Here is a 574,186-nt window from a genome sequence, read left to right as displayed (position 1 = left end):
TTCTTTTCTAAATGTAAAAGTGGGAAACTATTCTTTTTACTGTGTACTTAAGATTCTAAAGTGTTATTAGATTATTTTTAAATGTAACTGACTGAGCTACTAAGGTCCTAAGTCTGTTCTAGGGATTAGAGATAAAACAATAAGGCAAACAAAGTCTCAACTCTCATGAGATTTATAGTTGGGAGAGAGAGCAGTGAAAAACAGTAAGCGACTAAGTACCCCATGGTAATGAATCCTCTGAAGGAAAGAAAGGACAGAGTGTGTGATAATGGATTTACATAGGAGAGTCAGAGGAGAGCTCTGACGAGGTGGTGTTTGTTGTGGGAAGAACCGAGGCAGGAGGAACTGCTGAGGCTTAGATGTCTATTTATAGTGGATATTTATTGCCCAGAAATTTTTAACATTTCCTGTTCTACTTAATGCAGCTTTTTTTACTCCTCACCATTTTATTTACTCCTACAAAGGCAGTTAACAGAACACCTAACTACCTTCAAACGGAAGTATTTAAGTACAAGTGAGTCATATCAGGACATAGTAAATAGCTTGTGTGCAGAACTGCACTATCCACTTTATCTGCATTTCTACAGCATCAAATACATGTTCACATACACCATCTGCCACTTAGGCAGATTTTTCACTTTCATCCTTTTTAATATGCAGGCAAGAAAAATGTTTGTTATCTCTAATTTTTTACTTTTTAGGATTAGCATTTTGTAGGGATCACCTGGGTTGTAGATACTTTGCATGCATTTTTCATTGTTTTTCAGTCTCTCAACTTACTTGCCTCCAAGGTTCTATTCCTCCATCCTTGCCACATCCCTAGCCCCCAACTCTCATAGTCATCCCCTTCGTGTTGACTTTACAGTCCATACAATCTGAAATCTCTCCTTCAAGCTTCACATTTTGACCACTGCCCCATTCAGCTCATCTGCTTCAATGCTGCTATTCAGGCAGTCTTTTTACTTCATCACAACTTTATATCTATTGCGTTTGTTATAATGTTACCCCCTCCCTCTTCACATCCCTTGTTCTTTGGGCCATCATTTGTTAGATGAACAAATGAATAAACTAATTTCCACAAAATAACCCTATGAAAATTGGTTGTGTCTCCCTATATTACAGAAAAGTCAAGTCCAGGGACATTAAGTTCAGGCCACAAAGCTGTTAAGTAGCAGGACCAGATATTAGCCCAGGTCTGCTTCATTCCAGAACACAACTGGAGGATGGCCAGAAGCATGAGAGTATTTGAGTAGCAGCTCTGCCACCTAACAGCTATGTGGACATGGGCATATTATTTCAAATCTCTGACGTCTACATTCATCTTTAAAAAGTTTATTCTGGGAGATTCTGTCATGGCTCAGCAATAACCAACTCGACCCCATGAGGACGTGGGTTCAATCCCTGGCCTTGCTCAGCGGGTTAAGGATCCAGTGATCCCATGAGCAGTAGGTTGCAGACACATCTTGGATCCCATGTTGCTGTGGCTGTGGTTTAGGCTGGCAGCTGTAGCTCCAATTTGACTCCCTAGCCTGGGAACTTCCATATGTCCCAGGTGCAGCCCTAAAAAGCAAAAAAAAAAAAAAAAAAAAAAAAAATTCTGTCCACCTTACACAGCTGTAGTGATGATTAAATGAAATAAAGCAGTCCCAAAGCTAGTAATACATAGCATAAAGTGGGCATTCAAAGAATACTAGTTTTCCTTGTCCCCAGCATCTAGTAAAAACTAAGGAGAAAATTGAGGTTCATTGACTGACTCATGATTGCTGTGTTATATCTCATCTTTAATACAATGCTTTAAAAAAAAAAAAACTGTTAAAACACCTACACAGAAGATTAATGGATTTTTCTAGAATCAAAGTGTGAGAAAGAGTAATTCTCCAGCACTTTCCTCCTGTTAGAGTACTTCATCCCCAGATGTGTGTATCTTTTTAATTTAAGGCAACCAGCTTTTTATACCCCCTATTTCACCTTTCTCAAATGTGTTGTCAGAAAGGGATAAAAATAGTTTTGGTTATTTCTGATAGTTGTGAGTGAATTTTTTTGTTCTTCTAATACTTTATGCCACTTTCATTTCGACTCAACTCGTGGTTTTTTTCCCCTAATTCATGTCTGCCTTACAAATGTATACTTTAATGCATTAAGATCTTTTAGAACACTGATTTTTTTTTTCCCTGAGCTCGTTCTCAGTTTTTCCAGTGTAGTCAGATGTCCTTTCTGATCTTTCACATTCTTTCATTCTATTCCACGTTTATTCCACTGAATGTTTCTTCTTCAGTCAAGCAAATGTCAATGTCCGCTGATACTTTGGGAGAGAACCAGCGTGCCCAGTGTGACCTTTGGGAAAGCTCTTTTCCCTTAACGTGGACATCTTCATGAAGACACTAACAAACCCTAACTGAAACACTTCTAAATGGTCTTCCTGGCCCTTATTCTGATCTCTTATGTCCCTCATCCTTTCAGCCCTGGATATGCTCTACAACCTCCATTTATACTCACCCACATGTTTCTTTTAAATGTCCTTAAAATTTTTTGAATACTATTTCATGTTTCCAGTTAGAACACATGCTTCTTAAAGTTAGTCCTATCTGTGCATCGGAGGATTTCTAGAAATAAATGTGAGGCCGTCCCCTTACTGCTGTGACTCACCCTCCTCGGTGCACAAAGCTATGCTCTTTGGGGCGGGGGGGGGGGTGTGTGTGTGTGAAACTGTTGAGCTCACCCGAGGCCAGCTTTGCGCAGGTAGAATAAGAAAGCAGATACTCAGCTAAACAGAGTCACATAGGGTGTGCATGTTTGTGTGTACATACAGAGGAACACAGGCTTGCTTTTAGAAAAAAGACTGAGGTTCATACAGAGTAATTTATTACCATTTAAATTGGCTAACTGCACATTTAAGTCTGATTTAAATCTCATTTAAGTCTGACTTCTATCTCACCTATACCATTTGCTGTTTGTTGACCTGCAGGCATGTCCTTGAATCTCTGTGTCCCCATTTTTCTCATCTATAAAATGATTTTTAATAGTTGTAACTCCTACAAACAGTGAATGATCTCTGTGGCATGCTTAGAACAGGGCCTGGAACTAAGTTCTCATTGTTACTCTTTGTGTTATTATTTTCACTAAAGCTGATATGGTACTACTAGACCAAAAACTGCAAACTCAAATACCTACAGGGCCAGGTGGGTGACACAGTGGACACAGTTATGAGGTGATATATTGGAGTCATTTAAAAGCTGCACCAGATGCTCAGGTCCATCCAGTTGTGCTTGTTGAAAAGCACAAAGCTTGACAAATCTGCCTGGTCTTTAAGAGGATTAAAGAATATGAACTTTTGATTGTTCAGTGTTGACAATGACATTGTATAAGTTTAAAACAGCCCAAAGATTATTGAAAATCCAACAAAGCAATCTCAACAGGTACATTAGCTTTTGAGTAACTGTTCTGTGATTCAACTCTAGACCCTCAAAAATGATCCACTACTCACTTTTGCAATGACACTATTTATTATACAAAGAAGATTATTGTTTTAGTTATTGCTCTTAGTAATAGTGGGGAAAGATCCTTCATCTGTCTTGAGAAACCTTATTATTCAATAGTCCCCTTAGCTAAATTACACTAAAACTTTTGTCAAATTTCAGTCCTGCATTTTATTGTCCTATTCCCCATAATGTCATAAATCCAAAATACAATTTACTTTTCTCAGATCTGCGCATTTTCTAACTTAACTGCGATTGATTCCACCAATCTCTCATCACCTTTTGCATTTTCAAAGCCATTCCCCTACTCTCAAATTGCCAAATTCTATCAATATTGCTTTTGCAAATCTCTGCATATGTCCTTATCTTCCCACCACAACTGCCACCACCTTAGTTCTGGCCCTTTTTACTTTGTGGTTGGAGTTGGACAATTGTTCATTGATCATCTACTGTGTGCCAGGCACTGTTCTGAGGATATAATGAGGAACAAGGAAACAGACGTGTTTTCAGTTGAGCCTAAATTCTTCCAGAAAAAAGAAAAAAAAAAAAAAAAGATCAAGTTTAAAAACTTACACTTTGAAAAATGTTAGCTATTCAGAAAACTCAAAAGAATAGTGCAGTGACCACCTACATATCTTCTACCCAGATTCAGATTAATCTAAAGTGTTATTTTTATCCCATCTTCCCCTTATACACTAAAGTCTAATGACTCCTTTAGTACTTTTTTCAAGTTCAAAGTTAATCTGTCTATCTTAATGTCTGTTTTAGGAGATGCCATCCTTTGAGCATTACGGTCTGGCAGGCATTTTAGAGCACATAATTTTTACAACAACCATAAGTTAAGAGAGATCCCAGTTTTATAGCTCACTGGCTCATGTCTACCCAGCTAAGACATGGCAAAGCCAGGACTCTGTCTACCCCATTATCACAGAGGTGAAATCATTTTTTTCTTAAAGTAACCCTGCCATACAATCCTTGCTATAGCTGAGCCAGTTATTTACTGCCCTAAAAACACACAACCATTTCTCTTTGACTGTTTCTCTTCTCTGGCCTTCTGCCTCCCTCCTACCCTCCATCTAAAATATCCTTTTCTGTTTGTCCATCCAAACCTTTCAGGATTCAACACACATCCGCCTTGCTACTAAATGAAGGTTGCTCTCATGTAGAACCCAACCATGGCTTTCCTACCATAGTGCTTGGTGCAATTCAAGGCACACATAGTCAAGATCTTATAATTAGCAATTATATCATACAGAGAGATCATTTTTATTTTTTACCTTACTCCACCTAAGTAGATTATACACTTGTCAGTGGCAGGAGTGTTGCCTTTCTGTCTGCACCTTGCTGTAGACCAGGGTTTCTTAACCTCAGTACTGCTGATATCTTGTGTTAGTTAATTCTTTGTTGCGGGGGCCCATCTGTACATTATAGAATGTTTAGCAGCATCCCAGGCCTTACCTGTTAGATGCCAGTAGCACCAATCTCCCACTCCTGGCAATGAGAAATGTCTCCAGATGTTGCCAGATGGGTCCTTGGAGGCAAAATATATCTAGTTGACTACGACTGCCGTGGATGGAGCCCTTAGGAAGTACTTGAGCAGATCACAATGATAGTACTTATTCTGGGAGCCTCATTGACTACACCCATATAAAGCTGTGTCTGATTATACTGCCTTTTTGTGAGGGCAAGACATGTTTTAAATGAGAAACTCATTGTTTAATAGAGTAGTAGACAGCAATATTCTGTTTTTGTTTGGCAAAATAGTCTGATGCCTTATTCTAGAGAATACATTCTGGTTAACATTTTAAAAGGTAGATTGTCGGCAAATGGAAGCATGATTAACCTGTTAATATAATTGTCCCATTTAAGTTCTGGTTTTGCATTGTAGCTGTTTATTATAACCAACACATTTTAGGAATGGAAAACAACCAGCTGTGACTATTATATCATATTTAATTCTATATTAGAGAATTAGATTATCTGGTACCCAGACACCTTAATTTTTGATCAAACACTTCAGTGACAGTCAAATGGCTGTTAAAGTGAATTAACTAGTCATTTAATCAGTAATTTCATGCATTATAAGACCTAAAAGATCGGACAAATGGGATTGACTCTCCTGTGAGTTGGCTTCCCTCCTGGAAGAAATCCCAGAACAGTATCTGGTACGAATTTAGGAGGCCTTATGAGTCCCATACTTTGTAAGGCACCCTGTTTTGCTTAATCAGAGATCTTCCCTTTTCTAACACTATTTTTATGACTAATACATGGGAAATCCTTTTGAGGACTGTATTGAACATTTGCATTTTTGTTTTGCTTTGTTCTGTTTTTTGCTTTTTAGGGCCGCACTCACCACATATGGAGGTTCCCAGGCTAGGGGTCGACTTGGAACCACGGCTGCTGGCCTGTGCAACAGCCACCAGCAACATCAGATCCAAGCTGCATCTGCGACCTGCACCACAGTTCACAGCAACTCCAGATCCTTTAATCCACTGAGCGAGGCCAGGGATCGAACCCACAACTTTATGGTTCCTAATCGGATTCATTTCCACTGCGCCACGATGGGAACTCCAGATTTGCTATTTTTGTATGAGGATTATTCCTTCTCTCTGATCAGATAATTCTGCTAAACCTGTCAATGAAAGAACTCCTTGGCCTGGCCTTACAAAGTGCCTCATCTCCCTGGGCAGTGCCATTGATTCAGGAGTGAGCATGCGACCTAAACTGGGCCACTCAGAGCTGTTCCCCAGTAGTTCTCCACTTTGGAGCAGGAAACATAGGACCAAGTCTAAGGACACACAAAGCAAAGAAGGTGTTTACTGAAGCTGGAGCATCCACTGCCCTGTGGAAAAAGCTAATCTGTGGTAGATAGGGTGAATACAGCTCAAAAGTAAGCAGTGCCCAGGTGGAATAAGAGTCCTAACAATTGTGTTTGAGTCCCTAAATAAATTTAATTGTGGCTGACACAGACTTCCCAGTTATATGAGCCAGTGAGTTCCCTTTTCTACTTAATCTACTTTGATTTGGATTTGTACCACTTACACTAAAAGCATCTCTTTTTGGGGGGGTGTTTCTTTTTTAGGGTCACACCCGTGGCATATGGAAATTCCCAGGCTAGGGTTCGAATTGGAGCTGCCAGCATACACCACAGCCACAGCTACGCCTCTGCAACCTATACCACAACTTGTGGCAACACTGGATCCACCCACCGAGAGAGGCCAGGGATCAAACCTGCATCCTCATGGAAACTAGTTGCGTTCATTCCCACTGAGCCACAACAGGAACTCCTAAAAGCATCTGTATAAATTCAAGGTGATTCCTGTTGATGGGCAAGTTTGAATGGTAAGGACACTATACTTTTGCTTACATAGTTCAGCTTGTATGCCTTCCTTTTGAGCATAAGATGGAAATAAATATATGCTCAATAAAGATAGCCTATGAAAAAAAACATAATAAAGGACCTTTGGATGGCTCTTAATACATTATGGAAATATCTAAATGAGTCCTTTTAATGAGATTAATTTATTATTAGTTATTTTAAAGGAGGTTAATTTAAATGAGGTTAATTTTATTACTAGTGCTCTATTTTTTTTTTAACAGAACCTCATTTTCCTACAGCACTCTTCTTAGGCTTTGAAATGTATTGCACAGATGTAACAATTCAATTCACAAACAAAAACTGGTTTCATATTACCAGTGAAAAGGACTAACTGCAGCTATTTTGGGAGCTGCAATGCCTCCTTTAAACCACAAAGATACTTGAGCACATTACCTTAACAACTAATGTGTTCTCCCGATCATTTTACAATATGAACTACTGACTTCAAACATTTGCTGTCTTCTTCGACAATATAAATGCAGTCTGAAAATCCCATTAAACGCAAGTACATGCAGTCATTCCTCGAAATACAGGAAAAAAATGTGGAAAGTAAATATTGCCACTATTCCTCAAATTTTGAGAAGAATTTTGTTTGTATCCTTTGTATTATTTTTTTGTTGTTGTTGTTCAAAAATGAGGAAACAAAACTCTTAGGGATAGTTTCCAAAGAGGGAAATAGGGGGGAAAATTGTTTATGGTTAATGAAAGATGCTACATTGCACAACTTGGCTAGAGACAAGTATTAAAGAATTGATAGACGTGAAAGACACTGGAAAGGAACAGGTAGTTATTGATGGAAAAGAGTGTTCTACTACTGTAGACACTTCTTGGAAGGCAGAAGTTCAATTTTACATTCCTTCGTATCCCCATGTTCAAATCTAAAATCTTTTATAGGTACGCAATAAGCATTTGATGAGTGAATGGACAAACAGGATTCCGGTTTATTGCTAGGCAGAATGATTTGATACTCTTTGGAATTCTCAGCACTTTATGACATTTTAATGGAAGATCAACTACTATAAATCTAATTGGAGTCAAAATGTAAGTATTTTAGAGTAAAGCAAAAGAAAGTAAAAGGCAAGGGTGCATTAGTTTAAAACCTAGGTCACCAAAATGAAGATAAACGTGTATGCATGAAGTGTGTTAAAGGGGAAAATGCATAGATGTTGTGGGAGTGCGAATGAGTAAAATCAGTTTAGAAAATTGTTTGACAGTATCAGCTAAATCTGAGCACGTGTGTTCTCCATAAGCCAGCAATTTCACTTCTAGTTGCTCAACTGGACAGTGGACACTGTATGTTGAATAGGGAGAGGTTGGTAAAAGGATACAGACTTTCAGTTGTTAGATGAGTAAGGTCTGTAGATCAAATATATAACATGGTGACTGTAGCTGGTAATACTGTATTTATAAATAAAATTTATAAGAATAAAATTTGCCAAGAGAATAAAACAAATGTTCTCACCAAAAAAACCAAAACAAAGCAAAATAAATGATGAATATGTGAGGTAAGAGATGTGTTAATTAAGTCAACGGGGGGATATCTTTTTCACAATGTAAATGTGTATCAAATCATCACTTTGTACACTTTAAATATCTTAAATATCTTTATCTTTTTCAAATATCTTTAAGTATCTTATTTCCCTTAATGAAACTGTGGGAAAAAAAATGCAAGCATGTTGGGTACTTAGGTACTTGAATGGTCAGAACGTTGCAAACATTTCAATCAGCTTTCTTCTCAACAGAAATGTGTGTAAATGTGCACCAAAAGATGTGTACAAGAATATTCAGAATATTATTATTCATTATAGCCAAAAATGGGAACAACCCAAACATTCATCCACAATAGAATGGATAAATCAGCTTGTGGTTTATTCATGCAATGGAATGCTACCCAGAAATGAAAATGGTAAAACCACAGCTATGTTCAAAAACATGGATAAAGTTAAAGGACATAAATATTGAACAAAAGAACTCAGACTCATAGGAACACATACTATATGATCCCAACTATATGAAATAGGAAAACAGTCAAACTGACCTAATCAGAATAGTAGTTACCTTTGGGGAGGAGGTTGGGATGATGTCGGGAGAAGAGATAAATGGGACTGCTGGAGTGCCGGTATTGTTCTATTTCCAGACATAGATGTTAGTTACAAAAGTGTCTTCATTTTGTGCTAATGCATTGACTTGTAAATGCCTAGTATTTGTACACTTTTTGTTCAGTAGCAAAAACAAGTTTAAAAAGATACAGATGTGTAAAATCTCCTACAGGTGGCTTTGATCTTCTTTCCAATTCAGAGACAGCTGGAATATTGCCTCCTGTTAACTATAAACAAAGATGCATGAGGTAGGATATTGCATCATGGCCACAAATTTCTCTAACCTTTCTTTGCATACCCCTTATCATTAAAAGTTATCCTTTATTACTCTATTCTTGGGACCAAAACAGATACCCAATACTGAATATGAGTATTTATCTGAACCCTAGTTAGAATTCCAGCCTTTTTACAACAAGAATATATTTTACACCTCTCTGAGAGTGTTAAATCTAGGTAAATAACTTGCTTTGGCCAATGGATCATTAGCAAACATGCAGAGGGAGGCTTGTCACTGGGGCTTGGCCTTTCATGATGCTAGAAATCCTTTTTCCACCAAGTACATGAACTCAGGCTAGCTTGCTGGGTGATGAGAGGCCGTGACCACTCCTCTAGTCTCCACTGAGCTGACTGCTCTGTATGTAAACGAGGCCTCCAGACCAACCAGTCTGCCAAGCACCAAACATGAGTGAGCCCTGACCTGGCAGACTGGAAGAACCACCCAGCCAAGCCTCAGAACTTTCAGAACTAATATATGTTTGCTCTTATAAGCTGCTGGCTTTTAGAGTATTTTGCTACACAACAAAAGCTAACAGATACATACAACGATGGTCTCTGAACTTTTTGCACAGCAGCTAGTTTAATACCTTTCACATACTGTTAACACATTTCGCAAATACTCTACTAATGATGGGATTTCTTCTTGCTCTAGTCTTCTCTCCTAAATGGTAGGTTTTACAACATCTACCCCCAGTTTTAGCTTCACAAATGTTAAAATATTTTAAACGTCTGTTGCATGGGTTTTTTTAAAAAAATCATTGTTGGGTTTCGTTTTGTTTCATTTTGTTTTACTATATCAGCCTCTTTGAAAGCTCCAGGAATGACCTTCAGATGACAAGGTTTTCCCCACAAACCATGGTGATCACTGTCTGTTTAGAAGATACAGTCAAAACTGTTCTTTAGCAACTGCATGAATTTTTTTAAGGAATGTATTTTCTGTCAGAGAAATACTGAACAAATTTACTATGGAGGGTTGTGAAATCTACTTTCCTTTAAGTTTTCAAAAGAACACTTCTCTTCTTTTTGGATGTATCTAAAGGTAATCTTTTGGTCCTACCAACCCCATGATTTTAGGTTATTCCACAAATACAACATAAAGAAGCAAGCCCAGGAAAAGTTGGCATGCATCTTTTGCAATTTAGTAGAACTGCCAACAATTTTATAATGTTTTATAATGTTCCTAACTCTAAGAGACTTGTGGGTTATAATCTGCGTTTTTAGGGGACTTCCGTGTAATAAATTAGTTCTGTTAGGGGACTTCCGTGTAATAAATTAGTTCTATTAGCTGAGCACAGCAGCCTCTATCTCCTAGCCACTCTTTCTCATGCGTATTACTAATCAGGGGTGCAGGATGAGGGAGACTCTGGTGAGTAATTAACATAACTGTGTGGTCACAATAGGAAAATCTACAAGTATACGCTCTACTGGAAGAGGCTCAATAACTCTATCTTTCAACAGCTGTTAGGAGTATCACTGAGAATGCTCCCTCTATTCTTGCTGTTTCTACTGGTCCTAAGTACTTTGAATTTGACAAGGATAAAAACAAGTTTATGTGGTAGATGTTTTGAAATATTAACTGATATGTTATTTACTTTCCTCTCCCTCCCATCACTTTGTATTACCCACTTCACCCTTTTCAGCATTTAAATCGTTAGGGAGGTGGTCTATTGTCAGTGGGAGTTGTCCCAGTAGAACCTGAAGAGAAAGAGGTCAAGTCTTGGCTTTCGAGTTTCAAAAGAGTAAGGCAGAGATATTTGGAAGAATATGTGATGAGGGGACTTAGTTTTTTTATTACTCCCATCTAAGATAAAGGTTCTCTGAACTTGAAGGGAGGACAGACAACCCTGTATAAATTTAAAATTCTCAGAGTTAAAGAGTCCTATAACCTTATGCCCTTTTGGATTTCTTGGGAAGGTGACAAGCCCTGAAGAATCCTTATATCATCATACCACTGGAGAGAATCTTAGAAATGTCTAAATACAATGAAAAGACAAAAGAATCTTAGGAAGCCTTAGAGAGTCCTTGTGAAACTCAACTAGGAGAGGGAAGTAGACAAAACATTTTTTTCTGTGAACATGACACTGAGGACCTGTGGATTTGTGGTTTGGGGCCTCATAAGTGGGAGAAGGCACAGCAGCAGATACAGCATTAAACTCACAACTTGACAGTAGATGAGCCAGCCCTGACATCACAGGATTTGCCAGCATAGAAATATAGTGATAACTAAAATATTCCAAGATGGACCCATAATACTAAATAATGAGAGGCTTGAGCTAGCAGCAAAAACGAGAGAGTAAGAAAGTCATGGCTTAGGAGTTCCCATTGTAGCTCAGAGGTAACGAACCGAACTAGTATCCATGAGGATGCGGGTTTGATCCCTTGCCTTTCTCAGTGGGTTAATAATTCAGCATTGCTGTGAGCTGTAGAGTAGGTTACAGATGTGGCTTGGATCCAATGTTGTTGTGGCTGTGGTGTAGGCTGGCAACTGCAACTCCAATTAGACCCCTAGCCTGGAAACCTTCACATGCCATGGGTGTGGCCCTGGGGAAAAGAAAAGAAAAGAATCGGTCTAAATACTATGGAAAACAGTATGGAGGTACCTCATAAAATTAAATGTGGAACTACCATATGACCCAGCAATCCCACTCCTGGGCATATATCCACACAAAATTTCCTTGAAAAAGACACATGCACCCTTATGTTCATTGCAGCACTATTCACAATAGCCAAGACATGGAAACAACCTAAATGTCCATCGACAGAAGAATGGATTAAGAAGACGTGGTATATATGCATAATGGAATACTGCTCAGCCATGAAAAAGAACGAAATAATGCCATTTGCAGTAACATGGATGGAACTAGAGACTCTCACTAAGTGAAGTAAGTCAGAAAGAGAAAGACAAATACCATGTGATATCATTTATATCTGGAATCTAATATGTGGCACAAATGAACCTTTATACAGAAAAGAAACAAACTATAGACTTGGAGAACAGACTTGTGGTTGTCAAAGGGGAGGGGGAGGGAGTGGGAAGGACCAGGAGTTTGGGGTTAGTAGATGTAAACTATTACCTTTGGAGAAGATAAGCAATGAGATCTTGCTGTATAGCATTGGTAACTATATCTAGTCACTTGTGATGGAACATGATAAAGGATAATGTGAGAAAAAGAATGTGTATGTATTCATATATTCATATATATATGACTGAGTCACTTTGCTGTACAGCAGAAATGGACAGAACAATATAAATCAACTGCAATAGAAAAAATAAAAACCTAAAAAAAAAAAAGCAAGCCGTGGCTTCATTGAACTTATCCCAAATTGGCTAGATTATTTTTTTTGTCACTAAATAGAATAGAGTTCAAAACAGAGAGTTGTTAGATGAAAATAAAACTGTATGTCTTGTACAGTTGAAGAGGCTGTAGATATAATGCAAGGCCAGATCATAAAAAGCATTGTAATCTGCGCTGTAGGGAGTGATTGAGCTAACTTCAAAGCTAGCCATAGATCAGCTCTCTTTTTAAGAGTTATTTCTCAGCAGTGCACAGAGTATATTGGAGAACAAGCAAGATTAGAGGAGGGATTTATGACAAAGAGTATTCTACCTATGTTTTCCTCTAAAAGTTTTATAGTGTCTGGTCTTATATTTAAGTCTTTATCCTATTTTGAGTTTATCTTTGTGTTTGGTGTTAGAGAATGTTCTAATTTCATTCTTTTAAATGTAGCTGTCCAGTTTTCCTAGCACCACTTATGGAAGAGCTTGTCCTTTCTCTATTGTATATTCTAGCTTCCTTTGTAGAAGATTAATTGACCATAGGTGTATAGGTTTATTTCTGGGCTTTATATCTTGTTTCATTGATCTGCATTTCTGATTTTGTGCCAGTAACATGATCTTTCAATTATTTTAGCTTTGTAGTATAGTCTGAAGTCAGGGAGCCTGATTCTTCCAGTTCTGCAAAACAAGTCAGACAGAGAAAGACAAATATCATAAGATATCATTTACATGTGGAATCTAAAGAAATGATACAAATGAAGTCATTTACAAAACAGGAGACTCACAGACTTAGAAAACAAACTTATGGTTACCAAAGGGGAAAGGTGAGGGTGAGGGAAGTATAAATTAGTAGTTTGGGATTAACATATACTTACTACTATTATATAAAATAAGTAATCAACAAGGACCTACTATATAGCACAGGGAACTATACTCAGTATTCTGTAATAACCTATATGGGAAAAGACTCTGAAAAAGAATAGACATATGCATATGTGTAACCAATTCACTTTGCTGTACACCTGAAAATAACCCAACATTGTAAATCAACTACACTCCAGTATAAAATAAAAAATTTTTTTAAAAGATTAGAGAGGGAAACTTGGTGACAAAATAGGATGGTGAAGAGGCACCAAGAAGAAGAGGAGGCTCCATAGTTGAGAGACTTGCTTAGGGTAAGTTTCATTTATATTAGATATAATCTCTATGATAGCATATAAAACTTCTATTGTAATGAAAGTGACATCATCAAGAAAAGATTGAGGACCATTTTCTTGGGCCAAGTCTAGCGCCTCAGTAAATGATAAAGTAGACCAAAAAATCAGTAAATATATAGAAGATTGGAAAAACTGTTATCGCTTAACTTTATCTAATTATCCCTCACAAGACAATATAGCTGAAAACAAGAGAGTACAAATTCTTCTCAAATGCACATGGAAAATTTGTCAAGATAGACTATATATTGAGCCATAAAACATGTCTTGGTTCTGCCTGGAGAAAGGAGAAGTAGCATACTTACCTGAAGAACTTTAATATTGTATATGATAAAAGAGAGAGTCATATTATTTAAGTACTTTTGCTTGCACTTTTGCATCCAGTTATGCTGTAGGCTGCAGAACGTCACAAGAAAGCATTGTCCTACCCTAACAATAAGAACAATCTGGAAAATGTACAAATTCATGTCTTTGTTTGTTTTTGTGGAGGGCACAGAAAAGAACTGAAGATGCAAAAAACTACAATTCAGAAGTGAAAGAAGAGATCTACCAATGCCCCATTTTCTTGGTGGAGCAGCTGGAGGAGGAAGACACTGCCACAAAAGTAGGTAAGAAGAAAATAGCTGAGCTTTTTAACACATTTTTTGAAGTTTGAATAAAAGCTAGTGTGGTGATCCAGAAACCCTAAGACCCCCATACACAATGACAGTTTGCTCTCACCCATCAAAGTGAGACTCTTTAAAATAGCAGACTCTTCAAGACTAAGAGTATTCATAGAAGGAAGAGGGACATTTCATAGTAATGGAATAGAAAAAATATACATGCACCTAATAAAGCTCTTAAATGCTTGAAGTTATTAGTATGAAATAGAAAAATCTAGTGAGAGATTTTAGTACCTCAGTAAATGATAAAGTAGACCAAAAAAATCAGTAAATATATGGAAGATTGGAAAGACTGTATCACCTAACTTTATCTAATTATCCCTCACAAAACAGTACAGCTGAAAACAAGAGAATACAAATTCTTATCAATTTGTCAAGATAGACTGTATATTGAGCCATAAAACAAGTCTTAATCAATCTCAAAGGTTAAATTATTTAGAGTATGTTTGCCAACCACAATAGCACTTTTTTAATTAAAGTATAATTAATTTACAACATTGTATTAGTTTCACTTGTACAATATAGTGATTCAATACCTTTGTAGATTACATATCATTCAAACTTATTACAAAATAATGGTTATATTTATCTGTGCTTTTTGCTTATTATTTTGTGCATAGTAGTCTGTATCTCTTAATCTCCTACCCTATCTTGCTACTCCCCCTCCTCTCTCCCCACTGGTAATCACTAGTTTGTTCTCAGATATTCTGCATATATTAAAGGAAGAAAAGGGGTATTATAAACAATTTTGTGCCAATGAGAGACAACCTAGATGAAATGGGCAATTTCAAAGTACATACAAATTACAAAAACATGACAGTTTGTAGAAAACCTTGATAGACATGTATCTGTTAAAGAACTTAAAGCCTTCTTATAAAACATGAATATAAAATTTATCGAAGTTTCAGAAAATACAGAAAGAGGAAACGCTTCCTAACTTATTTTATGAGGCCAGATTTCCCTGATATCAAGACCAGACAAGAATATTCAAGAAGAGAATATTATAGCCCACTACACACCCACTAGAATGGCTCAAGTGAAAGTTGACTGACAATGCCAATGTTGGCAAGGAGTGAATCAACCAAAGCTCTCATACATTCATGGTGGGAGTATAAAATGGTATATTCACTTTGGAGAACTCTTTAGTAATTAAAAAAAAATCCAGGAATACCATACCTAAGTATTTAATCCAACAGAAATTAAAACATTGTTCACCGTTGCCTTATATAGAAGTATTCATAACAGCTTTGTATTTATTAAAAACTGGAAACAGTCCAGGTGGCCACAAATAAACAAACCATGGTATACATAGAACAAACACATGAGACAATATTATGCTGAACGAAAGAAGCCAGATGCAAAAGAGTAAATACTACATGATGCTTGAAATATCAAATCTGATCAATGATAATGGAAATCAGGTCGGTGGTTGCATGGGGTTATAAGTGGATAAGGTATGGGCACCGGGGACAGTTCTGGGGAGATGGTAGTGATCTATATTTTTATAGATGTTTGGTTTACTCATGTGTATCCATTCATTAAATTGGGTAGAACTGGACATTTAATACTGTACATCTCACTGTATATGGTTATTCCTCAATAATACGGCTGGAAATTAAAAGAACTTAGGCCACTTACAATAGTAATTTCTGGCTAAGCTATACTTTTCAAACAAGAAATTGTATTCATCCTTAAGAATATTATAAGTTAGCTTATTTTTGTGTGTGTTAGAAAAACTGAAGCAGCTCCCAATGATATTTTTTTTTATTTCATTGTTTCCCTTACATGATTTTGCAAACTATAATTTTCTTTCTTTTTTTTTTTTTTTTTTTGTCTTTTTGTTGTTGTTGCTATTTCTTGGGCCGCTCCCGCGGCATATGGAGGTTCCCAGGCTAGGGGTCCAATCGGAGCTGTAGCCACCGGCCTACGCCAGAGCCACAGCAACGCGGGATCCGAGCCGCGTCTGCAACCTACACCACAGCTCACGGCAACACCGGATCGTTAACCCACTGAGCAAGGGCAGGGACCGAACCCGCAACCTCATGGTTCCTAGTCGGATTCGTTAACCACTGCGCCACGACGGGAACTCCCAAACTATAATTTTCATTGGAAGTTGAATTCACATTTAAAAACGTCTTTTTCTTTTCTCTTCAGAGTTTGATTATTCAATTAGTTATTAAAAATGCTTTGAAGCCTAAGCAAATTCTCTGCTAAAAACCTCCCAATGTCAGTGCTTATCTTAACCAATTGGTCTTATTCTAACCTTTCTTTCTGTAAACACATTAAGTCAAAATTAAATCAATCTTATCTTTGCCATAGACTCTGTTTGAAACAAGTTTAATTCTCAGCAGTCTTGTTATAATTTTACCAGTCCCAGATCTCTAATTAATTTGTCATTAAATATAATTAAGAAACTGAAGTAATTTAGTTTAAGAATCTTTATGAGTTCTAAAGAGTAATTAGAAAGCTTCCTTAATTCATTGGAAACTTGATATTATGTTTTCATTCACCAGAGGAAAAACAGAACCCAAGGGAGGTTTCCTTCTCTTTAGTATTTTAGAAATTTGTTTTTCTATAAATAAAAGATCCTAGATAATAGGATCATCTGAGTTTGCTCTTGTATGTAAAGACATTTATCATGTTGTGAAACCATATGCTTCTCTTTAAAATAGTGTTCATCATTAAACTTTATTGTATATTTAGTATAGTCCCAAGAAAAATGTTTGAAAGTATCATAAAAAATGGAAATATAAAAATACCCATGGTCGCATGATTCAAATTCAACTATAGTTAACACTATGGAGTATTTCTTTTTAGGCTACTTTAGCAATAAATTAATAAAATATTTTTATTAAATATTGAAAACATAAAAGAACATTTATAATGTATGTTTAGGCATAAAGAATAACAATAAAAAGAAATGCCTGTGTACCCACTGCCAATCTTAAGAAATAGAATGTTACCAGTCCAGTTAACCCTTGAACAATTTGGGTTTGAACTGTGTGGGGTCCAATGTACATGAATATTTTCAACAGTAAATACTGCAGTACTACACAGTCAATGGTTGGTTAAATTCCTGGATGTGGAGGGCAGACTATAATTTATTATAATTTAACCCTGTTGTTCAGGGGTCAGCTGTATTTTTAAAGCTCTATGTACCCCAATGGGCCAGTGCTTCACTCCATCCCACAGGCAACTATTATTCTGAATTTAATATTTATTATCCCCATGCCTTTATGGATTTACCACATATGTGTCTCCCCCATTCCATCATTCTACCACATTGCTTAATTTCTCTTACATGTTTGCCACGTCTTTGGTTCAAAATGTGTTATGAGTTTCATGAGGGTAATCTTGTGGTGTTAAATTTTTCGGGGAAGATATTTTGTCCCGTCCTGGCATCAAATTTGTTTTCTTGATGATCTCTTCTGTGGAATAGGCTTATTTCTATTCCTCTTTTATACTAAATACATAGTTCTTTGGGATTCCAGCTTTATGTGGGGTCTGCATAAAGACTCCCTATGTTTTATAGAACCCAGGGTGTGTCTCCTGAAATTTATGCTCAGAAATGTTTTGGTAAATGCTTAAGGACTGGCTCTCTGGGAAAAGGCTCATTGATTTGTAGCATTTGCCAGTTTCTGTATTATAACTACTCATATGGCTGATTTCAAACTACCAAGGTGATATCATTGAATGTGAATTTGGGAAGAGGTACATACAGTCAGCTTTCTGGGCTGGTAGTAGGCAGGTCCATCACATCGATGCTTCACTCTACAAGGCTCTGAAAATAAGCTCAGTTCACTAGAGTCAGGCATATCCTTCAGAGCAGAGTGAAAGACAGTTGAGTAATTTGCTAACCTTGTTGGAGTTCCTCTTTGACCTTGTTTTAGACTTCTGTGTATTTCTACCAGCTTGGCAAAAAAGGAGGGGTTTTATTTGTTTATTTTTATTTTACCCCAGAATTTCTTGTTTTCACTAAAAGGTATTTAGAGCACCTAATCTGCTTTATTGCCCAAAATAGAATTCTTTCTTGTTGTTTTCTTCCCTTTGAAAAATACAATGTATTGTTTTTATGCTGGAATTGTAAAGATAATAGTTGTTAATTACAGAGAAAATATTTTTGAAAAATATACAAACATACAGAGAAAAATGTTGTAACCATCCACAAATTGATAACCCAGAGCTAAGTACTGACAACATTTTGGTACTTATCTTTCCCATCTGTATGTGTGTGCATATGAGTGTCTCTGTGTGTTTCTATCTAATTTCCATCCTGCTATCTCTACCACTTTGTAATCTGGTTTTTATTTCTTTATAATATTTAATGAATTTTTCTCATTTCATTAAAAATACCCCTGCATGAGTTCCCGCCGTAGCTCAGTGGTTAACAAATCCGACTAGGAACCATGAGGTTGCGGATTTGATCCCTGGCCTTTCCCAGTGGGTTAATGATCTGGCGTTGCCGTGAGCTGTGGTGTAGGTCGTTTGGACCCCATGTTGCTGTGGCTCTGGCATAGGCTGGTGGCTAGAGCTCCAATTAAACCCCTGGCCTGGGAACCTCCATACGTCACGGGTGCAGCCCTAGAAAAGGGAAAAAGACAAAAAGAAAAAAAAAAAATACCCCTGCAACCCTATTATGGCTGCTTAGTGTTCTCTCACATGAGTTGTGAACTTTAGTGGTGAATCATTTATATTTTTTCTTAATCTTCTTCATTATAAATTATGCTAAAGCGAATGTAAAATGTGTCCTTCTGGTCAGTTCCTCTGGGTTATGATTTTTTTTTTTGCCATCTTGGAATTGAGAAGTCTTCCTCTGTGGTATTAGAGCATTTTTCTCTTTTCTTATTTCTGTCTTGCTCAACTCTACGTCATTCTGTAGTAACTCACTTTTTCCTACTGGATTCCTAATTCTTCATCATTAATAATTACATGTAGAGCTACACTTTTGTTTTGTCAGCCAAACATATTAACCATTTTAAAAAATTGTACCATGAAGGGATATATAGTTAAATGCAGTTTTTACGAAAACTGAAGGAAAAATCGAAGTCTTTTCTTTCATTTCTGTATTCACTAAGATCAATTTTGCTCCTGGATATTGATGATGCTATTAACTATTGATATGGCCCCCTTGTAAACTATCACAAATATTGCTTCCCAGCAAATAAAGATATTGCCAGTCCATTGTGGCCATCTTTGGCAAAGGTATAGAGACAGCAGAGCAGAAGCGCTCAGTGAAGCCAATGTTCACAAAAGAATTGTGTCATCACTTTATGAGAAATTACAGTGGAGGTCAGTCCTACTTGCTGAACACTTCATCTCTCCTGCTGTCCTGACACTTGTTTTAATTGACTCTCTTTTGGGGTGAATCATCTATCAGGAAAGGACAAAGCAAGAGGAAGTGAAAGAATGACTCCAAGTTGACCCCTAAGAAGAACATAAAATAGTTAATAGAACACAAACTTGAAGTAGGAAGAGGAGGTGATGTTTCCCAGAGATTTATGGTCAAAAGGAGAACATTGGAGGTTGTTATCTTTAATAATGCAATAATAATGGATTATAGAATATCTCTTATATTAAAGCTAATTCACCTCAAAAAGTCGAGCTGTGGAAATAAAAGTAGCTTCACTTCTCTAATGGGAATAGTTGGCAATCTCATGGGACCAGAAGCTATTTAAATGTCAGGTTTTAGTTCTAGAAGGATTACAGACAATATTTTTGGCTAAACTCAATTTTCTGTCCCTCAAGCGAGTGATCCATCTAGAAGGGCTCTCCTCTACCTACCTCCTTCTCCCCTGTTCCATAGTAAGTATTAAATTATCAGTCAGTCATACGGCTGATACTCAGTCCCATGTACTCAAACACGTAATATGTAAAAATGATTATATTGTCTCTTTTATCAATTATTGTTCACCCTTTACCCAGAAGCTAAGTCCTGATGTAGCAATATAGTAGATTTAAGAACATAGGTCTTTTTTTAGACAGTTTGGATTTGCATCCCACACTGCTACTAGTAATCTTTGTGACCATGGCCAAATTATTTAATATTTCTTCCCTTTATTAATTTGTGAAATGGGCACAGTAATGCCTACTTCATAGGTTACTTCCAGGATTAAACGAGATAATATATTTAGGTACTTAGTACAATATTAAGCTAAGTGTGCTAAATACCTGATTTACCATGAATGCCTATTTTAAGTGGTCATACTCAAATTCTTCTAGTATTTATTGTGTACTTATGCATGAGAGAGTGGTGTGGTATATTGGAAGAGTATAGGGTATGTTTTTAATATATTTATTTCTTTTTAATAAAAGTTATATACATGTAAGGTATACAACATGATGATTTGATATTCATATGTGTAGTGAAATGATTACTATAGTTAAGCCAAATAACATCATTGCTTCACATGGTTACTGGTGTGCGTGTGTGATAAAAGCACCTAAAATCTACTGTCTTAGAAATTTCCATTGTTTAATACAGTGTTCTTAACTATACTTGCCATGCTGTACATTAGGTCTCGAAACATATCCATCCTGAATAACTGCAACTTTGTATTTGCTGACTAGAATCCCTCTACTTTCCCCATACCCTAGTCCTTGGTAATTACCATCCTATTCTCTACTTCTATATATTTGGCTTTTTAAGATTACATATTAGTAAGTGTCTGGCTTATTTCAATTAGTATAGCATTTTCCAGGTTCATTGCAAATAGCAGACTCTCTCTTTTTGTTTTAAAACTGAATAATATTTATCAGATAGGTAAATAGGTACCTTGATATAGATAGATAGATAGATAGATAGATAGATAGATAGATAGATAGACAGACAGACAGATAGTCTCAATTTCTTTATTCATGCATCCACTGACAAGCACTTAGGTCGTTTGCAGTCTTGCCTATTGTGACTAATGCTGCAGAGACAGTGGGTGTGCAGATATGTCTTTGAGGTGTCGATTTTATTTCCTTTGGGTATATATCCAGAGGAGGGATTGCAGGATCATGTGGCAGTTCTATTTTAGTTTCTTAAGTAGCAACCACACTGTTTTCTTTAATAGCTTTACCCATTTACATTTCCACCAACAGGGTGCAAGTGTTCTCTTCACATCCTCACCAACACTTGTTATGTTTTGTTTTTTGATAGTAATGTGGCACATATTAGACATAAGCCTGCCTTCATGGCGTTTACAGTCTAGTTGAAGAACAAATTTTACACACTTTAAACATGTACATAACAGTATTAAGTGGTATAGAATCACAACATGATATACATGGAAAAAGTTTGATTTCAAAAAGGCGGTGAAATTTGTGTGGGCTGGAGTTGTAGGCAAGTCTTAAGAGTGATTAATTAACACTCTTAACCCCTCTCATAGGAGAATGATAAGGGCTCAGGCTTTGGAGTCAAATAGATATGATTGGAATTCTGGCTCTGCCATCTCTAACAGTGTGAACTAACACAAATTAACTTCTTTATGCCTCAGTTTCCGCATCTGTGGCATGTTGAGTAATTAGCCATAGGGTTCTCTGGAATTATGCATTACAATGATTAGTGCAGTTCTTGACCTATGGTGGGTGTTTTATAAATGTTGTCATGGTGTAGAAAATGCTGTCAATGAAAACAGTTACGAAAATGAACATAGAAGCTATATGAAGATCAACTTTTAATGAGCTTCTAATTTGTTATTTGTGTACTTGATATGATTTTAAAGGAAGCAGATGGGAGCTTAATAAATACCACTTGAAGACTGTGATGATCATGCTTTATTTGCTATTCTTTATTGAACTTTTTAATAAAATACCAAGGGTTCTTCAGGCTAAATTATTAAATCTAAGTAAGTTTCAGAGCCAAAAGACATTCATGAACCATTTTAATTCTTTGTAGAATATACAAAATTTTAAGAACCTTCTGTACCATAATATTAATTTTAAAATCAATTTATTTCCTAAAGCTCTGTTTCTATTAATAATTTTTATTTTATCCCATTCCCTGTAGATATAATTCTACTTTATATAATTTTGCCTTTCTCTTCTAAAATTATATTTATTGTTCTCATAATAACAAACATACAGTTAAATACAAAACACAAAAACTATCAACAGTGCCATTATTAATGTACCTACATGATAAACATGATTGAATTTGAAGTATTTATATCTCTGATGGATAATCCAGAGGCAAATATGTTGAATAATAAAAACCTGCTTTGGTGTTCCATTAAATTACTGAAAATCCAAATGGTAAATGTTAGTATATTTTAAGGCTTGAATATTCATTATATTCCTTACACTTTTGTATTTTTCTCTCATTTGACAAAAATGTTATTATCATCTCCATAACCCTGGCTGTACCAAACATTATAAAATAAGTAGTTTTGAAGAATAATTTCATCATCAGAACTTTGGCTCCTTTCTTTTAAAAAAAATCAGTTAATTCCTCTTTTAAAAGTTTGGGTAATATCAGCACTAACTTTCCTACTAATAAAACTCCTGCTTTGGAAACTGAGAAGGAATTAATTAATCACAAGTTCATTAGTGGTACTTAAGTGAATGAAAGGAAATTCATCCAGGAGACAGAAACCAATCAGTCAAGGTTAAGACACAGCATGAGTAAAGGAAAATGAAGAGAAATAAGTCAGTCGTGGGCAGAGCTGGAGCTAAGAGCTTTGTATCCTAGAGGGTAAAGTGATTCTTCAGGACAGTGTGCAGGAAGCATCATGAGCAAGATGCATGGGGTCGTCTTGTGAGCAGAGTCAGCCCTAGCCACTATACAGACTGGAGCTGGACCTTGTAGGTATTGCTTTAACAGGAATTCACAGTAGAGATCTCCCCTTTCACTGTGGCAGTCCAGATTGTTCTCAGGTAGCCTCATCACTAATGTCAGACTATTAGGCTGAACTGGGATGGGATATTCACTCTCCTAAAAAGAAATCTTTGATATCTGCATGAATGTAAAGGTCAGAGGGAGGGTTTTTGTTTGTTTTTTGGGCTTGTTTGTTTGTTTGTTTTACAGCTGAGGAATCTAGGTTTCTGTGGACTAAGTACAAGCTGATTTCTTGAGCTCTTTATTATTCTTCAGGGAATTATTTAGTCTGAGGCAGACCCTTTCTGGAGATAGTTGTGTCCTTGAGTTTGGCATTGACGATTGTTTCTAAAATCCTAGCTCAAAGATACTCTTTGGTAATCCATTAGACACACAGGAGAAACATTACTATTTCAGGTCACTAGGGCTACATTTATTGAATTTCTGTTTTAAGGTATTAACTGCTTAGTCAGTCAACCTTTATTAAGCACACATTTGAGTATCCAGCATTATATTAGGTGCTGTAGGCAGGCAGAAAAGATATAATAAATAAGGTTCATTCTCTGGCCTAATTTCAATATAGGAAAAATAAATGTAAAAGACAAGAGAGCTCTTGAAATGAAACAAAAATGTAAAAAGTAATGTAGCACATTTTGTATATGTACTACCCTCTATCACTGATTACTCATTCATTTAACAAATATTTATTGTTATATATATTGTATAAGACCCTAGGCTTTTGCTACGATGTTATAAATTTTGAATATAGCACATCCACAGCCTACCCTTAGATTGCTCACAATCTAGAAATAGTTGTGACAAATAGACAATTATAATATTTGCAATGTGCCAAGTAACTGAAACAGATCTGAGAATGATATAACTAAGAAAAGCACCATTAAAAAGAGGTGACATCTGAGCCGTGACTTAAAAGGTGAGGGAGCTGCAGTGGGAGAACATGTACAGAAGGATTCCATACAGAAGAAAAGCTCCTAACAGAAGACAAAAGCATAGCCTATCTGAATGAGTTACCTAATGTTGTGTAACAAGTTTTCCCCAAACTTCCTTGCTTAAAACTACAGTAATCATTTGTTAGCATGCATGATGTCTATGGGTGAGGAATTTGGGATTGGCTTGGTTAGCTGGCTCTGGTTTGGGATCTCTCAGGAATTGTAGTCACATCCTAGCCAGGGTTGTGACTAGGGTTGAAGTATGGGGCAGCTCATGTGACTGATAAATTGAACCTAGTTGTGGTGAGGGCTCTTAATTCCATTTCAGATAGTCTTTCCTTGGGCCACTTTAGTGACCCCATAGTATGTCACTGTCTAGTGAGCAATCCAATATACCAAGGTGGGAGCTATGATACCTTATGTAACCTCAGAAGTCATTTCTGCTATATTTTGTTTGTCACACAGACTAGCACTGATTTAATGTAGGAAGGGGCCTTAGGAGAGGATAGAGATCAGGAAATGAGGACATTGGAAGTCACCTTGGCGACTGATATAACATTATCCAAAATGAGGATGATTTTAAAATAATAATGATAACTTGAAAAAATCAAGTTATACACAGATATGTGAATCAAAAAATATTAAATAATAAAAATAATATATAATATAGTTGGTTTTGGACACACCTGCAGACATCTATCGGGTTTCTTTGTCTATCTTCCCAACTAGAATGTGGCCTTTAAGGTAAAAAAACAGTTTTTGTCTCTGTTGTTCTCCTCAGTGCTAGAACACTGTTTCGTGACTAGCAGACACTTCATATATGCTTCTTAAAGAAGTGAATTAATAAACTTATGAATGAATATGATCCAACGGATAAATTTAAAATACCAAAGTCTTGATTTAGGAGAATGTGAGAAGCTATGCAAATGAGCCAGGGTCTGCATGGAATCTAGAAAAGAAAGTGAGGCACATGATACAAATTGAAGGTGTCATCCAGTGCTAGCCAAGGCTTCCTCTGCCAGACATGATAATGCCATACTCCACTTTGTGGTGTAGATGAGGGAGTTATCTGATGAAATACTCCTCAGAACAACCACAGAGTGCAGATTATTCAGACGTTTCTCTAAATCCCATCTGTGAATTAAACCTGAAACAAGCCTCACCTCTAAACGTTGTCACAGGGGTCAACATTCAGCACTGAATATTTGTCCTGGAATTTCTTTGGTGGAACTGGCCAAAAATTTGGAGTCAGTTTCTTACCATTTATTTCTTCTTCACAATCACAATAGGCCATGGCCAGGCCAGTGGTGCTAAAGTCCCAAGTAACCCTATGGCACTACAAGAAGAAAAGGAGCACATAATTAATAATGTAGCTACAATGCACCAAGAAATTCTGAACTTGGAACCTGGGCATTAGGCTTGAGTGATGGAGGCTGCTAGGCCCTGCAGCTTCCAACCACCCCATCCCCTTTTATCAACATATAAAAGGATGGAATCTTCTGACTGTGTAGATTCCTTACTGTGCTTGGCTCCCAGGACTCCAGATTTTGGAAACACATCCTGGAACAAAGGAGCCCTGGGAGCCAAATCTACTAACACCATTATGTGTCCTTCCTCTTGCCCAGCCTGATGGCTTGTTTCTAAAACAATGGGAGGGCAGCCTTCATGGGACAGGAGTTGGCATTTGCCCAGCCCTCAAACCTGTGTGGTCTGCCCTCATCCACCCCTGAGCACAGGACCAACTAAAGTAAACCAATTTGTGTACAAAAAGAACTGGAATGGTATCAGAAACACAAAAGGATACACATCATTCTTTTGTTTTCTCTCAGTTTATTTGAAGGAAGTGTTTACAGCCGTTCTTAATAACTCCATTAAAATAGGAGAGATGAAATACTTTCCTTCTACACAAGAGCTGCTAATGGTGAGCTGGCAGAGATGACATTTGTCAGATGAAACCCCACTTCTCACTCATCTGCTTCCTTCAGGAGGATTGCTAAGGAGCTAGGTCCTCTCACAGATGCAGCATGATGGAGCAGAGGCAAGGCAGAGAGACCCCAAACACAGCTGTTATGCTGGGCGCAAGCAAGCTCAGGTTAGAGTAAATAGGTACAATAGCTAGAACCAAAGCTTTGTGTTTTCTTTCATGGCTAATAAGAGTGCTGACAACTTTTCAAGGAGAAGGGTTGAGATTTAGTTTTGACAGTATCGTTACCACTTTATGAAAGAAGGATGTCCCAACGCTGCAGTAGGAGAACACAGGCCCAGACCTGGGTGCCAGGTCAGAAACAGCTGCCTCTGAGACTGAGATGAAGAGAATCAGTTCCTATTCATACACGCCCTCACCCCGCACCCACGCACCCTTGCTCAACTCTTCCCTGCAGCCCACTCTGCGCTGGAAATAGATCGATAGACTGCTCTGTCAGACTTATGCAAGGCTCACAGGCTCTCAAACCTCTCAGACTGATGTGCGGAGTGGGAGTTTACCCAAGGGGTTAAGAGTTGAGGCTTCACAAGGTTTCTCTCTACATGAAGAAAATCTATGGAGTTTCAATGTTAAGGAGACAAAGCGGATTTGGGACTGTTAAAGTCTTTGAGGTTTCCATTTCCTGAGTCCCCTGTCAGATATGCTTTCTTACTCCTCCTCCTTCAGCTTTGTCCAATAGGTGGGACCGTTTTCATCCCATAGTTTTGAGAAGGAACCCCATTTACATAACCACTGTTTCAGCACCACATCAGTGATGCTATTGGTCCTTCTCTGACTTCGGTGACCCACCATTGCAGTGACTGAGTTCCTGCTATGGGACTCTCAGCATCTCAGTTCTAAGCATGAGTTCCTGCCCTGGGTCTCCTGGAGTTTCCTGTCTGACCTTTGACAAGGTGGTCTCTTCCATGACTTGCCTGACCTGCCTTAGCTCCTGGACTTGGCCATTGCTTATCCCTGTTTCTAAACTCTGTTGCTTATCAGCATTGCCAAGGAGGGGGTTTTGTTTTGTTTTGTTTGTATTTTTTTTCCCCAACTTTACTGAGAAATAATTGATGTACATAACTGTATAAGGTTATGTACTCAAGCATGATGACTTGAGTTGCATATATTTTGAAATGATGTACCGCAATAGATGTAATTAACATCTTTTTTTTTTTGCCTTTTTGCCTTTTCTAGGGCAGCTCCTGTGGCACATGAAGGTTCCCAGGCTAGGGGTCTAACCAGAGTCGTAGCTGCTGGCATATGCCAGAGCCACAGCAATGCGGGATCCAAGCTGCGTCTGAGACCTATACCACAGCTTACGGGCAACACCAGAACCTTAACCCACTGAGCAAGGCCAGGGATCGAACCTGCAACCTCATGGTTCCTAATTGGATTTGTTAACCACTGAGCCACGACGGGAACTCCCAACATCTGTTTTTATGATGACAATATTCATAATACAAGATTTACCATCTTATCTATTTATTAGTTTCCATAATTACTTTGTAGATTACATACTGTTTTCTACTTAAAAAAAAACAACTGTTTTCTGGAAATAAATTTCACTTGCTTCTAAAAAAAACAAAGATTTGCCATTTTACCCACTTTTAAATGTATAATTCAGGAAAATACATTGCTGTAGAACCATCACCACTATCTGTCTCAAGAGTTTTTCATCCTCCTAAATTGAAATTACGTACTCATTAAACACCAACTTTTCTTTCTCTCCTCTCCCTGGAAACTATCATTTTACTTTCTGTATTTGTGAATTTGACTACTGTAGGTACCTCATATAAATGGAATCATACAATATTTGTCTTTTTGTGTATGTGTTTTTTCACATAGAATAGACTACCACAAGGTCTATCCATGATATAGCATGTGTCAGAATTTCTTTTTTAGGGGTGAATAATATTCCATTCTATGTGTATACCAGGCTTTGTTTATCCACTCATCTGCTAATGGACATTTGTATTGTTTCCACTTTTTGCCTAATGTGAATAGTGTTTCTTTGAACATGAGTGTACAGAGATACAGCTGCCAGCCTATGCCAGAGCCACAGCAACGCAGGATCTGAGCCACGTCTGTGACCTATACTACAGCTTATGGTAATGCGAGATCCTTAACCTACTGAGCGAGGCCAGGGATCAAACCCACAACTTCATGGTTCCTAGTCGGATTCATTGAAAACTGAGGCACAACGGGAACGCCGAAAATTACATTTTATCTCATAAATACCTCCCCTATATATCAGAATCAGGGTAGCCCCATATTTCCAACTTTATAGGCATCTGGGATTTTGAGTGTAAAATCCTGAGCTGAATTATTTTCAGTTTTGGAGCATCTGATAAGGTGCCTATAGTGAGAGCATTTTGTTTCTCGGCTTTGCAGAGAATTGCACTCATGGTGCTCACTCTCATTTTAATATCTGGAATGATTTTATTACAAGCTATGACTCCTTTATGAGTAAATACATCTGAGAAACCAAATGCAGTCTCCCAGTGGACACAGCTCTTTGTAAAACTGTCAGATATTCTACAGGCAGAGGTTTTAAGAAGTGAGAGAGGCAATTCATCAACTCTTCATGCATATTCTCCTGACTGCCAAGGAAATTAAATTTGTTTTCACCTCCTGAAACCTCAGCACATTTTTATTATGTAAATATAGTATGTGTTTAATGCTAATCTGCCATCACTTTACCCATTATGGTGAAAACCTAGTCCTATATATTTTTTTCCTCATTAGAAGTTTTGCCTTAGCCTATTCATTGATGATCTGATTTGTGGATCTGTATCCTAAAAGTTTTGTAAATTTAAAGTGTTTTATATGGAGCTACCAAATTTGTCATTTTTGTATTTTAATTTTTCCTATTAGGATGCTTAGTTCATTACATAGAAACAATAAAAGTTAAGGGACATATTAATTTTTGCTTCCCAGGATTTAGAGGAGTACCTGAATTATAGTAAATATCACATAATTGTTTATTGAAATGCACATAGCAAAGTAGGTTTGTGCCTTGTATACAATACAGAAGCTTAATCTTCCCCAGCTTTTCATTTTATCAATTTTTAGCAATTCTATGTGTTTTTGTTTTGTTTTATGGCTGGGCCCATGGCATATGGAAATTTCTGGGCCAGAGATGTAATCCAAGCCACAGCTGCGACATACACCACAGTTGTGGCAATGCTGGATTCTTTAACCCATTGCACTGGGCCAGAGGTTGAACCCATGCCTCTTCAGCAACCCAAGCCGCTGCAGTAGGATTCTTAACCCACTGCACCATATAGGAACTCCCTATATATGTTTTATTGTAAGCTTTCAAATCTTAGTAGGGTATTTTTGTTATACATACACAAAACAACATGAATATAAAAGTTGTAGTATACAAATGGCCAATGGATACATGTAAAGATATTCAGTCTCACTGATAGTTAAATAAATGCAAATCAAAACTGCAAGGCCAGAGATTGAACCCACATCCTCATGGATACTAGTCAGGTTCTTAACCCGCTGAGACACAATGGGAACTCTGATAAATTTATTTGTTTATTTGTAAAATTTTATTGGAGTATAGTTGACTCACAAAGTTGTATTAATTTCTGGTATATAGCAAAGTAAATCAGTTATGCATATACAATATATCCATTCTTTTAAGATTCTTTTCCCATGTAAGTGATCAGACAGTAATGAGTAAATTTCCCTGTGCTATACAGTAGATCCCCCTTGCCCATCTATTCTATATATAATAGTGTGTATATATCAATCCCTGTAATTTGTCACCCTCCACATTTCCCCTGTGGAAAACATAAGTTTTGTTTCAAAATCTTTAAGTCTCTTTATGTTTTGTAAGTTCTGTTGTATCATTTCTATTAGATTCCACATATTAATGATCTCATATGATAGTTGCCTTTCTCTGACTTACTTCACTTAGTATGATAATTTCTAGGTCCATCCATGTTGCTACAATACCATTATTTCATTATTTTAATGGCTGAGTAATAGTCCACTGTACCACATCATCTTTATCCAATAGGATAAATTTAAATTAGAGCTTATAGGGCTTCCTCAGATCAAATGTACAGAGCAGGAGGGAAAGATCATAGATAACTTTGAGGCTCTTTGCCTGTGATACATTAGTTAGTTTAAGATGCATTGGGGTCAGGGGAGTATATGGGGTCGGGGGGAAGCAGGATCAGAGTTTTACCTCACACTTATCAAGATCTCTGCCTATTAGTCCTTGTGACGGAATTGAACATACAAGTTGGGACTTGGGGATGGGGATATCTAGTTGGGTGTTACTAGCATTTAGACTGGGTTTAAAACTATGGAACTGAGTGGAATGACCTAAGCTAGATATATAGAGAGGGATCCCCAAGGCATTGCAGCAGTTTGAGGGGAGTGGAAGATGGAAAAGCCATAGAAATTATAAAAATGTGTGAATCAGGGTGAGCACCAGAAATCAAAAATGGTCAAATTATTGTCAAGTGCTGCTAAGAGGTTGATTGAGATGAGAACAGAGGTTGAAGGTTGGATGAGGATGGAGGTCACAGGGAGCTGACAGGAGTCACAGGATGACAGGAGTTTCAGTGGAGCAGTGGGAAGCAAAGAGCTAAAAGGCTGAAAGAAGAGAATGGAAGGTAAAAATGCAGAGATGAGTTTTATGTGGAATTTTGCTCCATTGGAGAGCTGAGGAATGAGAATGTACCTAAAAAGAGGTGTAGGTTCAAGAGACAATATTTAAAACTATTTGTATGATGGAAAATTTAAAACATATGAAAAAGTAGACCCAGTAGTATAATAGACCTCATATACCCATCAACAGCTTTAAGAATTAGCAGTCTTGTTAATCTGTACTGCTGTGTACTTAGCTACCGCTGTATCATTTTGAAGCAAATCCTAGATATCAGTATTTCATATATAGTATTTGCATCTCTAAAGATAAGGACTCTTTGCAAATAAATATAGTTGGAATACCCTTATGACACCTAAAAACAACTGATAATTATCCATTAATATCAAACATACAGTGTTCAAAGTTCTAATTATCAAAGTTCTAATTATCTCATAAATGTCATAATTTTCTATGATTTGTTTGAATTGATTTCCAGACAAGATTCACACATTTGCAGTTTCTTTTGATTTGACAGTCTTATGTCTTTGACATTTTTTTTTTTTAGCTTGAAGATTCCATCTCTATCCTGTACCCCTCTAACAATTTATTTTTGAGGAAATCAAGTTGTTTCTCCTATAGAGTTTTCTACAGTCTGGCTAGGAAACAACAAGGTGGTTTGTCCTAGAGTTTCCTACAGTCTGATTGAACTGTGGTTTTCATTCACATATTCTTCTTTTGTATTTTCCAAAAACTGATAGTTGGATGGAAAGGCTTCATCAGATTCAGGTTTAAATTTTTTGGCAAGATTGTTTCATAGTATATTTATACATCCCAAAGAACATAGTATCTTGTCTCTCATTTTGTGAGGTTAGCAGCAGCCATTGCTGCTCAATGCCTACATATGTTTATTCATTAGTGATTGCAAAATGGTGCCATTCTAATTCCATACTTGCTTCTGTGTTTATTAGCTAGAAGACTTACCTCATCACTTATTTGGTAACCTACTGTTACAGTTTGTTTAGGAGAGATGAAATAAATGATTCTTTTTCTAACATTTTTTAGAAATAAGTTACTTAGGAGTTCCCACTGTGGCTCAGTGGATTAAAAACCTGACTAGGATCCATGAGGATGCAGGTTCGATCCTTGGCCTCACTCAGTGGGTTAAGGATCTGGTGTTGCTGTAAGCTGTGGTATAGGTCTCAGACGCAGCTTGGATCCTGCATTGCTGTGGCTGTGGTGTAGGCCAGCAGCTACAGCTCCGATTCAACCCCTAGCCTGGGAACTTCCATATGCCAAAGATGCGGTCCTAAAAATAAAATAATAGTAAGTTATTTAGTGTGTTCTAACAATGAGTATTTAAAAAATGAATTCATGGACACATGAATTTAATTATATTTAGTGTGTTTCAATACATTGTTGTTATTATCCTTATTGATACCCAAACTTTTCCTATTGTACCCAGCGGGAGATTCTTCAGTTTGGCCCCAGAATCCTTTTGTTATACCCCAGTTTTTTTTTGTTTGTTTGTTTGTTTTAATAGCTTCCTTGCTGCCTAGAATAACATGATATTCTAGGCTCATCTTTACAATTTCTACCTTACATTTGAATGAGCCCTTTCTCCATGGAGAAGAATTTTTATTTTAAATGCGATATATTAAAGCATATCAGTGCATTAATGGGGATAATTTAAATGAGAGGAGATAATTGCAGTAGCACCATCCTTGAGTACATAATGAGCTGGGCTTGGTGGAAAGGTTGGTCTTAGATTGGAACAGAGACAGTTAATTCATTGTAATGGTATATTGGGCAAAGCAAAATGTTGTGGAAATATAGGAACCATATGGATGATTAGGAAATAAAACTTTGCCTTTACAATTCCAAGCTAAGTGCCACATTTTCCACTTGTAAATTCAACATTATAGGTATAAAAATCAGCTAGTCATTTCCTCAATCAGCAAATATGTTGAACACTTTTGTTTTTCTATAAATAACTTCCACAATCAAGCAATCACAAAATATGAATGGCAATTCACTAAGCTTTCGGGATTTTCCATGGATTGGTAAGAATTATTTCAAACTCTAAAGAAAAACACTCAATACTCAAGATTTTAAAGATATTTATTTCTCATAATTTTTCTTTTAATTTCCAAGCTGGGTATTTATTTACTCCTAATATATTTGAAAAAGTGAAAAATTGATCTTGTGGCTTGTTTTGCTGCCAATAGGAAGGTTTCTTAAAAGTCACAAAGTTCCCAATTTTTTAAAATTGGAGTATAGTTGATTTACAGTGTTGTATTAGCTTCAGGTTTACAACAAAGCAAATCAGTTATACATATACATGTATGCATTCTTTTTTGCCATATATGTTTTTATGGAACATTGAGTAGACCTCCTTGTGCTATACAGTAGGTCTTTGTTAGTTGTCTATTTTATATATAGTAATATGTATATGTTAATCCTATGCTCCCAATTTATCCCTCCCCCCACAATTTCCCCTTTGGTAACCTTTTGTTTGATTTCAAAATCTTTGTGTTTGTTTCTGTTTTATAAGTTCTTTTGTATCATCTTTATTGGATTCCTTATGTAAGTGATATCATATTATATTTGTCTTTGGCTTATTTCACTTAATATGATAATCTTTAGGTTGATCTATGTTACTGCAAAGGCATTATTTTGTTTTTTTATGGCTGAATAGTATTCCATTGTTTGTATGTACCACATGTTCTTTAGCCAGTCCTTTGGGTTGTATCCTTGCCTTGGCTATTGTAAATAGTTTTGCAGGTGAATATTGGAGTGCATGTATCTTTCTGAATTATGCTTTTCTCTGGATATATGCCCAGGAGTGAGATTGCTGGGTGTTCAAAAATCACTAATTATTAGAGAAATGCAAATCAAAACTGCAATGTGATAACACCTCACACCAATCAGAATGGCCATCATCAAAAAGACTACAAACAATAAATGCTGGAGAAAGTGCAAAGAAAGGGGAACCCTCCTCCACTATTGTTAAAATGTAAATTGACATGACCCCTATGGAGAACAGTATGGAGTTTCCTAAAAGTAAATATTGAACTACCATACAACCCAATGAAGTTCCTACTTACTGAATGTCCCTAACATAGGTATGGCTATCCTATCTCGTCTGACTTGACTAAAGAGTTACCCCCCTCACCTTTTCCTTCATACTCCTTACTGCTAAGAGATCTATGCCATTGCTCTCTTTGTAGGGGCTATAACATCATCTCTTCTCCCATCTCCTTCTCATGTTTGTTTCACTATTATTAATGCTGTCAAGGGATGTTCACATATTATTTTTAAAAATGTGAAGTCACTTGTGCCACCTTGAGACTTAATATAGATGGGCTTCATGAGACTGTCACTCTTTCCTCTCTCCCCCAGGGTTGCTGCTCCCTGCATTCTTGGTCCACCTGGATGAGGAGTAATTTGGAAGAGATAGGATGAATTTAAGTTATCTTGAAGCCTGAAATATATTTTCTGATACCATTTAAGCAAGAGTCTACAACAAGAAAACCTTAGAGAAAGACCCCGAGGATGGAAATAGATAGGAAAGAAAAGAGAAAATTAGAAATTGGAAGAGTACTGATAGCAAATCTCACAGGTTTGAAATAGTGCTTTGAACCACCCAGCAAGGACTGAAAGAGGAAAGTGTTTTCCAGTCTTTTCTTTCTTCCTATGATATGCAGGGATCTCTGGTCCCATAACCCTGAAATTTAACTACTTATTAATGGTGCTGATGTGCTAAAAGTCACCAACTTTAGAGTTAAAAAGCATCATTTGGGGAAACTTATCTAAAATGATTTGATGGTAGAATCTTATTCTAATTTTTCAGTAATCAATTTTCACACTATCTTTGAAATTATCAAACCATTTTTATGAGCTGTTTATGCAAAACTGAATTTTCAAAGTACAAATTAGAATCTAATCACTCAGTTTGAAGAAGTATTCACCCTAGGATTCCTTTAAAATAGGAACTCCTTTAATGTTTGTTTCCAGACCATTAACTACTTGATAGAGAATCTATGGTTGGGTTAAGCAGCCTAATGTACAAAAATTGGAAATTGTTAAACAAAGATGGATGAGAAATGAATGTTAAATAAATTATAGGGAGAGAGAAAAATAGAATTGATTTATTGATCTATACATCTAAGGAATAAAGCTATTTGTGAAAGTGAGGTAGAGCCATAATTGCTGCTCACCAGGCACATAGTATCATTTTGTTGTAGTTGCTACAGGGAGTAATCAAGTATGTCCTTTTTGCAACATGAAATACTTCCCAATATCTCCTTATTCCATTCTATGAATTTATCTACACACTTTTTGACACAATTAGTTGAAATGCCTATATATTTCCCATGTTGCTTGTGAAAGTGCAGTGTCACAGTCACATATATCCCAGAGAGTTATTAAAATTTAATAATGAGCATCAGTTAGTGATAGATGTTAGAGCAGTGCCGGGGCCAGCTCAGCAGGATGGGGCTGAAGAACGGGTGCTGTGGAACTTAAGGAAAAATAGTTAACATAAAACAAGACACAGAGACATTTATCTTAAGTAAAGGTGGGAGCCAGGGACTCAAGGTCTCAGGGACCAAGAGCACTCTGCCTCAAGAAACCACACTGCTTTTATTGTGAGATCAAGTGAGGAGTGGCTATGGGTGGATGATACAGGGTTTGTTTACTATTATATAAATTCTTTTACTATTTAGAAAGCCACTTAGGTGGTAAAGGGTTAAGCTCTTACTCTGACCTCTAGGCACATAACAGTTCTTAAGCTTAAGTCACTTATGCCTTTAGGTCTTTGCTCTTAAGCTTAAGTCATTTACCAGCACTGTGACTGTTTTTCCAAGAAGGAAGATGGGATAAAGTAAGACAAGAGGATGGGATAAAGTAAAGAAGGACAAGATGGAGTTTTCAAGGAAACATGTCTTGCAACAGAGCAGTAATGTAAAAAAGATGGTAAAGTAAGGCAATTAACTAGGTAATTTGGGAAAATGCAATCATTTCACTTGATACTTGTAGATAATTTTTAAATGTCCCTCTAGAATTTAATTTATTTAATATTTGTGCCACTGAATGATTTGAGTGGAACAGAATTTTAGCAACCCTGTCCACAGAGAGCCTTTGTTCTAAGATGGCAACTGAATCACACCTATTGAAGGAAATCTCTCTTATTTTACATTACTCTTTGACTAATTACTTCATAACTCGTATTCAATTCGACTCAAAAATACTGAGTTCTGAGCAATTGTGCTAGATGCTGAGATTACTATGTCTCTAGTTTCATGGGGTTTATGATCTAGGGAGGAACACTAAATAATATCACATTATAACCTGTAATATGATATGCTCTAAATGTAACATCTAAAAAAAAATTCCAAGGGTATAATGCAAGTGGAGTGATTTGTCCTATCTGAAAATTCTTTGTGGAAAATGTAGTTTTTAAGGCTAACTTTAAAGGATGTGAACGTTTTCAATAGGCGAAGATGATAAGGATAATTTTCTGAAGGAAGGGTACAAAGGCAGGAAAACACAAGATATCTTAAGAGAATTGTGAACTGTCCCATGGGACTAAAACTTGGGAATTTGCTGTAGTATTTGGAAATAATGGCTTGAGACAAGCGTGATAGGGTTTGACAAACCAAGGCAAGAGGACTGAGTTTTCCTAATTGTCAATGTGTATCTGGGGAAAGGTTTTGAGCATACATAGATTGTTCTGTTTAAGGAAAGTAACTCATACTTTTGTAGGATTGGATGGGGCAGAAATAGCAGTGTTGGAGATCAAATAGAAGACTCATGCATTGTATAGAAAAGGCTCTACACAAATCTCTGACTTTTGTAGGAGCAATGGGAATGGAAAGGAGAGGTTTCTAGATTTTTCCAGGGTAGGATTGTGATAATCTGCTGACAGACTGGGTAGCATGGGAGTAGGGGTGATGCATAATCATCCTATATTTATGCAGAGGGAGAAAAAGAGAAAAATATTAAGATGGAGCAAGTTTGGAGAACGTCTACACATTATCTCAGAAACCAGATGAGGAGAGGATTTCAAGAAGGAGTCAACAAAATCAAATGATTGAGAGAAATATAGTAAGATAAGGATAAAGAAGAAATATGTAGATTTAACAATTAGAAAGTTTCTGTTTAACAAGGTCATGAGACTGGAAGCCAGATTGCAGGGAAATGAAGTGTAAACAAGAGGTATTACCTTGGAGGAAACAAGAGTGGAAAATTATTTTTTGAGAAGCGATGATGAAATGTAAATAAGAGAGGATTTTAACTTTTTGAGGAGAGTATGCTGAAAGAAAATTATATTAGGATAAGGAAAGCTGATTCTAAGGGGAATTGGTGACCCCCCTCCCAGTGAGCTATGCCTCTCAATATTCACATCCGGTGTCATCCCCTCTCTTTTAATCTGGGATGTCCCTCCGACCAATAGAATGTGATGTCCTTGGACAGGATTCTAAGTCAAGAAGCACTGAGAAGACGTGGTAGCTTCTGCCTTTATACCCTGGAGAAGCCAGCTTGCCACATAACAGGTCTGACCTGACACCCATTTGCTGTGGGGGAAACCCAAGCTATCCATATAGAAATGCCACAAGGACAGAGAGAGATGTCCAGCCAGTTCCCAGCTGGAATAGGCATCCCAGCTGAGGCACCAAACGTGAGTGTAAATCCACTTGGGGCTTTCCTGCCACAGAAGATGCCACTTGGGTCACTGGGGAGCCCTGCTCTGTCCCAAGTGCAGACTTGCAAATGAGTCAATGACTACTGTTGTTTTAAGCCACTGAATTTGTGAATGCTTACTATGCAACAATTGGTGACTGGAACAGGTGATTTTTTTTTTTTTAAATGATGTTAGACGGAGAGGTTTGATGGATGGAATAAGGCCATAAAGAAGATGAGGGGAGACAGGGTCGAGCAGAAGAATTAGAATGTTGAGGACACTGCTTTTTTGAGGCAGAAAGGGTTGAGGAAAGGATGGGGAAAAGTTACATTCAAGTTAGACATGGATGGGTAGGACATTGGACCAGTTCAAGTTAGATAGTAAGGTACTGTGTTGAGAATGGAGGCTGCACAAGGTAATTGAGAGCAAGAGAAGGGGAGAAAACATTTATTGTGAGTGGGATGAAGATTCATCCTGGAGGAAGAAGACCAATGTCAGAGTGGCTATCAGTACCCCAGTGAGGGTGATGGTCATGAATTTGTAATGAGGACAATTTGTAATAGCTCTGTGGTATTTTACACTCACCCTGACTGAGATTGTCTCCCTTCAGCCATCAAAACTTACTGTTTAGGTGGATCAACCATCATTTCCATTTGCTTTAGGAAGTTTGGGCTCCAATTTATAAACAAAATGGAAAAAAGTTCTTTATCCAAAACTGGAATTTTCCACATCTTTTAGAATATTTTAGAGACCCTCCTCATTTTTATGAGAAATCCATGAACCTGCCACTTGCCCATTGACAATATTGGAAAAGATTTCCATTAGCAATTGCTGAATCATATACCTGAAATTACAGACAATGCTATTTATACTAAAGAAATTGAATACACATCTATTTTAGCTTCCTGTCCTATTTTCATACTTCCATCCATTTGGATTTCTGTCCCATATGTTGTCCTCAGCACTCTGTCTTAAGCTTCTGTTGAGTTTTAGCTCAAAAAAGCTGCTGTTCCAAATGGGACTTTATTTCAACAGGGGGCTGCACTTTCTTTCAATCTATTATTTAACTGACAGATATTGTGAAGCTTAATTAGTCAATTTTAAAAAGCTCTCTGTGGTGGCAAAAAGAAAATAAATGAGTTTTTATACCCTTGAATTGTACACAGTGACTCTTCTTTATAGCTCCTTATGTGAAATGTAAACTATTGGAGAGGTTTGGAATATGACTAGTTGTAGAAACCAAAGATAAATAATCCAGTGACACTAAAGAGAGTCTATGACAAGCCCATGTCATTACTGAATAAAGTCCAGTTGCTTCTACCTGACCCCTCACCTTGCCTTGACCTCCAGGGTCTCCCTTCCTGCTCCCTGACCTCTCATTTCTTGAAGCCTCAAATTTATAGTTGGATTGATGTTTGGCTTTGAACTCCTGATCCTACTTATTTTTGTGCGTGGGCCTAACCGCTTTGCTTCTCTCAGTTCTAGCTGCTCTGTCTGACTCAGACACACTGAAAGCAAGGGGCTTAGAGTTTCATGCTTTGACCTCCTTCCCACTGACTACGGTGTGGCTGTACAATAAGGAAAGAACTCATCAAGAGGCAAAATCCATTGACCTGTGCCAGTAAATGCCTAGTGCTGTGGCTGAACAGAGAGGGTAACCCAATGATACTCAGGTAATTTTAGCAGCTACTCAGTAGGTTTGTTCACCAGAAAGTTCCAACAGGCCCTTTAAAATGTGGTAAGATGGTCTGAGTAGTCATTTCAGGTTGATGAATAAAGTTCCAGCTGCATTCATTGGGAAGATCTGAGTTAGCATTCATGGTTCTTTTAATAGTTATCTAGGAACTGATTTAGAACTGCTTTATGTTCATACCTATGTTCTGGAAGTTAACACATATCAGGACAAGCGTCAGCTCACTACCAAGTTAAATGAATAGTAGGCTGAAGGAAATTAAAGTTATATGTCGTGGTATAACCATGGACAAGTAAAGGAAGAATTTCAACTGAAACAAAAACACATTTTTGCAATCCCAGTCAAACTACATGCTAAATAGATTGGGAAGGAGAAAATAGAATCAAACAAATCTATGGCTTGGAAACTGGATTGGCATCAACATAGCTGGGGAAATGCAAGCCAGGCTTGAGATGTGCTGAAAACCAAATTTTCTAAAGGCCCAAGAGACTTTGGCATGTAGTCTGGAGCAGTTAAATTTGAGAGCTGTTTCATTTGTGCCAGCTACTTACCATCACCAACATCAAACTTGCATAACTACACTGCAGTTTTACTGCTGAAAATGAACTTTTCTTGGCTTGAAAATGTGCAGAGGGTAAATGACAAGAAGAGATCTGAACTGCTGTGGGAAAAGCTAAAGGGAAGCATTCATAGGAGGAGGCATGAGCATAAAAGACGCCTCAAAAACATTTGGCAGAACAATTTCCATGTACGGGATTGCCATTACCTGGTTTGAAACAACAGACTAAGCAAACTCATTTTGTGTGAGGCCTTCCAAAGCAAGAATTAGGAACAAAGATGTCCCAAAGATCATAACGTGAAGAGTGATGATCATAGAAAGCAACATGGGGACAGTTAATGTGTCACCTGTTTGCTATAAGAAGACAGCTTTTAATATAATGCTTGTAGTGGATGCTATTATATGCCACCTAGATGCCCCTTCTGGGCTGAGGTGTTCTTTCCCTCAGCTTCCTAGGACATTGGCTGCTGTCAGGTTATAGCTGATTTCCTAACCCTCTGCTGAAGAAAACTGCCTTTCCTCAGGTCAGGCTCTCCCGCTCCACTCAGGGGGCAGGCCACATCTACTGACTGTCCATTAGGGAGCACAGAGGCCTGGCTTCCTTCTCTTGATTCAGGACAACTGTGAAGGGCCATCAGTTTCAAATCTCCCCTGCAAGATGATGGGAGGCCGTCATTCACCTTGCTTTTGATTCTGTCCTAGTATCCTGCTTTCTCTTTCTCCAACAGATGTTATTTCAAAGAGCTCTCCTCAATAAACCCTCTTCCAGCCAAATCTCTGTCTCCAAGTCTTTTGCCCCAAGAACCCAATGAAATATGATGCTAATCTGATACCGACACTGTGTGATCAGACAAATATGATCCGCATATGTTTATTCTCAGCCTTCCATTCTCCTATTCTTCTAATGAGAAGTCAGACATGCCTGTTTCATGTCTTCCCTTCTCATCCTCCTCCAGGCAGAAAACTGCTTTACAGAGTTTTGATAAAAGGGGAAAGGTGGTGGGGAGAACGATTAGAGTATTAATGGGAAGGGATGTAGAAGAAGCCGTGGCAAATAATGAAACTATTAAGTATGGAAAGGGGATTACAAGAAAGATCATCATGCTCAGCATGGCCATTGTATTTAAACAATAAAAGCAAAAAACTTTGTGGGAAATTAATTTTTGTGTCTTGACTACCATTTCACTCTGAGGTTGGATTACATGGGTTGCAATTTTTAAGCTTTACATTGAATATAAGTATCTTTGGATGTCAATGATTATGCCAGCAAAACTATAATTTTAGGAGTGTTTTAAGATGTAGTATAGTTTTACTATAGTTTGATCCATATTCTTTGAAGCCTGGGAATTTAAGGGAAGTCAATTTATAGGATCCAGGGCTTTAAGCAAAAGCATTTGTGGTAACATAAAAATAATTACGCTATTGTTTCAGCCTTCATCATGAGAGACATCTAAACAACTAATTATTAAAACATTCTTCAAAAACATCTATTAATGTCAGCCATGTGACATGGCTGTGAAGCCATGCAGCTGTAATGATATAATGACTGTGGGATTTATGGGCAGGAGAGCAGAGACACTCCAGCAATAAGCATTTTAGGTATTCTGTGAGTGACAAGTCTTATTGTAATGCCCAATACCAGAGACACATAAGTAGAATTTATGGGGAATCTGATCAAACTGGAGTGCACACAAGAGCAAATACAGAGATGGCAAGCAGGGGTACCTCTCTTGTGAGGCTCTCTCAGGCCAGGCACTATGTCCTAACTAGACTCTCATGGTCTTGGGTTGATTGTGAATCAGAGCATCCTGAGTTACAGGATGGATTTTCTATTGTCTTTATTTCTTCAATTATGAAGAATTGTCAATAATTTTTTTTCTCAAGGATAGAAGTTTCTCAAGAATAAGTTTTAAAAAAATGCAAGTAACTATCAGAATTCTTGCTGTGGCTCAGCAGGTTAAGAACCTGACATAGGGTCCTTGAGGATGTGGGTCCAATCCCTGGCCTCGCTCAGCAGGTTAAGGATCTGGTGTTGCTGAAAGCTATGGTGTAGGCCACAAATGCAGCTTGGATCCCTCATTGCTGTGGCTGTGGTATAGGCCTGCAGCTGCAGCTCTGATCCAACCCCTAGACTGGGAACTTCCATATACTACGGATGCAGCCCTAAAAATAAATAAATAAATAAAATAAATTTTAAAATTCACATAAGTATCTTTAATGATAAATTAAGTTTTTCAAACATAATATTTCCATTGGCATATAGTTAAAAACCTGGTAGTGATCATGAGCTGTTAGCAGTCTGAGAATCAGAGGTACTTATGTTCCAAATCTACTAAGATGCTCCAGTTTTTCATCCTTAGACTTGTTCTTTCAAGGCCTAAGAGACAAGCTTTCCTCTTAAGGATCTTTGTCTTGGTTCAGTTGGTTGCAAAGACTCTAAATCCAGAGATTTAGGGCCAACTGGCGGAACCCAGGACAAGAAGATTAAACATTCTTCAGAGGAAAGCAGAGTGTGTATTTGACCATGTCCCTTCTATGCCCAATCACATACAGAGCTATTAGCCTATTCCTGAACCCAGCTGGCCACACTTCTGTCCTGTTCCCATGGCGATGGCCACCTTTGAAGTTCATCTTCAAAAATCAATACCTGTGAGCTTTGATTTTACTTTTGTAATTTATTTTGGAATCCAGCATTTAAAAAAATTAAGTGCAAGGCATTGACTTATCTTTTTTATAATGTTATATGGTGCGTGGTATGTGTTTATGCTGCCAAATAGAAGTATGTAGAGATGTATTACTTTGAATCTTACCTTTCTTTGAAAAGTGTTTATATTGAAGTATAACATATTTAATGACAAATAAATATTATATAAGATCAATGCATTTTCACAAGTGAAACACACCCAGATCCAGAAACAGAATGTGACCAGCACCCAGAAACTCCTCTGTTCTCCCTTCTATCAAGGTACTCACTATTTTGATTTTGGACTCTTTGAGTTTTGCCTGCTTTTTTTGTAGTGTATGTAACTGGATGCATAAACTATGCACCTACAATTTTGTATCTGGTTTCTTTCACCGAATAGTACATTTGTAGGATTCATCATTATTATTGCACATAGTTGTAGGTTATTCATTCTTATTTCATCGTATTCCTTTGTATGAAGGGACTACAACTTACATATCTCTTCTTTTGGAAATCTTGCCACTATGACCAGTTTTAAAAATCTAACTTCATTGCTTTGTCTGAATCTCTGGGCCCAGCAGTGGTCTCTGAAAGGAGAGGCTACCCTTTTTATCCCATCAGTGCCAAAAAGCCATCCTAGCCCACTCTGATAGCCCAGAGCTGCCATTGTTAGTATAGTAGTTCCTAGCCACACGTGAGCATTGAAACTGTGGCTGGTACAAGTTGAGATATGCTGCATGTCAAATACTCACCAGATTTTAAGGACTTACATGAAAAAATAATGTAAACTATTTCAGTAATTTTTTTCTTTTTTTTGTCTTTTTGCCTTTTCTAGGGCCGCTTCCTGTAGCATATGAAGGTTCCCAGGCTAGGGGTCTAATCAGAGCTGTAGCCGCCGGTCTACGGCAGAGCCACAGCAATGCGGGATCTGAGCGTCTGCAACCTACACCACAGCTCATGGCAACGCCGGATCCTTAACCCACTGAGCAAGGCCAGGGATTGAACCTGCAACTTCATGGTTCCTAGTTGGATTCGTTAATCACTGCACCACGACGGGAACTCCTATTTTAGTAATTTTTACATTGATTACTTGTTGAAATAATTATGATTTGGACTGATGAATTATAGTGTTAGAATTAATTTCACTTTTTTACTTTTAAAAATGTGACTACCAGAAAATTTAAAATTACATGAGTGCCTTTCATTGTATTTTTATTGGGTAATGGTGGTCTAGATCACAGTCTTACATAGGTAGCTCCATTATTCTTCTGCCTAAAGTCAGAAGTTAGACCAAGTGATCTTCCAAGTTTTTTCATTCAAAAAATTCTCTGAAGGTCCAGGTGTCCATTAGAGCCAGTACATGGATGCTCAGGCCTGCAGCAGTTGGAGGTTGGTCCAAATGGGAACTGATGCTCAACTGCCTCAGGATGAAAGTTCTGGGCCTATGTCTTGGATGTTGTTTGTAGCCAACAAGCTTGGGTATTACATTATGCCCCAATACCACTTTAATTGAAAATGTGACAAGAGATGTTGATTATGAAGCTATATGAGGCTAAAAATCATGGGAGACTTCACATTTCCAGCCTCCACAGGGAAACCACTTTTCGCTTCACTTAACACTGTTTATGGCTGCTGTTGGTTTATATGGAAAATGTGGCAGCTAAAGTTCAAACGATTTATATATGGCAATATAATTTATATGGAGTCATTTTGGAGGCCAGCTGAATAATGAAAATGTCAATTAATTTTAAAGTTTTTAACCACGTGTTTAGGTTTTATCATCCACAGACTGCATTTTAGATCAATTCTAAGCATCCAGATTAAGATGGTCCCACAATTCCCAGAGCCATAAAGAAATTAAGATGATCCTGGTGAAAAAGGAATATAATATGCAAGGGTTTTTAAAATGGAGATATGGTTCCTGACTTTACTGAATTACACATTCTACTTATACATGAGGTTTTATTTGGACTTATAGTTTTTAACCTCGAAGAATTCAGGACTCTTGAACATTTCACTGGGCAGAGAGATTTTTAAATTTCTCAGCACATCTGAGTTTTCGTAATTTTTACTCACATCTTCCTCTTATTCTCCAGTGTCATTATTACTCATTGTTGGCAAATACACCCACATACCTCTCATCTTAAAGTCATAAGGGTTTTAAAATTTTAAAAACCTATAGAAATATGACCCCTTAATTGTGCATTATATTATGTTTCTAAATCCCAAATTGCCCTAATCCCTTAATTAAAGCTGGAGCAATTTAAATCATTGCAATGAAGTTTTGGTGATTCTATATTTTAATTGCATTTAAATGATGAATATTTGATGCTGTATATTTGTCAGACAAATAGGAATAAGCACCTTGATTCCTGTGAAAACACTTAGCTATGATTTAAAGCCAGGAAAGCCTTGATTAAAAGAATTAAGAAATTAGACACAACATATAAATGTGTCCATGGAGCGAGTTCAAGGACTTCATTCTGCATATCTCTTTATGAGAAAAGGAAAAACCATGCTGATTTCAGAAAGGATTAAAAATTGAACAGGCCTAGCTAGAGTTTTCATCAGGAAATGATCTGGTTTTAGAATCTCCATTATTTTTTAAGCTACTTTGGGGACTATTTTAGAAACAGCTCAGCTTCTGTGGAATGATCCTCTGAGTAAAGCACTGACTAGAATCTGTTTTTCTATCATCAGATCCTCATATAAAACCAGCCCATTAAAGTTCTTCTCACACAATCTTGGGGAGGAATATAAAGTATTTCTTCCAAGCAAGAATGGGAGGCGAGTAATAGACATCCAGGGTGCTCTGTCCTTACCGCCCACAGAGCAGCCTGCTGTGCCAGTGAGTTCGCACAAGGCCACTGAAAACAGCAAAGGATGCAGCTATTTGGCATCTGTCTGCAGGCACAGAGGACTGTCTACATAGAATCCAGAAATGTTAGAGCTGGAAAGGAACCTTAGAAATGACCGAATCCAATTCCCTCTCTTTACAAAGAAGTCGAGGTCCAAAGGGGAGGTGGCATGCTTGTTACTGCCAGAGCATTCTCTGCTTGGAGAGTGCATTCAGACAGAAGCAGGAAAAGACACATACACACACTCATACGCATGCTCATACACACTCTGACCCTTACACACATGCTCACACACATCTGGCCCTCTGTCTCTGTAAATTCTCCCCAGGTGATGTTCTCCTGAGGAGAGGAAAGAGCTCTTCACAAATAAAAACTGTATATTTATTTCAAGTCCACAACATGATATTTTGATACATGTAAAATGATTACAATCAAGCTAATTAACACATCCATCGCCTCACGAGCTTACTTTTCTGTATGTGTGGTAAGAAATGGAAGATGTACTCCAGGAGCAAATTTCAAGTGTACAATATATTATTATTAACTATAGTCCTTGGGCTGTACATTAGGTCTCCAGGACTTATTCACCTTATAACCGAAAGTCTGTATCCTTTGATTGGAGGAAATCTCATTTCTTCACGCCTCAATAACCACTCTTCTACTCCCTGTTTCTGTGAGTTTGACTTTTTTACTTAGTCTTTCAATTTTTATTTATTTATTTATTTATTTAGTTAGTTAGTTTAGTTTGGCTTTTTTAGATTTTACGTATGAGATTACACTGAATTTGCCTTCTTGTGTCTGGCTTATTTCATTCCCCATAAATCTTCCAAGTTCACCCATGTTATCACAAATGGTATGATTTCCTTCTTTCTTAAGGAAAATAATATTCTCTTGTGTATATGTGCCACATTGTTGGCAAAGATGTAGAGATTGTTGATGGGCATGTATATTGGTACAGTTCTTATGGAAAACGGAAGAGAGAATTCCGTAAAATTTAGAAAGAATTACCGTATGATCCAGCAATCCCACCTCTAGGTATATATTCAAGAGAAATAAAATTACTTAGAGAGATATCTGCATTGTCATGTTCACTGCAGCATTATTCACAGCCTCCAAGGTATGGCAACAACGTAAGGGTCCATTGATGGAGGAGAGAGCTCTTTACCTGGGCCCATCCTTGAAAAGTCACTTCTGAGAAATCCCTCAGAGGGAACTGTTCAGGGCTGGTGTTTCCATCGTGAGGAGCAGGAGGCAGCTCATTTATCTTAAGCCCACAGTTGGGTTGTGGATAATGTGTTATACGCAAAGAAGGAATGGCAGAAAGGACCTAGATTGTATTCATTTACAGCTTACATCCTGCCTCCTTCCAGGTGGGTGTGCTTGCCTTTGTGTTGCCCTTCTCCTTCCTCACATGCACACAAACACGGAAAATGAAAGGCTTACCTGGAGGGCAAGGTGGTTAACTTCAAGCAACCATAGGAGGACATTCCTATTGGATACTCTTGTCTGATTCTGAAGGGAAATAGCCAGTCAAAAATATTCCACCCCGTTTTGAAATCCTCAAAGTCTTTGAGGTTTGATAGAAAAGTCCAAACTTCTGCTATCTCAAGGGTCCTCTGCTGTATTTGCCTCTCTTGTTCCCCAAAGCTTCATACCCTCATTCCCACTGGCACAGGGTTTCTCAGCCTCAACTCTATGGACATGTTGGGCCAAATCTGTCTTTGCTTGGGAGGAGGTGGTGCTGCCCTGCCCATTAGAGGATGTTGAGCAAGCTTCCTGGCCTCTAAGTTCGATGCAGCCCCTCTCTGAATCACACTAATAAAAACTGTCTCCACTCATGGCCCCTGCCTGGGAACCATTGCTCTAGTGTGATGGTTTTGAGGGCAGAGCTGAGCTCATTATCCAGGATGTCTGCCTGCTCTTATCCTGTCCCAAGTGCAATACCTGTGCCACATCTGATAGAGATCTGCAGCAACTCCAGGCCCTTGCCCTAACCTCAGTAAAGAACTTAGCAAGTTCCTTTCCTGGTCTTTGTGGCCGCTGTGTTTTTTCATAACATGCTAATAATTTCTCCAAGTAAAGATGCTCTTATTAAAAATAAGAAGGTTCTCCATGGATCTGTAGAGGATGGAAGGCTGGAGCATTGCTGCCTTCCTCTTCTGCTACTGATGGAGTGCTTTTCCAGGAGGCTGAGCCTGAGGTTCCCAATCAGAGGAGAGGGAGACTTAACATAAACATAAAGATGCCTAAGAGCCTAGTCCCTGATTCTCAGGGGGGGGTGCCTCACCTCCCTGGTGATGACACTTCACTCCCAGAAGGCACAGGGAACACATTTCTAGAAACACAAAGTATCCCCACACCCCCAGTGCTGTGGATTATGAATGGGTCACAGGGAATGAGTTAGGGCTGGGGAGACCACTTTGTTAAAGCTGTGTGGGTTTCAATTGTCCACAGCACATTACCATTTCTCTCTGAGCTAACTCCTTTGGTGAGAACAACAAGTTCACAAACCAGCGTGGCTAGAGAGGAGTGTGTGGGAACAGGAAAAGAGTGGGAGAAGCATTTTGCACGTTATTAAAATAAGGATATCAGCGCCTCTTTTTTTTATATATATACAAAAACAAGAAGCAATCCATATATGCATGCGGAAACTCTCCTTTCTTCTGGACCGTTTCCCAGCAGCAAAGATGTATCATTTTATAGTTTTTTTTTTTAACCTTAGTGTTTATGCTAAGATTCACAGGGCTTTTGGTAGATTAATAGGTACACAGATGAGAAAAAATATCAGCAGGCAGAATATTTTTCTTCCTCTTCCCTTAACATCCTCCTTTACATGCTGGAATAGAGCTTAATGCTTACAAAGAGAGGCTAGAGGCCATTCCTGCACAGGGGAGTGCAGTGAATAAATGTTAGGACCAAGGAACACCCACTGATATGAAGAGGGGGTGAAGTGTCTTTCTAAGACTGTTAAATCTGTTTGCATAACTCAGAGCTTCTCCTAGGACCAGGGCTCCTGGCAGGGTCACAGAGATGCTGTCGCAGGGTCATGGAGCTCATGCCCAAAGGATACCTCCTGCAGCTGTTTGATGGTGGCATTTCCAAAGGCAGTTGGTTGAACTGGATGAACCCTCTCCCTAATACTGAATTCTGTTGCCAGCTGCTTGCCCCAGCTCCAGCCCTATATCTGCTCTAATGTCTAGACTCTGATGCCTGAATTGTAAACCATAGCGTGTTTATAGTAAATGGAGATGGGAGAGCTAGAACTCTGAAGTTTTAAGGAATGTTAATGAATCCAAATATGAGAAATGTTTTTTTTTGAAAAAGAAAGGATTTTTTTTTCTTTCAAAGTAGACATTCTGAATCCCAACTCTATAGAGCTATCTGTGGATAGGCTTCATGGGGTTTATAAACCCCTTGGAATTGAATGCATATCCATTTTCCTGAGACAGATTCTCTATCTTTCATCAGATTCTACAAGGGATCCATAATTGATGAAAGGTTAAGAACCACTGCCTCAGAGGCAGTCATGATGGTGCTGTTTTTTTGTTTCATCTAGAATTTTGATTTGTTTTTTAGCATGCATGTGTGTGTTTTGATTTTGAATATTCTGAGACCAGATAGTTTCACTGGTTTCTCTCTGTTTTCCTAGACAGTGAGCCAATTGGGGGTTGAAAGCTCTCTGGAGATTCAATTTTTTTTTTTTTTACGCATAATGATTTTTTTTTCCATTATAGCTGGTTTATACTGTTCTGGCAATTTTCCACTGTACAGCATGGTGACCCAGTTACACATACAGGTATACATTATTTTTTCTCACATTATCAAGATTTATTTAGGTCTTGTAGAAAATTGTTACATTGAAATTTAATGGTGACTTTCTGTGCCAGGTGATGTTGGGATGAGAAAGGACCTTGGCGATGGGAGGTTGGGGGAGGAGGAAAACTAAATACTCAGGGTGCACAATCACTTTTGTACCTTTTCTTAAATATGCCTGAGGTAACTGAGTGCCTTTTTGTTGTCTGTTAAGATTACTGTCTCCATTCATCTTCCCTGGAAGGAGGGTGTACCTCAAAGGCTATACCAAGAGGACAGAGTAAGGATTGAAGTTTACAAGGGCAACTCCAGGCCTGGGAAACAGGACTTTGCTGCCCTTGATAATCAGTTTATCATATCCTTCTGCAAATACTGCATCTTCTCATGAAGTCCTGAAACCAGGCTGGGAATCTAGCGCATCTCCTCTTGTTTTTTAAAAGGTGAGTGATTTGGAGTTCCCATTGTGGCTGAGCAGATTGAAAGCCTGACTAGTATCCATAAGGATGTAGGTTTGATCTCTGGCCTTGCTAAGTGGGTTTAGGATCTGGGGTTGCCACAAGCTGCAGCACAGGTCACAGACACAGCTCAGATCCCGAGTTGCTATGGCTGTAGTGTATGCTGACAGTGGCAGCTCTGATTTGACCCCTAGCCCCTAAAAATAAAGAAATAAAAATAGTTGATTTCTCACCAACCCATTCTCTGCTTGCAAGCCACAATGGCCTTCCTTCTATCAGACATTTTACTGTCACAAAGCCTGCATTTGCATTTGTTGTCCCTCTGTCTAGAATGTTTTTCCCACAGACAGCATCACAGATCATCCTCACATCCTTCAGATTACTAGACAGAGATCTCTTTCTCAAGCAGCGTTTCCCTAGTCATCCTAACACATTGACCACTTTCTCATTTCATATCCTTCTTCTGCACTTTATTTTTTCTCTTTGGCACATACCTCTACCTTCCCTGTTCTATATTTTACTTATTCATGTGTTATATAGTGAAATTTTGCCTCCTGCAGGATGTAAGCTCCATGAGGGTGGGAATATTTCTCTGTTCCTTTCAATACTAAAAAGTTATAGTGCATAGAACAGTGCCTGGTTCAGTGTAGATACTCAAAAAATAGTCTTGAAATGAATAATCCCAAGAGATTTGGGGATAAAGTTTGCGAATGAAAAAGATTACTATGTGGCATTTCAACCAGTCATTTTGTTTGTTTAATTCCTCAACTTTATTTTTTTTAACGATTTTTTCCATTATAGTTGGTTTAGTGTTCTGTCAATTTTCTACTGTATAGCAAAGTGACCCAGTTGCACACACATATATATGTACATTCTTTTTCTCACATTATCCTCCGTCATGCTCCATCACAAGTGACTGTAGTTCCCTGTGCTATACAGCAGAATCCCATTGATTATCCACTCCAAAGGCAATAGTTTGCATTTATTAACCCCAGGTTCCCAGTCCATTCCACTCCATCCCCCTCCCCCTTGAGAACCACAAGTCTATTCTCCAAGTCCATGAGTTTCTTTTCTATGGAAAGTTTCATTTGTTCTGTATATTAGATTCCAGATATAAGTGATATCATATGGTATTTGTCTTTCTCTTTCTCATTTACTTCACTTAGCATGAGAGTTCTAGTTCCATCCATGTGGCTGCAAATGGCATTATTTTGTTGTTGTTTTATGGCCGAGTAATATTCCATTGCGCATATATACACCACATCTTCTGAATCTATTCATCTATCAATGGACATTTAGGTGGTTTCCATGTCTTGGCTATTGTGAATAGTGCTGTGATGAATTTATGGGTCCATGAGTCTTTTTTGAGGAAAATTTATTTAGTTTTCTGAGGTATCTCCATAACTGTTTTCCATAGTGGTGTACCAATTTACATTCCCACCAACAGTGCAGGAGGGTTCCCTTTTCTCCACACCCTCTCCAGCATTTGTTATTTGTGGACTTATTAATGATCGTCATTCTGACTGGTGTGAGATAGTACTTCATAGTAGTTTTGATTTGCATTTCTCCAATGAAATGTGATGTTAAGCAGTTTTTTATGTGATTGTTGGCCATCTGTATATCCTTTGGAGAAATGTCTATTCAGGTCTTTTGCCCATTTTTCAATTGGGTTTTTTTTTTTTTTTCCCCTAGGTCCATCCATGTTGCTAAAAATGCCTTTATTTCCTTCCTTTTAATGGCTGAGTAGTATTCCATTGTGTATATGTACCACATCTTCTTTATCCACTCCTCTGTCAATGGACTTTTAGGTTGTTTCCATGTCTTGGCTATTGCATACAGTGCTGCAATGAACATTGGAGTACATGTATCTTTTCGAGTCATGGTTTTCTCTGTATAGATGCCTGGGAGTGGGATTGCTGGATCAAATGGTAGTTCTATTTTTAGTTTTCTGAGGAATCTCCATACTGTTTTCCACAGTGGTTGCACCAATTTACATTTCCACCAACAGTGTAATAGGGTTCCTTTTTCTCCACACCCTCTCAGGCACTTATTGTTTGTAGATTCTGGCCAGTGTAAGGTGGTACCTCATAGTGGTTTTGATTTGCATTTCTCTAATAATGAGTGATGTTGAGCATCTTTTCATGTGTTTTTTGGCCATCCATATGTCGCCTTTGGAGAACTGTCTGTTTAGATCTTCTGCCCATTTTTTGATAGGGTTGTTTGTTTTTTTGGTATGGAGCTGCAGAAGGTGTTTATAAATTTTGGAGATTAATCCCTTGTCAGTTGATTCATTGGCAAAGATTTTCTCCCATTCCGTGGGTTATCTTTTTGTTTTATTTAGGGTTTCCTTTGCTGTGCAGAAACTTTTAAGTTTAATTATGTCCCATTTGTTTATTTTTGTTTTTATTGTCGTTACTCTAGGAGGTGGATCTGAGAAGATGTTGCTGTCATTTATGTCAGAGAGTGTTTGGCCTATGTTTTCCTCTAAGAGTTTTATAGTATCTGTTCTTATATATAGGTCTTTAATCCATTTTCAGTTTATTTTTGTGTCTGGTGTTAGGGAGTTTTCTAACATTTCATTCTTTTCCATGTGGCTGCCCAGTTTTCCCAGCACCACTTACTGAACAGGCTGTCATTTCTTGATTGTATATTCTTGCCTCCTTTGTCATAGATTAGTTGGCTGTAGGTGCATGGGTTGAATTCTGGGCTTTCTATCCTGTTCCACTGATATATATCTTTGTCTTTGTGCCAGTACCATATGGTTTTGATGACTGTTGCTTTGTAGTATAGTCTGAAGTCAGGGGGCCTGATTCCTCCAGCTCCATTTTTCATTTTCAGGATGTCTTTGGCTATTCTAGGTCTTTTGTGCTTCTAAACAAACTTTAAAATATTTTGTTCAAGTTCTGTGAAAAATGTCCTTGGTAATTTGATAGGGATTGCATTGAATCTGTAGATTGCCTTGGGTAGTATAGTCATTTTGATAATATTGACTCTTCCAGTGCAAGAACATGGTTTGTCTTTCCATTGGTTTGTGTCATCTTTGATTTCTTTCATCAGTGTCTTATAGTTTTCAAAGTACAGGTCTTTAGTTTCTCTTGCCTTGGGAGACTGACCTAAGAAAACACTTGTACATCAACCCAGTCATCTTGTGATCAAGCAGCCAAACCAGTCAGGCAGGCTGGTTTAAGTGGCTCAACTGCCCCTATGTTTCCATCTATCAAAGCACTTGTCCTCGTATATCATAATCTGTAAAGTGGTTATTCTCCTCACCAGGTTAATTTCTTCAGGGGAATGAGCATTATGTCTTTAACTCAGAGATGAGGCCTGGAGCATATAGCAGATGCTTAATAAATGTGGAAGAAAATGAGTGAATGAAAGAAAAATACAAAAACACTAAGACCAGGCATTGAGGCAGATGTGAATATCCAATCACAGGATAAATAATCTTTTTGTTAAGATGGATTTGTTTATTCTTATGTAATAAATTTTATTTAAGAAATCCCCTGTAGAGTGGCTAGCAGGGTAGGGAGAAGCTATGGTCTCTGATGATATCTCTAAGAGCAAAAATAGGCAGGCTATGCAAGCCCTTGGATCAGGTGCAGACTGAAGTGCCCAGGGAGTAGAATGGTACAGGGACGTTATAGGAGCCAAAGTGACAGGTGGAAATGAAAGTTCAGGTGCCTTGGTGGATGTGGACCATCTTGGAGCAGAGTCTTGAGCTATGGGAAGAAACAGCTAGGGTACAAGTCTTAAGAAAGACAGTGGGAGTGGTTCCAGGTTGGTGTTAAAACAGCCCAGAGTTTCCTCAGCGGCTTCAAGCTTTTACATGGGGTTTGGATAGTCCATCTTTCTCATCTATGTAGTAGTTTTTTAACTCCATCTGAAATCACTGCTACCTGATACAGCTGGGTGGGCACATTCACTCAAACCAATGTATTCTCTGTCCTCAACCATTTTCCAATTCAGCCTTGCTGTCCTCCCAAACTAAATTTATTAAACCAAAATTTCATTGTGATTTTATTATAAAAATACACCCATGATTAGCACGTCCACTTTCCCCAGTGTTATGTTTTCGCAAATTGCATTTCCTTTAGAAAAATATGAGGCTGTCTAGCACATTCCTTCTATAAAATTGTCACCTGTGTTTAAAATGTGAATGACTTTTACCCAATATCTTGATAAAGAAATGATCCACTATACACAGAACTCCCGTGATCAAGATTTAGAAATCAGAAGGTGGGTATATCAATCAAGAAGCTTCTGACCCAATAGAGAAGGCTCTATTTTTTCCTTCATAGTCTTATTCTAAGCTTTCTCTTTTCATTAAATCACAATGCCAGGCAAAGTCAGGGGCATGCTGTGCCTGTCATTGTGGTTTATAGATCAAATGAAAGCCAGTATTAATCATCTTGCTTGATTTTGAAACCTATTAATTTTCCAAGAACAGTCCCCCAATGACATGAGTCCTTTATTCTGTGATCTGATGCAGTGTCATTTGCCTTTCCTCTTCTTAGAGTAAACTTTAGAAAGTGTTAGTTACATAAAACCATTTGAAAGTAAATCTTTATCTTTTAACTGGCCAAGAAGATGAAAGTTCAGTGTAACAAAACTCTGGTTTCTATCTTCCTTATGACTCTCTAAAATATAGGTGATACTCCAGGTTTGGCCTACAACTAGAGGGAAACTGGAGTTTCTTTTCTCTTCATTGTAAAGGATTTTATGAAGAATGGGTTAAGATTTATATTCAGACTTAGGGTGCCCAGTTTTTTGATAATGGGAAGTTTTTAAAAAAGTTATTCGAAGACTTGAAGTTATAGGGAAAAATGATGCTGACAACAAGGTAATCAAGATACTAAAGTTCTCAGGAGAAATTTTATGTACAGTAGACCCTCAGTAAATTTGCTCAATGATCAGTGGAGCTGAGGAATGGGGCATGCTCTCCATCTTCACCTTCATCCGCAGAAAGAAGAGGATGGTGAAGGAACTGGGGAATGCTGCCAGGTGAGGCCTCAATAAGTCCTGACTGGAACCATTGTATAGCTAGGACAATACTGGGTCCTTCTGTAAAAACTTATTTTTGGATAGAATATTGTCAGTGTATTTTCTGGTACCAGATTATGCACTTTGGACTTGACTCCAAATAGTCATTAAAGTAAACAGTGAATGGTTTGGCTTCAGAAAATGTGAGTCAAATGTTTGTTCATGACAATGTTGGTACAGCTCTTAAGTTATGAAAAGAATTAAGTCAGAACTAGGCAATGAGGCTAGAGGTCTTCAACTAGGATTTTTAACCTAAGGGCAATCCTGTATGCATATTTTACCATATAAAGTCCAATTTGTGGAAGGAAGGGTTTATCTTCCAGAGTTATCTATGCAATACACACACACACACACACACACAACTTTGGCTACACTGCAACTATAGTATTTTGTTGAGGTGACCAAAAAACAAAATTGATCTGGTTATGCACCTGGTTTTCATTTCAGTGTTTCTTTGTCTCATTATTTACTGTTATCTTTAATGTTAGGTTCTGTTTTTAGCCGTAAGAGAGAGGAGACGTGTAGAAATACTTATAACATCTGTAGCAATGGACAGGAGAATGAATAATAATAGGAAATGTCTACATACCATCTGGTATAAACACAGATGTGTGTTTTCTTTAAAAATAAAAATCCTGAACTCTAAAAAGGGAAGACTTACAATACTCTACAGCGAGTCAAGAACCCATTCTTGAGTGACTCTTAATTAACAAGAAGCAATCCTCCCTGTTAGTTACTGATTTATTTCTAGAACTGCACTTCTAGGCACTGCTCATTTCCACCCGTCCCCACCTCCAGATTTTGAGTGCAGAGGTCACGGTGCCCTCCAGCATCAATAGCAATACCAGACTCATTCTTTCATGTCAAGTATTGCATTTATTTACATCTTTATACACCTGGTATGGTACACCCCGAATTAGGATATTCTGTGTTTCCTCTGAAACTTCATTGTGGAATTTGAAAGCTTTAGAGAAAAGAGCCTAAGGTAGAATAGATTGAAGGAGATTAGGCGTATTTTATAAGTTATATAAATTTAACTCTTAACTATACAATAATCTCAACATAATAAAGGAAGACATTCTGCAAAACCAACAAACCACATATAGGGAAGGTTGTCCTTTTTAAAACATGTATACATTTGCACCGATAGTGAATTTACCAAACCTACTTCATTTTGTGGAGAAGAATTGCATTTGTGCATTTTTATTAGACAACCCACATTTCTCAAATTCAGAGGGGCCATGGTGTATTTTAACAGAACAAGACTTGCAGGATATTCCTTTGAGATATTGCCAACAGGTTAAATTATTCCAGAAATAAAAGCATAGATATAGCTGCAAATATTGGTATGTTGAGATCATCCCAAGAGCAATTTGGAGGACTTGTAGGGGCCACTCTCAGTGAAAAATCACAGTATGATGAAATGTCTGATGAGCATGGAAAATAATAAAAAAAAAGAATTATAAGATGTCTTCTGTTATGAATGTTCATAGGCTTCACCCCAAAAGGAAAGGACAGGACTGGTCTTGTATGGATTTAATTTATGCTTAGAAAGATACAGTCTCTGTTTCGAAATTTAGAGAGTTACCTTTCCATGCAATGAGTCCATTTGGCTTGGCTAAAATGCATTTAATTTTATTTTCAAAGCCTCTTGACTTTCCCCCTCTTTCTATGAAAAAAAAAAAATGATAAAACTGAAAAGCACATTCTAGCTGCTCAGATATATTAGCCTTAGTTAAGAACCATTATCTTGTACTCTTTCCTTCAGGCACTCTCCCCATAACAGATAATTGAAATAATTGCAGCTTCAAGGTCTGCTTGTCACCCACAGGTGCAGTTTTTCTGCTCACATGGGAGCACATGAAATCTATTGGTATGTAGAATTCTCATTGAAGTTAGAAGTCATTCAGCAATAGTAAAAATCGGGCACTCAGTCTCTGACCTATTGGCCTACTATTTTTTGTTGGCTCTATTTTCTAACTCTTTGATTCCTTTCTAGGTTGTTCTTCACTTGGTAACTATGTGCTTATTTGATGTATTCAGGATTGATCTGTAAAACTGAACTTGGTTCTTGATTTGCCTTGCTTCACTGTCAATAAAAAAGGGATACCAAAAACAAAACAAACCAAAAAGCTAACACAACTGGTCTCCGTAGACAGAATCTGTTTATCTGTTTCTTTAAAGATTTATTTTTCATTGTTTCAAGAATTTTTGACAAATAAGCATTAGAGGAAAAGTTCTGTCAATTTCAGCATTATTAGTTCAAATGTTATTTTCTCAATTTCAAAAACTTACAAAGCTTATCTAGAAAAGAAATGAGGCAAGGCAGTTGATACAGAACAATTACAGGTTTACTCTTAGATATAGGACAGCAAAATTGCCTATGCACTACATTAAATGAATATAATATAGTTTTTAAAAACTTGTATGCTTTTTGGAAATTATGGTATGAGATTCACCATCTCTGAGGCTCCTCTTGACATTGCTCTGCTAGACTGGGACTGAATGAACTGGCAGGGGCAAAAGAATCCCCACATTACAGCTGAAGAGAGTTGCTCTAAGTCGAGTAGGCAGAATAAAGATTTGAAAGATGGAACAAATTCTAAACTGATGGCAGATCTGTAAGTATCAGGGAAGCACCCAGGATTCCTAGCCTTGCAAGTAGCTGTAAAAATGGGCCAGGTTCTTTTAAACGAAAATTGCTGCCTGGCTACAAATATGACAAGACAAGGCAACAAAGTTTATGCCTATCATAGAGTGGCTAGTGGCCGGCCTTGACCAATCATCTCTGTGTGTAGACAGATAAAAGGGGGTGGTTGTTCTTGGACTGGCTTTTTAGCTGGCCTCACAGACCTTTTGCTGCTCAATTTACTATGATACAAGACCAGTGGCTTTCAGATAAGTCGGCTCACTTATTCACAGTGGGAAATACAGTTTATATTATGGCCTAGCACATACGAAACCATATATATAACTGAAATAAAGTTTAATAATCTGATATTTTTTATCTCATTTTCAGTATATGCCATACATGCACTCTATTTTGAAATTATTCTTTTTGGAAGTATGTCTTATGAAATTAGGCTTTTCTCTTTGTACATAGCTAATAAATAAATTCATAATCTATCTATAAATTATAGATAAAATAAAATATATCTATGCATCTATTTCTATACAGATAAATATACATAATTTTTCTATTTTCTGCTTAAATAAATGTTAATCATAATTCACCAAGGGTCTGTGACCACAGTTTGAAAAACAATAAGACATTATGGTAAATCTTTCTGCAGTTGAGAAAGCGCTCACAGAAGGTCCCCTGTTTCTTACCTTCCAAAGGGGAATCCACTGCTTTGTCTGTTCTCTCAGCACCAATGCACACAGTTTGCACGGAGTTAATTTACACTGATTGCTCTCAGTGTTCTGACATTTTCTCTTTGGTTCATTTTGTATTCTCAGCTTGAAAAAAAAAAAAAAAACAAAAAACCTCAAACAACAGGGGTCAGAACTGCTTGACTCATGTATCTCATCTCACAGCAACTCCCAATATCTAGCCCAGTGTGTCTATTCCACTGGTGGGCTAATAAATGCTACTGGCTGTTAACACAATTGCGGACAATGTAGGAGGAACTAAATTTGATTAGCTGCATGGAACTGTAAATGTAGACTCTTTTTCCAAACTGAAGAGTTATAGTCTATGAAACTTGTGGAACTAAGGATTCATAATTAAGGATATAATTAACATTTTTGTGTGTTATATATGAAAGTTGTTAAGAGAGTAAATCCTGAGTTCTCATCACAGAGAAAAAAATTTCTCTTTATTTTGTATCTGTATGAGATGATAGATATTCACTAAACTTATTGTGGTAGTCATATTATATGTCACTTCTTGTATGCCAGTCAGATCATGCTGAATACCTTAAACTTATACAGTACTGTACTTCAATTATATCTCAATAAAACTGGAAAAAATATTTATTTTGTCTATAATACTCTCTGCCATTCAATTGTTCATTTGTATATTCATCTATTCCTCAAATATTTATCAAGTGGCTACTATTTGTCAGACATTATTTTAGATACTGGTTGTATACAATCCATACCCCCCAAAAAATGTTGGCTATAAGAAAAGGCTTTTCCAAAATAATATCAAATTGTCTATTTTGATTTGGCTGGTATAGATTTCTTGTGTTTACTCTGTTTTCCTCAGTGCCATTCATTATACAATCTAAAATGTGACCTGACTCTGGGAGTTCCCATTTTGGTTCAGTAGGACTAGTATGAATTAAGACGCAGGCTTGATCCCTGGCCTTGCTCAGTGGGTTAAGGATATGGTGTTGCTGTGGCGTAGGCTAGCGGCTGCAGCTCTGATTTGACCCCTAGCCTGAGAACTTCTGTATGCTGCAGGTGCAACCCTTAGAAGAATAAAAAATGACCTGACTCAGAAACAAATGCCTCAAAAAAGTAATCAGTGGCAACCCGTCTACTCCCCAGCCACGGCAAACTTTGGATCTCAAGGGTATTAGATTAATCATACTTCTGTGTTCATGAAAACTATCATTATTGGGCCGTTGAAGACTCATTCATCTTCCTTCCTACCTACCTACCTACTTGCCTACCTACTGTAACCAAATTGATCTATAGGTTTAATATTGTACCAAATATAAAGAAGGAATTGCAGAGATATTGTAGTTGAAGCAGCATTTAGGAAATGTCACTGGTAAGGATCAGTACTTTTTAAGTGGCTAGAGGAATAGAACAGAGAACTTGAAGCAGACGAGTGCAACTTTTAGTATATGTCAGAGGGGATATGGTAAATCACTGGGGAAAGGAAAGACCATTAAATCAATTGCGCTAGGAAAAATTGTGGATCGTCAACACTGACTGCAGAAGAATCGAGAACTTCAATGTCATAAGCTAAACTTGAAAACTTTTAGAAGACATAGGTGAATGTCTTTCTAATCTCAAGGTGGAGAGAAGTATTTCTTAAATAAGATAAAGAAGTGCTAATCATAAAGAAGATTGATAAATTTGACTACTCTAAAATTAAGAACTTGTGCTCATCAAATCATCTTTTTAAAAAAGATAGAAGACAGGCTAGGAACAGGGGGAAAATATTTGCAGCACCTGTAACTGACAAGGATCAGAATCAAAATTATGTAAAGAAGTCCTACAAATTAAAATCAACATCACTCTTTCCTTCTATTCTGTCCTACTTTCTCTTGATATCTCATGTTCCACTGAGTCTGATTCCCTCCTCCAGTTAGCAGCAAATTAGATATCGTCTGAATGAGTTGTTTATTTCTACCTCTGTGCCACTTCCTCCAGCTAGAATACTATCACTGCCAGCTGGACCACTGACATCCTATATACCTCCCTGAGCAAAGTCCATCACTCTCAAGAACTCCCATTGATGACTCCAACTCACCACTGCTTTTCCCCTCCGAATTCATAGCATTCAATTATAGTTGGTTACAGGAGTTCCTGTCGTGGTGCAGTGGAAACGAATCTGACTAGGAATGATGAGTTTGTGGGTTCAATCCCTGGCTTCACAGGCCTTGTCGTGAGCTGTGGTATAGGTTGCAGACATGGCTTGGATCTAATGTAGCTGTGGCATAGGCCAGCAGCTGTAGCTCCAATTCGACCCCTAGCCTGTGAACCTCCACATGCTGCAGATGCAGCCCTAAAAAGCAAATATGGTAACCAAGTATAATAATAATTATTATTATTATACTTGGTTACCATATTTACACATATTTTTTATTTTATTTATTTTATTTTTATTTTTTGTCTTCTTGCCATTTCTTGGGCCGCTCCCGTGGCATTTGGAGGTTCCCAGGCTAGGGGTTGAATCGGAGCTGTAGCCGCTGGCCTACGCCAGAGCCACAGCAACGCAGGATCCGAGCCGAGTCTTCGACCTACACCACAGCTCACAGCAACACTGGATCTTTAACCCACTGAGCACAGTGACCGTACCTGCAACCTCATGGTTCCTAGTTGGATTCGCCACGATGGGAACTCCGACACATTATCTTTTAGAATTCTGATTTTTAAGGTAATCTATCTATCCTGTTATACTTTAGCTTTCCCTTAATTTAAGTACTCTTGTAGTCCATTCTCTTTTCATGGTCTTTCTTCTGCCTGGCTTTTCCATTCCACAGCTTATGTACAGTGATGTGCACATGATGGGTGCCTAGCAAGTGGCTGATTGCAAACATAAAGGATTTACTCAATTTCATCATAAGCCCTTCAAAAAACAGAACAAAATTAAGGTGGTTTTATCCAAGGAAGTATCAAAAAGAAGACAGCAGTTCACACAAATAAATGCCTAACAGAGATCTTAGGCCAGTTACAGAGACATATGGAAGAGAATTAAAAATACTCATTTATGAAAAAATTGTGAAGGAGGAAGAAAACAATGCAAACAAGCCAAATTAAGGGAAAATTACATATTGGAGTAGAGAAAGAAAATAAGCAGCAAGTTTCAGAAAACATTTCAAATGGCAGCAAAACGTTCGAATAAGATGGCAACAAATAAAAGTAAATGCCTAGGCTAATTATAATTATAAGCAAGAGATTGTTTAGAAGATAAAAACCCCGAAGTGTTTATATCTCTTTTCTTTCTCTTTAGAAAAAGCAGGTGGAGAGCTACCTTTATCAGACAACATATTTTCCTGGGAAAACAGATGTAAGCAGTTTAAAAAAAAAAATGTTACCTGCAAACAAATTAGATGAGGCAGCACTTCTAGATGGGTTGTTCATACTTTTTTATAAGAAAGGAAGAAAGAAAATGATGAAGCATTCATTGACATTTTTAGATGATAATGGAAATGATAAGAGTTTCAGAATGAGTAGACTATAACAAAGTGGGAATTAATCCATTAATTAAAGATCGTATAGGCTGAGAAATCAACAATGAATTTAGTTTGGGTAGTTAAGATGCTCCAAATAATTTGCCTACTCAAAATAACTTGAATGCAGATGATTGTTTGTAAATCAGAACTTCACTAAAACATTACCTTCTCACAGTGAAATATGATAAAAGGGGAGTTTCTCAGCTCTTCAGCCCAGGGCTGTTGAGTTAGGCACCAAAGGATCCTATTATAAAGCTGGGTCATGGATAAGATACTTCCGTGACAGGAATCCTGAGGACAGCATTTCAGTAAAACCAGGCACCATCTTCCCCATCCAGGTGCCTAAGGTCAACATATATTTTTTTGAAACCTAGACAGCAACAATTATTGGGCTGTAATTCCATGTCTAGTGTTGCATGAAGTGCTGTCAGATTAGGTCAGAGAAAGAAAAACATTTCCAAACATTCTGCATTCTGTGTGCCTGCAGTGGATTAATAGAGATGCATCCATTCATTCGCTTAGCCATGGAAGCACCGGGGGTTAAGGAATTAGCATGGAGGCTTTGGAATCTAACAATATGGAATCATGTACTTGCTGGGTGATCTTGGGTAAGTTATTTCTTCCTGACCCTCATCTGATGAATGAGGGTGGGGGGTTGTGGTTGTGGTGGGCTCTCTCTCCCTTACAGGATTATTGTGAGAATTAACTTTGAGCATACATGTGAAAATACTTTTGCAATCATCAGCCTCTTCTAAAATGAGAAAAATCAAAGAACATAAGAACTGGGAAGCTTGGAGATTTGGGAATCAAAATATCATTGATTTTATTGGAAGTGGATCTTTGAGTAAATGATGGATTTGATTAAGGAGAAGGTAAGAATGTGCAAGGGGCAAGTTGAAATATTTCTCTTCTCAGAATTTTCTTGTGTATTGGTCTCTTGAAATAGATTTGGCTTTTTTTTTGGTAACTTAAAATTTTTTTTTAAATGAAAGTATAGTTGATTTACAATGTTCTGTCAAGTGTGATTGGGTCACTTTGCTGTACAGCAGATTCAGCTTTTGAATCAGAGATAATATCTTTATTATTATATCTCTAGCTCCACTACAGAGCTACATAGCAAGGCATCTTGTGCCAATAGTCATTTAAAACATTAAGTAAATGTTGATGAAAAAGTAAAGAATGAAAAAATACAACTTTAGGTGAAGCACAGTCAAGAAAAGTTTTTGTTTTTTAGGTTTTCTTATTTTGAAAATAGGAGCTCCCTGAATATATCAATCGCAAGAGGGCAGAGTGTATGGAAGGTATTTCAGAGATGCTGATATTATTTCCAATGAGTCAAGGCAAAAGGAAACAAGATCAAGATTATAGAGGAGGTACATGTATCTTTTTGAGCCATGGTTTTCTTTGGATAGATGCCCGGGAGTGGGATTCCTGGATCATATGGTAATTCTATTTTTAGCTTTTTGAGGAATCTCCATACTGTTTTCCATAGCGGTTGCACCAGTTTACATTCCCACCAACAGTGTAAGAGGGTTTCCTTTTCTCCACACCCTCTCCAGAATTTACTATCTGTAGAATTTTTGATGATGGCCATTTTGACTTGTGTAAAGTGGTACCTCATAGTAGTTTTGATTTGCATTTCTCTATTAGTGATTTTGAACATCTTTTCATATGTTTTTTGGTCATCTGTATGTCTTCTTAGGAGGATTGTCTCCTTAAATCTTCTGCTCATTTTTTGATGGGGTCATTTGTTTTTTGATATTGAGCTGCAGGAGGTACTTATGTATTTTGAAGATTAATCCCTTGTCAGTTGCTTCACTGCAAATATTTTCTCCCATTCTGTGGTTTTTTTCATTTTGTTTAGGTTTTCCTTTGTTGTGCAAAAACTTTTAAGTTTGGTTAAGTGGATAAAGAAGATGTGATACATATATACAATGGATTATTCCTCAGTCATAAAAAAGAATGAAATAATGACATTTACAACATTATGGATGGACCTAGAAATTATCATGCTGAGTGAAGTTAGACAGTGAAACACAAACATCACATGCTATCACTTATATGTAGAATCTAAAAAAAAAAAGATAAAATGAACTTACTTGCAGAATAGAAACAGACTCATACACTTTGAAAAATTTAGGGTTACCAAAGGAGACAGGTTGGGGGGGGGAGGGACTCATGGTTTGGGATAGAAATGTTCTAAAATTAGGTTGTGATAATGGTTGTACAACTATACATATAATAAAATTTGTTAAATTAAAAAAAAAAAAAGACCATAGAAGAAGGCTTAACTGAAGGAAGGAAGAGAAAATTGGCATGAAGTGCAGGAAAAGGCCTCACCTTGGAGATATAAATTTAGAGACACTCTGAGATGTTCCTTGTGGTGAGGAAGAAAGTCGACACTGCTCAAGTCAGATGATTTCTCCCTTCCAGGAATGCAAGGGTTAAGCTTTTCCTGCTGGATAAGAGGGTGGATTGAGGGTTTTGAATGGTTGAATGCTGAATGTTCTATAAGAAATTAAGTGGTTACTCGATAGGACCTGGTATAAGGATATCAGGCTCTCAGGAGTGATGAAAAGGAAGACTGAGTGTGAATTACAGGTTAGCAATAATGGAGAGGGAAGGCTTAGTGACCAGAGGGTCAGTTGTTATTTTTGGAGTATATGCAGGGCAAGAAAGGTATGTTGGTGCCTTGCCAAATTCTCACCTTGCATGGCCCAACCTGTAGGTTTTTTTTTTTTTTTTCTTTCAATGGAAGAGGATAAGCAGGAAGGCTGTATGAAACTTAAAAACTGATTAGAAGAAGTAAGCTTTGGAAATAGAGATGAAAAAAAATATATAAATTTAGAATTACTCTAAAGAAAAAATATTTCATAATTGAACCTGTCTAGGGGTGGCAGGGTTGTCTCCAGAAGGGCAAGTTGCCAGCAAGAGGGAAGCTCATCTAGCCCAGGGAATGCAGTGATTGGTTGGGATTAAAACAAATGAAATTCATGATTCTTAGGATAAGCTTGAGTGGCATCCTAATACTAATCTAGATAGATATGCCCCTTCATTCCTTGTCCAAATTGTGCTTAATACTTATTATTTTTTATTAAGCAAAGTAAATACAGAGTTTGGAACAGATGAACTCTCGGTTCCAAAAACTCAGATATTTTAACAGATTTTGAACTAGCTTGAGCATTATCACTGCTAAGTATGAGTGTACACTACTTCATCCTCTGCCAACTGTTTTTTGAAAAGCATTTATTACTTTTATAACAAAAGTTAATATGTGAATATTTTATGCTTATAAAATGTTTAGTTAAAGTATAATAGGATAATTTATTTTACCGTTCTTCTATTGTTGGGCACTTGGTTTTCTTCCAATTGTTTTTCTTATTCAGACTGTAATGTAATGAACATCTTTGTACATACTGCTTTGCTTTAGCTGTGTTAGTGTGTCTCTAGGACAATATGAGATTGCTGTGTTGAAGTGTAGACACACGAATCAGGTAACTTCCTGAGAGGTTATATCAATTTACAGTCCCATCAATAGTGCATGAGAGCAAGCTCAATTGTTTAATAGTCTCATATAACATATAACTACATCCTTAGGATGATGAAGAATATAAAAAAGCAAGCTCTTTGTCTCAGGCTTTTAAATCAGGAAAATGTAACACATTGAAAGAAATATCAGATGGTATAAGTCACAAAACACAATAATGAAGATATTGCCAAGTCTCTTTTATTTGATGTATATAATGTGCTTGAAATGTTGAAAATCAGTTTATATGGATGGGTTTTGCATTTTCTTCAATTTTTCCATACATTGATTTATTTTGCTTAGTTGTGATCATGCTGTGTTACAGTTATTTTCTCCTTTCCTCTTTATGTTGTAATCAGTAATTTCTCATGTTACTACAAAAGACTAAAAACATTGTTAATAATAATTGCATAACATTCCTTTAATAGGATGTATTTAACTAGTGTCCTTAGATTGTCTTCAGTTTTTCTTATCATTAGTAAGGCTCTCATAAGCATATTTTGTGGCTCATTTTTTCCCCCATATTTAGCATTATTTTTATAACATATAGTCCTAGATTGAAATTACTAAGTCACAGGAATGCTCATTTTAAGAGTTTGAAAAATATGGCAAAATATTACTTATAGGAAAAGTTGCACCAATGAATAGGACATCCACTTCACCATAACTTTGCCATATTGTTTTAATTTTTTAATAATCTTTAAAAAGATAATTTGATGTTACCAATGCTGTTTTAAATAAATATTTTTAATTTTTAGCTGCATATACCTATCCTTTGTCCATTAAAATTATCCTTTAAATTAAATCTCCAAGCTTTGCTATTGTGGATCATTCTTTGCAGTGGGATTATGACCTGTGAGTTCTATATTGTTTAGCAGCATCCCTTCTACATACTAGATACCTGCAACCTCCCTAACTTGTTAACAACTAAAAATGTCTCCAGAGATTGCTAATTATCTGATTGGGGAATGATATCAGACCTTTTGAAGACTGTTATTTTTAGCAAATAAATTTTCAGTAAGGTAGCAAACTGCCTATTTAGTGGATCTGTTTTGGAAGTTTAGATGTTTGTATCTAAAGTGAGAAACCTTCACTCATAAGTGTGAAATAACTGCAAGTGAAGACAGGCTAAAAAGTGAGGGACTAATAGGCTCATTGAGGTCAATCTGGAAAGTTTTAAGAAGACTCAGGGAATTTAAATCAACTGCCTGAGTTCACCTTCAAAGTAGCTGGGACTAGAAATCAAGCTTTTTTTTTTTTTTTTTTTTAACTGAAGTATAGTAGACGTAAAATATTACATGATAGAATTCAAGTCTTTGTCTCCCCCCCCCCCGGCCCCAGGACTTGGGTCTTTTCATAATTCCATACCATCAAGCTCACCATCCCTGCTGGGTCTTTCTTATTTAAGGAATATTTTTAAGAAAACCCACGTGAGCTAAATGATTTCAACCACTCCCCTAGGCTATGACTTTAGTGGCATGGAGTTCTTCAGTTAATGTTTAATGTTTAAATGATTGTCACTGTACTTCAGGCTTGATCCCAATAGTTTAAAAATTCTTGGAGAGTACTTGGGTAGAGGGCTCTAATCACAAAGATCCCTCACAAAATACTATTAACTAGGACAGCTTCAATAGCATCTTGACTTACCTTGTTAGGATTAAGATGGCTCCTTAAACTGGCAAGTAGTGCTGATGCCTAATGCAGACTTGCATCAAACCCATGATATTTACTGAAGAAATGATGGAATCACAGTCTGAATCTGGCTTCTTGAGCATCACTTCCTTTGCCGCAGTAGAGAGTCAGGTCCTGCCCTTTGCACTGTGGAATGTGTGAATAAGAATAGAAAATCACCAGCCTCATTCAAGCTTGCCTGGAATCCTACAACTGGTTTGATTCAGTTCTAGGCACTGCATGTGGGGGAATGAATGCAAAATATACAGTCTTTGGCTTTATGAGTCAGAGAGTTTTATTGGAAAGATAAAATATGGGATAGCTACTATTTATAAGAAGTTTGCTTTAGAGAGATTCAGATGGTTGTCCCAAATAGAAGGATATTGACTGAGAGGTCCAAGACTATAGTATATTTGGAATTTGTCAAAAAAAAAATAGGCTTCCTCCTTAGCCCTCTCAACTCCATTCCTGAAACTCTGCCTTAAGTTTCCTAAAATGAGAGCGAGTTCAGAAGCTGGGGTGACAGTAGTTGTAGTGAGTGAGAAGCAGAAACTCAGAACCCATTTACTCCGCACGCAGATATTGAACAGCTCTTTGTAAGGTACTATATGGTAGCTATGATAAGGGACTACAGAGCAAGCAAGCTATGATTTCTACTCCCAGTGGAGTCTAATCAATACTTTTGATTAACTTCAAGAAGTAGCATATTAAGAGCTTTTTAAAGGAAAACTTGAATTAGAATGTTGCTCTGCCAATTTGTGACTTGTGCATATCACAAACATAATGCTTCTCGCTTTCCCCATCTGTAAAGTGGTTTCAGTATTTTCTTCCTCATAGGATTCTTACAACAATAAATGAGACAGTGCATTTATGTCTGTGGAACACAGTGTTCTTCAATAAGCGCTGTGTTGGCTCTGCAGACCCTGAAGCCCTTCGAAAATTATTCAGCACAGTAAGTGTAATTTACCTAAAATTAAGACATAGGTTGAAGACCTCTTTTAAAAATGCACTTTTAAATCAAAGGTTCGAGTCCTTGGGGAGCTTCCCTCGTTATGAGGCAGTTGTGAGTTAAATGCACAAGGGTGTGGACTGAAGAACTAAGACTAGGAAATGAATCAACGTTTTGGAATGGAGGGAGGATCACCACATCTTCAGATTTACAAAAAGTGGAAAGAAATTAAAATTTCAAATGGACTTCAAAGAAGATTAATTATTTTATATCCATGTCAGATCAAATAGCCAAACAGAGGAATATGCTCTAACTGGGAATTCACCTTGCAATCTCATCAGGAAGGGATTTGGGGGTATTATGAAGTCATGCAACCTTCATCTTGGGACCCAGGGAAGTGCTGGATTAAGGTTTCAAAGTGATGGATGCATAAGAAGAGACACAGCTATTACTGTAAAGCCGTGGTTAGGGTCTAGGAGGAGTACTTTTACAATACTAATCACCTCTGGACACAGATGTTATTTCCTCAGAAAGGGTGTCACAGTGTCACAGCAAAGCACCCATTCCATTAGATCTCAAGAAGATAAATTTTAATGAGGAAAAGATAAAAACAAACAGATCTTGGTCACACATGGAAAAATAGTTAAATAAAAATTTAAAGTATCAAGATAAAAAATCACAACAGGCTTAATGTGAAAAGGGAAGGCACATGTTAGTGAGCAAGGAATTTCAAACTAAGCGTATTCAAGTCAAAGAGGAAGATGGAAAGGAACTCAATCTCCAGTTAAAAAATAATTGTAGGCCAAGAGGACAATTCTTTTTCACATAAAAACTATTTCCTAGGACAGGGAGAAAAAAAGACTATCAGGGCTCCTCAAACAAGCCTGAGATTTACCAATGAGTTTTATGTCCTTTCTTTCCAAATGCAGATACTCTGGCTAGATTTAAAAGATAATACAGTTAGGTTTGGAAATGAGATAAATGTAGAACACATATTGACAACTCAGAAATAGCCTTAAGAGTTCCATTCAAAACAAACTTCCTACACTTTTTTCATATTCATTTTTTTAAAACATAAATGTCTAGGTCAAATTTGGAATTTCTGCATGAAATCAAATCATTAGCCTTAAAGAGCTATCTGTCCCATCATCAAATGTATGAGAAAATGAGAGTGAAAATTACCTGATTAAAAGCGCTCAGTGTTTTGCATTTCAATTCAATGTTATCCATCTTGAGTAGGCAGACATCTTAAGATAATTAACATCGGTGGTTTTGAACAAAGACAAAATTTTTTGGTGAACCTGAGTTGGGGCTTTTGAGAACACATATCACTAAAACATTTGTTCCATTAATTTCTCATAATACATGGAAGTTGAAATAAAAGGTTTTCTGATATTTGAAATATTTATGCACCCTTGTACATAGATATAATTTAGCAGTCTATTGAAAAAAAAAAGGCTATCTCCCATCTAGTTGTAAGTTGCTCTGAAAACTATGTGTCATATATATACATAACTCTTGATATTTCTAAGACATTTTAGACCTTAATGCTCAGTATGGAAATAAACCTCCTATTTATTTCCCAAGAAGTTGTTAAAATAAATTATAGTGAACATTTGTCAGGTATTTTACAATTTGCCATATTACAGATGAGGAAGCTGAAGGTCAGAAGGAATGAAGACTATTACACAGCTAGTGAGTAAATACAAAGCCAGAGCTCCATCCCTGTTCATCTAACACTAGAACTCATGCTTTCCTCATTACATGACACTGGAGATACCTGCAAGTTCAGTTATCAGGAAAGATTCATAGTAGAGATTACTGAAAAAGTAAACAAGAGTTATAAGACACTTTGAGGGAAAGTTTGCAGAGCACCTCAAAAGCAATGGAGGAAAAGTGAAACACAAGCCAGGCAATTATCAACCAATGGTACCTGCATTCCTATATAGCTTCCAAAGTGATTCATATACATTATGGTTTTATAGCAACACATTGGGACAAGGCTGATATAATTAGTCCTGTCTTTTTGCAGAAACTCAGTCTCTAGACTTCAAAGTGACAGCTGAAATTGGAATTGGAATTTTCTCCTCCTAGGGCAGTTTTCTTCTGCCACTGCAAGTGTAGTTTTCAAAATATGGCCCCCATCTCTGAAAGCAGTGTGCTGCTTATGGCCGCAAAATGTTTACAGGGCCTTGTTTTAGAACATCTTACTGTATAAGTGCTTATTCATTTCTTATGGAGTAAAACTAAGTGACTGATGAGGTCTTCAAATTTGTTGCTGCTGTGCTTGTAATACTGTTCTTTATCCACTGGGAAGTATGAATTTATGGACATAGTTAAAAAGAGTTTGCCTGTTTATCAATGTTTAGGAAACAATCCACCACACACCTCATAAGTGGTCAAAAAAGGCTCAAATTAATCCCTCTCTGCTATGTTCCTTCTCAATGGCCAGGGGCCTCTTGCTGCACGATCTGTCTGTGTTGCTGCTATCCTGATAGCTCCTCACTTACTTATTATTGCCAGAAATGAATGATAATGAATCTTAGAAAATGGTAGTGGGAGAGCTGGGGACAGGAGGACCCCCTACATCAAAGTGCTGGAAAGGTACAGCCAATGCCAAATTATACAATAGGCACAAATTTGCAATCGGAAAATCTATAGAGAAGCTGTCGTTTCGGTATATTTAAATCTTATTATTATTTCTTTTTTTTTAGTTTAATGCTATTTCCATGTTGAAGGGCATTGAGAAGGGAAGCATTGCAATTGTTTTATTGCCTGTGCCTCCAGAGGCCTTCATGTGCCCTAAAGACATGAAGGCACAGTTTTTAGTTAAGTCACAGGTGAGAAACTGGGAGGTGTCTGCACAGATTTTATGCTTCTTTCAGCTGTTGTAAGGAAATGCAGCTCTCAAACAATTCTCCACCATAAGTTTTCGCTATAGGTGATTAAAAATAGACAGAGAGGAGAGAAGGATATAGTTGCAGTTTGCAGGACATAAAAAATGCACATGCTGCTAAATTGTGCAAGCCACAGGGAACACTTCTCACAGGTGTTCTCTGCAGAGCTTACTCATTTGCCTCCAAGTGCAATCCAAGGTGTTGACTTGAGCCTTTAAGAACCCCTCTCCCTTGCTCTGCACTTTAGGAGCCTGGAGATACCAAGACTTATCTGAGCTCAGTAGCAACCACACTGTTCCCAATTTGGAAGTGTAGGGCACTGGAAGCTGGGTGTTTTTCTCATGGAAGACTTTTGCCTCTGGAATTTCCTGCCTGTGCCAGTCTGCCAGAACCCCACCTTACTGACCTTCAGGGACTCTTGAAAGGCTTGTTTTCAATATAATCTTCACTGATGAGGAGAGACCTTAAGACCACACTTTTGTAAAATACAACTTAAGCAATTACCATAGCTCATGTTCTTCCAGGTTATAATGGTTTAATTTTGGTGCTGGCTTCCTGTAAGCAATTTCAAAGAGGGTACAATTTTCAGAATAAACATTCCAAACAGGAGTCTGTTCTTAGTAATGAGTAAGTGAGAATGCCTACCTGGATGTGAAGATATTTCGAATTCTAAAAATATAAAAACTATCTGTCAGATTAATGTGCCATCTCACGCTGCTGCCCCAGGTGTGCTAGTGCCTGCAATAACCCTAAATTCCAAGGTGAGTAATCAACACAACCTGCCCCTTTAGAAAGCTCTAGGATGGTGTGCATGTGTGTTTGTCAAATTTCAACTGCCTCCCCGCCCCCCAACAACACGGGCTTTGGCTGGAATTTAAGATATTTACTCTGGACTATTATGCCAAGACATTAACAGCTGCTGGCTTAATTATTGATGGAGTTACTGTCAATCATGTGAGAAGAGAATCAAGGAATAATATTTTAAAACCATGGGGTCAAAAAAAAATGTCGTAAAACACAGCTCTCTTGTCATTTCTCTTGAACTTCTCTAGCCAAAAAAAGTAATCTCAGAAGACTACTCTTCTAAAATTCTTTTCCTCTCCCCTTAAATGTTTTCCTTCCAAGCGCTCTCCTTTTCAGAACCCGGCACTTTGGCTATTTGCACTATTTTCACAAAATGCCCTACATCAGGGGAATTGATGACATGTTTTAGGTTTGAAAACTTAAGCACGGGAAAGAAATTCAGAGGAGCAAAGAGCCTCCCATGCAGGAGCCCTTTAGATCTGAAGGGAGGCTGCGATGCCCTTAGCTCTGCGGGCCTTTCCGGCTCAGTCAAAAATGCCGAGGCTGCTTCCGTGTGGTCTTCGAGTAAAGAGCAGGTCAAAAAGGAAAAACAAGTAGTTGTTCTGACAATCTCCAAGAAGAGAGTTTCACTCTGGCTTGACTAATATTTGAAAGATCCGCCCCATCGCGGCGCTGGACATCCCGGTTTTGGGACCTCTGAGGTTGCCAATAATTTTTTCACGGCCGGGGGCCGCGAGGCCGAGGACCGCGAGGACCCCCTGGTCTGGACGGAGTTTCTCTCCCTCGCCGTGCGCGCACGCCTGGAAAGGCGGGATTTAAAGGCGGCGATGCTGCGGGAGACTCTGCAGCGTAAACGAGCCCCAGAACGGTCCTGCCTCATTCATCCCACTGTGTGTGTCTCTCAAGTCCCTGCCTGGTAAACCGTCGCCAGCGTAGGCGCGCGGGAGAGGCGTTGTCGGGTCCGTCCCCGGGGGTCCACCGCCAGGCCAGACGCGGGGCGGCTGCGGGGCCTGGCCCGAGCGCCCCGGCCGGGCGCGCCCCGCGGGCTCCAGGCACACGCCCCTCACCTGGGCGAGGCAGGGCGCGCAGGCGCTCAGCGCAGGGGCCGCGGCGGGAGCCTCAGCCCCACGCCAGCCGAAGTCGGACAGTTCTGGGGCCGCGCAGGGCCGAGCTGTTGCCGCCGCCGCCGCCGCGCCGCCACCTCCCGGGCTGCAGCAGACCGCGGGAGAGCGTCTGCGCGAAGCCCCAGCGCAGCCCCGGAGGGACCGCCGCCGCCGCCGCCGCCCGAGCGCAAGCAACAGCTTCCCGGCTGGAGGAGCCACTGCCCCACGCGCCGGCGGCCCGCGCGCCGAGGTAAGCTCCAGTCGCCCAGCCCAGTCGGGTCCGGCGCCCCCGGCACCGGCGCCGCCTTCTCGCCGACCCCCGTCCGGCCCCGTGGGGCAAGCAGGCACCTGGGAGCGCCGCCCGCGGGAAGGGCCGCCGGAGCCCCCCTCCCGATAGAGTTTGCACTTCGTCCCGCCGTCCCACTTGTAGAGGAGGACGCCCGGCCGCCTCTTGCCCCGGCTGTGGGCTGAGGCTCCTGTGAGCCCCTGGAGTTCGGACTAGGTCGTGGAAACCAGAGGAGTGGAGGCGTCTCTAGTGGGGGCTGATGGGCTCCGATTTCCCCCAAAAGGAGGGGAGGATGGGGAAAGGGAGAGGATGAGGAGCAGAGCACCCCTCCGTGGTTAGCCGCAGTGCCTCCGCCACCTGCACTGGGACATTTGGGGCTGGACGTTTCTCCCTTCAATACAGGGAAATGGGTAGTTTGGGGACAGAGGTGTGGGAGGAAGATAGCAGTTGAAGCTTGGGATCCCGACAGAGTTCTACAGCTGAATGAAGGTGAAACGGGGGCGGTGAGGCAGAAAGAAGGTCCCCAAAGTTTGCACTTGCTGGGAGCCCGGAGGTCGGGTGGGGGCGAAGCTCGGTTACGAAGCACTGGGTGAAGGTGTCAGTGGTATGGGAGGACACTTTGGAACTGCGGAAGGGACAGGGAAAAGGGGAGGGGGAGGACCATCTGCTTCGCCACTGTTATTTGCGGGGGCCCGTGGCGAGAAGGGAGAGCTGGCAGGACGATGCTTCCCTAGGCTCTGGAGGACATACAGTTTTTACCGTGAACCTAGATTGAGGGAGAGATGTTGGGGTCCTTCAAGAAAAAATACATTGCCTTCAAGCCCCCTACCCCCATGCATACAAAATAAACACAGGTTTGGAATGCACTCAAAAGTTTTTGGATTAGGGAACGGCATCTTCATTTTCTTCATCTTCATTCAGAGATGTGGTTTGCAGTTCTCATTGGTTTTGCTTTGCTCAAGAACATCACACCAAGGTGAATGAAAACTTTGTATGTAGCAGAAGATGCTCAAATAAAACATTTGTGTAACAGGGCCCAGCCTAAAGCTTGGAAACTGCCAGCTTCAGAACGGTTCATGGAACTGTAAAGAAATGCATTCGTCAAATTAAAAATAAGGCTTTTCACAAAGTCACAAACATAAGCTATGTTTTAGATACAAGATAAAGTTAAAGGTTTTGGCTTGAAAGGGCACCCTTAAATATTTCAAGGCCCCGTTCCTCCGGTTTTCACAGTCCTTTCATCTTATTTTGATGCCATATGTGCAATGAGTATGTGCCACCGTTTCTCTGTAATAGATGAATGCCCTTAGAATGCAAATACGCATTGCAAGTTCTATTTTCACATGAAGTTTTTAAGGTGGAAAAAAGGTTTATTTGGTCAAAGTGTTGTAGTTCAAATTTTATATTTCCATAAATCAAGTATTTGTGGATTTATAATTTACACTCCTACTCATTTCCAAAAGTGATTTGAGGAAGCTTGGAATGAAAACCACAAATCAAATAGCTATTCTTGTAGATCTCCTTGACCTCTCTTGGATGCATTTGTAGTAAAATGCTTTTGAGAAGGTGAATTCTCCTAACAAAGGAAAAATTATTGTCCTCTCTGGAATCATCCTAGTGATATAAATGTTTTGCAGTATAATTCCTTCTGTACTTCATTTGCATTGTATTATTTCATATTATGCAAGTAATGATTTCTTTAGAGAAATTTAATAACCACTCAGTAGCATTTATATTAAAGAAAATAATGTTAATATTTTACAGCATTATACCAGTACACAGATTCACATAGCAAAAAAGAGAACAGTGAACTTAAGGTATCCTTCTTGAACTGAGGCAGAAAGGAAACCAAGGGAGGTGTCTCTTCTACAGGCAAATCAGAGAGGGAGCTGTCATTAGTACTTGTCACCCAAACATGGCCAATTAGTGAGCCCTGTCAGCAGTAAGAGGATAACTTTATATAGTGTAACTATTATATGAAGATCCATCAAAATATATCAGGGTGTTCTCAGCGTTCTTTTTCTCAAGCTAGTGACCTGGCTCGGAGAAAAGAAAAATCTTGCAAAACAAATATTAACTCCAAAAGGTGAAATATGTACATAGATGATGCTCTGTGGAGCACCCCCCATGGAAGAGCCAAGAATCTTAAATCCTTGGACTGCCTCCCTCCTTTTAGATTTTCTTCTTCCTGCTGAGTTTGAAGATATCATTGCTTAGTTTTTAACAGGAAGAATTTATATTAAAAAAAAAAAAAAGACCAACGCGCTTACCTCTCACAGGAGTGACTGCTTGATTTGTGAAAATCTTTGTTCACAGAAATGAAGAGCAGAATTGGCTTTCTGCTGTGCCTATAAAATCCCATGTCTTCAAAGATCTAAAGAACAACGAGCGTGTTTGTCCCAGTTTCCTACTGCTTTTTATTTGCTTCTCGGTTTTTATTGTGACCCTTTCCTCTCCCCGACTTCACTATATTTTACCACCTCCCTGACTCCTGTCTCTGTTTCTCCTGCAACTCAATATGGTCTTTTTAATCCTGTCTTTTTCTTCTTTTTTTCTTCTGCATATTTTTCTTGATCTTGGCTATATTGATGATCTCCTTTTTGCATGTGACTTTTTATTCGGTGGTGTCCTCTTATTAGTGCTGGATTATTTTCCTAAAGCGGCATCCCTATCTCCACTTTCTCTCCAAAATTTCAAATTGACATTTGAACCACTTATGAGATGGGTTTGTGTTACCTTTGGGTGCTTCAGATCTGTCAGGTCTAAATTCTAATCAGCATCTTTCTCCTTATATGAGCAGAAGTGACTATCATTTTCTGTATTTCTCACAGTCACCCAGAACCTTTCCAATGTATTTACTTGCCATATTTATTTGCTTGTCACAGACAAACCCTGTGGACTCTATCTCCACAATGCCTCATGATAACCGCTTCTCCACCTTTTTATTCACATGGTGAATGTCTTTGTTCAGACTCTTCGTATCTCTTTCTGGAGATGCCATGATGTCTTCCTGACTAGTTTTTCCCATCTCCAGTCTCTCTCATTTTCAATCTCTTTTACATTAGGTTTGCACAATAAGCTCCTTCAAACAGAGTGGCGCTCAGTCACTGGCTAGTAAACTTTTCCCCAGTGTCCTACCAAATGACATGTAAAGCTCTCCTCTGACATTTAAGAGACTTGGCAGTCCAACCCCAAAGTAGCTCCACATTTTTAACTTTAATCTCAGATTCTTTCATTCATTCATTCATTCATTCATTTGTAATTTATTCATTCATTTGTAATTTATTCAATGACCTACGAACCAGCACAGCTGTAGGTCATGACTGTAGAAGCACCTTGTGTATTGGCTCAGTGATATGCTTCAAATTTTATTTTTCAGTGGTGGAATCCACTGCTAAAATATAATCTTATGGTTGAAATGGGGCTCGGCAATCCCACTGGCTTCCCCTCCCTACCCTCAGTCTCTGGAGCATGTCATAGAATCATGAGTCTTCTGGAAGCATTTTGAGAACCACTGCTCTAGGCTGAAGACAGTGTTCCCTCAACACACAGCAGACTTCCGAGTTCTGCATCTTTGTTTCTGCTCTTTCTCTGCCTGCAACAGACCCTCCCACTTCCCCATAACCATTTCTACCTGTCAGAGAGCCAGTGCAATTGCTACATGCCTCTTGCTCTCCCTCTAAACTTCAGCTTCTGCTCTTCCAAACCCTGTTACACTTTGCTTGAGCCCCCTTTGGAGCACAAGTCACGGTCTACTTCATAAATATGTGTGCTTTCTACCTTCTCCCCTAAAGCCATAAGGCCAAGCATGTCTAGCCTGAGGCCTTCATTTCCTGAAAACCCCAGCTCAGGGCCTGGCTTCTCATAGGACAGTGACAAATAATTTAATTAGATTGAAATCTACCTAGTTCTTTAGTCCTACCTTCTGCCTATAATAGTTGTTTGTTTTTTAACCCCTTGATTTGGTTCTTATAGTAGAGCCAGTGCTTGGCAAACTTGAATATGCGTCTAAATCAGGAGGGGATCTAATTAATTAATTTTTTTGTCTTTTTATGGCTGCTCCAGGGGCATATGGAGGTTCCCAGTCCAGGGGGCAAATGAGAGGTATAGCCTCTGGCCTAAACCACAGCCACAGCAACACAGGATCCGAGCTGCGTCTGTGACCTACACCACAGCTCATGGGCAATGACGGATCCTTAACCCATTAAGCGAGGCCAGGGATTGAACCTGCATCCTCATGGATGCTAGTCAGATTAGTTTCTGCTGAGCTATGGCAGGAACTCCCAGGAGGGGATCTAATTAAAATGTAGATTCTGATTCAGCAGATTTGGCAAGGGGCCCAAGAGACTGCATTTCTAACAGGTTTCCAGGTGATACTGAAAGAGTTGATCCTGGAACCACATTTTGAGTAGCAAGATAGTAGGCGATACTTGCCAGGTCTGAGAATTTCTGGCAGCTGCTGCCTCTTTGTCAGGTGGTTTTCCTGTAGTCAGTGTTTGCTTCAATATTACTTTATTTTGAAAGTACGTTAGGCTTCATCATGCTTCCCAAAGCTGAATGGAAGGTGCCATTATTCCCTTGCATTTTTCCCTTATTTTGTTGATAAAGTATTACAATGGCTGGTTCTCCCTATTTTCTTTTCTTTTTTTTCTTTTGCTTCATTCTCTTTCTTCTCATTTCCCCATTATTTTCAGATAGTAGTGGTTCTCCCTCTCTACTAGGATTTTTTTTTTTTTTTCTGTCCTTTGCTCTCTCCAGTTCTCACAATTCTCTTGGAGACCTTGGCTGACTCCCCACCCCAACTGTTTTTCTTCTGCTTCCAAATTTTTTCTGTGAAAGGTGCACTGAAACAGGGTGCTAGAGACCAGCTCTCCTTCTGTCTTCACTATTCATCCGAGGTTTGGACAAAGCTGTTTCTTTTATGGACTCCTCACTTGTGTATGGAGAGTGTGGGTCACAGCTTCTTGAGTCTGCTTTAGCACCGGATGTCACCTGTGCCAGAGGAGCAGGTTGGGGGAGGAAACAAGGATACTCTGGTGATGCTGGTGTTGGTGTGTGCACACATCTAGTGTTTCTGTCCCACATATACAATGTGAAATTGTGTTGTTCTCTTGCTACTCAGAGAAAGACCCTCTTTCTTAAGAAAACAGCTACTCCTTGGCATCCGCTAATCCAGTTGTTTTCAACCCTGGATTCAAACTAAAATCATGTCATGAGTCTTTGAAAGATACAGTGGCAATCTTGGCCCCTCTCAAGGGAATGATTTAATTTATCAGTGTTTTTTTAAAAAAAATCTCACCAAGTGATTCCATTCTGCAGCCTGGATGGAGAACTGCAGGATCTGGTCTGTGAAGGCAGTGGGAGGTTCTGCTAAGAACATAGCATTGTGCTGAATCAAACAGGGGCTTTGCTACTCATCAGCTCTGAGAGCTTGGGGATGCAACCTAAGTTCTTAAGGCCTTGATTTCCGTGTCTGTGAAGAGGGTTGACTTGGTTGTTGTGAAGAATACGTGAGAGGCAGAGATGCAGCAATGTGTGTATTGTGGTCATTTATCATGATGATTATTCTATTACATTTTATCTCCCCTGAATCACTAAAGAGTCCTCTTGCCTTGGCAGTTAACACTCCTCACCCCCATTCAGCTTCAAGATATTCCACATAGTGTAATCACTTTGAAAGGAAATTTATGAGCATAGTTTTCGGAAGTCAGTGAAAAAATACAGAAGGAATATTTATTAATAAAAACCAATCACCCTTTTATTTTTGATCCATTTGGTGCCACATCAACTCTTTGATCTTATAAATAGCAGGGATGAATTAAAATACAGATAAAGTGATACAAAAAGATGACCAGGCTTTCATACCTACTTCATGAAAAATGACTTAGCTCTTTAATAAGACAGTTCTATCATCAACAAATAGAAAGCATTTAAATTCATGGGTCTGAGAGAGCATTTTATTTTGGAAATAAATATGAATGTGCTAAGCGTTTACATTGCCGAGTTTATAATGGGAAATGAAATTTAAAAATAAAAAAAGCACACAGAGAGATCTTGTCCAATGCAGGCTAAAGCTAGTCAACTTTTTCTTCTCTTTTTGGCTGAGATTCTGGAGTAGCCATTATGCTGTTATGCTATCAGCAAATCAAACAGAGTAAATAAAAGGTGTGTTCAGGTCCAGTGGGCCTGGTAAGGACCTATCATGAATATCAGGGGTTGTTATGCTGATGGACTTTGCATTTGAAAGAGCTGCAGATGGGTACAACTTGTCATCTTTTCCTCTTGGAATAAAATGTTTTATTTCTGCATTATTTGCTTTTTGATCAGGAAGTATTTTCAATCAAATCTTCACTTTCCATTTTGTTCCTGTACGTTTTAAAATAACATGATTAACTTTGACGAAGGAGACAAGAGCATAAAATGGGAAAAAGACAGTCTTTTCAGCAAGTATTGCTGGGAAACCTGGACAGCTGAATGCAAATCAATAAAACTAGAACACACCCTCACATCATGCACAAAAATAAACTCAAAATGGCTTAACGACTTAAATATAAGACAAGACACCATCAAAATCCTAGAAGAAAACATAGGCAAAACACTCTCTGACATCAACATCATGAATATTTTCTCAGGTCAGTCTCCCAAAGCAGCAGAAATAAGAGCAAAAATAAACCCATGGGACCTAATCAAACTGACAGGCTTTTGCACAGCAAAGGAAACCAAAAAGAAAACAAAAAGACAACTTACAGAATGGCAGAAAATAGTTTCAAATGATGCAACTGAAAAGGGCTTAATCTCTAAAATATACAAGCAACTTATACAACTCAACAGCAAAAAAGCCAACCACCCACTTGAAAAATGCGCAAAAGACCTGAATAGACATTTTTCCAAGGAAGATGTACAGATGGCCAGCAAACACATGAAAACATGCTCAACATCCCTGATTATTAGAGAAATGCAAAGCAATACTATCATGAGATGCCGGAGTCCAGCTCCAGCAGCCAGGGTGTTCCTGTGGGGATGGACGGTGTTGGCGAATGCACATGGAGACAGCCTCTTTGTCCCTTCTTTCAGGGCACTGGACTGCTTGAATTTTATTAACGTAGGTAGCAGTTTATATAGATAGCTTAATTGTAACTTAAATCACAGTGCTTAGATCATATTTTTAAAGGTTAAACTTTTAGATTACATGGTACAGTAGATATACATTGTGTTCTAAGGATTTTAATTAAAACCAACAGATACAATACATCATGCAAAACTATAATGGGTACAGAACATCATGTGGAAAAAACATATAAAAATAAGAAGTTTTGGTACAAAGCATCTTGTGGTTACTACCTATTATTATGTTAAGTTAATCATTAACAGCCAGAAGGTCACAGACATAAGAATCTGACATTAACAAAGTTCATTTTTAGATTAAGACCTAGGGTAAAAACTTCAAAGTATTATAGCAAGGGGACAGAATAAGAAATTATTTTTTATTTCTAAATCAACCAATTTATTAAAACTTAAAAGCTTCCCAGGAAATTAAAAACAAGATTTATAATTATTATGTTTTTTAACATGAATAATGCATATCTATTTTCAATCTATTGTGTACTCCAAAATACCTACCTTGAGGACCTATTGTTACTTATAACAAACTAATGAATATAATTTCTTACTTTAACTAAATTAGATTTGAATGGGGGGAATTCTACCAGGGTGAAACTCTTATTGTTTCATTATTACTTCAATTTACTGAGTCACAAATCAATACAGGAAAATAAAATAAAAAACAAATAACAGGAGAGACTGAATTATCCAAGAAAAAGTTTCCATTCTTGAGCTGCTAAGCAGCCTCTTCGTTTTGTTGTTGTTAGGGCAGCAGGTGAGCCTTATTGTCTCTAGGGCCTGTCCTTGGAATTGCGCCATATAGGCAGGCATTTCCTTGTTCAGGAATCTGCCCTCGGAATTGCACTATTCAGACAGGACTTGATCAGGAGCTAGCCCTCGAAATTGTACTGTTCAGGCAAGCTCCCTTGCTCAGCTCCTTGTATCTTCTTGGCTCCCTGCAATGAGATACCACTTCACACCAGTCAGAATGGCCATCATTAATAAGTCCACAAATAACAAATGCTGGAGGGGGTGTGGAGAAAAGGGAATCCTTCTGCACTGTTGGTGGGAATGTAAGCTGGCACAACAACTATGGAGAACAGTATGGAGTTATCTTAGAAAACTATACATAGAACTACCACATGACCCAGCAATCCCACTCTTGGGCATATATCCACACACAACTTTCCTTAAAAAAGACACATGCACCTGCATGTTCATTGCAGCTCTATTCACAAGAGCCAAGACATGGAAACAACCCAAATGTCCATTAACAGATGAGTGGATTAAGAAAGACGTGGTATATATACACAATGGAATACTACTCAGCCATAAAAAAGAATGAACTAATGCCATTTGCAGCAACATGGATGAAACTAGAGACTCATCCTGGGTGAATTAAGTCAGAAAGACAAAGACAAATACCATATGGTATCACTTATATCTGGAATTTAATATAAGGCACAAATGAAGCTTTCCACAGAAAAGAAAACCATTGACTTGGAGAATAGACTTGTGGTTGCCAAGGGGGAGGGGGAGGGGGAGGGAGTGGGGTGGTTGGGGAGCTTGGGTTAATAGATGCAAACTATTGCCTTTGCAATGGATTAGCAATGAAATCCTGCTGTGTAGCCCTGGGAACTATGATGGAGCATGATAATGTGCTAAAAAAGAATGTGTACATGTATGTGTAACTGGGTCTCTATGCTGTACAGTAGAAAAAAAATTGTATTGGGGAAATAACTATGAAAATAATAATAATAATAGTAATAAAGATAAAATAACATGATTAAGAAGAAACTATGACATTTTAAAACTAACTTTTGAGCTATACACTAAGGCCCATTGTGAGAGACAAATAGCTAATTCTTTTAAATCTTTGCTTTAATATACTCATGTTAAGGTTGTGTAAAATTCTACAGAGAGCTGTGATTTTTGATGTGTCTTAGTTAAAGTGATTGGTCTGATGGTTAGACTATTACACATGGTATTGGTATTTAGAGTCTACAAGCCTGGACTCTTGGTCAGCTTATATTGTTTGCAAATCAGAGTTCAGATTCTGCTTCATCTCAGGCTTATTAGATTGCTATTTCTGTGAAATATTAGTAAGGAATATGGAAATGGCTACTATTCAGTCAGAGAAAATCACTGTGTCATTTAAGGTTAAAAGGGATTTCTATGCAATATCCTCTTTGATAAATTATAAAAGTGAGACCTATAGAATCTAGGATATTTAATATTTGAGACGAGCAAAGTTAAACATTGCAAACAAGGGTAGAAAATTTCTGCGGATATTAACACCAGAATTTTAAACTTAGTATAAAAATTGAGTGGACTCTATGATGTCCTTTGATTTGGTACTTTAGAGGTGGGAAATCTTTCCCTCACAGACTTAGGGAGAGGTATTTATTACCTTATATGTTATGAAAATTATGATGTTGAAAATAAGAATACAAAGCATACAATGCTATTGTTTGTATACAAGTCAATATCCCTGTATATAAGCACAGGTATTTTGATTTAATATATATGAAGTATTTTTACTTTAATCAGTTGGTCATTGTACATGTCTGAAATAATATCTGGAGAGACTAATAATTAAATGCATCTCATTTCCTGTGTGTGCTGCACTACGAAAGGTGGGAAGTAATAGAGCCTAACGGTTGAGTTCAGGCTCTGAGGTCAAACTTTATAGATGCAAATTCCAGCTCCTCCACTCATTAGCTGTGTGACTTTGATCAAGTTAATTAACCTTTCTGTGCCTTGGTGTCTCAAGTATAAGAGACAATAAGAGAAATTTTAATGGGGTTGTTGTCAGGTAAAATAAGATAATGCACATAACATGCTTAGCAAAGTCCTTGGCTACAGAACTGCCTGAAGTCCTACAGTACTCATAAAGGTAGCCATTATATACATTAGACAGGTTAATAACTAGTATCAAATACCTCATAAATACACTGATTCCTTTGCCATGAGAGCTTTTACAACTCTGATTTTTGAGCCTACTTTTTGAATCTTTGTATTTTTAAATTCTATATCTTTGTTTTCTTGTCTACCTTTCCTTGTTGACTTTAGGAGAACAATGAAATGGAAGGGAGAACAGAGACGGGATTGTAAACACTCTTAAGAACTCTTGAAAATCTGTAACCGCATGTTGTGCAGGCAAGTTTTTAATAACAAAATACATAGCCTGGTTTGGAAAGACCAAGTGGCTTAAAATGCAGCTTCTCCTTGAAGTGCTTTGTGAACTTGGTATGCATGTGTAAACCTGGCATGTTTGGCAGTGACCCAACTCAGAGAGCCGTCCAGGTAGGGGAGCCAGCTTATGTAACCAGGGTCTGTGTAACCAGGGCAGACTCATTCAAGGACAGTCTCTTCTCAGGCACCTGAGTTGTAGTTGAATAGTCACCTGGATCCTCTTGGGTTTGCAGGCATTTATTTTTACACCGTAACTGGATTTTCTAGTAGGATTTTTTTTTTTTTTTTCCTCTCTCAGGGCATGAGGAAGTTCCTGGGTCAGGCAGGGATCAAGCTCATGCCACAGCAGTGACAACACTGGATCCTTAACCTGCTGAGCCACAAGGGAACTTCATGAATTTAGACAACAAAATACTTATCAAGGAAAAGACATAATTGATGAACTGTATACAGGATTACCAAAGAGTTTAAATCTGTATATACCTAATTACTACATGTATGGTTCTCAAGGTTTTTTTTTTTTAATGATTTTTATTTTTTCCTTATAGCCGGTTTATAGTGTTCTGTCAATTTTCCACTGTGCAGCAAAGTGACCCAGTCACACATACATAAATACATTCTTTTTCTCACTTTATCTTCCATCATCCTCCATCATAAGTGACTAGATATAGTTCCCAGTGCTATACAGCAAGAGGTTCTCAAAGGTTAGTCTCACTTCCATAGTCATAAAAGTGTCAGGACTCAGTGTGTTAGGTAAAATCTAGTTTTGTTCCTCTTTTGTGTAGCCTTCTCTTTGTGTCCTAGGCCACCAGGCTGGTCCTAAAACCTCTCTAGTACAGTGATTCTTGGAATTTATCACGTGAAAGAATCTTTGGAGAGCTTGCAAAAAATGCATATTCCTGGAATTCATCCTTGAAGTTTCTGACTCAGTAGGTTTGAGGTAGGATCCAGGAATCTAAATATTTCATAAGAATCCCAGTTGATTCACATACCACACGTGGAAATTAGGACTAGTTCTCTAGAGTAGCACTCCTTTCAATGCGGAATGCACATCAGAGACATTGAGGTTCTTGGTCAGGTCCAGGGACATGTGGGTAGCTCTGTCCCTCTATACTGCCTTAACTCCAGGACCCTCCTTCCTTAGCGGCTCTGAGTCATCCACATGGAGTCTGTCCTGTGTGAATGCTAGAGAACCAGGCTGTGTTCTCTCATTGACTACCCACTGGCCCCTACCCACACGTTTTCATCCATCATGATTCCCCATGGCAGTGTGGACCCCTGGCCTCCTGCCTCGGTATCCCTCTGAGCTCACTTGTAATATTCAGATGCTAGGGTCCAAACCTAACACTATAGAGTTGAAAAGGAAGTGGTAGGCGGTAGGTCTTTGAGCCAGAATTCTCCCCCCAGTTCCCCAGATGGTAATCATGCCTTGATGGAGTTTTCTAGGCCATGCTCTCTGGAGCTTCAGACAAGCCCCATGATTGTGGTAACCACCTCGCCTGTAGGAACAGGATGGCTGGTACAGAGACCACCGTGATGACTGAATGTCAGCAGTGTCTCTGCTCTCCCACATCTCCTGGCTTCTCCCTTCTCTGCCTCCTGGGATCAGCATTTCTCCTGTCCTTGTGGTTTTCTGGTGGGAAACACAGGCTCCTTTCTCTCTGGTCTCTTCGTGTCTTCCCTTTTCCGCAGCTGCCAAGTAGAGGCCCAGATAACGATGCCAAGTGTGCAGATGTGATGGCGCCTGTTCACTGCTGCTGCCCTGGCAGAGGCACCCTTGTAAGCCCTTTCACATCCTTGAAATCTTCCTTGCTTCCCTGTGTGTGTGGTTTACATAAGCAAGGTTTAAATTTGTCAAGAAGTTCACAGGTTCTCAGATCTGTTGTCTTTACTCCTATATTGCATTGGAAAAGGAACAGTATAACCTACTCGTGGCTGGCCTGGGGAAAAGGCAACCTTGTCTTTAGATATATTTGATTTCTTGAAAACATGTTTTTGAATGATCAAGGATTATAGCAAGAAAAGTTATTTACTGTGCATGGGTAATAATTCTAAGTCTCAAGGTATGTACTTCAAGAGACCCATTTAAAAATGCAAATTATGGAATGTTTTAGTGTTGCTATAAAATAATGAAAAAAAGTGACATCGAAAAGGATTAGGTATAATATAAACAACTCTATCACTGATTGTTTTAAAAGTCAGTGATAGTGTTCTGTCTTGTTAAATAACCCTTTGTTATCTATGAAAAGTCCTCATTCTACGATCATGTTATGATGGCACCCTGCTGTTCAGCCTGTCTCAGCCCTCCTAGATGTCAACTTCTTTTTTTGACATTAAAGAAGGCTTACCGGTAACCGAAGGGAATGAGGGTTGGTGAAGGTGGGTGATGGGCAAAAAGTATACCTACCTGGAAAGTTATATCACCAATCAAATTAGATGTGAGAGGGAATGATGCATATGGGAGATAGCAGTGTCAGACCTTATGGATTTTCTCAAGAGGTGTTACTGGTCGGACCCATACAAGTTTGTTTTCTAACATCAGGAAAAAAAAATTAAAAGGCAACATCTGAACTGTTCCATTGGGCTAATAAGGGTGGCTGTTTGAGAGGCCCTCCATGGAATTGGTTTTTAAGTCTCTTGGGCATATGCCTAGTTGGGAAGGTGGTACCACTGCAACGGTCTCTCAGACTAGCCCACTTCTTTATTTCTTTCAAGCCTTACTGTGATACGAGGAGCATGATTTCAGCATTGGTTGAAGCACTCTATGTAGCCCAGAATGAAGAAAGACACAAAGCAGAATCCCTGTGTGTCACTGCAGCCCCATGGCTGCTGTTTCTTAACCTCCTTGAGCAGCAGGATGTGCCGTAGCGGCTGGTCCCAGATTAGATGACTTTGAGCAGACATGGCAGCTGCCTGCAAACGCTAGAAGGTATGGCATGTGTACAGAGTAGATTGATTTTTCAGAAGTTCCAGCAGGTACAGCCAGATTCAGTGGGTGGGATTGTAGGGAGGCAGATTTCAACTCAGTATGGGAAAGAACTTTCTAATGATTCAAACTGTCCAGTAATGGCCTTGAAGTTTCATGCTTGCTCCAGGTGACAGTATGCCATAGATGAAAGGATCAGCCACCAAAAACAACATAGAAGGAATTCTGGCACTGAGTGGACACCCGAAGAGGTTGATCATTATAATTGGGGCCCTTCTTGATACTACGGATAAAATAATTTGACTGTAGGCAGGGGAGGGGGCCTTATAGGAAAAAAAGTAGATGAGATGTTTCTAGACTTCTTAAAAGGAGAAAGAATAATTGCTTCAGATTTTTAGTATCTTTCCAGCTTTTATGCACTTTACACTTATGGAGCATCTACTATGTGCCAGAACATTACTTCATTTAAGAGCCAAAATGCACAAATCCCATTGTGTCCCCTCCTAGCCAGAATTCTGCAGTTGTTTTCCTGTCCCTCACCCAGGGTCAAGCTGTACGGTCATCTTCAGTGACTTCCCACAGGCTGCCTGTGTACCCATCATACCTGAGCTAAACTCCTTGGCAATCTTTTTATGTTCCTGTATTGCTTTTTCTGTGTTTCTCTCATGTTGCTTGCAATATTAGGTCATCACGATCAGTGCGTATTGATTGTATTGATTTTTTTTCCTCACTAGACTGTAAGCTCTTTGAGAACTGACCCCTTGACTTATTCATCTAGTAGTTAATGACTATCAGAGCATCTGAAAATAGCAAATTCTAACACTTGTTGAACTGAGCATTTGATTACTCCTCTTCTTACACCCCTTTCCTAAAAGAAATACTTAGGATGACTTTTAACCTCAAGTTAAAGAGCTGAAAGAAAAAATACAAGAATATTCTTTCTTCTCCTGACCCTGCCTTTCCAATCCTAATCACATCCTAATTACCCATCCCATTCAGTCTATTTCAGGGGAAGGGTGGAAGGTACTAAGGAGAATGAGGCAGAAAAAAAATCCCCAAAATTAGAGAAGGGAAAAATCACCTCTTGTGTTACTCCCACGAAGGAGTAACACAAGATTTATGGCCTTCAGCAGCACTAGTAGGATGAGGAGAAAATCCTGCTCCTGTTGTTAACTTGTTGTGTGACCCAGAACTGGTCCTGTGACCACCTCACTGTTTCTTCTCAGTGAAATGAAAAGTTCGTCCAGACAATTTTTGTGGGCTCATTCAGGTCTGATATACTGTAACTCGTAGTCTCTTTTCCCTTCCAAGATTTCCTGGAGTTATTTTCCTCTATGTAGTATTCTTCTGGATCACCAAGAATCCAGGAAGAGGCGAATGAAAAACAATGTTGGGAAGTGACATTAGGATAAAACTGTGTTTGTGACCAGACACATCTGGAGTGAGTTCCTGCCCTATGGCCTTGGGAAAATCATAAATATCTCCAAGCTGAAGATTCATCCCCTGTAAAATGGGCATGCTCTTCTGTATCTCATAGGATTGCAAGGATTCAGTGAGATAATGGAACAGTGCTTGTCCTGTACCAGAAGCAGAATGAGCACTCAGAAGATGATAGGTGCTCTTATTTGGAAATAGTTCTTTCTCTTTCTTTCCTCCCCTTTTCTCTAGCCCCTGAAAGATACCCCTGTACAAGTCTGGAAGAGGTTGCCTTGGCATGGTTTGTGTGTGTGTGTGTGTGTGTGTGTGTGTGTATGCCCTTCAGCACCATTTCTCTTCTATCTGGCATTAGTAGAGAATGGTCAAGATCCCTTCCTGCTGAGGCAACCTGCTCCCATATGTAAAATGGCCAAAAGAAGAACCCATTTCACAATGATTGAGAATATTTTTATTTTAGCATTTGCATGGAAGATGTGAATGTTGCTGAGGAGACACTGAAGTGGGTGTGGGGTCACCTATCCTAATGTCATATATAATATCATGCCTGAATCAAGATTCTTTGATTTGAAAAAGCTGTGACTGAGCAACAGTGACACAGCAGCTCCTGAGTCTGACAATAAAGACATCGTATAAAAATTTATGAAGTTCGGGTTGTAAAGAACAAACTGCACATACTGAGTAGTAGCATTTCTTATTAAAATAATTTTATCTTTAAATTCATTGTCTCCATGTCACCCGTAATAGAAGCCCGTACTATAGCTAGATACAACAGCCTGTAAACTTTTATATGGGCTTTTGAAAGGGGATGATAGTTTTACGAGAGATGATTTTCTCATCTCACCAAATTAGATTATTTGAGATAGCGTCCCTGGATGTAAAATTTCAATTCTGAGTAAATCTGGACCTCAGAGACTCTGCGCAGCCTGCTAGCAGAGTGGAAATGGAGCATAATAAATCTGCCCTGAGCCCATTTCTCTCCACACAGCTCCATAATTCATTCTTTGTGTGGTACCCATGGCCACTTTTTCACGGCTAATCAGTCTGCATCCAGGCTGACTCCTCTCAAGTGCAGTGCCTCCTCCTTGGTCCAGATCGCACCTCTCGGCATGCTGAGCCACTTACAGGCTTCTTTGTAAGAGCTGTGTGCCATCATGGACCCTGGATCTAAGATGTTCCTAATCACATGGCAGGCAGTTACTCTGGCTATAGGGTGGCCTATTTGTTGCAGTGTGCCTTAAAACAGATGGGGTAAAATAGATAACAGCGTCTCTAGAGGATGCCTGTTGGCCCAGTGACTATTTCAGTTAATCTTTCCTGATTCTCCTCTGAAGGGACAGAGGAGAGGGGATGAGCTACTAAAGTCACAAGTTTCCTTATTCTAGTCCCTTCCTCTTCATCTGCAAGGAATGCCTCTCCATTGCTTCCGTGGCATTTCTCTCTTTCCTCTGGTTCGATGTTGCATTAGTCTAGTGGCACCACCACCATCTGCTGCCACAGAACCAAGAGTAGCCATAGACGACTTTTAAGAAGTTTGAGGAAAAACAAGAGTATAGGAAAATTTCATCCAAGGTGGAGTAGAGGCAGTCATACTGAACTGGGAATTAAATACATCATTTCCAGTCCTGTTTTCACCCTTCATTATTTTTTATGATACTGGGCAAGGAGATTATTTTTACCAGTCCTCACTTTTGTCAAGTGTGAAACAAGCAGGTAGCAATAGGTACCTTTTAGGAAGGAAAATTCTATAAATTAGGAATTACACAGACATGGAAAAATAATCTTCTTGTTTGCCCTGTAATTTAATAACTTAGTGTCATTAGACTATGTTAATGGAACCTGGGACTTTGGAGGAAGAGTTTTCAAGAGGATTGTTCCGCCCTGCAGGGTGTAGGCCAGCAGCTACTCAGAAATAACTGTGTAGAAGGCTGGGTTCGCAGCTGTAGCTCGGTTAAAGGGCAGGCACGTCAAGCAGCAGTCTGATGGAGAATGTAGGAGGGGAATGCTCAGGAAACTGACACAATCAGTGGCATCCAGCATGTTGGTTTCCAGAAGGAAGACTTATCTTTATGTCTTTCAGTGATTTTAAAGACTGTTAATTGAGGAGCTCCTTAAACTTTTTTTGAGTGCCTTCACTTGAATTTATTCTTTCAGCTTCTCTTCAACTCTCGAATTTCCTGAGAACCTCTATTTCTTTTGTTTTTCACTTATATACACATTTTTTTTCAGTTTTTTTTTTCACTATAGGTTATGACAAGATATTGAATGTCATTCCCTGTATTATACAGTAATCTTGGTTGCTTATCTATTTCTTGCCGAGTTTTATAGAGGAGGAAACTGAAGCCCTGAGAAAAGTATAAAGTGGCCCAGTCCAGTGTGGCAGGGCAGGACACGGTCTATCCTGGGTCTCCCCAAGGACAGTGGGCACCTAGGTTAGCCCATGGACCAGCAGCATCAGCATCACCTGGAAGCTTGTTAGAGCTGCAGAATCTCACCACCTCAGACCTACTGAATCCGAACCTTCATTTTAAACCTCTAGGTGTTTCAGAGTTCCCGTTGTGGCACAGTGGAAATGAATCTGACTAGGAACCATGAGGTTGCAGGTTCGATCCCTGGCCTTGCTTAGTGGGTTGGGGATCCGGCATTGCCATGAGCTGTGGTGTAGGTTGCAGACACGGTTCGGATCCTGCATTGCTGTGGCTGTGGTGTAAACCAGCAACTGTAGCTCTGATGGGACCCCTAACCCAGGAACCTCCGTATGCCGCAGGTGTAGCCTTAAAAGGACAAAAGTCCCCCCCCCAAAAACAAACAAACAAACAAACAAACAAAACCCACCTCTAGGTGTTTCATTTGCACTTTAAAGTCTGAGAAGGACAGTAGTGAAATGGAGCCTCCCTCCTCCACTTAAAGGTTGTGTGACTGCACTGCATGCTTCTGACATAGGCTGAGACCCTGTGTGTGGGTTCATGGAGGAGTGGATGATTTCATTCTTGCATTCCTTAGGAGGTCTCTAGGATCCCCAAATAGGGAAACTCTTGCCAGTTCCCTAGTGTGACCATCTGAAAGGGTCATTTTTGCATGTGTTGCTTTGTACATGCAAGCCCAGAAAATGGAACAAAGGCTGTAAATCTTTAAAAATACGATGTAAAAAATATGATGCCTGTGATCTATACAGTTCTCTTATGTAAGAGGCAGATGTGACATGACTTTTGTATGATGGCTTTATCTTTGATCCCTGTCGCCATCCATTTTAGTAGCGCTTGCTCTCAGCTTCACAGATAGAAAGACATTTTTGTTTTGGCTGAAGTACCCTGGCTCAACTGCCTTCACTAACTGTAGCCATCTACTGCTGAGATTTTCTGTGTCTTGAGGCTGGTATTATATTATGCCATATCATGCAGCACCAGTTTCTGTATTATTTTTTCTCTCCTACCTGTCTTATATTCTCTCTTGCCCTTCTTCATTTCATTGCATTGGACCCAGTCAAATCATGAGACTCACCAAAGAGATGAACTAAGATAAAGCTGCATATTTAAGTGAATCTATGTCATTAAGTTGCTGCTGGAGAAAAGCACGTCTACAGAGAAGAATAATGTATAATAGACATCCTAGTTTATTATTATGAGAATTTTAAAATATTGCTACCTTTTGGGGTATTGGGTAGTTTCTGGATTGAAGTAATCAATTAGATCTGAGATAATCTCGTGTAGTGTTGGGGTAGCAAGTGTTATGCCCTTGACATAAGAAGGGGGGAATATCCCAGGTATGTGGACATTGTACATGTCACCAAACAAGGTTACAGAGAAAGACAGTGGAATAAATAAGTCTTCAATGTGGTTTTTCAAGTTAAATAGTTTATAGCCTGTGTCCTTCACTAGAGAGTTATAATTTTACCAATGCTATTTGTTTTTGGGGTCTCTTTGTCATTAATTTTTTTTTGGTCTTTTTAGGGCCACACCCATGGCATATGGAGGTTCCCAGGTTAGGGGTCTAATTGGAGCTATAGCTGTCAGCCTACACCACGGCCTTAGCAATGCTAGATTGGAGCTGCGTCTTCGACCTACACCACAGCTCATGGCAACGCTGGATCCTTGACCTGCTGAGTGAGGCCAGGAATGGAAACTTCGACCTCATGGTTCCTAGTCAGATTCATTTCCACTGCGCCACAAGGGGAACTCCTCTTTGTCACTAAATTTTTATTTAAGTTCTGAGAGTGATAGGGCCTGGGATAAGTAGTGTTATCTCCCCCGCCCCCCTTAGGTACAGTTAAACATCCTGTACTTGTTTATATACCTGGAAAGTCATATTGATTCTTTGTCCTTTCTCCCCTCACTTCTTTGCCTAGATGGTTTGATCTTAATTAAACAGAAGAATCATGGTTTCCTTCCCTTTTTTCTTTCTTTTCTTCTGTTCTTTAAAAAAATTCACATTATGTTTCCTGCATAAATAACGATAATAGTAGCAACCAGAGGCCATAGGGTGTTTTACTCTGTGTGGTAGAGTTTAAGCACATTACATGTGTTATGTCACTTAAAGAGATGGGCACTATCATCGTCCTTATTTTACAGGTGATGAAACTCATACTTAAGACATCCAGGAACTTTTCTAGGTCATCAGAAAAGTGACTGACAGAATATGATCTTGAACGCAGGCCTCTCTGAGCCTAGAATCCACCTTCATCATAAGAACTGTAATGCCAGAGCAGAAGGGGAATTTTAACATCGTCTAGTTCAAGCTGCTCTTTTCTCAAATGAATAAGTAGGTCAAGAGAGGTGACGTGCCTCACCCTAGGTCACACAACTAGCAAATGGAAGAGGCAATTTCAATTGGTGTCCATGTTCAAGGAAGTTATGCAGGCAGATTTCATTCTGTCTAATTGGCTTCTCCAACCAGGTATCCTTTCTGGACCAATTTGCTGTAACAAGGAGTATGAGCACACTGTGCAGAATGACTCAAAACGGCTGCTCCCTCACTCCCATCTTGCTAGGGATTAAGAGAAAGGATACTGCGTAAGCTCTTCACTGTTTGGGGTTGTTGTCTTCTAGGCTGGAAGCCCACTTCTAACCAGACTCTCTCAAAGCCAAGAAGCAAGTCCCTGCTAGGGAATTTTCTCTGTAATTAGGACTCCTTGTTCCTTCAAGGTAGATCACATCCAGGGTAAAACCAGTCTGCCTTCATTGTTCCTTGCTCAGTCCACTCTCCAGGCTCTGCCTCTGTGTTGAAGATAGAGTTTGACAGATGGAAAACCAGCAGCAGTCCTGAGACGGGCTGCCAAATAGGACAGAGGAGGAGATGATCTGATGGGTTGTGGCATTAAACTGAAAGGGTACGAACATCGATGCACGAATGGAGGCAATGAATGGCGACCCTCCTGAGGAAATAGCAGTAGTTTTCCTCACTGAACAAATCATCTGGAAGGTTTGGAAAAGGGAGAAGGCAGCTACCAGGGAAGGCACTGCTTTCTGTATCATGGCTTAACTTGTATAAGGGTGCTTCAACATAGATGTGTGTCCCAGTTGGATTTAAAAAAAATAGTGTATTTTTATGACCACAGAATTAATCTAAACTTATTCAAGGAAAGGATGAAGAAAGAAGTTATGATTCACTGAGATGCACATGTAGGTAGAACAGTGACTCACTGTGATTCAGTTGCGTTTTACTCTACGTGTACATTTCCTATTCTTTCCCAGGCCTCTGTGCTCTCCTTGGCTCTGGGGAGAGCTCTATAGTAGGGATGAAAGCAGAAGTTGCCTGTACTCATGAGAGACTGGATCTTTGAAGGGACTAGATCCTATCAGGGAAGAGCAGTAGGGATCTTTGGGAAGGCTAAGCCAGAAAATATGTAAGAACCAGAAAAGAGCAGTTGATTTCCCAAGGTTAGTGAATCCAGTGCTCTGTTTTTTGGGTGCACCCTAGGACTTTGTGGGGGAATGAGGTCATAGGGAAGCTGTGTACTTTCCTTACCAGCCTTGAGTTCCTCTGACAACAAACTCTAAGAATTGATTACCTTTCTCTCTGCTCTGTGCTATGTAATTTCTGTCCCGGGGGCAAGAATCCCAGAGTACATGAAGCAGGTGCCCCAGCATGAGATTTGCCTTAAAAATGAAAATTTGAGCATGTTTCCCAGCAAAAGATCCCTTCAGTGACTTCTTAACTGTAGGAGATACAGAAAAGTATCCCAAACAGATGAAACAGTGTGCACAAGACTATAAAGTTGGTGGCACATGGACTCTGTCCCAGTGACTTTTTTCATCTGGATCCCAAGGTTGTTGATGAGCAGCTGGAGGGATGGGTAAGGGCAGTTCATGGGTGGTCTTGACTGCCATCTGGTGGAATCTCTGTAGGCCAATGATTTTCAAATATTTTAATAGGAGCATACATAATTTTAAAAAATGAAATCTTACACAGAGGCCCAATGGATGCTCATGCCATGCCCTCCCTCACCCACTTACCCTTGGACTGTTGAGGTGTCTCTGTAACCATGACTGTGGATGATGGGGAACCCATTATCTCATGAGATTTGGGATTTTAAATGATGACTACAGTGGTAGTATGAAGATACATTGAGAGGTAGAGATGGAGCATGTTAGACTGGATACTAAGAGATCATTGTAGGGAGAAATTTGTGAATACAGATTGGTAATGGAAAAAAAACTTTATTTTTCTATGAATTTCAGTTTTGTTTTGTTTTTTTCTTTTGTCCTTTTAGAGCTGCACCAGTGGCATATGGAGGTTCCCAGGCTAGAGGTCTAATTGGAGCTGTTGCTGCCGGCCTATGCCAGAGCCACAGCAATGCCAGATCTGAGCCGTGTCTGTGACCTACACCACAGCTCACAGCAACGCCGGATTCTTAACCCACTGAGTGAGGCCAGGGATCAAACCCGCAACCTCATGGTTCCTGGTTGGATTCATTTCCATTGTGCCACGATGGGAACTCCTGAATTTCAGTTTTTATTGTGAGGCTTACTTGATTTGATGGTGGAAATTTAGTTTTAATTCATAGTCACTCTTCTTATCTGAAGTAGCTCAAATTCCAAGGGGGGTGTTTATATACATTGTAAAATCCACTGCTTATTCAAAACTTAATTATACAGAGAGCAAGAACTTTAAAAATTTTAACACATTTAATTACCACAGTAACCCTATGTAGTATGTACTATTATTATCCCCATCTTATGGATAAAGAAACTGAGGCCCAGAAAACTGAGTGATTTGACAAAGTCAAGGAGCTCTTAACGATTAAAGCTAGGATTTGAACCCAGATAGCCTCCTCTTAGTATGTGCCAGTATCTTCGTTCTTAACCAATACGGCTACATTGTGGAGGCATCCATGGGGAGTGTACCATTTTGTCCTTGGGGATGATCAGTCCTCTCTGGCATCTATTGCCATTACATTTGCTTTTCTTCAACCCATCTGATTCTAGGGCTTCGTCCATATAGGTTATTCTGGATCCTTCGGAATGATTCATTCAGCTACTCATATCCTATACTATACGTATAAGAAACTCTTTGAGGCTGCCTTGGGCTCTGTCTACCTAGGAACAGTGATTCTCAACTGAGATTTTGCCCCCAGGGACATTTGGCAGTGACTAGAAATATGTTTGGTTGTCCCAACTGAAGGTGGGGATTACATTGCTGGAGTCTATCCAGCATCCCTGGATAGACGCCAGAGAAGCTGATAAACATCCTACAATGCACAGGACAGTCCCTACAACAAAGAATTATTGGGGCCCAAATGCTAATAGTGCCAAGGTTGAGAAACTCCAGCATAGACAGGAAATTACATTTCAACCATTTTATTTATACAGTCTTGCTTTATTCTTAGGGCTCCATATTCCAAGGATGGCATGGATGCCCTTGGTTCTTCACCCCACCAAACCTTTTTGTTACGTTTTCCTCCATCAGCTGTTAAGTGGGCTGGGACCTGGGCCCCCTTTTCAGATGCCCACTGAAATCTAAACTCTCTGCACTTACCTTGACTATTTCGCTCTCCCTTCCTCTTATGCAGTCTGAATGTAAGGTGTTTTGCTCTTACTCATCATATTCTTCTAACTCTTTTGCCCATGAGTTCCCCTAACAACAAACTGTAAGAGCTGATTACCTTTTTCTCTGCTTTATGCTACGTAATCTCTGTCCTGGGGGCAATAAATACAGAAAAGTCAGCAGACTGAATGAAGTTTTAGAGAAATGCAAGGAAAACCTTAGTTTGTGCATGTCAGCATTTTGCAGTCTATATTCTGAGGTATGCCACTGTCCCTGGAGATGTCACTACTTTTTTTTATGAAAAGGCAGAACTGATGCATGTGGTCCCCCCTAGGAATTCACAAGTTGTATAAACAAACTATTTAGTTTATCCCAGGACTTCCATAAAGTATTTGAACAGAAAGCTTTTCTTTTTCATGGAGTCCCCAAGAACTGTTTGTATGTAATTTGAGAAATGCTAATCTATGTGATAAACGTGGCCTTTACCAAAGCATTGGCAGAAATAAAAGGGTAGATTCAAGAGATATTAAAAGTTAGACTCAATAGTACTTGATGAATGATTGGTCCTGGGAGGTAAGGAAGCAAGAAAAATCAATAAGAGAATATAGAAACTTCAAAATTGCAGGAACAAATTTTGTATCACTCCTTATATATCATAAAGTATTAGGCACCAGGGATTTTAAAGCGTACAAAACACAAAATGACAGTCTTGGACTTCTCTCTTTCCTGGATGATTGTAATTGCTTTCTAAATGGTCTTCTCACTTTCATTCACTGCTGCTTCTAATCTCAACACCACATTGACCAAAGAAATCTTTCTAAACAGAAATGTAATCATGGCATTGCTCTGATCAGAGAACTTCTGTGACTCAGTTTTGCACAGTTCAAACTCCTTTACATCGCATTCAGAGGTCCTTGCTAAAATCTTCCTGAAGATGGATTTAACTCGGTGTGGCAAGAAGTGAGCAGCTCTTACTCAGCAGATCTTGCCTTGCACTGCCAGGGACTTACGTGCTTGTGTGCCTTTTAGGGACTCTGAGGGACAAGACATGCTGTGCTCAGGGCCTTGCATCTGCTCCTGGTTCTTGTGGATGCCTTGATTCTGTATGTTTTATAAATATATCGTAATTTAATCTGATCTTAGAATGGGAGGGTGTCTGTCTGTGTCTATGTGGAGGTCTCTGTGTGTCTGTCCAGATCCACTCTAGCCCCTGCCCCCCTCGTGCCCTGCTCTGTGAGGCTGACCTGTGTAGACTGTATTTGCAGAATCCCTTGGCTCCTATCTTAGAGTTGAGTTTGGTTAATGAAAAATGCCCACAGGAGATAGGGGAGAGGAAGGAGAGTGAGACCAGAGTGTGTATTCCCTGGCCCCGCCCTGGAACAGCACTGCAGGCTGGTCGTGTCTTGTGCTGGGCTCCGCTTCTCTCAAGGTGGCCTTCCCCACTGTCTTGCCTCCTCTCTACTTTGGGGTAACTGCCTTCTCTCTGGGTAACACCAGTTCTGCTTTAACTCCTGGTTCCTACATATCCTTGTGGTTCCTCTCCATGCCGGTGAGATATGCTTGGAAATAGTCCCTTAAAAATAAACCCTCTTCAGATCTCTTTCCCAATTGAACATTACATTTTTTCCCCCCATTGGAACTCTAACTGATATAGTTGGCCCTCTGAAACACTTACGTTTTTGAGTGTCTGCGAATGGTAAGGATTTATATGATAAACAGAGACACATCATAAAATGTCCATATTTGTGTTTTACCTCATATCATTTCAGATGGTACCATAAAATTATAAAACCACATTAAATTTAAAAGTAACTTTGAATAAGGATAGTATTCATTTTCTGTTTAAGAAAGGCCATTTATTTTGCAATCCATTGTCTGGAAAGTTTTCTAGTTCACTGACTAATGATTTTCCATGAAAATTATCGGATTAGCGCTCTGAGTTGGTTTGGGTGGTGGGAAAGCCACCATCTGCACACAGTTCTCTCTGGTAAGGTCCACAGTGTGAGGTGTGTTGGAAGGATGATGGAAGACACAGACCTAGGAATCATTAGTTGGCTTAGTGACTACAGCTTTTGTAGCTGGTCTTTAATGAATGAGCCTCCAAAGAATTTTCAAGTAAAAGAGGCTGTAAAGTGAGCGCAGCTAAGCAGTTCTTTTCTAGAGTCAGGGGAGAGTCTTCTTCAGAGAGGAATTCTCTGTGAAGAATCCAGGTAGAAATGCCAATCCTAGATGGTTTTCCTCCTCCAGATGGTTCATAATATCCTGTGTTCTTTGAATTAGGACAGACTATATAGCACTGAAACTAAAAGGACTTCAACTTTGCAAGGAAGAGCAAAAGGCCATTTTTTTTTCTGTTTACAGTAATAACTGATATTTAGCTCTTAGTCTGTTTATTATTGGTTAACATCCTTTTTCTTTTAAGCAACAACATATATATACATGTGTGTGTGTGTGTGTGTGTATTAAAGTAGGTTAATATAAATTTATTTCAACTTCCATGATTCCGGCCATAAGAAAAAAAATTCAAGTTACTGAATCTTTATTAGAGAAGAGTGACTAGTGCCCAAATATGACAGACTAGAGATATTATGAAGCTACCAGTATTCTTGTTCACTGTTTTTTGGTTTTAGATCTAGCCATATAGATATTTATACATCTGTCTATATATAGCTTTACATCCCATAGAAACATGTGCTTTCCCTTTCCTGAGGAATCTTCTTTTGGAAATGGCAATGCAATAAGCACTTCCTTTGGAGTTGCAGAAGGGCTGGAACTCTGAATTATAACAGTGATGCTGGGGTGAAGTGTAGCAAAGGATAATGACCACACTTTCCATGTGATCGAAGGTGAGCTACTCCATGTGCATGAAGATTTTGGTATCAGAAGTAAAAAGAACACATCTCTTGTACTAGCAGGATTTGCTGTGAAGTCTTTCTTGTTTTGTACATACTGAAATACCAGTGTTATTGTAATCAGTGGTTCGTGATGGGACATAGGATTAGAAACAATCCAAGAAATCTTTTGAAGATGTTGTCCAAGCTATGGTTTTGTTTATATTTTTTGCACCTCTTATACTTGATCAAGAAGAGAACCGTGTATCATGTTATTTGGAAAGAGAATTTAAAAAGCCTTGGAACCTCGAGCTATGTAACTCACTGATTCTCACCTTGTTCACCTCTGTATTCTCAGAGAGAAACATTTTTTTTCCTACCCTGGGGCTTGAACAGGAAATATTGGAGACAAATATATATTTGTCTTTTTTCTAGGGCCTCACCCACGGCATATGGAGGTTCCCAGAAGCTAGGGGTCTAATTGGAGCTGTAGCCACTGGCCTACGCCAGAGCTACAGCAACACCAGATCCGAACCACATCTGATACCTACACCACAGCTCATAGCAACGCCAGATCCTTAACCCACTGAGCAAGGCCAGGGATCGAACCCGCAACCTCATGGTTCCTAGTTGGATTTGTTAACCACTGAGCCACGACAGGAACTCGGAGATTTATATTTTTAAAGTGTTAATAAATAAACTGTATCTTTAACATTTAAAATTCTGTCTTCTTTTAGTTGTGATTCTGAAGTAAACTTAAAGCTGATAGAATCCTCATCATAATGCAAGAACTGAAAACTCACCCTGTTTTTTTTTTTTTTTTTTTTTTAGGTAATTAAATTATACTGATGATAGAAAGTTAGTACCTTTTTAAAAAAAAACTGTAACCTAGTATTTACACCTGATTGTGTTGTCTCACTGTGTTAGATCTCAAGCTTTATTTTATAACTATGAAGATTTTTAAAAGTAGGAAAATAGTATTGATATTTATTATAGTTTCTAAGTAAGATAGTGAGTTTTTTCCCAGTGTGAAAGCTCTTTGTTGTGAGGAATGCAAATATAAAAAGCATAAACTTGAATACCCTCAAAAAATCTTTTGGATGAAGCAGTATATTTGGAGGAGGGAAAACCATGGTGAGTCAGCTGTCTCTTCAGTTTCTGCTCTCAAAACAGTTACTGACTTGTTTAGTGACCTTGGCCATCGTGTTCTAACTCCATTTTCATTTTCCCTCTTGATGAATGGAATTTCTTTCTACTAACCTGCTTTGCCTGAATATACTGTAGAAGAAAGATGCTGTGTAAATACCAATTAACAATAATATTTCCTATCTCAAGAGTGAACTTCAATCTGAAATGAGAACATAATCCACTGGTATTTTTTTGACCTTGTAATCCTTACAAAAAATTAAAATCTAAGTATATTTTAATGAAGTATTCTGAATAAATGACCAAAAGTTCATTACCATATAAGACTTACATTCAATATCGAATCTTTTAAATATGAAAATGTGGCTTAGCATGTTGGCTGCTTGAAAATCCTTGCTTTATTAGTTAGCAAATGATTCTGGGTTTTATCATATTTATTGTCAATCTCAGTTTTTGGGTGCCAAGGAATTCAAAATTATGTGCTCAGCTGACCCTTTAATTAGCTCTCATTCTGTCTTACATGATTTATAGCCTGGTGGCTCACATGTAAAACTGGTATATGATTTAATGAAGTGGTTACCACCTTCAATTGTTCACTACTTTCCTCTGGCTGTGACTAGAGCACTGGGAGTAAATGAAACAGCAGTTATCTCTCCTCATTCATTTTTTGTTTCAAGGGCAGGAGGGTCCATTTTGCTATAATTTGGGATTGTTTGCAAATATACTTTTGTTGCACTGGAAAACACAAGAGCATTGATTCAAGTGTCTTGAAATAGTCTTAAGAGAAACATGAAAGAGGCTATCGACTAAAATTCTCTTACTTTGCATTTTTATTTTATTGCTTTAAATGCAACTACTGCAGAAGAAGCCAGACAGCATTTAATCTGCAGGGTTATGCAGTGTTTTAGCACTGCTAGCCCATTGAGTCCATAAGTGCTTATCAAGTACGTTAAATACTGATCAAGCACTGGGTGCATCAGGGGCCAAGAGAGACAAGGCTCCCTCATGGCAGGACAGATAACACACCAATAAACAAATGCATAAATATGATTTCCAATTTGTGCCCCAGGGTGAGTGGGTGAACAACTTTGAACAAGGTGCTCTCAAAGAGCATACAGGGACTGAGGGCTCACTCTAGAGCTACTGGTGTCAGGGAAGGACATCCCAGCCAAGACCTCCATGAGGCAAAGTTTACAATGCATAAGGGTCTGGAGGTAGAGCTTTCAGAGCAGAGGGCACAGAGAACACATGTTCCAGGAGGAGGAGCTTGACGGTCATGAAGAATAGAAAAAGGAAAGTAGCGATGAGGAATACGTACATGGGCAGGAGATGCAGGAGTTGAGAACTGAAGGGGGCAGATGGTGCAGGGTGTTGAAGGCCACAATGAGGGGACTGTGTTCCAGCAAGTGCCACACTCCGAAGACCTCTCTGACATTCTCACAGCCCCCATGCCCACCAGCACCTGCAGGCATTGTGGTGCACCTGTTTAATTTCTGCATACTCCATGAGGTCTAGGCCCTACCTGAATAACATGGAGTATAGAGTTCTGGGGCCAAAACACACACAAAAGTGTCCCATTAATTATCTCAAGGGTTCCTACCCTCTCCAACTATTTGTCATTTTGAAAATTACATATATACAGAAAAGTTGCAAAATCCCTCATGTAGAGTCACCAGTTGGTAATAATTTGCTACCTTCGCTTTATCTCTTTTCTTTTTCCCCCTCTGTGTATACACTTGGTTTTTGTTTTGTTTTGCTAAAGCATTTCAGTGTTAGTTGTAGACACTATGACTTTTCACCATGAACTTAAATATGTCAGTATCTATCTGATCATATCCAGAAAATTTAACAATACTTTTATCTACTATGCAGTGTATATTGACAATTTCCAGATTGTTCCAGTCTTGTCTTTTATAGCTGAATTTTGATGGTTGTATTTCTTCTGTCTCATGTAATTCAGAACAGTACAGTTCAGTTCCTCAGAAGCCTCCTCCTTTTTTTTATTTTTTAAGTTATTGACATTTTTGAAGAGTATAAGCCGGTTCTTCCTTCTCTTTCTCAGTTTGGATTTGTCTGATATTTCCTCATGATTAGATTTAGGTTAAATATATTTGGTAAGAATGCTCCATAGGTACACTGATGTGGCTGTGGAGGCTCATGAGGTTGGTTTGCCCTAAAATAGATGACATTAAGCTCGATTACTGCTAAAGGTGTATATACCAGATTTCCCCATTGTAGAGGTATTGTTTCCCCTTTGCAATCAATAAATAATCTGTGGGGAGATACTTTGAGACTCTGTGAATATCTTGTTTCCTGATAGCCTTTCACCTAATGATATTAACATCCACAGATGCATCTTTCCAGAACCAGTTATTAATGTTGGTTGTGAAAATGATGACTGTTTCTCTTGTTCCTTCTTTAGTCATTAGTTGGATTACTTTTGTAAAGAAAACCTTTCCTCCCTCCTACCACATTTAAAAAATCAGTATTACTCAAGGATTTTTATTAAAAAATTGTTAGAATCTATTCTTGTCATTATACACTTTGATGCTATCATTGTCCCAAATTTGACTGGTGAGAGCCCCTTCAGGCTGACATGTGCAGTCAGTTTTTGAGCACTTCTTTTTTCTCCAGCATCGAAAGACGTTCCAGGCTTTTATTTTTTTTTTATTTTTTATTTTTTTGGTACTTTTTTCTTCCCTGGACCAGGTATCAGTGATTTCTCCAAAATGTCCTGGCATATTTTAGTGGGGAATGGCATTTAGAAACCAACATCTTAAAACTAGGCATGTTTATTGCTGCAAGGGTATCACTGCTTTCAGAGTGGGGCTGTCTTTAGCTTTTTAGAACCATTCAATGGACAGAGCTAGTGAATAAACACACACAGAGAATCATAAGTTCTTACTAATACCTTTGATTCTAATCCAACCTAATAGTGGTTTTTTTTCTTCTTCCCTCATTTTGTGTCTGTATCTCCTTTTTCCCACGGAGAAAAATCTAGTTTCCAACAATATCCATATATTAACATTAATTTGTGGTTACAAGAACCCCCTCCCCAAGTTCTAGAATTGCTACACCAATCCCAGTACCAACCATAAACTCTTTAAGTTCAAGATCATTCCTTACTTCTTTTTGTCCTTAGAATATATTTCATTGAGGATATAAAGTCATGTACTACATTCAAAAGTTACGTGCATTCTTTTTTGTATTTTCTTCTGGATAATTATGTAGTCTCTCTGACATACAATTAGGCTTATTTGTTTCTGTTTGAAATCAAATTTAGTTTTTTCCATCCTTATTTAAATTTAATGTATTAATGTGTAAAACATTAATGTGGTTTAAAAGTCAAAACTATAAAGATATGTTCAGTACCTCCAAGTTTTAAAAACACCATTAGTCATTAGTCAGCTTTACCTTTAAGCACTAATGAGATAGTAGTATATGTACTAACCATTAGTAAATAGAGCAGCTTTATCAACATGGCATAATGGATATCAGTACACTTGGAGAACTTTAAAGGACTACACAAATAATAACTCTTCTTGTTTTAATTCTAGCATTAAATACTTTCCCCTCTTAATTGCTAATCTTTTAACTTTACATCTGAGAATATTATTTTGTAGCAGGATACTCTGTGTATGAAAATATTGTACTTTTTCATTATTTTTTAAGGTATCCATCTTCTATACTACATCTTATTTGTGAGGTCTGAAATAGTTTCTAAGAAAAATATCATTTTATTTATACGATTTTCCTTTGATTTCTCCTGAAATAGTCAAGATATGGGTACCTTCGGGGAAACAAAAGGCTGAAAAATTTAAAAGGGTAGACAGTTGGCATCTAAATAAATTAAAATTGCACAAAACATCTGATTTTATATATGTATATACATATACACACAGATATATACATGTACACATATGTGTATATGTGATATATATGTATATATTAGATGCTTTGTGCAATTTAATATATATATTCACACACATATACATACATTATATTTATGCATAAATACACACACACGTGTATACATACACACACACACACATTCTTTTAGTGTGTCCAGGATGGTATAATTAGAGAAAAGTGAAATATACTTAGAGAAATGTGAAATAATGGGCTGTACATATTTTAGAGAAGCCATATAATAACTCTGAAGAACTTTTTACATAGCACCATTATTTTGGGCCCACACCAGAGAAATTTCAAATGAATAAAATGTTTTTTGTTGACAGTAATGTCAGGAAAATCACTTTTGGTCTTGGCATGATTCTTCTACTAAAGCAACAAAAGTTAATTGCAGTATGTCTTAAATATTTTCTCTCAGCCTATCTGTAATTCTTGGGTGCTCTGATTATTAGTGTGGAATGTGGTGGTTATCATAAAATCTGTACTTGACAATTTAGGCTAGCAGTTTAAGTATTAGCCTAAAGAACATGTACTTCCTGGCGTCTTGCAGGGTGGCTTGGATTTGGATTAATAATCTTTCAGAAGTGGGGTGGTGGGTTGCTTGGTATTTGGTTTTGTTTTTTTGATTTGCTAGGCTAAGGTCAGGTGGGTAGTAAAGGCAGGATGACTTAGAATAGTGTTCTTTTCTTTCCTAAAACTAATCATTTTCAAAAGCCCACAAAATTTCCTCATACTTAACCAAATTCCACTTTTGAAAGGTTTATGTATATTAACATTTTAAAGATGTAAATACTCACCCCAGAAGGATTAAGCTCCTTTCAGCCATTTATGCCGTGGTCTGATTCATTTTAATCTGTTTGCTTTCCTTCTAAATCCTAGAGGAGCTGCAGCAAGACTGCATTTTTGAATGAAGAGGTGAATATTTTTGTAGCATGTAAGGAACTTCAAGGAACATCCTCGGCTGGATGCCCAGGGAGGTGTGGAAGCAAGGAGGAGGCAGTAGGTGCTGCAGCGTGGAGGGCATCAGTTGGAAGAGGGAGATTCCTTTGTCAGCATAGCACAAGGCCAGATTTTTTTCCATTTTTCAGTTTTGCACAGGGCCCTCGTTATCCGGAATCCCTCGAGATACCAACTAGAACTCAGCTCCTTAATACTAACACAGTTTAATTAATCTGACTATTCTGCTACTCTGAGATTTGTCTCTGGAAAGAGGACTTGCCACAAAACCTCAGACCACTGCTGGATGCTGCTACACCATGGCAGCCTTGCTTAAATTGAAATGAAACCCCACACTCTGTCATAATTTCCTCATGCCTTATGACTCATTTGTTTTCCTTTGTCAGAAGAACTAATAGTTTTCAACGTCCCAAATACACGAATCAGAGAACTAGAAGGTACTCAAATTTTCTTTCTCTGTCTTTTTATGTTGAGGTCCCAAGAGACAACAGTGCTTGGCACAGGAGTGGCAGAGTTTGGACTATAACCTGGGTCTTCTCCCTCCTGTCCCAGGGCTCGACCCCTCAGCCTGCAAGCCTATTCCTTGCTGTAGCTAATGTCCTTTTTTTCTCTTGAAAGGAGCGTTTGAACATATTTCTGGCCCCGTGAAAGTATTGGTGTCTGCTTGTAAGGAAGTCTACTTGTAGAAAATTAGAGATTATGGTTTCATTTTATGCAAGTGTAGTCAAGTAGATGTAGGTCACAGATAGATTACAAAAAACTTAATTTAGATGATAAGCCCATTTTCTCTATCCTCCCCCCCAGGTGATCTAATCTGATAAATTTGGAATCCTTGGCATATGTTCATGTAGTTTTATTAGATCTTCCCTTTGCAGTAAAATGCAAAGTAGCACTGTAGTTAAGAGTGCATAGTGAGATGCATACCTGCTCACTCCTCACTAGCTATGTGAATTGGTTATTTGAAAATTCCTTATTTGAAAAGCAAGGGTGACAATACATATCTCATAAGGTGATGTGAGGATTAAATTAGAAATGCAGAAAATCGATAGCATAGTGCCCGGCACTTTATAAATGCACAGTAACCGTTATCCACCACCACCACCATTGTCATCATTATTGTTATTGATACTCCTTGGAAAAGGAAGTCTGTATAGACCAGGTATCTTAAGCGCAGGATTCAAGTGCAATTTCTCTTGTTTTCCATTTCATCATATTGTAGTATATTTTCAAATATTTTAACTGCATTAAAGTTAAAATCAGTTCATTGAATTTTTTTCTGTTAGCAGGTTTTATTTTTTTAGGGCAGTTCTAGGTTTACAGAAAAGTTGAGGAGAAAGGACAGAGTTCCCTATGTACCCTCTCCCACCCCCCAGTTTCCCGTATTCTTAACATCTTGCATTGATGTGGTATAATTCTTACAATTGATGAACCGATATTGATACATTACTTTTAACTAAAGTCCGTAGTTTTCATTAGGGTTCATTCTTTGTATTGTACTGTTCTATGGGTTTTTCCAATAGCACATTGTTATCCACCATTAATGTATCATACAGAGTATTTTTCATTGCCCTAAAAATCTCCTATGCTCCACCAATTCATCTCTTTCTCTTTCCTTCCCAACCACTGGAAGCCACTGCATAGTTTTGCCTTTTCTAGAATGTTATAGTTGGAATCATACAGTATGTGGCCTTTTCAGACTGCTCTTTTTCACTTAGCAATATTTATTTAAAATTCTTCCATGTCTTTTTGTGGCTTAATAGCTCATTTCTTTTTATTGCTGAGTAATATTCCATTGTATGGACCTACCACATTTTCTTTATCCATTCTCCAATTAAAAGACATCTTAGTTGACTCCAATTTTGGCAATTATGACTAAAGATGCTATAATCATTTGTGTGCAGGTTTTTCGGGTGAACATAAGTTTTCATCTAATTTGGGTAAATACTTTAATTTAGTTGGATTATATGGGAAGACTATGGTTTGCTTTGTAAGATACTGCCTGTGTTTCGGAGTGGCTGTACCATTTTATATTCCTACCAGCAATGAATGAGAGCTCCTATTGCTCCACAGTCTCACCAGCATTTGGTATTGTCAGTATTCCAGATTTTGGCCACTCTAATAGCTGTGTAGTGGTATGTTGTTGTTTTAACTTAGAATTCCCTGATGCCATATGCTGTGGAACCTCATTTCATACACTTATTTAGATCTATGTATCTTCTCAGTTGAGATATCCATTCAGATCTTTTGCTCTTTTAAAATTGGGTTGGTTCTTATTGTTGAATTTTAAGAGAGTTCTTCGCACATTTTAGACACAAGTTCTTTATCAGATATGTGTTTTGCAAATATTTCCTCCCAGTCTATGGCTTGCTTTTTATTCTCTTAACAGTGTTTTCACAGAGCAGAAGTTTTTAATTTCAATGAAGTTCTACTTATCAGCTTTTTTCTTTCATGGATCATGCTTTTGGTGCTGCAACTAAAAACTTACTGCCAAATCTAAGATCACTGAAATTTCCTCCTGTGTTATCTTCTAGAAGTTTCATAGTTTTGCATTTTATAGTTGTGTCTACATACATCAGGGATATGGAATTATCAATGGAGCAATTTGATATTGGTATTTTATTGTATTCTGGGATGACTTGGAAAGACTATGGAATGGTGCATGTGATTTAGAGCTGGTCGTATTCTTAACTAGAACCTAGTTATTCAGTAGAATGTTTTGTATAGTTACCATTCAAGTGCTTCCATTCTTTACAACTTTTTTTTTTTTTTAAATCTATCTATCCTTTGAGTTACTGGTTTGGAGGATTGTTGAAATGCTTTCACTTCCTTCCTTCCTTTCTTCCTTCCTTCTTCCCTTCCTCCAAAGCTTTCTTCCCTCTTTTCTTCTTTCCTTCTAAATCGCTGTACTTGGCTAACAAGTCTTAACATCTGCTGACATTTTTGATCCTAGAATAAAAACATGAGATGATCACTGGGAAAAATTCCAGGCATAGAGCCCAGACAATCCATAAAACCCATATATTCCAAATCATGCAGGTCTTGTGAAGTTTTCAGGAAAAGAATTGCCAGTGATTTGGTTATGTAGGCCTATTTAAAGGAAAAGTTTTAAAGTTCTTCTTAAAGTGATTTGTATTTTTCAAACTCTCCAACTTCATGAAACCAAGACCATTTTTTTTTTTCTCAAAGTGTTTCATTTTAGATTCTCTTGATGCATTTTTTTTCAGCAGCATTAATGTGGCCGCTCACAGTAGGGTGGTTTGCTTAATATTGAAGCAAATTATCTGAAAGATAAAATTGGATAAAAGATTTTTTCTTTTTAAAGTTTTTATTAAACTGCAAGGCAGAAATAGGTTCATGTTGTACTTTTAATAGTTTCCAAAAAGAAGCGCATTATCCCTAAATGGTATGTGGTACAGTGGACTCATGGTGAAAGAATTAATAATCAATTTAATAGTGTTTACATTTTGGTCTTGCTGTTCTCTATGTGATGTATTTTTATCACTTTTTTCCTTTATAGTTTCCTACATATTCCTATTTTAAATATGCTCTCTATTTGAAAGTATCAATGTTACAAACAAACAAGAAGTAAATAAAGCAGATACAGCAGTTCTACAAGTATGTATACCTTTGTCCCCAAACATAGGATGTTTGTAGCATCCTTATTTGTAATCGCCCCAACTGAAGAGTGTGCTCAAATGCCAAGTTTTGGTAGACTAGATAAATAAACTCTGATGCATTCATATAATAGAGTATTATTAGATAAATGGGAATGAATGGTTTACAAATACACACAATGAAATGGACAAAACTCACAAAAGAATACTGCATAATTTCATTTTTAGGAAGTTTAAAAACAGGAAGATCTAACAGGCTTTTAGTAAATTGAGGGCAACTTGAAACATTTCTCAGTCTCATATAGTATATTTTATCATTTTATCTCCCTAAATAATTGTCTTTCTGTTAGGTTTTTAAAATCAATACTGGTAGCATAAGTTTCCAATTGGTCTTATCTACTGTTGTACTTAGAACAGGTAGGAACTTAATAAGTATTGAATGAATGAAGGGTTTGAATGTTTTGAATTAATACATAAACCAGAAGTCAACTAAATTTGTCTTCCATGTATGTCTTACGAATTTTTATCTTCAAATTTACGTTTATTACATTACTTATAGATACAAGAGCAGTTGATATTTATTTTTAATGTATATTTTGTGGGTAGGTGCAAAGGAGAGAAGAATCTAGGCAGAGATTTTATTCTGGGTAATTTATAAATCAGGTTAACAAACAAAACAAAAGCACCATCTTATTTTAGGCACAGATCTGTTGTTAGCATTATAGAGAAATATGTTGCTACTCACTCCCTACTTCAAGGAAGGGTGCTACATATGTGAAAGGTGCCTCTCAGGAATATTTTTGCTTTTCAGCAGAGCTATCAGTAGGACTCTTTGCTTCACAGAGATGGATGGGGCTGGGGAAAGTAATGTCTGAGTATCTTAGCAGGAATGAAATCAGTTATCACGTTAGAGTTGAAATGTCATCTTTTCCTTGTGTTAACAAGCCTGTCTTCCATATCCATCCCTGAAGAAAACCTATGAGTACATCAAAGCCCTTGTTTGTTTTATTGTTGTTTTATTTGTGGTTTCACAGAGCTGCTTTAAGAAATAGAGTGCTGTCAGTCTTTGTGAAAATACTCTTTCCCTTCTGAATTCCTTTAGAAAATTTTTCCCTTATTCATTTAAGCATTGAACTCTGTTCCTGTAAGACAGTTCCCTACTCTAAACTCTGTCATATGTGAGGGTGGTAGCTCCCTTTTGGATGGCATTTTTTTATACTTCAGTTACTTCTTTATCTACCTATTCTCTTCTAATTTTAGACTCTCATTTCCAGGTCATGTGACACACAGAGACAATGTAAAATTTAGAAAGGAACATCCCCCAAATTTAGTCTTACTGAAGTCTGCAGAGTTGAGAGCGGAAATGGCATCAGGATATTGATGATGAATTTTAGGATCCTGGGAGGAAGGGGATGGCAGTGAAAGAGAAAATAGTTAAGCTGGCAGATGGTGAAAGCCAGGAGTTAAGGCGGGTGGGGTGCTGCCATCTACCACACTTCATCCCCTGCCCCCTCTGTACTTGAAAATGGCACCGAAATCTCGAAAGGCTCATGGGGAAGCAGGACCTGACTGCAGTGTAATGAAATGGCAAAAGGCAGAAAGGCTCATTTCAGAATGCTTTGGTGAGTCATCTAGAGGGGACTTCTGCTTTAAAACATCATTACTGCTTAACTGATAAAGTATAGCTAACTAATCTGAGCTTCAAGAGAAACTCTCAAGTGATTTAGAAAAGAGGAAATGAGATGCTTTTTAAGCTGTCTTTATTGTTTTAGAATAGTGGGGGTAGTTTATTTTGTTCATCTGTATTCTTTAGAAGGAAAGGAATTGTGTTTTTATAATAATTTATTTTAGGCTATCAAAAATGTGCTTTAATTACAGCTAAGAACTTCCAAATACTTATTTTTAGACTAAATTTAAACTGGTGAATTTAAAATTTATTTTAATTTCTGTTATTTCAAAATTTGGGGAAAAAAAGAGGGGGAAAATGAATAGATAGCCATCAGAAACTGAACTGGCTTTGCTTTCGTAAATGGGGGATTAGGATTTGTCTGTCCTATAAAGGACACACAGCATTTAGATTAGACCTAATCTGATTGTATTGCAATACAGAGGCCATTCAAGTCAGCTCAATGTCCAGGGTCTGTAAACACCATATGACCACTGATTGGTCCAGGGAGGAGTATTAACAGAAAGAAAATGAAGAGTTTTAATCCAGATCCCTTAAAGCACAACAGTCGTGGCTTCAAATGCACTTCCTTTCGGTCTTTAGACATGATGGTATATGTCTTACAACATGATAAAGTGAACTTTTTTTTTTTTTTTTTAACTTACAGAAAGCGTATGCCTATTTAACTATATTATTATTTGATCAGGTAGTTTTCTTGTCCCAGATTTCTTTTAGAATATAATATAGATGTTTTATGGTTATTTAAAATTAGACTGTATAATTTATTGTCTCACGTAGGATTCTCTGGAAACTCAAAGTGGGTTATTATTAATAGACACCCATGGGACAGGCATAAACCAGGAATCTTCTGTGTTAACAAGCATGGGTAACCACCCCATTTAAAAGTCATATTTTTAACCTTTATTTTTTATCCTCCAATAAAATTATAAAATCACAAAATAATAGAGAGTCACATTTCCTTCCCAAATGTGATTCAAAGTGTATCGTTTTTTACAAGTGAAAAAAATGAAAATAAAAATAATAACCAAAGGCAAAACATGAGTCTGTGGTCACAGGTCCTCTAAGTGTCAAGTTTGCTTATATTTGGTTCATAAGTTGTATTTTCTTCTCATCCTGTGATTTCTAAATGTGTTAAGTTAGTTTAGCAAGCATGTATTCAGCATTTCTTTTCTGAATGTTTCTGTTTCATTAGTATTGTTATTCATATTGCACCTATGATACAGATACTGTTATGTTATTTTGTGTAGGATATTATAAAAGAAAGGGAAGTGCAGAAGAATTACAACTTGATAAATATTAAAAATTTAGGAGTCCCCGTCGTGGTTCAGTGGTTAACGAATCCGACTAGGAGCCATGAGGTTGCGGGTTCGATCCCTGGCCTTGCTCGGTGGGTTAAGGATCCGGCATTGCCGTGAGCTGTGGTGTAGGTTGCAGATGCAGCTCGGATCCCACATTGTTGTGGCTCTGGCGTAGGCCGGCGGCTACAGCTCCAATTGGACCCCTAGCTTGGGAACCTCCATGTGCCGCAGGAGTGGCCCAAGAAATGGCAAAAAGACAAAAAAAAATTTAAAAATTTAATTTTGTAGTCAGCGTTTGTTGGTTGACTTCCAGGGATCCCTCTCTCTTCCAAATACAGTGCCCCAAATTTCCTAACCATCACTGTTTCCTATCCTTTTAGACACATTCTTACTCCTCTTCTTCTTATTCTTCCTTCTCTTCCTCTTCTTTCCTTTCCTTCCTTCTTTCCTTCCTCCTTCTTTTTTTAGTGATGATCAAATGGTCCAGACATGGATACTGGCACTTTAATTAAGCTACTGAGGAAACAGACTCTGACTTCCCTGCTGGAAGTAGTTGAGGCTGTAACTTTAGGGATACTGCAGATCATCTGAGTATCAGAGCAAGCCTTACGGTGAACACAGCAATCTGAAGTGATGATATAAATTGGTGACACTGTTCAGCTTCTGGATCAAACCAAACTCTGCCACTGGAATTTGTGGTTACATGAAGCAATAACTTATCTTGCTTAAAAAAAAATAACTCTTGCTGCAAGACTTTCTGTTAATAGCTTTTATTTCTTGAGTCTTTGAGTTTGAAGTTTCAGTTACTTGCAATCAAAGGCTTCCTAACTAATACTAGATTTAAGAATAATTGCAAGCCAATTGAAGCTACAGTGAAGTACCACCTTATGCTGGTCAGAATGGCCATCATTAATAAGTCTACCAATAACAAGTGCTGAAGAGGGTGTGGAGAAAAGAGAACCCTCCTACAGTGTTGGTGAGAATGTAAAGTGGTACAACCGCTATGGAAAACAGTGTGGAGGCACCTCAGAAAACCAAGTATGAAACTACCATATGATCTAGCAATCCCCACTCCTGGGTTTATACCCAGAAAAATCTGTAATTCAAAAAGCTACATTCACCCCTGTGTTGCACTATTTACAATAGCCAAGACATAGAAACAATCTAAGTTTCCACTGACAGATGAATGGATTAAGAAGATATAGTACATATCTACTCTGGAATACTACTCAGCCATAAAAATTTCAAAATAATGCCATTCGCAGCAATATGGATACAATTGAGATTCTCGTAAAGTGAAGTGTTCCAGAAAGAGAAAGACAGACAGCACATATCATTTATATGTGGAATCTAAAATATGGCACAAATGAACCTATCTACAAAATAGAAACAGACTCACAGACATAGAGAACAGAGTAGTGGTTGCCAGTGGGAAGGGGGAGAGACTGGGAATTTGGCATTAGTAGTTGCAAACTATCACATTTAGAAAGGATAAATAATAAGATCCTACTGTATAGCACAGGGAATTGTATCCAGTCTCCTCGGATAGACCATGATGGAAAATAATATAAAATATATGTATAAAATATATGTATATATGACTGGGTCACTTTTCTGTACAGCAGAGGTTGGCACACATTGTAAATTAACTATACTGCAATAAAGACAGACTAATTGCAAGCCATTTAATATGAAAATATTTGACAACCATTATTTGAGAAGAAGACCGGCATGTTACTTCTTCGATTGATGGAGGAAGGTCTTCAAGACTGGGTATTGGCTTACGGAGCTAGAGACAGGATGACAAGTAAAAAATGCAAGAAAAACAATCCAAGCCAGGAACGAAGAGAAAGAGTTGTTAAGAAAAATATCACAGACACACTCGATAATGAACCACATTTTGACCAAAAGCTAAGAAGTAGTTAAAAACAAACTCAGCTTTATGGCTCGGGTGGCCTAGACAGGATAGCCAGATATAAAAGGAAATTTGTCTCATTTTACCAACTATCCTCATCTTTTTATCTATAATTAAAATTCACCTATTCTTGAGACTTGCGCTGCAGCTGTGTAATATAGCATAGCAATTGTATCCAGTATTTTATGTAACTAAAGAATTTGACTTGTGGGGACAAGATCCAGGCAGAAGAATGGGTCTCACTCTCTTGTTGCCTCAACTGCTTTATCTCTCTTATAGAATCAAGGTTAGTAAATCAGAATACTTCTTTGGCTAGGACTTTATGACCAGTGCAAAGTTATCTTTTGACTCCTTGTGAATTTTGAGCTCTTTAACACTAGATTATTTTTATTGTTTTTTTCTTCCTTCCCAAATGGAGAGAACCCATCTGTAGAGGAAATTTTCCATACACAGACTAGAACCTGCTTTTTTCTCTCACAACTTCCAACATTATATAACCACTAACAGAACTTTAAAAACTTCATGACCCTTTTTTTCAGATTTTTTTTTTTAACTAAAAGTCCAAGACTGGTGTCATGCTTTAGCTTTTAATGTCATGGAGGGCTTATTCCCATAAGCCTAAAATTCCTATTTTGATGTGTTTGTTTTTTGTGTGCAAGGGAATAATTGTTTAGAATGGAAAAGATATTCCAGTGACCTGATTTTTTAAGACTAAATGATTTGGAATCTTTGGCCTTTCACTTCAGGGGAAGGTGTGTACCCACTGTTCTCTCTTAGTAGCCATATGGTATTCACATGCCACTTCGGTTACAGATTCAAGTGAAAAAAAATCTAAGAGAGTTAGGTTCAGTATGTAGAAATAACAGTCAGTGAAAAAAAATCTAAGAGAGTTAGGTTCAGTATGTAGAAATAACAGCCAGAAGTCCTTCATGGCTTAAAAATAGCACTCTCTGTGAGTACAGGACTCTGGCAGACTCTCCTGACCACCAAGGTCTGTATTTAGGAAAGGAATATTCCTTTCCTTTATCAGTATCTTTATGCTATTTATGAACATTACAGTACTTTACCCAAAGAAATTGATTTTACATGTTAGTCTGTTGTCTTTATTGAAAAGCTAGTTTTGACTAAAATGATGTACTGAGCTCCACTAATTTAATAGCTACAAACTGTGGAATGCCCTCACACTTGGAAAATGTATGGTCAATTCCAGTGCCAGGCAATCCTCTTTGAAGAGGAGGCATGAGAAATGTGGACAAGGACAAAACCTATTAATTCACCCTTTTCCACTGTCCTTTGTGAATCATTGTGCTCAGTAGACTTTTGTTCAATTCATTACCTCCATAGGATAGATATTTTAGAAATCCATTGTGTGGGAAATTTTCTTTCATGGAAACCCAGAATATTAATTACTTAATAAGAATTTTTTAGGCTTCTTTGGAGGTGACCATTTTCCTCAGAAAGAACTTAATATGTGTGTTGCTGTTCCTTTTTTACAGGAAACCTTGTATTATTCAGCAAAACATAGAGAATTTTAAGCATATGTTATTAGTGATGAATTGTCTTAGCTTCATCTCTTTGGACATGATAGAGGCACTTATTTTCCTTGCAGCCTATTTTGTCACTCCAGTCTGACTAATGAATTATGAACTATATCATTTCATTAGGATAATAAGAATTAAGAGAAGATGTTTTCCTTGGGGACTTCTGCTTGGAATGTGTCATTAATCATGTTCTGTGACAACTGTAGTCAAGGCTGAACTGAGAAGGTTATCTGACACTTACCAAGGGGGGAAACTGGTTGTCATTTAGTCTCTCTTGACCCAAGTATGTCTTAGTTAAATGGCTAGATAAGGAAGGACATCTTAAAACTGCCTTTCATTTTTGTTTCTGTTGGAGGTCTAGAGAATTGCATGCGAGACTGTCAAGTATTCTCCCCAAAAGTAGATGTCTTTTAACAAGAGTATTTGTTTTTAGTGTGATTTTTAAATCAAGGGGTATAAAATGAAAAAATATGGGTTGGAGGCTTTTCTTATTTTCTCAGCAGCCCCGACCCTATTCCCACCCTCTGGTACCCCTCATTCTTCCTTAGTTGGCGGAAACCCAAATGTCTGACGGGCTATTTTAAGTGATTAACATGAACAGTTCCAATATTAAATGGCATTAAAGAATATTAAGCATGAGGATCTTATTAATTACTCCCAAGTGACTCAGTTTGTGTTTTTTTCAATGTTTTATTTTTTCCATTATAATTGGTTTACACTGTTCTGTCAATTCTCTACTGTGCAGCAAAGTGACCCAGTCACACATACATATATATACATTCTTTTTCTCACATTATCCTCCACCATCCTCCATCACAAGTGCCTAGATATAGTTCTGCTTTGTGTTTATTACTGAAAAGGTGGTGCAGAGAGATGGAGGGAGGACACTGTGCTTTGACCCTCCAGGGTTGTGCCCCTTCGGCAGTTGGGGCATCAGGGAGGGGCTTCCTGTAAAGATGAACAGTCCCTCCTTCAATAATTACTTTAAGGAAAAAGGAAAAAAATTGTAGAAAATGTTTGCTAAAAGTTCCATTGAAATCTTCTGTTTGTTTTGATAGATTAGACTGAAGTGCACGAAGAGGACATTTTGCAGTTATTTCTAAGATAGAAATATGGAAAAGAGACATGTAATAAATTGAGACCTAATCAATAGCCAAGCATATTATTAAGGTTTTGGTATCAATAATAGAGACTCCCTCACTGCATAGAACTCTTTTTCAGACTTAGAATATTCACAAGAAAAAGCAATCATTCCCCCCAGGCCAAAGAGAAAATAAAAAACACTATTATAGACCTTTAAGGAAATAATTAAAGAAAACTATTGTGTATCAAAGTTATGCTTTGTGGCAAAAAAATGTATTTATAAATGATTTCATAATCCTAAGAGATTTTGTAGTTTAAAAATAAAATTTGAAAACAAATGAGTGAAACATTCAACTGTAGATATTTGGGAGGGGGAAAATTTTCCTGAAGCAGTAAACAATAATAAACTGAAATTAAGCAGTAAGAATAAGTTAATAATAAAGACAAAATGCAGAATTGGATATTTAAAGCGGAGACACAATAGACTTGGTGAATCTAAGACTGGTTTGAGATCAAACAATGAAATAAATATTTGGTCAATGGAATAAAAAATGAGTGAGGGAGAAAAATATAAATACATTTAAGAATAAAGAAAAGGACAATGGCTACAGTTAGAAGAGATTAAAAGTTATATCAATACCCTGTATAATGTTATGTAGGTGTACTTGAAAATCTTGATAAAATTTTCTGCATGTTAATTTTCATTAACAAAACAAAAGCTACAAAGTAAACTGGAAAATAAATCTTAAAGTAATTATTTAGAAAAATATCAAACTTTTATTAAAAAAAGCTCATAGTTCAGGAAAACATCAATGGAAAATTTTGATATATAAACATACACGCATGTACACGTGCTTGCATTACTCACACACACACATTCATGTATTATACATGTATACACATTGCCATGGTGTGTATGGAAACATGAGATGAACTTATTTTCAAAGATATGCTCGTTACATTTTCAAAAAATATTCTCAACACATTTTTATGTAACCCCTAGACATCTTTTCAGGATAAATACCTGAAGCAGTATGTCTAATTGTTCATTTGAAAGAAGTGCAGTTCATATACCACAGAGTATCCAACAGTCTATAGACACTGGCAAAAATAGTGTATTAATAGAATCACAGAAATTTTGGCTGCTATTGACAAAAGCATACCTATTTCCCACTTCTCCCAGGGAGGAGAGGCCAAATTACTTTTTAAAAAGAGTCGAGCATCTCACATTTCCCCTTTCCAGGAGGAAAACTGAAGAACCTTTGGCCTTGCTTTATCTTTTGAGGGAGCATTAAATTAGGTTGCCCAAGATAGAGTGAAGTTTCAAGACTTGAAAGAAGCTGAGGGGTCCCACCTAGAGTTATGGGTTATGAAGCAGAAAGGAGAGTGGCAGGGGCCCACCCTCTCTCCCATGGGAGATCCTAGGGGGCAGTAGGACCTTAATTGATGGGTGGATGGCGTGGCTGAGGGGCATGTGGTCTCATGAGGGAGACCACTATGATCTAGGCACTTAGAAGTTCCAGGAAAAAAAAAAAAAGGAGTTCCTGTTGTGGCGCAGTGGTTAACGAATCTGACTAGGAACCATGAGGTTGCGGGTTCGATCCCTGCCCTTGCTCAGTGGGTTAACGATCCGGTGTTGCCGTGAGCTGTGGTGTAGGTTGCAGACGTGGCTCGGATCCTGCATTGCTGTGGCTCTGGTGTAGGCTGGTGGCTACAGCTCCGATTAGACCCCTAGTCTGGGAACCTCCATATGCCGCAGAAGCGGTCCAAAGAAATAGCAAAAAAAAAAAAAAAAAAAAAAAAAAAAAAAGAAATTCCAGGGTCTACACTGGAATGCATGGAGGGAGTGGAGCCACCTATCTTTGACCTTTCCTTGGGGTTTAGACACCAACCTCTCAATGGTGACCCCATAGACTGAAAGCCATAGCCCATCCTGAAGTTTACTGCATTTCTTGGTGCCCTAGAAAGAGCAGGGCAGGAAGGACGGTGAAATAACAAGTACTGTTAATAAGCACATACTCAGAGCTGGACTTTATTTGATTGAGAAAAATAAAGCAAAGTGACATTAGATTGTGGAGCAAATTTGTGTGTGTGTGCGTGTATTTATAAATGTGCATATATTTATGCACTATGAGATGTGAGCAGAAAACACACCAAAAGATTAGCTGGGTTCTAAAAAAGAAAGCCTGCCTTTGTTACTTTCCATGCAATAAAGCTTTTGGAACTGAAACTTTGGGGAAGTGCAGCTCCCCTAGATGAGTTTGATGTTCTTCCAGGTTTATCTTGGGGTTTATAAAATCTGATGGGCATTAGAGCCAGCATAAAAGATGAGAACATTTTGATCCTTTCCATTGACCTGTGTGTAGTACGTCCCCTTCCAGTCAGCCCTGGAAAGCAAGGCAGCATGAACGGACCTGAAGTGTGTTGTGGGAATCAAAATTCAGTTGCAATCCAGCATCCCATGTCAGTGCTTCAGGTTTTAAACATTGAAGCATTTCTGGCAAGGGTATATTTTATGTTTATGTATAACACTAGCACACTAGCAAGGGATTTCATTGCAACCATTCAGAAATTATTTATCTCTTAAACTCTAATTTAACGTACAGTGATATTTAATCGAGACATTAATCACTTGCAATACCGATTTAAAGAGCCATTAAGTGAAGGAAAAAAATTAGTTCACTATATCGTGATATTTTAAATTGAAAGAAAAATAGCACTCTGCTAACTTATAAAGTGGTAACGTTTAAATTGCCTGAATTTTTCATGTCTTCCTGCTAAGTCATTATAGGATACTTTTCACAGTTAATTTCTATTGAGTTCAATTTAGACATCTGGAAGTACCAGCCCTTATTAAGAAAGGCAAATTTTAATAAAATTGTCTATGCTTTCATGGTTTTTAAAGAAAACATTCCTATTACACAGTATGCAGGAAATGAAAAAAAAAAGTCTCTGGTTCTTTCTACCTGTTACACACACACACACACACACACACACACACACACACACACATACTCTCACACTCATTCAGCCTGCCACATACTTATAGAGTCCTCCCCATCCCTCCCATACACTTTTACTTCCTCAAGCTCAAACAGACGAACTCTTGCTCAGGCAGATACACACACACAGTTTTTCTTTCTCTCTCTCTGGTGGACACACAAACACTCTTTTTTGGTCAGGCCAGAACACATACATATACACATGCCCTCACACACACACATCCCACTGTAGGCATGCGTACACACACACACACACACACACACACACACACACACACACACACGGACCCATACATGCCAATACACGCATATGTACCCATTCAAATTCACACATGAACACACACACACACATACACACACACAGTGATGCCTACACGTATATAGTTAAGATGTCATTTTTTCTGTCTCCACTGCTTGAGAACTAACATCTGACTTTTCGGTCTTTGGTTTATGTTCTCTTGACCTTGGACTTAGAGGTGGGTGACTCAGACCAGTTATTCCACATGATTACATTTGGAGTGAGACTCAGGATTTTGATACTGGCTCATTTTTATTATTTGCATGTAGTTTAAGAGAAGGCACTTCATAAACTTATTCTGCTTTCATATGCAAAAGTGAAATTTGAGGAGATTATGTAAGTGGATGAGAAAATTGCCTCTCATATATATTTTTGAGTCAGCAGGGTCAGATGAGAAGCTGGCAAAGAATACATCATGAAATTCAAGAAACAACTTTTTATTTTGCTGTACTGCAGATAAATGTTCTTGCTGTGTCAGTTTGTGCTACTTTTTATTTGCTTTTGTAGATGATGATAATCAACTAGTTGAGAAATAATGTGCAACAGAATAGTAATAAAATTTAGTATTTTGGTAAAAGACTGAATAAAAAGGTGGGCAGTTGCCTTGCCATTTTGAAATTGAGAGCTGTTTGTGAATCTATAAGGACAGATATGTGTCATCCTTCTGTTTTCAACAGAGTTGGAAATGCCCACTGTTCTTCACAGTGAAAGCTTCATTTTTGTGTGTAAAAGATTGGAAAGCACCATCTGGGACACATCGTATGTTCCTGTTTCTTCAAGAGAATCTGGAATTATACTTTTGAGACTTTGTTGCTAATGAAGGAGACAAAGGGAAAAAGAATCTTCCATAAATTACACCTGGTCCATTGGTGCGTTTCTTGTAAAAATTAAAATGAAATGAGAGAATGGCTATTAGAGTACAACCTTATATCTGGAAGGGTATCATTAATATTTTTGACATTTTATGTTTAAAAATTGTGAGCTTTTATTTAGATATCTTGTTTGGTCACGTTCTTGGTATTGCTAGTTGGATAAGGAACATTCAGGAAAATGTGCCTAGGACAAACATTGAACTTATGCTTGGGGAAGCTCCTACTTGGTGTAGTCTTTAGTGAAATTACTCATCTCCCATGTGTAATCAAGCAGAAAGGAGAGCCTCTTGTTGTCTGTCTCCCTCCTTCCCCATAGAAAACTCTCCTTGACCTGGCCAGTAACTTCCTTTTTAAAGAAGATACCCCAGATTGGTTTCTGTTATTTACAACTAAGAACTCTGAGTTACATAGAAATTTTCAGAGCAAAATATTTAATTTCCTGTTCCAGCACCCAGAACAGTTCACCGGTACATAGTTGGTACAAAAAAAGTTTTATTCACTACTTGACCTAAATATTCAGTTATTTATGAGCACCTACTACATAACTAGTCTTGGGACTATCACAGTAAATACAACAGAAGCATACCTGGCTCTGAGGTTTATATTCAGGTATGAAAATGGACAAACACACAAACATATCATATATTAGGTAGGGATATATGCTATGAAAAAATGCATTAAAGTGAATAAAGCAGGATAAGAGGATGGGCTGCTAGGTTTTTAAATAGGGTAATCATGGAAGACCTCTCTGAGGAAGCCCTCCTTGTCAGAGGCTAATATAGAGGGACTCCTGGGAAAATCTGGGTAAGAGTGCTCCAAATAGAAGGAACAACAAGTGCGATTGCTCTGAGGCTGAAAAAAGCAGAAAGATGCTTGGCATGTTGAGTGAAGTGGAGAACATGGAAGACTTGAGGAGAGACATTTGAGGGGCTAGATCACTGGCTCTCATCAGAACTTGAGGTTTGTGGGGTTTTTTTTTGTTTTTTTTTTTGTCTTTTTGCCTTTTTCTAGGGCAGCTTCCACAACATGTGAAGGTTCCCAGGCTAGGGGTCTAATCAGAGCTGTAGGCACTGGCCTATGCCAGAGCCACAGCAACGTAGGATCTGAGCCTTATTTGCAGCCTACACCACAGCTCAAGGCAACGCTGGATCCTTAATCCACTGAGCAACCTCATGGTTCCTAGTCAGATTCGTTAACCACTGCGCCACAATGGGAACTCCAGGACTTTAGTTTTTACTTTGAATGAAATGGGAAGTTTTGGGCAGAGGAATGATACGATATGGTTTACATTTTCAAAACAATCATTGGATACTATGGGGAGGACAAACTGAGGGGGATGACAGATGAGGCAAAAGGCCCCTGGGGACCAGGGCATTCCAAGTGAGAGATGGCTGTGGCTTGAACTAGGAGGAAGGCAGTGAAAGTGATCAGATCCTGGGAAGATTTTCAAAGAGTGTAAATAGCATTTGTAGCTCTATTAGAAGAGGGAGACCTGTTAACAATGGCTACTAAGTTTTTAGCTTGAACAGCTAGATGAATGGAATTTGCATTTAGTTAAACGTGCAAGTAATTTGGGGATGAGGAGTAATTTGGAATTTGCTGTTAGACAACTTGATAGACATTTATATAGAGTAAGCCATTCTATATGAGTTCGAAGTTCAGGTGAAAGATTGAGATTGCGAAGTGTATGTGTGCACGTGTGTAATTAATGTATAGGTAAATCGTCAGTGTACAGAAAGTGTTAAAGCCAAGAACCTGGATGAAATCACCCTGTGGGTGAATGAATATAGGGAGGAGGCATAAAGTCTGAGCCTCGGAGCACATTAACATTTACAAAGAAGTCTATGAAAGATTAACCAGTACAGCAGTGTGAGTGTACTCACACTCAAAGGGAGTTTAGTGTCCTACAAGAAAATGAATTATAATTTTCAAGAGTGAGTGATTCCTAAATGTGTCATATACTGATAAAATATCAAATAGCATGAGGACTGTGAATTGACTGCTAGATTTGCAAACGTGCAGGGCATTAGTGCCTTGGTTGGTTAAGGGCTTGGGTTATATTAAATGAATCAAAAAATTAGTCATTCCAACAAGATATGACATAGAAATGTTGATAGATTTGCCCTCTGATAAACAAGATAGAAGTATAAGATTTCAGGATCTCAACCTCTATTTAGGTATTTACAGGAACACTAATATGGTTCTCCCCCGCCCCCCGCCTTTTTTTTTTTTTTTTTTGTATTTTTAGGCCACACCTGCAACATATGGAAGTTCCCAGACTAGGGCTTGAGCTGGAGCTACAGCTGCCGACCTGCACCACAGCTCACCGCAAGGCTGCATCCTTAACCCACTGAGCAAAGCCAGGGATTGAACCTACATCTTCATGGATCCTAGTTGGGTTTGTTATCCGCTGAGCCGCAAAGGGAACTCCCCCTAATTTTAATTAGCTTCTTCTCCCATCCTGCTTTCGTAAACCCTATCATTCTTCTCAGATTCCTTAACCACCCTCCACCCGTTTCAGTCTCAGATTATGTACCTGCCTCATGCTTGACTTAGGGTGTCAAAGTGAACATTTGTGAGCTCCCTGAGTATTCTGTCCTCATTCTCTGCTCATAAATCTATGTTTGCCCCTGTCTGGTACTTCTTCCTCACAGGTATCAAAGCACAGATGTTCCTCTTAGGCAGTTCTCTTCACCTGACCTCTTGATGCCTCCTCCTGTCAGGATCTTACAGCATCCATTCCCTTCTTTTAAGTCTTTGTTCTATTACTTCTTATAGCTCATAAATGTTTGTTCATAGTTTTCCCATCTCAAAAACACAGGGCCATCCTCAAATTTATATTTCCATCTAACTTCATAAAAAACAGTAGAGACATGCTATAAAGTATTTTGGAAATAAGGACATAAGGAAAATAATAACCACTGGTAATCCCATTTCTCAGAGATGGTCATTATATATATTTATATTCAATGTTTGTCTACATGTATTTTTGCCATTAGGATCCAACTAAATGTAGACTTTTTAAAAACAAATTTATTTTATTTTATGTTTTTGCCTTTTTAAGACTGCACCTGCTGCATTTGGAAGTTTCCAGGGTAGGGGTCAAAGTGGAGCCGCAGCTACTAGCCTACACCACAGCCACAGCAATGCCAGATCAGAGCTGCATCTGCAACCTGCATCACAGCTCATGGCAATGCCGAATTCTTAACCCACTGAGTGGGGTCAAGGTTCAGAATTGTGTCCTTATGGATACTGGTTGAGTTTGTAACCTGCTGAACTGCAACAGGAAATCCTAAATATAGACTTTTAAAATCTTCCTTTTTATTTGCCTAATATTATATTTTAAGAGTTTCCACATACTATTAAACAGTTTGGGAGATAACTACTTTAAATAGCTTGAGTATTCAATCAGTGGTTATGCTGTGATTTATATATTTATTATTTTGTAGGATTTTTACCTAGTTTCTATTTGTGATATAAATAAAACTAGGGTGAATATCTTTGTACATAAATCTTTTACTACATTGCAGATTATATTCTAGGCTAGAGCATAAAGGAAACTGCTGAATCAAAGGTATACTCCGTTTTATGACTCTTGTGAGATATTGCCAAATTGTTTTTAAAAAAGATTCTGTCCATTTATATGCCTACTGGGAAGTGTGAGTGCCTCTGTCCAGATTCTTTTCAACTTTGAGGACCTTTAAAAACTATTATTTTATGAAATAATCTTTGCTAATTGCATAGTTTAATACTGTTATCTCATTTATTAAACTCTTACTACCAGAGAGGTGAAAAATCACTTTTTAATGTTTACATTAGTGATTTTTCTTCCTTCTTTTATGAATTTTTCCTGCATATTCTTTGCCCATTTTCCATATCTACCATTGAAGTTTTGGTAGTTTTTTTGTTGACTTGTATGATTTGTTGTATTAATTCTGTCAACTGTCTCTCTTTCATATTTGCTGCAGTAGTTTTTTTTTTCTAATTTGCAGTCTTTTATTTTTATACTTTATCAATTCAAAAGTTTTAGATAAACAAATGACCAGTTTGTAACTTAATTAAATAAATGACAGAAGGTAAGCCCCAAAACAGACTCAATTAGATATAAGAATTTAGCATATGTTCTAGGTGTTTAATTCATGGGGGACAAATGTCTAAATTTGGGGACAGACATTGTTAGAATTCTTTTTCATACCTCATTCTAAAATAGATTTCATGTAGACTAAGGATTCAAATATTAAAAACACAAAGCAAAACATAAGATCATATGAAAGTATATAAGTGGATAGTTATATAATCATGAAGTAATGGTGATCTTTCTAAGCATCACAAGGTAGAAACCTTTAGGGTAAATATTTTTAAATGCAACAAATTTGAAACTATCAACACTGCAAAAAAAATTAACAGTGATAAAATACAAGAGACAAGTGGTAAAATTATATGCAATACATATGGAAACTATTAATTTTGTAAACATTTTAGGAGAGCTTTGTTAACAAATCAATAAAAAAATTTTTTTCCAAATAAGGAACTGGAGCAAAGAACATGAAGGGATAATTTAGAAAAGAAGAAATACAATGATACATTTAAAAATTCATTCTCACCACAAGTCTATTCTCCAAGTCCATGATTTTCTTTTCTGTGGAAAGGTTCATTTGTGCCGTATATTAGATTCCAGATATGTGATATCATATGGTATTTGTCTTTCTCTTTATGACTTACTTCACTCAATATGAGAGTCTCTAGTTCCATCCATGTTGCTGAAAATGGCATTATTTTGTTCTTTTTATGGATGAGTAGTATTCCATTGTGTATATATACCACATCTTCCTAAGCCAATCCTCTGTTGATGGACATTTGTGTTGATTCCATGTCTCAACTATTGTGAATAGTGCTGCAATGAACATGCAGGTGCATGTATCATTTTTTTTTTTGTCTTTTCTAGGGCCACACCCATGGAATATGGAGGTTCCCAGGCTAGGGGTCTAATCAGAGCTGTAGCTGCCAACCTATGTCACAGCCACAGCAATGCCAGATCTGAGCCGTGTCTGCGACCTACACCACAGCTCACGGCAACGCCAGATCCTTAACCCACTGAGCTAGGCCAGGGATTGAACCTGCAACCTCATGGTTCCTAGTCGGATTTGTTAACCACTGAGCCATGACAGAAACTCCACGTGTCTTTTTTAAGGAAAGTTTTGTCTGTATATATGCCCAAGAGTGGAATTGCTGGGTTCTATGGTAGGTCTATGTATAGTTTTCTAAGTTACCTCCATACTGTTCTCCATAGTGGTTATACCAGCTTACATTCCCACCAACAGTGCAGGAGGGTTCCCTTTTCTCCACAGCCTCTCCAGCATTTGTTATTTGTGAACTTATTGTTGTGAGCCACACGGGAAGTCCTGTAATTTGTGGACTCATTAATGATGGCCATTCTGACTGGTGTGAGGTGTTATCTCATGGTAGTTTTGATTTGCATTTCTCCAATAATCAGTGATGTTGAGCATTGTTTCATGTGCTCGTTGGCCATCTGTATATCTTCCTTGGAGAAATGTCTCTTCAGGTCTTTTGCCCATTTTTCTTTTGGGCTGTTGGCTTTTTTGCTGTTGAGTTGTATAAGTCGTTTGTATATTTTAGAGATTAAGCCCTTGTTAGTTGTGTCATTTGAAACTAGTTTCTCCCATTCTGTAAATTGTCTTTTTGTTTGGGGGGAGGGGGAGGAAGTGGGATGGACTGGGACCTTGGGGTTAATAGTTGCAGACTATTGCCTTAGGAATGGATTAGCAATGAGATCCTGCTGTGTAGCACTGGGAACTATGTCCAGTCACTTATGATGGAACATGATAATGTGAGAAAAAAGAATATATACATGTATGTGTAACTGGGTCACCATGCTGTACAGTAGAAAAAAAAAAAAGGTTAAAAAAATTCATCCTCATTAATTTTTATTTTTTTTTTAATTTTTTAAAATTTTTTTGTCTTTTTGCTATTTCTTTGGGCCGCTCCCGCGGCATATGGAGGTTCCCAGGCTAGGGGTTGAATCGGAGCTGTGGCCACCGGCCTACGCCAGAGCCACAGCAAGGCGGGATCCGAGCCGCGTCTGCAACCTACACCACAGCTCACGGCAACACCGGATCATTAACCCACTGAGCAAGGGCAGGGATCGAACCTGAAACCTCATGGTTCCTAGTCGGATTCGTTAACCGCTGCGCCATGACGGGAACTCCCTCATTAATTTTTAAAGAAAGTAAAATGAATGCATCAAGATAGTACTTTTAGTATGAATGACTTTTCTGAACCAGAGTTACCTGTTAATCTAAAGAGTTTTTAAATTATTAAAAATAGAAGAAGAAAGAGAGTCTTCCAGAATTGGCTTTTACAGCCAGGTACTTAACGAGGAAAGTTTTTGTTTACTTTTAATTGCAAAAGATTCCTTTTAATGGAAGAAATTATATTGAAACCATTGAAAATAATGGTGATGACAACATACATCAATATCTGTTGACATGAAAAGATCTGTATAGTACAAAAATTGAAAACTTTAAATTACAGAGCAGCTATGATCCTATCTATGTGAAAAGAAAAAAGAAAAGCTCATATATATATATGCATACTAAAATTTTTAAAAAATCCTCTAAAATTTAACAGCATTTTCCCTGAATGGTGAGGAAAATCAACAAGCTTTCTTATTCATTTTTCCATGCATTTTTACATTTTTGAATTTCCCACATATTGCTTTTATGATTATGAAATATAAGTATTTACATTTTGAAAAAAATCTGCTTTTCTTTTTTTCTATACTCATTTTTTTCTATATTTAAAATTCTTTCTTCATTAAATAAATAGTGACCTTTTTTGGAAGTGTTTTTTAAAAAACTCTTTCTGTCTGAAATTTATTTAATATACGATTTGAGGTAAAAATAGAAATCCCCCTAAGTAGCCAGTATTCCAAATAGTTGACTAAGTGTTTTAGTACCATGTATTAAGTAATTATTTATTGATTGTTGATGCTCCCCTTATCAAAGATCACTAATTTGTATTTCCTATTATCTGTTTGGAGACAGTTCTGTTCCATTAATCTGGCTGTCTGTACTTGCGACATTATCTCCATCTTTTAATTATTATTTCATTTTACTATGTCTTAATACTGATGAGACAAGTCTTACTACTTTTTTCCTGAATATTCTTACATGTTTGTTTTACCAAATAAATTTTAAAATTGGGAGCTTAAAATTCATTTCTCCATGCTTTTTTTTTTTTTTTTTTTTTTTTTTTGTCTTTTTACGGCTGCACCTATGGCATATGGAAGTTCCTAGGCTAGGGTCAAATTGGAGCTGTAGCTGCCGGCCTACACCACAGCTCCACAGCTACAGTCAGATTTGAGCTTCTGCATCTGTGACCTACCCCACAGCTCATGGCAATGCCAGATCCCCGACCTACTGAGTGAGGCCAGGATGGAACCTGCATCCTCATGGATACTAGTCTGGTTCATTACCACTGAGCCGTGACAGGAACTCCCCCCTGATGTTTCTTAATCAAATGTACAGTGAATAAATGTCATACGTTATTTTTCTTGAAAATTCAAAGCTATGACTCTGAATCATCATAAATACTGTAGCATTCTTGAGAGTTATTCAGATATGATGGGTTCTTTACTAGAGTTGTAAGTAGCTCTTGATTATTAGGTTTTCTAAAATTTCTGTGACACATTTTTTTCCCCACACATTTCTTTACTGACATTTTCAGATGATATATCTATGGCTTTTTAAACAGCTTCCACCTGCAGCAGTCTGGGACAGCATATGATTAATTTTTTTAAGCATTCTATGTAAAATAAGACTAAATGATTAAGAGTTGTGCTTGTTCTTGGGCTTTGTATGCATATTTCCTATCTTGGGCATGTTTGATGCCATTTGGGTTACTCCTTTAATCACTGGTAAGTGTGGTGTTTTGGCATTTGCATGGGAATACCTCATTGGCCAGAAATACAAAGATGAAAAGAGTTTGTCTGAAATCTTAAGTTTTCCTCATGAGACAAATTTCTTTGCATGTCATATCTTTTGAGCTGTTCTTCCTTATACCTGAATCTCAGAATGTGTAACTAGATCACTGTTTATTCTGGAATTTAGATGGTAGCCTAGGAATGCACAGAGTTAACAGGCTGGTAAACTCATAGTCAAACACAAGTGCCATTTTTTTGTTCCTGAGCTTTTTCCCTTTTGATATTCCAGAGACATTACTACAATTATAATTATCTACATAATTCACAATTATTAACCCTGAATGTTTTCTTTTCTGTATGGAAGAGAATACCATGTGGCATAAAGAGGTGGTAAAGCATATTCTTGTATTTCACCTGAGGTTATCTCTCTGTGACATATTTTGCTGGATGAGGACAAATGTGTTGCTGATATTTTCATAAGCATTTCCCCAGTAATTTTATTTTCCTGTTTAATTATGTTTTGGGATCCCTCTCACTTTGTTGTTTTATGTAAAACTATAATGTTGTTGTCATAGCAGAAACAATTTTATTAAATTTTTAAAATTTTTATTAGAATATAGTTAATTTATAGTGTTGTGTCAGTTTCTGCTGTACAGCATAGTGACCCAGTCACATATATTCTTTTTCTCATATCATCTTTCATCTTTGCCTATACCAAGAGACTGACAGATGAATGGATTAAGAGGATGTGGTACATATATACAATGGAATACTACTCAGCCATAAAAAAGAACAAAATAATGTCATTCGCAGCAACATGGATGAAACTAGAGATTCTCATACTAAGTGAAGTAAGTCATAAAGAGAAAGACAAATACCATATGATATCACTTATATGTGGAATCTAAAATCACTTATATGTGGAATCTAAAATATGGCACAAATGAACCTATCTACAAAACGGAAACAGACAGACCATGGACATAGAGAACAGACTTGTGGTTGCCAAGGAAGAGGTGAGAGAAAGTGGGATGGAGTGGGAGTTTGGCATTGCTAGATGCAAACTATTACATTTAGAATAGATAAGCAATGAGGTTCTATTCTATAAAGCATGGGGAACTATATTTTGTTAATTTTCTAAAGGGAGGCAGGGACCTATAAAGTTGACTTAGAGCAATAGTTGCTCCTGTAAAGCAGTACATTTCTTAAAAAAGGACTTCGATGAAATCTATGTAAATCACCTCTTTTGTTATTTATTTTTGGAAGGTTCTCTATTATGCCACATTTCATTTGTTTTTGTATTTTTGTTAGAAGATACTTTAAATGTAGATACATGTATACAAATTAGCTTACCATCCTGTACCTGCTACCACTTTTATTAAATCTCAACACATTTGCCTAAGTTTTTTCAAAGCCAGCACCACATTACAGATATACTTCAAACTCCTGTGTGCCCTTGTCTTATCCCTTTCTCCCCGGAGGTAACCATGACTTGTAATTTAGTGCTTATTAACTCTATTCATGATTGTGTATGTTACTAAATACTTATGTGTCATTCAAGAATATATATATATATATATATTTCATGTTTTTTAACTTTATATGAATGGTAGTCCACTGTATCATTCTTCAACTTACTTTTTAATTTAATATTGTTATTTTAGGACTTAGCTATTATGAAGCTACTCACTTCAGTTTATTTATATCCACTGCTGAACAGTATTCTATTTTATGACTACCCCAAATTTTATGGATGGACTTATGCCTATTAATATACCTCTATATATTTACTATTACAACATGATTGAAATGAACATTTCTCTGCTTATTTCCTTGGCATATATTTCTCTACCATATATATTGGAAGTTAAAGTGCTGCATCATACAGAATACACATCTTTCCTTTTAGTGGATATTAGCAAATGGCCCTGAAAGTGTTTGTACCAATTTATAAGCCTTCTCGAAGTTTATAAGTTGCTATTGCTCCACATTCTCAGAGCGCTTATCGTTGTCAGATTTTAAATGTTTGCCATTCTACATACAGTGTGAAATGGATGTTGCAGTTTTGTATTTACCTGATGACCAGCGAGAATGAGCACCTTTTTTATAGGGCATATGTTTAGAGGCAATAATAACGTGGTTAAGAGCTGGATAGTAGAGCCAGCTAACTTGAATGTGGATCTTGACTCTTCTGGGTGACCTTGGGCTCATTACCACTTTGTAGCTCGCTTGGCAAAATAGGGATAATAATCATACCTATCTCATGGGGTTATTCTGAGTTGATACGTGAGAATCCCTCACAGCTCTGTCCAGCTTGAATAAAGATGATGATGTTGTCGTTATAAAATATCACCAAGACATGGTAAGTGCAATTCAAAGAATTTGATTGTGTAAAATGTTAGGTTACGTAATTGAAAGGTTAATGGATCTAATCAGCCTGATCTGGAAAGATTGGGATGGAAAAATTCAGGAGATTGGGGAGGACCTAGCCTTATGCTCTCCATCTCCTCAATTCACTCACATTCTCCTCTTCCTATTCAGAAGATAACTTTAGCTCAGGCTCCAGATGGAGGATGAGGAACCAATTACCAAGCATATAATATCCTAGTTTTTAAAAACTGATGGGTATGTTTGTCATCTTGGAGTTTTATTGCATTATGTTGTTGACCATTTGTGTTTCCTTTGTGCAAGCTGGCTTATCATCTTGCCCATTTCATATTGGGTTATTTGCCTTTTATGATTGATCCATAGTTCTTCACATATTTTAGACACTAATCCTGAGAAACTTCTTTTCCCACCCTCTTGTTTGTCCTTCAGCTGTATGGCATATTTTATTTGTTTGTTTGCACAGAATTTCAAAGATTTAATATGGTCAAATTTAAAAATTATTTCCTTAATGTTTTGTGCTTTTTTTATATCTAGTTTAAGGTTTTTTCCCCCTCATAAACCAAGCTGTTAAGGACATTTTCCTATATTTTCTTCTGTGTTACAAAGCTTTTCTGTTTTATAAAAAACTCTTCTTGGAATTTATTTCTGTGTCTAGCATACGTTAGGAAGCTAATTGTCAAGTACTGTTTACTGTATAGTTTCAGTGACCTTTCTGTCTAGCCATGACCTAAAATGATATTCTCTTCATTACTATGCATTTTTAACAGTAGTAATAGGAGAAGGAGGAGCAGGAAGAAGAGCAGCAGGAAGAGTAGCATCAGATAACCAGTCGTACTGAATGTCAGGCATCATTCTATGTGATTTATGATGTATTGACTCATTTCATTCTTAACAGAGCCCCCACGCAGTAGGTGGCTCTCATGATCTCCATTTTATCAACAAGGAAACTGAGGCACAGACAGGTTAACTGACTTGCCACAAAAATGTATAGGTGGAATTCAAACCCAGATTGTGAGGCTGAAATGAAAACCCAGGCCACCTGGCTCCATTGTCCATATTTATAATCACTCTCTTTCCCAGCCTCCAAAAAATTGTTATGGCTAATGAAACAAGTTCCCTTTCCTTCTTGTTCTTCTTTATAAAAAAAAAATAAAATAAACAAACAAACAATCTTGGCTGACTTTGGCCTCTTTATTTCCTTTTTCTTTATTTTCTTTTTTCAGTTATCAGAATAAGGTGGTGTATAAACAGGGCTCTAGGTAGAAATTATAACATTAATTCATCTGATCATTGTTTTGGGAAAACAAGTCTTACCCTTCCTATGACTCACTTCAAATTTACAAAGGGTTAGAGATTGCCAAAATGACAGGTTGAGGGTGACTTTTGAATTTACACCTTTGTTCTAACTGTTGTAAATGCTGTTACTTTTTTGGAAATTTATTTTGAAAAAAAATCTTTCCTTAAGTCCATAGTTACTAGTTTTTAGACTCTCACTAGAGGAGATAGACATAAAAACAAATAGTTATAATACAGTTTGTTCAAATACGTAATAGAATTATGAGATTATTAGCTCAAGAAATACCTGCTCTGTACAGGAGTTTTATGAATGATATTTTGGCATTGCTGTAATAAACAACCTGTATTATTGCTGTAATAAAACAACTAAAACATCATGGCTTAAAACCATTTTATTACCGTTTCGAGCCACTATAGTTTATTAATTTATTATTTCTTATGTTTCTTTGGGCTGACTAAGCTCAGATGGGTACATTGTTATGGCTAAGGCTGCAGTTTTCTGGGACTTGACGGGGCTGGACCATCGAACATGGCTCATTCATATGACTAAGGGTTGGCGCTGGCATCAGCTGCAGGCTAAGCTGGGGCTTTAAACCAGTGTGCCTTGGTTCCCCCTGTGTAACATCTCTGTGTGGCATGTGCTCCTCATAGCATTATGGTTGGGTTCCAAGAGCAGGAGGTGAAGACCTGGATTTGACAGCTTCAGAATATACTTCTACCACATTCTATATTCCAAGCCAGTTCTAAGACCAGCCCAAATTCAAAGGTAGGGCATTGAGTTGCCCACCCTGAGTGTGAGAAATTGCACAAGTATGCAGAGGAATTATTAGAGGCCTCCTCTGGAGACTATCAACCAGAGAGGGCATCACTCAGAAAAAGAAATTTATGCTGAACACTGAGAGATGAGGAAGGCATCACCAGGGAGAATTTAGAGGAAGAAGATCCAGGTAGATGTTAAAAATAGAGTCATGAAGACATGAAAATGTATAATATGTATGGTTAGAAGTTTTGTGCTGTGGAGTTATAAGGAATACAATTGATAAGGTGTGTTAGAAGTAATAAGAAAATAACTAAATTCATCAAGAGTGTACTGTGTTCCATGCACATCTTAAAGATCTTTGAATTAATTATTTCATTTATCCTTATGACAACCCTATGAATTAGGGGCTACATACCTCAGTTTTCTAGAGGAAGAAACTGAGGTACAGATGGATCAGGTAACTTGCATGTGCTTATACACTCTATGAACATCACAGGTACATTTGAAAACAGGTTGTGTCTTTAGAAATTACCCTCTCAACCACTGCATCATCCAGGATCCTGTAGATTATAATTCATGTGTGTGACATATTATATGCTGTCTTCTGTAGATTGCATATATCATGTTAAGGGCATTGGGCTCTAAGAAACTGGAGTGATCTCACTGGTATTGAAATTGCTGTATTTCTAACACTGGTCCAGATGGTTTGGGACAGTTGAGTCTAGGAGTCCTCCAGATGTTGATAGTGGTTCCATGGTTTCATGAGGTCTAGGTCAAGTAAAGAGGTCTTCTCTTATCTTAGGTACATCTTTTGGTAATGCCAAAGGTAGTCTTAGTGGGAAAGCTGAGCCCAGCAGAGATGATGGTGACACATTTGGTGGCCAGATCCTTGCTCTGATGTCTTTAAGTAGAGTACACAAAGAGAAGGAAGAAGGTGGAAACAGAAGGAGACCTGATGACAGAGAGAAGCAGTGATGGTAGGGAGTAGAGTAGGGATAACCAGACTCGTGGTAATTACCTACTTTTCATTGCTCTTCTGAATCCCAAATGACCTTCCAGTCTTGAACTTAATTAACTTCCATCTCTCCAAGCCTGAGCTGAATGGTTCTTGGGTTTCTGTGCTGTCTAGATTGTATGGTGGAAACGTTTGTTGTTTTAATTTCTAAATACAGCCTATAGTCAATCCCTATTATGTGAATAACCTGAGTGAAACTCTCTTTTTATAATCAAAAGAGGCCAACTAACATGTATATTTTGTTTTTAATCAGATGCTCTGTTATTGGTTATATTTTCTGAGGATATGAACTGACCATGTTCATGTTAGGACTATCCTTTTTATAGTGTCTAGCCCATGTACTCAGTAAATGCTAAAAAGTTGATACTTGCTCATTTATTTTTCTGTCCATTGGACTTTTGAGTATACCTGTTGGTTGTGATTGAATGATGATTTACAAATTACTGTGTACAGTTTATAAAAATCATAAGATTTATGCTCCCTCCTCTGAACTGTTCCATTCATTAGAACAAAGCATTTGTCTAAACACTATAAGAATTTTAAAATAATTTCATGTAAGATGAACAACAAGACCTTGCTGTATAGCACAAAGAACTGCATTCAATACCTGGCAATAACCTATAATGAAAATAATCTAAAAAAAATATATGTATATGTGTGTGTGTACAGAAATGAATGCAACATTGTAAAACAAGTAATAAAAAATTTTAAAATACAATTTCATATAAACAACTGATGTTTGTATTAACAAATTCTTTTTTTATGTTTAAGGAGATCTTTGTTCAAACACTAGGCAGACACATACATGTACTAGTAGAAATGTTCTCAGCAGTTTATCACTTGCTGTGGGGTTGGAAGAATAGCCACTTTGAAATTATATTGATAGCATATTGATTATTTTTTTCTATTTTTTGTTAAAAACATTATTTTGAACATGTTTGTATTTACTAAATATATATTACCTTAGCAGACAAATGTCCTATGTCACAAAGATGAATTTTCCAAACCATTTACAATATTAACAACACAGACTCTGGAGCCAGATGCCCTGGATTTAAACCCTAGGCAAACTATGGCTTTTTAAAAAGTTACTTCAACTCTTTCTTCCTCAGTTTCCTCATCTGTAACATGAGGTTGATAAAAATACCTCCCCCACAAGAGTATTCTAAAAATTGAATAACAATACATGCCAAACCTTTCGGGTAGCAGTAAGTGAAATCAGAATCACAAACCTTCTAATAAGCAGTGTGGTATCATGGAGAACAGTCTTGCTGGCCTCTTTACCTGGAACCAGTCACTTCACCTCCAAGAAACGTTTCTTAGCTTTGTTAAGTTGTAAGCAGGATTGTTCGAATCAATATCATTTAGCTTCCAGATGACTCTACCCTCCTAAAGTATCAGAGGCGACGTGATGGCAGAGCACACTATGGAACACTCGTGGAAATACTTGAGGAGTGATTTTGTGAGGTTTAATTTGTGCTAAAAATTCATCAACACATCTCCAGGAAGGCAAATCCTCCCAAGACATATGGAGACTGCTTTAAGATTGGTTTCATGATTTTGATTGGGACTGTTTTAATTTTATCATTGGCCACTTAAAAACAAGGAAGGAAATATAAGGTAAATTATAATCTAAAATAAGCCCTTCTGTTAAAATGTAGAAAACAGAATGCTAATTTGAGAGGGGAAGGAATTAATGTAGTAAATTGAACTAGAGACATTAATAGAAGGGGCTTGGGGAGAGGTGAAGTTAAGGAATGTAGTGAAAAAATGGATGACTTAAAATGATGAATTACATAAAGAAATATTCCCAACAGGATGCACAAGGAAGGGTGTGAAGAGAGCTGCATATTTTAGAAATTGGAATAAGCCGTGCATATTTGGAGGGTCTCAGAGTATATAAAGAGATCTGCTTAGCATGGCAGCCAGCTGCTCACCTCTCATGAAGGAAAAGAAGAAATGTGCTTAAGCTGAAGTGTAAAGGATTTTGGTTTGACCTTCTAAACAATAAAGATTGTTAAACATTGATCTGAATGGTGTTATCTCAACCCTGGTAATACTGAAAAATGGCTTAACTGCTAATCAGCCAGAGATGTTCCTGTGCAGAGACAAAGTATGGATCCGCAACCTCTTATTATGTACAGTTTGGTTTGCTTTATGTTTTAGTATTTCAGAGAACTTTCTTATTTGAAGTAAGCAGTTTTCTCTTGGATTCTTCCCCACTCCCACTCTTTCCCTTTGTGTCTTTCACATGCTCTGTAACTTTGTGCATCCCCACTTCCTTGCCTCAGTTCCTCTGCGGTACCGTATTTGTTGCGAGTGCATTAGAGGGCTTCCTCTCAGATAAATGATATACCTGCCTTTTAAACACATTCTGAAAGTGGGATGTGTAATTGAGTCATTTCATTTTTTAATTCCAACATTGTTAGATGCTAGGCACTGTGCTGAACCCTGGAGGCACAGGGCATAATGAATGAGGCATAATTTCTATCCTGTTGGCATTTACCATGTAATGGGTTGAAAACAGATATGACTAAAATTAAAATGCAGCGAGTGACATAATAGAAATGTGACAGCATCTTAGCACAGAGGAAGTAGTTACGAGCTTTGTCTTGGAAAGATGTGTCTATCAACAAATATGCCATAAATCACTTTGCAGGGGGCACCTTGAGGGGAAATTATTGGGGGGCATTTGTCACTGGGAAATGAGTTTTTACCAGCCTTGATCCACTGGGATCAGATGACCTCTCTTTAATCCAAGTCCTTGGTTGGCAGCTGCTTTAAACATAGGAGAGAAAGTCCAAATTTGGAGAGACAAGTACCTGTGTCTGTCACTTTACCTCCTAAGGATATTTTGAGATTAAATTAAGTGATAAATGCAAAAACAGCTAGCATGAAATAGGCACTTAAGAAATGTGAATTTAGAAGAAATTGTTGGTAGCAAGGGAGAAAGATGAAGGGGCACATTTACAGATTAATAGAGGCTTTGGAAATGTATCAACCAAATGTAATGTGTAGACTTTATTTGATCTTAATTTGGGCATAGCAACTCTGAGATGAATATTTTGAAGCAATAGAAATACGTTATGAACTGAGTAGCAGATATAACCAAGGAGCTGGTAAAAATGACGCTGAGGTTATGTAAGAAAATGTCCATCCTTTCTAGAGATATATGCTGAAGTGCGCCTAAAGTCTGAGGTTTGCTTTAAAAGGCTTCCGCAAAGAAATGAAGGGGAAATGATGTAAATGTGGCAGGTTAAATCCGGGTGATGGATATATGGAGGCTCATTGACCTATTGCTGCCGCTTTTGTACATATTCAAAAATCTTCATAACTAACTCATCTACCCTTCCTCCCCAGTCAGCTGTTCTCATGACTGGATTGGTGATAACTGTTGGCAGCATTTAAGATTTAAGGGAAAAGAGGAAAATAAATGTGTAACTGCAAAGTTTAGAGCTAAAAAATGTATATGCGGTATTGTTTTTCAAAATTCTTACATGTGGATTTATTGTGTACCCACTAAAGTAGATTTCTGCTTGAAAGCAGAGAAGCAGATTTCTTCAGTTTTAATTATAAATGAGAACTATGCTCAGAGTTCATTGGCAAAAATGAATGATTTCAGAGGATACAATTTGTAGTGAACAAAAATGCAACTATGAACATAGTTGACTTTTAACATGTCATAAATCTCCTAGTGCTTTATTATTTGCTGAATAATGTACAAAAGGTTACTATGATATAATATTCTTTCTTTAATGAAAAAAAGTTCTAAAAGTTTTAAGAGAAAAAGTGATTCATTTTAATGTTTTATTTTCCCTCAACATCAAATCTAGATAAATTTCCTTTCCAACTTAGATTATGTAAAAGTTTTAAAGTTGAATTTTCAGAAATGAGCTTCTATCTGAACATGTATTTCCTATATTGAGTAATCAGAGTTGGAATTAAAAGTCACTTGAGATTAACAGATTGCCTTTTTAAAAATGTTTTATCTACTTTCAGAGTTTTAGCTCTTGGGTGTCAGTTTAAAATTCTGAAGCATGTTCGATTCATCTCAGAATTGAATGTCAAATCCAAAGACAGATATTTATAACTGAATTCTGTTCAGGCAAAAAGTCAGTTTTCAGACTGCAGCTTGGATGATTATAAAGCTCTCAGTCACAGTTGGATGTTGCTGTCATTTTAAACAAACAAATTAAAGCTTTAAGATTGGATTTTAGTAAACCAGCCATTTAATTCTCTGTTTATTATGCTTTTACATTTGCAGAGTGCTGTAAGTTTATATGTTGCTTTCAAATAATTATTTCTTTCTCATAACACTCTAGCATTGGTAGTAGTATCTGCACTTGACTGATGAGAAAATTGAAGTCCTGAGAGGTGAAGTGACTTCCCTAAAGTCATCTAGCTAGTTAGCAGCTTAGCTAAGATTTGTATTCATTTTCTTCTGATTTCAATTTTTCCATTATAAAATTTCTTTTGTAAATGTCTACAAGTAAGAGCCTGGTAAAAAGAACTGACATGCATTCTAGAACTCTTTATAAATATTTCAAGATTTTAACTAATGGGATATTTGCTCTTACAAGTGCCTAAAGAGGGGAAGAAAATTTGCGTACAATTTTCAACAGATTTTCGTGTAAAGAAATACAACTCTGACTCTAACAGAAACAGCCAACTTTTAAAAGCAATAACTTTATAATTATTCCCTTTTAATATTGACATTTTAAGTAAGGGTATAAAGTATGCTTTTAAGACTAATCATGTTTTTAAACATGAAACAGGATTCCTTTTTTATTAGACTACATTGCTGAATCTAATGTGTGTGACAGTAATGTCTGATAATTGTTATATTTTCTTAGACAGCATAAGTAATTGTTTTAGTCTCATAGCTGAGGACAATTATAAGATGCTGAAACTATTGAGAGAAATAAAGAAGATGGATAAATGTATATGGAGTATGTTACCATCATCATTCTTATAAGGAGGAGGTATACTTCCTTATATTAAAAATAGAATGGAATAATTATTAAATGTAAAATATGACTCTTATAAGGGAGAAGAAAAAAAGCAGGTAAGTTAGAATTCCTTGAATATACCTTTTTTATAGATTTGATTTTGGAGTAATGTAAATATTTTAAATAATGTTAAAACAAAATTAAATATAAAAAACAACCCCTAGAAGTCAAAAGCAAAGTGAAATGAGCAACCTGTGTTGCAAATTTGTGGCATAATCACATAGTAAAGAACTTCTTAAAACTTTAAAGCACAGTAATTTCACTATATATACCTACTGGTGTACACTCTAAGAACAAAATAGATGCAAAAAATATAAGTTATTTACTGTAAATATATTGTTGAAATATATTATATGGTGATCCTGAGGCCAGCACTGTGAAATAAAACAGGTAAATAATTACATTGGTAACCTCAAGAACTGGAATCTTGGATACTGCAAAAAAGATAAAGACGAAGTTCAGTGAAAATGAATGGAGTTAATAGAAATCTTTACTCCTGAATTTGAATTACAGTACCAGTATGAGTCTGCAATATATTTTAAGTATTTTCTGTATCTGTCCACGTAAAAGATTTATGAACAATGACTAATTTCATGGTCTCTAATTTCAGTGATAACCCCTAGGCACTAGATTGTTGATATCTAAATACCACTTCCCCCTGAAAGGAACCAGGGTCCTTGGAGAAATAGTTGATTCTCCAACCTAGGAAATAAAAAAAGACAACTAGATCTGTGTCAAAAGGACTCAGGAATCAACTTGAACAGGTTCTTACTAACTAAAGATAGGATAATTTGGTCATCAATTAAAATAATATCTGTAATGGATTGAAAGACATCAGATATCTTAAAATACACATTTTAATGATACTTCAAAAATAAAGCCCTAAATGTCCACCTGTGTAAGGTGCTGGTGAACCAACTCAGTATTTTGAAAAAAGAGAGAAAATCTGTAAGAGTTCCCACTGTGGCACAACAGGATTGATGGTGTTTCTGTAGCAATAGGGACGCAGATTCAATCCCTGACCCTGTGCAGTGGGTTAAGGATAGAGCATTGCCACAGCTGTGGCATAGGTTGCAACTCCAGCTCAGATTCGATCCCTGGTGTGGGAACCCCATATGCAGGGTAGCCAAAAAAGAAAAAAAGAAAAAGAAAATCTGAAAAGACTGATTATTAGTAATGAAATTTAATTAATAATCAAAAACTCTCAACAAACACAAGTCCAAGATGGCTTTACATGTGAATTCTACCAAACATTTAAAGAAGAGATAATGCATCTTTCTCAAACTGTTCAAAAAATTGAAGAGGAATGAAAAATTCCAGACTCATTTTTTGAGGCCAGCATTAACTTGATAGCAAAACAAGACAAAGGCACTGCAAAAAATGAAAATTGCAGGACAATATTCTTGATGAACATAGATGCAAAAATCCTCAATAAAATATTAGCAAACTGAATCCGACAATACATAGACCATGAGCAAGTGGAATTTATTCCAGGAATGCAAGGATGGTTCAACAGCCACAAATCAATGAATGTGATGCAAACATGTTAACAAAATGGAGGATAAAAATCAGTCATCTCAATGAGGCAAAAAAAAAAAAAAAAAAGATTTGATAAAATTCAACACCCATTTATGATCAAAACTCTCAACAGAGTGGGTATAAAGGAAATGCACCTCAACATAATTAAGGCCGTATATGACAAACACACAGCCAATATTGTACTCAGTGGTGAAAAGCTGAGGAACAAAGCAATTTTCACTCTTGCTATTTTATTCAACATGGTGTTGGAAGTCCTGGCCCCAGCAATGAGATGAGAAAAAGAAATAAAAGGCATCCAGATTGCCTAAATCACACTGATAACAACCCATCAGAAAGGGAAATTAAGAAAACAATTCCATTTACAGTTGCATCTAAAAGAATATAATATGTAGGGATAAATTTAACCAAGGAAGTGAAGGACCTATACTCTGAAAACTGTAAGATGTTGATGAAAGAAATTAAAAATGACATATATGAATGGAAAGATATTATGTGCTCATGGATTGGAAATTTTTTTTGTCTTTTTGCCTTTTCTAGGGTGGCTCCCACAGCATATGGAGGTTCCCAGGCTAGGGGTCCAATTGGAGCTGTAGCCACTCACCTATGCCAGAGCCATAGCAATGAGGGATCCGAGCTATGTCTGTGACCTACACCACAGCTCACGGCAACACCAGATCCTTAACCCACTGAGCAAGGCCAGGGACCAAATCCGCAACCTCATGGTTCCTAGTCGAATTTGTTAACCACTGCACCATGATGGGAACTCCCCAAAATTAGTATTGTTAAAAATATTCATACTACCCAAAGCAATCTCCATATGTAATGCAGTGCCTGGCAATATACCAATAGCATTTTTCACAAGGGACAAATAATCCTAACATTTGTATGGAAACAAAAAAGACACAAATAGGCAAAGCAGTCTTGAGAAAGAAATTGAAGAATGAAGGCATCATGTTCCCTGACTTCAAATTATACTACAAAACTACAGTAATCAAAACAGTACAGTACTGGCACAAAAACAGCTATGTAGATCAATGGAACAGAATAGAAAGCCCAGAAATAAAGCCACACACATATGATCATCTAATCTAAGGCAAAGGATGCAAGAATATACAGCAGAGAAAGTACAGTTTCTTCGATATGGTATTAGGAAAACTGGACAGCTACATGCAAAAGAAGGAATCTGTAGGACTATAGCATACCATATACAAAAATAAACTCAAAATGGATCAGCACTTGAATGTAATACCTGAAACATTCCTAGAAGAAAGATGGGTAGTCAATTCTCTGACATTAGTCTTAGCGATATTTTTAAAATCTGTCTCCTCAGGCAAAGGAAATAAAAGCAAAAGTAAACAAATAAAATTACATCAAACTAAAAAGCTTTTGCACAGTGCAGGAAACCAGCCACAAAATGAAAAAGCAACCTACTGAAATGGAGAAGATATTTGCAAATCATAAATCCTATACAGGGTTAATATTCCATAATATATAAAAAACTCATACAACTTAATATTTTTTAAAAATCCAGCTAAAAATATGCATAGGGGAGTTCCTTTGTGGCTCAGCAGGTTAAGAACCTGCCTCAGTATCCATAAGGATGCAGGTTCAATCCCTGGCCTCTCTTAGTGGGGTATGTGATCTGGTGTTGCTGCAAGCTGCAGCATAGTTTGCAGACTTGACCCAGATCTGGCTTTGCTGTGGCTGTGGCATAGGTTAGCAGCTGCAGTTCTAATCCTACCCTAGCCTGGCAACTTCTATATGCTGTAGGTGCAGCCCTAAAAATAATGTGCAAAGGTCCTGAACAGCTATTTCTCCAAAGAAGGCATACAGTAGTCAATAGCACATGAAAAAATGCTCAACATCACTGATCATCAGGGAAATGCAAATCAAAACCACACCAGTCAGAATGGCCATCGTCAAAAGCTCTGCAAATAATACATACTGGAGAGGCTGTGGAGAAAAGGGAATCCTCTTGCACTGTTTGCAGGAGTGGAAATTGGTGTAGCTACTATGGAAAACAGTATGGAAGTTCCTAAAAAAATTAAAAATAAGAGCTACCATATGATTCAAGTCTACTTGTGAATATTTACCTGAAGAAAATGAAAGCATTAATTCAGAGTGATATATGCACCCCTGTGTTAATTGCAGCATTATTTATAATAGGTAATATATGGAAACAATTAAATGACCATCAATAGATGAATGGATAAAGGAGATGTGGTATGTATATATATATGTGTGCACACGTGTGTGTGTGTGTGTGTGTGTGTGAAATGCATGCACATACATACCCACAATAGAATGTTACTAAGCCATGAAAACAGATGAAATCTTACAATTGTAACAACATAGGTGGACTTACAGAATATTATGCCCAGTAAGATAAGTCAGACGGAGAGACAAATAATATATGATTTCACATACATCTGGAATCTAGAAACTAAACAAATCAACGCAAAGAGCAGAAACAGACTTAAGGATACAGAGAACAAACTGGTAATTGCCAAAGAGTGGAGGTGGGGTGGGGGATGGCTGAAATACATAAAGGGGATTAAGAGACACAAACTGGAGTTCCCTTCGTGGCTCAGCAGTTAACAAACCTGACTGGCATCCATAAGGACGTGGGTTCGATCCCTGGCCTTGCTCAGTGGGTTAAGGATCTGGCATTGCAATGAGCTGCGGTGTAGGTCACAGACGTGACTTGGATCGTGTGTTGCTGTGTCTCTGGTGTAGGCCAGTGGCCTCTCCTGGGACCCTCCATTTGCCACTTGTGTGGCCCTAAAAAAAAAAAAAAAGAAGAGAGACGCAAACTTCCAGTTATAAATTCGGGGGATATAATATACAGAATAGGGAATATAGTTAATAAAATTGTAATAACTTCAAATAGTGACAGACGGTAACTAGACAGATGGTGACTAGATTGTGGTGATCATCTTGTGATGCATATACATGTGGAATCACTGTGTTGTATACCTGACACTAACATAACATTGTACGTCAATTATCCTTCAGTAAAAACAAACAGAAAAAGATACTATAGGCATGCAATCAGGAATGTCTAACTTGTGGAGAGGTATAAAGTACCAACAACCTGGATTCTTCAACAAATAAATTGAAAGAAAAAAGACATAAAGGGGAATTTTAGACTAAAACACCCTTAAAAGACCTATCAATCAGTTGCAATGTGTGGACTTTATTCAGATCCTGTTTCGACAAACTGTTAGAGAGAAAAAAAGTATGCTATGACAGTTTGGGAAATCTGAATGCTGGCTGAATATTTGATGATATTTAGGACATTTTAATTTTAAAAGTGTGATAACAGTATTGTGGTTGTGTTTTTTAATCCATATTTTTTAGAGACATACTGAAATATTTATGGGTGAAATGATGTTATTTCAGGGATTTGCTTCAAAATAATCTGGGGGAGAGAAGTGGCAGGGAGTATAGGTGAAATGCAAGATAATAGTTATCAAAACTGAGAATGTACTGTATTATTTTATCTACTTTTGTGTATGTTCTAAATTTTTTTGTAAGATAAAGGAATGTCACCTGAGATCAATCTCAGAGATCATATTGTGGTAGTAAGTCATCATTCCTGTGAAATAATTATTATATTTAGGGCTTCAAGTTGGATATTTTTTTCACTCCATTCCCAAAAATGTACATGCATTCATATGATAAGATGTACTTAATATTTGTTAAATATCAAGTTACATGACAGACAGTTGTTCTAGTCACTTTACTTTTTTTTTTTTTTTTTCTTGATATTTACCTTCGAGGAAGCTCTGCTGTCTTCATTTTCAGGTCATGCTGAGAGATCAAATATTTTAAACCAAGACACAGCTAGTAGAATGTAGACCCAGGCTTGCAATGCAACCCTTTTGCCTTTCTTTCTTTCTCATTTCTTTTTTTTTTCTTTTTCTTCTTTTTGTTTTTTAGGGCTGCACCCATGTCATGTGGACGTTCCCAGGCTAGGGGTCGAATTAGAGCTGGGAGCTACGCCACAGCCACAGCAACGCCAGACCTGAGCTGCATTTGTGACCTACACCACAGCTCAGGGCAATGCTGGATCCTTAACCCACTGAACGAGACCAGGGATGGAACCCACATCCTGATGGATACTAGTCCGATTCATTACCACTGAGCCACAATGGGAACTCCCCTTTTGCCTTTCAATATTGGCATGTTCCACCTGCTCTGTTGAGTCTGAGCAGGTAACAGAAGTAGAGATTTTGAATGACAGTGTCTGCTGTTATATATCTTTTTTCCATTTTCTTGATCAGCATTTTTTTCCCAATTTCAAATCTTTGGGGGAGTAATTTGTATTTTGGCTAAATAAGAGACTCTAAGCCTGCTCTAAGACAACACTGGCCACTATTTGAGTCTTTAATTAACGAATGTATCTTTAATTAATTAAATCTTAAATTAATTAATGAAGCAAGCTGTTCTCCTTCCCCACAAGATGGGTATATTTTTCACTCCATTCCCACAGTTTTGTTTTAATATTCTTCCTAATCAGTTGCTCCAAGGGAGTTTCCGCGTGTGGGGTATTTGATGGGTGTGCTGCTGGTAGGAAGGGGAAGGGTGGTGTTGTAAGAGGAGAGACCTCGGTATCACGCATGTGCATGAAGATGGGGTAAACCTATAGCAGATGAGACATGGCATTTTTAGTACTAAGGAAAGAAAATTGCCCTTAGATAAACTTAGATGTTCACCCACGGGGATAGCTCCCTTTTCTAGGATCTAGGCGAGCTTTAAACACCTTTTAAAAAGAGAAAGCTCAGGTCGTCTGTGGACTGTCAGAACATTTTTCATAAATAATCTCCAGGTGAGTAAATTAAAAACCTCTGAATCAAATCTCTCTCTCTCTTTTTTTTTGGTGAGTAAAATCTCTTGTAAAGTGATTCCATTTCTTGGAGCAATTGTAATTTGTGATAATTAAAGCTTTATTGGTAATGCAACAGCCAGCAGGATGACTAAAACAAGTTACTGTGCTTCAAGCCGGTCAATGACTAACTCCAGGCACATAAAACTTGAGATTTGAGAAGCCATGATTGAGCTGGGTGCCTTTTATCTCCTACTTCATTGAAATGGAGGCAACTTGGACATTATTCCTGAAATCGATAATACGTATAAAATATAATGAAGCAATCTTTTGAGGAAGGTAAACAGAAAAATAATAGGAAGTTCAATTCCAATGGGCCAATGATTATTTAGAAATTTGCTACCTATTTCCCCAAGATTGGTATAAGAATACATGTCCTTCAAACTTAAAATTAGTTGTTTCCACCCCTTTTTTGTGAGTGGATTTCCCTGTACTCTCAGGAGGGTTAACTAAGTTAAACTTTCCATAGTTTCTGTCTCACAGGGGAAAGAGAGGTAAATAAATCAGCATGGTCTATAGCAATCTGTTATTTGGTTTAAATCTAAAAATTACCTTTATGCCTGGAGGTGCTTCTTACTTTATAGTTGTTGAATAGCTTTCTGATATATGGAAGGTCACAGACATTTTCAGTTAAATTAGGAATTGCTTCACACTTTAAATTATGGTTACTTTTAATAAGATGTTAATGTTAGCTCTTTTGATATTTATTACTTATAAAATTTGTGTCACTTACTAAGCTCTGTCAGTCCAAGTCACTATCACCACTGCTCTTTTATTTCAAAACCTTATATAACAACCCAAATTAGAAAAAAATGAAGTTGATTGACTCATAGAATATAAAAAAAAATGGTGAAAGAATGAAAACTGAGATTTCCTGCTAGATCTCTAAATATAACTAAACTTCATTAGTTACACTTTATAATCATGAGAAAGAGGCTGTAGCTATATCCTTATATAAGATTTATAATCTCCCTATATAAAGATACTCTGTATAAGATTTAGCATGCACACCATAGTGCAACCATAGATGATGAAGATGCCACTATCACCTTTTAAAACTTGCCACCCACCACAGTTGACCGCAACATTCTCATCTACCCTCAATCACTTTTTGCCTAGAGGAGATGATCTCACCTTCCACATAATGAAAATGATGGAAATGATCTGGGATGAGGACCTTCTGGGTCTCCAACTTTTCCCCAACAATTCTCTGCATCCATATCTTCCTTCTAAACCTTTTTCTTCCCTTCCCTCTCTGGAGCTTTCTCATCCACTATATTCTACATCCCATCTTCTCCTCCTTCTTCTGGGAACTCGCTGCCATGGTTACCCCTCTCTTGCTTAATTATAGGTTCTTTGTCGTCTATCTTCAAAATCATTCAAATCTCTTCCCTTTACAAAACAGTTTTCAATTGCCTGCAATGGCCTCTTTCTTTCTTAGGAAGAATCCTTAGATGTGAGATCTATAACCATTCTCTCCTATTCTTTATTCTCTCATTCATTTTCTTTTAACCCCCTCCCCCCAAACACATAGTCTCTATTACATACTTTCATGATTTCAAATCTTGCCTAGACTTGATTATACCCTGGCCATATATATTTTTTTTTTGCCACACCCATGGGATCTGGAATTTCCTGGGCCAGGAATCAGACCCATGCCTAGCAACAACCCAAGCTGCTGCAGTGATGACCCCAGCCATATCTTTTATTTTCCCCCATGAGCAAGCAGTTTATTTTTTTATTGGAGTGTAGTTTATTTACAATGTTATATTAGTTTCAGGTGTACATCATAGTATATCTTTAGCCTTCACTTTTCTCTGTGTTTTATTCCAAATTTCTTCCCCTTTACATCCAGTCAGACAGACTCTGCTTAGCAGTGTTCCTGTCTCATCCAAGACAGCTCTTGAAGTCATATCATTGATCTTCTTTCCTCTATTCTGATTGCAGATTCGGCATAACTTGGCCTAAAATTTTGGACAAATGTATGTTGTTGTTGTTTCTCTCCCTATAATTTTAAGTTTCTAAAGACTGTATCTTATACTTCTTTCCTCTACCCCTACTCCTAACAGATCCAGAGAAATATAACAAGAGTCTAAAGGTTATTTCATATTAGAAGTGTACTCTTTTAGGGAGAACTCTCTTCAATGGTAGATGAATGACAGCATTTCAGAGCTATTGACCTATGAACGTGCAACTATTTTATTAGCATTCTCTTCAATAAATACTCATTGACCCTTCATGATATATAACATTTTACTAGGTGGTGGTTTCTATCATTAGATTTTATAATATTCAGACACCTTCAAACACTGAAAATCTATTTACAGATCCAGCCATGACCTAGATACATTATTAGATCTAACAACACAGGCATGGGTGCATAACCAGTAAGTATGCTGTGTAAACATGAGTGAAGGTTGAATGGGCATAATGGTGAGGTGTCAATTAGAGGATGGTATTGAGATAACCAGAACAATTTCCCTAGGGGAGAGGATTTCAAGTAGGTTCTGACTTACAATTATAAAAACTGAAGACTGGCCCAGTAAGAACAGCTTGAGTTCAGGATCAGAGACAGAAGGCGCAGAAAAGCAGAATGGGGATAAATCCAGAGATGTAGGCTTAAACTAGAAAACAGGTTCAATCCAAGATTGTGTTCTTCCCCCATCAAACTAAATTATTGTCACGTCTATAAATATGTCATTTGCTCATACAATAGCTAGCACTGACATAATGGTTACACTTCTCATTTTGATCTTTAAAATGCAAAGTAAAACCATCACATGTGCAAAACATTACTTTTTTCCTACCTCCTGGATAGTTCTGCCTCACCCCTCCTCCAGCATTTGTCACTTTTTCCTTTCACATGTGCAAACCCCTAACACGAACCCCAGTTGCCTGCCATTGCAGCCGTTGACCACCAACACTTGAGCTATGGCTGGATTTCTTGTTACAATTCAGTGTCCCTGGATTATTGGTTGTTGTGAAGGTGGGACCATGAGAAAATATGTTCCAGATACACAGCCGAGCTTCTGCCAGAATGGGTGCTCTCCATCAGTGTTTCTCACCGTGTGGTCCCTAGAACACCTGCATCAGAACTGCATTTTAAAAATGCAGATTCTGGAAGATGCCCTAAGCCTTATTTAAGGCAAATCTATAGGGATCAGGCTGGTAATTCACATTTTAGGCAGATTTTATCAGATGAGTCTTATGCCTGCTAAAATTTGAAACTTCCTAGGATATGTTTTCATCTTCCTCTCTTCTTCCCCATATTTCTCCCTCTTTTTTTTCCTTTTTCTCTTCTGCATCTCATTTCACAAGACAATGTGCATGAGGCATAAAAATTTTCAGATACTAACTGTATGATGTCCCTTGTCAGGTTATTTTCACCTTTTATGGTTTCATCTCTCTCTGTGTAAAAAGAAAATTGCCTACTTCTTTAGTCACTGCTTAAAATAAATTATTAAAATGGTATTAACCACCTACAAAAGATATACACACAAATAATAACTATAATAGAAATAATTGTAGTTGCTGTATGGGCCCATCTTTATTAACAAGATACAATAATGTTGGTATATGGCTTATAACAGAGATAAGTTCTTCTAAGTCCAGGTCTAAGGTGAAATGAAGAAGGCATCTGCCTTGGGTGCAAACTTTAGGGGATGTCAGAATTCAGTAATCAAGATAGATATTTTATTTCAATATTTAAAAAAAAATAAATCTTTTTTTTAATTTTTGCTTTTTAGGGTCACACCCATGGCATATGGATGTTCCCAGGCAAGGGTCGAATTGGAGCTACCTCTGCTGGTGTACACCACAGCCACAGCAACGTGGGATCTCAGCCGTGTCTGCGACCTACACCACGTTGGCATATGCCACAGCCACAGCAGTGCGGGATCCAAGCTGCATCTGTGACCAACACCACAGCTCACCAAAACGCCAGATCCTTAACCCACTGAGCAAGGCCAGAGATTGAACCTGCAACCTCATGGTTCTTAGTCGGATTCATTTCAGCTGTGCCACGATGGGAACTCCTAAAAATCAATTTTAAAATCCACAATGAATATAATGTCAAAGTTTTAAATAAAGGAGACATCAGTATCATTTTTCCTTTTGTGTCTGGGTTCAATATGGATTGCTATGGCACTACTACTGACCTAAAATATTGCATTAAAATATTGCTTATATTGACTTCTCAGATTTTTTTATGTCCTTTTAAAATTCTACATCTGAGGCAAGTGCCTCACTCCACGTCACTAATCCTGGCCCTGGGTTATCTCCAAACTCAATCATTTAATTAATTAAAACAGAGCAGTCCATTTTTATCCACTTTCTGCCAGAACCTCCACTTAAACTTTTAAGTGACATTTGTACAAATACCCTGTTTTTGACGTAAATATTAGGAAATGTGCACATTTTGAAAATGTCAATATGGAAGTCAGGGATTCATGTTAAGTCGCAGAAAGAAACATCATTTTGCTAGTGACAGAGTCACCTAAAGATTCTGTGAGGTAGAAGAAATAACAAGACTATAAATCTAGTGTTTGAGGCTCATTTCTCTTTTTTTCTCCACATGAACTGGAAAACTAGGAGTCAACAGAAGAGGAAAAATGTTCAAATAGATTAGAATCAGCCTGGCGAAACAAATGATCACGGAAGGAGATTTTTGTATAATTAAATGTCAGTTTGCATTTTGAGATATTGCCTGCTGCCTCCCACTCAATTGCCAAGTGAGATGAGAGGGAACAGTCTTTGTGCAAACCCAGGACTGACTTGAATAGGAACTTGGGTTCTCTCTGAGGATGAACTGTAGATCAGAAGGATCTGAGCAGATCATTTTCCTCAAGGCAATAAAATTTTGCCAGTAGATTCAGTTGGAGACATTATAATTTCCCTTTATAAGAAAAGCAGCTAACAATAGTAAAAATGAAGCTGTATAAATGTTTGAATTTTAGAAGAGTAAGGAATTTTAGGGGTCATCTAGTTCATTCTCCTCCCTTTACAGAAGAGGAATTTGATGCCCAGGCAGATGAGCTGTTTCTCCAGGTCACTCAACTATCAAGTGACTGACAGAGCTGTCGCTTTCTTCCATATGATGCTGGGAGCATTTGTTAGGTTGAGAAGCAGGTTAATGGTGCAATAGGAAGTGGTACTGGTCTCCTTTTCCTTGTAGGCAGGTGGCTTAGAAGTCTTTAGATCTGGTGTGGTTTGACTGGGAAGTGGGGAGACATCCTCATATAAATGCCCAGGCAGCTGGACGCCTAAGTTTCTTAGCATTCCAAGAAATACTTTATCTCTGTCTTCCTCATTTACCCATTATACACTGGCCAAATTTATTGAATCAGAGTCTACAGAGGTGTAACTTGGGCATAAGTATTTTGAAACATACTCCCCAGGTGTTTTTGATATTGGACTGCATTAGAAATTCATTTCTTTTTGACAAATATATCTTTATCAGTCAATAATAACTTAGAATTATTTCAGGATTAGGCTTGAATGGGTGCAGAATGAAGCAAAAGAGTCCTAGAAAGCAATTTATAAAAAGACAAAAGAGGGGAGTTATTCAAGAGCAAATATTGCTGCTTTTCAATTTTGTTCAGTCAGTATAAGAATGGGTGAGCTTCGATCCATAATTAGTAGCTCTACAAGGAATTTTCCCTCCCTGCTCATAATTGGACTAAGCTTTTGAATACACTGCTTGGAGCTACTTGAGAACCTTGTTTGTATGAGTCTGTTGTCAAGGAACCTAATACTACATAATTCATTGTCCTGAGTGGTTTCAAAACAAACATTACTTTTTATCATTTTGCTGCATACCTGAAACTAGCACAATATTGTAAATCAATATAAAATTAAAAAAATAAAAATATATAAAATTAAAATAGAAAAATTTTTAATATAAAATAAAATAGAAAGTTAAAAAAATAAATTTTTAATTTTTGAAATTTAAAAAATTTTAAAATCACTATAATCCATTACCTTAACTTGCTAATTTGCAAATCTCACACATACACACTCAAAAATTAGTTTTTATCTTTTTTCTAACCTCAGTTGTAGAGGGTTGAGTTCATCACACTCTTCACATCATAGCATGTTAACATTCTTCCCTAGTTCATAAGAAGCTCCTTTCTTGTATTTGTTGCCTTTTATTTTTATTTCCCCATTTCCTGTCACCAAATAGGTAAACATTCTTGTATATTTGTTATGAGTCCTTTTAAAATTATTGTACCATACAATGAACATATTTTCTGTTCTAATATATTTTACATTCTTCAACTGGGTTGTGGAGGTGAGAGGAGAGAGAAGAGCTCGATCAATGCTTCACTGTGTCTTTCAGTAGACAGACATTTGTGAAGACTATTAGATGCTGCCTTTCAAAATGTTTATGTTTCTCCCTTAATTTTACTTGGTTGTACAAGTACTATATGAATTACACGTGACATGAACTGTGCTCCAGGAGTTCAAATGAGCAAATCCCATCTAGCCCAGGTAGTTGGTCCCTGCCATGCACTGTCCCAGATTGCGAGCTCCCTATAAATCAAAAATACCTTGTACTCATTTGAAAACATGTGATTGGTGTATAGCCCAATGTAGTTACCAGTAAATAAACATCTATTTGAGTGGCTGAACAAATTGTATGCCGGCTGTTCATTTTCTAAGACTTTTCTGAGTGTAAATCAGAGTGATTTTAACAACTTCATAACTTTGGAATTAAGAATCTATCTAAAAATAGTTGGAAGAATGTACTTTGTGAACATTTTATAGAGTAAATTTAGCAATTACTTTTAGGGGTAACAAATAAATTTGGTTTTCACTATTTTTCTTGTTTTTTCTTAGACTAGAATTAAGGCAGAGCCAGTCATTTCTTCAGGGGGAAAGTAGGAAAATAAAGACTTTAAATGTCATCAGATGTAACATCAGGAGCGGTGGAGATATTTGGCAAAGAAACGTCTTTAAAAATCAATTTTAAAAGGGCAAAAGACCATTTAAAAGAAAATCAATATGGAAAGAACAGGTAGTCAGAAGTGGCAATAAATTAAAAGTTCAAGCAAAATCAACTTTCTTGCCATTAGACTCTTATTCTACACTTCCCTCCTCTGGGTCTTCTTTCCTGACTTCTCTGTTACATACAGATTCCAGCTAGCAGTGGGGTAATGACACAATGAACCTGCAGGTCTCTAGTGCATTTGAAACCTGGAGAGTTGGTTTTGCCCCAGGAACATCAGAACACTGATTTTCAATAAGATTTTCTCCTTTTTTCTTCTGAGTAGTTTCTGGTTTTGACTCTCACAATCAAAATCTGACAGTCTCAATTGCTCTGATATTTGAATCTTTGTGTCCTGTTCTTTTCATCGTCTTTTATATACCTGACATTCTTCTTAGTAATTGGGTCATCTTCTGCCTGTAGTACCTTTGGGATTAATTTCTCTAACAGGACTTTCAGGGTCATTCCCTGGCAGCCATATCACACCCACCAAAGCTTTCAGCTTTGAGTCTTAACCTGATGTTCTAAATTCTGAAGGGTGCCTTGGGAATTGCTATTTTCTTCTCATGTTACTCTTAAGTCTGTTATGCTTGCTGTGTACTTTGACCTGATAGAACACAATCCCTTGTTTAAATCAATCTTTGTTCCCTAATAGTGGCAGTAGCTTGTAATAGGGTAACTACAAGGGAAGATAAGAACCTGCCAAAGGACCAGATAATTTTACTCATAGAAAGTACTGGCTTCAAACTCACTGATGTCTCCATATTAACTGTTACTTTTGTGTGTATATGTGTGTATGTGTGTACACATATAGCATTGCTTTTCCAATTATTACAAACCATTTAAAATATTCTGACAAAAAATAATGAAAATCACAACATTGTCAAAAGTTATGCTTTCTGATGTGAAAAACTAATAATCAGGAAATCTTTATAGGAAAATTTATATTCTATTTTTGAATACCCACAGATGTAAAACTTTGTATCGGGTGCACAATTAATAAAACTTCCTTGACTTTTGAAACAACATATGACAAGTGATACCTAAGCTTTGTTTCAGTGAATTAATTACAGCACAGTTCCTTTATCTGCCAGGTGCTCAAGGTTTCACAAAAAAATCATCTTCTAGCTTTTGGAACAGTCATAGAGACAAACCTCTAGTGTCCAGTTTTTGTAGCTGAAAAGAGAAATTGATTGGAAAAACTGGATGGAGGTTGTTTACTGGATGGATATTCTCACCCTCTGGAGTCAACACAGAAGGGAAGCTGGGTGATTCTGTCTTCCTGCCTCTCATAATGTCACACTGATATAGCCTCCAAGACAGAGCCTAGTCTCTTTCAACAAGTTGAAGAGGATGATGGTTCATCACCAAAGTCTTTAGAAAAGAATATTTTACTCATGTCTAACAAGAATCTTTTTTGCTTTATCTCCTCCTCTTCCTTGACTTTCAATGTAACCACCCAATAGTGGCCACAGACATTGACACAATTATCCCATATGCCCTCATAACCACATTAAAAGAGATTGTATTGGTTTTTAAGCTTTTCTTCTTTCTTCTTCTGTGTATCATGTTTAAACCATAATGGCAATTATAAAATTATTTTTAAAAATTAGGAACTTTTGTAGCATAGGCCAGGGTAATATTTTTCTAAGTTTAAGGCAATGATCATAAATGAAAAGCTGGGTAGATTTGATGACATGAAAAGTAAAAACTTAAGTGCATTTGAAGATTATCATGGACAAAAATGAAAAGGAATGGAAAAATATTCACAATATATAAGACAGTTAATGTGTTTAATATACAAAATATGTTTTGAAATCAGTAAGAGAGATAAGCTTCAGTTTAGAAAAAGAAAAAAAAGGTCATGAATAGGAAATTCTCAAATAAAATCTATAATATATGGTCAGTATTCATATGAGAAATTGCCTAAATATGCTGGTTATCATGTAAATGCATTTGAAAACATGTTGTGCTTGTCTGGTAGACTAAGAATTCTTTAAACAGCCTTCTTAGTGTTGTTGAGGGTTTAGGGAAGTAAACATTCTCATACACTGCTGATAGAAGGGTAAATTGGTGTACTTATTTAGAGGTCAAATTAAATATTTTTTAATTTTTATATATCAAAAGTGGACCTGGGAACTTCACTTCTCAGAATTACCCTAGGGAGTAATCTGGGATATGATATCAATATGAAAAAAAAAATTCTTTCTGGAAATGTTGAAAATAGTTAAAAAGTGAAAAAAACACTATTATATCACAGTCCCCAGGTTCTAGGCAATTTGGTTCCAGGGAAATGGTTTTGGTGATCCTTGATCCCTTGGAATTGGAAAGCATTTGGAAGAAATGGCTATGAAGGCCTTAGGGATACTTAAGGTTTCCCTGGCTTTGTTCTTTTCTTCCTGGGATCTTTTAACCCCAGGATGAGAGTCCAATTTGGCTTAGTTTGCTCTGTAGGGAGAACATTTTTCTATCCTTAGGACTGATGTTAAAGATAAATAATGCATAGAAAGGTGTTCATGACATGTTAAGTGAAAAAGTAAGTTACAGATTGTATCACATCATTATGTGATAGTAGTCACATTTTTAAAAACCTAGACAGGTATTCTCTAAATTAAAATGCTAATCTCTGGTGGTGAGTTTGAGAGGGCATTAATTTTCTTTCTTTTTATATTTGTCAAATATTCTATGTTGAACACATTACTTTTAAAATATTTGTTAAAGTAACTATATATCTAAAATCATACTATAAATGTGGATCTTGATGACTGTCTGCAAGCTGACCACATATGTGTAACCACATATGTGTCTTCACCCAGCTGAAGACAGAACACTATCGGTCCATTTCGTACTGACTTTAAGTCATTACCCTCCTCCCTCACCACTACTAACACCTCCCCAGGTGTTGACGAACCTGACTTCTTACAACGTGGACTAGTTCTACATGGTTTTATACTTCATATAGATAGATGAAATCATGCAATTTATAATCTTTGATCTAGCTTCTTTTGCTCACTATTGTATTGAGATTCATCCATGTTATTGCATGTGGTTGTAAATCATTCATTCTTACTGCAGTGTGTTATTCCCTTGTGGGAATTAATATATTACAATGTATTTACCCTTTTACTATTGATGGACATTTGTGTACTTTTTCAGTTTGAGCCTGTTATGAATAGTGCTTCTATGAACATTCTAGTAAATATTGTATATTGGGTGAACATATCTGTGTATTTCTCTTTGAGAAATACCTGAGAATAGAGTCTTAAACAGTCTTAAACTATGCATATGTCCAGCGTTAGTAGCTGTTACCAGTTTTCTAAGGTAGTTGTACTAATGTATGCTCTACAGGCCACGTATGTTTTTGTTGCTCCATATCCTCATTGAGCGCTTTGTATTTTCTGCCTTTTTCATCTTAACCATTTTGGTGGAGGTAGTGGTATTACAGAGTAGTTTTAATTTCTTCTAGTAGTTCTAGTGAGTAATAGAGTGCTTTTCCACATGTTCACTGGCCATTTGGATATTGCTTTTTGTGAATTCAAGGCTCTTGTTCATTTTTCTATTGAGTTGTCTGTCTTGCTTATTTGAAGGAGTTTTCATATATATTCTAGATACAAGTCTTTTGTTGGATATATATATTGCAGATATAGTTTCCACTCTGAATTGCCTTCTAAATCTCTTAATGCTGTCTTTTGATGAGGAAATATTTTTTAATTTTAATATATTTCAACTTATAAATTTTCTTGTTATAGTTAATACTTTTAATATCTTTGTCAACTCCAAAGTCATGATGATATTCTTTTGTCTTTTCCTTTGAAAGATTTATTCTTTTTTTTCTGTACCATTTAAATTTTCATTCCTTCTTGAATTGAAATATAGCATGAGGTGTAGGGATCAAGATACTTTTTTTCAATAGATACCACTCAACCCATTCCTTTTTTTTTCTTTTGTCTTTTTAGGGCCACACCCACAGCCTACAGAAGTTCCCAGGCTAGGGATAGAATCGGAGCTGTAGCTGCCAGCCTATACCACAGCCACAGCAATGCAGGATCTGAGCCACATCTGTGACCTACACTACAGCTCACAGCAATGCCAGATCCTTAACCTACTGAGCAAGGCCGGGGGTTGAATACTCATGGGTACTAGTTGGATTCGTTAATTACTGAGCTATGACGAGAACTCCCCCATTCCATTTATTAAAATGACTGTTTTCTCACCAATATGCTTTCACCTATCATCTTTATAATAAATCAGGTGAATATGCATATTCTCCCTTCTGTTCTAATGTTTTTTTTTCTCCTTGCACCATAACTAGACTGTCTTAATTACTAGAGCCTCATAATAGGCTGTGATACCTGGTCGTGTAATTCCTCCGGCTTTATTGTTCTTCACAATCGCCTTGGCCATTCTTGGCTCTTTGAACTTCCATATACATTTTAGAATGATGCCCTCAATTTCCAAAACAATAGTCTTGCTGGTATTTTGGTTAAAATTCCTTTGAATCTACATATTAGTTCAAGAGAATAAACATTAATTTTGTGAGAAGAAAATGCAAAGTAATTTTAAAAAATACTAAAACACTAATAGGTCAAGTTTTTCTTTTAATAAATTTTGTTTTCCAAAAAGAAGGCATCTCTCTAAAATTTTAAATTGTAGATACATTCCGGGCATATAAACGTTAGGTGTATTTTAGTAGTTATGAAAGTAACGGTGCAATCTAGTCTTCCTATATATAAGTCCTTTAGTGAAATACTAAGATTTCAGAGTTTCTTTCTTCATGTAAAAATGTGAAGAAAAAACATTTGAACAGCCTAGGATGAATTTTTGCTTTCTTGGGTTTGGCTCGTCTTTAAAGACCTCATGTCATAAGTATAGGGTGGTTGGCTGTATGCTCCATTTTGCCTTGAATAGTTTCATTTTACATCTATTGCCTTGGCATCCTCCTGTCCAATTTAGCATTTGTCTTGGGCTAAAATGTCCTGATTTGGCTGATTGATCATATGGTCAGTGTATATAATTTGATATTCTTACTACAAATGTCATGCTAATACATTGCCTAAGAAACAGTTTTCTTTGTGAATAAGTTATCCTAAATTAAATTTTCTCAAATATTTCTAAATATCACTTTAAGTAAAATTATCCTTAAATATACCTGTATAATCTGTATTATTAACACAGTTCCCAGGAAAAGTTAGGAAGAATATCCTATTGTGATGCTTAGACTAAAACGTTTTCTCAACTAGGAGAAAATGGAATTATGGTAATTGCCTACAGTCAAGCAGGAAGTTAGAACAATGTCATGGCTCATTCACTTCAGTTCCATATAGTTGTTGGGAACAAAAGGAAGACTGCTCTAAGGAAATAGAATGAAGGTGTGTAAGTCAATGTACAGGAGGCAGTAGAGGTCGCATGCAGTCACTTAAGGAAATTCTACAAAGTAAGGAAAGAGAGCTATGTTAGGTATGAGGAATTGGGTATAGGGCCATAGCTTCCTGGCTGTGATGTGGGTCAAAAATCTCCATTCGGAGTTCCTGTCGTGGCTTAGCAGTTAACGAACCTGAGTAGCATCCATGAGGACACGGGTTTAATCCCTGGCCTCGCTTAGCAGGTTAAGAATCTCAAGTTGCTGTGGCTATGGCATAGGCCAGGGGCTACAGCTCTGATTCAACCCCTAGCCTGAGAACCTCCATATGCCGTGGGTGCAGCCCTAAAAAGACAGGGAAAAAAAAAAAAAAAAAACACAAAACGCTCCATACTACCAGTCTGCTGGAACAGCTGTGCCTTGAAGATAAGAGGGAATCATCAATGATCTGAGTAGGTTCTGGAACAGGCAGCCTGGATTTGCATGTCTAGTCTAAGGATTGCAGTGTAATGTGGCCGCAGAAATGCAGGTGCTTGCTCTTGGGAATGGAGTAAGCAAATGATCTTCCACACCTAGCTAGAGTCAGGGTCAAATATGTCAGTAGCTATACAGCAGATAGGCTAGGTTAGAGACTACTTTCGAATATCTTCAGTCTTCAGAGCAGTGGTCCTCCACCCTGGTTACCCATTCGATCTGTCAGTTCAATCGGATATAACGGGGATGGGACTCTGGCATCAGAATTTTTAAAAACTGTCCAGGTACTTAAAAAATGAGTATTATTGGCATACAACATTATATTAGTTTCAGTGCACAAAAATAATAATTTGCTATTTGTATAAATTGTGAAATGATTGTCACAGCAAATCTAATTAACACCTATCACTTACATGTTACATAATTTTTTTTCTTGTGACAAGAACTTTTAAGGTTTATTCTCTTAGCAACTTTCAAATATGCAATATAGGATTATTAACTCTAGTTGCCATAGTGTATATTATATACCCGTGATTTATTTATTTTATAACTGGGAGTTTGTATCTTTTGGCCCCCTTCATACGTGTGCCCATTCTCCACCCCCTGCATCTGGCAACTACCAATCTGTTCCTGTATCTATGAGCTTGGTGTTTTTTATTTTTTAATTTTACGTATAAATGAGACCATGTAGTATTTATCTTTCCCTCTCTGACTTACTTCTTTTAGCATGCCTTCAAGTCCATCTATGTTGCAAATTGCAAGAGTTCATTCTTTTTTATGGCTGAATAATATTCCAGGGCGTATACATACCTTATTTTTTCATCTATTCGTCTATTGATGGGTAGGTACTTAACTTGTTTCCATATCTTGGCTATTGTAAATAATGCTTCAGAGAACATGGGAGTGGGGAGCACCACATCTTTTCAAGTTAGTGTTTTTGCTTTCTTCAGATAAATAACTAGAAGTGAACTGGATGGATCATATTTTTTCCATAGTAGCTGCATCAGTTTACATTTCCACCAGCAGTCTATAATGATTCTCTTTTTTACATACCTTTGCTAACACATTATTTTTTGTCCTTTTGGTAATAGCCAGTCTAAAGGTATGAGATGCTATCTCATTATATTTTTACTTGCACTTCCCTGATGATTAATAATGTTGAGCATCTTTTCACGTATCTGTTGACCATCTGTATATCTTCTTTAGAAAGATGGTTTTACTTCTTTGTTTCTAATTTAGCTTCCTTTTATATCTTTTTCTTACCTGATTGCTTTGGCTAGCACAGCTAATACTATATTGAATAAAAGTGATGAAAGTGGGCATCTTTGTTTTGTTCCTGATCTTAGAGGAAAAGCTTTCAGCTTTTCGCCATTGAATATAATGTTATCTGTGGACTTGTCATATATGACCTTTATTATGTTTTGGTATGTTCCCGCTATACTTCCTTTGTTGAAAGTTTTTATCATAAATATATGTTCAATTTTGTCAAATGGTTCATTCTGTGTCTAGTGAGATAATTATATTATTTTTATCCTTCATTTTATTAACATGGTGTATCACATTAATTGATTTGCAGATGTTGAACCATACTTACATCCTTAGAATAAATCCCACTTGATCATGGTGTATGAGCCTATTAATGTATTATGGAATTCAGTTTGCTAATATTTTTTTGAGAATTTCTGTATCTATGTTCATCAGGGATATTGGCCTGTAATTTTTTCTCTTTTTTTTTGTAGTATCTGTCTAGTTTTTGCATCAGAGTAAAGCTGGGATCATAAGATGAGTTCGTAAGTATTTCCTTCTCGTCTCTTTTCTAGAAGAGTTTGAGAATGATTTGTCTTTGAATGTTTGGGTGAATTCACTAGTTGAAGCCATCTGGTCCTGGACTTTTGTTTGTAGGGAATTTTGAAATTACTAGTTTAATCTTAAGAGTAATCAGTCTGTTTGGATTTTCTGTTTCTTCATGACTCAGTTTTAGAAAATTGTATGTTTCTAGGAATTTATCCATTTCTTCTAGGTTGTCTGACTTGTTGGCATATAATTGTAGTAATCTCCTATGATCCTTTGTATTTCTGAAATATTGGTTGTAACATCTCTTTCTTTTCTAATTTCATTTCTGTTCCCTTTCTTCTTTTTTCTTCATGATATTTGTCAATTTTATTTATCTTATTAAAGAACTAGCTCTAGTCTCTTTTATATTATCTTCTTAGTCTCTTTTATTTATATCTTCCCCTGTCTTTGCTATTTCCTTCCTTGTCTTATTTTTGGGCTTCATTTGTTCTTCATTTTCTAGTTACTTGAGGCATGGGGTTGGATTGTTTACTTGAGATTTTTATTTCTTGATTATTTCTTCTTATTATTTTTTTATCTTTTTTTTACTGGCATATGGAGGTTCCCAGGCTAGGGGTCAAATCAGAGCTGTGGCTGCTGGCCCTACACTGCAGCTGCAGCAACGTGAGATCTGAGCTGTATCTGTGACCTATACCACAGTTCATGGCAGCATCAGATCCTTAACCCACTGAGCAAGGCCAGGGATTGAACCTGTGTCCTCATGGATGGTAGGACATATATTTCAGATTCATTTCTGCTGAGCCACAATGGGAACCCCTCATAGTATTTTTAAATTTTGCTTTTGGTTTCTTCATTATCCTATTTGTTGTTCAGTAGCATGTTGTTTAATTTCCATGTATTTGTGAATTTTCCAGTTATCTTCTTATAATTTATTTCTGGTTTCATAGCATTTTAGTTGGAAAAGATGCTTGATATGATTTCAATCTTATCAAATTTATTAAGTCTTGTTTTGTGGCCTAACTTATCTACCCTGGAGAATGATCCATGTGCACTTGAGAAGAGTGTGTATTGCTTTGCTTTTGGATGGAATTTTCTATGTATATCTGTTAAATCTGTCTAATCTACCATGTCATTTAAAGCCTATGTTTTCTTAATGATTTTCTATCTGGATAATCTATCCATTAATGTAAGGGGGGTAATAAATTCTTTAATATTATTTTATTGCTGTATCATTCTATCTGTTAATATTTTCTTTATATATTTAGGTGATCTTATGTTGGGTGCCTAAATATTTACAAATGTTATATCTTCTTGTTAGATTGACCCTTTTATCAGTATGTATTGACCTTCTTTGTGTCTTATTAAAGTCATTAGAATCTCTTATAGGCAGCAGGTAGGTAGGTTTTTTTCTTTTAATCCACTTAACCACTCTGTCTTTGGGTTGGAGAATTTGTCCATTTTCCTTTAAAATAACTATTAATAGATATATAGTTATTACCATTGTTATTTGTTTTCTGGTTGTTCTGTAGTCCTCTGTCTTTTTTCTTCTTTTGCTCCCTTCTTTGAAATTTGGTGACTTTCCTTAGAGGTATGTTAAGATTCCTTTCTTATTATCTTTTATGTATCTGTTATAGGTTTTTGCTTGATGGTTACCATGAAGCTTTCATATAAAAACATCTTATATTTTTTAACATTTTATTTTAAATTATTAACTATTTAAGTTTGAATACATTCTACATCCCCCCCAACATACACTATGTTTTATGTTTTTGATGTCACATTTTACATCTTTTTATCTTGGTATCCCTTAACTAATTATTATGGTGACAGTTTTTTCTTTTTACTAGTTTAATATTCTCTCCATGTCTTTAACTTTTACCATGTTAATTACAGAAGGTGTTGGTGTGTTTTTCTTTGACTTCTTCTTATTTGAAATCTCTGGGCTTCCTGGGTCTGGATGTCTTTCTTTTCCCAGGTAGTGAAGTTTTCAGCCATTATTTCTTCAAATTCTGCACCTTTCTCTCTCACTTCTCCTTCTGGAACTCCAAAAATATGAATGTTAGTCCACTTCATGTTGCCCCAAAAGTGCTTTAGCTACTTTTTTAAAATTCTCCTTTCTTTTTGCTGCTCTTATTGGATGAGTCCCTGTACCCTGTTTTTGAGTTCACTGATCTCTTTTTCTGCTTCATCTAGTCTCCTCTTGAACCCCTCTAGTATATTTTACAGTCTGGTTATTGTATTCTTTTTTTTTTTTCTGTCTTTTTAGGGCTGCACCCACGGCATATGAAGTATCCTAGGGGTCCATTTGGAGCTACAGCTGCTGGCCTATGCCATGGCTACAGCAACATGGGATCTGAGCCATGTCTGTGGCCTACACCACAGCTCACAGCAATGCTGGATCCTTACCCACTGAGCAAAGCCAGGGATCGAACCTGTATCCTCATGGATGCTAGTGAGATTCGTTTCCAGTGAGCCACAACGGGAACTCCAGTTATCCTATTCTTTAGTCCTGTGAATTCTGTTTGTAAGTTCCTTATATTTCCTCTCTGCAGAAATGAACACTCTCTGTGCTCATTCAGGGAGCTTCTTTATGATCATTACTTCAAATACTTTATTAGGAAGGTTACTTTTCTTTTTCATTAAGTATTTTTTTCTGAGGTTTATCTTATTCTTTCTTTGGAACATATTCCTCTGTTTCTTTGTTTTACTTGACCCTCTGTGTTGGTTTCTATGCATTAGATGAAACAGTCACTTTTTCCAATTTTAAAGGATTGGCCTTGTATAGGAGATAAACCTTCTTGTTCAAGCCTGTTGTATGTCTTGGTTGTCTCTCAAATTTTTGTGATTATCTAAGTTGCCTATTTTATTTTATTTATTTATTTTTATTTAATTCTTTAAATTTTTTCCGTTATAGCTGGTTTACAGTGTTCTGTCAATTTTCTACTATACAACAAGGTGACCCAGTCATACATACATATATACATTATTTATCTCACATTATAATGCTCCATCATAAGTGACTAGATATAGTTCCAGTGCTATACACCAGAGTCTCATTGCTTATCCATTCCAAAGGCAATAGTTTGCATTTATTAACCCCAAACTCCCAGTCTATCCCACTCCCTCCTCCTCCCCCTTGGCAACCACAAGTCTATTCTCCGAGTCCATGATTTTCTTTTCTGTGGAAAGGTTCATTTGTGCCATATATTAGATTCCAGATATAAGTGATATCATATGGTATTTGTCTTTCTCTTTCTGACTTTGCTTAGTATGAGAGTCTCTAGTTCCATTCATGTTGCTGAAAATGGCATTATTTTGTTCTTTTTATGGATGAGTAGTATTCCATTGTGTATACATACCACATCTTCTTAATCCATTTGTCTGTCAATGGACATTTAGGTGGTTTCCATGTTTGGCTCTTTGGAATAGTGTTGCATGTGGGTGCATGTGTCTTTTTCAAGGAAAGTTTTGTCCTGATATATGCCCACAAGTGGGATTGCTGGGTCATATGGTAGTTCTATGTATAGTTTTCAAAGGTACCTCCATACTTTTTTCCATAGTGGTTGTACCAATTTACATCCCCACCAACAGTTTAGGAGGGTTCTGTTTTCTCCACACCCTCTCCAGCATTTGTTATTTGTGGACTTATTAATGATGGCCATTCTGACTGGTGCGAGGTGGTACCTCATGGTAGTTTTGATTTGCATTTCCCTAATAATCAGGGATGTTGAGCATTTTTTCATGTGCTTATTGGCCATCTATATATCTTCCTTGGAAAAACGTCTATTCAGGTCTTTTGCCTATTTTTCCATTGGGTTGTTGGCTTTTTTGCTATTGAGTTATATAAGTTGTTTGTGTATTTTAGAGATTAACCCCTTGTCAGTTGCATCATTTGAAACTGTTTCCTCCCATTCTGTAAGTTGTCTTTTTGTTTTTTTATATCGTTTCCTTTGCTGTGCAAAAGCTTGTCAGTTTGATTAGGTCCCATTGGTTTATTTTTGCTTTGATTTGTATTGCCTCAGGAGACTGACCTGAGGAAACATTTGTAAGGTTGATGTCAGAGAATGTTTTTTCTATGTCCTCTTCTAGGAATTGGATGGTGTCTTGTTTTACATTTAAGTCTTTAAGCCATTTTGAGTTTATTTTTGTGCATGGCATGAGGGTGTGTTCCAGTTTCATTAATTTACATGCAGCTGTCCAGTTTTCCCAGCAACATTTGCTGAAAAGACTTTTTCCCATTTTGTATTCCTGCCTCCTTTGTTGAAGATTAATTGATCATAAGTGTCTGGTTTTATTTCTGAGTTCTCTATACTATTCCATTGGTCTGTCTGTCTGTTTTGGTACCAGTACCACACTGTCTTGATGACTGTGGCTTTGTAATATTGCCTGAAGTCTAGGATAGTTATGCTTCCTGCTTGGTTTTTGTTCCTGAGGATTGCTTTGGCAATTCTGGGTCTTTTGTGGTTCTATATAAATTTTTGGATTGTTTGTTCTAGTTCTGTGAAAAATGTGATGGGTAATTTGATAGGGTTTGCTTCGCCATTTTCATCATATTAATTTTTCTGACTCAGAAGCATGGACTATCTTTCCTTTTTGTTGAATCCTCTTTAATTTCTTTGATTAATGTTTTACAGTTCTCAGCATATAAGTCTTTCACCTCCTTGGTCAGATGTATTCCCAGGTATTTGATTTTTTGGGGTGCAATTTTAAAAGGTATTGTGTTTTTGTATTCTTTTTCTAATATTTCATTGTTAGTATACAGAAATGTGACTGATTTCTGAATGTTAATCTTATATCCTGCTACTTTGCTGAATTTGTTGATCAGTTCAAGTAGTTTTTGGGTTGAGTCCTTAGGTTTTTCTATATATAGTATCATGTCATCTGCATGCAGTGATAGTTCTTCAACCTTTTGGAAAAGTTTAAGGAGAATGAATAAAAAAAAAAAGTTTAAGGAGAATGGGTATAATTTCCTCTTTGTATATTTGGTAGAATTCACCTGTGAAGCCATCTGGCCCTGGACTTTCATTCGTAGGAAATGTTTTTATTACACATTCGATTTCATTTCTAGTGGTTGGTCTGTTCAGTTGATCTATTTCTTCTTGATTTAGTTTTGGCAGGCTGTAAGTCTCAAGAAAGTTGTCCATTCCTTCTAGGTTGTCAAATTTGTTGTAATACAATTGTTCATAGTATTCTCTTATTTTTTTTTTTTTTTGTATTTCTGCAGTGCCCCTTATGATTTCTCCTTTATCATTTCTTATTTTATTTGTGTTTTTTTTTTTTCTCTTCTCTTCTTGGTGAGTCTTGCCAGAGGTTTGCTCTTGGTTTTATTGATTTTTTTCTATTGTTTCTTGAATCTCTATTTTATTGACTTCCTCTCTGATCTTTATGATTTCCTTCTTTCTGCTTCCTTTAGGTTTTGTTTGTTCTTCTTTTTCTAATTCGTTTAGGCGGTGGTTTAAGTTGTCAGTTTGAGGTTTGTCTTCTTTTATGAGGAAAGCCTGTATCACTATGAATTTCCCTCTGAGCACTGCTTTTGCAGCATCCCATAGATTTTGAATGTAGTGTCTTCATTATCATTTGTCTTGAGATAGTTTTTAATTTCCTTCTTGATTTCCTCATTGACCCGTTGGTTTTTTAGTAGCATGTTGTTTAGTCTCCATGTGGTTAGTTTTTTTCTCATTTCTTTTTCTGTGGTTGATTTCTAGTTTCATGCCATTGTGGTCAGAGAATGTCTGTTTTATTTTTAATTGCTCGTCTGTACTTGAGGATGTGCCAGGAACAGTCAGTGTCCCAAAGGAGAGGATCTCAGTGAGTGCCTTGATTCAAGCTAATTGAAAGCCAGATCCTCAGATAACAACTTTTAAAGAATGCAAATACAAGCATGGTTTATTTTATTGCACTTTGCTTTTTTGTGTCTCACAGATATTGTGTTTTATACATATTTGTTTGTGCATCAAGAAAGTCACCATTGGCACCATTTTACCAACAGCATTTGTTCATTTTGTGTCTCTATGCCACATATTGGTAGTTCTCATAATATTTTAAACTTTTTCATGATTATTATATTCATTATGGTGATTGGTAATCAGTGATCTTTGATGTTACTATTGAAAAAAGAGTACAAACAGTTGAAGGCTCAAATGATGGTTAGCATTCATTTAGCATTCATACACTATTTCTAAATTAAGGTATGTTCATTGCATTTTTTTTTTTTGTCTTTTTAGGGCTACACCCACTGCATATGGAAGTTCCCATGCTAGGGGTCGAATTGGAGCTGCAGCTGCCAGCTTACCCTACAGCCACAGCCACAGCAATGCCAGATCCGAGCTGCATCTGTAACCTATACTGCAGCTCATGGCAATGCCAGATCCTTAACCCACTGAATGGTTCTAGGGATTGAACCCACATCCTTATGGACACTTGTCAGGTTTATTACCACCAAGCCACAATGGGAACTCATTTCTTTTTAAGACATAATCCTACTGTATACTTAATAGACTTTGGTATAGTGTAAGCGTAACTTTTATATACTCTGGGAAACTGAAAAATTTGTGTAACTTGCTTTAATGCAATATTGGCTTTATTACAGTGGTCTAGAAGCAAATCCACAGTATCTTCAAGGTGGGCCTATATATATACAGCCCTGTGGTACTACAGATGTAAGCCCTGCTGACCCCAGAGTCAGATGATCTGGAAGTGCCCTTTGAATACCAGTTGCAAAAATTGGGGCTCCAGATGAGTGTACAAGCTCCTTTCTGGGAGATACCAGTGAACCATAGCAAGGTAGAGGGATTGCACAAAGATAATGCCTCCTGGCCTACATTCCCTCAGAGCACCTCTATAGCCTCTAGATGCACATGCCAAACCTGATGCCTACCTCCAAGGCTGAAGCTCCAGGGCTAGTAGGTAGGCCTCTTTCACAGAAAGACTGGTAGTGTGTTGTCTGTTCAGTGCCCTGGGGGTGGCTGCCTGCCAATACCATCTCCCATGGGATAGAAGAACACAAGCTCCCCTGTGCATCAGAGACAGGTGATCAAGGGCTGTCCTTCAAGTGACAGTCACAAAACCAGGACACTAGATGTAAAAACTGGGGTAGCAGACACATATGAGAGCTCCCATGTGAGAGATACTGGTGCTCTGGAGCACAGTAGAAGGGAGGGCAAAGATAGTTCCCATCCTCTGAGGCCTCAGGAAAGATTTACAGTGAGCCCTAAGATGTGTGCTTAATTAGGAGCCTACTCCTCAGGCTGCAGCTATGATGATAATCTAACAGGCTTCTTAACTGAGAGCCTGAGCTCCTGGGTGTGTTGCCTGTTGCTCTGCCCTTGGGGTGGTGGTTATTTAAGAACTCTTTCTGCATTTGTTGCAGTCCTTTGGGACCTAAATATAAGCCCTGCTGACCACCAAGGCCAGGCAATGTAAAGAAAATTTTCAACAGTAGCCACAAAATTCAGAATATTAGAGATAGGTATAAATTCCCTTCTGTACAATGCCAGTGAGCTGGGGCAAGGCAGACAGAGATGATCAGAGGGCCCCTTCTAGGCTTCTGTAAATGCACCAAACCAGAAACATGCCCCTCAGGCCAAAGTTCCTAGACAAGCAAATAGCCCTCTTTCTCAGAAACTGGGGAGTGTCTTCAGTCTGTCCCCTATGCAATGCCCTGGGAAGGGCTTATTGTCTGCCAAGAACTGTCTCTCCAGCTGTTACAGGACCCCCTTGGTGTCCAGAGCCAAGAGATCAGAGAGAGTCCCTTGGGTTGCAGCTGCAAAACCAGGTCATTAGACATAAAAACTTGGTTACCAGATATATGTAGAAGCTCTCCTCAGGAAGATACTGGTGATATGAAGTGTGCAGAGGAGACCCCAAAGATGGTACCCAGTGCCTGGAGCAAGGGCCAGGGGCAGTGCAAATATGGCATTCACTGAAAAAAGAAAAATGAAAGGGAAGGAGACAAAAAAAAAAGGGTAAAAGGAAATAAAAAGAAAAAAATAGATGGCATCCACTGGTTTTAGCAAGGCAGAGAGTGCAGGAAGATGGTGGTTGCTGGGCTCCATCCTCTGGGAGTATCTCAGCAGGGATACTTAGACTAGCACTTTAAAATTAGGAAATGAGTCTCTCTCACCTGAAGTCTGAGTGCTTTTCAAAGGGCTGCTTCTGAGCTGGGCTCTAGGGCAGCTGGGTCTGTGTTGGGGACCTTTAAGAGAGATTCCTGTTTGCCACAGCCCCACAGGTCTCTTAGATAGGAGCCCCATTGGTCTTGAAAGCCAGATGTTTGGGGGGCTTGGTTCTCAAGCGCTGGTCTTAAATTTGGGGTGCCTGATGTGAGTATGAATCCTTTACTCCTGAGGGAGACGCTCTGGGTTTTGAGTTCACTCCTGATTGTTGGTTGCCAAGCCAGGGGCGGGATTTATGATGAGGTGATTTCATAAAGCAGGTGGCCTTTCCTACCTGCTTTGATGTGGTTTCCTTCATCAGCATGAAGGAGTTGCCTCAGCAGTTTTAAGATTATTTTTAGAGGAAATCATTCTCTATACAGCTGTAGATTGAGTTTGCCCATGGGAGGAGGTGAATTCAGGATCTTCTATTGCCATCTTGAACCATAACCCTCATATTTTTAAAACAGATCAGGGTTTAGAAACATGGAGTCATCCTTGACACCAGTCTCTCTCTCTTCCCTCAGTTCCATTTAACTCATCACCAAGGCCTGCTGCTTTTTCTTCTCAAGATTTCTGAATCCATCCACTGTTTCCCTCTGCTGTCCTCATCACTATCACCATCCAGGCCCATCAAACCATTTTCTCCTGTTTGGATAACTATGATAGGTTCTGAACTTGTCCATGTTTATGTGGCAACTTCTCTACTCTGCACCACATCTTTTATCCACTCCGAAGGCCAAGTGACCTTCATACAAGTTAAATCAGGGAGTACCAGTTCTCCTATTTAAAATACTCTGCACCTTCCCTAGACCAGCACCTCAGCTTGGCCTGCAAGGACCCTCATTACCTGGTCCCAGCTTAGCTCCCCAGCCTTATTTTACATTTTACTCCTCCTTGCTCTTTCTGCTGTAGATGGATCAGGCGGCTTTCAGTTTGTCACACCTACCGTCTTCCTGCATTTGGACTTTTCGTGCAGTCATCTGGAATGTTCTTTCATTTGCTCCTATTAATTCTTAGTTCTTTGTTCCACCATCACCTCCTCTTAGATTGCCTGGACCAGGGCAGCCTCCCATTAAAGATGTTCACAGCACTGTTTCTCTTCTTTAGAACATGTGGTACAGTTACATTTTCTCTGTACTAGGCAGAGAAAAACTGACTTCTTAATAGTTGAATTAAGGTAAATATAATCAATCTAAGAGCTCAGCTCTATTATGTATATATTTGTACTCTTAACAAGTGTCTCTTGTCTAGGCAGAGTTCTATGAAAACCATACGTACATTTAAAAATGTTAGAAAGAAATAATAAAATGTAGTTAGCCTTGAATGGTAGGAACATTGAAAACTTCCCCCAGTCTTTTTCTGCTCTTTGTATTTTCCAGAATTTCTAGAATGATATGGTACTTTGAAAAATGAGTAAAATAATTGCAATATATGTAAAAATGTGTCTAGATGGAATATATAGGTTATGACTAGACATAAAGCTAGTCTGTGTAATGTTGTCTTAGTTTAACTACACTTTCCATGTGACAAAAGTTGGAAAATACCATTCTTGTTTCAAAAGTTTTTCAGATGACCTGAGAATTGAAAAAAGCAGTGTTACTTCCTTGATAGGGGGTGGGATCTGATTTATTGAATTGTTTCCATTCTCTGCCATGCCTGGAAGGTACATTGGCAGAAATCTCAAGGAGTCAGAAGAGCTCCTTCTAGCTTCACACACACAGACTCAGCTGTTGAACTGCTAGAGTGGCTCCAGGGCCAGCTCAGAGAAATATTCAGGGTGGCACCATTGCCCTGGCAATGGCGTGGGAGGAATGGGGCTTCAGCGGCTGCCTTTGCCCAGGTCTTTATGATGACCTGTGTTCTGCTGCTGTCTAAGGCCAGGCAGAGGGTGAATGGAATCCAGACCTCTGTATAAAGACTGTGTAGCCCAGTCAATAAGAATTTTTCTCCCTATGGCTTGGTGTACTCTATATACCTTTTGGTGCATCACCAAAAGCCGAGTGTTAAAATCACTATTTGCCTAAGGCTAAAACCAAGTGCCATCATTCAAAATGACTTTTGAGACATGAAAATAGAAAATTGTATCATATTGTAAGTTTAAGTATTATTTAATTATTATCTCATTGAGGTAATAATTTTGAGGTAGTAAAGCTTCTGCTTTTGCTTTATCTTCAGAAGATGAGAAGAGTTCCCAAGTAGAATCTTTTTCCAAAAAGCTTCATGCCCTAATGGAATTAGATAAATAAAAACTAAATACAGTGCTTAAAGGATTATTAATTTAATATCATGAAAGCTAGTAGAACACATAATTCTACAAAGATTAGAATTATAATCTAACTTGTTTTATTATTTAACTTATTATTTATCTGATTATAAATATTTATACTTCAAAATACATACATGTTCTCTCTATAATATGGCTAGTGCTAGATTTAGCTATTAATCAATTTCACTATTTAGCTGATTGAAACATTTTACTAATTGTTTTTACATTAAGTTAACAGTTTCATAATTAACATTAATTTTTGCAACTTTTTTTGGGGGGGGGGCACCTGCGGCATATGGAATTTCCCAGGCTAGGGGCGAATCAGACTACAGCTTCCAGCCTACACCACAGCCACGGCAACACCAGATCTGAGCTGCATTTGTGACATATACCACAGCTCACAGCAACACCGGATCCTTAACCCACTGAGTGAGGCCAGGGATCGAACCTGCATCCTCATGGATCCTAGTTGGGGTCATTAACTCCTGAGCCACGAAGAGAACTCCAAATTTTTGCAACTTTTTATTCTTGCAATAAGAAACATACATTTTTACTTCTGATAGACTATCAATGCACTAAGTGTATAAGGATATTTTTCAGTTCTGGTTTTCTCTCTATATATATGTTTATAGATAGATAGATTTGGAATTGATATTCTGGCACTAAGAATAAAGTACCTTCCTTGTTCTCACTATTGACATTGTTATACTGTTTGTATATAATGGTACTTGGATCACTCAGATTAAAGTGTTGTAAAAGATGTTGATCTACATAGACATATATCTATTGAGTTTTCTGATGCATTGCATCCTGGTTATTTAAAAATCACTCCTTTAGATAGTCACTGATTATCTTATCATGTCTTTCCTACCAAAGCAGCAACTTAAGGACCAACTTTCTTTTTTTTTTTTTTTTCTTTTTTCTTTTTTATTTTTTTTTGGTCTTTTTAGGGCTGAACCCTTGGCATATGGAGGTTCCCAGGCTAGGGGTCTAATTGGAGCTGGAGCTGCCAGCCTACACCACAGCCACAGCAACATCAGATCCAAGCCGCGTCTGTGACCTACACCACAGCTCATGGCAATGCCAGATCCTTAACCCACTGAGCAAGGCCAGGGATCAAACCTGTAACCTCGTGGTTCCTAGTCAGATTCGTTTCCGCTGTGCCAGGATGGGAACTCCAGGACCAACTTTCTTATTCCTTGAACATCTTATTCTTTCATGGCCATCTAACCTGATAAATTAATACAAAAAAAAAAAAAGAAAGAAAGAAAAGAAAAGAAAGCATAGAACACTTGTTCTGGTTGTTTTGACTTCCCTTCAGATAAGCCCAAAGGCTACCAAACCAGAATGCTGCCCACTGCCCTATTTAAAATTAGATGCCTCTGTAGGTCCTTCTGCCCTATGCAAGTGAAGCATTTAATTTAAGATAGTCTGATTCAAAAAAAAAAAAAAAAAAAAACACACACTTTAAAATAGAATGTGAGATTTTTCTCTTCTTTCACTTAAACTCACTGTTACCTTCCCCTTGCCCAGAAAGTTGACATTATAAATGTTATTATCGCCACACATCTCCTAAGCCTAGAAGTGATGTAATCTGGGGCCAAAAGTGGATGTTGAAACTGATGTCTTGCTTCTCTACCACCTCTAGGTCCTTTTCCCCAAACCTCTGAAACTAAATATATTCTGGTTACAAGTGGCTGTTAGCATTCCCTTATGAGGGGAGGAAGCGTGGTGAAGCCAGCACCAGGACTAATAAATCGGGACTGGTGGACAAAAGGCACACCTCACCCCCAGGCATTGCATCCTCCCTAGAGTGGCCCCTGAAGATGGTATTGGAGGCTTGGGGGATCACCTGTAAATGAGAGTAACTCTGGGGGTAGGGATGAAGGGTGCTGGTATTCTGCAGAGGTTACAGGAGAATTCTAGAATAGCCCTTCATTTCATTTTAAAGGTTTCTTTCTTACATATATATATATATATATATATATATATATATAATATTAAATATATATATTTTACTAAATATATATATTTAAATAAATCTAAAGCAAAATCCATTTCTAGGACAAATGACAATCAGAAAAGCACAGGTAAACTGGCTTTTATCTTTTAAAAGGTAATACAAAGAAGGCGTTTTTTAGATTTAAGATTTAAAATGGAGCATTATGATGTATGTTCTGTTTCTGTGAAATACCACATGTTAATTAGTAACATGAGCAAGTCCACCCACCTCCAAAGAAATAAAATGTCATCATTACTCAGCTGAGTCAAGGATCTTGGTTACTTGAGTTGAAATATCACACTTAGATTTCAGTGATTCATTGAGATGATGCCTGACCTCCCTTGCAAGGTTAGAAGTTATTGGTTTTCCTTATGTTTTACAGTGGGTTAATTTCCTAGGCAAGGCATAATATATTCGTTGTGAGCTTATTTTCAAAAGTATTTATCTCTTTTTAATCATTTAGTTCAGTAATTCTTTTGATACATTTTAATATTTTAGGAGATGACACAAAGTAATATGTTTGAACATAATTTTTAGATGCTGCTGAGATTTTCTAAAGTTTTATGAGAAAAATAGCTTTGTGACATCATAGTATTTTAGATTTAGGGAATGCAGCAAAAATATTGATATATGTGCACTTCAAATCACATTTCAATAATAATGGAATTATTTTCTGCAACTAAGCTATAGGAATTACTTACACTTGATTTACATGTAGTCTGAATAGGTTTTTAAGGAAGAACAGGCCTTGATGGAGAGCTGAAAGGAATAGATTCACTTGGAAAATTTTGTGGAGTAGAGTTCCTTAAATTGGTGGCATTAGGAGAAAATATTTATGGAACAAATAGGTTTAACCTATCAAAATTAGCAATTTTCTAACAACTTCCTGAAGGTTATGACTTAACCTATAGTATAATGTGGAAGGCACTTTTTTGTTTGTTTTGTATTGTTCTTAAATTTTGTTGGAGTAGAGTTGACCTAACCATGTTGTATTAGTTTCAGGTGTACAGCAGGGTGGATGGCACTTTGCAACAGGGCGTCATGGGTAAATGTGTTCTTGATGTGCTTTATGCGTAGAATCAATATCTTCATAATCATGCCCTATGTACTATAACTTGTTTTCTGATTTTAAACATTCAGCCTGTGAATGCTTCACATATGGTCTAGTCTTTAGTTGCTTTTTCCCTTCCATAGAGTTCCAAGCCAACTTCAATCAACAGAACTACTCAAAGCCAGTATCTTTGAGTTTTTCCTACAAGCAGAATCCCAAACACAAACTACAATCCTTCTTTTATCTGGACACTTCATCCCTCATAGCACAGCCAAATATTTTTCTTGCATGGCCCCTTTCGCTTAGTTTTTGCCCAATTAGTCTCTGAATATTGTTCTCTTTCTTCTATGAGAGTATCTTTTTCCTTATTCTAGTTGAGAATCAAAAGCATTGTAATAATGACACTGATAAGTATAAACATGCTAGTAATATTGGTATTAATGAAAATGAAAAAATTACATGTTAGTCAAGGTCATCCTCATTACCCAAGATTCTTCATGTACTGAAAATTCTCCTTTGAAATCTTCATTTAGGTTATAATTTATCACTATCTAAATAAATAATTTATCATTATCTAAATAAATGAAAATCAGCACTTAAAAATAAATAGAATTGTATCCTATATGTCTTATTCTTTTTCTACTTTTTAGTTACTAGCTTACCACGTATTGTATTTCTGTTATTTTGTATTTCAGATGTTCTGCATTTCAACTTCATCAAAGATTAAACTGATGTTTATGGGATAATCTGGATACCTAAAAACAATTTATTTTTCTACATCTATAAGAAAATATGTTCAGATTTCCACTGGCTGACTTATAAAGGGGTTTTGGAATACAACCCAATGTAAGTTGCCGACATAATGTATTTAATCTTTGTTATATACTTCCTCCTCAGTTTAAGGCTTGTGTCCCTTGGCAGGTGTGTGTGTATTGTATATACCTTTGTGTCTACACATATCCTTTCTACATGATGACGAATTCATGGCATCATTTATTATTCTATCCTTCCTTCAATAGATATTTGAAAGCCTATTATGTAAAAGGTACCATTCTAGGTCTAAGAGATATCCAGAAATGAGGTTACTGCCCCCACTGGGCTTATACTCTGCTGGGGAAACAGACATAAATCAAATAATTGCATAGACACAAGGAAGTGCACAGGGTGCTAGGTGTTCTGAAGGGTGTCCACATAGCACTACCTGAGCATGTAATCGTGCTCTATCCCCAGGGTCAGACAGGTTTCCTGGAGAAGGTGACATTCCAGCTAAGATCTCGGGTGGGCAGGAGTTAAAAGGGCGAAAGAATTTTGAAGTATTGGGAGGAGGGGCAAGGATGGAATAGAAAATTCTCCAGATACAGGAAACACATGTTCAAAGACCATATTTGCTCAGTTAAATACTTTGATACCTTTTTCCAAGAGTGAACACTGAATAGCTGGCAGATTTTAACTTGAGCTTTACCGTGAAAATTAATTATAATCATACCAGAAAATAAGAAGGCATATATTTCATAAGCACTTGTACTTTTTTTTTTTTTCAGGTATGACATATTCCTTAAGCCCTGACAATTCCTCTGAAGATGGAATTATGAATATGGCAACTTTTCTACGGGGCTTTGAGGAAAAGGGGATAAAGAATGACAAGCCTGAGGACCAGCTGAGTAAAGAGAAAAAGAAAATCTTGTTCTCCTTCTGTGAGGTGTGCAACATCCAGCTAAACTCTGCAGCCCAGGCCCAAGTCCATTACAATGGCAAATCTCACCGCAAGCGAGTCAAGCAGCTGAGTGATGGACAGCCCCCACCCTCAGCTCAGGGCTCAGGGCCACAGCTGGCCAGCCCTAGCACCCACACCAGCACAGGTAGGTGGGAGGGCCTGGGGCCCCATTTACTGCTGAGAGAAGTGCTTCTGTTCTAGAACATGAAGGATTTAGAGCAAGGCTTATCATTCACCTTGAAACTACCACCACTAATATGTATGTATTCTCTATCCTACAGGTAATATCTAAAAGCTGTTTTTTACTTCTCAGGATACTTATTTTTATTGTTATGAATATATATTATACTAGACACAAATATATATAAACGCAGTTTGCGTATTGGACCACGGACTTAGTTCTATATCTCAATAGTATGTGAACATTTCTTAATATATTTTGAAATGTGTTTAAAATGGGTCAGTAATGTTCATTTTTTTTCTCCTTTCTGCAGAATTAGGCTTTCTTTGGTTTCCTTCATCTGCTTTCTGTTGAATAGCATACTATTAGATAGTATATAAAAAGCTCCAGCTTTATTTATAACATCCCATGATGCAGGAAAGAAACATTAATCTTGTGTGCTAGACTTGTGCTCTTCTTTTAGGGCGTTGGCAGCCGCAAGCTGGTGGTGTTCTAACAATAGGAACAGGGATTGCCAAAACCAACAAGGCTTACCTCTGAGCTCCAGCACCACCGCAATCGCTTGCCCTGCCTTTTGCCTCTCACACTTTCCTGTGGGCAGGGTAGAGGCAGAAACTTTGGAATTTTCTCATTCCTGCAACCACGCTGAATTCTAAACAGTCTTACAAATCCTTTACCTTGTCCTTGGGCAATGCTGACTCCTCCACATTGCTAGTCATCGAGCTTTGTCCCTGTAACACAAAACTAAAGAGAAATCTGAAATGGACTGTTGTCTATGGTGAAGGTTTCTACAGAAAGTAGGCCTCCTCCCCAGGTTCACGTGGGAAGCCAGGGTAAGTCTCCTCCAAATTCCTCACTAGCAAGTGTTTGTTTTGGTAATGAGGCTTCAACTTGAAGTGGGACCATGCGCCGCCCATGCAGCCCTTGGTTGGAATTTCACTCATTGCTGTTACATAGTTTTTAATTTCTTGAGGTTATACAGTGATCCATATTCAGCTCTGGTAAAAATTACTTTTGTTTGTTTGCTATAAATAAATAATTTTCATATTTCAAACTAAACCTAACCACTCTTTTCCCAGTATATGATTTAATTGCATTAACTTATTTTCTTCAGTCAATACTTACGTTGTGAAGGGATTTAAAGGAACTTAGAAGATACAAGATATACACTTTCTACAATAGTGAAAAATTACTTTTCCATTTTATATTTACTTATTTTGATGACGGTTGTTATAAATATTCACAGGTGCATTAATGTATGTGCATTTACATACTAAAATATGTAAATAGCCCCGAGTAAAGGTTTGAATTACATGTTAGAATCCAAATGTCTGTGCTTAAATTGAGGTTGACCTGTGGTTTCTAAAAGAGGTAATATAAGTAGCTAACATTAAATGAAAATTTTCTGTGGGGCATATTCTGGTCCTAAGAGCTTCCCCCCCCCCGCCCCATTTAATCTTCTCATGAAGCCTGAGGTAGGTACTGTGATTATTGCTAATTTACAGAATAGGAACAGAGGTACAGAGATAAAATTTGCCTAAGTTTACACAGCATGGAAATTGCAGATCCAGAGTTTTAACCATATTTAATTAGTAGTGAAGCCATATTTCTCCATCACTATTTTGCTGTTGTTTCCTACCACTCAGTAAACTCAGATTACATTCAGACTTATGTGCTATAATATATTTGTGGTCTCAAATGTATGGAAAACTGTCTCTTTGATGGGTTTTGAAAACAAACATGTAAAGCTCCAGTTCATGAATTTCTCCATTTTTCTCCCATGCTAATGAAATTAGCTACTGATATAAAATACACTTAGCTAAGACATACACAAAATGTTACAGATATATTCTATAAATAAAACATTTCTCATTATCTACTATAACACTGGCTATTACTATATAGGAAAATGGATAAGAAAATGAGACAGCTTTTCAAGTTTTGCATTAGGCATAAAGGATAGTTTTCATATACTGGTAAGATAGTCAGTGATTCATTCTCAAAAGGCTCGAGTTTAGCATATGATGAAGGCAAATCATTTAACTTCTGAAATTGGTTAACATTAATCCTCCCATCTGAAAAAAAAGTAGGTATAAAAATGTCTCCTGTTTGAAATAGAAACGGGACAGAGATATATGCACAGAGGTGATTGTGTCATGATTTATAATTCCAAAATAGTAAATGTATCCTGAATGTCCAATAGGAGAAAGGTTAAATACGTTATAATACATTTATAAGATGAATGATAGAAACCATAGTCATTAAAAATTGCCTTTCTGAAGAATACCTAATGAAAGGGGAAGCTGCCCATGGTGTCATGCTAAATGAAACAGCAGGAACCAGAGTGAAAGCTATCTTAGTGCTGCTTTGTATGCATGTGCACATTACCTACTGTTTGGAGTCTCAACTCATTGAGGAGCAAACCTGACCAGGTTTTATTTTTCCAGGCACTTCCCCCAGTTTTGGTCACTCAGATGCCTTTTTCCTACTGGATAGCAGCTCCCTTCATACCTTCTCAGCCCATAACTTTTCACTTTTGTATACTCAGAGGGATTATCTGATTTAGAAGATTCAATTCTATTTATAAAACCATCCACTTCACAGCCAAAATAAGATTTGGCTAGAGGCTTAGAGTGAAAGTTGGGGCATGGCTGGCTCTCATGCCACCCCTCACTCAGCCTGCCCTTCTTCCCAGGTGGTGGGGAACCATGGTGGGATGGAGAGGTGGGGGTGTCCTTACCTCATAGCCTTGACAAGGTTGTGGTGCTCTTCTTGGGAGGTAGTTACTATTCTGGTTTTCTCTGTGGGTCACACATGCTCCTAACATCTATGGGGGAGCTCCCTTAAATGGTCCCTTAGACATTGGGAGTCTTTAAGATGGGCTTCATCTTCCATCTCACCCCAAGTTGGTAGCAACCATGTGTGCCTCTTTCTCCTACACTGCATTATTCCTGGCATGATCGTGTCCTTTACTGTCATCTACCTATCACCTCTTAGGGCTTGGGGGTCATGTAGAGAATCCACCTGATAACCAACATTCCCCTTGAAAATCTAGAGCTGCTGAAGGCCCAGGAAAATAGAGGTGGATTAAGTGGGGATGGGGAGTTTCTCTCCGTATTTCTCTTATCTGCTCATGTAGCACAGGGGAGACTAATAAGTCCACTGACAAAACAGGCACTTAATCAGAGAACAAAATGCCAATCTCCCTTTTTACCCATTGCTTGGCTTTAGGGATTTACTCCCCTGTTCCCCCCCCCCCCAAAAAAAAGATATATTGAAGTCGTAATCCACAGTACTTCAGAATGTGACCTTTTTTGGAGAGAGAGTCTTTACAGAGGAAATTAAATTAGAATGAGGTCGTTAAGGTTGACTCTAATCCAGTATGACTGATATCATAATAAGAAGGGGAAATCTGGACACAGAGACAGGTGCACACAAAAGCAAGATGATGTGAAAACCCAGGGAGAATTTAATCATCTTCCAACTGAGGAGAGAGGCCTGGAACTGATCCTTTCCTCAGAAAGAACCTACCCTGCAACACCTTGATTTTGGACTTCTGGCCTCCAGAACTATGAAGTGGTAAATTTGTGTTGTTAAACTAAAATGTTGTTGGTACTTGATTACAACAGCCCTAGCAGACTAATACAGAGAGGAAAATAACACATCTCCTCCCCAAAGGAGAAAAGAAAGATGTGGTAATAGAGATAAACCTTAAAGAACTACTAACCTCAGAATGAACTTCCCCTCCTCTCTGTCAGTCTTATTCTGGTTTGGGGGTTGGCAGGGTAGGTGTAGGGTCCATGGAATAGTGGTAAGGAGTTGGACTATTTCTCTGAATAAGAGGTAACTGACTCCAACCCATTTGCAATTCTTTCACTAAGTTTAGAATTTAGTATGAAAGAACAGGAAGAAAGAACAGGAAGTTCTTAGTATGCCCCTAAAGCCATTTTAGAACACTCTGGGCTACAGAAGGGAGAATCAGAGGCGAAGCAAAGAGAGCTTAAATAATTTTGTCTGCATGTCAAGGATCCCTATTCCTTTCCCCATCCAGTTATAATGAGTGGGTGGAAATAACAGAAGCCACAGATGAGTCTTGGTTTTAGACAAAATAGATGCAGGCTTCCATCCTTCAAAGAGTCCACAAGGGCTGGTGTTCCTGGCCCCTAGTAAGGATGGGCAGATGGACCTGAAACACTCTCCTAATTTCCTGTGGGCTTCATGATCACAGAGGCTGCTGGATGAGCCTGGGAACCACAGAGCTTCTGAGAGGAGCAGGGAAACAGGTTTTCCTGCAGCCTGGATTGGAGTGGTGGCAGGAGAATATTTCCCATGTGCTATGAGTGAAATGCGGGCCTACCCAGAGATCCCTCCTAGTTGTTAATAAGGAAATATCCCTGTAGTACAAGCATGAACTAATAACCAAATATCAGACAGAAATAAAAATTTTATAGCAGATGCTTATGTGCAGATTTGACAAGCCTTAAACTCTCCTATCTGAGCCTTGACACTATGTAATCCCATAAGTACCCTCTGCTCCTCACTCCAAATCAAGATGCAACTCCAGGGGAAGAGGTACTCATACTGCCTATGAGTAAGTTTCTGTTACCACTTCTGGGAAATTTTGTGAGAGACAAAGGAATTTATTATTAGCAATTTTACCTTTAAGGATTGGTCAAAGAAACTTTTTAAAATAGAGAAGAAATGATAAAAGAATGAATCTTAGAGCTTTAGTAAGGAAGAAAGAACAATTGAAAAAGCAGAAATATAGGCACATATGATAGACTGTCTGCATTGGTAAGGGTTCTCCTGAGAAACAGAATCAATAGGATATATACATCTATGTATATACATATTTAATAAGAATATTTATTAAAGGAATTGGCTCATATGAAAATGGAGGCTGAGAAGCCCTAAGGTAAGCAGTCAGAAAACTAAAGAAAAAGTACCAGAAAAGCTAATGATGTAGTTCTAGTTCAAAGACTGGCAGACTTGTGACCCAGGAAAAACTAATGTTTCAGTTTAAGTTGAAGGCAGGAAAAAAATTGATAGCTTAGGTCAAAGGCAGTCAGGAATTCCCTCCTATTCAGTCAAGAGGAATTCCCTCCTATTCAGGGAGGGGTCAACCTTTTGTTCTATTCAAGCCTGCAACTGACTGGATAAGACCCACCCACATCAAGGAGAGGAATCTGTTTTACTCAGTCTATAGATTTAAATGTGAAATTCATTCAAAAACAAACTCACAAAAACACCCAGAATAATATTTGAATAATATATTGGCACCCCATGGCTCAGTCAAATTGACACATAAAATTAATCATCACTATCTTTTTCCTGATATGTTTTATAAATCATATTTGATTATTGAAACAAAATTTAACTATGATACTTAAGAAAATAATAATTAAAAGTAGGGAAGTTAGGAGTTCCCATCGTGGTGCAGTGGAAACGAATCAGACGAGGAACCATGAGGTTGCAGGTTCGATCCTTGGCCTTGCTTAGTGGGTTAAGGTTCCGGCATTGCCATGAGCTGTGGTGTAGGTCGCAGATGCGGCTCAGAGCTGGCGTTGCTGTGGCTCTGGCGTAGGGTGGTGGCTATAGCTCCGATTAGGCCCCTAGCCTGGGAACCTCCATATGCTGCAGGTGTGGCCCTAAAAGGACAAAAAAATAAAAATAAAAGTAGGGAAGTTAAAGGGACCTAAATGGAAGTAAGATTTCTATACTTCCTTTGAACCCTTAAATAGCTAAGGTTTAGCTAAATAGTGATACCAGTATATTGTCATAAGCATGTATATTGTAATACCCATATCTACCACTCTGAAAACTATACAAAGCAATACAATCAAAAAAGAATGTTATTAAATCAATATGGAGTCCTAAAAATTTTTTAAGAAATCCATAGGATGACAATAAAAGAGGAACAGAGAAATGAGAATCAGAGGAAACAAATAGAAAGTGAATAATAAAATGGCAGACTTAGCACTAACATATGATTTCCTTAAATGGAAATGGCCCAAATATATCAATCAGAAGACAGAGATTTTTAGAAAAGATAAAAAAAAAACTTACCCAGTTATATGCTGCCTACAAGAAACTTACTTTACAGTCAATGGCACAAGTAGGCTGAAAGAAAAAGAATGGAAAAGAATATGCCATGCAAACAGTAATAAAAAGCCAGGATTATCTGTTAACTACATTAGTACATGATAAGGTAGGCTTAAGAGCAAAGAAAGTTACTAGAGACAGAGATTACATTATGACAAAAGGTTCAGTCCACCAGGAAGACATAATGATCCTAAATGTCCATGCATCAAGCAACAGAGCCTCAAAAATATGTGAGGCAAAAACTTATAGAGCTGAAAGAAGAAATATATAAATCCTCAACTGAAGAGTGTAACACCTCCCTCTCAGCAACTGATAGAATTACTAGACAAACTCAGCAAGGGTATAGAAAAGCTGAACAACACAATCAACTGACAGGATCTAACTCATTTATATAGAACTCCACCCAACAACAGTAGAAAACATATATATTTTTTTCAAGTGCCCATGATATTCACCAGGAGACACCATATTCTGGGCCATAAGACAAACCTTAAAACATTTAAAGGAATTGTAATCATACACAGTATGTTCCCTGACCATAACAACATTAAACTAGAAATGTATAATAACCAAAAGGAAAATTAAACAACATATTTCTTAAATAACTCATGAGTCAAAAAATACACAAAGGAAATAAAAATACATAGAACTGGATGAAAATTTTAAATATCAAAAATTTGTGGGATGTAATTAAAACAGTAGTGAGAGAGAAATTAATAGCACTAAATGCTTATATTAGAAACGAGAAGAGGTTTCTAACAAGTAAGCTAGAAAGAAGAAAAAAGCAACCCAAAACAAGAAGGAAATAATAAAGATGAAGAGCAGAAATCTCTGAAATTGAAAATAAGAAAGCAATAGAGAATTCAATAAAATGAAAAGTCGACTCTGAAAAATTCAGTGAAATTTACAAGCCTTTAGAAAGAATGACAAAGATGAAAAAGAAAGGAAACACAGATGAAATAGATGATATTACTAAAGAGTTTGGAACAATTTTATAAATGTAATAAGCAAATACTACAAAAGAAACTTATGTTCAGAAATCTGATAACTTAGAAAAATGAACCAGTTCTTCAGAAACTATAAACTACCATATGCAACAAGACAAAATAGACAATCTGAACAGGGCTATAATAAAATAGGTTGAATTCATAATTACAAAGCACCACCAATAGAAATTTCTAGATCCACATGGGTTCACTGGAAAATTGTACAAGCATTTAAAGGACACCAATTTTACAGTTTTTTTCAAGAAATAGAAGAGGAGGAAACAGTTCCCAATTTTTATTGTCTGATACCAAAATCAGATAAATAAAAAATAAAACAAGAAAACTACAGACTAATGTCTCTCATGAACTTAGACTGAAAAACTGTCAACAAAATATAAACAAACTGAAATCCACCAATGTATAGAAAGAATTATACACCATGACCAAGTAGGATTTATTCCAGATTTTCAAGACTGGTTCAACATTAGAAAACCAAGACATAAAAAACACCATATCAACAAATACAGAAGAAAAATCATACGATCATATCAATTGCTGCAATAAAAGCATTTGAGAAAACACAACGCTCATTTTTGTTAAAAAAAAAAATCTCAGCAAGTTAGGAATAGAGGGGAATTGGCTCAATTTAGTAAGGAACATCTACAAAAAATCTATAGTTAACATCATGCTTAATTGTGAAAGACTGCTTTTCCCTGAGATCAAGAGCAAGGTAAGGATATCCACTCTCATCTCTCTTATTCAACATCGTACTGAAAGTTCTAGCCACCACAATAAGGCAAGAATAAAGAAATAAAAGGCATACAAATTGGAAAGAAGAAGTATAACTTTTTCTCTTTGCTGATGACATTATGGTCTATGTCTAAATCCCAAAGAATGTAGGAAAGTTTGCAGGAGAGCACACAAAAACCAATCGTGTATTTATATATCTATATCTTTATATCACTAAAAATGATCATATGGAAACTTACGTTTAAAAGCACAGTGTCATTTATTTATAATCACTCTCTCAAAAATGAAATACTTAGATATATTCTTTAAAAAACATGTACAGAAATCTGCTGAAAATCACAAAACATTTAGAAATCAAGAAGATCTAAAGAAGTAGAGACATACCATATTCATGGATTGGAAAACTCAACACAATTAAAATGTCACTTTTCCCCAAACTGATCTTATGCAACTCCTATCAACCTAGCAAGATTTACTGTAGACATAGACAAGTTTAATCTAAAGAGCACAGTCCCTACAATAGCTAAAGAAATCCTGACAAAGAAGAAATAAAGCAGGAAAAATCTCTACCCAAAATCAAGCCTTACTACATAACTAAAGCAATCAAAACTGTGTTTTCTATTTTTAATGAAGGTACAGACATGTAGATCAATGGAAGAAACTACAAACCCCAGAAATATAAATCCACACAAATATGCTCGATTGACTTTTGAAACTTCAAATTCAATTCAAGGGAGAAAAATAGTCTTTTCAACAAATGGTGCTAGGGTAATTGCACATCTGTAGGCAAAACAACCCCCAAAACAACAAAAACTAAGTTTGACCTAAATTTTATACAATATTCAAAAATTAAACAAAATGGATTATAGATTTATGCACCCATGGCATATGGAAGTTTCCAGGCTAGGGGTCAAATTGGAGATATACCTGCCATCCTACACCACAGCCACAGAAATGGGGTATCTGAGCCACATCTGTGACCTACATACACCACAGCTCACAGCAATGCCAGATCCCTGACCACTGAGCGAGGCCAGGGATTGAACCTGCATCCTCATGGATACTAATTGGATTCATTTTTATTGTGCCACAATGGGAACTGCTTTGATTTTTTTTTTTTGATCATAGATTTAAATGCAAAACAAAAATATAAAACTTAAGGGAAAGAAAACTGAAGAAAATCTCTGGGGCCTAGATCTAGGCAAAGAGTTCTGATTTGACACCAAAAGCATAATCCACAAATTGGAAAATTGATAAATTAGACTTCATTCAAAATTAAGAACTTCTGCTTTGTAAAATACCATGTGAAAAGAATGAAAGTATAAGCTACAGAGGGTAAAAATATTTGCAAACCACATATCTAACAAATGATCTAGAATACATAAAGAACTCTTAAAACTCAATAGTAGAAAAAAAGTCAAATAATCCAATAAGAAAATGGGCAAAAGATGGGAAGGGAAATTTCACTGAAAAGGATATACAGATGACAAATAGGTACATGAAAGATTTTCGACATCATTAGTCATTGGGGAAATGCAAGATAAAACCAGAGATTTCGCTGTATACCAGTCAGAATGGCTAAAATAAGAAACAGTGACAACATCAAATGCTGACAAGGATGAAGAGAAAATGAATCACTCTTACATTGCTAATGGAAATGTAAAATGGTACAGCCATGCTAGAAAATAGTTCGAAGGGGGAGTTCCTGTCGTGGCTCAATGGTTAACAAATTTGACTAGGAACTGTGAGGTTATGGGTTTGATCCCTGATCTTGCTTAGTAGGTTAAGGATCTGGTGTTGCATGAGCTGTGGTGTAGGTCGCAGACGCGGCTTAGATCCCACGTTTCTGTGATTATGGCATAGGCCGGCAGCCACAGCTCCAATTAGACCCGTAGCCTGGGAACCTCCACAGGCCATGGGTGTGGCCCTAGAAAAGACCAAAAAAAAAAAAAAAAAAAAAAAAAAGAAAGAAAGAAAGAAAGATAATAATTTGAAGGTTTCTTATAGGACTGAACATGCAATCACCATTCGACTCAGCTATTGTACTTTTGGGAATATATTCCAGAGAAATGAAAACATATGTTGCCACAAAAATCTATATGAATTTCAAAGCAGCATTATTCATAGTAGCCAAAAACTACAAACAATTCTGTTTCCTGCGACTGCTATAACAAATTAATACAACTTTAGTAGTCCCAAACAAAAGGAATTCAAGTTTTAGGGTCTCTAAGTCTGAAATTTAGCAGGGCTGCACTCCCTCCAGGAGCACTAAGGAAAATCCGTTTCTTGTCTCTTCCATCTTCTGATGCCCAGTGGCTGCATCACTTCAATCTCCACCTCTGTCTTCACATCACCTTCTCTGGTGTGTCTGTGTCTTCTCTTCAGTCTGTCTCAAATTTCCCTCAGCTTCCCTCATATGAGGATACTTGAAATTGGATTTAGGGACCCCTGAACATTTTCTCTGAGTCTCAGACTTCTTAACATAATCACATCTGTAAAGATCCTTTTCCAAATAAGGAAAAATTCACAAGTCCCAAGATTTGATGTGGGTATCTTTTGGGAGTGAATTGTTAACATGTGATACATCCATATCATGGAATACTACTCCATAATAAAAAAGTATAAACTATTGATACATGTAACAACTTGGATGAATCTCTAGGGAGTTACGCTAAGTGGAAAAAATCCCACAAGGTTACATACTGAGTCTATATAACATTTTTGAAATGACAAGATTTTAGAAATGGAGGATAAATTAGTGGTTCCTGGGGGTTAGCACTGGAGGCAGGTGTCAGGAGGCAAGTGTGTATGATTATAAAGGGTCAACATGAGGCATCCTGTGGTGGTGGATTCATGAAACTACACAGGTGACAAACACACATACATACATACACATGAATACACATAAAATTGGGATAATCTGGATAAGATCAGTAGATTGTATCCATGTCAGTATCCTGATTGTGATATTATTCTCTAGTTTTACAAAATGTTACCTTTAGTGGAAGCTGGAAAGGTGTTCAAGGTAATTCCCTATATTATTTCATGCAACTGCATGTACATCTCCAATTATCTCAATAAGAATTTCAGTTAAAAAAAATCATAATGAAAGTTCCACCTAAAACACCCATATTCTAGTAGCATTATCAAAAATGATAACACAAATTTTAGGATTTTACTTTTTAAAAATTATCAAATGTCTACAGAGATGAATAAAATAGTCTCTTAAGATAGGAGTTAAAAGAAGACAGATATATAAATAAATGAATGACACTGTGATATACTAAGAACAATGATATATCTCCATATAAGGTAAATGTGGCACAGAGAAAGGGCCAGTCAACTTTACTAAGATCAGAGAAGGCTTCCTAGATGAGGTGATGTTTGTGATTAATTTTAAAAAGTGAGTGTCAAGTTATTCAAGGAAAAACAACATTCCAGGTAGAGAGGATGGCAGTGTAGATGCATGTTGGGATAAATTCTAGGTAGTTTACTATCACTGGAATGAAGTGTGAGTGCAAGAGAGGGAGGAACATCCCTTGGAGAGAGAAGATGAGAATGAAAGACAAGAACTCAGGAAGGCTGGAGAAGCTTTAGAGATTTTTTTTTTTAATTTCTAAATTTTAATCATGATTCTATAGGTCAGAGATCGGGGCCAATGTCAGCCAGGTGCTTCTTGCCTGGGACATAGTGGAGGTCAGTCATGCAGCTGCAGGTAGCTGGCATACCCACTGGGTTGGAGGGTCAAAAATGCCCTCATATGTAGTTCTAGAAGTTGGTGCTGGCTGCAGGCCGGGCCACTCTCGCCAGTGAACTCTCCTCTTTGAGAAGGTTAGACCAGGCTTTATTCCAGGAAAGCCATAGAGCAGCACTGCCAGACAGCAAGGGTGGACACTGCAACCACTGTGTTCTTTTGGTCGAAACTAGTCCCAAGACCATGACAAATTCAAGTGCTGGGAAAACAGACTCTGCCTCTTGGTGTGAGAGGCGGCATCTTCCACTTGGCCTTACAAATTCTGAACTGAGTTTGAGTAGATTTTTAAGTTGAGGACACTTTGGGGCTAGAGGGGGAAAAATTAAGGATGGGTTTTGGGGATGGAGGGCAAGATCCGAAAATGGGTTGTCAGTTGGAGCGTTGTATACTCTGTTCGTTTCTTTGCTGCCGTATTCTGTGCTGCTGATGGCTCCAGGATCTTTGGCTGTTTTTACCCCCCTTCCCTTCTAATGATCTCTTATTTTCCTTCCAATTCTACGTTCAAGAAATAGCTTCTGGGGTCAGGGGGCACTCTGATAAGTATAATAACTATTAAGATATGTATGTGGGTTTTTACATATATAAGCCAAATTCTTATGTTACATCTCATAGATATTTAAAGTGTAAAATTTATCCTCAAAAGTATTTTCTGAAACATTTTTTGGAAGTTTAGAAATTAAACTTGAAATGGCAATGCTGGGGAATTACCACAAGATGGTGCTACAAGTATACTAAAAATAAGATATTAGCCTTATTCCTAAACCCACCACATTTTGCTGGAATTTATTAATGAGTATGGGAAAGCAAAGAAATACAGAGGGGTGAAAATGTGTGTGGGCAGGAACATGCTCATTTGACAGAATTTTTCTGAGCATCTGCTATGATAGGGGAGCTATTGGGGTGTGTGTGTGAGAGAGAGAGAGAGATTGAGAGGAAGGGGTAGGGGAGATTTTTCTCCAGTTTTCAGGAATAAAAATTACTACTTAAAATCATAATGGTTCACCTTGTCTGGAAAAAATTATAGTCCATTTTAAGAGATACTACATACAAACATAAATTGTTAATGATGGGACATTCCTGTCGTGGTGCAGCGGAAATGAATCCAACTAGTATCCGTGAGGATGCTGGTTTGATCCCTGGCCTTTCTCAGTGGGTTAAGGATCTGGCATTGCTGTGATCTATGGTGCAGGTCGCAGGCTCGGCTCAGATTCAACGTTGCTGTGGCTGTGGCCTAGCCTGGCAGCTATAGTTCTGCTTTGACCCCTAACCTGGGAACTTCCATATGCCGCAAGCGCAGCCCCTGAAAAATAAACAAATTGTTAATGGCAAACTTATGTTTGTGTGTGGAGGCAGAGATGGGGCTAGAATTCATCAATACGATGCCATATTTTACTTTTGCAGTATAAACATATGGTTTTATATGCTTTATTTCTTATCATTTTGATGAGTCACTTTGCCATTTATGACTTAATCAAGAAATCTTTTGCAAAATATAAGTACCATGGTGAAAGCATAACAAATCATTGATGTATCAGTATCAGTGAGTTTTTAGCAGTGAGTATACTGGGTAGGTAAGGTGTTTCAGTGTGGAGGCAGATGGGTTAAATTACTTACACTGCACTTATTTCCCTGGACCTATTAATTGTAAGTCCATAAAACCTTTTCATGGAATAATTATTACATAGCTCATTTACTAGACAGAGACCATATGACTGCCTGTAGTTTGCCATGAAGAGACAGACTCAGAAAGGAAAAAGGTCTCAGTCGAAATATGCCAGATGAGATCCTTGAAAGTAGGGCATTTGATTTCCTTGGTATAAATCCCATGAGAAAACACAGGAATAATTTAGACCCAATCATGACACAGTAGAAGTAATATTTATCTACTTTTCCAACTCCTTGTCTTATCCGGTATTGAAACTTAGAAACTGTAAGTTTCTAAACATTTTGCAAAATCCTAATTTTATTCTTCCAAACAAGGATAGTGTCCCACATTTACACTCCCCAGGTAAATTCAGTTGAGATTTATATTGTAGAGCTTATTGAGGTTGAGATTCCTTATGAAAGTAGAACAATTTGGAAATAGAATGAAGGTTCCAGTTATAACTTCACCACCACCCACCACCCCAAATGCCTTGAGATAGAGCCTAGCCGTTGTGGATGGTGTCAGAAATCTAGAACTACACTGAGGGTCACCTGAAAAAGTCATCATAGAACAGTTCCATCTTCTGTACATGTGGTTTAGAAATGTTAAAGAAGTATGTTGATTATATAAGTGCAAAGCTCTAAGGAATTGATATATAAAGGACTTTGAATGGAACTTTTTCAAAAAAAAGAATTAAAAAGAGTAGTTGACCCTGTTTTAGTGAGGGTCAGATAGTCTTTTGCTTTAAGAATACTTTTGACTATGAATTTTTACAGGGTATCACAGACAAATGTTTTATATCAAGGCTTGGTTTTTAGGTTTTAAAAATTCAAGATTTTAAAATTTAAAGAAAATCATAGCAAGTATTTGGGTGGCTGAGTGATTGGAAGCATCAAAGGCACACTTAAAATATTGGTGATTTAGAATAGAAGTGTTACCTATTTTAAGCTTCTCTGGGGAAACAGCTTTCAGTAGCTGGCTCAATAGAACCTTAAAATTATTGGGTTCATATTCCCCCTGTGGGATGATGTGTTGTCACTCTAACTGTCCACCTTCTTTCACACGGACATTCTGCTTTCATGCCTCACAGCATCACAGCCAAGGAGGCTGTTGGACAGACATTGTTCCAAGTTAGACAACCTTGTAGAATGTTGCCACTGACCATAGGGTTGGTGTTCATCCTTGGCACTTACAGTTTTTCTGGAGCTAGTTCTTAGACCAGCTTTGAAACATGAGGAATTTGGAGAAACTGGGTAGGTTGGTTTTTGAATTTTTTTAAGAGCTGAATGTGATGGCATTTGCATCATGTTGGCCCGCTTCACTTTAGAACCCTGCCTCTGGTGAGCTTGCCTTGTAAGATCTTTGCCTGCAGATTCTGGACATTTATCTTTTCTTATGTGGACATGATGTTAAAGGTGTAAGATGTTGATTTTTTTCCTGGGGAGTTACTCACTCTAGATAATCAATTTCTTAAAGAAGTTGCAAGAATTTCATCAAACCGCCAGTTCACTGTTTTGGTTGCTAAAGAAAGAGTTCACCAGATGATGCTGTACTGTCAAAAATGAGTGAATGTAGTTTCCTTCATCACATGGAACATGACTTGTGTTTGTATTCTAAATATTAAGATTAGAGCCACATATTCCATTATACTTTATACATTAAAGTATTAGGAAGACCATTTTTCTCCCAAGCACCCCAGGGCTCCTCCCCATTGCAAGTCTGGGTTTCAAGACATACTCAAGAAGTGTTCTTAGTTGAGGGGGAAACCTATAGTTTTTTTAAAATAAAAATTGTATATATTTAAGGTATGTACCATGATGATTGAATATACATTTACATAGTGAAATGATTACTATAGTCGAGCTAATTAAAATATTCATCTCCCCTTATAATCATTTGTGGTGAGAGCACCTGAAATCTACTTTCTTAGCAGATTTCTAGTACATTTGACCCTTGAACAACATAGGTTTGAACTGTGTGGGTCCACTTATATGCAGATTCTTTTCAGTAATAAATACTACAGTACTACATGATCTGCAGTTGGTTACATCCACGGATATACAGGACCTCACATAATGAGGGAGGACTGACTATAAATTGCATTCAGATTTTCCACTGCATGGAGGGTCAGTGCCCCTAACCCTGGCCTTGTTCAAGGGTCAGTTGTATGCAATACGGTATTATTAACTCCAGTCATCATGATGTATATTGGATCCCTAGACTTATCCATCCTGTGTTACTGCAACTTTTTAATTCCTTGAGAGGTTCTCTTAGAAGATGGTAAATATCCTATAGGTCCAAAGTCTTAAGTCCAGTGTCAAAGCTTTGCTGTGTTAATGCTCTTCAATGCACTTACTATAGAAAAGTATTTGGGAAATAAACTCATAGGAAAACTCCAAATAAACAAAACATAATATCCATATGTCTTAAGAATATATCCTCTTTTCAAATAAGACACAATGTATTACTTTTAAACTAAAAATGCATTTCCTTCAAAAGGAGTGCCAAATACATCCGTAAAGATAGAGTCCTGGCTTAGCAGGCAATTGAGGTTCTGTTAAGCTCCTGTCTTAGTTCTACATTGTTGTTGATGTCTATTAAGAATACACACACACACGCACACACATATACACCTTTTTTTGCCTATCTTGTTAAAGCAATGCTAATCTTCAAATCTTTTGTCTAGGCAGGAGAGCACTTGCAGAGGAACCATTTTCCAACCCATAACATCACAATGGTTTAAGTAAATATTTCTACAGGTCCATGTTCTCTTACCTGCGATTCCTGAAATCCAAGAAGCTCTGAAAATCAGAAGGTTTTGTCATTTATATTGATGACAAAACCTGACCTGAACTGATGTGAAGTTAATGAGTCTTTATTTATCCCATCTAGGATGAATGTACATGTATTTCACTACAGGATTGTTAATATGTCTGATTGTAGGCTGTTGCCCTAGACCCCACAGGAGGCATTATATAAATCACAGTGCACACAGAGTATTATCTTTCTAAAATCTGAAAGCATTTGAATTCTGAAATGCATCTGGCACTAGGGGTTTTAGATAAGGGATTGAGGACCTATAATCAAATATTATGGTTTCACTTTATTACTAGGGAGCTGCAAGTATAATAATAATAGTTTTAGGCACACAATTTCTCATGAACTATTTTCTAAGATGAGAAAAGTACAGAGAAAGAGAGAAAAAGGACATGGAGCAATTTCAGGATCAGAGGTTCCCAGTGCTATTTCTCATAATCCTAGGGGCTTCATGAATCACAAAATGAATGGAATTCAGGCAGTGAAAGGAACCACAAAGGTTTGGTGCATGCTCCTATGACGTGGGTATATGTACACCCACACACACACATGCACACACACATTTGTGTGTGTCCCCACTCATGTATGACTATAACTGTCTTCAAGCAAAGGCATCTAGCCAGTGTCCTGTAAGGGGTCTCTTCCACACACAGGGACATAATGAGGGTACCCAGGGGAGTGCCATGTTTATTGTTGCTCCAAAATGCTGTTTTATGTAAATGTGTGTTATGGCATATTTCATATTTTTGCACAAATGTTTTAGATTGTAGATACTGCTAAGCGTATCTCTACCTGAGAGCTACTCATATTATTAGAACTGAACACAGCATTTATAGAAGATCCCCAAATCAGGAATTGCATTTATGGATCCTGATTTGCTCTGCCTTTAGAGTCTTAATGAGAAACTAAAACCCTTTTTTAAAAATCTAAATACAACCTTAAATGTGTGCTTTGTCAATGCAGCCTGCTAGCAATTGCGCCCAGTATTTTTGTGATGTTTTGATAAATGTTTTATGTCCCTTTTGCTTTGTACTTTGCATGTACATGTCCAAACTCTATATTTTGTGATCTCAAATCATTGCTGCTACTTTCTTGGATTTAGCTACCTTGTGCCTTTTTAAGACTATATCAGCTGGCTTGTGCATCTCATGTTTTAGTAATAAAAGAGGAAGTGTGGTCAAAGGTAAAGGTTTAAATTTGGGGGTGGCTAGGGTAGGGATGTATGAATTTAATAAGCTATAGATTTTGTTAAAAATAATAAGCAGTAATGACCATGGGGTTAAAAGTATTCTCTACTTGTATGTCCATTTTCTTGTTACACAGAATATGTTTAAATTTTTATTGTTAAAGAATTTGCCTTGGAGTAAAATAGGTAGTATTTTGCCATGGTGCTAGCATAGCCCTGCACATTTTTACTGTCATTTTTATTTTAATTTAGCAATAGACACTCAGGGGTTAATAGAAATTTAACTTGCTCTTTATTGGACATCTGTGTCAAATATATGGAATTTTGGGGGTTACAGTTATAATAGACTCTAGTGATTTCATTTGTCTATAGAAAAGTCCCAGGGACCTATGCAGCTATTTTGGTTTTTGCAGCTTTTATGATAAGTCCTTATAATATAGACTACTGATTTCTTCTCTGTATTCTGCTCATTGTTGAAAAGCCAGAGCTATTTTTAACATTTACACAGTTTCAATAGACGATTCTTCATTCCACAAGGTTTGGTGCTAAATCTGTGGAGCTTTTCATAATCATATCCTTTTTGTGGTTTGCTTGAATTTGATCACAGTGGCTGATTTCATGCATTGATAATGAAGGCTTAGGTTGCCTGTTTCTCGGCATAAATCCACCTCAGACTTGTAGGTTGACAGTGCTTCTGGTTTCAGCACGCATGGAGATATAGAATTGAAATTGCTCTGCTTTCTTTACAAATGACTCAGAGTGTGCTTGTCCTTCCCTAAAATGTTGCCAGCGTGTAAAGGATTTTCAATGAGCAGTGCAATAAGCCAGCATCTGGGAAGGTTTGGAGCTGCACTGATATAGCGTGGTACTGTCACACAGATAATCGGGGCTGGAGCCAAGTCCCCGTAGCCCCGTGCGTTACACTGGTCACATCCTGGAAGTTTTGTTTATCCAACTTGGTTGCTCTCAAAGCTGGTGAAAGCCCTGCCAGAATGTGGAGTGGACTTCCTAGCAGAGGTGAGCATTTTTATTCTAAAACTTGGATGCCGGGATCTGGGGTTGTTAGTAGCGATTCTTTCAAACGCTGTGTTGAATCCTGGGGAGTTATCATTTGTGTTTATCACATCGTGCTGACAGATCAGAAGGGGCAACAGTGGAGTGAAAAGTATATGATTCTTTAATTGGGGTGGGGGGTGAGTAACTCCTTAAGTGGGTGGGATAGCATTCTTTTCATTCCATGCTGTTTGCCTAGGACATCTTACCAGTAGGTGACTTCCTTTGCATTTTAAACATTCAGAACAAGTCAGTGATATTATGCAATTTGCTGTCATTACTGAAAGGAGCCAGTTAGCAGTGTTATTATGTGCTTCAGGTATATTAAAGAAAGGCTAATAAATAACTAAATGTACTTTGTAGAATCTTTGATGTGAAAAACATATAGCAGGAAACGAGGAATTATGAGATAACTCAGAAAGCAAGTGAAATAGATTACATACTGGAGTTGACACCTTGTTAAGCTTGACATTATTGATAATTAAAAGTTATGACCTATTAGGCACTGGACAACCTACAGTAATTGATTTCCTGAGATGGTAGTACTAAATGAGAGGACGAGAAAATTAGCAGCATTTCTTCCTAAAGCATGTTGTAATTAGATGGGATGTTTTAATGTGGTAGATTTTATCATTTAAATGGAAAAAAGTATTGATGCTCATCTGGACAGTGAAATGACTAGATTAGCATGCCCAGACAGGTCTGATGTGGCATAATTGTACAAGGAGAGTGTTTGAAAGCCACCCTGATAAGGGCAAGCTCAAACTTACCCTCCAAGTAAATAGAATTCATATTGCTTGGGCTCTTCTAAACTCTAATTCCTACATGATAAAAAGCTGTTTTTAAAGAAGAAAGGACTGTGAGAGTTATGATGTATTCTAATAACATTGTGCTTACTGAACCTGTTTAGTATGATAGGTTTGCAGAGAAACCTATTTTTATTTGATTTGGAGCTAGCATGGCACATGGGGGGTGTGTGTGTGTGTGTGTGTGTTTTCCTGCTAAATTTATTTGTGGCAGCTGTTTTATAGCTTTCAGCTCTAAAGTTATAGATAAGTGTGTGTTTCCCTGACAGAAGATTCGAGAACCCCGTTTCCTGCCACTACACGTAAAGCTTGGCTAAGCAGACGCATCAGGAGCAAACCATTTGTGTTCGCCAATCTGTCTCAGCAAGTCCCAGGGCCACTATCTTGCTAGAAGCCACTGTGTGCTTTTGAAAGCATGAAATTAGTTTTATACTGAGCACATGGTTTCTCATTTAGCAGCTCTTTTTATGGTAATGGTCAATTTATGGTTCACTGCCAGGATTTCAGTGTTCTGTCAAAGCCGATAGCTTCTGCTAAGGTGTCTCTATGAGATAAATTTTTAAAAAGCTGATGGGGGGAGGGACCTAATTAGCCCCTCAAGAAGAGACTCTTACCTTCAACCCAGTCTACTTTCTGAATGCATTGTCATTTCTCCAAAGTTCCTTTATATTGTTTGATCCAGGACTTATGAATTTAAAGTTGCTGATATTTATCAGTTTGGTCGTTACTTGACATGTGACATCAAAACAGGTATGGTCCTAAATTTAAAGTATTTGTTTGTCTTTTTGCAATGCATTTGTAGAAAATCACTCTATTAGTGATGACCACACTGTGTGAATCATCAGTAGGCTTATCTGCTTGTTTGTTAATATATCCTTTAGAGCACTGTGGGGGAAAGTACAAGGGTTTTATATATTATATAGTTGATATAAACTACCCACACTGCATTACACATATACATGCTATGAGGAGGTTTAGTTAAGGAATAAAATTAAATAGTCTGAAGATACATTAGAAATGTTAAAAATGCCTTCTTTCATACAACTGCCTCATCTTGAAAAGTAAAAACTCTCAAAGGCTATAATCATAGAAATATTAAAAATAGTTTTTGTTTCCACGGCATGATACCAGATGAAATGTAATGTAAATGTTGTAAGAATTATTTCCTTAGCCTTTTCTTTCCGTCAGAAAATAACCCTTGTTGAAAGTTTTGCCAGTCAGAATGCATTTTGAAATAGAGGTGATAAAAATTAACTACCAGGACATTTAATGAAGTATTTATTCTTGTGTTTATTCTTTGTGTGGTGGGAAGAAATCTGTACAGGTGGTTTAGGGTACACATTGAAATGGTGCTATTATATTTTTCCTTTCATATGGCCTTGACAGTGGAACTGAAAACACTTCTAAAATCTCAGATTTCATGGTTTTTATTTTCTTGTTAATCCTTTGATCATTGCCTAGGTTAAGTGATTTCACATGATTAAAGATTCAAGCTAAAATGTTATTTATTGTAATTCAGGGATATATTATGTGCCATTATAATCAGAAGATTTTCTGGTTTTAGATGGAGCATAATTTTAAACACCTTTTTTCTCTGTCCTTTTGGGAGTATCATGTCATAAGTCATCATCAGATTGTCAGGGGGATTTCATTTTAGATTTTGACTTACAAATAAGTATCTTACATTTCTCACTTCCCCAAAGCCCATGAAACAAATTGAGTTTGTGAGTTGAGAATTAGAAGGTCAGAAGGGCATTGAAATTTTTTTTTCTCTTTGAAATTCCTGATGATGTAATATGTTTAGAAAGTGAAACCTTTAAAGAAATTTTAGAATGTCAGAATTTTCTTAGAATTGTGGAACTTGTCATTCCATAGATCATGGAAGATTCACTAGAGGAAATGAAGGATAATTTAGCACATCTGCCTGAAGTCTTACCAGCAATTTCTCCTTCACAAGAGGTAGGACTTAGAAAGTTTATCACAAGGATGTGAGATTCTCATGAATCTCAGTGATGTACCTGCATCTTTTCAGTTTTAGGTCAAGAGATAACAATCTTGAGTTTCCTTCAGCAGATTTGTTAAAATGATTAGTTAAAAAACATAGCAGATGTAGTAAGCCTGCTTTAGTTGAGAAATATGATTGCAGAACTCCCCCAGTTCATTGAGCTGCCCCATTGCATACATCCAGTAATTAGTTTGGACTATTTATATACTTGTTTTTTATTTTGAGGTATGTTCCTGTGGTGATGAATAATTTTTAGTGTAAGTATGTCCCATAAAATACTTGGAATATACTCGTGCCAAACATTATTTGTTGTCTAGCCACAATTCAGATTTGACTGGGTATCCTGAACTTAATATGGGAACTCTACCTAGTTTCTATATAAAAAGGTGAGTCTCTAATTATTACCTAGAAAACTGAGTCTATCAGAGCTAAAAATGGAGGCATCACTCTTCCCTTAAGCAATCAATTTCTGCTGTAAGAGTTTATGCCAGGAAACTTCTATGATAAGAAAGTTTGCATTCAAGAAACTTAAAGTAGTATAAAAATAGGTTTGCTGGAGAGAAAATCATGAGTAAGGGTATGAAAATCCCCTTGTAATTACTGAGATAAAATAATGAAAGCAGAACATAAAATAACTGTCAGCAACATTATAAATATATCAATGCAAATTGGACAATTAATTTACAGTTGTTATAACCTCTTGCCAACTAGAACATTTTCAAGGTTTTTATCCCTCAACAGGTTTTAGATGCTTATAAATTAATTTTTGTTGTGGTTAAAAGGCATAATGAGAGCCTCCCTGCTCAGTGCCTCTCTGCACCTGCATCTGGACCTAATTCAAATGTTCATTGTCCTTTGGCTTTTAGGACTATTTTGACTGCCATTTCCTAGGGAGGCAGAGTAACTTGCAAACTTGACTTGGAAGGATCCTTTGACTATTCAGTGCACCACATCTGAGTTAAATAGAATAGAGGTAGTATGTGTTGTGTGCCTACTCTATGCCTCATACAATATAAAAATGTTATAGGCAGTTTTTTTTTTTTTTTTTTTTTTTTTTTTTTTTTTTGGCTATGTCCGAGGCATGCTGAAGTTCCTCGGGCAGGGATTGCACAGGGCGACAGCAGAGACCTGCACATAGCAGTGGCAATGACAGATCCTTAGCCCACTAGGCCACCAGAGAACTCATATAGGCAGTTTTTTTTATTGAATTCTTATTAAAACATTATAATATATTAATATAATACCCACCATACAGATACTAAGCTATTTGTCAGGAACCCTGCCACTTGCCTAGACTTACTTGATCCTGGCTCTGAATGTCACTCAAACAAATGAGCAACCTCTTCACAGGAGAATAAAGGAATAAAGGTTCATCTTCTTTTATCTCACCTAAGGCTGTATTGCAAAATTCTCTTTGTTCACTTAGCTTTCTCCATTACCTTTCTTCTCTCTTTTCACTTTTTTTTTTTTTTTTTGTCTTTTTAGGGCTGTACCTGTGGCCTATGGAGGTTCCCAGTCTAGGGGTCAAATCAGAGCTGTAGCTGCTAGCCTATGCCACAGCCACAGCAACACTGGATCTGAGACGTGCCTGTGACATACACCACAGTTCATGGCAATGCCACATCCTAAACCCAATGAGCAAGGCCAGGGATTGAACCCACATCCTCATAGATGCTATTTCAGTTCATTAACCGCTAAACCAAGACAGGAGCTCCTCTCTTTTCACTTCTTTTTTTTTTTTTTTGTCTTTTGTCTTTTTGTCTTTTGTTGTTGTTGTTGCTATTTCTTGGGCCGCTCCCGCGGCATATGGAGGTTCCCAGGCTAGGGGTTGAATCGGAGCTGTAGCCACCGGCCTAGGCCAGAGCCACAGCAACGCGGGATCCGAGCCTCGTCTGCAACCTATACCACAGCTCACGGCAACGCCGGATCGTTAACCCACTGAGCAAGGGCAGGGACGGAACCCGCAACCTCATGGTTCCTAGTCGGATTCGTTAACCACTGCGCCACGACGGGAACTCCTCTTTTCACTTCTTAATATCTCTTCCCCCTGCCACTATTTTGTAAATATTCCATACAGAAGTGACTAGACATCAGTGTATAATGTGATTCTCAAAATGGGAGAAAAAAGTGTGTAGAAGTTAACCGTCAGTATAGAAGCAATGTTTAGAATGGTTCCTTTGAGCTAATCTTTTTGTACCCAATATAAAATGCCACCTGCCTTCTCTCTCTGTCAGTCAGGTGATACATCAGAGCAAGAGACCTATTTCAAGCCCACATTGAGCAGGTGAATGTGAGAGCAATTAACCCATGCTTTGGAAATGGGTTAATAGCCCACTAAAGAACTGTTTAGTAAACCGTATCTTCTTTCAAGGAAGTGGTAACACCCCTGCCACCATGATCTGGTTCATTTCTCAATGTCTGTTGTCCTAAGACAAATTGTATTTACTTCCATTATTTTCATGTTTCTTAATGGTATCCTGCTATTTCAATCTGATTATTTTTTATCTTAAATAATATTACTTTTGGCCTCCAATCATCAATCTATTTTCTCCTTTTGCCTAGTTATAAATGTTCCTGTGTTATGCATTACTTTTAATTGTTTAAAATAATATTGGTGGCTTTTTCTGGTATTTAAACTGTACACTTTGAGAAAAGATTCTGATTCCTCTTTACCTTAAATATCTCTCTATTCTAGTCTCCATGTCAGCACCAGTGTCCTCCTACTTATGTCAGTCCTATTTGGCTGTGCTGTCTGTTTGTTATGGCAAAATACCAATGTGAATCCATAATGTAAATTTCAGTCACTAAATATCTTCTAAAAATGTTTTTTTCTTTGAGGTTGTCCTCACATTTTTAGAAAAGGCACTGGTGGGCAAGTTTAACGGATTCCATTTCTTTTAATTTCCTAAAAGGTGAGATTGTTCAGTAGCTACATTTTCTTGTCAAATGGCAATTGAGTAATAAATACATGCCTCCCACAGGGAATGCCTGTTCCATCAGAGTGAGGAGACTTCTGTCTTAATCCATCCAGGGAGTCTGTAACACCACTGGGACATTTAGCTGAACATCTTTTTGCTGACATTTCAAAATTGGTGTGTGAATTTCACTTGGGGATCTATGGTAATTCTAGTTCTATTTTTTTTTCTCTGATTCATTCTTTGGTAGTGTTGACTTTTTAGAAGATGATGGAGGGAGTGACTTTATATTCAGAAAACTTCTGTTTCTCCTTGCGAGTTTAAGGTGGTATTTTTTTGCTCAAGTTTTTTTGGGGAATACTGGAAAGGGGAGCCTGAATTTTGAAGAAATTTTTAAAACATTCAGGAGTAAGCAAATTCAGAAATGAATCCGCAGGGACTTCTTTCTGTAATATTTGTCTACATTTTATGCATTTTTATTATCGCATAGTGGGTAATACTGCATTTATAATAAATTAGTCAACTCTTGCTTAACTGGAGCTTTTGGATTTTGTATAAATTAGGTACACAACCACTTTTATGCAAATGAAGGAGAGCAAGCAGCGAATATCACTCTGTGTACACAGTAGGTGGAAATCCTATAATGGGTTGTGAATCATGCTTTAACTGGGATATGGAGAAAATGTGGACGGCTTGGAAGTGATCTCTAACACTTATTTCTTGCTTCAGCTATGACTGATTTAACCAGCATCAAATTCCTATCAGCAAATTTTATCATGGTACTTCTTTAATTGAGTGAGTGCAGTAAATACTATAAAATAGGTAATAATAACAATGATAACACTTTTCAACTAACTACATGCCAGAACTTCTACATGTACAAACTCATTTAATCTGTATAACAACCTTACAAGTAATTACTATTAGACCTTTTTACAAGTAGGGAAACTGAAGTATAGATAGTTTAGGTTACCTGCCTAAAGTCAGACAGGTATCTCAAGTGGGATTTGAACCCAGGAAGCTGGGCTCCAGAATCCATGCTTATAATTATCCATATTATTTTGTGAACAAAATAGAAAGCTGTGGACTGAATGATAAAGTAATTCCATGGGTTTGTAACTCATTGAATATAACCAAGTGTCTCCGACCAATATTAATTTAAACAGAAGCTCCAGATCTCTGTAATAATTTTGTGAGAATATTGATGACCTGGTCTTGAAATTTATAGGTGAGAGATATAAAGCTGAGATAATAAATACATAGGAAAATACAGTTAATATAAATACTGATATCTAGGCCATGTCCCATATGAAGTAAATCAGAATCTCTGAGTGCCACCCAGGAATCAGTATTTTTCAAGCTCCCAAGGTGGTTCTAATGTGCATCCCCAGTTAGAATCATTGTTTGATTAAGATGGACAAACTCCAACAATGGTCAATTTTAACCAAAGTAAATGGAAGAGGTATGAGAGAAGATGTAGGAGATGTAAACTCATTTGTGAGTCAAAACCACAATATGATGATTATCCCCCACAGTCTTAAAGGCATCTTAGGTGGGATTGGAAGAACTAGAGTATCTGTAACAAGAAGTTTGCTCAGCTGGCCAAAGCATGTCTGGAGTTTGAGAGAAATGCAGAGAGCTTAGGTGCTTTCAATGGAGAGGGACCACCATGGCCGAGGTGCAATGAATACTTTGTCAAGGAGAAGAGGTCATTAGAGGATTTATTATAACATTTGAATTATAGTTTTTAAAAAAAGCTTTTAGGTAAAATTAAGATCAGTGAATGGACTTTTCAAGAAGAAAAGACTTTTACTTGATATAAAGCACTTTCCAATTGAGCTGTTAAAATATGAAGGAATTCGGGAGTTCCCGTCCTGGCGCAGTGGTTAACGAATCCGACTAGGAACCATGAGGTTGCGGGTTCGGTCCCTGCCCTTGCTCAGTGGGTTAACGATCCAGTGTTGCCGTGAGCTGTGGTGTAGGTTGCAGACGCGGCTTGGATCCCGCGTTGCTGTGGCTCTGGTGTAGGCCGGTGGCTACAGCTCCGATTCAACCCCTAGCCTGGGAACCTCCATATGCCGAGGGAGCGGCCCAAGAAATAGCAACAACAACAAAAGACAAAAAAAAAAAAAAAAAAAAAAAGAAAAAGAAATATGAAGGAATTCTTTTTGGCGACAGAGTATATGTCCCTCACTGGTGGTATGGAAGCAAAAGGCAGAATGTGACTTAGGTGTGTGATAAATGATGATAAGGGTTGAATGGACGGTTAATGTAGATGATCTTCCAACTTCCAAGTATACAATTCAGTGAGCATCTTAGGTGAATAAGGTAATACATCAGTGACTATTTCTTCATTGTGTTAGTTCTGCATCTATGAGAAGGAAGAGGGCACAGTGATTATGGGAGGAGTTCCTTGAAGGGTCAAAGCCCAGCTCCACAACTTGGCTGCATGACCTTGGGCAAATTGCTTTACTTTCCAAGTCTCAGTTTCCTCATCTGCAGAACAATTATAATAATAGGTTCCACTGCATGGACTTGTTGTAAAGATTGAGTGAGACTAATGTATATAAAGTTCTTTGCTGGGGTTAATAGATATAAACTATTGCATTTAGAATGGATAAGCAATGAGAGTCCACTTATAGCACTGGGAACTATATCTAGTCACTTGTGATGGAGTATAATGGAGGATAATGGGAGAAAAAGAATGTATGTGTGTGACTGGGTCACTTTGCTATACAGTAGAAAATTGACAGAACACTGTAAACCAACTATAATGGAAAAAAAATAAAAATCATTAAAAAATTTCTTTGCATGGCAAGTTGAAGGAAACCAGAGGAATAGGATATAATCAAAAGTTATCACAGGAAAAGCTGAAAGGTTGCCAGCAATGACTTTATGGTTTGGTATGTGGCAAGTACTCTATAAATGTAGCCCATTGTTATTTACAAGTTATTCTTTCTTCTGTTATAGCTATCTTCTAGTAAAAATTAGGGTCTGAGAGATAAAACCTAAGGCAGGTAAATATTGGTGGGAGACATAGGGCTGGAGCAAAAGAGACCCATGTGGAGTGGCACAGCATGGAAGGATGGAAAGCTTTGGGTAGGTGGAAGCCACATGGAGAACTGGGCCTAAAAGGGAGAGGAAGGGGAATTGTGAAAGAGAATGGGTTGGAGAACCTTATTGCTTATCATTCTTCATCCATTTCCATCTGTCATTTCTTTTGATCCTTACCATAACCTTGGGACATAGATAGAGAAAGTAGTGTTAGCTCATTGTACTAGTAATACGTCAGCATTGACAAAAAGGTAAGTGATTTGTCAAAGAGAACTGGAAGTCAAACCTAGACCTCTTGACCCTTTTATTCTACAGCTTCTGTATATCACACAGATTCTTCTGCCCAGTTCTGTGGGCAGCCTAGTTTGGATGCCTACATTTGAGTGAGGACTTACCAGTTGACTATAACCAAGGTGATGTTAGAAATTAAGGAAATGTGATAATTGTATTGATTTTAGTCCAGGGATAGTCTTAAAGCTTTCTTGTTGATGGAAGACAGCTTTTAAAGGTTATAGAATGATAATTAAAAGCTCAAATAGTAACCTTACCAGTCAATAATATTAACATTATTATCACATTTTATAGGGTCTGAATACTTAAAGGGCTTTCTGTGTAATACAATTAACTATCTTTGACACACGTCATATTAAAAGGCAAGCTTCTTTAGAATGGTATAACAAATCCAAGAGTTAAGAGGAATCACCATGTATTAAATGTTTAATGCTTCAAAGAATTGGGGGAGGAGGAAGGGTGGAATACTAAAGTTTGTGCTTTGATTCCTATTACTCAAAAGAAGGCCTAAGTAATATCTGCAAAATGGATAGAGAAAAGATGTGCTGCTATTTTTATTGCTCTATTTTAGATAGAGTTATAAGTCCCCAAAACAAGTATCAGGCAAGACAGTTTTATAAATTATTCTGCATACTCTTATTTTAGTAGATTACAAGTTTAGATGAGCCAGTTAAAATAACTTTTCACCCAATCAGAACCTTTAATTATTAGCTGTAATTGCCACAATTATGCTTCTTGTTGACCAATGTATTTTATTTTTCTTTTCACATTTGAATATGTTTATAAAATATAAAAATAGGTTAGCTAATTTAGGTATATTTAAGGAACAAGCTCTTTACCCAGAGTTAAGCATTTCTACATCCAAATAGTATACATATTCTATTATTTTACTTATCACAATGTATAATAATTATCCTTTTAACATCTTTCTCTCCTCCTGGACTGCTTTGAGGATAGGAACTGTGTCCTACTTCTTTTTTCATCATGTGACTCTCAATACAGCACTTGGCACAAAAAAATAATATACTTCAAACACTAAAGGATTGAATACTTGAATATAGGACCTGTGAATACGGTGAAGAATTCTATAAATTAGTTGATATTGCTGCCTATAAAAATGTTCATCCTTTAGTTAAAATTACAGTGAGACATTATTTTTATTACATCTCAGATGAGCAAGATCAAACCTTATGATATTCCAATGAGCTAGCAAGTAGGTTGGCATGGGAGCTGTCTCATGCATTGGTGGATCAAGGTTATATTGGTTTGTGTGTTTGCAAGGCAATGTGGCAGTAACTACCCAAACTTAAAATATGCATGTCTTTTAACCAAGCAAGTCCACTACCCCAGATCTGGGCAACATATATGCTTACATAGGCATACAAAGATACCTAAAGCAATATGTTTTCTTGCATGTATCTGTATATAAATACATATAGGATTTTTGAGTAACATTATTTGTAATAAAATATAGGGAAAAGTACCCAGCAGTAGGTGATAATATAAGGTTCATCCACATTGTAGTGATATTGTTTTAGCCTGGGTACCATATAGACTGGCTGGTTTATGAACAACAGAAATTTATTTCTCATGGTTTTGGTGTTGGGAAGGTTGAGAACAGAGTGCCTTTGAAGACCATCATAATTATCAATGTGAAAGAAAACCTTTAATCAGATAGTATACAGCAGCACAGCTCTTGTAATAAGAATGTAGCCATTCCCTGTTGTGGCTCAGTGATAACAAACTGAGCTAGTATCCATGAGGATACACGTCCGATCCCTGATCCTGGGTTAAGGATCCAGCATTGCCCTGAGCTGTCAGGTAGGTCACAGATGCGGCTCGGATCCCACATTGCTGTGGCTGTGGTGTAGGCCAGCAGCTGCAGCTCCATTTTGACCACTAGCCTGGGAACTTCCATATGCTGCGGGTGTGGCCCTAAGGAGACAAAAGAAAAAAAAAATTATCAGAGTAAAAGCTTGTGGGGTTGCCAGATGATGACTTCATGCTTACCAGCCACAGCTAAGGAATGGGAAAAGGTACAAACCAGAAGCATTTCACCAGGTCAGTGGATAACAACCTAGCCCGTTGCCCTTTGTCCTGAGAGTGTCTTCTCCATACAAGTTCAAGGTGCAATGCTGGTGTTGGTTAGGTTCTGAGCAAGTGTTGCATTGATCCTCTGTGATTGTTCCCAATGTCCAGCCTTGGCCTGCCTGATAGTGTGTTTCTCCTTCTAGAACTTGGCTGGAAATATACTTCTCAATATTCATGCTTGTACACAATCACTTGAGTGTCCATCCCATAAAATCTTTCTACTTGTCTTACTCTTGAGTGTCCATATCAAACATCAGGGCCTCAGAGGACTTCAGCTGTGTCAAGTGAGAACCTCCAGTACCTCAGTACAGGTCACACTATCATATTTAAAGGAATGGAAAAGAGACCAAAACCATATTAAAATAATAGTAAGGCATGCCTTAAATCCGCAAACATGATGGCATTCAGTGCTGCATTGAGCTCACCTTGTTGTGTAATGAGTTTTTTTTTTGTTTGTTTGTTTGTTTTAATCGCATACATTTAGTTCTCTATTTTAGAAACTCATAACTCTGGATGCCCTTACCTGAGGGATTATAATACAAAGTCATGATAAAATGAATTCTTTTGCTTCTAGGGGGTTAATGCTGAATTTGAATGTTAATTTAACACATTCCTTTTAATAAACTCAAAATCCCAGCTGAGCTGAAGTGGGAGTGATTTTCTCTTATATTCAACATCAGTTTGCAGAAATGGGGCATGAAGGACTTGATTAATATTATGTTCAGATGACTATTGATTAACCAGACATTTTCCTTCTGTCTTCTAATTGGCCAACACTGGCTGTACTGCTGCTATTTAAAATAGGCTCTTGTTTGCATTTGAAGATGATGCCACTGGATTTTCACTGTTAGGATTATAATTACTGGCATTTATGCATGCTCACATAAGATTAAGGGTAAAGTAGTGTGTTTGGGAATGAATACCAGAGCTAACTAGACAACAGGGAAACCATGATATTTGTCTCACTAGGCCTGTACTCTAACTGACTGAAGTAACTAGACATCACTGTTGACCTATGCTAATATCCTATGAATTTCCATCTGTTTCATAAAAAACAGTAGAAATAGATCAGGGAAAGATGCCTTACAAACTTCCCATGTTAAGCAGTTTTAGTAGAGTTTAAAGGAGTTTCCAAGGATCAGCAAAGAGATTATAATAGCTAAATACAAAAGCTGAAGTTTTTTGTACCAGGAGAGATAGAGAGGGATCCTAGTCTGAAGAAGTAAGATTTTTTTTTTCCTCAATAAGCATTATTTCTTTTTGTAAATATTAGTGCCTAATGGTGGCCTGTTTTGGGGATGTATGGAGGGTAGGGTGGCTGTGAAGAACTATCAGGAAGGGGCATTTTGACAACGCCAGCAAACTAGTTGCAGAGGGCCAGGTGTGCCAGTCTCTGGGTACCTCCCCAGTGCCAGTTGCACCTTTGCATCAGTTGGCAAAGAGTTTGTGATTTGGCATCAGGCAGCCACAGGTGTAAACTCTGACTCTTATTAGCTGTGTTCAAAAGTTCTCTAACCTGTCTACATTCAGGTTTTTTATCTGTAAAATGTACCCCATTGGGCAGGAGTGATGGTCAAATGAAGTTACGTATGCTACAGAGCCTGGCACAATGCTTAAAAGCATGATGATTGTGAGAAGAAAAAAAAAAGAAAGAAAGAAAGAAAGAAAAGCAGAGATATACCCTTCTAAGTTTTCAGTCTTGGCTACCTCTTTTGTGCAAAATGAGAACAGTATTGGCCAGATCTGGACTTCACAGGCTGAAAGCCGATTTACATATAAGTTCTTGGAGAAAAAAAATAGATGCATTTTGGTCCCCTGAATGTATATTTCTAAAATCTTAATGTACTCTAGCAGTTTCCATGATAAAATTTGAGTTACATTTTTATAATAAAAATAAAAAGTGCTTCAGTAGACCCAGTTATAAATTTTGGCACCTTAGGACATGCTGGTCATTATGGAAAACCAGGGTGTGGCATGGATTCTTTCAAACTTAATTACACATTTGAATTTATGCTGCTTCTCCTTTAACTTATTGCCCCACTGCCTCTTCTTCTTTGTAGCATAAGACTGTTTCTCTTACTTCATACCAAACCTCCTGTCTATAAATTACTTTCCAAACCATATTCATTCATTCAGGTGTTTACTCAATAGTAGTTATTAAGCATAAATTTTGTCCTAAATTCTTTCATCAGTACAGGAACTGTACCCAATTGACAATGAGCTATGGTGCAATAATTGATTTGTAAGTTAATTAGTGTCTTTGAAGCATTGTCCTATTAGATTTAATATTTTAAATTACAAGCCAGCTAAGCACTGGGGGCTGGGGGCCAGTGGACATGGAATGTCAGGAAAATAATGTACAATTTCCTTAGGAAGAAACAACATTTAAACTAGTAATAGAAAGCAGTAAAGAAAAGGGATAGGAGTTAGGGCCTCAAAAGTTAGTGTGTGCAGTGAAATGTTTCTGCTGTGATGAGGTCTAACATTTAACTCCTTTTCTAGCTTTAAGTTGCATGGAAGAAAGTCTTGGGGACTAGTCTTAAGGGAAGAAGTCACTTAAAGTTCTTCATAGGTGATGGTTATATGATATATCATCAAAATGGAACCCTTTTAAGGGTTGTTAATGATTAAGGTAGAACCCAGGCATAAACTTGGGTTGCCTTAAACTGGGATGTGTGGTCACTATCATTAAGGGTGTGCCCAAACAAAATTTTCCCAGTGTTACTGTTAAATAGATGGAAGAAGAATCCACATGTAGGGAATTCCCTGGTGCCCTAGCAGTTAAGGACTTGGTGTTTGTCACTGCTGGGGCTTCTGTGACTCCTGTGGCATGGGTTCAATCCCTGGCCTGAGAACTTCTGCATGGAAAAATAAAAACAACCTACATGTAGTTAGATTTAACAACTTAGAATTAACAATTAAAGCAGTTTTAGCCTTGGAACACTTCAGTATTCAATCTCTTGCCTTCTAGACTGCTAAAAGGTATGTGACTCTTGGAAAATTGGGAAATTAGAAAAGATGAATTTTCCTATAAGCACAATGCAACTTGAAAAATATGAATGGGGAGTTCCCGTCGTGGCGCAGTGGTTAACGAATCCGACTAGGAACCATGAGGTTGCGGGTTCGGTCCCTGCCCTTGCTCAGTGGGTTAAGGATCCGGCGTTGCCGTGAGCTGTGGTGTAGCTTGCAGATGCGGCTCGGATCCCGCGTTGCTGTGGCTCTGGCGTAGGCCGGTGGCTACAGCCCCGATTCAACCCCTAGCCTGGGAAGCTCCATATGCCGCGGAAGCGGCCCAAGAAATAGCAACAACAACAACAAAAAAAAAAGACAAAAAAAAAAGACAAAAAAAAATTGAAAAATATGAATGAAATTGAGTAAGGAACTGTGGTGGTTAATAAGATATCTCTAAAATTGAAAATGCAAGGCTTATTTTCTTCATTTTTACTCCGATTTTGTCCCTATGGTCTTGAAAATGCTGAAAAGCTTACAACTGTTTACAAATTTCATTTTTTAAGACCATTTTGTACTCTTAAGACTCTGTTTCTATGGAATATCTGACTATCTTGGGTCCGCCTCCAGCTGTCTCAAACTGAGTCTAATCACCAGGAAAGTTCTGTTATTGTCAATGATGTTTGCTTGATTAATTCAGCTCTAGCAGTGTTGCCTTTTTACCTGTGTCTTTCACATGTCCTAGAAAGTTAAATGTTTCCTTTTGGGATTTTCAGCAAACTCGAACTAAATAGAAAGTTAATTTCCTTTTTTTTCTTTTGAGTAGAGAATATTCTCAGTTTTTATGAATCCATTTTTTTACTCCAGTGTATCTATTTTATATGAACTATTTTTTTTTTTTTGTCTTTTTAGGGTCTCACTCATGACCAATAGAGGTTCCCAGGCTAGGGGTCAAATCGGAGCTGTAGCCACTAGCCTACACCACAGCCACAGCAGCGCCAGATCCAAGCCATGTCTACGACCTATGCCACAGCTCATGGCAACACCGGATCTTTAACCCACCGAGTGAGGCCAGGGATGGAACCCGTGTCTCATGGATACTAGTCTGGTTCGTTGACCCCTGAGCCATGATGGGAACTCCTGAACTAAATTTTTTAAGTCATGTTTTAACTTGACTGTTACTAGGACTTAACCTGTTTTCTGCCTAATATCCTAAAGTGTTAACTACTTGAATCTTTTTAGAATATATTGAGGGTTATATTTAAGAAAAACTTAAAAAACATTTGTTCTACCTTTGTTTTAGTAATTTTTAATGGTTTTCTAACTTGATCTTTCTTTTTTTTTTTTTTTTTTTTTGTCTTTTCTGGGGCCACTCCTGCGGCATATGGAGGTTCCCAGGCTAGGAGTCTAATCGAAGCTGTAGCCGCTGGCCTACGCCACAGCCACAGCAACGCCAGATCCCAGCTGCGTCTGCAACCTACACCACAGCTCACAGCAACGCAGGATCGTCAGCCCACTGAGCGAGGCCAGGGATTGAACCCACAACCTCATGGTTCCTAGCCGGATTCGTTAACTACTGCGCCACGACGGGAACTCCTAACTTGATCTTTCATTAAGAATTCTTAAGTGGACTTTAAAGTATATAAAATGACATGACTGTTTTTGAAGGTAATTTTCTCCGTTGACTCTATCACCCATGCATTAAACTAGTGTTGATTTTTTTCTGTCCCACAGTCTTCCCCACTGAGAGTATACAAATGTCATCTGTAGCAAATACTGTGGTTTAATACAAGTAATTAGAATTTCTGATGACCGCAGCTGTTTGGGAAGAAGTGCAACAAATTGAGACTAGATAATAAACTTAGAAGTTATTTAAAAAAATTTACAAAAAAAAAAAAAAAGGAGTTCTCTGTGTAGCTCAGTGGTTAACAAATCCAACTAGAAACCATGAGGTTGCAGGTTCAATCCCTGACCTTGCTCAGTGAGTTAAGGATCTGGCGTTGACATGAGCTGTGGTGTAGGTCACAGACATGGCTCGGATCTGGCATTGCTGTGGCTCTGGCGTAGGCTGGCAGGTGTATCTCTGATTAGACCCCTAGCCTGGGAACCTCCATATGCCACAGGTGCACCCTGAAAAAGACACACACACAAAAAAAAGAATTATACATATAATGATGCTTTTGGGGGGGGCAAAATCCTTAAGAAAGATAAACTTTTGGTCTTAAAAAATTAGCAAATGAAGCTCTTTCACACTGATTGCTCCTTTCCACTTGAAAGTGTTCACAGTGTGGTGGAAAGTAGAGCAGATGACAGTCAAGTTTTCAGGATTCTTATCTCCAGGCTGCCACTACTTGACTAGGAGACCTTGAATGAGTCACACCACCTTCCGGGCTCCAAAGTCCTCTTCTCCAAAATAAGACATTAGGGCTACATTTTTAGTACTTTTTAAGAAGTTAAGAACTTAAGCTGGAAAAATCTGGAATATTTTTCATGTGACTTCATTTCACAGCTACTTTTTTACCTTTCACATAGATTTCTGAAGATTGAGTGCATCTGTAGTTTAAAAAAGAGAAAAACATGTATAATGTGTTTTGAGTTTCTCCATAATTAGCTTCTCTAAGAACATGAAGGATTAAATGAGAGTTTATTATTGAGAGAACTATGCTTCAGGAGCTTAAGTCATGTGCATTTTATTCAGGCAATTTTCTCATTGATTCTTGTCTGAAAGGGTTAAATTGGATGAAAGGGCATTTGCTTTCTGAGAATGGAGTGAACTGCCTTTAAGATCCAGGGCATTTATTGTGATTGTGATGCCTTTCAGAAGTATCTTGAAGTGCCGATATTGTCATCATCAATATGCAGACATTTTACTACTAAATATCCTTTTATAGACTTCACAAAAAATGCCCCAGTGATGTGATCAGTCACCCAGTGAAAACCTGCTGCCTCTAAGCTAGACTGAGCATCTGCTCATAAGTAAGATATCCTCAATGTTCAGAATAAATCTTTTCAGTCACTTTATGGTAGCTCTGATGTGCTCCATATGGCTTAAATATGTAGAATTTAGGTGTGATGTGATGTTTTTCCATGGCAGTTATTCAACACAATTTTTATTTGGACATGTTCATTGGTTATGTTTTTAATCATATAATTTCCAATATATCCTTGTTTTATATATAATTCTAAATTTATGAAAATGAAAAAACTGTATAAGCAGAAAGACTGTGTGGTTATAGTCTATTTAGGTAGAATATAAACATTGGGTGGTGAGCCATGGTTAATCCTTGAAAAGCCACTATTTATAACTCTAGTGATCATATACTTTTCAGATATTATTTTCCCAATTATATAGGACCTTTCCCAAGAGTTTCATTATAATGTGGTTCATGCTGTAGGATTTTAATATTGCTTAGCTAATACAACACTGCTTGAGAGTTCTGTGGAACAGAAAATAAATTTTATATTTTATATTGTTTGGAATGTTACTTTGTGGAAGGATAAAAGCAAGGAATATATTAAAATAGGATAATTCAAGCTAGAGTCTATTTTAATATATTTTGAATTTATAAAAAACAAAGCCATGGGATTATCTGATAAATTATTTTTCTTCTGCACTCACCATCTTGCAAGGCAGCTGTGATCTGTTTTTTAATGCTGTTTGTTCATTTCATTAGAACTAATCACTGTAGTCTGAGTGTTCCATGAAGCCCAGACATGAAACTGTACATGCATCAGAAAGTTAATATTTAGGAGTTCCCGTTGTGGCACAGTGGTTAACGAATCTGACTAGGAACCATGAGGTTGCAGGTTCGATCCCTGCCCTTGCTCAGTGGGTTAACGATCTGGCGTTGCCGTGAGCTGGGGTGTAGGTCGCAGACGCGGCTCGGATCCTGCGTTGCTGTGGCTCTGGCGTAGGCTGGCAGCTACAGCTCCGATTCAACCCCTAGCCTGGGAACCTCCATATGCCGCGGGAGCGGCCCAAAGAAATGGCAAAAAGACAAAAAAAAAAAAAAAAAAAAGACAAAAAAAAAAAAAAGAATATATTTCAGGACACAGTGGCATGCTCATCTAAATCACACATTGTGAGGTACTTGGGCAGAAGTGATATGGGTTCTGGGCTCCATTTTTCATTAACTGGCTCATTGTCCACTTATTCAACCTCTCTGTGCTTTAATTTTTTTCATCCTTAAAGCAAGGAAAATGATACCTGCTTTACAAAACTTACAGAGATGCTATGCATATTACATAAGATGCTACCTATGAAAGATGTTCATCAAAACGCAAAACAGTACTAGTACTAATATTATTTATTCTTCCTCCATGTCATCATTTTAAGTCATTTATTAAGCAAACAGAAGTAGCCTATAATTTTCTGGCTACTTTTGTGTTATTGATATTGGACTTTGCCAACAAGAAATGATGTACAGGAGTTCCTGCTATGACACAGCAGGTTAAGGATCTGGTATTGTCTCTTCAGTGGTGCAGGTTCTGTCCCCAGCCAGGCACTGTTGGTTAAGGATCTGGTTTTGTCATAACTGTGGCATAGGCAACAGCCCGGAAACTTCCATATGCCATGAGTGCACCCCCCCCCCAAAAGAAATGATGTAGAAAGTCTCGAATAGGAGCAGTAAAGTGTGACATAATAAAAATACTAACCCAGCACAATTATTGACGTCTTATTATGTGCCAACCACAATGATAAGTGCTTTATACATAAAATTACACTCAATGTTTAAAAACTGCTGCAATATAAGTACTAACGCTCCTATATCCTAGTGAGCAACAGAGCACCAAAAAGTAACTAACACAGTTATTAAATGGAAGGGTTGGGAATGTGATTCCAAACTGTTCTAACTGTATTGTTAAAACAGTGCCCTGAATTGGGCAGGAGGGTGTAGAAGGAAGCGCAAAAAGGATGCTGGAGAAGTGTAAGATGTGTATTAAGAAGGTGAAAGGAATCATGAATTAGTGTCCTACCTCTGAGAACCCAAATAATGGTAACTAACTTCTTAGGGCAATGAATAGACAAGATTTTAATGAAGGAAAAGACATAGAATACCCAGAGGTAGCCTTTGATAACATTTCTCTTTTTAACTGTTATTTCATTTTTTTTTTTTTTTTGTAATGGAAGTTGAAAAGGTTGCTGTTGAGAAAGGGTATGACCATAACCTTATCCACAAGAATGCAGAAGTGGGAACTACAACTTAATTCTAGGGAGCTAATCAGACATTATGGCTAAAAGATTTCATTTTAAGAACACTAAACATCTTTTCTTGTAAGGTAGCATGCTATAGTCTAGATCATCCTTTCATTTTTTAAAACATCTGTGCATGTATAAAAGTTCATACATTTAGAAGAATCTAGGGTCCTTTGTGTGAAATATCTCATCGAATTGGAACATAGTCATTGCTATCAAAATTTTTTTTAGCCTTTCTCGAACAATGTGCGTAGTAATTTCTTATTAAATTTCTGTGCTTCCTGTAATCGGTTTTGCACCATTTCTTGTCAATTTCACACTGTAGAACAGTGTGAAACTGACAGAGCTAGAGAAACAGAACATTATGACTACATACCAAAAATACATTGTGTAAAAACCCAGCACCTTAATTTATGGCATCCAGAAAAAAATGTCTAAAATAATCTTACATATGTGTGACTCAAAGGAAAATGGAAAAATACACATGCTTACATATAAATACATACCTACATACATACATATACGCACATATATACATATACACAGACATTCACATATGTGGTGGGTAATTTTAAGGTATTTGAACCTTTCATTATGGATGAAACTTTTCACTGAAAATTGACAACTCTAGACTAATTTCACTTGACATTTCTATGTACTTAGGTGTTTAGAAATTAGACTATTTGATTGAACAGTATACAATGAATCTTTAATCACAGAAGCCTTTTTCTTACTATACCAAAAATTCGAAAAATATGTCTGCGTAGTTCATGATCTGATAGGTAAGATTAAATATTCTATAAATTTAATATGTTGCATAGTTTCCTATAGACAGCAGTGATATTGATTGTAATGCTCATTTCTTTTTTTTTTTTTTTTTTGGTCTTTTTTTGCTATTTCTTGGGCCGCTCCCGCGGCATATGGAGATTCCCAGGCTAGCGGTCCAATCGGAGCTGTAGCCACTGGCCTACGTCAGGGCCACAGCAACGCGGGATCCGAGCCGCATCTGCAACCTACACCACAGCTCACGGCAACGCCGGATCACCGTTAACCCACTGAGCAAGGGCAGGGATCGAACCCGCAACCTCATGGTTCCCAGTCGGATTCGTTAACCACTGCGCCACGACAACTCCGTAATGCTCATTTCTTTACATGTATTGTGAAATTTTCCTTAAATTACAAATGTGTATATGCCTACCAATAGTGACATAGATTTAGAATTAATTTTCAAAATATATACTGATATTACAAAAGCTTATTTTACAGCATATTTATTAATGGTTTAGATTATAAAAATCTTACAATAAGAATTTTCTGTAAAAATAATTCATTGATGGGTTCAATCACTGTTCTGTTCATCAAGGATGATCTATTCCTTTCCTCCCTAACTTCCCAGCCACAGTCTAAAGAAGAGTTAGTTATTTATTAGAATTTGGTTTAAAGTGTCAAAATAATTACTGACCTTTTAAAAGAGCTTCCATTTTAATATTTCTCTTCTGAAAAGCATTACCTTAGCCTCATCTACTAAATATGATTTCTAATAATGTAAACAATCTGCTGAATCAGTTTCTAGGATTTGACTTTATGTTCTTTCAGCTCTGACAAATCATTTTTTAACATGTTTGTTAACTGTTTCCAAGACTTAGTTCTTAATGGGACAAATTATGGAGTGATTCTACAGCAATAGGTATGTCTGTGAAATAATCTACATATACAAATTTTTTGAGTGCTAATTCAGTCTAACCTTCAAAAAATTTTATGCATAACCCTAGAATTTTCCATTGATAACAACATCATTATGTATCCCTCATTCAGTTTTCTGATGACTTTTGTATTTGTTTTTTTAGGGCTGCACCCTAAAAAAGGTTCATAGGGGATATGGAAGTTCCCAGACTAGGAGTCAAATCAGACCTACAGCTGCCAGCCTACACCACCACAGACATGGGATTCAAGCCGTGTCTGCAACCTACACCGCAGCTCTTGGCAATGCCAGATCCCTGACCTGCTGGGCTAGGCCGGGGATCGAACCTGCATCATCATGGATACTAGTCAGATTCGTTTCCCATGCACCACAACAGGAACTCCCAGTTTCTGATGACTTTAAATTGCATTTTTAATTTCCACTAAGGCAAGAATTATATTAATGGTTTTGAAGTGTACAAATTTTTTTATATGATGTAGGAACAGGGACTTTTGTGAGCTCTTGATTCTACTACTTTATTGTTTTGGTCCAAACTGCTAGCCAAGCAATGAAACTTAGCTTCATTAACAAGTTAAGGACATAGAATATTTATAAATGTAAAATATAAAATACTTTCAAAATATATGTAAAACATAGATGTAGTTTAAAAAAAAAAAAACTCCTGTATACCTATCACCTAATTCAAACATAAAACCCTACCTTAAATGTCCCCTACTTCTTTCCTCCTGCCCAGAAGTAATTCTTCTCCAGAATTGCATGTTAACTATTACCTTGCTTTTCTTTATAGTTTACCACTAAATATGTATATATCCTTAGAAGATGCTTGGTTTTTATCTATTGTTACATAACTTTCCCTTAGCATTGTTTTGGAGATTCATATTGTTTTGATACATAACTATAGTTCATTCAGTTTCAATACTGTTCCCTGTGGCACAGTGGTTTAAGGATCCAGCTGTGGCACGGGTTCAACCCCTGGCCTGGGAACTTCCATATGCTGAGTGTGGAGGAAAAAAAAAAAAAAGAGTCAGTGAGGAAACTGTTCCTGTTGAAATCTTTGGAACTTAAAAACCTATGGAGGGATTCTTTAACAATCTTAAGGTTGAAAACATGCATTACCAAGAAAACATTCATTACCAAGACCTTTTTGATACTATACAGTTAGTGTTTTACCTTCTAAATAAAATATCCGTGTATCATAAATCAAATCAGTACTTACCAGAGAAGACTTTCAGGACCACTTTCCATAATGGCAGTGATCATTTCCTCTAAATACCTCAGGGGATCCTCAGGACATGTAACGAGTATTCCACATAACAGGGCCTGGGAAAAATGAAATGGAATCAGCATTTCTGGATTTGCATGTTCTTATTAAACAGCAGGTAGACTTTCTTTCAATTACAAAGCCAAATAATCTGACAGTTTTTAAAGTAAACCTGCTATATAGATACCCCTCTGTATTTATTCAGTGTTACCAAATAACCAAAAAAAATATATATATATACTGTTTTATATTTTCTTATATTCCATACTCCAGTTTTTTTACCCATTCAACTGATGATACACATTTTGGTTATCATCTTTCCTTCTCAATCTGATTAGAAGCAGTACAGTTTTGAACATTCACATTTATACACATCCACAGATTTCCCTAGGATATATAGCATATCTTCTGGAGGGCATATTCTCTCTAGGAACTGGAATTTAAGTTATAAGAAATGTGCATGTTCAATTTAAAATGGTCATTTTCATCTGTTTTGTTCATGCTGAATCCCCAGAATAATACCAGATGCATAGTAAATAGTCAATTAATATGTCTTGAATGAATGAACGAATGCCAAAGTAATTCCCTAAGTTGAGGTATCAATTTACACTCCAGACAACAGCGGATGAGCATTCTATTGTGTCACATCACTGGCAACACTTGAGACTGATTTTTTAAAATCATTGACAATCTGGTGGTTATGAAGTGCTGTTTCACTGGGGATTTAATTTGCATATCCCTGATAACAAATGAGGCTGAACATCTATTCATGTTTTTTGGCCATTTGTGTTTCCTCTTTTGTGAAATTCTTGTTCATATCCAATGACCATTTTTTAGTCATTAATTTAAACAATTATTTGTAGTGGTTATTTATGTACTATAAATACTAATTCCTTTTCAATATTTTATGTTGCAAACATGGTCTCAGTTTATAGCTGGAATTTTCACTGGTTTGTCTCTTGAGCAAATGAAATGTTAACTTAATCAAATGTTTCTATTGCTTTTATGATTATGGTTTTTGTATTCTAATTCTTTCCCTACCCAAAGGTGATATACATCCTAAATATATTAATCTTATGCAAATGCAAATTTAACTTAAAATCTTTCATCTACCTGGAATCACTTTTATACAACCAATTTTATGTAGGTTTTTTTCCTTCTATATTGATGACCAATTGTTCTGGAGTCACTTAGTGAATATTTTTTTCCCGCTGGTTTTTAATATCCCTGGTGTTAAAAATCAAGTTTCCGTTTATGTCCAAGTTTGTTTCTAGACCCTCTATTCTATTTTCTTGGTTTGTTTGTCTTACTTTCTTAAAATCCATAGATGTCTGAGAAGTCTTTATAGCCGGTTGTGCCAAACATCCCTACTTGTTTTTCTTCTTCAGAATTATATCTGTCCTTTCCATTTGCTCTTCTATACAACTGAGTCTTGTCTAATAGCATGGTATATCTTTTTATAAATTTATGTCTTTTTTAAAGTCTTTGTATAAAGTTTTAGATTTCTCTTCAAAAATGACTGGAACATCTATAGTTAGATATAACTCTAGGAATTTTACATGCTCAGTTGCTGTTTTAAGTTACTCTTTGTATAAATTAGCCTTACTAATAGAAATGCAACTGACTTTATATGTTTATTTCTACCCACTTGTTTCTAAATTTTCTATTAATTCTACTAATTTATTTTCAGATTATTTTTTAAATTGAAGTGTAGTTGATTTCCAGTATTGTGTTAGTTTCTGTTGTGTGGCAAAGCGATTCAGTTACAGACATATATGTATGTATACACATATATAATGTATAATTATTTTTATATTCTTTTCCATTAAAGTTAAATTTTGTTTTGAATTTTTTTTGTATAGTTGACTTAGAATATTCTGTTAATTTCTACTCTCAGGGAAGTGACCCAGTTATACATATGTACACATCCTTTTTCTCACATTATCCTCCCTCATGTTCCATCACAAGCGACTAGATGTAATTCCCTGTGATATACAGTAGGATCTCATTGTTTATCCACTCCAAATGCAATAGTTTGCATCCACTAATCCCAGACTCCCAGTCTCTCCCAAACTCCCCATCCCTCTCTCTCCTCCTCCTTGGCAACCACGAGTCTGTTCTCCAAGTCCATGAGTTTGTTTCTTTTCTGTAGATAGGTTCATTTGTGCCATATAGTAGATTCCAGGTATAAGTGATATCATATGGTATTTGTCTTTCTCTTTATGACTTCACTTATATGAGAATTTCTTTTTCCATCCTTGTTGCTGCAAATGGCCTTATTTATTTCTTTTTTATGGCTGAGTAGCATTCCATTGTATATATTTACAACATCTTAATCCATTCATTTATCAATAGACATTTAGTTTGTTTCCATGTCTTGGCTGTTGTGAATAGTGTTGCAATGAACATAAGGGTGCATGTATCTTTTTCAGTGAAAAGTTTTGTCTGGATATATGCCCAGGGGTGGGATTGCTGGGTCATATGGTAGTTCTGTATTTAGTTTCCTGAGGAACCTCCATACTATTTTTCATAGAGGTTGTTCCAATTTACATCCCCACCAACAGTGTAGGAGGGTTCCCTTTTCCCCACACCCTCTCAAGCATTTGTTATTGGCTGACCTGCTAATGACGGCCATTCTGACCGGTATGAGGTGGTACCTCAATGTAGTTTTGATTTGCATTCTTCTAATAATTAGTGATGGTGAGCATTTTTTCATGTGCCTGTTGGCCATCTGTATATCTTCTTTGGAGAAATGTCTATTTAGAAATGCCAGATCTGAGCTGCATATGTGACCTATGCCAGAGCTCACAGCTCATGGCTCATGGCAACACTGGATCCTTAACTCACTGAGCAAGGCTAGGGATTGAACCTGCATCCTCATGGATACTAGTTGGGTTCTTAACCCACTGAGCCACAATGGGAAGTTTTTTGGGGTTATTTATATGCAATAGCACCCCTGGGTATTTTGTGAGGGATTATTATTATTATTATTATTGGTGTGAGGCCTCCTTTTGGTTTGGGTGCTTGCTGTCTCTTTCCTCAGTGTGTGTGGGCTGTTATCCCTGTAATCATGTGTGGCCTGCGGTTGCTTCCAGGGAGATGGAGGCAATGGGCAGGGCTAGTAGCTAATGCCTGGTTGCTAGGCCCTTGTCAGTGGCAAGGACCCTTGGGGAGGTGGTGCAGGCTGCTCCCGATTGCAGGACCCTGGGAATTGTCAGTGACCCTCAGGCAGGTGTAGGTGGTGCCTGCAGCTTTTGGCAGTGGTAGCACCAGGGCATGTGCATTCCCAGGGGAGTAAGAGCAACAATAGGTGGCACTTGGTTACAGCGCCCTCCTCTGTGCTGACCTCTGAGATGACTGGGGTCACAGGTGGTGCCTGTTCATGTTCCCCTATTGGTGGTGGGCCATGCCCACCTCTGGAGTCTGAGATGGCTGTGGTGGTTTTCCTCCACCATCCTTTGCCCACACAAGAGGCACTGGGCTGCCCTTAGCCTGTGCAGAAGATACCAAGCTGCCCATAGCTCATGAAGGAGTTGTCCTGCCATCCATAGCCTGTGTCAGAGGTGCCCTGCTGCCCGAGAGCCCACACTTATGCAGAAAAAGATATTTTCATGGCAGTTCTTCCCTTCCTCCTTTCACCCTCCCCAACAATGATGCTTTTTTTCTCTTGTGGGCCCAGGCCTCCTCCTGCACTCCCTCAGCTATGGTGCTCCGCCCCCCCACCCCATGGTGCACTGCTTCCCAGTCCCTCAGGTTGTCTCCACACAGTTAACCTTAGTTCCCTCTCCAAAACTAACCTTCAGAGCCTGAGTCCCAGCTCCCAGCCTCAACCTGAGCATCTCAGGCTGTGGTCTCTGGGGATTGTAGTACTGATGGTTTGTATAGCTCTCTCTGCTTTGGCCTCCTCAGTCTGGCTGCTGTGATTTTCTCAGAGGCTCTGAGGTCCTTCCATCTCAGCTGATTTTCCCATCAGTTAGGTGGCTTTCCAGGGTGTGGGTCCCTTTCCTCTTTCACAGCTCCCTCTCAGGGGTGCTGGTCCCATCCTGATTCCTTTTTTTTTTTCTCTCTTCTCTCTCTCTCTTCTTTTTTCCTTTTGTTTCACCCAGTTATTGTAGGGTTTCTTGCCCTTTTTAGAGGTTTAAACTCTTCTGCTAGCATTAAGTATATATTCTGTGTGAATTGATGGTTTTTTTTTTTTTAATGTGTTTGTTGGAGAAGGTGAGTGCCACATCTTACCCCTCTGCCATCTTGATCCTGCCTTTCCATTATAGTTTATTATAAGTTATCAAATATAGTTCCTTGTGCTATATGGTAGGACCTTATAGTTTATCTGTTTTATATATTGTAGTTTATATCTGCTAATTCCAAACTCCTAATTTAGTCCTCCTCCCCCATTTCCCCTTTTGTAACTGTAAATTTGTTTCCCATGTTTCTGAATCTGTTTCTATTTTATAAGGTTCATTTGTATCACATTTTATTTTCCATATATAAGTGATATCATATGATATTTGTCTTTATCTGACTTAGTATGATAATATCTAGTAATCTCTAGTTCCATCAATGCTACTGCTAGATTATTTTATTTTTGTTAAAATTATTTTTATTTTATATAATCACAATAGCTACAAATAATATCTGTTTTATTTCACATTTTCTTTTTTTTTTTTTTTTTACTTTGTACTTCTTTTATTTTCTTGAAGTCAAAAAAACCTTATTTTTATTCCACTGGTTAGATAGAATCAGTAATTTAAACAAAATAACAAAAACATTGGTAATTTATATAGGAATGGTCAAAGTATACATTCTTATCTTTATTCATTTTTATTGTAAATTTCTTAATACTCAATATTTTTAAGCTTTCTTGAGGTATAATTGACAAATAAAATCACAAGGTAATTAAAGTGTATACTGTGATAATTTTATATATATATAAAATTATATATATACACACACACATGCACTGTGGAAGGACTCCTACTATTGAGTTAAGTAACATATCAGTTACCTCACATAATTATCCTTTTTTAGAGGGGATATGAGATCACGTAAGTTCTACTCTCTTAGCAAATTTCAATTATACAATACAATATCATCAACTATAGTTAACATGTTATGCATTAGGTCTTTAGACCTACATGTCTTATAACTGAAAGTTTGTACCTTTTTACAACTTCTCCATGTTCCCCCCAAAACCATCCCCTGGCATTCACTCTTTCTGTGAGTTTGACTTTTTTTTTTATATTCCACATGTCAGTGAAACCATGTAGTATTTGTCTTTTTTATGTCCTGCTTATTTCACTTAGCATAAGGCTTTAATTTCCCTTAGGTTTATCCATGTTGTTACCAATGGCAAGATTTCCTTCTTTTTAAGTCTGAATAATACTCCATTGTGTAGACACATACACACACATGTATATATACACACGTGTGTGTGTGTGCATGTTTGTGTATAGACAAAGATCTCTGTATCTCCAGTCTTTGTGGTTGTCTAAGACATGTCTTTATCCTTAGTGTCTCCTGGTAGTTGAGAATATGCCAAAACTTGTCCGTGTCTGAGAAGGGTTGATTGTGGTTAGTTGTCTAAATGAAGAATTTTCAGTGTGGATGTTTTCTCACTTGGCTAGTTCTCTTTTTTTTCTCTCAGAGGAAATTTTTCCCTGTGTAGCTGTATACTTACTATATCTGTGGGATAAGCAGAAATTTAGGAGCCTCCTGTCACCATCTTGGTCCAAACTCCCCTTTTCCTGGTAGATGTAAAGAGGCAGAAGAAAGCAAATGCTGTAGAAATGTTTTTTTGCCTTTGTTCCTGATCTTAAAGGGAACGCCTTTAAATTTCATCAATAAATATGAGGCTTTTAAAATATATGTATATTCAACATATATTTTCAATAAAATACTATGAAATTTTCCCTTTATTACTAATGTATTTTATTATAAGTTATATTGTATCTTATTAAGTTCTTTTTCTGTGTTTATTGAAATGATCATATAGTTTTACTTTTATATACAAGCAATTAATTGCATTAATTCTGTAATTAAATCAATTGTGATTTCTGTGTAAATCTGCCTAGTTCATATTGTTTAAATTTTAATTCATTGATGAATTTAGTATGTGAGTAATTTTTATAATTATTTAATCTCTCTTCATGAGTGAGAGTGAGCTTAATTTTTTTCTTATATTATCTTCATATGGTCTTGTTATAGGATGCACTAGCATCATAAAATGAGTTGAGAAGTTTGTCTTCCTTTTTCTTCTCTGGAAGAGTTTGTGAGGTTGAATTTTCTGTCCCTTAATTGATTGGAGAAAAAAAACTTTTAAAATGATTTTTACACAAACTATTTGGGTTTTCTACTTCTTCTTGAGTCAATTTTGGCTAAGCTGTTATCTTTCCAAGAATGTTTACATTTTGTTTATATTTTCCAAATTGTGGTAAGTTTATAATTATAAACCTTAATAATCAGTTTGACTCTTTGAAACACATATAATTATGTTATTTTCATTGTTAGTGTTGTTCCTTTGTGTATTACTTCATAAAGTATTGAAACTTTTTTATCAAATACCTTTTTAATCTCATAATTTTTTGACTTACAGTCTATATTTTATGATATTAATATAATTACTAAGGGGGTTCTTAGTTTCTCCTACATTTCTTTTAAAAATGCATAGCTTAAATTTATGTTTTATGTTTTATTTTTAATCTAATCTTTATTTTGAATATAATGTGAGGAGTTTAGTCTATTGATGCTTATAGCGATAACTAATATGCTTTGATTTCCTTTCAACCATCTTAAAATGTGCTTACTGTTTCATTTTTGCCTCCTCCCCATTTTTATTTTCATATTTTTGGATGAAATGAACTTTGTCTTTTCTTAAAATCTCATTTCAGTTTTCTATATGTTTGTAAGTTGTATATTCTACATTTGCTCTTTTAGTGATTACTCTAGATATTTTTAGCCTTATACTTAAAGCAAGAAATTAATATATTTACCATTATCCTGAAATATAGTCACTCTGAAATTTGTATATTATTTTTGACCAGTATTTTAATTTCAGCTATTTTCTTCCCACAAATTAGGTGTTATTCTTATTCTTATCATTTGGATTGTCAATATATATTTTAGATCTACATTTTGGGAGGCGTTAACAAGCCTAAACCTGTCTCACATGTGATCATGACCTTGGATTTACCCTCTGCCAACATTGTTTCCTCAGGAGCATAGTTAAGATAAATGTGGAATGCAGCTATGTTCATATTGTTATGGTGAGGACAACTCCTTATTGGGACTAAGAAGATTGTTAGTTGGTATGCAAACCCACAGGCCTATGTGATCAGAAGCATATGAAAATCTTTTGGATAAAATATCCTCTGTTTCTCTAGATGGTCTCTTCATAATAGAGTGTATATCTTGTAGGGACTTGGAAAATATACACACAATGCAATTATAAGATGTGTTTCCTTCAGGTATGAAACTTCCTTATGCCAAGGTAGCTTGCATTCACTTGTGGGATCTCCTTTCTTACAACTGAGTTGAGCATAATCTTTTTATTTTTTTTATTACTCAAATGAATTTATCACATCTGTACTTGTATAATGATCATAACAATCCATTTCACAGGATTTCCATCCCATAACCCAAGCACATCCCCCCACCCCCCAAACTGTCTCCTCCAGAGACCATAAGTTTTTCAATGTCTGTGAGTCAGCATCTGTTCCTCAAAGAAGTTCAGTCTGTCCTTTTTTCAGATTCTACATGTCAGTGAAAGCATTTGATGTTGGTGTCTCATTGTATGGCTGACTTCACTTAGCATGATAATTTCTAGATCCATCCATGTTGCTAAAAATGCTGGTATTTCATTCCTTTTAATGGCTGAGTAATATTCCATTGTGTATATGTACCACATCTTCTTGATCCACTCCTCTGTCAATGGACATTCAGGTTGTTTCCATGTCTTGGCTTTTGCAAATAGTGCTGCAATGAACATTGGAGTACATGTGTCTGTGTGAGTCGTGTTTTTCTCTGGATAGATGCCCAGAAGTGGGATTGCTGGATCAAATGGTAGTTCTATTTTTAGTTTTCTGAGGAATCTCCATACTATTTTCCACAGTGGTTGCACCAATTTACAATCCCACCAACAGTGTAGTTGAGCATAATCTTAATGGGATCTAGAAAGCCATGTTTGGACTGCTGTAAGAACTACTGAAGATGTATTAGAAGTTATCATGTGGACATGCTGATTTCCTCTGCAGTATCTTTCTAAAGTAAGCCTGGTGATATTAAAACCTTTTATGTCCTGTAAGTGTGGATATCAGACTGAACTCAAACTGGCCACACAGAGTTGGCCTTGCAGCCCACATATTTATCAGTAGCTTATCTCATCCCTTATTCTTGAAGCTCAGATATCAGTAAACTAGTATTTCCTTGTGTTTCATCTGCCATTATGACCTCTGGGGAAAAGGCAGTACAACATACCACTTCAAGGAGAAGAATGTGATATATTTATAATGAATATGTAATTAAAAATGAGGAAGAAAGATTGCCTCTATTATTTGGTTGCAGTGAGGGCTAGAAGAGACAGGCAAAGTTAGAAGAGGTAAGAGATTTATAAATGTAATGGTTATCCATTTCTCATCTTGATTGACTCATTGAATGGAAGTAGTAGTGTTAAATGTGTAAGTGGAAAAGCAAAAACAAGAGGCCTTTATCTTTGATTCTCTTTGAAACTTGGGGGTCAGATTATGGATGGTTGAAGAAAGAGGAGACCCACTGGACCTGGCTGAATATAGGCAACATATAGGAGCCCAAGAAAGTGGAAGTGGTAGCCTGGTGTGGTTAGGAGTGAGAGCTGTGCAGGAGTTCCTGGAAGGTCATCATAAACTGGTTAGTGAGGAGGCTTCCTGAAGAATATTATGTAAGTAAAAAAAAATTAAAAATTAAAAAAATAAAAAACTACATTTTTTAAAAGACATTGAGTTGCAAGCTGTAAGTAAATTTGTAACCTTCCTACATCACCTCCCAGTTCTATTATTGTATGATTCTATGATTGATTACCTTGAAAGTGAAAACAGTGATTTGTAAAGAAATATTATACCAAAGCAGTTATTTAAAAGCCAGGCATTCATAATTTTCAGTGTTTATTTTGATGATTTAGCGTGTAATGAAATGTAAAAGTACATTTAAATATAGGCCAAAGTACAGATGTTAGAATTGTTCTATAATGGAAAAATACAGATTTATCTTTTGATCATAAAGTGAGGAAAACACTTTAAAGACCTATTCAAAACAAGTGAAGCTAAAATTCTCATTATTTTAGAGGTAACATGCTGTGGATTAATAAAATTTTAGGTAAATTCATTCTGCATTAAATAACAGTACCCTTTGAGTAAAGATTGTTCTTTAGAAATGCTTATACTTCATATCAAATTCTATTTAAAATATTGCTAGAATAATTAAGTCTCATTAATTCAGCTTTTACTAATTAAGAAATTATGAATGCCACTAGCTTGGCATAGCATAAACATTAGGCTACCTATCAAGAAACCAATTTACCAAGTAATTTAATAGCAAAAATAAGCCTTCAGATGACAATATTCATTTCTGTAATAAAAAGTTGCTTTCAAGGATTTTGATATATTTATGGAAATAGTATCAACTAATGAAAAAAATAGACATTTAAAAATATATTCAGTAAACTTCCTTTTGGAAACAGTATATTAACTAGAAATTCTAAATATTTGTGAAAGTTTATAATTTAATACAAAAGATTTGGTAGTACTGGTTTCACTTGGACATTCCCTTAGTCTGAATTAGTTTTGGCCACATTAAGTATCTGAGAAAGTATTTAATTTTTTTTTTTTTCAGAAACACCGTGTGTTTACATACATTAAATGACTAAAACCTCACAGATTCTTGTTTCTTTTGTGGTGTATGTGAACCATTTGAAAGTTTATAGGGAAATGTAAGTGACTTGAAGTAAATTAGTAAATGAGCTTTCATGAAAATACTAGACCATGTAAGGGACTACAAAGGAAATAACTGACTGTTTCACCATCTTTTGCTGGGTCAGGTTTTGTAATCAGTGAGGCCTAGATCAGTCCTGTTGAACTAGTAGCTATGGAGCACTTGTGTGATTGGGCACTGAGCTGAGGCCTGGGCCTACAGAAGTTAAATAGGAGCTCTTGAAGCACTGACCAACCATCAGAGGGGGAGACCCTGGTGATTTATCTGAACCTAATGTGGAGTTCTAAGATAATGGTCTCTACTAGAGCCCGTGACACTACAGAGAAAGGACTTAATTTAATGAAATAGATTGTGAAGGTTTTTATGTTTGATTAGCTTTGTTTCTAAAGCATACTATGAGCCAGAAACAAGAAACTAATCCCTAAGGTTTTATGGAAAGTGACAACCTAGGATTGGGCTACACCCTCTAGCGTAAATTTTCCATAGGTTGTTTTTTCTCTAATGTTTATCAAAACACCTTAGATTACAGAATCATTGTTTGCTTTTTCTAATTGCAGAAGGAACACATGCTCAATCTGGAAAAACACAAAATAGTAAATAAAAATTATCTATAATTCTACTATTCAGATGTAGCTGTTATCAACACTTTGATGCATATCATATGTCTTCTTGGGTTTTGAAGGGATGATCTCAGCCTCTTTATCTACATCTGTACCAGAGGACTTTTTTTTCCTTATTGATTTGCCAGAGTTCTTTATATATTACTATTATTCTTCAGACATATTTAAAATATAATTTTCCAGCTTGTCATTTGAAATCTAATTTTGTATTTCTGTCTTATGTATTTTTATTTTCAATCTGTGTTTTCATTTTTCAATATCATGTAAAACATATCAATCTTTTCATTTATGGAATTCTGTCTCTCATGTTATATTTTCCAGTATTATTATTTTTTATGTTTAAAACTTTAAATCACATGGAATTTAATTTTACTTTTGCTTTTTCCTTTATCACCCCAGCATCATGTTCAAGAAATTTGGCTGTCTCATTGATCTTAACTGCCTTCTCTATTATATAATTTTACATGATTGATTCTATTTTGGGGGGCTTCCAACTATTTTCCTTTGGTCTTTTGTGTGGTACTGGTATCATGCATTTAAAAATAATTATATTTTTATGTCACTTTTTGTTGGATTAGATACAGATACCATAGAAAATTACTGGAAGTTAGAAGATTTGTATTTTAAGTCTACCAGACCTACTGTGGCATAAATTATCCTTTTTGGGGGGTCTTATTTAAAGCTTATTAATTTAACACAATTGCTAGTTTTTGTCTGTGTGATTAACTTTTCTCCTTCTCCTCTGTGCACGGTATTTTCATGTTGGTTATATTGTTAGATCTGAGAAATCTCAAAATGATGGAGATGTTTATGAATTTATTTTTACATTTGGGTATAGTTGCTACATAAAAACTGGTGCAAAACACTCTAGTGTAGCAAAAGAAAGGATATGTTATTTCAGTCTGTTTGGGTTGTAAGTGTTTGGAATTCAACTCAGTCAAATAGAAGTGGATTTAGTATCTATAACAACAGGGAGAAGTTAGGCAAGGTGCACATATGGCTCTAGAGGCTCAAATAATTTTTTAGTTTCCATCTCCCAGTAATGCTTTTAAATGCTGGCTTTATTCTCAAACAATGTCTTTTCATATAAGAAGAAGCTGGTCAACAGCAAGCCCAGACCCCTTTTCTGTTTAGCACCCCTTTTGGAAAGATTTCTCCCTCTAAACAGCCATACATCAATCATAGGAAATTCTCATTGGCCTTTAGTGGGTTACATAGGTCTGAGGATAGGTAAATCTGAGCAGCCAACATGGATAAGATCACCCTGTCTGTAGGGATAGACAGGCATTAGTGGCAGCACTCTTGACTTGACCTGGAATGGGGAGCTTCTCCCCTAAATGACCTTAAGACACAACGATGCAGATAGAAAAAATATATTGGGTCATAGGTAAGGTAGATTTACTATGAACGCAGTGAAATCAGAGCCTTTTATATGCAAGGGCCCCTTCCATTACTTTGGCACAGTCGTTCAATATGTTGATGTGAGCATAGATTTTGTGGGTATTTTAACCACAATCACTTAAGGACACTATCTCCTTCATCTCCTTTTTCCCTCCATCACATTTTTCCCTTATGACAGGTGTCACTGGGATAGCATGTTCAGGATCTAGATGAGAAGTTGAGATGGGGATACTTTACTTTCAGATTAGGGAAATATATCAGAGTGGTTCTTAGTCATTTCCTTACATAGCTAAATTATTACTGGCTATGCTGGTGTAACAACGATGTTTAGAAATAGTCTATATTGCGTATTGGGCCAAATCACTCTGTGGAGCGATATTACAGTATGACTGTATCTTATAGCAGTAAATTATATGTAAAATAGAAGGGAAAGAAAGTTTTAAATGTAAAAAGCTGGTATCTGGTTGGTAGAAAAGTCTTATAGTCATTTGAAGTAAAGAATTTTAAGAATTTGATTCTTCCTAGATATGCATGTATTATGCATATATGTATATATTCAACCAGGCAGCATGTATAATCTTAAACATGACATGCAACTTATAAACTATTAATGACAAAAGATCATTGCAATTATGTTAAAGATATATTTTTATCTATAGAAAATATTTTATAATTGTTGTCACTTGAAGTAATCAGTATATAAATACAGCTCAAAAACGTAGTTTAGATGTGTGTCAGGTGGTTAATCAATATAAATATATTTTTCCTGGATGTTGTGATGTTGGGGAAATTTGTCAACTTTTAAAAATTTGGGGGTTTTTTTGTAATGTTTTTCTCAGTCTCGATAAATACAAACTTCTATAGATGAATTTTATATTCGTGACTTTATATTCCTTTTCTTAAAGAGACTCTCCAATTTTGTATAGTTTTCATCTCTTTGAAACTTGGATCCAAACCATATCTTTAACACTCCTCTGCAGAGGGTGTGATCTGAAACTATAAAGCATTAAAAAACATAGCAGATATGTGATGACCCTTGTTCTTCCCTTTCCCCCTCTCATAATTTTTGTAAGCATAATGAGAATTAGGAAATGATTAAGTGAAAGTTAAAGCAGACAACCTTTTCATATCATGGTAAATAATGCAATTCCCTTCAAATTTATGTCAATTATGCCATTTCTCTATTCATTTTCTCTTTCTCTCTTTCTCTCACTCTCTCAGTAAATTCCCACTCCCAACCAATTTCTTTATCTCGGCAGAACAAGATAGAAGTGATGTTCTTAGGCAAAGGATAATATTTAAGGAAAATTAGTAGTTATCCCATCCAAAGTTTAAGCTTTAAACTTTGTAAATATTTCTTTAACTCCATTCACTTTCATGGAAGACAAAAATGGAAATTTTCTTGCTTTGAGAAAACATGTAAAAGGCTACTTGGAAATAATCTCCTTATTTTATATAAACATTCCTGATTTTAGTCTATTTTTTAAATATTAATTTTGAAAGCCTAAAATTTTTAGACAGTTTTACCTATTACTATTGCTGCATAATGAATCACCCCAAAACTTAGTAGCTCAGTGTACAATAGTCATTTTAGTTATATTTCATAGTTCTTATGGGTCAGTAATTCAGGAAAAGCCTATCTGTGCAGTTTGGGTTTATGGAATTTTATATGGTTGCAGTTAGGCAGTAGCTGGAGCTGGAACAACTAGAAACTGGCTAATAAGCATCTCTCTGTGTCTGTCAGTGTTAGTCTCAGATCCTCCACATGGTCGCCACATGAGGGCTTGTTTGTGCTTCTGCACTGCATGGCAGTCAGGGGAATCTCACTGTTTACATGGTGGCTTCACAGGCCAAGTATAAGTGTTTCAGCTTCTATCTCACTGCCTCATTTTTTATGACCTAGCCTTGGAAAGCCATTCTTTGTCACCACAACCACATTAGTAAATGCAAGTCACAAACTTTCCCAAAATCAAAAGGAAGAGAATTAGACTCTATCTTTTGATGAGAGAATGGGAAGTTTCTAGAAGAGCATGTGGAAGAGATCTTTGCAATATATGAGTTGCTACACTTTTTTTTTTTTTTTTTTTTTTTTTTTTTTGGCCACATTCACAACATGAAAGTTCCAAGGCCAGGGATTGAACCATGTCACACCAGTGACCTGAGCCATAGTAGTGACAATGCCAAGTCCTTAACCACTAGACCACCAGGGGACCCACTTGCTATATATTTTTTATGTGAATCAGATACATAATTTGTAGGTAATATTTTGATGTAGTGAACATAATCTAACCCAAGAATTTTTAATGTTCCTAAAGTATTTTCTTAACAAAATATGGAAACTTCTTTGGATTATCTTGCAATAGAACTCTGACAATGGAAAAAAAGATCAGGAATTACTCATAATTTCATAAGCATGTGAGACTTATTGAAGACATATGTCTTCATAACTGAGATTTTGCAAATGGAAAAATATGACCTACTCAATTATTAAGCCCATTATTTAAGCAAAAATGATACTTTCACAAGGCCTATCTTCTCTCTTGATGTATTGTCACTAGAATATTGACTGGTACAGTTTTTTAGATTACTTCTGTAAAAATTAAGTAGTGACCGATCTCTCAAAACATAACCCCTGAAAAACAAGAAAATAAGCATGTATTCATAAACATAACCCATAGAACTTAGCAAAATCATGTGTTTATTAGGATTGATGGGATGTTAGACAAAATTTCTGACATGGTTCTTAGGCCTTGTATTCCATCTTATAGCATAAAGCATGAAAGCTGACAAAATATGTGCATAAATTATTTAAATGTGTACACCACTCCAACATTTTTAGTGAAGTCAAGAATAAAATAAAAGTAATAATATGTAACTCATTATTTACCCATCATAAATTAAAAGGGGATTTTGCATATATCAATATCTGTTTAGTACTTTATCATGCAGTGGGAAGAGATTTTGCTTATGCGTTCTAGATTTTCATGATATGAAGCTGTAGTAAACTCTGCATTACATTATTTTAAAACTTTTAGGTACAGAGAATACATTAGAGTGCATTCTTAACTCAAAGAACCAGCTATAAATGTGCTTTTGGTCTCATTGTCTTCTTAGAAATTCCCTCTGTCTAGAGCCATCCACAGTCCTCATGCAAACACTTTTCTAAATCTTATGCTTGTGAACAAATCCATAGGTTTTTGGTTGTTTCCTCTGTGTATGGTATCTTAGAATTAAGTAATTAAATCAAAGAAGACTAAACCTGGAAGAATAGATCTGGATGTCAGAGGCGGTATAGGGATTCTGGGGTTAACAGTGGTTAAAAGTGAGATGTGAATTTGGGAGTTATCAACTACAGTGGTGGGACTTGGCCGGTTTGGTGGAGGGAGTCGGCGCAAAAGAAGTGTAATGATTTGGCATGAAGTGTTATCACATGAAAGTGATTCTTATTCTTCTGAGTGAGGTTATTTGTCTCAGTGGTTTGCATGTGTGTAGTGTTCATTTCGTCAGCAGTGATGAGTGATGGCTTGGATGTGCATAGTTTGGGGCAGTTAGGATAAGCAGGAACATGATAGCGGATGTCAGAGATGAAGAAAACTGTCAGCATTAGACCATTTCTACTTTCAGGGTTCTACTTTTCCTGAGAGCAAAAAGCTTTAAGGATTGTGGGGACCATGAATATTGTTCTATACTTCAGTCTTCCTGGAGTGAAACTCCTGCCTATGACCCTAACCTTTTAACAGCCACAGATATTGACCTTCACAGTCTTTCCTTGTATACCACAATGCTTGCCCTAAACCATCTCTGCCTGCTTATCTCCTTTGTTGAAGAGGCTTTATTGCATGGTTGAAAATAAAGGAGGCTTTTGGGTTCAAATCCCAGATCCATCATCTACTCACTGGATATCCTTGAGTGAGTCATATAAAAGCTCTTGCCTAAGTTTCCTTCTATGTAAAATTGGAATACTTTTTATGTATGCCAAATGTAAAATAGTTCTTACTATATGAAGTTGTCATGGAATTAATCGAGATAACATTACCAAAGAAACACAATCAGCAGAGGAGCTCAATAAATATTAATTATGATCATTGTTACCTATTATTGTTATTATTTCAGTCCCCTACTTACTTCCTGGTCCCTCCAGCCCCTCCTTCTTTGCCATAGACTTTCTAAATTTAATCTTCAGTGGTTTGTTTGACTAGCCATGGCTCCATGCAAGGCAGAGTAAACTGACTTGCCATTTTGCTTGACTTTCCATATTTATGTGTTTATCACTCTATTCCTGTTCCTTAAAATCTTTACTGGCATGACAAATATTTATCAAGGAATATTATTTTATTCTTTCTTTCTTTCTTTCTTTCTTTCTTTCTTTCTTTCTTTCTTTCTTTCTTTCTTTCTTTTTGTCTTTTGTCTTTTTAGGGCTGCACCTGTGGCATATGGAGGTTCTCAGGCTAGGGGTAGAATCAGAGCTGCAGACGCCAGCCTACACTACACCACAGCCACAGCAACACCAGATCTGAGCCATGTCTGCAACCTACACCACAGCTCACGGCAACGCTGGATCCTTAACCCACTGAGCAAAGCCAAGATTGAACCCACAACCTCATGGTTCTTAGTTGGATTTGTTTCTACTGCACCACAATGAGAACTCCAAGAAATATTATTTTATGATGTCTATTCTGGAGGCTAGATTGTGAAGAAAAACCTAGGGCAGGTAGGAGGGACTAGAATTTTAAAAGTTTCTTATACTATGAGTGACCAAGATAGAAATTTAGGAATCAAATAAGAACCAGAGACACACAACCAAGCCTTTTAGTAACCTTTGAAATCATTTAGACCCTTCTCTTATCCAAATGGAGGCATTCCTTTTATAATATTCATTTATTCAGTCAGGTGGTAATTTATATTTATTGGGTACCTATTCTGTGTCAAGCTCTCTGGGTTAGGCCCTGAAGATATATGGTAAGTAAAGCAGATATGGACCCTGTGCTTATAGAGCTTACAGTGAAATGTGTAAGGTCAGTATAAATTAAATAATCACATAAATACATACATTTCACTGTGGAACAATCACTTAAGGAAAAAATGAGAGTAAATAGCAAGGAGAATGGTTCTGATTGGGAGTAGAGGGCAGTTATGGTGATCAGAGAGGACATTAGCTGAGATTTAAGATTAAATAGGAGTCAGGAGTCAACTGGTTGAAGAAGAAAATGAGCATTTCAAGCAAAGGCAGCAAATGTGAAGATGCATTTGAAGAACTCAAAGAAGCCTGCTGTTTCCAGAGCTAAGAGAAAAAGGGGCAGCAATTAGAAATGCTGTTGAAGAGTAAATGTAGTTAAGGAGCTACTTCCATTTCTTTCAACCCAGTCATCCTGTTTTCCACTTCTGAGGAAGCAATGGATTAGAAGGAGGGCCAGAGAGTCTATAAGGAGACCATCAGGAATACAGTGTTTCCCAAACTTCAGTGTTCGTATAAACCACCCAGGGGATCTTGTTAAAATGCCATCTCTAATTCATTACATCTGGGGTGGGACCTAGGAGTGCATTTCTGATAAACTCTCAGTGATGCTGATGCTTCTTGTTCAGAGATCTCACTTTGTGTAGTGATGGCCTAGATGAAAGAAAAAAACAAAGAAATATATATATATTATTTTATAATTAAAAATGAAATATGTATTATATATTATTATTTTATAATAAAAATGAAATATATATTTTATTTATTTATTTATTTATTTTGTATTTTGTCCTTTTAGGGCCGCACCCATGACATATGGAAGTTCCCAGGCCAGGAGTCTAATCAGAGCTATAGCTGCCAGCCTGTGCCAGAGCCACAGCAATGCCAGATCCAAGTCATGTCTGTGACCTACACCACAGCTCATGGCACCGCCGGATCCTTAACCCACTGAGCGAGGCCAAGGATCAAACCTGCGACCCCATGGTTCCTAGTTGGATTTGTTTCCACTGCGCCATGACAGGAACTCCGATTTCTTTTTTTTTTTTTTAAATATACATTTTAGATATAGAGCTAATCACTATAAAGACACTGGAGGACTAGCAGGTTGAAGAAAACATCATGTGTTTTGTTTTGGCACTTTGAAGCTGAAGAGTTTTTTAAACTTTCAAGTGGAGAGGTTACTTAGCAATGGATCCAGAGCTCAGAGAAGATATCTGGACTGGTGATATAAACTTGAGTCATCTGCATATAGATTATGAATTAAACCCTGGGTGAGGATCTCCTGGGAAGAAGATGTAGAGTGAAAAAATAAGGAGTCATGGGAGTTAACCTTGAAGAACATGAACATTTGCTAAGTATTTAATATGTGTGTCTCCTAGTATCCTTGGCATATTTTTCATGAAATATTTTAACTGTTTCAAATAATACAGAATAATATAACAACTCCCATCTACCCAACACACAGGCCTTCTTAGTATCTTAATGCTTGCCATATTGCTTCATATATTCAAGAAATAAAACATTACAGGTCCCTTTATAGACCTCTCCCTATGGGAAGATACTATCTTGAATTTGTCATTTGTTATTTTTATGTATATTTTTATACTTGAGATATACATGTATCTATATCTAGTTTTGTTTTGCATGTTGTCAAGTTGTATAAATTATGTTTTTTATGAATTGAATATTTGTTGTCCCCAAGCCCTCCCAAATTTATGTTGAAGCTCTAACCCCCCAATGTGATGGACTAGAAGGTAGAGCCTTGGCAAGGTGTTTAGATGAGATTATGAAGATGGAACCCCTGTGATGGAATTAGTGCCCATTTAAGAGACTAAGAGAAATCAGAGTACTCTCTTGACGCACATGCAAAGAAGAGGTCACTACACAGCAAGATGGCGGCCAGCTGCGAACCAGGAAGGGGACCCTCACCAAGAACTGAATCTGCCAGCACCTTGATCTTGGATGTCCCAGCCTCCTGAACCGTGAGAAATGAATGTTTGTTGTTTACACCACCCAGTCTGTGGTATCATATGTAGAGTTGTCTGAGACCAAGAAGTGAGGTGCTGCTGTAACAAATACCAAAACATGTGGAAACAGCTTTGAAACTGGGTAATGGACAGATGCTAGCAGAGTTTTCAGGTATGTGCTAGAAAAAGCAGAGGTCACCCAGAAGGGACTGCAAAAGGTGATTCTGGTAAGGGCTCAGAAAGAAAGGAGAGCTGGAGACAAAGCCTCTTATCTTCTTAGGAAATACATAAATAATCTTGAACAGAATGTTGGTAGAAATATTGATGGTAAAGTCTGACTTGATCGTCTGATGAAATCTCAAATAGAAACAGGAGCATGTTTTTGGACAATGGAGAAAAGGTGATACTTGTTATAAAGTGGCAAAGAACTTGTCTTAATTCTGTTAGTATTCTAGTGTTTTGAAGAAGGAGAACTTGCAAGTAATGAATTGATGTTTAGCTTAGGAGATTTCTCAGAGAAGCGTTGAAAGAGCAACTTGATTCCTCCTGACTGCTGGGGAAAAAGAGAAATGTATTGAAGAAGAAATTGTTAAACAAAATGGAACCAGGACTTAAAGATTTGGAAAATTCTTAGCCTGTCCATATTGTAAAAAATGAGAAAGAGTGTTTGGAAAAGACCACCAGGGGTGTGATTGAGTAACTCTTTGATAAGGATTATTAGTGTGGTATGAAACATGAGCCTAACCAGTCGTTTCAGCAGAGACTAGGAGTAGAAAGTCAGTTATACCAGCAAAATCACTGCAGGCTGTCGAACTTCTTAGATCTTATAGGACCAAACCAGAGAACACTTTGGCTGTGAACATGCACTATTCTTCAAGACAAAGGAAGAATGACCCCAATGGCAATTTGAAGGTCATGAGAGCTCCCCTCCACAGTTTCAAAGGGGAAGCCATCACCTCAATTACAATAGGCCAGTCAGAGACCACTTGGAAGAGCCCACCAGTCAGAGCTCTGGGGAGCCATGGGTGGGGTGGTGAAGTCAGAACTACTGCCCCAGTAAATCGAAAAGGAAGAGCATCAAACCAAAGAGGATTATTCTTGAGCCTTTAAATAGTATATACCTTGCTAGATTTTGGACTTCCTTGGGACCCATCACCACTGCTTTCTTTCCTATTTATCCCTCTTGGAATGGGAATATCTATGGTAAGCCTGTCCCCTCATTGTATTTTGGAAGCGTATTACTTGTCTGGCTTCACAGTTTCATAGCTGGAGAGGAAATTTGCGGTGGAGCGAATCATACTTGCATTCTCATCCATACTTAATTTAATGAGTGAGATTTTGGGCTTTAGACTTCAGTATTGATGCCAGAACTTGTTAGGACTTTCAGTTCTATTGGAAGGAATAACTGTATTTTACATGTAAGAAGGACATGTGTTTAAAGGGTGGGCCAGGGCAGAATGTTTTAGCCTGACTGTGTCCCCTCAAAATTCCTATTGTTGAAGTCCTAGTTCCTGATGTGATAGTCTTTGGAGGGGGAGACTTTGGGAGGAATTAAAAAAATATTATAGTTTCACTTCTGTAAATTGTTTTTAATCAACCAGTATTCTATCTTTGAGATGTAACCACGTTCGATACATGTAACAACCGTTATTATTTGCTATGTAGTATTTCATATGAAGAGCATATAACAATGTTTATATCTATTCTTGTGTTGAGCATTTAGGTTTTTCTCATTTTTTGCTACTGTAAGGAATGTGCAATGTGAATTTTTATTAGAAGTCTACTTTTTCACATATGCAAGTTTCCCCCCCCCAGAAAGTCCCATTAATTGAATGTAAAATCAATTGAGCAGGTCTTTGCAAGTATACAGAAAAAACAAAATACCTTAGAATAGATGATATTAAAATACATCACATGTAGTAAGGATAAGTACTGTTTCATGAAATTTTGGTTTGAATTATATGCATAATATTTAAACATACCCACACATCAAGATCTTTTCTGAGAAATATGAGCACATTAAAATGCTGGTGGAAAGAAGCCAGAACAGACAAGGAAGAAAACAGATACATGGAAGGGAGATAGGATGGGGGTAGAAGGAAACAAACATCTTCCAGTAAGACAGGAGGGGAGGAAATCTAGGTCTGGATAATTTTCCATTTGTAGGTGGGAGAGCAAAATGTCTAGATTTTCTTTTGACACATTCTGTTTTCTTTATGAAGTTAAAAATAATGATATATGCTGGGAACTAGGATGCAAGTAGGGAAGATTTCTTGAAAGTGGAAAAGGTTTGACATTTTTACTGGAGAAAATAGAAGAGAAAACTGATTAAGGAAATGTAAAATTTACTAGGAATTGTTGAAAGTTGAGGATCAAAGACTTGGAACTATTCTGTTAAATATCAGTAGGAGAAAGAATGATTTTCTCCATTAGCATTTAGCACCTCAGACGTACAGAATGTAGATAGTTGGATTGAGCTAAAATTTGAGCTTTTCTGTGCAAGATGACTGAAGACAGTTTATCGATGGAGGTATCAATGTTGATGAAAGAATGGTGGAATTGGAAATAAATGGAGGATTAAGGACCAACAAACAGATAGGAAGGAAAGGGAAAGAGAAAGGAATAGAATGATGGTCTGTTTCAGAAAACTGTGGCCTATGGGCCACACCCAACCCACTGCTTATTTTTGTGCTCAAACCTTTATTAGAACACAGACTCATTCCTGTCTTCCCTCTGTGGCTGTGACAGTGGCGTCAGTGAGTAGTTGTGACAATAGGTTGGCAAAGCTTACAATATTTACTCTCTGGCCCCTTATGGACAAAGTTTGCTAAACCCTGGTCTAGTCTACTTCCTTCATTCCTCTCACTGGGGTTGAAGACCAGACAAAGTGTCAAAGGGAAGAGAGGTTGGGAAGATTAGGTAAAAGAGGGGAAAGTGACCGTTTCCAGGGGTTGTCAAGGCTCAGGGTGAGCTTGGGGGAGTGAATATGTGAAGTGAAGCTGGGTCTCTGAAGTTCCTCAACTTTTTCCTCAAATAAAGGATCTGAGAATGTCAAATGTTTTGTCCATATGGATGTTGAAATCATAGAAGATGACAGGTGTGGGAATGGAGAGAAAGATGGTGAGCCAGACACCAAAATCTTGGAAACAAAGAAACATTTGTAAGGCTTTAGAAGCCAGAAACAAGGAGGGACAGAGGAAATACCGCCTGTTCATATGAACTTCAAAGAAAGAATAGGAAATAACAGTCTGAAAGTGGAGTTGAAGATCATATAGGATGGTGGCCCATTCTGAACCTTGAGAGGATAAGCATGACCACTGAGAGTGGTCCAGGGAGTGATGTCTTCAGAAGAAGGCTCAGTTTCATTTGGAGACACAAGTTGGAGGAAGCCTTTAAGACAAATTTTGAGGGTTAGGAGGGAGTTTCTTTCTTCCTCCCTTCATTCTTCTCCCTTTCTCCTTTCCTTGCTCTCTCCTCCCCCCTGTCCTTCCTTCCTTCTTTCCTTCCTTTCTTCCTTCTTTCCATCCTTTCCTTCCTTCCCTCCCTCCCCTCTTCTCCTCCCCCTGCCCTCTTTTTCTCTCCCTCCCTTCCCTCCCCTCTCTCCTCCCCTTCATTTTCCTACCTCTCTCCCTTCCTTCCTGCCTTTTTAAACTATGGAATATCTGAGAATTCTGGAATGAAAGATAGAACGATAGAACAACTTTGAGTAAGGTAAAGAAACTTTATAGATTTAGGTCAGAGAAGCAGGGGAACACTGTAGTACAGGAATGAGTGAAGGAAAGAAGAGATGGCAGGAAGCGCTTACCTTTGGAGGGTGAATAAGGGTTGGTGGCCATAAGATTTTTTAAAGAATTGGCACCAGAAGTCATCTGGTTGACAGAGAGGAACAGGAAGTTTCTCTTAAAATACTGTATTCAGTAATGCCTGGAGTGATGGCTCCATGCGGATGTCCCAGCCAGGTGAGCAAGCGGGCCATGGTATTCATTAATGCCCAGTCTTCTGACAAATTGACTATAGGCCCTGGTGGACAAGAAATCTCAGGCTTCCTCAGAGTACCTTTGGACCCTAGTACTGCTCATTAGTCAGTGACTCCCCCAAGCACACAGCTGCTCAATCCAGAATGTGGCAGGCATCTGCCTTCTACCTTCTGTGTTTCTTTCCATTCCTTCCTCACCTTCCCCCTGGATTTGCCACCATCCAGTCTGGTAGACTCTCTCCTCCAGTGTAGTCCCCCAGAGTTGTTTCTTTATTCACCCCCCAAAAATTTTTTTAATGCTTTTTATTTTTTCCATTATAGTTGGTTTACAGCATCCTGCCAATTTTCTACTGTACAGCAAAGTGACCCAGTCACGCATACATATAAACATTCTTTTTCTCACATGATCCTCCATCATGTTTCATCACAAGTGACTAGATATAGCTCCCTGTGCTATACAGCAGGATCTCATTGCTTATCCATTCCAAATGCAATAGTTTGTATCTATTAACCCCAGATTCCATCCCATTCCTTCCCTCTCCCCCTCCCCCTTGGCAGCCATAAGTCTGTTCTCCAAGTCCATGAGTTTCTTTTCTGTAGAAAGGTTCATTTTTGCCATATATTAGATTCCAGATATAAGTGATATCATATGGCATTTGTCTTTCTCTTTCTGACTTACTTCACTTAGTATGAGAGTCTCCAGTTCATCCATGTTGCTGCAAATGGCACTATTTTGTTCTTTTTTTAATCACTGAGTAGTATTTCATTGTGTATATATACCACATCTTTTTAATCCATTCATCTGGTCGATGGACATTTAGGTTGTTTCCATGTCTTACTGTAGTGAATAGTGCTACAATGAACATACAGGTGCATGTGCCTTTTATGAGGAAAGTTTTTCTCCTTTGTTCCTTTCTTTTTTTGGTTGGATGATTTCCATTTATTTTATACTAAAAAGCAATTTCTTTCTTGTAAAAAAGCCATAGAAGCTCACTGTAATATTAATTCAGATAACATAGAAGGCATAATAAAGAATATAAAATTATCTCAAATCCTACAGCCCAGAGATAACTACTGTTGACATTTTCCTAAATATCTTCACAGACTTTCTTAACACAGAGATTACATTTTTAAAAATTTAGTGAGACCACATAATTTGTGTTTTCTTAAAATACATTATTTTCTAACAATGTATCATGAGACTATATCAACAAATTCTTATCTAAATCATTTTTTAGTAGACTTAGAATTCTGTTATATGGGTTTGCTGTGATTTATTATCCAGTTATATGTTGTTGGATAAGTTTCTATTTATTTGTTACTATGTATAACAATATACTGAACATCCTTATATGAATGGCTGTCATAAAACAAAAATCCGATCGTGTCATAATTTTGTGCTTGAAATTCTTGAGTGGCTCTGGAGCCTGTGACCTTGAGGATTAAATCAAAATATTTAGCATGACAAAAGAGGTCATTTGTAATCTGTTTAGGCCTGCTTCTCTCCATCCTGATTTCTCAATACAACCCTGCCTGGGTGCCCCCAAAATGCCTCCATCACAGTGTAGTATCAATGTGTATTGACTTGTTCATCCTCCCAGCTGTTCCATAAACTCCTTGAGGCACTGTGTGCTTTATGTTCCAGGAAGAGTTAATGTAAGCACTCAATACTTGTTTGTTTGCCAGAAAGACTAAGTGACTGCACACATGGTTGTATATTTTTTCTCCTATTTCTTAATAAGTATTTTAATGTGTAGTTTCTTTGTCACAGTTTATGTTTTTTGTTGATCTTAAATTCATTCATTCATCTATTCATTCCATTTCACAAAAGCTGATTGAGCCTCTACTATATGCCAGTCACTGTTATAAGTGCTGGGAAGTAGTGAACAGGACCTCCTGGACTTCATCACATTCTAATGAGGAGACAGACACTATATAAGGTAAATAAATCACATGATGCCATGTTTGGAGAGTGATAAGTATGAAGGAAAAATAAAGCAGAGAAGGGGCTTTTGAGGTATATGTATGTTTGAGGGGCTGGGAATGGTTGTTGATATTTTAGTTTTGGTGGGAGGGAGTTAGTCATGCTGTTTCTAGGGGAAGGGCATTCTAGACTGGGAAAAGAGCAAGCTCAAAGGCCCTGAGGCAGGAATGTGCCAGATATGTTGGAGGAAGAGCAAGGAGACCAGTGATCCTGTGTCAGGAAGAACTAGAGAGAGAGTAGATGAGGTCAGAGTGGGGATAGCAAACCAGATGGCATCCTCAGAACTTTGGAATTTGCCCTGAATGATAATCCATGAGGCCAGGGCAGGGGGTGGGGATGGGCGCTGTGGGGAAGTGGCCTTATAATATGACTTGTTTTAACATAATCTTCCTGGCTACTGTGTTGAAAAAAGGATGAGGTGAACAGCTAGGTGGCTACTGCAATAATTGAGACAAGAAATTATTGTTTGGACTGGATGGTGGCAGTGAGGAGTTGACAGTATGTGACTGAACTTTGTATTTCTCTTAAACGTGGTTCGCTCATGGACCAGATACGGATATGAGAGAAAGAGCAAAATCACAGATAACACCAAGGCTTTCAGTCTCTCAAAGCAGAAAAACAATGAAAATTTTTTTCTATTTACTCAGCAAACCCTTAATTTTGCCCCATTGGCCTAATTTCAGACTTAACTAATCCTAGCTACATTTAATTGAAATTGTCTCAGAGAGAGCTCTCTGTATGTGAACATGTTTGTGTTTGTTTACATGGTGTCACCTATAAATTAGGGAGACTCATTTGTGTATGTGTGTCTTACAGGAAAGATTCCCATTATTTGATAAGCACATCATGTGCAATACGCAAATCCAGTTTTAATACCCGCTGTAAAATTTCTTGGACCATGGTGCTTTAGAAATAAAATTTCCCTGAATTTTGCAAGTGCATTTTCTTAGCACCTGGATCACTCTTTAGTAAATGAGGCCAAATGACTCTTAATAAATAAGGCAAGCCTGCCTTTTACTCACAGATTTTCAAGTGACCATGTTAATAGCCATAAATGGGAATAAAGTACTTAAAATAAACTAGTCTTTTTCTGTTTTGATTAAATTATTCAAAACAGTCATATAGTGTTACAAATCAGTAGTAACACTATCAGTAGATTTTCACTAGCATGAATTTTTTAATAATTTGAATATGATATATTTAAAAATTAATGACAAAAATTATCTTAATACAAGGAGCGTCACTTTTTTAAATGAAAACATAAAAAGTTTCTTGAAGCAGCAGACTGGCCTCTTTGAGATTGTTAGACACACACCTGGAATCTGGTCCTTTCTACTCTTATTTATGAACTATGGATTCATTTCTTGGGAGAGGCTGCTCCATTTTTATTTGGAGCAGTGCTTGTTCCTTTACATAGAATACTTTTATAATGCTGCATGGAGGAGGAAAAATACACCCATTTTCTAGGTGATAGAATGCCTACATAATGTTTTTCCAGTGGATTCTCCAGTTTTGGCTTTCAACCTTGAGAACTCTCTTAGGTGAGACTGTGACTGTGAACTATACAAATTAAGTGACCATTTTAGGAAGTTCAGCAGTAAATTGCATATAAAATGTACGCATGTTGAGAGGCTAGTTACTAAACTGAAATGTCCAAGATGCCCAGTAAAGGCCAGTGTTCTGAGGTGGCATAAATCTCAGACATGTCTAACAAATGCCAGGGCTTTCAGAAAAACAATATGCACTGCCATTTACCTCTCTAAAATACTTTTATAAACAAGCAAAACTAGAAAATGAAAATGAGCTACATGTGGAAAAACAATATCGACATCTAAAACTAGTGGTTAAAAGTATGATGTAGCATCTCTAGTGACCTTGGGTAAAGTCTGGGTACTCTGGCTAAGTTTCTTAATCTCTCTTTTACTTTCTTTGCACAATGTATTAAATGGGGAAAATAATTGTTGCTACTTGATAAAATTGCTGTGAAGATTAAATGAACAGTTTAATGTAAAACTCTTAGGACAGTTCTTAGCATATTATAAACTCTTCAAAAATGTTAGCTGTTGTTATTGTCTAAGCATATAATGGAACTCTTGAGTTCCCATGTAAATTGCCTATTAGGAGAGTACATTAAAGTAAAGAAAGAAAACAATTCCAGGGGAATCTTTACCCTGGCTATTCTTGGTGTACTGTTTTATTTTCATCAATGAGTGAGTAAAATTCCTTCCAGAAGCCAAGTAGGGAAGATTTCTAAACTGCGTATGAGATTTTCACAATGGCTAAGATCTTGCATCAATATTAAGAACATATTCAGAAGGTAAGAAGGTGGCCAGTATTTGATTCATTTTTAGTTTTTTATGAGAAGTGAGGTCAACATGATGAAGTGGCAGATGATACCAAGGGGAGCATTCATGATCATCATGAAAACTGGGCCATATTGTCTGTGTTTCTAACCCCACCATCCTAAAAACTGCATTCATTCAGACACCCTTGAAAATTGATTGTCTTCCTTGGGTGTCATGCTCTGCTCTGTGCCATCATCAGTAAGGGTTTCTAGGTTTTGTAGGCACAGGTATATAGTCTGGAGATCAAGAACTCACACTGGAAAAGAACTGAATTTGCATGGGGGCAGGGAGGCCGTGGCACATGGCATATTTATGTGGTAGTTTGAGACTTAAGGATGAAAAAGCTAGGGTGAATAATTATGGTAACCTTGGGGATGGGAAAACTTGGTTAGAAGGGGGATCCATAGCATGCTGGAAATGAAACATGGACTGAGTGTAACAAAGATGGCCTCTGAGGATGCAGTCAGCAAATATTTGTTTATTGTATACAAAGCTACATTTTTGGAGTCATGGGCTTGCAGAACTTGAGGAGCAAGTGATTACAGAGAAGGGTCACTTATGACAGACACATATGCTTCCTTCCATCTATGCTTCACGTATGTGAAGGGTCACATATTAATGACACATATGCTTCAGGCCAGGTCATCTGAATCAGGAGCTTTTACAAAGTTTCTTTGCCTAAATTGGTCACTTTTTTGGTGAGATGGTTTATTTTCTCCTCATTGACATTGAAAAGCAAGTCTTTCTTCCTAATTTATTTTTAAATTAATTTTAATGCCAATTATAGAATTTCCCTGTTCGCACAGCATTTTAGATCTTTATCTGCCCACAAATATGTGCCATCACCTGCCATCATATCAGAGGATATATGAAAGCATCCATGAATCCTTATAAATCCATAGCCATCCTTAGGACGGTGACACAAAACACTTCCCTGTTAAGTAGATCAGGGTTGTCATGTGGGTATAGAGATGTAACCTGCTATTTGGCACCCATGTTTCCCATATGTATTCTGAATCTTTTGTTAAAAGCAGGAGGTACTAAATTACATGAGAACTTACTGTCCTGTAGTGTTTGCAGTATTTCCATTGATGTTTTAAAATAATTGCAGAGACCATGTCCAAATATATGTCTCCTCGATAACATCAACAGATATGCCTACATTAGCATGTGTTACCAATGCCAGCAATATTTCAACAGGTGACACTGTTCAGTCATTGTTTCTAAAGTTTAAAACAGAATCTAGAGCTTTTTAATTGAGAGTTTCTACATGAGTGTAATTCCAACTTACAAGTACATGTTTTTTAAAAACATGTTATTTAAAATTCTCTCTTTCATGAAGGGGTGGAGGAAACAGGAGTTTAATGAATACTGAGTTTCAGTTTGGGAAGATGAAAAAGTTCTGGAGATGGATGGCAGTGAGGGTTCTACAACATTGTGAAGGTACTCAGTGCCACCAAACTGTACTTTTAAATGGTTAAAATGGTAAATTTTATGTATATTTATGTTAAAGGTTTTTAAGTTTGTCTCTTCCAAAACTGATGAGCTTTCCAGCATATTTATGTATTATTTTCTTTAAAATAAGTCTAAAACAAATATGAATATACAAGTAAAAATACATTTGTCAACTTTAACGTAGTGAATTTTATTCTTATCTTGATGACCTTGTATTTAGTGTAACAGTTTCTAGCTTCACTGAAAAGTTTAGGGATGACTTTTTATTGACTTTAGTCAAAGAAAGAGAAGCTTATTCAATAAAGACCATAAACATTAAACTTCTGGTATTTGAGGAAGTTGTATTAGATTGAATTTCAGGTATTATGTGCAGAATAAAGTGCTTTTATTATGATCACTCTTCTTTTCAACTCTATATATTTCCAGTTTAATGGCATAATAATGGTATGACTGGGATTTACCAGCCAGAGTTATAAATATGTAACATTCATTTCTAGGTAATATATTACACTATTATTTTATAAAGAAGTAGTTGCCCTTGATGTAAAAATGGATATTTGATTTGAATAAATGATTCTGGAATTTATATGTTACTGTGAGTTACCCTGTCCCCTCAGATTCTGAATTGCTTTTGTGAGATGCCAAAGTTGAGTAAACAATAATCACCTTCAAAATCTTTAATATATATGATGATTATTTTAAAACCCAGTTTAAAAATTTTATGACATAAACACTTTAGTTTCTACCATACCTATTGCCTTAGCCTTGATTTATTAAAAGATAGCTGTGTATCCTGATAATTATGCTTCTTTCTTAACTTTCTTCATATATGTAAATGGTCATCTAGTTAACAGGTTCCTTTTAATGATTCCATTTCTTACACAGTTCATCTGTGCAATTCACACATTTTCAAATGCTGTTTCAGTTTACTGAAAAAGGAAAAGAGCACACACATTCTGGTGATTAGCATCATCTGAAAACCATAGCACTGGTAGGTTTTAATTGGATTACATTCTAATCTCCACTTGGACTATAGAGAAGCCAAAGCTTTAATTTATAGCTATTGTTAGATGGACATAGGTAGTGAGGTGAATATGACTTTTACCCCACAAAATCAGTTGTGAAAAAAAAAATGGCATGTACTTTTATTTTTGTAAACAAAATTAAATCTGACTCCAAGACAGTGGCACATTTAATCTTGGTTAATTGTGGGTACCCCCACCACAAGGGTCGTTGATACAGTACCAGGTTTTTATACTGACCGTAACAGTGGGGGATGGGAATGTTGCTTTGGTATTTGGTTCCCACTAATCCTTGCTGTGGCCCTCCTGCCTGTGCCCAGACTGAGCATGGATATTGTTCTTTGACTATGGCTGTCCACATTTCCTTCTTTATAAGGCTGGATTAGGACTGTAGATGGTCCTAGCCCTGAGAATATTATAATTCAAAGTAAAAGCCATTCTAAGCTTTCAAAACCCAGTGTGTGGATGGTGATTCCATTGGATTTAAGGTATTATATACACAATATGTATGCTGAGATGAAACAGCTTGTGCTTTTGTTGTCATATCTCACCAGTCCTTCACTAGATAGTGAGTTGGTCAGATAATCTGGTGAGATTAAATGTAGATGACCAAATTCAGAATCATGAAGATTTACTCCTATGTTTTCTTTTAATAGTTTTTTGTTTTGTTCTGTTTTTGTTTTAGCTCTTACATTTAGGCATTTGATCTGTTTTGCATTAGCTTTTGCATATGATGTAAGCTAACATAGCTATTAATCACACCTCCTTTCACTCTCAAAATGTCCCTAGTTGGATGATAAATTATATGGTCACCCTATAGTTAGAAGTGCAGTCAATGACTTATGAGTAAAGCTCCCTGACCTTTGAGAATAGCATCACTCTAGTTGTGATCTCAGTAGCATCATTCTCTAACACAATTAACCAACCCAAATTATCCTCACAAAAAGGGGTCATAGGGCCCTAAGGAAATATAGGAAAAAGAAATTAAAAAAAAAAAAAAAAGGTATGAGTCAAAGGATAAGAAGACAAGCCAAAGCTCACAAATGTCTTCTTTCAAAAGACCACAATGGCTGTACTTTAAAAACCCTGAAGTTCAATTTCTCTTCTGTTCCTAAAATATTTTATTCAATACCTGCTGTGGAAACAGTGTGGCTATATGCCAGCATGCTCAGTAGGGTGTCTATTAACTTTAAAATATCAATTCATGGGCACTTTTGTATTTTCTCTTAAAGAATTTAAATACATACTTTATAAGTGACTTTCATACCTTACTGGAATCAGTAACTTATATTTGCACAGCCACTTCGGTAATATAAATCTGGGTTTGTTTGTTTTTTTGTTTTTTTTTGTTTGTTTTGTTTTGTTTTGTTTAAGGTTTTAACCGCAGCAGCTAAGCTGAGGGCTATTCCACATTCTCTAGAGTCCAGCAGTGGACTTGTCATCTCTTTACCCACTCTAAGGATACCACTTATTTATCCTGACAGTAATAAACTTTAGACCTGAAAAAAAAATCTGCATGGCTATGAGCTGGTTATCAGATCAGCTTAGCTATGCGTTCACAGTGATTCATAGTAAAGCCTTGTATAGAATTTAACAATAATAATACTGAATTAGGACCTTAAATATTTTCTCATTCGTCTCTCTTAACAATTGGATATTTCTGTGTGTTTTAATCCTTGAATGTAGTGCTAAAATCGGTAAACTTCTATATTTGAATGTAAATGAATCTACTAATCATTGTATTGATATTTTTAGACTTCATACATTTGGGCCACTGATACTTTTTTTGAAATTGCTCTTACAAGAAAAATGCCATATATTTTAATTTTTAATTCTATAAACTTGCATTATTTGAGATTCAGCATATGAAAGAATTCTTTTTCTGCCTTTTGGTATCTTACTACCCAAAAACTAATATTATAGTCAGACAAAAACCTGGTGTCTCTACATTTGTTTGGCTTTGTCCCTTGAAGCTGAAGGAGCTATAACAACCAAATGTTTGCTAAGACAGGCAGTTATTGCCTTGTTGATTCTGTCAATCTTTTCATACCTGTGATTATTTTATAAAAAGTACTTGGAGTCATGGTACGTGTTTATCAGTTCCAAGAACAGCTCTATGGAACAGAACACAGATGTAAAAAAATTTAAAAATGCCAGTGAAACTCTGGATTGTTTTTATTAGTTATCAAGCTCTGAGGACTTTGAAGTTGTAAAGTGCTTTTAAATTATTCATTAAGCATCTCTATATCAGAAATAATTCATCATTGCACTATTCTCTCCATTTTCAAAATAAGTCAATTTATTTGGTCATATCAGACAGCCATTAAGAATGGAAGGTCATAACTCATATGTTCCCATTGCTTGTATACTTAGGAACAGTGTAAAGATATCAAGACATGGAAGGGATGGCCCCACTCCCCTACCCCTACCCACCTGCAGTCATTGAGCATCCTAACTGATGCTGAAGAGTGAATTACAAAAGGAGTATGTGGGGTGGGCAGGATAAGAATCACTGCAGAGGTGGGCATCTCTTCTTTATGGCAGTTTGTGTCATCCCGTGGGTGGATCTGGGCAGAAACAAGGTTTGGGACCACTGCTCTTGGGTTAGTCTAATCATACTCTTCAGATCTCCTGGTAAAATATGGAAAAATTGTGCCTGACTAGATATGTTATAAACCAATGTTTCTCAAACTTAAAAAGACAAATTCTGGTTAGTACTCTTAGAGTCAAGGCGTATATTTATTAACAAGCTCACATGAGATGAGTGGCCAGGGCCTCTGTGGTCCAGGCTTGCAGTGGCTCCCCCAGGGGACTGGAATTGGAAGGTGAAAGAACAGAGCCTGCCATGGGAGGAGGCAGGAAGTTGCTCCTATTAACAGAAGGGGCAGAAAGGAAGCTCCAGTGCACACAGAGGGAAAGGCCCTAAAAATGGAAGACTGATACAAACAGGATCCTTGGAAAATCTTCAGAGATGAAAACAGACTTGTTTGCATTGAAAGAAATTCTCATAGAAGATTGCTAATGCTTGCCAAGGTAGTTAAGAAAGATTATCCAGTGGCAGCATGAAAGACAACTTAAATAAGACTTTTTGGATGAAATATAGGAGAGAAATGAATATATCACAATGCTATAATGCATGTGAAAATACCTTGTGAAGTGTAAAATGCTACTCACATGTAGGGCATTTGGCATTAATTCTTAGTCAAGTCAAACTGACGAGACCTGCTCATCAACCCAGGTCCCAAAGTCAGCGGTGCTGCAGATTTAAGAAAGAAGAGACAAAGAAATAGAGTGGGGGTCAGGGGGCTACCGCCTTTGAGAGGCAATAGCAACCCTTTGAGCCAAGTCATGATTTTTATTTGCTATTTTCTACCTCCTTGTAGGTACAGAATCGCATATGTCATTTACAATGTTACTGATCAAGGCTACAGATATGCAATGCACAGACCCTTTGTATTCATAGATGTTATAAATGATTAACCCTCCAGAGAAAGATTATATTGTTTATGTTTAAGGCTATTACGCCCTTTCCTCCAACTCCCTTAGGGTTCTGGTCATGAGAACAAGAATGTCAATGGCTTTCCATCGACAACATCTGGAGTATTTGGCAACCTGCTTTCAAGCAGCCACTCGTATGATGTACATTTCCCTTCTCACTCCCTTTCCCCCAGGGTCTGGGAAAGTCATATATTTTGCAAGCCTAGATTAGCGTCATTCTTCAAGCGCCATCTAGTTTCTTTGATTCACTGCGGCCTGTATACATGTATATTTGGCAAACCTCCAACATCAGCTGATGTGGGGCTGGAGGTCAGATCAAGATTATTACCGAGGGGGTACTGAGGAAAGAAGAGCATGTTGTGGTGGTGCCAGAGATGGACAGCCACTTGTAAAGTTAATGAATGGAGAAGAGGGGTGGATGCCCATGATGACAAACTCTTGCTTAGGGAAGAATTGGAATCAGGGAGTTGAAAGGGATCTTAAATGTCCCTTAGACCAGTTTCCTCATTTAATATGTGAGCAAACCTAGGTCCAGAAACAGAGATGCACAAAAGTCACTCAGCAAGGGGGCACAGCATTGACCCCTTGGGTGCTGCCGTACTTAGCGCATAAGAAGACAGGATGCCCAGCTAAATTTGAATTTCAGATCAACAAAAATAATTTTTTGTATAAATGTGTCCAAGGAACACCTTTAGTCAGGTATGGTATTTGTGACATTCGAAAAAACAATAATTTGCTGTTGACCTGAAATTCAAATTTAACTGGGCATCCTATATTTTATTTGGAAACACTAGAGTCATTGAAAATTCACTACTTTTGGCAAACAGATATAGGAAAGATGAGGAAAATACATTAGCCTCATGTTTAGAGCATAAGCTCCATTAGGGTAAGAGTGTCTGTGTGTATTATTTTCTAGAGATTTCCCAGAATCTAGGTCAATGCATAGCACTCTGTAAATATTTATTGAATTAAGAATGAAGGTATGCCACAAGTCTATTCTCCAAGTCCATGATTTTCTTTTCTGTGGAAAGGTTCATTTGTGCCATATATTCAATTCCAGATATAAGTGATATCATATGGTATGGATTAGCAATGAGATCCTGCTGTGTAGCATTGGGAACTATGTCTAGTCACTTATGATGGAGCATGATAATGTGAGAAAATAGAATGTATACATGTATGTGTAACTGGGTCACCATGCTGTACCGTATAAAAAAAATGTATTGGGGAGTTCCCATCGTGGCGCAGTGGTTAACGAATCCGACTAGGAACCATGAGGTTGTGGGTTCGGTCCCTGTCCTTGCTCAGTGGGTTAACGATCCGGCATTGCCGTGAGCTGTGGTGTAGGTTGCAGACGCGGCTCGGATCCCGCGTTGCTGTGGCTCTGGTGTAGGCCGGTGGCTACAGCTCCGATTCAACCCCTAGCCTGGGAACCTCCATATGCCGCGGGAGCGGCCCAAGAAATAGCAACAACAACAACAAAAAGACAAAAACAAACAAACAAAAAAACCAAAAACAAACAAACAAACAAAAAAAAGTGTATTGGGGAAGTAACAATTAAAAAAAAAAAAGAATGAAGGTATGGGAATGTTCAAAATATTTTAGCTTGTAGAGTGCTTAACATACAAGAGGATAGAACTAAGATTTAGATGTTCACTGTGGCTGCTATTTCACTTTTTCAGTAGAGCAGATCTTGAGCAAACGTCCCAAGAATGTTCACTATGGCAAATGTGATACAAAGGAAAAACAAGATTGTGAAAATGAATTTTTGAGTCAAATTAGTTTGAAAGTTCTGTATTGCTAGTTTATTAGAACTTTCTTTTCTTTCTTTCTTTCTTTCTTTTTTTTCTTTTTACAGCCATACCTGCGGCATATGGAAGTTCCCAGGCTAGAGGTCAAATTGGAGCTGCAGCTGCCACAGCCAGAGCACAGCAGCGCCAGATGCAGGCCACATCTGCAACCTAAGCCGCAGCTTGGGGCGATGCCAGATTCTTAACCCACTGAGCAAGGCCAGGAATCAAACCCCCATCCTCACAAATAATATGTCAGCTTCTTATTCTGCTGAGCCACAATGGGAACTTCCAGAATTTTCGAGAGCAATTCCAACAATTGATTAATAACTTAAGGATTTAAAGTGCAGCATGTAGCACAAGTCTGATTTGGAATATATTTCTGAACAAACAAATACTTCAGAGTTCATTTTTTCACCAAAGGGAAATATGGCACAGGTGCTAATTGCTGGATCCTGACCACAGCTTCTCTGCCAGCAGGTGAGTGCAGGTGACGTTGGTCAGAATAATCTTTATCTAGTTCTAAATTCAGCCTTAGGGAACTGTTTGTGTCCATCAGATTTAAACACTTTGGATAAACCACATTCTTGTTAGATTTCTAAAACTGGAAGTTGTAGTAGCAAAGGAATTGCTTAAGTGTAAGAATAACAAGCACAACTGTCATTTGTTAGGAATTTACTGTAAGCATGCATAGAGCAGGGTTCATTTTGTCTCCTAAGGATCCTGCAAAGAAGGTATTGTGACCCCCATTTTTCAGATCAGAAAATTGAGACATAGAAAAATGAAGTAATTTGGCACAGTAAGTAGTGAAAAGGGACTTGAACCTAAGCCTTGCTAAGGTGAATGTCAACTCATTCTGAGAATAACAGAATCCTACAAAATATAATATTGCCGTATTTTACAAAAAATCCATTGAAAATCATTACAAATAGTTCCTATTATCATGAATCTAGCTATATTATCATGAAGTCCATAAACATCATCTAACCCAAGGTCATCAGTCCGGTGCTTCAGTTCTGCTCTCTTATTTTCTCTCCTCCTCTGCCTTCTTCAGGAGAGTGATGCCCTCCCTCTGCATTTTCTCTTTGTGCAGTTATTATCTCACCCAGCTCTATCACTTGGTGTCTGGGCAGGGAGCAGACAGTATACTCAAGTCGGGTAATTGAAGAGAGTTTAATTAAGGGAATACTTTCAAATGTATGGGCAGGGTTATGAGAATACATGAGAGATGTGAAGGGCCAGGAACTAGCAACAGCTAGAATCGATGACTGTCCCTAGACCCTGAAGGCAGCAGGTACCAGAAACAGCTGCAGGAAGGGGGACAAATAATGGAAGCTGCTGTCTTCCAGGAAGGATACAGCCAATTTGTTACCCCCAGACTGGAGTAAAACCAAAGATAGTCTAAGGTGAAAACAGAAGCAAACCCCTGTCCTCCCTCTCTTCTCGAAGTTCAGGCTTTTGCTGGTGGCCAGCATTAACTGAGCTCAACCAGAAGCCTGAGGACAAGAGTTCCACTGATCTGGTCCACAAAGACCAGTCTCTTGGGACACAGAGCAGGGTGGAAAACATGGCATATTAGCTTTGGAAGGGCAGATGGAAAATATGCATTGCACAGTGCTTTATTGCCATGGCTGCAGAGCCTGATAAGTTTACTCCCTTTTGTCTGCACTCCTGTTTTCCCTATCTCTTCCTTTTTTCTCCCAGGTTCCCTTTCTTGCAGTTGTCTCCTCCATGCACTCACTGTTCAGCACTGGGGCCACTGCATGCTACTTGCTGCCCTTGGGTCATGTTATCCTGGTACTTCCCTTCTCTGTCTCCAGGTCCACTGAAGGACACATATTCTGGGGCAGGTCTCGCTGAAAGTTCTGTCTCTGATCACCTCATTCTTTGGCTCTTTGATTTTAGTTAGCAGGCCTTTCTTCCATGTTACCCCATTGGGAAACTAGGTATCTGCCTCCAGCTGCTCCAGAGTATTATGTTCTAAAGTTATTTCCCACAAATGGCCACCCTTCTAGGAAATCAAGTAGCCCCTGTCTCCACACAGTGCCTGATTTCCCCTGGCATTCCTGCCCTTAGGAGTGGTGGAGGTTTCCCAGCCTCTAGTATGTATTACCCAGTAGGAGCCACAACTCATTTGGCACAGCCTCAGAGCACTGGCTCTCAAAGAACGTAGCAAAACAGTGGGAGAGGTGTTTTTTTTCTTTCTTTTTTTTTTTTTTCCTACATTAAGGCTTTTACTTACTTTCCTTGAATATTCAGAAGAGGATACCTAAAACAGTATCTCAGGAAGTTCTCTCCCCCCTTCATCTTATCCCCCACCATCCCTCAGCAACTCAAGTATCTTTTCTCTAGTTTTCTCCAAACCCCTCCACCAACCCTAATCATATATCTTTCTTCTTTCTTTCATTTCTTGACCACAAAAGTCCCAGAGAACTTGCATGGCAGCAGAACCCTCCTATGAGGTGAGAAAGGGAAGAATCTGAGCCCTTGCTAGAGGTAGAGGATGAGAAAGGCTGCATGCATGCTTGCCTGAATAAATTCTCCTTCACAGCACTAAGATCATGATGGAGTGAGAACAGCAGCACTGAAAGGTGTCAAAAGGCTTTTAAACTTTGAACAACTTGATACTTACAGCATATGGATTACAGTCTCACAACCAAAGATGCTTTCTATGTGTAATTTTTCTAATGGCTTCCATCCATTGAGTGTTTGCTCTGTACCAGGCATTTTACCAAAGATTTTAATGTAATTATCTCCATGTTCGCACCAAATCTGAAAGGGATTTGGTACCAGCCCCACTTTACAAATGAAGAAGTTGAGATGCAGAGCCACGGTTTGAACTAATGATGACTCTGAAGCATGTGCCCTTTGCATTAATACTAGCACTAATATAGTAGCTCCCAGAAGTTGGATGAACATTTTCACCAATCATTGAGCTAACTATCATAGATGCAACATTTTTAATCTTCACATAAACCCAGTGAGATAGTAATGTTGTTACTGCCGTGCTATGGATGAGGACACTGAGGGTCAGAGAGACATAGGTACCTTATGGACCACACAGCTAGTACTCATCAGAGTCACAGCTTGAACACAGGTCCATTGGACTCCAGAAGCATTCTCTAAATCATTGACCTATACACCCATGATGCCTGTTTGATAATAATATCAACTAGGACTGTATGCTATATTAATGTAGTACTTCCTTATTTAACAAATTTCTGGATAATTAGATGGGGAGAGGGGCTGGTATTTCTAAGAGGGGAGAAAGAATCATCTTGCCAGGACCTGCTGAGATGTGGCTTGAAGCATTGAAGAGCAGCTAGCAAATGCTGGAATAGAGCAGAGCAGTTCATCCCAGTCATTTTGAAGTTGAGAAATTCGGGATTTGTGAGGTGAATCCAGAGAACACAAATAGCGACTGATCCTAAGAAACAGGAACCAAGGGACATATTGCAATATTCAGGTGTCTCATGGTGATTTTTACTAGTTAGCCCATTTCTTTAAAGGTAATCCAGTAACTGTCATCTTTCCCCAGGGGGTGTCCCAAGAGTTTGGATTATTTACTTTATGATTGGTTCCCATTTAGTACAGGACTCCATTCAAGAACTCATGAATGTTTCTGATAGCTCTTAATTATGTCAAATTGTACTGGAGTTGGAAGTATATTGTATCTAGTTAAAAATATGACTGTGTAAGTTTTGTGTTTATTCATCTGAAATAAATAAAATATAGAGATGTTTTGATAAAAACCATGCAACCAAATTCCAAATTTTGGCTTGACTAATCAGTGATCTCATGGCAATTGACCAAAAAAAAAAAAAAAAAAAGGATTGTAAAGTAATTTTCAAAAGCCCACAGATAAACTGTTCCAAAGACTTCAAGTAATTTTCTAAGTTGTATATTTTCAAACAAAATTTCAATTTTTAAAAGAAGAAAGCCATTCACCGTTTTAGCAGATTAAGATAATTTTAATGTTAAAAATGTAAATATCTTATTTGTTGGGTGATTTCTGACGTGATCTCATGGAGTGTTTTGTTTTGATTTGCTTTGTTTTTTTCCTGATTTTAGGAGAGGGCAAGTTGAGGGGAATGTGCTTTGGGGATCAAGGGAAGTTGTCCTAAATCATACACTCAAAACATTGTCCTCTCTACCAGCCTGTCATTCACATCCTTTACCTTATACTTTTCCTACAGCCAAACTTTACATGTGAAGACGTTGAGACTGAGTGATACAAGTGTGTAAAAGGGTACTTAATAGGACCCACATCTTGAGCCTTCTTTTCCCCAAGCCATTTTCTAATGTAAATCCTGCTTTTTCCAAGCTAATATGTCTTCAGTGTCATTTTTCTTGAATATTTAGCATATCCAAGGTGCTGTGCCAAGCACTCATAATACAGACACCATGAAGTATCCACAGGTCACCATTTGGGGCAGTTTCTTTTCTTTTTTTTTCCCCAACGATTTATATTTTTCCATTATAGTTGGTTTACAGTTTTTTGTCAATTTCCACAATATAGCAAAGTGACCCAGTCTCACACATATATACATTCTCTTTCTCACATTATCCTCTATCATGTTTCATCATAAGTGACTAGATATAATTCCCTATGCTATACAGCAGGATCTCTTTGCTAATCCACTCCAAATGCAATCGTTTGCATCTGTTAGACCCAGTCTCCCAGTCCATCCCACTTCCTCCCCCTCCCCCTTGGCAACCACCAGTCTATTCTCCAAGTCCATGATTTTCTTTTCTGTGGAAAGTTTCATTTGTGCCTATATTAGATTCCAAATATGTGATATCATACGGTATTTGTCTTTCTCCATCTGACTTACTCCACTCAGTATGAGAGTCTCTAGTTCCATCCATGTTGCTGCAAATGCCATTTTTTTGTTCTTTGTTATAGCTGAGTAGTATTCCATTGTGTATATATACACCACATCTTCTTAATCCATTATTCTATTGATGGACATTTAGGTTGTTTCCAAATCTTGGCTAATGTGAATAATACAGAATTACCATGTAACCCAACAATCCCACTCTTAGGCATATATCCAGACAAAACTTTCCTTGAAAAAGATACATGCACCCATATGTTCACTGCAGTTTTTTTTCCTTGAAAAGTGGCACTAACGCTACACCGTATTGATACTATGGCAGCCAGTGAAAAATTCAGTCCCAAGGAGACTCAGGAATCTGAACCTCTAAGCCAGCAGGAAAGGGGTGGTAGGTGTCTCTCACTGCAGCCCTTGAAAGGAACACTAACATGAATAGAACTGATGGTAACACAATGAGGTGAGGGAACAGCAGTGACAAAGGGAGGAGAAGGGACTGTAAGGAAAAGGCACCCTCCTCTGGTCCCTCTCTGACTATTAGCAGGCAGGTCGGCACTGTCCTTTTGATGACAAATGAAGTAGAGCGTTCATACAATGATGCTGTGTGTGGTTATCTACATTTGGTTTGTAATCTACCAGCCCTGTTTCTTGATAAGTATAGATTGCTATTCAAAAATGTGTGATGTTTTACATCAGTGGATGGATGAAGTTGAAGCTACATACGCCAAGACTAGTACTTTAAATTGACTCATTTGTAGGTAGTAAAAGATTGTGCTGTCCATACAGTCAAGATGATTGCACTTACTTCACTCAAATTATATAGTCCATGAATGGGTATTGACTTCCATTTCTCCTTTTGCAAGATTATATAACTGTTGCACTTTTAATTAGGAGAGCAATGTGCTGATACCAAGAAATTAAATGCAATGAACTTTTTATTATTAGAGATAAAAATTAATCCTCAAATCCTTTGGCCTTTTAATTGTTAACTGTGGAATCAGTCAAATGTGGAGGCTGAAGAAGCACCAAGGGATAATGTAATTGCAACTCTTCAAACAATTGTATCTGTCTGGAGAATGAAGATTGATGATCTGGAAAATAGATCTCATTGTTTCAGTAGTAGAATTATGGGCATTGCCAGTGGCTATTAAGAGAAATTTTCTGGGAAACTTTTTACCAAAAGAAAAAAAAAGATACTTGTTAGATGAAGAAAATTTAATTCAGCCACTTTTCATTAAGCAAGGCCAAAAACTCTAATTCCCAAGTTCATAGTTGACAAGAGGCCCCAGAGCAGTAATTATCCATTTTTCGAGTTTCCTGATAGAAAGCTCTTCAATTAGATATAGACAAGGGGGAAATTATAGTAAAAGGAAGGGTATTTTGTCCTTTCTAAAGAGCAGTAGGAAAATAGAGACTATATAACAGTGTTAAGAGATAATTATATTAAATGAGTTAAGCACTTTGAATTATCGTAAAAGATGTTAAATTACTTTCAGTATTACCATCTCACTTACAGTGCTTAAAATTTTAATTCATAAAATAAACTTGCATTCAGCATTCATTTATGTTTTCTAAATTCTCAGGGACGATCAGTTGCCTTAGGCATCCTTGGACCTCCCTTGGAAAAATCAGTTATCCTGTGATGGACGTGGTAGTGTTTTTTGTTCAAAGCGCCAGTGAATGTTTGAAATGTGATTCAGTCTATTTGTCATGCTATTAGGACAATTGATTAGTTGTCTCACTTGTCGATTCTAATATTATTTGACAAGCATTGTTTATATGGCCATTACTTTTTCCTATCTTCCTCTTTCATATATGAGGTAGAGGTAGGCATAAATGATTGGCTTGGTATGAGGCTATAGGCAGTCATCGATTAATATAAGTAAGAGGAAATGCTTCTCTCTTTGTTCAGCCACAAAATGGTAGCACATGAATATTTTATTTTACCATTTCAAAGTGGAAGAAGCTTAAAAGGTGAGTCAAAGTGACCTCAGACTCTCATTGTGTTTATGACATAGTGTTTCTTGTGATTTTTCTGTTAAGCCGAGAGTGAAGATGTAACTGTTTACCTCAACAGGGTAAATGGAAGCAGCTCTTCAACCATGGTCCACCAACACGCTGAACTCTGAGTATGTATCTATCCAGGACTTATTTGTAGTCTGAGCACAAGATCGATACAGAACAAACAATTGGAATGGTTAGAAATAACCACTGACATTTTGCATGATTTTGATCTGCTAATGGAGAGGCCTGCAAGCAGACAGTGAATGTAAATGGCTTGAAAACCAGATTATATGTGCTCATTCTTGTTACTGTTATTAGAAGGTTGTAAGGTCCCTCCTCAGGAAATGTGAAAAACTATTCTTTCTTAAATCTATAACATTTCTTATTTTAGAGTTAAAAATTAAAAATGCCATATAAGAATGGTACAAAATGATGAAGTTGGGAATGAGGAAAAATTGAAACAGATAAAACACATTATGTCCTTAATATGGTTTGTTCAGGGTGTTCAAGATAAAGTAGCTACATTTTAAAAAATTGAACATTAATGTTCTTTAATGGCAAGTAATAAATATGTGTGTGTGGTTTTTTTGTAAAACATTTCAAAAATATAGAAATGAAAACATAAGAAAATTAGACCAGAAACTGGAGATTATCATGCTAAATGAAGTCAGAAAGAGAAACACCATATAATATAACTTAAGTGTGGAATCTAAAATGTGGCACTAACGAACCTACCTACAAAACAGAGAGACTCACAGACATAGAGAACAGACTTGTGGTTGTCAAGGGGTAGGCGGAGAAGGAGTAGGATGGACTGGGAGTTTGGGTTTCGTAGATGCAAACTATTACATTTAGAAAGGATAAACAATGATGTCATACCATATAGTACAGGGAACAATATCCAGTCTCTGAGGATAGATGATGGAAGATAATATTTTAAAAAGAATGTACATATGTATGTATGACTGAGTCACTTTGCTGTACAGCAGAAATTGGCACAACATTATAAATCAACTATGCTTTAACAACAACAACAACAACAAAAAATTAGCCTGGAGCAACTGTCCCCACCATGCTTTTAGCTCTTCTAAGTAGCCACCATTAGCTGCTAGTGCTTCGCATCTTAATTCTGTGTGTGACAGTGGGAGATACTTTTTAAAAACAAAGTGGGGATACTTTTCTACCTACTATTTGAAAGGTACTTTTGGTCCCACTTAATTATTTGTCATTATTTGCATTATAAGTCATTAAAAGACATTCAAAAAGAGAGAATGAGACAGAAGGCCCCTGAGATTCTGCATACTGGCTGCTTTTCCACCACCCAGTTGCTCTCTACACCTTGAGAGATGACCTTCCTTCCTGATCAAGGACCTTTAGCCTTCAGTATGAGAGCTCTAACCTCAGCTATGAACTTCAGAGACCCAAAGTATTAGTTCGGTCTCATGGAGCGGTGGAATTCGTAATATGAAAAAAAATGGATTATAGGGTTGGGGGACTCTACCAAATGTGGGAGGTATATTTTCCTCTGGGGTTGAGGAGGAATAAAAACTTATTGAAATTATCACAAACCTTAAGGGCTAAGAAGGAGATTGTACAGGCCTGTACCATAATCCATCTAAATTCCAGTAAATAAGTTTGTTCAGACACAGAGTTAAACCACAGTGAGAAAGCAGAAAGGCTTCAGAATGTGGTAAATGAACAAGGCAACCATTGCTTGCATTTGGAATCAGAACACGGGATCAGAAGCAAGGGATAAAAGAGATCAGTTTTAAAAATAAAAGGAAGTTTTCTTTGCGGTTACAACAAGAACTGTAGGAAGCAGAAAGAAACCAGAAGGACAGATAGCTCCAACAAATTGCCTTAGCCTCACACATGGAAATAGAGGGGAAAAAACATCAAATAAAGTGGGACAGACATTCAGAAATTCTGTTCTGAACCTGCTGAAAGGGAGTAGGGTCACAAGAGTAGAGAGAAGGTGGGGAAGTGAAACCTGTAATAAGTAAAGTGAGGTCCTGTTAAGGTAGGAAAAATATGTCAGAACTGTTTCTGCTGTCACTGGAGTATGAAAAGTTCTAGAAGCGGAGTTCCTGTCGTTGCGCAGTGGTTAACGAATCCGACTAGGAACCATGAGTTTGCGAGTTCGATCCCTTCGATCCCTGGCCTTGCTCAGTGGGTTAAGGATCTGGCGTTGCTGTGAGCTGTGGTGTAGGTCACAGACACGGCTCGGATCCCGTGTTGCTGTGACTCTGGCATAGGCCGGCAGCTACAGCTCCAATTGGACCCCTAGCCTGGGAACCTCCATGTGCTGTGCAAGCGGCCTTAGAAAAGGCAAAAAGACAAAAAAAAAAAAAACTAGAAGCCTTACCATAATTATTATTCCTTTGTTTGACCTTGTCTTATGTGCATCTGCGTCCTTTGATAGCATCACAAGTGAAAGGCGACTGGTTGAGGTTGGGGTTTGAATATTACTGATTTGCCTGGCCAAATTGTCATTTCACAACAATTCTTCATTTATAATGTTATTTTTAATGGCTCCAAAGAGTCCCATTTTATGAATGTGCCATGGGTAATTTAATATTCTTTTATTATTTGACATTTATGCTACAGTAAATTTTTCACTATTATAAGTTATGCTACAGCAGATATCCTCATAGGTAAATCTTTGTGTGTCGTTATTTGTTTCCTTTGAATAATTGTTGTAAATTGAGTTGCAGAGCCTTGGGGAATGCCTATTTTAAGCTGTTGATACCGCTTGCCAAACTTTCTTCCATAAAGTTTGTAGCATTGTACACTACTAGCAATATTGGAACAACAGCCATTTCCCACATTTGAGATGTGAGACTCCTAACACATCACCAGTTTTATAACCCTCCAGATTATGGGTTTTTTTGTTTGTTTGTTTTAGGGCCACAGTTGCGGCATATGGAAGTTTCCAGTCTAGGGGTCGAAATGGAGCTACAGCTGCTGGCCTACCACTCCACAGCTATAGCAACAGGGAATCTGAGCCACATCTGCAACCTACATGGTAGCTAGCAGCAATGCCGGATCCTTAACCCACTGAGCAGGCCCAGGGATTGAACCCACATCCTCATAGATACTGTTCAGGTTCGGGTTCATTTCCACTGAGCCACATTGGGAACTCCCCCTATTATGTTTTTCTAATATTATAGATAATGTCAGTTAAGTCATATGGAATTTTTTTCTGGGTACCCATTGTGTATGCAACTAAAAATACCTGCTGAGTTGGAGCAATATTCTGTAGTGATCAAAGAATATTTAAACTATCCCGAGTGATCATACTCATTATTTTATTAGCAAAGTATTATAATCTATTTCTGTAACCACAGTCTAAAATATTTATTTGTCTTTAACCCTTCTAGTATTACCAAGCCAGGAAATTTCTTTTCCTTAAGACTAGAAAAATCAAATAAAGAACTTTAGAACATAAAGTCCCTGAACAGCTTGGTAATGAAACTATAGTTTAGTTTTAAAAGAGTATCCAAAACAGAATCCTACCCCCATTTGAAATTCCTGTATTTAAGAAGGCATGACACATATTTAGTGTACATTAATTGATGTGGACAAAAATATAAATAATAGGTAAATGTCCTTCTGTTATTGACCTCAATAAATGCATTTTTTATTTATTTATTTATTTATTTATTTATTTACTTACTTACTTACTTATTGTCTTTTTGTCTTTTTTAGGGCCGCTCCTGCAGCATATGGAGGTTCCCAGGCCAGGGGTCTAATCAGAGCTGTAGCCACTGGCTTACACCAGAGCCACAGAAACGCCAGATCTGAGCCGCATCTGTGACCTACACCACAGCTCACAGCAACACCTGATCTTTAACCCACTGAGCAAGGCCAGGGATTGAACCTGCAACCTCATTGTTCCTAGTCAGATTTGTTAACCACTGAGCCATGACGGGAACTCCCATTTACTTTTAAAAACAAAAGAAGTTTGGGAGAAAATCTCAGTGGCAGGTTTGAAGACTTAAAATGAATCTAGCAAGAATCAAATAAAAAAATACTATTATTTGAATCATATATTACTTATTCTAGTTATATATTACTTTAGATGACTACTTGTACAGTAGAAAGAGCAACAATCTAGTGATCAAGAACTAAATTCTTACACTGAACTCTGCCACTTTCTACATGTGTGAACTAGAGGAACAAAATTTAACCACTGCTGACTCACAGTTTATCCATCAATTAAAAAAAAATCTTTCATTGCTTCTTATCTCTGATAGGGTTATCATGATTATTGATTTTCTGTATATGAAAATGTATACACTGCTATATACTTGTAACATTACTTGCGACTTTTAATAATTGTAGCTTTATGTTTTTCTCTCAGGACCTCAGTATTTTCCGTTTTAATATTTAGTACTCTGAAGTGAGAAACAGGATAGGTGAAAGGAAACAAATGAAGAAAACAAATGATATTTCAAATAAAAATATATTGAAGTATAACATAGCTCAGAAGAGTTTATAAAGTGTTTTCCTTAATGAATTAAAACAAAGTTAATACGCTTAAGTAACTACTAACCAGGCCAAGAGATAGAACATTATCAGCACCCCAGAAGGCCTCCTCCTGTGTCCCATCTTTAACCAATTACCACCACTCTCCTTTCCAAAGACAACTACCATTCTGACTTCTAATAATATAGCTTAGTGATGCCTGTTTTTTAATTTTCTAAGTGGAATCATAAAATATGTATTTTTTATATCAGGCCTCTTTTGAGATGTTGTATATGGTTATAGTTATCATCTTCGTTACTGAATAGTTTTCCATATTCCAAATATACCAAAATTTATTTATCTATGAGAAACATTTGAGTTGTTTCCAGTTTGAAACTATTACAAATACTACTCCTATAAAGAAATATATGACTCCATTAAGATATATATATCATATATGATATATATCTCCACATATATGTGTACCTGCGTATGTACATACATACACCCTAGGACTACAATTACTTGATCAAAAGGTATGCATGTGTTCAGCAGTATAAAATTTCTTCAAAAGTTTTTCCAAATTAGAAAATTTGTACTGTGTGAGAGTCCTATCCTCAACAACATTTGGTACTGCTAGACTTTAATTTTAATTTTGGTTTTAATTTGCATTTCCCTGATGATTAGTGATGCTGAATACCTTTTTCTAGTTTCATAAACACTTGAGTATTTTCTTTTGTGAAGTGTGATTTAAGTCTCCTGCCCATTTCTCTCAATTTGTCTTTTTTACGATTTCTAAAATTATTTATTCTGAATATGAGTCCTTTGTCAGATACATGAGTTGCAAATATCTCATATTCTTTGGGTTGGCTTTTTACTTTCTTAACGATGTATTGCAGTAAATAGAAGTCTTTAGCATGCTCCAATTTATTGGTCTTTTCTTTTGTGATTGGGACTTTTTGTTCCTATTTACGTTATCCTTGCCTAGCCTGAGGTCATGAAAACATTCTCCTTTGTTACAGAAGCCTTGTTGTTTTACCTTTCACAGGTAGAGCTACAAAACCAACTAGGATGAGTTTTATGCATGGTATGAGATGGGTTCAAGAATCAGGGTTTTTTCCTTTCTTTTTTTCCAGTGGATTCAGCACCACTTCTTAGGAAGTCAGTCCTTTCTCCTCTGCTCTGATACCATAAGTCCAGTGTTCATATATGTTGGACTTGTAACTGTTTGTTTCATGGATTTGTTTAACCATACTATCTCAATTACTTTATAGGTAATGTTGCTATGCAGCTGAGCACTTTCACCTTGTTCTTCTTCAAGTTTGTCTTGTCTATTCTTTGTTTTTTGTATTTCCATAAAATTTTAGAATAATACTGCCCACTAAAATTTTGAAAAAAGAAAAAAGGCAAGTTCTGGAATTTTTACTGGGATGCATCAAATACATCAGTCAAATTTGTGAGAATTGACATCTTTACAATACTGAGTTTTTCCAATCCAAAATTATGGTGTTTCCATGCTATCTGGACTTTCTTTATCTCATTAAGTTTTTATAAGTTTTCTGTATTGAGGACTTACATATCATTCTTAAGATTTATTCCTAGGTATTTGATGTTTTGTGCTGTTGTAAATAAAGTTATTAAAGTTTTATTTTCCACCTCTTTAATAGACATTGATATTATTGCCTAACTTTATATTTAGCATCCTTGCTAAACTGACTTTGTGTATTTAATTATCTGAAATTCTTGATACTTTTATACATACAGAAATCACATCATCAACCTATAAGTACAGCTTTATTTTCTTTTACACTCTTAAAACCTTTCTTTTTTCCTTATTGCATTAGCTAGAACCTTCAGGAGAGTATTGATTGGAATTATAAAGTACTTTCTTGTCTCATTTCCAATATTAGACATTTTTTGATATTTAATCTTTAATTATAATATTTGCTTAGGAATGCTCCAATCTTTTCTTTTTTCCCACCTTTATTGTATTTGACAAATAAAAGTTTTATGTATTTAAGGTACATGACATGATGGTTTTATATATGTATACATTGTGAAATAATTACCACAATCAAGTTAATTTATTAACACATTCATTATTAACACATTCTTTTTTTGTTGTTGTTGTAATGAGACTATTTCAGATTTACTCTCCTAGAAAATATTAAGTATGCAATACAGAATTACCAATTAGAGTCACCATGCTATACCTTAGATCCCCAGAAGTTATTCATATTACTACTGAAAGTTTATATCCTTTGACCAGTAGCTTCCCATTTTCCCCACTCTCCATCCCTGGTAATCACTATTCTATTCTCTGGTTCTATGAGATTAATTTGTGAGATCATGCAGTACTTGTATTCTCTGTCTGGCTTATTTCACTTAGTATAATACCTACTCCAGGTTAATCCATATTGTCACAAATGGCAGGATTTTCTTTTTTGTTGATGAATGATATTCCATTGTGTATATGTGTGTGTGTGTGTGTGTGTATCACATTTTCTTTATCTATCCATTCATCAGTGGACACTTGTTTCCATGTCTTGGTTTGTGAATAATGCTGATGTAAACATGAGAGTGCAGTGTCTCTTTAAGATAGTGATTTATTGATTTCATTTTCTTTGGCTATATACCCAGAAAAGGGATTGATGAATCATATAAGTCTTATTTTTTATTTTTTGAAAAACCTCTATACTATTTTCCATAATGGTTATACCAATTTACATTCCTACCAACAGTATACAAGGGTTCTCTTTTCTCCACATTCTCACCAACACTTATCTTTTGTCTCCTTGATACTAGCCATTCTAACAGATGTTAAATGATACCTCTTTGTGCTTTTGATTTGCATTTCCCTGATGATTAGTGATGTGGAGCTTCATTTCATGTACCTGGTGTCCATTTGTATTTTCCCTTTGCCCATATTTGAATCAAGTTATTTGTTTCTTCACTATTGCATTATATAAGTTCTTCATGTATTTTGGATATTAACCTCTTATCAGAAATACAGTATGAAAATATTTTTTCCCATTCTGTAAGTTACTTTTTCATTTTGTTGATTGTTTCCTTTGCTGTGTAAGAGCTTTTTAGTTTGATATAATCCCACCTATTTATTTTTACTTTTGTTGCCCATGCTTTTGATGTCATCGAGAAAATCATTGACAAGCCCAACATCAAAGAACTTTTACCCTATGTTTTCTTCTTGGAGTTTTATTATTTCAAGTTTTAGGTTTAAGTCTTTAATTCATTTTGAGTTGATTTTTGTATATGGTGTAAAAGTTCAATTTCATTATTTTGCATGTGTGGACATTTAGTTTTCCCAATACTATTTATTAAAGACATAATTTTTCCCCATTGTGTTTTCCTGGCACCTTTGTCATAGATTGACTGTATAGGTATGGGTTTATTTCTGGAATTCCTCTTCTCTTCATTTGATTTGTGTGTCTGTTTTTATGCTAGTACCATACTGTTTTTATTATAATCTCTTTTCAAGTTAAGGAACTCTCATGATACTTATAGTTTATTAAGTTTTTTTGTCAAAAACAGATGTTTTTTCAAAAGCTTTTTCAACACTTCGTGAGATGGTTGTATGATTTTCCTGCTTCAGTTAAAGTGATAAGAATTGGATTAATTTTAGAATGCTTAACCAACCTTGGATTCCTAGAATAAACACAACTTCATTATCAGAAGTAAATGAAATAAATCTAAAATTATTCCAAAGTAGAAAGCTTATTATTTTTTGTCTTTTTTTTTTTTTTTTTTTTTTTTTTTGCATTTTCTAGGGCCACACCCTCGGCATATGGAGGTTTCCAGGCTATGGGTCTAATCAGAGCTGTTGCTGCTGGCCTGTGCCACAGCCACAGCAACAGCAACGTGGGGTACGAGCAGCGTCTGCGACCTAACCACAGCTCAGAGCAACGCCAGATCCTTAACCACTGAGTGAGGTCAGGGATCAAACCCACAACCTCATGGTCCCTAGTCAGATTCGTTAACCACTGAGCCATGACGGGAACTCCTAGGAAGCTTGTTTTTAAAAAGAAAAGAAAAGAAATGAGAAAGAAGGTGGAGCTACTCCTTATCAGCCAGGGTTAAAATTCACTTTAAAACCATGAGTTTCAAACAAATTAAGACAAAATGGAGAGAAGTCAGGAACCAGGTTTTAGATTGACAAGGCATCCAAAGGCATAAATATGAAACATAACACAAAACTGGCAAAACTCAAAAATTCAAAATCAATTAATAAGCCATGATTAATAAAGATAAATACATAAGGGAATGAAGGACTAATTTTGTTTCAAGCAAGTACAAGAAGACTTCTAATCTGAAAGATTCTGTAAGAAGACTGAATTCTTTAATCTCTGTCAGCACTCACTGATAAGAAACTGTCCTAACTTGACCCTGGCTCACAAATGTACCTTTCAGTTGGTTTCTTACTTTTCTTCAGGCTCAGGGAACAGTTTCAAATGATAATCATTATGAGCTTATAGGTGAATTTTAAGTCTTCTTCAATTTAATTTCTTATAAACCGTTGTTCATATTGTTACTGGTGGTGGTGGTGGTAGTGGTAGTAGCAGTAGGAATAGTAGTGGTCGTAATATTTAAGCAAAGAAGAACAGGAGAATGGCTTGAGGATATTCTTAATCTCTAGGCTAATGGAGAGTTACTGTGTCAGGTTGAACCACTTAACCACCTCTAAAGATTTCCACCCAACTCTACTTTCCAAAGTGCTGTTCAAAAATGCTTAACCAGAGTTGCCATCATGGTTCAGTAGTTAACGAATCCAACTAAGAACCATGAGGTTGTGGGTTCGATCCCTGACCTCGCTCAGTGGGTTAAGGATCTGGTGTTGCCATGAGCTGTGGTGTAGGTCACAGACGTGGCTGGGATCTGGCGTTGCTGTGGCTCTGATGTAGGCTGGCGGCTACAGCTCCGATTAGACCCTGAGCCTGGGAACCTCCATATGCTGCAGGTGCAGCCCTAGAAAAGACAAAAAAAGACAAAACCAAAAAGAAATGCTTAACCATTAAGGCAAAACATCATCATCACTATGTTGCTTTTAATCATTTATTAGACTGCTCTCCTCCCTCCCTCCTTCTCTCTCTCTTTATGATGTTGTATTACTTTAAGATGAACTCAAATTTTTTCAGATTATTTTCCATTATAGATTATAAGATATTGAATATAGTTACCTGTGCTATATAGTAAACCCCTGTGACTTATTTATTTTATGTATAGTAGTTGTACTTATTAATATAATATCACTAATTTATCCCTTTCCTCTTAGGTGACCATAAGTTTGTTTTCTATGTCTTTGAGTCTCTTTCTGTTTTGTGTATGGATTTATTTGTATTATTTTTTAGATCCCACATGAAAGTGATATCATATAATATTTGTCTTTTTCTGCCAGATTTACTTTACTGACTGTAATGTTCTCTAGGTCCATCCATGTTGCTGCAAGTGACAATATTTCATTCATTTTATGACTGAGTAATATTCCATTGAATATATGATGTGTATGCATGTAAATATGTGTGTATGTATGTGTGTGTATATGTGTATATATCTCTATATATCTATGTTTATATATACACACACACATACACATCACATATGTGTGTGTATATATGTATGTGTGTGTGTGTATTTGTCTTAAGCCAGTCTCCTGTTAATGGACACTTGGGTTGTCTTGGCTATTGTAAATAGAGCTGCTGTGAACATTGAGTTGCATTTATCTTTTTGAATTAGAATTTTCATCTTTTCCAGATATATGCTCAGGAATGGGATTGTTGGATCATGTAGTACCTCCATTTTTAGTTTTTTTAAAGGAACTTCCATGCTGTTCTCCATATTGGCTGAACCAATTTACATCTCTGCCAGTAGTATAGGAGGGTTCCCTTTTCTCCAGACCCTCCAGCATTTATGTGTAGACCTTTGGATGATACCAGTTCTGACCAATGTGAGGTGATTCTTAACTGGGGTTTTGATTTGTATTCCTGTAATAATTAGCAGTGTTGAGCACCTTTTAATGTGCCTCTTGGCCAGCTGTATGTCTTCTGCCCATTTTTTGATTGGGTTATTTGTTTTTTTGATACTGAGCTATTTGGCCTGTTTATATATTTTGGAAATTAAGCACTTCTTGGTCACGCTGTTTGCAAAAATTTTCTCCCATTCCATAGGTTATCATGGTTTCCTTTGCTGTGAAAAAACTTTTAAGTTTGATTAGGTTCTATTTGATTATTTTTGCTTTTATATATTTTGCTTTGGAAGACTTATCTAAGAAAATTTTGCTATGACTTATGTCAGAGACTGTTTTGCCTATGTTCTCTTCTAATGTCTTGTACTTAGATCTTTAAGCCATTATCTGGTGTGAGAGAGCATTCTAATTTCATTGATTTTCATGTAGCTGTCCAGCTTTCCCAATACCTCTTGCTAAAAAGACTGTCTTTTTTCCATTATATATTCTTGTCTCCTTTGTCATAGATTAATTGACCATACATATGTGGGTTTATTTCTGGGCTCTCTATTCTGTTCCATTGGCTTATATGTCTGTTTTTTGTGCCAATACCACACTATTTTGATTACTGTAGCTTTGTATTATAGTGGGTGGGTTATGCCTCCAGCTTTGTTCTTTTTGCTAAGGGCTTTTTTGGCAATTCTGGGTCTCCATATAAATTTTAGGATTATTTGTTCTAGTTCTGTGCAAAAAATGTCATGGGTGATTTGATAGAGATCACATTAAATCTACAGATTGCTTTGGGTAGTATGGCCATGTAACAATATTAATTCTTCCAATCCAAGGGTGTGGAGTATCTTTTCATTTCTTTGAATCATCTTCAATTTTTCTTTACCAGTGTTTTATAGTTTTCAGGGTATAGCTGTTTATACTATTCTTTTTTTTTTATTTCTTTGGTGTCAGTTGTTATTTATCCGCTTTCATTTTTCATTTTGCTTTTTGGCTCCTCTTTCTTCTTGGTGGGTCTTGGCTATAGGTTTGTCAATTTTGTTTTATCTTTTTAAAAAAAAAAGTTCTTGGTTTTATTGATCTTTTCTATTTTTATCTCTATTTTAATTATTTCCTCTCTGTTTTTATCATTTACTTCATTCTGCTGATATTAGGTTTTGTTCATTTTTATTCTAATTCTCTTAGGTGGCATATTAGGTTATTTAATATTTTTCTTGTTTCTTATGGAAGGCTGGTATGGCTGTGAACTTCCCTCTTAGAACTGCTTTTGCTGCATCCCATAGATTTTAAAAGGTTGTATTTGTTTCATTTTCATTTGTCTCAAGATGTTTTCTAATTTATTCTTCTTTTTCTTTTTACAGCCACACTGGCAGCATATGGAAATCCCTGGGGTAGGGGTAGAATTGGATCTGCAGCTGCCAGCCTATTCCACAGCTTGCAGCAATGCCAAATCCTCACCTTCTGGGCCAGGCCAGGGATCCAACCTGCATCCTCACAGAGACAACAATGGGTCCTTAACTCTCTGAGCCACAATGGGAACTCCTCTGATTTCTTCTTGATTTCATAGTTGACCCATTGTTTTTTTAGCAGCATGTTGTTTAGTCTCCTTGTGTTTATTCTTCACCCATTTTATTTGCTGTGGTTGATTCCTAGTTTCATACTGTTGTAGTCAGAAAAAATATCCTCACTTCCTTTCTCCTTTTATGTCTCTCCCTCCTTCCCTCTGTTCTTCTGTTCTTTCCTTTTCTTCCCCCTTCTATATATTTAACTGCTAGCAGATAGATATGTGAGCATCTACTGACTCTTTCAAAGTATTAGGAATACAAAGAGATAGAAACCACAATTTCTAACCTTAAAGAATTTATCATCTACTTGTGGGAATATAGGGTAAATTCAAATTAATAAATTTTTATGCACAATATTATTAAAGTTCAAGATCATGTAGAAGTATGTAGACCAAAAATCTTAGTTTAATATAAGGAGAAATTTCTTGAGAATGGGCAGTTGGAAGAGTTCCTTAAAAACACACACCCTAAACTGCATTAAACCATGAAGATAGAGAGTACAGCTGGCCAGAAAAGTGAGGTTTTGAATGCATTGTATTAGTTTGAATTGAAGTCATCTTTAGTGATGGAAAGACAGAATAGCAGTGGTTTCTCAAAAATGGAAATGTATTTCTTATCCACTTAAACATAGCTTGTAGAACATCCATGCCTGGTGTAGTATTCCATGGTGTAAGGTAACCAGGAGCCACCTTTCTTTTACTCTGACATCCTCAGAACACAGCTTTCACCTGCATGTCCTGGGTGGCTTCTTAGGCATCAGTCATTACACCTATATCCCAAGCAGCAGAAAGAGATATAGTGACTTCCTCTCCCCTTAAAGGAATACTTGGAAATCTCACTTGGCCTGAATTTTGTCACATGGCCATATCTAGCTGCAAGAGAATCTGGGAAATGTAAACTTTTTTCCAGGTAGCCATATACTTAGCTAAGATCTGTTCATAGTCACCAGCATGAAGAGTATAGCACAAGTGTGAGGAGAAAGAGTGACTCAGAGACTTTTTGTATCTCACATATCTAACACAGGGAAAGAACCTGACCACAAGTGAAGGGGAATAAATGTATTTCTGTTAAAAGAAAAATTTAATATTATCTATTTCACTTTAACTGTAAAGATGCTGATTTCTCTTTTTCCTTCTTGAGTCACAGAAAAGGGGCCATTCTGAACTCTTTCTTGGTTTATTCTTATTGTGGTATGCATTTCCTTGGATGATTATAGATGCAGTAATTAGAACTACTTTACTAAAAGTAGTATATCTTTTACTAAAATTTCAGAAAATTATGCAATTTTTTAAAATCTCAAACTGCCTTTTAGGAGGTCCTATGAAATGGAGTGGAAAAAAAATGTCTTTGAGTTAGTCCATCTGCTTTTTGTTTGAATAGAAGAGAGATAAAACAGATAAACTAAGATATCAAGGCACAACCTTAATTGTTCCCCATTTTTAGTAATAGGCTTACTTTAGCCTTTTCCCAGTTCAGCTTTTATCCAAATCACATGTATAAATTAGATAGAACAGTAGATCTTCTATTCTAATAAAAATGTTTACTTGCTTTTCTAATTTACCATTGTGACCCTGGAACTCAAAAACAGCATTTTACCATCATAGTAACTGGTTAAAAAAAAAAAAGGCTTATAAAACTTCTCACAAAACTTTGGAAGTGAAGATATATTCCTTTTGAATGCCTGCATCATGATATTTGTGTACCAGTTATTTTGTCTAAAATCATTCCTTTAACTACATTTCCTGTTTTTTGGGAAGAACTTTGCAAAGGATGTGTTTTTAATAGGCTGTAATCACACAGGCAACAGGGATCTCTAAGTAGCTATTAACAGTATAGACAGAAACTTGGAGTGTGATGGTTTTAGACTTCCTGAGCTTCTTGATGCTATTTTAATGCACTAAGAGTATAAACTAAATTTAGATCCTGCTGACTGTTACCGGAGTGAAGTGCATGCCTCTTTTGCAGACAATGCTAGATTTAGTCACTGTGTATTTCTGACAAGCTGGGAATGGAGTTTACAGCTCTCATCCCTTCTAAACATTTTATTAACTCTATGTATGTATTTAATGACTGCTTTGATTTACACCTGTTTATTTAAAGTTTATTGTCCCTAAAGCAGTTACTGACACTGTGGTTTTGCTTGTAGTCATTTCATTTCATTTTAATAAATCTGGGGGTGAACTTAATGTTAGTAACTTACATGAAGTCCATGTTGCTCCTTAAGGATTGCTCTAGTCCATAGTTTCTCTTCCTGGGCACTATTGGCATTTTGGATTAGACAATTTTTTGTTATGAGTGGCTATCCTGCCCGTCCTAGGATGTTTAGCAGCATCCCTGTCCTGTACACATTACAGGCTGATAGTACTTCCCTCTACCAGAGTTGTGACAACTGCCAATGTCTTCAGCCATTGCAAAATATCCACTATGGAGCAAAATCACACTCAGTTGAGGACCACTTTCTGTCTACTGCTCTTTATCTCCTTCATTGCTGGTGCCGTCCAGGCGACTCTTCTCCCAGAAAACCTCTCAATGGCTTTCTGCTGGTTTGCCTGCATGTTCTCCAGCTGCTCTCTAGTTTATTCTCCTTATTGTAGACAGAGTGGTCTTTTCAAAACCCAAATCTCGTCATGTAACTCCTTTTTAAACACCATCACTTCTTCCTAATGACTTAGAACAAAGGCAGAATTCTTAAAAAATAGCCTATAGTGCTTATCCTAATTGGATCTAGAGTACCTCTTGGCTTCATCTCAACCCAGTTTCTTGTGCCAGCTCAGGCCCTTCTGCCCACCCTTCCGCCCCCTGTCCTCACCTTGCTCTACCCATGTTTGCCAACCTGGTCCAGGTCCATGCACACTCACCCTTCAGTTCTGGCTCCAGTCTAACCTCAAGCTGCCAGGGTGCTCCTTTTTTTTTTTTTTTTTTTTAGGCCCACACCTGTGGAATGTGGAAGTTTCCAGGCTAGGGTTCAAATTGGAGCTGCAGCTGCCAGCCTGGGCCACAGCCACATCAACACAGGATCTGATCTGCGTCTGTGACCTACACCAGAGCTGAGAGCAATGCTGGATCATTAACCTACTGAGCAGAGCCGGGTCGAAACTGCATCCTCATAGATAATAGTTGGGTTTTCAATCCACTGAACCACAAAGGGGAACTACCTGCCAGGATATTCTTCTCTGATGATTTAGGACCTAGTCAGATTGACTTGCTATGGATAATTCTAGGTCAGCTGCACTAAAGATGATCATCTAAAGGCCAATCTACCAAAAAAAAAAAAAAAAAAAGAATACTAAACTTAGTCACCAAACATACAGATTTCACCATCTCTTGTTTTTCTTTTTACTATTTTTAGTTTCCTACTGTGAGTTTGCATAGCTGGGTTTAGAGAGCAATGAAAGGTGTAAAGAATCATTACTTGAGGATTCTGGGGTCTTTAGCCTTCTCCCTACCCATGAACCTTGATCTCAGTTCGGGTTTCTCCTCCCTGGAACTAGCAGCCCAGCCCACCCAATGCACTAGCCTGTGTCTCCATCTTTACTCTACTAGGCAGTTGGAGTCAGAATGGAATTAAGCAGTCTTGTAAAAAATTATAACACATTGAGAAGCATAAAATCTTCAAAATCTATGAAAATATCCCATGTAGTCTATATTGTTTCAAAGTTTGTTAGTAAAGAGGAAAAGTTATTTAAAATATTTGTAAAATCAGCAGTTTGTCACTTAGGGTTATAATGAAAGGATCCTAAAAATTCTAAAATATTGGCAAAATTCAATAGATATAGTATCAGGTGAAGATTTCCTATAGGAAATTTGGGTTATATTTATAAGAGGAATATATCTATATTACTTAGTTTATCAAATTAAATTTTACCCTTCTCCAAGAAAAATGTGTGATTGAATGGATGCCTTTTCAGTGATGTGGTCAGTCAGCTTGCAAGAGGTGATTATTAAATTTTCAGGAATTTTACAAGCCAGTTATTAAATATAGTGTTGCTAAAAATTAAATTATAGAAATGTACACTAAATGAATTATAGTTAAAACAAAGGTAGTAAGTATTCAAAATCTACTACTCTCTATTTTACTATTTGTTCTTGAGAGTTTTTATGTCTATTGTGTGTATATGAAGGAAATACTCTATAATGATGTGCTACTAAATAATTCTTCCCAACTCTACATTTAAAAATGCCCATCACATTGAAATTGGCAACAAGTGGGAGTACTTACACCATGATTTGGTAAACCCTACAAATCAGAGCTTTTTTTTTTCCCAGAGAGCTGGTTGTTTAACATTTACCACCCCACCCCCCCACCCCCCGCTTATCCTTTCTTTAAAACATTTGGTGTTATATTGATTCTCAGGAGGGCTCTTGTATTATATAGAGATTTTAAGTTATATAGCAGAGACCTTTTGTGTTTATATTACTGCTGCAGTACTTAATAAAGGGTGTTTGAAAATGTTCTTTAGTTTCTCATTAACACATTTTATTATTTCAGATTTTTTTTTTTTTTCTTTTTGCCATTTCTTGGGCCGCTCCCGAGGCATATGGAGGTTCCCAGGCTAAGGGTCTAATTGGAGCTGTAGCTGCCAGCCTACGCCAGAGCCACAGCAACGCGGGATCCGAGCCACATCTGCGACCTACACTACAGCTCACGGCAACGCCGGATCCTTAACCCACTGAGCAAGGGCAGGGATCAAACCCACAACCTCATGGTTCCTAGTCGGATTCATTAACCACTGCACCACAACGGGAACTCCAATTATTTCAGAAATTTAAGACTCCATCTTAGTTTTAATTTCCACCAAAAGAAACACCATCCTTGTGTTTGATTATCTCTGGTGAATTAATGATTTATGGTTTAAGAAATTCAAATTGATCACTCCAGGGTAAAACTTTATTTTCTCCCTCAATTTGCTAAAGGTAGGTGCCACCATAATGTACAGGAAAAGATCCTTGGATTCAGCTGTTTTCTCAACTGCTAAATAGCCAGGTGGCATCTCTGCATTGGAATCATCTAGGCACTTTAAAAAATACACTGATGACAGACCCCACTCGGACCTACAATACCAGAATCTCTTGAAGTGGAGCCTCAGTGGTGGTGGGCTTTGAGATGCTCTTGGGATGGGCATAATGTACACCTGATTTGAACACTGGTCAAGGTATTTACAGAGAGGGCAAACAGCCTGTGATTCAGGGTTTCAGCTGCAGGGCCGGAAAGATTCCGATTCTCTCACTCTTTAACTTCCTAATTGTAGGTAAGTTATTGCCTCCATGCCTTAGTTTCATCATACATAAAATTAGAATAATATTACATTAGTAAATGAAGATAAACATTTAGAGAAGGGTCTGGCATAGAAATGTTTGTTGCTGGTATTAGTACTAATAAGGTCACTCTCTTAGTAGTTCTGTATATCATCTCCATGCTTGGTAACATATGGTAACATATGGTCCAGTCAGAGCTGTAGCAGACAGCCTATGCCAGAGCCACAGTAACGTGGGATCTGAGCCGTGTCTGTGACCTTCACCACAGCTCACAGCAATGCCGGATCCTTAACCCACTGAGCCAGGGATCAAACCCACATCCTCATGGATGCTAGTTGGGTTCATTAACCGCTGGGCCACAACAGGAACTCCTCAAAAACATTTGTTAAATCTTTTATTAAAACTGCATTTTAAAGCAAGTAGAGTTAGCCCTTGGACAAAGCAGAATACTTTATCTTTTTCTCATAAATATTAGAGTTTATATATATGAATTATCTTGGAAAAGTGTATTACTGATAAAAAGATTTTTATACCAATTTAAGAGTACAGATCAGATGTGGGGAAGCTGGATCCATGTGCCTCTAAAAGTATATTTCAGACATCTTGACTTTAGCGATCACCCTTAATGGAATGTTTTTTAATGTTTTTCAGTCTTGTTTTCAAACACTGTAAGCAGCTCTTGAAAGAAGCAAAACACACAGGTGATTTTATTTATTTATTTATATTTTATGTTCATGGAGAGCAAACCTTAAAATCCCTTTGGTTTACATCTCCCCAAATTAGGTTTACCTAAGCATTTTTGTTTGTAGAAGTCATCTCACATCAAACTTGTCTAACTTGTCCAAAGTTTTATGATCTTGACCATCTGCAAATAGATACTTCTGGCTCACTAGAATAAGCATATTCCTCCCAGCTGGTGATCACTCACGTGGAATTATCAGTCACAGAGACTTTGCTGCCTGCCCTAGGCAAACTCCACCTGAGAGGACAAGCTGGCTTTGTATAAAAATAAGCAAGGTAGAGTGGGTGCCTATGAGGCAGGTAGAGTTTTGTTTCATTTTGATGAAAAGGAAAAAAAAAGTTATAGCATTTCTAACTTAACTCTGTTGAAAATCTTGCCACATCTGAGGATCTAGCTTAAGAAAATCTACATGGTATTATTTGAACATCTGCTATCTAATGTTGGAGGGGAGGAGTTGCTCTCTCTGGTACATCACTGATGACATCATAGTTCTTTTGATGTATCCAGCTGTACAGAGATCTGTTGTGTCTGAACCATGTTAATCATATGTCTCTACATTGTCATGGAAATCTTCTGATGACACTGATAGAGAATTAATAGTTTAATGAGGGCCAGGCTGTTTAAAGGCTTCTGGGGAACCATATATTCCTAGCATATAAATCATTTCCTTTGTATAATTTGAACACTTGGGTTAAAATGGCAATGCTGTCATAGTGGTTAAAAGAAATCATGTATGTAAGCCTATCTGTGGGCTGAATCTAGCCATCACATCTTTGCATCTATATGGATGCAGATACTACAGATGAAGAGATTGGGTCACTGAAGAGTTGTGGGGCTTGATGGCTGAAGCTCCCTATAAATATTGTATTACCATGGGCCTCATCCCCTTTCATCTTGTTTATTTCCCACGCTTACCATATACGTTTGCACTCTAACAATGATAGCAGTGATCAAGGCGAACCTCCTGCATGTGTGTAGTCCCCACCTGTCCTTTCTCCTGTTAAATCAGAGTATCATCAATTAGGGCCCAACGGAAACTTAAGAATTTAACTGGTTCTCAACATTTACCTGCTATAAGTTTTTTTGGTTTTTGTTTTAAGTGAGATTACCTAAATTGGCTTGTTCTGCCACCCTATTTTTCTAAATTATATAAATTTTCTTTTAAATAGCCAAATCCTTCCAACTGCAAGTTTTAAGATGAATTTTTTTTCAGCACAAAAAGGTAACAATACAGAAAAGAGTAAATTAAATAAAATTTTCTATAAACGTGCAGTGTTTAACATATTTTAGAGTATTTTTTCCTAGACATGTATCTGTAGATATGCACACATTCACATACATATAGAATATGCTTTTTCATACATGAGCTCTCTTTTATATCTAGTTCTACATAGTTTCTCCCATTTGTTATGTAAGGGACATTTTCTGATGTCACTGAATATATTTTGTAATGTTTCATACTCTCAACACACCCATTTCTCTGCTATTGAGCATTTAGGATATTTCCTTAGGCTTGTGATTATATATAATGTAATGAACATCCCCACTAATACAACAGTTTTAATCATGTGTTCTTATTCTTTATTTCTCTTTTCTGAGTGCATTCTGGATTCTCAAGCTCAGAACTCATATAACTCCCTGAATGTTCACTCTATTCAAATAAATGGCAGCCAGTTAATAGTAATGATCTTTTATCTAGAGAGAGCTGTACTTCTACAAAATTGAAAAGCCAAATAGGCTACAATTTTTCCTCAGTTAAGCATAATCTCACCAGAAATAATAATAGTTAATGTCTTTAGGTGATCTTAAGTAAAAACTAAGTACTGAATATTAAAAATGAATGCTGCTACAGAATTTTACATGTATTTTAGATACAAAATATAAGAATTAATTAATATAAAAATCTTGAATTAATATATATAAGATGTACACTAGAACTTAATGTTTAGCATGATAGAAAATTCTGAAATAATAATGGTGTAGTTCAAAGTGAGATGATTGCTCTCAGATACTTTCGTTTTCCCCTAAAAGGAAAAATAAAAATCTCTTCTGAAGAAAAAAAAAAATCAAAGAGAAACTAAAGGACCACTTACTTTTTTGAAACAGATTTACTTTAAAACAATTTATATTTCAACTTTAAAAATCCTCTGGAAATCAGATAAAGCTATTTCCACCTGCTGTCTGGATTCACTGGTCTTTTAGGGAGGGAGCTTGGAAGGAGTACAGAATTGGAAGACTTATGACCTTGGGCAGTTTGCTTATTCTCTCTCAGTCTTAGTGTCTTCATCTGTGCAATGGTCGTTAGAAGAATTGAATGGAAGGCACCTAAAAGAGCATAACTGTCTCTAGGTAATGCTAGTTCCTTTTGTTCCCACTCTCAAACGATAATAACAGATTATTTCAAGAGATGGACTTTTAAAACACTTTTTCTCCTTGAAAGAAAGTCATTGACTAAAACTGAGCTAGTTGGGGAATGATTGCCATTTTTCCATAAAATTATAAACTTGTAGGCAATTTGAGAGATGATTAATAATATGCCAACAGAAAGAAAAGTTAAAACTCCAAAGTTAAGCAATTCTGATGTCCCCAGGGGTGCACTAATTTCTTTATGTATATGGATTTGGTCAAAAATAATTAAAACAATGACTTACATTTGTATAACAGTTTATGATTTCATATTGTCATATTTAGTTGGTTTGATCTTCACACTGCCAGTATCACAGAGGCTCAATGGGAGATGAGTGATTGGCCCAAGGCCAAACTAAATTAATTAATACTAAAGACAGAATAAAAGGTAACATGTTATTTCTCTCTCTCAGTCCTATTAACCATCAAGTAAGGAGAAAAGAGTAAAATCAAAACTTAAAATAATATATTATCTAAAAGTTAATGGAAGGGAAAATTTCTTAGCAAAAACTGTTCTCCTAAATGTTTTTTTGTATTAAATAACAATTAAAAATAAATGAGGCATGCATGCATCTTAAAAACTAGAAAAAATATAATTAATCAAAAGAAGTAAGGAAATAAACATTAATAAAGATAAAAGATAATATCTTGGAGTGGAGTAGAAAACACAAGAGAGGGTAAAGCAAGTACAAAAAAAAAAAAAAAAAAAAAAAAAAAAAAAAACCAACAGCTACTTAAAATCTACCTAAATAGACAAATGCATGACCAACCTGATTAAGGAGACATTAAAGAAAGAACAAATAGAAAACATCTGAGTTCTAACTAGTTTTCCAAAAACAGCTATTCTTACTGCTGTTTGAACTTCGTAGAGAGAATGTGAACAGTGGTCAGCTCTCCAATTCCTTTTTGAAGTCAGTATACACTTAATATCCAGGACCTGATAACAATGCCTTTGTTAGTTTGCTAGATCTCCCTAACAAAGCACTAAAACCTGGGCGGCTTAAACAACAAAAACTTAGCATCTTACAGTCCTGGAGGCTAGAATTCTGAATTCAAGGTGTTGGAAGGATAGGTTCCTTCTGAGAGCTCTGAGGAAATGATCTGTTTCAGGTGTCTCTCCATGGCTTGGAGAAGTCTTTTCCCTTTGTCCCTACACATTGTTTTCCTTCCGTACCTATCCACATCCAAATTTCTCATTTTTACAAAGACACCAGTCATATTGGATGAGGGTCCACCCTAATGACTTCATTTTAACCTGCTTACCTATCTTTTAATAGGTCCCATTCTGAGATACTGGGTATTAGTATAAAAATGTGACTGGGGGAGAGGGAGGAGACTCAAATTAAACCATCACAGATGCCCTTTTTCTTGGCTTAATCAGTGATTTGCTTTTTCTATGGTTTTTCCCAGTGAAACTTTGAAAGAGGCCACATCCTTTTATGCAAGCTTGTAAAAGTGACATAGTTTTACACTTGGGATGGACCATAAAAATCTACTATATTTACTTTTATTACTGAGGAAACTCAGTGATATTGGGTGACTTTTCACTGGTGAATTATATCTTGCTTTTTAGCATATCATTTTCTTTTTAATTTTATAAATGTTTTTTATTTTATTTTTATCTATTGCATTTATTTATTGTATTATATTATAGATTTTGTATTTTTTTAGCTTTTGTTTTTTTATTTCCCCAATTTTTTTTTCCTACTGTATAGCATGGTGACCCAGTTATACATACATGTATACATTCTTTTCCTCACATTATCATGCTCCATCATAAGTGACTATACAATTCCCAGTGCTAATCCATTCCAAAGGCAATAGTCTGCATCTATTAACCCTACGGTCCCAATCCATCCAAGTCCCTGCCCCTATCCCTTGACAACCACAAGTCGCTTATCATTTCTTTCAAATCTTTCACACTACTGGAGGGCTATGTAGAGACTCCAGTCAGTACTGGGTTGGAGTCTCTGACTTGGAGATGTTGTTCTCCAATGTATTTGTTCTTCCTAGAATTCATGCCTTCCTATCAAGCATTACTTTCTTTGGGTCTGGTCACATTTGCTTCTGGCTTTTTTTCTTCTGCCTTCACAAAGGGCCATTGGAATATTTATGCAGTCTGGTGTTCTGGTTTTTAAAAGTTCCTTTGGGAGTTCCTGCTTTGGCACAATGGGTTAAGAATCTGATTACAGTGACTCAGATTGCTAAGGAGGTGCAGGTTTGATACCTGTCTGGGTGCGGTGGGTTAAAGGATCCTGCATTGCCACAGCTGTAGTTAGGTTGCAGCTCTGGCTCAGATCCAGTCCCTGCCAAGAGCTTCCATGTGCCATGGATGCAGCCATTAAAAAAAAAAAAAAAAAAAAAAAAAGAAAGAAGGAAAAAGTCCTTCTGTGGATATAAACTCTCACAAAGGGGTCCATATGTAGCTTTACTGATTTAGGCAATACCTGAGGTATATTGTAATTGATTTGGCATCAAAGGTAACTTTTTTTCAGAAATATAATATTACCGCTGACGTTTAGGAATTCTCCAGTGGTGCTATTCTTATTAAATTGCTGTTTACTTGGAGATAAAATAGTCACTTGTTCTCAAACCAAAGAATTGATTCAGTAGGTCTCTGGTAGTGCCAGATATATATATATATTTAGCAGGCATCCTGGTGATTCTTTAGGTTGTTTCCAGACCACTCTTTGAACAACAACAACAAAAACCTGCTTTAAATCAACTCGTTGATCATTAATTTTTAAATAGTTGCTACTAGGAGTGATTATTTTATTTCCTACTAATATCATGTTTTATCCAACCTAAGGTTTTCTTAATTTTGAGTAATATCATTGCTTTATCACTAAGAAAGAAAAAAATACTGTTAATAAGTTATGACAGAGCCTTAAATAAGAGAGTCCCTCTGGACCTATGAATTATTCACACCAGCAACTTATCACTTTGAGATTTCTATTCAGAGGGATTTGACAAATTCTTCTACCTTCAGTTGCATTACTGGGCCTGTGATAGACAAAAACTTTTACATGTATCACAGTTCTTCCACTTGTGATTTCCTTTCTTATATCTTCTAATTGGAATAAAATGTTGCTTTCCAAGAAAGCCTGAAATTGCTGTCATTTCTCCAATAATTAGCATCTGCCTCACTAATAACAAACACATACCCCACACATGTTTATATTTCATCTTTTTATGCAATGAATTATTTTTAAAACTAAATCATAGTGTTTTTCTTAAAGCATAGGTTTCAAAAAATCAATTTTAAATGGAAGCCTTAACACATATCACTCAAAAATGGTTTTCACTCAATTGAAGAGACAATATGAACAGTTATGACCAAGTCCATGCACACAGTGACTTTGACCACTGCAGTCATGAGTGTTGCCTTGTACATAGTTATTATAAGGTGTGATTAACTGTAGACACATCCTGATTCAGAGCTGTGAAAATGTAGGTCAGAAAACCTTAGAATCTGTGTAATATGGTAGTAAACCATTTATAGTGGAAGTGTCCTCACACTAGAGGCTAGGATAAAATAATGGGCTACAGCAATGGTTCTCAAAGTGTAGTCCCAGGACTAGCAGCATCAGTACTGCCTGGGAATTTGTTACAATGTAAATTCTCAGGCCCCACCCTAGACCGACTGAATCAGAAATTTGAGGGATGGGGCCCAGCAGTCTGTTTTAACAAGGCCTCCAGGGGATTCTGATGTCACTCAAGTGTGACAACCACTGGGTTAAAGTGAATGGGGAGTCAAGGCAGGGGGAGAGGTCTCCTTCCACATGTAGAGAGAAATGTTTTTTGATATAAGCATGCACCTACGCCTCTCTACTTACTGAAACTTGGTTTATCCAGTATGAGAATTTATACATGTAGTCCTTCAGATCACTACATTCACATATATATATATATTTGATATATAAAAGGCCTGCATTTTACAATAGGCAACCCCCCCACCCCAGACCTAAGTATGTTTTATCATTACCATCCTTAGCCACCTCTCTCCCTTTGTTTTCTTTGCACCAAACTATCCCATCTTCTTAATCTTTCCCCTTGTTTGCTTTATTATCTAGATTCATTGTTCTTTTACATATTTCTCTGACTCTCTCTCTCTCACTTTTCCTATTTTTTAAACTTTTTCAACTTTAACTTTAGCCAAAATAAAAGTAGATAATCATGTGAAAGTCAAACCCCAAATTATCTCTGATGGGGAAATAGAGACATAAATGAATACCTGTCGAACTTCACTGCTCAAGTATTTAGACTCCAGGAAGGTATAGTTTAACTGCTGTCCTCTGACATTATAATATGTAAAAGATAATATCTGTTTTGCAGGATACTTTAAAAACAGTTGCTAAAATAGGTGATATTTGGATGTGTCGTTTTATTTTCTATTTTAAAAAACATAGTCTCAGAAAATCACATTCAGCATATTGAATTTAGTTCTGGCTGGCATGCTGTGTGTTCTCCCTTTGAGTTCAGATAGATTTTTCCCTCTTTAAATTGTTAGTTCATATCCAGTAGAAAAATAAAAAGAAACAAGATAGTCCTTTGTTAAATGTTCACTGCAATATGCTTATTGCTTTAAAACTATAAGGTTTGTTCTCTCAGGAGAAACCTACTTCAGAAATAATTATCTTTGTATTGGAGTCAAACAAACAATTCTTTGTGAAACCAAAATCTCATTGAAGGCTCAAACTCATAACACCAAATAGTAAACATATTTGCATTCTCTGATCATTGATGAGTAATATAATTTCAATATAGTCTTCCTTAAAAGCATGCATATTATACATAGTTTATTTTGCAGCCGAATTTTTTAGTTTATAGTTAGATATATTTTAAATTCTTAGAGGAAAAAAACTTTGGGGAAAAGAAGGTAGTTGGATTTTCTAAATGTGATTTTATAAGCTTGTTTGCATGAGTTTTACTTTTTCAATTTGTGAATTTAGTAGAAAATGTCACTTGGAATTTTAAAGAAACAGCTTGATCAATTCAGAATTTACATCTCCAACTCTGGTGAAGTAACCTACTTTTCCATAATTTTTTTTGGCTCTGTGGGCTGAGGAGGCAGCATCTACTGACAGTCACTGTATTGTTTGTTAGTTTCAACAAGGTACACAGTGAGTGAGTAGAGTCAGTCCAGACTCCAGCAGGCTTAGGATACAAGGAAGAGTTTGTGAAGGCTTACACCATATCTGTAGTAAAACGTGTGGCAGGTTAACATACTTCTCAGCTCTTCATACCTTTGTTATACAGAGATTATAGACTGGCTGAACTGACTATTGCTGAGAAACATGCTTCTAGGTAAGTAACATAACTTACAAATGGTGCGTTTGCTCTAATGTGATAGGAAATACATATGGAGATATATATACTTGGCTTTAGCTGTAATTTTCCAGATTTGTACTGATGTCATGTAGTGCAGGGCAGCACCATAATTAGTATTATTTGTCCTCCTAGGATTTGGGGTCATGTTTGGCAATTTATAATAATGTTGAAAATGTGTGTATAAGTTGAAGAAGCAATCATGACTAGCATAACTGCATTTTTCCTTCCATTAAAATGAGAATAACATTTTGGTTGGGATTTAATCCATAGTTGTTATAGACAACAGAGTCTTCGTGAACTAAATATTAACATGATTGCTAGTTTAAAAAAAAGATAAATTTCCATATGTTGTTAAAAATGCTATGATATGTCCTGTGGAAGGGGCTGGTTCCACATGATTATTCTACTAATATTTTAAATACATGGAAATCCCTAGACCGTCAGCTATAAAACTTAGTTTTTAAGTAGTAGAACATCGAAAAAGTAAAGTGTATGCTTCACCTCTTTCATAATGTTCGCAATTATGTATTACACCATATAAGATATTTTTAAATACAGCATTTGCATACATTTGTCTTAGAAATCTAGCAAAACTTTTCAAAGATCTGGTATAGGACTTTGTAGAGGAACATAAATAAGAATTTCATCAGAGGCTACATAAACATTTTAAAAATGTTTCATTGATAAAATGCTTTATTTATTGTCAAGTTAATATTGTGAAACAGTGGCTGAATTTTATGGCTTGGATTATTTATTTGAAAACAAACATTTTCCTAATAGAAAATGTCAGTGAGTGTACAATGAGTAGAGGAATTTTCCAGCTAATAAAGGCTAAACAAACATCTGAAATCTCCAGGAAATTAAGTGAAAACATCATTCATTGCAGTGCTTACACTTGGACCAGTTGCACACATTACTTCACATGTGAGAACAATTTCAGCCTTTATTTCGGAGCTGAAATTGTCACTCCTAATGTCACTATTTAGAGATGTTTGATAATCCATTTAAAACATAGTATATGTAATTATGTTAGTAGTTTGAAAGCTAAATTGTATTTCTACTTTGTTGTCATTGTGTTTAAATAATTTAACTATTAGGTCACTCTGCACGGAGAAAGCCTATAATTGATGGTGTATTTTTAAAGTCAATTTTTCCTGTAATTTCAAGCCTCGGTATTATTCTGCTTGGTAACAGTGTACTGTTAGGAAAATACTGGTCTAGGAAATAGGAGACCTAGGCTTGGGTTCTGGCTACTCAACATTGCTCTTAACCATTGGGTATCCTCCCCCATAAAATATCTTAGAGCTTGAAGTCCCCTTCTGGCAGTGGAAACGAATCTGACTAGCATCCATGAGGATGTAGGTTCAATTCCTGGCCTTGCTCAGTGGGTTAAGGATCCAGCATTGCCATGAGCTGTGGTGTAGGTCACAAGACACAGCTCGGATCTGGCATTGCTGTGGCTGTGGCATAGGCCAACGACTACAGCTCTGATTCAACCCCTAGCCTGGGAAACTCCATATGCCACGGGTATGGCCGTAAAATGACAAATATGTATATATATCTGAGAGCTTTACTTTTGTGTGTGTGTGAATCCACTTTTGCCCTCTTAATTTTCATTATCCTGTCACATTGGAGGTACTATATACGTGTATAACATACACTGTAAATTTTAAGTAAGGCCATCCTTTCAGATCATAAGGTTCAGTGTCATTAATAGGGGAATGGGTGATGTAGACAACTTAGGACAATAGTCCAGCCTCTGGAAAGTGCAGCTGTGCTTGTGCAAAGTGGCCATTTCGTTTATCATTTACCAAGGTCTTGTACAAGTATATGATTCACAACTCTCAAAGTCACAATGTTCTGGCCAATACCCATCTTGAAGACATTTATTTTAAAAAAAATCCTTAAATTAAAATCATCTACTGGTAGCTGATGCAAAATCTCAAAATATTTTATACACCATATTTTTTACTTCTCCATTTGCTCAAGATTCCTCCATTTGATTGGAGGTTAAAAGTTTGCAGGCTTGAATCTTTCCATCATTTCACTGAGGTAATTTCACTGTGGCTGAAGTGGCAAAGCATGAGCCTCAGATGATAGGAGTTTGAATTCCTTTTCCTCTGCTTCTGAGTGGTTTCAGGAAAATCATCCATCATTTCTGAACTCATTTCTTCTGTTAGTGATGATACAAATATGTATCTCATACAATTGCTATACGAATTAGGTAGGTAATATTTATGGTGCCAAGTATAGTACTTTAGCCTTTAAGTTGGTGACCAATAAATGGTGGACAATTGTTGTCTTATTAAATTATCAACTGTTGATTTCTACTTGGAGTCACCATACTTTCTAGGATTGCTGAACCTGTGTAGGTTTTATGAAGGTATTTACTCCAGTGTTCCAACAAGATGAGAGGATTATTTTCCTGTGTGAATTTAGAGTCAACCAGAACTAACTCTAAATTATAGTTGTGAGCTATAATTACTTCAATGGTTAAGACCATTTTGGCCTCTGGGAGTAAAAAGTTCTATTTTACAGTGCCCGTGAAAGAAGCATTTGTGAATTCATCTCTGTCTTCTATTCATACCTGGGTTAAAATGAGCCATGGTGTCGAGCGGTTTCTTTGGAACATTACATAAACTTACTTGTTCCTGGCCACGTAGCAGTTGGGAATATGCAAACAGGCCTGAAAGGAACCAAACAGAAAATTCTTCACAGGCAGGAAACCTAATATTTACACATTAATCAATAAGGTGATGGTCACTAAGGTGGCTTATGACTAAGATTTCTTGTTCATCATGAATGGAAGCTAGCATCTTTTCTTAAAGGACTTACTTCATGTTAACATGTTCAACAGGACTAGACTGAGGCACAGTTGTGACACAGGCTTTCCGGCCCCACAGGCTCTGTTTCCCTCCATCCCCACCCCAGTAGGGAATGCCCTCACGTTCTCCTTTCCCCCTGTCAAGCACTTTCCGCTCTTCTCTCCACATGAAGATATAAATGGTTCAACATCTATGAATGTGCATTTTTAACACACTGAAAAACTTTAAGCTCAGAATTTAAAACCCTAATCCCATGCAATGTTAAGTAAAAGCTAGTGGGTTGGAAGGTTTAGGATAAACAGAGGTACATCTTCTAGATTAAGCATTCACATTGCCCCCCAGGGACAAAAACTCATTCTAGGAGGCAAAAAAAAAAAAAAAAAAAGAAAAGAAAAAAACATTCTTTTTATACACAGATATACATAGAGTACCCAAATAGACATAACAGTATATCTGTTGTATTAAATTTTCATGGGGTGCCTCATTAAAGAAAAAATTGTAAAGAAGACCCATGTGGGGCAGTAATGAAGACAGAAGTTGAGAAGCACAGTTCTAGATGGGGATCTCAAGGACTCTATTAGCCTATGAGTGTGAATTTTATGGTTTCTTAATTTTTTTTGAGTATGAATAACTTATATCTGACTTAGTACTTACATTTGAAACCAGTATTTATGTTCTAATAAGTCAAATATGGTCATTTGTTGTACCTTTTACTCTTCTTAATTATAAAGGAAAATAGGAAAAGACTTGAGAACAGATGTGCTTGAATTTGAATTCCAGCTCCATGTCTTCTTTGTTCTGTGACCCTCGGCTAATCACTCACCCTCTTTAAGCCTCAGTTTCCTCGTCTTCAGCTAACTTATCATAATGTCCATCTTGTGAAATTTTAGCAGCATAAGGATTATTCAGAATAATGTACATAAAACCTTCCACACGCTTGCTATATGATAAGCATGCCAATTAGTAGCTATAGTTTTATGTGCTGTGCATTTTTATGTAAGGTACTGTCTTTTAAAATTATTATAGAAAAAGATTTAAATTTAGGAGATAAAAGTATAGTTGTTCATAAAATAACAGCAGTCTCTCTGGGACAAATGTCAATACAGTCCATAAAAAAAAAAAAAAGATAAATTTCTGGTGTTCCTTTAAACCAGTGACCACATCTATTGACATAAATCAAAAACAGAATAAAATCTAAATTAAACTTGTTTCTTTTTTGCTCAAAAGCAGTCCTTTGTGAAATTAAATGTTTAACATCTCTAGATGCTGACATAGTCTACTAAATGTAGAATGATTAATTGTTCTAGCAGTTCTGTTGAAATATGTTTTCTTTAAATACTACATTGAACTTACTCAGCTATAAAGTCATTTTATTTCCTCTAGTACCTGTAGAATTCAGTATCATTTGGAATTCATGTCTGTGATACCACTTTTATCTAGAATGTTATCATCCCTTTCTCTGCATAGATGGTGTTTGTTTGTTTTTTTTTTTTTGGTCTTTTTAGGGTTGCATCCGCGGCATATGGAAGTTCCCAGGCTGGCAGTTGAATTGGAGCTGTAGCCGCTGGCCTACACCACAGCTCACGCAACACCAGATCCTTAACCCACTGAGCGAGGCCAGGGATCGAACCTGCAACGTCATGGATGCTAGTCAGTTCGGTTTTTGGCTGAGCCATAACGGGAACTCCAGATGGTATTTGCTTTTAAATATTCATCAACGTACATGGAATTACAGGATAGAGAAGGTAATTGAAAAGAAAGGAAATAGTGAAAATCAGCCAGTATTTCAAACTTGAGAATTCTTATGGAGCTGGGTGATTTTCGGTATTGATCCCAACTCTGTGAAAGATTTTGTTTGCTTGAAAGAAGGATCCATAATTCACTCTCTCTTTCTCTCTCTCCTCTCCCTCCCTCCTTCCGTCCCTCCCTTTCTGATATGATTGTTCTGCTTTTGTGAGATATTGAAACTCTAACCTGTTGACCTTGTTTCCAGGTTAGCTTGCTTTCTTTTACTTTGCAAGATTAATACTCAGGTCTATAGATGAATATGCGGTGGAGAAGAAGGAGTGTGATTGTTGTAAGGACTGTGATATGCCAAAATAGGCTACATGAGCAATTCTGAAATGCATGATATAGTCCCCCTTGCCTTTTCAGCTTAATTTCTTTTAAGGTAATTTACCTTGTCGGCAGTGTTTCTGCTTTCCTTTGATAGAAGTCCTGTAGTACCAAACAATCCTGTAGCAGTGTTCTCCATTCCAGAGTCTGCCTTTGCAATTCTTGGCTTTGACAGGCAGAAAACAGGAGTGTGAGGAGCAGAGAATGCTATAGAGGTAGGCATCATGTTTATCTGGCAGAAATAGTCCACAAGCAGTGAAATTCAGAAAGCAATGATGATGCAATTATTTAAGACTCTTCCTAGCTTTCCAGGGAGAACAGAATTTCACAAGGTAGACAAACATCACATTTTAAAAGCATGTGAGAAATCAAAGAGCCTCATTTAAAGTAAAATATATCGCCTTACATTCTGTTTCCACATACTTTAAAAATCATACTCCCAGGAGTTCTCTTGTGGCACAGTGGATTAAGGACCTGATATTGTCATTGCAGTGGCTTGGGGCACTGCTGTGGCATGGGTTCGATCCCTGGCCCTGGGAACTTCCACATGCCTGGGGCATAGCCAAAAACAAAACAAAACAAAAAAGATTCGTATTTCCAAAACTTTGGAAGAAGTGTTGACTTTAAAAAGTCTTTAGGCTTCAAAGTTGGATTAAAAATATATAAATACCAGGTAACATCCTACAAGTTCTGGTGCGCAATAGGTACTTTTTAATCCATATGTAATTGTCTTAAGTCTACTTACTGCCATTCCAATGCAAGAATCTGAGAGTTTTCAAGATAGTAGGAAGTAAATGTTTCAGCAGAAATGGTGAGGTTTATAACGTAGCACCTTTGAGGAATGACTAGTGAAATTTTCCCAAACCTGGAATTCTAACAATGTCATCCCCAAAAGGTTAGAGTAATATTCACATACTTAGAACCACAACATCATGAGGAACTAATATGGCTTTTTTCATCATCTCTGTTTCAGTAAGAGAGCCAAAGTGACTTAACCAAGATGTCTCATCTAGGAAAGTTGGAATTGGAACCCAATCCAGTTCTTCTTTCCATGCACTTACTATGCTCCCTTCTCTTCCAGGGAGGGTAGGTAATAGCCCTGGTAATTGGAACCCAATCCAGTTCTTCTTTCCATGCACTTACTATGCTCCCTTCTCTTCCAGGGAGGGTAGGTAATAGCCCTGGCTTTAATTCATCCATGGTCAGAGGTCATGAAATGCCACCTGCTCCATCCTTTAAGTCACAAATCCAAGGTCTTCCTCTGTAGTCTGCTTGAAACTTAGTTGAGCCAGATCCATGACATTTCTCTGTTAAAACTATCTTTGCCTCCTCTCGCTCATGTGCATTTCTGTTTCTTTCTACAGAAATAGTTCAGAGTAACTTGGAGGAGCATGGCCAATTAGCCTCCATTCCTTTAGAAAGATTAAAGTGGTCTTGGCTGATGTGCAGAAGTTACAGGCCAGTCTGGGTTTGTTCACTAGCTGGAGTATTGTTGAAATGAGAGAGTGCTTGCCACTGCTGGTCACATATTGTTTTTAGAACCTTTTAGGGTACTTTTATATGGTAGGAGGAAATATCAGCAACAGTTTGGTTCAATAATTGCCTGATGTATGGGATCTAAGTGTCATGCACAGGAAGAAGGACCTGACCCTCTTCCAGGCTGTATCAATTAAGCAGTTCTGATTGAACACCGAAAGCATAATCAGCTGAGATTTTCGAGTGAATTTAATGAAGGACCTGTTTGCAGAAGGGGGGTAAGGTTTAGTGGAGTTAGCAATAAATGTAAAGGTTCCTATTGACCAACCATAAGCTTCCGACTCCTGAAGGAGAAGAGGAGGTAATGGCAGTGTCTACTTTTGGTAAGAGCTAAATCAGAGGCCAAAAGGAAGACTACTTAGCAGTCTATGTGCTTAGCATAGAAAGATGCCACTGCCAGAATGGAGGCAAGGAGGGAGACAATGAAATACTCCAGTTTCTCTCTTCTTCTTACAAAGAATGGTCAAAGAGTAGAGAATGGCTCTGAGGGCAGACAGAACAATCAGCACATGTAGTCTCCTGAACTCATTTCAAAGCATCTTCCCCATCTAGTATTTAATTTGAGCGGTAATTGATGGAAATGTTGCTTTAGTGCATCATATGCCTCTGTGGTTTCTTTGATATTCTAGACATTGATTGGCTTTTAAAATTTTATTTTAACTTAGACTCCTTAATGCAAATGTGAATTGTTGTGCTGTGTAGCAGTAGTGCACGGGGTCTAGTGAGGGACTGAGATTTTCTTGCTCCTGAAAGAAATGGTTCCAACTTGTCAAGCTTTTGCATTTCTGATCATGCTTTTTTATGGCCAATTGGCATGTATCACAGCAGTTCATGTTTAGAGCAGCTCTAGCTCCTACTTATGAATTTAATTATTTTCATTCTTCTATGCATTTCAAAAGAAGTAACCATTACTACAGTCACTCACCCAATACATTTTTATTGGGCATCTATTTTGCTCAATAAAAGCCCTGAGGTTATCAAAATGAGCAACAAAGAAAAGGTTCCTGCCCTTCAGCAGTTTATGTCTCAATTATTTTTTTCACTAAGCCTTTGAGACTTTAGGGACTCTCTTAAGAATCTCTGATCATCTGATACTTTTGGGAGGTGGGGTGGGAGGCACATTTTCTGGTGCTTTGCTGAATTCTGAATTCTAAATGAGGTATTTATGGTACTCTATTTAGTGGTACTGTTCATTCACTCATTCAAAATTTCTGAGCATCTACTGTATGCTAGTATATGCAGCAATTGAGAAGTTAAGAAAATATCTTAGTGTTCAGAGTATTGCTCATCAATTTGGGAAGCAGATATGCAAGTAACTACCAATGGCAGGGTGTCAAGTGCTGTAGGACTAGCAAATGATTCTACTGTTTTGGATGAGAGAGACTATGAGAGTTGCTGTAATAACCATAATGCTTAGTTTCCTGGCTGCTCAGGCGAGCTGTTTAAAGCCTCACTGTTAGTAACGTGTGCTTTTATTTAATAGGAGTCCTGTAAGCACTCACTTGTTAAAGCAGCATTTCCCAGAATCCATGGGCACAAACTGTTCAACTCTTTGAAACACACATGAAACAGTTCCAAGCACACTGCTAACAGTGTTTTGGGATCAACCACATGACTCTGAATTAAGAGGCTCAGTAGAAACTATGGTTTCAAAGATCATTGAATGTGTACAGTAAAGGTTTACCTGTATTCTGGAAAAATAGTCATTGAAACTGAAAAATGAAACCACCTAATCATAAAAAGTTTGTCCTAATAATGGTTGGCTTGAGTTGTGTATTTTACCAGTTCTAAGTATGAACTCACTAGCCACCTAAGTCATAGCCCTTGTCACATTTCCACATCTATACCTTAAAATGCTCTGTCTAGGCCAGAGTAAGCTGATCTCTGATGTGTTGAAAAGGAAGCTCAGCAGTCCTATTTTTTTTTCTTTTTTTGGGGGGGGCCACAGGTGCAGCATATGGAAGTTCCCAGGCCAAGGTCTGCATCTGCCCGCCTAAGCCACAGCCACAGCCATGCCAAGTCCGAACGGCATCTGCAACCTGTGTCATAGCTCACAGCAACACCAGATCCTTAACCCACTGAGCGAGGCCAGGGATCAAACCTGCATCCTCATGGATACTAGTGAGGTTCATTTCTGCTGAGCCACAGCGGGAACTCTCAGCAGTCCTATTTTTAATCTAAATAAGGCTAAAACTTTTTTCTGGCAGAATGGTTTTGACATGCCCAACAAGGCTCTTCCTAAACAATTGAAAGAAATACTCCTATGAAATATATTTTCCATTTCTTCTTTTCTTTTCTCTTATTGATTTGTTTCTTTAGGTGTCCCTGATAAGGCAAAGGGAGACCAATATTAGCCACCTCCCATGAGGAGGACCATCTTCTTCGGGCCCCCCACAGCATTAACAGGAGTGGGGTCACACTTCAGCTCCTACTCCAACACCAGCCCGTCCACGTGGTGGCAGGCTGGTGCTTCTGCACTCAGAGACCTGAGAGGCCTCTGCAGACTAGTGTTCACATCCTCCTTTCCAACCTGTAGATTTGGAGATCATATTTGGAGTTCTCATAAAAAAAATAGTCTGATTGGGATTTTGGTTTTGGATTTGTGGTTATTTATTTATTTGTGATGAAAGAGGTTGAGCAGTTTATGTGCTCTATAATATAGTGAGTATAAACTTATTTTTGTACTACCTGTTAGGTGTGTTTTAAAATGTTATGCTTGGTGTGCTTTTCTTCAGCCTCCAGACACATTTTTAGGCAAAGTACATCTAAAAACAGTGTGTCCAATTAATAACCTAAAAAAGTAAAATAAATATCTTATTTTCCTTGTGTTTCTAGACTTTTTGGTGAGTGTATTTGTTGAGTAGCTTTTTTTTTTTTTTCAAAGATTAACTATTGCATTGCTTTCCATTTAGAGGTCCTTCACTTAAAAACTCATTATTGAACATATTGCTTCAAAAATATAACTTACATAGTATTTAAAAATAAATTTAACCCTACAAATATTGAATCATTATGAAACTAATATCATGTTATATGTCAACTGTATATCAATAAGATAATAATAAATTTACCCATATAGGCTAACTTTACAACCTGTATAATTTGACCCTCTTGATAGATATTCCTCAAATGGTAAAAATATCTTGGGAGAAAACATCTACTCTGAAGGTATTAAAATCAGAATTATTTAAACCAGTCTATAGTTTTTTCCTATATTATGCAGCTAAATCACTGGATGTATTTATGTTTTCATCCTTGAGTAATGTCAGTGGCAAAAGGGAATCAATAGGCATTATTTCCAAATGTTTGCCGTTTTGATCCTGGAGATACCTATTATGCTGCTATTTTGCCTTAATCAATTTTTACCTTGGATGAGGGTATGACTGTATCAATTGTCTAGTGTATTTAATGCCTCTCAACTGTCTAGTAAGACAGGAAAATGTTTAGCTGTCAGTCAGCCAAGTCTTGTGCTGTGACACATCGATTCAAAGAAAATTCATAATGTTTTCTGGATAACCACAAAAGACTTCGGTGTCTTAGTTTCTCACCTCCTTACTTTATTGATTTGTTTTTCTTCTCCTTCTGATAAAGGCAATGAAATATCCACCCTGTGTGGAATATATGTGAGTTGCCGATGGAGCCAGAAAACCAAAAAAGGCACAATATCACTCTCGAAATGACAGCTTGTAATAGAATTCCTCTTTCAACAATAAAACCCCACAGCCTGTGCACCAAGCTCAAGCGTGAAGGGTATCGTGTTATCCTTTCAGCTTTTAGCGGTATCTATCACTTGGGCTTTCATTTGTCTTCAAGCATCCCTTATCTTGAATAATGTATGTCACCTTCTCTCCTATATGCCTATTCTTTGTAGTGCCCCTGAATATATAAATCCTATTTATCAAGCAAAAATTCTCCATAGATCAGTGTCCTATATACGGGGCTTTAGTTTAATGGAGCTAAATGTAAATCAGAATTTATTTCTTTTTCTAATATTTTGGACACACTCCCTTCTTTCAAAATGTGTTACATACACATATACTTTCCAAGTAGAAGCTCTCACGCTACTTCTTAAGTCTTCTAGAATCTTTATAGAGAGGAATTTCGTTACTTTGAATATAGTCTACATATTATGGATATAACAATAAACACAGGTCTTCTATACCTCAAAAATAATGAAATCATATATAAGTGAAATGACTATGTATATGAATTACTGGCTCATGCACTTATTCAGCAACATGTTAATTATTGTCTACTATGTATCAGACTCTGTGCTATGCATGGAGCCTCCAAAAGGGATATTTCTTTTCTTTTAACCCAGTAAAGTGGAAAGGAAGAATACTGGTATTTGGAAATACAAACAGATACTATGACTAGAATTATGATTTAAAATTTATTTTATACTGATTTTACTCTATTAAGCTGGACATTAAAAATTAAGTAGAACAAAACATGATAAGACTTAAGAATATAGAAAATTTGTAATAAGTAAAATTTTTCTTTCCTCTCCCAAAACCCCTAATCCCCATTCCTCCAAACTTTGCTAGTGGATTTTGTGCTTCGTATCAGAGTAAAACAAAACAAAAAAGCTAAAACAAAACACACAGACATAAGTACCTGTGTACATGCACATATGTTTGCATGCACACAAACATATGACATATTCTGTATCATATTTTTACTTTTTACTGTATTTTTTATATTTTGCTGTATCTAGTGTATCTTGTGATTTTCCCATAGACGAATTTATTTACCTCATTCTTTTTTAAAGACATTTTAAAAATTTTTAAACGAAATCAAATTTACAGAAAATTTGGATCTAGTACCAAGATCATTTTTTTCCCCTCCGAGTGAGTTACCCTGTGTTACCCTGAAATATCTTACCACTTATTTTCTTTAAACAACTCAATCTTCTACACTACTACAACGTAGTCATTAGAATTGGGAAACTGAAATACATGCATTCCTGTATCCTTCTCAGACACCATTTAGGTTTTGGCAGTTGTCCTAATAATGTGCTTTATAGTTAAGTAATTCATTGCGACATCACTCATTTTATTTAGTTGCCATATCTGTTTAGTCTCCTTTCATCTGGAATAGTTTTTCAATGTTTCAATTTTTGTTTGTTTTTTAACTTTCATGATCTTTACTCTTTCGAAGAATTTGGGCCAATTTAGATTTTCTGATGTTTCCTCTCAATTAACTTTAAGTTGTAGATTTTGCACTGGAATATCATAAAATCAATGTGTTCCTCTCATTGTGTCCTATTAGGTCAACAGATTTTTTTTTGGCCTTTTAGGACCGCACCCACAGCATACGGAGGTTCCCAGGCTAGAGGTTGAATCGGAGCTATAGCTGCCGGCCTACGCTACAGCCACAGCAGTGCAGGATCCGAGCAGTGTCTGCAACCTACCCCACAGCTCTCGGCAATGCCAGATCCTTAACCGACTGATTGAGGCCAAGGATCGAACCTACATCCGCATGGATACCAGCTGGGTTCGTTAACCACTGAGCCATAATGGGAACACCCAGTAATTTTAATTTATCCCATCAGTGATGACAACCACTTTGATCTCTTGACAAAGGTGATGTTTTGCCGATTTTCTGCTGAAGAGTTACTCTTTCCCCCTTTTCAATTAGTAAGCATTTTGTGGGGAGGTGCTTTGAAACCATAAAAAGTCCTATCTCTCATCAGAGTCTCCACATATTTATATGTATCCATATGGGTCATGGTTTCCTACTTTATCCAGCGAGTTACATTCTCTTACAATCATTTATTTTGTTGCACAAGTTATCCCAGATCAGGCTCGAGGTACTTTTACAAGCTGACTCCTTTCGACTCCAGGAGCCTATTTTTTTTTTTTTTTTTTTTTTTTAAGCACCTCCTTGCTCTCTGGCACAGTAGGATATTTCAGGCTCATCTTGTACTTTTCTTACTGTAGCCCTGATTTTTGCCTTTTCTCCAAGGAGTCCTGATTCTTTTTAGTGGAAAATGGTATATAAAAACCAAGATTTGGGTACTAGATGTGCTCATCGCCTTTGAGAATGTTGCTGCTATTAAGCCCTCTTAATGAACAATTCTAGGAGCATATATGCATGTACACACACACACACACAAAATACAGACATTCACATTTACATTTATTCTGTATCTCCCCTTCCCTCGTTGTGACTTGCTTCTCCAGCAGTGAGAAATTGGCTTTCATTATTCTTAATATATTTACATATCCAACTGATCTCTCTGTGTGTCATCAATCTCCCATTGCCAACCACCTTTCCCTCATGCAGATGCCTACCTCACCCCACCTGGGCTCTGACTTACCATAAGGGACTGCCAGCCATCCCCACCTGCCTTTCTTTCCCATGCAGACTCCTTCTCCCCTCGCCCATTTGCCAAGACCCCATTGCAGGTTGAGGTTCATGCAGCTGTGTAGATACCATCCTCACTCCACTCAGACTGTGGCAGTTGGTTCTGGGCTGCTCCCATGTGGGGATACCTTCATTACCTTACTGGGGCTCTGACTCCCCATGCTGGATAATCTCTGTGACAGATACTTGCTGCCCTGTTCTGTTCTGAGACCCTATTCTGAATTAAATTCCCCCAGTTCCACTCTGAGGCAGAGTCTACCTTGCTCTGCCCCATCCACTAATCATCTCTCTTTTCTGAGTCTACACTGGCCCCTTCCCCCACAACTGTGATTACTCAGGCTCTTATCACATATTTTAGCTTTTTGATGTAGATAACCTATGAGCCTTATATGAACACCCAGTATATCTGAATATCCTCTTCTGGCCTCTTCCATTCCTGGCATCTCCTCAGTCACATGCTGTTTTTGTCTCTTGTGTAGCTGCTGTTGAAGGAAACCTCACTTCAGTACCACAGCTACTAATGCAGATTATGACCCTCTTTGATCTCGTTTTTTTTTTTTTGTTTTTTGTTTGTTTTTGCTATTTGAGCGCCAGACTTGAGGCACATAGAAGTTCCCAGGCTAGGGGTAGAATCATAGCTACAGCTACTGGCCTATGCCACAGCTATAGCAATGCCAGATCCAAGCCACATCTGCAACCTACACCACATTTGGGGCAAAGCCAAATTGTTAACCTGTTGAGCAAGGCCAGGGATTGAACCCTCATCCTCATGGGTTCTAGTTAGGTTCATTTCTACTGAGCCACAACAGGAACTCCCCTTGAGCACTTATTGTTGATTTAGAGGTCAGTGATTTCCAGGGCCAGGCTCAAGATTTAGCAACATGTGATGCAGGCCTGGGGCCATGGGGTCCTCTAGACAACTCTGGGAAGCTCCAAGCTAGGAGCTTCAGGCTAAACACAGCTTATCTTCAAGATTAGAGGATTTTTAGGGCTCAGGGAACTTGAGGGTTCTGGGCTATTATAGCAACAACTTCAACCACATTAGGGTTTCTTAGGCTCTTTTGTGCTAACTAGGGAACCTGGTCAGTTTTCTCTGGGAAATGTTCCAAACTATAGTAGAAGTTTGCAGCTGTTCAGTGTTCTATTTGTATATAGGAGAAATGTGATATAGGAAGTTGGTAATTCTGGACCCTAGGGTGAATTTGTGTCAGCCTGACATGGAGGGCAAGTAGTCTGTTACTGTCTAAAACTCGAAGGAAGGAAGGAAGGAAGGAAGGAGGGAAGGAAGGAGGGAAAGAAAGAGAAAGAAAGAAAGAAAGAAAGAAAGAAAGAAAGAAAGAAAGAAAGAAAGAAAGAAAGAAAGAAAGAAAGAGAAAGAAAGAAAAATTCATATAAAATTTTAGTCCCAAAATGCTTTCTCCTAGATTACAGTTTTGCTTGTACCTATGATTACACATTAAAATAATACATTAAATAGTATATTTATCTATGTACAGTTGACCCTTGAAAACATGAGTTTGAACTCTAGCAAGTCTAATTATATATGGATTTTTTTCAATAAATACACACTAGAGTATTTACCACACAATCCATGGATGTTGAATCCCTCAATGTGAAGCCAAAGATACAGAGGGCAGACTGTAAATTTATACACAGATTTTCAACCATGGAGTGGGGGTTAGCACCCCTAACCCCCATGTTGTTCAAGGGTCAACTGTAATAGCGCTCTGAAATCTCCTCCCAAAAAGAAAACATTCCTAGCCATTCTAAACAAACTCAGTATCACATATCTACCATCCTGATTATAAATAAGAGCATATTTTTGTAATGTCCTCACTTCACAAGTGGAAATTTTGATTTTAATTTCACATATTAGAATAGATTTTATTATACCTAGTCCAGTCCCAGGCATTTAGGCTCAAAATTATTAGGATGTTGCAGGGAGCAAGTCAGAACTTGTTTGGGGGTCTGAGGATGAGAACTCAGGCTATGGCAGGAGCACATTTATCCATTTGTTTATTCAGTGGATGTTTACTGAATACCTCCAGTGCTCAACATGCTATTAAATATATTTAGCAGGATACAGAGTTGAATACAACATCAGGTTTATGTTTTTAGATCACTGACAGCTTTTTTGGGCACAGAATATAGGAGAGGGAGACAAAGACAGGAAAGCTGACCAGAAAAAAACTGCAATATTCAGGAGGACAGTGATGATAAGAGGCAAAGACCATGGGAAGGAAAGAAGGAACAGATCAGACCCAAGGTAGTTGTTAAACTTCTTCGGGTTGTCATCCCCTTTAGTAATCAAATGAAAACCTTTGATCTTCGCCGAAGAGAGTAAAATGTACATAGACACATATACAAATAGTTTCACATGGTCCATCTTCGTAGTCTCCTTCAGAAAAGTAGGGCTTTAGAGGTCTCAACACATAACTGTCTGTGAGTCCTGCTCTGCAGGACTTCAATAGGAAATCACATGTCTTTTGGGTTCTTGGCCCCAATTCCAACATGTGTGCATGGAGGCATCTCCACACAAGCAATTCTCAGATACCAGCAGGATGTTCTACAACCTAACTCACCTCAATTCCAACACTGTCTACCCAGAGACAGAATCAGATGCCACTGGGTAAGGGCTCAGTCTCACAAGAATGACCTCTACTTTGGACACTAATCACAAGCTGAGGTTGTTACTTATACTTCTGACCAGCTGGCTATACAGTTTCAACAGTCTCTTCCTTGGGGTCAATTAATTTGGTTGGAATGACTCACAGAACTCAGGAAACCCATTATACACTAGATTATAAATTTATTACAAAGGATATTAAAGGGTACATATTAACAGCCAGATGAAGAGAGATGTATGACACCAAACAAAGGAGTTCTGTCCTCGTGGAGCTTGTGGGTTTGAGGGTCCAACACATTAGCATGTGGAAACATTCTAGTTCTCCAACCTGGTAGCTCTCCAATCCTACTCCTTTTTTTTAAATTACTTAATGAATTTTATTACATTTATAGGTGTACAACAATCATCAAAACCAAATGTTATAGCATTTCCATTCCAAACTCTCAGTGCATCCTCCCACCCCCAAACCTGTCTCATTTGGAAACCATAAGTTTTTCAAAGTCTGTGAGTCAGTATCTGTTCTGCAAAGAAGTTCATTGTGTCCATTTGTTAGATTCCACATGTAAGCGATAGCATTTGAGGTTGGTGTCTCATTGTCTGACTGACTTCACTTAGCATGATAATTTCTAGGTCCATCCATGTTGCTAAAAATGCCAGTATTTCATTCCTTTTAATGGCTGAGTAATATTCCATTGTGTATACGGACCACATCTTCTTGATCCACTCCTCTGTCGATGGACATTTAGGTTGTTTCCATGTCTTGCCTATTGCATGTAGTGCTGCAGTGAACATTGGAGTACATGTGTCTTTTCAAGTCATGGTTTTCTCTGGGTAGATGTCCAGAAGTGGGATTGCTGTATCAAATGGTAGTTCTATTTTAGTTTTCTGAGGAATCTCTGTACTGTTTTCCACAGTGGTTGCACCAATTTACAGTCCCACCAACAGTGTAATAGGGTGCCTTTTTCTCCACACCATCTCAGACTTATTGTTTGTAGACTTTTTGATGATGACCCTTCTGGCCAGTGTAAGGTGGTACCTCATAGTGGTTTTGATTTGCATTTTTCTAATAATGAGTGATGTTGAACATCTTTTCATGTGTTTTTTTTTTTGGCCATCCTTATGTCTTTGGAGAATCATCTGTTTGCACCTTTTTTAATGGGGTTGTTTGCTTTTTTGGTATTGAGCTGTAGGAGGTGTTTATATATTTTGGAGAATAATCCCTTGTCAGTCGCTTCATTTGCAAATATTTTCTCCTATTCTGTGGTTTGTCCTTTTGTTTTGTTTATGGTTTCCTTTGCTGTGCAGAAACTTTTAAGTTTAATTACGTCCCATTTGTTTATTTTTGTTTTTATTGTCATTACTCTAAGAGGTAGATCTGAGAAGATGTTGCTGTCTTTTATATCAGAGAGTGTTTGGCCTATGTTTTCCTCTAAGAGTTTTATAGCATCTGGGCTTATGTCTAGGTCTTTAATCCATTTGGAGTTTATTTTTGTGTATGGTATTAGGAAGTATTCTAATTTCATTCTTTTCCATGTGGCTGTCCAGCTTTCCTAGCACCACTTATTGAACAAGATGCTCTTTCTCCATTGTATATTCTTGCCTCCTTTGTCATAGATTAGTTGGCTGTAGGTGCGTGGGTTGAATTCTGGGCTTTCTATCCTGTTCCACTGATGTATATTTCTATCTTTGTGCCAGTGCCATGCGGTTTTGATGATTGTTGCTTTGTAGTATAGTCTGAAGTCCGGGAGCCTGATTTCTCCAGCTCCATTTTTCTTTTTCAAAATGTCTTTGACTATTCTGGGTCTTTTGTGCTTCCAAACAAACTTTAAAATATTTTGTTTGAGTTCTGTGAAAAATGTCCTTGGTAATTTGATAGGGATTGCATTGAATCTAGATTGCCTTAGGCAGTAGAGTCATTTTGATAATATTGACTCTTCCAGTGCAAGAGCAAGGTATGTCTTTCCATCTGTTTGTGTCATCTTTGATTTCTTTCATCAACATCTTATAGTTTTCAGAGTACAGGTCTTTTGTCTCTTTAGGTAGGTTTATTCCTAAGTATGTTATTCTTTTTGATGTTATGGGAAATGGGATTGCCTCCCTAATTTCTCTTTCTGATCTTTTATTGTTAGTATATAGAAATGCAGTCTATTTCTGTGTATTAATTTTGTATCCTGCAACTTTGCCAAATTCATTGATGAGCTCTAATAGTTTTTTGATAGAGTCCTTAGGATTCTCTAGGAATAGTATCATGTCATGTGCAGACAGTGATAGTTTTACTTCTTCCTTTCCAATTTGGATTCCTTTTATTTCTTTTTCTTCTCTGGTTGCTGTGGCTAGGACTTGCAAAACTATGTTGAATAGTAGTGGTGAGAGCGGACATGCTTGTCTTGTTCCTGATCTCAGCAGGAATTCTTTCAGCTTTTCGCCATTGAAAATGATGTTAGCTGTGGGTTTGTCATATATGGCCTTTATTATGTTGAGGTAGGTTCCCTCTATGACCACTTTCTGAAGGATTTTTCTCGGAAATGGGTATTGGATTTTGTCAAAGGCTTTTTCTGCATGTATTGAGAGGTTTTTATTCTTCAGTTTGTAAATGTGGTGTATCACACTGATTGATTTTTGAATATTGAAGAATCCTTGCATCCCTGGGATAAATCCCACTTGATCATGATGTACAATCCTTTTAATGTCCTGTTGGATTAGGTTTGCTAGTAATTTGTTGAGGATTTTTACATATATGTTTATCAGTGAAATTGGCCTGTAATTTTCTTTTTTTGTAATGTCTTTGTCTGGTTTTGCTATCAGGGTGATGGCAGCCTCATAGAATGAGTTTGGGAGTGTCCCTTCCTGTGCAAATTTTTGAAATAGTTTTAGAAGGATAGGTGTTCGCTCTTCTCTAAATGTTTGATAGAATTCACCTGTGAAGCCATCTGGTCCTGGACTTTTGATTATTGGAAGTTTTTTAATCACAGTTTCGGTTTCAGTTCTTGTGATTGGTCCATTCATCTTTTCTATTTCATCTTGGTTTAGTCTTGGAAGATTGTACTTTTCTAAGAATTTGTCCATTTCTTCTAGGTTTTCCATTTTATTTGGGTATAGTTGCATGTAGTAGTCTCTTGTGATCCTTTGTATTTTTTGTGATGTCTGTTGTTACTTCTTTTTCATTTCTTATTTTATTGATTTGAATCCTCTCTCTTTTTTTCTTGCTAAGTCTGGCTAAGGGTTTATCAATTTTGTTGATCTTTTCAAGAACTAGCTTTTCATTTCATTGATCTTTTCTATGGTTTTCTTTGTTTCTATTTCATTGATTTCTGCTCTGATCTTTATGATTTCTTTCCTTCTACTAACTTTAGGTCTTGTCTGTTCTTCTCTCTCAAGCTGCTTTAGATGTAAATTTAGGTTCTTTATTTGAGCTTCTTCTTGTTTCCTGAGGTAGGCTTGTATTGCTATAAACTTTCCTCTTAGAACTGCTCTTGTTGCATCCCATAGGTTTTGGAATGTCATATCTTTGTTGTTCTTTGCTTCTAGGTATTTTTTAATTTCCTCTTTGATTTCTTTAGTGATCTATTGGTTGTTTAGTAGTATGTTGTTTAGTCTCCACATGTTTGTGGTTTTTTTTGCAGTTTTTTTCTTGTGGTTGATTTCCAGTCATATAGTGTTGTTGTTGGAATAGATGCTTGATATGATTTCAATTTTCTTAAAGTTACCGAGGTTGGATTTGTAGCCCAGGATGTGATCAATCTTAGAGAATGTTGCATGTGCACTTGAGAAGAATGTGTGTTCTGTTGCTTTTGGATGGAATGTCCTATAAATATCTATTAAGTCCATCTGTTCTAATGCTTCATTCAGGGCCTATGTTTCCTTATTGATTTTCTGTCTGGTTGATCTGTCCATTGCTGTAAGTGGGGTGTTAAAGTCCCCCACTATTATTGTGTTATCATTGATTTGTCCTTTTAAGGTGGTTAGTAGTTGCCTTATATATTGAGGTGATCCTAGGTTGGGTGCATAGGTATTTACAATTGTTATATCTTCTCGGATTGATCCTTTGATCATTATGTAGTGTCCTTCCTTGTCTCTTAAGATATTCTTAATTTTAAGGTCTATTTTGTCTGATATGAATATTGCTACTCTAGATTCCTTTTGATTCCCATTTGCATGGAATATTTTCTTCCATCCTCTCACTTTGAGTTTGTATGTGTCCCTAGAAATGAAATGGGTCTCTGAAGACAGAATATATATTGATCTTGTTTTTGTATCCATTCAGCCAGTCTGTGTCTTTTGGTTGGGGCATTTAGTACATTAGCTTTTAAGGTAATTATTTATATGTATGTTCTTATTGCCATTTTATTAATTATTTTGGATTTGTTTTTATTGCTCTTTTTTCTTCCCTTCTTCTCTTGTTCTCTCCTCTCATAGTTTGATGATTCTCTTTAGTGTTGTATTTGAGTTGATTTTTCTTATTTGTTTGTGTATCAGTTGTAGATTTTTGGTTTGCCATTGCCTTGAAGTTTTGATATAGGAGTTTTTATATGTACAAGATTGTTTTAAGTTGTTGGTCTCTTAATTGCAAGTGCATCTCCATTGTCCTCTTCTTATGATTTCTGACTTTGGTATCACAATTGTATGTGAATGATTTCATATCTTTACTGTATATATGCCTATACTGGTGAGCTTTGTCATTTGTGGCATTTTTGTTTCTAGTTGTGGACCTTTTCTTTTCTGCTTAGAGAAGTTCCTTTAGTATGTGTTGTAAAGCTAGTTTAGTGTTGCTGAATTTTCTTAGCTTTTGCTTATCTGTAAAGCTTTTGATTTCTACTTCAAATCTGAATGAGAACCTTGCTGGATAAAGTAATCTTGATTGGAGGTTTTTTCCTTTCATCATGTTAAGTATATCATGCCACTCCATTCTGAGTTTCTGCTGAAAAATCTACTGATAACCTTACCAGGGTTCCCTTGTATATGATTTGTTTCTTTTCCCTAACTGCTTTCAAGATTTTCTCTTTGTCTTTAATTTTGGTCAGTTTGATTAATGTGTGTCCCAGGGTGTTCCTCCTTTGGTTTATTTTATATGGTACTCATTGCACTTCCTGGATTTGAGTGAGTGGTTCCTTTCCCTATATTAGGGAAGTTTTCAGCCATTAGAATATTTTTTTTGTCCTTTTCTCTCTTATTCTTCTGGGATCCCTCTAATACGGATGTTGGTGCATTTAACGTCATCCCAGAGTTCTCTGAAACTCTCTTCATTTCTTTTCATCTTTTCAATCTTTTTTCTCTTTTCTGTTCTACATCAGTGATTCCCACTAATCTATCCTCCACCTCATTTATTTATTCTTCTGCCTCCTATATTCTGCTGTTGTCTGCTTCTAATGAATTTTTTTATTTATTTCAGTTATCATATTTTGCATCTCTTGCTTAAATTTTATATCTTGTATTTCTTTGCTCAGTGTTTCCTCTAAATTATCTATCTTTGCCTCCAGTTTATTTCCAATGTCTTGCATCATCTTCAGCATCAACAGTCTAAAGTCTTTTTCCTGGAGGCTGAGAATCTCCTGAGCTGTTTTTCTGGGGTTTTTTCCTGTCTTCCTTCTCCAAGTTATAGTTCTCTGTCTTTTCATTTTTATAGGTTTTTGGTGGGTGACCTTTTTGCAGACAATAGAGTTGTAGCCTCTCTTACCTCTGGTGTCTGCTCTTCTTGTGGCTGATGTTGGTACTGGGGCTTACTCTAGGCTTCCTGATGGAAGGGACTTATGCCAGCCCACTGGTAGGTGGAGCTGGTTCCTATCCCTCAGGTGGGTGGGACTTTGTCTCTGAGTGAGATTAGAGGTGGCTGTGTGCCTGGGGTGTCTTTAGGCAGCCTATTTACTGATGGGTGGGGCTCTGATCCCACAGGAATTGTTGTTTGGCCTGGGGCTTCTCAGCACTGATGGGTGGGGCCAGATTTTCCCAAAATGGCCACCTCCAGAGAAATACATGCTGATGAATATTCCTGAAACCTTTGCTTCCAATGCTGTTCCCCTGCAACTAGCCACATTCACCCTGTTTTCCCAGGAGATTCACCAAGAACTGCAGTCAGTTCCAACCCAGATTCCTGTGGAGACTTTGCTTTGCCCTGGGACCCAGTGCATGTGAAAGTCTGTGTGTACCTTTTAAGAATTTGGTCTCCTTTTCCCCCAGTCCTGTGGAGCTCCTGCGCATAAGCCCCACCAGCCTTCAGTGCCAAATGCTCCAGGGACTCTTTCTCCCAATGCCAGATCCTCAGGCGTGGGAATTTGACCTGGGGCCCAGAACTCTCACTCCTTAGGTATGTGTCTGTGATATAGTAACTTTCCAGTCTGTGTGGCTTCCCACCCAGGAGGTATGGGGTTGTTTATATTACATGATATCCCCTCCTACCTCTTGATGTGGCCTCCTCTTTGTCTTCTGGAGTAGGATATCTTTTTGAAAGTTTCAAGTCCATTTGGTTGAAGGTTGCTCAGCATTTGGTTGTAAATTTTGTTGTTTTTATGAGAGAAGTTGAGCTCCAGCCCTTCTATTCTGCCATCTTAATCCCATCTCCCAACCCCACTCCTTCTGGCTTTTCTCGGAGACTTTATTACATAGGCATGATTGATTAACTCACTTGCCACTGGTGTGATTCAACCTCTGGTCCCTCTACCTTCTGCAGAAATCAGGGTGGGAGTGAAAATTCCAATCCTAAATGAAGTGATTGGTTCCCTTGGCCCTGACCCCATCCTTTGGTGCTTAGCAGAAGTCACCTTCATTAATGTAGACCCAGTTGCATTGGAAAAGCACTTATTAGGAATTAACCATATGATACCTATTTCACCCTCTGGCACTGAAATCTTTTCAGGAACTGAGAACAAGAGACCAGTTGTTTGACATAAGATGCTCCCATTGTTATTATAGCTTAGGAAATTCCAAGGAATTTGAGAGCTATGAGTCAGGAACTATTGATGAAGACAAAATATATGAGAAATATATTTTGGTCACTTGAATGTGTTGTATGAATGTGTGTACATGTGCATGCGTGTGTGTGTGAGAGAGAGAAATAAATCAATATGGCGATATGTCAGGCTGGATTTAAAGGAAAAGGGCTTTTTAATAGGTTAGGATGGGGGAGTCACAGATGATGTAAGCAGTCTCCAGGCTTTTTGGAACTTTATGAGTCTTCCATGAACTGTGCCTGAGAAACTATAAAGCTTGAGTCCCAGGGGTAACTTGTACTCAGCAGCCATCTTAAAACTCTTCCTCTTATGTACTGCTGTTTTGTTTGGAGGCAAATTACACTCAGAGACTGAGACTGTCTTTGCCAATAATTTATTTAGCACAGGTTCACTCTAGGAATTATAATAATTTCTCAAGCTGACAACATACAGGTAACAAAGAGGATAATGCCTCTTAAGAAGCCAAAAAAGAAATAATATACTCCAAACCAGGAACAGATTAATTGCATTATTATTCCAGGCAAGGGGGAGATGAAAGGAATAGTTAAAAAAAAAAAAACAACCAAAAATTCATCCAAGTAAATGTGAAGATCTAATTGGTTTTTTTAGGTGATTCATGAGTTGGGCAGGATTCATCTAGCAACCTGAAGGGGGCTCTGAGGGGTGGTACCAAATACAAGGTTTTTGTCAGAAGAAGGGTGGAGCAAGGGATTTATTAACAAAGAGAGGATTATTTTTAGGCCGGGTCATCTTTTCCTGGTGGGAAGGGAACAGCAAGGGCTTTGTCAGGTTAACTGCCTCTCTTTCCTGGGAATGGAGAGGCCCATGAGGCAGATTACCTCCTTGGCGCTGACTAGCACCAATGGATTATGATTGCAATTGTAGTGAAGGTGGAAATTGCAATTAGCTAGGGTATTAAATCCAGGTTTGGTGTCATGGGCTTTAGCCCAAGTGATGCCATTTTGGGCCATTCTGTTTAACAGAAAAAGTCCAAATTTGACTTTGAGGAGTTGAGATATACCTACCTTTCTATGAGTTTGTTCTCATGTCCAGCAGCCCAGCACATTAAGTGCAAGTCTGTAGTTGCTAGAGCACATGGCTGGAGAATGAAGACTGACAGTTAAGGGATTGTCTTCTTGGGGCTGCTGCCTGGTTTCTTCCACTGCTGGGCAAAGACCACCTTGACCAGGCAGGAGCTAATACCCAAGGTCTTCAGAGAGCAGTTTACTTCAGCAAAGAGTCGCCTTGCCCAGGCTCAGTTCTCTTGAGTTGCAGGTCAACCCCCTTGATGCTTAAAGCTTCACAGTCCCTTAGCCACAGTTACTCCACCACCTGTTCTTATCCATAAGCCCCTAGCAGTGCTTGTCAATAGCTGAGCTTTTTAGTGCTTATTCACAACAACAGACGCTAATGATGACATCCCGACACAGCTTCCCTGAAGTAAACAACTTCACTCTTAGAGCAAAACAACTTCTTCTTAGATGGAAAAAACAAGTGGATTTGAAATCACAGAAAACTAATACAGAACAGATGGTGCATATGAAACCCTTAGCATTTTGCCTGATACAAAGACCTCAATCGGTATTAGTTATCATTAAATACATCAAAGTACATAAAAGACAGTGAGATGTGTTAATACCTCCCCAGATTGATAGAGGGTTATGTGGTAGTAAGGCTTACTTTTATCACTGGTTTCAGAATTAGGAATAAAAACTGTTTCAGAGTCAGCACTTAACAGTTTGGCATTTCTGAACCACATTGTTAGTTTTACCTTAGAAAGATTGGGTGTCACAATACAGGCCTCCTAGAAGTAACCAGAAGTCATTTCAGCTACCATATGAAGCCACACTATCATTAGAGAATTCTCCCATTTATTTTGTAAATTTAATGAAGTGGTAATGTGGAATGCAACCATAGCATTTTAATGTTTTTCACCAACTTCTCAAACATTAAAATTATGGCATCTCATACTCTGATGGAAGTTATACAGAAAGATGACACTGTTTCAGATGAACCCATATTCTTGCCAATAAATAATAATGGGAAATTTCAGTATTTTTTATTTTATTGTTTGTTGTAAATTTTTTAAAATGTGTTCTGTGTAATACGTAGCAGCTTATACAAAAATTGGACTTTAAGTCAAGACGTTTAGGTAGTGAGATTCCAAATCACCATTTCAAACATACTGTGGTAGGAAAGATGCCAAAAGGGATGACTTTTAGGGAAATAAGAGGTGATGTGGAGTATGATGGAGTCTGTGAGTAATGAGCATATTTGCTTGGTCAGATGATGGACTTAGACGTCCTTCATGTTTTATTCTAGTCCAATGTTCCAATCCTATCAACCTTAATCCAGGAAATGATAGAAATACAAAGTTAATAAATTATCTTTGTGTGATTTTGGCATCTCAGTTTAAATTTGCATAATGAAAATAAATCTTTTGCCAAAAATTGTTTAGAATAGAAATCTCTCTTAAAATAAGCTTTGTAAGATTTGTGACTTATAGAATATAGGATAAAAGGTGCCCCTTTTTGGTAAATATTGGGCCTTGATAACTTAGATGCAGAGCTTCCTCCTCGTAGTGGCTGCATATGTGCATTTTGTGGTTTGACTGTGACCTGCATGATTTTGAGATGACCTGACCTAACTGGTAGGATTGTTCTGAGGTTTAAATGAGAGATCTGGGTGTAAGTCTTGGCACACGGCTTGTGGCTAGCAATTACTCAATAAAAGTTAATAGCTATTATCGCCTTCATCAGATGTTGGCAGCCGGAATGAATAGAGCTTCAAAGTATTTAGGACCATGATGAAAGAAGGACTATATCTGCTTTCCTATACAGATGCTCCCCAACTTATAATGCTTTGATTTATGATTTTTCAACTTTATGATGGTGCAAAAACAATAGGCATTCAGTAGAAACTATACTTTGAATTTTGAATTTTGATCTGTTCCCAGGCTAGCAATATGCATTACCATATTCTCTTATGGTGTTGGGCAGTGGCAGCAAGCCTCAGCTCAGCTACCAGTCAGCCACATGATCCTGAGAGTGAACCACCCAAACACTGAAAACCATTCTGTACACATACAACCATTCTCTTTTTCACTTTCACCACGGTATTCAATAAATTACATGAGATACTCAATACTTTATTATAAAATAGGCTTTGTGTTAGATGATTTTCCCCAACTGTACACTAAGTCAAATGTTCTGATCACACTTAAGGTAGACTTAGGCTGGGCTCTGAGGTTTGGTAGGTTAAATGTATTACATGCATTTTCAACATAAGACATTTTCAAGTTGTGAAGGGTTTATTAGAATATAACCTCATCATAGGTCAAGGAAGACCTGTAATTCGATGGAAAACTGGAAGCAGACTCCAGGATTTCTGGTTCTGTATTATTTTTTACAAGACTCACAGTACCCAAGTCTGACTGAGAATGAGTACCATCAGGAAATATTTTGGCGTTTGTTTTATTTACAAATGTAGAATCTTTCCAAAGAGTCAGATTAAGCAAGCAGGTTGAGACTGGTGGTCAGGATTTTGAATTTTTTATATAGATAAAGATAACATGTATTGACTGTCATCTGAGAGCTAACGTTGCCTATGCCATAAGATTTTTGTTCTCCTCTTTTTCTTTTAGTTCTTAATTAACATACAATAAAATAGACCTTTTTTGTTCTAGGAGTTTTAACACATACATAGATTCATGTAACTACCTCCTCAATCATTGATTGAAACACTTCCATCACCCTAAAAGTTCCTTTTCTACTGTGCAGTTGTAGTCACACCCTCTGTATATGTGTCCCCAACCTCTGGCAACCAATGAGCCTGTCTCCATCACTATAGTTTTACCTTTTCCAGAGTGTTATTTGAATGGAATTATACAGGATGTAACCTTTTGAAACTAGCCTCTTTCAGTCAGAAAAAAGTCTTTGAGATTCATTCCTTTTGCTGCATGCATAGATAGTTCAATAGTTCATCGCTTTTTACTGCTGAGTAGAATTCCATTCCTTTTGATATCACACCAGAATTTGACAAGTGGTAATTTTTTTAAATGTTAGGAGCAACATGGTGTCTAAAACCATATCAGTGAACTTTTCATGCTGTTAGAAGGAATGCATTGATCTGCCTGTCATTTCAGTGGGTCTTTTAACTATGAATGATTCTATAACATCATCCTGCATTGGGCATTTGAAGAATATTGGTTTCCTGAGATGTGCATGTCCTCCAAATGTAGATACATTTCCTGTTACAATTTTAAAATGTCACATTTATTAATATTATCTGTCTCATCAGAAAAATCTTTAAGTACTAAATAGCTGTCAAGATCACATTAGTAAATAGTAGTTTTCCAAAAATCTTAACTTTTTTTTACTTGAAACCTTGAATTTTGTTGTTGACCAGAGGGGAAAAAAAAAACTGTCAATTTTTCCTAGAAGTGATAGAGTTATTTCATTTGTTATTAAGAAAATGCCTGCCAGATTGCCATGTCTAAATAACCAGTTTGTCTGCCAATCACTCCTTCAAATGAAAATGGTGTTCCAAGAAAAAAAAGGGGCTAGTTTAGCTCACACCTTAATCACTCTAGGGCTTCACGATACAGCAAGTGTGCTTCATATTACTTCTAATATTGTTACTCAGAATATTAAAAAGATATTTACTGTAAGGGTTGAGATTTGATGAAATCGATCTTTACTGCTCTATCAAGGGCATCCTTTTGTTTGTTTGTTTGTTTGTTTTGGACTCAACCATGACATATGGAATTTCCTAGGCCAGGGATTGAATCCTAGCTGCAGCTGCAGCAAGCTGGATTCTCCAACCACACTGTTCTGGGCCACGAATCAAACCCATGCCTCTGCAGTGACCTGAGCCACTCTAGAGACAACACCGGATCCTTAACCCATTGCAGCACAGCAGGAACTCTTCAAGGGCAGTCTTAGGATAATTGTTTTTTCTTTTTCTTTTTAACTGTGAGTGCATGGTGTTAAAGATGAGGACTACTAGTATAGTTTCGTTATATTCATCTAAGGCACCAGCGAATTTATATGCTATTGCTTTTGTATTTTCATTACAAATGGCCACGAAGTGAAAAAGGAAAAAAAAAAAAAAGAGAAGTCGTCTTAGTGTTATTATGAAAATATTTCTGACCTTACAAACCCCCTAAGGGTAGCCACACAGTCTACAGTATCCACACTTGGGGACTTGCCAGTTAAATTATGTTTCATGTTAGTTCAGAGAAGAATAACTAAGATCATTATAGAATACAGGTCCTATGAGAAAATAAAAAAAGAGGGATTGGGTTGTTTAGATCCAAAAAGACATGAATGAGGGGGCAGAACCTTTTTAACCTTTAGAAGGGAGGATAATGTATCTCATACCCTAGAGATCATCAAACCAGAATCCTGTTTCCTCTCTTTAAACATTTGTGATTTCACATGTCTGGAAGAAGAAAAGATCAAATAATTTCTTGATGTTCCCCCAAGTTAAATGTTGTGATTTTTGTGGTCCCAAAGAATGTGTAGCTTATAATATCTCTAAGTATTTTTGTCTTTGTTTTAAACTTTGTTTTCAGAATAGAGTTTTTCATACCTCTGACAACTCAATCTCATTCTAAATCAGTCTTGAGTTTTACATGGTTTTGTAGAACCACTTGCAAGAAGCTATTCTAAATAACTTGCAGGTTAGAATTGGATCAAATTCTTTGAGACTTGTCAGTGCTGTTAAGGGAGTCAGGTGTTGCTCATACACGTGCCAAGGATGAATGAGAGCAGATAGTCATTGATAGCTACGCTTTCTTCCCACCTACACCCAAAGCATCTCAGGCCAAGAGGGCCTTTGATCACTGTCCTATATGTGACTCCTGGAATGAAAGGGCTTGGCCTTCATTTAGCTCATTGTGTAACTAGGAGGGTTACACAAGCTTTGCTCTGGTTGGCAAGAATTCTCTATAGGGACAAGCAAGCTATAAATTGATTCTTTGACCCCACTCCACCTTTGAATCTACGGGTTATATGGTAAAGTTAAAAAAATCAGAAATAAATTCTGATTATTTAGAGACCATAGAAGTTCAATTTTGCTATGTGCATGTGTAGCAGAATGCATTTGGGGAGAACATCTATATTACATTTTATATTTATGAATTGGTAGTTTCCACCAGTCCATTTCTGCTTTGAGAAAAGCTCTGTGATTTATTCTTTGATGTGATAAGCTAAGAGACAGTTGCAAACAAAAGCTATTTTTCATTAAAAGAATACAAACTGGAGTTCCCGTCATGGCTTAACGGTAACGAACTGGACTAGTGTCCGTGAGGAAGATGAGGAAGCAGGTTCAATCCTTGGCCTTGCTCCAGTGGGTTAATGATCTGGTGTTGCTGTTGCCGTGGTGTAGGCCAGCAGCTACAGCTCCAATTTGACCCCTAGCCTGGAAACTTCCATATGCCACAGTGCGGCCCTAAAAAAAGACACATGCTCACAAAAGGAATAAAAACTGCTAGCCCCCCTTAAGGCCTCAGAAATTAAGCTGTAAACATACCTTAGTATATCTAAAGTGATTTAGAGAAGTGTATTCTCTTATAGTTGTATTGCCTCTGGAAGAATATAACTCTCTGCATAGGAAGGGCAATTAAAAGTGAATGAGGTGACAAGGAAGTGGCAGTAGCTACACTGATTTAAAAGATTAGGGTATCATTTCTTCAGGCTAGAAAAACAAAGGAATATGGTTGAAGACTGTAAAATTTTATAGCAGGTGGGTAGGACCAAACATACTTGTTCATCAAATCCCTGAAAGTTATCATAAAGGGAAACCTTTAGACTTCTAAAGAGGCAAATAAAATATAAATTAAAAAGAATCACTTTTCCATGCAATAGTCACTATAGAAATTATTATGGTAGGTGGTACAGGTCTCTGAAAAAACAAAATGATTCAAAAAGTATTTAGGAAAATTTATGGTTAATAGAGTTATATTTATAGTTAAAGGAAAACATACCTTTTTAGGGATAAAATGAATTCATAACATTTGAGTTAGAAATCATAGAAGAGAATTTTGGACCAAAAAAATACATGGGTTGACCTAAGGTGGTAGCTCTCATACTATTGTGTTCAACAAAGAAAAACTTAAATTCTGATCAAACTAGCATTGAACTGTTATTTAAATTTTTTCTTAGTTTTATTTTTTTCTCAATTTACCAATCATAGCACCAGAGAGGACCTTCTGACTTCATGTGGCCCAGTCCACTGTTGACCATAGCTGTTTCGGAGAGATGTTGTCTATACTTCCGTCATTCTTTTCAGATTGAACTTAAATATCTCCATTGTAACTTCCGCCAGTTTTTTCTTCTGATCAGTTTCAAACTATACCAAACTGCAAAAATAGCACAAGGAATACCCATAATCCCATTCACCCAACTTTACTAAATATTAATTTTCCTACCCTTGCACCCTAGCTCTCTTACATTCTGAAGTATATAGAATATTGACTTATGTTTCACCTATTTATGTTCATCCATTTATATATTATTAATATACATATGTACATATATATATTCATGCTGAACCTCTTGAGAATTATTACAGATATCGAGATACTTCACCCCTTAAATGCTTCCACATGCATATTCTCAGAACCAGAACATTCTCTCCGAAATACCTGGGAGTTCTAGGAGAGCAGGATTGATAGAGTACTTTTAGGTAACACACAGTCTATTCAGATTTCCCCATTTGTCCCAGTAATATCATTAATAGTCATTTTCTTTTTTTAAAATCCATGATCCAGTGAAGGATTAGACATTGTGTAAATTGTCTATTTCCTTAGTCTCCTTTATTTATTTATTTATTTTTTACTAGGCCTGGTAATTTATTTATTTATTTATTTTTAATTGTTATTTCCCCAACACAATTTTTTTTTCCTTCTGTGTAGCATGGTGATCCAGTTACACATACATGTATACATTCTTTTTTCTCACATTATCAAAAAATTGCTCCATCGTAAGTGACTAGACATAGTTCCCAGTGCTACATGGCAGGATCTATTTGCTAATCCATTGCAAAGGCAATAGTTTGCATCTGTTAACCCCAAACTCCAAATCCATCCCCCTCCCTCTCCTTCCCCTTGGCAACCACAAGTCTATTCTCCAAGTCTATGATTTTCTTTTCTGTGGAAAGGTTCATTTGTGCTGTATGTTAGATTCCAGATATAAGGGATATCATATGGTATTTGTCTTTCTCTTTCTGACTTACTTCACTCAGGATGAGAGTCTTTAGTTCCATCCATTTGTTTCAAATGACATTATTTCATTCTTTTTTATGGCTGAGTAGTATTCCATTGTGTATATATACCATGTCTTTCTTAATCCAATCATCTGCTGATGGACATTTGGGTTGTTTCCATGTATTGGCTATTGTGAATAGTGCTGCAATGAACATGTGGGTGCATGTGTCTTTTTTAAGGAAAGTTTTGTGTGGATATATGCCCAAGAGTGGGTTTGCTAGGTCATGTGGTAGTTCTAGGTATAGTTTTCTGAGGTACCTCCATACTGTTCTCCATAGTGGTTGTACCTTAGTCTCGTTTTTACTACATGGCTCTCCAGCTTTTTCGGGGGGTGTTGCCATTCTTCATATTGTTGATGTCTTTGGAAATTCCAGTCTAGTTGTTTTGCAGAATGTCCTTTGTTTTGGATTTGTTTGATTGTTTCTTCATGATTAGATCCAGATTAAGCATTTTTGGCAGGATGTCTTTGTAGGTAATGCTGTGTCCTTCCCAGTGTCCTTCTCAGGAGACCTAGGACATCAAGCTTTTCTGTGGATCATGTTAAGATAAAGGTAGTACGGCATGATTTTTCTGTTGTAATGGAACTTTTCCCCCTTTTCAATTCAAATAAATCTGCACGGCAATACTTTGAGATTGTGTAACTGCTTCATCCCTACTTTTTAACCTAGTGGTTTTAGTGTTCATCGACAGTTGTTACCTGATTTGGTTATTACTGTGTGGTTGTAAAATTCTGGTTTTATATTTTTGTCATTACTTTTACATTTATAAATGGATTTGCTTTGCTTTTTCTTCTCATCCCTCTCCTCTTAAAAAAAATTTAAGCATCCCTAGGTACTTATAAATATGCTTTTTCAATTTAATTTTGTTTATAACCTATTCTTCTCATTATTTATTTGATAATCAAATTGTACCAAATTTGACCAGTGGGACACCTTCAGAATTAGCATCTGTTTCTTTTTGATGTGTCCTTATCAGTTTGAATTCATTCTCTGCAGCATATCCAGACACTTCAGGCTCGTACTTTCCTGTTCTAAGGGTCTTAGATTGTTTTAGAACTAGGCCTAGTTCCAAAAATGCAGATTTGGACACTAGGTTTGCACTTGTAGACCCTTTCAGTCGATACTAGAGTACATTCCACACCCCCATATGGGTTTAGTACTGCTATAGCTATAGACTATGCTATTTCATGCTGCTACCATCAATTTCACTCTAGCATCACAGGGTCCTTCTTAGCCTTCCCCCAGTCCATATTTCTATTTCCTTTATCCTGAGTGGACAATCCTCACAGCTCACAATAGCAATATACTTACTTATTTTCTCAGTGCTGCAGTGCACACAAAATAGTTTCAGATCCGCTATATCAGTACCTCTACCAATAACAAACTTATTCTGTCAGGTGAAAGATTTCTTACAACTCTTACTGTCATTAGAATATATGTCTCTTTTGAGAGTCACAATATTTTTTAAAATTTTTATTAGGTTATAGCTGGTTTAAAATGTTCCAATTTCTGCTGTACAGCAAAGTGACCTAGTCATACCTGTATATACATTCCCTTTCTTATGTTATCTTCCATCATGTTCTGTCACAAGAGACTGGATATTATTACCTGTGGTATACAGCAGGAACCCATTGCTTATCCATTCTAAATGTAATAGTTAGCATCTACTAATCCCAAACTCCCAGTCCATCCAGAATATTTTTTAAAATCAGCTTTTATATAGATTAGATCTATTTTTTCTGCTTTCATCAGCTTGATAAAAGTTTGGGTTTCTTGTTTTGTTTTTAAAAATAATCAATTTACATATTTATTATCCTGTGTTGTTAATATATTTTTGAATATGTAAAGACTGTGCTGTTTTAAACACTAAGAAGCCTAAATGTTACATTACTAACTATACATAAAATTCAGTGTCATAATCATCTTAAAGACTGGTTTAGAAACTAAAAGAGAGAAAGCATTACTATTTTTCTTTCTTAAACTAATAAAGATTTAAATTTTTATTACTTCTATAAGTTCAGGATCAAGAGAAGTTTTTTCAAGTGTAGGAAACAAGGCAATTTAGAGCAGGAGTTAACGAATTGTTTCTGGGATTAGATTACTTGGGGACAAATCTTGGTCCCCATCCCACACTTACTGGTTACAGGTAGAGTTTATTATTCTTGCACTGTCTTATCTACCATTTGTATAAAATCAATATACTGCTGAATTTAATATCAGGCACTTTGCTCAGTGCCTGATGAATAGTTAGGAGAAAATAGACATCACCTGTCATTTTGCTGGTGGTGATACTGGTGTTAAATTTGAAACAATATATTCTGGATATTCAGAATTCCTAATACTAAATTGAAAGTCATGTTTTCTCAATAACTGGGTTTTTTGGTGGGTTTTGTTATTTTTCTCTTTGTACTGTATTTTACTCTCTTGGTACTTTTGATACACAAGGAAAAGTTACAGCTTAGCTAGAAGTTCTGGCACTGGGAATGACCTTGTCCTTGTTTTGAAGTATCTAAAAAATAAAAATAAAAATCCCTTCTGCAAAACCCCGGTCAGTTGCTGCCACTAGTCCCTGAGCAGAATGTCTGTCAGGATGCCGAGCATTACTGCTGCTATAATCACCCGGGCATCTGCCAGTGATTTCAGGGCTGAAAACTAGGTAGGAAAGTCTGTATTACATCTAATAATAGCTCTGGAAATTTTTCTGAAATGCTTTATGCTTGCTGGCAACTCCCAGGCTTGACAGGCGCAGCATACTGTAACTAAAGCAGGTTCATTGTTCCTATTCTTGCTAGCATGTGTGCTGTAGTGCTGACCAAAATAATAGCTAGAAATCCTTTGCTTCAACTTCTTTATGTTTTACTCGTAGTACTCTTGGGTTACTGCTAGGAGTGACTAGATATATTTCAATAGATGTCTGATATACTTAATCCACAGAAAGCTTCTTATAAACCATAGATTCATATAACCTATTGATTCTACCAGTGATGAGTCTGGATAAGAGAAATATTATATCTGATACGATTACTCTTTCATTATACATAGGCACTGTTTTTAAGACAGTGCAAAATGTTGATATTTTTACATTTCTGTGGAGGGTTTGATGAAGACCACAGAAAGCACTGACTTCTGTGTACACTGAGGTCAACTGACAGTGGGACCAGAGTTGGAGGATGGCTCAATAAATGTTCAAGGAACCAAGAAACTGTTCTAGACAGAACGTTTAAAATGTTTTGACTAAGAGTTGGGAAAGAAAAGTCAGAACAGTGAGGTGATGCTTCTCTTGATACGAAGAATTACTATGAAGCCAATGAGGCTTACACTTCAGAGCCCCTTACTTGTGGAGTTCCCATTGTGGCTCAGCAGGTTAAGAACCCAGTATAGTACCCATGTGGACACAGGTTTGATCCCTGGCCTAGCTCAGTGGATTAAGGATCCAGTGTTGCTGTGAGCTGTGGTGTAGGTTGCAGATGTGGCTGGGATCCCACGTTGCTGTGGCTATGTTGTAGGCCAGCAGCTGCAGCTCCAGCTTGACCCCTAGCCTGGGAACTTCCATATACTGCAGGTACAGCACTAAAACAACAACAACAACTGAGCCCCTTACTTGTATAGGTCCTTTCAGGGTCCTGGGAGGGTTTGAGCACTGTGTTCAGCCAATTGTTATGTTTTTGTAATATTTTCTGAAGTAAAGCATTTAACCACAATGGGTTAAGACCTTTGTTTCCTTCCATTCCAACTTTTCCATAATCTCACTTTTCATCATGTTGAGTGGAATTGGAGATAGCTTTGCACATAGAGGACAAAGAGTTGGAGATATATTTAAGTTTAGTGGGTTCTGTATGGGGTGTGCATTTGTGTCTGTGTTTCTGTGTATAACTGAGCTATCACAGGCATCCTGGGGCAGGAATGGCTTCTGGTTCCTATCACATATTTGGCTGATTAACCCAGTAGGGCCAGAGGCTGTGCTGTGTTATCAATGTGTCCTATAGCACATATATATTATATATTCATGTGTCTGTGTGTGTGTGTGTGTATATATATATATATTTGTGCATGTATATATACACACACCCTGGAAGTGTATAAGCAGTAAATGAGAAATGATGATTGAAATGTATAAAACTAGAAACTAGTCTATGTAAATTCATTTCAATCACCAAACATGTAAACTTATAACTGGATGATTTAGTTCTAATTGATCCCCGGTCACAATATAAGTTCTCTCCTATCAAAAATGTATGAGAGGGAGTTCCCTGGTGGCTGAGTGAGTTAATGATCTGGTGTTGTCACTGCAATGGCTCTGGTTAGTGCTGTGATGTAGGTTCAATCCCTGGCCCAGGAACTTCCACATACCATGGGCACAACCAAAAAAAAAAAAAAAGTATTAGATAATACAGTGACCTGTTGAATTATAAATGCATCATACATTTTTTTTCCTTTTTCTGATGGGAATTTCTTAAAATAGAATTTATCAAACTCCTGAGTGGGTGCAAATAATAGTTCTACAGATGAGAGTATGTTTGTGTGTTAAATAACAAATTTTTAACTCTTCCAACTATCAAAAATTAAAATCTGGTTACCATACTAAAGAGTAAGTTATCTTTCTGTTTTCTTTATAGAATGATAGTATAAAATCATATGAAACGTATCATATGAAAAGGTAACTGAAGAGCAAGCAACCGAAAAATCTAAGAGTAAATTAATAAAAATATGTTCTTTTATATATTTTTGATTTTCATGTTTTTATCTTTTTTATTTAATGATTTTATTTTTTCCATTAAAGTTGGTTTACAGTGTTCTGATAATTTTCTACTGTATAGCAAAGTGACCCAGTCACATACATATATATATATGTATATATTCTTTTTCTCACATTATCCCCCATCATGTTCCATCACAAGATGACTAGATATAGTTCTCTGTGCTATGCAGTAGGATCTCATTGCTTATCCATTCCAAATGCAATAGTTTGCATCTATTAACCCCAAGCTCCCAGTCCAATACACTCCCTCCCCCTCCCCTTGACAACCACAAGTCTGTTCTCCAAGTCCATGAGTTTCTTTTCTGTGGAAAAGGTTCATTTGTGCCAAAAAATTAGATCCCAGATATAAGTGATATCATATGGTCTTTGTTGTTCTCTTTCTGACTTACTTCACTTAGTATGAGAGTCTCTCGTTCCATTCATGTTGCTGCAAATGGCATTATTTTCTTTTTTATGGCTGAATAGTATTCCATTGTATATATGTACCGCATCTTCTTAATCCATTCATGTGTCAATGGACATTTGGGTTGTTTCCATATCTTGGCTATTGTGAATAGTGTTGCAATGTGCATACAAGTGCATGCATCTTTTTCAAGGAAAGTTTTGTCCAGATATATGCCCAAGAGTGGGATTGTTGGGTCATATGGTAGTTCTATATTTAGTTTGCTGAGGAACCTCCATACTATTTTCCATAGTGATTGTACCAATTTACATTCCCACCAACAGTGCAGGAGGGTTCCTTTTTTTCCACACCCTCTCCAGCATTTGTTGTTGGCTGACTTGTTAATGACGGCCATTCTGACAAGTGTGAGGTAGTATCTCATAGCAGTTTTGATTTGCATTTCTCTAATAATCAGTGATGTTGAGCATTTTTTCATGTGCTTGTTGGTCATCTGTAGATCTTCTTTGGAAAAATGTCTATTCATATCTTTTGCCCATTTTTTAGTTGGGTTGTTGGCTTTTTTGCTGTTGAATTGTATAAGTTGTTTATATATTTTAGAGATTAAGCTCTTGTCAATCGCATCATTTGAGACTATTTTATCTAATTCCCTAGGTTGCCTTTTTTTTTTTTTTTTTTTTTTTGTGGTTTCATTTGCTGTGCAAAAGATTGTCAGTTTGATTAGGTCCCATTGGCTTATTTTTGCTTTTACTTCTTTGCCTTGGGAGACTGACCTAAGAAAACATTTGTAAAGTTGGTATCAGAGAATGTTTTGCCTATGTTCTCTTCTAGGAGTTTGATGGTGTCTTGTCTTACATTTAAGTCTTTAAGCCATTTTGAGTTTATTTTTGTGCATGGTGTGAGGGTGTGTTCCAGTTTCATTGATTTACATGTGGCTGTGCAATTTTCCCAGCACCATTTGCTGAAAAGATTGTCTTTTTCCCATTTTATATTATTGCCTCCTTTGTCGAAAATTAATTGACCATAGGTGTCTGTGTTTGTTTCTGAGTTCTCTCTTCTGTTCTATTGGTCTGTATATCTGTTTTTTGGTACTAGTACCACACTGTCTTGATGACTGTGGCTTTGTATTATTGCCTGAAGTCTGGTAGAGTCATGCCTCCTGCTTGGTTTTTGTTCCTTAGGATTGTTTTGGCAATGCTGGGTCTTTTATGGTTCCATATACATTTTTGGATTGTTTGTTCTAGTTCTGTGAAAAATGTTGTGGGTAATTTGATAGGGATTGCATTGAATCTGTAGATTGCTTTGGGTAGTATGGCCATTTTTTCTTGTTTTTTCAAATTTTTTTTACTTGTAATTTGCAGTGTTTTTTCTCAACCTAAATAAATATTTGCTTTCTTATCTAATTTTGTATTTGTAATTTAGCATTCACTTTCTAAAAGAGAGGCCCTTCCCAATTCTACAAAATCTGCATCTGCCCAATTCTCTACTAATAAATAGTGTACACACAGTGTAGGCTTGTAAATAATCACTCACCCATATGCTTGGAACAGTCACTAATGAGTTAAGGAACAGTAAAGATTACACTGTATACATTTAACCTGGAAGATCCTACAGTTAGATGACAAGTTTTGCTCTAAGAAATAAAATTTTAGATGCTGGCTGCCAGTTATTTGTACTTCACCCATATCCTCTGAGTGTTCAGAGCATTCTGACTGAGAATCTCTTTGAATGAGGCAGAATCAGTTTATATGGTAGGCAGAACTACTTCCCACAGGAAATTAGGCTTCTGAGAAATACATTTGTTTCTAGCATTGGGACAGAAAATGTGCAAGAGCCTGGAATATTCCAGAAAGCAAAGAAGCTATCAAAGAACTACTAGGGTTATATATATATATATAATTTTTTTTTAAAGTCAAGAACCAATTTAAATGAATTTTTAGAAGTTGACTGACTTTTATTATGAAACACATAAGATATATTGAAATCCATGAGTGCATAATGATAGAAAAAAGTAAAATCCAAAAACCTCCTTGATCATTTTGAATGGTGTGAGGGCATAAAGTCATTCTAAAAATTCTTGATAAAAGGAAAGAAACAAACGTTTATCCCACATTTCCTGACAAACTGTAATTCAGGCCAACCAAATAGTTGATGAGAAAAATGTTTGCTTTATAGAAGAATTCAAGCCAATAAATGCAAAGGGAATGAAAGAACTAAGCCATCCCTATTTTGCAACCCCTATTGAAATAATGAATCTAGGGAATGATCATCAACACTGCCCAAACCACTTGGTGTATGGTTGATCAGGGATCTTTATAAAGGGATGGATTAGACTGGGAACGCCAAAGCCCACTGATTACAAAATAGAGATAATATACATGATGTACCTTCTAATACGGTGCAGTAGCAGGTACACACTCCCACCCAAAAAGTAAAACACAAGTCTGTCCAAGCCTCTAAGAACCAATTTTTAAGAAATACAGAAGAAAGAGGAACATGTCACTTGAAACCATGGAATCAATCAGCAAAATCCAAAATGTAAGATATTCTATAGGAAAAATGACACAATTTCTATTATAAATAAACAGCAAGAGGAAAAAAAGGGGAGGAAGACTCTAAAAATTGGATTGTATAATACATTAAGATAAACTAATATTTAAGACACATTTCATCCAAATTTTTTTAAATGATTTTTTTTTTTCCATTATAGCTGGTTTACAGTGTTCTTTTAGTTTTCTATGGTACAGCAAGGTGACCCAGTCAAACATACATATATGCAATCTTTTTTCTCACATTATCATGCTCCATCATAGGTGACTAGATATAGTTCCCAGTGCTACACAGCAGGATCTCACTCATTGCTTATCCATTTCAAAGGCAATAGCTTCATCCAAATGTTTTATGTGAATTTTGGTTCTTGATTGAACAATGCATCTTTAAAAATTAAGACAGCTTTGAAGCAATTGAAGAAACAAATATGGACAGACTATTAGGTGATATTAAGGAATTACTGACAGTTTTTGTTTTTGGGGGGGTTTTTTGGTTTGGTTTTGGTTTTTTGCAGGGCTTCACCTGCAGCATATGGAAGTTTCCAGGCTAGGGGTCAAATCAGAGCTGCAGCTGCTGGCCTATGCCACAGCCACAGCAACATGGAATCCAAGTCACATCTGTGACCTACACCACAGCTCACAGCAACAGCAGATCCTTAACCAACTGAGTGAAGCCCGGGATCAAATCCACATCCTCATAGATACTAGTTGTGTTCATAGCCTGCTGAACCACAACAGGAACTTCCAGGAATTACTGACGGTTGTAAAGTGTGATAATGGTACTATTAAACTGAGTTTATCTTTCAGAGGTATAAACTGATATATTTATGAATAAGGTGATATAATTTCTGAGATTTGTTTTAAAATAATGTCGCTGGAAAGGAAAAAAGTAGGTAGTATAAATGATATAAGTTTGGTATATGTTGATAGTTATTCAGTCTAGATGATGGGGATTTGGGGATTTATTGTATTTTTGTAACTCCTTTTTCTGAAATTTTTCTTAATGGTAGGTAAAAGAATACAGGAAATAAGTGTGGGAAGTACATACTGGGAGATATTCCTATATGCTTATAAATTTTTTTGAAAAATGAAAAAAAAAAGATCAACAGAAGCATCTAGTTGTGATATTTGTGAAATAGTAAATATAAATATGATAGGTAGTGGTACACTGGTAAGAAGAAATCCCTATTGGTAATGTCTGCCAGTTTTCACACTGTAAATACATGCCCCCACCCCTGCCACCCATGGGTGATTTCAAGTTATTGGCATGACTTCACTGAATGTGGACCTGGGAAGAGATGAGCCTGTCTGGACGGCCAGCTGCAGCCCACTCCTCAGGGAGATGACAGAGAAGCGTTAGTTTCTGGAGTCAGACTCTTGGTCAGATCCCAACTCTAACATGCTCTCTCTGTGATTATGTTACCTAATATGTCTTAGCCTTAGCTCCCTTTCTGTAAAATGGAGATGATACTACTACTCACGCATAAGGTCAAATGAGATCACACGTGTTATGGACTTGGCATGGTTCCAGTTATGTGCTGAGTGATCCTTCATGTCAATACCCTTCTTCTCTTCCTGTTGAAATAGAACAGAGGGCTCTTGATTTGGGGTAGTTTCAAAAGAAAGGAATGATCATCATCTGATCATCTTTTCAGAGGGCTTCCTTCCCAGAATTTCTATAATTAGTTAAAATTGCAGGTTTCAGCATAGTGTCACAAACCTGCCAGAAGTTCACCAAGCTCTAATTTGGTTGAATATTAATAGGTAGGCTGGCAAGTTAATGTGATTTGATTGTGACTAGAATAGAACTATCTGTTATAGGTAGAAGTTTCTGTCCAATGTTATCTGGCCTCTGCAAATACACAGTAAAAATTAAGTATTATCTTAGTGGCAAAAAGCCTATAACTTACTTAATCTTCTCCTAGGGAATGTTAAGACCCTCTGAGGTGTTTAGGCATGAATAAACATAAGGGTTATATTGACATACTGGAAATGTTCCCATTCACCTTTTTGATATTATTGGAACAGAGTTATTAATAATAGTAGCATTTTACTTTCCAAATTCTCTAAGTTGGGTGATTAATCGTGATATCAATTAATGCAAGAGGAATTTTTCCATTGTTCCCTGAAAATTTTATTTTTTCAGTGTAGAAATCAAAGATTAAGGTCATCACCAATTAGTAATGATGCAGTTTTCAGAACTAGTGAATTTTATGAGTACATAAAAATCTTTCTTTGAGGTTAGAGAGAAGCTAAATTATAAGTCAAGCCCATATTTAGAATGTGGAGATACTACCAATAAAAGGCATTTGAAATGTGTTTCCAGTTGCAGGATGATGTGTTTCCAATGGGAGTACAACGTGGGGGCTATTTTTCCCTCTGAGGGAGAGCTACTGCATTAGCCATAACCTCATATTTTGGATTTTCTGAGCACATACTTATGAGATAAGAAGCAGCATGTTGTATCATCCATCTGAAGTTGACCAAATCTCTTTTGATCTTTAAATAGTTTCCCTTTAGTAAATTAAAACATTCACCCCTTGGAAATTTGAACTTCCTTTTTCTTTAAAACAGTGCTATTTATACGAATTTAATTTAATGGGTCATAATAAAAATGCTTTAATAAATAAAATGGAACAAAGTAGAGTAGAAAATAAAGTGTGTCACATATGGAAAGGATCAATAATGGTTTATGAAACTTAGGATTCAGTTGTGTGTATATATATGTGTGTGTGTGCATTCTAAATCTTGAAGTAAAATCTATTTTTCAGTGATTCATGGGGAAAAGAAATTTTTAAAATGTTTTAAAACATACCACAAAAAAGTTCCTGAATAATTCTATTTCTCATGGTTCAGCAGAAATGCATCTGACAGGCATCCATGAGAACGCAAGTTTGATCCCTGGCCTCACTCAGTGGGTTAAGGATCTGGCGTTGCCATGGCTGTGGTGTAGGTTGCAGACATGGCTCAGATCTGGCATTACTATGGCTGTGGTGCAGCTGCAGCTCCGATTCAAACCCTAGCCTGGCAACCTCCATATGCTGCGGGTATGGCCCTAAAAAAAGAGACCAATTAAAAAAAAAGTTGCTGAAAAATAAAATAACTATTTTTTATAGTACATATCAAAATATATCTCGATGAACAAATCTTGAAATGTTATCTTGAACAAAATCAGTCTGGATTTAGAGGGAACTCCGGGAGTTGTCAGTCACCCAGTTCTGCCTAGGCCTCCCTGAGGACAGCAGAGATCAATAAGGAGAGGGGAGTTACACTCTTGGGGCCCAGTGGTTGTGGAGATGCACCTTCTGTCTGCTTTAAATTTTTTCTCTCTTAAGCAAGAAAGATACTACTTGGCCTTCCCATGTATGTACACACATGCATTATGAATCTATATAATTTATTATAGTAAAGTACATTTATCATATTTTCTGTACCAGCCCTGTTATCTCAGTTTTCAAAACTTTTGAGGTCAGGAGCTTTGCCTTAGGCTCTCTTATCTTCTTGCCCAATGTGTGCCTTGTATGCACGGTAGTAAGTGATTACTAAGTAATTATTGTTAATATGTTCACCCTGACAAAGTATTTGACCACATTTATTCATATTTTGACATATTTATTCATATTATACCTTCTACCAAGAGTTTACTAAAGCTTATGGCTTGAATAAATAAGAAAACAGTAGATGAATTATAAGTAAAAGAACCATGTGTATGTTATAAAAGAACATACACATTTGTAAATATATATTCATACATACACATGCACACACTTTTATGTCATAAATAAGTAAAATCAGAGGAAAAATATAAATAATTGGGCTCTGAGTTCCTTCATATTTCTCTCTGAGTCTCACTCATGCATCTGGACTTCCCAGTTGGCAAAGAGAAAAGAAATGTATTCAGTAACATAATTTTTATCATTAAAGAAAAAGAGACACCCTCAGGGAAGCAAAGGTTTCTTTATATACATAGGAATGTGATGAAAAGGCATTTCTCCCATGGAATTTTCATGGAGGAGCCAATGAGTGTCTGGGTTAGAAAACAGGTACACCACCACTCCTAAGAAAACAGTTGTAATGGATTTTATTTCTGTCACTTCTGCTCTACCATCTTTACAGTGAAACACAGCAAAAGTTAAATCTGTAAAAAACAGAACTGTGTGGTCCAATAAAGTAACTGATTGTCTGTTCTAAATATACTATTTAAAATATTTAGAAGGAATTGTATAAACAAGCCTCCCCAAGTACCACCTATCTCAACCAGATTTTTAACTAAACTGGATGATAGAGAGTGTAAGATTATGTTCCCTGGCAAGGACCTAGAAAATGAGCTTTTAGGGTTTTTGGTTGAAAAAAATATCCATCTGCTTTAGAAAAAGTTATTATTAGGGAATCAAATCAATATTGTGTTGGAAATTGGCAACTTTACCAAGGTTTCTGTCTGATAAGCCAGCCATACCACCTCCACACAGAGATGGGCTATTTTGTGACAATGTTTTGAATGCTGAAATCCACAGTATCATTCCAGAACAGATTAAAAATAGATGAGAATAATTTTTGCCTATTCTCTGTTCTGTTTGTTTGTTTGCTTGTTTTCCCTATCACTGCTAGCCACCAGCCTTCATTCAGTCTAGTAGTAACATTATTGTTTTGTTAGGCTGTGTATGTGTCAGGGTGTCCTATTAGTTTTTATACAAAAGTCGATGTGAAATTTGGGAGTGAACCTGAAAGACAGAGGATCTAGGGTTCAGGGCACCAAAGAGAATCATTAGAATGTTCAGGTGTTTATGAATCATCTACTTTCATGCCATGATAGAACAATCACTTCCACAACTTGAAAGTTCATAGCAAACAATATCCCAAGAAGAGATGGGCCACACACATGGGGGTAACAAGGAAGGGTCCAGGCACCTCTAGCAGGAATCGTAGGAAAACTGTGATTAAACACAGGTGATGGGGGAGAGGATGTTGGACTGGGGCCTCAGAGTACACTGTGTCATTAGAAGAATGGCAAATAGGAATAAGGGAAGGTATATAGGAATGACCAGATAAATTTTATTCCTAATTTACTTGAATGAAAAGTGGGCTCTTAAAAATGAGAGGTGGATAGGATAAGGAAGAGATGATGAAATAGAAGATCCTTGGGCTGGTCTAGTGAACTTAAGAAAAGGTCATTTTCAGGAAAGCATGGAAAGAACCACCAGGCCGCCATTTTATTTTGTAAATGTGGTTATACATGAATCATTCAGAAGGAAACAAAAGTTGTGTAATTTGGGGGCGGGGGTGGTGCTCTGACAAACAACTGTTTTGAGGAATAGATTTTTTGACTGTGATAATAATCTGGGGGGTTAGCAGCAAGTTGCAAAACTGTCTGGCTGTGTACAACAGAAAAGAAGCTTATTGAAAAGGCATTGGGGAGTTCACAGACTTACGACAAAGCCGAAGAACCAAATTCAGGATATTGGGTGAATCTAGAAACAGAGCCTCGATTCATGCCATGGAATCCATTTGGTCTTAGTTTCAAGGAAGGCTGAGAAAATGGAAGTCTGGCCTTTTGAACTCGTAGTCCATTTGGGCTGTGGTCACAGGAATATTATAGACTGGATGGCTTAAAAACAACAGACATTCCTTTCTCATAGTTCTGGAGGCTGGAATCTGGGATAGAAGCTGAAGCATCATAAAGCTCTAGTGAGAGCCCTCGTCTGGGTTGTAGACAGCTGATTTCTCCTTGTGTCCTCACATGGCAGAGAGCAGAGAGGAACCAAACTCTCCTGCGACCCTTTATAAACACTCTAATCCCTTGCATGAGGACTCTGCTGTCATGGCCTCATCTCATCCTAATTAGTTCCCAGAAGCCTCCCCTACTAATATATTGCATTAAGGAGTAGGGTTTCAAGGTATGCATTGTGGGGGAACATAAATATACAGCCCATAAACAGGATCTATAGGAAAGAGCAGACTTTGCCTCCCACCAAAACTAGTAAGGTATGAATTCCTCAGAGAGACATAAGGTTTAGATTCTGGGTACCCCTTACCCCACAAAGAAGAAAATTGTCCACAAAACATTTCAAATCTTCATATATTCTTGAGTTCTTGAATGGCTTTTAGGGCTGAATTCCTCATTTTACCCTAGAAAAGACAATCCAGTGAATCTTAGTTTTCTGTTCCAGTTTAAATGATGAGATTCAGACCTGCCCAGAGCCATTGCCAGTTTGAAGATCTGTGCATCACAGCTTCTTATTGTTGAGTGCCAACCTTTGAAGTTTTGACATCAGATTCATTCTGTTGGTGGTGCTTATATTTTAAATGAAATATTTGGAGATCCATGGTGGCCTAGTGGTTAAAGATCCAGTATTGTAACTGCTGTGGAGTGAATTTGATCCCTGTCCCAGGAACTTCCACATGCTATGGGTGTGGCCAAAAATATTTTAAAATAAATAAGTGGAATAATTGAAAATAGACCCAGGAGTTCCCGCTGTGACAAAATATGATTGATGGCATCTTGGGAACACTGAGACACAGGTTGGATCCCCAACCTGACACAGTGGGTTAAGGATCCGGCATTGTTACAGCTGTGGCTTAGGTCACAACTGTGGATCATATATGAGCCCTGGCCTGGAAACTACATATGCCATGGGGTGGCCAAATAAAAATAAACAAATCCAGATGTTGAGGTTTTACCATGTGTATACTATCTGAGGGCTCCCAAAGAAGCCTCATTAGTGACAGTAAGGCACAGACTGGCCCTTGCAGGCACCATCTATATAGGCAGATCCCTCTCCACCTGCACTCTGCCAGCCACCCAGTCCTTTCCATAGCTGCTGCTCTTCCATACCGTGGACCAGTCTTCTTTCTGCACTTGATAGTTAACAATGCTAGTTACAGAGAATCATGCCAGGCTACACTTTGGTGTGGCAGTTGTACAAGTGAGGTGATGGAAAGTTTATCCAGCTAGTTGTGATTAGAAATTCTTATTCTTACCTATGTAGCTTAAAAGGATACATTTCTGCATGTCTGAAAATGCAGAATAAGAACATAAATAACTCCTGTAAGGTTCTAAAATAGAGGGTTAGAACCAAAATAACTTCCGTAATCCTGCCTTGGAGCATGCCCTCCCCAGCTCTTCTGGCCTAAATTTAGAAAATAAGGCTTATTTTTAGCTTTGGTACCTCTCCGAGTTATTCTAGGAAGGTTTTTTTTTAGGGATATTCAGCATCATTGAATGCCATAAAGTATGTGCTGCAAAAAGCTAGATTTCATCTGCATATCCTTGAAGATAAATCCAGGAAACTCCATAGGCTTGCTGTTTAAATGAGTCTGAGTGAGGCTGAAAGATGTCAGAGGGATGGTACATCTAATAGTGATGACTCCAAACAAGTTCTGGGATGGGCCCCTCTATTACCTTTTTGTTAATAGTTACACATCTTAAGATCTGATTCATTCCTCTCCATGGCTCTTTGAGCTTTTACTTATTTGCATAAGTGCTCAGAACCATGCTAATTTTTTTCCATTTATTTCAGCATATTTTGTGCTAGAAGAAAACAAGCACATGGATTTTTGATAAGCAAATGTTGGCTGAATTGATGAGCTGTAGCTTATAGCTAGAGTTACAGCTTAGTATAACAGTGGAGAAGCTAAAAATCCTGACAATTCAGTGGCTTCAGTCTTTCTCATGTATAATTTTGTAGTTTCTGTAAGAGTCAGAAAACCTAAACTGACATCATTTTGTCAAATTGAGAGTCACATTTACCATGAAGCATGTCTTCCTAACATTTTCACATGTGGCCTAAAAGAAGAAGACAGGTTTTCATTTTATTTCCGAAGTGATTCTTGGATTTTCAGGTTGTAGTGAAAAGTGAGATAGAGGATATTAAGTGGAGGTGATCTGAAACACAATCCCAAAGAGGAAACTGAGGAGCAAAATTCCATGTGGAGCCCTGTTCCTTGGCTGGCTGCCCTTTCCCCGTCCTCCTTATTGGAAGGAAGTAAAGGGAGGAAAGTATAGAGAAAGGGAACTGCCAGTGTTGTGATGGCACCAGCTCTCACTATCTTGGAAGAGCCAATGGTGTGCTTCTCTTCCCAAACTTACATTAGTAATGCTGATAGCTAAAAATTAGCCACGGAGGAGATATTTACATCAGAGACATCACAGTACTGCAAATCAGGCTCCCCCTCCCCCAAGTGTAGGTTGTTAACATTTACTAGTATCCCACTGGCAACCTGAGCTGCTATTGAAAGAAACATTGTTGATCACAACCTTACCATTATTATCACTTCCTGATTCTGACTTGTCAGTGTAGGTACAATTCCTAACGACCTTGACACTAGTTTGCCTTACCCAATCCTTGGTGTACTAAAGATATGTAGAGTTGGAATAAAATGTTTTATTTAAGAGCTATTCAAGATACATTTGTTTCCTGTGCAATTTTACCTTCTTGAATGCCTCAATGCACTGTTAGTTATCTTTTCATATCCACTCCTCTTTTTTTTACCTCATTCTCTATTATCCCATCTTGATTATTTAAACTTCTCGGTGTAGACTGACATTTTATGAAGTATTCAATGCATACTGCCTAGTTAGTATGATCCAAGCCATCAAAGAGTATTACAGACTCAATTCAGCAAACACTAATTGATTATCTCCTTTGTCTAAGACATCATGCCAGAGAAAATAAGGCATAGTGCCTAGTCACAAGCAATATAAAATCTAGGGAGAAAATCAGACATGTACACAACACTGACTAAAGTAGGGCATAATGTGAAAGATGGTATTAGAAAAAGTTAAGAAAAAGGCAATCTGGACCACAGAGACCAGAGATTATTTCTGAATGCAGAAATTAGAGAAGCCTTCCCGGAGACAGAGACATTTTAACTAAGGCCTAAAAACTGGTATGCTTTTCAACTCTATTTAGTTCTTATGACTAGGTGACTATAATGTTTATGTTAAAATAGTCTGTGAGTTAATTCATATTGTTTACTGATCTGCCAAAATTAGCCTATTGTCATGGGAGTCAGGAGAACTTAACAAAAATAAGATTTAATGATATAAATATATGGAATCACTACTAGATTTAACAGATGCCAATATAAAAGATAAATTCTGGTCATTGTGCCCTCCATGGGATATACTTAGAGCGCTACTTATAGAAGGTCCTTAATAAAAGCCCCCAATTACTGAGGATGTGTCACACACTTTTACATACATGATATCATTAAAGACACAAACCAGGAAAATAAGGGAATTGATTTTATTTAGGCTATTACAATAGGGAGAGCACCCCAGATCAGAGTGTATCTCTGTAGAGTAGTTTTGTCTTAGTCTTGAGAGGAAGGAGTAGAAAAATTAGAGATGGAGCAATTTACAGTTGGTATTTGCAACCAGGGAAAATCTCAGTAGGGTGAACAGAAGGTGTTTTACTTTGTATCTAGCTATATTCAAGGCAAAAGCAGTTCTAATCTTAGCTAATCATTCATGAGACTTGCAAAAACAGGAAATTGACTAGTTGGTATCAAAACCTCACGGTTACTCTGAAAAACACTATTATCAGCATTTAAGAAAAAACTTTTTTAATCAGGAAACTAACATTCAGAGAGACTGAGAGACTTGCCAAAGCCACAAAGCTGGTAAATAAAGAACTGGAATTTCATTTCATATCTTTCTGTCTCTGACTCTCCTTTTATCATGCTACGATACATTGCACTAAATGAATGCTTTAATAGTAATTTTTAAGGTTAATGGAACTTCCATTTGTTTTCTATATGTATATTTTCATATATATTACTTAGTTTAGAGAGAAGAGCCTTCAAATAACCAGGTCTAAATGTTTAGAATTGATAGCTATTCAAACTGGTTCATAATAAGAGTTTGCCTTCTTCCCCATAAACAAATATACCTTTCAAGTAAATGAGTAGAGAAAAATTTGGGATTGTGTCCCAGTAATTTCAAATTTAGTGATTGCTCTTGCTATCAATCAGTAAGTTTTATCATTGTTGTTTTTTTCACACCTCCATTCTATGGGGCAATAATAGTTTACAAGAGGTGCTTCGAGATCTTCACAGAGGTTCTTAGCTGGACTGGGAGATAGGAATGAAATCAGAGAGAGCTTGGTTACCCAGCTTTTCCCAGAGATTTTGGGTTATACATATTGAACATCAAAGTAAAAGTCACTAAAGATGGTAATTAAAATGTGAAAACCACTGACCCACTAGAATAAATCCTTTCTATAAAACAAATGCTAAGTATGTTTTGCTCCTGGAAATCTGTGAGTCCCTGAGTTTATTGGCTCTTGTCTGCTTTGCAGGACCTTCACTGTGCTTTGATATTCACAGCAATGGAATGTTAAGATGTACCAGAAATGTTCACAGAACAGCAGGTGGATCTAACCTGGCTGGCCTGAATCATTTGGCATCTATTCCACACTCAGATTATTGTAGTAATTATGAGTGTGAGGTGATAATTTGTGGTTGAGTTTTGTCCTGGGGCCCAGTCATCCAATTTTTTTTTTTTTAATTATGTCTTAGTTTTATAGTATTGTCTTAGTAAACAGACCAGGTGGTGTTCCACAGTAGCTACGTAATATATTCTCTGAACAGTGGAGCAAAAATTAAGCACAAAGCAAAAGCCACTACCCTTCTAGCTGTGCTGCCTCCCCGAGCATGGTAATTGTGACTGTTCTAAGTGGAAGGGAAGAATGAACAGGTTACACCTAGGATCCCGGGCACCAATGAAGCCACAATATTTAGGGACACATTGTCACTGCTGTCAGCAGAAGTGTGGACTTTGTAACTTAGAAGCAATAAAGCCAAGTCTAGTGCTTTCCTGCTTCCCCTCAGTCTTCCATTTGGGGATAACCTGGCTGACCCCACCCATGTATCATTTGGGAAGAAGCTCTGCCAATGAAAGGAGATACTGTCGTTAGTTTTGATTCCCTGTAATCTCCTGGTTTTAGGGGAAGAGTGCCATGGTCAGAGGAAGATAGCAAAATAAAAAATAAGACAAATTGGCCAGAAGATACTAGAAAATAATAGAAAATGAAATATAGGAACTCTGGACTGTATTTATCTACTGGAAAACAAAACAAATGATTTATTTGTGTGAGTCAAAGTTTCTAAAGAAAGGCATTTTGGAGGAATTGAATCTTAGGAAACTATGTTTTAAAGAAGTTGTAGATGTGGACAGACAGGAAATGGAGTGACATTCAGGGCAGGGAAAGCTACAAGGGCAAAAGCTGAAAGTGGGAATGAGCCACAGATATTGACCCTAGAACGGTATGTCAAGATAATAAGTAAGTAGGCAAAAATACAGAAGTTGACATTATCAGAGCTAAATTTCACATCTTGCTGTTAAAATTATAATCATGGGTAAATTGGTAATCAGTATTTCTCAGGCAAAGGTTAGAAATTTCTCTGATTCTTCTTTGATAAGGTTCTCTGAAATTGACTGCATATATGAGTGATTACTTTCTCAGGCTGCAGAAGGTAAGTCTGAATAATATACAAGAGAAAGAAAAGAGAAGCAGAAAACTGTCACCAGATGGTTCAGAGCATAATTAATTTTTCTCCTCTTTTGGGGGACCAGATTGTCAAGATTCTTATGAATGGAGTTCCCGTCGTGGCACAGTGGTTAAGAATCCGACTAGGAACCATGAGGTTGCGGATTCGGTCCCTGCCCTTGCTCAGTGGGTTAACGATCCGGCGTTGCCGTGAGCTGTGGTGTAGGTTGCAGAGTCGGCTCAGATCCCGCGTTGCTGTGGCTCTGGCGTAGGCCGGTGGCTACAGCTCTGATTAGACCCCCTAGCCTGGGGACCTCCATATGCCGCGGGAGCGGCCCAAAGAAATAGCAAAAAGACCAAAAAAATTAAAAAATTAAAAAAATTTAAAAATAAAATAAAAGGGCAGTTCTCAAAGTGAGGTTTCTGAACTAGCAATATGAGTATCACCTGAGAAATTGTTATAAATAGCAAATTTCAGAACCCATCCTAGACCAACTGAATCAGAAACTCTGAGGTAGAACCCAGCAACCTGTGTTTTAATAAGTTTTTGAGTACATTTGGGCTACTATAACAAAAATACCGTGAGCTGGGTGGCTTTTTTTTTAATTACTCAATGAATTTATTACATTTATAGTGTACAATGATGATCACAATCCAATTTTATAAGATTTCCATCCCACAACCCCAGCACATCCCCCCACCCCCCAAACTATCTCCTTTGGAAAACATTAGTTTTTCAAAGTGTGTGAGTCAGTATCTGTTCTGCAAAGAAGTTCATTGTGTCCTTTTTTCAGATTCCATATGTCAGTGAAAGCATTTGATGTTCGTGTCTCATTGTCTGACTGACTTCACTTAGCATGATAATTTCTAGGTCCATCCATGTTGCTAAAAATGCCAGTATTTCATTCCTTTTAATGGCTAAGTAATATTCCATTGTGTATATGTACCACATCTTCTTGATCCACTCCTCTGTCGATGGATATTTAGGTTGTTTCCATGTCTTGCCTATCGCAAATAGTGCTGCAATGAACACTGGAGTACCTGTGTCTTTTCAAATCACGATTTTCTCTGGATAGATGCCCAGGAGTGGGATTGCTGGATCCAATGGTAGTTCTATGTTTAGTTTTCTGAGAAATCTCCATATGGTTTTCAACAGTGGTTGCACTAATTTACAGTCCCACCAACAGTGTAATAGGGTTCCTTTTTCTCCACACCCTCTCCAGCACTTATTATTTGTAGACTTTTTAATGATGGCCATTCTGGCTGGTGTAAGGTAGTACCTCATAGTAGTTTTGATTTGCATTTCTCTAATAATGAGTGATGTTGAACATCTTTTCATGTGGTTTTTTTTTTTTTTTTTTTTTTTTTGGCCATCCTTATGTCTTCTTTGGAGAATCATCTGTTTAGATCTTTGCCCATTTTTTTTGATGGGGTTATTTGTTTTTTTTGGTATTGAGTGGTAGGAGATGTTTATGAATTTTGGAGATTGGGTGGCTTTTAAACAACAGAAATGTATTTTTCTCAATTCTGGGAACTGAGATGTCCAAGATCACTAGGTAGATTCATTGTGTGGTGAGGGTCCAGTTCATTAAAGACTGTACCATCACAGGGCAGACAGCTCTGCCCTCATGACCTAATCATCTCCCAAAGGCCCCCATCTCCTAACACCGCCACCTTCGGGGCCATAATTTCAAAATATGAATTTGAGGGAGAGGGACACAGCGTCTAATACACAGCAGCCCTCCAGGTGATTCTCTAAATTCTGAAAGCTACCACCTTAAAGTATTTGTTTTCAAAATGAAAGAACTCATAAATTAGAAGGTTAGTAAATTTCTCTCCTAAACTTTTTTCTCAGTGCTTTGCAATTCTCTAATTAAATCTGGGAGGAAAGGAATTCCTATCATGGCTCAGCAGAAACAAATGCAACTATCCATGAGGATGTGGGTTCGATCCTGGCCTCTCTCAGTGAGTTAAGGATCCAGTGTTGCCATGAAATGTGGTGTAGTTCGCAGAAGCAGCTCTGATCTGATGTCTCTGTGGCTGTGGTATAGGCCAGCAGCAATAGGGAACGTCCATGTGCCACACCCATGGCCCTAAAAAGCAAAAAAAAAAAAAAAAAGGAGGAAAAGTACCAATCACATACTAAGCCTTTGATACATACAAATCTCTGAAAAAGAAGTGTAGCTGGGCTCTGGCCCTACAAACAACAGCTACAGGAGCACCCAGCTGAGTTGCATCAGGCAGCACATCAGTCCCTACCCTGGATGAACAAATTCAGGAATGGTTTTTTTGCAATCAGTTCTTAATCTGAAGCTCAGAAGTGTTCTATTTGACAGAGCTTCAGAAACCCAAATCATTAATTATGTCCAGGAAGGAAAAAAATAAAAGGTAGTGAACTTCAGAGCTAATAGAATTTAGCAAACATTTATTAAATGCATGGAGATAACTGGCAATTGCAACCTTTTGAGATCAAATAAATATGGTAAAGGTAACAGACACCATTCTGAAAGGGGGAAAGTAGAAACATGAAGGTGTTTGGCATGGGATGGAAAAAGAGCTAAGATAAGATTTTTTTTTTTTTTTTCCAAGAGGAGAGAGAGTAAGAGATGAGAGTCCTGGCAGTGGACAAGCATCAGATGAGATGGGTGGGAGTCCAGAGGGAGGCAGAAGAAAGAGTTACTATGAAGAGGGACATCTTCCACTTAGAGTCATGGTCAGTTTCTTTTAAGCATTATAATTGACAGAGATTGATTGATTAACATATGACCCTTGGAGAAAATAGAGTTAATGATAGCCATAAAATATAGATAGCCTTGCATTACAGCTAAGTTTGGGTTTTCATTATGTGCTAAGTACTGTACTAAATATTCTCTTTTGATTTTCACAATAACCCTAGGAAAGAGGCACTATTATTACTATCTCTGCCTAAGAGATAAGGAAATAGAGGCTTTTAGCAGGAAAGTTGCACAGCTAATAAGCCTCTATGATTCAAACCCAAGCAGTCCTACTTCAGAATCTGAGCTCTTCAAAATGAATCAATGCTATTCTTTTTAAAATTTATTTTATTTTTTATTGGAGTATAGTTGATTTATAATGTTGTATTAGTTTCAGGTGTATAGCAACGTGACTCAGTTATATATATTCCTTTTCAGATTCTTGTCCATTATAGGTTATTACGAGATATTTAATATATAATTCCCAGTACTATACGGTAGCCCTTGTTATTTATCTATTTTCTATATATAATAATGTGTATCCATTAAAATAATTGCCTTGTTGTTTTCTGATTATAAAAGTAATATATGATCATTGCATCCAACTTAAAAAATTCAAAAAGTATTTGAAAATAAAGGTCATTCTTGGTCCCATCACCCAGAGATAACTGATGATAATATAACCTAAATTTTATTCTAACATTATCATACTTGGTGCCTCAGAACTGTCTGGAGGGCCTTTTAAGAGCTCCAACCCAAACACTCTGATTTGGTAGATCTGAGTGGGGTCAAGACTTATATATTTTTCATAAACCCTTTCCCATGGTACTGCATATATGCGAAGCCCAGTTCTAAAGACACTGTTCTTGGATTTTCAGATATCCCCATTTGGGATATCTTGTATTCATTCTATCTCTGAATTCTTGAGTACTTTAATATTTTTCATAAAAACTATCTTTTAGAGACCGGATGGTATCCAATAGAGAAATGGTTCTCAAACTTCAACATGCACTGTAATCACCTGAAGTACTTGTTAAAACACAGACTACAGAGTTTCTGATTTAATGGGCCTGGAATGGGCTTCTATCAGTCAGTGTTCTCCAAAGAAACAGAACCAACAGGATGTATGTAGATCTGTGTGAGGAGATGCATTGCAGGAATTGGCTCCCATGGTTATAGAGGCTGAAAAGTCCCTCAGTCTGCCATCTACAAGCGGGAGAACCAGAAAAGTCAGTGGTATAATTCAGTCATGGTCCACAGTCCTGAGAACCAGGAGCTCCACTGTCCAAGGGCAGGAGAAGATAAATGTTCCAGCTCAAGAAGAGAGGGAATTCACCCTTCCTCCACCTTTTGTTTTGTGTGGGCTCTCAACAGGTTAGCTGATGCCTGCCCACATTGGTGAGGGGCAAAATCTTCTTTCTTTAGTCTGCTGATTCAAATGCTAATCTCTTCCAGAAACGCCCTCAGGGAGACACCTCTGAAATAATGTTTTGCCAGCTAACTGGGCTGGCAAAACTTTACACAGCTTCGAAATTTTCATTTCTAACAAGTTCAGGGGTAATGCAGATACCAGGGGTATAAGGACCACACTTTGAGAATCACTTTAACAGAGAGTACTTCCAAATGAGAGTTTCTGCTAAAAACTCTTCTTGTGGTCTTTGGAAAGTCATTAAAATTCAAGGGCATAAGCCTAACCTTGCCCTTTAGAAACAAATTCAATGATATATAGTAGCATGATTAGTATCATCCCCTCCTCAGGAACTCCATATGTGAAAAGTCTATTCAGCTGTTTCTCTGTCTCTATGACAACAGTAAACGTGCAGCAAGAAAAGAATAGCTGTTAAGGTTGTCAGCTAAAGAATCTTAAATGTCCAAATGATTCTTGGTAGCAATGGAAGGGACATTCGGGCAAGGTCAGTTATATCCAATCATAGGCATAACACCTATCACAGAAGTCTAATGTGTGACATTTCTTAAGTAGGACAAATACCAGAGAAGGATGTTGATGCTACTGGCAGTTTTTATGAATTATACATGATACTCTATTTTAAAATTCAGTGGAAAACTGCCATTTACCCTCTGTAATAAAAGGCATTATATGAAAAGTGAAGTGCTGGGAGAGTAAACACAAGAAGCTACCAATATAATAGATTTTAAGGACACTTCTCTTTGCTCTCTAGCACCAGGCTTTTAAAAGGTGGGTTGGCCTCTGGGAACCTAACAGAAACTTTCCTGAAATGAATGTCTCAGTGCAGTCCAACCATGCTTCCACATCAGCAACTAGTTTCTGAAACCTAACTCTTAGATTTAACCCTCTTGATGCTAGGGCAGTATAAATGTATAGCTGAATTTGGCATTCAGCATTGTCTTAGTCCATTTGGGCTGCTATGGCAGAATACTACAGACCAAGTGGCTTTAACAATAGAAGTTTAGTCCTCACAGTTCTGGAAGTCAAGAAGTTCAAGTTTAAATTGCTGGTGGATTTGGTGTCTGGTAAGAGCCCACTTCCTAAGTGGCTGTTTTTGCTGTAAGGCAAGGGTGGAAGGGACCTCTTGAAAGGGCAAGAGATCTGGAGTCTCTCTTCGAAAAGTGTACAAATCTACCTTCATAACCTCTTCCACACAAAGTAATTCACCCTCAAATTTTGCATGTTAAAATTAGAAATTTTTACCATGACTGGGAATTATGGGAGTCACCTGGGAATTCATTCATTTATTATTCAGTCAGTAGATACCTATTCAGCACTTCCTATATTTCAGGCATTGTTGTAGTTCAGGGTGTAAAACAATGAAAAGAAAAAGAGAGAGAGAGAAAGCCTTGACTCTCAAGGAGCTTCCACTGTAGTGGTGTAGGTTTGTCTTACTCTGTCTTCTAGAACCTTTGCTATGTAAAAGACCAGTAGTATGGGTGTCACTTGGGAAGTAGTGAGAAATGCAGCTTCTCAGTCTACACCCCAATCTCCTGACAGAGAATCTGTATTTTATTTTACAAGATTCCCAAGTGCTTTGTATCAGCATTAAAATTTGAGAATCGCAGTTCTAGAAGACAGAGCCTGAGGCAAGGATGAAAGTTCTGCTTTTAATTTGAGAGTATAAGCCCAGGGGAGTACAAATAAGGGGACTGGGAAGACAAACAAGGGCAGGGCCAAAACAAAGAGCTGCTGTGCTGGCTTCTGCGTCAAAATGAATCTGAGGGGTCACAGGGGCCCAGTTAGCAGGTGGATTTACTGGGCATGTGGAATTTCTTTTCCATAATGTTTGGAAGGAAGATTCACACTGGGGTCCCTCCAGACTCTTGCTTTCTGATGACTGAGGTTCACTCCATTTAGAGGTGTCATCCCTGTACTTCTGGGTTCCAGTATCCATATTTGAAAGTAAAGGGGTTGGAACAGAAGAAGAAAGAGAAAAAGAAGGGAACAGTTAAGGCTTAATAAGATGACGTAAGAGTTTGTGTCTTAAGACAATGTACATGGAAAATTCCATCCAGATACATTAGTGGAATGGAATAGAAATGGCATTTGTCAGTCAACAGAAACACAGAACCCTCCCCCACACACATACACACATCTGTTCTTTTTTTTTTTTTTCCACACATCCATTCTTTTTCATATTCTTTCCTCATATAAATTGTCACAGAATATTGGGTAGAGTTCCCTGTGCTATACAACAGGTCTGTGTGTGTATATATATATATATATTTAAAACTGAATTATTTTGTTGTACAGCAGAAATTATCACAACACTGTAAATCAACTATACTTCAATAAAACTTTTAAAAATGAAAAAGAGGAGTTCCCATCATAGCTCAGTGGTTAACGAACCCGACTAGCATCCATGAGGACACGGGTTTGATCCCTGGCCTCGCTCAGTGGGTTAAGGATCTGGCGTTGCTGTGAGCTGTGGTGTCGGTTGCAGATATGGCTCAGATCCCACATTGCTGTGGCTGTGGCTGTGGCATAGGCCAGCAGCTACAGCTCTGATTAGATTAGCCTGGCAACCTCCCTATGCCATGGGTGTGGCCCTAAGAAGACAAAAGGCAGAAGAAAAAAAAAAGAAAAGAAACCCAGAAACCCCTCTGGCACACAAAGTAATTCACCTGGAATTCTGACTGTTAAATTTTGTCACCTTGAATAAGTTACTGGAGTCTTCTTTAGTGTTCCACTAGTCACTCCCTGACTCCCTGTTTTATGACCTTCTATTCCTTTGAAGGCAGTCAGGATTTCCAGATATCTATTATTTTAGTAGTTCCTTCTCATCTCTAGATTTGTAGCCCTTCTCCCCCACATTGGTTGACATCTGTCACCTTCTGAGTCTCATATATTCAGGCCCATCACTCATCATATTGGCCCACACCATACCCATGTCTGCTTTGATATCATTATGCCCATATCCTAATCCTTGAATAAGCCAGAAACCAGGCCCAAACAGTTTGGGTCAATACATCCAGAATAGGTATCAAGGAGAAGCCATGGATCCCAGAATGAGACAGACCCAAGACCCAGCAACAGATACCACTGAACGTACTCTGCCAGGTATGTGCCTTTCCTGAGAGTTTCCATTATGAGAAACTCTCATGCAGCTCATCCAGGTTTTACTCTGTCTAGAATCTATTGAAATTGTGAAAATGTGACCAATACCTAAATGCTATAAGTAGTTATCCCCACGCAATGGAAGTATAGATTTTCATTTTAATTTTTATCATTTCCTGTGCTTCTCAGAATGTCTGTGATAAAGCTGTACTGCTGTTATAATGAGAAGGAAACTCTTCAATTATTTTTATAAAATAATATATTTTGTTAAGAAAACTCTTTCAAGAACAGATTAACAAAAAACCAGAGTGACATGGCAGCCATAAAATTTTAAATTATTTGCATATTTCATAGACACTCAGTAAATCTCCTTAAACTCCAGTCTAGAGTTTAAAACACTCTAGATTTCCCCAGCTCTCAAAACCTAAAGGAAAAAAAAAATCTCTTTCTCACAGTAAAAGAGAAGAAATACACGAAGAATCAGAAAGCAGAAATTATGCTTTCCCAAGGCAATACTCTATCACCAAATGTCTGGTGAGGCATTTCTAGAAAGTCTGCGACTCCCATGTCCTGGTGCATCTGTTTCCCAGCCCTTACAGCAATAAGAGCCCTGAAAAATGTCAGTGTGTGATGGTGGCCAGCCCTAAACTCCAGACATTATTAAGGAGGTACTCTGTATCAGAGGACACGAGAAGCCTTTTTAAATTTTTCTTTGAACGAGGAGAGGCCCTTTTCAAATTCTAATTCAAAACCTAATCTCATCCTATAGATTCCACAACTAGCAGAAAAATGTTTTCCACTAATTGAACATTTGATCAACTTTGATCAGCATGTCAGAGGTGATTTTATATAAATGTTAACAGATATGGTTAGTTTGGGAGTTCCTGTTGTGGTGCAGTAGAAACAAATCAGGCTAATATCCATGAGGATGCAGGTTCGATCCCTGGCCTCGCTCAGAGGGTCTGGGATCTGGTCTCCTTATAATGATTAAGCTCATTTGGTAATGTATGAAAATAAATTTAAAGGATAAGGGAAAGGATTCTTGACTTTCACATTGAACAAATCACTCAGTAAGTATTCATATAGGGACGTGCCAGTGCACACAGTTTATAAGCATTGGGACCAGTTGTTTAACCCCTGTTTGTTAAACAATGGAGTATGATGTTTACTTTGGAATTTAGCAGGACTGACTGCCTTTGGGTCCCACCTTCATGACTACCCATCAAATATACTTCAAATCCAAGACCATGTCTTAATCTCCTCCCTTTGGAGAAAAAAAAATCCTAACAATTGGTGATACTAATGAAATTTTCAGGTATTTCGTCTTTAGAAAATAACTCTTCAATTGATAGATAACTTGGGCTGGTTTATAAACCAGAGCATATGACAGATGATATAGTATAGGAAGCAGTATGTCTCAGTGTCCTATTTTATTCAGAAAGTGGACATCAGATTACAAATTCATGTCTACAAGTACAGTATTCTCAAGTGAATTAACTGGTTCTGCCTAGTAAACATCAACGGTATTAGAGGCCTGAAGCCTCTGGTTGTCCCAGTAAATAAGGGCAGACAAACTTTCTTGTCTGCTTATAAATACTATCCTTGTCAAAGTAGTTTCTGGAGGGAAACAATCTTGCTGTTTTATTTTACAACAAACTAAAATCTATATAGAATAAATCCTAGAATGTAGTTATGAATTTTTACAGTATATAAAAATATTTACTTTGGGAAAAACCTTTCCAGATATTAAAACTTACTAGTATATTATTTGCATTTGAATTTATATGAGGAATAGAATTCAAAAGCAATTAACACCATAAATACTTTTTAATTGTAGTCATGTTGATAGAATAAGTATATTCCAACTATTTATTTCTTTTCAATTAATTTAAAAGTTCTAGATAATAAGGCCTTTCTTTTATTGGGGCAAAATCATTTTTATTATTTCTTTTCAGCTCCTTCTTAAGATTGCTCCTTTTTTCTTAATCAGAATTAGCCCTTTCATTGAAATCCACTTTTTTTATTTAATATTTTTTTAATAATCTTCCCTGGACTTTTAGGATTTTTTCCTTTTTTTTTTTTTTTTGTCTTTTGGCAGTTTTTCCAGTTGGTTTTAAACTTACTGAGAGCAGTCTCTGTGAGCTCACTTTGATATCTCCCACAGTGCCAATCCTTAGAGAAGTCATTCCATACAAATGTTCTAAATGGACTCAGTTTTAAAACAAATCACAAATTAGCACAGAGGCATTTTCTGAAGAAGGAATTGCATTTATCTCCTGATAAATATTGGTGTCTTTTGTAGAATTTTTTTACTCCCTCATAGATAGAGAATTATCACAACTCAAGTGGGATGGGAGTATGGAGGAAGTTCTAGACTGACAAAAACCAAACTCCAGTTGTGGCCCCATCAGTGATGAACCTTGTGAGCTTTTCCAAATCACCAGCCACTATCAAGGGTTCAGTGAAGATGCTATTTCCTAAGCCTGCCTCATAAAACTGTTACTACCATCGCATGAGGTGATGAATGAGATAGCACTCTGAGTACTAAAAAGTACTACAAAAATAGGTGGTGTACTTATGCCATGTTTTTACCATAACATGCTGAACTTTATAAAATAATGTTATCATTCTAAGGTGCTTGGTCACTGTATTGTTACTGGGATGGAAAAAAAATTTTTAGAGAAATTGAGACCCTAGAAACCCACTTTTAAAAGATCCAGGATTTACCAATGCCACAATACACCCAAACTGTTTTGGAGGGCTGCCTTGGAAGGTTGTACTAGCACTAGCTAAAATATACTGTCTGTATGCACTCTGTCAAGCCCTTGATTGACAGTTTTAGGCACATTGTCTCATTTAATCCTCAATACTGTCCTATGCAGGTGGGCAGTGTTATTGTCCTCCCTGTGTAGATGAGGAAATTGTGCCTTAGACTAATGTGTCTAAGGTTATGCCGGTCAAAAGGGTCAGAGCCAGACATGAATCCATATTTGTCTTACTTTAGCACCAGTGCTCATTTGTTCTTTTCTGACCTGGCAATCCTATTAGCTAAAGCCTATTCAATTTTATAGCAATCCAAATCCATGAGGAAGAAAATTAAATATTAAGAATCACATTGTTTAATTTCAAATTGATTTGAAGATACCCATGGAATCACATGGATCTTTAGAGGTAGTTAAGAAAAATCTTATCGTCTTTGCACATAAAGAGATTTTAAAATAATAGTCAGTAATGAAAACTAAATTATCAAAATATACTTTTTAATGAGTTATTGCTTAAGACATGCCTATTGGCAATGAATGAATTTTCTAAATATATAATTTGTCATAATGTCAGGATTTTGTTCTCTAATAACATTTGAGTTACAGTAACTTCTATTAAAAAATAATACTCCAGTTAAAAAATCATTCTGGTTCCCCAAACTCTCATTTTTTGGCAGTATATATGATATTTTCTCTTGAAAAATTGCTGGATAGTTACTACTATAGAGAAAGTTAAAAATGTAATTCACAGCTAGGTGGGATAAAAGAGAAACAAACTCTGACCTATTAAACAGTACTCTTCCATTTGGTAGTCTCAGGTGATTTTCTAAGTAAAATGTTTATAATTATTGTAACACTCTAAGAAAAGAGAGGAAAGCTTGCAAGTTGTATTTTGGTTAATGAGACTCTGAACCCATAATTGTTCAGTGTCTTAAAAATAAGCACATAAACATGTTCTAATCCTAAATGCTCATTTTACTAGCAGACAATTTCAAGTATTGCATAAATATCTTCTCAGGATATTTCCTAATGAAGTCTCAGACAGTTTATAAAATAAAATAACTTTTAAAGTGAGTCTAGACAGTAAGTCTGTGGTCAATAATCCTGTAAATCCTGATATACAATATTATGGTTATATCCCTTCTTTATTTTAGAATCTTCTGTAAAGAGACATTTACTTTTATTTGATGCTGTAGACCTGATGTACATTTCCCATCAATGTGATGAGAATTGTAGGTTAGTCACTAAGTGGGAAAAATTGAATCATTTAATCCTTCTTTGAAATCTCTCTCTCATTGACTCTTTGAATTTTGTTGTAGTAAAAGGTGCAGAAGCTCATAGCTTGAAGTGGAGAAACATATAATTAAAAAGCAAATTGTCCTAATGGTATATTTGGGGGAAATGGTGTTTAACAACTGAAACTTTTTCTTTTGGTCATAACATTTTAGTGTAACAGTATCACCGGCTCTTTTGATTCTAAGGGACTTTGTAGCAATTGACTTCAATAAATATTTATTAATGGGTATATTGCAATTCATACATAATTTCAAATAACTCAGAAATATGCACATCTGTCATAATGGTGTCCCAAATCCAAGTGGTAAATGCAAGTTTAAAAGTAGAGGATTCTTGGGAATGTTAAGTTGATGCAACCACTATGAAAATAGTATGGACATTCCTCAGAAAACTAACAATAAAATTATTATATTATCCAGCAATCCCACTCCTGGGTATATATCCAGACAAAATTATAATTCGAAAAGATATATGTACCCTATGTTTATAGCAGCACTCTTCACAATAGCCAAGATGTGGAAACAATCTAAATGTCCATCAACAGATGAATAGAAGAATGGATTACAAAAATTCGGTACATATATACAATATGGAATACTACTCAACCATAAAAAAGAACAAAATAATGCCATTCACAGCAACATGGATGCAACTAGAGATTATCAAGTAAAGTCAGTCAGAAAGATATCACTTATATATGGAATCTAAAATATGGCACAAATGAACCTATCTACAAAGCAGAAACAGACTCACAGACAGAGAACAGACTTGTGGTTGCTAAAGTGGAGGGGGGAGGGAGCGGGATGGACTGGGAATTTAGGGTTAGTAGATGTAAACTATTACATTTAGAATGGACAGACAGCAAGGTCCTACTGTATAGCACAGGGAACTATATCCAGTCTCCTGAGATAGACCATGATGGAAAATAATATTAAAAAAAGAATGTGTATATATATGAATCACTTTGCTGAACAGCAGAAATTGGCACAACATTGTAAATCAACTATTCTTTAATAAGAAAAAAAAAATCTAACCAAAATTTTAAAAAAAGAAAATAGAGAATTCTTCAGATCACTCAGGCACAAGGCAAAATTAGGTTTTTTATATCAGGTTCTATATAATGCCAGAGCTCTTTAAAAAATCTGAATAAGTAACATAAGACTGTTAGCATACCTAGATTTAGAAATTTTATCTACTAGTTATGTTAAAAGTCAGTGAAATTATTTATTCCATACTTGTTATCTAGTTTCAAAAAAGTATAAAAATGACAATGCTCGACTATGACCAAGAATTTTATACATGAAATGAATATTTTATTATTGCTTTGGGATAGTTTCAGAATTTGCTTTATGAACTTCAAAATCTCTTATTCTTCCATTACACAGCCTAAAACCTAACTCTTCCTTCCTTAGCATAAAGCTATCAAATGAGCTGGCAGCATCCCCAAACCTAAATGCAATTTCTACATGTTGCCAAAGAATTAGAGTCTCAAATGCTTTCACAGGGTCATAAGACTGGTTTTGTCTTATATATTCAAAGAAAATGGTGCTGACTGGGGTACCCAAGTGGGCTATATACATTCATTCATGTAAGAATAAAATGGTCTGTATATTTATGTTACTTTCACCTTGTTTTTTCTTTCTTCTATCCACATATATTCATAAAACTTTTGAGAAACTTAGCTGCACTTCACTGTTTCTTTCTCCAATGGGAATTTAAATGCTATTATTATGTAAGGAAAGTGAAAGTTAGAAACATTTTCCCTAAATGGAACATGGGTCTTTGAGAATGATATAATTCTGGGAGCTTTGGTTAGGAATTTTCCACGTGCTAGTTTCTGTAATGGAGGCAGAGAGGGAAATACTACAAAATTGGTTCTTGCCTTCACATATCTCACAGTGTAGTAGTCAATACTGCTGTGCAAACAGGCAGTGTTGTAAAAAACCAGACATGCAAGATAGTCACTTTAGTTTTGCTAATTTAAATGGCTATGCCCCTCTGTAGAACTAACATAAGAAATTACATTAATTATCCTTTCAATTTAAAGGAGTATTCCTGTGCAAAGATTTGAGATAAAATATTTGATCAAAAGGTATAGAAATGGATACATAATAATTTCCCCAGACTTGCATATTCAGACAAATGTTTTTCTCATTCTGAGTAGCTATCTTAGTACCTCCTATGTAGTACTCCTTTGATTAGAATATTATTAGATTTCCTCTGGTTAACTTGCTCACAGAATTAATTTGCTGTATTGTCAAACTTGTCATTATTCAACTTATATTTATAGTTTTCCAGTCAAAATGCCAAACTCCCTTCTATAATTTCATATTGGTATGATCTTTTAAAGAAATGCCACATTGTTTTCAAGGTGTGTCTTTAGTTCCCAATATTCTGGAGATAGTTCCTTTTTTTAAGACAAATATTAGAATTCAGATTGGATCTGCTATTCCATAACCCTTATGTTTGCAGACGTTCACCAGCAATGTGGTTGGGCCTTCCACAAAGGCAGACCACTAAATCTGGTCTAGGCTGGAAAACCAGCACAAATGAAGATTCAGATTCCATTTAGAGTTGTTTTCACTTAGGATTACTAACAAACTAAACAGCACAAGAGATTGAGATACAGGTCAGTGGACGTATTTTCTGATGTCACCCTTCCTTAGGCGGCATATTCAAAGAGGTCAGTGTAGTCCACCTACCATGAGGAATGCACCTGACAGAGCAGCTCAGAACAGGTGACCTTGTCTCATAGCCCATTAGACTTTGAGAGGAGTATTTATCTGTCATTATAGGAGTTTTTCCCTGAATCACCATTAATTACTCTATTTTTACTAAATCATTCAACCTGCTTACCACCAGTCTTCAGAATGGTATTTAAATTTCCAGAAAGACTGCTTTGCTCTCCCATGTCTTTCTACAGAATCCCTTGGTTGAGCCATCACTACAGGGGTAGTTATATGTGGTTTAATAAATAGAACTGATTTTGATGCAACTAGAGATTATCATACTAAGTGAAATAAGTCAGAAAGAGAACAATACCATATGCTATCACTTATATGCAGAATCTAAAATGTGACACAAACGAACTTATCTACAAAACAGAAACAGACTCAAAAACATGGAGATCAGACATGTGGTTGCCAGCGGGGTGGGGGTGTAAGAGTGGGATGGACTGGGAGTTTGGGGTTGGTAGATGCAAACCATTACATTTAGAAAGAATAAGCAATGAGGTTCTAGTGTATAGCACAGGCAACAATATCCAGTCTCTTGGAATAGGCCATGATGAAAGATAAAATAAGAGAAGGAATATATATATATATATGACTTGAGTACTTTGCTGTACAGCAGAAATTGACATAACATTGGAAATCAACTCTAATAAAAAATTTAAAATTAAATTTAAAAGAGTAATGAAATAAATGAACTGATTTTGTCATCCAAAGTATTTATTGGTTACTCACCTTGGGGAAAATGCTGTACTGACCTGTAATGCCATAATATTTAAAACTGTAGAATCTCCTTTAATAGAGATATTTTAACAGACAAAAAGTTTAGGGAAAAAATAATTCCATACAAAAATATAAAAACTATTCTTATTTTTAAATTATTTGGGGAAATATTAGATAAAGATGTTTAAAAAGAATTTCTCTAAGTTTTGCTCATAAGTTTAGCTGTGACTGAGAAATTTTGGCAGTTAATTTAAATTAAACATTTGAATGTTCTTTCTCTGATATGACAACATGCAATGTAAGCTTATCAGTAATTCTCATGTTGTTGCTTTAGTTTTTATTATTTTAAATATTGTTCATTCACATAAACTTGGCGTTAAGATGTATAAAGGAGAAACAACCTTGGGTTTTTTAAGTCAGAGAGTCTGAGTTTAGACTCACCTTTCCAACTCAAGTAGTATAGTTTTGAGCAAGACCCTTAGCCTTCCTAGAACTCAGTTTCTAAATCCATAACATGAGTATTTTTTGAACCACAAACAAGTTTACTAGTAATTAGATCACTCAGGGAATCCTATAGAAGGTAGACATATAGCAGCAAGGCAGTTGGTTGGAGAAGTCAAATACTATGTCATACTCAAAAAGATCTAAAGACATTCATTCCTGTGAAGGTGTTCTGTTATCTGTTAAAACACACAACACGATATTTGCTAATACAATCAATAAAATATTCTTTTGGAGTTCCCATCGTGGCGCAGCAGAAACGAATCTGACTAGGAACAATGACATTGAGGGTTCAATCCAGGCCTCACTCAGTGGGTTAAGGATCTGGTGTTGCCGTGAGCTGTGGTGTAGGCTGGCAACTGTAGCTCCTATTAGACCCCTAGCCTGGGAAACTCCATATGCCATAGGTGCGGCCCTAAAAATAAATAAATAAATAAATAAATAAATAAATAAATAAATAAATAAAATATTCTTTTGCTGATTTATTTTCTACCTTTTGTCAAATAATGTGCTTTCTCATAATAAGGATTAAATCATGATTCCTCAGGAATTTTAGTGTCCTCAGGAATCATTTCTTTCATTACACTCTATATCAAAACCATTTAACATAAAAATCTGTCACTTAGAGCAATAGGTCCCACTTATTTATTAAAAGAATGAGTACAAAAAAATGCAAGTATTTTTCAAAATAAAGGTTGTGAACCATAAGAATTAGGAAACTCTTTTTAGAAGGGTGAGCACTAATGCTAGGTCCATTTTCCAAACTACTCAGCAACTAAATATTAGAAGATACCAATTGTTATGCAGACAAAGCCCTAATTGCATGGAATTTTTTGGCATTTACTACAACTTTATGATATATTCTGAATCTAAATTCAGAACTGGTAAGTATATCGGGTGCACATATTTGCGCCTCCCACACATTTAATTTGGATTAACACATACCAGAATATTGCAGATTATATTTTTGTAAATAAATTTCATCTTTGACACATTCAACTATATCAAATGATTTATTCATCAAAGTTAAGTCCTAACATGTGCTTAAAACCAACATACATTAGAAACATGCCATGATGGGGAGAATACAGACAAAGAAAATTATTTGGTGAGCTCCATAATATGACAGATGTTAGTATCACTCATGAAAAAACTCAGTCCATCCTACACCGAAGGTGGTATCATTCACCACAGTGGAGCAGGTGCAGATTACAAAGCACTTGAACTTTGTAGAGCCCTAGCATCAGGCATGACAGAGGAGGCAATTGAGTAGTCATATCAAGAAAATGAACTCATTTTAAAGGATTTTAGATTTGACTGTGTTTTTAAGATATCTTCTTGAAAGCATTTCAAGATTTGCTGATATTATTTTTTTAAGTTCTCAAAATTTTGAATTTATAGAATATGTCTTTCATCCTAAATAATCTACTACAGAGACACTTTATTAACCACATACTACTTTGTAACAGTAGTTACTCCAGTAACCATGGCAACTATGGTATAAATCCTTCTTTTCACTAACTTGGAAAAATTTTTTTTTAAGATTCTCTCTTTGGACTGACATTTTCAATGCTTGAGCTCTAGTGAAGATGATTTTTACCTCTTCACACTGTGAAAAGTTGAATTAATCTTTTCAAAGAGTTTTGTACATGTTGAATTTTTTTTATCAGGACACTTCAACTTGGAACTTGCAGTTCAAACCAAGGGGAAAAAAAAGGCCTATGAAGCAATAATGTTATCCATTTTTCCCCCTAACTGTAAGACATGAACATAACATAGACTTCATATTTTTCTCATGAAAAGTTCTTATGTTCCTAAGCCACATTAAAATGCAAAATAGGCGTTCCCCATCATAGCGCAGTGGAAATGAATCTGACTAGGGACCATGAGGTTGTGGGTTTGATCCCTGGCCTCGCTCAGTGGGTTGAGGATCCGGCATTGCCATGAGCTGTGGTGTAGGTTGCAGACGTGGCTCAGATCTGGCATTGCTGTGGCTCTGGTGTAGGCTGGTGGCTATAGCCCCCATTAGATCCCTAGCCTGGGAACCTTCATATGCCGTGGGTGCGGCCCTAAAAAAAAAAAAATGGTATTAGTATGTGGTTTTTATCATTAGTCCTATGAATGATAGACACAGTATAATAAGCTGAGATGGAGTGACCACAGGAAAAGTAATGAAGTAAATATGAAAGACCAATGGAAGCTTAATTTCAAGAGTAAAGTACTGATTTTGCAAAATAACTGTGAAGTATACAGATCACCTTTGCATTTTCAGTCATCAACATGACATTAAGCTGTGTCCATATCCAACATAGGTGCTAATGTATACATTTTATTTCTAAAATGCAAACAGCTACATATACTTTATACAGATGCTGGCAGTTCTGAACTGTGTTAGTATTGCTGCACCTTTGAAGATAAGATGATGCACTAAGCCCACCACAAAAATATAAACACCAGATGTGATTAAAAACATAAAAGCCAAAAATGAAGAATAAGAACCAAGGGAAACAAGATATTTCTGAGGAGCAGTAGATTAGATACCTGGAAGTAGGGTACTGTCATAACAAGTAATTAAAAATGTAGGAGAGGCTTTGGAATCAGGGAGTGGTAGGAGGCTGGAAGAATTTTGAGGAACAGGATAGAAAAATCTTAGATTTCCTTGAATAAACACTTAGTAGAATTATAGATATTAAAGATGCTTAGTAGAATTATAGATATTAAAGAGTGCAGTATGAAGAGAAGAACATTTTATTGGGAACTAAAAGAATGGAGATCTTTTTTATGTAATGACAAAGCTAAATGGAATTGTGTCCCTGGTTATGTAAAAAACAGAACTTGTAAAAGATGAGGTAGAATACCTTGTTAAGGAGAATTCCAAGCAAAGTGTTGAAGATGTGGCCTGTTTCTTGCTGCTTATAGTAAAATGCAAGAAAAGAGATATAAATTGAGGGAACTGTTAAACGAAAAGGAAACAGGGCATGATCATTTAGGAGATTCTCAGCCTATTCAGGTGAGAAAAGATACTAAAGAAATTGCCCCTGAAAGTGTGGCATATTTTTAAAAAAGCCAAGGGTATGGCTCTACAACTCTTTGCTGTAACCTTTGAGAGACTGAAGAATCAGTGTTCAGTCATATGAGATTAAAATTAAAAATCCTCATAGATATTCTAAATTACAGGGCTTTTATGGAGCTATATGATTGTCAGCCATCTCAACAAGAGCCAAAGATAAAGAAGGGATTATCTCAAAAAAAAAAAAAAAAAATTGTGGATGTGGCTAATGGAGCGAATTGCTTTGCCATCCACAAGAAACCCACAAAGTTCTTAAGAGAATTATATCAGCAGAGATGCTCCCAACTTAGGTGGAAAGAAACAAGAGAATGCAAAATGAAAGGAGCCTATTGGACTCCAAAATTCTGCTTAAGGAAGCAGGCTAATAAAACTACTCAATTACAAAGATTTACTACTGTTCATGGAAAAGGGAGGGTGATTCAGTGGGCAGAACAGGTAATCCATGGGTCAGAACTGAGAACCTCTGTATAAGAGTCCATATCTTGATTTTTGGCCTCTTGAGATCCTAAGCAGATAATCCAGTCAAGCCAGCTGAGCCTTCTATCTACGGAACCATGAGATAATAAATGAGTGTTGTTCTAAGCCATAAATTTGTTGGTAATTTGTTATGTAGCAATATGAACCTTATATAAATGTTAATAACCAGATTCTCTAATAGATTCTAAAGAATTTAGTTCTTTCGATTCAAAAGAAAGAACAAAGTAGTTCCTAGAGATTTTTACATATACTCCTAAACTGTTTACAAAAGATTTTCTCTGAAAAGGTTTTTAAGTACTATATTATCTATATGGTTTCTAAAGGAAAGGCAGTTCTTAAGCTTTCCAGAAGGGAATAAAGATGGTCGACACAGCTATTAAGCAACCCACAGTATCCCCCACAGGGGCCTAATAATTTAAATTAAAAGTGCCAGAGTTCCCGTTTTGACTCAGTGGATTACAAACCCAACTAGTATCCATGAGGATGCAGTTTTGTTTTGTTTTGTTTTGTTTTTGTCTTTTTGTCTTTTGTTGTTGTTGTTGTTGCTATTTCTTGGGCCGCTCCCGCGACATATGGAGGTTCCCAGGCTAGGGGTTGAATCAGAGCTGTAGCCACCGGCCTATGCCAGAGCCACAGCAACGTGGGATCCGAGCCGCGTCTGCAACCTACACCACAGCTCATGGCAACGCCGGATCGTTAACCCACTGAGCAAGGGCAGGGACCGAACCCGCAACCTCATGGTTCCTAGTCGGATTCGTTAACCACTGCGCCACGACGGGAACTCCAGGATGCAGTTTTGATCCCTGACCTCACTCAGTGGGTTAAGGATCCGGCATTGCTGCAAGCTTTGGTGTAGGTCACAGACAAGGCTTGGGTCTGGCGTTGCTGTGGTTGTGGTACAGGCCAGCAGCTGTAGCTCCTATTCAACCCCTAGCCTGGGAACTCTGTAGGCCATGGGAGCAGCCCTAAAAAGCAAAAAAAAAGGTGGGGGGGGGGGTAGGCCTAGGAAAGCCATTTTACTTAAAAAAGCAAAATTCTTTCTTTTGGAAGTAGTAACAAAAGATCAGATCCTTAAAGGAAGGTTTTTCCTGTGAATCTTCCTAATTTCAGGTTTAAAAAAATTTTTAAATGATAGTTTTCACTTTTTCCAATGTAAGTTCTCTGTTTAGTGATTAATGTTAAACAAAGATAAAAATCCAGTTATTTTTATTCATTGACATTTATTTTATGCTTATGTAAAATTTGCTTTATCATATAATATGTCTGCAGGTTACTAGTCATTTCTAACTCATAGTCTGAGTTCACTTATATCACCTGAGACCTTGGCTTTGTATCACAGTTTGCACAAAATATTGTGCTGAGATAGGAGTGCTATTTAACAAGCATGTTTTGGCATTGCACCTCCTCTTTGTCTGAACTATCTTCAAAAATACTGATGTCAAAAATAACATCAGCTTACAATGGGCTTGTAGCAATGATGGTAGTTTTAGTAACTGAATCAACCTTAGGCCAAGTGCCATTAGCTGGCTCAAGTCATATGTTAGGGTATTATTTTCTGTGACTTACACTCAGAACATTAGGACTTAGAGGTGGGCAGTCACAAAGAAGACTAGAAACCAGTAGTGGTGAATCTTCCCTGCTGTAACATACGCAAAAAAGTAGGTATTATAGAGTGTATGTCGATGAGTTGACAATGACTAAATGAGCATAGCTGCCATTGGAGAGCCCTGGAGCCCTTTACAGTAGCTTTGAGCGTTGTTCATTAATGAAACCTAATAGAATTAACCACCTCTTATTCTAATATTTATTTAGATTTATTTGTGTTACTGCCAAATAAGTTGAAATTAAAGCTGCTTAATAACAATAAATTAATGTAAAGAAACTATTAACATATGCTATTAGGCTAAAGGCTCAAAGGAAAAAAAGAAGCAAGTAACTGGGGCAGCAGAGTGAAAATTTTTAACCTTTGCCCGTTTTAGTAACCGGTCTTTTTTTCTTTGGTCTTTACATCCTATTTTGCTTGCTTTTCCTTTTCAAAAGTTGAAAAAAATATGCCTGGTTGTCCTACTCCCACCCATCCCTTTCCCATCAATACTAATGTTACCTGGAAGTGGAAATTGTAATTTGGAGAAGGTGATTACTACACATGTGCTCTTCTAACTTAATGACAGCAAAAAAAATTAAGAAGGAAGGTGGCTATAACTAAGGTGATCATTTATTCCAGTTTGCTTGGGACAGTCCCAGGCTATGCCTATTAATAGCCTCTCCTTTCTTTCTAAAAACTCTTCTGGTTTGAATGGTAAATTACATAGTCATCTTACTTATAACTAAGCTGGGCTAAAGGATGATATAGAAAAATGTATGAACTTAAAAAAAATGATGTTAGTTGAAATTTTGGTAGAAAAATGTTAAATAAGTATCTTATTAAAAATAACAAGGACAGAATTGCCTTTCTCAACACTGGGGTCTCTATGTAATCTTTAGAATTATGTTATCTTTTAGGAATGTTTACAAATATTTAAGCAGTTGTTCTTGTTTATATGCAAGAAAGTTGAACTACCCAGATTCTTGTAGAATTATAATACAGAGAATATGTTCCTTTCAATATTTTAAAAAATATTCCTAATGAAAATTCTCACTGAAATTATATTTTAGAAATATAAATGGAGTTTTAATAAAACATTCATGATGGATTTTTAAAAAATGTAAAGGACACTGTTGTTGATGATTTTTTGGGTAAAGAAAAAGTGATTAAATAGAAAATATTTGAAATGCTCGGCAAACGGAATAAAATTAATATAGGTGTCTTTTTAAGACAGTTTAATATTCTTTTTTATATATAATTTCTGAAGGCTATTTTTGGTTATGTTTTAGTGTTTATTATAGTTTAAAGAAAATGTTTCTTGCCCCACACCAGGTTTTTATTCTCATTGGTACCAACTAACTTATTTTTATCAAATTTAAAAGCAATATTAATATTTTGGAGAAATTTAATTGAACTCCAGACAAGTCATTTCCTTTGTCTCCCCTTCTAACAGGAACTTTTTTTTTTTTTTATTATTATTTTCCCACTGTACAGCAAGGCTAACAGGAACTTTTTAAGGTGAGTTGAATAAATAAAACTCCCTAGGTTTTAGAATCCTCAAGTAGGTTGTAGTAGACACTATTCCCATATGAAGATTCACAGAGTTCACTATAATGTACTTAATATAAAGTTGTAGCCTTCTATCAATAAAAGAGAAGACACGAAGGAATAAAATAACTGGTGCCTGGGGCTGCCAAAAACCTTCCATAAGCAGTTTAGATATATAGCTTTCAAGTAGAGCCAACACACTTTGAGTTTAATATTTTGTTACCTTGTTAATAATTAACATAATGCAACAACCCCATCTGGACCATGAAATAAGAGGACAGAATTCCAAAAGAGTTTTTAGAGTTTATTTTTTATGTAAAAAAAATTGTCAGACTAACTCATACTATACTTTTGTTCAATATTCTTCTTCTTAATTACTAAATAGTGGCACTTTTGCAGGTTGAAATTTGCTGTGAGATTCTACTGCTGTAAGCACAACAGGGGGTTAAACACAATGTTAGATTTCCATTCTTACTTTTTTAATGAGGTGTACTTATTGCCAAAGTAAAACATTCTGTGCAAATAAGGAGCCCGTGCTATGATTGTTATGATTAAATTGTGTGCTTTAGCCAGTCGACTTACTGAGACTATTAAATTACAGTGGCCAGTGCTATGCTTATGAGTTAATAAAATGGCAGTTATTTAAGGAAACAGTTTTTTTCTCCAAGTAGACATTATGTTTGCCTGTGTGAACAACTAGAGGAACAGGGTGTAGAGAGCTCTTCACTGTATCACACCTGGAAGATTGACATGTTTTCTAGAAGATAATGAAAAAGGGGGAAAAGAGCAGAAAAAGAGAGAAAGCGATCAGCCATTCTCAGCTTTGCCTCATTTTTAAGAGGATTCATAACTATTTATTCTTCATAAATGGAATATACACAAAAATGATTTGAGTTTTGAAAAGATATCGTTCCTGCCTAATTTGTAATCTCAAAACCACTAGTCATATTACTACTAACACCACTGCATTTTCTCATTATGGGCCATGGGACAGGCTCTAGGCCTTGTTTTCTACTGAAGATAAAGAAAATCAGCTGATACTTGGAATCACTGGAGCAGAAGGGACCTTGGGACCTTGGGATCCAAGTTGACTTTATGGAATGGACCTGGAGGGGGACCTCAGATTCAGCCTAACAGCTCTGACACTTGATAAATCACTGAAAGGCTCTGCCTGGGCCTCTGTCTACCTATTGAGGACAACCCACACATTCCATCATGTCCAATTCCGGAGGACAGAGCAAGAATCTATGTGAACCCCCAAGGAGAACCCATGCTTAGTGTTAAGTAGGCAGAGCAAGGGATTAGCCAAAGCAGAAAGAGAAGGGCCAGCTGCTTTACTCTCCACTGTAAAGCCCAGCCAGGTGTTGAGGGCACCGTTTGGGTAGAACCATCTTGAGGTGCTTCTAAGAAGTTAGCCCTCCTTAGAAAGGATTAAGGTAAAGTTCCACTAGAGGAGCAACATTCGAGGGATGATTATTGCACAGTCTTTTTAAGACGGTGCACAGGAAAGGTATCAGCCAGGCCAATCCCCTGCCTCCCACTAGGCTCTAACTGTGTGTTTGGGACTCACATCCCTCTAAGCTCTTTAATTGCTGTCAGTGTTTTCCTAGTCAACAAAGACTATGTTCTGCTCAAAGAAAAACATCTTTAATAAAAATATTCACATTTTTCCTTAATCCAGGAACTCCTGGGAACCTGGAGAAATTTCATTTTGAAACCATGTTATATTGGTAATATAGAAAGGACTGAGTGACTCTTTTTAATTGTGTGGAACAAACAGGAAATATACAATGAAAAGAATAAAAATAATATCATAAAAGAATTTCATAGAATTACAAAAAGAGTTTCTAAGAGCTTTAATATATATGGATATGCATGTATGTATGTATATAGGTATATAGGTGTATATAAATATACACACATATAAATATATACACACACACATACATAAATACATACTTTGAATTAAAATATTATATATAAAATGCATGTATTTATATGTTATTTCTTGTGGGGAATGAGCCACTTTGGGACTGAGCTACTTTATCTTTGTAATAGGTAGCTAGATAATTAGAAACTCTCTAAAGTCTCATTAAAGCTTAACTTTATGGGATTATTGGTACCATCAGTCATCATAAGTAAGTGTGTCAGGAAAGGGGAAAGCTGAAATAATCAAATAATATTTATGTAACAGCAAAGATGTAAAATTCTTAGAATGGGAACAGAAAGTGCATTTGAAAACAAGTAAAGCAGCTATTTATTGAGCACTACCACATTCTAAATGGTAAAATAATTGTAACAATAATGGCAACAACAGTAATAACAGTCGCAGGTGAAACAAATACAATGCGCACAGAAAAAAGTCCCAGATGCCCAGCTTTGGGCTCAGCCCCATGTGCGTATTGTCTCGTGTAATACCGTGAAACAAATTCTGACATAATCCCCTTACAAATGAGAGGGCCGAGACGTAGAGAGATTGTCACTTGCCTAGGTCTGCTGAGGTTGTAAACATGAGTTTAAACCCCAGTTATCTGTTCCCAGGTTCTCTTCCCTCCCTCACTCAATTCTGACAGCCCTGCAAGATGGGCATCATCCACTGAGGTAGAGATTGGCTTCCCTGTTGCAGGGAAGTTTAGGTGACTTCTCTAGGGTTACACACAGATTCCACAGCAACGATGTTAACCAAACGTGTTTTTACATATGTGTTTAAACATGTTTTCTACTATAGCGTGCTCAATTTTTCCCCCTTTAGATTTTTGTCCTTAATGGTAACAGTTTAATGAAACTTGAATTGATATCTGACTATAGTTAGATCTGCTTCACAAAAGAAAAATCAGCAGATCAACGCTAGGTTTCACACTAGCAATATGTATTCACATCACAGTAGCATCCTTTTTTTCATATTGGGCTGTTACATAGTTTTCCATAGGTTTCTATTACTGAAGTGGGACAGTTTCACAAGTCAAAACTTGCTTGAATTCCAATGACTAAGCTGATGGTGTCTCAGTGACATTCTTCCTTTTATTCATGGAGCTAGTGAGGTAGAGTGAGGATTGGTTAATTATTTCTAAATTCTGGGACCCTATAGTAAAACTCTAGTCAGGTTCAGTGTGGGTATTATACAAATAGGAAATAGATGTATAATATGGGTTTTGACTGGGGTGGGAGAGAACCTCTATTTCTCTCCCTCTTTCTGGGGTTTTGACTGGGGTGGGAGAGAACCTCTATTTCTCTCCCTCTTTCTGGGGTACATGGATTAAAAAAAAGGCCAATACAGCTGCCCAGTTAGCACACTTTAGAAATATACACATGCTCTCCCTTTCCCCAATCTTCTTTTGTTCCCTTCGTTGCAGCTCACCTTTCCCTGTGGAATGTGTGTGTCTGAGCAGCTACACCTGGTTTGGATTTTATTGTTGTTATTATTATTATTAAGGTATAGTTGATTTATAATGTGCCAATTTCTACCATACAGCAGTGACCCAGTTATACATATATATATATAAAAGAATGTATGTGTATATATATATATTATGTATGTATATAAGAATGAACACTTTTTCTCACACTGTCTTCCATCATGTTCTATCCCAAGAAATTGGACATAGTTCCCTATGCTGTGCAGTAGAACCTCATTGCTTATCCATTCTCAATGTACTAGTTTGAATTTGATGAGAGGATGGACCAGAAGCCAGATCACTTAGTATCTCTGCTGATACAAGCAGAAATTCAGCTAGTTAGACCAAAGTTGACCCCCTGTATACTTCATGTATGCCATTGAACAGCTGAAGAGTAATGATAGTTTTCATTTCCTCCTGGCATTAAATCTGAGAGGCCAACTAATAGGTTAACAAGAAAATTCAGAGTTAAAATCGATGTCTTGCTTAATTCTCCCCAAAGTGCTTGAGTATGATTATTATTTAATACTTCTTTGTCCCTTAAATATAGGGGGTACTGGTCATCATATGAAATTGTTTCAGATAATAGATATCTCCCTGAAAACTAAGACCAACATACAAAAAATACCAGAGTGTGGGATTGGATGGAAGCAGATTTCTGAAAGCCTAAGGTGATGACTAATGCAGAGCTTTCTCTGTGGTGCTGAACAGGGTTTTTCAAGAGTTTCTGTCATTTTGTGACATTTTTCCTTCCTTGTTTAGCCCCCAAGCTCAGCCCTACTGTATCGTCACATTTTGCTTTTCAGATTCACCATCACTGATAGTGGGTCAGGAACACCATCCATGTTCACAGAAAACAGTACACTGTATCATTTGAAGATGGAAGAGAAAAGATTCTTCAGTCACTAGGCAGGCTGACCTCAAGGCTGTCAAGCAAATTATGCCAGCCCAGACTGTCTGCTCAGAGAATCACTGTGAGGTGGCAGGTGATGAATGAGTGGTTTTCATGGCCTCAGGCTCCTTTGCAAGAGAGAGAGTAAATTGGAAGATGATTTTAGCAGTCATGGTGGGTAAGTCTGACAGAAGTCAGATATCACTCCCTACCTCTCTGCTTGCATGAGGAATGATGGCAGGACTGGGCCTTGACTTGTGGGATATTCAGTATAAAGATGAGAAAAATCATCTTCTTTATTCAATATCCCTCTTTGAAATGAAAATTTGACCAAGCAGAACAAGATTTTTTTAATAGCATAAGTTTTGCTGATCCAAAGAAAAGGGCCTGCAAAGTATTCACCTTTCCAGTGGCAGTGAGACACTGACGTTGACAAAATAGCACCTGACTTCTCACCTCTCCTGGATAAGACAAGTCTTTTCATATTCAAGCACCATCAACAGCTACAGGAATATGAAAGACCACTTTATCTTTTGAGATAACCTAAACATAGAGCAAGTTTGTTCTACTTCATAGATTTAGAAATGGAATTTATTATTAGAAGAAACTTAAAGTTGAATATTCATTAGTACCCTTGATCCTCTTGAGCAGAAGACTTGAAAGAAACCTGGGTTTGGAGGGAGTTTTTTTAATCTTCTCTTTTTCCTGTGCTTTTGGGTCTGATGTTAAGTTCTGCCATCTGTGGGACTGGTTCATTTTAAGTGTCTTTTACTGATAAGCTTCAGTTCTTTGGGGAAATTGTTTTTTGCTTGTGTTACCTAAACGGCAGAAATTGGCTTCCATCTCACAGAGTCTCTGCATTATTAAAATACAGCTTGTTATGCAGTTTTAATGGACTCTTTAGGGCCTTTACATATTAATATTATAGATAAAGAACTATTAAAGCATTCCAAATAAAATGTATTTACTAGTTATATGTGTTTTATTTCTGATCATCGATGAAAAGGACAAGCTAGCTGTCTTCAATGGTCATTTAGGAAAAAGGTTGTAATCTGATACAAACTTAGTCTCCTATATAAGGCAACATAGTCACATAATTTCAAGGAAGCCTAGAATTTATTACTCTCTCTCTTTGATTCTTACCTTTAAATAGTGAAAACAATACAAAAATGATTTTAACCTACTCTTGATTATTTAAGTATAAAGTATTTATAGTAAATTCTTCATCTAATGCAGATTTTTTTTTCAATCAACAAGAAGAATGTAATGGAAAAAATAAAAATTATTAAAAAAAACAAGAAAAATGTGGTAACCGTTTGTTTTCAGCTGTTATATACTTAGGGATATTTTTTATTTTAAATGTAAAAACAAATATCTTGTCTTCTTTGGAGAAACATCACTTTAAGTCCTCTGCCCATTTTTTGATTGGGTTGTTTGGTTTTTTTGTTATTGAATTGTATGAGCTGTTTGTATATTTTAGAAGTTAAGTCCTTTTTGGTTGCATCATTAGCAAATATTTTCTCCCAGTCTGTAGGCTGACTTTTTGTTTTGTTTATGGTTTCCTTTTATGTGCAAAAGCTTATATGTTTGATTAGGTTCTATTTGTTTGATTTTGCTTTTATTTCTATTGCCTTGCTGTATTCAGTTATCAGTACCAGTAACTTTTGTGTAGAATCTTTAGGATTACTATATACAGTATCATGTTATCTTCAAATAGTGGTAGTTTTGCCTCTTCCCTTCCAATTTGGATACGTTGAATTTCTTTTTCTTGTCTGATTGCTGTGGATAGGACTTCTAATACTATGTTGAATAGAAGTGGTAAGAGTGGGCACTTGTCTTATTCTAGATTTTAGCGGGAAGGCTCTCAGCTTTTCACCATTGAGTGTTATGTTGGCTGTGAATTTGTCATATATAGCTTTTAAAAAAAATGTTTACTATAGTATAGTTCATATACAATGTTCCTTCAATTTCTGCTATACAGCAAAGTGACTGGGCAACACATACATACACATTCTTTTTTTTTTTTTTTTCATTTTCTATCATTTTCTAACTCAAAACACTGGACACAGTTCCCTGAGCTATATAGCAGGACCCCACCACCCATCCATTCTAAATATAACAGTCTGCATCTCCCAACCTCAAACTCCCCATCTGTCCCCTTCTCTCCTTTTTCTCCCTGACAGACACAAGTCTACCCCCCATGTCCATGATCTGTTTCTGTTTTGTAGATAGATCATTTGTGTCACAGTTTAAACTCCACATATAAGTGATATCATATGGTGTTTGTCTTTCTCTTTCTGACTTCACTTAATATGAGAATCTCTAGTTCCATCTGTGTTGCTGCAAATGGCATTATTTTGCTCTTTTTATGGCTGAATAGTATTCCATTGTATACATGTACCACATCTTCCTAATCCATTCATCTGTTGATGGACATCTAGCTTGTTTCCATGTCTTGGCTATTGTGAATAGAGCTGCAGTGAATATAAGGGAGCATGTGCTTTTGCACAGCAAAGGAAACCACTTTAAAATATGAAAAGACAACTCACAGAATGGGAGAAAATCTTTGCAAATTATTCAGCTGACAAAGGCTTAATCTCCAAAATATACAAGCAACTCATACAACTCAACAACAACAACAACAAAAAAAAAAACAACCTAATCAAAAAATGGGCAGAAGACCTAAATAGGCATTTCTTCAATGACCTGTGGATGGCCAGCAGGCACATGAAACAAATGCTCAACATCACTCATTATTAGAGAAATGCAAATAAAAATTACATAGAGGTACCACCTCACACCAGTTAGAGTTAACAAGTCAACAAACAACAAGTGCTGGAGAAGATATGGAGAAAATGGAACACTTCTTCATTGTTGGTGGGAAATAAATTGGTACAACCACTATGGAAAACAGTATAAAGGTACCTCAGAAAACTAAGTACAGAGCTATCATATGGTCCAGCAATCCCACTCCTGGGCAAATATCCAGACAAAACTTTCATTGAAAAACATTCACGTCATAAATAGCTTTTATTGTGTTGAGACACGTTCCCTCTATACCCACTTTGGCAAGAATTTATATCATGAGTAGATACTGAATTTTATTAAGCACTTTTTCTACATCTTGAAATAAAGTAGTTTTGTATAAAGCACAAATTTTTGTATTGGGGATAGGTACCAAAAGAGGGGTAGTTAATTCTGTCTGAGTTTAGGTGAAGGAAAGGAGATTGACAGAGACTTTCAGAGAAGATTCTTGAACTGAGTATTTGAATATTATTCTCCAGATGAACAAGTGATAGAGGGTGTAAGAACACAGGCCTGATTTGCAGCAACATGGATAGAACTAGAGACTCTCATTCTGAGTGAAGTAAGGCAGAAAGAGAAAGACAAATACAATATGATATCACTTATATCTGGAATCTAACATAAGGCACAAATGAACCTTTTCACAGAAAAGCAAATCAAAGACTTGCAGAATAGACTTGTGGTCACCAAGGGGGAGGGGGAGAGAGTGGGTTGGCTGGGGAGCTTGGGGTTAATAGATATAAATTATTGCCTTTGGAATGGATTAGCAATGAGATCCTGCTGTGTAGCACTGGGAACTATGTCTAGTCACTTATGATGGAGCATGATAATGTGCGAAAATAGGATGTATAATATGTATGTGTAACTGGGTCACCATGCTGTACAGTAGAAAAAAAAATTGTATTGTGGAAATAACTATTAAAAAAAAATAATAATAAAATATATTTTTTAAAAAAAGAGCACAGGCCTGTAGGACTAAGTCAGCATAAGGCCTCAGGACCTAATAGGGTCCCATATGCCTGGAATATAAGTATTAGATGAAATATGCAGGGCATGGTTGGAACATATGGAAGAGGCTTTACATAACACACAATTCTGGATTTTGTAAGAAGCCATGACATGGTTCTAAGTAGACTTTGTCAACTGTTCATATATGTGTTCTAGGAAGAACACTCTAGCAAAGTATGGCAAAGATTTGGAGAGGGCAAAGACTAGAAGCAAGAAATACAGTTAGGAGATTATTAGAGAGGCACAGGGGAGAGGTGATGAAGGTGACAGTAGTGACTATGGAGCGGAAGGGAAAGAACTATAAGATATGAGTGAAGTGATTCCTATCAAATGAGGGATAAAGAAAGAGGGGGAAGATCTCTATCATCCCTTTCATCTTTTGCCTCTCATGAGTCATTTATTCAAGATTCTAGATCAAAACCTCTAAGCTCAAGGGAAGATTTTCATAAACACACTTTATGTAAATATTAGAGCTTGATAAATTGGTTTATTCTTTTGAATTCTTGCTTTTAAGTTATTAGAACCATTGGGTTTTTAAAGGGAGCCCTGTTATATTAGTGCCAAATGAGTCAAGTATTAAAGTTAATTCTTTATTCAGAAGACACACCATACACATGTAAATATATACTAAAGCCACCCCGTATCATGTGGCATATTGTAAAGAGGCAAAAACAGTCCAGTTGTGCTTACATTCAGAAATTCTATGATATACCTTAATATATTACCCAGGAGACTCAGAAAGCCAGAAACAAGAAGAGAGCCTATAAGTAGCATCCACAGTTAACCTGCAGTCAGAACTCTCCTTAAAATTCTTCTTACTGGAATTCCCACTGTGGCTCAGTGGTAGCAAACACAACTAGTATCCATGAGGACACTAGTATCCATGAGGATGAGGGTTTGATCCCTGGCCTTTTTCAGGGAGTTAAGGATCTGGTGTTGCTGTGGCTGTGGCATAGGCCCGCAGCTGTAGCTCCGATTTGACCCCTAGCCTGGGAACTTCCATATGCTGCAGGTACAGCCCTAAAAGCAAAAATATTAAAAAATAAATTTAAAAAAATTCCTCTTACCCATCCCCATCCACCTTTAATTTAATTGTTTTGACTCTGAGTGTGTTTGTCACTTACCCTACCATGCAAATTTCTCGAAAATGTCTCTCCTCGATCCCATCCAATTCCCTCCAACCCACAATAAGAACACACTATTAAACTGACTCTCACAAAGACCACCATGTCTTCCCAAGTGCCAATTCCAATGACGTGTCTCACTCCTTATCTTACTTGACCTATGTCATGTTTATGAAATTCTCTCATTTGGCCTCTGTGACATTACCGTTATTTTCACTCACATGTTCCACTTTGCCGCTGTCAGGTCCAAGAGTTCCTCCTTTCTGGAACTCTACATGCTCCCTGGGTTATTTCCTCCACACATATGGCTTCTGTATGTAGATATTGTTTATATATTTGGCCTGAGTCACGTCCTTATGTTGCAGAAACAAAAATCAAATTTTCTCTTGGTTGTCCTTCAGGCAGTTCAAATTCAAAACTGAACTCCTGGGAGTTCCCGTCATGGCTCAGTGGAAACAACTTTGTCTGGCTGAATGTTACTGAACATTCAAGCCTCTGTGAAGGAGTTACTTCTTTGAGAAAACTTTTCTGACCCCAGGCCTCTGTTGCTAAATACCATCTTTTATGGCAGCTGGTACTCTCTTATATCAGTTTCTAATCAGGGTAGGAGGAAGCAGTTGGGGAGTGATTTTTGTCCCTAGGTAATTTTGACAATGTCTAGAGATACATGGTTGTACCAAAGGGTTGGGATGCTACCGGTACCTAGGGAGTAGAAGCCAGGGATGCTGCTAAATATCCTAAAATGTACAGCCCCTACAACTAAAAATCACTCATTACAGAATGCCATCAGTGCTGAAGTTGAGAAATCCTATTCTGTTGTAATTGCATACTATTTTTCTGTTTCTCCCACTAAACTATAAGCCTTTGGGGAATAGGAACTGTACTTTCTTCAACATTATATTTGCAAGAATTAACAGGTATATGCATAAAGTAACATGTTTCTTGGTATATAGTAGATGCTCAGTAAATAAGAATGTATAAGTGGGCAGATAGATTGATGGATGGTTTGAACAGTAGCCCATTGGAGTCCAGAGAGAAAAACGGTATATGTAGACTGAGAGCAATAAGTTCTGAGGTTATAATTCTAAAGTGACCTTGATACCACTTCTGCAGTTTGAGTTTCAATTCATGGAGAGAAGTTGGAAGGCTCAAACTATGGATGCAAGTTTCCATTTTGTTGCATGTTTATATATAAATAATTTTACTTCTTAAATGTGTCCTATATTACTTATTGAGTAAAGTACAATAATATATGTGTTTGTACCAATTGCTAGTAACTGACATAGTTCAAGGTACCTACTGTAACCAAGACATTTTACATGTGTTGTGATGGGAAAATAGGATTTGGTTTAAATTATGGCTTAGTTTCAATATTGAGCTGTGTAAACCTAAGCTAGTGTATTAGTGTCACTAATCTTTAATTTTCTTAGCTATAAGCATAGTGTTGTTTTGATGATTACATGGACTAAATTAAAGTACTCATTATAGAAAATGTTACTTCCCTCTACCTCCTCTCCAAAATACCTATATAAGTTAGGAATTGGACTTGACTCAGAAACAAAGCCTTGATAAAAATGACTTACACAGATAGTGTATTTTTCTACCACACAAAAGAAGTCTGGAGGTCTGCAATCCAGAATTTATATTATGCCTCCACAAAGTTGTTAAAGAAACCTGCCCTCTTTTTTAGCTAAATACTTTGCCAATCCTATAATATGGCCATGGCCATAATTCTAAAGTGACCTTGATACCACTTCTGCAGTGGTATCAAAATGCTACTAGAACTCCGGTCACCACTTTTTTGTGCCAAGCAGTAGACTTGAGGGCAGGTTGAAGGTCATGCCCTCTTCTTTTTTTGAAGAGCCTTCACAAACACATTTCTACCACATAAGTATGTTCATGTATAAATTCCTTAAGACCTAGAATATTATAATTTAAAGGACAGAAATGTAGCATTCAAAGAATTCATTTTACCATTCTATAAAGATTCTAAGATTATTTTACCAGCTCTAAATTAGTGTGTGTATAAATGCATATGTATATGTATATATTCCCAAATAAGTTTACTATATTTGAATGAAGACTTATGGAAATGGAGCTTATTAGTTTTGACATTCAAAAATTACTTAATTTTTAAAATCACATTACTTACAAAGAGGGTGTGGATACAATAACATCCCAGTAGCATTGAGCATACCCAATGTCCAGTTCTGAGTTTCTAAATATCATTCTCTAGTAAACACAACTTGACATCCTTCAAAATCAGGGTTAACATCACCAGTAATAAGTCATTACTATCATCTATTCCTTGGTATGAAGTGATGAAAAGGGTATTTTACTTCTCTGGTGTTCTTTTAAAAACATAACTCCAGTCCAATCATGAGAAAAATATTTCTTTTATATCTCCAACTGAGCAATTTTTACAAAATGCCAGTCCTCCTCAAACTTTTCCAGGTCATTATTTAAAAAAAAGAAAAACTGAGAAATTATCACAGACCAGAGGAGATTAAGGAAGCTTGATGAGTAAAATATAATGTGGTACTCTGGGATTATATCCTGGACAGAGAAAGGACATTGGTGAAATATGAGTAAGGTCTGGAATTTTGTTACTAGAAATGTACCAACATTAATTTCTTAATTTTGACAAATGTACATGGTAATATAAGATGTTCACATTAGAGGAAACTGGGCGAAGGAGTATATGGGAATTCTGTATTTATTATCTCTGTAATTTTTCTTTAAAGTCAAAATTGTTCCAAAACATCAAGTTTATTTTAAAAATACAAATTACTGATACACGTTAAAAGCTTATTATCTTTACTGTAGACATTATCTGTAGTAGATGCTTTTGAGTATATTCTCCATGCGTGAGTGACATAGTCTAGTTTGTTTGCTATCTCCTGTCTCCTCAGTCGCTAAAGAGGTACCTGATGTAGAAGATGCACTCAGTAAATATTTATTAAGTGTTGAATGAATGCAAATATGTTGCCTTCTGAGAACAAGTTTACATGTAAACCTAAGAATAACTGTTTCTGAGTCACTGTGATTTTACAATATATTATTGGATAAATTGTTAATTAGAACATTTTGATTAGCCTTCCATTTCATAGTTGAGGAGAATCAGCATAGTTTTTCTCCAGGATATTCTTAATGGAACATTTTGTATAAAGACGGATAGGTCCTGATGGAGTTGGTAACTGTCAGGTACTTAATTTTTTTAAAAAAATAAGGGTTTGTGGCACTCATTCCAATTTAAGGAAACTGAAGCCTTTTTATAATCCTATGAAGTTAATAGATCAGGTATTAGGAAGAGGCACAGTACTAATATTTATAAATTAGTAATTTTCCCCCTATTATTATAAAAAAGATCTAATGGGAAAGGCACTTGATTAATATCCTAGCCTCGGAGTTCCCATCGTGGCCCAGCCATTAACGAACCCGACTAGAATCCATGAGGATGTGGGTTCAGTCCCTGGCCTCGCTCAGTGGGCTAAGGAGTGTTGCTGTGGCTGTGATGTACACCAGCAGCTACAGCTCTGATTCGACCCCTCCCTTGAGAACCTCCATATGCCACAGGTGCAGCCCTAAAAAACACACACACAAAAAAAATCCTAGCCTATTTTACTTTATTTATTTATTTTACTTTATTTATTTATTTACAATTACTACAATTTATTTACAATTAAACTTATTACTGTAAGTTTTTAATCTAAGCCTCAATTTTCTAGTAAAACCGGGATAGTGATACCTCACAAAGTATATGTACAATCCTCTATTAATGAAAATATAGGGTAGATTACTATAACAAATGCTCAAGAATACAGTGGCTCTCAAAGTTATAGGCTTGTTTCTATCTCATCTAACAACCGAGGAATGATATAACAGCATTTTTGGAGCTCGGTCTACTCCATTTTGTTGCTTAGCCACCTCTGGTTTGCATTCCTTTGTTTTCCCCCTACATGTTCAATTCACCCTCACTCCCACATCCCACATTCAGGTTACAGGAAGGAGAAAAGTCTAAAAGAAACACATCTTTCCTTTTAAGGTCACGACCCAGAAGTTATAATTTCCACTCATATCTTATTGGTCAGAAACTAGTCATATGACCCCAGCTGGCTGCAATGGAAACTGGGAAATGTGGAAATGTTTTTTTCAGTTGGGAAGCAATTCTGCCAAACTAATACTTCTGGTATCATGGAGATGGGCAAGAAAACTGGCAAAGCCTACCGTCAGCACCTAAAATAGTGCCTTACATGGAAGAAATACTCCTCAAATGATGTTCCCTTTAAATCATCAGGAAGGTAATTAGTATAAAAGGAAAAGTTAGGTGACAACATTTTATCAACTGTGAGTTTTGCATCAGTCAGAATTTTGGATAGACTTAGCTAGGAAGGTATGTTTGCATTTGAAAATTTGCCTTTCTTCTTGTAAATTAAGATGCAACTCTCAAGAAATAAGATTTATATTTATCCTAAGAAAAATAAGCTGCATAAGTTATATTTCAAAGTGTACTTGTTTATATGTGTAATAACTTCAGGTGGCTTCCTTTCTAGCTCAGGAAACTCTGATATATTAATTTAGGAACTGTGCTCTGGTAGAAAGGGAAGATACAAAGCGAACAATATTACTTATTTTTAATATAGAAATGCTTTTGTTTGCTTAGTGTAATTTTGTTAACCAGTATTTTTCTACTATCTACTTTTTGCATGGACTCAGTTTCAAACGTTTAGTAGTAATTTATAGTTTTCATTTGTGGTTCAGCAGGTTAAGAACCTGACTATAACTAGGAGGATACAGGTTCGATCCCTGGCCTCATTCAGTGAGTTAAGGATCTGGAATTGCCACAAGCTTTGGCACAGGTAGTGGATGTGGCTTGCATCTGGCATTGCTCTGGCTGTGGTGTAGGCTGGTGGCTAAGGCTCAGATTCGATCCCTAGCCTGGAACCCTCCGTATGTTCTGGGTGAGGCTTATCAATGTGGGACTACATCTTTAGGAACTTTTCATTTTTCTGTTGATTTGGTTTGATTATTTTCTTGAGGCTATTTACTGTAACTTGCTGAACTTGGACAGTTTTGTTCCAAGTTTATATTGAGCCCTGGTCATATTAAACTTGCCTAGGAAATTCTTACATTCATGGAGCCCAGCTATAAGTTGTCAGCCCCTCATGTGATCTGTTAGACCACACTGCTATCTGCCTGATAGCTAGACAGAGCTCAGTTGATCCTGCTCTTAGGTTACATGAAAGGTGAACATAATACTGGTTGTATTCTGATTGGGCTCCATAACAAAATGCCATGGAACAAGTCACTTAAGCACCAGAAATTTATTTCTCATGATTCTGGAGGCTAGAAAGTCTAAGATTAAGGTACACACAGATTCAATTTTTAGTGAGAATTCTCTTGCTGCCTTGCAAGTAGTTACATTCTCTCTGTGTCCTCACAGGACCACATAGGGTGAATGTTTTTTCTAATACTGGTCTTGTACCATTGTGGGTAACCTACCTAAATTTTCCTATAGTCTAAGAAGATATTGTTCCAATAGCTTCCTAAAGTCTCTTTCACTAATGAGATATCTAGTCTGATGTCTTTGTGTGGTCCACAAAATGCATTAGGAACTACAAAATGTTAAGATATTGCAATGTTATAAAATGTTATTTGAAAAGCACTCTAATTTTCTTGTTTATATATTTCTTGAATCTTCAGGGAAAGTCTGTGAGAATGGTTGGAATATTTTATTGGCTGTATTTTATATATTAGATAATCAAAGTTTAGAGAAGTTCAATGATTTCCCTAAGGTCTCAGAGCTAATAATTGATTGACACTGAGACTTCGTTCCAGGCCTTCTAATTTCCAATCCAAAGTAGACCAAATGTGAGCTGGAATTTGGCTCTGGAATCACTAAGGTTTGGTTTCAGTCCAAGTTTTGTCACTTATTAACAGTAAGTGGGCAAGTTACTTAACTCACTAAATTTTCTCATTCTTTGTGAGATGAAAATAATAGAGTCCACTTCATAGGATTCTAATGAAAATTAAGTTATATAATACATAGAAATCACCTAGCATAGCACCTGCTGCATAGAAAATTGTTCAAAATTGTTGGTTATTATTTTAAGCACATATCAAATCCTATTGAATTTAAATTTGGAACCAAATTTACACATTTTACTGAACTTAAAGATAAAATATTGTTCAAACTATGTAAGCTATTGACTGATCCCAGAACACTTTAAAAGTTTGTAAGTGCTAACATTCATAGTATGTATTTTATTGAGATATAAGTGAATTGTCACCTCAACATCTCTGTGTATGCCTATTCTTGCCTGGTCAAGCAACAGATTAAAACAGTTAACAATTAGCAGGTATTTTAGACTCTACCAGTTGTACTTTAGGCAAGCCAGTGGGATATTTTTTATCTGGCTTTGGTTTTAAGTCATTTAGTGCTCATTAATAAAGGAAACTGAGTTTGGAATTCTCATTTTTCATTTCACACCGGTAGCAGTCAACATATGCTAATAATTGTGATCAAAGAAACATTAAAGAAGCAAAGATTTAGCTGCTTGAAATTTGCTATGCAGAAAAGTCAAATTATTTGGAACTACTCTCTGTATTATCCAGGATTTAACCCACCAAGATATGTATTTTTTCCATTATTCTGATTCTACAAGCCTAAGCTAAGAGGTCATTGTCACATAGACTTAGGTCGACCATAATGACTGAAAGGTGGTCTCCTAATGTGCCTGGATTTGTCAAGTAATTTAATGTGTATGTCAGAGTAAATGAATAACACATCCTTTGATTTGTTTGGCACATCAGTCCTGATTCTCATATCGAATAAGTAATTAGAGAATTTCATACATTTTTATATTTAATATGTGTGCATGTTTGTAGATGTACAAGTAAAGGAATGTTCTGATTCAGATAATTAGTTCTAGTTAAAATTTAATGCAAGAGGTCAAATAAGCTTTTCTCAGGTAGAAGAAACTACGCCAAACCAGGAGTTAACACACTTAAAACAGTCTATTAGCAATGTAAATGTCATTACCTCTGATTTTTGATCGGCTAAACAAACAATGAAGGGCCAGTGTGACTTTCAGACTTCAGGAACAGAATAAATGACTTTGAAAGGTAAAAGGACTGTTTCCTATTAGGTCTGTAGGTTAGTCAATTCTGAATCATCTTGATTAGGAATGGATGATACTCATGACTTGAGTTGATCCCAAATGCTTCTCATATCTGGGCAGGGCAACTATGAATACATAGATGAGTAAGGCGGATGATAACATAAAATTATTTTTGTTCTATGCCTCATAGATGGTCTCAATGACTATACGCTCATGAGTACACTCTCTCATGGTTTTTATTTGAGAAGGCAAAATAAATATACCTAGTACATCAGTTTGTTTTGTATATAATTGTTATCATTTTAAGATATGGTTTAATCTGTAATATGCACTCAGAAATGGCAGTTACACATTGCCTTGTATTTAACTCACTCATTGCCCTTGTCACATGTGTTTATTTTATTTTCCCTACCAGCTTAACAGCAGGGACTATGTCTTACTCAGGATGAACACAGGGCCTGGTTCGTGGTAGATGCTTAAGAAATATTTGAGTGAGTGGATTGAGTTTATGAATGGAAGTTTATGGTACTTAAATGTGCAACCTACACAAATAAGACATGATATGAAGAATAGATCAATGTGTGTATGGGTACACACGTGCACACACGAGCACACATATATCCCATATTTAGGGTACGGTCACTAGTTAGGTAAAGAAATTAATGTCTGAAGTGTCTAGCCCACAATTACAACATATCAATATGTAATTAAATAATAATTGGCAAAGCAGGAAAGGTATTTTCATTATTAATTTCTTAATGTGAAAAATGAACATATGTCAGTTTAAAAACATTATTAGAGTTAAATGTATCATCCCAAGAAAACTTACAGAAATTCAAGTCCATCGATATTTATTCATGGTAGACAGTTTTTTGGGGGTTTTTTTGAACAAAGACAAGACTTAGTTCAAACCACAAAGCAATTATTTTATTTATTGTTTCCCTTACTGTGGATATAATGACTATTCATTTTAGTAATTTACTAAAAGTACTGAAACCTAATTATCCAAACTTTTGTTAAAAATCAATTTTAGTTTTTTCTAATAAGAAGTTATACAACTTATAAAGTTTTAATAAACCCTTAAATTAACCTGATTTCCCCACAAGATTAGTAATTATAAAAGAGTACAGATACATTTGCCACATTTTCTGCTAGAAATTACACTGGCATAGCACAGGCAAAATTTCTATTTAAAGCAGATACTGGCTCTATGTAATTAGAGAATTACAGTCACAGGTCTCATAGATGGAAAGGAGCTATATTCATGTATACTTTTTGGCATGTTATTAGGGAAACTTTAGGTTTCACTGTGAAATTATGTATCTTACATGTAATCCACTTTATATTATCTACTTTAATTAGAACTAGAAGTAGCTTAAAAATAGAAAAAAAATTATTCTAAAATCTCATCTGAAGAGGTAGCTTTGGCTTACTCCCCACTAATCTTGGACTTAAAAAACAATCCAGCTGGGCCTAGATAGCCTACTTATTGTCTTATGGAGCGTTCCTAAGTCCTCAGAGAAAGTCTTAATTTTTACTCTAAGTAGCCCAATGGTATAGGACTTCTCCATGTCATATTTTTCCATTTGCAGGTAATGATTAGTTTCTACTACCTCAACATGTTTTCATATCCGGTTTTCTCCTGGATTGCTTATATCCCTATGAAGAATGCTTGAAATCATCTATTAAGAGCTTTTCTTTAATCCCTTTTCTCTTTCAAAACAACCAGTCTTTATCAAAACCCATACAATTATTAGTACCTGGATCAGGAAGGCAATCATGGTAGTGTAGCAGAGATGACTGGAGCCAATCAGTTAGATTTATTCTATATTTGTCGAACTGCCTGAGTTGGTAAGCCCATCATAGATATGGGATTAGATCTGGGAACCAAGCACCTCCTGCATCCTGTCCTCTTCCCCAAATGATAACTCCCTATAATATTAACATTTCTTTGTCACTAGTTTTCTCTGAAGTCATTATAGAATACATAAATAATTACATTTGAGTTTGGTTGTTGTTAAGTATTTGTCAAGAACTAGGTGCACCTAAAATGGTCATGAATGGATAGAGATATTTATGACACAACATGGTAGAATGTGTTACAAGAACACAGTGGAAGGATACTTCACCCAGCCTTTATTGTTCAAAGAGAGATTTTCTCTCTTAAAAAAACTGGTAGATTTAGAATAAAGTATGGCACAATTGATCCTAACTACAAAACAGAAAGAAATCAGGGACATGGAGAGCAGACTTGTGGTTGCCAGGGCAGAGAGTGGAGGGAGTGGGAAGGGTGGGGAATTTGAGGTTGGTGGATGAAGACTGTAACATTTGGAATGAATGAGCAATGGACTTTTACCGTACAGCACAGGAAACTGTGTGTGATTGGGGTCACTTTGAGATCCAACAGAAATTGAAGAAACATTGTAAATCAACTATACTTAAATTAAAAAATAAAAAAATTTAAATATTTAAAAATTGGGAGAAATAGGCAGATTAAAGTGGAAGAAGAGAACAAAGGGTCAATAGGGGAAAGTCACAGAGTTGAGAAAAAGCATGATGTATACAGGGAATGAGAAACAGAGGGTGTTGCTGATGCAATATTTGACCCAGGGATAGTAGAAAACAAAGCTCAGATGATAGTGGTCTCACGATGGAGGACCATTTAAGCCACATTAGTGTAAATCACATGATGAGGCAAAGGTCCATGGGCACGGGGCACCCTGTTGGTATTGTTTATGCCACAATCCCAAAAGTATGCATTCATTTGACACACAGGGCCTAGCCTTGAGTAAATATTTTTTGAATAGATGAATGTAAAAAGGATTTTAAGTGAAGAGTCATGTGTTTCAATGTGCATTTTTGATATATTGTTCTGGCAGAAGACTGGGAGATGGATCTAAGAAGAATAAAAGTGGAATGAAGGTGACCAGTAATGAAGAGAAGAGGTGAGGGTCTGAGTTAGAGTCAGTTACAGGGAAGAATCTGGAGGATTCAGCATCTAGGAGCTGGTGGTTTTGTGGCTGTGAGAAGAAAAGGAGAGCCAGGAGGCAAGTGTTACGGTAGAGGTGCCATCATTTGACATAAGGAATACAAGGAGAGAAGTTGTCTAGGGGAAGGATCAAGTTCAAGCTTTTCTGCAAATGTAATGTAATTCAAATTTGTTTCAACTTTTACTTTGAAAAGTGAACCCATGATGAGATTCTTATAGATTTTCAATGTAGCACTTCAATTTTTTAAAATATCCCATGGGTATTACTAAAAACAGGAACACCTCACTTTTTAAAACATTCTTCTTTTATTTTAATGACAGCAGAACATTTTGGTATAACTAATTGCTACTTATTTTTCACACCACAAATTCTTGTAGGGAGAGAAATGTGTTAATCTTTCCTCTCTTTCTTTCTTTCTTTCATTTGTTTGTTTGTTTGTTTGTATTTTTCCCCTGGGTCTAGCTTTGGGACTGAAGATGGGGGCAGAATCAGCTGCCACATGGAGCCTCACTCCCAGACAAGTGGCCTTTGAAAGCTTCTCCACTTTGCATAGATTGCAAGTGTTTTTATATTTTTTTTTATTTCCCCAATATATTTTTTTTCTACTGTACAGCATGGTGACCCAGTTACACATACATGTATACATTCTTTTTTCTCACACATTAGCCAAGACATGGAAACAAGCCAAATGTCCATCCACTTTGCATAGAAAAGGAGCAATGCTTGGAGGCCAAGAATTCCAAATAAATAGTATCTCTACTTCTGTTCCTCAATCTGGTTTTAACATTTGGTGAGGAGTAAAACAAACTCAACAGAACAAAGGGCCATCCTTCATTTGAACTTAAAGTTCAAATAATGTTAACTTTCATCTGTACTCAAATGGTTAAAAGTATTATTCAAATATATAGTTGTTGCTCACTGAGGGTTTATAAGAAATATTAATTTTTATTATCATTTTTCTTTTCTTACTCTTTGGCACTGGCTCTCTTCCTCTTCTAGATAGATCTGTTATTATCTCAGGATATTCCTTTAGGATGAGTAACTTCATCCTCCCCATTTCAGAGTAATACCTCTCAGCCCAAATAGGTTTAGTTCTAGACATGGTTATGAGGCATCCAGTTGGCAATGGCCAGCAGGAAGATCCAGGGAAAGGGTGTGGAGGGTCCCCAGCAGAAAACCCATGATAGAACCTGACCATCCACATCCACAGAACCAGAAGAGGAAGAGAGGTCTCAGAGACAGAGCAACTTGATCAGAGAGGCCAGAGGAGGGTCAGGAGTGACATATCCCAGAAGGCAGGGCTGAAGAGAAATTTAAGAAAAGAGGAAGAAAGCAAGTAAAGCAAAGAGCTCCTTGTGCAAAATCTATTTCTTATCAACCTGCCTCCTGCACATCCTCCATCCTTACCCACCTCTCCTGAACCCTAAGAGAAGATGATAGTCCATCGTTTCTGTACATATAAATGTTAATGATTTATGCCCATGTGAAGGTGCAGTTTCTTCCATGGGCAAGTATGACTTTAGATTAGCTTCTTTTAGCATTACTTCCATCTAGGCTTTTTATGGGCTTTGTGGCTTTTAATGGTCTTTTCCTGTAAATAGCTACAATTAATTTGACTATAATGCAAGTGTTTGAATGGTCCGTGGTTACCCAGCGGAGTTTACCATTGTTTACTCAGGGATGTTTTTCAATCCACTCTGCTCCTTGTGCAGGATGAAACAGATAAATACCTTGCACAGAACCAGACAGAAATAGCTTAGATTCTGTTTCCATGGACTTTGCTTTGTTGTTTGCATTAAAAGAACTCCTATCACTCCTGAGAAGGATAAACAGAGTCCTGAAGAGGACAATGATCTATGTCCAATTCATACCAGTTTTGGTCTGTAATTTATCCACCAAAAGGTATGGTTCTGTTTTTCCCAGAATAGACTCTGTTGTAGCTATGTTTTTCCCACTGTAAAATGCAGTTCATGTATAGGATTCAAACCCCATCGTCTAGGCATGTGTAGTTTTCCTATTAAAGTACTCTCGTTTTGTTAATTTGCATTTGCTGGCAAAGATTTTTCTGATCAATCTTAAAGATCTTTACAATAAAGTGATTTTAAAGATCTTCATAGAGTTCCCATTGTGGTTCAGTAATTAATAAATCTGACTAGGAACCATGAGGTTGCAGGTTCGATCCCTGGCCTCACTCAGTGGGTTAAGGATCGGCATTGCCATGAGCTGTGGTGTAGGTCACAGACGCGGCTTGGATCCCACATTGCTGTAGCTGTGGCACAGGCCAGCGGCTACATCTCCGCTTAGACCGCTAGCCCGGGAACCTCCATATGTCATGAGTGTGGCCCTAGAAAAGACAAAAAGATAAAAATAAATAAATAAATTTTTAAAAAATCATATCTTCAAAAGGATACAGGTCTGTGTAAAAGTAAGATGGATCTAATAATAATGCTATACTTTTTATCAAATGAATGTCAGAGTTCATTATAAATCATATTATCTATGGCATTTTGGTAAGTTTGTTTTGATTCTATTTCTTTTATATTAAAAGAAACTAAAATATAAAGAAATTAAAAGTTTCACCCAAAGCCACATAGGCATTAGATCTGAATAACCCTGGCATTGCTGACAACACCTTGACTTCTTCTTCAAAGCTTAAAATATTGATGGAGCCTTGAAAGCTTTCTCATTTGTTTTTCTCTTTTCCTTAAATAGTATTGATTTATATTTTTTAACATAAAAAATTCACACAGCCCAATTGTTAAAAAGTTCGAAATAACTTTCTTAAATTTGGCTTTTAACCTAAATTTTAGGTTTTTTAAATAGACCCAACTATACTGCATATGACGTAGCTAATGAATAATACAGACTGATATTCACCAATATAGAGCAAGCTGGTATACTTTTGAAAAGCATGCTTTTAAGAACCAAACCCATCCATTAGGATTTTTTGTTTGTTTTTATTTTTTTTTCCTAGTATCTACTAGCTTCACAAAGGATTGTTAGCATATCAATTAGTCTTACAAAATAAAAAATAAAATTTATATATTTTTAAAATATGAAACTGAGTGTTGTTACTTAAAATTTTCCTTCTGGTATTGCTATCCCATGTGAAAATCTTAGAGATTGAGAAAAGACTATAACTCAGATATATTGATAAAGATGAATTTCTGATATAGATATATTATAAATTGCCTGTGTAAAGTTTGAGAAGACATATTAGGGAAGGACATGATTTAGGCATTCTCTAACTTTCATTGTCTTTGAAGGGTCAGCACCTACTAGGTTAACATCAATGCTTGAAATATTGAATCCTTGAATCCAAATCTAAATTCTTGCTGCAATATTTGAGATAACCCAAAACCAAATATAATTATGGAAATTCAGACACATTGTTATTTACCGAATTGTTCTGGTAACTTTAATGTTGGCCAAGTATTTTAAATAAATGATTAACTTTGACAGAGGAATTACAAATGAGAGCCTCATTCAAGAATTCCCTTTTCCATGGCTGTAGTTTGCTCACATTTCTCCTGGTGGTAGAGAAGAAGCAGGGCAGAGTGGGAAGGAAGGCCACCACAGCCTAGCATCTCAACCCTGTACTCACATTCTCAGTGTGTGGTATTGAAAGATAAAAAATAAGAGCCTTGACTTTGAGGGGTGTCGAAGTCAAAGCTCAGAAAGCACGTTTCCCTGCAGGCTCACCCTTCCTCTCTGTTCCTTCTTTGTTGTTGATCCTCCATCTACCCAGGCTGGGAACTTAGCTGTAGACCATTGGGTGTTGGCCCCATATTGAGTCAGTTATCATGACTCTTGATTCTACCTCTTTCATCTGTCTTTTCTCACTACAGCCTCCATTTATGCCAAAATTGTCTCTCTTCTGGATTACTAAAGCCAGCTACTTGGACGACCTAGTCCAGCAGCCTCTATCCCTCCTACCCCTTTCTGACCAACTCCTCTTGCACATACACATAATCCATTATCCAAGCACCAATGCTCCTTACACAAAAGCCTCATCAAGCCCTGCTCTTTTTAGAATCTGCCTTTGACTCTGCACCACCTTGAGAACAAGTCTGAATTTATTAATATGATTCATGAGACCTTCATTGATCTGGTCCCAGGTTACCTTTCCAGGAACATTTCTCACCCTAGAGACATATTTTAGTCAATACTAAAATACTTTTAGTTCAAGGCACCATGCTTGCCCTGGCTCCAGGCCTGGCCTTATTTGTGCTTCCCTTAACTTAAAACAAACCTGGAACCAGTGCTTCCTCTTCTTTCTCATTCAGTTTGCCAAGGTAAATCTCAGTCTTCAGGTTTCCCGTTTAGGCCACCCTTTTTCAGAAAAGCCTTACTCAACACCTATGAGATAGTTACGTTCCCTCAGCTTTCCCAGAATTATTCCTATGGTCACACTCATTATTCTGTATTGTACATGCTTGTGTATTCAAGTGAACCCTTCCCCCAGCCATGAGCTCCATGGAGGCTCTCTGCTTTCTCCGTATATTCATGGCACCTAGCGCAGTGTGTGGCTTATAGTCAGCCATTATTAAATATCCGATGGTGTTTGGATAGATGGATTTCATGCCAGTTCAAATCACCAGTAAAGACAGAGCAAGGGAAAGCAGAAACAAAAGCAGGTATGGAGTCATGCCCAAGGGATTGAAGGACCAGGAAAGCTGAGAGAGGGCAGCTGGGGAGGAGAAAAGCAGGCAAGGCTGCCCTGTCCTACTATTGCCAGGCCCAAGTCAGGAAGACAAATTGAGGCCCACATATTTCTAACCACTATAATGTTAAAAATCAAGCCATTCGGTTGCTAAATAAAGTATATTTTATCCTCCCACCTTTACAAATATATGTTTATAAAAACCGAGGTATTATTTGAGAATTTCCAGAGATGTCAAAGTTCTGTCCCAGAACATGGAAGCACAAAATAGCTCTGGAGTGTTGACACCCCAGCCCTCATGTCCAGGCTTCACCTACATTTCCTGAAAACAGCCATCCAGAGGCCACTTCCAGGGCCCACACAGGTGTTGTCCACATCAGGAAGTGGTTGGAGGGTCATTAGATTGTGGACATGTGGGATCCCGGGTACCCAGAATGTGACCTAGAAGGAGCAGAGGGAGAGCATAAACTCCATGTGGGCTGATTTTCTTGGCTTGCAAACTGAGAAGAAGCATGGCTGGAGAGGGCTGCATCTGAGGCTGACATTGCAAGCAGGAGATGACCTGGATTTATCCTAGTACATGTATTCCTAGTGTATATCTCTGAGATTGTGGCAGTCGCAAGGACTGTCCAATGCCATATTTTTAAAACTGCGTTCAACTGCTCAGCCATTACAAAAATAAATAAGTAAATAATAATGCCATTTGCAGCAACATGGATGGATGTAGGGATTATCACACTAAATGAAGTATTCAGAAAGAGAAAGACAGATACCATATGATATCATTTATATGTGGGATCTAAAATATGACACAATTGAATTTATCTATGAAACAGACAGACATAGAGAACAGACTTGTAGTTGCCAAAGGAAGGAGAATGGGGGAGTTGGACTGGGAGTTTGGGATTAGCAGGTGCAGACTATTATACATAAAATGAATCAACAACATGGTGCTACTGTATAGGACAGCACAGGAAACTATATTCAATATCCTGTGGTAAACTATAGTGGAAAAGAATTTGAAAAAGCATGTATATATGTGTATAACTAAATCACTTTGCTGCACAGCAGAAATTAACACATTATAAATCAACTATACTTGCATTTTAAAAAAAATCAGTTGTGTAAACATACTTTAAAAGTTGTAGATATACATTTCCTAAGTAATGTTTTGTTTATGCAAGACCATGTGACTCTGTTCTGTTTTATTCTGGGAAGCAGTTTAGTGCCTAAGAGCATTGTCTTGCAAACTAAAACTCAGGGTGCTGAGTTCTGAGTTGGTTTGAATCCTGAGTTGTCCATCTACTGGCTATGGCGTCCTGGGCAGAATGCTTCATCTGCTGAGTAGAGGTAATAAAATCTTCCTGTAGGATTGTAGTGAAAGCACGTGAGGTTAAAGTCTTTAAAAGGCTTAGCGCAAGTAAATGCTCAATAGATCATAGCACTGTCATCATCATCATAATCACAGTCATTATTTTTACAGCTGTTATTCTTTACTGTCTGTAACCATTGTGATGACCTTGGGCTGGTCATGTAACCCCTCAGAACCTCAATTTCTTCATCCATAAAATGAAGTCTTTGGAGCAAAAGATAACTAAGATTCTGCCCAGTTAAGATCAGGGACTGTGTGAAGTTCCTTCTTTTCAGCTTATATTAAACCCAAACTTGACCCCAGGCTACCTTGTAAATTAACAGAAGTTCTCTACGATGCATATAATATCCCTACATATTCTATTTTAAGCAAACTTGATATTTAAAATGTGAATCTTTTGTAAAAACTGAAAAACTCTGGATTAAATGTGCAGGTTATGAAATAAGTACTTGCTTTACAGAAAGATTCATTGTTAAGTCCCTTTATTCACTGGCTTTTTTAGTACATTAAAAGTCAAATTTGATTTACAAAAAATATTCACTTTTTTGGCACATATGCAGAGTTTTAAATCTCTTTGAATCACAGAATCCTTTGAGAATTGATTAAATCTGATGGTTTAATCACGCAAGCAAACATGGTTGCAAATATTTGCATATAATTTTTGGAGAGGGGGGCGCATGGATCCTAAGTTAAAAATCCCTAGTGTAAAGCTACAATTCCCTGGTGGCCTGGCAATTAAGGATTCAGCATTGTCAGTGCTATGGCCCAGGTTCGATCTGTGGCCCAGGTGCTCCCATGTGCCATGAGCATGACCAAAATAAAAAAGGAGGAAAAAAAAAAAAAAGAATCCCTGGCTTAAAGCTAAAACAAGAACAAAGCCAGTGAAAATGGAGATAGGAGGACATAGGAGGCATTTTTAAAATTGGACCTCCAAACAGGTTGTCCTCTCCAGGACTAGAGAAACAAAGAGAGAACTAACATTTCTTGAAAGCATTCTCCACCGCAGATACTCGGCCCAGCATTGGATATGTGTTATGTTGTTCTTCCCTTCCCAAACCTGAAAAAGACAGGTGTTATTTCTGATGAGAAAACTGAGGTTCAGATAAAAAGTAATTCTCAAAAGCCACATAACTAGTAAACAGCCGAAGCAAAATTTGAACTGGGGTCTGACTCTAAGGCCACTACACCGTTAAACGGCCCTAAAACCCTTTACATCTCTTCCCAAGCTCCCAAATCTTCGTAAAAGAAATCACAGTAATGCAGAAATTTCTCTTTGTACCAGGGAACTCCCTAAGCCAGCTTCATGTTGACAGCTAGTTCTTCCTCTCTCCTGCGTTTTGTGCTTGTTCATTCGAGCCGGCTGCCTTGCAGAAGTGCTAGGCTGCTGGTGAGAAGGGGTGGGGCCAGCAGAGAGCTGAGGGATGTTGAATTCTCTTGGCTGGACGTGATTCAAAAGTTCCAATCCCCTACGTGCCCCAGTAAAGTTTCAGCTGACATCTGTGTAAAAGAGTTGTCAGCTGAGGAGAAGAGAAGTGGCCTGTCAGACTCAGAATGTCCCATTGGCCAAGTCCCACATGAGAAAAGTGAAGACAGGCCCCATTTGGAAAAGAAGAGCTGCTTTCCGAAAGATTTATTACATAAGGGTCATGTTACACAACATGTGCTCTGCTCAGTAGATTCAACTGCTCCTTTATTCATTCACATTTCACAAGATAGCTAATTAATCTCTTTAAAATGGAGGGAATAAATGGGGAAATAAATGAAGGACCTTTTATGAATAACAGAATGACCTGAGTCTTACTGGAATCCTGTCTTGATTCTGTAAGCTAATATTGAAATTTCTTCATAAACAGCTTGACCAAATACTCTGCAGAAATCACTGAGGTTTGCACACTGAAAGACCTTAGATGTCAAGGTGAGGTCTGTATCCTCATGTTCTAACCTATCAAAATAGAACATTCTTAGTAAGTTGGGACTAACACTCACAAATCCATTTTTGGCTTCAAGTCATTTTAAGATATGCTGTCTTATCACCTCAGACTTCACAGTGTGTCCTAGAAAATCATGCTGTTTTCACAGTGATATTAAAGGCACAGTGAGATCTGGTATTTGATTTAGATTTTCCTCGTGATTTCCCACATGATATGGAACTGCTCACGAAATCACTTGCTGCTGAGCATTTCAGACCTTTATTTGGCAGTAATGAGAAAAAAACAACTATACTTGAAAATGTTTGGGAGTAAAACGTGACATGCATATTTAGAAATAGCTGACATCTGATATGTAATTTTTCATACATGCTATGTGGCACAGAAGAGATTTTCTACTAGTGAAGAAGGTACCACCTTCTTATATATGTCAGTGAGGGAGAATAGCTTAGTGGTTAAAGCATCGACTCTAGAGCCAGACAATGTGGGTTTGGGTCCCAGCTGTGCTGCTTACCTGCCTTGTGACCTTGAGCAAGACACTTAAACTTTTTATGTCCTGTTTTCTCATCTCCAAAATATAGATAATAGCAACTTCTTCCCTTACTGTGTTAATTTGAAGATTGGATGAATTAATATATGCATACTGTGCTTAGAACACATATTATTATAGTGTTGCTATCTAAGAGGTAGTCATTGTTATACAAATTGCATAAAGATGACCAATAAATTCTACTTTAAATGTTAGAGGGTTCAAAAAAGTAAGTTAGCTTAAGCTTAGTTTAGGATAAGCTTTATACCAAGTTTATTCTTATCTATGTCTTGAGAAAGCTCTAACTAGGATGGCTACTTTTCTTCTCTCTTATATGAAGTCTACATATCAATCAGTGGGTCCCCTAACATCTGTGGATAGAGGAAAAGCCTTGCTGAAGGCCTCAATTGTATCTCAACTGCACTGAGACATAAGTGAGGAAAGGGAGTTCCGCTCTGAGAGAACAGCAAGGCAAAAGCCTTGAGGTAAGAATGAATTTGGCATGTTTGAGAAAGAGAACACAAGTTTAGATCTTGGGAGGATGGGGAGCCAAGGAGAGGTTAGTCAAGTTGAGGTTTTAGAAATAAGCAGGGTCTTAATTCTGTAGTAACTGTAGGCCATGGTAAGGTGTTTGATTTTATTCGAAGTGCAGTGGGAAACCATTATGCACCAGACGAACATGATTAGATTTGCATTTTTAAACAGCTGGCTTGGCTGTTGTGTGAAGAATGAAGTATAGGGGTCCCTAAGTTGTCTCAGAAAGGTCTACTGAGAGCCAGCAACTGTAGTCCAGATAGATGATGATGGCTTGGACTAGAATGGGGCAGTGACATTTAGAGGAGCAGAAAGATTTATCATTTATGTTTGGAGCTAGAGACAAAAGGATTTGTTAATAGCCTGAATGGAATTTGGTGAGCAAAAGGAGGAGCCAAGGAATCATACATTCAGCCATCTGCATCTCCAGGTTCCATGTCTGTGGATTCAATCAACCACTGATCAAAAATATTCTAAAAAAAAAAAAAAACTTTAGAAAGTTTCCAAAAAGCAAAACATGAATTTGTTGTAAGCTGGCAACGATTTACATAGCATTTACATTGTATTGGGTATTTTAAGTAATCTAGAAATGATTCAAAATTTACAAGAGGTTATATGAGAATACTACACTGTTTTATATAAGGAATTTGAGTAACAATGGATTTTGGTATCAGCATGGTGTTCCTGGAGCCAATCCCCAGCAGATACCAAGGGACAACTGTATTTTAAGGTTTTACTAATGTCCTATCTTCACAATGAAACTGTCTTCAGCTATTCTAGCCCCCTTTTTTCTCATCTTTTGGCATAGCAGTTGTTTTCCGAACTCAAATCTGCTCCAGGTGCTTAGAATACATTAGCGAATAAAACTAAGATTCCTGCCCTTGTGGAAGGTATATTCTCTTCTGTACTATTTCTCTGTCAGTGCCTGTAATTCACACTACATTTTGTGTCTTTGTGTTAGTGTCTTTGTTCTCCAAATAGACAGTCAACTTCTTCTTTGGGCCCAGAGACCCCAGTGTTGTCTAGCTCAGTCAGTGCTGAGGGAAGCAAAAAGGAATAGTGAAAACATGTCTTTTTCATAGATAACTTCTTGTTTATAGGCTTGCCTACTCTAAATAAGTAAGGCTATGAAAATCTAAAATTGCAATTCAGGTATTTGGAAAGGCAATTATTTTTCCATTAAAAAGGGATTATTTACTCACTCAAGAGTTAATTTAAAATAACGGACCCCCCCCCCCCATGAGTGTAATTAAACATTTGTTAACAGGTCATCAGGCACTTGTCAGGGGATACAGTTAAAGGAACTGAAGCTAGAGTATCAGGGACCAGAGTGAATTTTAAATTATTCAAAAAGAGGAGGTAAAATTTAGAATTATAAGTAAAAAAGAAAGTTCTTATTTCTAAAAACTTAAACATATAATCAGCTTTACCAAGGATTTCCATTTTATAAATTTATACTTTGTAACTGATAATTATAAACTGTTTAACCAGATCACATTATTTCTGGCAATGAAAGGTAATCATTTAAATACACAAGAACACTGACTTCTGGTTATAGCTTTCTGAGTATGTCTTAAAATATGAAGAGGAGAACAAAATTCATGGTTTATGTTTTACAAGGAAGACTGAGCATCTTCATAAACACTCACAGGATATTGACTTCTTTTCAAGACTCCTTAAAATAATGTTGACATTGAGGTGCTACTGCTGGTATAATGTTCTGTCTGACACATCTGTCCTGTGAGTTAATTAAGCTTTCGAGGACTATCACAGGATCTGGTGACCATTTAGTGTCTGAGTTCTAGAATACTAATTTTAAATCCAAGGTTAGGAACACAATCATAAGGGATCCTCTTAAGCTTGTTTCTGCAATTCTCCTAATCCACTTACCCTTTGAAGACCATCATAATGATCAATGGGAAAGAAAACCTTTGTGGTATACAGCAGCACAACTCTTATAATACTCTAGCGGCTCCCTGGGAATTCCTGTTGTGGCTCAGTGGTAACAAACCCAACTAGTCTCCATGAAGACATGGGTTTGATCCCTGGCCCTGCTCACTCAGTGGGTTAAGGATCCAGTGTTGCTATGAGCTGTGGTGTAGGTTGTGAACTGTGGTATAGATAGATCCAGGACACAGCTTGGATCTGGCCTTGCTATGTCTGTGGCGTAGGCCACCATTTGCAGCTCTGATTCAACTCCTAGCCTTGGGAACTTCCATAGGCCACAGGTTCGGCCCTAAAACAAACAAAAAACACAAACAAACAGAAAGAATGTAGCTGTTCCCTTTATCTCATTCATTCAGTACATTAATTGAGTGCTTCTCTGGGTCAGGGACTAAGCAAACTGCAGTGTATCAAGCCTGGTCTCTAACCCAAAAGAGCTTATAGCTCTTTGAGGAGGAAGACTCATATGTGATACAATATCTTAAGTACCTTAAGGGAGGTATAAACAAAATGTACTGCAGTTTCAGAGGAGAACAAGGTACTTTCTTCCAACAGAAATGAGAAGACTTCCTGGAAGAGATAATGTGTAAAATGCCACTTGAAATGGAAAGGATTTGAAAGGGGACAGAGAAGGAAAGGCATCCTGGGAAGCATGACAGTGTGAACAGAGAATGGAACAAAGAAATCGTGTGTGTACAAGAATAGGTCAGTGCTTCATGCAGGGAACATTTCTGGAGCAACTACTAGGTGAAAAGCTCAATGAAACTCCAGCAGCCATTCTAGCTCCCTTTTGTCTCTCCTTTTTGGCTCCATTTGGAACCAGAGACAAAAAGAAATCTAAGATTTGGTTTTTGCCCCTGAGGACTAGTTCAGTTTAATATATCCTAGAAAATGTAAAAAAAAAATGATTTTCAATTAAGTTTGAGGATGGTGAGGGATGCTAACTTAGGATGCTGAGATGTTGGAATTTTATTCTATGGCAGTGGCTTTGACAATGATGATGATAATGCTTATTATTTACTAAGCTCTTCAGTGTTCTTTGCACTTTAAGAATTTACACACATTAGTTCTTTCCTGTCTCCTCATGAGAGATGATTACTGTTTTATTCCTATTTGTCAGCTGAGAAAACTTGGGATTATCAAGTCAATTAATTCCTTTAATGTTGCCCAGCTGGTAAGTAGCAGAGTAGGGATTTGAACAGGTGTATGGGATTTCAGAACCCATAACTCACTAAGGGGAGCCATGGAAGACATTTAAATAGAAAAATAATTGATGTGAACTGTGCTTAGACTTCAGTTGATTACAGTGAGAATACAATGATTAAAGAATTATGCTAGTGAACAGCTAATGAGAACCTAAATGGATGTAATGGGAAATGGTTATAAAAGGGGAAGGAGGTGAGAGACGTCATAAAGATAACTAATTTGATTCAGGGTCAGGGAAGAGGGAAAAGTCAAAAACAGCTTCAAGTTTTAGAGTCTGTGGTGCCTGGAAAGTTCTTGGTACCAGGCAGTGAAATAAAGACCACCAAAGGAGGAGAGTCTCTTGGGGAAGTAGGGGGAGCTGGAATGGCTAGTTTAATTTTGTGCAAGTTGAAGTTGAGATGCCACTAAGATACAGATGTAAAGGGTCCAGCAGGTGATTGGAAATATAATGGAAAAGAGGTCTTTTAGATGTGGGGTCGTATTTTTCCAGTGGTACAGGGGTCAAGGACGACTGGTAAAGTACTTCATAGTTTTATTAGGCTGGAGAAATCAGAAGCCAAATCATAGGATTTGTGAAGTGAAGAGAGAGTTAAAAAAAAAAAAAAAAACACCTGAAAAAGGAAGTGTAGGCCACTCTAAAAGGAGTTAAAAGTTAAGGGAAAAGAGAAAGTAGTTGGTAGACAGGCTAACAGGAATGAGCCTAAAAGCATGGAATGACTAAAAAAAGATGGTGACTGATGGCCTAAAATCTTGGAATTGGTGGAACTGCATTAACTCAGGGCACATGTGATAGCTTAGCCAGGGGTGAGGGATGCCTGGTGCCTCCTTCAGATTCATCCAAACTCTTCTGATCCTTTAGAAACCATTTAAGTGCCAGCTCTCTGCTAAGCCTTTCTCTCTCCTATAGTTTTCTCCACAGAGTCTTAAATGTTCCTTATCCATTTCTCCTACTGCTCTTACATGCGTGAATCAGTGGTTCATATCACCTGGAGGGCTGGCTAAAACACAGACTCCTTGGTCCCACCCCCAGAGTTTATGATTCTGCAGGTCTGCGATGGAGTCTGGCAGTTTGCTTTGCTAACAAGTTCTCAGGTGCTGCTGCTGCTGCACTGGGGACCACATTTTGTGTATGTCTGAACTAAACTAAGGACCTAAGAGAGGGACAAATAAAGGATTTTGAAGCTTTAGGATGGACAAGTGTGCCAGACCTGGAAATATTCTAGAAGAATACTCCAACAATTAGGTGTGATTTAAGAGCAGGCAAAAAAAAATGGAATGTTTTGCCTAGCTCCATGGGGGAAAAACCCCCAAAAAACAAAAACCAATTTCAAATACTTCAGCATAATCCTTTTTTTTTTTTTTCAGGGCTGCACCCAGGGCATATGTAAATTCCCAAGCTAGGGGTCAAATTGGAGCTACAGCTGCCAGCCTACACCACAGTCACAGCAACTCAGAATCTGAGCCAAGTCTGCGACCTACACCACAGCTCTCATCAACTCAGGATCCCTGACCCACTGAGTAAGGTCAGGGATCAAACCCGCATCCTCATGGATACTAGTCAGATTCGTTTCCACTGTGCCACAACAGGAACTCTAAGGTTTTTAAAGTAAAATAAAAAATTAACGTTAAGAACCACAGCAATGCCTATAATTTTATTTTAATCATGAAAAACCAAGTATTATATGAGCAAGAAGTGCACAGTTGTTATTTGGGGGGAAATAAGTATGGAGCTAGCATACTGCATTCCATTTAAAGTCCTGTTATTATTCCTAACAACTGAGGCCTGGAGATATGCATGGTTTCTAAGGGCTGGTTTTAAAATTAGCATTTGGATTGCAGCATCTAATTATTCCCTTAGGTTTACCTGTCCCTGAGAGTTACCTTGCAAATCTGACTTAAGTAGATACACCAAATCTCTGAATTGGGGTGGGTATAATTTGTTCTGTGTGTCACCAAAGTGTTGGCCGTGGTTGGCAAATGTACTAAGTTGCACAACCAAAGGTGCAAAATCCTTTCTGACATTTGCAAACACGGGTCATTCTAAGTTTCTTTCATTCAGTCGAATGCCCACTAAGCATAACATAACAGTATTGGTGATAATCAGCTTAGCAAAACAACCGTTCAGTCATAGCCACACTGCGTAACCTGGATATATCAGAAGCTTTATTCTGATCACATGGTCCGATGCCACTAAATGGAGAGTGAAATCAGTTAGATATATGAAAAAAATGTATCATTTTAGTTCCAAGCCTACACAACTGCTAATTTTACCATAATTCTCCCATATACTGAAATTAGGTTTCTGAGTTGCAATACAGAAACATCTTAATGTTATCAACATCAGATTATCTGCTTTAGTCTTTCTGAATTACATGTTGTGAATCTTTATTTAAAACCTACAACTCCACAGAAAGGAAATTCTCTAGGCCTAATGATATACAAATAAATGATTCTGGACTAGCAGAATATAAATACAATTCTTATTTTGCGAACACATTCCTTTTTTAAATAAAAAGCAATTTCAAAATAAAGATTTAGTTGCCCACCTAGGAAAAAATCGCTTAAGTCTGAGTGGTACTAAAAAATCCAAATTTTTGTAATAAATACATATTTTGAGAGAAGTGAATTGCTTTGTTGGAAAGGAAAAGTGGGTGTCCGATTATTTGATTGCATTTTTACCATGGCAAAGTGGTAGTCTCTGAGTAGCTGGGAGATAGAAAAATTACATGAAAGAAAATAACTTGTCAGTCTTTTAGGATATATTTGGTTCAGTGTCGTCAGAAGGTAGTCTGCCCTCTCCCTGGAATCAAGTTGCAAACACTATCCTCAATAGTAATTAGAGCTAAGCGGCAATTACAGGACGTATGATTTGTTCAGACGCACTGCCTGTCGGCTGTTTCCTAGCACATTTCACAGGAGCACCAGGTTGAAATGATGGAATTATTCCTTTCTCAGTGTAATACCTCGTACAGGACTCAAATGCAGAAGTGAGCGTGGATTACAATCTTAAAAACAAAGGTAAGCATTGCTAGCTTTTATACCTCGGGGAACTTTTACATGAAGTAGGTGACAAAAATGTACAACAGTTAAAATCAAAGTATCAGAATTAGAGCAAATAGAATTTGCTAATTCATGACTCCTGTGCCCAATATCATCTTGGTTCTTCTAACTAGCTTTTATTTAAATTGTGATACTGGGTCACTTTGCTAAGTATCGTAAAGATGTGATAGACTTCCCGCATTTCTTTTGTCTGTATAAGTTATGGCTCCTTTTTCTTTTGAAGTCAGCTTCACATTTTTACTAGGTAAAAATAAGGTTCATATTTAATCCGAGTATGTTAGAACCCTCTCTCTCTTTTCTGTTCTCTTCAGGAAGTATATTTAAGCAGATGATTGTACATGCTCAAGAATTCACATTCAGACTGACAGAATAGCGCCTGGTAGCCTGCAATAAAATTGAGTGACGTGGGTGATTTGCACATTTGTCACATGATTTTTATGATGGGCACATTTCAAGTTTTCAGTGTTCCATCTAGTTCAAATCAAAACTCAATTGCTTCATGTTTAGTTAGACCTTTGGGCATAGAAATCTCTCTAGAAACCAGGTAAGTTTAGCTCCTTAAGAGGGAGTATTACCTGTTAATGAGGACAGATGTATTTTGTATGTATACAACAGATATTTGTGGAATTCTCATTTTTATATTAACATTACAACTTCAACTCTCCACACCCTAAAAATACTTTTTTCTTTCAATTTTTCCATTTTGTAAATATGAATAAATATTACTATTAGGAAAGAACTTAGAAACTCTTGGCTCTACGAAGATGTTTTTATCTCATTGTCCCCAGTGAGATTTTAGGTGGTTTGGGAAATACTGAAGAGCATCAGCTTCTTTTATTCTACCTTGTTGGTGGATTGGGGGTGTAAACACTGAGGGTTCAGAAGACTCTTATGAAAAAATGAGTACTTTAAAGCCAATGCACATTAATTTTTCTGAGGTCCTAGAGACTCTGTAATGTGGGACCTCTTAGCAGATGCTATTCTCAGTGTTATTATCACTATTAAGCTAGCATCATTTTAGAAGAAATTTTTTTCTAGCCCTGGATCCACCATTGACTTCATTTTGTATATTTGCTTTGCCATGGAATTATTTATCCCTAAAGCATCATTTTTTCATCATAAAAACATGGGATAATCATAAGCCATGTAACAGTTTAGAAGTCTACTTAATATATATAAAAGCACCTTGTCCTCAGTGAAAAGTTACAGTATTTGTATAATCCAGGACACTGATGATGGATTTCTATAAAAATAAACCATTAAATTCTATGGTGGATTTAAGTTCTTAGCTTGCCCCACTCTGTCATGCAGATGGTGGATAGCTAACGTGTGAGCCCATATAAAAACAATCATCTGTTGTTACCACTGACATGATGACTTAAGGCATAGAGATATGGCCTTAATTTAATTGTTTTATCTTGTCACAGGGACAAACTCATCCTGATATGAGCAAAATCTTGGCTATTAATCTTTTGATTTATAGAAGCAAATATTGAAAATGAAGTTAATCTGATATAGCTGCAAAGCCAGGCAAGTGGCAGATTTTCTGAGTGCTCTCTAGTTCCCTGGCAGTAGTATGTACGGAGAGAGACAGAGACAGAGATGGAGAGATAAGAGAGACAGATAGGCACAGACACCTACAGAGACAGAGACAGAAAATGCCAGAAGTATCAGAGAGCCAAGAGAGATGAGAGAGGCAGAAAAGACAGACAGGTGGGAGTGAGGAGGCTAGGGAGACTGAGCTGGGTAAGAGAAAGGGGGTGTTAGAAAAGACACAAGAAGAAAAAAAAAAGGCAGAAGTCCATCAAAGTTTGGAAACAGAGATTGTGCAACTTGGGAACTTTGGATTCTTTTTGCATTTTCTTTAACTGAAATTTCAACACACTTTGTCATGGTAAATGCATTGAGTACCAGGTCCATTTTTATGAATGTTTACTTTCCGTTTGGGTCCTTTAAAGCAAAAGGAGCTTAAAAAGGCTGTTTGAAGTTCAGAGGAGACCAAGAATCAAAACAAATGTTCTTTTAAAAGAAAATATTTCCATTCCTTTGTTGCCTTATAAAGCAAATCATGGAAAGGAAAAATGATGAGTGCTGTGATTAAATTCTCTACTTTCCATGTGGCTCTTTATTAAAAAAAATCATCTTTGACTTTTGGTGTTCACTGGGGGAGTGAGAGTCCTTTGGGAAGCCAAAAAGAAATTCCATAGAAGAACTACAATATAAAAGTATAAGAATAATCATGGTACACAGGGACAGGTGCAGTCATTTATGATGAGTCACACCCAATGGAGAAAATCCTTGGGCATTCACAGGAGGGCCTTATCTGATGCTGTTTTGCCTATCACTAGTGCCCCAGAAGCTGCCTGCATGACTGAAGAATGTAGCATCCATTTCTAGGACAATGGCAGAATTCTGAGAAACCAGGCCAGGGACCGGCCATTCTATTCAATATCCACTCAAGACCCTTTGGAGTGCAAGCATCCCCTGGGTCACAGGACTCTCCAGTGTTTCTCATTGCCCAGCTCATTTCTTTGAAGGACTTAGATGCCCTGACTAATTAGGTTGTTCCTGCTCATATAATTTTTGCTCAGTTCTCCTTCATTTCATACAGATTTCTGCCATACAATCAAAGATAAAAGAGAAGAAAATCGTTTTAGGAGTAAGTTGTTAAAAAAATTCCAAATAAGGCATTGGTGCCAGTTCTAGTCCACTTTGCAAAATTCAGCCAAACTTACCACTCTTCCTTCTCTCTCCACACCCCCTTCATCCTTTTCCCCATTCTAACCCACTCTCTGCCCATTACTCACAATTTCTGCTCACCCTATTCCCTGGTATGGCCAGATTAGTCACCCCATACCAGGTTTCCGCAGGGATGGAATGGTGACTGTCATGCTGCTTACGCAGCAGCCCCGGCTGCCAGGTGAGGGCCACCTCTGCTGCTCCCGGATGAAAATGGCTTCTGGGCTGTTAGAAGACCAAGCTTGGCCTCATCTATGTTGATAATACTCCACTAGAATTTTTTTTTTCTGAGTTCTCTATTAGTGCATTATAATTATGGTGACCATAAGACATGCATGCAAAAAGGGAAAAGGATTTTAGCACAGTTTTTACTGTTCTCTTTATTCCTAAAGTGTGTTTTTTAGGAGCCTATTACTTTTTTTTTTTCCTTTTTTTTTTTTTTAAACATGGGCAACAGCTTTTGAATAGCTTTCAAATGTTTGAGTAATATTTAAGCTAAGGAAACCTCTTTACTAAGGTGGGAGTAGGGAACACTGGCAGAGCAAATATTAACTCTGTTTCCTGAAACTGAACAAGCTTCTGGGAGAAAAATACCTTTTTAAAAAGACCATTAAGTAATCCACTATTCTTCTCTTCTTTCCTCCTCTTTGGTTCTTAAATGTAAATTGCCTAGACACTGAATGCAAGAACTGAAATTCTCTGAAACTAGGGGGCAAAATATTTTGTGTCCTGGAGCTAGAATTTATAGCCACAGCTGGGTGTATTTTCCTCCTGCGTTGTTGTATGCAGCCCCTTCGGTCCAGCCCTTCCTGTGAGCTGCAGAGGAGAGGCCTAAGCACAGAGCCAGAGGCCTCAAGGCCCTGCTGCTTTGATATGTTTCAATAGAAGGTCAGTTGCCTTTGCTTAGAAAAATGTGTCTTTTCAGATGGTATTTTTGTTGCACTTCTGATAGAACTTCAGTATAAAAACCACCTACAGAAATGTGTGTGCCTCCTACTATGGAGCTATTTGAACTAGTTATATTGATCCAAACAGTATGGTTAAAAGCATAGTTTGAATCGGGTTTGTTGTTCTCTCTTTTTCCCCTATTGGGAATATTAAAATAATTATTTAAAAGTAGGTGTCGGGAGTTCCCATCATGGCTCAGTGGAAATGAATCTGGCTAGGATCCATGAGGACACAGGTTCAATCCCTGGCCTCGCTCAGTAGGTTAAGGATCCAGCGTTGCCATGAACTATGGTGTAGGTGGCAGATGCAGCTTGGATCCCGCGTTGCTGTGGCTGTGGTGTAGGCCAGAAGCTACATCTCCAATTCAACCCCTAGCCTGGGAACTTCCATATGCTGCAGGAGTGGCCCTAAAAAGAAAAAAAATTAAAAATTAAAGAAGATAATAAAAGTAGGTGTTGTAGGAATTCCATCATGGCTCAGTGGTTAACAAATCCGACTAGGAATCTTGAGGTTGAGGGTTCAATCCCTAGCCTCGCTCAGTGGGTTAAGGATCTGGTGTTGCCGTGAGCTGTGGTGTAGGTCGAAGACGTGGCTTGGATCTGGCATTGCTGTGGCTCTGGTGTAGGCTGGCGGCTACAGCTCCAATTAGACCCCTAGCCTAGGAACTTCCATATGCCATGGGTACAGCCCTAGAAGAGAAAAAAAAAAAGTAAGTGTTTTAATCAATCTTCCACCATTCTTTAAAGCAGAAGGAGATGGCTCTTAGAGACCCTGGCTTTGCTCTTTAATTTCTTCCATTATTCATATTAATAAAACCATTAAAACAAAAATCTCATTTAAAAATGAATACTTCTAAATTTCAATGTAAATACAAAAAGGAAACAGACTACATACTAATAAACTTGAATTTTTAAAGATAAAGACTCCAAAATATGATTCTTGTACATCTTTGATGGTACAGACAAGTATTCAAAATACTGTCTCTGGATGCTGAGCTCTAAACTTGATTCTACCATCAGTCAGATACCATGTGGCATTTTTCCCATGTAAAATGAAGGTTATATTCCTAAATTATCTCTAAAATGTTTCTTTAAAATTTTATGAAGCATAATTCCTCTAGAAATATTCAGCAGTTTGAGAAACAGTTATCTTTCCTAGGAAAGTCTATATTTTTAAGGAAGTTTTCTGAAATAAGTCATATTGCCATTAGGTTCCTAGCATGCTGTAAAAGGAGAAGTAAAGAGTTCCTCCGTAACCAAAAGAAACTTCAGATCTTGTGGAAGCATCCTGACACCATAGGCAGGAATCACTGGGCAAATGTAGCTCAGGACCATCTCCCTGCTTCTTTTTGCCAGAAAATTTCGTCAGGCTACTGTGACCTCCCAATCCAGTCTCGACCTCAGACAATTTTAGTAAAGCCCTGTCTGGAGATAATTTTGGCTTCTCTAAAGACTTAGTAATTTAGGAACTAAGCACATGACATTCCCTTTTGATAAGTCAAGTGTATTTAAAACTATTTCAAAAAACTTGACAAAGCCTCTGTCAGAACTCTGTTTTCCCTTCTTTGACTTTCCTCTTTGGAATGGTCATGCTTAATAATATTGGGTTACAGGTGAAGAAAACTATAACAAAGCAAAAACTATTTAAATTCAGCTTAAAAAAGACAATCAGCTCTCGAGACTTTTCTTGTGAACCAATTACCTACTTCATTTCTGAAATTCTCAGATTTTTCAATGCAGCTAATGAACTATGTCACATGTTTAAATCAAACTATATTTTATAGTAAATAAATCTTGCCCATTTTTTCAACATTTAAATATAAAAAACTCAGTGCATAGACAAAATATTCAGATATAAATGAACCACCATGGGGCTGTATGTATTCTATTGCTACACATCCAAAAAGTCATCTATTGCATCTTAGTGAAAGATTCATCATTTTGTGTAAAATCTAGCATATTACCACTAAACCCAAAGGATATTATGACTTAAAATCTCTCATGATGTGGCTTCATCGCTGTTTTTTAATGGCAGCACTTCATTATTGCTTATAAACTTCAGTGCGGCACTCAGAAGGATTTATTTTCAAAGGCAAGATTCTGCCAGGATGCTGCTGCTGTTGGAACACTTTGGAGGGAACCCTGAGCTGCCCCAAGGGAGATTCAGGCACAAAACTGCCAATTGTTAAGATTTCATAGATTCAGAGTTCTAGATATCCATTTTTCTCTTTGGCGTCACTGAATTCTATGTCAGTTCCTCTCTCCACTTATAAAATTCAGCAAGGAAACAGCAGCATTAAAGGGAACTTTTATTTTCTCACAAATCACTTTGAGCAAAATCAAGCTATCAGTAGAAGACAGAACTTTAAAAAAAAAATTTATTCTAAAAATATACACACTTGAGAGTACTTGAAGATGTTCTTCTTATTGAAGAATTTTACCTGTATGTGTCAAAGTAGCTTACTAAAATTAATAATATTGAACACATTACTTTTTAAGAATTTCTATTGAAATATACAAAAAAGTGTACATATTTCCTAAGTATGCAGTTGAATGAATGGAAACAAACATACACACCTGTGGAACTAGCACTAAGATAAAGAACGTCTCCAGCATCCTAGAAGTCCCTGTCATGCTCCCTTCCAGTCATTCCACCTCTAACCTCATCCTACCTTTCCTGTAAGAATAGCCACAATCCTAACAGCAAATATTAGTTTTGCCTCATTATGTTCTTTAAATAAATGGCATCATACAGCATATTAATATACTCCTTAATTTTAGTTCTTTTTCTCAGTATTATACCTATAGAGTTTATTTGTTGCTTCCTGCCATCGTATACCATATTTTCTTATTGCTGTTTTCCATTATGTAAATGTTTTGTTGTATGATGATACCACAGTGATTCTTTTTCTTGTTGATAAGGTGATTAGCCAATTTCCAGTTTGTGACTATTATATATTGTCATGCACATTCTAATATGGATCATTTCGATTATATGTATATATATATATACACTTAGAAGTGGAATTGCTGAGCTGTAGGATATGTATATATTGTTTTAGTATATACTGCTTAATTGTTTTTCAATGTACTTGTAACAGTTCACACTTCAGATAAGAGATCTCATTGCTTCATATCTTTGTCAGCACTTAATCCCAACTTTCTTCACTGTAACCATTTTTGTGGGGAGGTAGCGATATCTCCTACTTTTAATTTGCATATCCCTAATGACTAATGAAGTTAGGCACTTTTATGTATTTATAGGCCATTTTAGTATCTACTTATATGAAGTGTCCATTCAAGTCTTTTGCCCAATTTTCCTATTGCGTTAACTTTTTCTCACTGATCTGTAGGAGTTCTTTACTATAGATTCAAGTCCTTTGTCAGAATATCTATATTGTGGCCATTATGACTGGTGTGAATTTCCAAACCAAACTTAATGGTTAGGGGGAGGGATGAATTAGAAGGTGGGGATTAACATGTATACACTCCTATATATAAGATAGATAAGAACAAAGACCTACTATATAGCACAAGGAAACCTACTCAATATTCTGTAATAACCTATTTGGGAAAAGAATCTGGAAAAGAATGGGTATCTGTATAACTGTTTCACTTTGCTGTATACCTGAAACTAGACAACATTGTAAGTCAACTATACTCTGATGAAATTTTCTTTTAAAAAAAAGTATATATAGGAGTTCCCGTCGTGGCGCAGTGGTTAACGAATCCGACTAGGAACCATGAGGTTGCGGGTTCGGTCCCTGCCCTTGCTCAGTGGGTTAACGATCCGGCGTTGCTGTGAGCTGTGGTGTAGGTTGCAGACGCGGCTCGGATCCTGCATTGCTGTGGCTCTGGCGTAGGCCGGCGGCTACAGCTCTGATTAGACCCCTAGCCTGGGAACCTCCATATGCTGCAGAAGCGGCCCAAAGAAATAGCAAAAAAAAAAAAGACAAAAAAAAAAAAAAAAAAAAAAAAAAAAAAAAAAAAAAAGTATATATATATATATATATATATATAGTGACTATCCTCACATTCTCTGCATGGCCTTTTCATTTCCTTGATCCTGTCTTATTCTTACATTCTTATTCTTAATATAGTATGTTTATCATTTTTCTTTTATTATTTTCACCTTTTGTTTCCTATTTAAGAAATCTTTGCTTACTCCAAGGTCATAGAGATAGTCTGCTTTTTCTCTTTATTGTTTACCTTCTGATCCAGAAACACTTAAGAATTCCTGTGTACCTAAACAAGGTTTAAATTGGAATACATTCCATATTTCTATGCTTTTTGCTCATACAGTTCCCTTTACCATTCTCCCATACCTCCCTCTCAAAATACTAACCATTCCTCAGGCTTATCTTGAGATAGTTCATCTATGGACACATTTATAAACCCAGCTCCTAACCATATCTAATTTCTTTTTCTCTTGAACCTTCCTAACATTTTGTTGATAATATATAACTACTGCCATACTCTGCCTTTTATAAGTATTAATGAACTTAACTATTTTGTTCTCCAGGGGTTTGGCATAGTGTCTGAGAGGTAGGAATAGTTTACAGCTACAGTAACTGTAGCTTATCAGACACAGGATTAAGTACCTTGTATAGAAAAACCTCAATTAGTTCTCCTACCCGTCCTATAATGAAGGTACTCTTATTTTTCCCAACTTATAGGAAAGAAAAATCACTTGTTTAAGGTCATACAACAAGAAAGTGGAGGACCTGGAAATCATCAGTTTCCTCCTGAATTGATGCTTTTAATGTGTACAGCAGGCATTGCTTAAAGGACAAGCCATGGTATCATGGTTATCCCAGACCTTTGTGAATATAAAAAAGATGGCTTCATTCTCAAATTGAAGGTTGAATTATATCTGCCTAGACAATCACAGTACCCATTAGTATGCTAAAAGCTCCAAGATGTTTTACAGAAAAGAACTATTTTAAACTTTGTTGAAGCCAGCATTTTCTATATGTATTTGATGACAGAATCTTTTTTTCACATAACAGCTTTACAGATAGCTTACTTTTTGGAGTGATGGCATGGGCTTTAGAGTCAAACGAACAGGAGTTTAGACCCAGGCCTCACTGTCTACTAGGAGATCTTAATCTCTCCAAGCCTTACTTCTCTCAATTGTAAAATAGGGATAATAATACAAACCTCATGGAGTTGTGTTATAATTTAATAAAATAAGGGACACAAATCACTTAGCACAGTATCAGGCATAGAGTAGAATTTCATTAAATGGTAGTTACTGTTTTCTTATCTCAGTAAGTAAAATAAATTCTGTCTGACTCAATTTGTAATCCCTGTAACTCTCAGCATTCTGTCTTGTATCGTTGGTCCCCATAAGTATTCACTGAATTAAATAATATTATTTGGGGAAAGTTATTTTTAGATAAATATAGTCTTATAGAGCATTAAAAACTGTATTGAGTTATTTCAGTATCAATACTACATTAAGCTCAAATGCAAGTTTTAACTAATTCCCAGATACAGAGGAGATCTAATGTTTTAAATCTCTTAATTGGATGGTAAAATATTTCTGTCTATAACTAGAAATGTGTCTGTGTAACTGAGCATTTTCAGATATTCAGTTTGGTTACCATAGCATACTAGTAAAAAGCAGAATTCAGTAGTCAAACTGCCTGGGTTTAAATCCAGGCTGCTTCTCGTACAAACTGTATGAAATTGGGCTTAACTTTTTTGTGCCTAAGATTCTTTATCTATAAAGTGGAGCTAGTAGTAGTACCTTGTTCATTGGGTTATTTGTGGAATACTTATACTCATTTAATATACGTAAATGAGTACATATTTAATATATAATATTAACACATAATGATATATGATAAAATGATGTAAATATATAATTTTATATATAAATGAGTATTTATGGATCTGTATTATATATACTTATATGTGTGTATGCATATGTACACACATATGTAATGTGCTTAGGGTAGTGCCTAGTACATGCACTATAAAAATTTATCTCTGTTATTATATCGTGTGGCCTTTTCAGAAGCACACCCTTCATCAGTCACATAGCCCATTCAAATAGCTCCCTCCTGGTGGCCACACTTAATTGTTACTCAGTGTAAGAGGCAACAATACTGGAAAAGCAATAAAAAGAGAAATCTGAGTTTAGTGGAAACTCTGAAATGCCACTCATTTAAATTTCTTTAAAGAAATCTTTGGGAGTAGTATAATTGACATTGTTTCTGCCTAATAGATTTTTATAATATGGGAAGTTTTTTATTTCATTACCATCTAAAGCAGACACACATAAAAATAGCATTGGAAGAAACTACTGCTGCAGGATATAAAATATATTTATACAGAGATTTGATTTCATTCTGTAAATGGTTCTCCATGTAGATTTTCTGTGACTTTGGCATACTCTCCTTTCTAAGAATGAAGTTTTTTGTTTGTGTTTTGGTACATAAAGAAGAACTCTAGGAAGCCTCAAAGCTATAAACTAAATAGACCTTCAAGATTATTTTTCTAAAGGTCAAAGACTAAGGCAATAATTTCAAGAATCATCTGGTCCTCAGCTGAGGTTTTATAATGCTGGATTATGACATAATCCATTGATGTAATAAGGTACCTATTATGTTACAGAGGCAGTTGGCTGAAAAAATTTTCTCTGTGATCATAAGTGGCAAGTTGACTTTCACATAGTATTGGTTTCATAACTGTAGATGGACACAACTTGGATTTTATCATCAAAATGAAATTTTGAGGAGAGAGTTAATTGCATTCTTATGGGAGAATATATGGATGTGGAATTTCCATGGTGAGAGTGGTGGCTGTTAGATCTTTGGGGAATGCATGCTTGTGCATGTGTGTCTAATTTTAGTTCAGGCCCTTTGATAAATATATATAGATCAAGTGAGATAAAAAGCCTTATTTTCAAATAAGGTGGAAGCCTATTATGATGTGACTTATTATGACATATACAAGATTATATTCTATGCTTCAAAACAGAAATACACACAGTAGGTAACTTACATAATGTTATCAAATAGTTGGTACAAAGACGAAGGTTGGCTCCCTCCCACGAGAACAGCAACGTAATGGGAACGTTATACCACCCTTTGCGTTGAAATACCTGCTTGTTATATTTTCAGTTTTTTTTTCCCCTCAGTGCCTCGGCATCTTCTTGCAGCTTGCCATGCATTTTGGCCCAATTTCTGCTTGTATCTCCCATTGACTTTCGGACATCCTGAGGTGAGCTAAGGTGAGGAGAGATGTTTCGCAACAACAGCAGCAGCAGCAAAATCTGGAATAAGGTGACAGAGGGATCAAAGCCCAAACTAACCAGCGTAAAAAGTGCAGTGTATTCCCATCATTTTACATTTGCAAAAGCATCCTTTGAAGCAATAGGTTTTGATGAAGTGATATTAAAAAGCAGATTTTAAAAGTGAAAACAGCAGGGTCGAGGTGAGGGAATTGATGAAAGCATAGTTTATATTTATTCAGAAGATCCTACCAGTACTTTAAAACAATCTGTGTTTAACATAGCAAATTGTCTGTCATTAAAATGCTAATGAAATGGTAAACAGCTGCTAAGGTTTTTATGCTAATGATCGGTGGTAGCTAAGTAGTTCTCAAGCCTTGTCTTTATTAGCATAGCAATTTGATTGGGTAAGGGGGATCATTGTGCATTCTGACCTTTGATGATGGAGCAATCTGTTCGTCAGGTTCCATGTTGCCATCTATTTGATTTGAGTTTGTTAGTACAAAGTGACTCTTGCCAGGCCCTTGGGGGCCATGTATTACCATGTTATCAGAGCAACCAGAATGGGTTTAGAGAAATAATTTTGCTTCCCATGGGGAGACCCACAATGGAAAAATAATTATACATTTTTTTCATCAGGCATGTTAAAAGGAAAATTCAACTGAGTAAATTTTGAAAATCTAATTGTCTCTACTGAACTATTTATGAATCACTCAGCATCCCTTCCAGTGAATAGAGGCAAGCTCCAAAGGGCAACAGAAAGGAAGATTTTTAAAGGCAAGACAAGAAAGTCATAAAGAAAAAAAGATTATTTCAGGCTTAGGTAACCTCTCTGTTGGGGCCAAAAGGGGTCTATGTTGCAGATTACCTCATTTTCCTGTGGGGGACAAAGATGGCCCAAGGGACCAACTGCCTCATTGGTACTGACTGGAAAATTCCATAGTGACTGTTTAGGATTACATTCCTAGGGGAGATTGTAACTGCAGTTAGGTTAGGTATGAGAGCAAAAATGGCTCCACTTTAGGCCTTTTGTTTCTTCTTTAACAGGCAGATTTAAGTATACTATACTTTTAGACTTTAGACTTTTAATAATTGAAATCATTGTAAATTGTAAAAGGCAATTGATTAAATATAAGAAATACCTGTTTTTCAATTTAGCTAAGATTTGAAAGCAAAGCTTTTAAAATAAATATTCTAGTAAATGCCTCTGCAACATTTGATGTATTGATATAATACATCATCTTGGATCCACAAACTCTGAAGTTAGCAATGAATGTAATGTTACCTAATTAGAAGAATAATGTGTAATTAAATGCAGGGTAGTTATGTGAATGCCAGGCTGAGATCAGAATACTTTGGCATCAGAAAAAAATTTTTTTTTCCATATGACTTATACTTTTGGCTGATTTGCTTTTTGCTGAGTCTTACTCTATGTTCCTTAATGGATGGGCTGACTTGCCATTACAGATAAATGCCTCAGACACTCTTTTCTTTTCTTCTGTTTTTAAGATCAATGTAAATGAGGTATGAGAGTGCATTAAACAGTATTGCCAATAATGTTCTGGAATGATTTGAAGTATGATGTAGTTTATTAAGGAAATTCATTACCAAAAAATATATCATTGAAATAGAATTTTTAATTATTCTGGGACACTGTGAAAGAACACTCGTGGAAATTTTAATAGCTAGAGCATTTCCCCATGCTGTTCATTTCTCCTTAAAACCAGCGTGGGACTTTAGGCATGTAATTATTTGTGATCCTATATAGGCATGCCAGGAGAACTAGAACCCATATACACTGCTAGTGGTAATGTAAAGTGGTTTAGCCATTTTGGAAAACAGTCTGGAAGTTCTCAAAAGGTTAAACCATGACTACCATAAACCTTCTAAAATAGATCCAGCAATCCCAATTCCACAGTTAGATATATACCTAAGAGAACTAAAAATGTATCACCACACAAAAACTTATAAACAAATGTTCATAGAAGCGTTATTCATAATAGCCAAAAAAATTGGTAATAACCCAAGTGCCCATCAGCTGATGAATAAATAAGCAAAAAGTGGTACATCTATAATGGAATGTTATTCAGCCTTAAGAGGGAAAGAAATTCTGATACATGCTACTACATGAATGAACCTTGAAAACATGCCAAGTAAAAGAAAAGTCACAAAAGACCTCATATTGTATGATTTCATTGAAATGTCCAGCATAGACAAATCTGTAGAAATGGAAAGTAGATTAGCTGGAGGTATTGGGAAGACATGGAGGTCACTGCTAATGGGTATGGAGTTTATTTTGGGAATCATGTAAACCTTCTAAAATTGATTGTGGTTCTGGCTGCACAATTCTATACTCTTTAAGTGGATGCATTTTCTAGTATATGAATTATATCTCAATATGCCTGTTACATTTTTTAAAGGGCATATCAGAACCTGCTCCCAGAGAACCACCTGCACCAGCAGTTACATATCTATCTATGAAGTATGTAGATACTGCTGTCTAAAGAAAAAAATGCTTGTTACTGGAGAGATAAAAGTTGAAGTCAAATATTTAACTCTAGGAGTTCTCTAGTGGCCTAGTGGGTTAAGGATCCAGTGTTGTCACTGCTGTGGCTCAGGTCACTGCTGTGGTAAGGGTTCCATCCCTGGCCCAGGAACTTGCACATACCATGAGCACAGCCAAAAAAAAAAAGACTCCAGCTCCTCCCTGTCCTACAATACCCTGCCCCTAGCCAGGCCACAATCACCCCTTTTAGATTCTCTAAAACTCTCCAGTGTCCAGACTGAGAGCAACTTTCTGGTTTGTTTTTTTTTTTTTTAAGAACAGATTGTTTGAGTCATAACTTTCTTGGGAGTGGACAGTAACTAAAAGAGTCTAATGTTTCTTCCCCTAGTAAAAACCCTGTAATTATCTCTGATTTGCCTAAAACATGCCTACTAGCCATTCAATAACCCTGCAGAGTAAAGAGCATCTGGCTTCAAGAGGCTCCTCCCCTCCTCTCCTACATTTTTGGCGAGGCAGAGGCACTGGTTAAACAAGAGGATATTCTCATTCTGCCCCACCTACCAGCAGGATCTGTGTACTATGTGTCTCAGCAGCATCTGAGCAGCCCTTGGCCTGTGCCATAGGGAAGCATTCTGCATCAGGTCTTAGACACTGAGCAAGAAGACCCCTTTTAACTGTATTTTCTCTTCCAGTGCCATTTGCCTGCTTCCAGCGTAACTCTCTTGCTTGCAGGTTGCAGTTCACCAGTCTTGTTCTGCACTATAAGTTGGGAAGGGAAATGGATGTGAGCATGAGATTGAATTCATTTCTGTTTTGTTTTTGGCAGGTAGTACATGCCACACTACTTCCCTTCCTGCTCTTGTGCGCACACCTACCCTGATGATGCAGCCTTCGCTGGATATCAAACCATTTATGTCTTTTCCAGTGGACAGTAGTTCTGCTGTTGGGCTCTTTCCAAATTTTAACACTGTGAGTACTTGCATTTTTAATTTATGTATCTCCTCATTCTCTCTCTTTCATTACAATTGTGATAGACAATAGATGTAGCCTGTTTCCAAATGTGTAATTTTAGACCACATATTGGTTGCACAGCTCAACTGTGTTACAAAAGACAATGCTTCATCCATGAGAGTTAGTCCAAACAATAGCCAACCTATTTACTTTATAAATGTTTTGACAGGTGACTTTTCACCTGTTGCTTTGGGTAATTTTGGTAGACTTGGCTTTGATAGACTTGAGAAGCCATGTCATTTCTGGGATGCTGTTCACATAGTCAAGAACACAATTTAGAGATATCAAGCCACATTGGTTTTTCCCTACTCCTAGAGAGAAAAAAAATTAAATATTTCTTCTCCCCTGGTACATTTTTATTTGGGAGATTTTTTAGATAAAGGCTCTTACAACAAGCAATTTTTATTTGGAGGCTATTATGTATTATGTGAATCTGATTCTATTAGTTAAAAGAAAAATTCATTTTAGATCTGCATGTTAGTTGTCTGCATGATGCTTTGACATTCCCTTGAAAATTTACGATAAGTATTAGTCAACCGCCTATAGTTACCAATGTTCTTCATTCAGGTGGGCTGACCTTTTATCTGAATGAAAGATATTTTGTAGGTGTGCCAAGTGGCGCATGACATCTTTCCACAATAGAATTCATCTTTTAATCAGTCCATAGCCATATTCTAAGCTTATAGTAAAGGAAAAGTTTAAACAGTTCAGATGATTTCAAAAATTTAACCATAAATACAGCCACTTGGGGCGTGATGGTCTACATGAATGGTATAGCATTATGGGAACTGCTATAATCAAGGAAAAGAACTGCATTATCAACACCACCAGACAGTGAGCATCTGAGATACTGCCAGATATTTCCTTCTGAAGACTTATCTTCTGTATGAAGTGAAAACAAGAGGATTTTTCCTCTTTCTTCAGGGGTTGTAAATAAAATCTAATGACAAGCCTTCTATCAAGGCTTAGGCATCTTAAGGTAACTAGAGGGTAGGGGATCAGTCAACATTTTAGAGCACCAACCTGGACTCAGCAAATAAATGGTTGAATACTTTTGTCTTCTTAGAGTTTTTCTGACACAAGTCACAGTTTTTTTTAAAAAAAAAAAAAACCCTAGAAAGATGAGCATCATTTCTAGTACAGTGGAGCAACTCAGTAGGATAAATCACACCTGCCCTGGTCACATGAATCCCGCAGGAATGATCACCCCATAGACCACATCATGCCATTTTTGAGAGTGAACTCAGATGGGCCTGTTGTATACTCTGTCAAAACATGGGTGATTCCAGACATGATTGAATTAAGCTGCACTTGTGAAAATATTTATTCGGTATTTGTATTTTGATTAACGTACATGTGGAAGACAGCATTTATAACCACTACAGAAGTCCAGTGACTATCAGGAAGCAATACTGATGATGTGGGTAAGCATAAATGTCTCCTACTGTGGTTCACCTCTTCGTAATTTTTTTTAGAACACAATTTTGAAAAATCTAAATAAAACAGTGGCATTCAGAGTAACAGTCAAAGCCATCATTCCCTGCCCCTGCATACACACTTACCCCCTTCAAGAGGAAAGTGCCCTCAGTAGGTGGTAACATCCTTCCAGCCCCTTCTGGAAGGATGTTATGTACATATCTAATAGGCATTCAGTTGCAGTTGTCTTTATACAACTGTGGTCATCTGATTAGCACTATTCTCTAAGTCACTTTTAGGGAATTTCTAAATGTCATATATACTTCTCTATTCTTAAGGGCTATAAAACAAAAATGGAAAGAATATGAAAGGTTTTTTTTTCTCTAAGTATAGTCTCAAAATGGCTTATTAATTTTGGTGTAGGGCTTACAGATGCATTAACTTGCCTTTTTGTTTGTTTATTATATATAGCAACTAACTTTATGATATACTTGAGAAAATCAAGGAACAGTTCTACTAATAGAAGTGTATTGTTTTTCCTTTTTAGAGGCAAATAAACTTGTAGGTTTCAAGTGAAAAATATTTTTTCACTAAAGTGAAGAATATAGCAGAGAACTGCATGAAATAATTGTTTTATTCTCTCTATAATATACCCAACTCATTTATTGGACAGAGAGTCCTTCTGGAAATGTATTGAAAATTAAGTCATTACATGGAGTTCCCATTATGGCTCAGCAGGTTAAGGACTCAGCATTGTCTCTCTGAGGATGCAAGTTCGATCCCTGGCCTCGCTCAGTGGGTTAAAGATCTGTCATTGCCGCAAGCTGCAGCATAGGTTGCAGATATCACTTGAATCCGGTGTTGCTGTGGCTATGGTGTAGGCCAAAACTGCAGCTCTAATCCGAGCCCTGAATCGGGAACTTCCATATGCCACAGGTGCAACCGAAAAAAGAAAAAATAATTAAGTCATTGCAAGTGGGACCCTCTTTCATCTTACAAATACATTAATATATAGGATCATTGGGTTACCTATGATTTTTCACTAATTTGCAGTTTCAGTTACTCAAATCTTTTTCCTATGGACTTTTTCATTCCAGTGTCCAACCCACCCAACAGATTTCTCAGGGCAGTTTCATAAAAGTCATTGTTCACATTTTCCTAGGAAAACAGTTTTACAACTGTACTAGTAATTCTGCGGATTATTGTATTTTGTGCTGTTTTACATTCTTCACGGGACTCTGACTTTAGAACACTTTGGTAGACCATGGTTATTATTCCTATTGTCAGTACGAGGAAAGAATGTTAGTAAAGTAAGAACTGAGTCTTGAATTAGAATCTTCTAACTTCGAAACTGATGTTCTGGCTCTTCTGTGTCCTTGGCTCTTTTAGTCCCTATCACCTCCCACCTCATTCAGTGTGAACAAAGCTCAATCAGAAATCTTTTGTGCTCTTTTCTGGCAGAATGGTAGGCAAATTTCAGCAGAATCATTAAGTAGAAAGAGGAAAAGATTTTTTTGAATGTGTAAAATAGATCTCTACAAACAATATCTATGAAGCAAGAATATATTTTAGAAACAGTTATAATTTCTTGTTAGCAAATTTTTAAAGTATATTTCTACTTATTTGTCCCTTATTAGTGCTCTTTAAAAGTATATTCTACTTATTTGTCTACTTATTAGTGCTCTTTGAAAACCAACATGAATGCTGTAATAATCACTTTATATTTAATCAATGATAATATTAGTAAAAGTACAAAATGTATTTTAACTCATAATTATTATTGGAAGAATGACCACTGTACTCTGGGACCATAACTGATCACTTTGGAAGTTTGAAGTCTTGCTAATTGTCTTAAGTGGATTTAAAATATATAGAGAGTAATGATTCCTTCCTGTTTTTATAGTGGAGTATGATAATGTTACATGAGAAACACAGCAAGAATGAAATGAGATTCTGTCATATTCCAAAGCAGAATAGGTGCCTGTGCTACACTAAATTGTATGCAATGAAGAGACATGCCTCACAGTGTTAATTCAGTGACTGCACAACTGACAAAATCTCTCTCAATATGTATAGATGAGAATAAGCAAAAAATTCAAGACACTGTCCAAGAAGAGTTCTGAAGAGACGTACTAGGGAAAATGGGGTTTAGATCACAGGTAATTTATGCTTGGGTTCTGTGTCAAGGCTGCAGGTCTAGAAAATGTGGATGTTAACTCTGCCCCTAAGTAGTTGTACTTTGCAGAAGGAATCTTGTGAGCCATTTACAAGCAAAAGCCTGTGCAAACCAAAACATAAATTTTTAAAGATCTTGACCTTTTTATCTAGAGCTTCATGGGCTTCTCTGCCTGGTTATTCACTGATACTTGCTTCCACCATGCCACCCCACCTTCAACTATTTGTCATTCAGGGTCCAACATAGATGTTACCTTCTTCACAGGAATCCTTCTGTGACTCCTACAGTCTGACTAAGTGCCCAGCCTCTGTATCTCCAAAGTGCCTCCCATTACACCATATTCTGCCTGATTACCCATCTATCTTCACTGGACTGTCAGATCCCTGAGGGCAGGGGCTCTATGTTGTTGATCTTTGTATGCTTGGTGTCTGATACAGGTGCTCAATAAAAATTTTTGAAAGGAAAAAGGGAGAAATGGACATAAGAAAGGACTCTGGTTCCTTTGTTTTCAGTGTTCATAGTCCCTTACCATCAAGGGAAATTCCAGCATTTCTGAGCAATAAGTATGAGGTGATAAGTGCAGATGTTTATGTTTATTTTCCTGAGAACCGTTACCCATTTTTAATCTAAAGATAGTAACTAGAAACTTTGCTCCAGCTATAGTTCTACCTTTCTCTTTGTAGATGATATGGAAACTTTGAAAGTATCAGCTGCATTTCTGTCATAAACCCTAGTCTTAAGAGCATATAGTTTAAAATCAAAGTCATTTGGTACTGAATGTTATTGAAAATATAATATATGGACTAAAGAGTACTAGGTTTGGGGAAGGGGATAAACAAAATAAATAAAACAGAAGTAGCCTAGTGCACAAGAAACATAAGAAATAGAATAAATAGTCTAGAAAAGGCAAGATAACAAAAACCAAGAAATATAGGCTAAGTGAAAATAGTTACTGAGCTTTATAGTGCTCAAGAAAGGCCACAAAGAATGAATTGTTTGTATCCCAACAGAGCTATTTTCATTATTTTGTTATTTGCTTAAGTTTGCCAACTGCTCTGTGGTCATCCTTTAATATTTGTACATGATGTTTTGGTAGCTGCCAAAATATATACAACTGTTTCTCCTATTAGAATTAAAATTTTCCATTTCCTTTACTGTGGATTCCATTTTTATCCTCACTTTACCTAAGCAATATTTGGTGTTTAGTACTTGGTTTTTAATACCTGGATAATACTAGGTTTCCCTTAATAAGAGATGTCTTTAAAATTCAAAATAAAAAATTCAAATGAGTTGCGTACTTAACCATGACAGATAGCGTCAACTTAATATGATAAAATAGGTCCATTTAGAAGACATACCCACATGCATACTGTCATGGTCTGAATGTGTCTTCCTCCCCAAATTTATATATTGAGCCCTAACACCTGAATGATGATATTTAGAAATGGGGCCTTTGAGAGGTGGTGCCCTTGTAATGGGATTAGTCCCCTTATTTTTTTTACATTATAGGTGATTTATAAAATTGTGCCAAATTGGCAAAGTTGTGCCAATTTCTACTATACAGCAAAGTATGAAGACCCAGTCATACAGAAATATATATATGCATTCCCTTTCTTATATTATCTTCCATCATGGTCTGTCCCAAGAGACTAGGTAGAGTTCCCTGTGCTATACAGCAGGACCTCATTGCTTATTCATTCTCCATGTAATAGTTTGCATCTACTAACCCCAAACTGGGATTAGTGCTCTTATAAGGAGAGATCCCAGAGAGCTTTTCCTTCCTCTGCCATGTGAGGACAATAGTGAGAAGGAAGCCATCTGCAAACCAGAAAGAGAACTCTCACCATAACATGACTATGCTAGCACCCCTGATCTTAGACTTCCAGCCTCCATAGTTGTGATACATTTACTTCTGTTGTTTAAGCTACTCAGCCTGTGGTATTTTATTATGGCAGATTGAGCACACTAAGACACACATGCAACCTATATATTATATGTGATGACTAGTAGATGAAGTTTCTTTTTAACAGCCACATATCAGATACATGCACAGATATAGCTGAGTGACTCTCCAGAGCTATAACTGCAATCAAGAGACATCTTGAGACCATCAGTGGCCTATCAGTTTTTCTGCTGATTTGCAATGCTTTCCACGCCTATTTATTTCAAATGTCTTTGTGAGTCTTGCTGTGTTTGCAACTGCTCCAGGAAAGCAAAAGCACACTGGAGGTCACTGATGCTTTTATTGCCAGAGGCTCAACGATCTTATTTTTTGTGAAAAAAAAAAAAATCTGAATTTATTACGTACCTTGGAATTATTTTTTCCTAACACATGAAAACATTTGTGGAGCAGAATAAAGATTACTTCTAAAGTCCCAAATTGCTAAATGATTCTTTGAATCACCTGTGACAAGCTGTGCAATGATCCATGTGTTTACTATTTATTTTATCATCCTAGACTATGAGATTCTGGGTCATTCGTGGTTTGGCAACATCAATGACTATTTAAATTTTTTCTTTCCTGTAGTATAAATGATAATATACTTACTAAAGAGGTCCAACATAAAAAAATTGGAAATCAAAATCACATTTATTTTGCTATTAATTCAAGACATGTTTCTCACAAATGTTACTGTAAGGAAACCTGAAGTAAACTGGAACGTTCCAATTTTGCCTGCTTTTAATACCTTTATCTATCTAATTAAGTCTTATTTAAACATTTTAATACATATTTTTCTTGTTTCTTTGTTTGAGTCTTTAAATAAAATATGAACTTTCATATGCCTCAGGTGTGGCTGTAAAAATAAAATAAAATAAAATAAAATAAAATAAAATAAAATAAAATAAAGAAAGAAAGAAATACCTCACCTCTGCTATTACAACCCAAATGTGAATTTTTGCCATTTGAGTCTTCTTTTTCACTCTAGTAATGCTTTCCTATCATTGAAATGTTATATATCCCATATTTCCCAGGATATTAGTATGTCTAGTACTTGAAATGACACATTTATCCCAGTCAAAAAAAGAGAATATGGTTGAATTTTTATTTTCACTATGTACTTAAAATATATTGATGGGTCATTTCTTTCATATATTCTAAAGAAACATATAGTATTGGAGTTCCCGTCATGGTACAGCGGCAGTGAATCCAACTAGGAACCATGAGGTTGCGGGTTCGATCCCTGGCTTCACTCAGTGGGTTAAGGATCCGGCATTGCTGTGAGCTGTGGTGTAGGTCGCAGATGCGGCTTGGATCCCGCATTGCTGTGGCCCTGGTGTAGGCCAGCGGCTGCAGTTCTAACTGGACCCCTAGCCTGGGAACCTCCATATGCTGCGAGTGCGGCCCTAAAAAGACAAAAGACAATATATATATGTACTATTAAAATATGCCAAGTTGAAACTTTCCGTGATTACTCAAGTTTACTTGAAGGTGGTGGGATGATGGTCTGTTATTGTTTAGACAAGTCAACAGCAACACTCCCCAGATCATTAGAAAAAACAGTGGCTATAGGAGGAACTCTTTGTAATGTAGTACAAAACTGAAAATTTTTGTGCAAATATTAAAGCATAGATTACTGTCTGGCAATATTTACATCATAACTGAAGATGACAGAAAGAAAAAATATGTAAACATGACCACTGGGAGGAAAAACAACTATATAGTGATCTCTGTTATGGTCTTCTTCTCCTCTTCAAATCATAAACATGTCCTTTTAAGTTTAACTCATGTCCCTTACCTTATTCAAAAGTCTCAAGATTTATCTGTTAAAGACTGTCTTCAAACATCCCTTTTTTCTACTCATTCTTGAAACCTTTTTAATATATAGATATTATCATTGTGGTATGTATATGGATAAATCTATATATATGTGTGTGTCTTTTTATGTGTGTGTGTGTGTATATATGCTATGTATGTGTGTATAATATGTAGTCAGATGTGTTCTCTCTCCTTAATTAAATTATTTGTTCAGGGCATCTAGGAAAAAGCATGCATTGGAGTTCCCTTCATGGCTCAGCACTTAATGAACCCAACTAGTATCCATGAAGACATGGGTTTGATCCCTGGCCTCACTCAGTGAGTTAAGGATCTGGTGTTGCCATGAGCTGTGGTGTAGGTTGCAGACACAGCTTGTATCCCTCGTTGCTGTGGCTGTGGTGTAGGCTAGCAGCTACAGCTCTGATTTGACCCCTAGCCTGGGAACTTCCATATGCCACAGGTGCAGCCCTAAAAAGACAAAAAAACAGAACAAAACAAAACTTATGCATTCACAACCACTGTTTGTGCCAGTCATGCTAAGGAGGGTTATAGTGCAAAGACAGAAGCTGCTCCCATCTGATAGAAATTACATCTTCCTCTTGTATAATTCACCATAAGATAACAAAAGATTCTGCTTATAATAGATAGTCAATTCAGTTGATAAAAGCTGCCAAGAAACATCAGACTAAGACCTTGATGAACCCTTGTGGAGTAAAGGAACTCAGGGTTTCAGGAGCCTGTGAGAAGAGGCATCCATAGTCCCACCATGCCATGTCCTCTTGAGTGTCCCTTTCATTATCCTAGTATCAACCTCACATGGCTCTGGAGCCTCATCTTCAGTGCTAGAGTTTCAAGGATTATGTGTACTTGGAGGGCACATCAGATACTCTGGCAACACAGGTCTTCAGTCTTGGCGCTGTCCCAGGTCAGCATTTTTTAAGTGTAGAGTCAACTTGGAAAAAGCGTCTGTGTCAAGCCCTCTTCTTTAAAAATGTATCTTATTCTTAACAGATCTCCAGTTAATTCAAAGAAGAAACCAAAAACAACCTTGTTTTTAGCTTCCCTCTGTGACCAAACCCTTTTTGTGCCTGTGGTAAAGTAGGAGAGCTTAATAAATATAAACCCTGGCAAAATATTATTGTACAAAACATTCCCTCCAGCCCAGAAAAGTATTTCTAAATCAGTTGCTCTATAAACATTAATTGATGGTAGTGTTTCTTGAGAAACCTTTATCAAAAGCTTGGGAACCCGTTAAATAGCACAGAACATTTTTTTCTTCCCTCTAGATTCTTATATACAGAATTAGGTCTCAAATCTCTTTTGGGGGAGAAGGAAAAATATGTTTGGAATATTCTAGTCCCTTTATTTTTACAGTTGCCATCAAGGGTGCTAAAGATGAATTGGAGTGCTATATAGCAATCTGTGAAGTTTCAACATTTTTGTGGAGCTACGCCAGATCCTTAAGCCACTGAGCAAGGCCAAGGATCAAACCTGCGTCCTCATGGATGCTAGTCGGGTTTGCCAACTGCTGAGCCACGACAGGAACTCCCATATCCTGAATTTCAATGTGTATATTTCCCACAGATTATTCATGTGCATATTTTTTTTACATACCCAATAAATCCTTGGGGCTTCTAAAGTCAGGTAGAAAAACTCTATTTTGCAGTCTATTCTAGTTAGAAGAGAGATTTGTCTTGTCAAACTCATACTTTTTTCTGTTCTTGTGAACAGTTTCTAGAGCCAAATGAAGATCTAAGAGGTGTAGAAGGAAATGTAACTGATCTCTTTCACAGACTTACAATTTACAAAAATTAGAGGTGTATAGAAAGTTTCCAAAATTAAAAACATGTGTCTGGGTCTAATTTACTTGTCTTCCTAATGTAGACATTAAACTTCCATAATATGCAAAATAATTCATTGTCACAATAATCAGATCTACAAAATTTCCATTCCCAGAATGACCTGAAACTACTAGATGCTAAAATGATTACTAATAGCCACCAACATGTGGTATATACTTAAGTATAAACTTTTGAACTACTTGCCTTCCAAAGAAGGGGGTTATCATTCATTCATTTAATTAGTCATTAACTAGTCAGTCATTCATCAGTTATGTGCCACTTCCTCCCAAAAGCTACTTGGAGCATTCCCTATGATCTGAGAAATAACACTGCCTGACTTGTTCCAAAGTAAGCCTCTAACATTCCTGTCTGATCTATACTCTGCCTCATGCCACCCAAGGAAGCAGGAACCAGAGTGGAGGGGAGAAGAGGGAAAAGCTAACTACTTCATTACACAGAGAAAGAGCACTTGACTGGGAGTCAGAAGACCACAGTTGGATTCGTTTCCTTTGATCTTTTTTTTTTTTTTTTAATCTTTTTTAGGGCTGCTCCCATGGCATATGGAGGTTCCCAGGCTAGGGGTCTAATCGGAGCTGTAGTTGCTGGCCTATGCCAGAGCCACAGCAATGCGGGATCCTTAACCCACTGAGCAAGGCCAGTGATTGAACCCACAACCTCCTGGTTCCTAGTCTGATTCATCAACCCCTGAGCCACGACAGGAACTCCCCATTATCTTTACCTTAAGGAAGTCACTTAGCTCCACTTTTCCTTATTTTAGAACTAAGGGTGATAATACTTTTCTCATCTATTCACTACATCATGAAAATTTGAGTTTATTATGTTTATGAAGAATTGAGAAAAAAAAATGAAATTAACTTAAAAAGACCTGAGAATATGACTGAATATTTAGAAGATTTCTGGACTTCAGTGTCTGTGAAAAAATCATAACACTACAACATATCACCATCCTATCTTTAATCATTTAAAATACCCATAAGTAGTTCCCATCATCGTGGAGCAACGGAAACGAATCTGACTAGGAACCATGAGGTTTCAGGTTTGATCCCTGGCCTCACTCAGTTTTGGAGTTGCCATGAGCTGTGGTATAGGTCTCAGACATGGCTCAGATCCTGTGTTTCTGTTGCTGTGTGTAGGCTGGCAGCTGGGAACCCTAGCCTGGAAACTCCATATACAATGAGTGCAGCCCTAAAAAGCAAAAAAAAAATTTTTTAAATACCCATGAATATTAAATGAGAAAATGTTTATGAAAGGATTTTTAAATAGCACAGCTCTTTCTTATAATTGATATTAATATTTTTATTAATATTTCTATCCCTTTGATCTCATCTTTCTAACCAATTGCCTTAAATAAACCAAGTTATTCATAAAAATAAACCCCAAGTTTATCACTGGGGGCTGGCTTTGTTCATTAGAGCAATCCTAATCAAACTAGATGATAAAGATATACATATTGCTAAGACCTCATTCTTGAGATTAAGAAATTTACAGTCAGTTTTAAAAAGTCATGTCTGGGAGTTCCCCTCATGGCACAGAAGAAACAAATCCAAATAGGAACTATGAGTGTGCAGATTCAATCCCTGGCCTTGCTCAGAGGGTTAAGGATCGGTGTTGCCATGAGCTGTGGTGTAGGTCTCAGATGTGGCTCGGATCCTCTGTTGCTGTGTCTGTGATGTAGGTGGCAGCTGTAGCTGATTAGACCAGCTAGCTTGGGAAATGCCACATGCCGCAGGGGCGGCCCTAAAAAGCAAAAAAAAAAAAACAGTCATGTCTGGTACTAAGGAGGTTCTCGATTTATTTTAGCTGAAGGAGATAATAGTAGGCATACCTAATGATCAGAATCACCTGACTAGAGGAAGGCAATGAAGAGGGCTAATGAATTTTCAGCGAGGCTTGGGAGAGGGTATATTGAGTGGAAGGTGGGAATAACCACAACTGGTTGGGTTGGATTCCTTTTTTCTCCATTTACTGTCAATAATATTTAGACTTTAAAGACTATGTATAAAGGTGTTTTGAACTCAAAAGCTGTGTACCTATGACACATTGTCATTGACTCCTAAGACATAAAAATGTCTTCTAGATATACAGATGGCCAGCAAACACATGAAAAAATGCTCAACATCAGTGATTATAACAGAAATGCAAATCAAAACTACCATGAGATACCACCTCACACCAGTCAGAATGGCCATCATTAATAAATCCACAAATAACAAGTGCTGGAGGGGGTGTGGAGAAAAGGGAACCCTCCTGCATTGTTGGTGGGAATGTAAACTGGTACAGCCACTATGGAGAACAGTTTGGAGATACCTTAGAAATCTATACATAGAACTTTCATATGACCCCACAATCCCACTCTTGGGCATATATCCGGACAAAACTCTACTTAAAAGAGACACATGCACCCGCATGTTCATTGCAGCACTATTCACAATAGCCAGGACATGGAAACAACCCAAATGTCCATCAACAGATGATTGGATTCGGAAGAGGTGGTATATATACACAATGGAATACTACTCAGCCATAAAAAAGAATGACATAATGCCAATTGCAGCAACATGGATGGAACTAGAGAATCTCATACTGAGTGAAATGAGCCAGAAAGACAAAGACAAATACCATATGATATCACTTATAACTGGAATCTAATATCCAGCACAAATGAACATCTCCACCGAAAAGAAAATCATGGACTTGGAAAAAAGACTTGTGGCTGCCTGATGGGAGGGGGAGGGAGTGGGAGGGATTGGGAGTTTGGGCTTCTCAGACACAACTTAGAATAGATTTACAAGGAGATCCTGCTGAGTAGCATTGAGAACTTTGTCTAGATACTCATGTTGCAACAGAACAAAGGGTGGGGGAAAAAACTATAATTGCAATGTATACATGTAAGGATAACTTGATCCCCTTGCTGTACAGTGGGAAAATAAAAAAAAATAAAAATAAAAATAAGTCTTCTGTTACAGTTTTAAAATACTGTTGACTTCCAAATGTAGACTCTTTATTCTCACATTATTCATTAATCAAACTGACATTAGTTAAAATTGCAATTTTTAAGATATTTTAAATTCAAAGTAACCTACTCTTCAATTATTCTTCCTGTATTGATAAAGGGAATCTATTCTGAAAAATTCTTTGAACATTCGACTCTTACAGAGCTCTCTTTAGGCTGCCTCTTTCTCTTCCTCTGGATTTAAATTGCCAATCATATGAGAAAAAGCAGCTTAACCTATGCAGTGACACTAATTTGTAAATTTGATGGTTACTCAAGAAAGATTAGTAGTTTTATATTCCATCCCCAAATACTATATAGACCTTAAGGCTATGTACATATATATTAAAACTATTTTTCTTAAAATGTAAATACCAGCTTAAGTAAAACTTTAAAAATATATAAGCCAAGATATTCATAGTTCATAACTATTAGAAACAGCAAAGAGATGTATCAATCTTTAGGTTTAAAACAGATACACTTTAAATTAGTTCCTTCATAAAAAAAAGCTTTCTAGAAAGAAGCTGTGGCACATAGCTCATCACTCCTTGTGCAATCAGACAGTTCATTGTCTTCAGAGAGACAGCTCCTGCTCCATAGGCCTGGCCCCTCTAAAGGGTGAGTAGCTTCTGAAGAATCTTTGTGATACCCAGATGTGGAGTTCTTTGAAACTACACTTCTGGGGAACCATCATTTTGTTACAGAGCAAGCATTAACACCAAAATTTCCTGGGAATCAGTCATCACAGGAAATTATCAGCAATTCATAGACTTTCCTTTTTGCATTTGCTTCAGCCTTGAGAGTAATCACAAAAGATTATAGTCTCCCTTTTAGCTTTCATATCACTGAAATAGTCTTCTCTGCCAAGAGCGTGATTGATTTACTGAGGCCAGTTTTTAACCCCAGTTTCAGGAGGCCACTCATAGTGCAATGGTTTGATAACTGCCAACAGTCGTTATTGTGATATTGTTCTGTTGTGAGGCAGAAATTTGGTGGTTCCTGACTAATTATGTGAAATCTTTTGAATAAACTGACATATCAACTTCTCATGCTGTTAGATATTTGTCTTGGTTTAGTAAGTGTTAAAAGTTGGGAAGACAGAAGGGTGCATAAAATTTTTCAAATGAGTGTCGTGAAGACTTTGAAGCCAGCATCCTGAGAAACTGAATATCAGGATGAAAAAGAAAATAATTCAGAAAGTTTTCTGAAAGGCTTCATAGAGAGTAGGTGAATTATAAATACAAATAATTTTTGCTTCACAACATTGAAACTTTTCATGAAAATTACTGAGGGATTTTTGTATTTCTTGACAACTTGCTATATGATTTATGTAGATTTTCCTCCATTGCTTGATTGGGAAATCTTGATGCCACACTTATGGCCAAAATATAAGCAAACGACACATTTTTAACGTGATGATTTCACACCGTATTTGTTTTTCTCTTATATATGTTGTTCTACTCAGAACATACAGGGACAGAAAGGGCTTTGTGTATAATTTGAAATAAATTTGGTATATAAAATAGTTTTACATAGAAGTGACTACATTTCCGTACAAAAACAATAGAAAGGAAAGCAGTCCAGTTTAAACTACTTTTGGTGTGAACTATAGCCTCCTTACAATCATATAAAAATAATTATAAATCGAATGAATAAATGGTAAATGTCAAGCTGTACCACTAGCAGAGACTTACTCAATAAAGCAATTATCACTCTAGAGAGCAGAGGAAGGCACTTTATTAAAGCTCTTTATTTTACTTTACAGGTATGGTATATTTTGTAAGTATAAGTGCAGAGTTGACCAAAAATGTTTTTTGCTGAGAAGAGTTAATACATGCACACATATGATCCACACAGAAAGGCAATAGCAAGGTGAAAATATAAAATAAAGTATTTTTGATATCACCTGTCCATAGAACCACTCTGGGACCTAATTAAAGTCCTAAAATATTAAGTGTGACAGGTAAGCTTGCAAAGAGGAGCACCAGTAGAATCAACATTGGTGTAGCCATGACATTCTTGGATGAAGGGATGGGCACAGATAAAATTCAAGATGCCCAGTTAAAGTTGAATTTCAGATAAACTACAAATAATTTTTAGTATGAACAATCCTATGCAATTCTTGGCACATATTTATATTTTAAAAAAGACTTTTATTTGCAAGTCTGGCAACCCTAGCAGGTGCTCTGGGTTCTCATCTCAGCTGAAGAGGCTCAAGCAACTTACTAAAATTCTCCAAACCTTTCCTCATATCCATGAGGAAATTGGACTAAAATCATGTTCATGAGTCTGGGGCCTGACCTATGTGCTTTTACCAGGATTGTTTTCAGTAAGTTTTATTATATTGAACTTCCAGGTAGGATTGTGTTTTGAGGTAGGGTAGGGGAAAAGTTCTGAAACCAAGAAAAGTAAAAAATGAATTTGAAAAGGTAGATGATCTCTGACATTTTACCACCATGTCATGAGAGGCTGGCGTGGGAATAAGAACCCAAAATGCATCGGCTTGGAGCCTTACAAATTTGCTGCCCTGCATTGAGCCTTGTGAGTCCTCACCTGTCAGGTTTCTTCTGGGTGTAAGAGTAAGGAATGTGTCATCCTCACTTTCGGGCGAAAACACTTCATTTCCACTTTGCTTTGCAGAATGAAGAATACATCCAAACAAGTCCAGGTTTCTGATATTGCAATTCTTCCTGCCTGGTGGGTTGCTGGGGATTTGGGGGTTTTGGGGTTTTTTGTTTGTTTCTTTTTGTTTTAAGCCTTTTTAATTTGTGTCATGGGCCTGTTTTGCTTTGGCATCAAGATATATCTGATTAGTTACTGAACGGCCTTTCAAACTTTGCTGTGACATAATGGTTTTGAAAGGATGTCGGTTAATGCGTTTGCCTGTTCAGGAGGTGTATTGATTTTTAAATCAGGAAAGCTCATTACTTCCCTAGTCTCTTAGAAAGCCCTTGTGACATTTTTTAGCCCATTTACCAGAAAACAAATATATCACTGCTTACTTAGATTTGCAGACGTAGCCCTGGTAATTTTTCAAAAACTACACTCATTAACATCAGCAAGTAGTCTTCGGTTATTCGTATGCTTTTTTTTTCTCCTAATAAATAAAAAATTCTACTTTTCTAAAGATATTTCTAAGACATTTTTGGCACTGAATTTTATGTTATGGAAATTTAATCCTGGAGACAAGTTTGGGGAGTTGTTTTCAAGTCATTATTTCAAAAAGAACAACAGGAAAGGCCAAAAAGGAGGTGACCGTCTTCTATCTCAGATGTTAGCCTGCCCTGAACCTCAGGATGGGCATCTTCTTTCAATGCCCTGTAGAATAATCACTTCTCATAACCTCTCCTCAAATCAATCTCTATCTTCTTTAGTATTCTATGCATCTATTGAAAACCTATTCTTCAGTCCATATTCCTAAAATGGTTTATTTCTTATTTTACTTCACCCTGAGGAGACAAAATGCTAATAACATAGGTAACACATGACTCATTTGTCTTTTTATTCTCTCAGTAAATTCAGTTCCTGTCCCTATCACTCTGAATAGTATACTCTACCTAGCTTTGTTGGTGTTTTTTCCTTGGATCACATAGTTCATTGTCAACTATGTACACCTTGGGCTCTTTGTTTTCTTGAAATAGGAATTAAACCTCATCGAAAAATGTAAAATTTAAATGCTTTGAAGGTAGTAACCTTCCACAGAAAAATATATTAACAGTATTTGTCATCACTTCCTTTCTTTTTCTGTGCTATTAAAATTCAGAATAGAACTGAATTCTTATTCAGTCTGTAAAAGATTGTAGGTAGTTTTTCAACTTCCTTTCTTTCTTAATTTTTATTTTTTTAAATTTTTTTTTATTTTTTGTCTTTTCTAGGGCTACACCTGTGGCATATGGAGGTTCCCAGGCTAGGAGTCCAATCAGAGCTGTAGCCGCCGGCCTGCACCAGAACCACAGCAGCATAGGATCCAAGCTGCATCTGCGACCTTCACCACAGCTCATGGCAATGCTGGATCCTCAACCCACTGAGTGAGGCCAGGGATTGAACCCACAACCTCATGTTTCCTAGTCAGGTTCGTTAATCACTGCACCACAACAGGAACTCTGTTTTTCAACTTTCTTAAAAATTTCGTTAACGTCTCTCATATTCCCTCAAAAGGGCATCTAATAATTTCATAGGAACTTTCTGTTACCTTGTCTTTGACAGTTGTTACAGATCTTTCAAATCTGTATGGGTGCATTGGCCAAAAATTATTTTAGTTAGAGGAACATCGAATCTTGAAGATAAAATGAAAACCCTTTCAAGAACTTTCTTTGTGTCCTGATGGAAAAACACCTCTCTTTCCTAATGGTTGCCGGTAATATCTAGCATTTGCTTGTTCAAGAATGAAAACAAAGAAAAGCACTGGGTTTCCTTAGGAGACATAATTCAGCTCATTACCTTAATGCCCTTTGCCTCCATTGAAAGAAGCAGCCACAGTTGAGGTTGAACATGGTCTCGGCTCCCTTAATACATCATATAAACCAATTAGACCTTCCAAAATGCAATTTAAACCTGGATATGGGTACAAATGCAATAGAACTTCAATTCTTAAGTTTACTCATCTCATGTTTGAATAGGAACATCAACACCCAGCACGTTGCTGGCGTGTGTGTCCACGCAATGAGGTATGAGTGAACCTTCAATTAAGTGTCATACCCATTTCAGACGTAAGTTGAAAGCCTCATTTGTTAAACTGAACTTTTTGAAATGCTCTTTGATGTGGCTTCTTAAATTACTCAGCGGCATAACTACAGCTTTGCTGCATCACTCTTGATCCCTGGCAGCATGGAAAATCACCAGGCATGTGGAGCCAGCCAGGAAAATGGAACATTTTACATTTGCACTGACCGTATGATACATCTAAGGATCTACTGTCACAGTTATACATTCAGCTTTGGTAAGGTGCACAGATCTAATCTTTTGCCATCTCCCATTAACAAAACAACTACTGTCTGAAAAAGAACTTCAAATTTATTCCTTCTACTTAGAACAGTTTAAAAATTATCCATCAAAGTGTTAAGCTGGTTTTCCACTAAAGAGAGGAAGATGGTGAAACCACCCACTCCTTTCCTTTTAGCTTTTTCATTTGTACCTTTTGGTAACTCTTTAAATTTCTAAAATGTTAAAAATTAAAAACATGATTTTCTTGTAATGTCGTCACAAAAAAATACTGTTAGAGCTTCGACAAAATCTGTACTTATTTAAAAAAAAAAAAAGAGAGAAGTAACTCCTGGTCATTTCATTATTCCCTAAAAAGTACCAGGCCAACCACACCGTACCAGAAGCCCCCAGGAAGGTCTTCAGGTGAGATGCATCTAGCACTTAGCATTCATCCGTAGAGAGCTTCCAAAAGCAGATTGCTGTAGTTTCCCTTTCTCTCTGAAGATACGTTGAGAGTGATGGCTCTGAGATTCAGTTGTTGTCTTGAGACTCGATAGTTGAAGAAAATTCTGTGCACAGACCTCAGAGAGCTTTGAAACCTGAAGAGCATACCCTTTACAGTTTTTACCAGTTGTATGATTCTGACTTCCTTATCAACTTCCCTAAATCATAGAATAATGACCTTTTCTTTACACATTAATATGGTTTTACATGTGAGAGCATCAGAATCACAGTTGTACCAAGATAAAAATGCTTTTAGAAATTATCTATAGTAAAATAGTGTTTCTTTCCTATTCTCCCATTTCATTTTCTTCCATAGTACTTAAAACACTGAAAATAATGGGAAAAAAATAAAAATCATAAAAGTCAAAATATTGTAAAGTGAAGAAGCATACCTTAGAAGACATCTTGCTAAGGGATGTACAAAATAAACCCAGATAAAGCACAGATGCTCATAGGCACAGTTCAAAGCTACAGCAGTTTGATGCTGAGACGCTGAGTGTAGTTGCCGGAAAAGGAGCTTGATTCTGTTTGGGATGCACTCAGCCTCTATAAAGGTTCACTACAAAAGAAATACTGTTTTCCTTTTTCAACTTTTTTATGAAAGCAAAAGTCCCCTTCAGATTTCTTTTAATTAGTGAAAACAGGAACTAATGTAGGTCTTTCATAAAACCAAGTGCCCTAAAGCAAACTTTCGAAAAGCAGAGGATGCCTATACAGGTCTCCCCAACTAGAATACTGTATTTTTGAAGGCTTGTTCTCCACTATTTGTCCAGTTTCCAATATCCTCTTAATAAACTTTTGTTAAATGAATCTGTTTTTAGGAAAATACAGTGTTTGTGCAAATTGAAAATTATACATCTATAAAAGTATGATGTATTGAAAAGGAACAAAAATCTCCAGGACAAAACTAAGTTGACATGAAATGTTTAATCTCTAAAATGGTTGCATTGTTTACTATCAGAGTGCTCTAGAAAGAGGACATTATTTTATGCCAAAAGCATGCATCTCTTAGTATTCTGTATATGTTTCTTATTTATTCTTCCAGAAATAAAACCAACGTGGAATTTCCTCCCAAAAAAGCTACTGGAAAATTCAGTTTAGACTCTTTTCAAAATGGATCTTCAAAATAGATCACATGGTGTTTTTTTCTTACTCTAGTCATCCTTTTTGTCAGTGGAATATGTAACTCTTATTTGATAAATCCCAGAGCTTTTCAAAGAGGGCCTGACTATATGGAATTTGAGTGAAAGGTATCAGACTTTCTAAGTTAATTTTAACGGGAAAAAGGAAGAAACAAAAAGAAAAAAAATGAAGTTCTAATCAACTCTGTTGGGTTGCTTCAAATCTCTGGGCTGACTCCACTTGTATTTCCTACAGGGTGTGTTAACCACTGCTAGGGAGGCTCTGGGCAGGATTCCTGGGATCCCCACTTAATTTCTGCAGCAATCAGATACTGCTAATTGTCATCCAGCCTCCAAGGTCTACAACATTTTGATAAAATAGTAGTAGTAACAATAATAGCTTCATTGGGTCTGAGACTCGGATATAATATGAACTGCTATTTTTCTGAGAGTGTGTTACTTTAGCCTCCATACCAAATCTGAATCACTGGTTAACTTTCTGGTGGAGTAACGGTATCCCTGTGGTACAGCGGCACAGCTGATTTTGTTTGTAAGTCACAACCAATGTGTGGTTTTAGCAAAGAGCTAAATATGGCACTTGGTTAAATCAACAGTCTGTGGAGGGCATGGCATGTCATTTATCTTTCTTTCAGTGACAGTGATGGCATTCAGGTGGACCCCTGTCAGATGCTCTGGGTAGGAGAAGCAGTGGCATTATGGCAAGTCTCAAATTTTACACATTCCAGATGCAAAAATTTAGGTCTCATGGTAGCGTGCAATTCCAGTGTAACGTTCTGTGTGGTTTATTTTTATTGAGGCTTCTGATTTGAAATCCAAAACAGTACAGAGTTGTGTGGTTGGACTAACGTTGCCAACAATATGCAATTATTTGTATTTCCTGATCTTGGAGAAAAGGAATTTGTCTCTCAGTGATTGTGACTGCTTTGTTTCTATTTAAGTTTTCAAGGATTTAAAACAAGCAAAACAGTAATAATAAAGGCATGTGGTCAGAGTTTTTAAACATAAAAGGCAAAACCTTTCTTGAAGTAACTTCAGAGAAATAGTGCTCTTCAGTGACGTAGCTATCTCTTAAAAGTGTCACTTTATGAATATTTGAAGTTCTAATGAGACCCTATTGTCTCATTCTTTTCCATAAATCCAATACTGAAAAACGAAGGGTTGAAAAATAGTCATTCTTTTTTTTTTAGTACTGTAATTTGACAATATCACAGTTAAAAAAAATGATGCTTTGCTAAACTTCCAGAAAGCTCTGAGTCACAAGGATTTAATAGCTGAGGTCTGCTTTGCAGTAAATCAAGGACAGGTGCAAATGATGACTGTCACCTGCTGTATGTAATCTCTAAGTATTCCTGGAACTTTCTTTTTTTAATATGTGCAAGTCCAACAGTTGCAATGGGGAGAGAGGAGAGGGCAGCCCCATTTTTATTTACGGCTTTCCTGAAGTAGCCCAAGAAGGAGTGGGCTTATCCTAAGAAGGGCATAAATCAGTCAGACTGAGAAAAATTGAGACTCACTTCTCCACAAAACTTTTAAGTAACAAGTAGGCCTTATGTGTGGCTTGACTGGGCAGCTGCTGTCTAGGCTGCATAAATTCTAGATACTCTTTTCTTCCTAAATCTCATACCCTATAGCAGTGCCATACACAGTACCTATCACCCCTGTTTGGTGGGCATTTAGCAGGGAAGAGTGTGGAGAGAGACCCTTGCGTAAGTTTGAATCCTGGTTTCAGTCCCAGGAACTCAAGGGTGACAAGTTATTAAACCTCTGAAAGCCTCAGATTCTTCATTTGTAAAAGGAGGATAATGTATCTGCCTCATGTGATGGTGGAGACTTTAGGAGATAATCCCTTTGTATAGTTCCTGGCACCTGGTAAGAGCTCTGTAAATCTAAACTGCTCCTATTAAGATTTTTTTATCATTATTACACAACTAGAGAAAGGAATTAAGAAGCAAATACTGGAGTTCCCTTCCTGGCTCAGGGGTTACCGAACCCAACTGGGATCCATGAAGATTCGAGTTCGATCCTTGGCTTCACTCAGTGGGGTAAGGATCCGGCACTGCCGTGAGCTGTGGTGTAGGTCGAAGACACGGCTTGGATCCTGCATTGCTGTGGCTGTGGCGTAGGCCAGTAGTTACAACTCTGATTGGACCCTAGCCTGGGACCCTCCATGTGCTGCATGTATGGCCCTAAAAAGCCAAAAAAAAAAACAAAAACAAAAACAAAAACCAACCAGCCAAACAAAAAAAGTGGCAGATACCCCAAGAGGATAACACATTGATGTCACTGTTAAAAGGAGGATCCTGGATGCTTAAAGTGTGAGAAAATCAGAAAAGAGAGAAAAAGTATAAAGTAGGGATGGGGCAGAGGGGATAGACCTTTATGTGCCTTTTCATGCCTCATTATATTGCTTAAAGGTCATTCTTTTTCACTTTTTAACTTTTACAATAATGGCTTGCTTGTGTTTAATTCATCTTGCCCTAGCTAATCTAGAACAACATCTGAAACATATTGGGCCTCCAGAAATGTTTGTTGAATGACTGATCTTTAACTTTTTAAAGTCAAAAATCTGGTTTCTACTTCTGTTTAGTAGAAAAGCTAGTATTGCCTACCATATTGTATAATAAGTGATTACCAAATGCTTTTTAGAATGTTTGTTAAAGTAGACAGCTAATTTTAAGATGAAATGTTCCCATGTTTAAGAATAGTATGGAAATTCCCTGGCAGCTCAGTTGGTTAAGGGTCCTGCATTGTCACTGCTGTGGCTCAGGTCACTACTGTGGCATGAGTTCGATTCCTGGTCTGGGAACTTTTGCCTGCCCTGAGTACATCCCCCCAGCCAAAAAAAAAAAAAAAAAAAAGAGAGAATAATATGGATACCCAGACATTTAGCTACGTATGAGAAAGCTTTGTGTAATTCTTGAACAGTGCTTTTTGCTTTTTGAGTTTACTCTGATACCAGCCCCACCTGATGGCTAGCAAAGTCATTATAAGCCTTACAAGTGTACAATTCGAACTTCATCCTCTTGAAAATTATTGAGATGGTTGAAATGTTTGTAATTTTATTTTCTTTGCCTAAATTTCCATCTAGAAAAATTATTTCAAATGTAAAATGTCATCTAGTACTAAGTAATTTGATCATGTGGTCCCCACCTTAGATTCTCTGCCTTCTCCCTCCCCCCAAGTCTTCATCCTGCCAGTAGTGAAATGCTACAGTGTGTTTCTTTTCCCTGTGGCTAGGTTTTATTTGCAACTGCATGTCTTTTTATATGATTGCTTACACTGTACAGATGTAAATTACTTTTTGGTATACTCAGTGAATGTAACGATCTTAAAAAAAAAACAGATTATAGTTACATAAACTTGGTGAATACACCAAAGATACCTGTTTATTCTTATTTATCATTATTATTATTATTGTCTTTTTTTGCCTTTTCTAGGGCCACTCCCTCAGCAGATGGAGGTTCCCAGGCTAGGGGTCTAATCGGAGCTACAACTGCCGCTTACGCCACAGCCACAGCACCACAGCTCATGGCAACGCCAGATCCTTAACCCACTGAGCAAGGCCAGGGATTGAACCCACAACCTCATGATTCTTAGTCGGATTCGTTAACCACTGAGCCACAACAGGAATTCCCTGTTTATTCTTATTTTGATATTACAAATATAATAGATGGTGTGATAAGGCCAGCTTCATTAATTCCTTTTATAAGTATTATAATGTAATAGTTAATTTGTCCATACAATAGCCTCTAATCATCTCCTCAATTCCTTGTAACAGCCACAACCCCATCTTTCATTTTTATTACCTAGCAGTTAATTGCGCAAATAGGCTTTGCTTTTCATTTCTACATGACTTTCATTAGAAAAAGGGGCAAGTGTTAACTCTTGCTGCTTTTTAGTTAGTAAGCATTTCAGGCTCTTGAATCAGAGATGAGCGAAGAAAATGGATTTTTAAAAATTTCATATGAATGTGCTTGCTAGCCTCAAAATTCCAGATGACTACTTCTAACTTTTACTCTTTTAGAAAAGAAGAGGCTTATTTGGGACCAATAAATTCTGCCAGGTAAGGAATATTGATAGCTACAGCTTTGTGGTAGTTTTTTTTCCTTAAAAGCTGTTTTTAGCATTGTTTACCAGTGAATCACAATCGTCTCAACCCATAGACAGCTTTCTCATGTAATGTGAACATGAGCTAGTTTGAATATTTAACAAGGCATTTGTTCATTTAAAAGTGTAAAAATTTTAATAAAGGTGTTTGAAAACACTTGTGCATTGTTAACAGTCAAATGCCTGTGGAATCCAATTGAATGATCAAAATAAGAGTTTGTTGTATAATCGCAGTAACTCCAATAACTTTCCTGAGTACTCTACATATGAAATTACTATCATATAGCTATATAGTTTTGCCTATACTAAATTAAATCACTTGCATTTATGACATTTTAGGATTTATGAGAATGTTTTTATTCATCCTGAATGTTTTAATCATGCTGAAAATTGACGATCAAATAAAAGACTTGCCATTGATTTGGTTATACACATCTCACTATGATTAGAGAGAACTGACTTTGCATTAGTGGAGAAAAAATTAAGTTAATATAAATTAACATCATAGTTCTCATTTTTATCTAACTTTTACAGTATTATAGGAGTGCTACAAGAAAAATTATGGGATTTTACTATTTTCATACTTTAAAAAACAAAAAGATCTTAAAACCTTTTTGATATTTTTGTTAAGCCTGGATCCCACTGAAATGACTCAGGAATTTGTATTTATCATATCAGATGGCAAATTCTCAAAACTTCAGCTAGACTGTCTGTTTCAAGATATCAGAAGAATTGACAAGTGAAACATTCTTTCTTATGCAATTTAAAGTCTTCTTTCAACTAATTTATGTCCTCCCTCCCTCCCTATATTTAGTAGTATATATTAGTATATTTATTAGTATATTTATGTCCTCCCAAGTGACATTTACATAAAAAATATAATTATGGAATTCAATGATAAACAAAGGAAGATATACAAGATTTAGGCAGAAAAAAAAAAAAGTGGACTTTTCTTGAAATACCTATAAGAAGAGATCATCAAGTGGAAAATAGAGAAAATTTGTCCCAAGTGAGAAACATAGAGGACAAATTTTCATATGATTAGTGGTAAATCACTCAAAGGATGGAAAGGCAGCAAGAGTTAGTGATAGGTGACAAGGAATGCAGTGAAAGGACTGTGTTTTTATGAGGAGAAGTAGGATTATGCGTATAAAGTCAAGAAACCATTTCCAGTTGAGTTTCTTGAGAAACCTCTTTAGCCTGCTCTGCATTGGAACAGATGGCTAAGAACTTGCCTGCCTTTTGTATTGAGGGTACTCAGCCAAAACTCACCTTTCAGGAAGAGAGTGCTCAGCCTTGGGAACATAAACACATTTTCAGGCTGATAGGATACAAATGTGAGATGTGAGTAGAATGAATTTGTAGCAGGAACTACTTGAGAAATTATGTAGGCAGCTAACAATTTCAAAATTTAAAGGGCATGTTTATATTCAAGGATTATGTTGGAGCTCTCAAAAGATTTACTAAAATTTTGGAACAGGCTTCTGTAGATGTATCTTTTGTCTGTTTCTATATTGCAGTATGGGATCAACTAGGATATGTGCATTTATTTTAGATGATGGAAGTTTTAATTTTATGTTAATTTTCAATATATTTTTTGAAATGAATAATAGAAAGGATATACATTAAAACCATGGTTTCATGAATATCATTGCTGTTTTTAAAAGTTGATTTTAATTTGATTTAAAGAGAAAATGTTAAGTGAATGATAATAACAATATATGCAATAGTATATGGATATGGCAAAAATAATGAAAGTGGCATGGCATGCAAAAAATGTGTTTAAGAAGTATTCATACAGTTTAATTCTATATAGTTCACAAGTCACCTGAGGTATATTTTTCAGAGCCTAAGAACAGAAAATATCTCAATAAAATGTTTTTTTTAAAACTCTGCATCCTGCCAATATAGTTAGTTTTTCCATCCTGCCACACAGTTACGCTATTTTATTTTCAAGCCTGTCCAAACTGATTTGCTGTCTCTGGTAACAATCAGAAAGTAGTTTCATGTTTCATAAAGGGATGAGACTTAAGTGTATGCACTTGTGAGGCTATTAAGAAAGTGAACTAGGGTTTTATTTTCTGACCTTTTGAGATTTTCTTTGCCCATAGAGGTTTTTTTTTTTTTAATTTTCATTAAATAAAATTTAATGCAATCAGTTACAACCTTGAACAAAACAAATCCCCAGATTTTCCAATAATGATATATTTAGTAGTAAAATGTAACACTCAACAATTTTTTCTTTTTTACTTTTTAAATGATCATACATAAGAGTTCCTGCTGTGGCACAATGGGCTAAGAACCTAACTGAATCAGATTGCTGCAGAGGCATGGGTTTGATTTCTGGCTGGTGCAGTGGGTTAAACGAACCAGTGTTGCTGCAGCTGTAGCTCAGATTCAGTCCATAGCCTGGGAATTTCCATATGCCATGGGTGCAGACATAAAATATATATGTGTGAGTATATGTATATATATATATATAAATAATCATACATAAAATTGACTTTGGGAAATGCACATAGTTCTGTGAATTTCAACACGTATAAATTTGTGTAACCAGTACTATAGTCAAGATATAAAATAATTCTATGATTCTAGAAAATGCCCCTCTTTGAATTTTTTAAGGATTTCAAGTCACACAACTTTTCTTTGAAATGGGAATGCATTGTCCTAGCCTCTCAAGCTTGTAGCAAAAAATAGACTACCGTGCAATAATTCTGTAATCCACTCTCCTTTCTAATGTATGTAAGTTCTTCTAATTGCCAATTTTGAACTTTGTTGATTTATATTCCTCATCAGGGATAGTATTCATTTCTCCTCTCTACCAAATATCATTAGCTAATCCAATCCTAAGCTCTAGCCTCTGGAGATTTTCTAGATGATGGTGTCAGTGGATCTGTCCTTGTTCACGTTACATCTGCTTATAAGTTATGCTTTGTTCATCATCTGCATTGTTTTTTGAGCTGCCAGTTGTCTGATGTTAATGCTGGAGATTATTATTTGAGAACACAACAGAATCACTGCTGTGTCTCTCTTTTGATAAGCTCTGCAGATAGTGTTCTTTCTTTTTCCAAGTATTTTCATGGCTTTGCGCCATACTTTTTCTATGGTTGAGTACTTTATTCACTGTATATTTCTCTGACTATGTATGGTACATGCAAACCAAAGGGAGGAAAGTTACAAGTTATAAGATAAAACTTTACTTGATTGATATTTAAATAGAGATTGCATCTTGACCAGTCTTTGGTAGGCATTTGAGTATACAAATGTGGCTTGCATTTCTAGGAGAATGAGTATCTAGAGAACATGAAAATAAATTATTTTAAAATAAAGATTAACATTTTCTATGCTGTGATATGAGCCTGTCTTTTATGACTTTGCCATATAAAAAACTAAGAAACTGTAACAGTTGTCACTGAGGGCATTTCAGACTATCTTAAGTATTATTACATCACATAGGGAAAAGATTAACAAGTTATTTTAACCCTGATCTTTGGATCTTAAGTTTCTTTGTTCTATGTTTAAGGTTTTTCATGGTTTCTTATATAGATATAAGATTTCTTAGAATGTTACGATTCTCCTTTGATTTTTTGTGTACGTATGTTATAGTTTCAAAACAGTTTTTTTGTTTTGGTTTTTAATTCTTGGAAACAAGTACATTACTTTTGAATGAGATTCTTTGTTATCCTTGTTTGGAAACTGAAAGTTAAAACCTTAAGGAATAAGACAGCTACTTTTACTTGCTCACACTATTGTCTATCCTTTGAAGTTATAAATTGACTATTTTATCATTTGCTCTTCAGATGGATCCTGTGCAAAAAGCAGTTATTAACCACACATTTGGAGTGTCCATTCCCCCAAAGAAGAAACAAGTTATTTCTTGTAATGTCTGTCAGCTTCGCTTTAACTCGGATGTGAGTATCACCTTTTCATTGCTCTCTGTAGTCTGTCAAGCTTCAAGTCTGATTGTTCTGAATATGTACATCTCTTCGTATTTGCATAGTCTCCAGCAGCCCCTCCTCTTGGTGGCCCACTTATGTCAGTGTGCTAGATTTTCAAGGGATTTGGATTCAACATTAGAAACTTGAGCAGTAGAGTAACTCGTATCAAAAGTCAAGGGTTTCTCTGTGTAATCTGTTTCACCTATACCATTTTACACTTAATCCCACAGTTATAATTACTTTTCAAAAATACTTAAATGGCAGAAAATATTTTTTAAAAGTTTAAAATGCGGAGTTCCCTTTGTGATGCTGCAGAAACAAATCTGACTAGGAATCATGAGGTTTCGGGCTCGATCCCCTGCCTCGCTCAGTGGGTTAAGGATCCTGCTTTGCCGTGAGCTGTGGTGTCACAGATGCATCTCGGATGGATCCTGTGTTGCTGAAGTTGTGGTGTAGGCTGGCAGCTACAGCTCCAATTAGCCCCCTAGCCTGGAAACCTCCATATGCCACAAGTGCAGCCCTTAAAAGCAAAAGCAAAAAACAAAACAAAACAAAACAAAACAAAACACAGCCCTATGTAAAATAGATGACTACCAACAAGGAAGTACCCCCTGATACTCTGTATCAACCTACCTGGCAAAAAAAGAATGGCTGTGTATGCATGTATAATTCATTCACTGTGCTGTAAAGCTGAAGCTCCTACAACATTGTATATACCCCAGTAAAAACACACTTAAAAAAAAAAGTTTAAAATGCAATGAAAATATGAAAAAATTAAAATGCAATGAATGCTGAAGAAAGCCATTATTATTATTCTTGATAACACATCACATTTTATGTATGTGTGCCAAATCATATTAAATACCTGAGAGAATAATTTATTATGCAATTTATATTTTCCTAGAACATGGAAGTACAGAGAAAGCTTTGTGAATTATTTTATCTGGCCAGCATAACTATCCTGTTTAAAAAAAAAAAAATGATAACAAGAAAAGGGTAGGAGTTTCCACTGTGGTGCAACAGGATTGGCAGCATCTCTGCAGCACCACAATGCAGGTTAGATCCCCAGCTGGCATAGTGGGTTAAAGGATCCTGTGTTGCTGCAAATATGGCATAGATCGAAACTGCGGCTTGAAGCTCATTCCTGACCTGGGAACTCTATACGCCGTGGGGCAGCCAAAAAAGAAAAAAACAGGTACAAATCAATACTTCATGAAAGTCAATTTTAAAATGTAGAAATAATATGAAATCAAAATAAAGAATATTAGAATGTTTATAATACCCAGTTATCAAGTAAAGCCGATGACCAATACAAATCTGAATCTTGCAGCTATATATTATATATGTGGTATTTCCTGGGTTATCTCACTATAGAAGTCATTTTGCAAAGGGTATATTATAAGATTCATTTGGAAATACTGAAATAATAACACCGTTGTTTACATATACCATTAAAAGATGTTTTGCCAAATCAGCATAGGAAACATAATGAATGTTAGAGTCATTGGAAAGGCAGAGAGATGTTTATCATGTTTATAAAAGTATATTTAATGCAATTTCAACCAAAAACCCAATGAATTTTTTTGGCACCTTATAAAATCCTTCTCAAATCCCTATTCACGAATTAAAATGTTCCTAAATAAATTGAGGAATGTTTAGTATCAATTCATTCAAAATATCCTTAGAAATGTTATTTCTCTTCAGATTTATCTATAGACCCAGCACAACACAGATTAAAATCCCATAAGGCTTTTTTGTAGAAAACGCTATGCTATTTCTTAAATGTGTATAGAAAAGAAAAGCCCTATAATAGCCAAAACATTTTTTAAGAAAGAACAAATTTTGAGGACTTATACTTCTTGATTTCAGTACTCATAAAACCTATAGTAATCAAGACTGTAGTAATAGTGACAGAATAGTAAACATACTGATTAGTAGAACAGAATAGACCAGTTGATCTTCAACAAAGTTACAAAGGCAATACAAAGGAGACGGGCTAAGCTTTGCATATTTGCAACAATAGTGCAGTTGGATATCCACGTGTAAATTTGAAAAAGAACCTTGACTGCTACCTTACACGAAATACAAAAATTAATTCAAATAGATTACATATAGAACTATAAACTTAAAACTATAAAACTTCATCAGAAAACATAGGAAAAAATTTACGTGACCTTGAACTAGGCAAAGATTTCTCAAGAAACAAAAACAAGAATTATAAAAATGCTTATATATTAGACTTCATCAAAATTAAAAATTTCTATTCTTCAAATGACACATTATACTGTTATGAAAATGAAAAGAAAAGCTACAACCAGGAAAAAATATTTGTAAAACACCACTTGCATGCAGACTATCTAATAACTTAAAGCTCACTAATATATAGTCAAAAGATTAAATAAGCACTTTACCAGAGAAAAAATATGAATGACAAATAAGTATGTAGAACAATGTTTAACATCATTAGTCATTAAGGAAATGCACACCACACATACCACTATATCTATTACAATGATGAAAATTAAACAAATGAGTACCAAGTGGCAAGGATGAGGAGCAACTGGAAATTCATTCATTGTTGATAGAAATATACAATGGTGCAAGTATTTTAGAAAATAGTTTGGGGAGTCTCTTGCCTCTAAATCCACAACTCTCCCATTATATTATGTTGCCAAATGTAACAACATTACTCATTTTTCTTCGCATTTATTGTGCTCCTGCTTTATGCCATGCACCCTACAGAGCTGGTTCCAGAGACCAGTAGCAACTTTTGCTAGCGAATGAAGCATTCAAGGATTAAATTTCTTCGACCCTCTCAGAACATGTTCCAGGCCTTTTGCTCTTTATTTTAATTATTCTGTACATAGAAAGGCCGCATGTATAGAACACTAAATTGAGTCCTTGAATGTGATTTAATTCCTAATTTTGAAATTGATAAACCACTTCACCACTGTGGGCCTCAGTTTCCTCTTCTATAAGATAACCTAAAACGAAGGATGTGATCTTTGCAAGGACCATTCCAGCTCTATGATTAAAAGTAATTTCCATGATACTTCTTTAGAAGGACAGGATATAAACACCTCCATCTTACAGGCAGAATGGCTAAGACTAAGAAAGTATACTGCAAGTTTTGTTTTTTGTGTCATAGGTGGGGTGTGGGGAGGTGTGCCCGGCTTTTTTCTACACTCCAGAATTGCTTTGGAAGTGGATTTACCTTTGACTTGAGCTTCATTCTATGTCAGTAATTTTCTTTGCATTTACTAACGGAGATGTGGACAAATGTACACACGTGAACATGTGGCCACCAGCTTCCTTGTCACCACTCAAAAGCTCTGTTGATAATGGAGAAAGAAATTAAATTTCTGAGTCATGCTTAGACTCTGGGCAGTAAAGCCACAGAGTCTGGATGACAAATTCACAAGTGTGACATATACATGTTCTCAGTGTTTAGTAATGGTGCTATAATCTGCATAACTGAGCTCTGAAACTGAGCATTCTTTATTTGGGGGAGAGTTTATTATTTTATAATTACCCTATTTACATTTTAATGTAAGAATTAAGAAGATTCTCATTCTTATTTTCTTTAATAACATTTCTAAATCAGCCTGAGACTGAATTGGCTTCACTCTTCAGTGTAGAAAATATGTTTATTGAAAAATCTGGAAGGCAGATTTGCACAGTAAACAGACTGCATTCTGCCATTCTCCATTACCCAGATAAAATGTATCAGGGCTGGCTTTGTGCATTAAAATTCAATGTGACCTAGTTTAAGTGTCTGGTAGCCCCCTTTGTCCAGCTTTTATCATCTCAGTAGAACTCCACTGTTGGAAAGCAAAAGGCTACAGCTTTATTTACACAATACAGTGTTATGCAAATGAGAAAGCATTAATCACGAACATTTCCCCAATGAACCTTTGCAAATTGACACCATTAACTTTGCCAGGGGGCAGGCATTGCAGTCCAGTAATAGTGTGTCTTTCCAACTGAGTCCCAGACACTTGCACAAATGTGTATAGCACCTGTATCCCCAGTTTCTTCTTAGCTACCTTGCTTTTTCCTAACACAGTTTAAGCTGGGCAGTGAATAAAATTATCCTGGGCCTGAATCCCCTCTTCCTCACCAGTGAACAAGTGCACAGCAACTCTAGTATAGACATAACCTGATAAGCCTCAATCTGAATCTTCCCTTTAGTTGGGAAATACATTTCTAGAGTTAAGCCTTACCAGGGAAATAACTATTCTCTACCGCTCCATAGTTAATTTTAAAGAAGACTCAAAATTTTCAGGCTCTCAGTTTTTCTATGAAAAGACTAGATAGAAACAAGAGCTTTTACTATAGGCTTTTCAAATATTTTTGAGTCTGACCTTTTTCTTTTTGGCTAGGTTGAAAATTGGCAAATCCCAAATAATTTCTAATTTTCATGTTAATTTTAATTTCTTAGTGAATAGTACCAGAAGGATAAAGGAAACAGATCCTTCAGTAGATTTTTACACAAAATCAGGACAATTTAATACTCTTAAATGTTTAAAAATAGAGATGATATTCTTTTATTGTTGTAATCTCAGAACAGACTTAATCATAAATACCCTTAGCATATGACTGGGTCCTTTATGCTTCATGGGCAAATCGAAATGAGAGCACAATGATCTTTTTAATCAAGTATTATATATTCTAATTCAGGAACTGACCCTGAAATTTTGATACTCAGCATTAATAACACAATTGATTAAGCATGAGATGCAGGGTCTGTAATTGCTGACCCACTCACTTGAAGCTAACTCACTTGATTTTTTTTGAATTTACAGTATTACTTTTTGAATGGCATTATAAACTTCACATCATTTACAGTTCACATTATTTTAAAATTTTACTTTGTGGCTCCTCTAGGTTTTTTATTTTGTTGTGTTGTTTTGGTTTGGGTTTTGGTTTTTGGTTATCTAGTATCTCTCTCAATCTCTCTCTTTCTCTCTCTCTCTCTCTCTCTCTCTCTGTCTGTCTCTCTCTCGTTTTAGCCCACTGTTCTTTTTTCTATGTTCTATTTCTTCATGTCTCTAAATATAAGATGCCATTTCATTGATTTACGTCAGACTAATTAAGTATAAAGGGACAGGAAATTAAGGATTTGCTTAGAAGTTAACATGACAGGGTGACCACCAGTTTGTGTGAATATTTCTGTAGGTGACCTGACTCTCCCATTCTTTACTATAAATCTCTGAAATTTCAGAAAGTGCAATCATCCGACAATCACCCTCAATTTCCATATGACTGCAATTAGTGTGTAATTGATATGTCTGCAACACTACTTCCCTCCGCATTCTGCATCTTTGTCATCTTAGCAGTTTTCCTTTGGATAAGGTTAAGTATGCCCTCCTGGGCCTTTATCTATATCCCTTCCTTTTGTAGTTTTAATCTTTTGCCCACTTCCTGATTTCTTTAGCAGTTTATATAAGACAATACAAATTATCTGTCTTGCATAAACAAATGGCCCCCATCGGCCATCTGCCACTTAAGAGGCTTTAGTGCTGTTTCTGCTAGAGGCCCTGGCATTCTCTGTCATCCAGCAGGGATCTCAGCAGTCATGAGACTAGCGAGAAAGCCACAACTTTGGGTCCCACATAAATGCCCTTTCCACACACTCCTGGCTGACCCTCCGTCTCCTTTGGCCCCCAGGCCTAACCACCTCTCCACCAGCTGCCAAGAGGCAGCAGGTCCCCCATATCAGGTGCAGCTGCTTCCCTGGGGAGTCAAAGCAGCAGGGAAATAGGACCCACTTAGTCACTTTGTTCAAAGCTGTAGCTTTGCAGCAAAAGTAAAAGAGGCACTTAGCCGCAAGGGCACCTGCTTCCACTTTCTGAAGGATCAAACTTTTTGTTTGTTACTGTGTCACACTCTTCTAGGGCACTGCGTGTTCTGCTGTTGGCTGCCCACAGTTGGTTTTAACTCTAGAAATTCTGTCTACCAGTCCTCAGTGTTTCTCTTTCTACTAAACTATCATGTTTCTCCTTCCCTTGTTCTCTTCCTTCTCTTCCCCCTTCTTCCTCTTTCTCCTGCACAAAAGTATAAAAATCACATTCTTTTTCCTTTCTCTCATAGACACTCATAGTATCTTCATTAAGATGTTTTTAGACTAATAATGATTCATTGGTTTAAAGTCTGCGGTATTTTTCACTTGAAAAGCCCCTAGGGCATAATTTTTTTAAAAAATATTGAGCATATTATTTAAAACTCAAACCAATCTAATGTTTTAAAAAATTTATCTTAGGACTTCCTGTTGTGGCTCAGTGGTAATGAGCCCGACTATTGCCCATGAGGATGTGGGTTCGACTCCTGGCCTCACTCAGTGGGTTAAGAATCTGGCATTGCTGTGAGCTGTGGTGTAGATCGCAGACACCGCTCAGATCCCAAGTTGCTGTGGCTATGGCATAGGCCAGCAGCTGCAACTTTGATTCAGCCGCTAGCCTGAGAACTTCCATGTGCCACAGGTGTGGCCCTAAAATGACAAAAAAAAAAAAAAAAATCCTATATTTCCTAAATTTTTAGACATGGCCTTTGATAGCTGACATGTCAAGGAAAACCTTGAACAGTCCATCTTCTAATATTTGGCCCTCCTTACATCACCACTGCCAGATATGTCCAACAAATACAGACACACATTAGGTCTACTGGTCAACCTAACTCTTCCCTCCTCTCACATGCTCACGTACAATCACTGCCTGCTCCCCATTCATACATTCTATCTTTCTCTTGAAGCCCTCGACACGAGAGCAACTTATGTAGTCTATTAACTTATACTATGTTTATAATTATGTAGTCATATATAAATTGTGTACACACAATTACGTATAAGTATATATGTATAATTTGTTGGGTTTTTTTCCTAAGAATTGGTGCTGATAAAATGTGAGAGGCAGAGCTTTAAGAATACTGGTACCTAGCTGCTAAGTTTCACCTATGCTAACAGTGGCCCCCCATTCAGAAGTGGAATAAGCCATGGAAGTTGGTCCTCACTAATAAATGAGTTTATGATGAAGGGGTTTAGAAAAAGTCACACTCAAACTGAATTCTGCAGCTGATCATTAAATAAAGAGATATGACCATGATAATATGCTCACAGCTGGGTTGGGAGGTGAAAGCTAGTTGTCAAGTTTACATCTGCCGTTAAGCAGTACAAATTGTTAGATAAATGAATGATTTTATAAGTTTGAAAAACCAACTGATTCTGTCAGGAAGAAAGTTACTGAAGATACAAGGAATCAATAGCATCCAATGGAAATCTAGAAAATGATAGCCTGCTTTTGTCAAACATTTTACATTTTTCCCATAAATAAAGACTATTTATATTGATTCTTAGGTTTGGAGGGTAGTGGAGCAGATAGGAGGTAATTAAAAGCATAAATCTCAGGAGCTTGGGAAGGTAATTCTCTGCTTTGCAGGCAGAGCTGACAAAATGATGAACATTTTTTGCTTCAACATGACAGAAATATAGTGTGGTTACGAGGAGAAGGAACATACCAAGCTAAAATTTTCTTCAATAACTGCTGTTTAAGAACGCTCTTTAAAAAAAATCTAGTCAGCTTTTTTAAAGCACATAGTAGTTACTTATTAAATTATTTTAAAACTGCCTTGAAAGTAGTACTGTCATATTACCAAAATGTTTATCTTTCTCAGAACTACCTTATTTTAAATGGGCATTTGATAATTTAGGACTGATTTTAAATTCATCACTGAAAGAAAGTGAAGACTAGGATAAAGTGAAGTTTTTAAAAAGCAAGCATTTTGACTTCTAGAGACTCACCAGATCCTATATTTAATTAATGGGAAAATTGTGCAACACAAAATTCAATCATTTGGGGCTTTTCTTAAAACATATAGGTGCCTTACCTATGATTCACCATTAATGCTGCAAGCTTTGGTGCATTTCTATTAAATGTTGGTTTGCCAATCAAACATTAATGACACCTTTTAAATAATACTATAGGTCTTCTTTTTTTTTCCCTATGTAAATGCCTGTATTAGTAACTCTTAGACAAAAGTAAAAGATTCCTGAAAGGATTTTCAAGTCATTTCATTGGTGACTTTTTTTTTTGCTTTTTAGGGCCACAGTAGTGGCATGTGGAGGTTTCCAGGCTAGGGGTCAAGTTGGAGCCACAGTCACTGCAATGCAGGATCCAAGCCAAGTCTGAGACCTACACCACAGCTCATGGCAACGCTGGATCCTTAACCTACCGAGCGAGGCCAGGGATCGAACCTGCAACTTCATGGTTCCTAGTTGGGTTCATTTCTGCTGCACCACGAGGGGAATTCCTTGTTGGTGATTTTTGTCATCTGAGAATTGTCTTGCCCACTTTGTGAGTTGGGGAAGATTGTTGAAGGCTTGTGTATTTTTCTTGTTTGTTTGGTATGGATTTCTTTAGTTAAGATTGGTTGTGGAGTCCTTAACCATAAGATAATGTTTCACTCAATTTTTGTGGTTTGGGATTCTTCAGCTAAACATTTAGCAACCTACAACTACAAATCAGGTAGAATTTCTAGGCTGAAAACCTGTAGGTTTCCTAAATGATTAGTTGCTGGTTTAAGGTATATATTCAGGCTTTATTTAGTACATGATTGGTTTCCCATAGCTTGTCTTTTATTTTGTATGCTTGAGTGGGCAATTGGCTGTAATTTTCACAAGTTTTGCAACCAGAAAAATAATATTACATATGTAAGACAAAAACACAACAAAACAAAAAAGCTGGATGCAACAAGAAGTAATTTTGCCTTCTCCATTGCTTCCGAGCAAGCTGCTGATTTAATACAGTTCAGAACATCCTGCAAAAGAGGGAATGTTTAGCTACTTTCATCTCTCAAGCAGCTCTTTGAATAAAGTGACAGCACTTGCCCTGGAGGCTGGAGAACTTTAGATATGGTGGGACATATCTAAAGGAGAGGGGGCAGGAGGACAGCATATGAAATATTGCTTTAGCCAGTTTCTAAGATTTCAAGCTAAAAACCTTTGATGGAAAAAAAAAATGGTATTGCTGATCAATATGAGTTCTTCAAGGAGAGTAAAGAAGATGTCAATTTAGCCAGAGATAGGAGAAGAGTGTCAAAATAGATCCTGCCTAGAAAGGAAGATTCAGGAAATGTAAGACAGGTTCTCGACCCTCATAGACCTGATTAGCTAGCTAGAGAAACAAAACTAAGACACTTAGAACCTGCTGAACTGTGTGATGTTAACTGTAGTGTAATATAAATTTAGGAAAGTAGACAGCGCCTGGGCTAGAATAATTAAAAGCAGAAAGCTAGCATTTCACAGATGCCTGTTCTCCTGCGAGGCTCTATATTAGATACTCTCCACTATATTATCTCTATACAGAAGTTCATGGAGGAAGTGAAATCTTGAAAGACTTGAGAGACGGTCCACATTTGAGGGGGAGAAAATTGAAGAATTATTTAATACTAGCGCTGAAACAAATACAGCTTCTTGAGGATGTGGTCTATGGATAGGCTGAAGGGTGTCTGTGAACCCCCTAAAATAGTGCAAAATTGTATCTGTCTACATACTTGAAACCATGATCCCTTGGGGGGATGGTTAAGGTGATTGACTCTTCCATTTCCACAGACTGAAATGTTCCACAGCTTCATTTGGCCACATGTTCCAGGATTTAATCATTTTTAGTGTTTCATCATATCTAAATCTTTATAAAAAGAGAAAAAGAAACCTTAGTCTTTTTTCCCCTCCCTTTAGTTCTGTCTTCCAGGACACATGAAAAACAAATACTGTATTCACTACTCAGAAAACAGATCTGGTGAATAAGAACTGCCAAGAATTCTTCACTCTGTTTAGATTCTGACTTTTAGGGGCTGAGAATATGATTCAACCTTTATTAATTTGCGTTTCCTTCAGACAGAAGTGTATTTCAGATCCCAACTGTGGCATACCTAACATTTCTGACACCGAGAGCCAATCAATTTTAACATTCCCTCTATAGGACAAAGTCATTTTCGGAAATAATTGGGAAATTACATGAATAATAAGAAAAGCCAGGAAAGAAACAAACTCAGAGACTTTTTTTTTTTTGCTTTTCAGGGCTACACAGAGGCATATGGAAGCTCCAAGGCTAGGGGGTCAAATCAGAGCTGTAGCTGCCAGCCTATATACCATAGCCACAGCAACGCAGGATCCGAGCCTGTCTGCGACCTACACCACAGTTCATGGCAATGCCAGATCCCCAACCCACTGAGCAAGGCCAGAGATTGAATCTGAATCCTCATGGATACTAGCTGGGTTCATAACCCACTGAGCCACACCGGGAACTCCCTTAGAAACTTTATTAAAGTTTCAATATATTACTATACCACTAATGGTACAGTACAAAAAAGGCAAAATGTAAAGAATTGCTCCTTTTTATTGCAATAATGTATTTTTAAATGAGAAAAAGCATAAAGCTATGTATCATTCTGTCACAGTAATGAATAATCACCTTACAGTAGCAAAGAAGTAAATTTTAATAAAATCAAAATTATATGAAAGGCACAATTTATGTACCTACTAAATTGCACTACTGATATTTTCTTCTTCATTCCTTAATTTAACAGCACATAACTTAAAAAGAAGCATACATTTTAATTTTTTTGGCCACACCTGTGGTGTACAGATGTTCCCAGGCCAGGGATCAAACTTGAGCCACAGCAGTGACAATGCTGGATCCTTAACCACTAGGCTACCAGGGAACCCCCATAACTTTTAATTTTAAAGCTAATCAAAGTCAGTAATATCTGTCATGTATAAGCTAAAATTTCTGTTTACCAGATAAGAATAATACATCTCAACACTATCTCACTCAAAGTTTAAACACAAATAAAAATTCTAGGAGTTTCCGTCGTGGCACAGTGGCTAACAAATCCGACTAGGAACCATGAGGTTGCAGGTTCGATCCCTGGCCTTGCTCCGTGGGTTAAGGATTTTTCATTGCCGTGAGCTGTGGTGTAGGTCGCAGACACGGCTCGGATCCCGAGTTGCTGTGGCTCTGGTGTAGGCTGGTGGCTACAGCTCCGATTAGGCGCCTAGCCTGGGAACCTCCATATGCCTTGGGAACAGCCCTAGAAAAGGCAAAATAAATAAATAAATAAATAAAAATTCTAATTAGTCATGTAAAATGAGAATCAAAAGTATTTCAAGTTCTGTTTTCTTTCTCTTTACAATTACTATCAGTTTCATTGTTTATTTCAAATCAACTATTGAAATGCTAGAATGTGAGTGGCACAGGGTTTGCAGACTCAGACTGCATCTGAAAGGAACTTAAGTGATTCTTAACCTTGAGGAATTTACTATCAAAATGAGTCGGTGGAACTCCAACATCAAATGCTTTCACTGACATGTGGAATCTGAAAAAAGGACAGACGGAATTTCTTTGCAGAACAGATGCTGACTCACAGACATTGAAAAACTTATGGTCTCTGGAGGAGACAGTTTGGGGGGTGGGGGGATGTGCTTGGGCTGTGGGATGGAAATCCTATGAAATCAGATTGTTATGATCATTATACAGCTACAGATGTGATAAATTCATTTGAGTAATAAAAAAAAACGAAAAAAAAATGAGTCGGTGGAGCAGAGTCATTGTGAATTGGGAGTTTGATGGTATAACTACAAGTTCTTGTATTAACTTCCATGTAGCTATTTAAAAGATAAGTAATAAAATATGCAGATTTTAAGTTTACATATATATTATTAAAATTCAACTGTAATTACAACAATTGCTTAAAACTTAGACTCACAAAATTTTTTCAGGGAGAGGTATTTTATTATTGTGTTTAGAATTGTCAGCATGTAATGATAATAAAAAGCAGAACTATTTTTAGTCAGTTGTATTATTTTTAAACTATCTACAGATAATGCAGCCCCTTATCTCCTGGACTGAAGTGGACATCTGCCTCCCACCACTCCCCCGCCCCCGCCCCATATATCACGGACGTTTGTTATTCCATTGATAGGAATTCTAGTTCTACTTTATATACATGTTACATTTGGCATGGAGATAAGTAGTGCTGACTTATAATCACCAAATAGTTTTCTTTTTATCTTTAATAATGCCCACTGAATGTTCTCTGAAATGTAGGTTTCATTATCTCCGACCTGTGAGCTTCAGGTGACTACCTGGTTTTTGCTCTGGCAAGAAATAACATCCTGTATTATTACTTGAGAGACACCTAGAGGGCCTTTTTATGTGATGATTTACTGGTTCATGCCTTGAATTTTTGGCCTTTTCTTATATCATTTGAGAGGAATGGAAAAGAGTAGATTCATTAAAGGGACACTTAGGTTATTTGTTATAGTTTTGTAATTTAAATTGTGTAGGCCAACAAAATGCCCTATATGCACTTTTAAACTAAAAATACCAGCAATCTCTTTTTAAGATTTAATTTATACATTTACACAGATGGTCATAGAAGGGGGTATTCATTAACATCTGTAAGTGTGGGGAAAATGGTGGATGTCTATATTTGTAAAATGCCAGAATAGAACTACTGAATTTGCAGATGTAGATTAAAAAATACAAAATTTGAATATCTGAAAGACATTCTCTTCAAGCTAGTTTTCTAAAGATCTAGACATTGAGTAATTGTCTTTTGCATAAATTTCCATTTTTATAATTGTAGTAAATTCTTGTTAATTTGGATGACATTAATGAGGGATTTGTGATAATTCAGGTATGGGCTGAATTATACTTTTGTTTGGTCTAAATTCTTTTTTCAAAGACAATGCACATGAGTGCTGCAAAGGAGGCAGAAGCACCAAGATTTCAAATACCAACAGAACCAACTTTTCCAAGCTCCTGTAAGCACTTTAAGGGCACTCATTAAAATAGAAGCAATGATATATTTTAAAATAATTTTCGTATATTTTAACATATCACCTAGAATCTCTGGTAGCTAACAACATTTCTTCAAAAATGGTCTACTTTTTCAAATTTTTTTTTTTTTTTTTTACCATTTCATTTTGGCCATTACCCAAATTAGTCCACATTGTTGAGGTTTTTCTGAAATTATTTAGTAACATCTAGTACTATTCTCTTTTTTTAAGCAAATGATATTTTTCTGACTTGGTTAGCATTTTCCCAGAAAATCTTTTGATTCAAATGTTTTAACTTACATGATATCTAGGTTTTATATTTCAGGCCAAACAAGCATTGTTTTGAGAGATGATTTTATCCAATTTAGTTATTTGATCAAATTGACTGAAGGATACATAAATCCCTGATTTTGTGTTCTGACCTGGGGCTGTCTTGACAGACAAGTGAATGAGCTACTGTGTGTAAGAATTGTTGCTCCAATAACTGAGCAATTGGTCTGTTAGGAATCTATTCATTTCATATTGAGAGGGATCAAGTGGCCGGACCCCAAAGGTCATAGCAACTGGTCTTCTTCAGTAGACCTTCGTCAGTCCACTGCTTCTAATCAGAGGCTAAGGTCAGTCAGGAATTTGCAGGAAGTAGGAGTTACTTATTGGGTTATGGCCACTCTTGATACCAAAATCTTCACTCTCTTTGTCACTTAGCATCCTCAAAATTCATGTTTCTAACCAGTATAAAGGTTCTTGTCATTCGCCTCATTGTTTGCCTAGGTTCAGCCTCAATGGCTTTCTTTTATTTCAGTAAATCTACAAAGCTACTTCTCCCCCTCTCCCTTTTGTTCTGGTCTTTACTCCTCAGTCAGTTCTCACCTTCTATGTCTCTTCCTCACAGGAGCTTGTCCAGACTCCTTAGTATAAACTAGCCCCACTCTCAATAATGAATTTTATAATACCCAGTAATTTTCCTCCATGAAAGTATCAGTTTGTAAAGATACTTCATTTAGGTAACTATTCATTTCATATGTTTCAAATACAAACGCGCACACACACACACACACACAATTGTTGGCTCCAAAAGAACAAGGATTGCATATTCATTACTCCCTGCCCCCATTGCCTAGCACATTTATTCATTGAATGACTAAAATGGTCCTGAAGAGGACTTTTTTAATCTTTAATTTATGCCACCCAAAGATTGGTTTTGAATTACTGAATCCATTCTCCGCAATGAATACTATACCTTATATGACCTTAAAGGTCATCTCCCCAAACATTTTTTCACCTTCAGTTCATTCTCTCTAAGGGAATGAAGATCATCTTTTATTTGATTGGCTAAGGGAGTCTATTCTGTTTGGGATCTTCCCCAGTAAAGGCTGTTTGGACCCTGGGCTTAGGATTTGCTTCAATGGTGCTGAATCTTGGGTTCAAGTCCAGGGTCTTCTATTTCTGGTAATGTGATATTAGACAGTTAACTTTTCAGAGTCTCTGCATATTTGGATTAATAATACCTGCCTCACATGCTTTATAAGGATTAAAGCAGATGCAGTCTGTAATGTATTTAGCGCAGTCTGTAATGTATTTAGCACAGTCTATGATATACAGCAAACAATAAATGGTAACTCTTCATCACTATTTTTATTATTGAATTCAGAGTAATTTTTAACCTGACATTATGTTTACAATCTTTCTGGTTGCTGTGTTCTCTCTGTAGTTGTGTGTTCCTCAGCTCTTTGAAGTGATGGTGAAGTGCTATAATTTTCCTCGGAAGAGTAGGTATAAATAGGTCCCTTATCTCCATGACACGACTATCACTAAACTTTCTGTCCAATATTATGAAATGTTCTTCTAGGACACAAAGACCTCCTGCGTTATTTTCTGATTATTTTATGGGTTTTTTTGATATTATAAAAAAGTATGTTAGCATTTAAGATGTTGTTATACTTCAGTGAAACTATGGTTTTTCCTTGTTAATTGTGTATGTATTTTTAATTATTTTTCCTTTGGAATTTTCACTTGTCTTGACCCCTATTTTCTTGCTGTCTTGTATATCCAGCTTTTCTGGTGGCCTCTTTTCTGTATCCTGTGCTGATTTCTCTTCCTCATTTTACCTTTTGAATTTAGCAGCTTCCCAAGATTCTTTCCTCAAAATAAGTTTTTCTTCTCTCTGTTCTTAATTCATCAGGAATCTTATCCATCCCCAGGGTTTCATCTCTCATCTTATCATGTGGTTCCAAAATAGATGTCTCCAGCCTCAGCCTCTTTTCTCAGCTATCACTTGTATTTCCAGTTGTTTGTTGGACTTCTCCACTGTGGATCCCATGAGCAGCCTAAATAGATGCCCAAACTGATTTCTCGTTTTCCCCTACAGAATTTCCTCACCCCATCACAACTGCATTTTTTGTTAATCATTTTACCATTGTCCCTGTTATTAGGGCCTGAAACTTCTCAAAGACACTCTAATTATTTTTTTCTCCTACCCCTGCTTTAATTCTGTTGTCAAATAATAAAGACTCTTTCTCCAATCACTTATTCATCCATGTTATCAGTATTTATCAAATGTCCAGATGTTCCAGGCAGTGTGCTAAGTCTAAGAGGTATAGTGAAGAGCAAAAATCTTGTAGGTACAGGTCTTAATGAATGTTATTGTCTAGTAGTGAAATACATGCATTAATTGAGTTATTATGAAAATTAATAATTTTTAAATCGTTAGAAGTGCTATAAAGACAAGAATCCAAAAAGTTAGGATGTGACTTAGTCTGGGGGATCATGGAAGACTTCTTAAGGATGTAATGTTTGGGCTGTGTTCTAAAAGATGGATAGGACTTAACTAGGAAAAGGGAAAAGAGAGTATTTTAGGCATGTGCAAAAGGCTTATACTCTAGCTACACCCTCTTTTAAATTTGAAAAAAGGAAAAAAGAGCCTGCTATCAAATGAAACTAGAGGTAGGTAGAGAGTAGGACATATAGGCCTTGAACATGATGATTTTAGGACATATCGGTTTTGAACAATGAAGATGTCAAGAATTTAAGCAGAGCAATGGTGATGTTTAGATTTGCATTTTTAAAATATCACTTTGGCTGCTGTGTGGAGAACAGATTAAAAGATAGCAAGAAGGGACCCTTCGTGTGATCACTAAAGAGGCTGTAGTTCAGGTGAAAAATGATGGCAGTTTGGACCAAGGTGGTTATGGTTGAGATACAAAGAACTGACTTGATTAGAGAAATATTTAGGAGGTAAAATCTATAGGACTTAGTAATTGAATGTGGGGATGGAGGTAGAGTGTGACAGTGAGAATGATCCCTGGATTTGGCTCTTACAATAGATGTAGGGTGATGCTATTAGCAGAAAAGGAATGCTAGAATAAGGACTAGGTAATTTTGGAAATAAAGACAGGTGGTACCAGGAGTTTGGTTTTGAACTTAACATTGAAGGTTCTTTGAGATATCCAAATGGATATTATGAATCTGGAGCTCAGAAGAGAGATCTGGACTAGAGAGGTAGAAATCAGGAAATTATTGGTGTAGAGATGACCAGAAAGTTGTTTGGGTAAAACTGAACAGGGAGTAGACTGAAAGGTTTGGAGTAAGACAGGAAGGCTTAAAACAGAACTTTGGGATGTATCAACAATACAGTGACTGGGCAGGAGAAGATGAGCCTGCAAATGGTTCTGAAATGCAGGTGGAGGAATACCAGCCTGGGAAAGAACCTGGGAAAAAAGTGTCTTCCAGTAGAAGCAAGAGATCAGCAGGGTCAGACACCCCTGTCTGGTCAAGCAAGATAAGGAATAAAAGATATTCTTGGTTTTAGGAGTTAGGGCATTGGTGTCTTGGTGATGTCTGTTTCAGTGAATTGGGGTGGCCCATATTATAGAAGAAAAAAGGAGCTGTGCATACAATTCATTGAACAGATTAGTCTGTGCAAGGAAGCTGAAAGAGTGAAAAGCTAGGGTTGAATGTAGGTTGAGGGATAGTCTATTTTGGGTTGGCAAGATCAGCTCTTGTTTAAACACCAATGATAAGGATTTGTTTTGGGAAGGGGGAGTTTTGTATAAATGTTAAAGTAGAGAAGAAATCATAGGCACAGGGGAAAACCAAAAAGAACAGAATCTTTAGAGAGCAACTTGCCTTAATAAGAGGAATAGCTCTTCTTCTTTAGAAGCTCTGGCTTTTGGTTTTTAGAGTCCCCCTAAAATTTGAAATCTGTGTATTTAAGAGCCCCAATACTCCTTAATTTGCTATGGCAAGAACCTTCTAGTTACTCTACTGTCTTTTCTTTCCTTTTAGTAGGTCTTAGCTGGATCAGATTATGCTAGAAAAGAAAGCCCTCAGTGGCTTCTCATTACCTACCTAATTAAGTATGCTATTTGTCAACTACCTTCTTACTCCTAGTATTTAAGCCCTAAATAGACACTTGCCTTTCTAATCTTTTCTTCCATTCCTACTCCACACATGCCCACATTTCACTCAAACTGGTTTATTCACATTTTTCTAAACAAAAATTGGTTTTTCCAAATTTTTTTTCTGGTAGTCTTCTCATTGGGAATATATATCTCTTGTCTTTGAAATTACTGAAGCACTTACCTCAAGGCCCTCTTTTTTCCCAAAATTTCATACCATTTTATTAAGCCCAGGGCAGGGGTATATGCATGTTTTTTTGCCTGATTCCCAGAAATATGTTTAGAAAAATATATAACAGTAATATATCCATAATCACAAATTATGGTGTGGAAACTAATCAGAAAATTTTTTTAAATGTCTGTGTTAATTCAATTAAAGTACTTTTGAAATCATTTCTGGTTGTAAGAAGAAAAAAATAATCTTTTGAAGCCATTTTTGCATCATGAGTGACAGTACAGCTTTGAAAAAAACCTATATATCCATCAATAAGGTACTGTTAAAATAAACTATGGTTCATTCATATACTGGAATAAATATACACACCCATTTTAAAAATTAAAAAACTTTCTAATTACTTTAAAAAAAAAAACCTCTAAGATCTATTGCTAAATAGAAAAGGAAAAGCACAGAATGACATATGAGGTATGTAGGCATTTGTCTAAAAATATAAGAAAGGAAAAATACATGCCTGGTAGGCATGTAAATTAGCTCCAGCAGGATTCACAAAAAGTGACAACAACTAGTTGCTAAGTCTGAGAGGTAGATTATTCACTGTGTATGCTCTTTTGTTTTATACTTTTCAACTATATGATTATATTACATTTAAAAGAAACAAAAGTAATAGCTAATTGGATAAAAACAAAATTCTATAGAGATCATGGTTGATTCAAATTCAAAGATTGCAGCTATTCCAAATATTAGAACTATTGGTTAAGAAAATCATTCTTTTATCACCTTTCTGATCCTTTCATGGAAGTTGATTTTGAACCCTTTTCATCTCTTAGCTGGATGGTTGTAATAGCCTCCTTTTCTACTTTGCCTTACCCTCAAACCCTGACCATACACACATAGCGTGCTTTCCACACGGTAACCCGAGTGATCATCTTCTAAAAAGAAGTCAAACAGGGTTGCTCCTCTGTTCAAAACACAGCTGGGATTTCCCATCTACTCAGAATAAAAGTCAAAATCCTTAGAATAGCCATTTGCAGTTCCCTGGACCCGAAATGTTCTTCTCCCAGGTATTCACCTGGTTAACTCCACCACTTCATTCAGGTCTCTGTGCAAATGCCCCCTCAACAGAAACTTTCCTTGATACCTAAAATGACACCCACCCCATCATTGTCTGTCCTCCTTACTTTTCTTTAGTTGTTAATAGCACCACCTAACATATTCACAAATGTATCACTGTTTAACACTTACTACTATAAAATATATATAAATTTACATTTCATTGTCTATGCCTCCATACTAGAATATACATTTCACTAGACCTGCATCTCTCAACACTTGCAATGATGCCTGGACATAATAGATATTCAGTAAATGTTTGCTGAATGAACAAATGGACTCCCAGCATTAAATTGCTGCTTTAGAAGATTTTTCTTACTCTATCCCATATATATTATATTCAATTCAAAACTTTTTTGAGTCTATACTTTGTAATAGGTGCTACAGAAGATTGAAAGATGAGTAAAATAGAGTGTACATTGATCTTGTCATATATGAACAGCCTTTGTTGTGGCTCTTATGGGTGAGTAGAACTTTTCAACAATTTTACATGGAATCAGAAACTGAAAGTCCACTTAACATTCACTGATTATATTGAAATATTATAGTATTTATGAGTGAATAAAATTATGGGCATTTTTATTTTAGTTTTTTCCCTCAGGCCAATTTCTTACATGTGAGGAGGGTACACCAGATTAATCTGGTATAGAAACTTCTGGTTTGATCTGTTTTTTTTTTTTTCTTTTTAAGCTTTTTAGGGCCGCACCCACAGCATATGAAAGTTCCCAGGCTAGGGGTTGAATCAGAGCTGCAGCTGCCAGCCTACATCACAGCCACAGCCACGCAGGATCCAAGCTGCATCTGTGCCCTACACCACAGCTCACAGCAATGCCACATCCCGACCCACTGAAGCGAGGCCAGGGATCTAACCCTCATCCTCATGGATACTAGTCAGATTCATTTCCGCTGCACCACAAAAGGAACTCCCTAATCTGGTACTTTAATATAAAGATAGCATCAGTGTAACTCAGGATGGCCGAGTGACTATTTAAGATGTGGTTTCATTATTTTCTCTTACTTATATTTGTATGTTTTGAAAGGGTATGGTATTAATCTTCACATTTACATATTTCACTTAATTTTGAATTATAAGATGTCTTCTATGCTTTAAAGACTGGTTTAGTGCTTTGGGGTATGAGTTTTACAAAAAACCTGTTTTTGTAAAAGAGGTTTTCGAATGAGGAATGATAAATAAATAATATTAAACATATGTAAAATATTACTAAAGCCATTTTTCAGCCAATATTCTGAGCATTGCACTTTCAAAGTTACTCTGCCATGTTTGTCTGTAGTAAGGATCTTATATATCAAATAGGAGACACAATGCAAATTCTAATTTTAGATTTATTTTGTACCACTTATATAAATGTCTTTAATATGGAAATGGAAATAAAAGTAATACCTTCTAGACTGATTAAAAATGAATGTGTGGAAGCCTGGAAGCCTAATTTAAAAGACCGTCAGAAGACTTGAATTAGTTAGCTGTAGAGTCACAGCTTTAAAGCACAGACTTGAATTATATTGCATTACTTATCACAGAGTAACAAAAATCACTCTTATAAAGCACACAATGGCAATCCATTTCTCCACTGACAGATAGCACCCCCAAACATGTTAGCACCTTGGGATGTAACTGTGAAATCACTATAAACTCTGTATTTCAAGGTAGTGGAGAATTATTAACTACAATGTCCTAGTTTAATATAAAATTTGAAATTAATTTGAGAGAGATGGATAATTTTGAATACTATGGGGAAAATTTTAAAATAAATGGCTCGAGAATATAAAGTAATTAACGAATTCTTAATGTTTTGTAACATATCATAAAAATAAAATGACATCCATGTGTTTCATAAAAATTCTTAGATTTAAGCATTCCAACAGATTAGGTTCCATATGCACAATTCTTTGAGAAAAGTAGATATTTTCATAAGTTTTAAATGTTCCCATTATTTCAGATCCAAGATCATGTTAATGTACAGAGCACTATTTTTCCCATTTTGAGCATAATAACTTAGAAAATATTTTCATCAAGTACATTCTTTGTGGAGTCCGTGATATGCTCCCCCTACAATCTGGAAGAGAAGTTAAGGGCGTATCTTGCTAGGGTTCATTTACTTCATCTTGCCTCCGTTAAACTCTTTTGCTCACAATTTATCATAAAATTGGCTCAGTTACTGACCTCCAGCCCAGAAGATAAAGTAAATATACTTTTCAAAAGTTGTCCTATAGGAGTTCCCATCGTGGCTCAGTGGTTAATGAATCTGACTAGGAACGATGAGGTTGAGGGTTCGATCCCTGGCCTTGCTCAGTGGGTTAAGGATCCCATGTTGCTGTGGCTCTGGCGTAGGCTGTGGCTACAGCTCCGATTCAACCCCTGGCCTGGGAATCTCTATATGCCTCAGGAGCTGCCCAAGCAATGGAAAAAAAAAAAAAAAAGTTGTAGTATAATATGAAAGGGAGAAGTAAGCAATCTTATTTTCTTTGTTTTGGGGTGGGGGGCTGCTCCCTCAGGCATATGGAGATTCCTAGGCTAGGGGTCCAATTGGAGCTGTGGCTGCCCTCCTATACCACAACCACAGCAACGCTGGATCCAGCCACATCTGCGACCTACACCATAGCTCATGGCAAAGCCAGAGCCTTAACCTACTGAGTGAGGCCGGGGATCAAACCCACAACCTATGGTTCCACTGCACCATAACGGGAACTCCAGCAGTCTTATTTTCTTAGGGTAAGCATCTTAGATATTTTTTGCTGAATTCTTAACTAAATTGTGATGATGTTAAAGAAACCGTGACATTAAATGACTCATTTTATTATCCATTATCTATTTTGGAAAAAATTCACATAAACCTACTTCCATTTGGTTGATGGGGGAAAAATCTTTTTCAAAATACAGTCGCTGTAATTTACAGTATTTGTGAATAGAACTAAAAATTAATTTTCTGGGATGAACTTTACCTTGACACATATATATGACTAATTTGTTTTTAAAAGGAGATAATTTTTAATTATGGCCTAATTTGGAAAAAAGGAGATAAAAGGAGGAGAGGCGCAGAATTCAACAAATTAAAGAATTTGGGGCCTAGATTGCAATGGATATAATTAAACTCAAATAACCGTCTCTCTTATACTGCATTCTAGGGTATAGTTGGATATCCAGAGAAAGAACCTTAGATTTCTGGAAATCATCTAAAGTTAAGAATCCACCCTCACATAATTGAAATATAGAACGCACTGGGAAAATGAAAGTTTTGTTCACTTGCAACTCTATAAGATACAATTTTATTAAAGAATAAAAGCACTTTTTTAAAAAAAGGCAATTTTTGCAGTTATTCGAGATGATTTTTAACTCAAACTGCCATGTTTTTCTAATCCATTATGTAAATTCTGTCATAGTTGTTAGGTCCATTTATAGCTTCTGCATGTTTCAGTGTGTAAAGTAATTCCACAATGAATCACACACCAGAAGCATGGACATCAAGACTCTCAGCTGACTAATAGGCTACATTTAAAAAAATTACAGAATTTCCTGGCAGCTTAGCTGTTAAGAATCTGGTATTGTCACTGCTGTGGGTGTGGGTTGGATCCCTGTCCCAGGAAGTTCTGCCTGCTGAGGGTGTGGCCAAAACAAAAACAAAAAAAGATAAATTACCTTGAAGCCCACCAAAGACCTTTGCATTGTTAAGAAATGTCTTAATTTGCCGGCATGGAAGTTTTTTTGATAACATGAATAGACATGTAATACTCATGTATTCAAATAGTGATATTTAAAGCAGCCACAATGCAAGAACTCTACTTCTGTTTCATGATATTTGAGAAAGTCTGAATTAGGCCCTAAGAGAATTAGCAATCTAATTTTCTTCCTAGAGTCACTGCATTCCTCTATAGTAATATATAAAAACGTGGAGTTGATGGGTTTTATACACATGTGTTGCAAAGCAAGTAAATATGAAATGCCATAGTCAGAACAATAGCCTGGAAGGAGTCCAGAGGGCACCATTCACATTAAACTCTACATGTACAGTGCCTCACCCCAGACAGTTGTGCAGAGTGGCACCCTGGACAGGCCATAGTAACCTGGAGTGTTTCACTTAGCTATAAAGTAGAAATTAGCAAAGACATTGTGTCTTGTTAAGCTAAAAAATCTCCTAATGGTTATAATTTTGTCTGGACTTTGTTTTCAACAGATGCCAGTAGATGAGGATTGAACGAAGTGAATATCAAAGCCAGTAGTATGTCATTACTGATATTGCAGGACTTAATATTGCAAATATCAGCAGAAAGACTTATCTTTGGATTAAGTAAGCCTTTCTCTTGGGTGCCTCTTATGTTTCCTATGTTGTAGCTTTGCCTCTGAGAGTGTGTGATCTTATTAATGTAACAAGCCATGCAAAAAATGTTTTAATAGTTAAATGTAATCTTATGTTAAAGTGAAGAGTCAAGTAATTATTTAGCTATTACTCAGTAATCTCTAGTTTGTTTCCAGTATGTTTAATGATGGTATTTCAAGTGCCATGATTTTATATCAAATTATTAAATCTTCTAAGTAAATAATTTAGTTGTCCTTCAAATATAGGATTAGTTTGAAGCAAAGGATAAAATCTGTGGTGCAAAGCAATGGCTAACTTATAAGCATCTATATAAAATATGTCCACAAGTAGAACATTTGGTTTTTAGAGCACTTGCAGAGCACTGTGATATGTTTTCTGTTTTACATGGGATAATAATTTTTGAGGTAGCACAATGTGGCAGCCTTTCTCTATTGTTCCTTTTATATGTCTGCGTTCTGTGATACCAAAAAGCAGATGTGCCCAGGAAACACTGCATAATTCACAGCATCTCACTGCCCTAGCACATGTTGGCCCCTCTACAGGGAACGCCTCCCCCTCCACACTGCCACCTCAGACCCCTGCCTGCAGAGCAGGGCTCAGCTCCGGCCCTTTTCCATGAAGCTTCCAGGATCCCCATCCAATCCAAAGAGACTGATGTCTTCCCTGGCTCCCTTACTTCTTTGTTGCTGTTTACCTTCAGTTTTACAATTCCACTGTCTGCTTTGGGGTTATAGGTATTGGTATGTATGTCTTTTCCTCCAACCACCATTCTTGTGAGTAGGGGGTCTTTGTTTTTAATCTTTCACAGTGTCTAGCACATGGCAGGTGCTAAATAATTCTTTGTGGAGCAAATAATCAGGTTTCCCCCTCGTTAGTTTAACCTGTTTTCCTGGTAGTTCCTTTGACGTTGGTCTATTTGGCATTTTAGTATATAGAGTTTTTCTGAAAATTAGGTGACCTCTGCTATTGCCTATCTAACACATGTTAACACATTGAAATCTAAGGCCTCAGGAAAAAAAAAAAAAAAGCCAGTAGTTTTAATGATACACTTTCTATGATTAAGGGAACAGTTCTAATTACTTTTTAAGATGCAAAAGATTGGGTCTATCAGTAAGTAAATAGTTGAGCCTTTTTCTCTCGTGACATTACCCTTTCCCAGACACTTGCCAGTTTACATTTGGAATATTCTTTCTATATGAAGTGAATACAGTTTAATATCTTGTTTCAAGATCTTATCCACCTTTCTCAAGTCCAAAATAGAAATAAGGTTTAAAAAAAAAGAAACAGAAATGGGAGGTCAGTAAGTTGTAGAATTTCTCATTATTGCATCTTCATTTGTAAAGCAATACATCATCTCATTACTTATCTTTTTTCTTTTTTTTGTCTTTTGTCTTTTTAGGGTCACACCCTCGGCATGTGGAGGTTCCCAGGCTAGGGGTCTAATCGGAGCTACAGCCGCTGGCCGACACCATAACCACAGCAATGCCAGATCCGAGCCGCATCTGTGACCTACACCACAGCTCGGGGCAACACCAGATCCTTAACCCACTGAGCGAGGCCAGGGATCAACCCCGCAACCTCATGGTTCTTAGTCGGATTCATTTCCACTGTGCCACGATGGGAACTCCCTCGTTACTTACCTTTCTTATTTGGACCCCGTAGGGTCCTGAGAAATGTAGAGGACTTTGTAAAGTGAAGGGCTTTATTAGTAACCAAGATGGAAATGAATGGAGGAAAAAATTCCTGATGTCATTTCCTGTCAAAACTATTCTTCTGGCAGTGTGTGGTTAGGTAGCTACTGGAGCGACCTCTGAAAGAGCCTAGGTACTGATGAATTCCTATGTGGAAGTCAGTATAGTAGCTTGGGCAACCCTCTAATTCTGGCAATTATTGGCAAGGAATTTCTTCGATCACTGCCAATTGGGTGTATAGCAGCACTGTAGCAGCACTTTGCATGGGGCAGGGGTGAGGGTCAGAAAGCAAGCCACTAGGTAGACAAATAGGTGTCTGCTGGTTAGTCACTGAGATATAAAGTAAGTCTATTTGGTTAGCCAGTTCTCTCAGACGTGATCCCAGAGCCATCGCTGATCAGGCTTGATTGCATTGCTTGGTTCCTGAGTTTTCTGGCTCCTTTCCTTGTTTCTTTCATTCCTCAGTTAAGGAAATTCCCAGATAGTGAAGTCAGGTTAATCGTGTTACTGTTTAACAGTGTCTCAGTTTCACTTGAAGATTTGCCCAGGATTTAGAAGCTGTTGACACCTCAGTTCAGTACTGAGGTTAGCAAAGTGCTACTACCAAGAATACCACAGGGGAATTGGAAAGATGCCAAATGTGAGTGAGTGGTGTCTGCCACTGTCTTGACTCCAGATCTTTCCCAAACAGCAATTAGTAGAAGCTAAGAAGCCTTGTTTCGCTTTTCTCCATTCCCCAGAAATCAAAAGGAAAGTGAACCACGGCTCCTGAGAGTTCTTTCCATCTTGGCATCCAGTGAGGTGTCACTTAGCTGCCTCTTTATCCCAGGTGCTAGTCGATGCTATAAACTTTCTGCAGTGACACCAGGAAATAGTAATGAGGAAATGACACTCTGCCTGTCTTGTGCTAGGAGGTTTTATTTAGAGAACTATATGTTTCTTTAGCCAAAGGGCGCTAGAGTAACATCTTATTATTTAATGTACTTGAAAAGATGAATTATTGGAAGTCTTCTGCTATCTTGTAGAAATTGTTCACTACCTAAAAAGTGGGCCTTTCTGAACTATTCAACAGAAGGGTCAGGGCTAATGTACTATGCTAGTACATGCCCCATGGATTAAGCAGATATTCCCTACTCATAGGAACTTCTGTTAAAACATAATCCTTCACTGAGTCATTAAAAGCGGTGTGCTTTCTTTATGTGTAATTTTTTACTTCTAAAAAAATTATGTTAACTTCGTGAGAGTAGTATACGTTCCATGTGCATTAAAAAGCGGTACACCTGTAAGCATTTCAGATCCGCAAAATGGCTTCTACACCTACCTGTGTGACTTTCGATAGGTTAACTTCTCATGCGCAATTCTCTCTTTGTAAAATGCTGATGAATAATTATACCCACCTCACAAGGTACTATGAAGATTACATGAGGAGTTCCCGTCGTGGTGCAGTGGTTAACGAATCCGACTAGGAACTATGAGGTTGCGGGTTCGATCCCTGCCCTTGCTCAGTGGGTTAAGGATTCGGCGTTGCCGTGAGCTGTGATGTAGGTCACAGACGCGGCTCGGATCCTGCGTTGCTGTGGCTCTGGCATAGGCTGGCGGCTACAGCTATGATTCGACCCCTAGCCCGGGAACCTCCATATGCCGTGGGAGCGGCCCAAGAAATGGCAAAAAGACAAAAAAAAATAAATAAATAAATAAAAAAAAAGATTACATGAGTGTGGAGTTCCTGTTGTGGCTTAGCAGAAACAAATCCAACTAGTATCCAGTTTGATGAGGGTTCAATCCCTGGCCTCATTCAATGGGTTAAGGATCCTGTGCAGCCATGAGCTGTGGTGTGGGTCACAGACGCAGCTCAGATTCTGCATTGCTGTGGCTATGGTGTAGGCCGGCAGCCATAGCTTGGATGTGACCCTTAGCCTGGGAACTTTCATGTGCCACACCTGTGGCCCTAAAAAGAAAAAAAAAAAAAAAAAAGATTACATGAGTGAATACATGTAATACAGTTAGAACTATTCTTGACAGAGGCTCAATAATATTAGCTATTATTATTATTATTTCATGTTATCAATTTTTTAATTTTTATTTGTATATTTTCCTAATATGTATCTACCCAACTATATATGCTGAATTTAACCATTTTCTGGTGGTAATAAGATTTAAAGTAATGGTATACTTTTCTCCTCCCTTGGATTGTTTCTTTTTTTTTCCCACTTGGCAGAGAACAGCATGAGAAGGCTTTGAGCAAACCAACCAAGAGCAATAATAAGTCAATGATGGCCTGAAATGATATTTATGAAAAGATATTCAGGAAGTTAGGGACTATGTATAGTCAATGTAAGTCTACTGGCCTTAAGTGATTGGGGTTATGTGCTAGGAAAATCATTTATGTCTTTAATGAAATATGTAATTAAAGCCTGACTCCTTCTGTCCATTGTGTGTCTACACACACACACACACACACACACATACACACATGCGCGCACACACACATACACACACACACCACCTGTATTCCCCTTGCTGAGGAAAATGGATGAGAACATTAGTATAATCATCTTCAAACACATACAGGTATATAAGGGAAACATATAAAAAGTTATTATTTTAGAAATCTTCTAACGGAACTCATTTTATATGACAAGTTTATCATCCTATAACTAAGCTAATATTCCATATCGTATGTGGCTTAGTTTTTTTTTGTTTACCAAGTGCATGTTTATATTTTCAAGGTCTATTCAAAATGAAATCAAAGCAAATATACTTAGATTCTTTTGTTAATATGTGCATTGTACTAGATGCCAAAAAATAAAATTCTTCTTCTTTAGGCAAAGGGGAACTTTCCAAATGTCAGCAACTTGATGAATTTTTTCTTGTTTTGCTGTCGTTTGTCTTTGTCTCTTGAAGATTTTTAATGTTTACTTGCCTTGCTCGCTTTTCTTTCTTTTGATCTAGTATTGGAGTCACAGTTTCACCTGTGCTTTGTGTATAAGTGAATAAAACACTAACTGCTTTGACTTCAGAATCACATCTGAGATCAGAAACAAGAATTGTCCCTACCTCCTTTGTGGCTTATGTTATCTATTCTTAGCAGTGGGATCATCAAGATGACACATGAAGCATGTGTAGATGACTCCAAAATATAGGGCCATTTCAACTCACTAGCAGGTTGCTTCATCGCATCAGTTGCTCTCAGAGCAGAGTCAAGAGGAACGTAGATGCAGGGAAGACAGATTTGTAGCTGAAGGGGATGGAATGGTTGTAGAAGGTCATGCCTGGGTAGGGCATCCAAAACGCTCATTACCAGCCGGACATTGGAAAGTCACCCGGTGGGCAGTGGTGGGAGGGTGCTAATGACAGAGTTCACCTTGTCCCAATTTTACCCTAACTCTGTTGTCCTCTCATATAATGTCTGGTTTTGGAAGACCCAGGTCCTCTGTGTTGTATAGAAGGTTTCTATATGCAAAAATCTCTTAAGATACTGGTCTACTATTCATTAAATGCCAAAAACATAGTTGAGTGCTGAGCTGTAAATGTCTGTGATGCCTATGACTGAATGTTTTGTTTTTTTTTTTCCTGCATGATCATCCATTGTGGTGTTTGTAAGTAGCCAAAAAATGAGCCTGATTTGTTCTCCTTTGTAGAGCCAGGCCGAGGCCCACTACAAAGGAAGTAAACATGCCAAGAAGGTCAAAGCACTAGAGGCAACGAAAAATAAACCCAAAATGGTTTCTTCCAAGGACAGCGCAAAGGCTAATCCCAGCTGCTCCATCACTCCAATCACAGGCAACAACTCTGACAAATCAGGTCAATGACACTTTTTGTTCTTTACATTCTTTGTGTTCCTCCTGGTTCTCTGCCCCCACCCCATTCTCCTCCCCTTCACTGTTGCATGTTACTCTCCATGATTGTTATTATAATATTAATATGTTTCCTTCACAGGAAGGATTATATGTTTGCACAGAATCTAAGCATTTGATACGTTACCATTCCATGTTGTTAAATATATACACTTAAGTATATATATGTATGTGTAAATCTCTAAGTGTTTATGCATGAAAATAAGTAGAGGCTTCTTGGTCACATTGTGTTTAGATGAAAATCAAAACATGGGTCTAAATGCTGAGTTTATTATTCCTCTCTATTCATTTTATGATTGGTTTTTGCTATGGACTTTTTCAGTGAAGAAACTCTTAAACTTGTTTATTAACAGACTTTTTCTATTTTTTTTTTTTACCCAAGGAACGAGGAGTAGAAGGGCAAAAAGTTAAAGGTTTCTAGACAGTGGCATTATTAAGTGAATCTAGAAAAGTGTTCAATAATAAAAGATTTTCATTTTTTTAATGTCTCCGTAGAGTTCCCCTCGGAGTTACAAATGAGCTCGAAGATTTTAAAGAAACTTTTCACAGTTATAAATTGGCTAACAGAAGGACTTTATATAACTGTAAATGGGCTACTAGTGGACATGCCTCTTAAAGAGTCTCTAATTCATAGTCCCAGTGAATCAGCAGATTTTCTGAGGAGGTTCAAACAGAATGGTTCAGAGAGAAGAGAAAAAAAAAATATTTTTCTAGCATTATACCATGAAATTGGGTGTTTAATAGGCTTTCACACATTCACATCTGCCCCTCAGGGCCCAAGAAGAATAAGTCATCTTGTTGCAGTGACTAACTGAGGAACAAAGTCTCCTAAAGGAGATGAAGAGAATACATCCTTTTCTCTCATGCTTGGCTCTCTCTTTAGGGACCTTTCTGTTGTTGGAAACACACAGACATGGATTTCTCTTCTACTCTCCATCCAAATCATTTTAGGGTTTGGGGAGGAAACTTAACATACTTTCCTAAATGCCCAGGGCCTTTGGAGAAGAATAATCCATTTTTTAGTGGAAGGCTCAGAAAAGTCTGGTCGGACAAAGAGACCATGTAGGAAAGAACCATTATTGATTTGGTCCCATAGACGCTGGTTCCCAAAGATTTGCAGCCTGGAATGCATGAACTAACCTAAATTTGGTGATGAAGACTTTTGTTCTTTGTGCAAGAGCATCACTAAATCATGTTATCTGATGAACAGATAATAAATAATGAATTATTACATCACACTTTTCCCCTTCTAAAGAACAAATCCTTTTTGTGTATATTATCAAATTAATATTTAACCCACATTTATCAGATATTAGGGTCAGATAATACCTCCAGTTTATAAAACAGCAAACCCAGGGGAGGCCCACATTAAGGCTATTATTTGCTAAAATTGCTTATCCAGGACAGGATCCGTCTTCTCCTGACTTCCTGCCTGGTTTCATTTTCTGCAGGATATTGTTGGGCCTCTATGAAATAATACTCTATCAAAGGTTATTACCTGAATTATGCTTACCCACAGAAGCACTTATAAGCAAAATGATAAAAACAGTGGAGGTTAGTGTCACTCCATTCTTTCAGCTTATTTTGTGTCTTGAGTTAATAGCATAGTTGGAAGAAACTGTAAACATTCCTACATTGCCACTGCATGAGATCAGTGTCCCCCTTAAGTTATTATTATTTTGGAATTGGGTTTGCTCTAAACATAATAGTAAAATTAATAAGCAGAGAATAAAGTGTTAACAATGGAATAGGGAAGGATTAATGAAAGAATAGAAGATATGTAAAGGGAGAAAGAAAGGTGTAGAAGGAAAGTAAAGGAAGATAAAAAAGTCAATGATTGGGGGGAGAGACTCAAGGAAAGAGCAATAAAGAAATAGAAAATCCAAATAAAGGGGCTAGGTCACCACCACAAAGTGCCTTAAACCCTCAAGGTGCCCAATGAGCATGTTAAAATAAAGACTGATGATTCAAGATGTTTATCCTGATTCTCAAATATTAGCAAAGGCTCAGGCTCAGGTGAAAGAGACTTTCTAAGCAGTTGTGTTTGCCCAGCAAGCAACAGGAACACACTGGGTTCAAGTACAGCAATGAGGAAAAAGAAGTGAGATCTAGAATCAGCCTAAAATTTGAGAATGGGAAGAGAGGAAGACAAATCTCAACCACAGAATCTCTTTTCCAGTAGCTCTGTGGTGGTCTTTAACCCTGCATCCTCTGCTTCCTCTGCTACTTTCCTACCCACCCCTCAAGGTACGTGTGGTCTAACACTGTTGACTTCACTTACCATGTCACGGTCCAGAAACTACGGAAACTACCTGTATTGGGGGGTTACCTTGTTTGCCATGTTTCCTTACTCAAAATCTGTATATATTATTTGGCAATTCTTTGGATATGTCATTCAAATTACTTTTTTGTTTCCCCATATTTTAAGTAAATATTAATACTAATGATATATTTAACGTATCCTATTACAGCTATAAAAGCAGTACCAAAGTTTTTCGAAAATGGCACTATTTAAAAATAAAGTGGGTTGTATTTGCTAAATATGCATATATTTGGTCACCTTCAACTGACCATTGGCTTCTAAGCAAGAAGTCACACATGTGTTTTATAGAATTTTCAAGTTAGAAAATTAGAAGCTTTGCCCACATGGGAAGTCTGGTCTAAATAATGTAACCTATTATCAACCAACCACTGATTTCTAAATCCTTAAAAAATTCCACAGAGTGGGATGACTTTGTCAGAGTCATAAAATTTGGGGGGTAACTGGTTTCGATTTAGTTAAAACCTATCTTAAAGTAATATAAGACACAAAAGCCAGTCCTTCATAACAAGTCTAGGTGGGATATAGAGGGGAAGGGAGGGAAGAGGAATGCTGACTGTGGTTCTTAATTAACCTAAGTGTCTTATTTCAGACAACACAGCCTCTCAGGAGTCAGCTGAAAGTTAGAGTAACAGTCACAGTGAAAAGTCACATTTCACTGGCTGAAATACCCTGGCATTAGTCTTTTTCTTCTGAATGAAGAGTTCCTATCAAGGGGGCTTAAGCAGTATCTACCATAATTCTGAGGTAGTTGAGTAAAAAGTGACTCGTTAGCAACTTTTTGTCCCAGCTACTGGATTTCAAAATCCAGGCATTCACATCATCCATAGGATTGACTAATTTAGTTTCCATTCTCATAGTTTAGCATCAGTAACTTAAAATTATTGTTCAATGAGGGCAAATCCTGAGGAAGAGGAAATAGCCAGATGTTAAGGGAGGGAGCTTCTGGCAGTGCAGCATCCTGGGATTCACTGAACATCAGTCAAGGAGAAGTGTGATTTCAGAGTATCTAACAAGGAGCATGCAACCCGCAGATGACCTCACTTTGTTCCTTGAGAGCACAGATTATTTATTCCAAGAAGTGGCCTAATGACCTTCCAAGAACTAGAAAAGCCTTCTTGCCTGCCATTTTGGCAGTTAGAGCAACCATTTTTTTTGTTTGTTTGTTTGCTTGTTTGTTTGTTTGTTTGTTTAATGATGTGTTTGGAGACATAATTTGGATCCTGTTGTACCTGGACCTATGCATTACAAAGAAGTTGATTATAATGGAGCTATCAGATCTAAAACGTTCAGGGTATGATGTCAAGCTTTGTCTTTTTTTCCCTCAAGTCAGTAAACAAAATGAGTTGAAACTATAATGCAGAAATTCCATTTATTATCAGAAGGTCTGACCACGTGATTGAAAAAAAAAAATTACATGTTTCATTTCAGGTAGTTAAGTAGGAAAGGCTGTCCCATTCACTTTTTAGAAGTTGGAGTAGATTAAATGTAAAACCCAAAGAAATAGCTTTCTGGTCTCCAAGGATCTATACCAAATTTTAATAATGCATCAGTGGGAGTTCAAAACATGGTGACAGGGAGAAGAACTGTGCTCTGGGGGAATTGGGGTCAAGGCACAGCAAGCATTAGGCAGCTTCAGGAAGATAGCTGGAACATATTGGTCAGGCCTCTAGTCAAATTTCTCCCTGGAGTTCAAGTGTCATAACGCCATATGACAGTACATTTCCCTGTGATAATATGCCCCATATATCAAATCAATTGCTCTTTGTGACAGCATTTAACCACTCATAACATGTCCAAAAAGAACAGAGCCTTTGAAAAACCTAATTTCTTAAGAATAATAGAATATTTTGATAATCAACCTAATGATAAAATTGTGATAGATGACCTAATGGTCCATATGTCTAGTCTTTAGCATGAGATTTTTTTTTAATTAATTAGGTATCAAGATGGGGAAAATACATACTTAGTTTAAAGTATATAAAGCTATTTAGTGCTAAACAGCCTTTAATCAGTTGCTGTCTAAAAAGATGAAAGCAGATGGAATGATTCAAAATGCTATAGATATATCTGTAAATGCAACTAAGAGGAAAAATGATGGAGCCAGCATGTTCTGCTTAAAATATAACAATAGGAACACCTTGAATTTGTTCGGTTTGTAAAATCCAGTCTCATTAATGTTTTCATATGACCCTCTCACCAACCCCATGACTGATAGGATTGAAATTAGTATCCATCATTTACATGTTCTCCCAACACCTATATCCATTTATTCACCCAACAAATAATTCTTATCTCTACTAAATGCATCTGAACCTTTTGACATTTCCAGTGTGAAACAATGAAGAAAAGGACATTTTCTTGCCCTCACAGAGCTTCCAACCTAGTGGGAGTTTTTTGTTTGTTTGTTTGTTTTACTGTGTTGGATATTAGGGCTACAAAGAAAAATAATATATGTTCACTACCTTCAAGCTCTCCCCAAAGTATGGTAACAATGAAGAACCCGGGTTTAGAAAAATTAAATGGCTTGTGTGAGGTTCCACTACTCATATGACAGTAGAGTCGGAGCAGAGACTCAGGACCTCTTGTTCCAGGCATATTCCATAATTCCCATTGTTTCTAAGCTTCTCTGACTCAGAAGAGTAAATACAAGTGTCTGAATAGGCAGAAGTCAGAAATCACTAAACCCCTTTATAGAAAATTAATGAGTAGGACAATTTATTACTTTTAAATTGTTTGCTGACTGTTGATATTTTTCACTAGGAGCTGTGGCAGTGAAGGGGCCATTAGGGCTTTGTTTTGTTAATAACCCTCAGTTTCTATGCGTATGTTGTTCGTAACATTTAACTGTAATAGAACACAGCTTTATAAGTTTCAGATCTTTTCAAGGGCACATTGAATGAAACACTCATTCCAGGTAAATGACAAGTATTCACAAAGCTCGTTTGACAAAATCTACATTGACTTTACTTGTCTAGCGCCACAAACACTCACTGAGATGGGGGTCAGTAGGGCCTTGGACTGCCTCCTAAAGGGTCCAGCAGATTATCCTGAATGCTGTTACATTTTCGTTAACACTTTGAATCATTCCATCTAAAAGATTTCCGCTGGGGACAGAGACATTGTTTTGTTTATCCCATATCCATGAGCATACTGTGGAGACTGAGATGACAGTGTAAGAAAAGACATAAGGAAGGAAAGATGTTAGGATACTTCAAAACTCATTTTAGTTTTCAGCATCTTGTGCTTTTACATGGTGCCAATTTCTTAGGTGTGAACCCAGAGCAGTTATCAACTAGTACATCAGTATGATTGGCCTGAAAGGCTGCAATTCAGCTTTTTATGGTCATCCTGTTGCCTTATGAAAGTGCATTTTCAATTTTGTCAAAAGTTTTTCTGCCAAGGATACAAATGGAGACCCTCGCCTCGTCATTTTTATGGGTTCCCCTGTGTGTTTCACAGTTTTTATGTGTTGTTACAAATGGGGCCAAGCTTCCCAAATGACAACTTTTCATTTTCACTGACTGCTGTAAGACTCCATCGATTAGCCAGCAAGGTCCTTGTAACTGCCTCTTTCCCCCATTTCTGTCTCTTGCAGCAGGACCTTGTGCTGTTGAGTGGAAGAAAATGATAGTTTTCTGCCTTGGCAGCATTTGTCATTTATAGACATACGCCATCATAAATTTGGCATACATCTATCCAAATCCAGGAGGCTGAAATTTAGCATCCGTCACAAAATAATAGATTAACTATATTATGACAAACATCTTAAGTCTGAAATTCTGGGATATAATCATGTAGAACATAAATTGAGTCCCAACTGTCTAAAGAGAACAGACCACTATACTAAGGCTCATACTTCCATGAAATGTACATACATCATTAAGACTTTCAAAGTCAGTTTAAAAAATGAAACTGCCTGCATCTTTGTCCATGCACCTTGAATTTGACAACAGCATTCTGACAGGCAACTGAAGAGTCTTAGGTAGCTAAGTGTTTGTCATCCTCTGAGAACTAACTTCTGAAACTGTGGAGCATATTTTATTGTTTAGAAGTAACACTGAGCCTTGATGTCAGGCTTTCCACTTCTGAAAGCTGTTTCTAAGTGTTGCTCTAAGGAGGTGAACCAAAAGTTGAAACTGACTTATGATTTACTGAGAATCTGTTAACTTATGACTTACTAGGGATATATTACAAACAATTGTAAAAAGCAAAACCTTGACTATCTCCTTTTAAGGCTTATATCGCTATTAAAAATTTTTCTCATCCTCAGACATATTTAACTGTTATTCATCTCTTTCAATTACATTTGTTTACAGCCTTTCTGCATCAAATAGATATTGGAATATAAAAGGACTTTGTAGGTACACTAAGCAATTTTATAAATGCACAACCACAAATGCCCTTGAAATTTTAACAAAGGTTATTACTTATACTTTTATGATGTTCAACATATTTGCTCCAGGAAGAATTCCCTTACAGTGACATATTTTTTTCCGAAATGAGTAGATGATGAAATAAAACTACCCAATAAATATTTGGGTAGATTCTGTGTGCAGAGCACTGGTACTAGGCACTTTTTGGGATTCGGGGCCCAATTCTGATGATACTTACCGCCTAGTGACACACAAATTTAGCTCTATAATACAAAGCTTAAAATGTTTTTCATAGAAACATTTCTAAAGTATTTTCCTCTTCCCTGACTTCTTTCTCTGAGAATCAGATTCACTGTCATGGACACCGGGCAGAGCAGTATACATTAATGATTAGGTGCCCTCAGTTCTACCAGCACTACCCAATAAAATATTCTGTGGTGATAAAAATGATCTATAATCTGAGTTGTCCAGCATGAGTATCATGAGCCACACATAGCTATTTAGCTCTTGAAATGTGGTTTGCTCACCTGTGGAAGTGAATATTTAATTTTATTTAATTTTAAATAGCCACACATGGCTACCATGTTGGGCAGCAAATCTATAAACTGTGGTACTCTTTGCTCTTTTGACCAGTTATGACTCTAGAGAAGGCATCAAATTCTGTGAACCTCTCTTTTTTCATCTGTAAATTAGGAATAATTCTCTCCCCGCAAAATAGCAGTGTTGCATGAATCAAATGAAATGATTATGAAAAGAGCTTTGCAGAGTGTGTAAAGCATAATTTAAATGATAATTACTGATGTCCTTAGAGTTTGGAGAGGTTTGTTTGGTTTTTGTTGTCCTGCGAGGTCTTATTTCAGCTGTCCCTTTCTGCTGCTTTAAGTGAGAGGTGACAACTGTCCCGTGTGGTGGTCAGCTATCTTCATCTTTCATTATGCTGCATCTAATATAGTATATTCTAGAAAACCAGATCCAAGCTAATTAGACTTATATGCAAAAAAGTAACTTTAACAGCAGTACTAAAAATACTTATGTGTAACTGATCATTATATGCCTGATACCCAATGTGCTTAACATTTTATATATACTATCTTACTTAATTATAACAACCCTCTGGGAGATACTAGAAATTGAGACCTAGGGAGGGGAATAATGGCTCAGAGTCATTCAGATGAAAAGTAGTTTCAAGTTCGCACCCAGGCGGTCCCTCAAATTCACTACCATGATATGCTGCCTTTAAATGAAGGTTCGTTGACTTTACCACAGAAGCTTTTTTTTTTTTTTTTTTTTTTTTTTTTTTTGGCTTTTTAGGGCTGCACCACAGCATACGGAGCTTCCCAGGCTAGGGGTCTAATTGGAGCTGTAGCTGCCAGCCTATGCCACAGCCACAACAATGCCAGATCCAGACTGTGTCTGCGATCTACACCACAGCTTGGGGCAACGCCAGAGCCTGAAGCCACTGAGCAAGACCAGGGATTAAACCCTCAACCTCATGGTTCCTAGTTGGATTCATTTCCTCTGCTCCACAATGGGAACTCCACACAAGCTTTTCGAAGACTGAGATTCTTTTCACTTAGATGACACTTCCAGAATTCTGACATTTCAGAAAGGTGTGTTATTTTTTTCCATGTCCCATTTAACAGCTGGGTGTTTGTTTGTTTTCTAAATTCAAGTTTTGAGTGGATTTTGATAAGGATATCTTAACCACATTATGATTCTTGAGTGCATATACCAACTTTGCATATTTGGCATAAGAAGAACATGAGCTTGACTCGCTCCACCTCTCACTGACCACATAACCTTGACCAAATGATGTTCACTGATGTCTATTCCCCATCTATAAAACGAGAGAGCTGATATCTACTTCCCAGGGCTGTTTTCGGCAGTAATGAACAGAATAAATGTGCCTGGCTCTCTGCCAATCACATAATAGACACTCAATAAATTGTGGCCATAAAAAGCAACCATTTGTTCAAAGAAATTTCCAGACACTGTCTGTTTGACTCTGTGATTATCTCATGTCCTGCAACAGTGACTATACTTACATCCCTCTTTGTGTGGTTGTTTTATTAGTTCATGGTAATTATTTGCACTTGTGTTTTCATTTCAGGATGTTAAGATTTGATGAGCCTGAATCTCCCAAAGGGACATTTAAAGATGTGGAAGGACCCTTCTTGGTCCTCCTCACCTTTTTGTGTTGGAGGAAAGGTCCTTCTACTAATTCTCCCACTAGTTAATGCATCTCATCTATTTTGCTTCCAGTAATTCATCATACACACAGCAGTTACATAGTTAGCACATATTACATTAATATCATTAGGAAGAATTTAACAGGGAAGCCCTGGCACCCTCCCTAGAATATGGACAGGGCAGGAAGACACTGGACACTGGTTAGCTTTTTCTTTCTATTCAGTAAAATGGAGACCCCACCTCCTAAGTCAACAGTTTATTCTGTGTGTAGCTACAGTATTAAAACAAGGGACAACCCAACACATTTTCATGTGTTGAGGGAGAAAGTTGGGTTATACCTGTGAAAAAGCAGCCCTTCCTGGAACCAGGGTCTGCTACTAAGGTCAAAGGAGTAGGAGGGAGGGTATAATCACAATGAGAAACACGCCCCTGCCAGACCAGTCCCTGCTAGGGTTTAATAAGGAGAAATTTGTCAACACATACATTTTATTCCTAACATCTTCCAAAAAAACCTTTCTTAGTGTACCATTTTTTATTGTTTCTTGTATGCTACTAAGTACTTAGCCTCTAGCAATTATGTTCTTTATTTTCTTTTAAATGTGAAATGACATAATTCTTGTCATAATAGAGATTATCTTATTCCTTACTTTCAAATATTTTAACTTCAGTCAGAGTCTTATAATGATTTTTGCCCATTTAACTAGCAAAATGGCCATATCTAAGTTAAAATAATTTATCTTATCATTCCCTGGTGGCCCAGCAAGTTAAGGATCTAGCATTGAAACTACCGTGGTGAGGGTTCAATCCCTGGCCTAGGAACTTCCACATGCCATGGGTGCAGCTAATAAATAAATAAATAATCTTCCCTAGCAGAATAACTTTGTTCTTAGCTCTCTGTTAACAAAATATTTTTATTCAATGTGGAAATTAATTAGTGTACTAAATTTTGAGTTAAAGAAAAGTTATTTTATTCTTTTTGACAAAAATTTTACCCAATTTTTTTTCAGTGTCAGTTATGTTCTGTGACATTGTTTTTTTTTAATGACTTTTTTTCCATTATAGCTGATTTACATTGTTATGTCAATTTTCTACTGTACAGCAAGGTGACCCAGTCACACACACACACACACACATATATATATATACATTCTTTTTCTCACATTTTCCTCCATCATGTTCCATCGTGACTAGATATAGTTTTTTGACTAATCCATAGATGCAATGATCAATATCCAATAAAAGGTTTTTTTAAGTATTTTGAAAAATCATTAGCAGATATTCTTTTATATTACTTAAGCATCTTAAATTGAGAGAACAGTTTTGGAAAGCAACATCATCAAATAAATCAAGAAACATTGGAGTTCCTGTCGTGGTTCAGCAGAAACTAATCTGACTAGCATCCCTGAGGATGCAGGTTCAATCCCTGGCCTCGCTCAGTGGGTTAAGGATTGGCATTGTGGTGAGCTGTCGTGTAAGTCACAGACTCAGCTCGGATCCCAAGTTGCTGTGGCTGTGGCGTAGGCCATTGGCTACAGCTCTGATTCAACCCCTAGCCTGGCCTAGGAACTTCCATATGCCACAGGTATGGCCCTAAAAAGACCAAAAAAGAAAAGAAAAGAAACATAAAAATGTTCATTCCTTAGACCACCTAATTCCTCTTCCTGAAATTTATACCAAGGAAATAATCCTAAATACAAAGCAAGAAAAACCAAAAATGATATACATGAAGACACTCATCACAATATTATTTGTATTAATGAAAACTGAAAACATGACCAGTGAGTGATAAGGAAATTATTTCAATAAAGTAATTATACACAATAGAATATTATGCAGCTTTAAAGTAGATAAACAATACGAAACATCAGTGTAATGCGTTAAATCAAACTTAAAAAATACATTAAATCAAAAGTTACAAAATGGTTTGTTGGCACAAGTATTTGCACTTATTGATTGAGCCCTCACAGGATACCCAGCCTGATGCGGGGCATGGGGTATGTGATAGTGAACCAGGCAGATGTGAGCTTTTCCCTTTATGAGAGTATATCATCTGGAAGGGTAAATCCGAACAAATGATGACAAGGTTGACGAAAAGAAAGGGACACTGACGTAGTCTGGGAAAAGGAGGAAGCCCTAGGTAGTGTTTTTTGTTTGTTTTTCTTTTTAGGGCATATGGAAGTTCCCAGGCTGGGGGTCGAATCGGAGCTGCAGCTAGCCTATGCCACAGCCACGGCAAGTCACTGAGTAGGGCCAGGAATCAAACCCACGTCCTCATGGATGCTAGCTGGACTCATTACCACTGAGCCACTATTGGAACTCCCCCTAGGCGGGGGATTTAAGCTCTTTCTGCCTCGTAGGAGAGCAGTTAGCCAGTCAGACAGAGTGGTTTAGGAGTGGAGGAGAAGAGGATTGTCATCAGAAGGACCAGCATTCCATATAACTTAAGATCTGAAAGACTGCCCTTTTTAAATATCAGAAGCAATGTAAGGACACTTGGAGACAAGAAAAGGTATTTAGGATGTTAGTACGAAAGTGCCTGAAATGATGGCTAGGGATGGAAATGAAGACAGCATGGAGTGATGGGCATAGACACAGACGTTCTTAGCCTATTTTTGTGCCGTATATTCCTTAGGCTGACTAGTGAAGGAATGGCATTTTTAAATCCATAAAATGAAATGTACGGTTTTACAAGGGAAACCAGTTATATTAAAATATAGTTGTCAATTTTTGTTATGATACAATAATATAGCAACAAAGCATTAAATTAGATCTAGCAACAGGTCTAATATGTGCTGTACTTTTGAAGTCATGATAAGCATAAACATTATTTTAATCTTTCTATGACAACTGTAATATCTGATGAAAACACCTGATTTCTATGGGTAACAAGGTTAAATGTACTACTACTAAGACTACTGTAATTTGTTGCCTTCATGTATAATCAAAGGAAATGATGAATTCCAAATAGAGATAAATGAAAATAATTATACTTTTTTTTTTTTTAAACCATTCAAGTTCGCAGATCCTGTGAACTCACAGGCTCCTTGGAAGTCCAAAGACCCCACATTACAACTTCCTGTTTAGGGAGAGAGGATTATGGGTCAGTGGGTTCAGGATCTGGCATTTTCACTGTGCCGTGGCTCTAGTTAGGGCTGTCGTGCGGGTTCAGTCCCTGGCTGGGTGAACTTCTACATGCCATGGCTGTGGCCAAAAACAAGCAAACCAAAAAAACACCCACAAACTCCTCTTTAATGGGAGAGGATTATGGATTTTTTTTCTCTGTCCTTCACATACTCTGTTATTTGCATAAAAACATCTTCTAATGACTTGATGAGACTTGTATATCTTGGGGCACTGGCAGGATGGGAGGGAAACTCAGCCATTTGTTTTATATTTTAGTTGGGAGGCTCACAGTCTGCAGCACTATGTCATATCTCTTTCTTGCTCAATTCCCTCATGATCACAGTCATAGGTCCCCATGTTGCAGTATCCCTAAGGGACCTAGCATGATGAGATACCCCGACAAACCTCTTTGGAGGTCCAGGCCTCTTGAATTAATATCACTTTGTAAAGCACACTGTCTGGTCAACAGACTTTCTCCCGCAACCTATAGGTCTTAAATATAAAGCTGGCTTTGACAACTTTGCAGTAAAGCAGCAGATTGAATTTAGGCACAAATGCTAGATTCAAAATGTAACAGTATGATTGCCTTTTAGCAATATATTTTTAAAGGATTGGTAGCTTTCTTATGCCTGGGCAGTCCAGCCCCTGAGTACCCGCACCATTTCCCTAGAGCAGACAGTACCTAGTTAGGGCCATAAAGAGTGAAAGCCCATACCTGTCTCCCTGGAACAGCCTTAGGCAACAAACTTGTTGGCTGGCAGTAATTTTTTATATATATATACTTTCTCTATTAGATAAAGATGTGCTTTTTGGCTGATGAGAGACTCAGTTTCCTCAGTACCTCTCAGGGTGACATTTTCCTTGTCAGTGTTGCCTCTCCCTGCCTGGATTATCAAAGCTAACCCCTAAATTCTGCATCTAGAGAAGAAGGTGGGAGGAGCAGAATTCAAACATTTCCCTTGTACCTTGTAAATGTTTCCTCTGTGACGGGCCATTAGTTTAGAAGAAAAAGAACCTGCTCTTCATTCCACCTAGAAAATTAGTTTTTAATCTTATTCCTGGCTTTTGAATCGCTACTGGACCTACTCCCTGAGGGATTCGATTTGAGTGACATGAGTTACTTATTCTATTTTCCATAATAAAGCTGCCTCGGAAATAACTGTTTCACATCTCTTGGTGACAAATCAGAAAAGGGGACATTTTTCAACCTGAAGAAGTTGAAATATGATTTCTCTATTGTACAAGTCAAATGGCTGGAAAACTATACAAAATAGGAGAAAGCTGTTCATTAGATCTAAGCTCTAGCAAACAAGTCCTCTTTTGTGCTCACTTAGAAGTGACAAGTTCACTAATGTCAGTGCCAGCTCCCTGATACAGAGTGTAAGCTGCCAGCTTTCAACATGGAGATATTTGGAGGTACCACTGTTTTATCTGAGTGTGAGGCTGGCGGCTTCTTCTGTCCAACAAAGTGGCACAAGGGAAAATAGGGCAGTTATCATGAGGTACTCAGACAAGAAAGGCAATGACTGTCATTTCATTGGGCATAGAATCACTGTAGGGGATAGCCCAGTGGCCAGAACCTGATTGACACAGGCTTTCAGATACAAAGGGCAGGGAGTTCTGATGTCAGGACTCTAGCCTGGCAGAAAATTACAGCACAGAGCCTGCTCCAAACTTAGGAAATTATTCACCTGACTTTTATTTATCCTAAGATAAATAAGGATTTTTTTTTGTTTTTTAAAGGTAAGGGCATACAGATTCTGATGCAGTACAGAGTCACTTTCATTTACAGATAATTTTTTTCTGCTCCCAGGATTAGTCTAAAGGCCAAGATATGACAATTAGACATAAACATAGTTCATTAGGAATTAAGAATTAGCAAGCTTCAACATTGATCAACCATGCTTGAAGAGACAGGCTTTCTAGAAGTCAGCCAGAGGTGTGGTAACATGGCATTGGATAGAAAGGGCCCACCAGCATCAAATTGGCACAGTATGTAGTATTTTAGTGCTCTGAGAATTTAAAAAACTGGCTTTAATTTTCCTTGGCTTCTTAGTGTTTCTAGGCTTGTCACCCAGATCCTCTGTTTTGTTTTCTGCATTTGCAAGATGGCATAAACCATATGGAGAATTATTTCTATTTCCAAAGTGGTCTAGCAATTCACCCTCACTGGGGCATTTAGATACAATGAGAAGTCCTGTGGCTATCAAAGCAAGTGAGCTTATATATATGTATAACTGGGTCACTTTGCTGTATGGCAGAAATTGATAGAACATTGTAAATCAACTATAATAAATTTTTTTTTAAATCAAGTGAGCTATTGGGTGGGGGGATGCACTGAGGGTTTGAGATGGAAATGCTATAAAATTTGGTCATGATGATCATTGTACAACTATAAACGTAATAAAATTCATTGAGTAATTTAAAAAAGTAAAAAAAAAACCAAACTTTAAAAAAAAAATCAAGTGAGCTAACCAGCAGCTGTTATGAGATAAGCCAGCCTATACTCTTCTATGCTGGGTAACCCATGGGGATACTTGGAGTTAGACCAAGTCTAAATGAGGCATCTTGGTTGCAGGAGGCCTAAATGGGTGACTAAAGGACTCCCAGTATATTAGGTCAGACTTGGGCCACCTGGTGAAAGTTATGTGTCTTGGGGATGAGGGGTGTCATCACTAAGATACAGAGCCTGCATAATGACACCTACAGGAAGGACATCTGTTATCCAAAAGGGTGGGGAAATTTAAATGATGCCACAGGACAGTACTTGGAATTTCTTAAAGAACATTGTTGAATTAATATATCAACTGTGTAATTATTTATAATGCAAATGAGTACAGGACAATGTAATTTGTTACTAACTGCTTGCGACATTGGCCAGGTGGGTTGTTGGCCTACAAATCCCTAATGAGTCTCCAGACATAAAACCCATAGTTCCTTGAGAAACCTTGCCAGAGAACAGGACATCAGTTAGGTTTCATAGAAGACTGGCTCTACTTTTATGATACATGTGTTTTCACATATACTTTAGATTCTCTGACAGAGGTGCATGCTTATTATTTATATGTAAGTTTGTATAGGATTCCTAATAATGGATAATGAAATTCATAGATTTGCTCATTCTATCAAACATCAAAATAGTGGACGTGGCACAAAGGAATGTGTTCTGACTCTGTCCTCATAACTTCAAGAAGAAGTCATTCTTGGTTAGCATATTTTCCCAATATTTACCTTTTTTTTTTTTTTTTAGTTGTACAATGATCATCACAATCCAATTTTATATGCTAACCTGGTATAATTAAAGAATGCAAGGCTACACAGAATTCTGAAATTTTGAAAAGAACAAAAGCCAAAGAAGGACTGAAATTCAATTTGTCAATGATAAATTTCAACATTTTGCTTCAAAGATATAAAAGATACTCTTTCCTGAATCTGTACAAATATTCATTTTGGGATATTACAGCAATACACATTTTTAACTTTAACAAAGTATTTAATTGTATAATACCACTTCAAGATGCTGCAAGTGTTCCTTTAACAAAATTAATCCTAAAAACAAGTTTTAAATTGTAATGGCTTACATGATTATCAAATTATAATGTGTTCTTAAGTAGTAATATAATGTAAGAAAAAATTTCAAAAAGTATTAAAAAAAAAAAAGTCATTCTTGGAGTTGCTGTCGTGGCGCAGTGGTTAATGAATCCGACTATGAACCGTGGGGTTGTGGGTTCAATCCCTGGCCTCACTCAGTGGGTTAACGATCTGGCGTTGCCGTGAGCTGTGGTGTGGGTCGCAGACGCGGCTCGGATCCCACGTTGCTGTGGCTCTGGTGTAGGCCAGTGGCTGCAGCTCTGATTCGACTCCTAGCCTGGGAACTCCGTATGCCGAGGGAGCGGCCCTAGAAAAGACAAAAAAAAAAAAAAAAAAAACAGTCATTCTTAAGAGAATTGTTTCCTCCTAAAATGACATTAAATATTGATTGTATATTATATATATAAGTATTTTACATAACAAATGATGTATTTTACATAAACAACAGCTGAAATGTATTTATTCTATCTATATTTATTTCACTAGCTATGATTCATCTATTAACTGAATTTTTCTAGTATTTTTACTTATGAGGCTTGAAAGTACTAGAATGAATTGAACTTAATTTATTTCAACAAATGTACTACCCAGCTATAGTTTTCTGTACACTGGGCCCAAAGATGAATTAAGACATTGTTGTAGGACTCAAAATCTCTCTCTCCTGGAATAAATTTAAGTGTGAAAAACATATATAGTTAATGTAAGATCATTGCATTATATAAAATTGTATAAAATATAATTATATTTTATAATAATACATATAATTATAAAATATAAAGATTATATAAAATATAATTATATGAAGAGGATTATGAAAATATAGAGAAGGGAAGGAGGAGGAAAGACTCAGAGAGTAAACAAGAAGTAAAAAGATCTACAAAGAATTTTATGAAGAGTTCCCTAGTAGCTCAGCAGTTAAGAACCCAGCATATTGTCTCTGCTATGGCACAGGCTTGATCCCTGGCCTGGGAACTTCCGCATGCAGCAGGCATGGCCAAAAAAAAAGGGGGGGGGGAGTTTTATGATAATCCACAGAGAATAAATAAGGGTCTGAAATGAGGCAGTGCCACATGGTTGCTGCTGGATGAAAAGGTGAATAAGGCTAATAGAAAAGATGTTTGGAAGATAGTATCAATAAACTTTGGTCATTCATTAAATATAGAGATAAAAGAGGGAAGAATTCAAGAGTCTTTGCTGACAGTTCTAATATACAACTGCAGTATCATTAACTGATAGAGACTGCTTGGAAGGATCCCTGTGTGGAGCACCTCATCCATTCAGTATCAGGCATGTTTAGTTCAAAATACCCATGAAATAGATGTCTCACAGACTAGTAGGGAGAGGGGGTGTCTTGAACTTGTGGATTTAGGGATCTCTGTCAATTTAGTGGAGGAAATCATTGGAGTGAATTAGTTCACAGAATGTCCAAGAAGAGGACAAGAAGTGTCCTTGAGGAATGTCAGCACTTAGGGGCAGGCAGGAGATTAGGAGCTAGTGAACAGGACCTGGATTGAGCTGTTACAGAGGCCGAAGGAGAACCAAGCAAGGGAACAGTTGTGGACATCAAGAGGGAAAAGCATCTCAAGAAGGACCTTGTGCCCCATGCAAGAGAAAACTGAAAAGACATCATTGGCTTTTGCAGGAGGGTAAGGATGAGCAGGAAGAGAGGAAGTGGAAAGAGCCACTCCACAGACAAGTTCAGCACCAAAGAGAAGATGAGTGGAACAAGCTCCAGGAGTGAACCAAGTCAGGGAAGTTTGAACGTGGAAGTTTCAGCATTTTGTAAACAGAAAGAAAGAACCCAGTAGAAACAAAGTAGTCAGAGCTATAGCAAAGGAAGAAGAAATTTAAAAGATAGAGAGTCCAGGTAGAAGCATACAGCTTTTCCTCAGAGATGTAAACAAAATAGGTGCAAAGAGAAGAAACCATAACATCAGTGGTAAATTCATCCAGCTTCCCCATTTCTCTCAGAAATAGAAGACCAGACATTTGCTCGTGAGAGATTTGCAGCATTAACAGGGAACTTAAGTAAAAGAGTAAAACTTCCCTGGGGAAGCTGACTGACCGTGTGTATTTCCCTTATAGGATCGCTTTTTTCCCATTTGTCTGACTTTGACCTCTTCTCCAGGTATATAACTTTTGCACTATATATGATTCTAATTTAAGCAAATCTAATCTAAAAATTTACAGAATTTTAAAATCAGTGTATGTGGTTATTGCGTTACCAACAGAGCTCTTCTTTCAAAACCAAATCTTTTAAATAGTGCATTCAAATTATGCTAAAGCTTCCAAGATCTTTTCTGCACATCACCTTCCAAGAAAACATCTAATAAATAAAAAGAGGCAAACTGACTGTTAAATCTGATCATTGTCTGCTATGTAGGTCTTTTCTTTCCTACTCTTTTAACGGGTACAGTCCTGTTATACTACAAATGAATCCTCCTTTCTTTGTGCATCCACCGACATAGTGATGATGCCCTAGCATCTGTACATCTCTTATTATATTTCATTTTGCAAAGAATTTCAAGGTACCAAACTGGCTTATTCATCTTGCAGCTTGTGTGCTGCTGCTTTTCCCACCCCCCTGCAAATCCATTAACTATCTTAATGGAACTCTACCTTAAACTTCAAAATATCGGTCAATAGTTGGTGGTTTCTATCACCTGTACTGTGTCAAAGTGTAGATAAGGAGAGGACAAGCAAGGCAAAGGCTTAAGAAGTCTTTTGCAGCATGCCAAGTGACATACATACACACAAGATTGCAGTGTTCTGCCTAGTGCAGAGCCCCATGGGCTTCTTAGCTTTGTTCCTCACAAGACCACATGAAGGAAGTAGGTACCCAGACTGACACTCATTAATATCTCATTATTAAGAAAGTAGGAAGATTGAGCAGAAGAGAATTATTTCAGAGTTCTTTATCAAAGTGAGCTAATTTGCTTTAATAAGTGTTAAGCAGTAATATGGGCATTGCTCTGGGTTTGTTTTTCTTTTTTTGAAATAATAATGAGATGTTGGACAAGATGCTTGTGAAAATACAGGAAAGAATATGACCAGAAGCCCTTCCACTGCATGCTCTGTTGCCTAATCCTTGTAGTGCAATATTAAATATAAAAAGGAAAACTCAATTGTAAAAAATAACAAGCAGTATCCTTCAATGACATCAGAAAACACAAGGTACAATTCTATTGAAATTGTAGCCTTGGTTTTCTTAGCATGTTTCTAAAGCTTTGGGACTCCTTTGCTATTCAGAAAACCTTGTCTTGGGAAGATATTCATAGGTGTCAGTGAGCAAGGCTCATGGCTTTTTGAAGATACTCTTGACAAATGATGAGTGACTGCATAATAAGCAAAGAACTTGTTGCATTTTCATTGAAAGCAAAATATACATATTAAAACGCTTCAAATTTTGTCTTTTAAAACCACAATGATAAAATAGTATGCAAATGAATGAATAATATTTCTCCTAAAAACTTTAAAAATTCAAATCATCGCTTAAGGGCCTAGAGTATGAGCTGGGATTGTCCAGTCGTCATGATTTGCTTGTAAAGACTGCTCCACAATTTTTTTCCAGTCCTCAGTGACAGAAGAGATGGGCTTAGATATCCACAGCCCCTTGACAGAACCCATGACCTTTATCTCATTAGCATTAACTGTGAGTCATTTGAGCTTAGGCCCCAGAACTATTAACTCTTCACTATGTCTTCCACCTGAATCCCTTGCCTCACCTTTACAATCTTGATGTTTTTAGAGGCTGTTTTTAGAAAATGGAGTATTTTGCACATGTTCAGATTCAGGCACCAATCACTTAAGTCAAGATGGAAGTTTGTCACTCAGAGATGGGACTAGGAATGGCCAAATTTTCCTGGCCGAGAGACCAAGAGGTTTGGTTACCATCCTAAATATTATACCACCTACTATTCATCAAATGTTCACACTGAAACCCCGGTAGTAATCCTTGATTCCTCTCTTTCTCTGTTCATGTAATCAGTCAATAAATCTGATTTTATTCTACCCACAAATATATCCTGAAAGTACTGATCAATTCTTTACTACCACTCTGGTCCAAGCAACCATCAACTTCCTTGTGGACAGCTACAGTAGCCTAACTGATCTCCCCGTGTTTATCCTTTCACAGGCTTTTCTCTACCTGGCAGCCAAAAATCATCTTATAAAAACATGCCTCAGATCACTTTTCTCTCCTGCTCAGAAACCACACTGAGATTACATCCAAATTTCTTTCCTGCTCTGCCAGACTGTATGTGATCTGGCCACTGGTCAGCTCCTTCACCTCAGCCTGCATTCACTTCCTTCTCATTCACCTTGATCTTGCTTGTTTCACTTTGAGTATTTTGTACTTGCTATTTTTTTCCTCCTGAAATGGTCTTTTTCCCAGAATTGCTGTTATTTCATCCAAGTGTCTGTCAAATATTACCTCTTCAGACAGCTTGAACTGACTCTTTTAACATGCCCTGCTTTACTTTTCTTGGCACATTTAATACCATGAGACTGTGTGTGTGTGTGTGTGTGTGTGTATATACACATATGTACATATATATACACACATATATATAAAATAAAAACATGTATGTATGTGTATATATACACATGTACTTTTCTGCCTTCCCCACTAGATAATTAATTTCATTGAGTCAAACATTTGGTCTTTTCACCCCTGACTTTAGTGCCTAGAATAGTGTGTACATCACAGGTAATCAATAATTATTAAATTTGTTGGATAGATAGATGGATATTTCCTTAGAGTACATTCTTAGATAGGACTTACTTGGTGAAATGGTATGAATCTCACATGTGTTTCAAAATGGTTATGCTGCTTTACACTTGCATCAACCAGATGCTGCATCTTATCTTCCCCTCTCCTATAATTTTTAAATCTTTGTCAGGTCTCAGTGGTGGAATATGATATCCATTAGTAGTTGTAATTTGTACAACTTGATAAATCAAGACACATTATCAAAAGTAAAAATGCAAAGAAACTTTTATTTCACATAGAGAATCAAAGACCTTCTTTGAGGTGTCCATTAACCCTGCTGAGAAATTAGCCAACAAGTGGAAACTCAAAGAAGAAAACACCTATGCAAATTTTTGCTTGAAATACACTTTTTAAAGGCTATTGTCTTTTGCTTTCCTAGGTTACATGCAAAATTGCAGCCTTAAAGAAACTGAATAAAAACTGACTTATTTGTCTCGTTCTCAGTAAGTTTTGCCTATAATGTGCTATGCGTTGAATGGCATCATTTAACTAAGATATACAAAGATATTACCGTCCATTCACCTTTATTCAGCAATGTCAGGCCTTCAAGAAAGTATTACTGAGATTGAGCATTCTTAGTCTATACTCCCTTAAAACAGAAGAGCAATAAGAAGCTCTGGCTCTGGATTCAAAAGGCTGTAGTTGAATCCATGCTCTACCATGTAGTAATTGAATGAGTTCGAGAAGTTACTTAATCTTTCTAAGCCTTGGTTGTTTTTTTCTTTTTGAACAATTATAGTTATAATACAACATTTAAAGAAAGAAAAGCATACCACTACCTGGAAGATGATTTGTAATATATGTATCAGACAAAGGACTCCTGTTTAGACTGTATAAAAAATTTCTATAAATTGATAAGAAAAAAGCTGAGAATCCACTTTTTTAAAAAATTAAGCAAAAAATTTGACCATTCACTTCATGAAATAAGTATACAATTAGCCTGTAAAATATGCGAAGTTGTTCCATATCATTAGTCATTATGGAAAGAGAGATTAAAACCACAAGAGGGTGCCACCACTCATCCATCAGAATGGCTAAATCAAAAAGACTAACAATCCTGATACTATGTGTTAGAAAGTATGTGGAACAATCAGAATTCTCATATGTTGCTGGTAGGAATACAAATCAATACTACCATTTTGGAAAACTCTTCAGAATCTACCAAAGAGATATAGATATAAATGAGTATTTATGTCTACCAAACATGTATATTTATAGTAGCATTACTTAAAACAGCCAAAAAATTGGAAACATTTCAAATGTTCATCAGCGGTAAAATAGAAAAATTGAGGCATAGCCATACAATGAATACTATCCAGCCATTAGGAAAAATACAAACTTCTCTATGCAATGAAATGGATGAATCCCATAGACATAATGTTGAGTGAAAGAAGATAGACACAAAAGTATATATATTGGGTGATTCTATTTATAGGAAGTTCAAAAATAGGCAAAACTGATCCAAGTGATAGAGATGAGAATGGTGGTTATCTTTGGGGGACAGGAGGTATCAACTGAGGGGATTCAAGGGAGCCTTCTAGGGTGGTGGGAACATTCTATATATCTTACATGTCGATATCTTATATCTTCTATATATCTTACATTGTATGTTTATACAAATGCATACATTTGTATAAATTCATTAAACTTTTTGTACCTCATAGTATATCTCAATACTAAAGAAATAAAATGATACAGATAGTAACAATATCTACCTCATTAGAGTATATGAAAAATAAACAAGAAAATGAATATAAGTTCTTACAATACTAATTAGTCTATAGTGAGTATTCAATTAGTGTTAGCTATTAATTTGTAATTATTATTGCTGCTTTTACTATCACTCTTAGATATAACTGCCTGGAGCAGCCAATTTTTTGTCCTACATAAAAGCAAACATCTTGAAATAAGGACTGAACCTCTGAATTAGCTCCAATCTACTAAGCAATACTCATGGTGTATAAAAGAAAAGCTTATTATTATAATAAGGTTTACTTCGTTTTTAGTGTAAAAAAGTTAACTCCCAAAAATGCATTTAGTTTAAGAGTTTTGTTCCTTTTTAGTATGATTTTTTTTAAATTACTTTGAAACACAAATCATCACTAATCTTCTAAAAAATATTCAGCCCCCTTAGTAGAAAAAGAACTACAAATCAGATTGACAATGAGATAGTGTATTACATCTGTCAGATTGGCAAGAACAATGGATGATTAGACTGGTAAAGGTACAGGGAAGCCAGCAATCTCTTACAAAGCTCCAAGAGTGTTAATTTGTATAACCATCTGGAGGACAGAAATTTGGCAGTTGTGCATCACATGCTCAAAAATATTAAAAAAAAATTAAATTAAATTAAAAAAAAAAAAGGAGTTCCCGTCGTGGCGCAGTGGTTAACGAATCCGACTAGGAACCGTGAGGTTGCGGGTTCGATCCCTGCCCTTGCTCAGTGGGTTAACGATCTGGCGTTGTCGTGAGCTGTGGTGTAGGTTGCAGACGCGGCTCAGATCCCGCGTTGCTGTGGCTCTGGCATAGGCTGGCAGCTACAGCTCCGATTAGACCCCTAGCCTGGGAAACTCCATATGCCGCGGGAGCGGCCCAAGAAATGGCAAAAAGACAAAAAAAAAAAAAAAAGTTCACACTCTTTGTCCCAGCAGTTCCTCCTCAAAGTTTAGGTCCTGAGGAAACTGTCAGACAAGTATACAGAGATGTCTGTACACAGTGCTGTTTATATAAATGATTTATTGAATATATGATTCAGTGGAGTACAATTATGATTGCCTATACACTCTGTTGAATCTTCCTTTCTCACTCCTCAAAGACATTGTCAGATCTCAGAAAGTCTGGTCTTATTTGAAACTTTAGGCTCTCATCCAATTGAACACCCCTTTCCTCCTGGCTCAGGAAGGTATTACGTGCTCTTTCTTTCTTCCCCCATCATATCATTTTTGATTCTTTGATTCTTGCTCTTTCCAAGTTAGGGATAGGAGAAGTAATTGGGGATGAGGGGGGCAAATGTTTTTGTACTTAAGGACAATCATTGACACTTTCTGAATGGTAGGTGTCCAGATACTTCTCAAGGACTATGTGTAAGGTTTTCATGTGGTTCTCCCAATCCTTCCTCAATCCTCACCACCAGAGGTCCACTCCCCAGATTCTTGCTGCCAGGATCCTGGTGAGCAGCCTTCTTGTGTTCATACCAGTAACATGGCTCAAGCCTGGCCACCTTTCAGGAGGTCCCATTGACCCCCCCCCCAAAAAAAACCCATTTAGGGGCGTTCCCATTGTGGCTCAGCAGAAACGGAATCGACCAGTATCCATGAAGATGTGGGTTGGATCCCTAGCATCGCTGTGAGTTGTGGTATAGGTTGCAGATGTGGCTCAGATCCCATGTTGCTGTGACTGTGCCTTAGGCCAGAAGCTGCAGTTCTGATTAGGCCACCAGCCTAGGGACTTCCATATGCTGCAGGTGCAGTCCTAAAAAAAAAAAAAAAAAAAAAAAAAAAATCAGCCATACCAAACTTAGATGGCAGGTTCTTGACCCTTCCCAACCCCACTCTCTCCAGCCTTCCTTTCCTCTACCTCACTTGATCTGAGGGGCAATCACTAAGGCCTGAGGCTGTCTGACTGGGGAATGAAATACCAATGCCCCTTCTTATATACCCTTCTAGCTTTACTCATTTGACTGATTCAGAAGATGCCAACCAGGCCAGAAACTTGCAAGGCCAGTGAGTCCTCCAGTCCTTACATAGTCCAAGAAGGAGGGTGATAGGGTGTCGGTAGCAGGATAAGGTCTGCTACCTCTTATACGCTACTGGTATGTGTCTGAGGTTCTTTGGGGACTTTCTCTTAGATGCTGAGATACTTGATATCAATTACTTTCAGTCTGAGGTTGTGAGCTTCATTCTGAGGCACTAGAAGTCCCACTCAGTATCTTTTTAATGTTAGTAAAAGTGCAAACTGAAATAACCTAAATATTTGTTGAATAAATTATAGTAGCTCCATATAAGTAAATATCATTTGGTATTATAAATCATGATCCAGTTTATTAACATAGAAATATATTCTTGAATTATTGCTAAGTGACACATGTTAGTTACAGAATATTTTATTTGTCTATTCATATATACTATCATGTGTAAAATAGTGTGGAATAATAGATATCAAAACATAATTATTCCAGGTCAAGGATCAATTAGCAGACTACTAGTACCTGCAGACTAAATCTAGCCTATTGCCTATTTTTGTAAATAAAGTTTATTGAATCACATGTGCAGGTGGCTGCTTTCCTGCCATGATAACAAAGTTTAACACAAATTTGAAAGAGACTGTATGGCCTACAAAGGCAACTATATGTACCATCTGGTGCTTTACAGAAAAAAGTTTGCTGGCTTTTATTTTAGATGATAAAATCACAATGATTTTAATTTTTTAAAATGTTTGTCTGACTTAATTTCTACATCAAGCATAAATTTATTGTATAAAATATGCGTCTGTTATTAAATCATTGAAACCTGATTAGAAAAAACTTCTTATATGTAACATTAAAGAGTAAATTCATAAGTGGAATCAAAATTCAATTATAGCTTCCAAAGTTCTACTTCAAAATAAGATCTGTGTTGTTGTTAGAATATTATTTTAATTGTTTTTAAAATTGAAACCTATAAATGGACATGACTCTTCTAGTTGCCAACAGAATTGGTTTCTGAAAGCTTCTTTCAGACTTCTGGCATGTTCTTTTCATCTTCTGTGTTAGCATATTAGTCTTTTGAGGGTGTATCTAGTAAAATTGCTAAGCTGGAAGAATAGGTAGGTTAATTTGAGTAAAATGTTTGGAGTAAAAAATAAAGGTGACACATAAATATTGAAGATTGATTTCCTTCACATGGTTTATCAGCTGGATATGAAAACAACTCCAAAAAGAGAGGTTTTCAAAATGTTTAGAGCTTTAGAAATAAGTGGGTCAAAGCGGGACCTCCCAAGAAGGCTTCTTTAAAGAATTAATTCACTTGGATGCATAAATTATGGATATTTGTTACAAAGGGCAATTCGGGTGTAGCTTAGCAAATTTTGTTTCAAAATCCTGTAGGATAAAACCTTAAAAAGGTGTTTGAGTAATCAGGAAATAATTAAGACCATCAGAAGACCTGCTAATTAACATTAGGTGAGGGAATACTTGAAAATGGAATTCATATTAACCAGAAGTTCCAGATGACATGCATCTTTATTAAAAGAAACAGAGGTAAACAGTACATTAATTAAACTTTCAAATACACAAAATAAGAAGGCTTTAAAAATGCCAGTAAGGAAAGAGAAATCATATAAGGGATCTTGATAAAAATACTAAGTAATTAAAATGAGAAATAATAAAGTTAGCTTTTGATGCTTATAAGTTTACCCATTCAGAAAGAATGCCACAATTTTAATAAATGATCGTATCAGGGACTTTCCTGATTTTAGGATGTGTCTTATTGACGAGCTGGTATCAATCCAATGGCAGATTTCCCTGAATATGATGGAGCTGTTTACACACTTCCAAACTCAAAATATGTCCCAAATATTCTCAAAGATTAAGACTTCGGCCTATCAATGGCATAAAAACCAAAACATAATTTATCTAAATGTTAAATCATGAAAATGTTAAACACTCCATACCTCTTAATATATTTTAAAAGGAAAACAGCTACCCTTAGTATCTACTTTAATAGTTTTAAGGTATCCTCTGCCTTCTGACTCAGTCCATCTTTATAATAATATCTCCGATTACACCTGTTTGTTATCCTCTGTGCTCTCCTACCAGGTATTTGCCAGCAGACCCCACGATTTCTAACACCTAAGCATTTCCTCACATTTCCACTTTTAACCATTCACTTTCCACTCCTTTTCGCTCCATTGTATACTTGCCTAAATCTGATCTTCAAAACCCAGACAAAATGCTCCTTCCTTTATGAAACATGTCTCTTTCTTCCCAACCAGAAGTAATTACTTCCCACTCCATGCTCTCAGGCCTCTTGCCAGTTTCTGTCATAAATTAGAGACCTCTGAATTACTATCTCCTTTCTGCTACCAAGCTGTTACTTCCTTAAAGTCTGCACCTACTTTATTTACTAGTCTCTTCAGTGTCTAGCACATTGTCAGTGATTAGCCTATGATTAACACGCGTTTGTTAATGAATAAATGACCTCTTTTGAAAAGGAGATATAAAAAAGCAATATGCTCGCTTTTTTTAAAGAAATAGGGACATAGAGAAATTTTGTCCATCTTCTCAATGTAACCTGAATGAGATGATTGTTTAAGGGAAAAGTGCTTTTTGTTTTCTCTTTAGGGCCTCACTTGTGGCATATGGAAGCTCCCAAGGCTAGGGGTCAAATTGGAGCTGCAGCTACTGGCCTACATACACCACAGCCACGGCAATGCAGGATTTGAGCCAGATATGCGACCTATACCACAGCTCATGGCAATGCCAGATCCCCAGCCCACAGAGCAAGGCCAGAGATCGAACCCCCATCCTCATGGATACTAGTCGGGATTTGTTTCTGCTGCACCACAGCAGGAATTCCCCAAATGCACTTTAAAACTAGACTATAATTGTAAAACAAAGCAACAATTTTTTCACATCTCCAGGTGACTATTGCTGACTTTTACAATATTAATGCCATATGAAGTCCTCCCTTTTGTGCAGGAAGATTAATACCTTACATGGTGATTGGTTAGAGGAAATATCATGCCTATTTAGGCTACCTACTAATCTGTGAGACATGATTTAATATTGATGAGACTCGGTTTCCACAACTTTAAGGTAGGAATAATCATTGTCAGCCTTACCTTTTTCACGAATTTGTTGTAAAAGAAAAAAGATAATGTAAATGATAACACTTTGTAAATTATAAAGGTCTATATAAAAGTAAGAGTATGTGAGGGAGATCAACATAAGTGACATTAATCATAGTAATACGAACAAAAGAATGAGTGAGCAAATGATTAAAACAGGTTAGACTCTTTGGTCAAATTTATATAAAGTATCTTATGAAATGCTTGAAGCAAGGAAGGATTTTGCTATGCAATAACTTAAGCTCCCGTCACAGGAAACTGAGTAATTCCATAGGGGCAAATGTTAAGATTACTGAATTATATCACTGTTTTGTGAGTTCTATAAAATTGTAAATTCAATCTGAGAGATGCTTCTAGATAAGAGAGTTCCAGGCCTGAAATAATCTTCAATCTAATTTACTTACTATAACCATTTAGGAAGAATGATTTTATTTCCGTCTCTCATACTATTGAGGTCAGTTTAGTAAAAGTCTAAGATCTTTTATTTCATACTGCATGGCATCCTGAAGTTTTAATAAACTGCTGAAAAAGAGTAAAGATTGTGGAAACCAAGGATAAAAAGGAGTCTGAGTATTCATTTATTCCAAACACCACCCAGACCTGGAATTCATCTATAGAATCCCTGCTGTCTAGTTCTGACCTGGATGGATCCAACTCAGAAGTAGGGTTGGAAATCAACTGCTGAATCCTAAATCAATTAAGTTGAAATATGGTCTCCCATCATTTTTGATGTGTGTGAAAGCATTGGTTGCTCTATATGCAAAAGAGACACAGTGCCCATTACTGTCCCCCTAGCCCTTCCTCCCCTCTTGGTCATCCAGGCCCATGGTCCATGGTCCATGATTCCAAATTGGCTAGGGCGATTAACAAATAAATTTTCAGTTTTAATTCCCTTTCTGTCTTAATGAGAGTTTATCACCATATCTATAGACATTTTCTAAGAGCACAGGCCCTGCTAGGACTAAACTTGTGATGGATTTTGCAGTTGTCTTAGAAGTTCCAGCTTCTTTCCCAAAGGAGTCACTGAACAGAGCCTGTCTTGAATAGCAAATGAACCCCAAAGTGTTAGATTCTATTAAAGTCACTCTGACCCCTCTTATAGCCTGCACATGGGCCTTGAGGATTATAAGCACTTAGTAGCTACATGATCAAAATGCCAAGATGTCTGTAAATGATTTGGCTAATCCTCATATTGTGCTTATGCTCCGTGTCATTATTTAAAACCTAGGATTCAGACTGGCAGTAATTAATAAATATAATGAATGGAATCTTTGTCTTATATTTTGGATAAAATGCATTGTCATTCAAAGAGCAGCAAAAACTAAACTAATCATAACCAAAATTAACCATGTTTCTTCCCTCCACTCTGCCCTACAGCCCAAGCTTAAAATTTTAACTTGGTATAAGAATTGAATTTCAATTTTAAATTCATGTCATAATTAAAACACAAGTAGTCAGGAGTTCCGATTATGGTTCAGCAGTTAACGAACCCGACTAGTATCCGTGTGGACGAGGGTTTGATCTCTGGCCTCAGTCGGTGGGTTAGGGATCTGGCGTTGCTATGAGCTGTGGTGTAGGCTGGCAGCTACAGTTCTGATTCGACCCCTAGCCTGGGAACCTCCATATGCCATGGGTGCGGCCCTGAAAAAAAAAAAAAAAAAAAGCAAGTAGTCAGGAAGTGGTGCAGTGGTGCAGTGGTTAGCGGTTAAAGATCCAGCATTGTCTCTACTGTGACTTGGGTCACTGCTGAGGTGCAGGTTTGAGCCCCAGTCTGCTGCAATGGGTTAAGGATCCAGCTTTGCTGCAGCTATGCTATAGTTCACAGGTGCAGCCTTGATGATTCAGTACCTGGCCTAGGAACTTCTGTATGCTGTAGGTGTGGCCAAAAAAAAAGAGTAATCATCAAATGCAACTTATTTCATGTTACCATCGTATCATTTAATCAGGTTGGAAGGTAGCTGTTTTCCCTATATCTTAAGGGATCATAATTTACAACTCAGAGATATTAGATGGAAAGTTATCTGCTGCAAGTAGGAGAACAAAGTCATTTTTCATAAGTCATCATGATCTTGGGGTGACCTGATATGGAAACTGATGCCATGAAGTTCTTTTTCAGTCAAGCTTAATGAACTAAACACTATGCTGGTGTAAAAACTATATATAGAAATCAAATTTCTATTTTTAATTCCTTTATGTCAGTTAATCTGTGTCTATATAGTATATGAAGCCTTAACATGCTCTCTCTGTGTCACTCTTAGAAGAGAAAGGAAAGTTAAAAGTCAACAGTTCCAGTCAGGCGTCAAGCTCTGAAGGTGGCTCATTTCTCCTCAAACCTGGCACAACACCCCTGGCACCTGGAGCAGCCACTTCTCCCTCCAAGAGCACAAATGGAGCTCCTAGTACCATTTCTGAATCAGAAGAAGAAAAAGCCAAAAAATTACTTTATTGTTCACTATGCAAAGTGGCTGTGAACTCCCTGTCACAGCTGGAGGCACACAACACAGGTTAGCAGCTATCATTTGAATTTAAATAATGTTTATAACAAGACCCAACATTTCCCATCACAATACCTTATCTTTTGTTGTTCAAATATTAGGTTTATTTGGTCTTCTCTACTTTTTTATTCAAAGGAGTGATTTTAAGAAAAGTATGATAGCACGACTTTGAAATAGCAAGGCAAAAGCAAGATTGGAGATAAAATTTGTTCTGCCCTTTATTTTCTCAAAAGCATTGAATGCTTCCCAAAACTCACTATGATGAAGTGACAGAAATAAAGACAAATACCTATGCACAGTGTTCACTGCAACACACTTCTAAGAGAAAAAAAAAATGAATGGAAACAACCTAAAAGTCCCTCAGTAGGAAAATGCTGAGTAAATTATAGTAACCCAATATGGTACAATCTATTGCTCAGCCTTCAAAATGTAGTTATAAGAATATATGTTTATGATTTGATTTGTGAAATTTTCAGGATACTTAAATAACATGATCCCAATTTTGAAAATATGTGTTTTTTAAGTATACCCAAAAAAAAGTACCTGAAAAAAAATGCACTAAAATGACAACAGTAGTTATCCCTGGGAGGTAAAAAATAGAGGTAATCTTTATATTCTTATACTTGTCTAGGTTTTCCATATTTTCTTTATTATATCCTCATGGTTTCTCATTTTTTACAATGAAAATTTGTTAACTCTATAATCAGCATTAAAACGGTCATTTTTTTTAAAAAGCCTCTGGAAATTTAGCCTGAAGATAAGCTTCTCAAGAGCGTCATATAGTTCTTATTAGCTATTCAATATATGTTTCTGTCTTAGGATCTAAACACAAGACCATGGTCGAAGCTCGCAACGGGGCTGGTCCAATTAAGTCCTACCCTAGACCTGGATCAAGATTAAAGATGCAGAATGGCAGTAAGGGCTCAGGACTACAGAACAAGACATTTCATTGTGAAATCTGTGATGTTCACGTTAATTCAGAAATTCAACTCAAACAGGTAATGCATCCTAGAATTAGCAGTCACTGTTGCTTGGGGTCTCCCCTTGACTATCTCCTAATCTATATATGATGGTTCTCACAGTGCTCACAGTTAAATTTACTAACTTTATAGGAGGTCTAAGGTACACAGCATACAAATGCTACATGGAAGAAAAAGTTGGTACCAAATATTTGTGCACCTGCTATTACTGTATGTCAGATTGCAGGCTTGGTGTTAGAGACAGACGACCACAGAGGTCGCCTGGAGCTTATAGCTGAGCAGGAGCTTCTAAGACAGTAAATGTCCAGCTTGTCTTCTAAGGACCCAAAATCTGCTTAGGGAGACAGACTCATCATCAGTCATGGTTGGTAATACCAGGCAAAGTCAGATAAGTGCTGTAAAGAAAGGAAAGGGAGAGCAAGGCGGTATGACAAAGTGGGGAGCAAGTCTTAAAAAGTGTGATGATCTTGCCCACACCACCATGGAACCATGGACGTAGAACTGGGAGTAGAGGAAGCAGCTACCTGTGTCTAGGAAATAAGTTTTACATGGCATAAAACTCACAAGTAGACTCAGCTAATGCATCAAACTTTTTTCCAGCACATTTCTAGCCGAAGGCATAAGGATCGAGTTGCAGGGAAACCATTGAAGCCGAAATACAGCCCTTACAACAAACTCCAGCGGAGCCCGAGCATTTTAGCAGTAAGTTCACCTTGCCACTCACCTGTTTTATAGGGCAGCCTTGCTGACTGGGGCAGGGGTTGTGGGGAGGGAGGACCTAGGGACTAATTGGTCCTGAAAGGGTTTTGAATTTAAAGTCCTGATAGAGAGAAGTTTTAAAACTCAGTCCCTGCTGGAGGACACCTTGAAGAAAGCTTCCTTAGAAAAGAGAAATTGAGTTTCTTTAAGGGCCAATACTGTCGTCTTCACCAGAACCTTTTCAAGAGATTACCTTCTTCAGCACGTAAAGAAAAGTAAAGGCAGAGTTTCCATTGTGGCTCAGCAGGTTAAGAACCCAACTAGTATCCATGAGGATGCGGGTTCGATCCCACATTTCTGTGGTGGTGTCCAGCCTCAGGTATCACTGCTGGCAGCTGCAGCTCTGATTGGACCCCTAACCTGGGAACTTCCATATGCTGCAGGTGTGGCCCTGAAAAGAAAAAAAAAAAAAGTAAAGGTTCAGGAACAAGGGCAGTGATGCCTGAGGCATTCTGGAATGTATTAAACCTTGGGAAAGAAATTGCTTTCCTAAGACAAAATCCATCTATTTAATATTCTCCTCCTTTCTGGGGTGTTCCATTCCCTCTCCAGAAAGTCCAGTGGGTCTGTGTATTGCTTTCTTTTTCCCTGTCTTGCAAGCATGTTAATAGTTAGCCTGTCTTACCTGCTCTCGATATGTGCTATTTTTACTTTCTTTGCAAAAATATCGATGGGCTTCAGCAATAGATGTCATATAAATACCCAGATGGATGGATTTCTTCATCTCCCTGGAACTCAGCCCAGTGTGATATTCTGCGGCTGAAAGCTGAGCTTGGCCAGCTGGAGGTGATACTGACATTACCTCCAGCTTTTCCAAATCTCCATTGGATGCTGCAAGCAGGTGCTCCATGCATTAAGCAAATCCAGCTCACAAAGCTCCTCCTGATTGCAAAAGAGAGGCATTAAGGATTGATTTCTTACTTCACAGGAAGATTCCACTTTGGGATTCTTTTTAAATAGAGAAAGTTTCTAGCCCATTTACAGTCATTTCCAATGACAGAAATTTGACTTAGCTGCAGTTTTTCAAGGGATACTTTTTAAGTGGCCAGAGAGAGAAGTATAAGTGGACTTTGTTTTCATGATGCTTCTTGGGTCCTTAATGTCCCAAACTCCAGGTACCTAAAACAGGGCAGCTTTGTTAGGATGTGAAGTGAAGGGTAATGGGGTTTAAGACAAGTCAGAATTTTGAATTGAGCTCCATAATCTAAGCAGGAAACCTTCTGGGTATGTTTGTTTTTTCCTTGTGAGCAGCAGCAAAAAATAGCTTCGGTATCTATTCAGAGAGGCTTTCCTCTGTCCTAGTGCCCAAGAGCCAGGACCACCAGAAAAGAGATGAAATGAAAACAAATCAAAGTAAAGCTATGCCAAGAGGCTTTGAAACCAGCTTTGTGAAAATAATCATTTCTTGACTTCTAAGAGTAGAGATGTTTAAATTTTGACTTCTGAACGTTAGTGTTTTACTGATGAAACTGTATCTGCACTTCTATTATTCAAAACAATCTCCCCACCCCACTCCTGGTTTTCTCCCTCTATTAGGCAAAACTTGCATTCCAGAAAGATATGATGAAGCCTTTGGCCCCGGCCTTCCTGTCCTCGCCCCTGGCGGCAGCCGCGGCGGTGTCCTCTGCGCTGTCCTTGCCACCTCGGCCATCGGCCTCGCTCTTCCAGGCCCCAGCCATACCTCCGGCTCTGCTGAGGCCAGGCCACGGTCCCATCCGCGCCACTCCCGCCTCCATCCTCTTCGCTCCCTACTAGTGTCCGCAAGTCCCCAGTCGGTTGAGGCCAGTAGGAAAGTAGAGCAGGAAAGCCAAAAGGATCCAGCAATCTGAGCATTTTGTGTTGCTGTGCCCCACCCAGCTGCCAAACGCAGCTTACCACCTGAGCCCCAACGCCAAAGAGTAAGTCACCAGATTCAAGAGTGCGTTTAGGGGCCACCCCTGTCATTTCAGGATCTGAGCAGCACAAGCTTTATCTCCCTCTTCCCTCCCGCTTCCCTACCCCATCCAATTTGTGTATCTGAGGTATTTGGTTTCTTGCAAATGTATTGGTCAGAAAAATACATATATATACATAGACATATATATCATTCTCTGACTATTTTTCCATGGGTGTGATCTGGCTCAGAAACAATATGGAATATTTTCCTGACAGACTTGAAAACTAGGGTCTTCCTCACACGTCTGTAAATAATCCTGGAATCCAACTGGGCACATTCTAGTGTGGAACAAAATTAGATGAACACAAGTGCATACTTGTGGATACCATCTTACCAACGGATCACAGCATTTTCTCTTTGGTGTACTCTTGTTGACAGGGATTGTGTACTGTTTAGACCCAAGTACTGTTGTATCCTGTGTAGTACTAGATCTGTATCTCTTGTCTGAATTAAACGTTTTTAGTTGCTGTGTAAATGTTAGGAAGCAAAGTAGCTTTGAATTTTCTCTTTAAGAGAACAAAAGATAAAGTAATGTATTTTCTTTATTTTACATTTTATTTGGTGATATTTAAACAAAATAGAAAGCCATATAGCATAGCTCTAATTACTACCTGTCTGCTATTTTTGTTTAACTTATTTTGTAGCTTCCTCACCAGTTTTAGTTGCAAAGCAAATGTATACAAACAGAAAAAGAGCTTCCTGAATTGCACTTTTTTTTTTTGCACCTCTTGCGCATTCTGCAAGAAGACAATGAACCATGTATTTCTACGTAATGATCTTCTTCATTTTTAACCTGTTTTCATTTGTAATGATGCTACATAATTTTGTGGCTCCCTAATGCAATAATGTACAGAAGATAAAAAAATTTATAATTGAACAGTTTGTCTTTCTGTTCACTGAAGATGTTGCAGGTCATGCTTTCATGCCCCCCTTTCTAAGCTGATATCAACAAGACTAGAATGTTGTGATATCAGGGGCAAGAGGTATCATAAGACAGCAAAATAGAGTGCACTCTTTTAGAGCATCTATATCTGCAATCTGTAAATGGTAAAATGTCTGTGTATTTTTTTAAATGTACCTTTTCAATAAAAGTATAAAAAATAAAAATCTGTTTGTATTTTCACAGTTATTTTCTCTTGAGACACCTCCAATTTGAAATCGTCTGATGAAGGATTTTCAGTAGGTGCAAAGATTGCTTCTTACATATTTAGCATTTTCAGTTCTTATTTGCAGCATATTTATTTGTCATGTTTATTCATTATTGTTCACAGCATCTGCATGAAGCGAGACTTGACTGCTGTTTTCCCTCTGAATCTCTAAGAAGTTGGGCCAAAGTTGTGAGTGTGGCCCAAAATCGCAATAGCAGCCTGCCAAAAATTTGTGACACACTTTTTTAACATTCTGTGAGTCTTCTAAATCCCTAGTTCATCTTTTATTTCTGTCCAAGGCAAGAATCTCTTTTTAGAGAATTTGATTCCATTCCTCCCCTTTGACCTTCTCTAAGCAGCAACACTTCTTTTCTTCCATTTCATTCTGTTTTTAAGTATAAAGGCAATACATCATTGTTTTTTTCTGGTTATCTGCTTAAGGAACTACTTCAATACATCATGGCTTAAAATGAAAACATTTTGTCGTATCACAATTTCAGAGGTCAGGAATTCCAGCAAAGGCTGTTCTGTTCCCTGAGTTACTATTACGAGGTCCCTAGGTGGTGTTTGGCTGGTGGGCAGACTGATCTAGATGCCAAAGATGGCCTTGCACATATATCTGCCTGGATGGAGGGATTGAAAGACCAGACCCTACTGGAACAGCCTACCAGAGGGCTTTTGGGTCGTCAGTGGTCTCAGGTAGTTACATGGTAACTCAGGACTCCCAAAGGGAACATTTTAAGAGGTTCTGGGTAGAAGTCAAAAGGTTTCCTATAAAGTTGGGTAGAAACCCCCAAGCACACCACTTGTGCTGCATTCCATTGGTCAAGCAAGTCACTGAGGCCAATCCGGATTCAAAAGAAAAGAGATTATTCACTTTTCAATGTGAAGAAATGCAAAGAATTGTGGCCATCTTTAATCTACCACTTTGTTACAGAATTTTACAGGCAGTGGTAACAAAGCTATTATAGATTCCCTTTTCTCCCATCTTACAAACTATGCCAGTATTTTAAGTTGAGAATTGGGATGGGAATAGGACCTAAATTCCCATTTCTAAAAATTTAAGGCCATTGGATGGTTGCGCAGTTCTGATATATATAGCAAAAGACTTCCTCAATCAAAGAGTTAATCCAACTGCTAGAAAAGTGTTGACCTTAATATTCTGGGCTTCTAATCAGATTAGTTTTAGAGTCTATTAAGATTCCACTTTGACATTCAGAATTTGAGAATTTTTTTAAAAAATGTGACTCGTTTTAACTCTAACCACCACTAGTTGCATTAAACCTTGGTCGGACCTTCAGACATGCTCTGAAGGAATTATGCTTCAGTCTAATGCTTTGGAGAAGCTTTTTTTTTAGACATCATTAGCAATTATTATTCATTTATCTTGTATCATTCTGTAACTCATTAAATCTTACTACAATCCTTAAAAATTTTTAAATGTCAACATTTAAAGTGACCTAGGTATTTATCAATTATTATAGAGTTTAAGTTTTTTTAAAAACCACCTCAGGGAGGAAGTACAAAAGAATAGTAATTTACTAAAATGCATGTCTCCAAAAGAAGCCATGAATGGCTTCAAGCAATGATTTATAAAACACTATTAAACAGATATATCTTATCATCTACCCTGATTGTGAAGTGACTCAGGGGGCTAATCCTGAGGGAGATATATAGATAGATAGATATTTGAACTAAAACACCTTACTGTGCCATTTCTAGTGGGAGAACACTACCATTCTACCCCTCCACTTATTCAGAAAATTTTTTTAAAAGTGCTGCTTCCTGTGACATGGTCCAGCTCTGGTGTCTGTAGAATCTGAAAACTGGTCTCACATATGATTGCTGGATAAAATATGAAATGCATAGTTAAATTCTGATTTTAGACAAATAATGAACAGTTTTTAGTATAATATTTTAATAATTTTTATTATGATGTTGCACATAGATTAGCATGTTCCATAAAGAAGCATGCTATATCTGGGACTTTATGTATACCAAAAGAATATTTGTTGTCTATCTGATATTCAAATTTAAGTGGACAACTTGTATTTTTATTTGCTACATCTGGTGACCTTTGTCTCAGGAGCATTCCTCTTCTTTTTAAGTTCCATAATTCTTCAGAGGAGAAGTGATTCCATGGGTATTAAAAGCTAAATAACGAGTTTTTTAAAGGCATATTGTAAAATGCACTCACAAATAGAGAAAAGAACTTGCAATGAGTAAAGGTCAATGCTGTATTGACATTGGATGAGACCAGGATAGGGATATGTAGCTGCAGGTGCCTCTAACTTAAAACTGCTCTGATAACAAGATTTAAGTATTGTAAAGGCAAAAAAAAAAAAAAAAAAAAAAATCTCATTTGTATTATACCAAACATATCACCCCTGATTTGTTTGTTCTCTGCCCTAAAAGAATTATTATTTTCTAGAGCAGAAATGACTGTGGTTGTGTAGAATTTTTCTCCCAGTAAGGGCTTCAAGGACATTACTCTAAGTTAATGTAGCTGAGAAAGAGAACCAAGGGATTCCCACTGGAAAAAAACAAAGGAGAAAGAGCTGGTAGAAGGAGCATCAGGTGACAATCCTGTTGTGCTAGTCCCCTTGGGGGAGTCCAGAGAGACTCACTGAGGAGAATGAGTGGAGATGTTTTGAGACATGTGTGCCCACTGCCTGGGGTGCCATTGTAGAAAGGAACCACGCGAGAGGGGAGAGATGCCAGAAAATATTGACTCGATAAAGTCAGCATCAAGATGCATACCCTTGATACACACAAGTATCTTCAGGTAGCAGGCAGAAGGATGTCATTTCACTTCTCTGGGCCTGCTGTGTGTATTCTGGCCTCTTTTTATAGTTCTGCTTCCATCAAATCTTCGTTTTGTTAATAAGATGGCGCTCAAATTAATATCAGAGGTGACATGGCTTCTTCGGGAATTTACCAGTTTCTGATACCTAGGTGGGTTGAGGAGAAGCTGTGAATTGCAAGAGAAAAGTCCACAGGGGATGCTTATCTTTGCCTCCTTCCTTCAAGTAATTAGCTCCACCAGAGAATTCATCAGGGTCGTGATGCCATTTCTCCACAGCGATGGATGGTGGGTACAAAGAAAATATCTTTATGTCACATTATTCATTTTAAAGAAGTCATTTATCTACAGATGATGGGACAAGCTTGTCATTAAGCACCTGTGTTTCATTTTTATTATAGTGGAAAAGTAAAATTAGGATAGAGGAGCATTAAATAAGAATATCTTGCATTCAAAAGACCTGAATCCACACTCTGGTCAATGTCATATACTTGTTAGCTATATGATTTTATGTCAGAAAATAATCTTAGGTAGTTTTCCCAGCACCTCAGTTTTCCACATATATAATAAATATAACGGAACCCATTTCACAGGGTGGTTCTGAGAAACAAAATTACACATGTAAAAATGTTTCTGTAGATTACATTTTGCTACACAAATATTCCTAATAAGTGGATATATGAAATTAATTTTTCTCATTTTAAATTTCTAAAGTTTAAGATCTTCTCACATTAGCCAAATTTGAGTCTTAGCGTTAACCTAGACTCGGTGGAAAGTGTATCTCGAATAAAGAAGAAACAGCAGATTCATTCATTATAAGCTGATGTTTCTATTCACAAGTGTATAGTAATGCGAATAGAAGTAATACTAAGATAATAGTCATAGTAACATAAAGTGTTTTCATATCATAGAGTTGTTTGAATTTTATCAGTTTTGTATTCCATATAACAAAAACAGAATTTTGAGTTGTAGAATATCAAAAACTTTGTTGTAAAAAAAAATTACTACAGTTACAAAAAACAAACTTATTTCTGATGTAAAAAATTAAAAGATAAAAATCATTTAAAATTTTAAACAAAAAATAAAAATTAAAAGACACTATAAAGACAATTTAAACATACAAGACAAACTAAGAAAAATATTTATAATCCATACGATATATGCAACATCATACCTTTATTATACAGAGAAGTCATACAATGAGATGGGGTAACTCTTTCAGGAAAGAAAGACAAAAAATGCAATGGTAAAACAGAAAAGACAAAATATATACAAATGCTTAGTAAATGTGAAAAAATGTTTGTTATTGCTAAAATAATACAAATGAAATCAACATCCTTTGATCTACCATGCTGACGAATCATAAATTTTCTAAACCTTGTATCGGTAGGAGGGGAAATAGACACATTCATGCATTGTTGGTAGTAATAAAAATTACTTTGACTTTCCTGGAATTATACATATCATTATGGCAATTATGCATAACTTTTGGCCCAGAAATTCCATGTCCAGGATTTTATCCAAAGGCATTAACCCTGTAAATTTAAAAAAATTTTGTTTTTAGTGTCCACAGTATTTATTAATTGTTTAATTATCAAGAGAAACTATTCCTTAGCTCAGATAATTTCATAGTTCAGGAACACAGGTAAGTGACAAACTTCAATGGAACTCAACCCAAAGATATTATTTATATTCCAAAATCATTTTGCACTCTGAAAGAAACCAGCCTTCCTCATGTCCTCAAAATATCTGCCTCAATAATTTCAGGCAGATAAAAAGTAATGGCATAATGACAATTTAAAGCTGTTTCACTAACAATTTTATAAGCTTATATATCAAGAGGGAAAATAGAAGACTATTAAAAATAGCTAAAAAGATAACATGTCGTGGTGCTTAAGGTTTCTGTAACTGTTGGTTAAGGCTTACATCTAAATCTAGTTCAGAATTCTTTTTAAATTTATTTTATTATAGTTGATTTACAATGTTCTGTCAATTTCTGCTGTACAGCAAAGTGACCCAGTCATACATACATATATACATTCTTTTTCTCATATTATCTGATTCAGAATTAATTTCTTTCTTTCTCTTTCTTCCTTCCTTTCTTTTTGTTTTTCTTTTTTTGGTCATTTTAGGGCTGCACCCTCAGCAAATGGAGGATCCTAGGCTAGGGGTCAAAATGGAGTTGTAGCCGCTGGCCTACACCACAGCCACAGCAACATGGCATCCAAGCCGTGTCTGCAACCTACACTAGAGCTCACAGCAACGCTGGATCCTTAATCCACTGAGCAAGGCCAGGGATTGAACCTGTGTCTTCATGGATGCTAGTCAGATTCATTTCCACTGAGCCATGACGGGAACTCCTGATTCAGAATTCTTCTTTTTCCTTTTTTTTTTTTTTTTAGGGCCACACCTGCGGCACATGGAAGTTTCCAGGCTCAGGGTTGAATCAGAGCTGCAGCTGCCAGCCTACGCCACAGCGCATGGCAACACTGGATCCGCAACCTACCAAGCAGGGCCAGGGATCAAACCTTCATCCTCACGGACACTAGTTGGCTTCTTAACCCACTGAGCCACAATGGGAACTCCCCTGATTCAGAATTCTTAATGGTATATACACAGTGGTGCTATGAGTCTGGAAGTACGTTTCAAAATAGTGAAAAAAAAAATGTTCATTCATAGGAGTGAGTAAATAAATTATGGAACTTGCGCAGTGGGAAAACAGCACAACCATTTAAAAGTGATGACATGATTCTGTAATTATTGACATGAAAAGATGTCTATCATATGTGTCCTAGTGGAGGAAATAAAAGGTTACAGAACAACGTGTTGAGTATGATCACATTCGTATTAAATTTTAAAACTATATCTGGGCACTTGTGTATACATGGAGAAATGTCTGATAAAACTGCTCATCCAGACTGATAGAAGAAGTTACCCTTGAGTTGTAGATTTTCGTGTGGTTTCACAATTTATTCATAATTTTTGGTATATCTTTAATTTTTTACAATGAACACATTGTGTTTCAGAATTGCATAAATATAATTGGTTGTCCCATTATAACCAAAACAGATGACCTCCACTATATAATGACAGAGAGCCAATTTCAAAAGAAATTATAATTGGAAAATAAATGCATAATAAATGTCAAGTAAAAATAATTATAAAAATAAAAAACAAGGAATTTTACTGTTATTCCGGATTTTTTTTTCTGCCTTGAGAAAAACTATTTTCCTGACATGTTGAGAATTTATAATAAGATTACTTTGAAAAAAGAAACACCCACTTGCTTAAATAATGTGAACAGCATCTTGAGAGCTATGATCTTCAATGCATCTCACATGGATTCTTCTCATCTATCTCTTATGTCCTGGGTTCCTCTATTGTTCAACCAATTCTGTGTCTTTTATTACTAAACACCAATTCTATGGCAATTGTAGCTCCAGTGCATAAATTCGTATGGCTCCAGCTTTCTTTAACAGACATTTTGCCTATTTATTCTTGTAAATGACATTGTTAGAAGATCAAAATGCATTTGTCTTTCAGTGTTGACTGGAAGTGCATTCTTATTATAAATACATAATTTGGTCAATAGGCCACCAACTGAAAGAGAAGACATTCTCCTTTTTTCTTCGATGAGATGAGGATCAACTTAGGCATATGTGATGTTTTATTCTCTGCGTTTTAGGCAATCGGGAAGAATCAAATGTGTAAAGAACACAGACTATATAAGAATCAAGAATGAATAGGTAGTCAAATTTCCTTGAAGAGCAGCTGACAGCATTTAACCTACAAAGCCCAGAAGTTTCAAAGGATGATGCAAAACACAAACTCTCCTTCCTGTCAAGGAATTGGAATCCCAGCCAGACACTTTGCTGAGAGAATTCATTATTTAGATGCCAAAACCATTTCACTTTCCACTGCATATAAACTCATGGCACATATGGGACTAAACGTTAAAATCGAAGCTTGCATGATAAATAGGAAAACCATGTGGTGAAGAAACACTTTGATTTCTTGCTTTCCAGGATAAGGATCAGTAGGCCCCTCTTGTAGCTCCTGGTAATAGGAGGATCTCCTGAGAGGCATTGTCATTACGGATAACTGGTAGTCAAGTTCACACCTTCTTTAAAACAAAAGCCTGGCTTTAATTCTTGCTCACAATACACAACATAGCTGAGCTCATTTTAAATCAATATATCCAGCAGTTAAGCATGGAAATTGGTTTGGAAACAGAACACCAAGCAAGAGTAGAAAGGCAGCACTGGTCTCAAGCCAGAGAAAGCTGGGCTTTTATAATAGGGTAGATGCTTTGCTTTGTCTATAGGCAAAAAATGTGAACTGACTGATGAGTTTTACTGAGGTGCAAAGTACAATCTGGACCACAGATTCTCAAAGGGTAGTGTGTAGAAGCATAACTTGTAAAGTCTGTTGAACTATAGATCCCTGGTGCCCACAACCCTGCTCCCCAACACAGATTACTATTCAGGTGGGTAGAAGTGTAACATGTAGTGTAACATGGAGAAGATAGAGAACAAACTTGTTCATAAAACCGAAGAAAGTGTTATTGGCCTCAGGATACCTCTTAGTCTTCTGGGTCTAGGCAGTGCTACATATCAGGTCCAGATTAAAGCATTAAACATTTCCAAAGATTATACTGAGTAGACCAGACTGCAGCCCAAGACTCCAAGGAGGTCCATCTTCAAGTAACCAAATATTTTTAGGCAAACAAAGACTTTAAATGCCCTAAGAATCAGTTCACTTATTTTTCTTCTTGTAAACAAAATCCTACATATAACCTCTACTTAAAAACAAAACAAAACATATCATTTGTAATATAAAAGATCACCTAGTGATTCAAGATCAGTAGAGGAACCAGATTACCTCTGATTTAAGAAGAGACATAAGAGAAAAGAGGTTTTAGGTATTTATGAAAGATTGCCCCTACTTCTTGGGTAGCAATTCTAGGAAAGTAAGTGGATCATTGAGGGTGGATTTCAAAGCATGATCTCTAAAATTTATCCATCAATGTTGTGGGCTAGGAAGAGTATGGCTTTAAGCAAACATAGGAGAATACCTTTTTTTTTTTTTTTTTGGTCTTTTTAGAGTCACACCTATGGCATATGAAGATTCCCAGGCTAGGGGTTGAATCAGAACTGTAGCTGCTGGCCTATGCCACAGCAACAGCAATGCCGGATCCAAGCAGCATCTGTGACCTATACCACAGCTCTCAGCAATGCTGGATCTGAGCAGCATCTGTGACCTACACCACAGCTCTCAGCAATGCTGGATCCTTAACCTAATAATCAAGGCCAGGGATCGAACCTACATCCTCATGGATACTAGTCAGATTCATTTCCACTGAGTCACGACAGGAACTCCTAGGAGAATACTCTAGAATACATCTCAGGGAACCTCTCTGATTCTAATTTCTAATAAACCTACTATGATACTAAAATATGGCTACAATAATATTTGATTTATAAATCAGAGGGTAAGATATCCAAATAAGTTTATTTTTCACATACATGAGTCTTAGTCCCTTCAAAACTGCATTTTCATGGTTTTATTTAAACTTTTGGATAGACCCTTTTATAAAATTTATCATCTATTGTCTTGCCTCCTTAAACATGATAAATCATTATATTTTCTTGATTCTAAGTTCATCATTAAAACATCACTTATGGCACATATGTAGAAGATGGCATACAGTTGTAGAAAGAAAAATGGACAAAAGTCAGAATTCCCAAATTCCAAACCCTTACTGGCCACATTACCTTAGGCAAGTTTGAGATTCAATATCCTGCATGTACCAAAATGTATTGTGAAGAGCCAATAAAAGCAATAATAATAAATGCTCAATAAGTTTTTGGCTATCATATCATTGGCATGACAGACATGGCACATACCCAAGAAACAGATGAGGAACCAAAGCTCCAGAGATGAGGTAACTAACTCACACTTTTACCCAAGACAGCCTCCTATTAGCTCCCATGCTTTCTGTGATTGCTGCACCACTGTCAGAGCATTAGATGCCTCATCTAAATCCTGGAAGCCATTTGTAGAAATGCAGGCCTTGTGAACTACTTGCAGAAGTTCCTGCTGAGTCACAGCATCTGAGTAATAAAAAAGGGGAAATGAATGGGGAAAAGCTTTCAGTCTAGTCCCCTTTAACAGCCATTTAGTGTTAATGTCAGACTCTGGAAAAACAGTGGAATGATAAGAGTGGTTCCTGCCTTCTGGTTACTTAAAATGCTGGGAAATAGATGAAGTGGCTACAAAGACATTACATGTGACTATTACGTCCATACATAGTAAGAGCAAAGGGAAGACCATGAGCCCAATGGGGTGCAGGTGGCCATGTGCAGAGTGAGTAGATATGAAGGAAAAACCTCCTGGATAATGGGATAGCAAAAGTTGCAAGACAAAAAAAGCATTCCAAAGAGAAGGAATGACATGAGCAAAGGCACACAAGTATGAAAGGCAGTGTCTGGAGGGAATCATGAGCAGTTCATAGAACTTGAAAATGAGAAACAGGAGGGGTAAGAGTAGGCTGTGCAATAGATGTGGATCAGTCATGAAGAACCTCATACAGAAGTCAGTGCAATCTTGAAACTTATGGGATCACTAGAGGATTTTAACTGGGAGTAATCTGATCAGATTTGCATTTAGGGAGATCTTTGCATTTTGGAAAATGTTACGTGGATCAGAGGGACAGTTATGCAGCACCAAAGATGACTTGAACTGGGGCCTTAGTAAAAAAAAAAAAAAAAAAGAAATAGAAAACAAAACAAAAAAACTATGAAATACTCTGGAGAGCAAAAAATCCTATACAAAAAAACAAGCAGGAGCAGCATGATGCTATTGCAATTTAAGCAACTCAAGAGTGAGAAAAATGGGGCTGGGGCTAAGGGAGAGGTTCACTCGTATTCAATGCAAGAGTTCATCTTTGCAACCCCCATGCATACAGCCTGGTACCTTGCACTAGTGAATTCTAATACATGAATGAATGGTGGGCACAAAGTCAGGGATGCTGGGTATGTAAAACTACTTGGCCCATCCTAAATAGTCTCAAACTATCATACTCTCCGAATTCCATTGCTTACTTTTTTGATGTGTCATTTTCCTTAGTCATTCCTCTAAGTTTCTGTGAAAGAAGAACCAGAGAAGCAAGACTATTAGGACTGTGTATAAAATAAGAACAAAGCTCCCAGATCAGCCTGAGGGATGCTCCCAGGAATAAAGAACTAGAGTCATTCTTAGTCTTTTTCACATCTATTTTAGCTGCTCAGCTGCAGCATTTTTTTCCTTTCTTACTTTCAGGTGATCCATAGTGCTTGGAAGCCAAAGATGTCAAGAAATGACTTCAGGACATACATTATGAATCACTGTTGTACAATAAGAATAAATAATCATCTTCATTTCATTCATTCTACAAACCATGATGTGTCAGACACCAGTGCTGAGAACACTAAAAAAGGAGACTCCCACTTGGCTCTAAAGGAACTTATTAAGACCTTCAAAGAAAGTAAAATCTCAGGTAGTAGGTTCCTTTTCACCTGTGTCTGTCAGTTTGTTTTAACTTCAATTGATTTATTCTATTTCTGATGATGCTGTGATCAACTTATTCCAGAGGCTTTCAATCTGGCTTAGGATCACCTGAAGAGCTTTCAAAAAATAGCAAAGCCATGGCCTTAAGATCACCTCAACTGAATCAGAATCTGGGGTACTGGGCATTGATAGGAAAACAAATAAACAAACTCACCAGGTGATCTGAATAAGAAGCAGGGTTTGAGACCACTAATTATTTAGAGCTGAAGAGGGACCACAACCATGAAGGCAAGAGCAATTTGGTGTCCCTGATCACTATTGAGGGAAAATACAACTCCCAAGCCTGAGAAACAACAAACAAACAAACAAAGCTTTCTAGATGTGTGGTAGGGAGAGAGAAGACTGGTTAAATGATTTATTTTCTTTCAATCAGATCATCATCTAATCAGATTATGTGTAGAACCTACAGGGCCTCTGAGATGTCATCTAGCACCGTGTTCATGGAGGTCTGGAGAGGAGAATGTTATCATTTATCACTGAACTTCTGATGGAGAAGAATCAGTTCTGGAAGTCAATCTCCTAAAATTATTTATCTAAATTTAAAAGTCCTAAAGTGACACAGAGTAATCTGTTAGACCATTGATGCTAGAGCAAATTATATCAATTATTTCATTGCCCACAATCTACACAAATCCCTGTATGGTTGGCTCCAAAACTCGCTGTAGGAAATTGTCATGTATGAAACTCAGGTCAGGATGGTTTTCAAATCAAATAGCTGTATGTGGATGCGTTAGACACATTTGCTAGATGTTGATGATGAGGGTGGGGAAATGTGATCCCACATATTTAATAATAATAATAAAAGATGGCTAGAGACATGAATGCACTAGGAAGTCATGGATGCTTCTGAACCATGGCACATACTGAACAGTCTCAAGAAGGTTATAAATGCTTTATCTGCTTTGAGTGTGAATTTTGCCAGCCCCCATGTGATAATGTCATCTGATTTCCCCTGAGTTCTGATGTCATTATGATCAGAGTCTATAAAATGAGCCACAGGAGAATCTTCAGACAGAGCCACATGCACTTGCTAGTACTGGAAAAGCAGCAGAACTGAACAGAGAGAGAAGGAGGGGGGCTTTCTCTACTTTCTCTTTCCTCTTTTTGAATTTTGCCCCCTTTTGCTAGCCAAATTCAAATGCTTCGGCAGAGGGCTTTCTCATTTAAGGGTGCCACTGAAGAAATAAATAATAATATCTTATGCTCTGTCCATGAGTACTTCAGAGAAAAGGAGGGTGACCCCCCCCTTTACATCTGTTATAATACGTCGTAAAGCACAGCTGGAAAACATGCATTTCAGGCAGAAAAGTGATCATGTTCACCAAGGACTCCAAGCCTTGACTCTCTCATTACATAACTCTGCCTAAATTAGCCACTGAAGAGGGAAACCAACAGTTGATGGAAGGCCTCCTGTACAGCTGGAAGCTAAGGCCTGCCATCTGTGAGTGTGGGCATATGGGAAAGGTGCAGGGTTTGTACAGTGACACCGGTGGCTGTGACTAGCTGGGCGTCCCAAAGCACATGGAGCTGCGGCTGTGGGACTGACTTCCCGAGGCCTGAAGCAATGGCCTGCAGGCCTCCCCACTCAGCGTTTGATTCCCACGCCCGCTCACCCACTCTCAGTGCCTCAGAAAGTAGGTAAAATAGTGCTTGTTAACAAACAAACACAGGGAGTAGAGCCAAGCTCTTAGGCAATGCTGGAACTTGACAATTTAGGATGAGTCCAAAGCCTTGAGGGGCAGAAGCAATCTGGCGTTTAGGAAGACCCATAGTCATGTTTGAAGAGTGAGTGCTGTTTCAGCTGTGAGGGCTCTGGGGCCAGGAAGCTACCTTGCCTGCATGGCTCCTTCCTCAGTCCTGTCAAGAAAGGCAAGAGTCTGGAGCAATTGCAAACATGCTTGGCTCCATTCATAAGAGCAGTGGGAAACCTTGATCCACCACTTGCCAAATGCCGTAAAGATTTCATTTCCTTCTCTGGGGAGCAGATGGGAATCATTGCCAACAAAAGGATCCAAGGAAAGAAGAAAGCCTGCAGGTTTGCTGCTTCCACAAGTAAGTGTAGAGGGGTTTCCTGCTGTCCCCAAAGATGCCTGGAAGAAAATGGAATCTTCTAGGAAAAGGTATGCAGGCCATCTGTTAATTAACTGAACCACTTTGGAGCAAAAAGAAAAAAAAGGTAAAGGATGGAGTTAAGTATGAATCAACATAAATTAAAGAAGTATGGGCTCCCTCAGAGATACAGCCTCTTCCCAAATTTCCTACTGACCTCTGGCCCCCTCCCAGCACCACGTTTAAGCTGGGGGTTAAGTTTCAGGGGGCCCACGGTAGGTATACCTCTGAATCCTGGGGCCTCCACATCTCATTAGTATTCTTTGAACTGTGCCTTGCACAGTAGCTTCCACAATGTAGTAAATTCCCCATGCCTTGATTGTTGGGATCATGAAGATGAAATGTTGCTATTTTATTTGGTTATTTCACCTGTTCCCAGGCAATACAGATAGGCAGTAAAATTAATTAAATCAACGCTCTCCATTACCACTCCTACTATTTCCCCAGAATAAGCTGTCACTCTGCAAGAAAGAGGATTTCCACCCACCCCACCCTGCCGCCCCCAGGCTGTTTGAAAATGGTAATACAACCTCTACTACAAAGCAGGAGAACTGGCAATAAAATGTGCAAACTTACCTTTTCTAAATTTAATTAAACTCATGTGGCAAGGACGTCTTTCGTCTTTCGGAACCATTGTCTTCAACTGGTTTCAGGCCTATTCAAGTGTCTTTGGAGAGTTGTACAAGGTGGGGGTGGGGGTGAGAAAAGTCTATTTGCAAAGTAGACCCAGGCAAACAGACCTTTCTCACTGTCATCTGTCCCAAGTGGAAGAGCCTAAGGAGCCCCCTGGGGAAGAGGATAGAGGTATGGGGTGAGGAATTTAACCTGACAACAAAGCTTGGAGAGGGAGGGCAGCTCTTAATCTTTTAGCTCATGGACCCCTTTGAGAATCTGCTGAAAGTACCGGACCCTCCCCATTGAGATATTTACATTTGCATCTACAACACTCAGTTTCTTACACAACCCCAAAGGCATTCTCAGACTCCTGGAAAACTATCTATGGATCAACGTCTGTGGTTCTGTGGACTCAGGAAGACACTTCCTTTAAAGTTCCTGCTTCTTGAGAACAGCGCAGCACTAGCTACCCAATGCCCTGGATGCAAGCCTTCTGTAACATATTGGCCACCAAGTGACATTGTTTTGACAGCCTGTGTCTGTATTTCATTCTGGGAGAAGGAGGAGGGAGAGGGGGATATAGTTTCACCCACTCTATCCAAGGCACTAAAAGAACAGCCACCAGCCCTGGACTCTGCCCAGCAGAACATAGATGCCATGGAAGTGCCACACACGCGGAACACCCATGGGAGAACTGACTTAAGTCTTACTGACACTCCTGAGTCCAGCCTCACCAAGGGTTTCTCTGCCCAGTGTCATTTGTGCCACTAGAACAAGACCAAGTTTGGTTCAGAAGCAAAGAAAAGCTTTCTTCTTTGATCAACGAATGAAGAGGTGCAAGCTCAGCTCTAGGGCGCATGCTCTCCCTCACGCCCCCAGGGGCTGCTTTATAGGGAGCTCTGCAGAGTGTGGGTGGAGTTCTCATGGGGCAGCTGTGCAGTTCAGAGCCAAGGCAAGAGGACAAGACGCTGCATCTCTGCAGGTACACCCCCCACCCCACCCCACTCCCGCACTGCCATCTTGAACTGAGTGTCCTGTGTGTTATTTTCAAACTGCAAACTCCAGACTGAGGTGCGGAGGGGGGCAAGGCATCTGCACTCAGCACCCTGTGAGCAAGCGAAACTAGACTAAACATGAAGGAAAAAATATTAGACTGTATTTTATTACCCAGATTCTATTTTTATTTCCCAGGAATGTTAATGGGCTTCGCGGGTGAAAAATCCCTCCTCTGTCTTGTCCTGCTCCTTCTCCTTGAGGGGGCTGAAGGGTACAGGCCGTCTTCCGCAACTACTCCTTGATGATTTGGGGCATTGTCACAACCCCCAGTAGAAAAACAGAATTTCTCTCCAGCTGCTTTAGATGTATATGATTTTCACTAGGCCTCAACCCTAATTGTATTGCTAAGTGACCACTATTTGGAGTTTTATAGATTCCAATCTTTTGGAGACAAAGGACACCAGAAAATTTAGGATGCCTGGCCCAAATATTAGCCAGAGAATAATGGTCATTAAGGGGCCAAGAAAGGAAGATATCAAGTGACACTTGATAATAACCTGGCTCTTACCTCTTTTAGTAATACCTTAGCCACTTTGGCTGCAGTTTCAGTTCTAGTGCTAAATGCTCTTCCCACCCTGAAACATAGCCACTAGTTCCAATAGTTACTGAAGTTGCCTGATGTCCTTGGCCTGACCATGAAATCCATCTGCCAGTCTTCCCCAGGATATGTCTCTCTGGTCTGAGTGGGCCTTATCTGGGGGCCTGATGTTGGGGTTGTTTATTGTGCAGATGGAGCATGTCTCAACTATCCAACTGATTATACTTTTCAGGCCAGGTGTTACCATGACCTCAACTAACCAGTTATACAGGGCTTCCATCCTGAACTGAGTTCTTTGATGAACCTCCCTGATGGCTTAACAAGCTACAGGTTGGGAAAGAAGCATTGCCAATGTTCCTTAACTAGCCCACTCATGGCCTCCTAGATCTCTACTGAAGTCTTATTTGGGACTTTGTCTGATTCTTCCTTTGTGTAGATTGGGGAATAATTGGATGGATCTGGCCTTCGAGGTATGAGGGGTAGTTGCCAAGTTACTGGTTCTAGGGCCCCTTTTCGCCAATTGCATCTGCTTTGTTGTTTCCCTTGATTAACTCTGCATCCCCCTTTTGGTGACCCCTACAATGAATCATTGCCACCTTTTTTTGGAAGCTGTGCTGCTCCTAAGAACTTCAGTATGCCCAAGCCATGTTACGCCTGTTTATTCCACAGTAAGCATACCTCTTCCCTTACAAATAGCCCCGTGTATATGTAGGATGGCATAGGCATACCCAGAGTCTGTATAAACAAATATTTAAAATCTTCCCTGTCCTAAGCTCTAAAGCTTGGGTGAGGGGCATCAGCTCAAACTTTCAGGGAGAATTCCCAGGGAGTAGGTTTCATGCCTCTATGACCTGGGACTGGTAGGTCACTGCCAGCCTTTTTCCCCTCTATAAAACTGCTCCCAGAGTTCCCGTTGTGGTGCACTGGAAATGAATCCAACTAGTAACCATGAGGTTGCGGATTTGATCCCTGGCGTCTCTCAGTGGGTTAAGGATCCGGCATTGCCGTGAGCTGTGGTGTAGGTCACAGACTCAACTCGGATCCTGCTTTGCTGTGCCTATGGTGTAGGCCAGCAGCTGTAGCTCTGATTCAACCCCTAGCCTGGGAACCTCCATATGCCATGGGTGCGGCCCTAAAGTGGAAAAACAAAAACCAAAAAACTGCTCCCATCTGGGAACCATTCTTCCTGGGTGTTTGGGAGAGGCTCATTTCCTAGGACATGGCAGTTACAGATCCTGTCTGTGGTTTCTATACCGTGATGCTCCAGGAGCTCCGTTTCTATGGGCAGTGGGGGTAGAATTTAATGTGTGGCAGGCTTCTGTGGTAATCACTGAATTGTCTAAAAGCATTGCCCTGAATCCACCTTATGGGGAATAGCCATTATGTTCCCTTAGAATTTACTAAAGCCTGAACCTGGTGTGGAATCCATGTAGAGATTGGCTGACCAAACATTAACTTTTCAGCTTCCTTTAGCAGGGGTTATAGTAGCTGCTACTTCCTGTAGGCAAGGAGGCCAACCCGCAGCAATTTGATCTAGGTAAAGAGAAATAAGCACCACCTGAGTAAAGGGTCCCAGTTTTTGACCTACTACCCCAAGGGTGGTTCCCCTTCTCTCATGAATGTAAAGGTCAAAGGGTTTAGCTAAATCTGGGGGTGGGTGTGAGGGGTTATGTCAGGAACCTCAAGTAATTACTTATTCAATTTTTTTTTTAATAAATTTTACTGGTGTATATTTGACTTAGAAAGTTGTTTTAGTTTCAGGTGTACAGCAAAGTAAAACAGTTTAACATATACTTACATCTATTCCTTTTCAAATTCTTTTCCCACATAGATTATTACACAGTATTGAGTAAATTATCCTGTGCTATTTTATATATAATAGTGTGTACATGTCAATCCAACCCCCTAATTTATCCCTCCTACCCCTTATCACCCCTTTGGTAATTATGAATTTGGTTTCAAAATCTTTGAGTCTGTTTCTCTTTTGTAAGTTCTTTTGTACCATTTTTTGTTAGATTCCACATATTAGCAATTTCATACAGTGTTTGTGTTTGTCTGACTTACTGTACTTAGTGCTGCAATGTTTTATGTACATCCATATTGTTGCAAATGGCATTATTTCATGCTTTTTATGGCTATCCAGTCTTCTCTTGATGGACATGTAGGTTGATTCCATATCTTGACTACTATAAATAGTGCTGAAATAAACATTTGGGTGCATGTATCTTTTCGAATTATGGTTTTCTCTGATTATACACCCAGGAGTGGGATTACTGGATTATATGGTATTTCCATATTTAGTTTTTTAAGGAAACTCCATACTGTTCTCCATAGTGGTTGTACAAATTTACATTCCTACCAACAGTGTAGGAAGGTTCCCTGTTCTCCACATCCTCTCCAGCATTTATTGTTTGTAGACTTTTTGAAGATGACTATTCTGGTTGGTGTAAGGTGGTAACTCATAGTAGTTTTGATTTGCATTTCTCTAATAATTAGTGATTTTGAGCATCTTTTCATGTGTTTTTTGGCCATCTGTATGTCTTCTTTGGAGAAATGTTTACTTAGGTCTCTGGCCCATTTTTTTTTTTTTTTTTTTTTTTTGTCTTTTTGCCATTTCTTGAGCCGCTCCCGCGGCATATGGAGGTTCCCAGGCTAGGGGTCTAATCGGAGCTGTAGCCACCGGCCTACGCCAGAGCAACAGCAACACAGGATCTGAGCTGCATCTGTAACCTACACCACAGCTCACGGCAACGCCGGATGGTTAAGCCACTGAGCAAGGGCAGGGATCGAACCTGCAACCTCATGGTTCCTAGTCAGATTCGTTAACCACTGTTCCACGACGGGAACTCCTCTGGCCCATTTTTTGATTGAGTTGTTTGTTTCGTTTTTGTTTTTGTTTTTGGATATTGAGCTGCATGAGTTGTTGGTGTATTTTGGAGATTAAACTCCTGTCCATTGCTTCATTTGCAAATATTTTCTCCTATTCTGTCAGTTGTCTTTTCATTTTGTTTATGGTTTCCTTTGCTGTGCAAAAGTTTTTACATTTAATTGGGTCCCATTTGTTTTTTTGTTTTGTTTTGTTTTTATTTTCATTATTCTAGGCGGTGGATCGAGAAAGATTTTGCAGCAATTTATGTCAGAGAGTGTTTGGCCTATGTTTTCTTCTGGGAGTTTTAGTTTCTGGTCTTATGTTTAGGTCTTTAATCCATTTCAAGTTTATTTTTGTGCACTGTGTTAGTGTTCTAATTTCATTCTTTTACATGTAGTCATCCAGTTTTCCCAGCATCATTTATTAAATGGTCTGTCTTTTATCCATTGTATATTCTTGCTTCCTTTGTCACAGAGTAGTTGAACATAGGTGTGTGGGTTTATTTCTGGACTTTCTATACTGTTCCACTGATCTATATTTCTTTTCTTTTTTTGTGCCAGTACCATACTGTTTTGATGATGTAGCTTTGTAGTGGAGTCGGAAGTCAGGGAGACCGATTTCTCCAGCTCCATTTTCCCTTCTCAAGATTGCTTTGGCTATTTGTGGTCTTTTTGGTTTCCATACAATCTTTAAAATCTTTTGGTCTAGTTCTTTGAAAAATGCCATTGGTAGTTTGAGAGGGATTGTGCTGAATCTATAGATCACCTTGGATAGTATAGTTATTTTGACAATATTGATTCTGCCAATCCAAGAGCATGGTATATCTTTCCATCCATTTGTATCATCTTTGATTTCCTTCATCAGTGTTGTAGTTTTCAGAGTATAAATCTTTTGTCTCTTTAGGTAGGTTTATTCCTAGGTATTTTATTCTCTTTGATGGAATGGTAAAAGGGATTGTGTCCTTACTTTCTCTTTCTGATCATTCGTCGTTGGTGTATAGGAATAAAAGAAATTTCTACGTATTGATTTTGTATCCTGCTTTTTCAATTCTTGAGTGGCCCCTTCACATTTTTCATTCCATTCCAAGGGATAATTATTATTTCCTTTCAACTTTTCATATAAAGACCATAATTAGGGATCCAGATGTGGCAAAACCCAGCCATCCCCGGGGAACCCCTAAAGGGTCTTCCAGTTTTAGGAGGGGCAAAGATGTAAATGGCCTCTTTCCTTTCCTAAGGTAGGCTTCTCTGACCTTCTGTGAGAATGAAACCTAGGTGGTTCACTCTAGTTTGTGATATTTGAGACTGTTTCTTGGACATCTTATATTCTTTATGGACTAGGTTGTTTAGGGTTGTTACAGTATTTTTGTCTGAGGCCTCCTTAGCAGGTCTGGTGAAGATAATGTCATCTACATCCTGGAGGGAAGTTCCCTCCTCCAAGAATTAGATCTTTTAGGTCTTTAGTGAAAGTTTCCCAAAAAATGATAAGGGAATTTTTGAACTCTTAAGGCAGGACTGTCTAGTAGTATTGTTTTTGTTGCATGTTTGGGTCTTGCCACTCAAAAGCAAGACTTTCTTATAACTCTGAGACTAATGGAATACAGAAGAAGGCATTTTAAAAATCTAATACAGAATACCATGTCCTGGTGAATAGTAGAGTGGTCAGCAGGGTATAGGGATTAGGAACCACTGGTTGTCTGTCTTCAATGGCTTCATTCTTTTCTGAGGTCCTGTAATATCTGGCATTCCCCATTGGGTCTCTGTATGGCGAGAATGTGGGCGTTACAGTCTGATTGGCATAATCTAATAAAGCCCTGGTCTATTAGGTCCTGGGTGATAGGGCCAATGCCTAACAAGGCCTCCTCACAGAGACGGTACTGTCTTCTATTGGGTCATGTATGTCTGAGTTTTAGATGGACTATCTCAGCACCTACAGCTTATCCTACCAGTCCCAGGGATTTACTTTGGGGAGGTGGATTTGCTCTATCTGGGGAGTTCTGTCCTCAGATATTCATATTATCTTTTTGTGCCCTATGTCTAGGGGAACACCAGTCTCCAGGTTGTCTCCCATTAGGTAGATTGTACCTCAGAATTGCATTCCCTTCCAATGATCCAGGGTCAGTGGTAGTAGAGCCTTGGCAGTATTCCCTGAGGAGCTCTAGGAATGCTGAAGCTTTTCTATTAGGTCCTGACTGATATACTTTATCTTCAGGATACATCCCAGTGGGCTATCCTTCAGCATAGTGGATGTTTGGTTAACCATACCTTTGATGTTCTGTTTTGAATTTGTCCCCAACTATCAAAGGGGTAGTTGGACTGATTTGTTGGCATACAAATGCCACACAATTTGAATGGGCTAAGAATTCAAGGGATTCCCACAGAGTATTTACCAGGACACTGGGACAGTTGATAATTTGTGATGACTCTTGGAGGAGAGCTCATAGGACCTTGGCTAATAAAGAATCACCCAAAGTTTACCTCATAAGCAGAAATGGGAAGGAGCTAAGAGGATTGCCAGAGTGGAAGGAAGAATCGAAAGCAAGATCAGAAGAAAGGTCAGACAGTATTATGTTTCCTGTTCTAGACAGCAGCTCATGGTGCTTCCCAAAAATGGGGTTTCTGGGTCTTGCAAGTAGCTCACTGGGCTTCCCAGATCACCTCAGAGAGAACAGTACTAATGAGAAGAGAGATCAAGTCTGGTCATGTACCTACCTTGGGACCCTTTTACACCAAAGTGTGCCAATGTCCTTTCCTGAATTCACATTGAGTGTCCCTGTTCCATTTTGTCAGTCTATCCTCACCCCCTGGGCCTTTTCCCATATTCACCTATAGGCTCAGATGGCTGGCCATTTTCCTTTTCTAAGCCAAAATTGACTATGGAGAATGCTATCATTGATCCCTGGAAGCTGACAAAGAAGGCAAAATCCTTGGTGTGGCTGCTATGCTTTGTACAAGGGTCAAGAGGACAGCTACTGGTGAGACAGCAGGCAAGAATGTTGTGGCTTCATCTTGTTCACAAGTCCCCAGCACTCTTGGCTTCCCAGCACTGCAGGATGACCAGCTGGAGGCAATGGGCAGGCAGACATGAGTTTCAGTCTCTGATCCCCAGTGATGCCACAGTATGATCTCCTTAAGGGACATAGTCCAGATTACCCTGGGAAATATATGTTGTGTGCTCACTACACCCAGATATTGGGTTGTTGGGTAGAATGGTATCTGTTTTACCCCGTCAGAGTGTACCCAAAGATCAGAGAAATCATTGCCAACCAAACCTCCCAAACCCTCCTCCATCCTCCTATTGGAGCTGGAGCAAGTCCAGAGCCTAGTGTCTGGGTACAGGCAGAAGGGCCATGGTCAATTCCTTCATGGTTGCCAAAAATTTGTTAATGACTCTCCTGAATTAGTCCCCAAAAAGTATTCTTCTGTCAACAATCACTCACACTAATAGAGTAAGACTGAGTTCCAATCAAAAGCAAGGGGAAGTTTTATTCTTGGATCAAAGAATGGAGGAGTTCCCTCTGTGGTGAGATGGGATTGGCAGTCTCTCTGGAGCACTGGGATGCAGGTTCAATCCCTGGCCTGGCATAGTGGGTTAAGGATGTGGCATTGCCACAGCTGTAGCATAGGTCACAACTGTAGCTCCCATCTGATCCTTAGCTCTGGAACTCCAAAAAAAGGGAATGGAGAAGTGTGAACTTGCTCTCTAGAGGTGTGAACTTTCTTTCTAGAGTTCATGCTCTTCCCAACAGGCAGTTGCTAAGGCTGGTTTATAGGGTTATTGTAGTGCGGAGGAGGCAAAGTTCTGGTGGATCAGGTGCAGCTGTGCTACTCACAGCACTCCAGATCGAAGTGCCAGGTTCAGCATTTCTATACACAGTATGCCACCATCATCTTGCACTGAAGTATCATGTGCAGCTCTTTTGCACATGGTCCACCAAGCTGAAGTGTTTGGCACAGCCAATTCCCATTAGGAACACTAGTCTAAAGTCCCAGGTACAAAGCCTCTGCTTGTGACACCCTATGAGCAAGTGAAACTAAACTCAGCATAAAGGGGAACAGAAGGCTAAATATTATTTTATTACTCAGATTCTAATTTTTATTCCCTAAGAATTTTAATGGGCTCTGCTTATAGCAAAAGCAATGGGAGCTGGTATTCAACCCACCAAGGGCACCAGCACCACACCAGTAAAAAGTGGGTATAAACACTTTGGTGATCTCATTTGTTCCCACAGACTGGTAAGGCCCAGGGACATTCGGGTTACACCTAATAATTACCTTCTTTAAATTATTATTTGGGATTTGTTACTGGAAAATGTTAGTCTAAGATACAGGGACATTTCTGGAATAAAGAAGGGAGGGTTTCAAAACCCTAGTTTATTGAATTAATTTATTTTTAGCACTTCTGTATGTAATATTGTCACAATTATTAAAATAAATACCGAAGGTAGTCTTTGAAGTAGACACCTTTGAACACAACTTTTAGGAAGGAGCTGTGTGGGGAGGTGGGTGGATGTTACCAATCTGAGAGTTCTGAAAGGGACTGGGCCTGTAGATGAGTAAGTCAGGATGGAAGTTGATGGGGGGTGTCATTTAATATGCAGATGTTCACATATGCCTACAGTGTCAGGAAGCCACAGGGACTAGCTGAATCTTAGGAATAAATTATCCCCCAAAAGAGTCTCTGAAATTGAGAGATTGTTGTCTTTTTGCTACTATTTCATTTATCTAACTTCCTACTCTAGTTTAGCAGCATTTTTTTTTCCTTTCAATGCACTGAATTATCTTATGATGACATTGGCAAAACACAGAATTGCAATACAATCATTGTTAGAATCTACACTCTCAGTGTAATGGAGGTGAGGGTGATACAAGATGCTGATAGTATTGATGTCTGAAATGGAACAAATTTAGATTCTTCTTGAGGTGAATTTGAGCAGGTCAGTAGACCAGTCCTCTTCCCTTAGATGAAAGATGAGGGGTTTTATTAGGTTATCTAAAATGTACTTTCTAATCATAATCATGTCCATTGGACCTTGAATTTGTATGGATCTTTGATAGTTCCAAATCACTTTCTCTCATTTAATCTAGCCTACCTGTTAAGAGCACAGGCTCTGGAGTCAGACTGCCTGCCTGGGTTCAACTTCTGACTGTGGTATCTTACTGTGTGACCTTGAGTGAAGTATTAACCTCTGTGCCTCAGTTTCCTGATCTGTAAAATGGAAATAATTCTTCATATGATTGCTATGAGGATTAAACATGTTGTCACACATAATAAACTTAGAACCATATTTGGTATAATTTGGTATAGCACAACTGCTCAATGAGTATAAATGTTAATTGTATTTATTTTTAAAATTCAATCCATATCTGGGTCAGTGACTCCCTTTAATTTTTCATTTTATTTCTTTCCTTTAATATTTTATTATCCATCTCCTTGGGTGACTGCTTTATCACTTGTGGAATTATTTAATACGGCTGGTAAACATGAGTTTGTAATGGCCAGCTTAAGTGCATTCTTTAGCTGAGGGCTAAGAGACAGTATGAAGATGATACTTACTGTGATATCATTTGTGACTGTTCTTTTGTCCTCTTTGTACCACTTAAATGTCCATAATTTCTAAAGTAGTTTATTTTGCTCATAAATAGAATCCAGCCAATAGGTCAGCATATACATGGAACAGAGCCACTCTTCCACAGAGGTGAAATAGCTGAGCACCTATAAAATGACATATAAGAGGTACTAAGAGTTCTACCTGCTACAAATAACTCTAATCACCTCATCTTCCTTCCAGTGTGTGGTTACCTTCTAAGTTGAAATATCCACTGTAACTGTTTTGGTGACCAAGGTAAGTCACTGCATTGAAGCCATAGGGAAGGAACTGCTTATGGAAGGTAAACATACTATAAGTTTACTTTTCAAGGCATTTTAGTGTGAATATGTACCTCCCAATACACTTGAAGAACCAGGTGGTTTATCAAAATGTTACAGATGAGGAAACAGAGTAAGAAGCTAAAAGAGTTTGACATCAATTTGCTGAGCAATCAATAAGTGCTTAGCATAGTCTCCAGGGGCCTTAACATAGAAAACCTAAATTTAAAAGAGTTAACAATTTAGCTTTGCTTCCTTTGCTCACTGGAAGTTAGTATCTGTGTTTAGAATTTTTAGATATCTTGGATTAGTCACCTTGAAAAGTAGAAAGAACACACTATGGAGAATGGGAAACCAATGCCAGATACCTTTCAGCAGAGGTATCAATACATGATTCAGATGACTAAGACAGTCTGCAGTGAAGGCTCAGGAACCCAGAGCTGTGACAAAGACCAGTTGAGGGAAGATAGCCCTTCATTGAAGGGTTGGAGCCCCAGCAGTGTACTTAAGATAAGCAAAGCCAACAGCAGACAGTATGTCCTAGGACCTGCCCTATATCTCATACAGGCTATAACGGCAGGGTTCTAGGTGCTGACTTACACAGAAATAGGAACTTCTTCCCCATTCTGACTAGAGGATCAGATGATAGCTTATTAATCATCAGAAAAACTATTCCCTGATATTGCCTAATTGTGATGATTAATTTTATGTCTTGAGTTGACTGGCCTGCAGTGCCCAGATATTTGGTCAAACATGATTTTGGATGTTTCTGTGCATGTGTTTTTTGGATGACACAACATTTAAATCAATGAACCTTCCTAAAGGAGATTACTCTCCACCCTGTAGGTCGGCCTCATTCAATCAGATGAAGGCCTTAATAGAACAAAAACTGACCTCCCTCCTCAAGAAGGAATTCTGTCAAGACACTGCCTTTGCACTTGGACTGAAATTCTCCCCTGGGTCTCCAGCGTGCCAGCCTGCCTTGACTTTAGATTTAAAGACTGAAATGTGAGTCAATTTCCTTAAAACCAATTTCTCTATATATTTTAAATTTTTTATTTATATTTATATATTTATATTTGCACATCCAGTTGGTTCTGTTTCTTTGCAAAACACTGGCGAATAATACACTGATACACAGCTTTATACATTTCAGAGCAAAATGACTGCTTTCTCTGGAACCACGAAGCTTTAATATGTTTAAAGACACAAGACTTTGTATTATGCTGAGAGTCATTGCCATGCATGAATAAGCACATGGCCTCTGCCTGTTTTGAATCCTGGCTCCATTGTTTACTGTAAATTAACAGCAATAACTTAACCTCTCTGGTCCTCAGTTGTCCTGTCTGATAATAACAGCTTCTACCTCATAAAATTCTCAAGGGTGTAAATGAGCTAATATGTAAAGTGTTTAATACAGAGTGGAGAATTTAAAACACTCTCAATATTAGCTATTATTTCCTCATTCCCCATATCTGGAAAATTCATATGAAGTCAGGAATGAACAGACTGAATACTCAGAATCTGAAGAATTCCCTACTAAGCTACTGCACCAACATATTGTGTGATTTCCGTGATGCCTCCATTTCTCTGCTTTAAAGTGGAGTCAAACAGATGGGTTGTGAGTTAATGAATATAAAAAGCACTGTGAAGTCTTTAGATAAAAGATGCCCCTGAGCATTGTTATCACATGGAAGACAATTGAGTGTTATTATAGAACAGGTTTTATATTTTTAATATATTTTAAATGCTTTCTTGGTCAGCATGTAGGGTGAGGTAAACAAAGTGGTGTTAGAACAGAACCTCATAAACGGTGGTATAATCATCTCTTGGCCTGCACTGCCTTGTTATATGCAATTCACCGCCCAAAGAGTTTGAAAGATAAAAATCCTAATTTTTCTGGGGTTTACATTTTCTGGATTCTGGTGCTGATAAACAAGGCCATGCCAAGTCTACATCTGTGACTTGGACAAGCTCAAGCCTTTGTAAGTAAATCATAGAACATCTAGCTATTCATTTTTTTAAAATAAGCATGAAGCCAGAATCCTCTTTTCTCAGCTGTGCTGTTTTTAGAGTATTTCAAAATTCCATAATACTTCCAAGGATACCAAAACTAACCTAATCTGTGAATTGCAAATGTGATCTCTTTTCAGTCATTAAAGGGAATATAATAAAAATAACCATAATTATGCCAAATACATAATAGACATTTCCAGAGGTAGCGTGGTTTAGAAATGGACCTAGATTTTAGTTCTGTTTCTGGCACTTAGATAGGTGGCCTTGGCAGATTACTAACCTGTTTTTGTTTGTTGGTTGGTTGGTTGGTTTTTAGTTGTTTTTCTTTTGTTTTTTGCATTTTTTTTTTAGTAAAATGAAGTAATATATACAGCTTGTGAGCCTCTATGTGAAAGTATCTAAGCCAATGCCCAGCACATGGTAAATATTTCTCCTTTTCTGGTAAAAGATTCTATAACCTTGGCATGATCCAGGAGCCCTCAGTTTTTCAGTTCATTCTCTTGAGGGTTAAACTGAGTTCACAGGATGTAAGAGAATTAGAAATTTGATTACTGCCCCCCCCCAGGCCTCTTAGCAGAATTAAAGAACTCCTGAAACTATATTTTTCCTCAAACTCTCCAGATAAGAATTCGGTGCAATAATGAGAATCAATGGGACCAAACACAGGACTCAGGTATCCTGCTATTCCTAAACCTGCTACCAAGGACTGCAGGCCAGGGCCTGAGGCGAGCAAACCTTCTGGTGCTCTCTTCATGCAAGGAACTCCAGACTATAAAGGGAAATTCACTCCTCTGTCTCTTTCAGTCTCTCTCTCTCTCTCTCTATATATATATATATATAAATATATATATACACACACACATACACACATATATTCACAATATAATGTGCATATGTTTGTGCATTTTTTTACCATTATATATCATTAACTTTGTATATCTTACAATACCTGACTCCTTTACAAGTAATGATAAATATTGGAAAGAAGGTCATAAAAACCAACATCCCAGGGGCATACAAATCAAAACTATAATGTTATACCACTTCACACTGTTAGGATAGCTATACCCCCCCCCAAAATAAGAGAAAATAACAAGTGTTGACAATTTTGTAAAGAAGTTGGAACCCTAGTACATTGCTGGTGGGACTATAAAATGGTAAAAACACTATGGAAAACAGTTTGGATGTTCCTCGAAAAATGAAAAATAGAATTACCATATGGTCCAGCATTTACACTTCTGGGTGCTTAGCCCAAAGAACTGAAAGCAGGGACTTGAACAAATATCTGTACACCTGTTATTAGCAGCATTATTCACAATAGCCAAAAGGCAGAAACAACCCAAGTTTCCCTCAATTAATAAATGAATAGACATGATATATACATACAATGGACTATTATTTAGCCTTAAAAACAAAAAGAAGTTCTGACACATGCTATAACATGGATGAACCTTGAAGACATTATGCCTTAGTGAAATAAGCCAGTTACAAGAGGACAAATACTGGCAAGTAGCACTATCTCATTATCTGTTGCTGTGGAACAAATCACCTTAAAATTTCATGGCTTAAAGCAAGAATTTGTTATTTTTCATGATCCTGTGAGTCAAGAATTTGGCATGGCTCAGCTGTTTTTTTACTGCTTCAGATGACATCAGTCAGGGTTACTAATGTACCTGCATTTAACTGGGAGCTGGGCTGGGGTTGGAGCATCCAAAGATGCCCTCTCCTCTCCCAGGGTTTCTCTCACCATGGTCATTAGTTATTTATTAGTCTAGCCTAGATTTCCTTATAACATGCTGGCTGGGCTCCAAGAAAAAGAAAGCAGAAGTTGCCAGAACTCTTAAGACCTTGGCTCAGAAGTCCCAGAATATTTTTCCTACCACATCCTATAGGTTAGACTCCAAGGGAGGGAAAATAGAGTCAGCTTCTAGATATAAGGAGGAGCATGAGCACACAAGAATAGGAAGAATTGTTGTTGAATGTTTGTAGGTTCCATGCCACAGTAACATTTTTTAAAGCCCTCTTAATTACCATAAGCAGCTAGAAATGCAGAGTAAGATATAATAAACATCTATTTAAATGAAGACCTCAAGCTCTCAATAAAGCTTTGAAAATCTTAGAGGTCAAAAATAAAGAAGGAATTGAAAACTAGTGAAATGATTCTGTAGCTGCCACAGGGAAAAGGGGATAAACAGTCCAGGCAATATAGAGCTTGGATCTGACAACATAGACACAAGAGATGATGTCTGGGTTTTAAAAAGGTAGGGAGTTGTAAGTGAGATCCTACATAAAGCCTTGATTCTTGAAGTGCTTCGCCCTCAGCATAGACTGGAAAACACCAGTCCAGGAAGATGACAAAGAGGTTTATTGTTTCTTACTATGCTCTGCAAAGAATAAAAATTTAACTTCAGTCTAACCCTATGTGAGTTTGGAGTTAAATCCATACTCTGTAATGTCCAGAGACCCAGGACAGAGAACGAAAATAAAAAGCAGTCCCTACCCAATGACATCCTAGAGAATCTAGCATAAACATTACAAAACTTCTAAGGAAGGAAAGTTATATAAATTTCCCACATAAAAGGTTTTTCTGATGATGAGATCAAGATCCAAATTTATAAAAAAGGAAATGATTGACTGAGCAAGATCCTGCAGAAAAAACAAATGTAAGTCTAAGCAGACACTTATAAATACTTTAACAAAGTATATTTTACTTTGTTTTAATTTTTTAAACTTTTATTGAAGTATAGTTGAATTGCAATGTTGCAATAATTTCTGCTGTACAAAAAAGTGATTCAGTTATACATACATACACATCCATTCTTGCATAGATTCTTTTCCCACATAGACCATCAAAGACTATTGGGTTGAGTTCCCTGTGCTATAAAGCAGGTCCCCATTGGCCAATCTTTCCATATTTTACAGTGTGGATGTGCCAGTCCCCAACCCCCCGCCCATCCCTCCCCATAACACCTGTCCCCTTTGGTAACCATAAGTTCATTTTCAAAGTCTGTGAGTCTGTTTTCATTCTACAAATAAGTTCATTTTTATCCTTCTTTAGATTCCACATATAAGTGATACCATATGATTTTCTTTCACTGTCTGACTAATTTCACTTGGTATTACAATTTCTGTGTCTATCCATGTTCCTGCAAGTGGCATTATTTCTTTCTTTTTACAGCTGAGTAATATTCCATTGTATGTATGTACCACATCTTCTTTATACATTCCTCAGTCAATGGAAATTTAGGTTATTTTCAAGTCTTGGCTATTGTAAACAATGTTGCAGTGAACATTGGGGTGCGTGTATCTTTTCAAATTATTGTTTCCTCCATATAGATGCCAGGAGTGGGATTGCTAGATCATATAGTAGTTCTATTTTGAGTTTTTCAAGGAACCTTCATGCTGTTTTCCATAATGGTTGTAACAATCTACATTCTCACCAACAGTGTAAGAGGGTTTCCTTTTCTCTATACCCTCTCCAGAATTGTTTGTAGACTTTTTGATGATGGCTACTCTGGCTGGTGTGAGGTGGTACCTCATAGTAGTTTTGACTCAGATTTCTTTAATAATTAGCTATGCTGGGCATCTTTTCATGTGTTTCTTGGCCATCTGTATGTCTTTAGAGAAATGATACAGCAAAGGAAACCATAAACAAAACAAAAATACAACCCACAGAATGGGAGAAAATATTTGCAAGTGGTGAGATTGACAAGGGATTAATCTCCAAAATATACAAATAACCCATGCAGCTCAATATCAAAGAAAACAAACAACCCAATCAAAAAATGGGAAAAAGGTAAATTTTAGAATAAAGTCAGAGGGAAGAGTCAAAACAAGAGAAAACTCAATGGATGGATTAAACAACAAATTAGACAGAGTCAAATAAAAAATTAGTAAGCAGAAAGACAGATCTCAGGACACTTCCTGTAATTCAAAATAGAGATATAATGAGCTGGGAAATGTGAGAACATTTATGCATGTGAAATAGAATGAAAGTTTCAACATGCTTCTATTCCAAAGGAAAGCTATGGAGAATGGGAAAGAAGCAATATTTGAAGAGCTAATGACAGAATTTGCAAAATTGATTAAAGGTTTATCTTCAGATTAAAAAAAACACAGAAAGTTCTGAATAGGGTAAAATAAATATAAAACCCAACTTGATAACAACTCTAAGAATGGCTAAAATTTATTTTATTTTATTGTATTTTTGCTTCTTAGGGGCCACACCTGTGGAATATGGAAGTTCCCAGGCTAGGTGTCACATCAGATCTGCAGCTGCTGGCCTACGCCTTAGCCACAGCAACACAGGATCTGAGCCGCATCTGCCCATAACAATGCCAAATCTTTAACCCACTGAGCAATGCCAGGGATCAAACCTGCATCCTCATGGATACTAGTCAGGTTCATAACCCACTGAGCCAAAGCAGGAACTCCATGAATGGCTAAAATTTAAAAGGTTGACAATACCAAATGTTGTCAAGGATATGGAGTAATTCAAAGTCTCAAACGAAATGAAAAGACAAATCATAGACAGAAGATATTTTTCATGCATATACCCAACAAATGATTAGTATATAGAATTTACAAATTTACAAACTGGTAAGTAAAAAAACAAACAGTGCAAAAACCAAAAAATAGGTAATTCAGAGAAAATAGTATTTGAAAATCCAATGAGCATAAGAAAAGATGCTATATATTTCTAAATAATCAGGGACTATAATTACAATGACAATAATACACTATAATACAACCAACACTTTGACAAAAAGAAAGGTAAATACTGACAGTTCCAAATATAAACAAAGCTGTTGAACAAAGGAGCAAACACTGCTACAAAAAATGTGTATCAGTGAAACCACTTTGGAGAGCAATTTGGCAATGTGTGGTTAAGTGAAACATTTAGTTCCATTTTTAGGACTATACTCTAGAAAAACTCCTAAATTTGCACAAGGAGAAATGGGTGGAAAATGAAAACAACTTCCAGATGACCATGAAGTCTGGATAACCGAATTTGATATATTCAAATAATGAAATAGGAATGAGCAGAGGAGATAAGTCCGATCGTGTTTACAGTACCTTGCCAACTGTTTACATATAGTATTAGAAATTGTTATGCAGCTTCCACAACACATTTCACTTGTACTGGCTTTGGCTGTTAGTAAATTCCCATGCATCATGAATCCATCAGAAGTGTGTGCTCATACTATACTGACACATCTAAGACTGAATAAATGGGCATCCTGACAGCCCTAAGAGGTCATGCTTTTCATTTGAACCAGAATTTGCCTCAAAGAAAGAAAGTCATAGTATTCCAAGAAACACTAATATCAGAAAACCCTATTACATACATACTTACTCACTATACTGAGCTAAAACCCTATTATATCCATACTTACTCATTATACTGAGCTAAAAGTTATGACATAAAAGAAAAATGAAGGATAGGGTAACCCAGAGTCCCTTTTCCTTTCAGTTCTTCCTCCTAATTAGTAAGCCAAAGATAGAGAGTGTTGATAGAAGGTGTGGGTAACAAGAAATGAATGAAACAGTTTGTGATTTCAATTGTTCAGGCAAAAATGAAATCCATATGTTAAGAGTGAACTGTAAAATACTGATGATTCCACAATTATTAAAATCGGCAAATGCACAATATAAAATTGAATGGCAAAATTATGCTGATAATTCAAATTATTTTTCTTAGCAGGATGATTATCCATATTATGCATTCTAATTAATACAATAGTTTTAAAAGGGAAAGCTTTTATATTAGTACTTTTAAAAAAATCATTTTATTGGAGTATAGTTGAGTTATAAGGTTGTGTTCATTTCCGGTGTATAGCAAAGTGAATCAGTTATACGTATACATATATCCATTCTTTTTTCAGATTCTTTCCTCCCGTATGTTATTATAGAATATCGAGTAGATTTCCAAATAAATCTATACAGTGAGTCCTTGTTGGTTATCTATTTTATACATAGTAATGTGTATGTGTTAATTCTAACCTGCTAATTTATCCCTCCCTCACTACATTTCCCCTTTGGTAACCAGAAGTCTGATTTTGAAATCTGTGAGTCTGTTACTGTTTTGAAAATAATTCATTTTGTATTTTTATTAGATTCCACATATAATTAATATCACATGATATTTGTCTTTCTCCATCTGACTTCTCTTAGTATGATAATCTCTAGGTATGTTAATACTTTTTAACAACACTTTTTTCCTGCTTCTTGAACAAGGGACCTACATTTCCATGTTGTAATAAGCCCTGTTTACTTATTTAATGACCAACCTAGAGCTTTTTATCTTTCCCCAATTACCAAGTTTCAGCTTGTTACTGAGGAATTGGAAAAGGTAGAAGGAGAAACAATGAAGAGAGATAAATAAACACTAAAACACAAAATTAATACTGAAATGCTGAAGTAATTGACACGTTTTAAAAGAATGAATAAGTTAAATGCCTTCAAATTTACATTTTAGGGTTATTCTAATGAGGATGTGAACAGATCTTTTGTACTCATTTCCACAACACACTTCAAAAGGAACAAAATACTCATGGCTTCTGTTTCTGTACATTGGGATGCTCCATCCCAGCCCACCTATATCTTCCTGTCCTATCTCACAGCTAGTGCAGGATTAGCAGAGAACCAACCTTTGGTCCCAGACTTAAACGCTAACCACTAGTGAATTAAGTACTCTGTGTCCTAGTTAAATCATGGTTCTTTTCAGAAAGGGGGGTTCGCTCTATCTGTTCATGCTCCTCTCCCTTTTCTTCCTTGGGTTTCTTGTGTCCTTTCTAGATGGTTCTCACACCTAGCCTACTGACAAACTTTGGAGCTGGGAGAAAGGGAACTTCCCAGGAACCAATCATGAGGCTCCAATGGTACCCTAACAGTCCTGTCTAGAAAGTGATTTGCTTATTTCCCAACAGTTGTAGCTCATGTTTCTCTTCACAACTGAGACAAACTTGGGACTGGTTCCCACCTCTATACAAGGGTTTGAAAAATGTCCAGTAATGAGAGATGAAGAAATTTACCATCCCACTGTGACACATCTTGCCCCATTGTCAGCCTGATCAAAGTTGATGCTATTTCCAAGGAGCTCTGTGTCAAGTAGAGGAGAGGAAAACGGCCTTAATTGTGCTCCAAAGTGCCACTGTTGCTTAGATCCCAACTCCACTTTGCTTCACATTCACAAACTTTGGAGCTCCAAGCATCACACTGTTGCCCCCTGGTGGATGACATGATGTAATCATTTTTCCATGTTGAACACCTAAGTGGAGTATTTCTCCAAGTTTGGTTATTTATCTGATATATGAATCCCAGTAAATGGCCACCCTAACATATGTTCTCTCCAGAGCAGTGAAATATTTAGCTGTAGACTGGGCAGTTTAGACTCTCATTTAGCTGTCAGTATTCCTCAATCATCAGCGTTTTCCACCAATATATTATTTATTGACTTTTTTATTGCCCACAAAAACTCCATTTCTCTAGTCCCTGAAATATTACTTCTTGCAAAAAATTTTGAGTATCAATTACTTAGTATCACAGCAGCCAGTAAGCATCTAGGGGATCCAGTTTCCAGCAGTTAGGCTAGCCAGAAACTTCAAATTATAAGGGGGGAGCAGTTCAGTCACTACCCTCATTTTCCCTTCTAGGAATGACTCCGATTTCTTAAGAACTGGATGAGTGTGATGTTTAGGTAATAAAAAATGAATGTCCAAGCATTTCGGCTAAAGATCACCCCTACTCTATTAGAATACAACCAGACACTAGAAAATTCACATAAAAAATGTATTTTTTTATCTAATAAAGAGTATGAACCAAAATCTACTACAATGTCATAGATTCTAAAATATTAGAAATTTTCCATTACAAAATCAGTATTGGGGAAAAATAACTACTATAGCCACTTGTATTCCACATGGTACTTCTGTTCTTACGTTGGGATACCCCATCCTAGCCCACCTACATTTTTTTTATTCCATCCCTAAGTAAAGGGAAAAATATAAATAAAAATGTAAGAAATCCTGAGGAACAAAAACCAAGCAAGAAGCATAACTCTCCCAGACTTCAGGCGATATTACAAAGCCACAGTCATCAAGACAGTGTGGTACTGGTACCAAAACAGACATACAAACCAATGGAACAGAATAGAGAACCCAGAAACAAACCCAGACAATATGGTCAATTAATCTTTGACAAAGGAGGCAAGAATAGAAAGTGGGAAAAAAACAGTCCTTTCAGCAAGTGGTGCTGGGAAAACTGGACAGCCGCATGTAAATCAATGAAACTGGAACATACTCTCAAACCATGCACAAAAATAAACTCAAAATGGCTTAAAGACTTAAATGTAAGACAAGACACCATCAAACTCCTAGAAGAGAACATAGGCAAAACATTCTCTGATATCAACCTTACAAATGTTTTCTCAGGTCTGTCTCCCAAGGCAACAGAAATAAAAGCAAAAATAAACCAATGGGACCTAATCAAACTGACAAGCTTTTGCACAGCAAAGGAAACCATAAAAAAAAAAAAAAAAAAAAAAAGACAAGCTACGGAATGGGAGAAAATAGTTTCAAATGATGCAACTGAAAGGGGCTTAATTTCTAGAATATACAAACAATTTATACAACTCAACATCAAAAAAGGCAACGATCCAACTGAAAAATGGGCAAAAGACCTGAATAGACATTTCTCCAAAGATTGCAGATGGCCAACAAGCACATGAAAAAATGCTCAACATCACTGATTATTAGAGAAATGCAAATAAAAATTACTATGAGGTACCACCTCACACCAGTCAGAATGGCCCTCATTAATAAGCCCACAAATAATAGCAAATGTTGGAGAAGGTGTGGAGAAAACGGAATCCTCCTACACTGTTCGTGGGAATGTAAATTGGTACAACCACTGTGGAAAACAGTGTGGAGGTACCACAAAAAACCCAATATAGAATTACCATATGACCCAACAATCCCACTTTTGGGCATATATATAGACAAAACTTTCCTTGAAAAAGGCACATGCACCCACATGTTCATTGTAGCACTATTCACAATAGCCAAGACATGGAATCAACCTAAATGTCCATCAATAAATGAATGGATTAAGATGTGGTATACGTATACAATGGAATCATATCCGATCATAAAAAGAAAAAAAAATGCCATTTTCAGCAACATGGATGGAACTAGAGACTCTCATATTGAGTGAAGTAAGTCAGAAAGAGAAAGATAAATATCATATGATATCACTTACATCTGGAATCTAATATACGGCACAAATTAACCTTTCCACAGAAAAGAAAATCATGAACATGGAGAATAGACTTGTGGTTTCCAAGAGGGATGGGGAGGGAGTGGGAATGGACTGGGAATTTGGGGTTAACAGATGCAAACTACTGCCTTTGGAATGGATAAGCAATGAGATCCTGCTGTATGGCATTGGGAACTATATCTAGTCACTTTATGATGGAGCATGATAATGTGAGAAAAAGGAATGTTTATGTGTATGTGTGACTGGGTCACCTTGCTGTGCAATAGAAAATTGACAGAACACTGTAAACCAGATATAATGGGAAAAAATCATAAAAATTTTTAAAAAAATAACATAATGCAAAAAAAAAGAATGAATAAGCAATGAGACTCTACTGCATAGCACAGGGAACTTATATCCAGTCTCTTGGGGTAGAATATGATGGAAGATAATATGAGAAAAGAATGTATGTGTATGCTTGGATCACTTTGCTATACAGCAGAAATTGGCACAATATTGTAAATCAACTATACTTCAACAAAGTGTATACATATAATATTAAGAATCAATAAATAAATTTTAAAAATTTAAATGTAAGGATTAGAAAAGAAGAAACTAAATTCTATTTATTTGCAGGTGATATTAAAACAAAGATTTCTTAAATTATTAAAATTAACATGAGTATAGCAAAGTATATAAAATCAGTATTCAAAAAACAATTGTATTTCTGTATACTACCAAAAACCAAAATGTTAGAGAGCATACTTTTTAAGAAGAGACTAATTTTTTTTTTTTTTTTTTGGTCTTTTTGTCTTTTCTAGGGCCACACCCACGGCATACGGAGGTTCCCAGGCTAGGGGTCTAATCGGAGCTGTAGCCACCGGCCTATACCACAGCAACTGCAAGGCCAGATCCAAGCCTTGTCTGTCACTGACACCACAGCTCATGGCAATGCCAGATCCTTAACTCACTGAGCGAGGCCAGGGATTGAACCCGCAACCTCATGGTTCCTAGTCAGATTTGTTAACCACTGAGCCACGACAGGAACTCCAAGACTAATTTTTATAGCAATTAGTCTTTTAAACACATTAGTCTTTTAGCAAGTAATACTTAAAACTAAAATACCTGGAATTAATGTAATAAAATATGTTAATATTTTATGGATAAAATTATAAAACTTTATTTCACATCATTAAGGAACATCTAAATAAAGGAGATACTTTAGTGGATAGGAAAACGCAAATCTTAACAGCCTGGACTCTACATGTAATTAATGTATAGATTGCATGCATTGCAATCAAATTTCCCTAAGGGTGTTTATAGAAGCTTACAAATGTTAAAATCCTATGGAAAGGCCTAGAATTGCCCAGATGCTCCAAGGAAGGGAGAGGAGGAGAGAAGGAGGCACTGGAAGACTTGTCTTTTCAAGATTTATGTAAGGCCAAAGAGTGATTGGCAAATTGACAATGTAACAAAGAAGAGAGCTCAGAAACAGACCTGTAGTATATTCAAAAATGATGTGACAGATTTAGTACTGCAGATAACGGGGGAAAGAATAAACCATTCATTAAATGGAACTGGGGTGACTGGATATCCACTTTAAAAGGAATGCTCTCTCTACCTCACAGTGCACACAAAAATCCATTAAAGTGAATTAAAGACTTGAACGTGAAAGGTAATTAAAATAGACACAGTGAAATTTTATTCTTAGTTTGGGACGAGTAATGATTTTAATCCAAAGGGCAGCCTAAGTCCAAAATCTCAGATGAGAGCTTTTACAAATAAATCAAGGAGCTCAAGGAAAAGCAGCCTCGATGCAATGTCTCATTCAAAGAAACAGCAAACAAAGCATAATTAAACACAGGAGTTCCCGTTCATGACTAGAATCCATGAGGATGTGGGTTCTATCCCTGGCCTCACTCAGTGGGTCAGGGATCTGGTGTAGTAGCCGTGAGCTGTGATGTAGGGTGCAATCTTGGCTCGGATCCAGAGTTGCTGTGGCTGTGGCATAGGCTGGCAGCTACAGCTCTGATTCGCCCCCTAGCCTGGTAACCTCCATATACCACACATGCAGCCCTAAAAGGAAAAAAAAAAAAGTAATTAAACACATTAAATCTGTGAAAATTATACCAAATGGCAAGACATCCCCAGGTGCATAGTCTTAGGCATCTTATGACTTCTTGTGAAAATGTTCCTTTTATCATTAAAGAGTAACCCACTTTAGTAGATCTTAAGTCTTGTCACATATGCACACAAATTGGTAACTAGGTTACGTGATAAATGTGTTAATTCACTTGTTTTGTGGTGATCATTTCACCATGTATACATATATTAAATCAGCACATTGTACACCTTTTAAAAATTGTAGAATCAAATAAATAAATAGATAAATAGATATAGATTAAAAACTAATAACTCTCTTTGCCCTGATAAAACTTTTTCTCTTAAAGTCTACAGGGTATGGTATTGATTTTACTACTGTCCTTTCATTGGAAGTTATTTGATACATCTTCTTCCATTTGTTTACTTTCAATTTCCATGTTTTACTTTGCCTTAGATATATCTCTTATAAGAGCATACATTTTAAAACTAAATAAAAAAGCTTTAGCTTCTTAAAGCTATGCTATACATTTGTTGCATTAACAGATATATTTGAAGCTATTTCTACCATCTTATTTTTTCTGTTAATCATGTTTTCTTTGCTGCTGCTTTCTTTTAAAATCTCTGCCTTTCTTCTAAACAGTTCAAGGACCTTGGAATACTGTCACACTAACTTCCCTTCTACTTTATTGTGATCTAGTATTTTAGTCCAAATTATTCTTTTTATTCTTGATCTCTAGTTGAAGATACTTTAGACTTACCACTGTATTTGCTAACCACTCCTTCTTTATTTAAACTACACCTTCTTTTTGAGTTTAATTTGTTTCACGTAAAATACATTCTCTGCATATTTATTTGTTTCGAATGATAGTTTCGCAGAGTATAGAATTCTAGACAGAAAAATTTCCTCAGAACTTTGAAAATATTGGTTCATCTTCTTCTAGAATATTTTATTGAAGATCGGAATCTGCTGTCAATTTCTCATCTCTTTATAAATAATCAGTGTTTTCGCTCAGTTTAAGTTTCTCTTTGTATTCTATATTTTAGCATGTGTTTGGGTGAAGTTGTCCTATTCTACTCACAACTTGGGTTTCCTCAACCTTGAGAATTCATGTTTTTGATGCTTAGGAAATTTTTATATATTCAATATATGTTGTACTTTAAAAAAAATTCTATTCTCTTTTTGTCTTTCTTTCCATTTAATATTTTTCCTTCCTTTAGATTGTATTCAAAGAGTTTCCTTATTTTTCATCCCCAGACTATTATTATCTTTTAACTTGAGTCTAAACTGTTATTATTAATCTATGTTTGAGGTTTTCCATTTGTTTAACTATATTTTTCTACATGTCCTGATTTGTTCTTTTTAAAACATTGTCTCTTCTCTTTTTCATAGTATCCTTGATTACAATATTCTACTTCTTTTTTTGAAATCTCTTTATACAATTAGATCAATCCTATATTAAATTTTTTAGATTGTTCTATTATCTGCAATTCTCAACATACTAATTATCTTGTTTGTTGCCTTTGTTGACATTTACTCACGTGATGTGTATTTTTATTGTGAGCTAACAATTTCTGGAAGGATTTACTATTATTTTAGAGAATTTCTTTTGTCATGAAAGTGTCTTGACAGAATCGTTTTGTAATTGTTTTTCCTGGAATCCAAGAGGTTTCAAAGAATCTAAATATGATTTTATGATATGTTTTCACCATGTGAGTTCCTGAGCCATGAAGCATTACAAATTTATATCCCATATCTAGATGTGGCACAAATTTAGGATTATAATTTCTAAGGTATGCCTTTTCTTTTTCACCTGAGATATTGGACAAATAGAGACATCTATGTTATTTTCCCTTAGTCAGTGGGTAGTTTGATTCCCTTTAAACAAACTGGACAGTTTATCCAAGGTCCGGGCTTTATCCAGTGGTCTGTGTTCCATTTTTTGTGTATTCTCAGGACTGAGGACACTTCTATTCTAACAGAGCATTAGAATCCTAGCTGACAGCTCCAGTTGACTTCAGCTCTTGCTCATTGCTTTAACTTTGATTTTTCTTCTCATGTCTGGCACCCGAAGATTTCCTTTACTTTGAGCGAATAACTTTTTAGCTAACATTTTTATGAGTTATGGGAACCTGTCCATGTTAACTTAGTCAAAAGTGTTGGTAAAATTTCATCAAGGATTTTTTTTTTAAACATATTACTTCTCATGCAGTCTTATAGGTGAGCTACTTTAATTTTCTTCACAAAATAATTAATGCATACAAAAAGGAACAAAGACTAATAGAATAAACACAAGTACCCACTACCATCTTAAGAAAAAAACTACTAATAGTGCTGAAGCTACCTGATAGAGTACCCTTTCCTCCCTCCCAGAGATCACCCCTTTCATAAATTTGGTGTTGATTGTTCCCATGCATTTCTTTGTTCTTTTACTACATACTTAAGCGTCCCTAATGGCATGGTTGTGTGCATAAAATTTTAAATTTAATACGTGTGTGTATAATATTAAATTGCTTTATTTTACTCAATACTATGTTTCCAGATTGTGTCATGTTAACGTATACATCTCTGGCTCATTTTTAACATTCATTGGTGTGTAGTGTTCCTTTTGTTGACTATTTCACAACTTATCCATTCCCATATTGATGGATATGTATATTTCCACTCTCTTTTTGCTACTATTGACAATGCTACTCTAAACATTTCCCTGCATATATATGCAAGAGTTTCTGTAGGAGTAGATACGCTAATTTGTAGAATGTTTGCATTTTTAGTGTTATTAAAAATTGAAAAATCTGTTCAAAGTTGTATAAAATTTATAGGTAGTGCCTCTTTTACGTATAGTTACAACAAATTCTCTCTCCCCTTTGCTTCCCTGTCAGTAGCTTCCACATGGATTTCAGACTTTTCATCAAATAATCTCTCCCACTCTCAAGTCCCAACCCTCAAGTCCTCTACAGTCTTGTCACCAGCCTCCAGGTCTTCTACTTTCACAGACTGAACCCCCTAATGGGGGAGGGCTACTTGGTTGGCTCTCCCACCTTCCATTTTCCCTTGACTCAATGGAGGAAATGTCACAACCACCTAATAAGTATAGTTTTTTTTTTTTCCTTTCCTTTATAGGTCTTTTTTTATTAAAGAAAAATATCTGAAGAATAAAATTCTTCATATTTTTACACAAGTGACTTCCCAGGTTATAAATCAATAACCTATGCATTTTCTCTGGCCTTGTTTTACATATTCGCTTCAACACATATTCTAGAGGAAATGTCCATCCCTTTGTTTTTGTACATTAAAAAAAATTTAGTCTGATCCAAGACTCTGGGCTTCATAGCTGACTTTCAGAAATAATATACACTATGTGTGTATGTGCATATGTGCATTATACTGGGTGAAAGGTCTATTATGTCCATTAGAGTCTCAAACAAGTCCATGACCCAATAATAATGTATAAGCTACTTTTTACTTACGAAACAAATTTCAGATGGAAATGGATGAGGTCAGCCCCACCAGAGCCTGAAGAGCAGGAGAGATTCCTTGATACCTCTCCTTCACTGTAGACAACCCCTTTCACAGTCTACTTCTTCAGGGAAACAACTATAGGACATAGATTACAATTAAATTCTTTTTCTGGTCTATAATTTTTAAGTGTAAGTAATAAATCAATACCCTTGTCTGCCTTTGTGTTTCCAAGTTAAAACCACAGATACATAAAACATCTAATAAATGGACAGTTATATATATTTTTTCTAGTCAACCAAATGATAGTAAATGGTAAAGCATTAACTCCTTTAAACATAATCTCCTAGAGATTCTTTAAAAATCATTTATTATATATCTCTGTGGAACTTCAAAGAAATTGTTGAATATTATTTAAAAAATAATTTTTTAAACTTTAGATGATTGCTAACTACCTACCTTCTTAATTTACTATGGAGAATGCATTTATGAAGGTCCAGCTAATATAGTCATGAAAAATGAAGCATGTAGCCACCCAAATTCATGGCTAAATCTCTCAATTGATAGCATAAATTACTGACAACAGAAACATTTGTATTGGCCAAGCACTGCGGTTTGATTAAGTTTGCTCATTTATTTTATAAATCTGTTGTAAAGCCATTAGAAAAGTTTTATTACACAAATTATGAGGCTGAGTCAGAGTGGCCTTTTAAATCTATAAATTAATTAGAACTCTATTTCCAGAGTACTGAAAATATCCATCCTTTTCTTTTAAACAATATATTTCCTTTTCTCTGTTACAAATAAAGTGTGATTTAGTTCACAATTCCCCAGTTGGCCTTCATTCTTATGTATGCTTCTTGAATAGACCAGCAAATATAATTATAAATTTCCTTTGTTATCCATTTCTGGGTAGATGAGAAAAGTATGTTATAGAAACATCTTATAGAAGAAATTAATCTTGGAGTTCCCATTGTGGTGCAGCAGAAACAAATCTGACTAGTAACCATGAGGTTGCAGGTTCAATCCCTTGCCTTGAACAGTGGGTTAAGGATCCAGCATTGCCGTGAGCTATGGTGTAGGTTGCAGACACAGGTTGAATCCTGCATTGCTGTCTGTGGTGTAGACTGGCAGCTGTAGCTCCAATTTGATCCCTAGCCTGGGAACCTTGATATGCTGTAGGTGTGGCCCTAAAAAGAAAAACAAATAAGAAAAGAAAAAGAAATTAGTTACAATCATAATCATTATGATTATGATTGTTTTTTTTTTCTAACTCCATTCAAAACCATATCTGATTGCATCCATGTGGTTTGGGCAGGATTGACCACCACCACCATCCCTTGGTCACCTCAGTCACAGAAATTGGTCCAGAAATAGGTACAAGATCCAGACTGAGTAAATCTGGGAAAAGACTTCTCTTTCTTTCAGGTTTTTCTGGATGGATTTAAGATAAGAGTTTTGGAATCTTACTACCACACAGGAAGAGATTGAGGACAGTGAAGCCTCAGAAGAGTGCAGAGTATAGAGAACAAAAGAGACAGATTCTAAACACATTTCTCTTGAACACCTAATTCCAGTTGTGCCTGATAAGCTCCTTAATATTTATTTTCTGTATAAATAATGATTTCCTTAGACCAGGTTTTTTAACTCAATGATTTTATTGTATGTATAGTTGTACAACCATCATCACAATGCAGCTTTACAACATTTCCAACACAAATCCCCCCAACCTATCTCCCTTGATAACCATAAGTTTTTCAAAGATTGTTAGTCAGTTTCTGTTCTGCAAATAAGTTGATTGTATTTTTTTAGATTCCACATATATATGATAGCACAAGACTTTTGTGTCTCACTCTCTGAGTAACTTTGCTTAACATGGTAATTTCTAGGTCCATCCATGTTGCTGTTAATGCCATTATTTCATTCCTTTTTATGGCCAAGTAATATTCCATTGTGTATATGTACCACATCTTCTTTATCCACTCCTCTGTCAATGGACATTTAGGTTGCTTCCATATCTTAGCTGTTGTATATAGTCTGCAATGAACATTGGAATACATGTATCTTTTTAAGTCATAGTTTTCCCTGGATAGATGTCCAGGAGTGGGATTCCTGGATCAAAATGGTAATTCTATTTTTAGTTTTTTGTGGAATCTCCATATTGTTTTCCATAGTGGTTGCACCAATTTATATTCCCACCAACAGTGTGAGAGGGTTCCCTTTTCTCTGTACCCTCTCTGGCATTTATTGTTTGTAGACTTTTTGATGATGGCCATTCTGGCCTGTGTAAGGTGGTACCTCATAGGAGTTTTGATTTGCATTTCTCTAATAATTAGTGATGTTGAACATCTTTTCATGTGTTTTTTGGCCATCTGTATTTCTTCTTTGGAGAATTGTCTGCTTAGATCTTCTGCCCATTTTTTGAGGGTTTTGTTTTGTTTTTTGGTTTTTGGTTTTTTTTTTTTGGTATTGAGCTGTAGGAGGTGTTTATATATTTTGGAGATTAATCCCTTGTCAGTCACTTCATTGGCAAATATTTTCTCCCATCCTGTGTGTCGTCTTTTTGTTTTGTTTAGTGTTTCCTTTGCTGTGCAGAAACTTTTAAGTTTAATTAGGTCCCATTTGTTTATTTTTGTTTTTATTGTCATTACTCTAGGAGGTGGTTCTGAGAGGATATTGCTGTGGTTTATATCAGAGAGTGTTCAGCCTATGTTTTCCTCTAAGAGTTTTATAGTATCTGGTCTCATATTTAGATCTTTAATCCATTTTGAGTTTATTTTTGTGTCTGGTGGTAGGGATTTTCTAATTTCATTCTTTTACATGTAGCTGTCTAGTTTTCCCACCACCACTTATTGAAGGGATTGTCTTTTTTCCATTGTGTATTCTTGCCTCCTTTATCATGGATTAGTTGACCCCAGGTGTGTAGTTTCAATTCTGGGCTTTTGATACTGTTCCTCTGATCTATATCTGTTTTTGTGCTAGTACCATATGGTGTTGATGACTGTAACTCTGTAGGATAGTCTGAAGTCAGGGAGTCTAATTCCTCCAGCTCCATTTTTCTTTATCAGGATGGCTTTTGCTATTCTGGGTCTTTTGTGCTTCCAAACACAATTTAAAATACTTTATTCTAGTTCTGTGAAAAATGCCATTGGTAATTTGATAGGGATTGTATTGAATTGCCTTTGGTAACAAAGTCATTTTTACAATATTGATTCTTCCAATCCAAGAGCATGGTATATCTTTCCATCTGTTTGTATCATCTTTGATTTCTTTCATCAGTGTTTTATAGTTTTCAGAGTACAGGTATTTTGTCTTTTGGTAGGTTTATTCCCAGGTATTTTATTCTTTTTGATGTGATGGTAAATGGAATTGTTTCCCTAATTTCTCTTTCTTATCTTTCATTGTCAGCATGTAGAAAGGCAATTGATTTCTGTATATTAATTTTGTATCCTGCAACTTTGCCAAATTCATTGATGAGCTCTAGCAGTTTTCTGGTAGTGTCTTTAGGATTTTGTAGGTATAGTATCATGTCATGTGCAAATAGTGATAGTTTTACTTCTTCCTTTCCAATTTGGATTCCTTTTATTTCTTTTTCCTCTCTGATTGCCATGGCTAAGACTTCCAAAACTATCTTCAGTAGTAGTGGTAAGAGCGGGCATCCTTGTCTTGCTTCTGATCTTAGTGGGAATACTTTCAGCTTTCCACCATTAAGAATGATGTTAGCTGTAGGTTTGTCATATACAACCTTTATTATATTGAGGTAGATTCCTTCTATGCTCCCTTTCTGGAGGGTTTTATCAGAAATGGGTGTTGGAATTTTGTCAAAGATTTTCTCTGCATCTACTGAAAAGATCATATGGTTTTTATTCTTTAGTTTATTAATGTGGTGTATCACTGATTGATTTGTGGATATTGAAAAATTCCTTTGCATCCCTGTGATAAATCTGACTTGATCATGGTTTATAATCCTTTTAATGGATTGCTGGATTTTGTTTGCTAGTATTTTGTTGGGGACTTTTGCATCTATGTTCATCAGTGATATTGGCCTGTAATTTTTTTTTTTATGTGTGTGGTATCTTTGTCTGGTTTTGGTATCAGGGTGATGGTGGCCTCATAGAATGAGTTTGAGAGTGTTCCTTCCTTGCAAATTTTTGGAATAGTTTCAAAAGGATAGGTGTTAACTCTTCTCTAAATTTTTGATAGAATTTGCCTGTGAAGCCATCTTCCTTGACCCATTTTAACCATGTTTGTTTTGTATAAAAGAGTTTCAATACCTTATTTTGTTTTAAAATATATTATTTTATTCAAAAAAAAATCAAAATATTACTACCAAAATTTTAAATATGCTCCAAAGAACAACACTAAACTAGCCAGGGCACATTAGATTATGAGGAAAGGAAACATGTTCAGTCTTGTCTAAGTTGACAAGGACTTCCACATTATTTGCTCATCTCTGTGAAGTTTCAAAAATGAAGCAAGCTTAGGCATGACTGGATCCCAGAACTCAAACACTATTTCTATCATACTAATTCTCCATTAATTCCTCATTTCAACTTGAGATCATTCTCTCATGCTTCAGAAATATTTTCTCCATGTGGAGATAATGTGACCACTGACAGTTCCAGAATTGCATTCAGATCAAGTTTCTTTGATATTTATTTGTTTATTTATTTATCTTTTGGGGCCACACCCATAGTATATGGAAATTCCCAGGCTACGGGTGGAATTGGAGCTGCAGCTGCAGGCCAACACCACAGCCACAGCAATGCAGGATCCAAGCTGCATCTGTGACCTATGCCACAGCTCATGGCAATGCCAGATCCTTAACTCACTGAGCAAGACCAGGGATCGAACCCACATCCTCATGGATATTATTTGGGTTTGTTACTGCTGAGACACAGCAGGAACTCCCAAGTTTCTTTGATCTTTCCTTCTCCAACTCCTGGGCATCTGATTATCCTTTCCTGGATCATATCTTTACCTGAAAAAAAAAATCACAGGGCAAATGTGTAGTCTATAACTAACCAGCCCCAAGTCTACATGCTTAGGTCAAGAGGAAGCATCTTATGGTTGGTGATCCCAATATTGCCACATGAATTTGGGGGCAGATGGAAAGGGTAGAGAAGATGTTTTCTGAATGGAAAAGAAGACAGGTTAGATTTCAGTTAAATACATGGATTTCACCACCCATGTTTATGATCCCTCCCAAGATCCCATTAAAATAAGGGAATAAACCCATCAAAATCATGAGAATGGAAGAGGTAATATTAGTGGTGACATAGCTCAATAAATTTTGGGAGGCAGAAACAAGTGGAGGAATGCAAACTAATGACCTTGTTGGGAAAAGTCAAATTCTAAAGAGTAGCAGAAGGTGATAATGTCTGGAAGAACTTGAAATCAGGTGGTGTGAATGACTGTGAGGTGAGGTAAGGAGCTGTAAAGAAAATATGAGCTGAAGTCAATATATGGAGTTGTCAGTTTCCCCTGATTGCTCACAAGCAGAATTCCAGAAACCTTCATCTCCACACAGCCACCCCCAGTGATCCCTGGTCAGGAGACTAAAGGTTGCTTCTCTATAGAATTTCTAAGAGAGGCTCTTAAGTCTCACAGACAGCCAGAAGGGCAAAGGCAAGGATATGGATACAAGGTTGATAATAGGGAATTGATTCACAAGCCATATGTGGATCCCCCTGTCCACACCCACCACCACTTCCCATTACATCTTTGTACTGAATTCTGGCAGCTTGAATATCCAGTCCCAAGAAGGAAAAGGGAAGTTTCTATTAAAAAAAAAACATGTAGACCCTGAGAACTGATGCTTCGAGATACCCCAGTAAAATGGCTGGATCTCTGCTCAAACCCAATAAGATAAAACCTTTCAAAAGCTGTGCACGCATTTTTAGAATCTTTTAATCAGATTTTGTGCCTTACTGTTAAATAGGAATGGACACTAAAAGATTACCAGTTAAGACAGCTCCAAAGTAACAACAACAACAAAAGGCATTAAAAAAAAAAAGTATAAGGAAAACAGAGTATGCAGAGAAAAAAGAGAACCTTAAAAAAACCTGTAATTAGAATCTTTAAAAAAGATAAGAAAACAGTGCATTCATAAAACAAGAATCATATAAAAAGGAAATACAAAGACTATTGTAAATTAAAAATATCAAAATTCGGAGTTCCCATCGTGGCGCAGTGGTTAACGAATCCGACTAGGAACCATGAGGTTGCGGGTTCGGTCCCTGCCCCTTGCTCAGTGGGTTAACGATCCGGCGTTGCCGTGAGCTGTGGTGTAGGTTGCAGACGTGGCTCGGATCCCGCGTTGCTGTGGCTCTGGCGTAGGCCGGTGGCTACAGCTCTGATTCAACCCCTAGCCTGGGAACCTCCATATGCCTCGGGAGCGGCCCAAGAAATAGCAACAACAACAACAACAAAAAAAAAAAGACAAAAGACAAAAAAAAAAAAAAAAATCAAAATTCGAGGAAGTGGAAAGTAAAGTCACTGAAAACTCTTAGAAAGTTAATGAAAAAAAGAGTAGAAAACATTTTTTTTAAAAAAAGATAAGACACAGAAGTTGAAGCTTAAAAAGTCCCATAACCAACCAAGATGAATTCCAGAAAGATCAGAGGAAATTGTGAAAGAGGAACAGGCAAAGAAACAATATGAGAATATTTCCTATGGTAAAAGGATATGAGTCTCAGAGTTCCCCTCGTAGCTCAGTGGTTAATGAATCGGACTAGGAACCATGAGGCTGTGGGTTCCATCCCTGGCATTGCTCAGTGGGTTAAGGATCCAGCATTGCCATGAGCTATAGTGTATGTTGCAGACATGGCTCAGAACCCACATTGCTGTGGCTCTGGCGTAGGCCGGGCGGTGACAGCTCTGATTAGACCCCTAGCCTGGGAACCTCCATATGCTGTGGGAGCAGCCCTAGAAAAGGCAAAAAGACAAAAAAAAAAAAGGATATGAGTCTCCATTTTCAGCAACATGGATGGAATTAGAGACTCTCATATTGAGTGAAGTAAGTCAGAAAGAGAAAGACAAATATCATATGATATTACTTATATCTGAAATCTAATATATGACACAAATGAACCTTTCCGCAGAAAAGAAAATCATGGACTTGGAGAATAGACTTGTGGTTGCCAAGGGGGAGGGAGAGGAAGTAGGATGGATGGGGTGCTTGGGGTTAATAGATACAGACTATTGTCTTTGGAATGGATTAGCAAAGAGATTCTGCTGTGTAGCACTGGGCACTATGTCTCGTCACCTATGATGGAGCATGATAATGTGAGAAAAAAGAATGTATACATGTATGTGTAACTGGGTCACCATGCTGTACAGTAGAAAATTGACAGAACACTGTAAACCAGGTATAATGGAAAAAAATAAAAATCATTATGTACATAAAAAAAGAGGTCACCAAATGCACAGCACATTAAATGGAAAAAGACCCACAGTAATGCATCAAGTATAGAGAAGATAGTAAAAATTTCCAATATAAAACTTTGGGCCACATAAAGTTTGGGACTAAGAATGGCATCAACTTCTCAAGAAATAGCATAGCATTGTAAGTTAAAAGACAATGGAGCAACATCTTCAAAATGATGAGGCAAAATAATTTTCAGTCTCAAATTTTCATTCAAAGATGAGTGTCAGATAGAGACATTCATATATGTGGAGAATAAGACATGTTACCTGCCATGCACTCTTTCAAAAGGAGCCACTGAAGAATGGGCTCCAGCAAAATAGGGAGTAAAATGACAAAGAAAATATGAAATGTGAGGAAAAATGGAAACAACCAAATAAAGCAGCGAGGAGGATTCTAGATAACTGGCCATGCAGCAAATATTGGAATGAAGAACAGAGATTTTAATCAGATGTCTTCTGGAAAACTATCCAATAGTTTAGTTTCTATTATGGAGCATTGTGGTTGGAGAGCAGTGTTGGGACATATATATAGCTCTACAGGGAAAAGAATTTTGACAAGGTAAAAAAACTGCTGCAGAGAGGAAAAATGTATCATAGTATATGCATTAACGCTATAGTAAATAGTATTTAAAAGGTCATAAGGATTTTACACTAAGTATTGATTTAATTTAAAATGGTAGCATACAATAGGAGATGCATAGGAGGAGGAGTAAGATAGTATAACAATTGTCATATAAGGATGCTTAAAATTAATAACTTGAAGAAATAGTAGCATAAGTTCATCATTTAGAAATATGGACTTAGGCAGAAGAAATAACTAAAAATGTCAAAAGGTTGTGTTTGGCAAGACATGAAAGTTGGTCAGAGACTTATTTTTCATTTTAAGCTATTTGATTTTTCAACCTTCTTGCATATATTATTGATTTTTAACTCCTTGAGAAAATGTTTTTAAAGCAACAAGATTTTAAAATAAAATGATATCCAAATCTTTTAATACCTATCTTACTAGCCTGGACTTCATTTGATTACCAGAGCTCTGAAGACAAGCCATGTTGACAGACTCTTTTGGTTTATGTCTACACAGGCAAAATTCTAAACATTTACAGACAAAATGCTTTTGTAGAGTCCATCAGTGTAATTTATTTGAGTATATATAGCTGATGCCTTACTTAATTTCACCTGGTCCTTTACTGCATGTCTATGACAGGAGTGTAATGTAAGATTTGTACAGCTGCTGACTCTGTTAGCAAAGCACTTGGCACCCCACAGTTAAGAGGCCCCTGAGAATTTGTTAGCTCCTTGAAGTCTTGTGGGTTTTTAGACACACAAATCCCAAGTTTAAGAAATTGTCAAAGTAATCTCCAATAGACCGGTAATTTAGGTCAGAAAACACTCCAAATCCCTCAGACAGGAAAAGCTATAAATCCTTTAGGTTTCTTTGGAGGGTCTGAAGAGAGGTGATATGTTTAAACCTGTGAATTACATGGTAAAATTAGATTAGCCTGACAAATTCCTGCGATGATGCTACCCTCCTTGGGAGAGCAAGTCTATACATGTTATATTATATCCCTGGGAAAACACAAAATTGCTGTTTCCTTTCCACTGCCCTGGCCCCTTCCACCACCTGATCCTCAGAAGCCTCTGAAGAAATATCCAGTTGTCTTGGTAAAATAACCAGACCAAAGGGATTTGGCCAAAAATTTGAGATCAAAACTTTTCTTCTTTTTACCTTCAACTCTTCAGCTCTTTCTTTGCCAAACCTACTGCCCTCAGGAGATATCTATTGCTTAAAAGTATAAACCTATGCTTAACTAGGGTAAGGGATGAGGGTAAACCTCAAATTTCTCACTGATAAGTCTTGCCCACATTTCCTGTACCCATCCTCTCTGCCCAAGATCAAAGAGACCTTCCTATAAAAACAGAGAGAGGGGGGAAAAAAAGACACACTTAATCTAGTCAGTAGATTACTCCCACTTAGTCTTCAGCACAACCCAGTTATTAAACAGATAAGCCAAAATATTTATGGGGAGTGCTCTGGCATTTCTCAGGGAGTCTGCCAAATTCTGCCTCCCTGTGTCCCAGCCTTGAAATGTTCAGGGAAGTAAACTGGGTAGTCATAGAGCTCACCTCTTTGGTTTTCTGTCTCAGGGATCACTAGCTTTTAATGCCTGATGTCCAGCATCTTGAAAACTGAAAGGTGTTTTTTATATATTTCTTGTTTTTCTTTCCTTTGTTTTTTCTTTCTTCTTTTCCTTTTTCCTTTTTTAAAAGTTGTTTCAAATAAGATAAATCTGGCTGGAAGCAGAATTCTTTTTATTTAGGCTTAAGTGTCTTGTAGGAAATCTCATCAAAGTGAGATTAAAGCGCATGCAAAAATGAAAGACTAAGACTAGTAGAATTCTGGTGTCATCTATATGTTCTACATGAAAAAGAATACGCACCTGTGTTTATTTTTAAAAATCCCAGTCTCGGGCTATTTTATCGAGTTATATAATACATAATATAATTGGGTCTGGGTAACAGACAAGGCGTATATGACTTTAAGCTACTTACTCATTTATTCACTCAACAACCAACAATTCATTAAGTATTTATTGATCACCAGTTGTATGCTGTGCACCACTCAGGGTACTGGGAGTAGGGCAAAAAATAGGCAGTCAGAGTCTCTATGTTCATGTAGTTGACACTATAATAAGGAGATAGATAGAAAATGACCACATAGGGAAACAAATAAGATCACTTTTAAGTGCCACAAAGAAAATTAAACAGCATAATGAGGTAGAAAGTGACTGGTGGTGAAGAAGAGAGGAAGTTCTACTTTGACTTCTTAGGGAAGTTCCCTCTGAAGAGTTGGCATTTGAGTTTAGACTTGAAAAAGCAAAGCAGAAACCCTGTGACAGTGTGGAATGGAGTGGGAAGAAGGGAGGCATTCCAAGCAAAGAGAAGAGCAAATTCAAAAACCCTGAAAAGGGATAGAGCCTTGTGCATTTCTAGGCATAGAAAAGGCCAGTGTGGTTGGAGCCTAGGGGGAGAAAGAGTTGTTTGAGATGTGGTCTAAGAGCTGGCAGAGAGGCTTTTTGTTTTTTGCTTTTATTTAAGGCAGCACCCACAGCAAATGGAGGTTCCCAGGCTAGAGGTCAGATCGGAGCAGCAGCTGCTGGCCTATGCCACAGCCATAGCAAATCAGGATCCAAGCCACATCTGCAACCTACACCACACCTCATGGCAACACTGGATCCTTTAACCCACTAAGCAAGGCCAAGGATTGAACCTGTGTCTCATGGATACTAGTTGGGTTCATTACTGCTGAGCCACAATGGGAACTCCTGTCACAGAGTCCTTTTGGCCGTGGCAGTGCTCTTGAAATTTTCTATAGTTCCAATGAGAAGCCAGTAGAGAAATTTGGTACAATCAGACTTCTCCTTTAAAAAGTTAACTCTGGCTGCTGTGTGAGGCAGGAAGGGTCCAGGCGAGATATGATGGAAGCTTGGACCACAATTATATCACTGAAATTGATGAAAAGTGATCATGTTTCAGATATATTTCCCATCTAGATAGAGTTTACTGTAAAGGATGGACTGTGAGGTATGAAAGAAAACAAGGAATCAGAGGTGTTTGTGGCCTGAGATGCTGGCACGATGGATATAGCATTTTCTGAGAGGGGGAAATGTGATGGATGAGCAGCCTAGAGGTTGTGAACATGTGCCTCAGTGAATGTGTCAGTGTATCAGTTGGGTACACAAGTTTGGAGGAGAAAAGCCCCGTTAGAGAGATTTAGGATTAAGTAGCATTTTTGAGATCGCCCAGTGAAAAGCTTAGAATAAGAAGAGAAGCGAGAACAAGGCCTAAGTCATTCAACTTTTGGAAGGCAAGTGAAGAAGAAGCCATGCCAGCAAGAGACACTCAGAAATAGCAACAGCTGAGATAAAGGAAATATTCTGAATACAAAGTATTTCCAGAAAGAAGTGTTTATCTAACTATCTGTAGTAAGAGCTGCTGAGAGGTCAAATACAAGGATGTTAGAGGACCAATCATTGAACTTGGCAAGACAGAAGCTGTTTGTGATCTTGATACAAGCTGCTCAGCAGACTGATGGGGAATTAAGTCCAAAGACAGTATGGAAAGGTAAGAAAGCAGAAATAGGAAGCGTAGGAATCCTATGCTTGTTACAGCTTCTATATCCCTATGCCTGAGCATACAGGCATATGTGCATTTTGTGTTTTAAATAAATTATGTCCACAAGAAAATCAGAGTCTGCTTATGTCAACCATTTCCCATGATACCCTGTGTAACCTCTTCAGTATATATTAAACTAGAAAAGAGTCATTTAAAATTCAGATATATAAGATTGGTAAATTGAATGGAATCTTGTTGCTCTTCTGAATGCCCTTTATTCAAGGTGCTGGAGTGTTTTTTTCCAAAGTATTTTATTATTATTTTGTGCTTTATTAGGCAATACTTGATACATTCAAAAGGTATATATAATAATGTGTTATAAAGGATAATAAATTACGAAGGCAATAAATATTTGTGACCCCCCCACTCAATTTAAGAACTATATAATTATTACTATTTGTATATCTGTGAGACCCTTCCCTCTGTCATTATCCTAACTGCCCCCTCCCTAAGGATGATCATCACCCTAAATTATATTTTACCCTTAATTAAAAAATAGTTTTAGAATATATGTGTATCTCTCTGCTTAAACAATATATTATTTAGTCATTAGACAATCTCTGTGGGATATGTGTTATAAACATTTTTTCCTTTGGATAAAAAGAAACAGGTGGCTCTGTATGATTTACTCAAGGGCAAGAAACCAATTGAAATCAGAGTCAGATGTAGTTACTCCTTCTAGGTTCAGAATATAAATCATATTAACATTCACAAGACTTAATACTAGAACAAAAAGTCACAGTGGAAGAGTCACTCTTTCTAGATTTGTCTAAATACAACCTCAGAATCTTTTTATTAATAGTATATCAGATAGTCACTACTAACTTCTTAGAGTTTTTAAAGAAACTGGATTTGATCAGAAAGCCCTATTGGTTGAATAACAAGGAATACAATTATTAATCCAATTCCTAAGAACAAGACTTCTGTCTCATTTTATTGTTGAAAATTCTTTTTAATAATCCAAACAGTTTGGTGTTAGTAAACTCACATGGCAGGGTATTCAGGAGTGCTGTCTTTCTCTAATTTGAACATCAGTAACAACATTTCACCTATGAGTGGTTATGTGCCAGCAATATTTTGCTGTAACAAAATCATAGACTCTCAATATTAAAGGTGAAAATGTGTTATCCCTGCTCTGATAGTATCTTCTTTTCATAGATGAGGTTACTTGACCTCAATTAGTAGACTTCACTGCATGCAAGATTCTTTGACCAATCTGTTCTTAGTCCAAGAGATTAAAGCTTTAATTCAAGAGCTCAGGTGATGCATTCACCTTGAGGTAAATCTTCTCTATTTTGTGTATTAGATATGGTATTGGGTTTCTACATCATTCCTGAAACTAAGCTTCTACTTTGTACCCTAACTCTAATATGTGCATCCTTGTCTAGCACAGGGACTCATCTCTTTCTTCTGATAATAGAACCCCACTTTCCTATAAACCATTCCAAATGACTCAGTAGGGCACGTGACTAGTCTGGCAAATAAAAGAAACTTTTCCCCCAAGGCCAGAGCGCCTGGGTCGAAAATGATGATGTGACCCACACCTGGCTAATCCAACTCAACATGAGGGCTCTTCTATAAGTGCTATCAGAAGAGACATCTTTCTCTGAGGGGTTTTTAACTCATAAGATCTATGTCATAAAGTAGTTAACAGCTAGGATGTAAATCTGCTAGTAGCAACAGCAATCCTACCTGCCATTTAAGAGTTGGTTTTTTTTTTAATTTTTTTTAAATTTTTTTAATTTTTATTTTTTGGCCTCACCAGCATGTAGAAGTTCCCAGGCCAGGGAATGAAAACAGACCACAGCAGTAACCAGAGCCACAGCAGTGACACCACTGGACCCTTAACCCATTGAGCCAACAGGGAACTCCTGCTATTTTTGTTTTCTTTTCTTCCTTCCTTCCCTCACTCCCTCCCTCCTTTCCTTCCTTTCTTTCCTCCCTCCCTGCCTCCCTCCTTCCTCCCTCTATTTCTGTCTTTTTTTTCTTTTATGGAAGTGCTCAGGCCAGGGATTTAATCTAAGTGGCAGCTGAGACCTACCTGCAGCTGTGACAGATCCTTTGAACCACTGCTGCCAGGCAAAAATGGAACCTGGCCTCTGCAGCCACCCAACCCCTGCAGTCAGATTCCTAACCCACTGTGCCACAGTGGGAATTCCCTCCTGCTGTTTTTTTTTTTGTATGTCTGTTTCATTTTTGGCCCCTGCATCTTCTGGAGTTCCTGGCCAGGGATCAGATCTAAGCCTCAGTTACAACCTAAGCCGCAGCTTTGGTAGCACCAGATCCTTAACTCACTGTGCCAACTGTGCCGGGCCAGGGATTGAACATTTGACCAACCCAGTGCTCCCAAGGTGCTGCAGATCCCATTGCACCACAGGGGGAACTCCCTTGAGAGTCATTTGAGAGAAAATTTCCAAGAAATAGAGACACAGAACCTTCATAATATTATTGAAATCCTCCAAGTTATCATGCCTAAAATTGCTCCTGTTCTCTAGACTTTCAGCTAAGGAAGCTAAAAGGACTTTTTTCCTTAACAGTTTGTGTAGAATTTCTATTACTTTCAACTGAAAGAGCCATGGTTCATACATAAATTTCTACATGAAAGTGTGGGTATGGCAGGCAGCAGACCTTAAAATGAGGAGTTGACTGAGTCCAGGTGGAATGATATATGATCATGAAACAGTCTATTAAACTTGTGTGTGTGTGTTGTATAGGGATACAAATCATGTGTTTACTTCAGGCTGTAGCTTCAGGGAACTTTGTAAAAAAGATACTTGGGGACTTTTGCTTCTGGCCAAGACGAAGTACTATAGACTAGAATTGCCCTCTTGTCTCAAATGACTCAAAAATAAGGATAAAAAAAAAAAGAAAGAAAGAAAAGAAAAAATGATTGAACAGTAAGCACCACAGGACAGTGATTCCAAAAGAGGGGGAAAAATACATAACAATGGAGTAAATTCTAAGACTGCTGCAGCTGTCAATCTAGCAAAAGTTTCCAGGATACAATGTGGAAAGGAAGAAGCTAAGCACGAGCCAGCATTCTCCTGAGTCGGAAAGGCAAAATTGGAGGTTCACAAGGAAGCTAGAGTTTGGGCAGAGTATTGGAGATAAAAAGAACTGCAGTTAAACAGAGCTCTCCACTGCCACCAAATCTTCACCTAATCATTGTATACATATGAAGAAACCACCTTAGACCCTGGAAAGAACCACCTGAATGGGGCAAGTAAAGCAATCACTGGACCTTGCACAAAGCCAAGAAGAACCAGTGTCTCCTCCAGTCAGAGTAGACAAATGGCATAATGTGTGGGATATTGGGTGGAGTATTCAGAAGGGTACTGACGCACTAGTGGGTGACATTAGCACTAGACTAAAAGCTAATCTCTTTCCACCCAACGCAGTTTAAAAAAGCCTCAAAAGTTTAAACTGTTATAAAGTTTGTATATTAAAAATTTATCTATGTCCCAAGATAATGTTCAAGAATATTTTTCAGTACATGAATATTCAGCCAACAAAATGAGATTTTCAATGTCTTTCATACAATAAAAAATTACGTGCATTAGGAGAAGCAGGAAAATAGAATCCTTAATAAATAGAAAATTATTAAATCAATCAAAATGGAACCAGAAATGACACAAATGATAGAATTAGTAAACATGGATGTGAAACTGATTATCACAACTATATTCTATTTGTTCAGATGTGTGGGGAAAAAAGCATGTTAAGGAAAGATATAACTGGGTCACCATGCTGTACTGTAGAAAAAAAATATTGTATTGGGGAAATAACAATTTAAAAAAAATTAATAGATTAAAATAAAGTACAAAAGTATGAAAAAATGATCCCAATTGATCTTACAGATATGAAAAATACAGTATAAGAAATTAAAAATACCTGAAAGAAACTGCAGTGCAAAAGACCTCATAAATAATACCTTTGTTTGTAATCAAGTTCCACCATTAGCCACTTTAGCTCCATTTCCTCATAAGAGTACCCATTAGTAGTATCCATTATATTGGGTGTTTTGAGGATTATATGAGCCAACAAGTGCAACTCTGAACAACACGCATTAATATTAGCTACTAATAGTAGTATAGGGGAGAAAATTTTGCAACCTCAAAATGTGTCTCCTTGGCATGAGGATTAATTTAGGCTGATTATTTTTTTATTTATTTTATTTATTTATTTATTTTTTTTGTCTTTTGTCTTTTTGTTGTTGTTGTTGTTGCTATTTCTTGGGCCACTCCCGTGGCATATGGAGGTTCCCAGGCTAGGGGTTGAATCAGAGCTGTAGCCACCGGCCTACGCCAGAGCCACAGCAACGCGGGATCTGAGCCGCGTCTGCAACCTACACCACAGCTCACGGCAACGCCGGATCCCTAACCCACTGAGCAAGGGGCAGGGACCGAACCCACAACCTCATGGTTCCTAGTCGGATTCGTTAACCACTGCGCCACGACGGGAACTCCTAGGCTGATTATTTTTAAAAAAACAGACTTGGAAAGTTTTTCCTTGTTACCTCCCCCTTAACTGCCTAAAAGAATTTAGATAATAGAGCTATCATCAGAGAGAGCTACCAAAAATAGGGACTAATTTGCAGCAATACAGACGGACCTAGAAGGTATTATCCTAAGTGGCATAAGTCAGAAAGAGAACGACAAATATCATATTATATCATTTATATGTAGAATCTAAAATATGATGCAAATGAACTTGTCTATGAAACAGAAACAGACTCACAAAGAGAACAGATTTGTGGTTGCCAAGGGGGAGGGGAGGGATGGACTGGGAGTTTAGGATTAGCAGATGCAAACTAGTATACATAGCATGGGTAAACAACAAGGTCTTACTCTATAGCAAGGGGTACTACATTTAACATCCTGCAATAAACCATAATGGAAAAGAATATAAATCATTTTGCCATATACCAGAAACTAACGCAACATGATAAATCAACTGTACTTCAATAAAATAAATCTTTTTTAAAAAAATATGGGCTAGATATGGTCAGGAGAAAAAAAATGGCAAGGCCACTCTGTGTTCCATTGTCTCTGCATGGCATAGCAAACATTTGTTTACCAAATATTTGTTTCTCCATTTTCATATGAATTACCTCCCTTACCTTTGAAGTCCCAAAGCACAACATCTCCTGTCTTTAGCTGAAGATGATATCTAAGGTAAAGGCCTTGACCATGTCTGCAAGTTTCTCAGTTTTTCTGGGGTCTCCCTTGTATATATATCATTAAACTTTGTTTATTTTTCTCCTGTCTGTCTCATGTCAGTGTAATTCTTTATCCAGCTAAAAGAACCTGGAAGGGTAGGGAAAATATCTTCCCCTTCAACAACAGTAATATATCTTGTTTATATATTTCATCCAGTTGCTTTGCTATGTTCCAACTCCTTCTTGATTTCTCAGCTGCTTAGGCCAACCAATTACCTGTTATCATTCTCACCAACACTTCCAGTTTGACTGAACTTCCTTTTGTCATCTGCAGCTCAATATGATCATAATGCTTATCCTTCCCAAAGGCCAGTCTAGTTTCTGCTTTTTTTTCTCCCTACTTGATTTAGTCTGTCCTGCTGTTTATCAGATTCACTGTTCTCTTTCTGACAACAGGGAACCTTGAAAGTCATCCAGTCCAATCACTAAAACTCCTACTGTGATAGATATTATAAGGCATTTATTTTATTTTTCTAGATTTAGAAGTTTATTTCAGGCAAGATATAATAGACAAAAATCAGTTTTGCAGAGTTTTTATTACTGAAATGAGTTTGACTAAATCCTGAAATATAAACATATTTTAGTCTATGTTGTTTAATATTCATATGTTAATAATATATATAATAATAATGCATCATATAACACAACATTGCTTGGTATAAAGTATCCAACTTCTACCCTGCATTTAAATGCAACTTCTGCTAATGAAAAATAATGGGCTAATTTACATTAAATACAGCTATCATTTTTGAGCTAAAAACTTATGCGCTAGGGAAGGTTTTTATGTGCTATCTCATTTCATTCTCGTCACAACTCTACAGAGACTTTTCTATTGATATCCCTATTTTATAGATAAGAAAATTAAGATTGAGAAAGGTTAAGTGACATAAAAGTTACATATTCAAGGAGCTGGTGATCCTGGACTCCAGTTCATGTCTTTCTGAGTTCTTAACCACTCTGCTATATAGGATGAAAATGAGGTTAAGTGCCTTGAATAGAACTAGCACGTTTTAGTCCACTGTGAATAATATGTTACTAAAGCACTAAATAGAAGCTGCATAAGATTAAGGTTGAAAGGGCTCTGGAAATCTACAGATAGAAATAAATCCTGGAGAGAGAGGACAACTATACTCTATCTTGAATCATCCATGAAGTCAAAACAAGTTTGAGGAATAAGTGCAGTTAGAAATCAGTTCTTTTTTCTAGTTTTTCACCGTTTATCTTCCCCACACTTTAAAGTGTCCTAATCTGCTTTCCTACTGTGACTTATTTCCGGTAATGTATAGTTGGGATAACAGCATCCTCACATCTAGTCAGCTACATAGTGTGCATGCTGGGAATAGTAAGGATCATGAGGAAGTGTGGAGGTAGAATACAAGCCATTGTCACTTCAAAATGAAGACATAAGCTCTGCTGATGGTGGGAGCTGACCAAAGGCAATAACATCAAAACCACAGGAGCACCTTCATAGGTAAAAGCAAACTCAGTCAGTAGCAGACTGGCAGAGTACTTTGATAAGAAAGAAAACGTCTTATTAAAATAGCTTCTTCTATTTGTCAAAATGTGTGCCTTCCATCATAAAATACACATTCATTTATTCTATAAACATGTCCTTAGCATCTAGACAGGCACTATACTTGGTACAGGGTATGCCTAGATAGACATATAGATGGATGGATGGATGGATAGACAGAAAGATAGACAGACAGATAGTCTAGCAGGAAGATGGAATCTGTAAGTTTTTTATGCCCAACAACAAAACACTACAAGGAACATACTTACATTTAAACAAAATTGAGTGTATTATTTACTGCAGCAAGAGAGACCTTACACCATGGGAAACAAAGGGAGTCTCAGAGGGTGTCGAGACTTGTTATAGGATATTGGCTCATGTTTATAAAATGGGGGAAGGCTTAAGGAAGCAGAGGTTTACTCAGAATTAACTGCCGCCTAAAAGTGGGAGCAATTCTATGACTGGATAGCTTACTCTCTTTAGGAGAAGAGAGGAATGGAGTGAGGTTAAACCTATAATTGGTTAAGAAGCAGCAACTTCTCAAGTTAGCTAGAGCAGAAGGAGATGTGGCCATTTAGTGCTTCACGCAATGTTCTTTTTTTGGTCTGTGCTCAGATATGATTATGGAGGGTTCTTGTTTTTGTTTCAGCCCATTGAGTGGATTACCCACAAAGCAACCTCAAATGGCTTTGGTATTCTGTGAAAAGGTTACGTTCAGCAGAAAAACACCATAGCCGAGCTGGGGGATAGGACTGGTGTTTTGTTTTGTTTTGTTTTTTCTGTCTTATTATTGAATTACACTCTGCCTTGATAAGTACAAAATTATAAGTATATACGGATATTGTGGGAGTTTGAGAAAGTGATAAATTCTGCTTGGAAATAGATGTCCTCTAGAAAGGAGGTTCGTGCGAATAGTGTCTTGAAGGATGCACAAGAATTTACTCAGTGAAGCCAAGTGCACAAGTAGATGTGAGCATACACAGCAGGATAGGGAACTTTGGTACAATATGCTAAAATGAAGGCACAGACTGAGTTGGTGAAATTGAGGCTGTCAGTTGGTAGCAGTCAAGTCATGAAGGAATTTGGACTTTATGCAGCTGGTACTAAGGATCCATCAAACATTGTTTGAATCAAAGAACAACATAATTAGTTCTGAGTTTTAGAAGGGAGACTCTGGCAGCCATATGGAAACCAAACTAGTCTCAGAAGAGAAAAAAGACAAAGAGCAGTTAGAAAATTAGTTTAGACAAGAGATGAGGAGTATGTAAACTGAATCAGGAGAATGGGAATGGAAGATGTAAAGGACATAGGAGGCATTTCCAGTATAGAACTGATCAGACTTGGAGACTTAGCCTTCATTTAAATATGTAAGATGCACCAGGGAAGGAATGAGGTACAATTGCTCACCACTGCAACTAGTTGTTAGGTATACTAGTTGTTGTATACCTAACAACTAGTATAATGTCTGGCATGTGGTATTTGCTCACTGAATGTTAAATTACTAAATGAAGCATGATGAAATAATTGAGGAAGAAGATTTCAATGGAGGAGAAGCAGTAGATATTTCTAGGTCATGGTCCTGGGTAAATGGTGATTTGATAAACTGAAATAAAGGAAAATATTTGTGGAGGAAGAAATCAGTTTGATTCTGCACAAAGCAAAGTAGACATTATTGGCTTTCTATACTAAAATTCTTCAAGGAGTATTTTTAAAATGAAAATAACCTGAAGTGTGTTGATTAACCAAAAAACCCAGAGTCCCAAAATTGTTACCTTATGTTAAAAGAGGTTAATAAATTCCTTCCTTGCCAAAATCTATCTTGCAATTAATAAAAGTCCCAAAATTGGAGTTCCTGTCATGGCTCAGTGGTTATTGAACATGACTAGTAGCCATGAGGATGTGGGTGTGATCCCTGGCTTCGCTCAGTGGGTTAAGGATCTGGCATTGCCGTGAACTGTGATATAGATCGCAGATGCATCTTGGATCCTGCATTGCCATGGCTGTGGCATAGACTGGCAGCTACAGCTCTGATTTGACCCCTAGCCTGAGAACCTCCATATGCCGCTAGCTAAAGAGACCAAAAAAAAAAAGGGTCCCAAACTTATTTATTTTATTGCTAAAAAGACAGAGCTAAAAAGTAAAGTTATGGAAAATATAATTGGCATATGAATGAAAAATTTTCTGGCCTTTACCATAAAATTTTTTCAGCTTTCTTAAGGTATAATTGACATATATTAAGTTGCACATACTTAAAACCTACAATTTGATGATCTTTGATATATTTATACACTTCTAAAATTGTCACCATAAAACAAGAAAATAAGTATACCTGTCATCTCCAAAAGTTCCTTTGTACTTGCTTGAAATCCCTCCCTCCCTTCAACGCTCCATACCCCCAAACCCAACCCCGGGTAAACACTGATCTACTTTCTTTATATATAGTTTAGTGTGCAGTTTTTAGAATTTTATGTAAATGAAAACTTACAGTATGTCTCCTTTTGTGTCTGACTTCTTTGACTTAGCATAATTATTTTGACATTTATCCATGTTGTTACATGTATCAAAACTTCATTTATTTTTATTGCTGAGCAGTATTTCATTGTATATTATACAAATAATTTTTTATAGATTCTCCTACTGATGGACATTTAGATTGTATAATGGTTTTAAAATACATCCACAGATTCTTTGATGTTCCCCCCTTTAAGATGTGGAGCCTAATTTCCCTCTCCTTTCCAATGTGGACTAGAATAAAACATAAATGATAGCATGGAACTTTTGAAACCAGATCATAGAAGGATTTTGGTCTTCCTCCTTACTCTGCCTTGGATTACCTACTCTGGGGGAAGCCAGCTGCCATGCTATAAGGAAACTCAAGCACTGCTATGGAGAAGTCCATGTAATTTGTAATGAGAAACTACAGTCTCCTGTCACACAGACATGAATGAACTACGATGGAGGCAAATCCTCAAATTTTAGTCTAGTCTTCAGAAGACTGTAGCCCCTTGTTGACAAACTGACCACAACCTCATAGGTGATCCAGAGCCAGAACCACCAGTTAAGCTGCTCCCAACTTCTTGGTCCACAGAAACGGTGCAATGGTAAATGTTTAAAGTCAGTAAATTTTAGAATATAGGTGTTACGTAGTAACAGGAAACTAATATAGATTATTTCAGGCTTGGGGCTACTGCAAGTAAAGCTGCTATGAACATTTGTATACAAATATTTGTATAAATATATGCTTTCATTTATTCTGGTTTACTATGTATTTTGGCACAATTTTTACTTTTGACTTATATTTTTTTCCATTCAATTGTCAAGTTGGCACAACAAGGTTATATGCTCCAGGTATTTATTTAACATTCTACACAATGCTCAGCCCCATGCTAATTGCCTAGTAAATGATCAATATTTTGAATTGAGATAAATTGAGAATAATAACTACTCAAATGACTTTCAGTAAGCACTTGAGAAGAGAAGGGAGAAGGTGATTCAGTGTTGTTGGTGGGCATACTGACTGACCTCCCATATCTCCACCTTGTGAAAAATGAGCTGATTTGCTTTAGGTCCAGGAAAAGGATGCATTTTGTAGTCCATAAAGAAATTTTCTGTGCCACATGATGTGAGGTCTAATTCGAATAAATGGAGAGAATTAATCCAACTTCATCCTGGTAAAAATCTGAAGCAACATGTTTCTCAAAATAGAAATAAAATATACTTTATCACATTGCCAAAAAATGTCCTCTCTCTCAACCAATCTAACATTCTCAACAAATCTAAGCAGCACTTAAGGGAACTGACTATAGCATTGAGAATCTGTGTAAGATTTATTTTCCAGGTCTCAGATATGGCTTGACAAAGCATGAACATAGAAATAAATGCAGGAATGCCGTGGTGATGCTCCATAAGCTTCTACAAGTTTAGTTCCTTTATCTGGCATGGAAGACACTGAGATTTTTAAAAGAATAGAAATGTGGGATTTGAGGTAATCACCCGCCTTAAAATAAAAAAATAAAAAAAATAAACCATTCTGAACAAAGGCAGTGCTACCAAACTTAACCACAATGTACTGAATGGAACCATCTGTTACTGAACAATGGGACTCGCTCAACATGTTAACTATTGAGAGCTAATAATAATGGAGACTCTTGAAAAATATTCATGAGATTTTCTGCTTTGCGTTTACTTATCACAGAACTTTGGTTCCATCTGCCAAAAATTTACCTAGGGGAGATTTAGAATTGCTAAAACAGGAGTGGATAGAAGAAAAATAGTGTTATTATTTGGCTTTTGACACCATAATTCGGAAACTTTTTTGGGGGAGAAAAATAGAGCAAACAGGTTATCTATATTCTTTTATCTCCTCCTTTAGAAAGTCAAGATTGGGAATTCTAGATACACATAAGATAGGTCCCATCAACACGAGGAGAAGACAACTGAGAAAAACAAACCCATTCAAGACTGGCTGATTAAGATGTGTAGTAGACAGAGTAGAAAGAAGCAGAGTAAACAGGAAAAGCACCCAAAAGCTGCTACTGCCTCCAGTGTCCAACCTCATTTTCCTTCTCTGGCAAGTAAGTGAAATAAGAACTTAAGGAACTCACTCTAGGCCCCATAGTGGTGCAGTTGGAATTTATACCTAGACTTGTCTCCCTCTAAACCCTCTTCCTTCCAAACCATTCCCCAAGACCCAAGCGTGTTATCATCTATGTTTATGACAAGACAAAAATCATGACTGAATTCTTCTAGATGGAATATTTCTATTAGCTTCCTATGTCCCCCAGGATGACAAATGTTATTTCCTGAAAGATATCCCAGAACTACTAGAGCAAAACTTTATTAATGAGTTCCGCATGCCTTCCCTCCACCCAAAGGAGAAAGTTTTTCAGTAGAACTTTAAATTCTAATTGTTGAAAAGAGCTATTGTCCAAAGTGAAAGAATATCCTAGGATGAATGTAGCATTTATCTTCTGTTGTCACTTTTGAGAAACTGAGTTTCCACAAACTTGTGAGGGATGGAAAAACCTATTCTAGGAGGATGGAAAAAAAAGAAGGAGCGTTTTGCTTAAATCTTAAATATAGATTTGGTAACATTTCCAAGATGGCCACCATCAATTTCTTCCCTCCCTGTAAATACATTTCATTCCCCTCAGAGGAAGTAGTGCCTTTTCCTCTCTTTCTCTACTCAGCCCCTTGAATCTAGGCTGGACTTAGTGAATTCTTTTATAGAAAAAAATGCAACAAAAGTGGCATGCCAGAACTTCAAAGACTAGGTCATAAGAAGTCTTGCAGCTTCTGTCCAGGTATCTTGCAGCACCTGCCCTGGGGACAATGTAAAAAGTCTGACTACCCTGAGATTGTCAAGCTGTAAGGAAACACAGCTGGTCTCATGGATAGATAGATGTCCTGCCAATCCCACATTTCCAGCCATACCAGCCCACACACTAGTCATATAAGCTAAGGAGCTATCTTTTACATTGTGAGCTTACTGGCTGTTTAAAAGGGCAATTAAAACTTAAAAATGTGTATTTTGTAGAGTTAATAGGATTATAGTTCTTCATTTCTTTTCTTCTTAGTATTATTTTGTCTTTTTAGGCAACACTTGTGACATATGGAAGTTTCCAGGCTAGGGGTTGAATCAGAGCTGTAGCTGCTGGCCTACACCACAGCCACAGCAATGTAGGATCCAAGCTGTGTCTGCGACCTACACTGCAACTCATGGCAAAACCCCATCCTTAACCCACTAGGTGAGGTCAGGGATCAAACCCGCATCCTCATGGATACTAGTCAGATTCATTACCACTGAGCCACAACAGGAAGTCCTAGTATTATATTTCTAATGATGTTTGAAATTCCTTTCAGATAATGAACGATCAACCTGAAGTTGGTAAACTTACCATTCGAGGGTGGTATATGTCAACCAAGGGCAATTTTGTCCTCCAGGGGACATATGACATCATCTAGGGATGTGTTTGGTTGTCATAATGGCGATTATGAGTGCTACTGCCTTCTAGCGAGTAGAGCCAGGGATGCTGCTAAACATCTTATGGGGCAGACAACTGTGGACAGGACAGAATTATACTGTCCAAATTGTCAATAGTGCTGTAGTTGAGGAACTGCGTTCTAACATACCTTAGAACTCATCACAGGCAAATTTATAACTTCTTAAGTTTGAAGAGATTTTCTTGTTAGATTTTCTTATCCAAAATGCAATTTTATTATTTTTTTTATTATTATTATTATTTTTTTGGGGGGGGCCTTTTTGCTATTTCTTGGTCTTGGGCCACTCCCGCGGCATATGGAGATTCCCAGGCTAGGGGTCCAGTCGGAGCTGTAGCCACCGGCCTACATCAGAGCCACAGCAACGCGGGATCCGAGCCGCGTCCGCAACCTACACCACAGCTCACGGCAATGCCGGATCGTTAACCCACTGAGCAAGGGCAGGGATCGAACCCGCAACCTCATGGTTCCTAGTCGGATTCGTTAACCACTGCACCACGACGGGAACTCCCAAAATGCAATTTTAAATGTTTATGTGAATTGGAACATATAGGTTTTAGTCTAATTTATAATAATACATTTTTTTCATATGTACATTTGTCATTTTATTTGCAGTAGGCAATGCACTGGCACTGTGGATTTCAAAATAAGTTCCCTAACTTCCTTGAGCTATTATTTAACACAGAGAGAGGTCAACAGTCAATAACCATAGGATAATTGTAGGAGTAGAGATTGGAAAATAGGACAAAGAACACCAAAGTTGGCAAATGATTCATAGGGAAGACTTCAAGAGGGAAGAGCTCCGTACTGAAACCATGTGGATAAGAAGAAATATTTCGACTGGGGGCTGCAGAAAAACAGACTTCATAGCTGGGACATCATGGAAAGCATACCCGGTGTACAAATCTAATTAGTTCGAGAAAATAAATTGGGATTTCCTTTAATAATATACAAAACAATTAGGAGTTAAATCAGATCTAAAATCATTAGAGGCTTCTGAAATTTTGATTGAAAAAATTATAATGGCTGATAACACAAGTCTCCAAGGAGAAAATCAAGAACAATAAAGAAGTTCAGAATCTTTCTTCATCGTCTAGAAATTTAAAATATAAGAAATAAACAGCACAGAAACAAGGTTAGCCATGACTGAGAAGAGAAGATTTAGAGCAGATAAAAGCTTTTTAGGGACCAAAGTCAGCATTAAATGTACAGGTAAAGAATAAAGAAGCATTATAACTAGCATGCAGGAAGCATTAGATATAAAAGCACAGGTTAAACTTTGGAAAACGTTTGCCTTTGTTGTTTTCTAAATTCTTTTTCAGGTTGGAGTAATCATTTTTTAAAAATTCCATTTAAAACCCAGGAGATCTTTATGATAAACAACCTAAAGTTTTTTATGCTATCAAATGCCTTCAGTTTTCCCATATTTTCCCTTTAGAGACATGAAAAAAAAAAAAAACCCGTGGATTTCAGAATATCTTAAGGACTTTAGTCATACAATATTCAATTTGAACTGGTATCACCTATAAGTTTTCGTGATTCAAAAATTACATAGTATGACATTTTAAAATAACCCTAAAGCCCATCATGCCATTTTCACAATCATTTGCTGCTATGATGCATTCTACACCCAAGAAAATGTACCTAATTTCAAAAAACACATTTCCCTTGGCAAAACACCTGTTTTAAAGTAGAACAAAGCTTCTTTCTTCACAGGATACTCCTAAAGCACGGAACATCACTGAAGTGGTTTATGTTAAAGGGTTGTGGACTGACACAAAACCAACACCAGAATTCCACTGCACCAGGTTGACCTGGTTATTTCTAACTAGGTAGGATTCAGGCTCTTTCCCTAGGCACTAAAAACCCTGTTTTTGAAAAAGCAGTTGTTATATAATGATTTTAAAGTAGGTAAGAGGGACTTACGGAAGAACAACTAGTACATGAGTGTCCTAAATACAAAGTACATGGTGTGATGATCTCTTTGCGGAAAGCAGAAACCAGATCATTCCCAACGGAGCTCATTTAGATTGTTCTCACCCATGCACAGCAGTTTTCTCAAAAATATTTCTCAAAGTGTGTTTCTCAGACCACTTGGACCCATAAAATCTGGGTGTGAAACTTCATTAAAAGTTTCCTTGGTGCTCTCTCAGATCTTGTGGATAAGTCTTTAATTTGATTCTTAGGTATGCTAAAGTTTAAGACCCATGTCTTTACATCAGGGTCCAGCAAATTTTTGCATAAGAAAGTTACTTATTGAATTTGCATTGTATGTAATGCATTGTATAATGCATTGAATATGTGTAGAATTTGCACAGCATATAGAATAATACTGATAATATGAATATTCATTTCTTTAACTAATGGTTTTAAAACCCAGCAGAGCCTCAGTGCCCCCTCCAATACAAAGTCCCCTGACTCTTGTTTGTAGAAAATCTGAAGTCTCCCAGGCCTTGCTAAGTCACAAAGAGCAGGCTCAAGAAGTTAATAATTAGGGCAATAGAGTCACAGACTCAGTGTCTTATGCACATTCTTGTTGTTTCATTCATACAAAACTGCTACCAGAGGGAAAAATTAACTGCATGATGACCAGACAATAGCCCTGATTGATATAAACTGCTCCATCTTGAGCAGTACTAAATCTATGGCTAGCACCAAGTCCAAGAACTGGCCTCAAGAGAGTGGGATTGGAGTTCCTGTCATGGCTCAGTGGTTAGCAAATCCGATTAGGAATCATGAGGTTGCTGGTTCGATCCCTGGCCTTGCTCAGTGGGTTAAGGATCCGGTGTTGCCGTGAGCTGTGGTATAGGTGCCAGACACGGCTTAGATCCCGAGTTGCTATGGCTGTGGCATAGGCCAGCAGCTATAGCTCTGATTGGACCCATAGCCTGGGAACCTCCATATGCCACGGGTGCAGCCCTAAAAAGACAAAAAAAAAGAAAAGAAAGAGAGAGAGTGGGGTTAACACTATTGTTCATAATAATCTATAGCTTTGTGGGCATCAAAGCAATTGTTCTGCCTGTATTTGTAAGTGGGAAACTAAAACTGTCAGTAAAGAGATGCTACAGACTCACGACAACATCTTCAACTCTAAGACTATGGCACCCTGTGTCAGCATGAAGAGGTTACAGAAGCTGGACCATCACCCACATCTCATGGAAATGGAATACTGTTCTGACAAGTGGGGATTTGTAAGCAGATTTTGGCGAGAAAGAGCTCTCTGCAGGAGGCGCCTTTGTCTTGTCACTCTAGCAAAGCTGTATTGTAACTAACCTTAAAACAGACACAACCATGTTCTATTCATCTCTGGCCTAAATACACCTTTCACATCTTTTGATCACATAATACCTTGCCTAATGTTGGTTCTTTCCATACATCAAAGAAGTAGAAGTGAAGAATAAGTAATTAACAAATGACCAGAACTCTTCCCTAGCTTCACCTTAACTATTCTTGCAAACAAACTCTGAGAACAAACTGTGAACAAGATAGTATCTAAAGAAAGATCACAAGAAGCCATCCAGTCTACACACAAGCCTGCACATAGTGGGGGATGGTGACAATTCTGACTTCCTATCTCAATGATTAATAGAAATTATTTCCTTTCTCCCTTTAAAAACTTTCATGGCCAAGCAATCTATGGAGTTGCTTTTTAGAGAACTGAGTCCACCTTCTCCCCAAATTTGCCAGCTTTCTGATTAAAAGAAACATTTTCCACGTGTACCAACACTTACTTTTCGGTATTGACTTTTGAGCAGCGAGCAGGCAGACCTGAGTTCAGTAACAGTATTGAGTGTTATTAGCCTATGTTTAATGATGGAATATCAACATTTGGCAGAGGGAAATAACTACTGGTTCTGTGCTTAAGAAATAAAATATTTCTCCAAAGAAGATATATAGATGGCCAACAAGCACATGAAAAAATGCTCAACATCACTGATTATTAGAGAAATGCAAATCAAAACTACTGTGAGGTACTACCTCACACCTGTCAGAATGACCATCATTAACAAATCAACAAATGACAAATGCTAGAGAGGGTGTGGAGAAAATGGAACCCTCCTACACTGTCGGTAGGAATGTAAATTGGTAAATATGGAAAACAGTATGGAGGTACCTCAGAAAACTAAATATGGAACTGCCATATTACCCAACTATCCCTCTCTTGGGCATATATCCAGACAAAACTTCCCTTGAAAAAGACACATGCACCCACATGTTCATTGCAGCACTATTCACAGTAACCAAGACATGGAAACCAACTAAGTGTTCATTGACAGAGGATTGGATTAAGAAGATGTGGTATATATACATACAATGGAATAATACTCAGCCATAAAAAAGAATGAAATAATGCCATTTGCAGCAACATGGATGGAACTAGAGACTCTCATACTAAATGAAGTTAAGTCAGAAAGAGAAAGAAAAATACCACATGATATCACTTATATCTAGAATCTAATATACGGCACAAATGAACCTTTCCACAGAAGAGAAAATCATGGACATGGAGAACAGACTTGTGGTTGCCAAGGGGGAAGGGGAAGGAGTGGAATGGACTGGGAGTTTGGGGCTAATAGATGCAAATGATTGCATGGAGTAGATAAGAAATGAGATCTTGCTGTATAGCACAGGGGACCATATCTAGTCACTTATGATGGAGCATGATGGAGGATAATGTGAGAAAAAGAATGTCTATGTATGTGTGACTGGGTCACTTTGCTGTACAGTAGAAACTGATAGAACACTGTAAACCAACTATAATGAAAAAAATAAAAATCATAAAATAAATACAATTATATTTTTAATTAAAAAAAGAAATAGTTCATCATAGCATTTGTCAAAGCCAGTAAGCCCTTATAGTGTGTATTAATACTCTTTCCTTAGTTCCCACTTTAGAAGAGTTTGGTGGAGCTGTGTTTCTCCAGATAGAGGAGTCTGATCCACAGATCTGATTTCTCTGAAAAAAATTTTTTTCCTTAAAATTTTAAAATATGAATGTGGCCTGGCCCAGAAGAGGATTATTGATTTAATCTGAAAATTAAAGCAACCTGGGTGAACAGCATTAAAAACAGAAAAGTGTGTTGTACTGACTGGATCTTTTTCAGACATGTGATATAGCATATAAAAACACCAGTCATAAAAGACATGCTTGCCTCTAGGTCTTTTCAGCATGCCCCATGACCCCTAGCCAAATATTATTAATACCTTTGGAGGAAGAGTTTGGTAGTGGAGGGAATTTATATATTCATGACTGAATAAATGAAGTACATTTCTCCTCCCTTCACAGCTCATTGTTCCTGAAGTGGATTCCCATAAAAGCGATTGGTTAGACAAAGACCTCTGACTTCATAGAAATATGTAAGCTTGACCAGATTCCTCTTACTGCTATTTTGGGGTCATGAGAAAGATGAGTGAGCAAAGGAAACTGCAGTGAGATAAAGTCTCAAGGGAGCAGACACAAGACAGAGAGAGAGAAGAGGAGACTACAAAGCCTCTGAAAGACTGAGGTTGATTTTCCAATTCTAGTTGACATGAGACCTGGCTTAATGTTTCTAAGTGTCCTTGTGTTCTACAAGAACTCTGAGGACCCACAGTAGCCCCATTTCCCTTTTATGTGAACTATTTAGTGGGCCTCTGTTCTTGCAAACTTGAAAAGAAAAATAGGGTTCTTCACAGAATGTGATAAGTAAGAGTGTAACTTCCATACAGAGCATTTACCATGGGGATCTGTGTTCGCACATTGTTTCATCAACAGCCTGGCCTCTCTGAAATAACTTCTTTTATCATCATTTTGTTGCTTATCTTATAGAGAAGAGTTACACAGAGAAGAAGATATTTAGACTCAAATCATACTGTCTTAACTTGGGTAAACATAATCTTTAATCAGTTGAATTCCTTTTTTAAGGTTTGGAAACTAGCATTTAAGTACTTGCATGTATAAAATCTTTATGTCATTAGATCTCTAATCCTCACAGCTTTATAAAGTTCAGATTCAGGGAGGTCCATCGACTTATTCAATGATTAAAGTTAGGATATTGTAATGTTTATACATAATCCAGGCTTCTGCTTCTTAGTTCAAAACTCTACTAATCTCTCATAAAATATAGTACATCTGTCAAATACGCTATGCAAGATTATTTTAAATATATTATGAAAAAACATCTTTAGAGTTTAAAGTTACATATTTATTTTAATATATATTAGAAAAATGATTAGAGTTAAATTTTAGTGAGTATATATATATATACATGCATATAGTAAATAATAGCTCAAATGGCACATAGATGTGGCAAAAACCTTAAGAAATGATTAAAGTTTGAAACCTCCCTCATATCAAGTTCATGTGAAATCATAAACACCTTGGAAATCTCTTCAAAAGTGATCCAGTGGCCATGTTACATTCAAGATTTGGATGTAAATCAAATATTTTAAGAAAGAATAGGTCTAAAGTTGTCTGTCTTCATATAATGTTGAAATGATCTGTGTGTAGAAGACATTGCTGCATTTTGTTTTCTAAATCCCACTAAGGTCACTGCTTTTCAAGATATTAAAATATAAAACTATGCACATGTATGAAACACATGTACATTAAAATTTTTGAGTAGTAATATAAGCAAACACTGCAAACTATTCTAATGTTTTAACAAATGCTAAAAAGACAAGCATACACTCAACAACTTTTGTACATTTTGAGAATGGTTTCCAGGTAATTAATAAAACAAGACTGGGTAATATTTTAATAGGCCAAGGGAGTTCAGCCTCTGAAGAAATGCAATAATCCTTCGGTGATATAGTGTATAGGGTGTCATACCCAAATGATGAAATGTATCTGGGAAAATAAAGTGACCAAGAAATCAAAATGGTTAGTTACTTGATGATCTAGGCACAAACACAGGAACATTCTCAGACAAACAGAGTATCCTTTTAGTGTTGGGTCTGAAGTTCTTCCAGAGAAATGTAAATGTGCCATTAGAGGGATTTCTGACACTGAATCATTACAGATGCATGGCGACTAGAGGATAGTGGCAATAGGACTGGATTAAGTAGGAGTCCAAATTCCATTCTCCCAGCTCCATCCTCTACTGATATACTTTGGGTATGGCTTTAACCACCTTAAGGCTGTTTCATCATTCAGAAGCTGTTAATAAAACTCCGACCTTAGAAGTTCCCTGGTGGCCCAGTGGGTTAAAGATCTTGTATTGTCACTGCTGTGGCCCCAGTTGCTACTGTGGTGTGGGTTCAATTCCTGCACCCAGAACTTCTCATGCCATAGGTGTGGATGGGGAAAAAAAAAATCTGCCTTGAACAAGAAGGTCTTACTGTATAGCACAGGGAAATATATTTCATATCCCGAGATAAATCATATTGGAAAAGAATGAAAAAAAGAATATGTATGCATATATGCACACACATACATATATATGTATAACTGAATCACTTTACTAAAATTGACACATTATAAATCAACTACAATTGTTTTTAAAGGTAAGAAAAATACTACCAAGTCATAAAAAAGAACAAAATAATGCCATGTTGCCATCCAGCAACATGGATGTAACTAGAGACTCTCATACTAAGTGAAGTATGTCAGAAAGAGAAAAACAAATACCAAATGATATCACTTATATCTAGAATCTAATATACAGCAAAAATGAACCTTACCACAGAAAAGAAATTCATGGACTTGAAGAACAGACTTGTGGTTGCCAAGAAGGAGGGGAAAGAGTGGGATGGACTGGGAGCCTGGGGATAATAGATGCAAACTATTGCATTTGGAGTGGATAAGAAATGAGACCCCAGTATTATAGCACAGGGGACTATATCTAGTCACTTATGATGGAGCATGATGGAAGATAATGTCAGAAAAAGAATGTGTATATATATGTGTGTGGCTGGGTCACTTTGCTGTACAGTAGAAATTGGCAGGACACTCTAAACCAAATATGGAAAAAATAAAAATCATTATATTAAAAAACAAACACACAAACAAAAAAGTAGTTCCCGCGGTGGCACAGCAGAAATGAATCCGACTAGGAACCATGAGGTTGCAGGTTCGATCCCTGGCCTCACTCAGTGGGTTAAGGATCCGGCGTTGCGGTGAGCTGTGGTGTTGGTTGCTGACACGGCTCAGACCTGGCATTGCTGTGGCTCTGGCGTAGGCCGGCGGCAACAGCTCCGATTAGACCCCTATCCTCGGAACCTCCATATGCCGCAGGTGCAGTCCTAAAAAGACAAAAGCAAAAAAAAAAAAAAAAAAGAGAGAGAGAGATTCAAAAGAAAAAAAGTCCAAAATTCCATTTCAGCCAAATTAATAGTTTGTAGCCTGCATAATAGAGCAAGTTATTTCATCACATTTAATCTTAAGAATCCTTCCTTTATTTTTACAAAAAGTTTGAAACTTGAATTTTCAGAACTATCCTAAAAATGTTGTTACTGTTAACTGCTATTTCCCTTTGTGGGTTGATTTTGCAGTTCAGCTCTCTTCCAGAGGTTTGAGGCATATGATAGACAGAAGGTTTATTTTAGAGCATTTTTCTCAATTTCCCAAGTGAAATATAAAGCACATTTTAATCGTTTGGATTGTTCACTGGACAATAAGCACAAATTTGAATTTTTGTATTAACAAAATAAATCTGTAGTATTGATGTTCATATAGAATAAAAGAGGAAATTTTACCCCCCCCCCCAAAATACCTACCTGCCTAGATCAAAAGATTGTCGTAAAGGTACATTATATGTTGTAAAGCACTATGTACCTGTTAAGAAATGTTATGCTTAGAAAAATAGCTTTAAAAAGGTTCAATTTTTCCTCCTTATAATGAGCTCTGCTTGTCTTATTTTCTCCTATTTTACAAACCTTGGTGTCTTTCTTTTAACAAGCACAATTATTCTGGAACACAGAATAGCATTCAAAATTTGAAGGTTGAGAGTGTGTTTTTAAGAGGAGATAGGGGAAATCGTGTATTAAAGAAAGGATTTTTTTCCCCAAGAACCATTACAGCAGATTAAGTTTATTGGATGAGATGGTCCAACTTAAACAAACAAAAAACTGCTCTTAGAATTCTAATGAGGAATGTGTTTATTTTTCACAACATGGCTCCACTAGACTGATGAAGTATTTGAAGTGAGGAATTCAAGTTCTCCACCTCTGGCTCATGCCAGTTGTCACTAGCTGGTTTGAGAATGTTGTCTCTTTCTTCTATTGCCAGCATGGGTCTTGCTGGGGTTCTGAAAGTCTATGACATCATTTTGTTTTCTAAGCCCTCGTGGAGTTTATCTTTCCAGAGTAAAATCACTTGAGGAGAAGCTTTAATCAACAGGCTTGCTGAGTAAGACGAATGTACAGTTCCAAGAAAGTATAAAAGGCTTTCTTCCCTCTGTTTAATTACTTTAGAAACAGTAGTATGTGTCTTGATAAATTTCCTTTACTTTTGCCTAAGAAAAACACTGCCCTTGAAAATCACTTGATAGCTTCTGCCCTTGGTTAGATGTCAAATCGAACATGTCTAAAAGCCATTTCTCTTCCAGATGACCTAGGCGATTGCTTCAAATACTGTGATTCTAAATTGCCTTCTACTTCTTGGTGATATTCTTCTGCTCAAATATCTGGAAGAAAGGTTGTTTATTGTACCCTCTAGTGGTGATTGTGACATTCTTTTTAAAAATATTTTTATTTCATTCCTTGGTCTTTTCCTGTAAATTTACTATATATTTACTTAAAATATATGTATTTCGTTCTTTGGACTTATACCATAAACTACACAGTAGGAAAGAATATCAATCTTTAAAGAGATAAAAATAATGAAAATCATTTGCATTATACTATAATGGTGTTTTAAATGCATCAAAAATAAGTTCATAGGAGATTGCCTCATTTTCCTCACATTTATTAACTCTAATTTTTTCCACCTTTGAAAAATGTTCTAATTCTCCTTTCCTCCATTTGGAGTATTACAGTCGGCAGGCAGTTATTCACACCACTGGAGGAAGGAAATAGATACAGAACTTTACATATCCAAAAATGTCATAATGCTTTGATTTAAGGTTCCTTTTTACTCATGTTTAGTCATGATAACATCTCATTCTCTAAGAATTCACAACATTTGGAATAAAATTAAAAAGCCACATAGGGAACTTCTGACTGTACAGGAACTGGGAATTTGCCCACTATCCCTTCATTTTTCACTCTGTTTCCCTCTCCCAAGATGGGCCAGAACACGTTTTCAAACAGAAGAAACACAAGGTTTGGAAGAAATCTGCCAAGATTTGTGCTATGTCTCTCTCCTCATTCTTCTCAGGTAGAAATTTAATTAGATATTTTCTTCCAAAGTTCTTGCTTCCAAATTTCTAATCAGTTACAGTTTGTTTATGGATGATGAGAATAAAGGCAGTTAAGGAAAACAAAGGAGATAATCAAGCAGAACAGGTGGCTCTCAACAGAAACTTTAAGATTTGTCTGCAACTGAGAGTAATCAAGAGATAATCATAAATTAAAATGGCTTTAATAAATAGATAAAAATGTCTTGTTTCTGGCTGAAAAGACCCAGTATTTTAAGACATCAATTTTCCTAGATTAATCTGTAAATTCAGTGACAACCCAGTAGAATTTTAATAAGCTTGACCAAATATTTCTGAAGTTTATCTGATAGAATGTACAAGTGAGAATAGCCAAGAACAACAAGAAATTAAAATAAGGATACTATAGGGAAGGACTAAATTTAATATGTGTTTAAAGGTTATTTGAAGCCATAATAAATAAAACAGTATGTTATCAGCCCAGTAAAAGAGAGGTATATCAGCGGAATAGGAAAACAAACAGTCATATGTGGTATTTTAGTAATTGCTAATATTGATAGTTTGAATTAGTGGGCAAAAAGGGATTAGAAAAACTAATCATTTGGAGAAAAAATATAAAGTCTTCCTCCTTCACTCTTTACACCAAAATATATTCCAATTAGATCCATGAATTAAATTTTGAAAGATAATGAAATACTAGAAATAAATAAGACTTTGTATTTCAGTAAATCTTGGAGTAAGAAAAGCATTTATGAGCATAAGATGAAACCCAGAGATCATAAAATTGTCTGTAAATATACCACTGCATATATTTAAACTTTAAAATTATTCATAAAAGTATCCGTAATTATGGTCAGAAGGCCAAAACTGAAAAATATTCATAATATTTTTGAAGAAAAAGTACTGATTTTCAAGTTTACAAAGAGTTCTCTAGTCACTAAAAGAAAGAATTCAATGCAAAAATTGGTAAAGTTCATAAATAGGAAAACTATGGACGAACAAATACAAATGGACAAAAAACAATGAAAAATCTTTTTCAGCCTCACTAATGATTGCATAAACATGATCTAAACAACTGTAAAAGTTTTATCTGATCATCTTAGCGAAAATGAAAAGAGTTGATAATGCAAAATTTGTGAAGTAGGGAATCTCAGCACTGTAGGTAGGAATGTAAATTAATCTTTGGGGAGGTAAATGCGGCAAGATTTATTAAAATGTTTCTGACTCATAATTTCACTTCTACATTTCTACACTTCTGCAGTCTTTTAGGACTTTATTCTACAAAAATACTTTGCATGAATGTTCAGAGATGTGTACAAATCTGTTTTTATATTATTAAAAATGAGCCAAATGCCACTATGAAAAAAAAGTATGGCAGTTCCTCAAAAAAAAAGTAAACATAGTAACTTAATAAAACATGATAGTTTCACATGATCCAGCAATTCTACTTATGGGTATATACCCAAAAGGAATGAAAGCAGGGACTCAGATGTTTGTATACCTATGTTCATATCACATTATTCACAATAGCCAAAGGTGGAGGCAAGCAACCTAAGTGTCTATCTGTGAATGGATAAACAAAATGTAGTACAGTCAGACCCAAACAATAGAAGTTTGAGCTGCATGGATCCATTTATATATGGGTTTTTTCCAATTGAAAATACCACAGTACGGCATGATCTACAGTTGGTTAAATCACCAGATGTGGAATGGCAGATAATGGAGAGACCTTGGATATGGAGGGCCAACTGTAAGTTATACACAGATTTTTGACTGCACAGAGAGTTGATGCCCCTAACCTCCACATTGTGCAAGGGCCAGTTGTATGTACATACAATGATATTTTATTCAGCCTTATAAAGGAAGGAAATTCTGACATATGGTATAACATGAGGGAGCCCCCGGAAACATCATGCTAAAAAAAAAAAAAAAAAAGTCACCAAAGGACAAGTATGGCATGATTCCACTTATATTAGGTGCCTAGAATAGTCAAATTTGTAGACACAGAATGTAGGTTGGTAACTGCCAGGAGCTGGAGAGAAGGTAGAATGGAGTTAATATTTAAGCATATAGAGTTTCAGTTTGGGAAGGTGAACAAGTTCTGACAATGGATGATAGTGATGGTTATATGACACTCTGAATGTACTTGATCCCATAGAACTATATAGTTAAAAAGTGGTTAAAATCAGAGTTCCCTTGTGGTTCAGCAGTGTTGTCACTGCAATGGTTTGGGTTGCTGTTATGGTACAGGTTCAGTCCTTGGCTTGAGAACTTCCAAAAAAAGACCAAAGAAAAGATAAGAAAATGGTTAAAATAGTAAAAAAATAGTGAATTTTATGTTATGTATATGTAATAGTAAATTGTATGTTATGTATGAAAAAATATTGGATGGTATGTGTTGGGGTACACATTACATTTACATTATCTATTAAGGTATTTTTGAAATATCAAAAAACTAAAATAGAAGTTCCCTGGTGGCCTAGCAGTTAAGGACTCAGCTTTGTCACTGCTGTGGCTCAGGCTCAATCCCTGGCCTGGGAACTTCTGCATAACATGGGCACAACAATAAAAAAAGTCTTGTTTACCCATTCAATGGAATAGCAAGCAGCTATTAAAAGAATGTTATGAATACATACTTACATGGAATAATGTACAAGATATATTGTCAAGTGAAATGAGGAAAGGAAAATTTTAAAGTGTGTTACAGTTATTTTATATGTTTATTTTGTAAAAATAATATTATATCATGTTAACCAAAGTTAAGTCTGTCTAAACCATATGATGAAGAAGCATCATCTTTGTGATTGTCTTCTTAGGAATACAGAGTCAGATCTCATTTTTTTTTTGCTTTTTTATTTATTTATTTTTCAATTTTCACCTGTACAGCAAAGTGACCCAGTCACATATGTATATATACATTCTTTTTCTCGCATTATCCTCCATCATGCTCCATCATAAGTGACTAGATATAGTTCCCAGTGCTGTACAGCAGGATCTCATTGCTTACCCATTCCAAAGAAAATAGTTTGCATCTATTAACCCCAAACTCCCAGTCCATTCCACTCCCTCCCCCTCCCTCCCGGCAACCACAAGTCTATTCTCCAGGTCCATGAGTTTCTTTTCTATAGAAAGGTTTATTTGTGCAATATATTAGATTCTAGACATAAGTTGTATCATATGGTATTTTTCTTTCTCTTTATGACTTACTTCACTTTGTATGAGAGTCTCTAGTTCCAACCATGTTGCTGCAAATGGTGTTATTTCATTCTTTTTTATGGCTGAGTAGTATTCCATTGTGTATATATAACACATCTTCTTAATCCATTCATCTGCCGATGGACATTTAGGTTGTTTCCATAGATCTCACTCTTGCATATAGGAGTTGGGTTTCCCTGGAAATGTTGGATGTTCTCCACTGTCAATCATACTAGGAAGAGATTCTTTCTGGGACAGAAAAATGAGGACTTAGCAGGAGTTAGACTGGGGTAAGGAGAAAATTTTCTTCCTTTTGCTAGATTTGAGAATGGGAGACTGTGAGAAGCCAGGAGATCTGACCTGTGCTGGACCTCCAGGCAACAGGCTGATAACAAGTCAAGAAGATGGCTCAGCTCATAGCCAACCCAAGGAAGTCTGGACACCAGCTGCAGCAGCAGTTTTCATCTTGAATGTCCCTTCCATCAGTTCTTGTCCTTCCATAAGCTCTCAGAAGACTAAGAAGAAACTACTGGAGAACGTATGTCCATGCTAGAGGGCAGTGGTCACTGCTGGACTGCCATGTCCTGTGGACTAAAGATGGTGAGTTCCATCCTCAGAGCAAGGAGAGGCACTTTGACAGAAAGAGGGGATGAGAGGGGATGAACCCCAGGGACACATTTATACCTATGTCAGTTACCAAATATCAGTGGGACATTCTTTGTAGGGGACTCCATCTTAATCCATAAAGAAGACTGAGGAGAGGCCTCACAATCATGGTTTGGATTAGAATAATTATAATCCAGAACTGACCTGGGATCTTTATGACCTTTAAAGAAAAATGTAGTTCAACATCCAGCCCCTGTTTCACATCCCATTGATTCTAAAACTTCCTGAGTGTTCTGTGAATGTAAGGGGGTCAGACAGCTAAGAAGAAAGAGACTTACGTCTCATAGCCCCCTCTGGGGTAGTCTCCCTTGACACAGCTTCAATATGATTTTGACACTAAGCCCTGTGGCCTCTTCTCACAAAGAAAGCTCACTCACACCAAGCATTCTGTGGATATAACAGTCGTGACTAAATCACCCAAGGTGGTGGAAGAGGTGGCACTGCTGTTGCACACAAATGGCAGGGAGCACCCTGAGAAATTCTGGTCTCCATGTGCTTCTGGGTACCTCAGCATCATGAATTCTCTTCACTCCTCCATGTGGTACCTACTCCCCCTCTACTCCTCCTCATTTGTTTCTCCCTGGTTATCTCTTCTCAACTCTGCCCATTTGTGAACAAAAAAAAAGGAAGAGAAACTCTTTGTCTCACACAGAGCAATTCTTCCCTATTCTCTGAAGTCTGGGCATCAACATTGGCCGACACCTTTAAAGTTCACCTTTCAATTCAGTCATTTATTAAGTTGTTTTTCCAGCCTAAATCCATGATGAATTTTCAGGTCAACAGTTTAGATAAAAATATTCCTACCTCGTTGTCTAAAGTAGATAAATTGATGGTAGATATGGGTAGCCCTTTAGAAGGACAGAAGATAATTTACTGAACTGTTATCAATCATTTATCTCTGATGGGGTAGATCATAGATTACCTTCATTTTATTCATTGGGTATTATAGTGACTTTTGGATTTTTACAATAAGTGTGTAGCCCTTTCCTCTGGAACTACAAAGATGTACTCCTTGCCCTTGGGGAACTCACAGTGCACACGGCCCAGGTATCAACTCCAGTGTGATACAGCTAATCAGTACAGCTTGTCCCTGCCATCTGAAGAGTTAAGATGTCTAACTGCATTATCTGTACTTGTTGAATTAATTTTGTAAGGCTGTGAAACATTTTCTGAGTGACAATAGACCCATTTTCTGTCTCCCTAGAACTGTAAGTTGACACAAGTTCCTAGTTTTAATAGATCTCCCTAATGAGATCCTTCTAATAAAATTGGCATTTGATTTTTTCTGTCATTCATGCTGCAATTTATCTTTTGTTAGGTTTTAATTGGAAACATCCAAATATTTTCTCTGGAGCTATAATGCCAAGGAGCCAGTTACAGTGTTAAACATACTTTCCTGCTCATCCTGATAAGAAAGCCAGGGAATTTTAATTCTATAAGTTTTTTCCCCCCGTAGGTTTAGAATTTAAATTCTTTCAATATATTTATGAAATGAGACAAGTTGATAGCAAGAGCAATACTCAGTAATTGAAAAGTCAGTTACCTTTTATCTCTTGGTTAAAAAGAGGAAGTAGGTCAGTTCCTTGTTAATATTACTAGCAAACACTATTTATAGTATGGTATAAATTACTAGGGGAAAGACATCCTAATTTTGATTTTCAAGCAGGAGGCAATAGCTTACTCATTCTTTTTCTTACATATATTACGAATGCAGTGGGCCAGTTTTTCAGGAATCAAAGTCCTTGCTATGCTACCAAAAAAAAAAAAAAAAAAGATAAGCTAACCTAAACTAACTCTCCAAGCCATTTTCACTAATCATATACTCATATAAAGTATCTGCTAAAACAGTTTGTTACAGATGCATATTTCAGCCATATATCACAAGTGGTGTATGTGGTTCAGAGAATAAAATATTTATGACATGGAGTTACTCATGGCCATTTATTTATAGATCATTCTGTGTATGTTTCTATTGTAATTGTAAAACTAAAATTTGAGTGGATCCCTCTGCATCTGAGTTTTCTGGTGAGGAGATTTAAATTGGCCATTGGCTAAGTTGCATTTGAAATAAATGATGAGGTATTTATAAGTATTGTCATTTCAAAGGCCAGGAAGTGATGTCTATGCCTTTGGCTTATTACTAAACTAAGAAGAAGGTTGTCTTGGAGGCAGAAAGATCCCCAAACAACCTCGATGTTTTTACATGTTAGAATTGATGGCAGTTTGGAAGCAAAATACAAAATCAAACATTTCTCAGGAAGAACTGTGATTTGCTGTTGTCCAATTCTGTCTAACTCTAAGTGAAACATTACCAAAGTCCTACTTCTCTGCCTTGCTCCTAAATGACTTAGAAGACTGGTGACCTCATCCTTTGATGTTTAGAAAAGAAGGAAATTATATTTCAGCTGGACAGGCTAGAAAACATTAAAACTCCTCAAACTGAAAATTTCCACAACATCTGACGACACACCAAAAGCCATTGGGATAAATGTACTCTCAAGTGCTGTCCCACTTCCAGGTTCCTGTCCTTTTG

General features: G+C 37.2%; 2 protein-coding genes and 3 long non-coding RNA genes across 24 annotated transcripts; 4 read left to right on the top strand and 1 right to left on the bottom strand.

The window, feature by feature from the left end:
- Window positions 1–70,906: 70,906 nt before the first annotated feature.
- Window positions 70,907–100,669, bottom strand: LOC146396021 (uncharacterized). The gene is made up of 7 exons (XM_084999107.1): window positions 100,516–100,669; window positions 85,226–85,284; window positions 84,352–84,639; window positions 74,852–74,955; window positions 73,059–73,206; window positions 71,034–72,793; window positions 70,907–70,943 (listed from the first exon to the last, which is right to left on the bottom strand). The coding sequence occupies exons 1-6, from the start codon at window positions 100,667–100,669 to the stop codon at window positions 72,008–72,010; spliced, it is 1,539 nt and encodes a 512-aa protein (XP_084855233.1). The 3' UTR covers window positions 70,907–70,943; window positions 71,034–72,007.
- Window positions 100,670–111,936: 11,267 nt separating this feature from the next.
- Window positions 111,937–115,756, top strand: LOC146396020 (uncharacterized). Its single transcript, XR_014829864.1, has 2 exons — window positions 111,937–113,424; window positions 113,475–115,756. It is a non-coding gene; the product is annotated as an uncharacterized LOC146396020 (long non-coding RNA).
- A 57,239-nt stretch (window positions 115,757–172,995) lies between these two features.
- Window positions 172,996–505,291, top strand: ZNF385B (zinc finger protein 385B). Of its 19 annotated transcripts, XR_014829853.1 has the most exons (12): window positions 192,271–192,452; window positions 256,644–256,695; window positions 402,945–403,087; window positions 425,926–425,964; window positions 429,812–429,922; window positions 458,136–458,298; window positions 487,806–488,051; window positions 488,862–489,040; window positions 489,623–489,724; window positions 491,318–491,679; window positions 492,844–492,896; window positions 492,989–493,341. XR_014829853.1 is itself a non-coding variant. In XM_085000009.1 (11 exons), the coding sequence occupies exons 4-11, from the start codon at window positions 402,998–403,000 to the stop codon at window positions 491,534–491,536; spliced, it is 1,149 nt and encodes a 382-aa protein (XP_084856135.1). In that variant the 5' UTR covers window positions 172,996–173,146; window positions 173,842–174,159; window positions 256,644–256,695; window positions 402,945–402,997; the 3' UTR covers window positions 491,537–492,824. The 19 variants fall into 19 exon arrangements, 13 of the variants coding, with proteins under 13 accessions (XP_084856135.1, XP_084856133.1, XP_084856132.1 ...); XM_085000009.1 differs by lacking the exons at window positions 192,271–192,452; window positions 492,844–492,896; window positions 492,989–493,341 and adding exons at window positions 172,996–173,146; window positions 173,842–174,159 and having other exon boundaries at window positions 491,318–492,824; XR_014829856.1 differs by lacking the exons at window positions 425,926–425,964; window positions 491,318–491,679 and adding an exon at window positions 502,989–505,291 and having other exon boundaries at window positions 492,989–493,120.
- On the top strand, window positions 345,186–350,002 carry LOC146396019 (uncharacterized). The gene is made up of 2 exons (XR_014829865.1): window positions 345,186–349,603; window positions 349,655–350,002. It is a non-coding gene; the product is annotated as an uncharacterized LOC146396019 (long non-coding RNA).
- A 1,602-nt stretch (window positions 505,292–506,893) lies between the features above and the next one.
- On the top strand, window positions 506,894–573,579 carry LOC146396018 (uncharacterized). 2 transcript variants are annotated; one of them, XR_014829861.1, is made up of 4 exons: window positions 506,894–506,982; window positions 517,178–517,339; window positions 562,785–562,855; window positions 571,308–573,579. It is a non-coding gene; the product is annotated as an uncharacterized LOC146396018 (long non-coding RNA). The 2 variants fall into 2 exon arrangements; XR_014829862.1 differs by lacking the exons at window positions 506,894–506,982; window positions 562,785–562,855; window positions 571,308–573,579 and adding exons at window positions 516,109–516,199; window positions 517,488–517,769.
- The last annotated feature ends 607 nt before the right edge of the window (window positions 573,580–574,186 follow it).

The sequence above is a fragment of the Sus scrofa genome, chromosome 15 (assembly GCF_054392235.1).
Source record: "Sus scrofa isolate SSC_HxYL_T2T_F1_AM1 chromosome 15, Sscrofa_HxYL_maternal_Yorkshire_Landrace_v2.0, whole genome shotgun sequence".
NCBI classification, from domain to species: Eukaryota; Metazoa; Chordata; class Mammalia; order Artiodactyla; family Suidae; genus Sus; species Sus scrofa.
This window is presented reverse-complemented; position numbering and strand designations above follow the sequence as displayed.

Bases quoted from the DNA above. Each gene is read 5' to 3' on its own strand.
- ZNF385B (XM_085000006.1), top strand. From the start codon at position 173,844: ATGACATATTCCTTAAGCCCTGACAATTCCTCTGAAGATGGAATTATG. The intron at 429,923-458,135 runs GTGAGTATCACC...TCTCCTTTGTAG, and splicing joins AGCTTCGCTTTAACTCGGAT to AGCCAGGCCGAGGCCCACTA. The intron at 458,299-487,805 runs GTCAATGACACT...TGTCACTCTTAG, and splicing joins CAACAACTCTGACAAATCAG to AAGAGAAAGGAAAGTTAAAA.
- LOC146396021 (XM_084999107.1), bottom strand. From the start codon at position 100,669: ATGCCTGCAGGTGCTGGTGGGCATGGGGGCTGTGAGAATGTCAGAGAG. The intron at 84,640-85,225 runs GTAAGCCTTCTT...TGCCTCTGCCAG, and splicing joins CTCATTCCCTTCGGTTACCG to GGCAGCAGCAGTGAACAGGC. The intron at 72,794-73,058 runs GTAGAACTCTGT...TCCACGACCTAG, and splicing joins CGTTTCACCTTCATTCAGCT to TCCGAACTCCAGGGGCTCAC.